General features: G+C 43.4%; 1 protein-coding gene across 8 annotated transcripts; it reads right to left on the minus strand.

The window, feature by feature from the left end:
• Window positions 1-25,585: 25,585 nt before the first annotated feature.
• LDB2 (LIM domain binding 2) lies at window positions 25,586-265,355 on the minus strand. Of its 8 annotated transcripts, none has more exons than XM_053402741.1 (9): window positions 265,120-265,355; window positions 168,408-168,510; window positions 88,033-88,205; window positions 72,752-72,874; window positions 70,203-70,286; window positions 37,543-37,666; window positions 36,881-37,026; window positions 33,493-33,635; window positions 27,588-27,656 (listed from the first exon to the last, which is right to left on the minus strand). In XM_053402741.1, the coding sequence occupies exons 1-8, from the start codon at window positions 265,252-265,254 to the stop codon at window positions 33,531-33,533; spliced, it is 993 nt and encodes a 330-aa protein (XP_053258716.1). In that variant the 5' UTR covers window positions 265,255-265,355; the 3' UTR covers window positions 27,588-27,656; window positions 33,493-33,530. The 8 variants fall into 8 exon arrangements, with proteins under 8 accessions (XP_053258712.1, XP_053258710.1, XP_053258711.1 ...); XM_053402739.1 differs by having other exon boundaries at window positions 27,591-27,656; window positions 36,881-37,029; window positions 265,120-265,354; XM_053402737.1 differs by lacking the exon at window positions 33,493-33,635 and having other exon boundaries at window positions 25,586-27,656; window positions 265,120-265,353.
• Window positions 265,356-576,716: the final 311,361 nt, after the last annotated feature.

A 576,716-nucleotide genomic window follows, 5' to 3' on the forward strand; every position in this document is an offset into this window, starting at 1 on the left:
TATGTATATGCAGTGGACCCTCAGGTTATGTTGGGTAACGTAACTTTTGGGTTGCGAACGCAGCAAACCTGGAAGTGTATACTTCCGGGTTTCGCCATGCACGCATGCGCAGAAGTGCTGTATCACGCAGCGCGTTTGCACAGAAATGGCGCCTCTAGATGCAGACTTTTTGGGGTATGTTCAGACCCCTGGAATGAATTAAGTTCATATCCGGAGGGTCCACTGCATTAGAAAGTTCTACCAGATTTCTACCAGATCTCTCTCTCTCTCTCTCTCTCTCTCTCTCTCTCTCTCTGTCTCTCTGTCTCTCTGTCTCTCTGTCTCTCTGTCTCACACACACATTCCCAGTGTGGTAGAACGAGTGCAGGCAGCTTTCCTCTTCAAGATTTTTGCCGTCCCACGCTGTGTACCCTATGTAGTCTTGTGTCTAGAGGGAGGTCAACACAAGGTAGAGACTGTCGTCTGGGCAAGATTTCTTCTATGCTGGTTAAACATCTGCCTTACATCTGATAAAGATCCTCTCCTCAGCGAAGTTTTGTTAGACCCCTTTCTTTCCCCAGGGCTACAACAGTTTAACAAGAAGGTACAGCAATTCGGGCTGTCAGCGGAACTTTTGCGATCGATGTCCCTACCATCCGCCAAGGCTATAACAAAACTAGGTTGTGGGATATTGAATGCCAAGAACTAACAGTAGCAGCAGAGAAAACATGTCCCCCTCTTTATTTTCAACTTGCTTGGGCACATGAAACTAACCATAATTACCTTGAATTTCTGCTTAACCCTCAGGAAAGAAGGGCATTTTCGCTGGCCAGGTTTAATTCAAATCCATCAAACCTCCTTTGGGGAAGGTTCTCAGGCAGTATGGAAGGAGAAAGGACTTGCCCATGCGAAGACCACCTGGTGGAAACCCTATCACATATGGTTCTCAATTGTAAACTATATGCTGATCTCCGCCAGCAATTTCTAGATCAACTCTGTATCCCCAAATGGAAACCAGAGTCAGAGGTCATATATTTTCTATTACTGGGAAATGATCAGGAGCTCACCAAGTTAGTGGCTTTGGTTTTTTGTCGTCGAAATACAGTCATACCTCATGTTATGTTTGCTTCAGGTTGCGCGTTTTCAGGTTGCGTCCCGCAGTGACCCAGAAGGGTTACTTCCGGGTTTCGCCGCTTGCGCATGCGCAGACATGCAAAATGTCATTATGCACATGCGCAGAAGCGGCGGATCACAACTTGCGCGTGCGCAAACATGGGTTGCATTCTTTTCAGGTTGCAAACGGGCCTCCGGAACCAAAGGTACCACAAATGTTTTATGCCACTGGGGAAGTTTAATTCTATGTTGATTTGTTTTGGATGTTTGTATGTGATGCCAATAAAAGGTTTGATGATGATGATGATGATGATGGTGATGGTGATTTCATTCCCAGTGGTGTCATGTGATTTTAGTATTATATTGATGCCTGTAAAATCTTGAGGCTCATAAAAAGGAATCGTATCCATTGCCTTTGGTTAAAATAAGGCATGCTGGACTATTAGTCCCAGGAGCATTCATGCTCAGTAGGTCATGGAAAACCCAGATGATTCCTCAAAGCATACATGCCAATAAGAGTCCCCGGGGCACCCCTGGGAATTCTGTCCATGTGAACGCTTTCAGGATTGCAGTGAAACCCATTAAACTCAATAATTCCCCAAGAACATGAAAGAAAAGAGTTCCTACAGGAAGCTAGTAGTAAATCTTTCAACTTAATGGATCAGGTTTCTTAAGCGCTGTAAGGAAACTTTATTAAGTACTATATAAACAGAAGAGGTCCTTAGAGATCATAAGCAGCGGTGCAAATGGATGAAGCACATCATGTTTGGGGTGTTATCAGACGCAACGGGATTGTCCGAGAAAAGCCTGGCTTTGCTTTCAGTTCTCTCCTCCATAATGTGCAATTCCATTTGCTGCCTATATGCACAGAGTGTTTCTCTGTCTCTGCCCTGCTACATTGGCTATCCCTGAAACGGTTGTGGTCATTTGAACTGTACAAAACGAAGTCAGATAAGAGGTAAGTTGGGGAGGGCAAATTGTATGAAAGGCTGCTATATGTAAAGTTATCAAAAAGGCCTGGAAAATCACATATAAAGAAGACCATGTTGAAAATGATTTTTGTTAACAAATGATATTGGAAGGTACAGGATATAATGGTCTTACAGGGTGAAAGACTTTGTTCCTGTATCTGAGAAGATTGGAAAAACAAATTCGTGAACTATGCAGGACATATTAGATAATTTGAAACCCAAGAAAGAAAGAGGACAATGATTTTTTTTTTAAAGAAGGGAAATGTTTAATGCATTATTTTAAACTGTTGCGTATAGACTTCTACATTAGCAGAACTTTTAAAAGTCACTTGTATTAAGATGAATAAGGTTTTAAAATGGGATTGTTAAGAATATAAGGCTTTAATGGACGTGCATGAATATGCATAAAACAATGGAATCAAGAGGGGGAGTGGAGGGAAGTCAATTGAGTTAAGATTTATGATTTGAATTTTTGTTTGTGATGGATTTTTCTGTCATTATAAAATTAATAAATTAATAAATTGATTTAAAAAGAAGAAAGAGGTAAGTTGGACTGCATGCCACAGAGAGGATGGAAGAACTCAACTTTTCTGATTGCAGCTCCATACTTACAATTAATTAACAGGAACCAATTTTCACGAGTAGCAGAAAATTTTATCAGTGGGGCTGAGAGTAACAGTGAATGTGCTTATACTTTCCAACTTATTTTGACTCTGCTTTGTATTCTTGACCGAGAAAGACAAATAAAAATATTTAAAATTGTATTTTCTGTCAATAATGTATGGTGCTACATTATACCTGGTTCAGCTCTGCCTTAAAAGGATATCTATATTGAGTTCAGGTAACATTTTCTCCCCAAATTCAGTGATTCATCTACAAAAGCCACAATCCTGTAACCACTTACCTGGGAATAAACCCCATTGAACTTAATGAGATTTACTTCTGAGAAGGCATGATTAGGATAGCACTGTGAGTTTGCAATCCCAATTACTCCAAATGATCATAAATGCTGAGCAAACATGCTTGGGAATTTTACTGCAAAAACAAATAATTATCTGATTGTTATTGAAATATACATAAGGGGCCCAGTAGCTTTTCATGACCAGAGGTGATCCTGTTGGATACTCCCTATGTGATTCCTCTTGGCCTGGTTGCTACAGCCCTATGAGAACTGAGCCTTGCCCCTGGCATTCCCTTTCTTCTTCATCCTTTTATTTTCTTGTTATTTTTCTTATTTTGTCACTGCAAGCTAGCAAAATGAATTTCCATAGGGACAACTGTAAGGTTCTGCACTTAGGCAGGAAGAACCAGATGCACAAATGTAGGTCGGGAGACACCTAGCTTACTAGTAGTACATGTGAAAAGGATTTAGTGGTGTTGGTGGACCACAAGCTTAACATGAGTCAACAGTGTGATGCAGCGGCAAACAAAGCTAACACTATTCAAGGCTGCATCAACAGAAGTGTAGTGTCCAGATCAAGGGAAGTAAAAGTACCACTCTCTTCTGCCTTAGTCAGACCACACTTGGAATACTATATCCAGTTCTGGGCACCACAATTTAAGAAGGATGTTGAGAAGCTGGAACATGTGCAGAGGAGGGCAACCAAGATGATCGAGGGTCTGGAAACTAAGCCTGATGAGCAGGGGTCAGCAAACTTACCACTCCTCGAGCTGGTGTCTCCAGCACCGATTGTGCGGTGGGCCGGAGGGTGGGGGAGCGCATGCCCATATGCGTGTGCACACACTATTTCCAGCACACTTCCGGGTTGGAGGAGCACCGGAAATAGCTTGTGCGCATGTCACGGGCCTCCTCCAATCCGGATGTGCACCGAAAATAATGCTTGCGCATGCACAAATAACGCGTGCGCATGCGCACAAGCTATTTCTGGTGCTCCTCCAACCTGGGCAGCTGCGCAGCGCAGCACCAGTAAGAGCGGGCAGTGGCAGCAGGCTGTGGGGGTCATCGCAGGCCGAATAAATGAGTCCCTCGGGCTTTATCTGGCCCGTGGGCCTTAGTTTGGGAACCCCTGCTAATGAGGGATGATTGAAGGAGCTGGGTATGTTTAGCCTGGAAAAGAGGAGACTGAGAGTAGATATGACCGCCATCTTTAAATACCTTAAGGGCTGTCACGTGGAAGAGGGAGCATGCTTGTTTTCTCCTGTTCTGGAGGGTAGGATTCGAACCAATGGCTTCAAGTTACAAGAAAGGAGACTCTGAAAAAACATTCGAAAAAAACTTTCTGACAGCAAGAGCTGTTCGGCAATAGAATGGACACCCACAAGAGGTGGTGGACTGTCCATCCTTGGAGGTTTTTAAGCAGAGGTTGGGTGGCCATCTGCCATGGATGCTTTAGCTGAGATTCTGGCATTACAGGGGGTTGGACTAGATGACCCGCGGGGTCCCTTCCAGCTCTATGATTCTATGATTCTTCATTTACTTGCACAGTGGTCCAGCAGGGCTGCCATCTTCATTGCTCCAGAATGTCTCAGAGGCCCAGAGCACTGGGCTGATGGTCGCCAGTTCAACATCCAGATAAAAAAAAATGTTCCTGTGGCGTTTGCCCTCCTATGTGTGTGACATCATACTGGATTCATAGGCAAAGGGTTAACTAATTGTAAAAGAACTAACCAATGGGAACCCAGGGGGCAGAGTTAACTGTGTATAAGGTTTAAGCACAGAGGTTTTTTAGTGAGTTAGAGTTGTTGAGAAGACAGTCTGGCTTTAGGAGAGACAGACAATAAATGTCTGTGGGTTGGGCTAGTCTGGTGGAAGAGAGTGAGAGAATTTGTTAAGAGGAGTCAGTCAAACAGTTGAGATAATCAGTCAGAAGGTATTAGGAAGGTAGAAAGGTAAAGGGACCCCTGACCATTAGGTCCAGTCGTGGCTGACTCTGGGGCTGTGGCGCTCATCTCGCTTTATTGGCCGAGGGAGCCAGTGTACAGCTTCTGGGTCATGTGGCCAGCATGACTAAACCGCTTCTGGCGAAACCAGAGCAGCGCACGGAAACGCCGTTTACCTTCCTGCCGGAGTGGCACCTATTTATCTACTTGCACTTTGACGTGCTTTCGAACTGGTAGGTTGGCAGGAGCAGGGACTGAGCAACAGGAGCTCACCCCGTCGCGGGGATTCGAACCACCGACCTTCTGATCGGCAAGTCCTAGGCTCTGTGGTTTAACCCATTGGCCGGTAAAGAAACTAAAGTTAAGATACTGACAGGAATATTATCTGAGAAACCATAAACTTGTTAATGTTTGTAAAATAAACTTGTTTTTTTGGTTCACTTTTAACAACTGACTGGACTCAGTGTTTTACGAGAGAGTAATTGGTTGGTGGCAGCGGGGATGTGAGCACAGTGGTGGCACAGGGATCAATAGACCGTTAAACATCCGGGGACCCTGTGTGATCGCCACAGTTCCGAAAAAGAAAGGAGAAAAATGAGTTCCCACTCTGCACCTGCTCACTACCAACATTTGAAGCCAGGAAAAGCCCAGAGGGTGCCCTCAAAGCTGGCATACCTACGTTGATTCCCTTATGTTTTATCCTTCCCAAACTCTTGCAAGTGAGTGCAGGTTTAAGATTATTACCAACCTAGAATCTTATGCAGTTCCTTTTCTAAGCAATCCATTTTCTCAGTTCTTTTGAGTTTGACTCTACAGGATAATCTCTACCTGGGTTTGTGGAAAGTGAGGAGTGGGCAGGGAGGGAGGGGGGGGTCAACAGTGAAACTCTGAGTGACATTTTTAGTGCTAAAACATCTTTTATTTACCTCTCCATGAATCAAGAAAACCTCTTATTCTTATCACTTTTGAAAAATTGCCAAGCTGTCGCTAAATTGTACACTGCCTGTTGCTGACAGTTCGTTCTCACCTTTGTGTCAGCCACGCTAGAATTCATTGCTGTAATCAATGTAAATGCCTTGTTTGCTTACATTTCCTTCCGAGGATTTTTCAACCCCTCACATCAAGGTTCCTGTCCTCTGAGATGAAAAGAAAAATAGATAAGGAAGATCAGCTCTTTTCTTCAGTGCTTCAAAAATGGATTGTGGAAGGTGTGTGTAATCATCTGAGTGTTATACATGAGGAAAACATCCTCTTGGTTATTTAATTTATTTACAGCTAGACATGGTGTACTTTACCAAAGAGCTATGTAAGAACAGCTCTACAGAGAAAAATATAATTTCAGGCCAGGCAGAGAACATCGGAGTAGCGATCCTTTCATACACTAGCCTACGGGATACTCTCCAGGCATTGAACATCTTCAAATCTTGCCTTATGACTGTTTCTTCAGAGGATTGGGGCACACAAGAAGTTGATTGAAAGGGCAGGCCTGGAAATCTCACCCCACTTGCATCTCCAAAGTAGACTGCTGGAATCCTCATTGGCACAGGCACCAGCGATGGATTTGGGATGGTGCAGGTGGTTCCAAAGGGATGCAAAATAGAGAAGATCCGTAACTGAGAGGATACATTTGGGCTTGCACAGGGCACCGTATTATGAAAGATTACAAAAATCTGCCCATGACTTGCTACACACTTGCCTCTGTGTTGATCTGATGGGATGGATGGTTCTCCCCAGACATGGACCACTTATAAACGCCATCTCCAACTCCTCGAAAGATTCCATCAACGGCGTCTCTGAAATTTTTTACACATCACTTGGGAAGACAGGCGAACCAATGCCAGTGTACTGGAAGAAGCAAAGATCACCAGTGTGGAAGCAATGATTCTTCAACATCAACTTCGTTGGACTGGTCATGTTGTGTGGATGCCTGTTGATCATCTTCCAAAGCAACTACTCTATTCTGAACTTAAAAAATGGAAATGCTGGTGGTCAACAAAAGAGGTTCAAAGACTCTCAAGGCAAATCTAAAAAATGTAGCATAAACACTGACAACTAGGAAACACTGGCTCTCCAATTGGACAACAGCCTTTACCAAAGGTGTCATAGGCTTTGAAGACGCTCAAATGCAGGACAAAAGGGAGAAACGTGCCAAGAGGAAGGCAAGCTTGGCAAACCCTGATCGTGATCAACTCCTGCCCGGAAACCTATGTCCCCACTGTGGAAGGACGTGTGGATCCAGAATTGGCCTCCACAGTCACTTGCAGACTCACTGTTAAGACTGTGTTCATGGGAGACCATCTTACTTTGCTACAAGTGATTGCCAAAGAAGAGAAGAAGAAGACTCCTCAGACAGCCCAATTGGGCTCTACGATATCAGCTTTTACCTGTGGCTCCTAGAAGGTATTCCATCACATCTAGTTTGACTCTCAGAGTCTCCTCAGAATGAAACCCAACAATCCTATTTATTACAGGCCCAGGTCCATAGAATCTCCACCTGTACCTTAAAAAGCAGTCATTTTGCCATTGCTTGTATGTATGCATGTATTATTTACTTCATTGTGCTTTAAAAAGGGAACTTATTTCAATTAGTCTTCATGTGGACCACAAAAGCACATAGCTAAATATTTTATGTTCTATTCTAGATTAATCACTAAAGCAGAGTGTACAATTTCAGTGAATAATTTATTTGAGGAATATTATTGTCCTCCATTTTCCTGGAAGCATTTCTGAAGTTTCTTCAGTTCCTTTATTTGAAATTATACTCTAATTGATGCTTGTTCTTTAGACGTTTAACACTCCCATGACCTAATACTGTGTGCCTACACATGAACAGATTTAGAGAGACAGAAATTTGTCTACAGGTTGAGTCTTATTTCAAAAAGGCAAGCTAATATAATATCCTTTTTATCTATCTCATCCTATTTGAGAGGCTCAGGGAAGCTTACAGTCTGAAAACAAAAGCCAGGAGACAGAGGAAAAGATACAGCACTTCCAGAGGTTTACATTTGTATCAAGGCCAAAATTCCTCACAGAACTGTGCAGCACTAACCACCATCTTTCCAAAATGAATGTTATTTATCTCAGTTTGATGCCAACAGACAAGACAGAGCTCACCCACACACCCAGCTGCCTGATACTCCAGCTTGTCCAATCTTTCTAGCTTCAGTTAAGCCTTTCCACACCAATCTTAATTTGAAGGGACCTTGCTTGTTTCGGAGAATCCTAAAATATGCTGCAGGGCACTCTGTTTGTCTTGCAGGGTGCTGCACCAACAAGCACAAAATAACCCCTCTGCAGTGCCACAAATCCAGCTCAATGGTGTAACATTGAAAAATGTCGATCACATCTCCTACCTAGGCAGTTATCTTTCCACAAGGGCCAACACTGATGCCAAAATCCAGCATTGCCTGAGCTCTGCGAGTACAGCTTTCTCCCGATTGAAGTGCAGGGTCTTTGAGGACCAGGACATTCACAGGGAAACCAAAATGCTTGTTTACAAAGCTATTTTACTACCAACCTTACTATATGCTTGTGAAACATGGACCACTTACAAAAGCCATCTCCAACTCCTCGAAAGATTCCACAATTGGTATCTCCGAGAAAAAAATTACACATCCCTTGGGAAGACAGGTGAACTAATATCAATGTACTGGATGAAGCAAAGATCACCAGTGTTGAAGTAATGATTCTTCAACATCAACTTTGTTGGACTGGTCATGTTGTGTGGATGACTGATTATCGTCTTCCAAAGCAACTACTCTATTCCAAACTTAAAAATGGAAAGCGTAATGCTGGTGGTCAACAAAAGAGGTTTAAAGACTGTCTCAAGGCAAATCTTTAAAAATGTAGTATAAACACTGACAACTGGGAAACACTGGCCTGCGAGCGCTCCAGTTGGAGAACAGCCTTTACCAAAGGTGTCATGGGCTTTGAAGACACTCGAACTCAGGACGCAAGGGAGAAACGTGCTAGGAGGAAGGCACGCTTGGCAAATCCACACAGTGATCAGCTCCTGCCCAGAAACCTATGTCCCCACTGTGGAAGGACCTGTGGATCCAGAATTGGCCTCCGCAGTCACTTACGGACTCATTGTTAAGACTGTGTTTATGGAAGACAATCTTACTCGGTTACGAGTGATCGCCAAAGAAGAAGAAGCTGTGCCTCACCAGTGTGCCATGGGAACCGAGAGTGCCAGCAGAACACACAAAACTATTATTATTATTATTATTATTATTATTATTATTATTATTATTATTATAGCTCTTAATCTCAGGGTTGTGTGTTTGAGGCCCATGTTGGGCAAAAAGGTTTCTGCATTGGGCTAGATGACATTCGTGATCCCTTCCAACTCAACAGGTCTGTGATTCTATGATTCTATTTATTAAATGTGAATACTGCCCTTCATCCGTAGATCTCATCGCGATTGTGCATTGTGGGGGTAGGTTGGTCGAGGTGAGCCAGAACAAGGGGCACCAGCATCAGACTGATGGACTTTTTGTTGGGGTTCGAAACCGGGAAAAGGGGGTGGTGGGGTCCTGGGAATCCGAAGGGTGTATAACTATATATTGTTTTAATTAATTTGGTTTTGTCATTAACATAAAAATGGGGATTTTAGGGAAGGGAATTGGGGCCGACCTTAGAAAAAGACTTTTAAGAATAAGTATTGACGTATAAAGATTGAGGTTCTTAAGTTAAAGTTGGTTAATTAAATTGATGGGGTGAACTTAGAAAAAGATTTTTAAGAATAAGTATTGATGTACAAAGACTGAGGTTTATAAGTTAAAATTGGATAACTAAAATGAATTAGAGAAAATATGATAAAGTTTGGGGACAAGAACTTGCTGAGCTAAAATTGGAACTGGAATACAAGAAGGGGAGGTGTGGGGAAGTCAAGGAAATTGGTCATTGACAGTAAGAGGTGAACTTTAAGTGTTTTTAATTGTTTTTCTTTTATGTTTTTTTATGGTTTTCTTTTTATTTTTTGAAAATTTCAATAAATATTAAAAAAAAGGGGGCACCAGCATCTGTTCAGGGCTGCCCCAAGGCGCCCAGTGACTTACTGCAACAACTTCATGGTGCGTTGCGACACCTATTTTTCTTGGAAAAAAGCATGGCTCACAGCCCCTCTCATTTGGGCATGACTTCAGATTTGTACTACAGTGGTACCTTGGGTTACAGACGCTTCAGGTTACAGACGCTTCAGGTTACAGACTCCGCCAACCCAGAAATAGTACCTCGGGTTAAGAACTTTGCTTCAGGATGAGAACAGAAATCGTGCTCCGGCGGCATGGCAGCAGCAGGCAGCCCCATTAACTTAAGTGGTGCTTCAGGTTAAGAACAGTTTCAGGTTTAGAACGGACCTCTAGAACGAATTAAGTTCTTAACCTGAGGTACCACTTTATCTGCATGCAGCTCCATCGGAGGCAGACTATGAATTGAAATGAAATGAGCTCCAATGAAACGGTTAGCAGAAACTGGACTTGTGAGATTCTTTGCAGAGGAACCAAGCAGAGGGCCTTCTCGGTAGTGGCACCCGCCCTGTGGAATGCCCTCCCATCAGATGTCAAGGAAATGAAGAACTACAGCGGTACCTCGGGTTACAGACACTTCAGGTTACAGACTCTGCTAACCCAGAAATAGTACCTTGGGTTAAGAACTTTGCTTCAGGATGAGAACAGAAATCGCACGGCGGAAGCAGGAGGCCCCATTAGCTAAAGTGGTACCTCAGGTTAAGAACAGTTTCAGGTTAAGAACGGACCTCCGGAATGAATTAAGTTCTTAACCCGAGGTACCACTGTATCTGACCAGAAGACATCTGAAAGCAACCCTGTAACGGGAATTTTTTAAATGTCTAATGTTATACAATCTTTTATATGCTGCAAGCTGCCCAGAGTAGCTGGGGAAACTCAGCCAGATGTGCAGGGTATAAATAATGAAATTAATAATAATAATAATAATAATAATAATAATAATAATAATAATAAATTGGCAAGTGATATCTGAGCAGCCACTACACTGCAGCCCCCCATTAGTTCAGCCATCCACCGTTTCAGAATACCAAACATCAAGTATCTACCTTTTTAATACTCTGAGGGTCCTTTCACACCTGCCTACAATTTTGCCGATTTGAGAACTGCTGACTTGTTTAATATGTTTTAGTTTGTTATGAGCTGTGTTGGATTTAGTCATAAAGAGAAGTAGGATATAACATGCTAAAATAAAAATATTATTGCACACCACCCCAGTTTCCAAGGGGTTCAAGATTTCGTGGGTTCCAGGTGCTTACCCAGAGTTAAAGTTTCCTCAGAATGAGTGACAGCGGAGACTGTGGTGTCTTTCGAATACATACTTTGTTTACACATATATACAACCGGAGCCCATGTTGGAGGCGCTCACAGGGTTAACACCTTTCTTCTCCCATAGCCACAGCCTTTGATCCCAGCACAAATGGGCCATCCCATTTGTTGTCTGGCACAGAGCCACTTCCTTTGTTACCTTAATGGCCCATATTTAGAGGGCCATTGCCAAGAAACTTGTCTGGCTTTTTCAACAATTTGAATCCTTGCTTATATTTTAGGACTTGCTGGATCTAGGAACTAGAGGGGTCTTAAGCAGACAGCCTACCCCCACCGCCACCACAGTCCCGAAATGCTTAACAATATCTATCTGTCAGACTTTCTGTCTCCTTCAGCTACAAATAAACTCAAGTATATAAAAAAATAAAGTTCTGTTTTGCATCAATGAGACTAAATTAATGAAAGCTTCACACCCCCACACCCCCTAGTTGATTTAATTTTTTTTTATTACTATATTTCACTTTCACATTGCTGGTGTGGTTCAATAAATTTTCCTATTGACAGAAAAGCTATGTTCTAATCAGGCATGCTTCTCACACAGAAAGGACAGGAGAGTTAACATGCATATAGTGTTTGCAGAAGATGAGGTCAAACATTTCTGAATCCTCAGTAATAAAACTTTCTGACTCGTCAGCCTACTATAAAACATAGAGTTTTCCTCCGGAGGTCCCAGTCAAATGGATCAAATCATTTGGAAAATATATCTTTGACATTTAGAGGAAGGCAATATGGAAAGGTTGTCTTCACTGCAGGAAAGGATTTGGGTTGGTATAATAAAGTACCACCCCTTACGCAAGAGTTTGGCTCCAGGGATCCATGCCAGGTCAAAACTAGACTTTCTGTCACCTGGGGCAAAGATCCAGTCTCTCTCTCTCTGATGAGGCCCTAAGCTACTGAAGATAAAGGTAAAGGTAAAGGTACCGCTGCCCGTACGGGCCAGTCTTGACAGACTCTGGGGTTGTGCGCCCATCTCACTTAAGAGGCCAGGGGCCAGCGCTGTCCGGAGACACTTCCGGGTCACGTGGCCAGCGTGACAAAGCTGCATCTGGCGAGCCAGCGCAGCACACGGAAACGCCGTTTACCTTCCCGCCAGTAAGCGGTCCCTAGTTATCTACTTGCACCCGGGGGTGCTTTCGAACTGCTAGGTTGGCAGGCGCTGGGACCGAGCAGTGGGAGCGCACCCCGCCGCGGGGATTCGAACCGCCGACCTTTCGATCGGCAAGCCCTAGGCGCTGAGGCTTTTACCCACAGCGCCACCCGCGTCCATTACTGAAGATAATTGGGCCCTTTATATGTCCAGCTGTCCTTTGTCAACAACAAATTGCCGCTGTTTTTTGGTGTTGAATATATGCTATATGGTAATTTATGGACCTAATAGGTATCTAAAGCCATTTGCACACAACAAAATATGTATTTTATCAAAGTAATTATTGAACTTATATTTTGGAAATGTACATCCAGTTTTTTTTCCTTTAAATTTTTTTTGGGGCCCCCAAGAGAGTAGGGTCCTAAGCTATAGCTTGTTTAGCTTATACGTAAATCCGGCCCTGGTCCTGATTGACTTAGTGGATATGGTAAACCTGTTGACGACTGTTAGCAACTGCAATTAGTCCTACAGGAAAAAGCAAGGGATAGTATGCAGATGATTAGCATATGTAATGAGAAAGAGAAGTTGCTGAATTACAACTTATCACTAAACTGAAAACTATGGAGAGACCTGGTCTTAATAGAGATATTGGATTCCTGTCTCATCACATATGCTAATCATCAGCATACCAAGAACAAACTTAGTTGGTCTCTAAGGAGCTACTGGACAATTTTTTTATTTTTTTATATATTTCATCGTCGTCATCATCATCATCAATACTTGTATAGATGGACCAATGGTCTGACTCAATATGTCAGTGTACTGCCAATGTGGTGTAGTGGTTAAGAGCGATAGACTCGTAATCTGGGGAACTGGGTTCGATTCCCCACTCCTCCACATGCAGCTGCTGGGTGACCTTGGGCCAGTCACACTTCTCTGAAGTCTCTCAGCCCCACTCATCTCACAGAGTGTTTGTTGTGGGGGAGGAAGGGAAAGGAGAATGTTAGCCGCTTTGAGATTCCTTCGGGTAGTGATAAAGCAGGATATCAAATCCAAACTCTTCTTCCTCTGTTCTTCCTCTTTCTTTTTTTTGCATTAGTTGCCACAACCAGACAACATAACCAGATTATGAGTCTACCGCTCTTAACCAGTACACCACACTGGCAGTACACTGGCATATTGAGTCAGACCATTGGTCCATCTAGACAAGTATTGATGATGATGATGATGATAAAATATACAAAAATAAAAAAATTGTCCAGTAGCACCTTAGAGACCAACTAAGTTTGTGCTCTCCAGCTGGGGCAACCCAACGTCAGTGGCAGGAGCTGAAACGTCAGCCAGAAATGCATTAAGAATATAGGTCCTGGCCTGGCCAATCCAGGCAATTCACACTGCCCGCCAATTGCAAGGTTCAGCGTTGCATACCCCAGCCTGCTTCCATTTCTGGGGGTGCTCCAAATATTGAGCATACCAGTAACTTGCTAGGCTAGGTTTCAGCCTGAGGCTGCCAGTTCCAGATCTGAACACTGCATAAGCATAAATATGAATTGCAGTGGACTGTGATTTTCCTGGGAAAGGTGCCTGGCATTTACACGACGACTTTAGTTTATTGTTTTGCATGTTCCACAGCTGAGACCAGATATTGAAAACAGGTTTGGGGGCTCCCAAGTTAAACCAAGGGCTCACTGAAGGTAACTTCTGATTTATGTTGGTATAAATAAGTAAAGTGCTGTGTGAGGGTCTTCACAATCAATGGCAGATGGTGAACAGCTTTCCTTAAGTAGATCGCCTTCCCATTATTTAAATTCAGGGTTATATATGTTGAAGGGGAACAGGATCACAATAATTTAAAATTATACTTTGTTAACCAGCACAAGGGAGAGAGGAACCGAACAGGAGGAGGTCAGTCCAATTCAACACACCCTGTGAGTGATGCCTATGGAAGTTCAGGGCTGACACAACTTCCAGCATTAAAGCCTAAATCTTTTCTTTTGGAGCCTAGGAAAGCTGGCGCCCTGCCTAGTAACAGGATCATTATATCTTGTACTGCAGATTCATGCATCTCAGTGAAAACATTCCCCGGGAGCTCCCTTGATCAGTTAAAGATGTGTTTCCTGAAACTCCTTCGAATGAAAGTGAGGCTCCAGCATTTCCTGTCTTTTACTGCCCCGTGCATTCCAAACAATTAATGACAAATATGTGATTATTATTTTTATTTGGTCTGTTAGTAAAGGTAAAGGGACCCCTGACCATTAGGTCCAGTCATGACCGACTCTGGGGTTGCGGCGCTCATCTCGCTTTATTGGCTGAGGGAGCCGGCGTACAGCTTCCGGGTTTCATGTGGCCAGCATGACTAAGCCGCTTCTGGAGAACCAGAGCAGCGCATGGAAACACCGTTTACCTTCCCACCAGAGCGGTACCTATTTATCTACTGGCACTTTGACGTGCTTTCGAACTGCTAGGTGGGCAGGAGCTGGAACCAAGTAACGGGAGCTCACCCTGTCGCGGGGATTCAAACCGCCAACCTTCTGATCGGCAAGTCCTAGGCTCTGTGGTTTAATCCACAGTGCCATATATAAAATTCCTCCTGATGAAAATAATTGAGAAATCGGTGCCATTTATTCACTTTTCATGAGTTTCAATACAACCCCGTCTGGAAAGTCGTGCACAGACAATATTGCCAGGGGAGCTAGAACTAGAGTCAGGATGCCCCACAATGCTTTGATAAATTTTAAGGTTCCTAAGTAAAAGCCGGAACACTCTGAAACATATACCTTCCAGAATAGCTCCAGCAGTACAGGCAGCAGCCCATTGTGACTCCCTGCTTTGCCTTCCACTAACCTGGCTAGAATAGCTTCTGCAGAAGGTCTGGATTTGTCGGTGTGCCTATCCATGCGATGTGTTTTGCAGGCTGTGTTGCAGATATTAGTATTGTGCAGTTTGAAGCGACTAGATGCATGCAAACTGACTCCTTTTTAGAAACGAAGCATTGTCCAGACCCATGAAAATATTGTTCAAATTTTACTAGCAGAACTCTTCAAAATAAAACAGAATACATCAAACAATACATTCAGAATATCCATGCAATGTCTTGTGTCTCTCTCATTCTAGACTGCTTTAGCCTGCCCCAGGCAACTGCAGCTCTTGGAGAGACATTTCCGTACGTTGTTCTCCCTGTGGTGTTCAGAGAGACTGAAACAGACAACTCCCTTCAAAGTGGAGATTTGCAACTCAGTACCTTCACCACATGATCTAAGGTTACAACACTCACCAGAGAAACATCAATCAGTTAATCATTAACTAAGCAAGAGCTCAAAGTGCTTAGAAAAGCAATGTTTGCCTGATGTCATGACTGCCAGCCACTCCACAGCCAGAGAACAGTATGGAAAAGGAACCATGTCATCCAGTTGTCCATGAGAATTTGGAGATGCAATGTAGCCATTCTTAGTCCAGGATATATAGACCTATCAACACAACACTCTGTTTGTCATAACAATGGACATTTGGCTAACACAATATTCGTGATGACACAGCAAAAACAATGTGGGAGGCAGCAGCTACAAGTTACCAGTCTCTGCAGCCGCTTTGGTTCTCCAGTAGTTTGACTTCATCCCTAGAGGTGCAGTCCATTTGTTTCTCTGGGCGACAACAACAACCTTGTTGCATTTCTCTAGCGAAGTTCAACTTGTATCAAGGAAAGGGGAAATAGATCATGCCTTTTCTAGGGGGTTCCCACAGACCAAAGCTTAGCTGCATATGGAATCATTTCACATATTGCCATGATACAGCCTGGAAATTGCTATGCTGAAATCTAGTTACTGGCAACAGAGGCAGCAACTCTGCAGTACTAGGCAATATTTTAAAGAGGAAAATTTAGAGTATGTGAGCCAAACAAAGTGCCAGGGGAGGTGTAAACAGTCAGAATTTAATTATCCATCTTGGAATTTAGCCTGGACAGCAGAGCAGGGCTCACACACTTTCCCACATGCCACCAGAGCTTTAGTATTAAAAGTGGACATGGATTCTGTATCTGCACCAAAACAACAAAACTCTCCCTGCTTGTATGGTATAGTCCATGGGTCGGCAGACTAAGGCCCATGGGCTGGATCAGGCCCAATTGCCTTCTCAATCCGGCCCGCGGACTACTAGCATGCTACTAGCAATTTATTAGGTAATGTTCCAAGCTGGTGAAATATAAGCTAAGCAAGGAATGTGGATGCCTGATTACTACTTGATGGTGATTACTACTCGATGCATAATCAAGATATTTAATATGGCGATGAGGAGAAATTCAGCACCACTGAGGTGAACAGAACATCGGAAGAAAATCCCCCACCTATTTGTAATCAAAATGTTTAATGCTGAACTATTATTTAATTATGCATGTGCTGGAGGGACTTGGTAGAGTCTTCCGCTCACTGCTGTCAGCCGGACAGTCTTTGATCGTCAGAGTTGGTTAAATGGCTGCCTTTGATCACCCAGAGAACAGCTCATAAAAGAAACAGTCCTTTTGTTCGGCTTTCCCCTAACTTCATGGGTAAATAAGAAGATGGTTCTGAACAGAGAAGGGAGTGGGCGGTTTTTAATAAACACTTTCTCTCTTTGAAGTAGACATAGCCAAATTAGCATAGAGATGAGGGGAGTTGCTGTGTCAAAGCTCGGAGACAGGGACGAAGGAGGAGAATTTGCCAAAGAACTTAGTTAAGAGTAAATACAATATTTTGGCCATTTCCGAGAAGGGATGAGACAAGTAAGCACTGGTTGGCACTGGCATTTGTATATTTTGCCCATTGCTCTCTCACTGTGCTGTGCTTCTTGTTGTGACCTCTTAGAATTAGTATTTGAAAGCTACAATACACTGAAGCATTTCAGGCTTTTGATTTAGTAAAAAAACCCAACTAAGTAGGAACATGGAAGAGGTTTGCACAATTAGGAATAGTAGGGAGAGAGTTGATAGCAGGGAGAAATGCTCTCTTAACTCTCCCCAAGTCAGAACACTAGAATTCAGGGGTACCCTATGAAAGAGATGGGCAGCAAAGACAGGTTGAAAGCATTCCTCCACACACCACTTGGGATTCACTGCCACATGGTGTGGGATCTCAGAATTGTAGAGCTGTAAACCATAGAGCCTAGGACTTGCCGATCAGAAGGTCGGTGGTTTGAATCCCCGCGACGGGGTGAGCTCCTGTTGTTCGGTCCCTGCTCCTGCCAACCTAGCAGTTTGAAAGCACCTCAAAGTGCAAGTAGATAAATAGGTACCGCTCCAGCGGGAAGGTAAACGGTGTTTCTGTGCGCTGCTCTGTGCGGCTTAGTCATGCTGGCCACATGACCCGGAAGCTGTACGCCGGCTCCCTCGGCCAATAAAACGAGATGAGCGCCGCAACCCCAGAATCGTCTGAGAATGGACCTAATGGTCAGGGGTCCCTTTACCTTTTAATGCAGGAAACTCAACTAGATCATACCTGACAGAGGCCATCCGACCTCTGCTGCATGGAGAGAGAGTCTGGTCCACCCCCTTCTTGTGGGTGTCTGTCCCAAAACATATTAGAAAAAATTACCAGAGTTCGTCCCAGTACTTGGAAATTAAAGAAATTGAACTTCACTTCAGGCCAAAGTCTCTCCTTGGCATCCAAAATGAGTTTGTGTACTGCAGTCTCTGATCCCCCACCTGAAACACATTCAGAGTTGTCACTACTTCAAATGATGGAATGGGCTGGGAATAATAATAATAATAATAAATTTTATTTATACCCTGCCCTCCTCAGCCAAGGCCGGGCTCAGGGTGGCTAACAACCAATAATAAAAACAAGTTGATTGAAATACAACTTAAAAAACAAGGTAAATACAACATCAAAACATTAAAAGGCAGCCTCATCACAGGAGGAGAAAGGAAAAAAAGAAAGCTCTCCTTGTCAAATTTTCAAAGCAGCCAAGGGATTGCATGACAGAGGGGCGTTTTACAACTTGGCCCAGAGAATTTATGTTTGTGCTCACTCACCCATTCTGGACTGCTATCTTTCTTTGGGTCAAATGTAGCAGGTGCAATCATAGACTTAAATTGCAAGCAAGAATTGACCATTTGTAACCAAAGCTCAAGCCACTACATTCCTGCAAATAACAACCAAATGGCTTGAAACTTGGGCAAGCGTTTATATGGGGTAATCTTGCCATAAAAATGAAGAATAAAGGACTTTGCCCGATGACTAATACTTGAGCAATTGCTCCCTCGTGGGACATTTATATATTTTCTTCTGCTTCAGTCAGAGTGCATGTTGGATAAGCCACAGCTGTGGCGACATGTACAATGGTGGAATGCAATATTGCAAACAAATGGTTCTGAGTTGGCACATCGCCACCAATGAGTTGATATAGCTGGAAAATATTGCCACCAGAGGTCCATAAATTGCAAGCATGACCAAAATGTTACATAATTGTGTATACTCAAATGCTAGCCTGGACAGAGATAATGAAGCTCTGCTTGCCGGAAAAAGCTCTTGTGGTCAAAATCTGAACTCTTTGCTTGAAATTCCCCAGTTATCCTTTGTGTGTCGGCATGTTGGGGGGAAAGGAAAAGAAACCTTGCGTTAAATAAGTGCCATCAGGCAGCACAAAAGTATCATTGCAGGAAATATACAAAATAAATTAAGTAGGCTGTGGTCTGCCTCTATGCTAGGAGGCAGCTTGCATTGGAATTACCAAAAGCACCTCATCTGTCTCTTGAGAAATCTCTATGTGCGACAAGAAGCTACAGTTAGAACTGGATATGGAACAACTGATTGGTTCAAAATTGGGAAAGGAGTACGACAAGGCTGTATATTGTCTCCCTGCTTATTTAACTTATATGCAGAATTCATCATGCGAAAGGCTGGGCTGGATGAATCCCAAGCCGGAATTAAGATTGCCGGAAGAAATATCAACAACCTCAGATATGCAGATGACACGACCTTGATAGCAGAAAGTGAGGAGGAATTAAAGAACCTTTCAATGAGGGTGAAAGAGGAGAGCGCAAAATATGGTTTGAAGCTCAACATCAAAAAAACGAAGATCTGGTCCATGGGGTCATGAAGAGTTCCAGTTTGTTCCCTGACAAACTGGAACGTGTCCAGAGGAGGGCAACCAAAATGGTCAAAGGCCTGGAAACGATGCCTTATGAGGAACGGCTAAGGGAGCTGGGCATGTTTAGCCTGGAGAAGAGGAGGTTAAGGGGTGATATGATAGCCATGTTCAAATATATAAAAGGATGTCACATAGAGGAGGGAGAAAGGTTGTTTTCTGCTGCTCCAGAGAAGCGGACACGGAGCAATGGATCCAAACTACAAGAAAGAAGATTCCACCTAAACATTAGGAAGAACTTCCTGACAGTAAGAGCTGTTCGACAGTGGAATTTGCTGCCAAGGAGTGTGGTGGAGTCTCCTTTTTTGGAGGTCTTTAAGCAGAGGCTTGACAACGATATGTCAGGAGTGCTCTGATGGTGTTTCCTGCTTGGCAGGGGGTTGGACTCGATGGCCCTTGTGGTCTATTCCAACTCTATTATTCTATGATTCTATGAGTCGGACACGACTAAATGACTGAACAACAACAAAAGCTAACTTCCTTGCTGTACAAGGTTACTCCCCACGTGTTTTACACCCATATTTTCCCATGGCGCTCAGGATCCTCCATGACTACAGGAGCAAAACCACCCCCCAACTTCACAACTTTGCCCTGCAGGTGGAGGGGTTTACATGAATGGGGTGTGGCAACAGCATGTTCACCCACACAACTCTATGCCTCCCTCCTTCCTAAATGCATAGCCCTCAACTGCTGGGACATCCCATTTTTTGGCATGAAAGCACGGCACCAAAACACGTGTTTAGGGGTGCCACAATCTCACCCTGAAAAAGTGCTTTTTGGGGGTGGGGCTGAAATCTTGCACGACACCCCAAAGCATGGATTTTAGGGCACCACTAGCACATGCCCCGCAAATGTGTGCGATGGGGCCACAATCTTGTGCACATCATGAGACTCACGTGGGAGCACAGCATTTTGGAAGGTATGCTAAAATGAGGGCATGTGCAAAAATGCGGTTCAGAATGCGGTTCGCGACATTCAGCTCTGCTTCTGATTGGCTCCACAGTAAGCCTCACATGACCTGGACAACACCATTGATTCAGTCAAGCATTATTTACAATATAAGCTCAATTCCCCCCCTTCACAATAGAGGGTTTGAAACTCAGGTGTGGGCTCCCTAGACCAGAATGAGGCATCTCCTTTACCCCATCCACACTAAGGACAGCTGTTTACCAGCTCCACCTGGTACGCAGGCTGAGACCCTACCTGCCTGCGGACTGTCTCGCCAGAGCGGTGCATGCTCTGGTTATCTCTCGCTTGGACTACTGCAATGCGCTCTATGTGGGGCTACCTTTGAAGGTGACCTGGAAACTACAATTAATCCAGAATGCGGCAGCTAGACTGGTCTTGAAAGACCTACACTGGCTCCCAGTACGTTTCCGAGCACAATTCAAAGTGTTGGTGCTGACCTTTAAAGCCCTAAACGGCCTCGGTCCTGTATACCTGAAGAAGCGTCTCCACCCCCATCGTTTTGCCCGGACACTGAAGTCCAGCTCTGAGGGCCTTCTGGCGGTTCCCTCATTGCGAGAGGCCAAGTTACAGGGAACCAGACAGAGGACCTTCTCAGTACTGGTGCCTGTCCTTTGGAACGCCCTCCCACCAGATGTCAAAGAGAAAAATAACTACCAAACTTTTAGAAGACATCTAAAGGCAGCCCTGTTTAGGGAAGCTTTTAATGTTTAATAGGTTATTGTATTTTAGTGTTTTGTTGGAAGCCGCCCAGAGTGGCTGGGGGGACCCAGCCAGATGGGCGGGGTATAAATAAATAAATAAATAAATAAATAAATAAATAAAATAAGGCGGCCCTGGGTGCACCTATAGCTGCCTCTGTGCTTCCTCCAACTGCATCAGAAAAGGTGTCCAGCACTTCTGCAGGAACTCAGGTGCAGGGTCTTTCTGAGCTGTGGTGCTGTTAGTGGGGATCTTGTTAGCTGGAGATATTAAGAACTGAAACTGGAATCTTTTGCTCCCAATGCAGGTATTCTACGACTGGGCTATTCCACTCTGCCCCTGCATATTCCTTAGTCTGGTTTTTGACCTGCTGTGTCTGTGCAGAATTTCAGAACAATGATTTGCAAGGGTGAAGTCGTTAATTCAGTTTCTACCCCCAAAGGGGGTTTGTCTTGGGCACCTAAATTTAAGTTGACATCTAAACATGTCGGCCTCTAATCCCTGATATATTATGGAAGGATGGCAGAGTCTTTTTACAGGTTGATTAAAAAAGCGCATTTCAAAAAGTTGCTATGTTTCCACATTTTCAGCCTCCCTGAAATGTAAGTGCAGCGGCAACATTGCATTTTAAATCTTTTTAAAAATTCAAAAGGTGTCGTCAGTCATCATGATGCGTAATAAAAGACGGCTTCCTAAATGTGTGCACATGCAGATTATTAGCCTTTGAAAAGATTATAATAATTGGAACATTTTCATGGCTGCCCTGTTAATGGTGAGCCATTAATGGGCTTGGGCTGGGACTTAATAATTTATTGGGGTGGGGGTGGAGGTTAGAATAGCTGATAAAGTCATTTTCACTCCCCTCCCCCACCTATTACTGACATTTAGCTCCATTCTTGTGAATGGGTTCAAATATGTTTGTTTTTGAAAAAATGTTACACCACACTTAATGTGGCCTACAGGGTTTAGGCTTGAGGAATACTTATTATTTATGGATTCAATTACAACAATTTCTACAACCAAAGTACTGAGTACAAAGACAAGGGAGCTCTGTTCTTCTAGATTTCTACATGCAGATTTGTTTGTGATGGTGCTGTTTTTATTATTGGGAAGTTTGTTTGTTTTTTAAAACTTTCCACCTGAATTTTGAAGTGATGCAAATCCAGAATTCTCACGTCTTTTCGACCCACTGCAATCTACATAATGTGCAGCTTGTCTCTTAGAAATTAGATAAAAGCACCTCTGGAACACACAGAACAGAAATACACTGCAAACGGTTTTGTTTAGAATCAAGACGTACCCACACCTTGCCTCTATCTCTAGAAAACATGTGGAATGTGGCAAACTCAACTTCCTGCAAATCTCAACTTGTCATGATTGCTTTAAATCAATATGCTATCCTTTGTGTTTGCAAATAAGTCTGGAAATGTATGGGGTATGGGCAATGAATGTCTGATGAAAACTTAGAAGCTAGGAAAGATTTCCAGTAGGGCACAGCTTCCGAACCTGCATAGTGCTTTAGACCTCTCAATGAGCAGAACAAGTTTTACAAATGTAAGATAGGGTAAATATATAGATTTGCTTAACTTGCATTATTCATACAGATCCCAGAAGTCAGCTTTTTGTGCCACAAGGCATGGAATTACTTTTGTGGAATTTTCAAGTTTTGTTTTTTAAGCTCAGAGGATGCAAGAAGTCATGGGGGCATGGCCAATGAAGTCACGGGGACGTGAACCATTCTGGTTTTCTCCCTTGCAAAGATCCCGTAGTCACTAAAGCACTGCAGTTGTACAAAAATGTAGCACGTAACTAACTGAAAAGTGGATTACTTAACATTGGTTCAGCAGAAGTGTCTGCCGTCACACTTGCTTCTCTGCTGGGAGGAAAGTTTTGTGGTCTCCACCTGTTCTCATTGTTTCGCTGTCCCTCTCCTTTTGCAAAGAAACATTGGACACTTAAAACATTCCAGTTAAGGGACGCGGGTGGCGCTGTGGGTTAAGCCACAGAGCCTAGGACTTGCCGATCAGAAGGTCAGTGGTTCGAATCCCCGCGACAGGGTGAGCTTCCGTTGCTCGGTCCCTGCTCCTGCCAACCTAGCAGTTCGAAAGCACATCAAAGTGCAAGTAGATAAATAGGTACCGCTCCAGCGGGAAGGTAAATGGCATTTCCGTGCGCTGCTCTGGTTCTCCAGAAGCGGCTTAGTCATGCTGGCCACATGACCCGGAAGCTGTATGCTGGCTCCCTCGGCCAGTAAAGCGAGATGAGCGCCGCAACCCCAGAGTCGGCCACGACTGGACCTAATGGTCAGGGGTCTCTTTACCTTTTTAAACATTCCAGTTAACACCTAACTAAGCATCTTACCTTGTCTCAGAATTGCTGCCACAATTTCTAGTGCAGGTTCATGTCCCCAAAGCTATACATTACTCAGATGAAAGGCTCACTGGAGTCCACAGGTATTGCTTCCAGGTAAGGATGTACAGAATTGCAGGCAGAAATAGTTAATCTTAAAGGTGCAACACAGGATTCTTAACAAGGGCCTCCACAAATGCCCAAACCTATGGGAAAAGATTATTTTCCTCCTTGCAGCTTATTTACTTGTGCATCTTCTTTCCAGAACAGAAAATAAGGTGGAAAGTTGCTAAGTTGACTAGGACCTGTGATATCAGGGTTAAAGTCACCAGTCAGCCATGAAACTTCAAGACAGTCACTGTCTCTCAGCCCAACCAACCTCACAAAGTTGTTGCGCAGATAACATATGGAAAATGAGAATGAATAATAATAATAATAATAATAATAATAATAATTTTTTATTTATATCCCACCCATGTTTCCCCAGCCACTCTGGGCGGCTTCCTACAGAACACTAAAATACAATAACCTATTAAATATTAAAAGCTTCCCTAAACAGGGCTGCCTTCAGATGTCTTCTAAAAGTTTGTTAGTTATTTTTCTCTTTGACATCTGGTGGGAGGGTGTTCCACAGGGCGGGTGCCACTACCGAGAAGGCCCTCTGCCTGGTTCCCTGTAACTCAATACAATGCATTGCAATACAGTACAATGCAATGCAATTGCAATATTGCAATTCAATGCAAACTCAATACTGCCACATTATGGATAACCATTAATGCCTCGTTTCAGTCCCTGCTTTTGACCAGGGTGTGTGTGAGATTACCCAAGCTTGGAATCAACCTAAAAAGCAAGCTAAAAATCAAAGGAAAAATAATCTGGGCTACAACCAGGATATACTGAGACCTATGAACATTGGACTTGCAAGTCCTTTGCAAATCCATTGTGTGGCTTCAATTCATGATCCTGTACTACATATAAGTTATGCTGTCAGTTTGCATTTCTTTTGATCTGATGTGTAGAGATCTTTCCTATTCTACTTAATTCCAGAGGGTTCTGGAAGCTTTTCTGTATGAAAGAAACAAGCAGAAAGTTCATGATGTTTGGGATATTCCTTCAGAGAAGCTGAGTACAGCTGGCTTAAACTGGTTCGCTCATCTCTTTTGCAAAGGTCTTGCTGACTATAAAAGTAAGGACAGAAGGAGCCTGAGTTTCATTTTCTCTTTCTATCTCTTTTCCTTCAGATGTGGTGTTCTGTACGTGGTACGCTTAGTGTTAAGGTTTAGACTTACAATAAGTTATTTTAAGTTTAAGTTAAGTCTGCTGCAACTGGACTTCTTATGGACAGTGCCAGTCCTGAACGTATTGGATTTGTGACCATTATACTCATTTGCCTTCAGCAGCAGTAAAGCTCTGCTGGATTAAATACAATTGCCTCTGGTCTATTTTTGGGGAATCCTGGAACGTGTTTAAGTTTTTACTCTGCTAACTATATATTGGAATCTACTCTGGATCAATATTGAGTAGAATTCAAATGACAAATGCACGACGAGTTCTCATCTGAACTCTCCTCTACAGCATCCTGCTTTTTGTAATCATAGCTGTCAAGCGTCCCTTATTTGGCGGGACAGTCCCTTATCCCAGGGCCATGTCCCGCTGCTGTCCCTTATTGATGATGTCCCTTAAATAAGCTACTGAAGGTAATGGGGCCCTTTCTATGTCCAGCTGTGCTTTGTCAAAAACAAATTGTTGCTCTTTTTGTGTGTTGAATATATGCTATATGGTAATTTATGGACCTAATAGGTATCTAAAGCCATTTGCACGCAACAAAATATGTATTTTATCAAAGTAATTGTTGATCCCTTATTTTGGCTGCTGATCCCTTATTTTCAAGGCTGCTGGGCCCTTATTTTCAAATCTGTAAGTTGACAGCTATGTTTGTAATACTGTTATAAATTCACATTTTAATGGTTGATTCTCTTCTGTAAGTTCATAAAAGTCATTAGAAGAAACATGTGCTATACAAAAATGAAAATGGGTGGCTCAGATATTTCACCCTGGTAAAATAATGCGTGTGTATTCTGTAGATAAGGAAGCACACAAAGCCCTTCTGTTAACACAGTTTATTGGCACACATATTGGCAAAGCATACATAAAATACAGTTGTATCGTATAACACACTGACTCGCTGTATTTTTTTTTTTACATGATGAATTGAACATATTAATATGTAAATGAAAAAAAATTAGTTTATTTTATAAAGTTTTACATAAATATACTGGAATCAAAAATTAGTTTGGAGGGCTTTACAAAAGTATTATACAAGAAATATCGCATGAAAGAACAACAAAATAAACTTAAGATATAATAAAAACACAAAAAATAGTCTTTGTTTAAACTGCTCACAAAATTAATGGATTACATGGCTTTCAAAATTCAGTTCCACAGCAATTTTACAAAGCATAAACTCTCATATAGAATGGGTGTCTTTCTCCACACAATTGCCCCCCCCCCCCCCGGCCCGGTCTTTGATGAAACAAAACTACATTTTTAGCTGTCTTGGTGCTTTTGTAATCACTTGCAAACGTAAAGCAGAGGGCTTTTAAAATTGCTAGGATAAAAAAGGGCAGCACCAACGAGGGGAAGAAACAAGGGCAGAGAGAGCCTCAATTTGTGCCAGGAAACAATTAAGAAGTTAATTCTTCAGGGACCACTAAAGCACCACAGGCCCTAATCTGGGTAAGAGCAATACTCCATTATATCCCTAGCTGCCTCCTCTTCACCATCCGTCAGCCAGATTTTCATGCATGTAGCCCACAACAGAAATCTAAAATCTCACCCATTATCTTTGTCTAAAGGATGCTGTTTGCCGAACAGCTCCTCCGTGGGATTTCAATTTTCTTTGGATCAGAACCAAGTCTGGATCAGATTAAATTTCCTTCCGATCAGTCAATATTGCTGGCCTTATAATTTTTAATTTCACGAATTGTACTTTGTAACAAGCAATGTGTGGGCGATTGGATTTGTAACACTGATACTGCAGGAAGCTCATATTTGTACATTTTATGGGACGTATTTTTAAGAGGCAGAATCACTGTTCTCATGGACACTGTTCTCATGGTCTTAAACACAAAACCTATTAGGGCACAGCTTTTCTGCTTAACGAAATTCCATCCTATCTTGTTTCCTCCCTTTAAAATGGCTAACCTGGGAAGGAAACTGCACGTGTGTGTACACACACACACACACACACACACACACACACTTTGGTTCTCAAACAGAATGCGTTCCGGGAGGTACATTCGACTCCCGGAACCATTCAATAACCAAGGTGCAACTTCTGATTGGCTGCAGGAGTGTCCTGCAGCCAATCGGAAGCCGTGGGAACCTGCACCGGACATTTGGCTTCCAAAAATCGTTTGAAAACCGGAACACTCATTTCCTGGTTTCGATTGTTTGGGAGCTGATTTGTTTGAGAGCCAAGGCATTTGAGATCCAAGGTACACACACACACACACACACACACACACACACACACACCTCCTCAGGAGCAAGTTGGAAAAGAGGATGTATTTTGTTCACCATGTTTTTAAAACGGCCAATAGATCCTGAGCACTAATGGTCTTCTGTTAGATATGGCCTTTAAAGGATAAAGGAGGGGAGTCATAGTAGGGAAGAATCTTCCACTGAAATGTGAGTATTAATCAATGTTCATGAGGTGCTACTTACATATTCAGTTCTTTTCACTGAGGTCAGTGTCAGTATCATGTCATGTGCAAGAGCTTCCAAGGTTCCTATCTGGAAGCTTATAAATTATTTTCCTAACTTAAAAAAAGAGAGAGAGAGCTGTACACATTTAGAAATAGGTTCTACGTCTGTTGAAAACTGGGAGTTATTGTCGTCATAAAGGATGCTGCGATATAGTAATGGTGACTTGCTTCAGGCAACTTATTGAGATGCCTGAGGTGTTGGGTTCTCAGGCTTGGTTTCTTGGTTTGCAGGAGGTTTACTGTTCCACGGGCTGTTGTTCCCCAGCGCAGGCGAATTGTTGAAATCTTCGTCATCGTCCATGCCATTTGCCGCATCATACTGCGTGTTCTCTAGCCTTGTGATGAGTCGCTCGTCTTCGTCGCCAAATTCTCCCCCCATTAACGTTGGCTCCCCGACTACCATCACATCCTGTGAAAAGCACCCAACACTTGTTATATAAAAATGCCTGGAAAAAAGCCCACGCTTAGCATAGTCATTGGTCTATCAGTGACCCATTTCATAGAAGTATCCCTGAATGCAAGCCCCATTGATATAGGGCACTGATATGGTGCCCTTCATAACAGCCAGGCTCAAAAATGGAACAAAGTGAAATAAAGGATCAAGATCAGAACCGTTGGAATTGGGTTAAGCAAGATTATGGAAGCAGAAATAAATAAGAACTTTGTACCCCAAAACCCAGCACACGGGAAGTCACCCAAAATTATTTAATTTGGTTGGGATAATGGGCTCTTTTGATTGTATTTTGATTCGGTATTGTGTTAATGCGAAAACTATTGGATTATTGTAATTAAAATGGACTAAAATTATTATACAAAAAAATTGGAACACAGTCTTCTTCCTATGCATGTAGAAACTTGTGGTATGATTCTACTCTGTTGTTAACGCTCAGATCTCTTGTCTGTTGTTAACTCTCAAGTTTAAAATACAGACAATAGCAGGTAACAGGAGGAAAAAATGTGCATTAAAAAAATCTTTCACCGAAAGGATTTAAACAGTTGCTTAAAATGATTTCAGTGACCCTGTTCAAATTCAGTAAATTATTTCTATTTCAGGTTTTGTGGTTTTCAAGCAACAAAGGAGTGAAGTGTCAACACTTAGACGTTCAAATTAAAGGCACACTTTATCTGGAAGTTTCCCCCACACAAAATACCCTTGAAATGAAGAGGAGCCGTTGCTGTCCTCATGTATACTCCCATTCATTTCAAGGGGGCTTGTGGAGGAGAACTTCCATATGGATTATGCTAGATGTCTCTGCTTTATTTCTCTAGCCATTGACTACGGCAGCTAAAATGAAGCTCACAAATGCTACTTTGAATGCACCAGCCATTGGAACGCAGAACTCAGCACCTCTTATCCCTAAGCAACTCACTTGACATCTCACCACTTAATTATGGTAATTAATTTAGGTAGAGCTTTTTTAAAAAAACACACACAAAAACAATGTTCACACTGATTTGACAATTTGCATTACTAATTAAGTAATTAGCAAAAAGGAAAAAGAAACCCTGATTGCCAACAAGCCCCGGATCTGCCATCTGCTATTTTGTGGTGTGTTTGTCACCTCTCTGTGTGTAGGCAATGCTACTGCCAATCTGTGCGATGAGAGGACCAATCTGTCCAGCTGGTACCATGAAAAGGAAGACAGGAACGCTAATTATAATTACACCGATGAAGCTACCAGTTGTCAAAAGCCGGAAGGGGCAAGAAGAAAAGGATCTGTCCCATTGCTGCTGTGAGTGCAAACAGTCCTTTCACATAACCACAAGTACAACTGCACATCGATGGTTTTCCGCTGATCCTTAGCTAGCATGGAGTACTAAGACAGAGTGCCAAACAGGAACCAGGGGGATTTCTGGAGCTCACGGCTTAAAGGAGATTCCCTAACCACAGCATTCAGTGGAAAGGACTTATCTATGGGGCACATCTTTTGACGCAACGTCACTGGCAAGGCTTCTTGTGATTCAGCCCTCCCTGAAGTTCAGATTTGTGCACAGACATTTTAACAAGCCCTGCAAGGGACTGAATGGTGAAAATAATTCATCTCCCACCGATTCTGTCAGCCCCAACTGCCTCAGAAAATCCTAGTATTATCTATAACAATTCTTCTTATTGTCCCCACTTGCCCTTTTATGTCCTGAACTCCCTCTCAGTCAGTACATCTTTGAGGTGCCACCTTTGTGCCTAAAACCCCACAGATATCTCCAGCTGAAAACCAGTCTTAGAGTTGTTGGACTCTAAAGTTAAAAACTTGTCTAAAATGTATAATCTATTGTTGGAGTGGCATACAAAGGATGAACAAGTTAAATCTGTAATGATAGATTGGGCAAGAGATGTGGGACATAACATAAGGTTTGAAGATTGGGAAAGGTTGTGGAGGAAGGGGGTCAAGTTCACTGCATGTACGGTGTTAAAGGAAAACATTATGAAAATGATGTACAGATGGTACTTAATTCCCATAAACTTAGCAAAGATATATCATAATAGCGATAATCTATGCTGGAAATACAAAGAAAAAGAAGGTACCTTTTATCATATGTGGTGGACTTGGCCCAAGGTGAAAGACTTCTGGGAGAAGATTTATAATGAATTGAAAAAAATGTTGAAATATACATTTATTAAGAAACCAGAGACCTTTCTTCTTGGAATAACAGGTTTGGAATTACCCAAGAAAGATGTTAGATTGTTTTTCTATGCCACAACTGCAGCTAGAATTTTGTTAGCTAAGAATTGAAAAACACAAGAAGTCCTAATAATGGAGGAATGGCAGATGAAGAAGATGGACTTTTCGGAGCTAGCAGACCTGACTGGAAGAGTCCGTGACCAGAAGGAGGAGGAATACCAGGAGGAATGGATGAAATTGAAAGAGTATTTAGTCAAATATGTTAAGATAACTTAATTGGAAAAACTTGCAAATGCCAGATAGGCTTAGGATTTAAATATGCAATGTTAGAGAATAACATGTTTAAATTTAAAATGAAAAGAAAGAAAGATGTTAAGTGATTAAGTTAATTTTATGAGAAAATTAGTTTTGGATATACATTGAAATTCAGCTAGGGGGATTTGAGGAAGTCACGTAACAATGTTACTAAGATTGGATTAAGTATAATTAAGATTTATCTTTGTTTGTTTTAAAATTTTGGAAAATCAGTAAAAAAAATTGAAAAAGAAGAAGAAGAAAGTTTCTCTCCACTTGGAGATATTATTTGTGCTTCCGCTTGAGCCTGGCCTTGGCTGGGGAGGGCGGGGTATAAATAAAAATTATTATTATTATGATTTAGACGGTGGGTGTCGTGGGACAGAGGCAGAAAGTCCCACCGGGGGCGAGTGGCTATTTTCTTTTTTATGTTATTAAATGTGTTCAAGGTAAATAAAGTATTTTTTTAAAAATCTTACCAAAAAGATTTTCACCAACCAAAACCTAAACAACTAATTAAACAGGGGGCATGGTTAATTAAAGTACAGTCTTGCCACCAGTTTGCAACAGTGTGTAGAGAGATTCAATGCAGAGAGAAGAGAAAATTCTGTGCAAGGACCAAACCAGCATCACAAAGGAGTGATTCTGAGTTGTTTTCGTGGTCTTCTTTTCTTTGCAAACTACTGCAAGGCGGTGGTGGTTCTAAAATTCAGGATATCTAGAATGAAGTACAATATTTGCATATGTGATTTCAAGATTGAAGGTTCGTAAATAGTTTAAAAACAAAACAAAAACCCAGACCGGAAACATTTTTTTTGTGGCATGAGGGTAGGAAATCAGAGGGAGGCACCAAAACTAATTAACAAACCTAGAAGATAGAAGATAGATGGAGCAATATTTAAAAGCACATGGTTTGTTGCATTAAAATTGATGATGGTGATGATGGTGAAGAATTAAGTTTGTTGTTATTGTTTATCTGTTTATTGTTCCCTTCTTCTTCTTCTTTCCTTTTCCTTTTCCTTTTCTGTTTTTGTGTATCATTTTGCTTTGTGGTTTGTGTTATTATTGTGGAAAATCTAATAAAAAATATTTTAAATTTTTTTTAAATTAAAAAACAAAAACGGAGAGAGGGTAGTACTGTGTGAATCAGGACTTCTTTGCACATAGGACTTCATAAGAAGAGCCTTGCTGGAGTCCAGTATCCTGTTTCAAACAGTAGCTGTCCTCTCAAATAAAGTTTGAAGGCAATTGCCTTCTCCTGCTATTGCCCTGGAAACTGGTATCCGGTGGCGCCCTGCCTGTGAGCAGAAGAGAGGCTTCATTTTGATTTTGTGGTTCATAGCTCTGTGGCTCCATCAATTTGCCTAATCCCCACAGTGCCATTCTAAGGTTGGAGCTGAATTATTTAGTGGAGCGCTGAATTGCCCTTGTATGCAAGTGTAATAATGCACTGAGTTTATCTTATGCTGAGAATTTTTGTCATTGTCTGAAGTTTGCATTGAATGAGGTTCTCATACACATGTTATATATACTGTAATCTAGAGTTCCTTTTCGGGCCAACCAGAAGATTCACAAAACAGAGATCGAAATCTGAGTATCTTGTTCTCAGAGTTCCATTGGGATCACACCAGCACAAGTATGCATATAGAGAGTTGTTCTCATGGACTTATTTCAGGAATATTTTGACTGTTTGTCTTTGAGATACTGAGCTCCACATGTCATTATTATTTGGGCATTGTGCATATTATTAAGATTTCTTGTATTAGAAGGTGTTGAAATGTCGTACATTTGTTAGTGAATTTTTGTAAACCACATACAGAGTCATTCAGTCTGTGATTTATCTCTCTGTATTCCTCAGGCATGGTATTAATATCCAGTTGAAGGCACTTAGGCCCTTGAGCATCACCACAAGTTTAGTCCATACAGAATACCCGGTGGAGGGAAGGGCACACAACTGCTCACTTATCTAGCAGAAATTGTTGCCACTGCTGTCTCATTTTGTGGGTTTCTGGAGGGGGACAGGTTGTGGGTACTGAGGCTGGAGAGTAGCTGGAGCTATGCCCACTGAGGCAGCCCCTTTCAAGAACTTATGAGGGAAAACATGGAATTATTTATCCACAGTGATACATGAATGCAGTGGTTCTTTCGAACTTCCGGGAATCCTTTCTGCCTTGACTAGACTGCCCAGGAAGTTCTGAAGCACACACAGTTCATGTGCAGCCCTGGCAGTCTAACTAGGCCCCTCACAAGCAACTGTGAGTGTGCCAGAGAGGTCACACCAACAGTCTCCTGTAGTTACACATTGCAGGGTAAGATGGATGGGCAAGTTCCTTCAGAGACACACATCTGTCATTACTGCTCTTCTGGAGAACACAGCTCAAAAACCACAGCATTTAGGTCCATAATCAAAACCAAGGGAGCGGGTGGCACTGTGGTCTAAACCACGGAGCCTCATGGGCTTGCTGATCAGAAGGTCAGCAGTTCAAGTCCACATGACAGGATGAGCTCCTGTTGCTCTGTCCCAGCTTCTGCCAACCTAGCTGTCCGAAAGCATGCCAGTGCAAGTAGATAAATAGGTACCGCTCTGGCAGGAAGGTAAACAGTGTTTCTGTGCACTCTGGAACTCATCACGGTACTCTGTGCACCAGCAGCGGTTTAGTTATGATGGCCCCATGACCCGGAAAAGCTGTCTGTGGACAAACGCCAGCTCCCTCGGCTTGAAAGCAGATATGAGAGCCACACTCCATAGTCAAATTTGATTGGACTTAACCACCCAGGGGCCCTTTACCTTTTTACCTTACAATCAAAAGTTTTGAGGGATGCTTGAATGGTAACGTACCACTAAATGAATAGATCATTTCATAACGTGTCAACTGCCAGTGGTTATCAGAAGGATATTCCTTTAACCTCTTATATTATTAACTTCCACAATCAATGGCAGCAGGTTACTTGAATTAGCTAGATTATATTGTCTACCTTGGAGCTATCTTTATTTTGCATCTTGGCATCTGATCTTATAAAGATCGCAAAGCTTTCGCTACAAGATGCAAATGCCCTGTATTCATTCCATGTACCAATCAAGAGAGAGAAAGAAAAACACACACATTGTAGTCTTGATCCAGAGAAACCAGTTGTGTCAAGTCCTCCTGAAATCAACTGGATTTCAATGTTCCAGTTGATTTCAGTGAAGCTTTGTCTACTTCTTTGGCTTAGCTGCATTGTTTCTGCCCCACAGTGGGACCCTTTGCTCCTTAGAAAGCAACGCCAAAGACACCCGCCAATTAATTCCACACCAAGTCATCTCAACTCCCTAGTGCAATAGCCACCAACCTCTGAAGAGGACTGGAAGTGACTCCTTTTACAGCCCCTCAATGCTTCTCCTTAAATTGGCCAGTAGGGGTTACTGTTGTCGAATGACACAAGGCTCCATCCCTCCCAGGGTTGAGGCTGCAGCGTTGTAGTGCTCCTAGCTCCTGCTCATGGATTGAGAAGCAGAATCCAAGAATTAAACCCTAGGGCTTTCTTTTGCAGGGGACACACACAGCTAAGGGCTAGTCACAGCAGCTTGCAAGATTCAGCTACATCCGCTGATTTCATGGTTACAAATAGCAATAGTCAGTGTACGAACAGGTGGGTCTATGCTTGCAAAATTCGGATCACAGCAAGACCATAGCTGTCAACTTTTCCCTTTTCATGCGAGGAATCCTATTCGGAATAAGGGAATTTCCCTTAAAAAATGGGAAAAGTTGACAGCTATGAGCAAGACCCCACTTGAAGGCTGTGTTTGGTTTAGTGTGGCCAAAGGCAGCTGTACTGCTGGAACTCTCTACACCTGTGGAAAAAAATCTTTGTTTTTACCCTTAAACAACCCCATGGCAGCTTGTTGAGTTATAAAAAAAACAGAATGTGCAGGTCCATTGTAAATATGGCACACAACCACCTTGTAAGGTGAATGGATTCTTCATGAATATACCGTATTTTTTGCTCTATAAGACTCACTTTTTCCCTCCTAAAAAGTAAGGGGAAATGTGTGTGTGTCTTATGGAGTGAATGCAGGCTGCGCAGCTATCCCAGAAGCCAGAACAGCAAGAGGGATTGCTGCTTTCACTGCACAGCGATCCCTCTTGCTGTTCTGGCTTCTGAGATTCAGAATATTTTTTTCTTGTTTTCTTTCTCCAAAAACTAGGTGCGTCTTGTGGTCTGGTGCGTCTTATAGAGCGAAAAATACGGTAATCGATATTATTATGTTTCCATTCTGTTCTACTTTTAAAATCGCTATCTGTGTACGGATGATGAACTTGACAATGTCCAGTTCCAAGTAATGTTTAGTATTATCCCTCCACCCAAAACAAACTGATTCAAAGAGCAGGTCCATAATCCCTGGAGTATGGAAAATATATATGTGGGGAAAATAGTTGCCAGCTTTTGATTACAAAACAGCTGAGGATGTGGAGTTGATTGAGACTGGGGTACCTGCTCAGACCAGTAATGGGGAATGCCAAAGGGCTTACGCCAGGGCATCAAGGAACAAATGAAGGACAAACCAACTAAATGGGACAACAGGCAACAGTTCAAAATACCATCAGTTTCTAAATGCACTATAATTTTAAAAAAGCTTTTTCATAAACAGCAACACATTTCATGGAGTTGGTCAACCACTGTGTGATGCAAACCTGACATAAGAGTTTCCACAATATATTCATTATAGGAAGTAAAACAAACAAAATCTTGGGAGAGGCTTAGATTGTTTAAAAAGAACTAAAGCTTCATTTCCTGAAGCTCCTAGATGGGGGCTGGGAAGTCATTTTCTTCCATGATCAGATTATTTCCTAGATGTCTGAAATGTCCTATTTGTCCAATATCCACATGGGGATACCTGAAGGAGCGTCTCCACCCCCATCGTTCAGCCCTGACACTGGGAACTAGCTCCAAGGAGCTTCTGGTGGTTCCCTCACTACGAGAAGTGAGGTTACAGGGAACCAGGCAGAGGGCCTTCTTGGTAGTGGCACCCGCCCTGTGGAACGCCCTCCCATCAGATGTCAAGGAAATAAACAACTATCTGACTTTTAGAAGACATCTGAAGGAAGCCCTGTTTAGGGAAGTTTTTAATGTTTGATGTTTTTTCGCTTTATTATTTTTATTAATAATAATAATATTCTGTTGGGAGCCACCCAGAGTGACTGGGGAAACCTAGTCAGATGGGCGGGGTATAAATAATTTGTTGTTGTTGTTATGGCATACCTTTGCAGCTATCACTGGCAAGAAGGAGACTCTCTTCTCATAATTTGTCGTGGGGGGGGGTAAAGGTAAAGGAACCCCTTACCATTAGGTCCAGTTGCGGACTACTCTGGGGTTGCGGTGTTCATCTCACTTTATTGGCCAAGGGAGATGGCGTACAGCTTCTGGGTCATGTGGCCAACATGACTAAGCCGCTTCTGGCGAACCAGAGCAGCACACGGAAACGCCGTTTACCTTCCCGCCAGAGCGGTACCTATTTATCTACTTGCACTTTGACGTGCTTTCGAACTGCTAGGTGGGCAGGAGCTGGGACCGAGCAACGGGAGCTCACCCCGTCACGGGGATTCGAATCGCCAACCTTCTGATTGGCAAGCCCTAGGCTCTGTGGTTTAGACCACAGCGCCACCCACGTCTCTTGGGGGGGGTAATCATTGCCTAATTGGAAGGAGAAGGAGGGTTGACCAGTAATGCCAGGAGTGCAGATGTGTCTCAGTTCCAGGCAAGAAAAACATAGCTCTAGGTGCAGCAAACGCTTCCCTGATAATCTCGACTTTCTTGTTTTTAAGTGAATTTTTAGTGATTATGGTTCCAAAGCTAAGTTTAAAAGTACTTTTAGGTAACGCCTGGGGAAATTTCAGACACCAGAGGCTGTTGCTGAATGTTCACAGGAACACCTGTATATGGCACATGCAAAGAACAGAATTTTCACAATACAGTGGTACCTCAGGTTACATACGCTTCAGGTTACAGACTCCGCGAACCCAGAAATAGTGCTTCAGGTTAAGAACTTTGCTTCAGGATGAGAACAGAAATCATGCTCCGGCGGCGCAGCAGCAGCAGGAGGTCCTATTAGCTAAAGTGGTGCTTCAGCTTAAGAACAGTTTCAGATTAAGAATGGACCTCCGGAACGAATTAAGTACTTAACCCGAGGTACCACTGTACTCAGCACTGTCTAGGATCAGGAGCTGACTTAGCCACTTTTCTAGCACAAACTGGTCATCTGCTGCCTTTACATTTATCAGCTTTACTTTCCTCATCTACAGAGAAGTGAATGGAAGCATTTCTGGGCTGAATACAGAAATGCCGTTTAGAGAGGGGGGACTAAAAAGTGCAGTACAGTGGTGCCTCGCAAGACGAAATTAATTCGTTCTGCGAGTTTTTCCGTCTTGCGATTTTTTCGTCTTGCGAAGCACGGTTTCCCATAGGAATGCGGTTTTAAGGAAAAGGAAACAAACTTGCAAGACGTTTTTGTCTTGCGAAGCAAGCCCATAGGGAAATTCGTCTTGTGAAGCAACTCAAAAAACGAAAAACTCTTTCGTCTTGCGAGTTTTTCGTCTTGCGAGGTACCACTGTACACCTGCAGAAACCACTTTATGGTTGCCTGGCTCTTGGCCTATGTGAATTGTGTGTGTGTGTGTGTGTGTGTGTGTGGTTGTCATCTTATATGGAGGCCTAACAGGAAGGTGAGACTTACAGGTACCTGACTTGAAAGACTCAGGTTTGCAGCTGCCGCCGCCTTTTTCTTGCTGTTGGTGCTGTTGGCGTTGTTCCCGGCGCTGCTATTGGACGTGCTGCTGGTGGAGTTTTTCCTTTTCCTCCGTTTGGTTGCTGGCTGCCTTGTAGGTTCTGCTACAGTAGACACACGGGAGAGAAAATGAGTGACAGCTCTCAGTGCGGGCAGGGAAATGAGAGTGACAAACAGCGGCATTCTCCTCCCCTGGTTTAAAATTCCCGCGTGCTGAACGAATCTGCTAAACACCGGACACGTCAGCCTAGAACTCAAAGCAAATTTAAATTACGGGGTATGATTCCGATATAGAATTCTAACCAGTCATATATCTCAAACCCAAATAGCTCCCTGAGGTGGTGTGAAGTGGAGTCGTTCATCTCACAGCTCCTCTTCAGAGCAATTCTCCTCACAGACACCCATCAGTCATCCTCCATCTTCCACTGGGACAATGGCTGCTGCTGATTCTGCTGCCAAGCGGACCTGATCCTGACACCTTAAGCCAATTAATTACTACATCTGGCAATGCATAGTGTTAGCTGACCGAGTGATGGGTCGACATGGATGTGGCCAGAGCTAACATTTCTGTGGCGAGAACTCTCTCAAAGGCCTATGGGAAATGTATAAATTCATACCTGGAGGTGCCACCATCCTCTGCCATTTCTGAAACAAGCATGTTTTCAGGCAATCTCGAGGGCTTAAATTATAGGTTTTATGCCTTGACATCAATTCTTGCATTGGCTCCAATATTACACACAACTGCAAAAAGAAAGGAGGCAGGGAAGCAAATTTAAAAGGAATTGCATTTGCTGAAAAACATACTTCTAGTCTGAATTGAAACTCAGCTTATCGCCCTAGTCTCTGGTTCCTATGCTTTCTGCTAAACAGAGAGTTATGTGATATGCATTACAAGCAGCGACGCTGTTGAATCTCACATTTCTGGGCTCAGGAATCTAGAATGCAGCTTTGCCGCAAATATGAGGTGAGCAGGACAACTCAATTTCTTCTCTGGCTTGAGTTGTATTCTGAGCAGATGCAGTTGGGGTAACAGCCAGCGCTTGTGCTTTCAAAAACAAGCAGTAGCCATTGCTTCTTTGTCCCAGAATTCTACCTGTGCAAGCTGACACATGGAGATTTCTATAGTCTGCAGTTTTCATCTTGGAACTGAGTCTAAAAACCGACACTATGGCCATAGCTTTTTTGCTTTTTATCCCGCCCCCCCCTTCCAGCTTTGTGCAACATCTTAACAGATTAAGAGTTGTTGGAATCTCAAATGTCCGCTCCCTATTTTGTGACATTTTGGTTGGTTCAAATAAATTTATTGCCCAACTGTGGATTTGGGAGGTGTGTTTTTTTCTTATGGAAATGCATCCTTTTTGTATCTCCTGGAGAATACTGTAACCTGTGTTAATCTGTTGTACAGGTGTATGAAGAATGGAAGGAAACATACAGAATACAGTGGTACCTCAGGTTACATACACTTCAGGTTACACACGCTTCAGGTTACAGACTCCGCTAACCCAGAAATAGTACCTTGGGTTAAGAATTTTGCTTCAGGATGAGAACAGAAATCGTGCTCCGGCAGCACAGCAGCAGCAGGAGGCCCCATTAGCTAAAGTGGTGCTTCAGGTTAAGAACAGTTTCGGGTTAAGAACGGACCTCCAGAACGAATTAAGTACTTAACCCGAGGTACCACTGTACTCAGCACTGTCTAGGATCAGGAGCTGACTTAGCCACTTTTCTAGCACAAACTGGTCATCTGCTGCCTTTACATTTATCAGCTTTACTTTCCTCATCTACAGAGAATGCTATGTGACTCCCTTCTCTGACCCTGAAGGACTCTTCCTTTTCCCATTCCTATCCATCCCTATTTGTATAACTAGCTTCCAGCATCTTTTTACTCCTTGCCTCCGTCTTCCCAGATCTCTTTCTTTCCATTTCTCTGATTGTCCCCTTTTTACCGTCCTTCCCACTCTAACTTCACGGATGTCAGAAGGGTGAGGACACCAGAAGTGGGGTGAAGTGAGGAGGTGCTGGTTTGCTCAGGGCTCACACATACAAGGAGCATGGGGGTTCTAGGGAGTGAAGAGGGCTTTGTTTTCATTTTTTCCCCATTTTTAAAGCCCTATGCAGCCTAAGACCCTCTTACCTACGGGACCACCTCTCCTGCCCTGTGGAGGACCTTAAGGTCCACAAAGCGTGTTCTCCTTCATGGAGAGCACGTGTTGCGGTGGGGCGGGCTAATTGACCATTGGCCACTGATGTGATTGGGCTTCCCTTGTCGTTGGGAAGAAGTTAATGTTACCATTTGTTGATTGACAGCCAGAAATGCTAAAACTCCTTGCACAAGGCTAGGGCTTCCTCTTTTCGACCGTGCATCGGATTGCCCGCCCCTCCCTAGAATTAGGGTTGTTCGCTTGACCTTGCTATACCTGTCATGGGGTCGTTTGCTCTTGGGTCAGGGGCCCGGTAGGAATTTTGTCCATCTGGCTGATTGGCTGGGGCCATTTGGTTTTTGCCTACTGCGTAGCAAATCGTCACAACTTGTAAGGTTGCGGTTAGGCATTGGTTTATGGTTTGGTTGGTTGGTTGAGGGGCAGGGATTGACTGTGCCTGCCCCTCTAATGCTGCTGCTGCAAGGGATGCAAAGGAACCGGAGGCTAACTATTGCTTGTCCACCCTGTCAAGGGGGCTCGGGCCACTGCAAGAGCTCCTGGCTGCATTTGGGGTGGGCTGAGGGCAGGTTCCCTGCTCCGTCGCTAGCCCCAAGTGTATTCCCCTTTTCTGACTTTTGCAGGCGTGCGGAATGTCAGACTGTCCCCCAAGGTGGGGACAGCTAGTCGCAACCAATGCCTAAGCAACCACTCACATGTTTGTATTTTAATAAAGTTGTGGCCAAAATCATGCCAAAAACCTTAAACAAAAATATTGGTGTGATGTGTGAGTTATTGGGGTGGCCCTGGGGACCTTGACACGCAAATAACAACACTTTGGAAGTCCTGAGCGCCAAGGAGGTTAGATTGGCCTCAACCAGGGCCAGGGCCTTTTCAGCTTTGGCCCCGGCCTGGTGGAATGCTCTGTCACAAGAGACCAGGGCCCTGTGGGATTTGACATCTTTCCCCGGGGCCTGCAAGACAGAGCTCTTCTGCCTGGCCTTTGGTTTGGACTCAGTCTAACTCACTCACTCACTCACTCACTCACTCATTTATTTATTTATTTAGGAACCCTTATATGGGATTTTGTATATAAATTTTCCCTCTGCTCTTTTTGCTGGCCCATGTAAGACCAGGATGGATAGCTGGCCCCAGTGAATATTTGACGCTTTCTCCCCTTGTGGCTTTGATCTATAGGCTACCACTAAAACGAGGCTGCATTTTAAGCTGCATTTTAAACTGTATTCTAACTTATATTTTAATCAACTGTTTGGTGTTTTTTGTTTTGTTTTGTTTTGAACATTTTTACTGTATTTATATTCGGTGTTAGCCGCCCTGAGTCCGGTCTTTGCCGGGGAGGGCGGGGTATAAATGAAAATTTATTATTATTATCTAGCCATTCCAGCTATTCCTCACCAGCCTCAGGTTTTAACTCACCCATTATGAGGAGGATTTCAGCCTAATAGAGCATCCCTGGACATTCATGGGGGGGGGGATGTTCTGCTTTGAACCTTTCTGAAACATCTAGAAATCTACTTTTCTTTTTACCTAATAACTAAAGGTGGTTTCCCACCTGCAACCTGAAGTGATGGTGATGTATGGAAGTGAGAGCTGGATCATAAAGAAGGCTGATCGCTGAAAAATTGATGCTTTTGAATTATGATGCTGGAGAAGACTCTTGAGAGTCCCATGGACTGCAAGAAGATCAAACGCATCCATTCTGAAGGAAATCAGCCCTGAGTGCTCACTGGAAGGACAGATTGTGAAGCTGAGGCTCCAGTACTTTGGCCACCTCATGAGAAGAGAAGACTCCCTGGAGAAGACACTGATGCTGGGAAAGATGGAGGGCACAAGGAGAAGGGGGTGACAGAGGACGAGATGGTTGGATAGTGTTTTCGAGGTTACCAGCATGAGTTTGACCAAACTGCGGGAGGTAGTGGAGGACAGAGGTGCCTGGCGTGCTCTGGTCCGTGGGATCATGAAGGGTCGGACACGACTAAACGACTAAACAACAACAACATGCTACCACTTCAGGTTTTGACCCTCGTTCTGCAACATTTGTTTTGCCCTTAAGTCCGAATGTCTTGGGATTCGAAAGATGGTCTTCTCTGGCAGAAAGCGGCCCATTCAACAGGTGTGAGTGCCTCCATATTCTGAGGTGAGGTAGGTGGTGACTACCTAGGCCCTCTGAGCTGAGGGAGTCTATTTCTGGAATGGGTTGCCCAGAAAAACCGAATTGGTACTTCACAGCGATCCTTCTTTGGAGCATTCACTTGAGAAATGCTGCCTAGTATTTGCTGCAGACTTTTCTCTTTAAATTTAGATTGTATGGTTGTAGTGTTGGATCGACAGTTTTGCATTTTTATAGCAATTTTGGTTTTTTTGCCCTGCCTGTTGACAAACTTTCTTTTTTATTGCTACATATTACATATCACATGAGCGAAACTCAGATAATAAGGTTGTCCTAAAATAACCCAGATCTCCAAGTTTATGCACTAACTTTTATTTACAGATATATAGAGAGAAACATTTTGCCGCCATAATAAAAATGTCCAGCTCTGGAGTTATAATTAATAAACAGTTCAACCTTGCAATGTATTATGTCTGCTAGTTTTTCTGTAGTCAGTTGGGATTTCATATAAGAATAGATCAGTTTTTGGAGTACACAACTAATATTTACATTCTCGGTTGGTTATATTCATTCATATTTTGGTTGTCTTCAATCATTCCTATATTTCCATCAGACACATTCTTTACATGACTTTACAAGCAAGATTGCCAAAGAGAGCGCTACTGTAATTCTACCAGTTCTGGGCACCAGGTGGCAGAACTAACTCAGCTAAGGCACCTGAACCCTCACTTGGTTTGTTATGGTGGAAGCGAAATGCAAATTACTTTCAAGTGAGCTAATTCATTTTGGCTGGCCTTTGCATTTTAAGCAAGGCATACAGTGGGTTTTTAAAAAAGTAATATGCATGCCATATGGCAAGTATATTCAGTGTATTTCTTGAAAGTATATTTCCCCCTTAAAATCCTGTAAGTTGTTAAATTGAAAACCTAGAATGGAAACAGCCCTTAAATCCTAAAAAAGCATCAAAGAAAGACATAATTCTGTATATTGCTTAAACCCGATGCAGTCTACTGGCAGTGCATGAGCAGGATCATACCAATAAGCGTGTATGGATTTTGTATCTATGAAGTTTTTCCTAATAAGGGATGCAAACTACATTACACCAAGATTGCCCCAAGAAGGACTATTTTCCAGGCAGAAATCTTCTTTATTGTCTTTGCAGAATCTGGAATAAAGATGGAGATCTTCATTCCAGTTGGTACCTGTGTTGGACTTGAGTTGGTTCTATGTGCGTGCTGTTTATAATTGTTTATATAAATAAATAAATATAGTTCTTAAATTGTTTTCATATACACAACCGTTTTAACTCTTTTTACTGTATATATGTAACTGTTTTATAAATTTATATATTGCAAATCACTCTGGGATGTCTCATGGGAAACAATTCATAAATAAAATAAATACATGTGACATCAGATGGTTGAAGCCTCTAAACCAGAGTTCAGAGAAATATGTAAGATTACCTTCTCAGACTAAACCACTGATCATCTACTCTGTACATCACAAACAGAATGTGGAAACAGATAGATGTTTAACAAGCCATCTAGGCTCTAAATTTTAGCATAGGAGTTACAGACCGAAGTGCCCCTATTTTCCAGGGACAGTCCCCAATTTACAGAAACCATTCCAGTTTCTCATTTGATCCTGGAATGTCCTGCTTTTCCTTAAAGGTAAAGGGTAAAGGGACGCCTGACCGTTAAGTCCAGTCACAGGGTTGCGGCGCTCATCTTGCTTTACTGGCCGAGGGAGCCAGCGTACAGCTCCCGGGTCATGTGGCCAGCATGACTAAGCCGCTTCTGGCGAACCAGAGCAGTGCATGGAAACGCCGTTTCCCTTCCGCTGGAGCGGTACCTATTTATCTACTTGCACTTTGACGTGCTTTCGAACTGCTAGCTTGGCAGGAGCTGGGACTGAACAATGGGAGCTCACCCCATCGCGGGGATTCGAACCGCCAACCTTCTGATTGGCAAGCCCTAGGCTCTGTGGCTTAATCCACAGTGCCCCCCGCGTTCCGCTTTTCCTTAGGCTGTCCCTATTTTCATCAGAGAAATGTTGGAGAGTATGGAATTATGTGACCACTGAGCCAAGGAGACAAGTAACGAAATTACCATTAGAAAACATCTGGAGGCAGCTCTGTATAGGGAAGTTTTTTAATGTTCTATGTTTTATTATGTTTTTAGATCTGTTGGAAGATGCCCAGAGTGGCTGGGTCAACTCAATCAGATGGGCGGAGTATTATTATTATTATTATTATTATTATTATTATTATTATTATTTGAATAGGAGAAATGTTGGAGGGTATGGATTTAACATGCATCTATCCTCAAACTGCACTTTAAGCTTAAAACTGCATTTTGAAAGCTTCAATTTAAACTTTAAAATAGCTTGTATATTGTAGCTGGTAAGACACTAGTTTAAAATCTTACCTCCATCATAATATTTGCTATGAATCTCACTAGCTCTCCAATACCCCATGTTAGATCAACATGCTCAAGTGTGTGGCGGCTACTCCATCTTTAGATGGTTCTGACAGAATTTAGATCCATTTCTCCAGTTTCAAGTGCAGTTTTCTGACTGAAATGGCACTGGCCACTCTGAGATCTTTGCCAGAAAGTAGGTAGAGGGTCTTGGATTTGCTGAACTTCTCAGACTATATTATCCTACTGTAAATTGGCTGCAAAGGGACTTGGTTCCAGTGCTTCTTAAAGGCTAGATTTCAAAAGTGGTGCTGGTGAATTTTCAGATTCTTTGGCCATGCTTGTCTTGCAGAATTCCGTCCTGCCCTCCACGATCTTTAATATTTGCACGAAACCACTGAGAAAGGCCACCTGGAAATCTGGAGTACAGTGCCAACATACCCTCCAACATTTCTCCAATGAAAACAGATACGTCAATAATAATAATAATAATAATAATAATAATAATAATAATACGCTACCCGACTGGATTGCCCCAGCCACTCTGGGAAAAACATAATTAAATATTTAAAAACTTCCCTATAAGGGCTGCCTTCAGTTGTCTTCTAAAGGTTGTATAGTTACTTGTCTCCTTGGTTCAGGGGTCATATAACACCATACCCTCCAACACTTCTCTGATGAAAATAGGAATAAAGAGAGATGAGCGCCGCAACCCCAGAGTTGGCCACGACTGGACCTAATGGTCAGGGGTCCCTTTACCTTTACCTTTTTAAGGAAAAGTGGGACATTCCAGGATCAAATCAGAAACTGGGATGGCTTCTGTAAAACTGGGACTATCCCTGGCAAATAGGGACACTTGGAGGGTCTTCAGTTAGGACAGAATGCAGCAGTGAGAATTCTGACTGAATCGGTTTTCTGTGTTTTTGTTGCAACAATGCTGGCTTCCAATTCCAGGCCCAATTCAAAGTGTTGGCTACCATCTTTTAATTTGCGTGAGGTTGAGATCTGAATACTTAAGTGCCATCTTCCATACTATGAACCAGTCAATCAATCCATATATTTCATCAGCAGAGACCCTTTCTCTGCATTTCACTGCCTTTCAAGGCTCACTTTTAATGATAGCACATGAGGAGGTATTCTCTTTAGCAGAGTCTATAGTGTGAAACTCCTCATCCAGGTTTCTTTGGTTCTTATGCTGACCATCTTTAAACACCACCTGAAAGCTTTTCAATTTGACAAGCCCCAAGGCCTGGTTGCTGCATGATTTGTTTTTATCTTTTCCTTTTCTCTCTCTCCTTCTCTGTGTGTGCTGAAATGCTTGTTTAGCTATTGGAAAAGCAAATGCGTATGGTTATATTTTAGTATTTTAGTTGAAAGCTGCATTGGACAGCTTGTGGGAGTTGGAAAAGTGAGATAAAAAAACTAAAATATATAAAATATAAAGAAACAAGACCATAGCCAGCTACCCACTCTTTCATCCCTGTTCTGCATTTGCAGTTTGGGTATATAAATACTGACCTACCTTACAGAGCAGTTAATATCACAACCAGATTAGATATGTATAATTGTATTACATGATATTATAGAGTTCTGGATTTTGCTGCATGGAACTGATGGTTGGAAATGATTTCTCTCTCTCTCTCTCTCTCTCTCTCACACACACACACACACACACTGCCTTGAGTGCTTTATGTATAAATTGAAATAGATTGGGAGACAGAGTAGACAGAGGGAAAGATTAGACAGACAGACAGACAGCGTTTGGAGGCATGGGAGTAACATATCATAAAGGCCTCTTCACATTATGTACTTTGATGTTGTACACATAAGATTTTTAAGTGTACATCAGGGGTCAGCAAACTTTTTCAGCAGGGGGCCGGTCCACTGTCCCTCAGACCTTGTAGGGGGCCGGACTAATTTTTTTTTTTGGGGGGGGGATGAATGAATTCCTATGCCCCACAAATAACCCAGAGATGCATTTTAAATAAAAGGACACATTCTCCTCATGTAAAAACACGCTGATTCCCGGACCGCCTGCGGGCCAGATTTAGAAGGTGACTGGGCTAGATCCAGCCCCCGGGCCTTAGTTTGCCTACCCATGGTATACATGATTTGGAGATTTAAAGTGTGAACATGACAGACAAGTGTCCTTCAGGCTGTGCACTGCCTATGGTCCAATAGGCCCATGTCTTAGCTCTGCTGCCTGACTTCCTTTTAACTAGAGATATCTGGAACTGAACCTCAGGTCACTTGCATAGACAATAGGGACACTTCTCTATTGTTGCGAGAGCCCACATTAGAATTATTAGTTTTTATTGTAAATTAATCAAAGCCCCAGGCTCCCTACTAGCCAGGCAAGCCTTTTTAACTTGTGCTTATAACAACAAATGGTCCAAGGCCATGGAGATTATCACGGCACGCTACTCCCTCCCAGATCTTGACACGCTGTCATCTTGGGACCATCATAATATCCGGGCCTGGATTCTTACAAGAGACGAGGCCATGGACCGGGCACAGTCCACCACAGCTCGCCTCTCCAAGTGGCTCCCTAAAGTGAAAGTGGTAAGATCACTTGCCTACTACTTGATAGACCTGACGGAGCCCAATTTGAGAAGAGCATTTACCATGGCCCGTTTCCATTCTATACCCACGGCCTTCTTGCAGGGGATTTACTTTAAGACCCCCATTACTCAGCGTCTATGTCCATGCGCAATGAATGAAGTAGAGGACTTCATACACTTCTTTTTCTACTGCCCTATTTATGAGCTAATAAGAACTAAGCTCCTCCTCTTGATCCCGCCCACCATCACATCTAAGGAAGACTGTTTGAAATCGCTTCTTGTGGACGCAAATCCCCAAATTTCACGTGGGGTGGCAATCTTTATAGTGCAGGCTTTGAAACTTAGGGCTACACTGACTGGGTAGTGTGTCCCAGACCTGGACCTGTTTTAATTCTTTGTATTACCTTTTTAACCTAATGTGCCGAGCCTATTTTGGGGCCATTATATGTTTTATATACATCGGCATTTTAGATTCCCGGCGCTGGCAACTAAATTTTTACATTATTGTTTTAGGGTAATTTAAAGGTCACAATGCCAGTAATATCGTTTGAATTTTGTTAGGTTGCTTCTCTCTAGCATTTTTGTCTTATCCTGCTATGGCTGTATGCTAATGCAATAAAGGTTTGATGATGATGAACTAGAGATATCTGGAGCTGAACTTCAGGTCACTTCCATAGACAATAGGGACTCTTCCGTGGAACTAAGACCTAAATCTGAAACCTACTGTTGACTTGGCTGATACAAGCAATGTAAGTCTGACCAGAATGCAAAATTCAGAAGCTTATTTATTGGTCCCCAGATAATATTTATTTAAACTTGCCTTTGGTCCTTTCAATTTGCTACAACCAGGGCTCTCCTTTCTTATACGAAACTGGTTCAAAGTATCGCCATTCAGCGATGGCATCCTAATTACCTTTACAGATTTAAAAGCTTTCTTCTACTCCCTTTTGGAAATGTTTTGTGACCTAGCAGAGATTCCCGGGCAAACGGTATCTAAAGGAAACAGCACGGGGAAAGGGTTGGTTTCCCTGCTTGCTGTTTCCCGTCACATGGTGTCCGTGTGTGACATTTCCTTCCTCTCAATTTCTCCAAAAGGCAAACAATCCGCTATTCAGCAGTTCTGACTCAAATCCGAACACCTGATGCTTCTGATATGCAAACTGCCAGCTTTTCCTATTTGTGCAACAATTAGACCTTTATCTGTTTGCAGCTTTCCACTCTGACTATAAAAACGCTCCCACTGTCACTTTTGACGTGTGTCCTTGGCAGCCTGACGAAGTGCGGAAGGACTCCAGAAAGCCGCTCGCCTGATTCAGGTCATCACTGATCCAAAGCAAATGACAGTCATAAAAAAATAAAATAATTCAAGCACACTTCAGAGTGTTCAGGCAAAGTGAAATTTGGCAAATTTAAAACGCTTCGATGAAATGCGCTCGCTCTACAGGCACATGAGAGACAGGGGATGCAACAGGTGTGCCCCAATTGTGACCTCTCCCTCAAGCCAAATGCAGCCCCAAAGCTGTGGATTTGATCTGAAGGATTATTGCAGGTCCAAATTACTCTCTTCAGACGAGCATCTGTAGCACGGAGGCAGGACCTGCACACACGGCCGTACTTTAAAGGTGGAATGCACTCATTCTGCACCCACATGGCATAAAAAGATGCATTACTATTATTTCAGGCACCGCATTTTTTGCTCTATAAGACGCACCAGGCCACAAGATGCACCTAGTTTTGGGAGGAGGAAAACAAGAAAAAAAATATTCTGAATCTCAGAAGCCAGAACAGCAAGAGGGATCACTGTGCAGTGAAAGCAGCAATCCCTCTTGCTGTTCTGGCTTCTGGGATAGCTGCGCAGCCTGCATTCGCTCCATAAGACGCACACACATTTCCCCTTACTTTTTAGGAGGGAAAAAGTGAGTCTTATAGAGCAAAAAATATGGTACTTGGTGATCTTTTTAATAAGAATTCCCCAAATACCACGACAAAAAGCAAAAGCAATTAAGGGTACAATTAAGCCTCGCGATTGATCACATAAAACTTTCAGGCAATCTGCCTTTTCATCAAATAATGAATTACAAGATTTTGCCACTGTTGACGTCTCACCTTGGCTACTGCAGTCCAATGTACTCTATGTCCATCGGGTGCAGACTGCAGCTCTGTCCATGACCATCTCACCAGAAGCTTATGGCACCAATCTGGCAAGAGCGCCATTTAATTCTAATTCATATCTGGGCTAAATTAAAGGTGCTGGTTTCGACTTTAAGGCCTGAGTACAGGGTACCTTCTCTCATATGACCTCTCCCTGCCTGAGAACTGAGATTTAGTTCTGGGACCTTCATACACATGCACTGTCAAGAGTAGGATATATAGCAAATTTCTTCATTGAGGAGTCTTAACAATATTGGGTGTGAGGAATTCAAATCTGCTATTATTATTGGGCAACATTTAGCTTGGTAAGTCTATGTTTTTAGGAAGAAGCACATAAACTGCTTTTGGGAAACCAAAGAATTTTAATTCTACCTTCTGAAAAAGTCAGGTAATATAATATATAATAATATATAATAATATATAAAATATAATATAATATAATATAATATAATATAATAATATAATATAATATAATATAGTAAAGTAATATAATATATAAAACTGTAAGTACATGGCAATTGTTTTTAATGATATCTATGCAATTTTACACACATTTTACTTACCAAGCACTTACTTACTAAATTATATTAATTTAACCAAAATATCTTTTGAATTCCCAAGCCATGCTACAACTTTTTAGAGCCTCTCATTTTGGAAATGTGAAAGCTGAAAAAATCAGCATGCTCAATTGCCAGAGACAATGTTGCCTCAAAATGGATGAAATTTCATCTGCAGGATCTGTGCAGGCTGTCTGTATGTCAGCAGGTCCAATTTAAGGTGCTTATGCTGACATATATAAAGTGGAATGAAGTAAAAATATAAAGCCCTGGAAGACTGGGATCCAAGTATTCAATAAAACCCCTCTGCCAATACTAACCTGCCTTGAGATCCGTAGAGGAAGCCCCAACCAAGGTGTGTTGCTCATTGTGTGTAGAATGAGATAGGGACTTCTTGGTGGTGGTGCCTGGTTATGGAACTTTTTTCCTCTAGTGGCAAGGACAGCTATATCCTTGATGCACTTCTCTTACCACTTAAGACATGGTTAGGCCAACTAAGGCCCAGGGGCCGGATCCAGCCCAATCGCCTTCTCAATCCGACCCGTGGACAGTCCGGGAATCAGCATGTTTATACATGAGTAGAATGTGTCCTTTTATTTAAAATTCATTATTTTATTTAAAATGCATCTGGGTTATTTGTGGGGCATAGGAATTTGTTCATTATTCTTTTTTCTAAAATATAGTCTGGCCCCCCCACAAGGTCTGAGGGACAGTGGACTGGCCCCCTGCTGAAAAAGTTTGCTGATCCCTGACTTAAGGCATTCATACTCAACGAAGCTTTTGATGGAGCTGGTTTGCTGCTCTGATCTATGTATAGATAATACTGCTCAATTCTTCTATGATGTTTATATAATAGGATTTTTATTGTATTTTATTGTTTTATTGCTGACATTTCATTTTTTTTATTCTTTAATTCTGCTGTAGGACTTATAGAAGCTGCTTTCTGATTATTATTTTTTTAAGAAAAGTGATATACAAATATTTAAATAAGAAAATAAATACATAAATAAAATCATGTAAATGTTATACATATGAAATGTAAGATAACTTTTTAAAAAACTAGCACCCAGTAGGAATAAGTCACATCTATCTTGAATATTTTCCTTTTCATCTCACATTAACAGTAATGCACCAAAACAAAACAGTCTCTAACATTCATCATGAATGTGTCCTTAAATGATGAAATTATGTGCTCAATGGATGAAACTGGGCCTTGTCAATTAATCAACTGAAGTTTAGTTGATTCATCTATCAGTTAAACTGATTAAAGCTTGCAACTTAAAGTATAATATACATGCCTGCAATCATGTAAAAAAAGAAGAAGTAACAATGTAAGGTGAAGCTCAACATACTGCTTTTGTAACAAATCTTCTTCTAGGTCCATACGAAATAATCTCATTTCTTTCCTTCAGCTCAGGCACAAATGTCATGTAATTCACATAACCGGTTCTATTTTTAGACTGAATTGTAGGAAACTTGCTGCATTAATAAATGGCAGAAAAGCACAGGACTACACTGGCTAGTAATGTGGTAGTGAAATGTAGCCCTGGCCTTTAACCAATAAAGTACTGTTTGCCGTCAAAGCCCTACAAGCAAAAACAGATTTTCTAAAGGAATGATTAATAAGTTGCCAAACCCTTGATAAATGTGGTTGTTGTTTTTTTAAGTGGTTTGGCATTTTTCAGCCAAATCTGTTTACCATGTAAACAAGGTCAGCAAACCTTTTCAGCAGGGGTCCACTGTTCCTCAGACCTTGTGGGGGGCCGGACTATATTTTGGAAAAAGAATAATGAACGAATTCCTATACCCCACAAATAGCCCAGAGATGCGTTTTCAATAAAAGCACACATTCTACTCATGTAAAAACACCAGGCAGGCCCCACGAATAACCCAGAGATGCATTTTAAATAAAAGGACACATTCTACTCATGTAAAAACATGCTGATTCCTAGACTGTCCGCGGGCCGGATTGAGAAGGCGATTGGGCCGGATCCCATGCCTACCCATGTTTTACATCAAAGAAGTCCTCACTCAAATAGAAATTGAGAATGACATACGTCTCATAAAACAAAATGAATTTTTTTAATGAAAAAAAGAAAGAAAGAAAGTAAGAAAGAAAGAAAGAAAGAAAGAAAGAAAGAAAGATGAATCTTTAAAACCATGAATGCACCAACACCTAGAGTAACAAAATGGCTAACACAAGGTGTTCCAAGGACAGGGCTGAGCTTGCCTGGGATCCACTGGATCCCGAGTCAGATTTACTGCCATCACCCAACGGCATCAGGCCTGGATGACACGGGTTCAAATCTTATCTCTGCCATGAGCTTTTTCTCTCTCACTTTCCTGGAATTTGGCTTGGCTCTAGAGCTATGAGCAAACACAAACGCTCTTTGGTTTTTGTTTTAAAAAGGACGTAAGTTCAGAGTTTCTTAATCTCCTCTACTTCATTACAAACCTCTAGATTCATGCCCTGTGGCCAGATGGATGTTTACATAAACACAGTTACACTGCAACAGAAGTCCATTTCGAGGTTACATAAAATAAAAGAGCAATTACTGGAAAATGGAACTTTTTAATTAAATGTATTTGAAAGAAGTAGGGATTAATGATTTTAAAGCAGGAGAGTATTTAATGCTTACAGCCATGAATCATCCCCACCAAAGCTGCAATCCTACTGTTTGTCAGTAGTGCTTTCCAGTACTGATATTCCTTGTACTGAATTATGCCTTAAACTCCAGGTCATAGTGAGAAATCGGGTCCTCCCTTAAAGAGGGCACGTATTGCGGTGAGACCCGGATAACCGACACCCTGTGATGTGTGTGGGTACATTTGGATAGCTACAACACCCGATTGGTAGGTCCCTTGATGCAGGGTTCAATCAGGCCAATGGGATGCAGGCTAAATGGATCAAGGGACCTATATATACCTATGCATGTGACCCAGAGCTTTCTCTTCCAGTGCGTGCATCGGAACACCCGCCCACCTCTCCCTACTTTTAGGGCTTTGCACTTGACCTTGCTATGCCGTCATGTGTCGTCTGTCATTGGGACAGGGGCACAGCAGGAATTTTCCCCACTTGGCTGACTGGCTGTTGCCATTTGGGTTTCGCCTTCCGCGTAGCAAATCGTCACAACTTGTAAGGTTGCGGATAGGCTCTGGTTCAGGTGATAGGGATGGGAGAACGCTCTCGCCATCCCTATGTGAAGGGTATTCCGTTAAAGGAATCCAGGGACTCAATGGTTTGGTCAAACCCTGTAAGGGGGTTGTGCCCGTGCCTGAGTCCAGGGGGACATTTGGGTGGCAGAGTTAGCCTGTGTCCGGCTTTCTGCTTATCCAGGTGTTCACCCTTGGCTGACCTATGGTGGTGCTCTGGGTCAGCGCTACCTGCATGGCAGGAAGATAGTGGAACCAGAGCCTATGCAACCAGTCACTTGCTGTAATCAATAAAGTTGTGGCCTAAATTCTGCCAAAAACCAAACCAAAATTTGAGTCATGTTATTCAGCGGGGAGGTTTCTGGGTCTGAACATGCAAGCTTAGTGCATGGTCACTTCATGGTGGGTAGCAGGTGTGGGAAACACCTCAACTTACCCCCCCCCGCATGACCTGTTGGCCTACCCCATGACCCAGATGCTTCTCTTATGCAAGGACCATCTTTGCAAGCTGGCAGCCAAGAGCACCCTTCTGGTGGAAAACCATTTGATAATAATAATAATAATAATTTTTATTTATAGCCCGCCCTCCCCAGCCAAGGCTGGGCTCAGAGCAACTTACAAGCAATAATAAAAACAAGTTGAAGGATTACAACTTAAAAACAACATTAAAATACAACATTAAAATATTGAAACATTAAAATATTAAAATGTAGCCTCATCGCAGGAGGAGAAGGAAAGGAAAAAAGAAAGAGAGGGAGGGAATCAAATTGGCTCCAAGCCAAAGGCCAGGTGGAACAACTATGTCTTACAGGCCCTGCGGAAAGAAATCAGATCCTGCAGGGCCCTGGTCTCATGAGACAGAGCGTTCCACCAGGCTGGGGCCAGTGTTGAAAAGGCCCTGGCTCTGGTTGAAGCCAATCTGACTTCCTTGGGGCCTGGGACCACTAGGGTGTTGCTATTTATGGACCTTGAGGCTCTCCGTGGGGCATACCGGGAGAGGCGGTCCCGTAGGTACGAGGGTCCTAGGCCGTGAAGGGCTTTAAAGGTCAAAAGCAGCACCTTAAATCTGACCCTGTATTCCACTGGGAGGCAGTGCAGCTGGAAAAGCACTGGGTGAATATGCTCCCATGGCACAGACCCCGTGAGGAGCCTCGCTGCAGCATTCTGCACCCGCTGGAGTTTCTGGGACAGCTTCCTGTCCTATATTATGCTTACAACAATAATATCATTAACACAGTTCTTCAATCCAAAACTAAAAACCTCGTGGGGAAAAATTATTATTTGAATGCACATGACGATGAATGCAGTATGTGGGTTTCCCCAAGCATCAGATTGTTTATTTTACATTTCAGACTACTTTTAAGAAATTAATGTGTGATTTGTAGGTGCGCACGTCTCTGCAAAAAAACCTGCCCTATAAAAGCCCTGAGAGCTGCACATCTTAACGGCCTGCTATGACCTCATAACAAAGCCAGGGGATATTTCATTTTTGCTTGTTTTGCACAATGTCAATCTAATAGGCCGGGTTCCGCACACTTCTAAAAGACACTCCAATCTAGAAGAAAAAAAAATATTGGTTTATAGTATGGATATTTTAACATGCAGGCCTTTCCTTAATCCGCAGTGAGGAAACTCAGCTACAGACATCCAAACAGAATGGACATTTATTTTTCTGCTTAGAATTTCAGGCAGAGACTGAAGCTGCTATTGAATACTTTATTGGACCACATATTGCTGTACAGCAGTTTAGATGCACTCTGCACCCTCCCGTCATTGCTAAATCCAGGGGGAACTGGCAGGCAAAAGAATTAGCTGGACAGAAAGGGGAGGATTCCAAGTGGCTGTGGCTGGCTCTCTCTCTCTCTCTCTCTCTCTCTCTCTCTCTCTCCTGCTACCTTTCTCTTCCACTGAATCATATCAGATATATGAATACAGACTACAGCTTGCCCCCGATACAATACCTGCATATCTCCATGCCTACCCAAAACCTGCCCAAGAAGAAGAAGAAGAAGAAGGATTTAGTGCAGGGGATTGGGTGAGAAGCTCAAGTAAAAATGTACTATGAGGGTTGTTTATTAAAGATTTCCCCTGACCCACTTCCGGTTATTGTAAAAGGTAAAGGTATCCCTGCCCGTACGGGCCAGTCTTGACAGACTCTAGGGTTGTGCGCCCATCTCACTCAAGAGGCCGGGGGCCAGCGCTGTCCGGAGACACTTCCGGGTCACGTGGCCAGCGTGACATCGCTGCTCTGGCGAGCCAGAGCCGCACACGGAAACGCCGTTTACCTTCCCGCTAGTAAGCGGTCCCTATTTATCTACTTGCACCCGGGGGTGCTTTCAAACTGCTAGGTTGCCAGGCGCTGGGACCGAACAACGGGAGCGCACCCCGCCACGGGGATTCGAACCGCCGACCTTTCGATCGGCAAGCCCTAGGCGCTGAGGCTTTTACCCACAGCGCCACCCGCGTCCCTCCGGTTATTGTAGGAGGATGAAATTGCACATGTATTGCACATCTCTCCATAGGTAACGTGGTAATTTGTAGCTCTGCACTCCTAACAGTTTCTCTGTTACTGGTGCTAACGTGGAGTAATGTCTGATAATGGAACCAGTTGAATGCAGAGCGGTCATCAGGTTCCTGTACTTGAAAGGGCACACACCAAGGGAGACGTTCATCTCATTGAACTTATGGGGAAGATGTCTTATTGTATGACGTAGTCAAGCACTGGCATCGTCAGTTCAAGTGTGGTCGGACTTTGGTGGAACGGCTCCCATTCCTGGGCAACCACAGCAAGTGGAAGGCGCCATTTTCGAGGATCATCGCATAACCATTTGCCAACTAGCTGCAGATGTCAAGATCAGTGTGGGCTCTGCAGAAAAAATCATCCATGACCATTTGCACATGGGAAAGGTGTCCACACCATGGGTTCTCTGGCTGTTGACGCCTTTCCAGAAGCAGGAACAAGTCACATGCTCACGGGCTCTTTTGGCCATGTGTCACGAAAACCATGATGACTTCTTCGCCAGACTAATTACTCAGGAGGAAACATGGATCCATCATGAGACTAAATCCCAGTCCAAACAATGGAAGCACTCCATTGGTACGTGTCCAACCATCAGTGGGCAAGATCATGATCACAATCTTTTGGGACCAGCGCGGAGTAGCGATGATGGATTTGCTGGCAAAGGGGACCACAATTACCGGGACATACTACGCTTCACTGCTGCAGAAATTGTAGAAGGCCATCACAATTGAGAGGTGTGGTATACTGACCAAAGGTGTCCGCCTCCTGCAGGAGAACGCCCCGGTTCACAACTCGCATGTTGCTCAGACGAAAGTGTGGTCCTGTAGCTATGAAATTCTTCCTCACCCCCCTTATTCTCCTGACCATCGGACTTCCACCTCTTTCCAACCATGACATTGGGCAAGCTTTTTCCAGATAATGAAATGCTGATTTCTGAGGTCAAGTCATGACTTCTGACACAACCTGCCGACTTTTGCAGACGAGGTCTCCACAGCTGCATAAAGCGATGGAAGAAGTGTGTGACTCTTGCTGGTAGCTATGTAGAGAAGGACTAATAACTGTGCCCAGTTTCGTTTGTCTCAGTCTCAGTACGTCAGGGGAAATCTTTAATGAGCGCCCCTCGTAGTGATGGGTTTGTGCTGTTAGGGAGAGCAAAGCCTGCTGGTTCAACCTCCCCTGGTCAATCTTGAATACAGCCTTGAGGTACTCCTGCATCAGAGGCCCAGGAGCAGGTGAGACTACGGCTCCTCCTCATCCGATTCAGAGATGCTGGTTTATAACCCTGGTTTATAACTCGGTACAGTGGCGTTTAATCACTCGCTCTGCTTCTGTTGTCTTTGCCTGGCAGCTGTGGCTGCTTAAATAGGGGTGCTGTACTTTCTAGAGTGCTTTGGTCTAGCATCAGATCTTGCAGTGTACCTACCATTACAGCCCCTTCCTTCAATTCCAGTGGATGAATCTGGGTTAGGCATTGGAGTATTCGGTCGCGGTTAGGCATTGGAGTATTCGGTTGGAGGGGATACTCCAACCGAAGGTATCCCATTCAAGGGTATCCCATTCAAGGAATCCAGGGGGCGTGTCCTCTGTCTGAAGCCCAGACAGGGGCCAGGGCCATAGCACGATCCCTATCGGTGACCCTGGGGGAATTCCTAGTTGATGTGCATCAACAGGGCTCCCCCTATCGGTGGTTAACCCTTACTAGACTCCCAGCAGGCAGGCAGGAGTCAGATATAGTCATTGGTTCCAATGCCTAAGCCAATACCATTCACATTCTGTAATCAATAAAGTTGTGGCCTTTTTCAGCCCATTAACCTAAATTTTGGTGTCAAGTGTCTTTATTCTACAATGGGGGAGGGTTCAGGACCTTGCCACACAAACCACACCTATGCGCATCGAATCACCATTATCACTCACCAGGAAGTTAACTATAACTTCCTTCTCTTTTATGAGTCAATAAAGACACGAATGCATTGTTACATGAAGTAGAGGATCAGGTTTGGTTCTTGCAGCATGGAAAAACAAGACCATTTCCCCTTAAGTTAGCAGACTGCTTTCCCCCCGTCCAGATATGTTAGTTTGATGAATGCTATGTTCTGACCCTGGGCAGAGAGCTAGCAGAGAAGATGGACAAATTCCCTGAAGTACTTCAAGATTGGTTGTTGAACCAGAAGAACATGCAAAGCCCAAGTCTGCAGGTGTAGCTCAATTTATCTTCTCTGATACTCCCTTACAGGCTGGGGGGAAAGGACTTATCAGTGAAATACAGTGTGTGACAGAAGGAGGGGGGAGAATTCAGCAATAACTGATAGTCAGAAAGTGACAGAAGAGATTCATTGTGAGTATGTACAAAGTGACGGCCACTGGAACAAAATGTGCATTTCACACATACACTATGATGAGAATCTGAACATGAGGTAAATAAACAGGAAACAGATCTTGGGTTCAGGGGTATTAAATTTTTATATATATGTATAAATTGTGTGTCTTTGCTTTTCAATTTGCATTTTGTTATATTATTCCCTTTCTATTTTTAATTCTATTCTTTGTATATTGTATTGTTGTTTTATTGCTATGGCCAATGGCTGATGCAAATAAAGATTCATTCATTCATTCCCTGTAACTTGCTGTTATTTTTATTGATTATAGTCTAGAAATTATTTATTGTAACTGTTAAGAGTGAATTTCTGTTTAACTATTATTTGCTGATATTTAATCTTATTGTGTACTATTAAATTCTAATGGGTTATTGAATATTACCTTATTTGAAATAAGCTGTTTATTTAAAAGTTACAGTTTTATTATGACATTTTTTGGAACGGAACAGGTTGTTATAAGGTGTGTGATCTTTGCTGTTTCTTCAGCTTGTGAACTGCCTTGTGTAAAGTAATATCGAAAGGTGGGATATAAATTAAGGACAATGGTGACTTAAGATGACTGGCGAGGGACCATCATGTCTTGCTTTTCTCAAAGCCAGATTCATACAGGAGTTCAGCCTACACTCGAGTAGGACCCTGGCAGAGACACATGTCCAACTGGCATGTTCTCTCTCTCCTGGTCGATCGCTCGGGAGCTTCAAAAGCTTTCTTCAGCCCGAACATCACAGTGACGCATGCCAACCGACACCGGCACACTTAGGGATCCACAGAGTTTGCAGAGCATTGTGTGACAGACCTCAGCAACCCAGCATTTTGGCTAATCTACTTTATTTACATATAAACACACACGGAGCACTGCAACACGGCTCCCTCTCTCTCTAGCATCAGACAGCAAAGAGAAAAAGAACAAAGGACAATAGTCCCACTTCACAGAACGCAGTAACACAAACATCCTGTCTCCATCACTTCCCACTCCGTGGAGTCAAAACATGCACCGTCATGTGAAAGACAACAATCCCATGACTGCCTTCATGGAGCAGGAATTCTAACAAGTTGGTGGGCCAAACTATGGTTTACCAAGACTGCAGCTCACAGCTGCTTTGTGGTCCTGTTGACTCTTGTGCCATACTGAACTAAGCTAAGGTAGGGCTTAGTGTGTTGTCCAAACTCAGAATTTGGGTTAAGCTCCCTCCTCACTAACCATGAGCTGCAGCTCCTTTCCGTAGGGGCTATGCTATATGTCTACGGGGGGCGGAGGAGGACCACACAGAGATGGAATGGGATGGAGAATCATGGAATAGTCGAAGGAGCACTCCGTGCTGCAACATTTTGATGCAGGTTACCCTTGCATATCCCAAATAAATAAATAAAGGACCAGGTGCGCAGCCTGGGAGTCACAGGTGTCCATTGAGGCGCAGGTCAATTCTGTGTCCAGGGCAGCTGTTTACCAGCTCTATCTGGTACGCAGGCTGAGACCCTACCTGCCTGCGGACTGTCTTGCAAGACTGGTGCATGCTCTGGTTATCTCCCGCTTGGACTACTGCAATGCTACTTTTGAAGAATGGTGACTGGGAGCGGCCGCTGAGACCACATAACACCGGTCTTGAAAGACCTACATTGGCTCCCAGTACGTTTCTGAGCACAATTCAAACTGTTGGTGTTGACGTTTAAAGCCCTAAACGGCCTCGGTCCTGTATACCTGAAGGAGCGTCTCCACCCCCATCGTTCTGCCCGGACACTGAGGTCTAGTGCCGAGGACCTTCTGGCATTTCCTTGCTGCAAGAAGCCAAGTTACAGGGAACCAGGCAGAGGGCCTTCTCGGTAGTGGCACCTGCCCTATGGAACACCCTCCCACCAGATGTCAAAAAGAACAACTACCAGATTTTAGAAAACATCTGAAGGCAGCCCTCTTTAGGGAAGCTTTTAATGTTTAACGGACTATTGCATTTTAATACTTTGTTGGAAGCCGCCCAGAGTAGCTGGGGAAACCCAGCCAGATGGGTGGGGTATGTATAAATACATACATGCATACATACATACATACATACATACATACATACATTAAAAACTAAAATGATGCCTAGGGTGATTGAAATGATAAGAAGCTGGCTTGACATTTGTGGCTTCTTGGCTCTGAAAAGAGCTGAATTATGTGGAATTCAGTAGGGTGGTATGGGTCATCATGTTAGACATCAGAAATGACCCAGAGCCTTACATCAGTTTAGGTTGCCAATCTTTGAGATTTATGGGAGAAAGAAAATGGAGAGAGGGGGTGTCTCCCCTAGCAGGCTGGGTGGAAACTAGAGCCACTCTGTGGACACAGTGAATGGTACCTGATGGATCAGCAGCAGCAGCATAGCCCGGCTATAACTGGAAGCTGAAGAATGGATGCAGCAGGCATGGGAGAAGAGCTAAGAGCAAAAACTCTCACCAGTCCTGGAGAACTTGCAAAGGCTAAAACCTGGACACATCAGGAGAAACCCCCAGACCAGGCAGACCTAGGTTTTACATGCCTGCTTGAGTGCTTTATTAAAGATTTTTCCATACAACTACTGATCAGGACTAACCATCCCTTGTTTTTAAGATACAATAAAATCAAAGTCTAAGATGGGATGGCTTTAGGAGTTACTTAATGTCCCTCATACATATTTTATGTGAAACAGTCTGATCTGCAACAGAAAAAGAGGCTGTGGACCGTTAATTAAAGCAGCCCTCTACGCTCTCTTTCGGTTCTTAAATCTGTTTTCTTGGTCTAGATGAGTTACATTTCCAACCCACCCCATTCGCAGTAACAATTCTGTTTTCTTCTTCTCGGATCCTGAAAGCTCCTATTCATTGCTTTGGGCTCACCATAGAGCCAGAATCTATGACTAAATTGAAATAATGTTTACCTTGCTACAAAAAATAAAATAAAACGCATAATAAAAACAACTTTTTTTTGCCTCCATGCGGTATGGCATTTCCACAGTGAGAAAATAGCTCAAGGGAGTGGTGAAATTAATTTCAAGAAATTGGATTTTTGTGGGTACAAAAGACTTCAGAGTGAATGACTAACTGTGGGGACATTGGGATAAGAGGAAATATTCTCATTGACTTCAACAGAAGCCGGGCTGAACTCTATTAATAAAATTTAACTTCAAATGTTGCAATACTGAAGCAGTCATAGCCTCAGAAAAAGAGGGAAATTGAAGAATTTCAGAGGGCCAGTTTCAAATATACAGTGGTACCATGGTTCTCAAACTCCTTGGTACTCAAACAACTTGGAACTCAAACACTGCAAACCAGGAAGTGAGTGTTCCAGTTTGCAAACTTTTTTCAGAAGCCGAAAGTGTTCTGTTTTGAGTGCCACACTTCCGTTTTGAGTGTTACGCTTCCAATTTGAGTGCCACACTTCCATTTTGAGTGTTATGCTGAGGTCTGTCTGTTTTTGCTATTTATTTTGTGTTTTCGTTTTTGCAGCTTTTTTGTTTTCTTTTTGTGTCTGTGTGGAACCAAGTTCAGCTACTGATTGATTGATTGTGTGATTGCAGTACATTATTTATTGCTTTCATTTTATGGATCAATGGTCTCATTAGATAGTAAAATTCATGTTAAATTGCTGTTTTAGGGGTTGTTTTTCAAAGTATGGAATGGATTAATCCATTTTGCATTACTTTCTATGGGAAAGTGCACCTTGGTTTTGGAACGGTCTTCCAGAACGGATTAAGTTTGAGAACCAAGGCACGACTGTACTTCCAGTGCTTTGTGCCTAATGCTATTTGGACAACATTCTAAGTCAAGGGTCAGCAACCTTTTTCAGGCGTGGGCCGGTCCACCGTCCCTCAGACCATGTGATGGGCCGGACTATATTTTGAAAAAAATAATGAATGAATGAATTCCTGTGCCCCACAAATAACCCAGAGGTGCATTTTAAATAAAAGGACACATTCTACTCATGTAAAAACACGCTGATTCCTGGACCGTCCGCGGGCCGGATTTAGAAGGCAATTAGGCCGCATCCAGCCCACGGGCCTTAGGTTGCCTAACCCTGTTCTAGGTTGATCTACTCCACATGTTGGACTGCTGGTGCTGCAGAACTGAGGATGCAATAAGTTGCTAAGAATCCTGAGCTGCTAGAATGGAGTGTCCCACTTTAGACTGTTGGTGAGTGATCATAGATCTATAAATGGAAAACCAGCACATCAGGGAGAAGCCTTGGGTGGAAGCACACTTATTCATATGACAGGGGGTTTTTTTAATTGGCAATGAGGTCCCCCCCAAATGCAGTAAAGAATTCAAAAGCAGCACCCCAACCAGCTGCTTGAAGAGGGGCAGTTGATGCCACTACTTTAGGATTCTTTAGGGACATGGGTGGCGCTGTGGGTTAAACCACAGAGCCTAGGACTTGCCGATCAGAAGGTCGGCGGTTCGAATCCCCGCAACGGGGTGAGTTCCCGTTGCTCAGTCCCTGCTCCTGCCAACCTAGCAGTTCGAAAGCACGTCAAAGTGCAAGTAGATAAATAGGTACCGCTCCGGCAGGAAGGTAAACGCCGTTTCCGTGCGCTGCTCTGGTTCGCCAGAAGCGGCTTAGTCATGCTGGCCACATGACCCGCAAGCTGTACGCCGGCTCCCTCGGCCAATAAAGCGAGATGAGTGCCGCAACCCCAGAGTCGGTCATGACTGGACCTAATGGTCAGGGGTCCCTTTACCTTTACTTTATAGGATTCAGTCCCATGTTTTTGTCTAGCTTTAGTTTTTTAATCAATATGCTACTCTAGTTAGCACACCAGAAAAAAAAACACCACCCAATTCTTTGGTAAAATATATTTAAATCTTGATTGTTTCCATATTAGGTTTTGGGTGCAAAATTGAGCTATTCAGCACTTTTTGCAAAGTTTACAATGCAAGTGGAAATTTAAGCAGGCAGTCTTAAGCGTTACAGTCCTCTTTCTCTCCTCGTCAGGATTCTGTGTGTCTCCTCATTTGGCGATACATACTGCAGACGGAGTCTAGGCCCCTGCCAGTTGGGCCGCTGGGGCAGGTAAATGTTTCACTGCTGCAGAAGGTGGAAGCACGGCCTTGAATACCAAACTCCAAAATCAATTTAATTTGCATAAACCGCCAGCAATGTTCGTGTGGGAATTTCTCCAGCTCAGAGTGAAAGCAATCCCTTACATACGGCACAAGGGGATAAAACTGTTCTGGTTACCTCTTGTGTGATGACCCTCTCCCTATCTGGACTGGGGAGGTTGAATTCCCCCTTCTACTCCACTATAGTCCTAGCTCAGATAGCCCTCCCACCCCGCTTATTTTTTAAAGAAAAGAGACATGACCAGTTCTAATTATAATCGAATTATAACCAGTGAAAACAAATTTAATGTAATGTATAGAGCAGGGACGCGGGTGGCATTGTGGCTTAAACCACAGAGCCTAGGACTTGCCAATCAGAAGGTTGGTGGTTTGAATCCCCATGACGGGGTGAGCTCCCGTTCCTCGGTCCCTGCTCCTGCCAACCTAGCAGTTCGAAAGCACGTCAAAGTGCAAGTAGATAAATAGGTACCGCTCCGGCGGGAAGGTAAACGGCGTTTCCGTGTGCTGCTCTGGTTCGCCAGAAGCGGCTTAGTCATGCTGACCACATGACCCGGAAGCTGTCTGTGGACAAACGCTGGCTCCCTCGGCCTATAGAGAGAGATGAGCGCGCAACCCCAGAGTTGGTCATGACTGGACCTAACGGTCAGGGGTCCCTTTACCTTTATAGAGCAGGGGTTGGCAACGTGCGGCCCATGGGCCAGATCTGGCCCGTGAAGACCGTTTTACCAGCCCACGAGCTGCCCCAGAACCGAGCCCCCCACTCAGCAAGTCCCCCATGCGCTGCGCTAAACCGGCGTCGCACGGTGCAGGGACACGCCGAGCAGCGCCAGAAATTGCGTCTGTGCACACACAGATACCAGAAATCGCTTCTGCGCATGTCCAGACACCCAAAATCGCTTCTGCACAGGTGCTATTTTCGGTGTCTGGGCATACGCAGAAGCGATTTCCGACACCGCGGACATGTGCAGACGCGATTTCCGGTGTTGTGCTGCGCCGGTCCGGCCCATAGACGATCTCTGTGGGAGTGATCCGGCCCATGGCTGGTAAGCCTTGCTGACCCCTGGTATAGAGGCAGAACTAACGGGACTCAGACACCCATGTTTTCAAAGTAATTTATCAAGACGCTTAAAAGGGGGTCTAATTCTCCAGTGGAAATGCAAACTTGAGCTTCAAATGTACCTCTATAGGCTAAAGGTGGATGGATCGTGGAGCGAGTGTGTTTGTGGAGGATGGTGTGCACAGCAAACATGCATCTGTGGGGAATGGCTGAGACAGAACCTTCTCCTGGGTATCTAGTGTTGTATACAGGGCTTTTAAAAAATAGTAATTATATGTAGATACATTCAGTCATGTTCATCTGTCCACCTGCAGAACTGATTTAACTCCTCAGTGAGAATAAGACACGGCGTAACACAGGGGTTGCCAACACCAAGATGGCAGCTGGGAAAAAAGTCTCATTAAACATCCCATCAAAAACCCACAATGCACTGCTGGTTCTTCCTGCTCAATTCCTGTTTGCACCGTCCCAGTCTCTGCTATATAGACCCTGCTTCCTTAAACAGTTGGAAATAAGTTTTGAAATATTAAATATGTTAATCGGCGGAGAGAGTAATGGGCTACCTAATGAATTTGAGGCTGAAGTAAGATTTGAAGTAGGAGACTTCCTGGCTCAAACTTCACCACTCTAACCTTCCTGCGCCAGGAAGTGCAAATTTCACCTGATTACCATAAACATGAAAATAAAATGAGGAATTCTTTCAATCACACTGCCCTGAACCTAGAGAAAAATATGGGTGTTATGTACTGAGCTGAATCCTAGAACAATAGCATCCAGAATGCAGCAGTCTGATTGGTCCACAGAAGTCACCCAATCCAGCTCCAGGTGGAAGTGAAGCAGCGACTTGATTGGCCTGCAGGAGCAGTCAATCAGGCTTCTGGAGGAGGTGAATCTGCAACCTGATTGGCCTACAGGAGCAGCCTAGAATTAGCCAATCACACAGGGCCCATTGTGTAAATAATGTATATATAGCTAGACGTTTTGGGGAAAGTTTCATTCATTGCTACTACGAGCTGAATAAAGAGCATGAAATTCACACTCAACATAGAGTATATTTCAATGGGATTTGTGCCAGTCCTAGATAAACTGAGCCTTACATAAAATATTCTAACAGTGCAATCCTATGAAGAAAGTTCCACTTTCTTGAAACCTAAGAGTTTGTTGTTCTGATTTATGCTCTTCTCTAAAATAAATTCGATGCTATCTTAAACATGGATCCATGGTAGCAGTAAAGCAGACCTTTCTCACAATTTTGTTGCCTTTGAATTTTTTTAAAAATGGTGTGTGGGGGGGGACAGAAATCACATCTTCTTATTCTCTTGGTTGCTTCTACTGAATGCTTCAGAGATTCTTCTCTTCTGTAGTTTCAGTGTCATCCTCTTTAATTTTGACCTCCAGAGTTCACCTATAATCAGCTTGGGTTCTCCTACACAATAAACCTTGTCTTGGGGGCCAACTTAAACCAAGACCTCTTCACCCTTCACAATATCCTGCCTATCAAAGCCTGCCTCAGAAATGGCAATAGATTTCATTCCTGCTTGTGTTGTGTATCCTTAATGCCCTTAACAAACAGCTTTATTTCTACTGTAGCAATTCTACCTCTCAGAATTATATTACTTGCCAGCATAGCTTCCCAACTACACTGGTGCCAAAAAAGCAGGAAAGATCATTCGTGGAGTCATCACTGTAAAAACCCCAAACCCAAATCCTATAAATTTCCAAACCCTTTCCATTGATTTGCTCCAAGCTATCTCATTCCCATGGACTGCAAGAAGATCAAACCTCTCCATTCTGAAGGAAATCAGCCCTGAGTGCTCACTGGAAGGACAGATCCTGAAGCTGAAGCTCCAATACTTTGGCCACCTCATGAGAAGTGAAGACTCCCTGGAAAAGACACTGATGTTGGGAAAAATTGAGGGCACAAGGAGAAGGGGACGACAAGAGGACGAGATGGTTGGATGGTGTTCTCAAAGCTCCCAGCATGAGTTTGACCAAACTACGGGAGGCAGTGGAAGACAGGAGTGCCTGGCGTGCTCTGGTCCATGGGGTCACGAAGAGTCGGACACGACTAAACAACAACAGCAACAACAATCTCATACTCCCTCTAGCTCAGGTTATCCATTAGAAATATATATGAATTAACTTTCTTAAGTTTTGGTCTCTGCATTTTTTGGGGGTACCATCTACGACCTAGGTAACCCATCTTAGATGGATCTGTTCAGTCACACCCTGCCTAAGCAACAGACTGTCACAAGGTCCGACTGCACCTAACTAGATCAGACCCAGCTGGATGTAAACACAACTGGGCTGCAAAAGCAGCCTGAAGAGGACAACACAGCCTTCACCTGCACAGAAGGCAAGGGGTGGGGTGCTGGAGGAGAAGCAAGAAGAAGCAGCTGCAAACTCTGGAACAACGAAGAAGGGAGCTTTAGGAATAACATCAACACAACTTCAGAGCAGCAAAGAACATGAAGAGGCAGATTTAAAGTGAGGACGGTTAAAATAGAGGACTGGAAATAGAACAACCACATAGTTCTGGACACTGAAGAAACCCTGAGGAGATGGAACCTTGTCCAGAAAACTTCGGATAGAGATAAAATCTGTACAATTAAGCTTCTCAGGAACCTTACAATGACAAGAGCCTCAGACCTCCTTAACAAAGAAGAATCTTGAGAAGACCTTGGGGCTCTGAAGGAATATTGCCAAAACCTTCAGGGGCTACAGACTAGGCCATTGCTTTCCCCTAGGGGTGGGCTCAAACGGCCACCCCCAATTCACCACCACTCATTGTGCAAATGGCAAAACGGGGTGGTTAGTTTTTTGTTTATGGGGTGGCAGGTGGTTCTGATGACTTTCAAAATGGTTTGAGGGGCTTAAAATTTTGTGTGTCCCCCCCTTTCTGTAAATAATGCTTTTTCACTTATTTCTGAATCCTATGTTTAGGTGAATGGGGCTCCCAGTTAAAAGAATATGATGTCCATGGTAAAAGGTAAAAGTACCCCTGCCCGTACGGGCCAGTCGTGTCCGACTCTAGGGTTGTGCACCCATCTCACTTAAGAGGCCGGGGGCCAGTGCTGTCCGGAGATACTTCCGGGTCACGTGGCCAGCGTGACAAAGCTGCTCTGGCAAGCCAGCACCAGCGCAGCACACGGAAACGCCGTTTACCTTCCCGCTATAAAGCGGTACCTATTTATCTACTTGCACTTAGGGGTGCTTTCGAACTGCTAGGTGGGCAGGAGCTGGGACCGAAAGACAGGAGCTCACCCCGCCACGAGGATTCGAACCGCCGACCATACAATCGGCAAGTCCTAGGCACTGCGGTTTTACCCACAGCGCCACCCGTGCCCCTATGATGTCCATGGAGCACCTCATATTTTAGAAATTATGCACAACCCCAAATAAAAAATTTAATGCTCCCAGATATAATTGTCTCAAATATAGTGTACACAACTGTATTGTAGATACAGAATGAAGGCTATAGTGTACACTTGCTTAACAGTTCCCTATGGCAACCAAAGTTTATCTCCTATTGCTTTTGCGGTTGGCTGCTTCTGCTTCTGCATAGTTAACTACTTTAGGCTTGGAGAATAAAAATGATTTGTTCTGGCCATCAGTGGAATTTTTCTTAAGGATTATGACCAACATTTGCAATATGCAGTGAAAGAAAATTTGATGCCTTTTATTTGCATAAATTTAAAAACCTATTTAAAAGCATATTAAACAATGTTAACAAGTCAAAAATATTTGACTAAAATAATGTGAAGTGCTGACTTTAAAAATCGTTTCTTTGTAGGATATAGCTTTGTGTATGTCAGTTGAGGAGAATGTTTGCTTCCAAGTACATAAAATGAAATCGCTGGCTCCCCTGCCCCAAAATATATACAATTACCTCAACCCCAGTCCTCCAAATTCACTATCTGAATTCCCCTCCATGTTTATGTAGCCCTGTGTCAGGGAACCAGAGGATCTCCAGCTGTTGCTGAACAAAGACTCCCATCATCCCTGATCAATGATCGTGCTGGGTAGGTCTGATGGAAGTTGCTAGAAGCCCAGAAGTTGTCCACCCCTGCCATTATATAAACGGTATTGCATTTATCTAAGTTTCTGATTACTCAGCATGTGAGGTCCTTGTGTGACACAGAGACTACTTCAACACTGAGGTCCATCATCTGCTTCTCCCCTATTTAGGTCATCCCCTACATTAGGCATAGGCAAGCTCGGCCCTCCAGATGTTTTGGGACTACAACTCCCATCATCCTTAGCTAGCAGAACCAGTGGTCAGGGATGATGGGAGTTGTAGTCCCAAAACATCTGGAGTTTGCCTATGCCTGCCCTAGATACACACCCACATTGCATAAGGTCTTGCCCCCTACTATGTTCCAAGTCTACACCTAGAATGAAAACCTAGTTCAGTCCTCAACTGGGGAAAGTTAGGATTAAAGATGCCTTAAGGTTGCTAATCCCACCCTTCTCTAATTCTTGCTTTCCAGTTTTAATAGGGACATGGATTGTTAATACTTGAGGAGCTGCATGTGCTGCTAAAATTATGACTTGTCTACTGTATCTTCTTTTTTTTACAATCTATTTGGCACATCTTAAGACTTTAGCTAATCTGCCACTTTGCATCTGCTTCAAAGTATTCTGCACCTGCAGACAATTTGCATTTTAAACCTTGCCACACGAACCCAAAATTGACACTTCGGTATGTACATGGCGAGACCAGAGAAGGGAACCCCTTAGCGTGTAAAAGAGCAAACTTCAGACGCTCTGCAAGGATCAAACTGCAATGGGAGAAAATTCATTTTTCCACCACCATAAACACATTATAGCCAATGCAGTACAAACTCAGGGAAGGGACCAGAAAGGAGAAATGGTTTTGGAATGGTGCTCCTGCCTTAAGAACTGAGCTTTGCCTTCGCACCATGGCCCTCTTTAGACGTAACCAAGCTTAGCATTTGAGTAACTGAGAAAGCGAGTCTAACTCAGCCATAAAGCCCAGCTGAACGTTGCTAGGTGGAAGCACTGGGGAGGGTTTTCTCAGGGCTCATCTACACTAATTTTCCTCAGAGTTTTCTAGGCACAAGTCTGCACTTTCCCAGTCCATGCCTGAAGATTTTTGGTGTGTGTGTGTGTGTGGAGGCAGGGACAGATTTAGGTTTGATGAGGCCCTAAGCTAGTGAAGGTAATGGGGCCCTTTACAAGTCCACTTGTCTTTTGTCAACAACCAACTGTCGCTGTTTTTTGTGTTGAATATATGCCATATGGTAATTAATGGACCTCATAGGTATCTAAACCCATTTGCACATAACAAATAGGAGCCTACACAACACTGTTTCTGTATGAAGGTTTTATTTTATTTGTTTTTTTATCTTATATTTTAGAAATGTACATCCAGGTTTTTTTCCTTTAAATTTTTTTGGGGGGCACCAAGAGAGTGGGGCCCTAAGCTATAGCCTGTTTAGCTTATACATAAATCCAGCACTGAGGGGGGTGGGGTGCCCTACAGCTTTCCTCACAAAAAACCTTCTCTTTTAAATATTTCTGCATTGCAGGGGGTTGGACGAGAGGATCCTCAGAGTCCCTTCCAATTCTATGAAATCTGTGGTGGCCATTTGTTGCTTATATGATAGGCCAGTCACAAGGAAGGCAAATCCTGGTGAAAAGCTCTCTATGATCCATGGAAAACCCAAATTGTTCTGCTTGTTCCAATTCGACACTAAAGAGTGGGTTTTCCGGGGAAAGCAGTGAGTCAAAGAACCATTGCTCAGATATGGATTGTGAAAGTGTGGACCTGCGTCTAGAAAGCATGGGGCACAGTATGGATGAAACCCCTCCCTTCTGAGATATAAGTGGCATGGTCTCTTATGAATTTTCAGCACCATCTGAAGATTCAGGTCTTAGTACCTGAGGCTGTTCACAATTGCTCTAACTATTGGTGGTGTGTTTTAATATCTCCTGCCTTGTTTTTAAGCTCGTTGCTAATTTTAAAGTACCGTATTTTCCGCTCTATAAGACACACCAGACCACAAGACACACCTAGTGTTTGGAGGAGGAAAACAAGAAAAAAATATTCTTAATCTCAGAAGCCAGAAGAGCAAGAGGGATCGCTGCGCAGCAAAAGCAGCAATCCCTCTTGCTGTTCTGGCTTCTGGGATAGCTGCGCAGCCTGCATTCGCTCCATAAGATGCACACACATTTCCCCTTACTTTTTAGGAGGGAAAAAGTGAGTCTTATAGAGCAAAAAATACGGTAACTGGCATGGTCTCTTATAAATTTTCAGCACCATCTGAAGATTCAGGTCTTAGTGCCTGAGGCTGTTCACAATTGCTCTAACTATTGGTGGTGTGTTTTAATATCTCCTGCCTTGTTTTTAAGCTCTGTTGTTGCTAATTTTAAAGTGCTCTGTGCGGAATTGCTTTGGGAATCAAGGGCTGGCTTAAGATACTTTTATTTTTTTAAAAAATCAGCTGCATACAATGACGTTGCTTACTGTTGTGGACAGGGGATGTGGTCGACAAATGGCTTGCTGCACCTTGTGGATAGCATTGATGGTAGCTAGCCAGCAGCAGCACACTGTCACGGTGCTAACTGAAGCATCCCCTACCTCCACTGCTGTTTCCTGATGGATTTCAAGACCCAAGAAATTCTTGATGAATTTTCCTCCATCCACAACTGCACTGCATTGCTGGCTGACAGCACTCATAGCAAACCGCTTCCCATACGTGGCTGATAAAATAATAGAGGGGCAGGAGGTCAAGAGCTGGTGTGTGGGTGGATGTGCTAAATATTGATCTGAAATCATCAGCCAGATGTTGAGCTGCAGGTCTCTTTAGACTTATAGTTTTGAAATACTGTTGTGTTCGCCAAGGAGATGCTTTCTCAGGCAAAGTTAACTAGTGTTTTCATTACTCCCCACCTTCAAGGGACTGCCTTCTTTCTGTTCACTTCTGTTCCATATTTACCTGGCTAGACAAGACCCTGGAAGAGTTGCTGAGCAGAACAGATCCCAGGTTCCCCAGGAAACTGGTTTGAAAATGAAGGGAAATTCTGGGGCAGGCCGTGACAAAACTCACATGGTCTTTAGGCTACAGAAGAGCTTCTGAGGGCTGTAACAGTAACCTTTTCAAAAATTGCTCATGGTAAGCTTACCCTGAGGTAGTTGAGGGTGAAGTTAGTGAGACCCATGCGGGTGATGTTTTTGGACAGCTGTTCCAGCACCTGAGGGTCTTGTGCCTGTAACGGAAAACAAAGAGACAGTCTCTCATGCTCATGGAAATGCAACAGTAAAATTATAAATCAAGGACATGCCTAAAAAAGGACATGCTCTCTGAAAGCAAGCTGCCAATTTATAAAAAGCATCCAAGATTTTATACTGAACATTAGACACTAATTCACTGAGGGAAGGAGAGTGCAGTGCCCATTTCATTCCAAACACTGGGTTATTAGCATTGGTACTGCTAAGCTTTTTGAAAATCATACTTTAGACTAGTCGTTATATCAGGAAACCTTGCTAGCATTGTCGTCTCCACACTGAAGTAAAGGGGCTAAAAATGAGAGTAGTGTCTTGTTTTGAGGTCATTTAGTTCTTTTATGACCTCAAAACAAGACACTACTCTAGTTCTTTTATAAGGGATGTGGGTGGCGCTGTGGGTTAAACCACAGAAAGCCTAGGACTTGCTGATCAGAAGGTCGGTGGTTCGAATCCCCACGACGGGGTGAGCTCCCGTTGTTCGGTCCCAGCTCCTGCCAACCTAGCAGTTCGAAAGCACATCAAAGTGCAAGTAGATAAATAGGTACTGCTCCGGTGGGAAGGTAAACGGCGTTTCCGTGTGCTGCTCTGGTTTGCCAGAAGCGGCTTAGTCATGCTGGCCACATGACCCGGAAGCTGTACGCCAGCTCAAGGTTTGAACTAGGACTTTCTTGGATCACAGCTTACTCTGCTGCACGAGAGCAAGGATTTTAATTCCACTGCGGGAATAATTCCCATTCTCCTCAAGGGTTTCTTACACACATTACCTCACAGTAGCATAGCAACTAAGGGTTAGTGAAACAAATCGGGGGGGACGGGACCCGACTATAAAAATAGTTACAGCCTTACAAATTACCAATGGAAAAAAGAAACTCCCCAATTAATATGCTCGAGAGCAAAAGCAAACATACAGACAATGTCGGGATGCTAAATTTCATCTACTGGTGTAGTATGGTATCACCAACGGAAAGTACGTGAAATGCGCAGGAAGAGAAAGAAGGAACCATTCCCCTCACTTAGAAAGCAGGAAGTATACAAGACTGATCGCTTTTTTGTACAGAGGAGTAACCTGGGCCTGGAGTAACAGTTGGGACAATGCTGGCGATACCCTATATGGGTGCTGCAGAGCTCAGAAGGATGCAATTAACCAATGGACTTCAAAACTGTTTCTGACATGTGCTGATGTACCCTTGGAGCCCAGCTGGGCAAAAGGTAACTCATGCAGAGATTGCCGACATATGTGTAACAAGCAAATAAGGTCCCATCTGCACAACACATTTATAGCGTACCACTTTAAATTAGGGTTACCAGATGTCCCCGGTTCCCCGGGACAGTCCCTGGATTTGCAAATCTGCCACCGGGAAACGTAGCAGCGGCAGCCTCAGCAGCCCGGAGCCAGCCTGGTAGCGCAGTTGGCTCTGGCTGGCTTCAGGAGCTGCTCGCTGCTGCCAACACTGCCAAAGGGGAACCGGGATGTACAGATCTCCTGACCCTTCCCCCTTCGTTGTGACAGATCGGGGGAGGCTCAGGAGTTGTGGGTGGGCGGCCATTGCCCAGGAGGGGCACAAGGCGCATGGTTTCTCTGCCAGGCAAGGCGCAAAGCCCTTCTTTCGCACCCAGTGAAACATAAATGCGCAGTTTTTAAAAAACTGGGCAAACGTGGCAGAGAAAGGGGACACGAGATTGGGGAAGGTTCGGGACTGTTGCCCAGTTTTTTTAAAAAACTCTGTGCATTTGTTTCACAGGGTGCAAAAGAAGGGCTTTGCACCTTTATACACCATGCATGTGTGCTTGGGCCCAGGTTCTTTTGCCTCACCATCCCCACTACTGACTCCCTGTTGCTACTCAGCTAAAAAAAAAAGTGCCCCCACATTCATTGAAAAAAAATCTGGTAACCATACTTTAAATAGCTGTGGCTTCCCCAAAGAATTATGGGAGCTGTAGTCTGTTAACTATGCTCACAATGCTCAGAGTGGTTTGACAATCAATCCCCCCTTCCCAGGGAAATATGGGGGTTGTAGCTCTCTGGGGCAAATAGGGGTTGTCCTAACAGTCTCAGCACCCTTAACAAACTACATTACCCATGATTCTTTGAGGGAACTGTTTAAAGTGGTATACTTTAAAGGTATGGTGCAGATGGAGGCCCCAAAAATGTAAAAATAAAATAAAATCCAAGGTGGCGTATTTTTACTCTTTAAAAATAACTTTTATGGATATAAGAAATGTGCCTCCGAATTTAATTCAGAAAGAAAGTGTGCATCAGCTTAAGTTGGGGAGACACTGTCTACTTATTTACATCCACAAATGCTTGTGACACACCAACATAACATCCTTGTTTACAATGCGCATAACTCTAAGATAACTGGCTGTGACAGCAAATGGTGGGTTTGGATTGTTAGTCAAAATTTAATGGATTAAAAAAAAAAAGCAATTCTGGCCAATTACTTACATGCATGGCTAAAATACTGCGAGGGACTAACTCTCTGTATTGTCTAATTGTAAAGTGCCAGGTTTTTATTCTCATAAGGTCATCAAATGTAAATTCCAAGATAAGACGTCCTTCTGTGCACACCTAGGAGAAATGAAGAAAAAGGAAGGAAAATAAACAAACACACACACACTTCTTTGAGGAGCCTCTATAAAACTAAAAGAAACCAAACAAAATACAGTCCTAAGCAGGCTAAGTAAATGCCAATATACTTTTGTTATTCAGCTTTATTGGGGAAATTGTATCCCCTCTGGAAAAAGAGAGGAATTAAGAATGAACAATTAAATAAGCAGGCTGTGGATTTTATAGCTCTGTGCAATCTAAATCCTATTTTTTGTTTCCCTCCAAAATGGCTGGTGCTGATTAATGGCATAAAGGGCACAATTCTAATCCCCTGGCGCTGATGGTGGAGACGCTGGAGGTGAAATAGTTAAACAGGTTACCCAATCAGAAGCCAGGGAGGTGGAGTCAGAGGGACTATAAAACCAGCTCTGAGAGGGGCAAAGGGAGGAGTTCGTTGGGAGTTGGGTGGTTGGTTGGAGTGAGAGTAAATTGGGATAGAGTCTGTGGGTAGGTTGAGTTAGTGTAGTAAAATAAGCTGAGTCAGGAACAGTTAGGAGCTAGGAAGACGAGTAAATATCTGAGAGGTGGTTTAGTGAGGGAGAGCAGGTAGCGGAAGTTCTAGGTCTGGATAGGCACCCCATGATTGTAATTGACCGATACCGTTTATGAAACCACACGCTTGTTAAACTGCAATAAATAAACAGAAGTTTATGTTCCAATTTAACCCTGACTGGACTCAGTATTGTACCAGGTAGGGCCTGGGTGGTGGCAGCAAGAAATCAAGTGGTGGCACAGGGATCAATAGATGGTGAAATGTCCGGGGACCCTGTGTGATCGCCACAGGAGAAGTGGGGACTTCACCATGGCAGGTGCTGCCTGTGGTTCTGTCACTGGTGGCGGCTAGCAGACAGCCCCCCAATAGGCTGTTTCAGAGAATGGATTCCCCCATGGAGCTGGATTCTTGGGCCAATCGGCCACTGCAAACCCATGTATGAAAGCCACCCCACCTCCTGCCTTGGCTGACCTGGGTGGCAAGGCTTCAGATATGGTGGTGGGCTTGCATTCCATCGCTCCCAACCAGAGATCTGTTTTGCTCTGTTCACCTTTCACTCTAGATAACAGCTGCAATTGTGCAAATATAATATCTAGTTGCTGAACCAGAGGGTCCTGTATTCTTTATGTAATAGACATTAAACAATCTTATGTAATAGGCTGAGCTATAAAAGTTCTACACTTTCCAAGTGGTTGTTAGGTTTACTCTGGTATGTGCCACATTCAGTAGTCATTCTTCGGATAGTTATTTTCATCCTTCCCATTATCTATTTTTTGCTTTCTGTTTTATCTTTCAATCCTTTTTTTGTCCTTTTGGGGGTTCCTCCTCATCTTCTTCTGGTGCCACAGGGCTTGTATAATGGATTGCACACCAATCGCTTCTCAATTTTGAAAAAGTTTTAGCCCCAATTTCCTTCACCGATTCTTTTTGTTTAAACATTTCTGTCCGCCTGATTTGTATTCGCAGTTGCATTCAAAGCTCTCTAGGCTTGGGCTTCCTTTGAGACCAGGAAACCACAATGCTTAATTCACATAAAAAGGAGTACTGTGGAGCCCCTGAATTCTTCTCCCACATTACAATTGGAGCCAGAGGAGAATTTATAGCATACCCGACAGATAATCCTTTTATAGGTCAGATGCCTCATAGCGAGGGATATTGTAAGATGGGTGAACCATGGAACTAATGAGGGGCGAAAGAAGAGTCTGGAGGGACCTGTGGATATAGGAAAGGAATGATGGCACATTTTCTCTCGTGTGTCCTGGGCTGGCTTTTCAAAGTGGCTCTAGGGCAGAACCAGTGGCTGATCAGGAACAGGAAGTGGGGAATTTCAGAGGAGGACATAATCAAAGGGAATATTTATTTACTTTGGAGCCCTGACAAATTCTGGAACCTGATTTGGTAATTTAAGAATAGCATATCTTACAGAAGGGACGCGGGTGGTGCTGTGGAGGGACGCAGGTGGCGCTGTGGGTTAAACCACAGAGCCTAGGACTTGCCAATCAGTAGGTCGGTGGTTCGAATCCCTGCGACGGGGTAAGCTCCCGTTGCTCAGTCCCAGCTCCTGCCCACCTAGCAGTTCGAAAGCACGTCAAAGTGCAAGTAGATAAATAGGTACCGCTCCGGTGGGAAGATAAACGGCATTTCCGTGCGCTGCTCTGGTTCTCCAGAAGCGGCTTAGTCATGCTGGCCACATGAAACCCGGAAGCTGTATGCCGGCTCCCTCAGCCAGTAAAGCGAGATGAGAGCCGCAACCCCAGAGTCGGCCACGACTGGACCTAGTGGTCAGGGGTCCCTTTACCTTTACCTATATCTTACAGAAGCACTCCTGTTGTTTATGGCAATATTTAAAAACATATTCTTAATTAGTGTAAACCAGGGGTGTCCAACTTCCAAGAGACTGTGATCTACTCCCACTATAAATAAACTGGGAATGATCTACCCATTGGATTGACCAGTTCTTGAGCTTTTATTGGGGAGAGAGACCAGGTTCAACCAGGGACAGGCCGCAATCGACCGGTAGATCATGATCGACCGCTTGGACAGGCCTGGTGTATACTAATCTGGCCATTACAGTGTGTGTGATTTATTTATTTATTTTTAAAAAATCTGCATTAAAAGCTGTAGTAGTAATGATATTGATGAAGTTTCTGGGAGCAACTTGCCCTAATAGCACAAAGCAGTAGGGCAGGCAGAAGGGTTTCTAGTCACTGTTGGCTGAGCTCCACAGAGTTATACTGGTCAGCATAAGGAGGGGGAGAAAAGCACCTTAGCCCTAGGTTAGGAGCCTGGGAAGACAACCAGGAAAGGGAAACTGTTTGACATAGGAAAAGAGAGAGCTAGGGATTGGAAGAGACTGTGGTCCTGAGGGTGAGACTAGTGAGAGCAGCATGAGAGGAGGAAACAGAGAGCCACACAGGCCCAAGAGCTGCAGAGATGAGGCGGGATGAAATTTCACATACTTATTTGAAAAAAAATTAAGCCAGTCCCTCCAAGTCTTTGACTGGAGGCCTCTAGAACATGGCGGGCAACCTAAGGCCCAGGGCCGGATCCTGCCCAATCGCCTTCTCAATCCGGCCCGCAGACGGTCTGGGAATCAGCGTGTTTTTACATGAGTAGAATGTGTGTTTTTATTTAAAATGCATCTCTGGGTTATTTGTGGGGCATAGGAATTCGTTCACCCCCTCCCTTCAAAATACAGTCTGGCCCCCCACAAGGTCTGAGGGACAGTGGACCAGCCCCCTGCTGAAAAAGTTTGCTGACCCCTGCTCTAGAACTAGGGCTGACGTCTGCTATGGCCTGTGCCTCAGGAGGGGATCCACTGACAGTCATTGGGTCTTCTTCCTTGAAGTTACATGCCCTCCTTGAGCAAGAGAACCACAAACAGAAGCAAGAACAGTGTGAATGAGCTGCAACTCCAAGAAATTTGAACTGCTTTGTTTCGTTTCGGTCCTTGTTTTTATGTTTTTACTGTGTATTTTTATTCTGCGAACCGCCCCAAGATGCTTGGATGAAGGGCTGTATACAAATATATAAAATAAAATAAAAATAGAAGTGACTTTTATGTGTGTTGTAACAGGAAGGAATCTGTAGCTGCTGCTCATACAGTAAGTAGCTCTCTGTGCTGTACCCAAAAGCACAGCTCTGCTATTATGGCTACCTTGGAAGAATAAAAGTGTTCTCTTTGGACAGGAGGCAGCGTTCTTCCACTGACAGATTCTGACAGCAAACCCAGGGCTCGCTTGGCTTCAGGTATTTCCCAGAGCTTTTATTTTGCTTGTTCCCAAAGCAATTCTCCTCTACTGTTGTATACTAGGGCTGTTTTTATTTTAATTATTTAACAAATAAAACCCATCCATCTGCAGAAGAGTCGGGATGCATATGACACCCCAAATTAAGATACGATTAAATACCAGCCTAAGCAGAATTATCTTAAATCCCATGTTCATTCTGTCTCCTGACCACCAGGATCCCCTTCCTGACCCAGGAAGCAGCACCCCTTAGTTTCCTGCCCCTTGAGTGTCCGGGGGAACTAGCAACTCTATACGATGGCTAGCGTGATCAGATGCTAAGGAGCACAGGGCTCTCGTATATTTAAGAGTTGTTAAAGCAAGGAGACTTTGCTAGCAAAGTTTTTCTAGGGTGGAAAAATGTGCCACAATTGTTTGCAATTTTTTCTTGTGTATGTGTGCCTGTTTTTTGTTCTGTTCCTGCTATGGACAAGAGGTGGGAGTTTCTTGCTGTGGATGCTTGTGGGCAACCATTCAGACCTCTCAGGATGAGGCCTGGATAAGCTGCAGAGTTTGGGTGAAAGTTTTATGTTTCTCAAAAGCCACAGAGGGAGAGTCCATTGGCTCAGAGTGGGGCCTTCTTTGTGCGAGGGACAGAGGGACGGGCTACCAAACATGAAACATGGAGAGGGAGCTGTTGCCAAGACCATAGGTTGTTTAATCTGTTTGTTCATCTTGTGCTTGTTTTTTTACCTAGTTATTTGCTTTAATTGAAAATTTGATTATTGTCATCACAGGTTTGCTTGCTTATCCTGTGACAGAATTGCCAATTTGTTATTTATTGGACCTGTTTATATGAGCTGGGACACGGGTGGCACTGTGGGTTAAACCACTGAGCCTAGGGCTTGCCGATCAGAAGGTCGGTGGTTCGAATCCCCGTGACGGGGTGAGCTCCCGTTGCTCTGTCCCAGCTTCTGCCAACCTAGCAGTTCAAAAGCACATCAAGTGCAAGTAGATAAATAGGTACCGTTCTGGCGGGAAGCTTAATGACGTTTCTGTGCACTGCTTTGGTTCGCCAGAAGCGGCTTAGTCATGCTGGCCACATGACCCGGAAGCTGTACGCCGGCTCCCTCGGCCAATCGAGATGAGCGCCACAACCCCAGAGTCAGTCACGACTGGACCTAATGGTCAGGGGTCCCTTTACCTTTACCTAATTGTTGTATATTGTTATGTTTCTCAGTTTCTTTTTTTATTACTTTGTCCCCTGCCCTGGGACTGGAAATATTCTATCAAGAGCAAGCTATGAATACTGTAAGTGAATAGTAATAAAATACATAAGAGCAGAGGGTATTTATAAATGAGTGGTGGACACTGGACAAAAGATCTGAGCTTTGATTAACCTTCTAGGACTCAGGAACACACTACGGAATTGACTGGCAGTAGATTCAATAGACAAAGTACTTTTTCATATTGTGCATAATTAACTTACAGAATTCACTGCCACAAGATCTGATGGCTTTGTATCGGAGGATAGGTCTATCAACAGCTATATGCCATGACAGCTGAACAGGATTTCCAGGTTTAGAGGCATGCCTTTGAGTATACATTTCCTGGTGGGCAACTGAGTGAGACAGGGATTTAGCCTTCATGAGCATCGTTCATGGGCTTACTGGCTGGCCATTGGGTGATACTGGACTAGATAACTCAGCAGACCAAATGTACTTTACATAGTTTCACATCAAATATTTAGATGGAAAATTTACTCCCATCGCTTTTGCTCGTAATTCTGATAGATGTTAGTTGCTTAACAGTGACAATCATTGGACATGATGTGAATTTTATTTATATCTACAAATATTATACAGGACATAGCAAGAAATTCATCCCCCCCCCCTCTGACCCTGGTCCTCTCTGACAGTTGAGGAGCCTCTGGAATAGTATAGGATTTTGCACAGGGAGCTGCGATAAAAAAAGGTAAAGGGACCCCTGACCATTAGGTCCAGTCGTGACCGATTCTGGGGTTGTGGCGCTCATCTCACTTTATTGGCCGAGGGAGCCAGCGTACAGCTTCCGGGTCATGTGGCCAGCATGACTAAGCCGCTTCTGGAGGACCAGAGCAGCGCACAGAAACGCCATTTACCTTCCCGCCAGAGCGGTACCTATTTATCTACTTGCACTTGATGTGCTTTGGTCCTTATGTATCTCTTCCACTAATACTTTTTTTAATCTATTAGCCAAAATATCAGCAAATATTTTGTAATCCACATTGAGCAGGGATATGGGGCGGTAGTTCTTAAGTTGTGTCTTTTCAGACTCAGTTTTCGGTATAAGCGTAATATAAGCTTCCTTCCACGACTCTGGCGCTTCCCCCCCCCTCCAAAATTCCATTACAGACCTCCTTTAGTGGTTGAATTAGCCAATCTTTCAAAGATCTATAGTATTTTGAGGTTAAGCCATCCGGCCCTGGAGATTTACCCAACTGCATATTCTGAATGGCACCTTCTACCTCCTGTTCTGTAATTTTGTGGTTCAACATTATCTTGTTTTCTTGAGAGATTTTTTGTAATCCATTTGTTTTTAATAATTGGTCTATATCCAACTCTTTCTGTGGCCCTTGAGTATATAACTGTTTAAAATACCTCTGGAAGCATTTTCTAATTTCCACTGGATTCTGAATGTTCTTTCCTTCCACTTCCAAATTAGTGATAGTATTGAGCTTTTGTCTTTTTTTCATTTGCCAAGCTAACAATTTTCCACATTTGTTAGCTGATTCAAATGTCCTTTGTCTCATTTGTTTGATTTTCCATTCAATTTCCTGATTCATCATCTTCATATATTGCACTTGATATAACTTTATGTCTCTCAGAATCTCTTGTGACTTTGGTTTCGCTCTTAGTTTCTTCTCACCCTCTTTTATTTTTTCCAAAATTTTATCTTTTTTCTCATTTTGGGCTCTCTTCTTTATTGTATTCTGTTGAATCAGAAACCCCCTCATAACTGCTTTAGTTGCGTCCCAAATTATTCTTTTTTCAGTAATAGTATTCAAATTTATCTCAAAATAGTCTCTCAAGGTTTTTTGGGCCTTCTTGATAACCTCTTGATCTCTAAACAAGGTGTCATTCATCCTCCATCTGAAGGAACCGATTGGTTTTAGTTTCATCTCCATTTTCACAGCATTATGGTCGGAGCAAGTTTTTGGGCAAATTTCCACTTTTTGAGTCTTGGGTGCCAGTCCTCTAGTTATCCATATTTGGTCAATTCTTGTCCATGTCATTTTGGCTTCAGAGAAGAATGTTCCCTCTCTTCCTAAGGGGTTCTTAATTCTCCAAATGTCAATCAAGTCCATATTGTCAGTCAGTTCAAAAAAGGTTTTTGGTAGTCTGCCATCTTTAGTTACAACCTGTCTCTGCGACTTGTCCATATTTGTAGATACCACTCCATTCCTATGTCCCATCATAATAATGTTGTAATCCATATAGTCTAACAATGTCTCATGCAATTTCTTTAAAAAATTCAGATTTTCCCTCATTTGGTGCATAAACTCCTACTATTAAAAATTTTTCTCCTTGTGGTTGAATTTCGATTGCCACAAATCTTCCTTGGTCATCTTTAAAAACGAATTTCGGTGATAGGCTCTTCTTTGCATAAATAACAACTCCTCTCTTTTTAACCTTATCCGATGAAATAAACTCTTGACCCAATCTTTTATTAATCAATACTTTCCTGTGTAGCCTTATCACATGTGTTTCCTGTAAGCAAATTAAGTCCAATTGTTCCTTTTTCAATAAATGAAAAACTTTCCTCCTCTTCTCCGGGGAGTTAAATCCATGAATGTTCCAACTTAATAATTGCAGAGACATGGTGTATTTATTCTACTTTCCTCCAACTGCTCCCAATAATTCCTCTTGTCCTGACGGTGGTATCACTTTTTCTAACTTGTCCAATCCCAAAGGTGGTGGTACTATGTCTAGTACTCCTGGTTTTAAAGCTCTTAGCTCTTCTACAACTTCTTTTTGCAGGTCTTCTTCGTGTTCTCTCAAGAATTTTTCTTTATCTTCCACTGATCTTATTTTAAACTTTTTCCCTTTAAAGGAAAAGGATAGGCCTTGGGGGAATTCCCACCTAAAAATGGTTCTATTTCCTCTCAACAGGGCCACCAAATCTCCGTAATTAGACCTAAGGTCCAAAAGATATTTCGGAATGTCCTTGAATATCTCCACTCTTGAATCGTTTATTTCCAAGGTCTTCTGGAAGTGCAGACTCAGTATTTTGTCTCTCTCCTCTTTTGATCGGAGGGTAATCAGACAGTCTCTCGACCTGTTCTTTCTCCCTCCTCTTCCAAGTCTAAAAGCACTTACTATCTTAAAATCTTGCTTGTCATCCAGGTTCCCAAAGCCTGCAAATTCCTGTGTAAGAAAATCACTTAGGCTGTCTTTTTCAAGTTCAGGGACCGCCCTGATCCTCAGATTAGTCTGTTTCTCCCTCAGTTCAATCATGGACAAAAGCGACTGATGGTCCCCAAGCTGTTTGCATATCGGTGTTATTTTTTCCTCTACAGCCGCTGCTTTTTCCCTTGCTTCCTCTGCTGTCTTTCAATTAGAAGTAGATTCTTGCAGCAGTTTTTCAATGGATTCTGTATTGGAGTTCACCTTCTGCCCCAAATTGTTAATGCTAGAAGTATTCTGGTCAATTTTAGTTGTCGCTTCAGTAACTTGTTTGCTTAATTTTTCCAATGTTTCATAGATTTTGTTTAATACTGAAGTAAATCCCTCTTCAGAGGCCATTCCTTTTGATCCAGCTTGTACAAGATCTTCCCCCTGTGGTACAGGAGGGCCGGAAGCAGATGCTCTACGCTGCTGGGATACTGCACTGGTCTGCTGTAATCTGACCTTACCCGATCTTGTTACTTTTTCTTCCATTACACTTTGTCTGAGAATCAAGGTCAATCCCACAGCCAAGGCTTGTTTTGCAGTGGAAATTCCCAAGCTAGTTGAGAGTGGAAAATTCCCCAAATAGTTGTATCAATTTCAGTGTTCCTCTGGGGGACACAATAACAGTCAATAGTATTGCAATAGAATATCTTTTCCAACTTTTCCAAAGTCCCTCTTCAACAAAATAGGCAACAGTTTCAAGTCCAAAGAAGCCCTTTAACAAGTATCTCCCTTGCAGAGCTAGCTGTCAAAAAGTTACATTGTCCATAAATAGTGCAACTCTCAGTACAACAGTTCTAATGATCCTGGCAATCCGTTCCCAGGGATTAAGTGGTGGTCTTTATTCCCTTTTCTCTCCTTCTTGTCTTTTTTTTGCAGGCGAATAAATTACTTTCCTCTCTTCCCTCCCCTCTCCTGCAATTCAGGGAGGGAATTCTTTTGCTTTGACGTTCGGATTTAAGGCTTAAAACGCAACTCTCCAGGTCTTAGCTTAAACAGTCTTTGCTTTGATCTGTATACAGAAAGCGGAAGGCGGACTTCCTGTTTACACCTTCCCGCTTCAGTGCCAAATTAGTCCCTTTTCCCCCTTTAATCCCAATCTTTAAAACTTCACCTACTCACGGGTAGTTGTTTAATAACCGAATTGTCACAGGAAAAAGGTCAGCGCTCTCCGGCAACAGCTGCGCGGCTTCACTCCACGGAAAGAGCAATTGACTCTCAGCACCGCGCCGATCTCCCCATTACGCTCCAGACCCCCTCGCAGGGTTCCCTCGCGATTTGGGGGGGCGCTAAAGGTGCCCGCCGAGTCCCACGGTCACAGGCTTCACCCGCCTGTGATTTTCAAGAGGGTCCCCGCTTCGCTGTAGCGGCAAGACCCGATTTCCGCGGAGCTTCTCCCTCCAGACTAGAGGGAATCCGCCATTGCCGATGGCGCCGCCTCCGGAAGTCTGCGGAAGCCAGCATGACTAAGCCGCTTCTGGCGGACCAGAGCAGCGCACAGAAACGCCATTTACCTTCCCGCCAGAGCGGTACCTATTTATCTACTTGCACTTTGACGTGCTTTCGAACTGCTAGGTTGGCAGGAGCAGGGACCGAGCAAGGGTCCCGGGGGAGCTCACCCCATTGCGGGGATTCGAACCGCCGACCTTCTGATCGGCAAGTCCTAGGCTCTGTGGTTTAACCCACAGCGCCACCCACGTCCCTCTGGGAGCTGCGATAGGTAAGGAGAAATTGGCTAGGCCCTGTGTAAGAAGCAGCACTTGCATTTTGCACAAAGCCACTGTTAGAAAATGATCCACAATTTCTCCACGGTTTTTTTTTTAATGGTACATTTTGTTTAGTGTCTAAAGTTTCAGCGCAATGGCTGATCTCTCTGTAGTTTGAATACCATTAACATACTGTTTAAAACCCAGAGCTCATGTGTTCTGGGACTTTCCTTTAACGAGACATTATCTAGGAAAGTATAAAATGCAATTTTCTGAAAACCTTATAAGCTTTTCCCTCTGTAGTTGTCATCATGTATACCCTAAAAGTCCGTTCAATGAGTTTCTCTTGCTGTATTTAGTAAGAAAGTAAATTTCAGGCTCATATGGTCACATGTTATTAACTTGCCAGAATTTGTTAAATGTGGCGGTGCCTGCTAGTTTAGGTTGGTTTTTGAAAGGACCAGAAATTCATTAAAGACAGGTTCTGGTAAAGGATGTGAGTCACAATAGTGAATGTGGATATTGGTTTTCCGGCTCTTCCTTTGTACCCACCCAGTGATGAGACCTAGTTCTGTCTCCTGTCCCAACAGTTACTGTAAACTCACAGATTTAAAAGAAATACAAGCTCTGGGTTGTGGCAAACCTACATTAAAAATCAATGGATCATGCCCATGTGTATGATTTCAAGTATGACCATTTTTAAAGAGACCACATACACTCACAGATCGTAACAGCTAACAAACACACTATGTGACGATATTTAACTTTCTAATTTTCTAATTCTAAACCAAACTATTTCTCTCTAATCAATTAAGCCAAAATCTCACTCGAAACTGCCTTCCTTCCCTGCCCCCAAAGCTGCCTTTCCTATAAAATCCAAAATGAAAAGGTCTCCAATTAAGAAAACATTCTCTGTTGTGCTGCATTCATGTTACCGTGCTGTGAGCTCTGACATTTTGTTTCTGTGGTAACCAAAATCAGCTGATTAGTTGGCATGGCAACAGAAAAGATGTAATCCCGGCAGACACACTCTAATCAATGCCCCCAGCACAGATGGTCTCTGGAGGATCAACAAGAAAGAGGCTGGCAGGCATTCAGGAGATCACGTGGCAACTCCAGACTAGGCCAGGGAAAAAAAGAAAGAAAACTAAAAAAGAACATTTCTCAAACTAACCAGTAGCTTTTTAACCCCTTCTTTGTCTTGCTTAATTGTCAAGGATTCTGCAACTTCCACCACCAGGAGGGAGAACAGCATCACTTTAGCTTTATTATTTTTATTATTATTATTGCACAAAATGTAAATTTTACAAAGTAATAAATTCTTTCCTGACCTTCAGTTTTTATTGCTTAGAGTTTCCTATATCTGCCCCAAATCCTTATTTGATAAATGGTTTGTGTAAATTCATAAAAGTAACGTGCTCCTTTACTTTTTATAAGGTAAAGGAACATAAATTGATCACTGGTGTTATGTCCAAGACTGAGACACAGACTGTTGATTCAAATGCGCAGGAGGGAAAAGTATATTTCAGCTATGCACACGGGCTGTTATTACAGTTTTAACAATGCTGATCTTTTATGTATTTATGTGTTGCTATAAGGAAACACAAGCATTACTAGCCTTAAATAAAAACCATTTCTACCATGCATCAAAGTCAGATAGGGCTGGAAAGAGACAGTTGTTTTAAACATGAAGGCAGGCGTTACACTTCACGCTGTGGAAACTCATCTTACCATTGATTCTAGTAAAAAGGCTATGCAGGGTTAAAAATGAAATAAAAGCCTGTGAACCCTTTTGACCAAAAGTGACAGTGAGACAAAAGAAGTGTTGTATACATGGTGGAAAGCAATTAGAGGTGAATGGGAATGAGGGAATTCATTTTGAAAAATGTATTTGCATAGGCTTGCCATATTTCAAGAAGTGAAAATCCGGACACAAATGTTGTTGAGCTTTCTTTTGGGTGGACGGACAGACGGACGAAGCGATTTCCCCAGAAATTCACTAAAAATTCAATACATCCAATATGGACTGCCATACACCCAGGGTTTCCCCAGACATTTTAACTGGTTTCCGAAAATTCTGCCTTGACGCCGTTTTCGAAGGACGAATCCTGGCTATGTGTGGAAAATTCTGGGCATACGGCAGCCCTATTTTTGCAACCCTGGACTTTCTCCCTTTTTGGTAGATTCCACCCCTGCCAGGGGCCTTGGCATGTGGTGCCATGATGCCATCACTAAACCGAAGACCTGGAGGCAAGTGAGATAGTGACCGCTCACAAGGTCTGCCACCAGTTTCTGGATATTTCTCCAGAAGGTGAGAATGACTCCTATACTTGTACAACTCTAGGTGTGCATGGACTCTTTTGACCTTTTAGCCTATCTGTAGTGGTTGGAGGCAGGGGCAGAGATCAGAATCCTGCAGCCCGCCATATATTGAGAGGAGCATGGCAATAAGGTTTACATTATCTATTAGCTGGAATTACATAGCTAAGAAAAAAGGCATTAAAAAAGCACCAAAGCAGGATTATTTGGGGGTTGCAAATCATACACACACACACAAAACTGAGAACTGAGGGGCAAGATGACTCAGTCAGTAGAGCATGAGACCCTTAATCTTAGGGTCGTGGGTTTGAGACCCATATTGGGCAAAAGATTCCTGCACTGCAAGGGGCTGGACTAGATGAACCTCCAACTCTACAATTCTATAACTAGTTTTGTTGCTGTTTGTGCTAACGGTAGGCAGTTTTCGCCTTGAAAATGCTGGAACGTGAAAATTCAGCACAGTTGCCGAAGCAATACTTCTTCTCCAACCCATTTTCGTTTGGTTTGGTTTTTTTATACCCTTTGCCTGTCTCCAGCATAACTGCTAAGAATGCTGGACTTGGTGGTCCCTATTCATTTCAATGCTTTGGAACAGGAGAACTTTCCCATAAATGTGACCTCCATCTTTCATTACTGGGGCTGCTATAGGCTAAATATGCAATTTTTCAGGTTGAAAAAACATTGCTTCCCTGAATGCTACGAAATCTAACATGATGCCCTTCTCTATGGGGAAAATTAGGCTACATTTTCAGGTGCTGAGATGAACCACTGCAATTTTCTAAACACTTTGTTTCGGAAAGATTCTTCCCCCACCCAACCAAAGTCCAGTTTAGTTTTGCTTCAATCAGTTGGGTAGTTATTTACTAAAGAGAAGACAACATGCTGACCAATGCAGCAGAAGTTAATTATTATTGTTTTAATTTATTTTATTTGGTGCTTTTTCACTCCCGAAGGGAACACGGAAATTAACATGCAAAACAAGAATGCTAAAAACTGCTGTCTATATAGAAGCTTCATAGGTGCAAATAAACAAGAAAATAATTTAAGAAATTTTGGGTGGCACCATATCAGAAACAAAGAAGAATGTTTAAGAATGGGAGTCTTTTCAGCCGGCAGAACATGGCTTGATAGGTCTGTCCCCTGGAAAAAATGCTCTAAAGCAGAGGCCCTGCCTAAACTGGTCTCACATTGGTAAAAGAAGGCCCATAAAACAGCGTGTTATCTTCTGATGTGCGGGGACAGGGAAATCTATATACTCCCTGAGAAACTTCAGAGCCTGGCCATTGAAGGATAATATCTATTCAACTATTCTATTAATCGAGGGTTAAACATTCCAGAGAACCAATTTCCTACAAAATATTGCATTAAGTCAACTGGGCCATAATCTTGAAGCTAGTGCTACTCAGTCTGGAGGCTAAACATGGAAGTAACAAGGTTGATTCAAGAACCATGCCATAGGTCAGAGCTAGATGGAGTGGTTCATAGGCATAATCCTAAAACTTGATGGTTGCAATGGGAAGACTGTAAGCCCAATGATCTACCAATGTCAGACCGCTAGCAGTGAATTACCAGCACTCAAACCAAATTCCAGAGTCCTGAGAAAAGACAGCTACAGGTAACTCGCAACTTATGTGCATTTAACTTGTGTACATTCAGTTTTATGCAAGTGACCAAAAATTTAAACATGTAAAAAGGGGGCGGAAAGAGCGAGGGCAATCTCACCTGCCACTGAACCCAATGTGTTTGGATTATACATCATTTTGGCTTTGGAACATAACCTCAGAGAAAATCGTATTGGCTGCAACACCTGGAGCCATAGCACATCCTTAATTTGGAAGAAGGTGCAAGGGACATGCGCTGGATAATGCTGGTGGTCTATGATGAGAGATGTAATAGCTTCACCTCTCACACTGCCTGGGGGTGAAAACCTACCTGTGTTACTTTGCTGCTGTAGCAGAGGCCCTCCAAACTTTAAGCCACCATCCCTGACCATTGGTCATGCTGGCTGGTGCTGATGGGAACTGGAATCCAGCATAGGAACAGCATGGCTGGATCAGGCCAAAGGCCCATTTAGTCCAGCATCCTGCTCTTACACTGGTAAACAACGTGTCTGTGAAAAGTCTACAAGGCAGTAATATGAACACATGCTATGTGTGGTGGCCCAATTAATGTGATTCTTCCCTCTTTAAAATAAATAAAAAAAGAAGTAGATCATGAAAATCTGGTGTCTGTATGAACACACCTTTTATGTGTGACTATTGGCCGCTTTTCATACATCATTGGAGCCCTGGCTTTCTTGCTATATATGAGTTGCACAGTGTTGTGTTTCTTTCGGAATATAAAAAGTACTTGTGATTTCTCCCAGTTTGTGATTCATGACCAAGGATCTAGTCATGCAGTAAAAAAAAAAAAATGTTCAAAGATTGAATTCTACCTGAAGTTAATGACTAAGTGCTATTTATTTATAACTGTCTGGATGGATATAAATATGAATTATATAACTGTATTATATAATTGGTTGAGTTGGACTTGTGATTTCATTCATTGGCTTGACTGCCAGGTTTTGGTTTTTACTGATTTCCACTTAATTAATTTTGTTTTGTTTCTTATCTTAATAGCTATATTATGTCCATCTTTTCTTTATATGCCAATGGACCTATGGTTATAAGCAATAAATCAGAAACGAGCTGAAGATTGAAGTTTGTGTACAATATTGTGAATTTTCACATAAGTTCTTCTTCTGGTATTATTTAACAGAACTTCCACTTCAATGGTGTTTCAGTTTTAGCAAATTAAAATTCAAGATATCTGGAATCACTTCCACCATCCACAGATAAAAAAAAACCCCCACCAAACCACCAGTTATTAATCTCTAATGTAATCTGGAAAGGGACACTGAAAACCCAACAACAATTTCATGTTTCATATTAATCTTTCCTATTACCTTTGTAAACATTGGTTTTCCATGTTGAGTGACCATGGTGCATTGATCACAGTCCACTGTGATGGAGGAGTTGTGGTATGATTCTTTTGAGTGCTTTAGGATGTAATACAGGTCTGTCACACCTCCTTCAAAGACAGTGCTAAAATAACGAGGGATGAGGGTCCTTCCAATGGCTGTTGGGAAAATACAAAGCACATGAGCAAAGGGCACTAGACAGAACACTTTTAAGTCGTTCATTTACTAGAACAATGGTAAAATGTGATCAAAACTTAATGCAGATTCCAATTAAACCAGTAAGAAATAGACTACGCTGTTCCCTGTGGAGAGTGAGACCTGCAACAACAAAAACTGGAGACCTTCACATATTGACATGTGGTCCAAAAGGATATTATGATGGAGGTCCAGAAGAGGTCCAGAAAAATTAGTAGGGTTGGCTCCGCCCGCCATTTTCCCAGCACAGGTTATTCACCATGGTGACCAAATCCAGAACAGAAGCCAGGCTCAACCCCAGAATCTGCTCAGAGCTGAACAGCTCCCCCCTAGATGCAGCCCTAATTGCTGGGTTTTGGCACTGGGTCTGCTAAAAATTGTTCCCACACCTACCTACCTACCTAAATAAATAAATTCGTTTCAGTAATAGTAATAGGAGTAGCAATAGGTGAAGAAATAAATATAAGCTGCAGAAGGAGGGTTTGTGGCCTTGGGTCAGAGTCAGGCATCTATGTAGGGATCTGTCCGGGTGTCCCTAAATATGTCTTATTCTTAAAATTAAGTGAGAAACATTAAGTAGTAATAGACAATCTGTAGAATTTTAGAACTGAATAGTTTTTAGAATAATTAAGATTTTACTTATTTATATTGAATATTTTGTTTAAAATACTCCTTCGGCCCTTATATATTTTTTGAGAGAGAATTTGCAATTGACAATGCATTTTAGCATGAAAACAAATAATGTGGCTAAATAATTTAGGTAAAATTAGAAAATTGTAGAGCTGGATTTTCTGGCCTCCATCGTCCAGTCTGTGTAGCAAAGCCGGTTTAACCATTCCACATGTTGTGACTGGTATGCATTGCCTGCCAGATAATTCCCCCCCGCCGGGCCACAAATGGTTTTATTCCATCTGTTAGAGGATCACTTTATTTAGGCAAAAAACCACCATAGTTTGATACTACCTCAATGAGGATAGTGTTGGTGGAGGTTTTGCTATTGACTTAAATCTCCATCCCCATTCTGCAATCCCTTGTAAAATTACTGTACTTATTGCCATCTGTGGACACTTTTGTGATGGGTTGGGGACCTTCTGGAGCAGGTAGTGGTGGAGTGGGAGACAAGGTGGATTTGATTTAAATCAAATTGATTTAAATCACAATTTAAATCACGAGTCAGTAAGACTTGATTTAAATCACTAGTCAGTAAGACTCGATTTAAATCATTTTCTTACAGAAAGACTCATTCTTGCTGGTATAATCTTAATATTTACAACCAGATGAAGGTTTCATCTTTGGAATAACAAATTTTCAGAGTAGTTTTTACAGTTATATCAAAAATTACTGATTTGGTTATACTATCAGAAATACAAAGACAGGTAATTATGAAAATATTGTTTATATTTGGACAACTTTTCTGCTGTACTTTATTGGAAGGAGAAAAATAATCATTTCCTTAATAACAATTTAAACAATTTATTTAACTAAAACAATAACATTAAAGCATATGTATCCATGTTTGTTAACTAATGTGGTTAAAATATTTTTTTTTTAAAAAAAACAACTGAGACTGAGTTTTAGTATACATGAGAAACTTAAAACAAATCCTTATTTCCTGATGAAAAGCCTTTGGACTATAATGTAACTTACATAGAAAACTACCTTTAGAAAGATTCTTCCTCTAAAAGCATTTTATTTTAAAAATCTGATTTAAAAAAAAAAATCCGGTTTAAATTTTTAAAAAACCACAATTTTTTTTAATTAAATAAAAAAAAACATTGATTTTTTTATCCACCCTGGTGGAGATGAGGAACCAGATGTCCTGCTGTGGAAGCAGATTTCCACTGACCAAGCAGGTGGACATAATCTAACATCATTGCATGCAGGGCTTGATGTAATATTTCATCGGACTTTATTATAGAGTAGAAGAAGAAGAGTTTGGATTTGATATCCCGCTTTATCACTACCCGAAGGAGTCTCAAAGCGGCTAATATTCTCCTTTCCCTTCCTCCCCCACAACAAACACTCTGTGAGGTGAGTGGGGCTGAGAGACTTCAGAGAAGTGTGACTGGCCCAAGGTCACCCAGCAGCTGCAGGTGGAGGAGCGGGGAAGCAAACCTGGTTCACCAGATTACAAGTCCACCACTCTTAACCACTACACCATGCTGGCTCTCAGACCCAGGTTACTTTTAAGTCCTACCACAGCTAGAGAGAGTTTATAGATAAAGTGCACTTCTGTGCATGCCCAATCAGGTGCATGTCTGATGAGACAGCAAGAGCAGCAGCCCAGGTGAGGAAGTTCCACCTTTGAGGTATTCTAACATCTGGTATTCTAACATCTGCCTCAGTGAGGATTAAGCCATGGAGGGCTGAGGAGATTCAGCAGCAGAATGGCAGGTGGAAGATGTGAGAATAGAGATGGGGGGAGGTTTGTATACACCAGTGATGGCCAAACTTGGCCCTCCAGCTGTTTTGGGACTACAGCTCCCATCATCCCTAGCTAACAGGACCAGTGGTCAGTGATGATGGGAACCATAGTCCCAAAACAGCTAGAGGGCTGAGTTTGGCCATCACTGGTATACACCTTTGCCCAAACCCCAGCAAACCTTCTATGGGCTGCTGGAAGGCAGGACCTGCAGCAGTCTGTGTAAGGAAGTTTCGCTCAGTGAGAAACCCTGATTGTCCTTTTTTTATAGCATTTTAAATATATTGTGATGCACCTTGAGCACTTCAGTTAGTAAGAGGGGTGTAAATATTTCAAAGAAGCAAAAGCAGAAATAAATGTTTGCATACTAGGCAGGCAAACTGAAGAACTTGGATATGGTTCGTTAAGCATTGTACATTTCAAACAAATACAGTTCCTTGCAATCCTCATTAAAACTTCTGTGTGTGCCCTCTATAGAGTATAATTTAATGAGGGGAAAGAAACTAGAAGTCCAGTGTACACGCATTTGTTTTTCAAAAGTGTTAAAAGATTCATACATTGCTTTTTTGCGATATACAACAAACATGAAATTAACCCATCAAGTTAATTCCTTGCTCCCCTAAGGCTAATCAGCACAAATTAAATTTCATGCTAATCATCTTGTACAGCTAACATGTGACAGAAAACCTTGAATTTGTTTTGATAGAATTAAATACATTTGTGTGGCTTCTAAAAAGAAAAAGTGTACAGTTTGTGATAGTTGATCTCAGGAGGTAAAAGAATACTGTCCCCCTTTCTCCTTACATCCATTAGAAACAATAAGCGTAAGAAATAATACTAGTTCTATATTGGTGTAATTATTAAAATAAAAGGCCCTGAAATATTGGCATCCCATTGCTACGGAGTACATTTTGCATGCAAAGGTATAGAAAACAGATCAGGTGCCATTTCGCTGAATTCACCTATAACCTGTAGAGACATCATCAAATTGTCTTGCAAATCTCCCTACATATAGGAAAATTATTTTCTGCCCTGTCATTTGATATCGACTTTCATTTGCTGAGATGCGCAGGATACCAAATCAAAGAAACACCTCATTCGTAACAACAGCATAACATAGGGTACCAGATCTCTCAAGGTGAGAGTCGCTGATGAGGTAGTGGAGGAAGACAGGAACACAAGTGGATTTTTCCCTTGATCGACCAGGTACTATCTTTTGCTGTGACTAGGCTCCCTAATCTACCAAACTCCATCCCCTGATCCACTGACCATCACTCTTTAGCTCATAGGCTCTGGCCCTGAGTGCCAGGAGACAATTAACTCAAAATCAACCTCACCTCTGTAAGTAAAGACCGGGCAAGTTTTGCCATCGCTACAACAGTGTCCGCAGGGAATGCATAATGAATCTTCACTTATTGAAGGCTCTAGAGAGCCAAAGCGGTAAAGTGGATAAGGATGGTGTGAATGCATAATATTAAATGGAACACACACACACACACACACGTGAAACTCGAAAAATTAAAATATCGTGGAAAAGTTCATTGATTTCAGGAATTCAACTTCCAAGGTGAAACTAATATATGAGATTGACTCCTGCCATGCAAAGCGAGATGTGCTTCCACTTTTCAGAGGTCCAATCTTGCTCCATTTGCAATCTTTGTTTTGCTGATTTCCTTGAATATTCTAATTTTCTAAGATTGTTAATTTGGGGTTTTCATCAGCTGTATGCCATGATCATCACAATGATAGCAAGTCAAGGCAAACATATCTCGCTTTGCATGTCATGAGTCAATCTCATATATTAGTTTCACCTTTTAAGTTGAATTATGGAAATCAAGGAACTTTTCCACAATATTCAAATTTTTCGAGTTTCACCTGTAGAACAAATCAAGGCTTGACATATCTTGCTTTGAATGTCATGAGTCTATCTCATATATTAGTTTTACTAACCTTGGGTTACAACCTGTTTTGGTTTACAACCGGACCTCCAAAACGGATTATGGTTGTAAACCAAGGTATCACTGTATTTTCTAAAAAAAAGCAAAATGCTATGGTAGCGGTGAAAGGAAAGCGGTGGGAAGGCTTTTTGGATGTTGGAAGAGGAATGGCATCGCCTTTCCCCTCCCTTCTCAGCCGGAGGAATAAATAGCGAATCTCTGGAAGTTGTTGACTTGGTGCCAGTAGAAGGGAGGGATCTGCTGTGGAATGGCTTGAGTATTATGGGAAGGAGCTGAGCCGGAGAAAGAAGAGGGTTTAACCTTGAAGTTGCAGCTCTGCCCCAACCAGGCTGGAATACAACAGTGGGAGTAAGGAGATAGCCCCAAATGCTGCAGGAAAAAGGAAAACCTCAGGGAGCCACATAAGGCCAAGAGACTAACAGTTGACTTTTGGATGTGGCGCAGGCAGGATGAAAAGGAAAAAGCTATTGTTCCTCACCTGGAGCCTTTTTTTGGAAGTTAAATAGTATAACACAAATAGAAATCATTAAGAGTGCAGCTATTAATTATGTGATAATTTTGAAAAATGGAATGTAACAGAAATGAATAAGAATAAAGACCCATCAAGAACGGTGTGCGGGAAGCCTTTTAACGAAATTGCATTAATTTGAAATTAATTTGTGTAATTGGGTTTATATTGGAAAATAATAAAAAAAATGGCAGATTTTGTTTAGAATAATGCATAAACTACTTCATAAAAAACTCTAGGTGGTATACATGAAACAATATAAAATAATTATATCAATAACAGACGTAAAAGCATATACTAAATTATATGTGGTAAAGGTAAAGGGACCCCTGACCGTTAGGTCCAGTCACAAACGACTCCGGGGTTGCGGCGCCCGTCTCGCTTTACTGGTTGAGGGAGCCAGCATACAGCTTCCGGGTCATATATCAATAACAGACATAAAACCATATACTAAATTATATGTGGTATTCAACTACAAATCAAATCAGATTTGATGCAACTAAGTTTTACTCAGAGTAGATCTACTGACATTAATTAACCTAACATTAATCTCAATGGACTTAATCTGGGTAAAACTTAGTTCAATACCACCACATATATCTGGATAGGCTTGATTTAAGTTTTTAAAAAGTTTTTAACAGGTGTCTAAAACTGCAGCAAGGGTGCCTAAATGTTAATTGACTCCTAACAGAAGTTGAGCAAACTTGATGTGGCACTTGTAAAAGTTTGAAGAGCTTGAGTAGGCACACATGGGACAAGGCAATCCTTCAAATAAACTAGTACGAAGCTGTTTCTAATATGCTAATTGTAAAACTTGGCCAGTAACAAACCAATTGGACAGCAGCATTCCTGACTAACTGCTCTTTCCAGACAAGCCATGCTGTTGTGCTCCCACCCCAAAGCGTAACAACAGTGACTGTTACTGGAGAGTAAGGAAGAGGTCATCATTCAGGCTCTGCAGCAAACGCAGGGTCCATAATTCATGTCTCCAAGCTGCATGAGCAAAGCGAGACATGCAGAACTGAAGGGAAGCAAGGAAGCTGTCCCAACAGGTGTCACGCTCCTCCCGGTGAGCTTTCAAAGTTGAAGCAGGGAGAGCTCATCCACAAGACTCTCCCACCTTAAGAGAGCGATGCACATGCAAACACATGCTTTATCTGGGCTGCTGCAGAATAACCACTTGGCTTGTGGCGGCAACACTGTGCCCTGTCCCTCTGACTCCAGCTCTGCCGCCACCTCCTCCTGCTCAAACCCTCTCACTAATTGGTTGAAGCATCTCCCCCCATGTGCTCTGTGACCCACAAGAGGGGCAGTGGGGAGAGCCAGCAGATCTGCTTTCTCCTCTCAAACATTTAGTAGTAGTAGTAATAATAATAATAATAATAATAATAATAATTTATTATTTATACCTCGCCCATCTGGCTGGGTTTCCCCAGCCACTCTGGGCGGCTTCCAACAAAGTATTAAAATACAGTAGTCTGTTAAACATTAAAAGTTTCCCTAAAGAGGGCTGCCTTCAGATGTTTTCTAAAAGTCTGGTAGTTGTTCTTCTCTTTGACATCTGGTGGGAGGGCGTTCCACAGGGCGGGTGCCACTACCAAGAAGGCCTCTGCATGGCTCCCTGTAACTTGGCTTCTGGCAGTGAGGGAACCTCCAGAAGGCCCTCGGTGCTAGACCTCAGTGTCCTGGCAGAACAATGCAGGTGGAGACGCTCCTTCGGGTATACAGGACTGAGGCTGTTTAGGGCTTTAAAGTTCAGCACCAACACTTTGAATTGTGCTCAGAAACGTACTGGGAGCCAATGTAGGTCTTTCAAGACCGGTGTTATGTGGTCTCGGCGGCCACTCCCAGTCACCAGTCTAGCTGCTGCATTCTGGATTAGTTGTAGTTTCCGGGTCACCTTCAAAGGCAGCCCCACATAGAGCGCATTGCAGTAGTCCAAGCAGGAGATAAACAGAGCATGCACCACTCTGGTGAGACAGTCAGTGGGCAGATAGGGTCTTAGCCTGCGTACCAGATGGAGCTGGTAAACAGCTGCCCTGGACACAAAATTGACCTGCGCTTCCATGGACAGCTGTGAGTCCAAAATGACTCCCAGGCTGTGCGCCTGGTCCTTCAGGGGGACAGTTACCCCATTCAGGACCAGGGAGTCCTCCCCATCTGCCTGCCTCCTGTCCCCCCAAAACAGTACTTCTATCTTGTCAGGATAGTGTTGCAACAGGAGAACCACCATTCTCCATTCCTGACTACACCCCGCTTCAAGCTGTCCCCACCTGCTTCTTCTGCCTCCTGGCCACCAAACCTTGCCTGATCCTGACTGAATCAAGCAGCCCATCACAGACCTAGCATGCATTAGCAGTAATCCAGCAGTAATCCAGTCAAATCCCCCAGACAAGCGGGTCAGGGATCAAGGGGGTCAGTCATAGATCTGCAAACACCTTGTCCACATCATCATTTTGAATAAACTGAATAAAGTGTTTAACAACACATCGCAGGCTGTGACGCCGGGCACTTCAACAGGAACGGCTGCAACTGTAGAATCAAGGTTTCCCAGAAGTTGAGCAAATTTATCCTCAAAATGTACAGCTAGCTGGTTACAGCAAGTCCTTCCCCTACAGCGGGAGTCGGCAAACCTTAGAAGTACCTGAAAGAACTCTGCTGGACAGCATTTTACCCATATAATTCTGGGCTACCTTACAGTATTTTTAAATAATATACAGTAATGAATGCAACCTGCTTTGATCATTCGAGAGTGCTACAATGAATGCTAAGCGGTAGTAGCATTATTGTGGTTAATTACTATAATAATATTTTTTTACCACTTCTGAGCATACAAAGCACTGCAGTTCTTATCTAATTTATTGTGGATGGGGTTTTAAATAATGAAAAGGAAAATAGGATGAACATATTTCAATATGAATGAAAGGTATATCATTGGATCATATCATTGTGTCAATGTTTCATTTCACTGATAAGCCAGATTCTAAAATGAAATAGCAAGGTTTTGATATTCCCTGAAGTGTTACTACATTTGTCATCATCTTCCTTTGAGAAATGTGAGAATGAATTTCAAAGTGCTGATGATGTTTCCTATAATGTCCTGTGGTGTGAAACAAAATGGGTGCAATAATTCATCAGTCGGCAGTTAATTGTTTTCACTGATGTTGCAGAGATGGTTTTGCCTATGATGTGGAAAATCGAAACAGAAGGATTACAAACAGACGCACACACACACTTTGTTCCCGCAGCCAAACACCGCAGTTTGCAAAGATTACTCAACTTTGATTTCAGCAAACAGTTTCTTACCCCCAGATAATATGCATTTGATTTTAATAGGTCGAAATATATCCTTTGTGAACTTTATCCTGAACTGAGAAATGGTTGTTTCAATAAAGCTTTTCGAATATAAATATACATGGTTAGAATGTGTTACCAAACTGTAAACAAAGCTGTAAACAAAAAGGGCAAGTAATTGATGGGTAAATTTTCCCAAATCAGTTCTCCTTCTCTGTTTCCTTTTCGTACATCCTACTCTGCCGGTCTTTAAATTTATTTGAAAGAATTTATCCAATTAATTTCAAAGCTGGCATGTGAGCAATTGGCCACAATTTTCTTGTCTTTCTGCTTACTAATGTGTGCCAGAGCATGAGCACAGTGATTAAATCACAAAATAAAACTTTATTAAACATATCTAAATTCACTTTTATATTGATATTTAATCAATGTTCATGTGCACTGGTATGCATCAGTAACAAGTAAGAGAGAAAGAACATTTACTCTGAAGTAAGTGGCTTAAAGATCATAGCCTCAAGTGCAATCAGTCTGATTTCACTTTGTAATTGGTTTGGAATATTTTCTGATATTCCGGAGGAATAGTTTAATTTCCTGAGTCTATTTATGAATTAAACTGTGGGGGTAAGGGTAGCCCATCACTGGCTGAAGGTATAATACCTGAGATAGGGCCAATTCACATTTTACTTGATAGCCATGTTTGTGTGTCGAAGTCCCCAGGGCCACCCCAAATAACTCACACATCACACCAAAATTTTAGTTTAAGGTTTTGGCATAATTTTGGCCACAACTTTGTTAAAATACAAACATGTGAGTGGTTGCTTAGCCATTGGTTGCGACTAGCTGCTCCCACCATGGGTGACAGTCTGACATTGCACACGCCCGCGAAAGTCAGAAAAGGGGAATATACTTGGGGCTAGCGACGGAGCAGGGTGTTGGGATACTGCCAGGGAGACAAAGTCCATCTGAGCCCCCAAGGCGGCTGCCGGACGATCCATCGATCTCCCGTAGACACGCAGTATCAGCAATTAGCGACACGAAGCCTCAGAAGTAGATTGCCACATTCTTAGGCTGGTGCACACTCTAGCAGCAGAATTCACACAGCAAAAGATGCACAGCAGGAGAGCATATTTACAGTTTATTCAGCGTTGGTCAGAACAAAGAAAAACATGACCGCCTGCATCGGCGTTCAGGCACGAAGAAAAGAAAAGAAAGCAACTGACACAACATAAACATCCTGTGAGACAGGAAATACGCAGGCTGTGACACAAACATCCTGCTCCCTTTTAAGGTGGAACGGAAATATCCTAACACAGGGAACCTGCCCTCAGCCCTCCCCAAATGCAGCCAGGAGCTCTTGCAGTGGCCCGAGCCCCCTTGACAGGGTGGACAAGCAATAGTTAGCCCCCAATTCCTTTAACGGAATCCCTTGCAGCAGCAGCATTAGAGGGGCAGGCACAGCCAATCCCTGCCCCTCAACCAACCAAACCATAAACCAATGCCTAACCGCAACCTAACAAGTTGTGACGATTTGCTACGCAGTAGGCAAAAACCAAATGGCCCCAGCCAATCAGCCAGATGGACAAAATTCCTACCAGGCCCGTGCTCGAAAGCAAACGACCCCATGACAGGCATAGCAAGGTCAAAGCGAACAACCCTAATTCTAGGGAGGGAGGGACGGGCAATCCGATGCACGGTCGAAAAGAGGAAGCCCTAGCCTCGTGCAAGGAGTTTTAGCATTTCTGGCTGTCAATCAACAAATGGCAACATTAACTTCTTCCCAACAACAAGGGAAGCCAAATCGGATCAGTGGCCAACGATCAATTAGCCCGCCCCATAACTTTGGAGTGTCCTGGCGGCCCCCACCGCAACACGTGCTCTCCATGAAGGAGAACATGCTTTGCTGAACATACCCAGAGTACATAGGGCATAAGATAAATTCAGCAGACACATGATTTGCATGTGGAAAATGAGTAAAGAAAACAAAAAAAAGTATGCCATGTTAATGCTAGGTGCAGTATAAATATCTGAGAAGTTTTTCCAACAGCCAAAAGTAGTTGAACTGTAATGGAAAGAAAAATCAATAAAGTGCACTTAGTGTGGTTTAAATGTCATATTCAAACACTTCCAAGCTTCAGATTATTTCTATTTGAATACTGTTAACATATTTAAAGGCTTGACATCTGAATAGCATATATCTTTCTTACAGTTTTGATTTTGGAGGCGGGGGAATGAAGGCACTGAAACCTGTCAACATACCTATTTCAGCATTTCTGAAAAGGTGCACACAATCAAAAATGCACCTCCTGGGGATAGTCACCTTAAAAAAAAAGTTAATTACAAGTTTGATTTTAGATCTCCATTCCAGAGGCTCAGTTTAACTTGCATTGTGTTTATTCATTGTGTTACTTATTAATTTTTACCAAAAAAACCCACAATGTATTTCTAAAAGCGGAAAATTTTCCCCAGCATAAAATAGTATGGTACTGGAAAGTTTCCTACTCCATGTCAGTATTTTGGACTGATTTTCAGCTACAGTGGTACCTCAGGTTACATACGCTTCAGGTTACAGACTCCGATAACCCAGAAATAGTGCTTCAGGTTAAGAACTTTGCTTCAGGATGAGAGCAGAAATTGTGCTCTGGTGGCGCAGCAGTAGCAGGAGGCCCCTTTAGCTAAAGTGGTGCTTCAGGTTAAGAACAGTTTCAGGTTAATAACGGACCTCCGGAACGAATTAAGTACTTAACCTGAGGTACCACTGTAATTCAGATTATACATGTGGCACAGTTTAACTGCTCCAACAGCTGGCACAAAGCGGTTGGGTGTGTAACTTGTAGCTACGTGAGGGATAGGAGCTAGATGGCACAACCTGGTATGCTCCAGCCACTGTGTTGGTGTAGGCTGGTCTTTAAGCCTGCGCCTACTCCATCTCCTATCCCTTTTCAGTTATAATAATAACAATAATAATTTTATTATTTACACTCCGCCCATCTGGTTGGGTTTCCTCAGCCACTCTGGGTGGCTTACAGCACATACAAAAATATAAAACTTTAGACATTAACATTTTCCCGAGACAGAGTTGCCTTCAGATGTCTTCTAAAAGTCAGATAGTTATTTATTTCCTTGACATCTGATAGGAGGGTGTTCCACATTGTGGGTGCCACCACCGAGAAGGCCCTGTAACCTCACTTCTCGGGACCGCCTCTCCTGGCATGCCACGCAGAGGACTTTAAGGTCCATGAATAATCATAGTTTAGAGGTCCCGGGCCCTAACAAAGTCAGACTATCCTCCACCAGGGCCAGGGCCTTCTCAGTGATGGCTCCGACCTGGTGAAATGCTCTGTCCCATGAGACCAGGGCCCTTCAGGATTTAACCTCCTTCCATTGGGCCTGTAAGACAGAGCTATTCTGCCTGGCCTTTAATTCAAATTCAGCCTGATCTTTTATTTCCCTTCTCTTCCCTCGCCCTCCCCTTTTATGAAGATTACTCCCTCTGAGACCCCACAGCTAATTCTCCCCTGGCCTCCTCGCTGGCCCAAGTAGGACCAATTCAGCCAGCTAGCCCTGGTGACTATCTAATGTTTACTGGATGGATTTCCCAATTGATTTTTGAACTTTGAATTTTATTGTTATTCATGCATTTATACTGTATTTTATGCTGCTTCTATGTTGTATTACAATTAAGTGTTTTAAATTTGTTGTTAGCTGCCCTGAGCCGGTTTTCTGAACCGGGAAGGGCGGGGTATAAATAAAAAAATATTATTATTATTATTCTCGCAGTGAGGGAGACATGTATGTCAGGGAATCTTTTAAAAACAAAACAAAGCACTCCCTCCCTTCATTGCAGCCTGAAGTGGCCCTGTACAGAAGCGACTTGTGTTGGCAAGCTGGAGACAAGTCAGTGAATATGTAGCAGCCTGGATAGTTCAGCATGGTGCTGATAATGCCAAGGTTGCAGGTTCGATCCCCGTATAGGACAGCTGCATTTTCGTGTATCACAGGGGGCTGGACTAGATGATCTGCAGGGTCCCTTCCAATTGTACAGTTCTATGATTCTAAGTGGCCTGACGTCAGCTGAAAAGGACCTCACCCCAGTTCCAATTACTCGCAAAAGAAGGCATGGGATTTTCACAGATACCAAAATAAGCTGCCAATAATTAAAATATATTAGAAACTAACGCCATGCAAACTGTACACACATTCTGTTAAACATCCCACTGTTAGGCCTGTAGACTTCCAACGGTGATGTTATTAAATATGGTAGATAGATTCTTTCCAGCTGCTCTGTTTACATCTAGGAGAGCCATTAAAAACAGCACCTCTGAGATTTCTTCCAAGCTCTCTGGAAACTTGTATTTTGAAATAGCTGCTTGTGAGACAGAACACAGTCCGGTAGTGAATCTTTAATGAATGGCAATAGATTATGAGACGTTTCAGCTTGTATTCAATATATTATTCCCCTCCCCCCCCCCCCACCGGCCCATCTCCCACAATGGAAAAGTAGCTATGTTGAAATCAGACCACAAAATAATTATGTATTATGGAAGGGGAAACTCATCCCAAAAATGTTCAAAGAGGCCTGAACAGTTTTGCTAAACCTAGTTGAGTTTTTCAAAGAGATTTTACATCACTCAGTTTCTGGTCAGATTTCACCTAAAGTGGAATTAATGAGAATTCTCAGAGTGGCTTAACGATTAATCCCTCTGCCTAGGGAAATATGGGAATTGTGAGGCAAATATGAGGTCCCCACACTCTTAACCAGGAGTAGGCAACCTAAGGCCCAGGGGCTGGATGCGGCCCAATTGCCTTCTCAATCCGGCCTGCGGACGGTCCGGGAATCAGCGTGTTTTTACATGAGTAGAATGTGCGCTTTTATTTAAAATGCATCTCTGGGTTATTTGTGGGGCATAGGAATTCATTCATATATTTTTTTCCAAAATATAGTCCAGCCCACCACATGGTCTGAGAGACGGTGAACCTGCCCATGGCTGAAAAAGGTTGCTGACCCCTGCAACTACCTGAGTCTTAAAGAGGGATGATACTGTTTTAAATGCATAATGCAGATGGGGACCTATGATGAAAACTCAATAAACAAATTTTCTGGAAGCACCTAAAGTCTGTAAGTCCTCAATATTTTCCTATAGCAGTTGTCCCTGGAAAACCTTTTCACTTGAGTAAGTAGGGAGCCACAAAACCATGTACAGGCCAGAGAAATCTACTCATCCTGGAAGTTGCGGCCATGCAATATCCAATACAGTGGTACCTCTGGATGCGAACGGGATCTGTTCCAGAGCCCCATTCACACCCAGAAGCGAACGCAACCCAGATCTGCGGGTCGCGATTCGCCGCTTCCGTGCATGCGTGTGACGTCATTATGACCGTATGCGCATGCGCAGGCGGTGAAACCCAGAAGTAACACGCTCCGTTACTTCCGGGTCACTGCAGCGCGCAACCCGAAAATACTTATCCCGAAGCTACTTCAACCTGAGGCATGACTGTACTGTAAAGATTACAAAACTAAAAAATTCCTTCCAGTAGCACCTTAGAGACCAACTAAGTTTGTTATTGATATGATTGGTATGATTGTGATTCACAAGACAGAGAAACCAGTAGGAGTACACTTCAATCTCCCAGGACATGCTAAACAAGATCTCAAAGTAGCTGTCTTATTACAAAAGAATTTCAGAAATAGACTGGAAAGAGAAGTTGCTGAATTGCAACTTATTACCAAACTTAAAACCATGGAGAGTCCTGGTCTGAATAGAGACATTGGATTCTTATCTCATTATACATGATAAAGCTATTTTTAGCCCTCTCACCCCTTGTAAAAACAACTGCAGTCGTTAACAGGTTTACCACACCCATAGCTGTCAACTTTCCCCTTTTCTTGCGAGGAATCCTATTCGGAATAAGGGAATTTCCCTTTAAAAAGGGGAAACGTTGACAGCTACGCACCCATCAGCCAATCACCCATTCCCACCACCCTTCTGAGCAATACCCCTCCCCACCCTCTCACTATATATAAGGGTCTGGTGACTTCTGTGTCAGTGTATCTGAAGAAGTGTGCATGCGCACAAAAACTCATACCAATAACAAACTTAGTTGGGTCTCTAAGGTGCTACTGGAAGGAGTTTTTTTTATTTTGTTTCAACTACAACAGACCAACACGGCTACCTACCTGCAACTGTACAGTGGTGCCCCGCAAGACGAATGCCTCGCAAGACGAAAAACTCGCTAGACGAAAGGGTTTTCCGTTTTTTGAGTCGTTCCGCAAGACAAATTTCCCTATGGGCTTGCTTCGCAAGACGAAACGTCTTGCAAGTTCTTGCGAGTTTGTTTCCTTTTTCTTAAAAGCCGCTAAGCCGCTAATAGCCGCTAATAGCCGCTAAGCCGCTAATAGCCGTGCTTCGCAAGACGAAAAAACCGCAAGACGAAGAGACTCGCGGAATGGATTAATTTCGTCTTGCGAGGCACCACTGTAAAGATTACAGTTACCTCTAAAAGATAACTTTCTAGTTGCTCCTTTCATTATGTACCACAGTTCATTATGTACCCCTACCACCCGCAGGGTCCCATTTTACTTTTCGGAAAAAAGGCCTCTGTTTGCTTAGCGTGTTGAAAAGAACGCTCAGGAGACGCGATTAGCAGTCGCTTGTTTCAGTAAACATTGAACGTAACATATGCCTCTCAAGTAATGTGTATCCAAACATACAATTTACAAATAATTAACATCATGTTAATTAGTCACATTAATTTATGCCACTTTGTGGAATTATTTCCTCAGAGTCTTTAGGAAGGCTGCCAGCAGTTCGAGCCAAAGAACTGTGAAAATTTGCTTGAAGTAAAGTGTTGCGATTGGCTGCGACACACTGTTTTAGCAGCAGCTCCCAGGGGCAGCAATGACTGATTGAAGATGGCTGAGTCTTGGAGGTGGACTATTAGGGATGCGGCACATGCCGCGTCCCAGTCACAAAACGTTGCGCACAAATAGCTCAACCTCCTTCCGCACCTGGACATACTGGGACAACTGTTTATTACGTTGCCTTATTCAGGGCTGGCTTGCTAACGGAATGGAAAGCAGAAAGAAGGCATTTACCAAGTGTATACCAAGAAAAGAAAACCATGAACTTTATCTCACAAGAAGCCACCACAGTGGTACCTCGGGTTAAGTACTTAATTCGTTCCGGAGGTCAATTTACAATTTATTTATTTACGGCTATTAGCCCATAAAATATGTACAAACATAAAAACACAGGGACATAAAAACCGATATATCCGACAACAGAAGGTGAACACCACGATGCAAGGGTGGGTCATTGAGCAGAGCCAAGTGACTGCTTGGGGCCAGGAGAGCTCCAAGGGACGGATCACAGAAAAGGAAAACTGAAGACGAACTCCGACATGCACTCTCATCATAACAGTCCGATTAGTTTTGATGTTGTTGTTGTTTTTTGGTGGTTTTTGAGTGTGAGATAACCGCATTCAGAAATCTCGCCACCTGCAGAGTTACAGAAGGATCTGTATCCTGCAAAAGCAGTGCGGCGTGTGACTCAACAGGCCTGCCAACCAAGCGCAGTAAAGCAGGACCCAGGAATTTAGCCCTGGCTATGCTATGTAGGGGACAGTTGAACATTATATGTGAAAGGGTTCCGGAGGTCTGTTCTTAACCTGAAACTGTTCTTAACCTGAAGCACCACTTTAGCTAATGGGGCCTGCTGCTGCTGCTGCTGCTGCTGCTGCTGCTGCTGCGCCACCGGCGGAGCCCGATTTCTGTTCTCATCCTGAAGCAAAGTTATTAACCTGAAGCACTATTTCTGGGTTAGCATAGTGTGTAACCTGAAGCGTATGTAACCCGCGGTACCACTGTACTTGGATACAACTTGTATTGCTGTTGACGGTAATATTTGATTTAAGTAGGATTTAAGAAAGCACCACAACCTGGGCTAAAGAAATCAATGGGTGATGAAAGATGACAAAGTGTGTTCTCCTTCATGGAGAGCACGTGTTGTGGTGGGGTCTAACAGGACACCCCCTCTTCGTTACAGGGTGGGACCATTTGGATGGCCATGACCGTGATTGGACCAATTTGGGTTGTTGGGGAGATTTTGAGGTTACCATTTAGAGGGTTGGCCCGAAGGTCATATATTCTTGGCACACAGCTTTTTTTCAGTCTCTTTCGCTGCGTGCATCAGATCGCCCGCCCATGTTCCCTAATTTAGGGCTGTTGCGTTTGACATGGCTATGCCTGTCATGGGGTCGTCTGCTTTTGGGGAAGGGGCCTGGTAGGAATTTTGTCCATTTGGCAGATTGGCTGGTGCCATTTGGTTTTTGCCTAGCAAATCGTCACAACTTGTAAGGTTGCGGTTAGGCATTGGTTAAAATTTGGTTGGTGGAGGGGCAAGGGTTGGCTGTGCCTGCCCCTCCAATGCTGCTGCTGCAAGGGAATTCTGTTAAATCCAGGGGTTTGCTATGCTTTTGTCCATATCCCCGGCAAGGGGCTAGGGCCGTGCAAGCCCCTGGGAGTATGCGGGGAGGGGTGATGGTATGGTGCCCTGCCTCATTCTCTCCCCAATATTGTTTTCCCTTACTGCCTTTTGCTGGAATTCGGAAGTCAGTTCTGTCCCTGGACGGGGACAGATAGTCGTAACCAATGCTTAAGCTACCACTCACATTATGTATTTTAATAAAGTTGTGGCCAAAATTATGCCAAAATCCTTAAACAAAAATTCTGTGTGAATTGTGATTTATTTAGGGGGTGGCTTGGGGACCTCGACACGCAATTTTAACCAGCCCCTGTATGAAAAGTGTCCTTACCATTTGGAAGACGACAGACAACAGACAAAACAAACTGATCTCAGTCCTGCATGTGTTTCATTTGTATGGGCAACTGGTGCTTTCAGTTAAGCAATATTTCAGAATCGGTGCTTTTCATGTGGTTATTAGATCTACCTACCTATATCTGTCGCATTTTTTATTCCACCCATGCTCCAAGCGGCTGAGTAAATTGAGTTTTTCTTATTTTAGCTTCAGAAAGGTTCTGCGGAGTAAGTTAGGGTTGAGACACAGCAGCTGCACCCCAACATTGTGCTAAGCCAAACCATGGTTTAGTGAGATGTTGGAAATGTGAGGGCAGCATGTCCCTTTGGCTGTTGCACTGCACTAAACTAAGTCAAGGTTTGCTTTAATGTTTAGATTTAGTACAGCAGCAAAAAGGACCAGCTCCTCTCTAGGAAACTGCATGTTTGCACTGTCTTGTTAAGCCAACTTTTGGCTTAACATGCGAGTGACTGACTGAAGATTACCAGTGAATTTGAGGAGTTACCGGAGATTGAAGAGATTTGACTGATTCAGGTATAACACTACCCTACACAGGTTCATGACTTTTCATCCTAGAGAACATTTTGTCTTGATTTTCTGCAGCCAGATAATTATGCTAACTATTAAGCATAATTAGAATTATGGGCTTCTTTTCCACTAAGACCCTGTTAGAAGCTGCCAGAAGCTTGTGCATCTGCTACAGCCCCCAGAAGGCTAATACTTCCATATACCCACAGTTGCAACCTCAATAATATTGCACCCAACACAGTATTATATCAACCAGTATACTTTAGCACGCCCACACATTTTATCTTCTTTTCCTTCCTCAGCTATCTTTGCCAATGTATAATTGTAGATCATCTTATACATACAAAAATTGATGCACGCCTATCAAAGTCTTGCAAACTGCCCTCTGTAGATGAAAAAAGTGAAAGGGATACTGAAAGAGTATGGCTTGGATTCAGATTAAGACAGTTGAACTTAAATCATGACTCGCCTTAAAACCAATTGATTTCAGTGGGAACTAAGAGCAATAAGCTTAGCCTAAATCCAAAAGTACAGTATGTCTGCATTCGCTTATATTCCAACAAAGCTCTGGTAAGAATATGAAGTGAAAACATGCTCATATTTGTACTGTGATACCATATTTAGATTGCTTTAAGAGCCAAATACGGTAAACCCTATTTTCTTCCTCTCATCTATAATGTGGAGGGGTAGACTACCCCACGTTGTGGTATCATTCTCCTATTCCACATTACAAATTCTTCCACACATGCCATCTGCAGCTAAGGATGTGGCAAAGGGGTAGTACAGAAATAATGCAATGTTGCTATAATATAAGGTATATATTATTCTTTATATTACACAGGAGAGGAGGCAATTCAAACAAGGGATGCCAGATTCAGCAGCAGCCCGGCATCCAGTGAAATATGGATTTCCATGGACAAAATGATGTGATCTTAAAAGTACTCTTTAGGCAACACCTGATAATCCCAATCAAATTATAAATAATAGATTTATTTACTCATTCTAAAATATACTGTTTGTAATCACTATTCAGAAAAATTATACAGATAAATTAAGTACCCATACTTCAAAAGTAGTAGATACAAAAATTGTATGTAATTTAGAAGGGAAATATTCCTCAGCTGAAAAAATGGGGTGACAATGATGATTTTTAAAATAAAATAAAATTATTTGGACCATTTATATACTGCTCGTAGTTAAGCAAAACTCTTAAGCCGTTTACAACATAGGTTAAAACATCTTAAACAGCAAATACCAAAACAAAAAGGAGAGAATTTCTACGTTCTATATAACGTAACTAAATAGAGCATCCTTATCAGCATCAAAATAAACATTGCCAAATAAAAATCAGCTGCAAAAAATGCAAGGAAAATCCACTAAATCCAAGCAGCAAAATAACTAAAAATGAAATTGAGCTAAAAAGTATAAATTTCACCTTTTAAAAAAACAACTGATTCGCAATGAAGCAAAATAAAATCAACTCATTCTTTCCCACCACCATACATGATTCCCAATCCTTCTTCTTGTGACTGCTCAAGGCAGCTAACAATAAAAATAATTAAAACAATATTTAAATGACAATACGAAATATCATATCTGCTAACAGTTTGCTGGGGAGAGTACAGAGGGTTTTACCACTTCCCTGATGTTTCAAAGGCCTACAATAGCCATAGGCAAACTTGGCCCTCCAGATGTTTTGGGACTACAACTCCCATCATCCCTGACCACTGGTCCTGTTAGCTAGGGATGATGGGAGTTGTAGTCCCAAAACATCTGGAGGGCCAAGTTCGCCTATGCCTGGCCTACCAGAACCAATAAGTTTTAAAGCACTGCCTGAACGAAAACATAGGTTCAGTAAAATCAATAGGTTTGCACTTCCCTGTCCAACTCGGAGAAAGGTATCCCATAACCTGGCCAGGAGCCAGACTGAATGGGATCAAGATATTCAGATTCCTCCAGGAAAACCTGGATCTATGCCATCATGACATGCTCAGACACCTTTGAGGCCAAACATTACTTAATTACATCAGAGCTGGTTTCTTCAGTAATGGGCACTTCGGTAATGCCTTCTTCACAACAGTGGGCATGACACTATCTCTCATTAAGGCATTAGTGGCGGTTGCTGTTTAATTAGCAAAACTCAACTATGCTGCCTTAAATAGCCAGGAAGAGCAAGGCTCAAATGTGTTCAGCACAGGAGCTAACTCCTAGGGGTCAAGTTCCCTTTGCCCCCCCATTAAAATATTTGAGGGGGCTGACCCCCCCTAAGGTTAATGGGTATTGCCATTCAAATGGTGTGCGTGCCCCACATCATGTGATTGATTCTACGGTGGGGGGCTTATCTGATCCCTCCCCCCAATATTTTAGTCAAGTTGGCAGGCCTCGCCTGTCCAAGAATCCTTCCCACATCCTTCGGTGTAACAAAAATATCCAAAGAAATCCAGTAAGCGGGAATGCATCCATCAGAGGTCACATAAAAAGCACAGTCCAAGTCAGAGTGGATGTTTGTGATTTTATCCCCAAAGCGTTTCACCAATGAATCACAGTTGGTTTAAGGCTCCTTGCCACACAGAAAAACGTACTGAATTACAGTGAGCCTACACAACGGTGGAAGAAAAACAGAATCGTTTCACCACCTTCACCACCAGAGGAAACATTCCAGAGCAGTCCCCCCCCCCTTGTTTAGTTGGATTCCATACCAATTTTCCTCCTCTTACTGTAGCGCTCCCCATTTCATTGCCCCTAGCTCTGTGACAGAGGGACGCGGGCGGTGCCGTGGGTTAAACCACAGAGCCTAGGACTTGCCAATCAGAAGGTCGGCGGTTCGAATCCCCGCGACGGGGTAAGCTCCCATTTCTCAGTCCCTGCTCCTGCCAACCTAGCAGTTCGAAAGGACGTCAAAGTGCAAGTAGATAAATAGGTACCACTCTGGTGGGAAGGTAAATGGTGTTTCCGTGCACTGCTCTGGTTCGCCAGAAGCCACTTAGTCACGCTGGCCACAAGACCCAGAAGCTGTACGCTGGCTCCCTTGGCCAATAAAGCGAGATGTGCATTGCAACCCCAGAGTCGGCCACAACTGAACCTAATGGTTAGGAGTCCCTTTGTTGTTGTTGTTTAGTCGTGTCCGACTCTTCGTGACCCCATGGACCAGAGCATGTCAGGCACTCCTATCTGCCACTGCCTCCCGCAGTTTGGTCAAACTCATGCTGGTAGCTTTGAGAACACTGTCCAACCATCTCGCCCTCTGTTGTCTCCTTCTCCTTGTGCCCTCAATCTTTCCCATCAGGGTCTTTTCCAGGGAGTCTTCTCTTCTCATGAGGTGGTCAAAGTATTAGAGCCTCAGCTTCACGACCTGTCCTTAGTGAGCACTCAGGGCTGATTTCCCTAAGAATGGAGAGGTTTGATCTTCTTGCAGTCCATGGGACTCTTAAGAGTCTCCTCCAGCACCATAATTCAAAAGCATCAATTCCTCGGCGATCAGCCTTCTTTATGGTCCGGCTCTCACTTCCATACATCACTACTGGGAAAACCATAGCTTTAATTATATGGACCTTTGTTGGCAAGATGCTGTCTAGGTTTGTCATTGCTCAGTGATCCCTTCATGGACCACTGCCTTGCCGTGGCGAAGGGGCTTGAATAACTCAGAGAAGCTATGAGCTATGCCTTGCAGGGCCGCCCAAGATGGGCAGGTCATAGTGGAGAGTTTTGACCAAATGTGATCCACGTGGAGCAGGAACCAGCAAGCCACTCCAGTATCCCTGCCAAGAAAACTCCATGGACAAAGACAACAGGGGTACCTTTACCTTTTAGCTCTGTGATAAACCATGAAGCCGCATGGCTGATGTCGGTCAGGACACTTGTGAGTCTTGTGTCAACCACCCTGGCCACCTCACCCTCACCATTTCTGATATTAACCAGGAGAAAAGGGAAGGAGGCTGTACTTCAGCAAAACCAGTGCTGATGGCCAGATCGGCATGGATCAAGTCACTGCTGAATCAGGCATGCTCTTTTGTCTTAGCTGCTCTTGGATTGCCTAGTGGCTCAGCTACAAGATCGGCAAGACCTAGTGCTGCTTCTTTGTAAACTAGTATAGTATAATTCTTATGAAAGTTGTATAACAATGTTGATGTCAGGGACTGGGCAGAGGAGGAAGGGTGGAGGGAGACCGCCTCCCCATCCTGACCCCTCCAGGGAGGAGGAAGAGTGTGATGGTCTGGCATTCAGATTCGGAGGCTGAACCTGAGGGATCCCAGCCTGCACAGGATTCCCCACCTCCAGAACCAGCTGAACCAGGGCTGGGGCATGAGCCTGAAGGGTCCTCACCTGTGCTGGATCCTCAGGTGCAGGCATCAGATGAGCCTGCTCTGGCTCCTGAGGTGATTGGAGGACCCACTGCCTGCAGGTGCTCCACTCTCAGCCCCGTCAGGGGAAACTGACGTTGCCTCTGGGTCTGGTAACCCTCCAGCCTCTCCTGAGCTGCAGAGGCTCAGGGCAGAGAGGCGGATGGAACTAAGTTCCTGCAGGAGGAGTGCTTGCCTCCAGGCCAGGAGAGGCGAGTCACCTGTGGACCGGGGCCGCCCTATGCCTCGGGGCAGATAAAAGCCGGCCAGCCCCAGTCCCAAGTTGCGGGAGCAACATTGTTGGTTGCTAGTTCCTGCCTGTACCCTGTCTTGCTTTCCTGCCAGAGCTCCTGACCCGCCCTGGCTCCTGCTTGCACGCCTGTTCCTGACTACACTCGACTCCCTGCCCTGCACCCAGCTTCAGCTACTACAGACTGCCTCCACGTTGCACCTTGACCACGGACCGGACTTGGACCTTGCCTCTCGGGTAACCCACAGAACCCGCACAAAGAGGAAGGCAGTATATATTTACAACTGTGGTTTGAGGGAGGTAGCAGCTCAGAGGCAGATGAGGGAGAAAGCTGGGAAATCATGGGAGAGGAGGAAGGGGCAGAGCAGGAACAGCTGGCTGACATGTTATCACTGGAAAGCATTCCAGACCCTCCATCTCCCAGAACCTGGCGAGCCTTAAAAGTAGGAGAGTAAAGGGCTCGGAGACAGGTGGCCCAAAGTGGCAGCCGTAGGGAGTGGTGGTGCTGTTGACAAATGAAGAAGTGGCCAGAATTTTGATGGCTCAAAAATGGAAACAGGAAGAAATGCCAACGAGGGAGGAATGGAGAATGAAATTGATGGAATATGCAGAAATGGACAAACTAACATGTAAAATTCGAAACCAACGCGATCAGAGATTCACCGAGGACTGGAACAAATTTACAGAGTATATCAAAACTGTGTGTGATCAGGAAATAACGCTTGTTGGATTTCAGGAAGCTCTGTGAAAAGAATAGATAGGAATGTCGCCTAAATGAAAAGATAAAATAAGGATTGTTAAAGTGCAACATAAATTTAAGGAATGTGAAAAGTTGTGAAAATTATGGAAATTGTCAGATAGGCTGACGGAAGTCTTCAAGATGTATAAGTTAAATTGGAAGTTAAATTGTAATTGGATTGGTTATTGGAAATTTGAATAAAAATTAATTATAAAAAAAAGACAAATGAAGAAGTGGAAGAGATTTACTCAGAACAACACCATTATTCCAAGAGGCTGCATTCCCAAACCTCTCTCTGTAAATATTGAATAAAAGCAGATGGTAAAGACTTTTCCTTGTCTTATCCATTCCTGGCAACCTGCCATGGGCGCTGGTTCCTCTGCTGCCTGACAGTTAATAATCAGAATGTTAGAGATGGTTCTCAACTCACCGCTCTCCTGTGGACAACTCTACCAATTCCATAAAGTCTCTGCAAGTTTCTCATTCTCTTGTAAACATTTTTTTTATGCCAACTTGTTATGCCTCCCTGTCACAATTTGCAAAACAGAACATTATCTATAAGCGGCACAGTTAGGTAATTATAAACTCTGGATTTGAAGAAGGTCCCACTATTTATAATGCATTTACTTCACTTCAAAATGTGGCAAGACAGCTCATTCTTAGAGTGGTCCTATGTCCTAATTTACAGAGGTCAGAATCTCTGTATGGGAAAAAATATCATCTGCTGAATGGCTGTCTGATCTGTTCAGTTTAAAGACGAAGAACCACAAGAAAGGAGAACAGGGGTGTTGTAGCTGCCCATCAACAGTTACATCTAGACAGCTGACTGAGAAACACACAGGTCACTGGGTCAGAATCTCTCTCACTATGGCCAGATGTATTATATTCCTATTTAAATTACTGTACAGTAATTCTTTCTAAATTTGTCTACACTATTTTATATGTATAGCTGGAAATTTGATGGAAACCAATATCCTTTTTTGGAAATGCATCAATACTCATCCTGTAGAGTGGGACCCTGGCCCAAAGTCCAGGGCCTTGTCCCAATGGCACATCTATTTAAATTTTATGAAATAAAATGAATGAATGAATATTAGCCTGTGTTGTGTGTTAAGTGAGTGAGGAGTAACTTCATGATAGAAGAGAATAGAGTTTTGTTTTGTTTTAAGAAAAAGCAGGTACAAGATTTGGACCAAAAAGTGACAAAGTGAGGGCTGTTCTTTAATTGACATTTCTCCCTTCCAAACAGCCATCTCCTGAAGCTGCTTTTCAGAAAGAAAGAAAGAAAGAAAGAAAAAGAGAGAGAGAGAGAGAGAGAGAAAGAGAAAGGAAGGAAGGAAGGGAGGGAGGGAGGGAGGGAGGGAGGGAGGGAGGGAGGGAGGGAGAAAGAAAGAAAGAAAGAAAGAAAGAAAGAAAGAAAGAAAGAAAGAAAGAAAGAAAGAAAGAAAGAGACATTCTGGCTTCGAAACTTTCTGCCCCATTAAGTTCACCTAGAACCCCTTTTTTATTTTCCTTCGCCTTTCTGGTCTACGTTTTTTAAACTTTGCTTTTATCTGGTGATGTTGCTTTTCTGCTTTGTAATGATTTGTCACTTAGTTCATTTAATCCGATTATTGTTGTTTTCAGTTTGTACTGGGAGCCATGCTGAGAATTTGTATTGAAAAGGGGAAGACTGAAACACAGAAAGTAATTACAGACATGCAGTTGGGCTTTAAGCGCATGCATGTGATCGTAGGAGATTTGGGTGGATCACTCCCAGTAGAAAAAAATCTTCATTATTGTTTTTCACACACCTCATCTCAAGGCAACTATAGTTTGCCTACAATCCCATGCATGCCTTTCCTTGATATCTTGTTCATTTTCTTGTTTTCAATGACCAAAAATTTAATGGCTGCAGAGTATAATGTTAACTACCCAAATGGCTCCTGAAAGAGGTACAAAATACAGTCACGATGCTACAGTATCAGATCTTATATAAGAAGGATTGCTGCTCTGTTATTATGTTGGTAGCTTATAAAATTGATGCTTTTGAATTATGGTGCTGGAGGAGACTCTTGAGAGTCCCATGGACTGCAAGAAGATCAAACCTATCCATTCTTAAGGAAATCAGCCCTGAGTGCTCACTGGAAGGACAGATCCTGAAGCTGAGGCTCGGATACTTTGGCCACCTCATGAGAAGAGAAGACTCCCTGGAAAAGATGCTGATGTTGGGAAAGATGGAGGGCACAAGGAGAAGGGGACGACAGAGGACGAGATGGTTGGACAGTGTTCTCGAAGCTATGAACATGAGTCTGACCAAACTACGGTAGGCAGTGGAAGACAGGAGTGCCTGGCGTGCTCTGGTCCAGGGGGTCATGAAGAGTCGGGCACGACTAAACGACTAAACAACAACAGCTAATAAATAATTCCAAAACTCTCCACTGATTTTGCACTTCCTCTCTTCCTGTCCTGAAATACCAATACATTCCTGTGCACACTGTACCGGACCATACAAAGCAAGCTAAGGCAGAACCCTGCGTTTCATCCCGTCACAGGGCCCAGGAAAACCTTTGAGCGTGCAGTTTGTCTTGATCCCTAGAAATAATGAGAGTGCTCCCTTGTTTAGTGTCAGTCAGGCTGGCTTCACAGCGGCTGATAGATCTTTGGTGACTTAAACGGGCTGAGGTTCTAATCCATTGTCTGCAACCCCATCTACAAAGCCGTAGGGAGACACACATCACCTACCACGGCCTTCCTTTGAAAAAAGTACATCGCTAGCTTGGTCTGCAAGTCTGAACTGGCCACAAGGGACTTATCGCGGGAATGTCTGCTCCACTAAATAAACTACCTTTTGACAAACATATCCACGCAGTACTGTCCTCAGAACTATCCAAATTTTCTCCTTAAATAGTTGCGAGAAAGGTAGAATTTATTTCCCCACCAGCATTTGTTTTAAGTGACGCAGTAGCTGAAATTTAATATGGAGTGGGTGCAGCTTTTTGGAAGAGAAAATAATGTTCCCCTGCTTATTGTTGCAAGATTGGGGGACCCTCTGGAGGGGCGGAAAGGGGAGAGGATAAGAAGGGAAAGTCCCATTGCTCTAGCAAGAGTTAATTATGCTGGCTGTCAGCCACTACTGGACATCATCCTCTGAATATTTCTGTTATCACCACTAACCATGGGCAAGCAAACAATATTTTTCTTTTAAAAAATGGTTACCTGAAAGCGCCTTGTATCTAAATACAAAAGAAACACACCCAAGGAAATATATATTTAAAATACTATTTCTCAGAATAGGGAAGTTATGGTAGAAGGGGACAATCTCTCTGGATCAAGGAGCAGGTATATAGGAAGGTTTTCCTTCGTCTTGAGTCTTTCTTTCTCTCTCTCTCTCTCTCTCTCTCTCTCTCTCTCTCTCACACACACACACATGACAGCTGGCATTCTATGATGTCTGGTGATAGGAATGGGGTCAGCCCAGTTGATTCATTCCAAAAACCAGTACAGTCATACCTCTTGTTACATTTGCTTCATGATACGTTTTTTCAGGTTGCATCCTGCGGTGACCCAGAAGTACCAGAAAGAGTTACTTCTGGGTTTCGCCACTTGCGCATGTGCAGATGCGAAAAATGATGTCACGCGCATGCATAGAAGCGGCGAATCGCGACCCACGCGTGCACAGAGGTACCTTGGGTTACAGACGCTTCAGGTTACAGACTCCGCTAACCCAGAAATAGTACCTCGGGTTAAGGACTTTGCTTCAGGATGAGAACACAAATCATGTGGCGACAGCGGGAGGTCCCATTAGCTAAAGTGGTACCTCAGGTTAAGAACAATTTCAGGTTAAAAACGGACCTCCAGAATGAATTAAGTTCTTAACCTGAGGTACCACTGTATGCCGAGTGCAATAACAGGTTCTGCGTAACGTGGCAAGCAAAGCGCCAGAGTTGGACCGGGTTCAAATTTCCACTCAGCTATGAATCTCACAGGTTGAACTTGGCCCAGACCTCCTACCCAGCTGAATCTATGTCACAGGTTTGGGTGATAAAAAAATGGCAAAAACCGTGTCTGAAGGTATAAATGAAGCTTATGCCCTGCAGTTCCTGGCAAAATCATTTCAGTCTTACTGTTAACTTCTTTATACTCATTTTATTTTAAGCAAGTAATCAACATACCCACTTTATGCTCAAGCTGCCATGTGACAAACAGATACATGCAAATGTGGGCAGGTCAATAATCTCAAAAAAACCCACAACCCTTGTATTTATTTTTTTGCAAAGTTGAACTGTTTTCTACCCATCAGAAGCCCAGGACACAAAATCTATTCAAAGCTCACAGCATGCTGGCTGAAGGAGGGGGAGGGGAAGAGGTAGGTGTGTGTGTGTGTGTGTGTGTGTGTGTGTGTGTGTGTGCAGAATAGCTTTGGGCTCTAATGTTAGCAATTAATCTGTTACTGAGGATTAAGGACAATGGATTATTCTGATGCCAGCACAGCAACAGCCATATTTCCACTTCTGGGAGAGAGGAAATACACACATTATGGCAGAAGTAAGGAGCATACAGACGTCAGTGTGCAACGTTCATGACTCTCAAACTATTCAAACTGCACAGCAGTTTTTAAAGGTTCCAGGTGAATAATAAGAGTAGCAGCAGCAAAACATCCATCTGGCTTATGGAGTCATATTTTCATGAGGAAAGCAGATGGCTGGGCTCCTTGAGCACTGCACAGAAGGCACTGCAAAGGTTTTGCAGAAGAAGGCCCTTGAAGGGGAACCGCACAACAATGTTTTCAGTCATCACCAAAGAGAGACTATGGGGGTACCATGAAATTTCGATGCCATCCTTTCAAGAACAGGTCTATGAAAGCCAGCGCAAACAGATAGGCCCCCCAAAGATCAATCTTTTTCTTTCTTTCTTTTTCTTTTCTTTCTTCCTTTTTAAAAAGGGGGAGTAGTACACCATTTTTTCTGGCTATTTATTTATATTTTCAAATTAGTTAAAAGGCTATTTATTTATTAATAACCTTTATGTCCTGCCTTTCCTTCAGGGAGCTTAGTGTGCCTGGGCTTCCCATCGCAGCACTGCAACACTTAAGGCTAATAATAATAATAATAATAATAATAATAATAATAATAAGCAGCCCATCTGACTGGGTTGCTTAGGTTCAACAGGTTTCTGGTATCATGACCCTTCAGAACAGGTCATGACTGAAATAATAAATTAGTAGGTTCATCAAGTGCCTGATTTGAGCCTATTCCTTTCAAACTCAGGAGGTGCTGCTGCTGGTGAGACAGAGAAGCAAAGGATGCCACCCCTGTTTGTTCATCTCAATTCTGCCTGGCAAGCAAGAAGGATGCTCTGATCCCACAAGGGAGTAAGGCAGCACCACGGAGAGCTCCACAGGAGCAGGCGATGCCAGCAAGGATTAGATGTGATCTGAGGACTTTTGAACCTGTCTCCCCTCCACCTCTCCAGTTTACACATCTCCATGAGGTGTAACCAAGATTTGCTCTTGGCTTACCACTTGTGGTTTGTCTAGGGGAAGCAAACCACGAGCCCAAATGGGACAGAACGCTAAGCAAAAGCACATCTTAGCTTCTGGTCGTGCAGAAGCACCAGGAGTGCAGAGAGAAGCAAATTGGCTGTAATTTTTTGCCAGCATGTTCCATATTCATCTTTAAGCCACAGGTGAGCTTAACTGTGACTTAAAGTGACTGTGAACCAGGTCAAAAGACTTCAAAGAATCTAAGAAAAATGGGAAAACAGGGGCCAATGCATACAGGGACAATATAACGTGTATGGCATGTCTGCTTTGTGACTCTTGTGTCACTGGAAGATTACAAAACCTGGTTATTTGGGGGGGGGAATCCTCACCATGCCTCCCCCAAAAAACTTCTAGCTTTCTCCAAAATTCCTTATTTTGCCTGAACAAGAACATCACTGAAAAGGTGGGTCAAATTTGATAGTCGGAAGCCCTTTGTTTGCTAGTTTTAATGAAGCTCTTTTTAACTACATAACACAGGCATGTGTGAAACAACAGCCTTCCTTGAGAAATGTTCCTAGCTAGCCCAGTCACAATTTTTTAGCTTTCTATCAAACCTCCTGGGTGTTCTGCCTCAGTAAAAGGTAAAGGGACCCCTGACCATTAGGTCCAGTTGTGGCCAACTCTGGGGTTGCGGTGCTCATCTCGCTTTATTGGCCAAGGGAGCCGGCGTACAGCTTCCGGGTCATGTGGCCAGCATGACTAAGCCGCTTCTGGCAAACCAGAGCAGCGCACGGAAACGCCGCTTATCTTCCTGCCGGAGCAGTACCTATTTATCTACTTGCACTTTGACATGCTTTCGAACTGCTAGGTTGGCAGGAGCTGGGACTGAGCAACGGGAGCTCACCCCGTTACGGGGATTCGAACCACCGACCTTCTGATCGGCAAGTCCTAGGCTCTGTGGTTTAACCCACAGCGCCACCCGCGTCCCTTTCTGCCTCAGTAGAAATCTTCAAAATCTTATTTTGACCAAAGGCTGACAAACTGCCCCAGGATGTCTATATAACAGAAATAACTTACAATAATATGTATGGGCTATTAACTTTTGTAGGGTTACTTGTGAGGTTGCACAGTATATCTAAAAATAGCCCTCTGACAACACACTATAGCAGGGGTCCTCAAACTTTTTCAGCAGGTCCATTGTCCCTCAGACCTTTTGGGGGACCAGACTATATTTTGAAAAATAATAAGGAACAAATTCCTATGCCCCACAAATAACCCAGATATGCATCTAAATAAAAGGACACATTCTACTCATGTAAAAACACGCTCATTCCCGAACCGTCCGCGGGCAGGATTGAGAAGGCGATTGGGCCGGATCTGGCTCAAGGGCCTCAGGTTGCCTACCCATGCACTACAGTGTGGCTAAGGAACTTAACTCATTTTCAGAAACACCTGAATGTCAGAGTCAATTGTCGCTCTCCATTTGACAAGCATCCAAGATCAATAAATATTTGCTGCTTTTTACCAGTGTGATAGGGACGCGGGTGGCACTTGGGTTAAACCACAGAGCCTAGGACTTGGCGATCAGAAGGTTGGTGGATCGAATCCCTGCGACGGGGTGAGCTCCCGTTGCTCGGTCCCTGCTCCTGCCAACCTAGCAGTTTGAAAGCATGTCAAAGTGCAAGTAGATAAATAGGTGCCGCTCCGGCGGGAAGGTAAACGGCATTTCCGTGCGCTGCTCTGGTTCGCCAGAAGCGGCTTAGTCATGCTGGCCACATGACCCGGAAGCTGTACGCCGGCTCCCTCGGCCAATGAAGCGAGATGAGCGCCGCAACCCCAGAGTCAGCCACGACTGGACCTAATGGTCAGGGGTACCTTTACCTTTACTTTACCAGTGTGATGGGCTACTGTGGAAAAAAGAGACATCCCTCATTCATGCATATATACTGAAGTCCTGTTTGAACATTATTCCGTGGAGAAGTGAGAGGGGCAGTCTCGATTCCTGAGCTACATGCATTCATTTCAAAGCCTCCGAAAACGTAAGGTTCCCAAGTGGTGTGCATGCGTCTGCACTCATCTCAGATATACCCAGATCAGGAGCCTTCCGCCATTCCCTTCCCCCTTCACCTAACTCCCAAACAGGGCTCGAAGAGATCCCATCCTTCTGCCATGGCCGCTGCATGCTTCCGGGGAAAAAATCCAGTTTAAAATGCAGTAGCTGAAATGTGGCAAGAAATGCAAAGCTCTTGTCGGCTGCTTCTTGCTTCCTGAAGGCCTGGGGTGCGGGGAGGGAGATGGGAGAAATGTAGCAGAAAGTCTCCCAGCTCAAATGACTGGAAACCAAATTATAAAATTAAAATGGGTAGTGGTGGAGGAAGGCAAGTCAGCAAAGGGTTAAAAGAATTTAATCTGTGCCCTTGTTTGCTGCTCCCCCCCCTTCTCTCTCTTTAATACTACACTACTGGGGAAATGAGCTGCAAGACTTGCTTTCTGCTTATTAAAAAAAGAAGGCAGAAACTGCTTAGGCAGCAGCTGCTGCAGGACTCTGTTGTTAGTAGATAGTAAAGACATATGGAGATGAGTTTCAAACAGTATCAGCGGAGACATTTGCAGGGAAGGGAATCATTCTGCAAATGCCACATTTTCAGCTTGTAATTAAGCATTCATCTCTTAGGTCGATTAGGAGCAGGGAGAGCAGAATTAGCAAACAGGGAGGTGTCGGTCTAAGGAGCCACAAAAGGATTTGCTTTTAGGTGGCAATTTAGGGGGGTTTTGAAATAAAGGATAGCTGGGACATGTAATAAAGATATCTTCACATCAGCTCTAACAACAGTCTAAAATGTGAAAATCATGGAGGATTTAATTCAGAATTGTTATTTTATTATTTACGATATTCACTTTTCAGGCAAAACTCACAAAGCAGTTAACATAAAATTTGTAGCAGTACTAGATGTTTAATTTATATGCCACTCTTCCTCTGACGGAGTACAGGGCCGTGTAGAAAATGATAAAATGCAACGCAGCAGTAATCAGTTACAACAACCGAACTAGCAACAATAATACAATAAATATAAATTTAAAATATATAGTAAAACAACAGAGACAAACTATATGGTCTTCTGGTTTTGTTTGTTAAGCTAGATCTCTTCCCTGCTAAAAACAAGATGTTTTTTGAATAGCCTTGGGGTGGGTAGTTAAGGGAAATGCCACCTCAGTAGGAACATGTGGAACTGAATGGTAGGCGACTCACAAGCCATTTTATTTTACTTTATTTTTAGAAATACTTATATACCACTGTTTCATAAAAAAAATCAAAGCTGTTAACAACCCGTTCCATCTCTTTCAACCACACACACCTTCAGTTATTCTTCTAATGTCAATGTTATCCACGCAACAACCCATCCTCGCTTGTATATCTTTTAGAACACACGTTTGGAGAGGGGTGCTGAATCATAAATATAAAAACCTCAGAATCAACAATAGCCATAGGCTTCTCTCTCCGCCAACCACCTCCCACACAGAATGAAATCCTTTCTCCGTTTCAAACCTCAAATCAATGCTGCTGGATAGTTTGCAGTTCTGACGATTGCATCTTCTCCAGAGCGTGCCTTACTTTAAGCCAATTAAGAAAGTTCAAATAAGAAGAGAACCTTTGCTTCTGAATGGTGGTCTGAAATTGCTTTTTGCACCCAGCGCCTCCCCGCTGTCCACCGAGCTTGTGGGGCTGGTGGTGGGGCTCTCCTGAAGCCTGGAGAGCGAGAGGGGTTGGTGCGCACCGACGCCTCTCGCTCTCCAGGCTTCAGCGAAAGCCTGCATTCACCCCATAGGACGCACACACATTTCCCCTTCATTTTTGGAGGGGGAAAAGTGCGTCCTATAGGGCGAAAAATACGGTAACACCTATCATTCTCTTTTCCTTCGTCCATGTCTCCCTGTGGTGTTGAGGGGAGCTGCCTCCCTTCAGGCAGGGAGGAACCGGAAATCTGTAGGGTAATTACAGTGGTACCTCGGGTTAAGTACTTAATTCGTTCCGGAGGTCTGTTCTTAACCTGAAACTGTTCTTAACCTGAAGCACCACTTTAGCTAATGGGGCCTCCTGCTGCCGCCGCGCCGCTGGAGCATGATTTCTGTTCTCATCCTGAAGCAAAGTCCTTAACCTGAAGCACTATTTCTGGGTTAGCGGAGTCTGTAACCTGAAGCGTATGTAACCTGAGGTACCACTGTACTTTGGGCAGAAGCTTTCATGGGCCAAATTGACTTCATTAAATTCATGCAGGGGTCATTTCCATAGACTGTTAGATATACCCTGAATACAGAGAGATGAAAACGTGCTCCGCATTTTACTATGAGGCCTAACCTCAAAAAACAAAGAGTATGCCTAGCCAGTCTGGGAGTTTCATGCTTGAGGTGATGATTTTTGGTTTCGCCTTGTATGGTTTGCCTCGCTAATGTAGTTGTGAGCTTTAAAATGCTTTCGCAGCCCATTACAGTGGTACCTTGGTTCTCAAACTTAATCCGTTCTGGAAGTCCGTTCCAAAACCAAAGCGTTCCAGAACCAAGTTGCGTTTCCCATAGAGAGTAATGTAAAATGGATTAATCCGTTTCAGACTTTTAAAAACAACCCCTAAAACAGCAATTTAACATGAATTTTACTATCTAACGAGACCATTGATCCATAAAATGAAAGCAATAAACAATGTACCGCAGTCACACAATCAATCAGTAGCTGAACTGGGTTCCACACAGTCACAAAAACGAAACAAAAAAAGTCACAAAAACGCAAAATAAATAGCAAAAACAGGCAGACCTCAACGTAACACTCAAAGCAGAAGTGTGGCACTCAAATTGGAATTGTGACACTCAAATCGGAAGTGTAATACTCAAAACGGAGCATGTCCGGCTTCTGAAAAAAGTTCGCAAACCGGAACACTCACTTCCGGGTTTGCAGTGTTTGGGTTCCAAGTTGTTTGAGTACCAAGGCGTTTGAGAACCAAGGTACCACTGTAGAAGTAAGCTAACCCATGATGATTAGCTCCAGTGACACTTGCTGTAACATTTTAAGTGCCCCCCCCCCAGGGAAGAGTTGTTTTCAGACTCCTGAATGGGGGTCAGCAAACTTTTTCAGCAGGGGGCTGGTCCACTATCCCTCAGACCTTGTGGGGGTCCGGACTATATTTTGAAAAAAATAATAATGAACGAATTCCTATGCCCCACAAATAACCCAGAGATGCATTTTAAATAAAAGCACACATTCAGCTCATGTAAAAACACCAGGCAGGCCCCACAAATAACCCAGAGATGCATTTTAAATAAAAGCACACATTCTACTCATGTAAAAACACGCTGATTTCCGGACCGTCCGCGGGCCGGATTTAGAAGGCGATTGGGCCGGATCCAGCCCCCGGGCCTTAGTCTGCATACCCATTCTCTTGAAAGTGCCCTGGTTTTTCTACTGCTTTCTATGTAATATGAAACCATCGTCCCCAGGTGGAAGGAATTTGCGGGACTTTAAAAACCTGTCAAACTTATTTGCTAGGGATGAAGATGGGATTTAATAAATGAGCATGCTCACTGCAGGAAACCAAGCTCCGGGAAAAATTAGGTCAAGCCCAGAACTTGTAACAAGCCAAACAAAAAAAGAAAGAAAAGAAAATCTAGTTCAGAATGGTTTACTAGCTGTAGCTGGCTTGTTTTCACTGCCATGGTGTCCACACAGGGAGTTGGGTACCAGGAAAGAAGAGCAAGAAGTTATTTCAAAATGTAACTCTGAAATGTAGTGAGAAATGTTATCTCATTATGATTCTGGAAATACTAACATGGGACTAGTGATATGGTAGTCTTTCAACAACATACGACGCTCAGCTAAGACAAGTAGTTTTTTAAAAAATAAAATAAAATAACATAGGGCTCTGTAACAGGGGAAGAACAGATAGAATGAAGCTTAATTAATATTTGTTGAAAGTTGCAAGATTCAGCAGCAAAAGAGGAATATTTAATATAGTGTACTTGTTTCCCCCTCATATGAATGAATGCATTTTTCAATATCCCTTAGTCCCAGCATGTGAATATTTATATATACTTTGTGCCAAAATCCTGAGATGTACAAAAGGGTTAATTTAAAAAATACCCTCAGAAACCAGAGAACTACAGGTACTCCTGGTACCCTGGCACATGTAATATTTATGACATTCATACAACTTTAATTTTTTCGTTTTTGCCTTAGAAAGAAATAGTACAGTTTTTCCCCCAAGCACATCACTGCAGAAAGTGAAGCTCTTGTTAGTTTGGAATTTTCCTTTCCATTCCTTTCCTTATTTTTTTATTATTTTTTTTACCTGAAAGGAGTCAGAGCTAGAAGGGTTTCGGCAGTAGAAAGAATTTGCAGCCTTCCGCCTTTGACTTGCAAATACTTAGAAACAACCATACGAACTGTCCGTATGATTTTCAAGAACTTAAGACAAACGTAATATCCTAAACTAATCATTAAGTTCCAGATACTAATTAGTAACGTTGTCAAACTTTAAAATGGTGAAATGAGTTGATCATTTACAGAATGCTCAACAGAATTTATACACATTGCAGTAGCGGCTGCAAAAATGGCAATAGGAAGTGATGCCTATGCTACTGGTTTAAACTGGCTCAGTATTCTGTCCTTGTCCCCATGGAATCCTGGAATTTGTAGTTCTGTAATTCGTAACATTCTTAATTTGTAAGGATTAATTGGGGGGAAGCCATGGCAGTTAATCTATTATAAATGCTATATTACTGCAATAGTATAGAACAAAATGGGACGCGGGTGGCGCTGTGGGTTAAAGCCTCAGTGCCTAGGACTTGCCAATCGAAAGGTCGGCGGTTCGAATCCCCGCGGCGGGGTGCGCTCCCATCGTTCGGTCCCAGCGCCTGCCAACCTAGCAGTTCGAAAGCACCTTCGGGTGCAAGTAGATAAAAAGGGACCGCTTACCAGCGGGAAGGTAAACGGCGTTCCGTGTGCTGCGCTGGCTCGCCAGATGCAGCTTGTCACGCTGGCCATGTGAACCGGAAGTGTCTGCAGACAGCGCTGGCTCCCGGCCAATAAAGTGAGATGGGCGCACAACCCTAGAGTCTGGCAAGACTGGCCCGTACGGGCAGGGGTACCTTTACCTTTACCTTTTATAGAACAAAATAAACTAGTAATTTTAGCACATTAAGGAGATGGATTTAGTGTAGCCATCTTCCTCCTGGTGTTAGTTTTCTATATAGTATGCAGAAAGTTTTTTTTTTAATGATACATTTCAAAAGCAGGGGTTTTTTAAAGCTGAACTCAGTTCTGGCACCTCTCAGGTGGGCACCATTGCCATTATAAGAGAACGAGGGTGGTGAGTTCCAGCACCTATTTTTCTAGAAAAATAGCACTGTATAACATACTGTATGGGACACGGGTGGCGCTGTGGGTTAAACCACAGAGCCTAGGACTTGCTGATCAGAAGGCCGGCGGTTCGAATCCCCGTGACGGGGTGAGCTCCCGTTGCTCGGTCCCAGCTCCTGCCAACCTAGCAGTTTGAAAGCACGTCAAAGTGCAAGTAGATAAATAGGTACCGCTCCGGCAGGAAGGTAAACGGCGTTTCCGTGCGCTGCTCTCTGGTTTGCCAGAAGCGGCTTAGTCATGCTGGCCACATGATCCGGAAGCTGTACGCCGGCTCCCTCGGCCAATAAAGCGAGATGAGCACCGCAACCCAGAGTCAGCCATGACTGGACCTAATGGTCAGGGGTCCCTTTACCTTTACTAACATACTGTATAGCATATACTGTATAACCTACTGTAAGTGCAACAGAAGAACACAGCATACAACATGAATAGAGATCTAATCCACTGCTTAAATAAAAAGATTTTATCCTTAAAATTTAAGACATTTGCTCAGTCCTTTCAGAATAATTCAAAATAATCTTTAAAACTCTCTTTGATTGTGAAAGTAACACATTTACTTTATAATAATCAACACATGGCTTCTAGCTTTTTAAAAAGCTATCTTTGTTCTTATGGTCAATCTTACTACTAATGCAATCCCAGCATTTATCAATTTATTCATTTGCTGTTAGTACCATTTGCATTCTCCACTTACTGGTATGTAGTGCTCTTTCTGCTAACAACATATATGAAATGTCTTTCTTATATTCAGTCATGGCTGAACTGTCCACATCAGAGAAAACAATGGTTCTAACACAATCTCACATCCTATAGTTCTTCCGAACTTCTTAAACATTTTCCTGCCCTGCCCCTTTTTAACCAACTGGCAGTTCAATCACATTATAATTTCCATTCTTTTCCTGACATTTCCAGCAATCACTAAAATAATTCTTATTTATTCTGTTTATTCCCTGTGGTGTGTTAATATCAGCATACTGATATCTTCTCTTACATTCATACTTAGAGAAACCTGTAAGATTCCCCTCCAACAAGTTTTCCCTTAACACCATGAGGATATACATTCTTTCTCATGACTTGCCTCTTTAATTATGAATTCCTTCACCTGTTCAGGTTCAGTATTATATTTAAGTAGCTGCTTATATATCGTTGACAGCAAGCAATCCACCTTCTACGTTAGTATTTTCTCAAATTCTGTTAGGTTTCTTACCTGCTGATTAATTCTTGGATAATTATTTACAGAAGCTCTCATTTGAAAGTATTCATGATGATAGAATTTCCTTCTTTTAAACTTCCTTTACTTTTTGAACACACTAGACTCATTTGTTAAAATCAATTATCTTCTCTTATCTCTTTATCGTTATTGGGGCTCAACAGCCTTTTGCATTCATCCCAAATTCTGAACCAGTTTGAAATCAATTAATTTTGTTTTGTATATTTCATTCTAACTTTGCTCTCACCCTGCAATATTTTATATAATGGGACCTTCACCAAATTTCTCTCAAATAATGTGTGCAGATCTGCCATACATTCTAAAAGCTAATTGATACAGTTAGCAGTGCAATATCACCTTTCATGGAGAACTGTTAAGCCCCTCTTTCTGTCTTTTTCATCATAATTCTCCCTTTTTTATTTATCCAAATAAATTCCAGCACTAATTGTTGCCATCCCAGTGTGCCGGATTTTTAAAATGTATTTCCCTTTACTCTTGGTTTCAACATACTCATGTGGGGTTTACTTTCTTTGTGTGTGTGTGTTTGCTTGTTTGTCACTTTGGTTTGCCCTGACTGATTGACTAAATAAATAAATAAATAAATAGTTGCATTGATATTCTAGTTGATAATCACAGAAAGTTTATCTTAGTTAATATTATCATTGTAACTGTGGAGATTCCTCCTAAAATGTACAAATATAACTTTTCCCCATTGTGATATGAGTGGTGTACATTATTTAAGTAAATAAAGACTTGCAGTTGTTTTCATCATATTGGTAATCACTAGATTTTTTAATCAACTGTTTCTCCAATTAAATTTCTCCTTCAATTGTTTTTCTAGATTCCTCATCATTCTTTACTCCCAAAATCCTTTCCCCCTTTGTTTAACTTCTTGTCCTGCAAGAGATCTAAATTGTGTTATAATTGACCCAGTGGGTCTTAGGGAGTTACTTTATGTACAGAGAAGCAATTTATATCCCTGGGCTAGGAGTTTAGATCAGCCCCCAGTTCTGAACATAAGATGTCATCCATTAGCCTTACCTGACCACTTCCTGAGCAAGTGTGGTGAATGACTGCCAATGAGATGAATTCAAGCTGAAAAGGCTAGCTAATCTTAAGGACTTATCCACACTTATCTTTTGCCTTGCTCTTTCCTGCCACAGCTCTGAGCTTTAATGCTCCATGTCCGCTTGTGTAGTTTGTTTGCCCCAAGCTTTCACTGCAAAAACCCACTCTTTTGCGCTCAATCGGAGCAAACATCAATTCGGGGATGCTACCGAATTGAATTGGTTTGCTCCAATTCAGCTTTAAAGAGCAGTTTTTTCCTGGGGGAAGCTCTGGAGCAAAAGAAAAAAAGAAAGAAAAAGCTATGCCTGGAAAGAGTGGAGGACAGTTAACTGTGGAAGCAGAGGGCCTTCTTGGTAGTGGCGCCCACCCTGTGGAATGCCCTCCCATCAGATGTTAAGGAGATGAGTAATTAGGAAACACCTGAAGGCAGCCCTGTACAGGGAAGGTTTTTAAGGTTTAAAATTGTACAGTGTTTTTATATATGCTGGAAGCCACCCAGAGTGGCTGGGGCAACCCAGTCAGATGGGTGGGGTACAAATAATAATTAATAATTATATTATTATTATGAGCCCTAACTCAACTCGCACAGTGTTGTCTTGAGAATAAAACTGGGTTGCAAGATCCCATGTATACCATCCTGAAGGAAGGATATAAATGGAGTGAGTAACATTTTTTTGGATCACTTTGACAACTAACTATCCCAAGGTTGTGTGTATGTGTGTGAGAGAGAGATGCAATAGCAATTAATTCACTTATGAATTATGATAGGGTTTCTATACAAATAGAAATATTGGTATATATATATATATATATATCCACACACTCAAGTAAATAATATCTTAGATTAAGTATATACATAGATGTAATTATATACATATAATTTCCACTCGAAGCATTTAATCAATACTTTAATCACCAGCAATTAACGGAATTTACGGGCCATATTATTTTCAGGAACAAGATGAACCCACTTTCCCAGCGATAATTTCTAGGGTTAATTGTTGCAGCTTATTCAATGCAATCTTCTCCACCAGCTTTATTTTATCTGCCAGAACCACCAATAGGCTGTGATTAGCATAAATTAAACCAAATGAATTCTGTGGGTTACTAAATTATTTCACTCTGATCTCCCTTATTTATTTATTTTAAACATTTTAAGATTAGTGATAGTTGAATAGCTCGATGGTGAGTTTCCTTAAGCCTGGGGTTTCAGAGCTGCCTCAGCGCCCCCTGGGGAGGGGAAAATAGGGTGGCTGAGCTCCTGGAAATGCCTGGAAGATGGGGAAAATATAAGACAAGTGCTGTGTACAAAGCTGTAATTTGATCTTAACCATCTCCAGTTCTTGTGGGATTGTGCTATGAGGCAAGTAAAACAAAAGCATATCCTCTCTCACCTGCTGTTGATTCCAGGATTTATTTATTTTTTAAATAATATTTTATTAAGTTTAACAATAGAAAAGTAGAACAATAAAAACACAAAGAAAATATAAAACACAACAATACAAACTTTCACGATACATAAAATACAAACATTTAACAAGAAAACAAAAAAAGACAATCAACACTCAAAAAGTAGAATAAGAAAAACACAAATCACTCTTTTCCAATTATTCATCTTCAATTAACTTATTTTCCTGACTTCCTCACGCCTCCCTTTTTTATATCCCTTTTTAACAATTAGTTCAGCAAATTCGTATCCTACTACTTTATCCTTATTTATTTTACCTCCCAAATTTCAAATTTTTATCTCTTATTACTAGAACCCCTTCATTTTAATTCAATGTCATCAGCATTCATACATTTTACAATACTTCTGTAAATAAGTTTTAAATTTCTTGATTCCAGGATTTTGCACGCCTCCTGGTAAGGCATCCTCAGTGAGATCCCTCAAATGGGACATGCAACTCCATTTTGTGCAACTCATGTTGCCTCAGTCGAGTATGCCTGAAGGAGCGTCTCCATCCCCATCATTCAGCCTGGACACTTAGGTTGAATCATGACAAGACAGAAGTACTGTTTTGGGGGGACAGGAGGCAGGCAGGTGTGGAGGATTCCCTGGTCCTGAATGGGGTAACTGTGCCCCTGAAGGACCAGGTGCGCAGCCTGGGAGTCATTTTGGGCTCACAGCTGTCCATGGAGGCGCAGGTCAATTCTGTGTCCAGGGCAGCTGTTTACCAGCTCCACCTGGTACGCAGGCTGAGACCCTACCTGCCCACAGACTGTCTCGCCAGAGTGGTGCATGCTCTAGTTATCTCTCGCTTGGACTACTGCAATGCACACTACCTTTGAAGGTGACCCGGAAACTACAGCTAATCCAACTACACTGGCTCCCAGTACGTTTCCGAGCACAATTCAAAGTGTTGATGCTGACCTTTAAAGCCCTAAACGGCATCAGTCCAGTATACCTGAAGGAGCGTCTCCACCTCCATCGTCCAGCCTGGAAACTGAGGTCCAGCACCAAGGGCCTTCTGGCGGTTCCCTCCCTGCGAGAAGTGAGGTTACAGGGAACCAGGCAGAGGGCCTTCTGGTGAGTGCTAGGAAGACCGCTCCCTCTCCTGCCAACTCCATCTGGCCTAGGGGGCGGGGCCTGCACTACCACTACAGTTTAGAGGCCTGAGCAGCTACCGGCAGCAATGGACAAAATGGTTTTAAATGTTTTAATCGCTTTTAAATTGCAGCACCTTAAATGGTGGTTGTTGTTTTTTTTATAATATTATATTATTTCATTATTTTATTTTTGCTTGGGGTGGGATAAGCATTTAGTCAGCACAATTTTTTCTTGCTTTGTTTTGTTCTGTTTTGTTTTATTATTATTATTATTCTGTTAAATTATTATATAGTTTGTATTTTGCTTTTTAAGGGGAAGGGTCATGGCTGCCTGGGAGTGGGCCTCAGCCAATAGATTGGGTGGGGCAGGGTCCACAGGGGGGGATGTATTGGGACACCCGATCTCAGTGATCACGGGCAGGAGGAGGAGTTAAGCTAAGACCAGACCATGTCATTACCGAGGAGGCTGGTTTAGTCGTTGTTTGAGGACTATCCCTGCCTCCAGGTCTGGTCCTGACAGGAAGGATACTGGAATCAGCAAGGGAAACCCACATGACCTGAAAGTGTTGCTGTGCAATGCCAGGTCAATGATGAATAAAACCACTGCCATCCATGACTTGATCATGGATGGAGGACTTGACCTGGCATGTGTAACAGAGACTTGGTTGGATGAAGCAGATGGGCCTGTCCTTGCCCCTGCTTGTCCACCAGGTTTCTCTTATGCACAGCAACCCAGGTCATGTGGGCGGGGAGGGGGGGTTGCAGTGATTTTTAGGAAGTCATTAGTCTGCACCAGGCGTCCTATTGGGAAGACCCAGTTTTCTGAGTGCATGTTCTGGAAGTTGGGCAATAGGGGCAGTACAGGATTCCTACTGGTGTACCAACCTCCCCGCTGCACCAAGGATTCCCTGCCCGAGCTGCTTCAGGTCATGGCAGATGTTCTCCTGGAGACACCTAGCTTGGTCGTCCTAGGGGATTTTAACATCCATGCCGACACGACCTTACAAGGGGCCGCTCGGGACTTCGTGGAAAGCATGGCCTCCATGGGGCTGTCCCTGAATAAGTTTGGCCCAACTCATAGCCGTGGACATGCCTTAGACTTGGTGTTCACCTCTATGGATGTTGGTGATCTGACACTAAGTAAAAGTGAAACAAAAGAAGTGCCATGGTCAGATCACTTCCTGGTGCAACTGGACTTCTCCGCAACCCTTCCCCTCTGCAGGGAGGTGGGACCGATTCGGATGGTCTGCCCCCGCCACTTAATGGATCCAATTGGCTTCCAGAGAGTGGTAGGGGATGCTTTATCCCAAGTTGATGGCCTTTCAGCTGATTCCCTGGTGGCACGCTGGAATGCGGAGTTAACCAGGGCTATCGACTGTCTGGCTCCGAAGCGCCCTCTCCGATTGCATGGAGCCCGGACAGCCCCGTGGTCTCCTTGATCCTTGCCCATCCTGGCTGATAAAAGCGAGCCGGGAAGGGCTGGGCGATGGGCTCTGCGGGGTGGTGAATGCTTCCCTCTGTGAGGGAGCCTTCCCAGACCCGCTGAAAGAGGCGGTCATTAAACCACTTCTTAAAAAAACATCTTTAGACCCGGCCAATTTGGCCAACTATCGCCCAGTCTCAAATCTGCCATTCTTGGGCAAGGTGATTGAGCGGGTTGTTGCTGAACAACTCCAAGCACGCCTGGAGGAAATGGACCGCTTGGATCCCTTCCAATCGGGATTCAGGCCTCACCATGGGACTGAAACTGCCTTGGTCACGCTGGTTGATGATCTCCGGCGGGCTAAGGACAAAGGTGAGAGCTGTTTCCTAGTTCTGCTGGATCTCTCAGCGGCCTTTGACACCATCGACCATAACATCCTTCTGGACCGTCTAGAGGGGCTGGAAGCTGGGGGCACTGTCATACAGTGGTTCCGCTCCTTCCTCCTGGGCCGTGTCCAGAAAGTGGGGGGGGGGATGAGTGTTCAGACCCCTGGGCTCTCACTTGTGGGGTGCCTCAGGGTTCTGTCCTCTCCCCCATGCTTTTTAATATCTATATGAAGCCGCTGGGAGAGATCATCAGGGGGTTTGGACTGGGTGTTCATCAGTATGCAGATCACACCCAGCTCTACCTCTCCTTTAAATCAGAACCAGTGAAGGCGGTGAAGGTCCTGTGTGAGTGCCTGGAGGCGGTTGGAGGATAGATGGCGGCTAACAGATTGAGGTTGAATCCTGACAAGACAGAAGTACTGTTTTTGGGGGACAGGGAGCGGGTTGGTGTGGGGGATTCCCTGGTCTTGAATGGGGTAACTGTGCCCCTGAAGGACCAGGTGCACAGCCTGGGAGTCATTTTGGACTCACAGCTGTCTATGGAGGCGCAGGTTAACTCTGTGTCCAGGGCAGCTGTCTACCAGCTCCACCTGGTACGCAGGCTAAGACCCTACCTGCCCGCGAACTGTCTCGCCAGAGTGGTGCATGCTCTAGTTATCTCACGCTTGGACTACTGCAACGCGCTCTACGTGGGGCTACCTTTGAAGGTGACCCGGAAACTGCAATTAATCCAGAATGCGGCAGCTAGACTGGTGACTGGGAGTGGCCGCCGGGACCACATAACACCGGTTCTGAGAGATCTGCATTGGCTCCCAGTACATTTCCGAGCACGATTCAAAGTGTTGCTGCTGACCTTTAAAGCCCTAAACGGCCTCGGTCCTGTATACCTGAAGGAGCGTCTCCACCCCCATCGTTCAGCCCGGACACTGAGATCCAGCGCCAAGGGCCTTCTGGCGGTTCCCTCATTGCGAGAAGTGAGGCTACAGGGAACCAGACAGAGGGCCTTCTCGGTAGTGGCGCCCGCCCTGTGGAACGCCCTCCCATCAGATGTCAAAGAGATAAATAATTACCTGACATTCAGAAGACATCTTAAGGCAGCCTTGTTCAGGGAAGTTTTTAATATGTAACACTGTACTGCTTTTAACACTGATTGGGAGCCGCCCAGAGTGGCTGGGGAAACTCAGCTAGATGGGTGGGGTATAAATAATAAATTATTATTATTATTATTATGGTAGTGGTGCCTGCCCTGTGGAACACCCTCCCATCAGTTGTCAAGGAAATAAACAACTACCTGACCCTTAGAAAACATCTGAAGGCAGCCCTGTTTAGGGAAGTTTTTAATGTTTGATGTTTTATGGTGTTTTTAATATTCTGTTGGGAGCCAGAGTGGCTGGGGAGGCCCGGCCAGATGGGTGGGGTATAAATAATAAATTATCACCATCATCATCATTCCTTCTTCCATGCTCCATGTGAAAGGCAAATGCTATCAGGCATTGGCAAATGCCTAATCTCACCATTCTCCAGAGCTGAATTTGTTCTAAGCTGCCACAGAGGAGGTTTGTAACAGCTCTACAACAACCACTGTCTACACACTGTTGAAGACATATGCGAAGGGTAGCAGAGAGGGTTCAAGGTGAGAACCATGCTATAGCTTCTGTTGAGCTATACATGTTGCTGCGAGCACGTTCAGCAGAATCCAGGACAGCCAGGAACATGAAAGTAGTAGTTTCTGTGGCTGCTGATGTCCCTAGATGCACCTATGTACACTTGCAAAAGTGTGCAGGGCTTAAAAGAAGCCCTACTACAGTACTGGCCACAAATTCTCCAACCGCTATGTCAAGGCAAAGTCTAAGAAAGATAAGAGATTGTGTGCAGGCTTGATTTGCATCAGACTCCGTCTGCAACATGTTGTACTTTGAAAGAAAATGGTATGAAAATAATGTATCGTTGGTATTTAACCTCTAGCAAACCAGCTAAAATATATAAGGTAAAGGGACCCCTGACCGTTAGGTCCAGTCGTGGCCGACTCTGGGGTTGCGGCGCTCATCTCACTCTATAGGCTGAGGGAGCCACCGTACAGTTTCCACATCATGTGGCCATCATGACTAAGCCGCTTCTGGTGAACCAGAGCAGCGCATGGAAACGCTGTTTACCTTCCCGCCGGAGCAGTACCTATTTATCTACTTGCACTTTGACGTGCTTTCAAACTGCTAGGTTGGCCAAACCGTGGCAGTTTATTTCCTGGGGTAAAATTCTTTAAAAGACCTCAACAACTTCAATCCTAAAAAAAGGTTAACAACTATGGTTGGCCCTTTGGTTGGCCCTCCCGGTCCTTCACGTCATCAAATCTGACCCTCTTTGAAAAAAGTTTGGACACCACTGTGTTAAGAGCACCTCTAACTAACTAAGCTATTCGGGAGATAAATGGAAGTTAGGCAAATGACTTGAATTATATGGTGGGTGGTGTTTTTGGCCCCTCAGGTCTGGTTAAATTCAGAAGATAGGTGCTGTTAAAGCTTACCACCTCCTGTTTAAAGTTAAACTGTTGCTGACCAAAATATTATATATATATATTTAAAGGCAAAAACAATCCTCCCCGCCCTCATTCCATACATCGTTCTGTTTCTGTTTCCCTCCATCTTCTGCATTCACAGTAAAAACATTTTAAAAAAACAAACTATTGAGTTGACAGTGTTAATAAAAAATAATGTCAAAAACACATCTTCTCACTGTTTGCTAGAGTCTTGTCATCTCAATGATTTCACAAGATAGCTGTCTGAAGTGTTCCAACCAGAAATCAAGTGCATATTGTCAGAGCATTGACAGTTTTTCCTCACAGATGCTCTGAACTGAACTGTGAAACAGTGGATAGAATTAAGAAGAGTATAATGTAAATAAACTGCTCTTTTTAACCCTCAAATAATATGTGCATAATTAGTTCATATTTGCAGGGGTGCTTTGTTTCTACAATACTTTAGACTGAATTATTTCATCCTGTGCTACTATGGTAGAGATCATTTGGAAGGATAAATATTGTGTTAAAAGATTTAATAATAGCAAACACTCAGCATGTTAACATTTACTAATAGGGTTGTGCATTAAAAAATAAGTGTCATTATAATTAAAACAAAAACAAAAAACACCCAGCATTGCAATTGTTGTAGTTTTTATTTTAAACAAAGAAAGGATGAACAGGATTTTAAAAGCAAGGTAGCAAAGAAAACAGACAAGGCACATCCATACCACAGACTGATATGCATTCAAATAGCCACCCCTCCTTTATTGGGAAGGCTGGGGGCTGTAGTTCTAATAAGACCCCTAGATCCTTTTCACTCGCACTACTGGCAATCCAGGCATCTTCTATCTTATATTTGCACACCTGGTTGTAGTTGTTGTTTAGTCGTTTAGTCGTGTCCGGCTCTTCGTGACCCCATGGACCAGAGCACGCCAGGCACTCCTGTCTTCCACTGCCTCCCGCAGTTTGCTCAAACTCATGATAGTAGCTTCGAGAACACTGTCCAACCGTCTCGTCCTCTGTCGTCCCCTTCTCCTTGTGCTCTCAATCTTTCCCAACATCAGGGTCTTTTCCAGGGAGTCTTCTCTTCTCATGAGGTGGCCAAAGTCTTGGAGCCTCAGCTTCAGGATCTGTCCTTCCAATGAGCACTCAGGGCTGATTTCCTTCAGAATGGAGAGGTTTGATCTTCTTACAGTCCGTGGGACTCTCAAGAGTCTCCTCCAGCACCATAACTCAAAAGCATCAATTCTTCAGCAATCAGCCTTCCTTATGGTCCAGCTCTCACTTCCGTACATCACTACTGGGAAAACCATAGCTTTCACTATACGGACCTTTGTTGGCAAGGTGATGTCTCTGCTTTTTAAGATGCTGTTTAGGTTTGTCATCGTGCACACCTGGTTATTCCTCCCTAAGTACAGAACCTTACATTAATCCCTACTGATTTCCATTTTTGTTAGTTTGGCCCAATTCTCCCAATTTGTTAAAGTCATCTTGAATCCCGATTCTGCCTTCTGCGGCATTGGCTACCTCTGCCATTTTGGCGTCATCAGCAAATTTGATGAGCAGCCACTCAATACCTTCACCCAAGTTGTTTATCAAAACGTTGAACAGCAACGGGCCCAGGACACAATCCTGCGGCACTCAGCTTGTGTAACTTTTTTCCAGCACGACGAGGAATTATGAGCGAGCCCTCTTTGGGTTCGGTCAGTTAACCAGCTACAATCCACCTAACAGTTGTTACGAAAAAGGAGCAATGCAGCAGCGTGCTCCAGGTGGCTGGAAAGCCAAACAGGATGTTGATGTTTGGGACTGTTCCGTGGGAACTGTACTGAGCACAGGATGTTAGCTCAGAGTGTCACCTGACCTGTACTGGAAGTACATGGGAGGAGTTATTCTCTCTCTGCTGTTGGTGTTAAGCAAGTGCAGACACGTTTCTCTGTACTGCTGGAAGGACAGAAATAAAGGCATGTAAATACATTTCTGTCTGTCTCTCTCCCCTCCCTGGGGATGGCAGGGGAGGAGTGGTGTGTTCTTCTCACGTTAGAGGAGGATCGCTGATTGAGATCTCGCCTGATCTTGCCAGGAGTCGCAGACGGGGAGGTCAACAAGGAACTCAAGCCGGGTGCCTGGAGAGTGGCAAATTCCTCTGACTAAGGCTTGATTCCGACAACAGTTACCTCATGCAGCCTGAATTTTACCAGCTTCTTTCAAAGTATATCAGGACCATTCAGGGTTAGGAGAAAGAGTGGGGAACATGAGTATACAGTCGCTAGCTGAAAAGGACGCTGGGCAAAGTGCTGCATCTGTGCACACACGTGGAGCGGTTTGCACTTTTGTGCATGCGTGAAGCACGATTTAGAGCTTCTGCACATGTGCGAGTGGCAAACCCGGAAGTAAACCGTTCCGGTACTTCCGGGTTTTCCACAGACGTTCGCCAGAATGATCGCTAGACGAGGTGGATGCTACTGTACTTTGGGAAATCAGTGTTTTATTTACATGAACCAGTGTTCATCTTCAAGTGGTACAGTGGTACCTATGTCTCCTATCCAGATGATTTATTGTATGACGCATCTACACTATGATAATTCAGATGACATATGAACGGATGCTGTCCACTGCAAAATTCAGAAAGGGCTGTTATTTGTTGCTGTTTCTTTGTATTTTGTGACTTCTTTTGTATTTTGTTACCTGTGATGAGAACTGTGCTTTGATATTTTTATCTCATTTATTTTTTTGAGTCACTTTGGACCCATCTTGATGCAGAAAAGTGAGTTATAGAAACACAGAATAGTAGAGTTGGAAGGGACCGCAAAGGTTGTCCAGTCCAAGCCCCTGAGATGCAGGAATCAACGCTAACGCATTCATGACAGGCAGCCTTCCAACCTCTGCTTAAAAAGCTTCGAGGAAGGCTTTAGAATAGAATAGAATAGAATAGAATAGAATAGAATAGAATAGAATATGTGATTACACTTCAGCTATTGGGCACGTGGGCAACTAAAAGGAATTCAGGCAGATGGTTACTTATGTAATTCCTGTACTCTTAATCATGTTACACTGGCTTATGTGTAGGAGTTTCATGTCCACATCACCAAAGCACAAAGTAAAAAAGGACACTGATTTTTCATATGCTAATTTACATATCTAGATTGTTCTTGGCATCCGTCTGTTTTAAAAGACAATGGAATGCGCCTCCGGGGGTGAAGTCTTGTCTTCCACCAGATTTGTCTAGATACAAATATAGTTTTAACATCTATAATTTAAATAGAAATATACAACATCGCACAATAGTGAAGTCGACTGTGGACAGGTGACCTGACTGCCGTCCTGGTTTTTGTGTCACAAGTAGCTGCACTTTTAGAAATATTACCCTCATCATTTTTTTTAATTCATGTAAAGCTATTCATGTACGACATCAGGACAACTGGATTAAATGGTCAAGCTTCAAGAAGCGTATTCCAAATAAAGGATTTTTTAAAAGCAAATCTGTTACACAATATTTGCAATGGTGTCTGGTACAAAACATGCATTCCACGTCATTTGAGAAAGCACCCAGAGGATCTGCCTTAATCTAGTCAAGGCTCAGATGCAAACATATTACCTCTCTTTGACCCTGTTTACAGATTATCTGACCCTTTTTAACATTGTTACACACAATGCGATCTGCCCTAAGTAAAAGTCCATACAGATCACCGGCTACCATAGCATCTACCGCGTATTTTAGCCCACATTTGCTATGTAACGAAGTCCACCAAGATGTGGGGAAATTGAAAGACTTTTCACACTAAATTCCAGTGAGGAAGTGCTAAAGAATTCTTAAAATGTAGGGGAGGGTGGAAAGAAAGGATTCTTACTTTTAGTTACCGTATTTTTAGCTCTATAAGACGCACTTTTCCCCCTCCAAAAATTAAGGGGAAATGTGTGTGCGTCTTATGGAGTGAATGCAGGCTCCATGGCTTCAGCGAAAGCAACATGAAGCCAGGAGAGCAAGACTCTATTGGCTCCAGGGATAGCCGCACGAAGCCTCCGAAGCGCAGTGGGAGCTCCTGCTGTGCTCCGGAGGCTTCGCGTTGCTTTCCTGCGCAGTGCCCCTTCAGCGAAGCGGGAGGAGAAATGGAAGGGGCTCTGCTTCTCCTGCCGTTTAGCTGAAGGGGCGCTGCGCAGAGAGGGAGAATTTTTTTCTTCTTCTTCTCCCCCTCTAAAACCAGGTGCATCTTATGGTCAGGTACGTCCTATAGAGCAAAAGATCACAAGCGTTGCCGATAGCATTTTTGGAACATTTACACTCCTGCAATCCAGATAGAGCACTCATAGGTACAAATGACACTATGGCTTAAGGTGGGGGGGAATTGACATTTTACAAATGAGTTACAACTGAGCAATTGTTGCATTAGAATTATCTTGAAAGGTGATCATTGAGACAAGCTAGCAATGAGGTGGTTCTTGCGATGCGGGAGGGCTTTACAATGGGACGAGGCTAATTTCAGTTTTAAATTCCCAGACAGAAGACAGATCTCTGTTCAAGCTTACATCAGATATTCGTACTTGTCCTCATTCGCAGCAGAGAACCCCAACCCCCACCTCACGTGCTTTTCAGAACGGCACAATTGTTATATTCTGCCGAAGCACAAAGAGTTAAGGAAGGTAGCAGAGGCCAGCTTGATAGTCCTGAAATACTTCTTATTTCAGAAGCTCAAAATTCTTATCTGGAATACCAATGGAGGGGAGGGGCCACAATGCGGCGCAGAGAGAAATTTAATGAATCTTTGCAAAACTAAAGCTGCATAATCTGCTGTAGTTCAGTCAGTCTTTATCCTCAAAATCCCAGATCTTTGTTTAAGCTATGAACAGACTATAGAAATCAGCTCACTGGTCTCTCCTTATTATCCCTGCACAAATCAGATGAAGCCTTTCCAATAGAGCTGATAAATATACACACTCCATTCGCGAGTGTGCACACACACGAGGACACGGCTGTAGCTAAAAAGAAGCTAAATGTGTCTAATGCCTTCCTGTGTCTCCAGAGAGCACCATCTTCAAAGCCTCACAGCTGAGCACACACCCAAACTTACGCTTGTTTGTTCTGGGGATTTCCTAAAATAACAAAGAGAAAAGACCTCTGGCATCAGTTCTGATTTATGGCACCACCTCAGGGAGTTTGTAAGACAGTGAATCACCATAGCAAATATTTGGGTTCATCTCCATCTTGTCAGGAAAACTTGAGAGAGTCCAGTACTGACAACATTAGAATGTTATCTTCAGGCTTTTATTAAAGGTACCAAAAACCTTTGAGTAAACTGGGATGGAGACACGAGGCAGGAACTCATAACGTCCTGCTCCAGAAGTACAGTGGTACCTCGGGTTAAGAACTTAATTCATCAATCTTTATTACGGGCGAGAGACCCAACAAATCATTACAAAACAATTGATACAGCCTACCTCCAGGTTAAACAAGCATTTTGTTTAGAATATAGGGTTCATTTTATCTTGCAACCACCGATAAAAACTTTGCCACTGCTAATGTTCTAACATTTGTCCGGTCTTCCAGTAGGAACCTGACATAGTGAGCCTCTGAAAGAAAAGAACTTAATTCATTCTGGAGGTCCGTTCTTAACCTGAAACTGTTCTTAACCTGAGGTACCACTTTAGCTAATGGGGCCTCCTGCTGCCGCCGCCGCCGCACAATTTCTGTTCTCATCCTGAAGCAAAGTTCTTAACCTGAGGTACTATTTCTGGGTTAGCGGAGTCTGTAACCTGAAGCGCCAGTAACCCGAGGTACCACTGTAATCCAGACATGAATGTTTCCCACTATCATATTTACAAAAGGGTGTTTATTCATCCTGTCCGATAGCCTTGGATGGAGGAAGCCTTAGCCTTGTGATCAATGAACTCAGCACCAGGCACCAGGAAACCTCCCTATCCTTTGTTACCCACTGGATGTGGGGCAGGGTGCTTATTCCCACATTCAGTGGGTGACTCCCTTTTTAAATGAAAAATATAAATCAGCAGTAAGCCTCAGAAACGTACACACTGCGCAACACATGCAGGTACTGATTTAGTGGTTAATTTTTATCTGGTTTTATATTTCGCAAACCTCAGTGTTCGCTGCTTAGAAACTACAGTTAAGGGGTGTATAAATATGAAAGGAATACATATTTTCATCCATGGGGCAGAAAACAGCTTCACGGGTACAATTCAAATCAATGCCATGTTCGTGATCTTACGCCAGGCATGCCCAAAGTCTGTTTTGGGGGCATAATCCGACCCACCGGTCGGTTTAATCCGGCCCCTGTGGGTTAACAACTTCAACCCTAAAAAAGCTTTGGTTGGCCCTCACAGCCCTTCACTTCATCAAATCTGGCCCTGACAAATCTGGCCCATCCCCTTTGTGCCCGTGGAAAGAGCTTTTATAGCTGTCGTTCACTACCTTGGCCAGAGGTTTTATTCCATTCCTGCTAATATCTGATCCTGAAGATGGGCCCCACCTTCCACTGCAGTTTGAACTGCTGCTTCTGATTTGACTACAATTGCTTAATTAGCGAGCTTTGCTACTTGCCCCTTATCATCTTGGCCAGAGGGTGTTTCACGTTTGTCTCTAGCTTATACCTGGGACTGAGGACCAGCCTCATCTCCCTCCATGGCTTCTCCAAAGGTCTCAATTCACTGTTGTCAACTCCTAGCCAAACGGTTTTTCGCTCTCTTCCAGTTAGTAATGAATACTTAATGAATTGTTTTGATCATTTGATATAATGGTAGTTTTATAGATCTTTAAATAGAGATGCAATTATTGATCTCCCACTGTCTCATCTAGTTTGGCCCTTTTAAATTTGCATTTTTATCGCTGTTGCAAAACCTTGAGTGCAGCTTTATATTTTAAAGACTCAGTGCAGCTCACTTAAATATCTGTCTGCCTATCCATTCAACTATATACAGTTTTACATCTTCAGTTATTCTAAAACGTTTTTTCTGCAGGCCATCCAGCATAGATGAAAAAAAGCAAAACAAACATTTCATTCCTCTGAAGAAGATTCCACCTGCTGAAAGAGTTCAAAGTTATAATATAGATGCAAACATTTAAATTACAGCAGGGGTGTGTGTGTGTGTGTGTGTGTGTGTGTGTGTGAAACTTAAACCATGGCAAGATTAAACACACAATTCCAAAATTATTGTCCACAGATGAATTGGGCCCTCTGTTATTTTTATGCAGTCACTTCAAATAAATGAATAACTAGGTAAAATAAAAGTGACATCAGCTTAATATGATGTGGTAACAGAGGTGAATTAGATTCAGTCTGTATCAGCCACTGCAAGGGGAAGACTAGAATCTTGGCAAGGTAATTCACACTTGTTAGGTTAATTTCCAATAGACTTCTGTCTTCTAGAACATCTTGCATGACATGAGGAAAAGGATAATGGTACACAAGTCCAATTAGCCTGAATGACAAACTCGTCTTCTGCTTTCCTGGTATGAAGCTATGCTTGACAGGTAAGAATGTTTCTGTCTGAAAAGCATTGGGGAAAAAAGCACAGGTCCCATTTGAAATTCACAACCACCTGTATGTTACAGTATCTTAATTACCGGTAGAAAAGTTGATGCGAAGCTATATAAGAACTTAAGTGTTCATTAGTTTGTGTCTTATCCTGCCTTTTAACTGTATAAGCCACCCCTGATTTGAAACCCAAAATGCTGGCTCTGGATACCAAAATGGTTACCTGGGAGTTGACCTGGGAGTCCCAAATTTAGCACGTCCTGCATGCTGAACCTAGCCCTTTAAAAGCTGTGTGTGTAAAAATAAAAATAAAACCAGCATGCGCAAAATTGCTTTATCATGGTATGTCTTGGTTGCTCCACTGGAAAGATCATGAAAGTGAAACCTAAGTCTGAAGCACTCAGTAATAATAATGTTTTATTATTATTTGTACCCCGCCCATCTGACTGGGTTACCCAGCCCCTCAGCTCATATAATGCCTTATATTTTCTTGCTGCTTCCACCACAGAAGTGATTCTCATCCCAGTGTGTGTGTTAAACTGGCTCCTGCTCTATGAAAGGCGACATTATATTGGGCCAAAAAGAGAGATGTTTCACAAATAAGCTATAATAAAACTGTTAGCCACCCATTTAAATGTGTCCTTTACCTATGTGGTTTGAAAGGAGGGGCAGAGCAAGAGCAAATCTTGAAAATTTATTTCAAGGTAGAAATATTCGAAGTAAAATTCTTTCTTTCATCTCTTTCAAGGAGCTCAAGGTGCTATACATTGTTCTCCTCCTCAGTTCATCCTCGCGATAACTCTGGGATGTAGGTTAGGCGAAGAGTTGGAGATAAAGGACTACATAACTTTTAGAAGACATCTGAAGGCAGCCCTGTATCAGGAAGTTTTTATTGTTTGATGTTTTACTATGTTTTATATATGCTGTGGGACGTGGGTGGCACTGTGGTCTAGACCATAGAGCCTAGGGCTTGCTGATCAGAAGGTCGGCGGTTCAAATCCCTGTGACGGGGTGAGCTCCCGTTGCTCGGTCCTTGCTCCTTGCCAACCTAGCAGTTCGAAAGCACGTCAAAGTGCAAGTAGATAAATAGGTACCGCTCCGGCGGGAAGGTAAACGGCATTTCCGTGCACTGCTCTGTATTCACCAGAAGCGGCTCAGTCATGCTGGCCACATCACCCGGAAAATCTCTCTGCGGACAAGCATCGGCTCCCTTAGCCAGTCAAACGAGATGAGCACCGCAACCCCAGAGTTGTCCGCGACTGGACTTAACTGTCAGGGGTCCTTTACTTTTACCTTATAATATGCTGTAAGTTGCCCGCAGTGGCTGGAGAAACCCAGCCAAATGGGCGGGGTATAAATAAAATCATCATCATCATCATCATCATCATCATTATCATTATTGGCCGAAGGTCACCCAATGAGCTTTATGACAAAGGGGGGATTTGAACCCTGGTCTCCTTGATCATAGTCCAACACCCTAACTATTACCCCAAACTGGCTTTCTATTCCTCCCTCTTTATATGTGAAATTGAGAACAGTGTCCCCGGCCACCCAGTGGAACAATCCAACAAGGGTAATCATTTTAAATCAGGGCCTGATTAGATGTGATGCTGAATGTGTCACTTCAAGCTTGGTGAATCTTCTAAACCTCTAAGCAGCCGGTGCAGCAGGAGAGATATCATAGAGAGCGGGAATAATTTCCTACTCTATCATGGCTAGGCAAAAATCTATTCTGCCTGGGAGAGAATCTTCCATTGGGACACCAGCCCTTAAATTTCTAGCTAGAATACAGAGAAGGGTAGTGGGGTATTTATTCCCAAAGAAATTGGTTCTGATTTTGTCCTATTAATAGGGAGAGATGACAAAAGGAGTCCAAGGCTGCTTTCCTAAGCACAGTTAGCTGAAGTTGATTTCGAAGGCACCTTCTGGCCAAAAAGACCACCCGCCCGCCCCCAGGTCACTCACAGAGGTTTAGTTATTTATTTTTTAATTGGTAAGCTGCTATCCCACATAAATGTGCCCAAAGCGTCTCACAACATGGCAGCAAAAATAAACATGAATGCATCGTTACAACAGCAGTCCAACACTAAAAGGTAAAGGTAAAGGACCCCTGACAGTTAAGTTCAGTCGCAGATGACTCTGGGGTTGTGGCACTCATTTCGCTTTATTGGCCGAGGGAGCCGGCATTTGTCCAGTGAAAGTTTTTCTGGGTCATGTGGCCAGCATGACTGAGCTGCTTCTGGCGCAGTGGAACACCAAAACCAGAGCAGCGCATGGAAACGCCGTTTACCTGCCCGCTGGCATGCTTTCGAACTGCAAGGTTGGCAGGAGCAGGGACAGAGCAATGGGAGCTCACCCCGTTGCAGGGATTCGAACTGCCGACCTTCTGATTGGCAAGTCCAAGAGGCTCAGTGGTTTAGACCACAGCGCCACCCGCATCCTCAGTCCCACACTAGTTCACATCAAAACAAAATGTGCCAAGTCAAATCAATAAATAATTTTGACAATGTGACCATTATAACATTTAAAGTAACCCAGATGCAACTTTTGCATACCTTAACAAAAATGTAAGGCAGCAAATATACACACACACACATATATGGTTTTTCAGATTAAAATTTTACAGTCATATATTGAACATAGAACATAAAAATAAGATTCCAAGGAATCTCTTGGACTTCCCTCCCCCTTTTTGTAGGTCCTATTATTAATCATTTCCTCCCGCATCTTTTATGATGATCCAAATCTTTTACATCTCCATTGTATCCAAAAGTTACCGTTAAAGTACAAGTGATATTCCAATCCTACTAACGATTTTAACTGATAACAATGGTCTTTAAGGTAAGTTATAAATTTTCCCCATTCCTTATTAAAATTCTGGTCTTCCTGATTTCTGATTCTTCCGGTCATTTTAGCTATTTCGGCATAGTCCATCAACTTCACCTGCCATTCTTCTCTGCGCGGATGCTATTGGCTAAATAATATCTTTAAAACAAGAAACCAAGAGCCAACACTCACCCTTCCCCACTGCCTCAAAGCTAAAACCAATTCCTCTGAAATTTCAGAAAGACACCAGTTTTAGGCAGTCACCAACAAGGCGCCTGCTTCTTCGACGGTTCCCAAGTGTCTTAGTGGATGTGGGGATGAAGCAGGTGGAAGAGGTGGATTCAAAATACAGTAGCTCTGCCCCTCAAATGTTGAGGGATAACTTCTGAAGGGATAACTCTGCCCATGTAGGCTCCCCTTGCAAGGAAGAACCCTGATTTTCCACATTAGAGGCCAAGAGGAACTACGTGAACTTCTGGGCTGGGTTAAATTCGCGGCGCTGGAGCAACTTTGCTCCAGTAACATGTGAAGAGGACTAGTCTCTCCCCTTAACAGAACCTACTTCAAAATAAATGTACAAAGTATTGCATGTTTAAAGGTAAAGGTAAAGGGACCCCTGACCATTAAGTCCAGTCGTGACCGACTCTGGGGTTGCAGCGCTCATCTCGCTTTACTGGCCAAGGGAGCCGGCATACAGCTTCCGGGTCATGTGGCCAGCATGACTAAGCCGCTTCTGGTGAACCAGAGCAGCGCATGGAAACGCCGTTTACCTTCCTGCCGGAGCGGTACCTATTTATCTACTTGCACTTTGACGTGCTTTCGAACTGCTAGGTTGGCAAGGAGCAAGGACCGAGCAACGGGAGCTCACCCCGTTGCAGGGATTCGAACCGCCGACCTTCTGATCGGCAAGTCCTATGCTCTGTGGTTTAACCCACAGAGCCACCTGCGTCTCACAGTATTGCATGGTAAAAGTACTAATTTCAAGTTTATCAACAAAGAGCAAGGCACTGCCTGCATAAAGGACAACTGCAGTCCTTCAAAAATCCAAACGAATCAGCTTACAGACAAAGCTTTCTGGAAACAGGATTTTACTAATGATGAATGAGTTCCCCCAGTCCTACCTTATTATTAGTCCACCGTTCCATTATGCCTCGGGTTTCACTCTGCTTCCCCCCCCCAGCGAGAAAAGAGAGTTTTGGACTGCAGATAATGGATTTGCACATGTACCCTCACAATTTGCTTGCAGCACATTTTCTCCTTTTGAAGTTTCCTTCATTTTTTTTTCCTACACTACACCTGCAGTCCAGAATGTGTGTTTTTTTTTAAAAGCTTTCCCTTCCCTGATATACTGTGGCAGAAACAATTTTTTTATATAAATAAATAAATTACAGAAGGTGTATTATCTTCTGGGGAAGCAGGGTTTCTAAAATTAAATAATTAAGTAATATTGCATTACTATTTTCCCCCTACAGCCTTTTTTATAGAACTTCCTGGTAAACTAATACATACCTACCTATCTAGAGATAAACACACACACACACACAAATATTTCTGCAAGTGTGCAGTGCAACATTGCTTCAACCCCAGAAAATATATCTGTTTTAAGACATTTGAAAGTCTGTACTTCCACAGCAGACAAACTCCAGTCTTTGTACTTTTTCAAATTTTGAATTCAAATTTTGAATTTTTTTACTCCAGAAGGCTTGCCCAGAGAACTTAGCTCAATGAACTAACATCTTCCCGTCCTGTGTGAATCCACATATGACTACTTGTAGCACAAATTCTGTAAATACACTTACTGGCAAACAGAATCCCAGGATGATCCTGGCCACTGCTAAATTTGGAGCCCTAAAATCCAGGAGAAATTTAGCAAGGTAGATTTATGTAAAGATTGCTGATTTTTTAAGGGACAATGAATCTATAGTGAGGGTTCTGGTGCCAGCATTCCACTATGGAGCAAGCCCAGCCTTGTATGCTCCCAGTCTCTCCCTCAACCTCTGTAGAAGGAGAAGGAGTTTGTATTTGATACCCCGCTTTATCACTACCCAAAGGAGTCTCCAAGCGGCTAACATTCTCCTTTCCCTTCCTCCCCCACAACAAACACTCTGTGAGGTGAGTGAGGCTGAGAGACCTCAGAGAAGTGTGACTGGCCCAAGGTCACCCAGCAGCTGCATGTGGAGGAGCAGGGAATCGAACCCAGTTCACCAGATTACGAGTCCACCGCTCTTAACCACTACACCACGCTGGCTCTCTGTAAAAGAAACAGAGCAACACAAACACCCCAACGGATCTGGGGCTCAGACAGTTGCTGTGATGGCGATGTTCAAAAGCAGTGGTTCTCAAAGGGTGTGGCATGAGAGGATGGCAAGTGTGGCGGGAATATGCAACGGCAATCAAAGAAACTTTTAAGCATTTCAGTATGGTATTGTATTGCATCGTTTCAAAATATTCCTCCCCTGATATCTATTCAAAAAGAAAGCAAGAGCATCAAGTGATGCTGAGGAGAATCCTATTGTACTGTTGTATATTTCTTAGCAATTAAAAAAATCAGCGTGGCATGAGCAAATTTTTATTCTGAAAGTGTGGCCCAGAGAAAACACTGTCTGAAATAGTGCCGCCGCCACAATGAGAACTGGGACTGCCAAACCCGACGCGTCAACTGCCTCGGGGTCTTCACACATTGGGCCAATGATGGGCAAAGGCTTTCTGCATGTGCACAACTTGGTGGGCGTTTCAGGAGCTGCCAAATTTATCAACAAATCTTCTGCAGTTTGTATGCGTTCTCACATGGTCAAAGCAAACATCTGCCACATCAGAATAAATTCAAGTCTTAAAACATTTTGCTAAGTCACCGCAGCTTCTTATTGACCACAAGACAACATTTTTATTGCCATCCTGATATTTTATGAGGGTAATTAATATTTATTTATTTATACATACATACATACATACATACATACCCCGCCCATCTGGCTGAGTTTCCCCAGCCACTCTGCGCAGCTCCCAATCGAGTGTTAAAACAATACAGCATTAAATATTAAAAACTTCCCTAAACAGGGCTGCCTTCAGATGTCTTTTAAAAATAGGATAGCTGCTTATTTCCTTCACATCTGGAGGGAGGGTGTTCCACAGGGTGGGCACCACTACCGAGAAGGCCCTCTGCCTGGTTCCCTGTAACCTCACTTCTCGCAATGAGGGAACCGCCAGAAGGCCCTCGGCGCTGGACCTCAGTGTCCGGGCTGGATGATGGGGGTGGTCCTTCAGGTATACAGGACCAAGGTCGTTTAGGGCTTTCAAGGCCAGCACCAACACTTTGAATTGTGCTCAGAAACTTACTGGGAGCCAATGCAGATCTCTCAGGACCGATGTTATATATATATATATATATATATATATATATATATATATATATATATATATATTAAAATGATATTTATTCAAAGTTTCAAAGATACATAAGTATGAAAAGGGAAAAAAAAGAACAGAAGAATACAACCAAAAAAATATATAAAAAAATAAAATAAAAAAAGGACAAAGAGAAAAAACAAGAAAAAAGAATACAAATCCCATATTGCATCTTTTCATTTGCTTATTTCTTGGACCTCCTCACACCTCCCTTTTTGTATTCTAGCTTGGTTCGTTGTTTCAGCAAATTCTTCCCATATTTCTCAATTTTTGTATACATAATTTATCTTAACGGTCTATCTTATTTATTAACTCAACATATCCTTTCCATCTTTTGCTATATTCTATTATTCAATTTACATTAATTTCTTTAACCTTATCTTGCCTTAAAAACCTTAAAATTCAAATTTTAAGCCATATTTCTACATAGCTCCTTAAATCCTTTTTACTAAAGCCAATTGGTTCCATTCCAGCATAATCCCTGGTATTTCATTAGTGCTACACTAATTCCAAAAATAGAAAGAAACTTTTCTTTTTATAGACTTTTTCTTTTTCTCTAGTTTTTATCCAACGTCCCTTCTTCCTGGTCTCGGGTTATGTCAGTCCTTTCTGACCATTGCATCCAGTCCATCAATCTGGTGATCTTATGTCCGAGGCCCTTAAGTCTCTTCTATGCCCCTTCTGCAGATTTACTTGTTCTTGTTTATGCTTATGCTCTTCTTTGTCTTTTGTTGGTTTCTTTCGTAGTTTCTTTCCTTTCTCCTTGGGGAGTGGGTCTCCGGGGAATTCCAACCGATAATAATCTCCATTTTCCTTCATCAAACTAGCCCCTTCCCCGCAGTCATTGTAATCCAAAAAGTAGTTATCCAAAAGATAATTGTCAACCTGTTTCATAGTCCCACCAGAATTAAGAGCTTCCTTGAGTCCAGACACTTCCATCCACACTCCAAGTTCAATCTTCCAAAGCAGCAGCTTTTGCTCCTGCAGGACTTTGGGTCTCACCATTGGTGTTGCTTGGGGTGCAGTCGCGACCTCTTCCATCTTCATCTGCCCTTGGACTTGCCCTGTTGAACCAGTTTCCTGAATTGGTCTCTGTATAGTTTCTTTATCCTTGTTTCCTGTTAAATCATATTCACTGGCTACAGCAGTCATCAAGTCCAACTTTTCATTCATCAAGTTCATCTTCTCATGCAACTGCTCCAGCAATGCATTTGTCCTGCCAAGGGCAGACACCAAAACTTCCTCCCAGCACATTTCTGTTCAAGGTCGAACGACTGGTCCCACCATCTCAATCTCGCAACTGTGAAGTCTCCGAGTAAACTGCAACAGCAAACTGATAGGCTCCCTCTAGGGGACACAATTTCTATTTGTATCCATCTTTAAAAGACGTATCCAACAAAGAAAAATTACTTTCGATTTTCAAATACTTTGTTTCTTTAAAATGCAGAAGTGCAGAAAGCAGCGTTGAAGTTAATTTGTTTCTCTTTTTTTGACTATCTGTCAAAGTGCTCCACTTTTAATCAATGGACGTCTCCAACGATTTCTGTCCTGACACCCCGTTCCCAGGTTTGGGACGATGGAAACTTAAATTCCTTTACTCTCTCTCCTGCAGGCTTAAACAGTCAAATTCCCTCCCCCCCTTTTCTCCTGCTTCCAAGGGGGTTTTATTGGTTGTAGATGCAGGAAATTTCAATCTTTAAGACAACTTTCCAGGCTATTAGATTGCAAGGTTTTTGCTTCAGTCTGTTTACAAAAAGCGGAAGGCGGACTTCCTGTTTAAACCTTCCCGCTTCGGTGCCTAATTCACAAATTTCTTAATCCAATTTTCCGTTTTTACTCACGGGTACTTTGTTTAGAGTCCAATTGTCATCAGGAAAAAGTCAGCGCTCTCCGGCGATGGCTGTGCGGCTTCCCTCCGTGAAAGTAGCAATCGGTTCGCTGCACCGCGCTGCTCACCCCACTTCGCTCCGGAGCCCCAAAAAGGGGGTTTCCCTGCGAGTAGGGGAGGCGCTCTTGGTGCTCTGCCGAACCCCACATTCCCAGGCTCCTCCGCCTGGGATTTCTAGCGGGTCCCCGCCTTCGCTGCGGCGGGAAGACCCAATTTCCACGGAGCCCGTTCCTCCAGTCAGAGGAACTCCGCCATTTGCAGAGGGCGCTAACCAGGACCGGTGTTATATGGTCCTGGCAGCCACTCCCAGTCACCAGTCTAGCTGCCACATTCTGGATTAATTGCAGTTTCCGGGTCACCTTCAAAGGTAGCCCCATGTAGAGCGCGTTGCAGTAGTCCAAGCGGGAGATAACCAGAGCATGCACCACTCTGGTGAGGCAGTCCGTGGGCAGGTAGGGTCTCAGCCTGCATACCAAATGGAGCTGGTAGACAGCCGCTCTGGACACAGAATTAACCTGTGCTTCCATGGGCAGCTGTGAGTCCAAAATGACTCCCAGGCTGCGCACCTGGTCCTTCAGGGGCACAGTTACCCCATTCATGACCAGGGAGTCCCCCACATCCGCCCGCCCCCTGTCCCCCAAGAAAAGTACTTCTGTCTTGTCATGATTCAACCTCAATCTGTTAGCCGTCATCCATCCTCCATCCTGCCAATATCTAGTTTTATAAACAAACAAACAAACTCAATGTGGAAAAAAATCACCTGGTCATGTCACATAGTAATTCAACTGCAGGATAGTACTTTAGGAGAATTCAGGTATACCACAGATATACTTTCAGTAGAGTTAAGTCAATCACTTTTACTTTATGCAACTGAAATCTCTTCCCTAAACATTTAATTAATCAATCCTGTATGCGAGTGCTTAAATGTAAGGTTAGATGTCTGCAATCCAGCAAGTAAGTTTATGGAAGTGTTTCAACATTAATCTAAATTGGTTATGCCAATACAATTAACAATATTAAATTGTTATTATTAATTTACACAGCAATCAAAACATTACTAGAAACAGCATTCGCGAAGAAATTAGTGAGTAGTTTTGTAATTCAGAATACCCTAGTTAATTACGAATTTGTTTCCTTACAACCAGCAGCAAAATCTCATACTAAAAGTACTAATGCATGAAGCATTTATAGAAAACTTATTGTGGGCAATAACTTTACAATCTCAGAGATTATTTTATCATCTTGTAACTGAAGTAGCTGCACATGTTTCTTTCCCTACTAAAATGGGAGGTTGTATAGTAAAAATTGGGAAAGGTCCATGTGCTGCAATAAAAACTGTTCCTCGTGCTGCTACCTGTAAAATGTTGTACCTTGGGTTGAATGTGCTTCAGGTTGAGCGCTTTCAGGTTGCGCTCTGCGGCAACCTGGAAGTAATGGAGCACGTTACTTCTGGGTTTCGCTGCTCGCGCATGCGCAGACGCTCAAAATGACATCATGCACATGCGTGGAAGTGGCAAAACGCAACCCGCGCACGCGCAGATGCGCTATCGCATCTTACGTTCTATTCAGGATGCGAACGGGGCTCCGGAACGGATCCTATTCGCATCCCGAGGTACCACTGTAATCTGACACGCTGACAAAGTTTAGAAGCAACTTGTAAGGTTTATTACCTTTTGAATGGCCAAAGGTTCTTGTACTCATGGAGGTGCATTATGCATGTACACCTGCAGGGCCAAGACATTTTGCACCTGAGGTGAACCCCAAAATGGCGCGCCCCTCCCTGCCAGGGAAGAAGGGGTAGGTGAAGATCTACGTCAGGAACATGGGGTATCAACATTAGGATCTGCTGCGCCTGGGCACTGTGTCACCTGATGCAGTCGCCTCACTATGTCTCAGGGTTGGGCCAGCCCTATGTATCTGTATGCACAAATCCACCTGTTCTGATTTATGCCTCCCCTTTGAGGTACAGCTGATGCCAGTAGGAACGCAGGTGGCACTGTGGTCTAAACCACTGAGCCTTTTGGGCTTGCCGATCAGAAGGTCGGCGGTTCGAATCCGCGCAATGGGGTGAGCTCCTGTTGCTCTGTCCCTGCTCCTGCCAACCTAGCAGTTCGAAAGCACGCCAGCGCAAGTAGATAAATAGGTATCGCTCTGGTGGGAAGGCAAACGGCGTTTCCGTGAGCTGCTCTGGTTCGTCAGAAGTGGCTTAGTCATGCTGGCCACTGACCCGGAAGCTGTACGCCGGCTCCCTCGGCCAGTAAAGCGAGATGAGCACTGCAACCCCAGAGTCGTCCGCGACTGGACCTAATGGTCAGGGGTCCCTTTACCTTTACCACATATAACTTAGTATATTCTTTTATGTCTGTTATTGATATAATTATTTTATATAGTTTCATGTATGCCACCTAGAGTTTTTTACAAAGTAGTTTATGCATTTTTCTAAATAAAATCTGCCAATTATTTTTTTATTATTTTCCAGTATAAACCCAATTACACAAATTAATTCCAAATTAATGCAATTTTGTTAAGAGGCTTCCCACACACCGTTCTTTATGGGTCTTTATTCTTATTTATTTCTGTTACATTCCATTTTTCAAAATTATCACATAATTAACAGCTGCACTCTTAATGATTTCTATTTGTGTTATTATATTATTAAACTTCCAAAAAAAGGCTCCAAGTGAGGAACAATAGCTTTTCCCTTTTCATCCTGTGTGCACCACATCCAAAAGTCGGCGGTTCAAATCCGCGCAACGGGGTGAGCTCCTGTTACTCTGTCCCAGCTCCTTCCAGCCTAGCAGTTCGAAAGCACGCCAGTGCAAGTAGATAAATAGGTACCACTCCGGCAGTAAACAGCATTTCCGTGCACTCTGGTTTCCATCATGGTGTTCTGTTGCGCCAGAAGCGGTTTATTCCTGCTGGGCACATGACCTGGAAAACTGTCTGTGGCCAAACGCCGGCTCCCTCGGCCTGAAAGCGAGATGAGCACCACACCCCATAGTCGCCTTTGACTGGACTTAACCGTCCAGGGGTCCTTTGCCCTTTACAGCTGGTGCCAACTCTGTTTTCTTTTCGGAGCCAACTTACAACATATTTATTTACTCAGCCTTTTGAAGGTTATAAATTCAGTCAGCTTCATGCAGCATGGAAAGAACCATCATGCATTTTAAAATATTTTTTATCAGTGTTGTTCTATTTTGATATTTCACTAGCTGTGTCCTTCTGTGGACTGGATGGTATGAGTGCTTTTACTGGTAATCTTATGTGGTTCTAACCCATCCTAGGGACGTGGGTGGCGCTGTGGGTTAAACCACAGAGCCTAGGGCTTGCCGATCAGAAGGTCAGCAGTTTGAATCCCCGCGACGGGGTGAGCTCCCGTTGCTCGGTCCCTGCTCCTGCCAACCTAGCAGTTCGAAAGCACGTCGAAGTGCAAGTAGATAAATAGGTACCACTCCAGTGGGAAGGTAAACAGTAAAATAAAATAAAATAAAATAATAAATGCACCGCCACTGACCAATGGACATGGCCAATGGACACACTGATTTCAGATGGGCACTCCACCTCACGCTTTCACTGAATGTGAGGCAACACACTGTGTAATCCCTTCTGAAAAAATTGGTGCCAGGACAATTGACTCACCTACAGGAGGCAAGAGTGAAATGTATGAGAGATATTATTCCGAATGCCTCACTCCATAAAAGCCTTCCTTAATAGTATCTGTCAAAGCAAAAGCAACTATTTGTAAATCTAAGAATATTTATTTATTGCCAGCCTTCTTCTGAGGACCTCAGGACATTTCCCCCACTTTATCCTCACAGGCTGAAAGGCAGCAATTGGACCAGGGGCACCCAATAAGCTTCACTGCTCCTCAACCCCCACTCCAGCCTCAAATCCAGCTCTATGCATCATACCAAACAGGCTCTCTTTTAATATTTTGTTTTCAGGTCAACAGAAAAGCCTTCAGCCTCCCACACTGGTGTGAAGAAGACCAGTAACCACAGACATTTAAGCTTCTTTCAAAAATTCCAGCACAAAAAACTAATAGAAGCACTTGATGGTACCACCAAGGTATCATGGATCGAGAGCAATTTGTGGAAGCAGATTGTTTCTTTTTGCTAGTATTGTATACAATTCTAATTCATTCATTTGGTACTTTGCAAAAAGAACATTTCAGAAGCACTTCTCACAAAACTATCCTGGGTTTTTCCTAGTCTGCAATAACCTCTCTCCTTTATACACAACCCTATAGTTGATACTGCTCTTTCACACTATAGAACATATAAGATATTTCCCCGCTAGCATTATTGACTCATCTTGTGCTATTATTAGTTCATGGAGAAGCTGGTTCTTTCTTTCTTTCTTTCTTTCTTTCTTTCTTTCTTTCTTTCTTTCCTTCCTTCCTTCCTTCCTTCCTTCCTTCCTTCCTTCCTTCTTTTCTTTTCTTTTCTTTTCTTTTCTTTTCTTTCCTATTCACAGTTCTGTTTTTCTAGCTTTACATATCAAACGGTGTCATTTCCAAAATGCAACAATGCAAAACAACCAATGCTCAGAAATGATTTCTCAAATAGGTGGAAATACAAAAGAAAGAAAGATATGTACTTTTGCTGAATATGTGATAAAAGGTAATGTTTCTTGCTATACATGTTATATTATGTCCTGTTATTAGTGCACGGAAAACAGCCTTTCAAGAGACACCTTTCCCCACCCCAGGCTTCTAACTCTTTTTCTTGTATAACCTTAGAATGTATTGTTCAAAACTGCATGAAAGGAAAAAAATGACATAATTTGAATTGCTATGCTCTCCAAAACTCAGTAATTCTCATTTACAATTTCATGCCTACACAATGCACTTCTTTATAAAATGCAATCTGGGGAGCGTGCCATGGTGTGAAGGGGAGGACATCACTTTAATACAAGATGATAAATGCTACATAATTACAATAACCTTTATTTTATAGGGAAGGTGGTGAGGGTGAAATATATGTGAGACAGCCAGCTGAGATCCAGAACACACGTAAAGGCAGGCAGTCCTTTGAAGAAGTCAATGGATATAGCCACAAGCGTTTCTGTTTAGAACTGTTACCACCAAGGTCAGTGAAATCTTCAACTCAGGATACTGTGATTATAACTAGAAATAAATAATGGCATGAACTTCCATCCCTAGTCATATGATTATTTTTGCATAGCTTTGTTTTACTACCAGTTACATCATGTACTAGGATGTATTTAATGCAATCAATCCATCTCTCCTTCTGCTGTAATAAAGGAAAGGAAATGCATTAAACTCTGTTGACATTCTGCCCTGCCACCATGTTTGGCAACAGATTTATAGTGCAAGAGTACAGTGGTACCTCTGGATGCGAACGGGATCCGTTCCGGAGCCCCATTCGCATCCTGAAGTGAACGCAACCTGCGTCTGCGCGGTTCGTGATTCGCTGCTTACGTGCATGCACGTGACGCCATTTTAAGCATCTGCGCATGCGCGAGTGGCGAAACCCGGAAGTAACGTGCTCCGTTACTTCCGGGTCACCATGAAGCACAACCCGAAAAAGCTCAACCGAAGCTACTTCAACCTGAGGTATGACTGTACTTGTTTTTTGTCACCATTGTCTACTTGCTTACACATCAATTCTCATCTTGCCCAGCTGATTGAAGGTCTAGTGTGATTCCATCAGCATAACACTTTTGAGAATTTGGCTAATCCTGGTTTTGTTTCACTAGCAAATTTTCCTTCCCTCCTGGTCTTGGTTTCCTTCACAGATGGTGCCATCTAGGACCAAAATGAGACAACTGAGTGATTCTTTTAAATGGTCTTCATTTAAGCACCTATTTCTTTCTATCCTACCCACTTCCAAGGAAATGGAGCCGGTAAGTATGGATTGGGGTGGGTAAAAACAAATGAAGAGCAAAATTTCCATATAGATAGATGGATGGATGAATAGACAGATCATTTGTAGTCTTTCATAGAGATATGGCCCCTCTCCCCAAACGTATGGTTTGTATACATGTCACACATTCCAGGAGTGAAACTGGAAAGGATTTGTGTGAGCTTTGCAGGGTGATCTGAGGAGCCATTAAGAGACTCAAGTCTGTGCATCAACACCTTTCTCAAAATTATGGCACATCCTCTCAATATTACTTTGCTTTTTTTGTAAATTGTTTTTCTGGAGTTCGAGGTGCTCTGTGTTTCAGTTGGGCGCCTCGTTCATCTTGTCACAGCCACAAAAGCCCTGAAAAGGTCATTGATAGGCAGGTTTGTCTTTAGAAATAGAAGATCAGCCTAACTAGTCATCTACCCTGAGGAGCTAGAAGCCTGCAAGGTCAGGAATCTGAAACTTCAGAATGTTTTCATCTGATCAGAATCACCATGACTGTGAAGATGTTTAAACATGGTGCAAATAAATGCAGAAGGGTGGGGAGTGGAATGGATTTGCACTTCTAACCAAGGTTCCATGCATCTGAGGACTCCTGAATATACAGCTCAGAACACATAGGCCATGTTAGCAAAGATCTGTACCCGGCAAAACTGACACATTCAAATTCTGTGTGCAGAGACATTGTACAAGAGGTTGTACACACAAAGTGTCCTACGCATGGGGTACACTAGCAGGCATAACCTCATTTCCCTTGCGTTCCCATTTCCAATGTCTGTCCAGGGCTTCTGTGTCTTTGCAGAATCCACATGGATGATAAGAGCAATTAAGAAAGCCAATGAACCGCGTCCCCAACTGCAACTTGTAATAGGAGGCTTCCCCTTTAAACATCCACAGCGCCACTTTGATATTCTTCAGAAAGCTCCCTCTTTACAACTTTGCTCTGCTGCAATGGCTATAAAAAGACTTCTAATAAGCAGCTTTCTAAAAAGTCCACAGCCTATTAAATAACTAGCACTGTTTCACTGTTTGCTTCCTGTCCAATGAATAACTTCCCTCTAATCCTCCTGTTATTCTTGTAATATCTGTTTGCATTTTATCTGGTCTTGGGGACCTATTTTTGTTGTTATTTGTATAGCAGCTACACACCTTGGGTGGGCAGTAAAAATCATAAACGAGCCCAACAAATAGCTGTCGTTCTTTAGGGAGTTTTACCTTTTGATGAGGTAAAAAAAAAAATTGTATGGACACTTTGAAGGAACGTAAGAAGCCACCACTTGTAAAACTGATGTATTTATTTTGTATTTGAAAGAGAAATACATCTAAAAAGAGGTATTTGAAATGTGAAAAAGTCACGCCTAGCCAAAATATTGATCTGTTCGTCAACTGCTTTAGATGTAAATAAATGAAACCAAAACGTGTGATGCATTGCAATAAAGCCCCGGGGCATCTGGTTGCAAGTGCAAATATAATTTGCTTTAAATGTGTGAGATTAAATAAACAGTTCTTTAGTGTTTCGTTTTTCTTAAAAACATTTATGAGCTACAACAGGCACCCACTATCTGCAGCTTCTGGAAACAGCTGAAGACATTTTTGTCTTTCCAGGCTTTCCCAACTGGATATATGAGTCTTTACCACAAGTGTCCACTTATTACAGTTTCAGGATTGTTTTAAATTTATTTGTTGTTTTGGTGTTTTTAAACTGTTTTTAATAACCTTATGTGTAAATCACCTTGAGATGGTGGTTTAGAATGCAATTAACAAATTAATTGTAACAACAGCAACATCAATAATAATTTATCATTGGTAGTGCAGATCTTTATTTTTGCCAGTCAGGAGAGAATTTCAAGGTGTCCTGAAGCTCAGATCCTGATAATAATAATAATAATAATAATAATAATAATAATAATAATAATAAATAATAATAATAATAATACCACCGCCCCACCCATCTGGCTGGGTTTCCCCAGCCACTCTGGGCGTCCTCCAACAAAAGATTAAAAATACATTAAACAGGGTTGCCTTCAGATGTCTTCTAAATGTCAGATAGTTGTTTATTTCTTTGACATCTGATGGAAGGGCGTTCCACAAGGCGGGTGCCACCACTGAGAAGGCCCTCTGCCTGGTTCCCTGTAACTTTGCTTCTCGCAGTGAGGAGCCTGGGTGTTAAGCAAGTGCATCTTCTTTCCCGCAGATATCAACCACATGACAGGACATGAAGTCAGTACAGTAGCTTTGTAACACTATTGTTCTCAAGTGACTGATGGAACTTGGAGGGATGCAGAAGATCTGAGTGATGGCTGCTGGGGCAGAGGAAGACGTTTGAAATGTCAGGGAAGAACCTGTCTGTTCCCGATGCCTGAAGGAGGAGCCTGGTAAACAGGAGGTGCTAAATGGATGCAAAAACACCTGCCCCCCTTACCCCGAGATTATACTTCTTCTAACCTTTAGAAGGAGGTTCAAACCCTGAAGCTATGGGTGAAATCCTAGTGGCCATCAGATGCCCAGATGTTGAACTTGCAAATTTTTAGTGAATCTCTGTCCTGAAGCACTCTTCAGGCTTACATATGAAGAAGGGTGAGCAACGTGTAGCCAGGACAGTGGTACCGCAGGTTAAGTTCTTAATTCATTCCGGAGGTCCGTTCTTAACCTGAAACTGTTCTTAACCTGAAGCACCACTTTAGCTAATGGGACCTCCTGCTGCCGCCGCGCCACCGGAGCATGATTTCTGTTCTCATCCTGAAGCAAAGTTCTTAACCCGAGGTACTGTTTCTGGGTTAGCGGAGTCTGTAACCTGAAGCGTATGTAACCTGAAGCGTATGTAACCCGAGGTACCACTGTATAAATGCTAGGAGCCTGGCCTTACTGCTTTTGTTCATTACTCTAATCTATTTTCATTAATTTTCAGTGTAAATATATAAAACAAAACAGGTTAAGTACATCAGCAATAAATGAACACACACACACACACACACACAACCTCACTCCCGGAAGATGTTTGTGTACATATTTTATGTCTGTACAATAGTACCTTGGTTTTTGAACAGCTTAGTTCTCGGATGTTTTGGCTCTCAAACGCCGCAAACCCAGAAGTGATTGTTCCAGTTTGCGAACTCTTTTTGGAAGCCGAACATCTGAAACAGGGCTTCCGTGGCATCCGATTGGCTGCAGGGGCTTCCTGCAGCCAATCAGAAGACGCACTTTGGCTTCCGAACGTTTTGGAAGTCGAACGGATTCCATTCAACTTCCAAGGTACGACTGTATTCAGAGGAAAATGAAGAGCTTGAAATCATCTACATTTTTCTCTCACAGGTAAGTTCCTGTTGCTCTGGCAGGCTCATTCTATGACCCAGCGGAGCAGCAAATGGCCCTACAGAACGCCAGGGTGTTGGGATAAACTCAGGCCAAATCTTTATTGACTGTAGCAGGAAGGGTAAGGTTTGGCATGGCACTAGGACCACCATCCACTTGTCCCTTACTGGTGGAATGGGATCTGCTGGGGTTGGACCATACCCAAATCTGTTCCACCCCCTTTCACTACATGCCCAGTGCCATTTCTGCCCATATACATACACTGCGTTGTTCCTCCTAACAGAAGGCAGCCAGAAGGTTTCACTGAGGCGAAAAAGCCCCAGCTGAAAACGCTGGCAGCGTTAAGATAAACTCAACAGGGTAAATAATTTTTGATGGATGTAAAAGTGGAAAACTGATTTGAATGGTTATAGTAAAATATGCAGGAATGTATGATACATAAAACGAACCTTGGAAAGAGAAGAAGGGAAGTCATTGGATATGTTTGTAAAACGTTTATTTTGAAATGTGAAATTGAAAACTTAATAAGAATTATTATAAAACAGCCCCAACCGAGGGCCAGTCAGGTTGAGAGGGGGGAAATTCTTTCCTGCCCTGTCAACCAGTGACCCAGGTCACTCACTGACAGCTCTAACCCAAGAGTGGGTGGGTGGGAAGCTTGCGGGGCAAAATGACCCCCAACTCTTGAAGGGGGGCATAATAAAGACTTCTTCCCTTCTCTCCCTCCTGTGAGGCACCACAGGAGCCAAGATGTGGGAGGAAATTTGCCCCAGTTGCTGCTTTGTGGCCACACCAAATTTGCCCAGCATGGATTGTGCCTGGAAATTTTGGCCTCTATTCTCTGCCAAAATCGGAGGAACACAGTTGACATGTTGATAGTGGGCTTAGGCCCCTCGTGCTGTACCCTCCGTGAATATATTTGCCAGGTTGGAAAGTGTTCTTGAATGCCTCTCATTTGCTTGGACAGAGGTGTGGGCAGCGTTGAATCATGCGGCTGCAATATAGCCTTTTGTAGAAAAGTCAACAGCTACACCCATTGCTCTGTCCAAATTTGTCTGTGCCCTGCCCATTCATTCAGACGGCAGAAGTTACTCACAAGGCAACATGTTCTTCGGGCTGAAAAATGTTCCCTGCCCCGTGCCAACTGAATTCCCCCTTTATTGGAAACTGAAACAGTTGTTTTCCCCCAAAGAACTATAAAGCTCAAAAAAGGATATCTGCTCAATGCAATGACAAGCATCTTTTCGATGTGGAGAAAACTGTGTCAGGTGTTTTTTGTTTTTGTTTTGTTTTCTCATTAGGCTTGATTCAACCCTAGCTTTCTCCTTGAAATTTAAACTCTGAAATCGATCCAAGAACTAGAATCTTGACACTTGGTCGCTGCAATGACATACTGTGGTATTTCAGAGATAAGGATGTGTGTAGTTGTGGTATTATAGTGAACCGAGTGAGGGAAAAGATGTGTTGGAGAGAGAAACACCCTCCTCTATTGAATAGTTTCAATATATATTGCTTCCAAAAAACTGGAACACACATTATTTCCTTTACTAAAATAAATATACAATCCATATGTCTGTATGAGGGTGGGAAGGTGGAGATATTGCTTTGTTTTGTTATTGTTGTTTATTTTGTGTTTTTATCTTGTATTTTTATGTTGTGAACTGCCCTGAGATCTATAGATGAAGGGCAACAAATAAATTCAATAAATAATAATAATAAGAAGTATGTATGTATGTATGTATATTTTAGGATATTTGTGTTTGTGTATGTGTATAACATTTGTGTATGTGCACACACACACACACAGTACACACACATACACACATGTATATGACCAATGTAGGCCATAAACTGCTCCTGTAAGAGGGAAGTAAGGTAAAGGTAAAGGTAAAGGGACCCCGACCGTAAGGTCCAGTCGCGGATGACTCTGGGGTTGCGGCGCTCATCTCGCTTTATTGGCCGAGGGAGCCGGCGTACAGCTTTCGGGTCATGTGACCAGCATGACTAAGCCACTTCTAGCGAACCAGAGAAGCGCATGGAAATGCCATTTACCTTCCCGCCGGTGTGGTACCTATTTATCTACTTGCACTTTCACGTGCTTTCGAACTGCTAGGTTGGCAGGAGCTGGGACCGAGCAACGGGAGCTCACCCCGTCGCGGGGATTCGAACTGCCAACCTTCCGATCTGCAAGCTCTAGGCTCTGTGGTTTAGACCACAGCGCCACCCGCTGAGGGAAGTGGAGACTTTTAATTTACCGTTTTGCTCTTACTCCCTGCACACAACTGGTGACTATGAGCCCAGCTTCTTCAAGCCAAGAATAGCCCAGTTTTAGCTCCTTCAGTAGCAAGATTCCTTCCGTAGCCAGAAGGAATCAAGGGGACTATTGCCTTGGGTATACAAAGCAGGCAGCTTGTTCCCAACTCCAGCCTTCCCCATTGCAAGGCATCAGTCCTTGCTGAATCCTATTAGCATAATTTGATTGGAAAAGTGGCAGCCTAGCTATTTCTTCCATTAAGTTCATGGTCTTGCCCATCATTCAACCAATCCCTTTGAACATGTGCACTCACAGCATACAGCAACTTAAGGCTAACTAATTCATGTATAACCTTGAGAATGCCTTAGGGGGAAGGTGTTGGGCAGGCACTGTGTACCCATTCAAGGGCAAATGATGGGGTACGCTGCCAGCTAGAAAACACGATACCAGGAGCCAATGTGGGAATCGGAACAGCTAGGCAATCACCCTTAATTCTTTCCTAATGCCCTGGCACACTTCGATTCTGTTGGTTGGAAGGATCTAGCAGTATGTTTCAAACAAATAAACATTATAGTTGGATTTGTGATATGATTACTACAAGAGGCAACTGCTAAAACAGCCAGGGGTCAAGAAAACTCAGCTTTTCTTTTTTACGGCTTTCAAAGACTCCAGCTTTATGCATGCAACGCATAACACAGACTGCACAGCAATTATCTCAAAACATGGCAAAAAAAATGGGGGGTGAGGATAAGTAGGAACACAAAGAAAATAGCCTCGAAAAGTAGAAAAGGAGGAATTATTCTGCCATGCAGTAATTATTGAGTGATGTTTAATTATTGGGACTTTGCTGAAATGAAATGGAATAGGCACCAGCCTATCCCTGGAAACAGTAGCAATTTATTACTTCTGGCAAATGCAATTTCTGTCTAGAAAATTATGCAAGGAATGTCAGATAACAGTTTTGTCATGTAACAGGGACAGAAAATGAGTGGCAGAGACTTGCAATGGTTTTGTCCAACAATGGAAGCAGGTACAAAAAGCAAGAATGAGGGCTGCTGGTATGCGATCTTTGGAAATCCCAGAATATGCCTTGCCAGGGGAGTCCCAGTCTTTGCGCTGAAGGCAACCATCTGCTTTCCCCAGGATTAAGATGCATGTATACATTAAGAAAAATTGGGTTTGGATGTAGAAGAAGTCCAAAGAGTGGGCAGTTTCTAACAGCAGCAAGGTGCCTGGTTGCAGTTGCGGAAAAGATTTGAGTTTAAGCACTGCTATGGGAACAAACATGGGTGATAATTTTATGCAGTACCCCAGTTACTAGTTGATTCTTTGGTGTAATAGCTAACCTGTAAGCATCAGTGCCTTAAATAAGAAACCACTCACAATTAAATTGTTTTCCCCCACAGCTTTTTTATTTTATGTTTGTTTGGAGGGGCATATGTACAGGGTTTTTTTGGGGGGGGGGAATAAAATAAGTGGACTGCAAGAAGATCAAACGCATCCATTCTTAAGGAAATCAGCCCTGAGTGGTCACTGGAAGGACAGATCGTGAAGCTGAGGCTCCAGTACTTTGGCCACCTCATGAGAAGAGAAGACTCCCTGGAGAAGACACTGATGCTGGGAAAGATGGAGGGCACAAGGAGAAGGGGGCGACAGAGGATGAGATGGTTGGATAGTGTTTTCGAGGTTACCAGCATGAGTTTGACCAAACTGCGGGAGGTAGTGGAGGACAGAGGTGCCTGGCGTGCTCTGGTCCATGGGGTCACGAAGAGTTGGACACGACTAAACGACTAAACAACAACAAAATTTCCATGAAATGGGAAAAATGGGCACTAATGATCATTTGAGGAACTGGGGGAAATCCGACCCTAATGGAAGTGTAACATCTGCTTCTTCCTCATGAACAATGCATGGTCACTTTATAATAATAATAATTTATTATTTATACCCCGCCCATCTGGCTGGGTTTCCCCAGCCACTCTGGGCGGCTTCCAACAAAATATTAAAATACAATGGGCTGTTAAACATTAAAAGCTTCCCTAAACAGGGCTGCCTTCAAATGTCTTCCAAAAAACTGGTAGTTGTTTTTCTTTTTGACATCTGGTGGGAGGGTGTTCCGCAGTGCGGGTGCCACTATCGAGAAGGCCCTCTGCCTGGTTCCCTGTAACTTGGATTCTCACAGTGAGGGAATTGCCAGAAGGCCCTCAGAGCTGGACCTCAGTGTCCAGGCAGAACAATGGGGGTGGAGACGCTCCTTCAGGTATACTGGGCCGAGGCCATTTAGGGCTTTAAAGGTCAGTACCAACACTTTGAATTGTGCTCAGAAACGTACTGGGAGCCAATATAGATCTTTGTGGTGACGCAGCCATTAGTCAAGGAAATAAAACGGGAGGTTTCACACATTCCTATGAAAACAAAAACTAATGAAAGACACAATTTTGAAATGAATGGGAGCCATGCAAGGGCACAGTTGCTTCTCCCAGGTGTTTATATGGGGCTTGTGTAGGGAAACTTCAAAATACCCTTCCCTTGGACACGACCACCATCTGCACATTCATGGCAGCAGAAAAGGGCAAGCATGCTGTACTATTGAGAATATGCTTTGAGACCCGAATACAGTGGTGCCCCGCAAGACGAAAAACCCGCTAGACGAAAGGGTTTTCCGTTTTTGAGTTGCTTTGCAAGATGATTTTCCCTATGGGCTTGCTTCACAAGACGAAAACGCTCCCCCCCCTTTTTCTAAGCCGCTAAGCCGCTAATAGCCTTTTAGCCGCTAAGCCGCTAAGCCTTTAATAGCCGCTAAGCCGCTAAACCGCTAATAGTGCTAATCCGCTAAGCCGCTAATAGGGTTGCAAGACGAAAAAACCGCTAGACGAAGAGACTCGTGGAACGGATTATTTTCGTCTTGCGAGGCACCACTGTACATTAAACTGCTCCTGTGTCTTGCCACACATAATAATAATAATAATAATAATAATAATAATAATAATAATAATAATACAAGGGATAAGACTGGGAAATATATTTCACTTGAATGCCCTGATCGACTTGTAGCTAAATGATTGGGTATACTATGCAAAGTATAACTATTCAAAATCTTGGTTGAATTCTTAGGGTGCGGGAATTCCCTGAATGGCTTGGGGAGGTGCACTTACCATAGCAGTTGTTTCCTCTGTCTCTTTTCCCCCACTTTAAACTGTGAAAAGAAAAGAAAAGTATTTTTACCGCTATTTATGGCGGCGGCTGCCCAGTGGCCCTTTGCCAGACTGCCCCTAGAATAACCCTACATCACATAGTGTCATCCCAGGGGCAATCTGAGGGCAGAAATAGCAGACGAGAAACACCCGGCTGCTGCCAAAGGCAGAACAGGCAGCGGCAAAAATACTTGATTTTCTTTCTTTTCTTCTAAAAGCAGCTTAAAGTGAAGAAAGAGGGAGGAAACTGCTGCCATGTGCTGCCATGGGAAGCACGTCTCTCTGAAATCATCCTAAGAATTTCAATTCCACCCTGAAAACTGATAAAATGTACCTTCCAATTAACTACCTGTGGATGGGGGGGTAGATTTTTTTGAGGGGGTGTCACTTTACAAGTTTTCTAAGTACCAATGAAAACGTGACATGAAAAACATCGAGACTAGCATCTCTGTGCTTTAAGAAACATTACATTCTTAGCGCTCATGTGTGACACGTATCTGTTTAACTGGATTCTCATCTTTACAAGGAAATCACATCCAAATTTTGATTCCAATTGCTGGCTAGTTTCAATTTCAAGCTTATGTGGCAGAAATCAGAAAACGGATTAATAGCGCAGTCAAAACATTCACAAAAAATGATGCAACGTTTGCAATGTGTTGAAGCAGCATCAGAAATGTCTGAGCAATTGTTATGGAGATCATTGTTAGCAATTTATTAATCTTGTTTGTGTTTTGCTGAGAGTGTTACATAACCTATAGTTCCTACAATAAAATATAAATCACAAAACACAACTGCAGGGGGAGGTGGGGGGAAATTCTTTGCAAACTCTCATTCTCAGCACTTGTGGGCATGTGTTCTGTTCTGCCAACTGGCTCTGAAATTGCTACCTTCCCAGTTCTCCTTCTCTGCAGTGCTGCACAAACACTGCAGATTATTCTTACTGAGCATGCTTCATCTTTTCCCGTCTCCACAGTCTTGGGCTGTCAATCACCTGTCAGCCCTCACCACATCAGCAAAATGAACACCAATACACTGTCAGCACAGCAGCTGATGAGGCTCTGCTAAGGACTGTCAATCAAGCTTGCTTCTTTTATCTGTTCTGGAAATATTTTGTCTCTGAGAAACAAAGGACCTGGTCAACAGTGGATCAGAGTCTAGCATTTACTCTTGTACAATGATTAGGAAACTCTTAACATGCTTTTCTTCCATGAAAAATGATGTTTTATTATTGGGATAACTGCAGATTTCTTCTCCGTACCTTATCGTCGGTCCTTTTTTGCATACATAATTATTTCTTTGAACCAGCAGAGTGCAACAAATGAAGTAAAATTGCATTTAGGCAATGATTTAACATTTAAGATCTATTGTTTAGGAAAACATTGCCTAAGCCATGGGATAATTTCTCATTTATCCCAGCAATCCACCAAAATGGATCGCTATTATTTCCATTTAACCATGGAGAATCTGGAGTTGTGAAGGGAGTGCTTTGCCGAAAGCTAATATGGGTATCCATTGCTGAGGGGCTTTTGTTTCTAATAATTTTTTTTGATAAATTGAGGCATTGAAATAGTCACTTTTCCAGTGGCTTGCAGTAAAAATTAACTCCAAGGGATTTGATGTAAAAGGTAAAGGGTAAAGGGACCCCTGACTACTAGGTCCAGCCGTGGCCGACTCTGGGGTTGCAGCGCTCATCCCGCTTTATTGGCCGAAGGAGCCGGCGTACAGCTTCCGGGTCATGTGGCCAGCATGACTAAGCCGCTTCTGGCGAACCAGAGCAGCTCCACACTGCCCCAAACGGTCTGCCCGCTGCCTCCCCCTCAGCTGTAGGGCGGCTGAGTGGGAGGAGGCAGGCGACTCCTCGGAGGCCCCACAGAGCGTCCTGGCCCGGCTGGCCCGGCAGGCAGCTGACCCCACCCCTGGGCGCAGGGCACATGCGCCGCCCCAGGCGCCCGATCAGCTTGCTCCACCGCTGGATGCAGTGAAGTTCTCCCTCCTTTTCCCATATCAGAGATTTGTGATAGCTACTACAAGTGGTCGCTTGTGCCTGCCTGCATCTAGGGCAGGTGCATTTAGGGGTCGAGGGGTGCCTGGCCCCCAAGTGCTAGCAAAGGCTGCCTGAGCTGGGTGGAAGAACAGCCCCTTCTGTGCAGTAAGTCTGGGCAGCAGTGCCAGAGTCACTCTGTTGCTATGACTTAAGTATTTAACTGATTCACATCATCATGAAACAAGGCAGATTAAAAACTTACAAAGCCATGCAGCAAATACTTTCCAACACATTCAGTCGGAACAATCCTCGTTTCTTTTCTCTCTCTCTCTCCCACCTGCAACACCTTCATGTTTTGAGTTCAACATCTTGGAAGATTCTTACATTTCTTGTAGTGACTGGCTGTCACTGCATCACCCACACACATTTAATTCATTTTATCAGTTATCTCTGGGTGTTTATTTGACAAGTGCTGCCTCTTTCCGGAGGAGCCAAAGGAAAAGCTACTATGAACACCATTTAAAGGATTATTGTTGACAGAATTACTATTTCTCGCGTTTCAAAGCAAGTGATAACTGTACAGACCTTCAAATTACAGCCTCCAGCAAAACTGGTAGTGGCTGATCTGTCCCAATTAGGTTGAGTCAACTTGTCAGATATCAAATTTGCTAGTTGTATTATCAGTCTAAGAGGCAAAGATATATCAGTAAAAAAGCAATTAATGTCCAGTTAGATTGGACAGGGCTGTGCTTCTGCAAAACAGGGCCGCTACATACGAAAGAATTTGTCAAAGAGTAAAAAAGATTCCTGTCGCCACAACTAATTTCTAATGACTGTGCTGTCTGCTAAATGTGGAGAGTTCAAAACAGAGCAAGCCTGTAAACCGAAGCCCTGACTGAAAGATGAAATAATTGCAAGACCCCCTTGAGAGCTGGTGATCTAAGAACAAATTGTTGTTGTGATTTGTACAGCTTTTGTTTTCTCCTTAACTGGGGAAGCTCAATTCAGACGAGGACCGACAATGGCAATGGATGGTTCCGTGTTCTTGTTTGTTTTTTTTAAAAAGAAATAATATTTTACTTATGTTTGTGTGTGTTATATACAAATGTATAGTTAAACAAATCGTAATTAATATGCCCATAATTATGTCTCTATAATAATATTTATTTACGGCTATTAGCCCATAAAATATGTACAAACATAAAAACACAGAGACATAAAAACCGATATATCCGACAACAGAAGGTGAACACCACGATGCAAGGGTGGGTCATTGAGCAGAGCCAAATGACAACTTGGGGCCAGGAGAGCTCCAAGGGACAGATCACAGAAAAAAGGAAAACTGGAGACGAAATCCGACATGCACTCTCATCATAACAGTCCGATTAGTTTTGATGTTGTTGTTGTTTTTTGGTGGTTTTTGAGTGTGAGATAACCGCATTCAGGAATCTCGCCACCTGCAGAGTTACAGAAGGATCTGTATCCTGCAAAAGCAGTGCGGCGTGTGACTCAACAGGTCTGCCAACCAAGCGCAGTAAAGCAGGACCCAGGAATTTAGTCCTGGCTATGCTATGTAGGGGACAGTTGAACATTATATGTGAAAGAGATTCAACAGTTTCCCCGTCACACACGCATAGCGGAGACACCAAACCCTTGGAAAATCTGTGGCTCAGCAGGTTCGATGGAAGGACATTGAACCTTGCACGAATAAATGCAAGTCGGTGTGGTACTGATGAAAGAGATGACATGTATGATGGAAGGCCAAGTGGTGGGTTTATTCCGTGATACCTGGGGGAGCAGACACCCCCACCCCAGGCGAGGTTGTGTTTGTTTGGTGATTCAAATGCAACAAAAATGTTAACCAATTATGCCTTACAAGAGCTACTAATTGTATCCTTCCCTTCCATAACTACTTATATCAGTTACATTTATTCATTATTATTATATCCCATAATTCCCTGCTTTGAGGTCAATTATTCCAGCAACATCTGTTGATGGTGGGGGCCTCTGTTGACCAGAATTTAGAGCAGGGGTAGCCAACAGGGTGCTCTTCAAATGCCCTTCAACCCACCATCATCTCCATCCAGCACAGTCAATGGTCAAGGATGATGGGAGTTGTAGTCAAACAAGGGGGTCACAGGTTCGCCACCCCTCACTCAGGGGTTCTACCTTCTTGTACCATCAATAACATATTTCTTATATGTTTTCTCAGGATGGTGGAGGGGGGGTGCCATATCCTGTTGGTGAACCCCCCCTTCTTCCAATAGGAAATGTTGTGCTGGGGGGCCAAAAATGGGGGGTTGAGGAGGGTCAATTGCAGGACAGTGAGAAATGTCCTTATTTCCACCTGAGGAATGTTGGAGGGTATGGTATTCTATGCTCAATCATTCCCAGGTAACCGTTTAATCAAACATCTCCCTAGCACAGTGCCCCAAAAAGAGAGAGAGAGAAGAAAGGCTTATTTTAAAATTCTCTATCATACCCATTTCTCTAAAGAGACTCAAAATTAAATCCAGTAGATATTCAAATTAACAAATTGACAATATCCATTAAGAAAATTCAGCAGCACAAAACTAACAAAGGACTGAGACAGCAAAATCTTAAAACTAACTAAAGATGTAAATAAAACAACAACAACAACCAGGTCTTTATCAGCATGGCAATAGGCCGTGGTCAGCAAGGCAATCCAGAGGATTTAGCACATGGCCCCAGATGGCGATCAGAGCATGAGTATGTATTTCAAAATGCCTATTTTTCTGAGCAAAAAGTTCCGTCTGTATCCCACCGATCCTCCAAGGGGTTGTTTCATTTTATTCTCAAACCTGTGACACCGTTTAAGAGCAAGGGACTTTCCCAAGTTAGCTTCGTAGCTGAGCAAAAAACGTTGAAGTCTAAAGTTGAAGTCTAATGCTCTAAAGCTGAAGTCTAATGCTCTTCTCCACGGCAAGCTATTATTTGCAACTCGATACACACTGAAAGAGTGTCATGACAGTGGCATGCTTCAGCTGCCCTCTGAGACTGCATAAATACAACGAAGCAAAAGTGAATATTATAATGCATTTGCCTCTTACTGTATCGCTTTGGTCCGTCTTCCAAACAAAATGAAAGAGTTAAGGTTGCATCATCTTCAAAAAACTCCGTTGCAAAGGCATCCCACCAGAGGTTGTCACTGTCCTATGAGGGAAGAAATCATTCTTTTAACAGAAAGAAATCAGTTGTAATCTGCCTTCTTTTTCCCCCTTCAAGTGCAGTTTCTTTTTAAAATATATTCTCAGCGAAGGAAAATTATGAAAAACTATTGTCAGTAATTCAGTATGGCTGGGTAATGAAAAGAAGAATCTCATTTGCAAACGTATAGAAATAATCACCTTCCGTAAAACAGCAATTCTGCATTAAATCAAAACACAATTTAAGACACAAACTCAACCAATTTTTGGCATCCCTCAACTTCAAAGTTTGGCTTAATTTTTGGCTAAGCCTGGTCACATAGTGTTTTGCCCAGGATTATAAACACTGTCTGACAAGTGGTCAGTCTTGGCTGCCATTTCCACAAAAATTACCTCACATCATCAATACTACCATATCACTTTCTCCCCACAATCTGTTCCTGTGGTGCATAAGGTAAGGTTGCTAAGTAATTTATTTTATTTTTTTGAAAAAAACTTTTAACTTTTATTTATTTTACGTTTATAAATAATCTGCCACCGAATAATGTAAAATCACACTGGAATAAGCACTGCACTAACACTGTAATAACACTTTAAATGGTGTTATCAGCATCGTACTATTATTTCTTTTTATTTATTAAATTTCTATAGTGCCCTTCATCCGAGGGTCACAGGGCGATTATACAATATAAAAACACAAAAAATATAACATAGCAACAAATAAACAAAATAAACCCCCACAGTTATTATTGATCACTACTAGTAAATAACTATTAATAATAATTACTATTATTTATTGCTACCACTACCAATCACATATTTCTGCAATTATTGCATCCAAGACCTAACCACCCCACCGCCCCTTAAAAACAATGAAAATTACAATGATAATCTCAAGATTAGAATCCCAAATTCAGTGATCTTCCCTACTAATTGGCCCCCTTGAGAAAAGAATATTAATGACACACACACACCCTTCAGAAAAAATTATTTCCAGACAATTATTTCCCTTTGTGAGTTTCACTTCCATCTTAGAAGACAGCCACAGTGAAATAATTCCTGATCAGCTTAGGGCTGTGATACATCCTGATCTTCCTGGACATTACCAGGATTTCAATTGACGTCCGAGGGGAAAGGCAGAGTTTTGTTTTAAAAAAAAAAACCAAACAAAAAACTCAACAATTTCGTGGTGTCCTGGTTTTTACTTTTCGCAATATGGCAACCCAAGATCAGCTCCGAAGCATAAATTTTCTAAACCTGGACAGTGCATTGTCAATCGAAACTCTCTCTCTCTCCACAAAGTATATGGGTGATATCCAGCGCTCCCCCCCCTTAAAAAAATGTTTAAGGGTACTTTCATTTTCCTACTCATATTGAAATACTGCCCCTCAATGAGGCCAAACTTCGATTCACAAAATGTTTAGGGGTATGAGTCCCCCACGTCCCACCCCCAGAAAAAAAGCACTGGTGATATCCAACATTGCCTGACAGGACTAAGCGCCCACCCCACCAAATCTGCTTCAGACAATGTTGTTGTTTTTGTTGTTGTTATATTTATTTACACCCCTTTTTCCGTGATGGAACTCAAGGTGTCTTACACATAAAAGTGAAAACATAACAACAATTTTATTTTTTAATATCATTTTTATTGGGTTTTTCATCTTTAACAAGATTACATCTTATAGTATAATCACAAAATAAATTCCCAGCCGCCGCCCCCACCCCCAGCGACTTCCCTTTCTGGTTTGTAACATATTAACTTGTCCTGCTTGTTATCTGTCCCTAAGTATAAAAATCTTTACATTAACCATTGTTATATTCTTATCCTTTTAACCCCATCTTTATATTTTCTACAATTGTTTTTCTGGTTGTAAGTGTTTTTAGTCAAACCCTGCTAGTGAGTCCATTTCCTTACATTGTTTCTGTAAATACAACGTAAAAGGTTCCCAGTCTTTCTTAAAGTTTCTATTTTCCCTATCTTTAAGTCTTTCAGTTAGCTTTGCCATTTCAGAATATTCCATCAGTTTTTCTTGCCATTGGTCCTTTGTTAGTATTTCATCAGTTTTCCATCTTTGGGCTAGTAGACTCCTAGCCGCTGTTGTGGCATACATAAATAGTTTTTTCTTATCTTTTGTGTGTCGAGGTCCCCAAGCCACCCCCTAAATAAATCACAATTCACACAGAATTTTTGTTTAAGGTTTTTGGCATAATTTTGGCCACAACTTTATTAAAAGACATAATGTGAGTGGTTGCTTAGGCGTTGGTTATGACTATCTGTCCCCCTGCCTGGGGACAGAACTGACTTCCGGATTCCAGCAAAAGCCAGTAAGGGAAAACAATATTGGGGAGAGAATGGGGCTGGGCACCATACCGTCATCCCTCCCCACATGCTCCCAGGGGCTTGCATGGCCCTAGCCCCTTGCCTGGGATACGGACAAATGTATGGCAAACCCCTGGATTCCTTTAATGGAATTCCCTTGCAGCAGTAGCATTGGAGGGGCAGGCACAGCCAACCCTTACCCCTACACCAACCAAGTTTTAACCAATGTCTAACCGCAACCTTACAAGTTGTGACGATTTGCTACGCAGTAGGCAAAAACCAAATGGCACCAACCAATCTGCCAAATGGACAAAATTCCTACCAGGCCCCTGCTCCAAAAGCAGACGACCCCATGACAGGCATAGCAAGGTCAAACGCAACAGCCCTAAATTAGGGAGGGTGGGCGGGCGATCCGATGCAGAAAAAGAGACCGACAAAGCTGCGTGCCAAGAATATATGACCTTCGGGCCAATCCTCTAAATGGTAACATCAAAATCTCCCCAACAACCCAAATTGGTCCAATCACAGTCATGGTCATCCAAATGGTCCCGCCCAGTAACCAAGACCCCACCGCAACACATGCTCTCCATGTAGGAGAACACGCTTTGGCAAATCTTGATCTGAAATGCCTAGCAAAAAAGCTTCTGGTCTCTTAACAAAGGTTATCTTAAACATCCTTTTCAATTCATTATAAATCATTTCGCATAAAAATAATTTTAAAACATTTAACCCAGGGGTTATCAACCTGGTCCCTACTGCCCACTAGTGGGTGTTTCAAGATTCTAGGTGGGCGGTAGCGGGTTCTACGGCACAAGCTGAATCCTCCTTCCATTGAGCACTGGTGGGCGGTAAGGAAATTTTACCATCAAGAAAGATGCATTAGTGGGCAGTAGGTATAAAAAGGTTGACTACCCCTGATTTAAACAATGATAGAAGTAAAACTGTACACGTATATTTAAACTATTAAAATTGTAACGACTGAGGAGGGCTTACATAAAAAGGACTTTACCATAAAGTTGAACATCCAACTAGAGTATTGACAGCCATTAAGACTATCACCTTGCCAACAAAGGTCCGTGTAGTTAAAGCTCTGGTTTTCCCAGTAGTGATGTATGGAAAAGACCCTGATGTTGGGAAAGATGGAGGGCACAAGGAGAAGGGGACGACAGAGGACGAGATGGTTGGATAGTGTTCTCGAAGCTACCAGCATGAGTTTGACCAAACTGCGGGAGACAGTGGAAGACAGGAGTGCCTGGCGTGCTCTGGTCCATGGGGTCACGAAGAGTCGGATACGACTAAACAACAACAACACAATTCCCGCTGGTGGCAGACCTCTTTGGGCATCTAAGAGACTAGATGGCATCAATGAATGTACCTCCGCACCTCATTCTGAATGTGTGATGCTGTGGGTACAGGTGTGAAGGCCTGGGGGTAGGGGGAGAAAAAATTGGACGAGAAAGCTTTCCTCCCTCATTTCTCCCCACCCAAAGTCTTAATTTCCTCCCAAAACAGTTGAGAAAAGTGCATAGTGAAATATTTTCTTTGAGAAAGATGAGTAAGATGAGAATAAGACAAGGTGTCCCAAAATGATTCACATAAATTGGGAAGACTTTTTGGGACACCGGTGTGCAGAATCAGATTGTTCCAATTCCTGTACGCCAAGGACAAGCAAGTCCCGAAAATGACAATCCTCAAATGCAAGAGGAAGATGCATTTTTAGGGGGCACTACCATCGTCACAAGAGAAGGGAGTAGGAATCTGTGCCTTTTTGCTTGTGGCCATTGTAGGTGGATATGTTTCTGTCTTCTTGAACAGGCCCCAAGAGACTGGGAGTGGAAGGAAGTACATAGTAACACGAAGGAGCTGAAAAATATGCCTAAAGTATATTTTAAACTTTTGAACATTGCAGAGCACAGAACCTAACCAGGAATGCAGTCTGCGATTCTGCCAAACACATTGTAACATGGTGACAAGTTCTTTGCACAACACAGCCTCTGATTCCTTCTGCTTCTCATCTGCTTTAGGTTCTTCCATCTTCTGAAGCATATAAAAGAAACTGGCCTATGTTTGGAAATGCTCAAATCAAAAAATGAACTGATATGCGAAAAGGTAGAGAAGCTTTTTTCAATCCAGGTAAACCTTCAATTTTTAGAAGTCCATGGTAACAAATATGAAGAAACAGAAACTGATAGTGATGCTCAGAGGCTGATCAAGTTCCATGTAGTCTTTCCCAGCACTTTTGAATGAAAATAGGTGCTTTGTGGTTGCTTAACGCTGAAGAAGAGATAATGATTTTAAAAATGCATATTAATTATTAATAATAATAATAATAATAATAATAATAATAATAGGTTATTTTTATTATTGTTTTTTGCCCAATCCTCATAAGTTGGCAAAACCAAAGACACACTAGTTCCTTGCAGTTCAGTTGCTCGTTGCTCCATTTTTAACAAAGCATTCAAAAGGTCATTTGAATTTGTAAATATTGACTGAATAAAATGTACCATTGATATACCAAACATTATAATTTTGTGGGCAAACCAACTTATACATTTTGTGTTCCTAAAGTAACAATGTGGCTATTGGTCATATTATTCTGTTTTTATATTGTTAAACCACCCTGTGATCCTAGGATAGAAATTTGACAAATAAAAAAAATAAATAAATGATAAAATAAAGTGAAGGGTGCTAAAAATAAGCAAGTATTGCATATCTTTCCATTAGCCACAAATTTCCGTTTGCAATATAAACTTGATCCTTGCCCCGCAACCCATGGCTTCAAAACTTCCAGAGAGTTTACACCTCTAGGTGTGGGTCTTTCAGTTAGTCAGAGTCCTGCAGACAACTGGAAGATTCTCAGAGTCAGTCAGTCAGTTTGATTGGGCTTTGTGAACTGTTGGGAATTACAGGTTCTGATATCCCAAAAGCCCAGAAAAGACTGTTTATGTATGCGACAACAGCTGCAAGGATGCTACTAGCCCAAAGATGGAAAGAACCAACAGTTCCGACCAAGGAAGATTGGCAAATCAAATTGCTGGACTATGCTGAAATGGCAAAACTGACTGGGAGACTCAGGAATCAAGAAGATAAGGACTTTAAAAAAGAATGGGGGGAAATTCTAATTTACTTAGCAGACCATTGTAAACAACAACAAGTTAGCTGGACTGTAAAAAATAACTGGTAAAGAAACGAAAAATATGGACAAATTAGAGAAATGGAAAATGTGGAGAATGTAATGAGATGTAGTTTCAGAAGAATTATTTTAAGGACCCAGGCAGGGGACGGGGGGAAGTCGCGAGATTCAGAGAATCTCGTATATGGATATGGTAAAAGCTTTTTCTTCTTATTATTTTGGATTTGTTTTTGTCAAAACCAATAAAAATATTTATTAAAAAATAAAATAAATAAAAAAGAGAACTGTTGGGCAGATGTTATCAAACTGTGATTGTGGAAGAGTCGAAAGTATATGTATTGATTTATTTCCACACCCACACACCCTCACAATTAAGATCAAGTTCACTAGGACAAAGATCAAATTTATCAAAAAGGCTAAAAAGGCCCTGACTTACAGCTCAGGATCTCTGTAATATGGCACAGGTTTGACTGATGCAAAGGGAAAATCAGTAAGTGGTCTGCTAAACCGCACAGCAGCCTTCAAGTTGTGGTGCGGCAGCAGAGTTTGAGAATTTCTGCCCCAGGGGAAACCAAACTCACACGGCCTCTGGTCAAGTCATGTATTTCTTGCTTTCCTTTATGTATAAATATAAAAATTCTAGTGGCTGGAAAGTGTAGTAATTCAATTATGGAGTTCTACATGGAAAAAAGTATAAACATCCATTTTCTATTGCAATTTGAAAGCCATCCCAGATTTTTAATCAGATGTTTTCGGCAAGCTTTAAATCAAGAAGAAAAAGAAAAAGAAGAAGAGAAACTGAAGTCAGTTGACTGCAAAAAGTTTGGTAGGGAAGGCCTATTCCCAATTAGAATCATGTGTTCTGATATTTGCCAGGATGCCAAATGGCATTCGGAGCCAAATGGTGTAGCAAACCAAAGCGGGGTGGGTGGGGAAGTATAATTATAAGGAGGAAAGATGGTTTTTAAAATTCCACTTTTCCAACAAAGAGTCAAGGCTTCCCCCCAAGGCACCCTCAACTCAGGCACTGACAGGTTACCTGGGATTTTGGCAAAGTAATTATTTTCCATTTCAGCAATAATGAGATATTACCATGGCAACACTCCTTTCACATAGCACACTCCTGCTCTCAAACGTTGAAATAATGGACCAAAAAATTAATACTTTGAAAAGTACTTTAAAAATGCATTTAAAGCAGAGGACAAAAGGAAGGAAAGAGCAGAAGAAACTAGACAGAAGGGTCAGGAAAGGAGAAGTGACCAGTGATCTTTGACATCTACTACACGTCAATTTTTCTTCCATAAAAAATGCACTCCATTTAGTCCATGTTAATTTTTTCCTTTTATTTTCTGTCATGAATTTTCTTCAAATAAAAATTATTTAGAGGATTTTTAGAGAAATGCTGGATTTCATTGTTACCGTATTTCACAAACGTCTGAATGCTGGATGATGCAGAATTACTCTGCACTGCTGATATAAAGTTTGACTGTTAAAACTGTTAAATTACCCCCATATTTTTTTCCTTTTGCAATTTCAGCTTAATGTATAATATGAAGAAGTTGCCTCTTTAAGAGCTCTTTATGGCAATCATGCTCTCATTGCGAGTCATGGGTAACAACTGTGGACTTTAAATGTACAGCCATACCTCATGTTACGTCTGCTTCATGTTATGTTCTTTCAGGTTACATCCCACGGCGACGCGGAAGTACCGGAAAGGGTTACTTCCAGGTTTTGCCGCTCGTGCATGCGCAGAAGTGCAAAATGACATCATGCGCATACGCAGAAGCGGTGAATAGAAACCTGTGCGTGCATAGACGCACTGCTGCGGGTTGCGCTCTTTTCATGTTGCAAACGGGCCTCCGGAATGGATCCCGTTCTCAACCAGAGGTACCACTCAAAAGACACAGTCAGTCAGTTCTTTGGGGTCTGGTTACAGGCAGGTATGTTTCCAGTGTGCATCTACATGCAGAAGGCTGTTTCCCTTGCTGGATGAGGCCAAGGCAAAAGGTCTTTAAGACCATGAAGGTGACGTTTGGTGATTTCCCGAGGAGGCTACTACTGATGCACTATGTGAGGGGCAACCCTTGTTGGTGGTACAGCCGTACCTTGGAAGCCGAATGCCTTGGCTTCCAAACAAATCGGCTCCCAAACGATTGAAACCCGGAAGTGAGTGTTCCAGTTTTCTAATGATTTTCGAAAGCCAAACGTCTGGCACGGCTTCCAATTGGTCCTGCAGCCAATTGGAAGCCACGCTTTGGTTTTCGAATGGTTCCGGGAGTCAAATGGACTCCCGGAACGCATTCTGTTCGAGAACCAAGGTACCACTGTATCTGTATAATTTGCCCTACAAATACATAATAATAATCCTGGGGAAAGAATGGCAATTTTCATCATGAAAATGAGACGGGGAAACAATGCCAAGTGCCTCCTGCCCTAGCACTGTGGATCGAAGTGCTCTCCTATTCTGTTTTAAAAGCGGGAAATATGATCGTGGGTGTCCTTCTTGGGTTGGGGGGCCATCTGTGACAGATGCTTTAGCTGAGATTCTTGCATTGCAAGTAGTTGGACTAGATGATCTTTGGAGGTCCCTTCTAACTCTACAATTCCACGATTCTATGCTTCTGTTCCACTTAACTTGGCTCTTGCATTCTTGAAAACGACCAGACTATTTCAAGAATTATCATTGTATTTTGTTAAGAATAAAAACAAATTATGGATTTTAATAAGCACTGGGTTTGGGGGAGGTATACGTATGTAAACTTTATTTCAGAGCCCGATGTGTAAGAGGGGCTAGTTTTGTGGTGAAATATGCATGCCAAAGGTCTCAGTAACATTACTTTTAAAAAGGGTAAATGACTGACTTGTGTCAAGAGCTATGGTTCATAGAGGTATAGTGTGTGTGTGTGTGTGTGTGTGTGTGTGTGTGTGTGTGTGTATATAAAAAGCAACTACAACAAATGCTCTTAATGTTTTTTGCTTTAGTTTGGTTTTGCAAAGCGGTTCTCCTTCATGGAGAGCACGTGTTGCGGTGGGAGCAACCATGACATCCCCTGTTGCTGGGTGGGTTAGTTTGGATGGCCACGAATTTGATTGGGCACCCCCAATGTTGCTGGGGAAAATTGATGGTTGCAATTTTATTTGATTGATGGGGGGGCTATATAGGTCCCTGTGCGCAGCGTTGAGCTTCCTCTTTTCGCTGCGCACATCGGATTACCCGCCTGTTGTTGTTGTTGTTTAGTCGTTTAGTCGTGTCCGACTCTTCGTGACCCCATGGACCAGAGCACGCCAGGCACTCCTGTCTTCCACTGCCTCCCGCAGTTTGGTCAAACTCATGCTGGTAGCTTTGAGAACACTGTCCAACCATCTCGTCCTCTGTCATTCCCTTCTCCTTGTGCCCTCAATCTTTCCCAACATCAGGGTCTTTTCCAGGGAGTCTTCTCTTCTCATGAGGTGGCCAAAGTATTGGAGCCTCACCTTCAGGATCTGTCCTTCCAGTGAGCACTCAGGACTGATTTCCTTCAGAATGGATAGGTTTGATCTTCTTGCAGTCCATGGGACTCTCAAGAGTCTCCTCCAGCACCATAATTCAAAAGCATCAATTCTTCGGTGATCAGCCTTCTTTATGGTCCAGCTCTCACTTCCATATATCACTGCTGGGAAAACCATAGCTTTAACTATATGGACCTTTGTTGGCAAGGTGATGTCTCTGCTTTTTAAGATGCTGTCTAGGTTTGTCATTGCTTTTCTCCCAAGAAGCAGGCGTCTTTTAATTTCGTGGCTGCTGTCACCATCTGCAGCTATCATGGAGCCCAAGAAAGTAAAATCTCTCACTGCCTCCATTTCTTCCCCTTCTATTTGCCAGGAGGTGATGGGACCAGTGGCCATGATCTTAGGGTTTGTTGGTGCTGACCTTGCTATGCCTGTCATGGGGTCGTCTGCTTTGGGGCAGGGTCCTGGTAGGTAGCCAATTTGGCTGATTGGCTGGGGCCATTTGGGTTTGCCTACTGCGTAGCAAATCGTCACAACCTGTAAGGTTGCGGTTAGGCATTGTTTAATTTTTTGGTTGGTGGAGGGGTAAGGGTTGGCTGTGCCTGCTCCTCCAATGCTGCTGCTGCAAGGGAATTCCGTTAAAGGAATCCAGGGGCTTGCCATGCTTTTGTCTGAACCCCTGTCAAGGCGCTAGGGCCACGCAAGAGCCCCAGGGAGCATTTGGGGAGAGGTGTGAGCCTGGCACCCAGCTTTATTCTCTCCCCAAAATTTTTTACCCTTACTGACTTCTGCACGGGTGTGGTTGTCAGTTCTGTCCCTACCTCCAAGTGGGAACAGATAGTCGCTAACCAGTGCCAAAGCAACCACTCACATACTGTAATTCAATAAAGTTCTGGCCAAAATTATGCCAAAAACCAAAACAAAAATGATGTGTGAACCGTGTTTTTATTCAGGGGTATCTTGGGGGTCCTTGACACGCAATTCAATCTTGAGCACATCCAATTGCAAGTCTTTGAAACTTATCCCTTATCACACGTGAACTGAAATCTTTGGGGCCTATCCCAAAATCTGAAGCAGCAGCCTGGATTATATTCCTGCTGATCATTGTTCCACATATCTCTTGATATGGCTTGGCTTGAGCGCCAGTGCTTGCTTCATATCGTTTTGGAGAATGGCTTAGATGCCATCTCTGGAACAATGTCTGTTTAAACAGGCAGCAAGATCTGAAGGCTTGGCGTGAGGAGCAATGTGTTTTCTATTTAACGATACTCATCCAGTTTCCTGCCAGAAAATCTACTTGATACTCAGAACACAACACCAGTTTTGTAAGTGCCTTATTAATTAACTTACATTTTTGTTTAGGTTCCAACTTGGAATCCATCTGACCTTTCTGCAAGAAAGATGGTTCCAGGTTTCATTTAAAAAAAGAAAAACAAAATCCTGAATCGGCACTATATGAAATCTCTCAAAGCGCTCTGAGATATCGCCTGTAATTCTCTGTGCATGTAATTCTCTGTGCATGCTCACTAGTAAACTAAAACGACAGCTTGGGATCACCTGGTGAAATGGATTGACAATAGGTACCAGCAGAAAAAACGAAGTACTTCTTCAACAATGAATACTTAAATTAATTCTCGCAAGATGCAGTAGTGCCTAATCTATATGATTTTTAAAGAAAGGAATTGATTCCTTTTGAGGGATTAGGTTTATGAATGGCTATTCACTGTGGTAACAAAACTGAACTTCCTTGTTGAGAATAACTGTACATATGAATACCTGGTATGAAAACAAAGAATGGCTATCTCTTTATGCCCTATTTGTGTGCTTGCCCCAAAAAGGCAATTCCAAGGGTGATTTATGTTTCCGGAAATGTCAGTATGATTACACTGACATTTAGACAAATCAACCCATTAAAGACTTAACCTCCAGTATTGTGTGAACTTTTTTATTTTTAAAAAGAATACCACTGAGAGAAATAATCAAGTGCTTGAAACAAGCTACCCTTTCAGGGAGTAAATAATCTTATTACATGCAATCTGGCTTGTTGCATCACCATATTCTGGCAATGGAAACTACTGCAGCAGTACTCTATAATGCAATCGAAAAAATGGAACATATTTCCGGAACAGACACTCTGCACATTCAGAGACAGTAATACTTTTCTGAGACTGATAAAATGGCATGGTGAACATGCCATCAGGAAGTATCAAACATGCACAAAATAGCCTTTTCTTGGTTTATTCCCACTTAGGTTTGCTAAGTCTCTTTCAAACAGGAAATCTTCCAAATGGCAAAATCTAAAATGCAACCTCAGGGAGGATGTAGCCCAGGGGTCAGCAAACTTTTTCAGCAGGGAGCCAGTCCACTGTCCCTCAGACCTGGGGGGGGGGGCTATATTTTGAAGAAAATAATGAATGAATTCCTATGCCCCACAAATAACCCAGAGATGCATTTTAAATAAAAGCACACATTCTACTCATGTAAGAAGACCAGGCAGGCCCCACAAATAATGCAGAGATGCATTTTAAATAAAGGACACATACTACTCATGCAAAAACATGCTGATTCCTGGACCATCCACAGCCAGATTTAAAAGTCAATTGGGCTGGATCCAGGCCCTGGGCCTTAGTTTGCCTACACATGATGTAGCCCTGTTGTTTTGCTAAATATGCTGAGAATTACCGTATTTTTAGCTCTATAAGACGCACCAGACCACAAGATGCACCTAGTTTTTGGAGGAGGAAAACAAGAAAAAATATATCCTGAATCTCAGAAGCCAGAACAGCAAGAGGGATCGCTGCGCAGTGAAAGCAGCAATGCCTCTTGCTGTTCTGGCTTCTGGGATAGCTGTGCAGCCTGCATTCACTCCATAAGACGCACAGACATTTCCCCTTACTTTTTAGGAGGGAAAAAGTGAGTCTTATAGAGCAAAAAATACGGTAGGTTTTATCTGTTTTGATTTGTGAGAAACTTGAATCAGAACATGATATGAGTAGGACTACGCAGGAGGAGGGACAACTCCACAGAAGCCCACTATTCTTGGCAGCAATGCAACCTCTCTTATACCACAGAGTTCTGCCTTTATTTATTACGAAGCCATAGATCTAGATAGACATATGATGGGCAACACTGAAGAAAGGTTGGTTTCCAATACGCTTTGACTCCTTACAATTCAGGGCAGCAGACAGGCAAGAGGAGAATGAATTATCTGCTACTCGGAACCAACAATAACCTGAGTTGCTAAATGAAAGCATATGTCACAGACCAAGCTATTTTTTGATTTGGTGTGCCTTTCCCCCAGTGGACTGAAGGTGATGTTATTGTTTTTAAATCACATATGTGTAGAATAGAATAGAACAGGACTAGAAGGGAACTGGGGGAAACTGTACTCAAAAATGACATCTCCAAGATTACAAGACAGCATATAGTGAAGTCACCAGGTTTATAAAGCTATTAGCTTATCTTCTACAACATTTACAATGAAATCCCATAGATGATTACCCAGAAGTAAGTCTCATTGGGCTTTACTCCCAGGTAAGTGGGCATAGCACTGCAGTCATACTTTGGTGCTTTGGAATAGAGTAAGATTTTGCCTGAAATGCTTTGGAGGCTGTCCAACTTGGCTCAGAGTCTAAATCCAGATTCAGAAAAATAAAGCTTCATGCTTATCCCAGTCACTTTGGGAAAATAAAAATGGCCATATTTTTCTCCCATCTGATGGAAATGCATGAAATTTGCAGGCATATTAACCCCTCCTAAGTGAATATTGCATGCCAAATTACAAACAGGTCCAGGGGCTTTTGTGCAAGGTTGGTGAGAGTGCATTATTTTATTTATTATTTACTTATTTATACCCTGCCAATTCCCCTGACGCAGGTGGCGCTGTGGGTTAAACCACAGAGCCTAGGGCTTGCTGAACAGAAGGTTGGCGGTTCAAATCCCCATTACGGGGTGAGCTCCTGTTGCTTGGTCCCTGCTCCTGCCAACCTAGCAGTTCAAGAGCACAAAGTGCAAGTAGATAAATAGGTACCGCTCTGGTGGGAAGGTAAACGGTGTTTCCGTGCGCTGCTCTGGTTTGCCAGAAGCGGCTTAGTCATGCTGGCCACATGACCTGGAAGCTGTACGCCGGCTCCCTCAGCCAGTCAAGCGAGATGAGTTCCGCAACCCCAGAGCCGTCCACGACTGGACCTAACGGTCAGGGGTCCCTTTAACTTTACCTTAATTTCCCTGGCAAGGACTCAATGCAGCTTACAGATAAAATAAGAACAGCTAAAAACATGGGGGGGGTCATTAAAAATGGATTTGCTCCCCCTCCATCAATTTTTGCAGGCAGCTGTTTTATTATGAAAATAGCACATATCACAGAGGTGCAACCAGAAAAATAACCTGCAAAATATCAGAAGGATGTAGGACTAGAGGCTTGGGGGTTATGATGAATGGAGGAAAAAAGCAGCTTTGGGCTTGTGTTCTTCTCAACTGGCACTAAAAGCCAAATTATATGCAATGTTCATTTGACAGAAGAGAATGTGTGGGCCCATGGCATCAAAGCAGAAGCACAATGTTTGGCATTTTCTTCCTTTCCAGCGGAACTAGAAAAGGGAACTGAACAGGCAAGGTGGAGACGACAAGGTGACTTCAACAAGAACTTTCCTTAATCATTCCCTCTGATTAAACCTAGAGCTGTCAGTTGCAAAAGTTGTCTACATGAGTGGAAGCAGTGGGGGTACCCATGGAATATGGCACAGAGATTTTCCCTAGACAGCCTGCAGTTCTGTAGGTGCCATAGTGTCTATTCACATGAGTTGCTATTTGAGGAAGTCATTGTTAAAGATCACAGAAAAGAAAAAAAAAAGGTTTTGAAGAAAATGCTATGAATTGCAGCCACTCCGCAAAAGAAGAAAAAGAGAGGGAGGAAAGAATCAAGTTCTGTTTACAATTCTCCCTCTCCCATGAGTGTGTGTGTGTAGCAAAAAATCGAACGCTGCAAACATTTAGTGCTGTCCTGGTGTCAGGGAATACTGTTGCATGGTTAGATTATTTGCTTGGAAATATCTCAAAGCCCTCAAATGTTAATTCGAATATTTGTCACACACAAAAATTTGAAAAATACCTGAAGCCCATTTCACCATTACACTTTCATAAGTAAATTATTTCAAAAGAACCTCCCGGCACAAGTCATATCTTTCAAGTCTAGCCCATTAAAAAAACTCCTAGCAACAACTTCTCCCTTTCCATAATGTGACCCCCCCCACACTGCACAGATCAAATGGGGGAAGCACAACCCAGTATTTGCGGTGAAGTAGTAATTTAGAGTTCAATTTGCACAGGTGTGACAATGCTTTGTGTATCTATAAGCCGGTGTTATCCACTGAGTTTAGCATGCTGTTCTGAACACTTGCATGCTGAGAAGCATTAACAAACAGTTGTGAACATAAAAAACCTGCCACTTTAACTGACAAATTAACACAATGATAAGAGTTGGCATTTCACAACTTCCCATGACACACAGTGGGACACCTAATCTGGGTCTAATCTGATTTTCCATCTTGCCTCAATTTCTGCAGGAAAACTCACAGCCCCATCTATAGCCTATATACTCCATGAAGTCAGCTCACACTAGATAACAAAATCTTAGGATTCAACATGTTTCAAGGAAGAGTTATTAAATTTCTGTGATGTGAGGCTTAATAACAGATGTGCACCACACATCCTTTCCCTAAAAAGCTGTAGCCTCCAAATTCGCTTTCCTATTATTGGTTGGCAACTAAAGGCAGCTTCATAAAGGGACCCCTGACCATTAGGTTCAGTCGTGACCGACTCTGGGGTTGCGGCGCTCATCTCGCTTTATTGGCCGAGGGAGCCGGTGTACAGCTTCCGGGACATGTGGCCAGCATGACTAAGCCGCTTCTGGCGAACCAGAGGAGTGCACGGAAACGCCATTTACCTTCCCGCTGGAGTGGTACCTATTTATCTACTTGCACTTTGATGTGCTTTCGAACTGCTAGGTTGGCAGGAGCAGAGACCGAACAACGGGAGATCACCCCGTCACGGGGATTCGAACCGCTGACCTTCTGATCGGCAAGCCCTAGGCTCTGTGCTTTATCCCACAGCACCACCCGCGTCCCTTAAAGGCAGCTTCATACACTATAACAAAAGAAGGGTATAGTTTTGGGTGTTGTCAAGATGTTGTCAGCGGCTCCTGGTTGGTTGCCCAGGAAAGTATAAAGACAAGGAAAAGTTTCTTACTGTCCTTTTTTATTTCAATATTTACAGAGAGAGGCTATAGAACCCAGCCTCTTGGATAACGGCGTTGTCCCGAGTGAATCTCCACCCCCACCCCACCCCATTTCTTCATTCCTCATTCTCATCATCTCCTCTAGGGGTGCTGCTACGTGCCCTCTGTCTTTGAGCTCTTTGCTCTCTTACTTTTAAGGCTCGCCAGGTTCTGGGAGATGAAGGGTCTGGGATGCTTTCTAATGACAACATGTCAGCCAGGTGTTGCTCTGGCTCTCCCATGATCTTCCAACTTTTCCCCTCATCTGCCTCTGAGCTGCGACCTCCCGCAAACCCCTGTTGTAAATCTATACTGCCTTCCTCTTCTTCTTCCCTGGAAGGGTCAGGATGGAGAGGCGGTCTCCACCATTCCTCCTCTGCCCAGTCCCTGACAGGTGTAGAATTCAGAGTATAGTTACTTCCTGCAGTGAGCCAAAGCTGAGTGGTATAGCTAGGTAGGACCAGGAGAGTCTCCTGTCTGAAACTCTAAGTGGACAAATACCCCGACTTGGTATAAGGCAGTTTCCTATGTCAATTCTCAGCTTACATTGTGTTCAAAAAATAATAATCCTTAGTTTCTGGTCCTTATAGCTGTGAAAATATGCTCAAGAAGGAGTTAACCAGCATGGCTATGCCGGTTGAAATCTCAAAAGCCAGAAAGGTGGCTAAGTAAGATTATGACTAGCTACCGCAGAGCTTTTGTTCCCTGAATAGCTTTACACTCTGCTTGATAAGGAAAACCAGAATGAATTATGCAAAGTAAGGCAAATGATTCAACGTGCTCGATTTACATAGAACGTGCAGGCTGCAGGATTTTGTCTACTGGTACAGTCATATGGGCAGAGTACAGCGTACTGTAGGATTCTGCGGTTTCCCTCAGGTGTTACTAGGTGACAACACCATGAACTGGCAAGGTTAGAAGAAAAAACGACACAAGGGTTGTTGAGAATCTTGAAAAGGGAAGTGCCAAAATGCTTTCCAAAATCCATGAAGTTCCAGCTTGGCCATGTGTGTAACAAAAGTCACTCACCATGAAAAGAAAAACAGGTTAATTAACCAAAAATATAGTCGATCCTAGGGAATAATCACACGTAATCTGAAGCCAGGAAAGATGGTGGGCAACAGTCTCCCTGGCCTTCACTAAGTGGGGCCTCAGCTCATTATATTCTCAGTTTCACAACATGGGGTCATAACAGTAAAGTCAAAGGCATCAGAGAGCCCTCCATTCACAGAAGCCAATTGTTAAATACTATAACCCACTGCAAACTCCTGAAATTTCTATGAGAGTCCCTGGAGGGCAGACCCATTTAAGAAAACAAACATCAAGATGGAGTGTGACACAAATCTGTTTGCTCTCACATTCCATCGGGTAGAGTTTGGCTGCCACTCAAGCAATTAGAGAAAACTATGATTTAATGAATAACTTAAAATTCTAGCCAAACACAGCTGTCTTGTAACAAGTGTCCACTTTAGCAGTTATCACCATAACTGAAATGCACAAAATCATCCAGCTCTTTCCACTCACACAGCGGCAGCCCAGGCAACTACTTCCCAAAAAAGCTCAGTTACTCGCTGTTCCAGTGTGAGAAACCATGAAAAACGTCTAGGGCATTTTAACAAATGATACTAGGCTAAATGTAAATCATTTGCTGGCAAATTCACTCAGAAATCGAGTCCTCCCTTAAAGAGGGCACGTATTGTGGTGAGACCTGGAAACTGACACCCTGGGTACAACTGGTCAGTCACAACACCCAATTGGTAGGTCCTTCGAAGCTGGGTGCAATCTGGCCAATGGGACAGGGGACAATCTGGTCCAAATGGTTTGAGGGACCTATTTATGCCCATGCACGTGACCCAGAGCTTCCTCTTTCGGCGCATGCATTTGGAACACCCGCCCACCTCTCCCTACTTTTAGGGCTTTGCACTTGACCTTGCTATGCCGTCATGTGTCGTCTGTCGTTGGGACAGGGGCACGGCAGGAATTTCCCCACTTGGCTGATTGGCCGTTGCCATTTGGGTTTCGCCTGCTGTGTAGCAAATCGTCACAACTTGTAAGGTTGCGGATAGGCTCTGGTTCAGGTGAAAGGGGTGGGAGAACGCTCTCGCCATCCCTATGTGAAGGGTATTCCGTTAAAGGAATCCAGGGACTCGATGGTTTGGTCAAACCCTGTGAGGGGGTTGTGCCCGTGCCTGAGTCCAGGGGGACATTTGGGTGGCAGAGTTAGCCTGTTCCCGGCTTTCCGCTTATCCAGGTGTTCACCCTAGGCTGACCTATGCTGGAACCCTGGGTCAGCGCTACCTGCATGGCAGGAAGATAGTGGAACCAGAGCCTATGCAACCAGTCACTTGCTGTAATCAATAAAGTTGTGGCCTAAATTCTGCCAAAAACCAAACCAAAATTTGAGTCAAGGGTGAATTTGTTTAGGGAGGAGGTTTCTGGGTCTGAACACGCAAAGGACGTTTTTGCTACCAAATATTTACATAATTAAGATGTAGGATCACAAGAGTTCATATTTTAGCAGGATATTTTTAAAATAGTAATTCTTTACATTATGTCTCAGGCTCTACTGGAACTTCACCCCGGGTCCATAAACATCACATGAAATTTTAAATGTCAGTTCACCACAGCAGCAGTCTCCTACTGCCTCAAGGTGTGCCTAGATATGTTAAAATCAGCAGGAAAGCTCAACTCACGTGAGATTTCTTTACATTTGATGAAATGTGTTTGGCCATTCCGCTTTGGTAAGGTTTTCCTTTTTACATTTTTTTTTAAAAAAACCACCACTGAAGGATGTTAAGTATTAGGAGACAGAAACCCAAACAACAGAACTGCAAAGCATTGCCATTGTTCTTTGAATCAAGATCCACTAATGTACATTAGTTTAATCAAAGGATCAAAGCAAGGTCTCCACAAATCCACTCCCTATACTTGCCTTGATGATGATGAGAGAATCATAGAATCACAGAATCGTAGACTTGGAAGGGACCCAAAGGTCATCTAGTCCATGGGTAGGCAAACTAAGGCCCAGGCTCACCCCATCATGGGGTGGTTTCGACCAGGCTCAGTGGTTTCGACCACAGCGCCACCTGCATCCCACAGCTCTGGCTGCCCCACTTAAAAAAAAAAAAGATATTGTAGAGCTGGAATAGATTCAGAGAAGAGCAACGGAAATGATTGAGGCGATGGAGCAACTCACTTTTTATAGACATTTTGGGGCTTTCAAATGCAGAGAAGAACACATATAATGGAGGATGCTAGATGTGAATTTAATTATGCACTGCATGGAGCAACTTCATGTACAGAATTGAATGCTAGGCTACAATGGATTTTATCTAGGAGTAAGAATTCTACCTCAAGTGCAGGAAAGAAAGTTAAACTTAGGTAACAACAAATCATGTTTTTGCAACCACAGAGTGGGGCATCATTTATACTTATCCTGTGGTTTTGGAAGTTTACATCTGTAAGGAAAAGAGGTCAGTTTTGTGGGGGATTTGACTTTCCTCATTTCTTGCTTTGATAGAGAGTCTACAGATGAATAATACAAAGTGGCGCATTTTTAAGATAATAGTCATAATACCTACTATTATAATACCTATGGACTAGAAGTCTGCCTGGGACGCGGGTGGCGCTGCTGTGGTCTAAACCACAGAGCCTAGGGCTTGCCGATCGGAAGGTCAGTGGTTCGAATACCTGTAACAGGGTGAGCTCCCGTTGCTCAGTCCCTGCTCCTGCCAACCTAGCAGTTCGAAAGCACGTCAAAGTGCAAGTAGATAAATAGGTACCGCTCTGGCGGGAAGGTAAACGGCATTTCTGTGTGCTCCTCTGGTTTCGCCAGAAGCGGCTTAGTCATGCTGGCCACATGACCCAGGAAAACTGTCTGCGGACAAACGTCGGATCCCTTGGCTAGTAAAGCAAGATGAGCGCCGCAAACCCAGAGTCGTTCTCGACTGGACTTAACTGTCAGGGGTCCTTCACCTTTACCTTTAGAAGTCTGCCGAATAGTAAATAAATAAGAGCAACCTTCCTTTGGTGTTGTTTGGTCCAGCACAGGAATCATGCTAGAAGATTTTCAAAAAAGGAATTTACCATGATTTTAAAACCCCACTTTTTTACTGAAATAAAATAAGATTACAATTTCCATTTCATGACACAGTACAAATAATATGACTGTGTGGGAGCCGCTCGATGCTACTTGATAATCTACAAATTGATTCTCCTCTAAAAGAAACACGTCCCACATTCGGTAAAAACAATTCAAAAGTATTTTTCCTTTGCTAAGCTTACAAAATAAGTTTTGTTAATTCATCCGTTAACCATAGTACTGGCAACCATTAAGCCCTTTCAGAAATTTGATATGTCTTCTTTTCTAGCACCTTGCTTCTTTTCTAGGTGAAATATTAATATCAAAGCCATATCACTTCCCTCCACTCCAGATATCCTGAAAGTACAGCCAGAGACCTTCAGGTATAAGGCGGTATATAAATAAAATAAAATAAATCAATTTAGGAAAATATAGCCTATTGTATCTGTGACCATTTTTGCATGTCCCCTTCCCTTCCCCAACGGTGAATTTTATAGCAAGATCTCCAACAATGGCAATAACCAATATCTCTTATAGCACTTTTATCACCATATTATGCTCATCATAGTATCTGTTTCATTGCAAGATACCATCTAACCAGCACTTGTAGACAAATGATTTCATATGAACTGCTACTGCAGCTTGAAGGTTGCGTTTCCACTGAGATACTGTTATTTGATTACCAGTATTATGAATCCATTGCTTTTTACACTTGACTAGCAAGTCATTAAAGGTAAAGGTAAAGGGACCCCTGACCATTAGGTCCAGTTATGGATGACTCTGGGGTTGCGGTGCTCATCTCGCTTTATTGGCCAAGGGAACCGGCGTACAGCTTCCGGGTCATGTGGCCAGCATGACTAAGCCGCTTCTGGCGAACCAGAGCAGTGCACGGAAAAGCTGTTTACCTTCCCGCCGAAGCGGTACCTATTTATCTACTTGCACTTTGACGTGCTTTCAAACTGCTAGGTTGGCAGGAGCAGGGACCAAGCAACAGGAGCTCAGCCCATCGCGGGGATTCGAACCGCCAACCTTCTGATCGGCAAGTCCTAGGCTCTGTGGTTTAACCCACAGCGCCACCCGCATCCCTAGCAAATCATTAGGAATCCTTTATTCTCCCTATCCGCCCAGTAGTTTGGTAATCTTTACAAAGTGTCAAATGGTGTCAAATATCAAATACATTCTGCTTGTTTACTAAATCCCTTTACAGAATGCACGATTAGCAGTAATTGATAAAACGGTGTTTTGAAACTTTCTTACTGCGTTATCTGAATGCCGGGTCGTCTTCTCAAGGTTGCAAAAGATGGATAAAGAGATAAAGAAGCGCAAGTGCAGGCATAGGCAAACTCCGGCCCTCCAGATGTTTGGGACTACAATTCCCATCATCCCTGACCACTGGTCCTGTTAGCTAGGGGTGATGGGAATTGTAGTCCCAAACATCTGGAAGGCCGGAGTTTGCCTATGCCTGCGCAAGTGAAAAAGCTCAATACCCTCAACCCTTTCTCTGCAACCAGCCGTCTCCAGAACATCTCCATAGCTGTCAACTTTTCCCTTTTCTTGCGAGGAATCCTATTTGGAATAAGGGAATTTCCCTTAAAAAAGGGGGAAAGTTGACAGCTATGCATCTGGCCCCCTTGCTGAAACTATCTGAGTAGCAGCAGCAAAGTTGAGGTCTGTCACCTTTAGTTTACCAGGGTTTCTTGCTCCTAGGAAAAAGCCCAGGAGCCACAGGAAATTGCAATCCTTGGGAATCTTGGTGCTCAAAATCCTTTTCAAAGCCACTGCTCTTGGCATCTGTCTGTCTCGAGAGACAATGGAGTGCGCCTCCAGGGATGAAGTCAAATTTCTGCGTTAGCAGAACCAAAGTGGCCTCCCAGGGTGCAAGCCTGGGCAGTGTGTGTGGAAGGGCTGCCCGGATGGCAATCTCATTGATGTGGTCCAAAGGAAAGCAGAGCAATATGTTTGGCAGAAGCCGCAGGAGGCAGAAGCTAAAGCCAGTCACCGAATGATGGGTGGTGTGAACCGGAGATGTACTGGGTCTTGCACAGGGTAGGCAACCTAAGGCCCGGGGGCCGGATCTGTATATCTTTCTGAGTGTCTTTCCTTCTGAATCCTGCCTTTATGCTGATTGTGGGAATGAGGGGCAGGAGAGAATATATTATTTAGTACTATCCTTCCTAACTTGCGTTAGCAAGTTCCTTTATGTAGCAGAGTTACAGTCCCCTTCTTACATGCACAGCAGATAGCTGGTTGCAGGCTCGTGTGAGCCTCTCACTATTATACAATTCAATCTGTCTCAGATTGAATTGTACATTCCTGGTAAATTCCCTTGAATCCCTCTTAAAAGAATAAAGACACCACAATCTTATTCAAAGTTACTAAAAGAAGTTTACTCACATCAGTTCACAGTTGGATTCCTGAAGGCAGACTTAGTTACAAATATGTACATGTGGATCTACCTCATATGGGGGAATAATGAGAGCTAGCAGAGCAGTCCTAGCTAAAAGCTGGTCAAACAAAGAAAGAAGCTAGAGCGCATAGAAACGCCATTTACCGTTATTTTTTGCCCTATAGGACACACCGGCCCATAGGACGCACCTAGTTTTTTGGGGGGGAAATAAAGAAAAAAAATTTATCCCCCCCCCCAGCCACAGGGCTGGGGCGGGGGAAGCCCGAGCTTTTAAAAATGCATCTACCATAGTTTTTAGAGGAGAAAAACAAGTAAAAAATATTCTGAATCAAATGTTGTATAAACTGCTGCATTTAATAAACAACCAGTATATCAGAATCATATTACAGCCATGTAAAGTGAACAGCAGTCAACAGTGGCATTAAGAACCATCATCACTGTCATTAACAAATGAAGAGAGACTTTAAGGTTTGAGTACTCTTCTAGTCTTCTGTGAACCCCAAGAACTCATCACTGCTAGAGTCAGAATTTATGAAGCTCAGTTGCTCACAATCACTGACATCACTTTCTTCGCTATCTTCATGTAAAATATCATCTTTGTTTCCATCCAAAGCATTGCTAATGCCACATTTTTTGAATGACCGGACAACGATTTCCTCCTTCACCGAGTGCCATGATGTTTTCACCCATTCACAAACTTGAGTGATAGTGGGCCTCTTCATTCGTCCAGTGGGTGTTAGATCATGATTACCAGCAGCCATCCATTTGTTCCACTCTTCTCGCATAAAGATCTTAAATGGTTTGTTGATGGAAACGTCAAGAGGTTGCAACTGGCTGGTAAGACCTCCAGGAATTACAGCTAGATGAGTCTTCACTTCTTTAAAGCGCTTTTTTGTAGTTTTGCTAATATGTGCTCTAAACTGGTCAAGTACTAATAAGGCAGGTTTTTCAAAAGCCCTCCAGAACGTTTGGACCACACTTTTTCAACCCATACTCTCATTCCATTTTCGTCCATCCATCCTTTCTCATGAACATGTACAACTCCTCGTGGAATCACTTCTTTTGGAAATGTTTCCTTTTGAAAATTAACATGGGTGGCAATTTGGTGCCATCTGCACAGCAAGACAACACAACTGTGTAATGGGTTTTCTCATGTCTGGAGGTTTTCACGGCGATAGTTTTGGCACCTTTCCAATCAACAGTCCTATTTGATGGCACATCAAAGGTTAGAGGGACTTCATCCATATTCCCAATCTGGCCAATTTCAAATCCATTTCTCTTCCTAGCATCAATTACAAAGTTATGAAAAGACATAATCTTAGATTCAAATTCTTCTGGCACTTTTTGTGCGGTTCTAGTTTTGGTGCGCATAGCAAGGCCACATCGCTTCATAAATCTGTAGCACCATGATGGTGAGCCAGTAAAATCATAAATGCCTTTCTCAAAAGCAAGAGCAGAAGCAGAGCGCCTCGCCGCCGGGCAGATATCCGCAGCCAAGCAGATATCTGCAGCCGAGGGAGCGGATAGCAGCCTGCTTCCCGGAGCGCGGGGCGCACTGAAAGCAGAGCGCCCGGCGCTTCGAGATGCTATCCCTGAAGGTATTGATTCATTTTGATTTCCAATGCATTTGTTATTCAAAAAAAATTAAAAATGGTGTGGCGCAAGCAAATTTTTATTCTGAAAGGGAGGCCCAGAGAAATAAGTTTGAGAACCACTGCCCTAGGTATTATAATCAAAATTAACACAGCTACAGACCAGTCTGTAGGGCAGGCCACACATTTTTTCTTTTTAGCTTCAGTACATTGTCTGCTTTGTATTTGCAGCTGACTAAAACTTGGGTGCATGCATTATCAAATCATCTTTTTAATTCCTCTTGTTTTGTTACAAGCTATTACATAAACAGGAACAGCTGGTATTGATTTATAAACACCAGAGTCTACTTGAGATTTTAGATATTATTTTCCCAACACCCTGGCCTAATTATTTGCAGGCAGTTACTCAGCATGCTGGACGGCAGTTTGCCTGGTGTTTGAGGGGAAAATGCATCTCCTCGTTAGAACAATATTTCTTTAACACCTTCTGCCACACTCTGCAGAAGTGTGGTATGAACTTTTTAAAACGCTTGCTGTCTTTAAGGCAAAGCACATATTTAGCTCAGGAAGGCAATTAATGACAGGCCCAAAATTTCAAGCACAAACTTGGATCAAATGCTGGCTCCACATTTTCACAATCTGTAAAACGTACCAAAAAGTTCTATTGACTACAATTTACTGTATTTTTCGCTCTATAGTGCGCACCGGCCCATAGGGCGCACCTAGTTTTTTTTGGGGGGGGGATAAAGAAAAAAAATTATTTTCCTCCCCCCAGGCGTGGGGCTGGGGCGGGGGAAGCCCGAGCTTCCCCCGACCCCAGCCGCAGAACAGGCTGCTATCCACAAGCCTTGGGAGCCCGGCGGGAACTCCCGCCGGGCTCCCCAGGCTTGCGGATATCTGCCCGAAGCCCTGGGTGCGCTGCGAAGCGCTACCCAGTCTTCAGGAAGCAGGCTGCTATCCGCAAGCCTTGGGAGCCCAGCGGGAGTTCCCACCGGGCTCCCAAGGCTTGCGGATAGCTTCCTGAAGCCTGGAGAGCGAGAGGAGTCGGTGAGCACTGACCCCTCTCGCTCTCCAGGCTTCAGCGAAAGCCTGCATTCACCCCATAGGACGCACACACATTTCCCCTTCATTTTTGGAGGGGAAAAAGTGCGTCCTATAGAGCGAAAAATACGGTACCTTAAAAACAAAAACAAACAAACAGAATTGTAGAATCATAGAATTGTAGGGTTTGAAGGAACCTTGAGGGTTTTCTAGCCCAACCCCCCACCATGCAGGAATCTCAACTAATGCACACATGATAGATGGCCATCCAACCTCTGCTTAAAAATCTCCAAGGACGTCCACAACTTCCCGAGGGAGTCAGTTTGACTTTCCAACACTGTCAGAAAGTTCTTTCCGATGTTCAGTCAGAATCTCCTTTCTTATACCTTGAAGCCATTGATTCGGGTACTTTATATATTTGAAGATGGCTATCTCAGTGTCCTCTTTCCCAGGCTAAACCTACCCAACTCCCTCAACCATTCCTCATAGGTTTGGTTTGCAGACCCTTGAACATCTTGGCTGCCCTCCTCTGGACACATTCCAGTTTGTCAATATCCTTCTCAAACTGTGATGCCAAGAACTACACACAGTATTCCCGTGTGGTCTGACCAAGGCAAAATAGTCCAAGGTACTATTACTTCCCTTGACCTGGACACTAGATTTCTGTTGATGCAGAATAGAATAGCATCCCCTTCCGGGTCATGTGGCCAGCATGACTAAACTGCTTCTGGTGCAATGGGACACCGTAACAGAAGCCAGAGCGCAAAGAAACACCGTTTACCTTCCTACCACAGCAGTACCTATTTATCTACTTGCACTGGTATGCTTTTGAACTGCTAGGTTGGCAGAAGCTGGGACAGAGCAATGGGAACTCATCCCGTAACATGGATTCGAACAGCCAACCTTTGAATCAGCAAGCCCAAGAGGCTCAGTGGTTTAGACCACAGTGCCACAGCGTTTAGACCACAGTGCCACCGTTATATATATATATAATCTCATAAAAGGTATTAAGGTAGGAGAAGAAATGGAGGCAGTGAAAGATTTTACTTTCTTGGGCTCCGTGATCACTGCAGATGGTGACAGCAGCCACAAAATTAAAAGACACCTGCTTCTTCGGTGAAAAGCAATGACAAACCTAGGCAGCATCTTAAAAAGCAAAGACATAACCTTGCCAACAAAGGTCCGTATAGTTAAAGCTATGGTTTTCCAAGTAGTGATGTATGGAAGTGAGAGCTGGACCATAAAGAAGGCTGATTGCCGAAGAATTGATGCTTTTGAATTATGGTGCTGGAGGAGACTCTTGAGAGTCCCATGGACTGCAAGAAGATCAAACCTATCCATTCTGAAGGAAATCAGCCCTGAGTGCTCACTGGAAGGACAGATCCTGAAGCTGAGGCTCTGATACTTTGGCCACCTCATGAGAAGAGAAGACTCCCTGGAAAAGACCCTGATGTTGGGAAAGATGGAGGGCACAAGGAGAAGGGGACGGCAGAGGATGAGATGGTTGGACAGTGTTCTCGAAGCTACGAACATGAGTTTGACCAAAATGCGGGAGGCAGTGGAAGACAGGAGTGCCTGGCGTGCTCTGGTCCATGGGGTCATGAAGAGTCGGACACGACTAAACGACTAAACAACAACAACAACAAACACTTGTGTTATCTGCAAGGCGGATACAGTATTCTCTCACCAGTATCAAGTCAGAGAATAAAGATTTAGAAATTTTATTATGGAATAAACATTCATGGAAGCTCTAATCTTTCACAGCATTTGTCATGATAAGAGTTGTTGGTCTTTGAAGGGTGCCACAAGACTCTGGTGTCTTCTCTAGTGTGTTCATGGCAGAGATAATGTTTGAACTATAGACCCCTTGGTTCAAAGGTTAGTTTCTTAGCACAAATGCTACAGTATCTCTGTAAATCTAGGAAGAAAATATTCTACATAAGTAAATAACCACTCAGAGGAAAGTAACAGTTCAGAACACAATTTTCTCGTAGCCGCCTTTTCTTCCATACCTTGGTTCCTTCAGAGATTTCATCTTCATCTCTTATTTTGATACCACTTTTTCAGCCAAGTGCCTCCAGATTCAAGGGCAGGACCTGAACACACGAGGCTTACTTTTAAGTAAGCATGCATATGATGGTGCAATTAGTTGTTTAATGGCTGAGCTGCATTTTGAACCCAAGACTCCCTAGAGTTTAATGTGAGGGTGCACTTCATAAGCTGTTGGAATCCAACTTCCATCAGACTCCCAGCCATCATAAGATGATAGGGTTTGTAGATCAACAACATCTGAAGGGCATTACTTTGGCACACCCTGCTCTAACACTTTGTAGGGGGTTGGAGAAAGGAAAAGCTATGTATTTTCAAGGAAAATAAAATGTACTAAAAGCCACATGTTCACTATTTCAATGCATGCACCATACAGATTTTGGTAACGGGAGCAATTAAGTAGCAGTTGAATTCCATGGTACAATATATTTTATTTTTTTTATTTGGTAACATGTTATTAAAATGAAAAAGTGCTTCCCATCAGAGCCGAAAAGCAAAGCTTAATGAGTCCATCCACCTTGCTAATAGCTTCAAGCAAATAATAACCAGTGCCTAGGCACGTTAGATTGTTTCCAAAAGCACAGGATCATAGTTGTTTGAAGTGCATTTTAATAGCAGAAGTTGGCTGCTTGAAGCCTACAACAGCAAGGAATTTCAAAATCACGTTTGTCCTTTTCCTACCCATTGTGCAAAGGTAAATGGAAATTACAGGTTAGGCAAGATCACCTACTGCTCTAAGGACTCCTGAGATGAAGTGTATAATTGCAAGAAGAGGAATTAAAGACAGAATTACAAACTTGATCTTTTGAATTTTCTGGCTTTGCAGTTTTAACTAAAGCTTTAATGGGGCTTCAGTGCTGATTTCCCTTTCTTTCCTCTTCTTTTTAAAAACATTAATTGTCTTTTAAAAGCTGGGGATAAAGTTCTGTTCTAGCTGTTCTATCATGTTGTCAGCTTGCAAAATAGCTACTTGTTGAAAGGTCTCATTTCTGTTGAGCAGTATTCTTGCTGCCAAGAAAAAGGGATTAGCGTGTGTGTTTACTTTTTCTATATAGATAAATAACCAATCTTTACCGCAAAAGAACTTCGATTGCATGGTGCCATGTGGACTTTTGTGAGAAACTGCAAAAACTTAGCACGTGCAATGCTACCAAAGGCAATTGCATGTCTACTGGTTTTTCATTTAAACTAATATCTGAATTGGTGCATGCCTACTTTGCCACAGTTTTCAATTCAGCTGTCATTTTTTTCTCTCTCTCTCTTACAGGTTACTGATGTGCACCACTGCCTGTGTGTGCTGATTATATACTATGCAAAAAGGAACCCTGATGTGATCGCATACTCTCAGCAGGGTACTTTTTTTCTGCCTTGATTCAATCAAAGCATAAATGTGCAGGCACATAAGTAACATAAATATGTGAGCTGTACACCGTAGCAAACTATGCCTCTACAATGGTCTGAACCGAGACAACAAATTGGAAAGAAAAGAACAACAGATTGCTGACATACCAGTGCCACCTTGCAAAAGAGATCAGGCAATTCAGAATCAAGAAGGGACTGAGAGTTTTCTAAATTCCTAATTGAAACGCTTAAATTGACTTTCTCTAAAACAAGAGAAATAATTAATAGCATATATGTATTATCACATGCCATTGACACGCGACCACAAGGAGAATTGATGTAGAGGCCACAACAGAGCCCCCAAAGCTTCCATTTTAAAAGACAGTGATTCTCTTGCCCTCCTAGGAAGAAAATTTGTACAGGCAAATTTCTAAGTGATTTCTGTGAATGAGCCAGTCTGGCCGCTCCAGCCTTTTTGTATCTTTTGCCAATGAGTAAAGTCAGAGCTCTGATTGATGTGTAAGTTGTTTGGACACCAGTTAAGAGGAATTCCCGGGCTCCTTGAGAGCTGATGTTTTCTCCTTCCCTTTAGTGCATGGTGCATGTGTGCATGGTGAAACCCAGAAAAATACTTCCGGGTTTGCCGCATACGTATCCCGAAGGATATGTAACTGGAGGTGAACGTAAGTAGAGGTACCACTGTATTGCTCGCTGTTTAGAATAAAATCTTTAATCTTCTCACTCACTTGTGTTTTGTATTGGTTCTGAATCTCTTTTTAAAAGAACCACCTTGCATTTGGCAAGACAGTTCTCCTAGCATGGCTAGGACAGCACAACCAGCCCCTCCCCAGCCCATCAGGGACGAAAACACTCTTTTTCAGTTTATACAATTAGAGAGAGGGCTCAAATTCAAGCATGCACAACTTCCCAGAGCTTCACTGCTCAACATGCAGAAGGCTGGGGACGGAATGGGCAGGGCAATGGACAGAGGGACACTGTGGCAGGACTGGCATGCATTCTCCTGCCCATGTCCACAGATTCAGCAGCCACAGTTTCAAGGAAATGCTTGAACTGGCCACATCTCTAGATCTCCAGCAGACGCAGCGACTGGGCAAATGCACCACACTAGGGACGCGGGTAGCGCTGTGGGTTAAACCACAGAACCTAGGGCTTGCCGATCAGAAGGTCGGCAGTTCGAATCCCCATGACGGGGTGAGCTCCTGTTGCTCAGTCCCTGCTCCTGCCAACCTAGCAGTTCGAAAGCATGTCAAAGTGCAAGCAGATAAATAGGTATTGCTCCGGCGGGAAGGTGAACGGCGTTTCCATGTACTGCTCTGGTTCGCCACATGCTGGCCACATGACCTGGAAGCTGTATGTCAGCTCCCTCAGCCAATAAAGCAAGATGAGTGCCGCAACCCGAGAGTCAGCCACGACTGGACCTAATGGTCAGGGGGTCCCTTTACCTTTAGTGTGCTTTAATGGCATTGCCTTGACGACCACATACAAAGTCCTATAGATAACCACTCAACCCACATGCCAATTCATGTTGCGAATTTATGTTGGGATCTACAGGTGAAGGGCAGTGTGCACATTTAATAAATAAGAAGAATAAATAATTATCTACTTGTATGGCCTGACTCCAAAGACAGCCATGTTGTCATTGCTGCAGCATACCAGTTTGACAAGCATTTGGACCAGTGTAGCTCTGGTTAAAGTAACGAGAAAGGCTGAGCCTTGATATGATGGAGGAACCACTAAAGGAGTTTGCCCTTCGGTTAGCAACCCTGTCAGAGACTGTCAAGATCAGAGCTAGGCTGGGTTATCTGTTGCTGAGAGCTACCTTGTTTTTCATTCAGAAATGGCTGTTCTTCACTTGTTTGGGAGGATTTCATTCCGACTGCTTTTCCTTATCTCACTTCTCAGTTTGCAACCCCAAACACAGACGGAAGAATCTCTTATTGTGTGCTGAGAGACCCATGATAAACTACTGAGATAGAAGAGGACCATTGCTTGGTGTCTGCATAGAAACGGGGAGGGTGGGGGAATTCCAGGAAGGGCTGCTATTTGGAAATGCAGTGTTAGCTGTTGTGAAGTAAATAGCCTTTTTAAATAAAAAACAAAACCCCAAACCCTTCTGTTAATTTAAATGAGGCAAAGCTTTAACCTTAGGAGCTAACATATTATGAAACAGCATCTGCCTTGTGTTCATTAGCACTTTTAACACCTTTCTGTTTATACATGGTTTTTAAAATGCAGATTTCCAAACAGTAAAGGTAAAGGTAAAGGTAAAGGTACCCCTGCGCGTACGGGCCAGTCTTGCCAGACTCTAGGGTTGTGCGCTCATCTCACTCTATAGGCCGGGAGCCAGCGCTGTCCGCAGACATTTCCGGGTCACGTGGCCAGTGTGACAAGCTGCATCTGGCGAGCCAGCGCAGCACACGGAACGCCGTTTACCTTCCCGCTGGTAAGCGGTCCCTATTTATCTACTTGCACCCGAAGGTGCTTTCGAACTGCTAGGTTGGCAGGCACTGGGACCGAATGATGGGAGCGCACCCCGCCGTGGGGATTCGAACCGCCGACCATGTGATCGGCAAGTCCTAGGCACTGAGGTTTTACTCACAGCGCCACCCGCGTCCCGTGAAGTAAATAGCCTTTTTTTAAAAAACAACAACCCCAAACCCTTCTGTTAATTTAAATGAGGCAAAGCTTTAACCTTAGGAGCTAACATATTATGAAACAGCATCTGCCTTGTGTTCATTAGCACTTTTAACACCTTTTTGTTTATACATGGTTTTTAAAATTTAGATTTCCAAACAATACTTTTTTAAAAAATACAACCTTGGAGAACAATGCACTCTATCCAGAGGAACAGATTGATTAATGTTGTAGTAAAAAAAACCGTATACTACCTCACAGAAATTAATTCATTAGCTAATTCACAAATTACACCAGCTCCCCTCCAACATTCCTCTGATGAAAACAGGGACGTCCTGTTCCGTAGGAGTAATAATAATAGTAACAACAACAACAATTTTACTATTTATACCCTGCCCATCTGACTGGGTTGCCAGAGCCACTCTGGGCGGTGTCCAACATATACAACATTTTTTAAAAAAAAATCCCTATACAGGGCTGCATTCATATGGCTTGGGGGTCTGATAACTCCATACCCTCTAATATTTCTCTGATGAAAATAGGGGTGTCCTAAGGAAAAATGGGAAGTGAGAGCTGGACCATAAAGAAGGCTGATCACCAAAGAATTGATGCTTTTGGATTCTGGTGCTGGAGGAGACTCTTGAGAGTCCCATGGACTGCAAGAAGATCAAACCTATCCATTCTGAAGGAAATCAGCCCTGAGTGCTCACTGGAAGGACAGATCCTGAAGGTGAGGCTCTGATACTTTGGCCACCTCATGAGAAGAGAAGACTCCCTGGAAAAGACCCTGATGTTGGGAAAGATGGAGGGCACAAGGAGAAGGGGACGAAGGAGGAAGAGATGGTTGGACAGTGTTCTTGAAGCTACCAGCATGAGTCTGACCAAACTGCGGGAGGCAGTGGAAGACAGGCGTGCCTGGCGTTCTCTGGTCCATGGGGTCACGAAGAGTCGGACACGACTAAATGACTAAACAGCAAACACAAGGAAAAATGGGACATTCTGGGATCAAATCAGAAACCAGGACAGCTTCTGTAAATCTGGGACTGTCTCTGGAAAATAGAAAAAGTTGTATAGTCTGAAAGTGTACTATACCACCTTGAACTGGAGTGGAGGGTCATGGTTTGGAATGCTCTCGTGTGTAAGAAAGCTACTTGAATGTAGACCTTCAGTTTGACAGGTCACAGAGCAGCAATGGGGCAAGCTGGGTGGCCAGTCAAGAGGAAGACTTTTCAGTGTTGGCACCCTGGCTGTAGAATTCCATCTCCAGACAGGCATGCCCAGCACCCAAGTTGTCACCTTTAAAGCATGAAGTCAATACCTCCTTATTCTTTCAGGCTTTTTAGAAAGCGTGTTATTGTTCCTTAGCACTTTTAAACTATCCTCTGCTGAATTTTTAGGAACTGTTATTAGAAAAATAACACAATATTTCGTACATTTTCCATTAATCTAACGAGGTAAGAACCTACAAAAATCCATGCCATCATAGTTTGTCTCTAAGGAGCAACAGCATATAAATTTCTGGTACTCTGAAAATTTTGTTTGCAAACTTTTGTTTCCTAACTTTACTATATTGATAAAGAAATTATAAAACTAACAGTCTATAGTGTATCAAAGTAACAGTCTATAGTGTATTATTTTTTCTAGGAAAACAGCCATGCACTTGCTTCTATACTCATAAGAATAACGTTGAGGTTTGCAACATCAAACAGCCAGAACTGATGTTGACGATTCTAATCCAAACATTTTCAACAACTACGGGAAATAAGGTTGGCATAAACGAATTCATTTTGTGAAACCAAGTAGACATTAGATGAAATTATAATAAATCCAGGACTTAATGGGAGTTTCAAGTGTGCATTGGGACTTTCAGCAAAAAAAGAATTCCAGTATCTCTTGATGCCACGTGAAAGAAAAACCCAAGAGAACAAAAATCTACCGTATTTACCGTATAGAATTATTGAAAGCCAGTAAGATGGACTCTTGGTCTAAAAGCTCAGGTTTTTTAATTCAAAATCTCACTCATCACGGTCTATATAACCGGGACATGTGTCAGGTTGTGTTCTTTTGTGTTCTCTTCCATTGATGAAAGGTTCCTTGATTCAGCAGGGGCTTCCGTGAAAACAAACAGGGCAAGGAGATGTTTTTGTGCGTCGAGGTCCCCCAGGCCACCCCAATAACTCACACTTCACACATCAATTTTTGTTTAAGGTTTTTGGCATGAATTTGGCCACAACTTTATTTAAATACACACACGTGAGTGATTGCTTAGGGATTGGTTACGACTATCTGTCCTTGCCCCAGGGACAGAACTGACTTCCGGATTCCAGCGGAAGCCAGTCAGGGAGAACCATATTGGGGAGAAATGAAGCTGGGCATCAGTCCCTCATTCCTCACCCTCATGCCCCCTGGGGCTTGCACGGCCCAAGTCCGATGCCAGGGACTAGGATGAAAGGATGGCAAGCCCCTGGATTCCTTTAACGGAATTCCCTATGCAGCACCACCATTGGAGGGGTAGGCACTTACCCCTCCACCAACCAATTTTAACCAATGCCTAACCGCCAACCTTACAAGTTGTGACGATTTGCTACGCAGTAGGCAAAAAACCAAATGGCACCAGCCAATCAGCCAAATCGACAAAATTCCTACCAGGCCCCTGCACCCAAAGCAGGCAACCCCATGACAGGCATAGCAAGGTCAGAGGACAACGAACACCCCCCCCCCATTTTTACGGGAGGGTGGGCGGGTGATCCGGTGCACGCAGCCCAAGAGAAGGCCCCAGGCTGCGTGCCCTGTATTTAAGACCTCTGACCCCTCCCACACTTTAGCAACATAACATTCTCCCCAGCAACACTCCTTGCCCAACCACAGCATGTGGCCAATTTGCCCAACAACAGTGGGGTGGCCTTTTTGGCCCCCACCGCAACACGTGCTCTCTATTATGGAGAACACGCTTTTACAAATTCCCCTTTGCAAATTCGTAAATTCCCTGACAGCTTCCCCGACTTCCATTTGTGGAAGTCTCCCCTAGATAAAAGAGCTGTTCATGAATGGGACACTGCTGAATGCAACCCATGGCAAATACTCCTTTTATTTATTTATTTATATTTTTATTTATTGAATTCATATACCCGGAGGTCTCAGGGCAGTTTACAAAACAAAATTAAAATATAAAACCACAACCCAATATAAATTAAAATTAAAATATAAAATTAAAAAATAAAAAAATTTAAAAAATAAAAATAAAAAAATAAAAAAATAAAAAATAAAAAATTAAAATTAAAATTAAAAAATTAAAATATAAAACCACAACCCACACCCACACCCACCCAATGTCCTTTGCCACCAGTTTGCCACTAACAGCAAGAGAATAATAATAATAATAATAATAATAATAATAATAATAATAATAATATATTTGTATCCCGCCCTCCCTGGCCAAAGCCAGGCTCATAGTGGCTAACAACAAGTAAAAATAGCAAGGTACATAAAATCACACAGTAAATTAATTAAAATACATTCTAGAATCAATTCAGAATCAAATTAATGACAACCATCAGGCTAGAGTTCTATGAGGATTACAGAAGGAAAGAGGGGGGTCAGACTGTGCCTTGGCCAAAGGCCTGGCAGAACAGCTCCATCTTGCAGGCCATGTGGAAAGATGTCAGGTCCCGCAGAGCCCTAGTCTCTTCTGACAGAGCGTTCCACCAGATTGGGGCCATGGCCGAAAAAGCCCAGGCTCTGGTCGAGGCCGCCCTAACCTCCCTGTGGCCCGGGATCTCCAAGATGTTTTTATTTGAAGACCGTAAGGTCCTCCGCGGGGCATACCAGGAGAGGCGGTTCCGTAGGTACAAGGGTCCTAAGCCGTATAGGGCTTTAAAGGTTAAAACCAGCACCTTAAACCTGATCCTGTACTCCACCGGGAGCCAGTACAGCTGGTATGGCACCGGATGAATGTGATCCCACAGCAAGGACCCCGTAAGGAGTCTCACTGTGGCATTCTGCACCCGCTGGAGTTTCTGGGTCAGCTTCAAGGGCAGCCCCACGTAGAGCGAGTTACAATAATCCAGTCTGGAGGTGACCGTCGCGTGGATCACGGTGGCTAGGTCAGGGCAAGAGAGGTAAGGAGCAAACTGCTTAGCTTGGCCTATTGAAAAAGTAAGGTAAAGAACCCCTGACCGTTAAGTCCAGTCGCGGACGACTCTGGGGTTGCGGCGCTCATCTTGCTTTATTGGCCGAGGGAGCCAGCATACAGCTTCTGGGTCATGTGGCCAGCGTGACTAAGCCGCTTCTGGTGAACCAGACCAGCGCACGGAAACGCTGATTACCTTCCCGCTGGAGTGGCACCTATTTATCTACTTGCACTTTGACGTGCTTTTGAACTGCTAGGTGGGCAGGAGCAGGGACCGAGCAACGGGAGCTCACCCCGTCGCAGGGATTCAAACCACCGACCTTCTGATTGGCAAGCCCTAGGCTCAGTGGTTTAGACCACAGCACACACACACACACGTCCCTTATTGAAAAAGTAACATTCCTCAAATAAGGTCAGGATCTGGGAGCTCCTAGTCTACTAAAACCACCCTATCAATCGTGCCCAACCATAAATGTGTATGCCATGGAGGCATTTAGGATCTCACTTGGCAGGGGAGATTTAAAGGATTTATGGGAAATCTACAAGCTTTAATACACTCTGCGGTAAATAACTTAACAAGTACAACGCCTATCGATTCTTGTTGTGCGGTCAATGGGATCTTTACTTCACTAATTGTCAGTATTGACAAACAGTTCATGGTCTAAATGAGCGGCTGCTGGGCTCACTTTCCAAATGAAACTCTTCCAAAATAGAGCTTTAACCAATCTCTCAGTAGAGAACCGTCGCCACTACTCACCTGCAATCAATTGAAAAGTCTCATCTGAAGATTAGGAGCACTCTGCTAATGCACATGGCTGCATGGCTTCCTAGTTAAATAATTTCCTTGCATGTTTAAGGCCCAAGAAGCCCAAGCCACAAGGCCAGCTGCACAACAGCTGACTATCTTATCAAACACAGGAGGACTAGTTAGCAGGCAAACTGTGTGAAAAGGACAATAGTGACCTTGGAAAAGAATGGGAACCTTTTACAATACACTTGCAGAAACAAAACAAAACAAAATGGACTCGTTAGCAGGATTTAAACAAACATTTACAACTTTATTTACAGAGAACAAGAAATATAATTAGTGATAATAGAATATGATGTATAAACAGCAGAATGTAACATTTGGTCTAATAAACCAGAAATGGAAGTTTGGGGAAGTCAACGGGGAGGAGGAAATTAGAAAATGGATGTTAAATGATGACACTGAACGTTTGTTATGAGAAAAGAAAATCTATAAAAATTATTTTAAAAAACCAAAAACACAGGAGAACTAGGAGAGCTGACACAGCACAGCCATCTCTTGCCTTTTTCTTCTTTTATATTTATTTATACCCTGCCTTTTTCCCTGACAGAGACTTAAGGTGGCTTGCAGATAAAAATAAGACCCACTAAAGACATAGAAAATACAATAATTTAAAAAACAAACTTTCATGGAACTAAAACTATTTTTTGGGGGGGGGGGTTGAAATCTATTAAACACATACGAATAATTGCAATCGAAAGAGCATGGCACCAGCTATTCCTTTTGTCTACAGACTTGTCCATATCTGAGCACCGTTTAGCTGTTAACCCACATTTTGCCCATCCAAATTGGATTGGAGTAGTCCATCCCCTCGCCCATCCGATTTTGAATATGAACAAATTTGGTATTTATTGTGTTCTCCTTGCCTTCTAATTTGTTGATTCTATTATAGCAGTTGGATACTGACAGGACACGTGCATCTTCTTTTTAAAAAAAGCACACAATAAGGCAATTGTAAATAGGCTTTGTGGTTTTCTGCTTTAGTGAAATTGTTGTTGTTAAATTTCTGTATCACCCTTCATCTGAAGATAACAGGGCACTTTACAATATAAAGATGCAAAAATACGTATCATAATAACAAACAAAAATATGTTTTATATATTCTATAAGCTGCCCAGCGTGTAAACCGCCTTGAGTACTGTAAGATAGAAAGACGGTATACAAATTAAAAATGATGATGATGACCTCAAACCAAAGCGAAATAGATACTCATAAATACGTAAATAACAGTGGGCCAATGTCTAGGGGAGCAAAGAAGACAAAAGCAGATTAATGCTTTTCAGCAAACTCTTCAGGACCTCCAGAATGCATTTGCCCAAGCTTGATTTCCATTTCCTTCCTGCAATGGCTTAATTGATAACATTTTTTATTTATTTAAACAAAAACCTTCCAGTATGATTAGGATTTGCAGAAACATCTCGGCACCCGCTTCGTCAACACCGCACGGTTTTATTTATACAGAACCCCCCGCTGAGAGGCAGTAGTTACAGTTCCAATTTCATAAAATGTGATCCAGTCATAAGCTAATTATTAATAACATACAGTAATACGTTCGCTCTCCTTTTTAAGCTTACGAGGTTGATTAATTACTCAGAATTTTTAATAGCAAAGCACAATTAATGAAAAAATAGAATATTTGCACCCTAATCGGCTCCGTTCCATTCAATATTTAGCTTTCAATTTAGCTGCACTTTAATACAGTTTTCTGGTGTTTTGTATTCAGACTAATAGTACAATTAGAGATTCCACACATCCCTTTTGTGTTCAGCGTTCTGTGTCCTCGAAGAGGGGAAGGATGAGATTAAATCAAACAAGCGGCAAAATAAAACAGAGCTTTAGATCCTGAACTCCGAAACCAGACAAAGTGACACTTCTGTCAGGATGAAAGGACCACAGAATTTTGCAGGGGGCGGGGGACATTGGAAATCAAGGAGAAAGACTGGTTTTGTTGTCCAGTGGCAGCTCCTCTGATTCCGTGCGAGTGTAAATGTTATTAAACATTGACAGCAATTCAAAATGTTCACCAGAGACATACCGTATTTTTCGCTCTATAAGATGCACTTTTCCCCTCCTAAAAAGTAAGGGGAAATGTGTGTGCGTCTTATGGAGCGAATGCAGGCTGCGCAGCTATCCCAGAAGCCAGAACAGCAAGAGAGATTGCAGTGTGGTGTAGTGGTTAAGAGCGGTAGTCTCCTAATCTGGGGAACCGGGTTCGCGTCTCCGCTCCTCCACATGCAGCTGCTGGGTGACCTTGGGCCAGTCACACTTCTGTGAAGTCTCTCAGCCCCACTAACCTCACAGAGTGTTTGTTGTGGGGGAGGAAGGGAGAGGAGAATGTTAGCCGCTTTGAGACTCCTGAAGGGGAGTGAAAGGCGGGATATCAAATCCAAACTCTTCTTCTTCTTTCACTGCGCAGCAATCCCTCTTGCTGTTTTGGCTTCCGGGATTCAGAATTTTTTTTCTTCTTGTTTTCCTCCTCCAAAAACTAGGTGCGTCTTATGGTCTGGGGCATCTTATAAAGTGAAAAATACGGTATACCGTGATAGTCAGAGCCAACTTCGGAAATAAATTCATCAGAGTTGCTAGGAATGCAAAAAGGTTGGCTAGAATACCAGCCAGGACATAGCTGTGGCACATTAATGGAGAAAAAAAGAAGAAAACAAGGACCACCTATTCTCCAGCCTATCCTCTGGTTTTCCTGGAACTGATTTTTCATCACCATAGGCAATCAGACAAGTGGCTGCTTGCAAACCTATGCAAAATTACCTACACTTGCGGTTTGCTTAGTGACAGAGTCGGATTCCCTTTTCATTATCTTAGGTTATTAAAAGGTACCCTGTACAGTGCAATTGCATATCATGTCATTTTATAATTATATAATTCCATTCACATGTCCCCTGTACCCTGTATAGTTTTTATTGTCATGTGTTGTCATGTGTCCAGTATGTTTATGGAATAATAATGAAAAAGAAAGGCTGCCTCCCAACATATTATACATACATCATGGAAGGAGCGGTTTACAGCAGAAATTTGAGTATGTACAGGGAACCAGGCGGAGGGCCTTCTCGGTGGTGGCACCCGCCCTGTGGAACACCCCCCCACCAGATGTCAAAGAGAAAAACAACTACCAGACTTTTAGAAGACATCTGAAGGCAGCCCTGTTTAGGGAAGCTTTTAATGTTTGAGATCTAGAAGCTTATATTTCCATGCTATACTTTGCTGTGTGTTTTGTGATTCTAATCTCTGCTGGGGCTCTTTCACCCAAGAGCACTTGCCCCCAAACCTGGATCTAGGCATCCAGGGAATCCTCATTTTATTCTTTAACCCAATTACCCAAAACCAACACATGACACATAAGTTTTGTAGAGTTTTGGTGTATGCTTCTCTGAAGAAAAACTAAAGTGCTTTTTTTTAAATGAAGAGGTTTTTTGGGGTGACACTTACTAAGGAGCAGATTCCATTATAGTTGTACCTGGGAAGTCGAACGGAATCCGTTCCAGAAGTCTTCCAAAACAGTCGAAAACCAAAGTGCGGCTTCTGATTGGCTACAGGAAGCTCTTGCAGCCAATCGGAAGATGCAGAAGCCCCGTCAGACGTTTGGCTTCCAAAAATAGTTCGCAAGCCGGAACACTCACTTCCGGGCTTGCGGCGTTCGGGAGCCAAAAAGTTTGAGAACTAAGCTGTTCGAAAACCAAGGTACGACGGTATTTTACTCCTATGTGTAGGGCTTATTTATTTTTTATGACATTTCGTCCAAGGAGCTCAAGTTCGCATAAATGGTTCCCCACCTCCCCATTTTATGCTCACAACAACCCTGTGAGGTAAGTTAGGCTTAGAGAATGTGCCTGGGTCATGCAGTGAGCTTCAAGGCTAAGTGGAGATTTGAACCTTGGTTTCCCAGATCTTAGTCCGGTGCTCCAAACACTACAACCACACTGGCTTTGCAGGGTTGCATTTGAACTTGTAGTTAGAGTTTTGAGAGTTCATCAGTCTCCCGTTCTACAGAGACTGTATGAGGGAAGCATTTCAATTAGCCAAGTGAAATTATCGTGATGAGAAAGCATTAAAGCAGGCAAGCTCATCGCCACTGGTAGTTTAGTTTCACATTTTGCTGACAAAAAGAGGAAAACCAGGCTTCCAAAACACAAAACGACAGGTTACGATTTGGCACTCAGGTGCTCAAAGTTATATTTGAATGTTTTAATAACCTTTGCAATCTGGCTTTATTTTATTTTTTAGGACAAAAACAAAACCTGAAACAGATTTAAGAGAGGGAATTAAAAAAAAATCAAGCAGCACATCTAACAGAGAATTGCAGGCAGACTTAACACAGTATCAAAACATTTTGAGCAATTAGAAATTAATTTAGAAATAGAAATTAATTACCAGTATAGGTAATTTTTGTAAAAGCTAGGACTAAAAGTATCCACAAGCGAAACAAAAAATATCAAGGTTGTGATCATAAAAGGCACAAAGGTCCCTGGAACTCCTTGAACAATTAAATTTCACAGAGATCTCCAGCCCCTCTATCTGAACAGGTTGATTGACATTAGGAACCAGAGAGGTTTTGCACTGTGATAAGTGCAGCGTGGAGAGCCTATTAATTGCATTGTTAGTAGAACTTGGGGTGGGATGATGAAAAAGCTGTGGTCTTGCTGCAGCCTCAAGTTCAATGCTCTAGGCTGAGTGTATACATGCAGAAGAATTAAATGCTAGTGTTCTACTGTGTTGATACGATACGATAATCTTTATTGTCATTGTCCCATACAGAACAACGAAATTGAAAAATCTACATAAAACATTCAAAAACCAACAAGCCTGCTATCCCAGCTATCCCAACCTGGTTAGCCCCCTAAAAACTCTGATACCCCATTTTAAAATACAATATACTCCCATAGAGACTCCTTACACTGCGTTTAAAACCAAAATCGCATTTGGGTAGAAACTGTTTCTCAGGCGGCTAGTCCTAGTCTTTATAACCCTGTACCTTCTTCCAGAAGGCAGAAGCTGAAAGAGTGTTAGGGTGTGAATGGGTCACTTCCAATTGAAGCCTTGTTCACATGCCACAGTAAAGGACAGGTAAGAAATAATAGTTTCCCCTGAATGTGTCATTCTCAGCCACTTTGCTCCTCCCCACTCGTGCTGGAAGGGTACACACCAAGATCCCTGGCTCAGAATCATGTCCAAACTAAGGACAGTGGGTTGTTTTGTTAAGTTGTGGGTGAACGTATCAGTCGACACAGCGATTCTTCAAACAGCTCTTGTTTATTAACAGGCCAGAACAGAACTGAACTGAAGGGTTCAGCCAGCCTGCTTATATAGAGCTCCACTAGAATGCAACAGTAACCATTTTCTGTAACTACCCAATCACTGAACGTCACCCCCGATCCCTTATTTGCATATGTGGACCTGAACTATCTACAGTATCCCCCTGCTGGCCCAGGGTGAGAACTTCAGTACATAACATGTTTAGCCCCCAACAAACCATGGTCTGTAACCAAAGTTTCTTCTTTGCTTCCTGGTATACTGGAGTGAAAAGCCACAGTTAGAGTATAACACTAAGCCAGGGATCATAACCAGGGAGGAGATAAACAATCAAGAAAGGCAGGTTTATAACAAAGCGTAGGGACGTGGGCGGCGATGTGGGTTAAACCACAGAGCCTAGGACTTGCTGATCAGAAGGTCAGTGGTTCGAATCCCCGCAACGGGGTGAGCTCCCATTGTTCGGTCCCTGCTCCTGCACTTGCTTCTTTTGTGTTTCATTTAATTTCTTGACATGGAGGCTGAATTTGTGCAGCAGCAGATGGTATATAATCAAGAGAAAGAGAAAAGAAATAGCTGTAGGCTAGCAGAAATGGACAAAGATGATGGTCCTCATCTTGGATTCAGTGACTTTCTGAACACATGCTCACTGCTTTTTTTGGTGGGGTAGGATGGTACATTAACTTGGAACAGAACAATGTGCTGCTTTTTAAGTACATCATTTGGCAACTGGGAATTTCAGCTGGTATAGGTTTCCTCTCTCCTCTCCACCTGCATGACAACTTCCACCTTCTGCACACCTGCGAAAGGGTCAAGATCCCCGCTCTCCTTTGATTTTGGTCACCCTAATTGTGACCATATACATATACATTCTTCTATGTATGCTTAGGACCCGGGTGGCTCTGTGGGTTAAACCACAGAGCCTAGGACTTGCCGATCAGAAGGTCGGCAGTTCGAATCCCCGCAACGGGGTGAGCTCCCGTTGCTCGGTCCCTGCTGCTGCCAACCTAGCAGTTCGAAAGCATGTCAAAGTCCAAGTAGATAAATAGGTACCACTCCGGCGGGAAGGTAAACAGCGTTTCCGTGTGCTGCTCTGGTTTGCCAGAAGCGGCTTAGTCATGCTGGCCACATGACCCGAAAGCTGTACACTGGCTCCCTCGGCCAATAAAGCGAGATGAGCACCGCAACCCCAGAGTCGGTCACGACTGGACCTAATGGTCAGGGGTCCCTTTACCTTTAACTATGGTTTACTGTGACGTGCAAACTGGGCCAGAGTAAGGCAGCTGCCTCAGGCAGAAGAGGCTTGGGGGCACAGACCCTCCAAGTGTCCCTATTTTCCAGGGATTATTATTTATTAAGCTAGCTCGCCCCCCCCCCATTTTTGCAAACAACACTTTTGAATGCTTCCCATGTTTTTCTAAAAAAGCATCCTCCCCTCTGCCTGCTTTGTTGACTTTCTACTTGCAGAGAGTTTAAAAGGTAGGAGAATAGTAAAATAATAATAATAATTCAGCAATCCACATGCTACTGCCTCATTCTCCCGCACGTGTAGACCTGCAAAGCACAATTCCACCACTGAGCTAGAACACAGAACACACTCTTTTGCTAGAAGACAGAAGCTGGCTTTTATATAAATAGGGGGGAAGGACTACAATGGCTGCATCCCTGTCCACATTTGGTTGGAAGGAAGCTCCAGTGGAACTTAATTCTGAGTAAGCACATGCAATGGATAGTTCAAAGGAGCAATGCCACAATTTCTTCACAGAAACCAGAAGGCTGCTCTAAAGTAGTTACATACACACAGCATGCATTTGGAAGTTTGTAGCAGTGTTTACTATTTATAGCTGCCACTCAGTGAGGGCAACCCACAAACATCCACACCCATTAATGGGCATGTATGAGAACAACTTCACATGCGTATATTTTTCTGTGTTTTTTCTCATCCGTTGGTTCACACGCACCAGCCTGGAAACTGCTTGTTATAAAATATTTTGTCTTATCATTTGCAAAACAAACAAAAAAACCGAAACAGGGTGCTTGTGATCGTAAATGTTATGGAAAAATCTAGGTGTGAGGCTGCTCAGTCACCCAGCTCGTCGGGCAGAGCCCGCGGGTCCCTGCGGAATAAAGGATGGAGTCCAGCCACCAACCAGAGCAAATAGCTGTAGACCAAAGTTTATTGTGCAACAGGTTCAAAGAGGAATTTTGAACCCTGAGGATGGGGTGACAAAGACTTTTAAAACTTTCCCACCATATCCCAGAATACAGTTCGTACAGCATCATTGCTACATCATTGCTACGTCACTGACATGTCACAAAAGGGGAGGGGTAGACAGGGGTTACACTAGTTTAACCTTGGCAAACATGTCGAGACAAGTCCTTTGTACAAGATTAGCATAAGCAAACATGTCAGGGCAAGACTCGGGTATAAGATTAGCATAGGCAAACACCTCTGAAGTCCCACCACCCAAAGTACAATAGAACTTCCTTTACATGTCTGGCCCCTTGGCAAGTTTGGTGATGGGATTAGGCTTTCCTTGGCCAACGATCAGCTCAGCAATTGTCACCTCTGGGAACTTCCTGGAGTCCTTTTTCAAGGAGAAAACAGCTTTGGAATGAAGGAAACTGGCAAAGGAGTTGATTTTATATTATTTTTAAAGCCAGGTAACTTCCCTGAGCTGTCAAGTTGAAAGGATACATTCAGGCATAATATTTGTAACATTTAACTTTAAAGATGTGCCCCCCCAATTTCCATAACAGTAACTATAAAAAACCTATTCACAGGTTTCCTGTGTCCAGTCAAGACATCATGTGCTACGGTCTTTGCGCCAGCGCCAGCCTGAATTCTGCTTCCGTCAGGTTATGTGCTTTCCTTTACTGCTGGAATTCCCGCCTCCCTCTGTCAAAGCCAGAGAACAATAATTTCTTCCTAAATGCACAGCCGCGTCCACCTCTTTCCTCCACTAAAGAACTTCCCCTGCCAGAGATCCCATCTGCATGTTAGCCTGTCTTGTTCACCTTTTCCGTGGTTATGTAATCAGGCTTATAAATGCAAGGCTTTTGCCAGATGAGGGGAAGAACTGCATTTGCATGTTTTCTACTTGTAGCTTTCTTCAGTGATGTAATTTAGCTGGCCTCTGCTAAGCCCTTAACTGGGAAACGCCAGGGGGTGGGGTGGGGGGTGGGTCTGTAGATCAGAGAAAGTGGCAGGCAGCTGTATACATGCTCAGCAGCCAGACTACTGCAACGTGATTCCTGATATTTTCTTTTTCTCATCTGAGATAAAAGGAAAGCGGCACGGTGCATCTGGTAATCATCGTATTGGTTGATCCCTTAATGGCTGAAGTGATGCTAGCAATGAAGAAGAAAACTAGCTGGGGGGAAAAGCCAAGTACCATTGCTTCAATCTTACACACACACACACACACACACACACACACACACACACACACACAATGTTTTCCAGGGAGGAGTGACAGAACCATGTGCCTGCATAATGGAATAATGGGTCTCAAAACATAGGCACTACTTAAAACTATGTACATTAGATTAACTAATGTTTTTCAGAATTGAATAATTAGGCCAAAATGGTAGGTGGAGAGCCAAATACTGTGGTAGCTTGCTCAGAGGTTGATGGGGAACAGCAAGCCAGGCAGCGAGGATTTATTGCCACTTTTCACTAGCCATCAGCCTGCAACTTAACACAACCCTCATAATTAGGCGGCGGCAGCAACCAGCAGGATTTTTGCTTTGGAGAAGCAATTTATTCAAACAGCAATAGCACTTGTGCATTTAGAGATGCAGGAGTTCACGGCGCTGCCCAAACAAATATGCACAAAGTAGGAACCCTATCAAAGAAAAAAGAAAGAAGTATTCAGCCTATGGGTTTTCCTCATCCTATGATTTTCTGTATGCTTGTTTGTCTGAAACTAATTCATCATCCCCTCCTTGACTTGTAAGGAGATTCTATTGACTGCCCTCGTATTCCAGCAGATGCCTTTATCGCTACAGCTCTGGGAAAAGTTATGGCATTGTGTTTCACCTGCACTATGCAAGAATGTGGGTGCAGATTTGCTGGCCTGCTCTTACACCAACATACACAAATATTCAACATATAGAATCATAGTTGTTACATGTCCGTATTACGCTGGGGGCTTTGATGCCACAGGGATCAGGTGTATAAAGGTGCCAAATGGCTCCTTAAGCCAAAGTTACAGACGCCAGAATGGAATGTCTAGTCATCTAGCTGCCATTTTTCGGCAAGGCAGCTCTGAAGTCTTATTTTTCAAACGATGGATGGACTATGATTGATTCTCAGTTAAACATCCGGCTGGTTCAGAGGACAATGGTGAATTAGGTTCAGAACTTTGAGAACTTAAAGAAGAGAAGTCACTTGATCCAGGGACAGGCCACATATATATTGTCCTATTTCTACCTATGTTTCTTAATGGTGATGCAGACCATTCGTAATGCAAGAATATTCTTCACAACTGTGAGCAGGGCGGTGGGGTGGGGTGGGGGAAAGTGAAGACAAGCGACAGCAATCAACTATAACATCGTTCACTGCTCCTGGCCAGGCTGCACAGAAAAAGCGTTTTGGTTCCTGAAATCTATTCTGATTTTGCAGATAAAATAAAACGCATAGAATTCTACAGGATGTGGTCTCAGTGTGTGAAAGCAGTCCAGAACCAATGATCCCCAGGCGTGTACCTCCAGATGGTAGAGATGTCAGGTCTCATCCTGGCGCCCTGGCATCTTCACCCAGTCGCAAGGGGTCATCAGCCAGGTGCAAAATGCACCTGGTGCCTGGCTAATTTTGAACACTGCCTTTACCTTTTGTAGCGGAGAAGAACAAACTTCCGGATTTGGGAGTCAATGCTTACCCCTTATTTCAGGCGAGCATGAGAAGTCAGTAATATTCCTTTTTCTGTACCCAGTTATATGCATAGCTGTCAATTTTTCCCTTTTCTTGCGAGGAATCCTATTCGGGATAAGGGAATTTCCCTTAAAAAAGGAAAACGTTGACAGCTATGGTTATATGTGTCTTGGTGATATCATTTATCACTAGGTGCCCTCAGACAAGCTATTCTCTCTCAATCTCCCATCTGCAATATGGGACTAATACATGGTTGTTGTAATACAAGATAATGTATGTGAAGTACTTGGAACATTGGGAAGTACTGTATAAAATGCAAGGTATTGCTGTCGTTATTTTCTATGGCATCTCTTGGGCTGGTCAGTGCCAAGGGATTTAGAGATGGTTCTATTCCTATCCAGCAGGCGTAACTGAAGAACAGGACTGTGATATTAGTGCATGATGCTAAGGGATAATCAGAAAAAGAGAGAGAGAGACTTATCTACCCTGACAAAACGCTAGAGGGCTTGATGGCATCTCACACTGGAAGAGCCTTACTGTGCATTATGAATATTCAGCAGCAGCAAACGCAGGTAAATTGTTATGCAAGGGGCAATATCAATTGCATGCACTAAAATCCCTCTCTCTCTTGGTGCACAACATTTTCCTGCAGACAGCTTCATACAAATAGATCGGGTTCTGCAAACACAGTTTAAAATTTAATCTCAGCTTTTCGGCAAGCGGTTTTAAGAGTAGGCTTTTGTTCTAAGCTATTCGAAATCTAGTTTGCCCGGCTATTTTGTTGCTGCTGTAAACAGTTAAACAAGCTGGTTTCATTTAAACTTGTGCATTTTCTTTTCTCTCCCCCCCCCCCTTGACTTCAGAAAAGCAAATTAAGTCACATGGACTGGAGGGAAATGGAATGTTGAGGGGGAAATGCTGACATTTTGTCGCAATTTTGGATTGATTAAATATTGTATTAAACTAGATTGGACTTGTAGCTCAATCCAAATAGCCAGCGAGACATGGGAAGATTAGTGTAAGGATTTTACAGGTTTGGAAAAAAACCCATAAAAGCAAACATAGTTGTACTTATCCAACATATATAGGGACAGCCCTGTGCATGACATGAAACAAGAGTCTCGCAGTCCAGCAGCCTGGACTGGTAGACAATGATGGAACCATGGATGCTTTAGCTGAGATTCCTGCATTGCATGGGGTTGGACTATGGAACCCTGAGGGTCCGTTCCAACTCTACAATGGCATGAATCTGTGACTGAAAACAACCACAACAGATTTTTCACCTCCTATACTGGGGATGGGCCCTTCATACATTTGTTGAGCAACTCCCATCATGTCAGGCTTCGGGGAATTTGATCCCTCTCCCTCATGGCTGGAATGGGAAAACAAGAAGTTCATACCATGATATTTTATTCAATATTCACAGAGAGAGACAGATGGTGGCGCCTCTCAGATAATGGCGTTGCTCTGAGTAAAGTCCCACCCCCTTGGTCTTGTCAGCATCGCCCTTGAGCCAGTGCCACCAACTGGACTCATCCACTTCAGCCCCGACTGGACTAGGCGAGCTGGGTAGCACTTCCAGAGACCACCTTCTGCACAGGAACAGGTCAAAGTGCTGTGGACTCACAGCTTAGGGTTGTGAGCATCGGATTCACTCCAACAAGAAGACAGTTGTCGCACAGCAGGGTATAGCAGAGTATAGCACAGCATAAACGACTCGGAGAGCAGCTCTGTAGAACATCTTTATTCTATCTACAACTATAATACACAACCTAGCAGTTCGAAAGCACCCCCGGGTGCAAGTAGATAAATAGGGACCGCTTACCAGCGGGAAGGTAAACGGCGTTCCGTGTGCTGCGCTGGCTCGCCAGATGCAGCTTTGTCATGCTGGCCACGTGACCGGAAGTGTCTGCGGACAGCGCTGGCCCCTGGCCTCTTAAGTGAGATGGGCGCACAACCCCAGAGTCTGTCAAGACTGGCCCGTACGGGCAGGGGTACCTTTACCTTTACTATAATACACAACTATGTACAGAGCTAGATGAGGTCTAAACGAAAATGCTGAACTGCACTGAGTGTCTGCAGCTGCTCTTAGCAGCAACCTTATCTATACACACGATCTCTCTCTAACACTCAGTCTCTCTCTCTCTGACACTCTGATGTGAGGCAGAAAGTAGAGAGCAGAAACCGCCCCTCCTCTCTGGAGAATCAGCAGAGCACATCAGCAGATTCTTGGATATGGGAGGGGTGAAATCTCCTCAGGTGTCTCCTATTCTACATCATCCCTGCGCCAGCTGATCTGTGCTTTCTGCCTCTGAGCTTTCTGTTCTACTACTCTCAATGCACGCCGGGTCCTGGGATAAGGGGGGTCAGCGGTCTCTCTTCTTCCTGCCCATCTCCCAATATTTCCCAGCTTCTCCCCTCTGTAGCCTCTGAACTACGACCTTCTGCAAACCATTGTTGTGAATCTATGCTGTCCTCCTCTTCTCGGGAAGTTCAGGAAGCGGGGGCAGTCCCCACCATTCCTCCTCAGTCCTATCCCTGACACATCATCCCTAACCATGCTGCTGAGCCGATGGGAGTTGGAGTCCAACAAAATTTGAAGAACCACAAGTTCTCCACCCACAATCCAGACTATCCTCAGAGAGACACTGTGGTGCAGACTAGCCTGGAAGCTACGTCGCCAGAAAAGACCACAATTAAAAACCCAGAATTTATAGGTACTAGGGGTGTGGGGCACCCGGGCGCTGGGCTCTCAGGGGCACCAGGCCGAGAATCCGTGGCCCAAGATTTGAGTCTGGGGAAGAGCCCGCCCGTCGGTCGGACTGCCGCAGGGGGTTCTTCTGCTGCGGGTGGCTCTGTGCAGCGAGTTTGGGGGCAATCGAGGCAGCAAGACATTGAGGCGGCCAGCTGGCTCCGCCCTCCTGCACGCCTGGGACAGGGCAATCTGGGGGCGGCGGATCTTTGCACTCCGGCACGGCATATGCTTAAGACAACCCTGTCTGTGTGACTCTGAGTGCTAGAAGTACAGTCCCAAATATTAATTGGGAAGAAAGAATTTGTAATTTAAGTCCGTAGCATTTGTCTTTAGAGTCATTCTACATGTTAAGAAATGGAATGTGGTCCCGCTGTCCTGGAATTGTATGGCACTTCAGAGTTCAAGTGGGAAATTCCACGTTTGAATGCTCCCTTATGTAGAAAAAGAAAGAACAAAAAACCCTCCTGTAAGGTTCACATACCAGGGATAAAAGCTGGCCTAGGACCCTTCTTGATATGATAAGTTTTTATACTTAGTATGTATGTGGGGTTTTTATACTACCCGGACACTGAGGTCCAGAGCCGAGGGCCTTCTGCTGTGAGAAGCCAAGTTACAGGGAACCAGGCAGAGGGCCTTCTTGGTAGTGGCACCCGCCCTGTGGAACGCCCTCCCACCAGATGTCAAAGAGAACAATAACTACCAGACTTTTAGAAGACATCTGAAGACAACCCTGTTTAGGGAAGCTTTTAATGTTTGGACTACTGTATTTTAATATTTTGTTGGAAGCCACCCAGAATGGCTGGGAAAACCTAGCCAGATGGGCAGGGTATAAATATTATTATTATTATTATTATTATTATTAATAATAATAATTATTATTATTTCAGCATCATTTGGGCAGGTTCTCTTTTTGCTTGTTTACTGTATTTCCTTGGTAGTGAGAGAGGTTGGGTGGCCATCTGTCATAGATCAGGCTTCCTCAACCTCGGCCCTCCAGATGTTTTGGGACAACAACTCCCATGATCCCTAGCTAGCAGGACCAGTGGTCAGGGATGATAGGAGTTGTAGTCCCAGAACATCTGGAAGGCCGAGTTTGCCTATGCCTGGGCCAGGGCATGATTGGTTGTATTTAGTTGGCTGCAATGAGATTTGTGTGTGTGTGTTTGGGGGGAGGGAGAATTGTTGGGTCAAGTTAGCCAGATTGATTTGTATGCTTTCAGTGGGTTTTTGTTGTTGTCTTGCTGGGCTGTGTGTTTGTGATAAAGGGGAGCCATGAAATACAGCTTTGTAATGGAATTTTTAGCTAAAGTTGTCCTCTCCACAAAGCTCATTCCTCATAGTTTTCTATCATGTGGCGAGGCTTTGGATTGGCTGCCTAGTTGAGAATTTGTAATTGTGGGCACACCTTTACAGTGCTATTCTTTCCTTTAATGCTTCTTATTTAAGCTACTAATATTTGGCAAACTAAATAGAACAGCTGAGATTTGGCAGCCCTGTTCTCTTGTAGATGATGTTCGCAGCATTACTTGTTCCTCCTCAGAGAGGGAAGAGGGTAAGATAGGTAAGACGACAACATTTAGAAGATCCTCTTCTCTTGGTAATAAAGTTTAAAGGCTTTAAGCTAAGGGGATCTTTGGGAACAAATGCCAAAAATGCATACAGCTGAAAGGGATCCAGCAGCTCACCTTAGGAATCTAAACACAATGCAAGTTTTAGGAGGCATCATCTCTTAAAAGTCAAAAGGCCGAAAACCTGGCTCAGGCACTGGCATCAACCATTTTGGCCTCTGGGCACCCAGAGTCATGGCATCTGCCAAAATTTTTTCCAAAGACCTGCTTATTTATTAAATGTGTATATCATGTGGACATAAAAATGCATAAAACTGGTACATGATCAAGGACTAAACCAGAGTGGTGGGTAGAGTCTAATATTTGCATTAAAATTGGGAGTGCAGGTGATAGAAACTTGAAGCTCTCCTTCTACACCTTCTCTTCAAACACTTTGCTACCCAGTCCAGCTCATTCCCAGTTTCTGAGCCAGGCTGGCAGAGAAAAAAATAATCCCTTTCTGGTCATCTTATCAAAGTGTGTATGTTTTCCCCTAGTTAAACACTTCTGATGCATTTTTTAAATAATTAAAAAATTAAATTCGAGAAGTACCGGGGAAACAAAAGAGTGTTATACCGTTAACACACAACCGTACTAATTATAAAAGAGGAGGAAATCGTTCTAATCACTGACACTGTAGCAACGCAGTACGTATTTTCCTAGTGAAATACTTTCAGTTTGCCTTTCTGATACGAAACAGGCATATTCATTATTCCCAAGCCACTATGTATTTGCCATCAATTGCGAAAAGCAAAAGGGAGGGAGAAGTCTGTTTCTGCACATCACTGTTTATCCTCAGCAAATATGTATGGAAGTGAGAGCTGGACCATAAAGAAGGCTGATCGCCGAAGAATTGATGCTTTTGAATTATGGTGCTGGAGAAGACTCTTGAGAGTCCCATGGACTGCAAGAAGATCAAATGCATCCATTCTTAATGAAATCAGCCCTGAGTGCTCACTGGAAGGACAGATCGTGAAACTGAGGCTCCAGTACTTTGGCCACCTCATGAGAAGAGAAGACTCCCTGGAGAAGACACTGATGCTGGGAAAGATGGAGGGCACAAGGAGAAGGGGGCGACAGAGGATGAGATGGTTGGATAGTGTTTTCGAGGTTACCAGCATGAGTTTGACCAAACTGCGGGAGGTAGTGGAGGACAGAGGTGCCTGGCGTGCTCTGGTCCATGGGGTCACGAAGAGTCGGACACGACTAAACGACTAAACAACAACAACAAAAGTTGGGAATTCTATGTCTAATATCAGAGATGTGATCCCATCCTGAAGAACCTGAAGACATCTGCTTTATCCCAATATGGAAGTTGTAAGCAAAGTAACAGTGACAGTGCGTGCAAAGTTTGGTGCTTTATTACAAGATAGCTCAAAATAAACAAAAAACCACAGAGGACATAAAATATATGTGAACATATGTACAAAGAGACAGGGCAAAGTTATGGTCCACCTCTTGGAGCAGCTTTGAAAATTAGCAATCCCAAACCACTCACTTGTACTGATGGTAAGAAATTCATTTGCATAGATGCAAATATTGTGACTAAACAATCCAAACCACAGCTTAGGAGAAGGAAAAGTCTGTCATAAAGATGGTATGATTTACACCGACGATTTTAAAGAATCTTTGAATTGAAAATCTCTTTATAAAAGACACTGACAGTCATCAGGTGGATCTTTGTCAAAGTACATTTTCCAGATGTCTAAATAAAACAGGTTTACTTTGATGACTTCTGTGCTGATAGCTGAAGGCAGGAGGTAGCTTCAGCTGGCATCTCTTCACTTCAGTGGCACAGAACATGCACCTGCTTTTTTGATGTTACCTGGCTACAACTCCCATCATCCTTGACCATTGGCCATCCTGGCTGAGGCTGATGGGACCATATTGGCAGCCATATCCCTGTGTTCTGCTTTCAGGCATCTGAATAAGCTTACAGTGGTACCTCGGGTTACAGATGCTTCAGGTTACAGACTCCACTAACCCAGAAATAGTACCTCGGGTTAAGAACTTTGCTTCAGGATGAGAACAGAAATCGTGCGGCGGCAGCACAGCGGCAGCGGGAGGCCCCATTAGCTGAAGTGGTACCTCAGGTTAAGAATAGTTTCAGGTTAAGAACAGACCTCCAGAACGAATTAAGTTCTTTACCCGGGGTACCACAGTAATTGGTTCAGGGAGTAAGACTGCACACTTTCAGCCAAAAGACACCCAAGAGTGGCAAGCACACTGCCTTTTTTTGCACAGCAAAGGATGCTTCGCAAAGGGGTGGTTGGGAGTTGAGAGCAGAATTAAGCAACAGAGAGGAAAAGGGGCGCTTAACCCTTTCCCTACCCTTTGTTGCCCTGCTCAGAGTTGCTCTCCCAACAGCCTCTCCTCCCCTCACTCTAGCTTCAACTCATGTCTTCAAAGCATCATTTTGGAGCAGGTGCATAGTAGGTCGGCAGAAATCAAGCGCTCTCCTCTCATGTCTCTGTTAGAATTCCTGATTTATGATTGCAGTCATGGGATTTTGTCTTTCACATGACGGTATGTGTTTTGACTCCATAGAGTGGGAAGTGACGGAAACAGGATGTTTGTATTACTGTGTTCCGTGAAGTTGGACTGTTGTCCTTTGTTCTTTTCTCTTTGCTGTCTGATGCTAGAGAGAGAGGGAGCCATGTTGCAGTGCTCCATGTGTGTTTATATGTAAATAAAGTAGATTAGCCAAAATGCTGAGTTGCTGAGGTCTGTCACGCGCATGATGCGCAAACTCTGCGGATCCCTAAGTGTGTCGGTGTCAGTTGGCATCGGTCACTGTGATGTTCGGGCAGAAGAAAGCTTATGAAGCTCCCGAACGATCGACCAGGAGGGAGTGAACATGCCAGTCGGGCATGTGTCTCTGCCAGGGTCCTACTCAAGTGTAGGCTGAACTCCTGGAAGTCTCCACACTCAACTGCCTCCTCTGGAAGTGTTTCTTCCTGTACAAAAGTTGCCGCCTAGCTACCATGACTCATGTCCTAGTGTAATGTATACAGTGGTACCTCGGGTTAAGTACTTAATTCGTTCCTGAGGTCTGTTCTTAACCTGAAACTGTTCTTAACCTGAAGCACTACTTTAGCTAATGGGGCCTCCCGCTGCTGCCACGACGCCGGAGCACGACTTCTGTTCTCATCCTGAAGCAAAGTTCTTAACCCAAGGTACTATTTCTGAAGAGGTTTTTTATTATTATTTGATATCCCGCTTTATCACTACCCGAAGTAGTCTCAAAGCGGCTAACGTTCTCCTTTCCCTTCCTCCCCCACAACAAACACTCTGTGAGGTGAGTGAGGCTGAGAGACTTCAGAGAAGTGTGACTAGCCCGAGGTCACCCAGCAGCTGCATGTGGAGGAGCAGGGAAGCGAACCCGGTTCCCCAGATTATGAGTCTACCGCTCCTAACCACTGTAACCTGAAGCGAATGTAACCTGAAGCATATGTAACCCGAGGTACCACTGTAGTTTGTATATAATGACCACTCACACTATACAGAGCTTATAGCCCACCTACTCTCAGCAGCCAGAAGGATCATAGCCGGACACTGGAGAGACCTGTGAGGGGTGAACATGGACCAGTGGTACCAAAATAACATGGGAAACAGCCTTACTAGAAAAGCTAACCAATACACCGAAACTGACACGGGGACAAATAGAAGAGGATGCCTTCACCCCGGTATGGCTCCCCTTTATCACATACACAGCCCAACAAGACAACAAGAAGAACCCACCAACAGCATATGAATCAATCTGGCTTACATGACCCAACAAGCCCCACCCCCATGCTAACAAACCCCATTGCAGCCAACCAGACAACAAACCATACCCTGGCCCCCAATAGAGAACCTATCTAATTGACACTGACACAAAACCCCACATGTACACTGTAAAAAATATTAATTTCACTACCACCCCTTCTTTCCCGCCCTCTTCTTCCTGACCTTATACTGTACTCAACACTCATATCATGTCTCATAACAAATGTAGCTCATCTGTAGAAAAGACTGTACAACTTGAAAAAAGAGACAAGGCATGTACTTTTGTAAACCAAGAAAATCTATAATTAAAAAAACAAACCAGTGGGACATGACTCATGTATTAGTGTAATGTATACTTTGGCTATTACTATCAAGAAAACCAGTGGGACTCTTCTCACATTATTGTCCCTTCTTTATAGAACACCGAGATTAAATTGAGTTTTGAACAAGATAGCAAGCTCCATTCTCTCTATTACAAGAAAAGGGTCCACAAGTAAAGTTATGTTTTTAAAAAATAATAATATAATAATCTTGTGACTACTGTATATTGAAAACCACAACTTGGGTCAATATACTGTAATTGATAGCCAAAGAAGAATCATATTTACATTCTGAAATTTTACACATACTAAAAATAATATTGTCTTCCTGCTAGATACTACCAGTGCAACAAGATGATGCTTGAGCAGGTTTTCTGTTTAGAAAGCTTTTGGACACATTAAAGAAAGGTGCCTCTAAACATGCTAACGATTAAATAATTGTTAAGCTGGCCGTTCAGTTCCACTTCCTTCATTTCTCCCAGTCTCTGGACAACTCGGGTTCCTAGTGGTTGTGAGTTAAGTCCCACCAATGCCACTCTGTGTTTGAAAACAGGTCAGAGCTGGGAGCCAGGCAGTGGCGTAGCGTGGGGGGTGCAGGAGGGGCCAGCTGCACCGGGCGCAACATCTGGGGGGGGCGCTCGCACTCGCAGCTCTCTGCCCCTACTAAAATCCACGGGTTAGGGGGTGCAAATTACTTGCCTTGCCCCAGGTGCTGACAACCCACGCTACGCCACTGGAGCCAGGACCCGATTCATCAAGCCAGAAGCCAGTCCAAAGCCAGTCTCTAGACTGCTGTAGCCCAGAGAAAGGCCCAACACAAAAGGAGGTCTTTTGTAGCTTTTCCTGCCCATATTGGAGCCTTGATGGATGTGGCTAGTCCAGAACGTGGGAATAAATGATGGCTCAAGGTAACTCATCACATGGGGCAACCATACACAAGGCTGACGTCTCTTAGTTCAAACTTGGTGAAACAGTAGGCCAGGACAGCAAGAGTCTAAATATTTCTTAATGCTTGTGATTGGGTGATTTATTGTAGTTAGGGTACAATGCTATGACCTCACAGCAGGTAGCGGCAGGCAACATGGGACTTACTTCTCAGTAAACATGGATAAGATCAGGCTGTTAGTTGTTGGGAGAGCTCCTTGCATGCTGAAAAATAGGGGAAATGGTTTGAAAGGAAGACACCATGGTGGCTGTCACCCCAAGAAGCCTTCTCAGTGAAAAGATTAAATATGAAAGGAGAATGGTTTACATATAGAGACATGCTGTTGGAAGAAAATAACGTAATTAAGATCAGGCCTTATGAGGAATTAAAAGATAAACTATCAAGTTGGATGGAATACCACCAAATGAACAACATTGTCTTAAAAGACAAAAAAACCTGAGGTTTTGAACAAACAAAATCATTATTAGAAATTGCAGTAATACAAAACAATAACAAAATACTGTCTAAGGTTTATGAATTTCTATTAGAATGGCACACAAAAGATGAAGGAATTAAGAGTGGCATGATCAAATGGGCAATGGATGTTGGCCACAACATTAAATATGAGAAGTGGATAAAATTATGGAACACTGGGCTAAAATTTACAGCGTGTACATCGTTAAAAGAAAATCTGTTTAAAATGATATATAGATGGTACCTCACGACAATTAAATTGACAAAGATGTATAAAACAGGAAACAAGAATTGCTGGAAGTGTGGGGTGAAAGAAGGTAGTTTCTTTCACATATGGTGGTCATGCGACAAGGTGAAAACTTATTGGGAAAGTATATACAATGAACTAAAGAAGATCTTTAGGTATACGTTTTTGAAAAAGCCAGAGGCATTCTTGTTGGGAATGGTGGGAGAGGATCATAGGATCATAGAATCATAGAGTTGGAAGAGACCACAAGGGCCATCGAGTCCAACCCCCTGCCAAGCAGGAAACACCATCAGAGCACTCCTGACATATGGTTGTCAAGCCTCTGCTTAAAGACCTCCAAAGAAGGAGACTCCACCACACTCCTTGGCAGCAAATTCCACTGTCGAGCAGCTCTTACTGTCAGGAAGTTCTTCCTAATGTTTAGGTGGAATCTTCTTTCTTGTAGTTTGGATCCATTGCTCCGTGTCCGCTTCTCTGGAGCAGCAGAAAACAACCTTTCTCCCTCCTCTATGTGACATCCTTTTATATATTTGAACATGGCTATCATATCACCCCTTAGCCTCCTCTTCTCCAGGCTAAACATGCCCAGCTCCCTTAGCCGTTCCTCATAAGGCATCGTTTCCAGGCCTTTGACCATTTCGGTTGCCCTCCTCTGGACACATTCCAGTTTGTCAGTGTCCTTCTTGAACTGTGGTGCCCAGAACTGGACACAGTACTCCAGGTGAGGTCTGACCAGAGCAGAATACAGTGGCACTATTACTTCCCTTGAGCTAGATGCTATACTCCTATTGATGCAGCCCAGAATTGCATTGGCTTTTTTAGCTGCCGCGTCACACTGTTGGCTCATGTCAAGTTTGTGGTCAACCAAGACTCCTAGATCCTTTTCACATGTACTGCTCTCAAGCCAGGTGTCACCCATCTTGTATTTGTGCCTCTCATTTTTTTTGCCCAAGTGCAATACTTTACATTTCTCCCTGTTAAAATTCATCTTGTTTGTTTTGGCCCAGTTCTCTAATCTGTCAAGGTCGTTTTGACGTGTGATCCTGTCCTCTGGGGTGTTAGCCACCCCTCCCAGTTTGGTGTCATCTGCAAATTTGATCAGGATGCCCTTGAGTCCATCATCCAAGTCGTTGATAAAGATGTTGAATAAGACCGGGCCCAAGACAGAACCCTGTGGCACCCCACTAGTCACTCTTCTCCAGGATGAAGAGGAACCATTGATGAGCACCCTTTGGGTTCGGTCAGTCAGCCAGTTACAAATCCACTGAGTGGTAGCATAGTCAAGACCGCATTTTACCAGCTTCTTTACAAGAATATCATGGGGCACCTTGTCAAATGCCTTGCTGAAATCAAGGTAGGCTACATCCACTGGGTTCCCTTCATCTACCAGGCTTGTAATTCTGTCAAAAAACGAGATCAGGTTAGTCTGACATGACTTATTTTTCAGAAATCCATGCTGACTATTGGTGATCACAGCATTCCTTTCTAGGTGCTCACAGACTGTTTGCTTAATGATCTGCTCCAGAATCTTCCCTGGTATTGATGTCAGACTGACTGGGCGGTAATTATTTGGGTCCTCTCTTTTCGCCTTTTTGAAAATAGGGACAACATTTGCCCTCCTCCAGTCTGCCGGGACTTCGCCTGTTCTCCAGGAATTCTCAAAGATGACTGCCAGTGGTTCTGAGATCACATCTGCCAGTTCTTTTAATACTCTTGGATGCAGTTCATCTGGCCCTGGAGACTTGAATACATCTAAACTAGCCAAGTATTCTTGTACTATCTCCTTAGTTATTCTGGGCTGTGTTTCCTCTGCTGAATCATTTGCTCCAAATTCTTCAGGTCGGGCATTGTTTTCTTTATCAGAGAAGACTGAGGCAAAGAAGGCATTGAGGAGTTCAGCCCATTCTGTGTCCCCTGTTTGCATTTCACCATCTTCTCCTCTGAGTGACCCCACTGTTTCTTTGTTCTTCCTTTTGCTACGAACATACCCATAAAAGCCTTTGTTGTTGCTTTTAACCTCTCTAGCAAGCCTGAGTTCATTCTGTGCTTTAGCTTTTCTGACTTTGTGTCTACACGTGCTGGCTATTTGTTTGAATTCCTCTTTGGTGGTTTCCCCCCTTTTCCATTTTTGTACACATCCTTTTTTAATCTTAACTCAGTTAAAAGTTCTTTAGATAGCCACCCTGGCTTCTTTAGGCACCTTCCATGTTTCCGTCTCATTGGTATTGCCTGAAGTTGTGCTTTTACTATCTCCCTCTTAACAAACTCCCAGCCATCATGAACTCCCTTTCCTTTTAGTATTACTGTCCATGGGGTCTCACCCAGCACTTCCCTAAGTTTTATGAAGTCGGCTTTCTTAAAGTCAAGAAATTGAGTCCTAGTATGCTTGGCTGCTCCTTTGCGCTGTATAGTAAACTTCAGAAGAGCATGATCACTCGCGCCTAATGATCCTTTCACTTCTACCCCACTAACCAGGTCATCAACATTGGTTAGGACCAGATCTAAAATGGCTGTTCCTCTTGTTGCTTCTCCCACTTTCTAGACAATGAAGTTGTCTGCAAGGCCAGTGAGGAATCTGTTTGACCTTATGCTCTTGGCTGAGTTTGACATCCAACAAATATCCGGGTAATTGAAGTCCCCCATTACTACTATCTCCCTTCCTTTTGCATGCTTGGCCATCTGTTCCAGGAAGGCATCATCTATGTCCTCCGTTTGGCTTGGGGATCTATAGTAAACTCCCACAATGAGGTCACTGTTATTCTTCTCTCCCTTAATTTTGACCCAAATGCTCTCACTTTGGCTTTGAGGTTCTAAATCTTGGATCTCTTCACAGGTATACACATCCCTGACATATAATGCCACTCCTCCTCCTTTCTTGTCTGGTCTGTTTCTCTGAAATAGATTGTATCCCTCCATTATTACATTCCAATCGTGGGACTTATCCCACCAGGTTTCAGTGATGCCTATTATGTCATATTTAGTTTGCTGTACCAAGAGCTCAAGCTCATCTTGTTTATTTCCCATGCTTTGCGCATCAGTGTACAGACATTGAAGTCTATTAATCATTCCCCCGTGACTCTTATTTAAGGATTTTTCCCTCCCACCACTAGGTCTGCGTGCTGTTTGCTCCATTCGGTCTATGACATTTGGATGATCATCTTCATCAATTGATAGACTCCTACCTTCAGGAGCACTGTCTCCCTCCCCCACATTAGTCAGTTTAAAGCCCTCCTGATGAGGTTTCTGAGATTTTTGGCAAAAACATTCCTCCCAACCGTTGTGAGGTGCAGCCCATCACTTGCCAGAAGTCCATCTTCAAGAAACTGCAGTCCGTGATCTAAGAATCCAAACCGTTCCTGTTTACACCATTTGCGAAGCCAGCTGTTCACTTCCACTATTTTTCCCTCTCTCCCTGGGCCACGTTGTTCAACTGGGAGGACAGATGAGATGACAATTTGTGCATTTAATTGCTTCAATTTCCTGCCCAGAGCCTCGTAGTCTCTATTGATCTTCTGGAGGCTATTGCTTGCAGTGTCATTGGTTCCCACATGAACCAAGAGGAAGGGGTATTTGTCAGTGGGTTTTATGATTCCTTGCAGTCGTTCAGTTACATCTTGGATCTTAGCCCCGGGGAGACAGCACACTTCCCGAGACATCTTGTCAGGCCCACAGATCACTGCTTCTGTTCCCCTCAGTAGGGAATCCCCTATCACCACTACACGCCTCCTCTTAGGTTTGGTCGGGGTTCTTCCGTGAGCTGTCCGTTCCAAGGTCGCCTGCACATTCCCTGAGGACTGACTTTGCTGCTCGTCTTCATATACCTGATCGACTGTAATGAGGGAGAGATCCTCAAATGGAGTCTGCTCTTCGTCTTCCATGCTAGGGGAGAGGACCTCAAAGCGATTGTGTATTTCTAAACAATCAGAGCGAACCCTGGGCCTCCTACTTCTTTGAGTCACGTTTCTCCATATATCTGGCTCCTGTGTTGGTGAACTAGCCTCCTTCTCAGGGGAGTCTCCTGTCTCCTCCTTGGTGGAGACGGTGTGCTCTTGCTTCCAAGAAGAGCTCCAGCTCTCTAATTCTTTGGAGCGTAGCTACACGTTCCTCCAGTTGCTGGACTTTGTCTTCTAAGAGGGCAATCAACATGCAATTGATAAGAAAGGATATTGATAAGAAAGGCCAGAAATTGTTCCTATACGCAACAACAGCGGCGAGGGAGGCTACTGCTGGCTCAGGTGTGGAAACAGCAACAATTGCCAACAGTAGAAGAGTGGGACCCCCGCTTCAGTCAACAGTGGGTCGCACAAGGCTCAGGGAAAGCTCGTGGTGTAGCCATAATACTCAGTAGAGACCTGGACTTCACTGCCACAACAGTCCTCAAGGACAAAAAAGGCAGATTCATTTTCGCTAAAGGGACAGTAGATAGCAAAATCAAACTGACAATCGGCTCCATATATGCCCCAAACACGAAACAATTAGAATTCTTCCAGAAGACACTAAACAAATTCCTCTCCTTCTCTGAAGGGGAAGCAATCCTAGGAGGGGACCTCAATCTAAATATGAAAGGTTTATCCCTGAAAGATATCCACCCCACAACCCCATGGGCAACCTTCCTCCGAAGGAAACCCCCAACAACTAGGAACTCTTACAAGTTACTAAAAATGCTAAAAAACAGGGGTCTCTACGACATTTGGGGTGAGCAAAACCCGGGAGACATCAGCCATACATTCCAATCGGGACGCCATGATACAGTGTCCAGACTGGACAGCATTCTACTCACACAGGGTCTGATCCCCTCAGTAGAATCAACAAACATAGGTAACATTAAAATCACAGATCACGCCATAGTAGAAGTCATCGTTAAAATAGGAGAAGGAACACAAACCACCCCATCATGGTCCTTCAGTCCCATCCTAACTACAAACAAACAAATTAGAGAGAGTCTCACAAAAACCCTCCAAAACTACTTCAAGGAAAACGATGTAAACAATATAACAACCCCCCTCCTATGGGACGCAATGAAAGCGGTCACCAGAGGAGCTTGCATAAAAGAGAAAACATTCCTTAAAAAACAAACCTCCTCAAAAATTAGCAAAATAGAACAAGACATCACAGCCCTCTCATCACACTACAAACAAACAGGATCTAAAAAACTCCTCAAACTTATAGAACAAAAAAGGAGAGAACTAGACTCCCTAGAAATTAACAAAACAATGATCAACATTCTATACTCTAAACAACGTTTCTACGAATATGGAGGGAAAAACTCCAGATTACTAGCAAATAGATGTAGGAAAAAAGCACTCAAAACAAGAATACACTGCATCACCAAAAAAGATGGCAACATAACATTCTCCCCCGAAGAAATAACCTCAGAATTTGCAGAATTCTACTCCAACCTATACACCTCCCATAACCCACCAGAGAAGGAAATCAGAACATTTCTAGCAGGACTGACCATGCCTACCCTAACTGATGAGGAACAGGAATTCATGGACAGCCCTATCACCCCAGAGGAAATAGATGCAGTCCTCAAAAACCTGAAACCACACAAAGCCCCAGGCCCAGATGGCTTCACAGCAGAAATCTATAGGAAATTCAAAGAACCCTTGATGCCTTACATGACCCGCCTATTCAACGACATCATAAAAGGGGGCCCCATCCCCCAAACCTGGACCCACTCCAAAATAGTCTCCATCCCAAAACCACTAAAAGATAGCCTTAAAGTAGAATCATACCACCCAATCTCATTAATAAACCAAGACTACAAGATATTCACATCAATCTTGGCCAACCGCCTAAAAATCTTCCTACACAAGTTAATAGCCCCAGACCAGACTGGCTTTGTCCTTGGTCGCAATATAACAGACCCCATCAGGAAACTACTGAACCTGATCGAACACAGCAAGGCAACCAAACTCCCATTGACAATTATATCCCTAGACATCCTCAAAGCCTTTGATTGCTTGGAGTGGAAATACATATTAGCAGTACTAACTAACATGAAATTTGGCCCCAACTTCCTACAAATCCTCAAACAAATATACTCCCAAGCCTCAGCAAAGTGCAGAACTAACAATATGTATTCTAATACTATAGCTATCCAAAGAGGCACGAAACAAGGATGCCCACTGTCTCCCTTCTTATTTATCCTGGCTCTGGAACCCCTAGCAATCCGCATCCGAGCAGCCACAGACATCAAGGGAGTGGAAATAAAAGGCAGAACCTATAAATTAGGGCTCTTTGCAGATGACCTAATGGTCACAACACCAGACCCCATAAGCACAGCAACCTCCCTAATCAGAGAACTCAACACATTTGCAATGGTGTCGGGCCTACAGGTAAATTTTACAAAGTCAGAAGCTATGTTCTTCAACACCCCTCCTCACACCCAAAAAGAACTCATGAAGGTCACCAAAATAAAACTTTGCCACACCAAGTTCAGATACCTAGGGGTACAAATAACCAGAAACCTCAATAAATTGTACCTCCACAACTACAAGCCCCTGTGGCGACAAATTAACAAAGACCTAAAGAGATGGAATAACATGAATTTCACTCTCTCAGACAAAATAGCCATGATCAAAATGATCACACTCCCAAAACTAACCTACCTATTCCAAACCCTCCCAACCTGGATCCCCTCAACCCAACTTCGCAGTTGGCAGAGAAAACTACACTCTTTCATCTTCTCACATAAAAAACCAAGAATAAGCCCCAAATACCTGCACCTCCCCACCTCAGAAGGAGGATGGGGAATCCCCAACATAGAAGCATATTACAATGCCAACCAAATACGCCATATAATCCCATATATACTAGAAGATGAGACAAAACAATGGGTACACCTAGAGAGGGACACAATTGAAAACACCTGCACCACAACATACCCACTCCTCCCAAACAAACTAAAGAAAATTCCCACAACACTTAACAGTTACACACAGACCATGCTCAAAGCATGGAAAACACAAATAGGCAAACTATCCCCAACCCCATCCCCACTAATCCCCCTGGCGTACCACCCATTATTCCACCGTGCAGCACAAAACCTCCAGATAAAAACCTGGCGAACCAAAGGCTTATATCGCCTAATAGACTTTTATAAAAATAACAAACCCTTGTCAACACAAGAAATACAAGACAAACTAGAAGACACCCAAATGACCTGGTTAACACAACACCAACTAGATGCCCTCTTAAACAACCCAACAGTAAAATCAGCAGCAACTAGGCCCCTGACAACCTTCGAAAACCTCCTCCTAACAACAAAGGGAAACGGTAAAGGGACGGTATCCGCAATATACAAAATACTACTCCAAAACCCCGCAAATCCCCTAGACGCAATCAAAAAACAATGGGGGAATGACATAGGCTATGAGATTAACCCCACTCAATGGACCAGAATGTGGTCTAAACCCCCCTTTAAATCCATATCAACGAAAAGAAAAGAACTCACACTGAAACTCACCTACAGGTGGTACCTAACACCAAGGAAACTAGCGCTAATACACCCAGGAACCTCACCAAAATGCTGGAGAGGGTGCACCTCCACAGGCACATACCTCCACATGTGGTGGGAGTGTCCCAAAATTCAACTATTCTGAACAACAGCCATACAAGAAATATGTAAAATAACTAAGCAAGTTATAGACATCACCCCAGAATTGGCCCTACTAAACATCTTCCAAGACAACAATGCCCATTTACACCACAAAGAACTCATAACCCACCTGCTCTCAGCAGCCAGAAACACCATAACCAGACACTGGAGAGACCTGTCAGGAGTAAGCATGGACCAATGGTACCAAATAGTATGGGAAACAGCCCTACTAGAAAAATTAACTAATAAACTGAAACTGACACGGGGACAAACAGAAGAAGACGCCTTCACCCCGGTATGGCTCCCCTTTATCACATACACAACCCAACAGGACAATGACAATAATCCACCAACAGCATACCAATCAATATGGCTAACCTGATCCAAAACACACACACACCTCCCTCACACACTCGAAAACAAAGATCACCACGGCCAATCACAAGCAAACAATCACACCCTAGGCCAACCCCAACCTCTCTCACCACCAAAGGAACACAAGTGAACAACACAAGCAACGCTGACACCAAACTCTACATACATTAAACATAATAGAAACACCGCCACCCGACCCCACCCCATCCATCTTCCCTCTCTCCACCCCCCCTTTCTTTTTTCTTTCTTTTTCCTTCTCCCCCTAATGCCTCAACAAATGAAACGGATTTGTAAAAATGTTACATGGAAGAAGAGAAAAAAATACGAGGCACTACACTTCTGTAAAACAAGAAAATCCTTAATAAAAAATATTTTTAAAAAAACAGTAGAAGAGTGGCAGCACAAGGTTATGGAATATGCAGAAATAGCCAAATTAACGGGGGAAATTCGACAACAAGGCGATGAAACATTTCAAAAAGAATGGGAAAAATTTATGTCATATATATAGGATAAGGTGAAATAGTGAAATCAGTAGAATGGAAACAAGCCTCATAATGGCAAAATAAAAAGAAACTTTACTGGACATTAATGACAATATGAACTAAAATGTAAAATGCAATCAAGGTAACTAACAGTATTTGTAAATGAATATAGACAAACAACAAGATTCGTTTATACAGAAAGATTTATTTGTATACAGACACCATATGGACAAAGATGGAAGAAGAACAACAATATTCAAAATGGATAAAGACAATGCAAAAAATTTAGAGATGATATAAAAAAGCCAGAAGAAGGAAGGAGGGAAGTCATGAGCCAACAGTGTGACGCGGCAGCTAAAAAAGCCAATGCAATTCTGGGCTGCATCAATAGGAGTATAGCATCTAGATCAAGGGAAGTAATAGTGCCACTGTATTCTGCTCTGGTCAGACCTCACCTGGAGTACTGTGTCCAGTTCTGGGCACCACAGTTCAAGAAGGACATTGACAAACTGGAACGTGTCCAGAGGAGGGCAACCAAAATGGTCAAAGGCCTGGAAACGATGCCTTATGAGGAACGGCTAAGGGAGCTGGGCATGTTTAGCCTGGAGAAGAGGAGGTTAAGGGGTGATATGATAGCCATGTTCAAATATATAAAAGGATGTCACATAGAGGAGGGAGAAAGGTTGTTTTCTGCTGCTCCAGAGAAGCGGACACGGAGCAATGGATCCAAACTACAAGAAAGAAGATTCCACCTAAACATTAGGAAGAACTTCCTGACAGTAAGAGCTGCTCGACAGTGGAATTTGCTGCCAAGGAGTGTGGTGGAGTCTCCTTCTTTGGAGGTCTTTAAGCAGAGGCTTGACAACCATATGTCAGGAGTGCTCTGATGGTGTTTCCTGCTTGGCAGGGGGTTGGACTCGATGGCCCTTGTGGTCTCTTCCAACTCTATGATTCTATGATTCTATGATTCTAAGTCAGCTCTTAGGAGCAAGTATAAATGTAAAATGTAATGTAATATGTGTATGTATAGTATATAATTACAAAACTAATAAAGATTACCATGAGAAAAACAAAAGGGGAAATTCTTTCCTAAAAGTACACACCTATGGCATTCAGGATTTTAGCTGGAAGACAAAAATATAAAACAAAGGGAGCCGGTAAGTTGGCCAACTGTGCTTTTCTTTGCAGGGCAAAGCAGAAAGTGAAGGGTGTTGCCAAAACCCGGTGTTGATCAGATAGAAATGTGATTTTTAAAAAACAATTTCCACTTGGCATTCAGTTCAGTTCAGGTCAAAGTATTATCAGTTATTCATATTGCCAGGAAGGAACTCTGGGTAAGTCACAGGAAAAAGGTGGGACTATTGTTGGTGTTTCCTGATGGTCAGAAGACTAGCTCATTGTTTTCCTTTTGCTTTTTTGTTATCTTTTCATGAATTTAAGTGCACTATCACACCGTCTCATAATTATGCTCTTTCCATCAGAGACAGTTACAATAGCAGAGGCTAATTGTACACTTTTTAACTTAATGTTTACTTTATTACACTTCCATCCTCCTCACCTTCTCTCCATCCTTCTGCACCATACATTTAAAAATATAATCCCTTGGATATTGTTTGAAGTGTTGTCGATTTGATTTACCTTTTGATGCCACCAACAATGGCATCCTTTTGGAACAGCTGTCCATGCCAAAGGCCCTGCTAATAGGTAAAGATAAAAGTAAAAGACCCCTGGACAGTTAAGTCCAGTCAAAGGCAACTATGGGGTTGCGGCGCTCATCTTGCTTTCAGGCCAAGGGAGCCGGTGTTTGTCTGCAGACAGCTTTTCAGGTCATGTGGCCAGCAGGACTAAACAGCTTCTGGTGCAACAGAACACAAAGACAGAAATCAGAGCGCACGGAAACACTGTTTACCTTCCTGCCACAGCAGTACCTATTTATCTACTTGCACTGGTGTGCTTTCGAACTGCTAGGTTGGCAGGAGCTGGGACAGAGCAACGGGAGTTCACCCCGTCGTGGGGATTCGAACCACTGTCCTTCTGATCAGCAAGCCCAAGAGGCTCGTGGTTTAGACCACAATGTCACCCGCCTCCCTCACCCTGCTAATGCAGCCTGTGAGGCAGTGTAACATAATGTATACAGTGCATGCATAAGACCAGGGAGATTTGAGTTTAAATAACCATTCTGCCATTAAGTTTGGTAGCACCCACTTTTAGACCACTTCATCTCAGTTTGCTCCGCATTACAGAATTTTTGTTACTAATTCTTGATTTGAAATCAAGCCACCCAAACGATCTGGGACTGACAACTGAATATATTCAAGGGTGATAAAATAAAAACCAGAACCTGCTATTGTGTATTAGCTACGTTAGTAAAAAATTATACAAGCAAAGACTGATTCAAACTTTATCTCCTTTTATCTTGCAAGTTTATCTCTTGGCTTGCCTAATACAATACCAGATGTTAGAAAATGTAAACTCATTATATTAATTCCTATATGATACTGAACACATCTGTATTGTTTTCTCACTTGGGACAGTGATTGAGGTTGGGGAAGAAATTTGATTCAGGTCTCATCTAAAGTGAAACAATATGCAAACAGAAATGCTGCTATCCTTTGAAATTCACACTTCTCCAAATTTTGCTGTGTAATTAGTCAGCCAACCAAAATGCACATGATACAGGAGAGTGTGCATAAATATGAATATATTAGTCAGAGCAACACCCAAAAAATCAAGTATATAAGGGGAAGTTGCTTACAAATATGTGCACATTAGTCAAAATGGCATGTTAGATGTGTTTCTTAGGCAAAACGCACACTACTGATGAATTTTGATAAGGATTTGTTTTTTTAAAAAACACACAATGTGTTGCAAATGTGGAAAATGGAATTTAAGACTTGAAAAATGAGAAGGTGAGAAAACAGAAATTGACAGATCCTTCTGCCCCTAGGGGTAATGCAGATCCAAATTAGACTTCCAGGTTATTGGTAGCATCCTAACCCCTGGCAGGCAGCAGTAGGAGAGTACCAGAGCCCATGCCAGCTAGGGCAGCAGTGCCAGATTTACGTACAGTGGTACCTCGGGTTAAGTACTTAATTCATTCCGGAGGTCCGTTCTTAACCTGAAGCACCACTTTAGCTAATGGGGCCTCCTGCTGCTGCCGCACCTCTGCCGTGCGATTTCTGTTCTCATCCTGAAGCAAAGTTCTTAACCTGAAGCACTATTTCTGGGTTAGCAGAGTCTGTAACCTGAAGCGTATGTAACCTGAAGCATATGTAACCCGAGGTACCACTGTATAAGCAAAACAAGCTGTAGCTTGGGCCCCCAAAAAAAATTTAAAGGGAAAAAAATGTGTTTCTAAAGGAACTTTTGTTATTGCCAAATGCCAATGTGTCTGCATTATTAAGTTTGTTATGAATAAAAAAATCATTTTAAGTCAGAGCTTAATAATTATTTCACAATTTATATACTTCTTAATTTTATTTCAGTTGAACAATTAAAATATTTTGTTATGTGCAAATAGCTTTCGATAACTATTAGGTCCATAAATTACCATATAGCATACATTCAACACAGAAAACAGTGACAATTTGTTGCTGACAAAGGACAGTGGGACATAAAGGACCCCATTACCTTCAGTAGCTTAGGGCCTCATCAAACCTAAATCCGGCCCTGTAGGGCAGAACGGCAGTGGGGGGAGAGGAAAACTCTACATCCTTGCAAGTGTGGTGTAGTGGTTAAGAGCGGTGAACCGGGTTCGCGTCTCCGCTCCTCCACATGCAGCTGCTGGGTGACTTTGGGCCAGTCACACTTCTCTGAAGTCTCTCAGCCCCACTCACCCCACAGAGTGTTTGTTGTGGGGGAGGAAGGGAAAGGAGAATGTTAGCCGCTTTGATACTCCTTAGGGTAGTGATAAAGCGGGATATCAAATCCAAACTCTTCTTCTTCTTCTTCTTCCTCTTCTTCTTGCTGCAGGTTTTCAATGGGTGAAGCAGGGGTCTCCCCAAGTCAGGGACTCTTCCATGCCAGCAGAACCTCGCCAGAGGGGTGTCCCCATCTCATCTAAACCCCTCCACCATAGATGATCGGGAGTTTGGCTCACTCTAATTTAACTAATCGGGGGCGCGGGGGGCACTGTGGGTAAAACCTCAGTGCCTAGGGCTTGCCGATCGCATGGTCGGCGGTTCGAATCCCGGCAGCGGGGTGAGCTCCCGTCTTTCGGTCCCAGCTCCTGCCCACCTAGCAGTTCGAAAGCACCCTTAAGTGCAAGTAGATAAATAGGTACCGCTTTATAGCGGGAAGGTAAACGGTGTTTCCGTGTGCGGCGCTGGTGCTGGCTCGCCAGAGCAGCTTCGTCACGCTGGCCACGTGAACCGGAAGTGTCACCGGACAGCGCTGGCCCCCGGTCTCTTAAGTGAGATGGGCGCACAACCCTAGAGTCGGACACGACTGGCCCGTACGGGCAGGGGTACCTTTACCTTTACCTTTAATTTAACTAATCACAAACTCCTACTCTTCAAAACATATAATGCTAGTGCCATTCTAGAGATATATTTTTTTAGCACTGCTTTTTGAGCTGAACCAAATATCCCTTGACTTCATACTTCGAGGTGCTCTGAGATTACAAACAAAAATGCACAAGAACTATATACACCTCTTCCAAGTCAGTCAAAAAACCTCAAGCGACAGTGATGGCATCAAGGGAAGGATACTCAATGCACAGAATGGCAACTTTCATGCTTAACAGCCAAGGCTGCCGTTCTGCAAAGCAACTTACATGAACATGGCAGATGAATTGCAAGAGTCTTTTTTTAAAAAAAAAAGTTTTCCATGCTTTATTAAGATTCATACATAACAAAAACAAACTTATATAAACCAAAAACAATCTTGTGTAAGTAATCTTATGTAAATATTCAATCTTATACAGTCTCTTTTGTTCGACGTTCTTACTAATGTGTGATAGACTTCCCATCAACTCCCAGTGCATTTAAAATTTCTAATATCGAATGTACATATGATTATTACCTTCATCTTTTCATATTTTCTAATACATTTTTACAACGTATCATACCAATTTTCCTTATTTCTTTGTTATTATTTTATACAGAGGTCATTCAAATGCAGCCATAGGTGTCACACCACTGTTATATTTTTGTAAATATTTCTTTAACATGTCCCATTTTTGAATAAATGATTGTTTTGTGTTACCTCTCAACAGATTAGTCAACTGTGCCATTTCTGCATATCCTAGTAATTTATTCTGCCATTCCAATTTTGTTGAAACCCTTTCCCCTTTCCAGTTCATCACGATTAACATTCGGGCGGCCACTGTTGCGTATAGAAAAATTTCTTTTACATTTTTTGGTACGTCTCTGCCAATGATTCCAAGCAGGAAATCTTCTAAGTTTTTTTTATGAATGTTAATTTAAAAATCTTTTTCTTTTCATTTCATCATAGACAAGATTCCAAAACCCTTTGATTTTCCTGCATGTCCACCACATGTGGTACAAATTTCCTTCACTTTCCCCCACTGCCAGCATCATTTGTTCGAGACATTTTTATACATCTTTGAAAGCTTTGATGGAGTGAGATACAAGAGGTTTTAATGCAGTAGCTTGCACAGCGAAACAGGTTCTGTTTCAAAATGAGTTGTCCATTCAGCTACATGAATGGACACCCACAGCAGAATCTTTGACGATGCTTCGGAATGTAACTAACACTTATTTCTCGTGCATGAACATATATGGTTAGCATTGATAGAGTGCTTCATCGAGTGTTCACAGTCCTTCACATATATTTTTTCAATAATCTTAACAACTCTGCAATTGTTATTCCTGTATTAGAGTTTGCTGGGGGAGGGAGGGAGTGAAAGGAGGGCAGTGAAGTAGACAGGCAACAGACTCAAGCAAATTGCATATTATACGCATGTTTACCAAATCATGTTCCCGATCCAGCAAGCCTGTCCCTCAAATTTCCTCTTTCCCTTAGGAAGTTCAAGAAAATGAAGAGGGAAACAACATACATTTAAACAAGAGACCAAGTGGAACAGAACACACATTTATTTATCTACCCACCCTTCCCTTCATTGCCAAACTTAAATAGCTGAAGAGAGCAAATGACGAAAATTCTGAATTTAGTCCCACATGATGTCGTCAAACGGAAAAGGAAAAGATACACAGAGCGGGAAGAGAAGAAGGAAAAGCTCTGCAAGTTCAATGGAGTTCAATGGAGGACTTATCAATCATCGGGCTGTGACTGTAGGCATATCCTGCCTCTGCGGGTATCTGCTTCTGTGAACCAAGGCCATAGACATCTAAACAGGAATTATATACAATGAAGATGCAATATGGGAATTCTTTTCACACACACAGAACTGCTTAAAGGTGAATAACAGGCATTTAAACCATAAACGAAGAAGGGATAGTTGAGGATTTCTTTCGAGGACCAAATTCAGACATGATGTTAAATGCATTAGAGAGCACACCAGGCAGGTAGGAAGAAGAAGAAGAAGAAGAAGAAGAAGAAGAAGAAGAAGAAGAAGAAGAAGAAGAAGAAGAAAGACGACGAAGAAGAAGATGAAGAAGACGAAGAAGAGTAGAAAATGATAGTAGTAGTAGTAGCAGTAGTAGAGGAAGATGATGAAGAAGAAGCAGAAAGTGATTTACCCTCCATCCTTGGAGGTTTTTAAGCAGAGGCTGGATGGCCATCTGTCATGGATGTCAGTTCAACTAGATGTCTTTTGCGCTCCCTTCCAACTCTACAATTCAACGGTTCTGTTCTATGACTGGCCTCCATTACAGGGCAGCTGTGGCAAAGTCAGACTTTACACCCACATACTAACAAAAGCTGTCAAGGTGGTTTACAATCCATTTAAAGGTAAAGGGACCCCTGACCATTAGGTCCAGTTGTGGACGACTCTGGGGTTGCGGCGCTCATCTCGCTTTATTGGTCGAGGGAGCCAGCGTACAGAGTCCGGGTCATGTGGCCAACATGACTAAGCCGCTTCTGGCGAACCAGAGCAGCGCACGGAAATGCCGTTTACCTTCCCGCCGGAGCGGTACCTATTTATCTACTTGCACTTTGATGTGCTTTCGAACTGCTAGGTTGGCAGGAGCTGGGACCGAGCAATGGGAGCTCACTCCATCGCGGGGATTCAAACCGCCGACCTTCTGATCGGCAAGCCCTAGGCTCAGTGGTTTAGACCACAGCACCACAATCAAATTCAAGTAACCAAACACATAGTGAAAGTACATATACTGAAGGTCAGACTGAAGGCAAAATGCACATAATTTCCCACCCTGCTATAAAGATAGTAACTTCTGGTCCAAGTTACATTAGCAGTCAGTTATGTGTGCCAGGCGTGGAGAAGGTAGATGGTGTGAGGGAATGATAGTTGCAATATCTGGTTTGGTCCTTGGCCCAAGGAAGCAAACTTCTCTGACAACAGGCTTGTAATATCCTTCAAAGTATTTTCTTTGCTAGTGGATTTTGATGAGCAAAATGCATTGGGCATTGCCTTGGTGTGTGATGAGGACTACTGTTAAGTGTACTGTTGATTCATTCTTTACTCTTAAGGAACTGGGAATCCTTAAAAAACAGACAACCTTAATAGGTTTGCTTTGTTTAAATAAGAACTGGGGTGTTTTTTGTTTTCTTTTTAAAGTACAAATTCTCGTCTTCCTTGGCATTTTATTTGGTAAAATGAATATTAACTTGGGGTTCACTGAGGAGAAATGGGTTGAAGTTATAATCGTTAATACAAATTTTAATGTTTTTATATTGTTAAGCCAGCAGTTTTGCTGGGATACAGACCTAATTTAGATACTTCCCAAATGCTTCAATAAAGGTTCTTCAACTTGTTTAAAAAAAAAAGAATGCACTAAAAAAAGAAAGAAAAGGCCAAGACTTGCTTGGAGCAAAGGTATCTCCCTTACTTATCAGGTATTCTAGCTGCCATTCTGATGGCTTCATCCCTTGCCTGCTTCTCCATCTCTCTTAGCTGCTGGCTGTAGTGGCAGATGAAGGAGACACTACGTAACAAAGGTGTCCTCACACACAAATACACTCACTTGGCACCCAATGGTTCAGCAGCCATTGAATAATAGCTTTACGTGAGGATTTTCACTAGGAGTGTGGGTTTAAAGGCTTTATGGGAGAGGGGCCTATGGCAACGGAGTCCTTAGCACACTTAGCACCACTCCCTCGTGCATGTGTTTCTTCTGAGAGAAAGGAAAACACTTGGAAATTAACATACTGGGGGGTTGTGCAACATCTGGCACAGTTTACCACATGCAGCGAGAAGGCAAGTTCATATTTCGGCTTTGGAATGAAATACGTTATAAAATTAGCACACGCACAGGTTTAATTGATCCCAACCCCAAGATGGTCCTCCCGGGTATGTTTCCAGGTCGTACTGGTTCCATACGGATCTCACTGTATCACGTTTTGCTATAGCTTGCATCAAAGTTGTGAATAACTTGGCAACGCCCAGAGATTCCTGTGCCACAGATCAGCTTTTGTGTAAAGAAGAGAAAGTTGCAAAAACACTGATTCACTGTACAGTGGTACCTCTGGTTACGTACTTAACTCGTTTCGGAGGTCTGTTCTTAACCTGAAACTGGTCTTAACCTGAAGCACCACTTTAGCTAATGGGACCTCCCGCTGCTGCCGCGCCGCCGGAGCCCAATTTCTGTTCTCATCCTGAAGCAAAGTTCTTAACCCGAGGTACTATTTCTGGGTTAGTGGAGTCGGTAACCTGAAGCGTATGTAACCTGAAGGGTATGCAACCCGAGGTACCACTGTATTAGCACTAAGAGTGCTTCTGAAAGTATATAGCAGCACATAGCAAAATTCTTTTTTTCTGGATGTAATTATATATAACAAGATTCCTTTTTATGTGGTGTTTTACCACGGCAAGGAACTGTATGTGTGCCCCAGTAGAGGACTCCAGAAAAAGAATGTGGTAATCCCCTTCTTCCTAATCAGCACTGTTTTGAATCCACCATGGTATATCCAGAGCCAGACAACTCTATTCTCCAGAATGTGAGGCCACACATACGCATGACTTGCAGGAATCGGCAAGAACCTTTCCATATGAACACAAGTCCTTTTGCACTCTATTATGCAAATTTATGAGAATCTAGACTTGATGAATTGCAGCACTATTTTCGATAGTGGTTCTTCTTTGCAACAGTAGCATTTCCTAGCATAACCAGTGAATCTCATGCAAAAGCTCAAACATGAGATGGGTAGAGCCATAGAATCCAGAATCGCTTCAGTGATTCAATCCATAACCATCCTCCTCCTACTGCATCTCAAAGTGGCAGAGGTAGGGTGTTTGTGCGCACACTTCCTAGCAATTAGCTCAGTGTATTTTCCGCATTTGTGCTGAATGTTTCAGAGATTGGGGTGGGGGGGTGGGGGAACAGCTATGAGTCACTAGTGAGTAATACAACTTCTGCCATCAGGAATGTGTTTAGCTTTTATCACATTTCCCCCCTTAAGAATTAAGCAATTCAACAGATCGCTTAATAGCAGTATGCTAACAACCCAAATTTAAAGGTGCTTTAGATAAGAAAGATCTGATATGTGATTTACTAAACAATGCTTAGCCATAGGCATTAGTTCATGCACATTGCATGGTTAACATTATATGTACTCTGTAATGATAGAAAGGGGAGGGAAATTTCAAGGAAGCACCTTGAAAGAAACATAGAAAGGGCGTTTTCCACATTGATATTGATATTGTAATGAAGCATGCACAGACAGACATAAAAATATACATAATGATGATAATGATGATGATGATAATAATAATAATAATAATAATAATAATAATAATAATATACTATTTATACCCCACCCATCAGGCTGAGTTTCCCCAGCCACTCTGGGCAGCTCCCAATCGACTGTTAAAAACAATACAGCATTAAATATTAAAAACTTCCCTAAATAAGGCTGCCTTCAGGTGTCTTTTAAAAATAGGATAGTTGCTTATTTCCTTGACATCTGTTGGGAGGGCGTTCCACAGGGCAGGCGCCACTACCGAGAAGGCGTATGTATGTATGTATGTATGTATGCGTAAGGGTTTTTTTTTTATTAACAAAATCAATATAAGAGACTATCTATTGTATTTACCACATCTATATTCCACTAATCTGGGCAGCAAACGCCAGCTTCAAGATTTTGAAGCCTCCAACAAAAGATCATCAGTAAAAGTTTTTAACTAGGAATGTACTCAGTCCAGATAACCTGTGCAAGATGGTCAAGTTATGTGCCAAGTTCAACAATGCAGTCCAAGCTTCACATCAAATACAATACAGTTTTGGATGTTTGAGTACCATTTTGGCATCCATTTTTTTTCAAGTGTGGTCAGTAACAATCCTAGTTAAGACTAGAAAGCAAAGCTTTCTTGGTTTATGGTCCAGCTTCTCAGTGCACTTCTCCCTTGCGTATCTCAGGATCCTAACAAGTCTCCCATCCTGTATTCCAGAGCCACCACAGCTGTGGGATTATCCTTTTATCTTAACAATATTGTGAAGTAAACTATCCTGGGAGATTATGAAAGGGCTGGAGTTCCCATCGCATGGTGTTTCCTAGTCCCAGCCCAGTCCTGTTAAGACTAGGAAAGTTAAGCAGTGTTTATTTCATTGATCTATTGCAACATTTGTACTCTTCCTCTCCACTTAATGGCAACTAAATTATATGAAATTAAAAACTAACAGTATGATAATTTTTAAAACAAGACATGAAAAAATTGTAGCAAAAGTTACAATGTTTCAGAAATAAGTTGTACTCTTCCTTCTCCACTTAATAGCAACTAAATTACCGTATTTTTCGCTCTATAAGACGCACCAGACCACAAGATGCACCTAGTTTTTGGAGGAGGAAAACAAGAAAAAAAATATTCTGAATCTCAGAAGCCAGAACAGCAAGAGGGATCGCTGCACAGTGAAAGCAGCAATCCCTCTTGCTGTTCTGGCTTCTGGGATAGCTGTACAGCCTGCATTCGCTCCCTAAGACGAACACACATTTCCCCTTACATTTTAGGAGGGAAACAGTGAGTCTTATAGAGCAAAAAATACGGTTTATGAAATTAAAAACTAACAGTATGACAATTTTTAAAACAAGACATGAGCAAAAATTGTAGCAAAAGTTACAATGTTTCAGACATAAGTTATGAAGAGAGCAAATAAAGGCACAAACATGTCACAAATGTTTGTGCCCTTACATTCATAAAACATACAGGTCAAGTTGTCACTTATATTACAATTTAAAGTTACAGAAAGGTAGCCGTGTTGGTCTGCCATAGTCAAAACAAAAAATTTTTTTCCTTCCAGTAGCACCTTAAAGACCAACTAAGTTAGTTCTTGGTATGAGCTTTCATGTGCATGCACACTTCTTCAGATACACTTCAGATACACTTTTCTTCAGATACACTGTATCTGAAGAAGTGTGCATGCACACGAAAGCTCATACCAAGAACTAACTTAGTTGGTCTTTAAGGTGCTACTGGAAGGAAAAAATTTTTTTGTTATTACAATTTAAAAACACCAATCCACATGCATGTTGCCAATATCCTCATTCTGTACATGCCTGCGCACTGTATTTTGTTGTGTTACAAGTGTCTTCCATAACGTACACACTAGCATTTGCAGGAAGAATTCTATCCTTGTGCTCTTTCTCCATGGTGTACAATTGTTTAGAAGTGTTTCAATATCCATAAAAACACAGCTTCTGTTCCTCAATGCTCAGAGGCCAACAAATAACCGCTGCTCACTCATACACAAATTCTCCTTTCCCCTATCTCAATGTCATGTTTCCTTCGATTACACTGTATTTCTCACCAAGGATTGCTAATCGCCTACAAAACTATGTCAGCTTCTTGTTCACATCCTCTCGTAAAATAAGCCCTCCTTCCCCAGTGTTTGTACAACATCAGCGCCTATGTGAAATTGCCTTGGCACTGACAACAGAACTACTATCAACCAGTCCATTTCTGACTTGGTCAGTACTGTAATTTTCAAACAGTGTTCTTAAGAATCCTGGGCTCCTCAGTGAAGGAGGAACTACATTTTGCACATAGTAATAATAATAATGGGATGCGGGTGGCGCTCTGGGTTAAACCACAGAGCCTAGGACTTGCCGATCAGAAGGTCGGCGGTTTGAATCCCCTCGACGGGGTGAGCTCCCGTTGCTCGGTCCCTGCTCCTGCCAACCTAGCAGTTCGAAAGCAAGTCAAAGTGCAAGTAGATAAATAGGTACCGCTCCGGCGGGAAGGTAAACGGCGTTTCCGTGCGCTGCTCTAGTTCGCCATGCTGGCCACATGACCCGGAAGCTGTACGCCTGCTCCCTCAGCCAATAAAGCGAGATGAGCGCCGCAACCACAGAGTCGGCCACGGCTGGACCTAATGGTCAGGGGTCCCTTTACCTTTACCTAATACAGTGGTACCTTGGGTTAAATACTTAATTCATTCCAGAGGTCTGTTCTTAACCTGAAACTGTTCTTAACCTGAAGCACCACTTTAGCTAATGGGTCGCACCGCCATAGCACAATTTCTGTTCTCATCCTGAAGCAAAGTTCTTAACCCAAGGTACTATTTATGGGTTAGCGGAGTCTGTAACCTGAAGCCTATATAACCCGAGGTACCACTGTAATAATAATAATATTTTATTATTTATACCCCGCCCATCTGGCTGGGTTTCCGCAGCCACTCTGGCGGCTTCCAACAAAACACTAAAATACAATAACCTATTAAACATTTAAAAATTCCCTAAACAGGGCTGCCTTCAGATATCTTCTAAAAGTCTGGTAGTTGTTTTTCTCTTTGACATCTGGTGGGAGGGCGTTCCACAGGGCGGGTGCCACTACCGAGAAAGCCCTCTTACATTTTAGAGGCGCAATCATTAAAGGTCCCAATTCAAACTACTTACAGCTGGTTGAATGTCTACTTACTAGGAAGCCACAAAGGTTATGTCAGAACCCCATCAAGTAGTGTGGTCTCCAGGTAGCTGAAGCACAGCTGTATGGCAACATTCAGGCTTGGTTATGATGTTGGCAATTCCATCTCAATGAGTATACAGTGGTACCTCAGGTTAAGAACTTAATTCGTTCTGGAGGTCCGTTCTTAACCTGAAACTGTTCTTAACCTGAGGTACCACTTTAGCTAATGGGGCCTCCCGCTGCCGCTGCACGATTTCTGTTCTCATCCTGAAGCAAAGTTCTTAACCCAAGGTACTATTTCTGGGTTAGCGGAGTCTGTAACCTGAAGCGTCTGTAACCTGAAGCATCTGTAACCCAAGGTACCACTGTATTATCTTGGCAGAATGATAGCTCAGTGCAAAGAAATCCAAATCATACTATTAGCAGAACTGCCACGTGACCATTTCTTTCAAGCTTATAACAGGTAGTGAATAGTTATAGTTTTAATACGTTTAAGAGAATTAAAGAGAATGAATTAACACTGGCTGTCCTGCATACACCCCTCTGGAGAAGTAGCAACTCTTACATTTAGCTATGGTGTCCGAATTATGCTACTAATTCACATACGCACATCAATTTCTTTAGTTCAGCCCCTTTCTCTCCTATAAAGAGCAATGTGAAATGCACCGATCAATGAATTAGCAATAGATTTGTAAGGTTAAAAAAATGGATTTGAAGTCAGAGCAATCTTCCAAAGTTTTGTTGTAAAATCATCTGTATAAACGTAGAAGAATTTCCAAAACAATGTTCATTAAAACAGCCCCAAATGTCATATATGTAAAAGTGTAGCATTATTTGATCATTTGATTAGTTCTGTGATTAAAAGCAATACAACTTTACACCGGGGTCATTTGATAGCTCGACAAAATTTATTTTAACCAAGACGGCAAGCTGCTTTCCACAAAACTGCTGTGTATATACTTCTCTTATAAATGGTGTTGCTTCAGTGTTTATATTTTAATTTGATTTAATTATTTGCAAGCCACACTGAGAACTTGTGGAAGGGAGGGGGGCAATAGACCTATCAAAGGTAATCCTTGAAGCTCCCCCCCCCTTCATCATTTTGGGAGGAGGTTGCCTCCCCCATAATTGTGAAAATGTAAAATTCAACCATAAACTCCCTTTCAATAATACATTCAAAACTGATACTGCAACCATCAGCTTGTTTTTTTTTAAGTTTCCCTTATCTTACGTAAATTCATACATACTCCTAGGACTCTATTTTCTAAAATCTATTTTTAACTTCACAGAAAATTCCACAGTGTCTATTGCCTGATATATTGCAGAGACTGTGGGTCTGCCAAGTCACCAGCAACAAGCCGTAGATACTACCAGTCAAAGTCTGAACCCCAGTCTAAGCAGCTAGGCATTTAATTGAATTTTGCCTTTCCCCCTAGCAGCTAAGCACCAGGCTACTCTGGCTGATGCCTTAGAAATAAGCTGAAAAATATCTGAGTGTCTGGATGCTGTGCTGAGAAAACTGAGGAAGAGAGGCAGCAGAGGGAGGGCAGGCTATAAGACTGGCAAAAATGATCATTTGCCAATGCAAAATCAGCAGCGTAGCCTTCCAAATCCCATTTGAACAAGTGCACAGGCAGAGCTGGATGGAAAAATCCAGAGAAGCGTTTTGCCAATTCATTGATAGCACTGTTCATATTTTCTAAAGGAAAGGGAAGAACTCCTTGAATTTTTCCTACAATGCTGCATTTAATGCCTGTTAGTTAAAATTACGTTCTCAGGAAGATGTTGATGAACAGAATTCATTTCCTTTTATGACAGGGATCAACATGATCCAAAAGTTGTTAAAGGGTCTAGGATAACATATACTAAATTTCAAGAGAGCGTTTAATTTTACTCTCCTCTCCACTGTCCTTTATCAGGTCTATTACCCTCCCTCCCTCACCTCCCAAATCTCTATCCAGGCACCCCCCAGTTAACACAGCCAATTCTATTTATTGCGTTTCCGCTTTACTAATTGCCCATGGCAAGGTACAAAGCACAGGGACACAAGCAAATCAAAACAGCCAAACCTTAAAAACAGAACCAAAGTTCAATTTAAGATCAGCAGCTGCCACAAATTCGAAGTATTTCTAAAGGCTTAGCCAAACAGGCAGATCTTTTTCACCATTTCCCTAAAACTAGAGAAAGGTGGAGCGATGCAAGCATTGATAGGCATTCAAAAGCAGCAGTGCCACAATGAAGAATGCACTAATTCAGGCTGGCACCCTAGTGCAGGAGAGAGCCAAACAGGATGACTTTGTCAGTTCCATATGTTTTGCCTGGTTCCGTGTTTAAATGGTTCCATGTCTGCAGCTGTCTGCAGCATCCCCCCAGGAGAATTTTCACCAGGAACCTGGTTAGCAGCAGCGACATAGTACAATTCTTACCATGTTGGAAGGTGCTACAAATGATGATGTTTCAATGCTGGAAACTTTCATCTGCTGCCACGGAATATACAAACATTGTGCGTAAAGGTAAAACTATGTGACATGATGGTGACCTCCAGGTAAGTGCCTAAAATCAGGTAAAGGTAAAGGGACCCCTGACCATTAGGTCCAGTCGCAGACGACTCTGGGGTTGCAGCGCTCATCTCACTTTACTGGCCGAGGGAGCCGGCATACAGCTTCCGGATCATGTGGCCAGCATGACTAAGCCGCTTCTGGCGAACCAGAGCAGCGCACGGAAACACCGTTTACCTTCCAGGCCAGAGCAGTACCTATTTATCTGCTTGCACTTTGACGTGCTTTTGAACTGCTAGGTTGGCAGGAGCAGGGACCGAGGAACGGGAGCTCACCCCGTTGCGGGGATTCGAACCACCAACCTTCTGATTGGCAAGCCTAAGAGGCTCAGTGGATTAGACCACAGCGCCACCCCCGTCCCTTATTGAAAAAGTAACATTGCTCACACAGAGGTCAGGATCTGGGAGCTCCTGGTCTACTAAAACCACCCTATCAATCATGTCCAACCATAAATGTGTATGCAGTGGAGACATGTAAGGTTTAACCCACAGCTCCACCCTCGTCCCAATTAAAAATCAGGTGGCAATGACATTTTGCTTTCTTTTACCCTACAGTTCCCACCCCCTGCTCTGCCTCCAGCATAGCACAGCCAGATGCAAAGAAAGCCAGGCTCCCTGTACCTTTGCCTGTTGTGGACAAGGAAATGCAATTTCAGGATCAGCTTGGTAAGCAGGAGTGAAAAAAGCCACACCTACTGAAATTCGCTACACAACTGTTGTGTCTGCTTCAACGGCTCCAGATCACAATGGGGGGCGGGCAGCAGTCACACCATTTTCAAGTGACAATCTCCTACAGATTGGAGGGTTGTTGCAGCAAGCTCAGGGCACACCAAACAATGCACTTAGCTCAGTCTGCAGAACACGAGACTCTTAATCTCAAGATTGTGGGTTTGAGCTCTACTGTGGGCAAAAGATCCCTGCTTTGCAAGGGGTTGAGCTGGATGACCCTCGTAGTCCCTTCCAACTCTACAATTCTATGGTTCTATTCATTTTATAACACAAATAAAGAGCACAAACAGAAAAAATAAGCAAAACAAACATATCCTTGTCATATCCTTATTTTTCTAAACATTGTTAAGTGGGCTTCCCCAAGTCCCACCTATCTGATTTTCATTTTACTTCATCTTTAGCAGTTTACATATATCATAATTTCTAACCATCTTTTTTTTGTCACATTTACTTTAACCATAAAAAACTTCACATTTTATCACTTACAAATAATACTATTTTAAAGTATACTATCTTCTACTTCTAACCCTACAGCCTATATCCAAAGCTATTCTAAGATTTAAATATTAACATATTTTTTCAAGTATTCCTTAAACTTCTTCCAATTCTATGGTTCTAAGTTCTTCTTATATAAGACATGTACAGCCCTATATAGAGAATTTAGTGATACCACATACGGTAGGTTGGGTGTGGCTGATACCGCAATCCCACTTTATCTCTAGGTTCCTTCCTCCCAACATACAACTGTCATCTGCAACCTAGAGTTGCCACAATTCACTTTGAAAGCTCTGTACAAAACTGAACATTCAAGGGCAACGGTTCTCAAACTCCCCATCTTCACAGAACACTTACTACAACAAACCCCTGAGCAACTGCTACAGAATCCCTGCACATTGCAGAGAATTGCAAGGCAATTTCGAAAGTGCAAACCCCATTGAAATGGGGCACCTCTATGGAAATGTAGAGAAAAAGAAGGAACCTTTTACCACATGTGGTGGATGTGCCCCAAGGTAAAAGACTTATGGGAAAGGATTTATAATGAATTGAAAAAAGTGTTGAAAAACACATTTACTAAAAAACCAGAAGCCTTTTTACTTAGTATAGTGGGGGGTGAAATCCCCAAAAAGGATGTTACTTTTTTTCCTGTATGCCACAACAGCTGCGAGAATATTGTTAGCAAAGAATTGGAAGAAACAAGATATACCAACTGTTATGTACTGAAGTTCTCATCCTGGGCCAGCAGGGGAATACTGTAGATAGTTCAGGTTCATATATGCAAATAAAGGATTGAAAGTGACGTTCAATGATTGGATAGTTACAGAAAATGGTTACTGTTGCGTTCTAGTGGAGCTCTATATAAGCAGGCTGGCTGAACCCTTCAGTTCAGTTCTGTTCTGGCCTGTGAATAAACAAGAGCTGTTTGAAGAATCGCTGTGTCGTCTGATATGTTCACCCACAACTTAACACCATCTATCGAAGAATGGCAGATGAAGATGATGGACTATATGGAACTTGCCAAACTGACCGGGAGACTCCGAGACCAGAGAGAAGAGACGGTGGAAGAAGACTGGAAGAAGTTTAAGGAATATTTGAAAAAAATATGTTAATATTTAAACCTTAGAATAGCTTTGGAAGTGGATATAGGCTGTAGGGTTAGAAGCAGAATATAGGATATTTTAAAATAGTATTATTTGTAAGTGATAAAATGTGAAGTTATTTTAAGTATGATTAAAAAAACAAAGATGGTTAGAAATTATGATATATGTAAACTGCTAAAGATGAAGTAAAATGAAAATCAGATAGGTTGGACTTGAGGAAGCCAACTTAACAATATTTAGAAAAATAAGGATATGAGAAGAATTTGTTCGTCTTGTTTGTCTTTTCTGTCTGTGTTTTTTATTTGTGTTTTAAAATGAATTTTAAAAAATGGGGGGGGGAATGGGGCACCTCTACAACCTCACTGTCACCTTCCACAAACTGTGTGTACACCTTAGGACACGGATATTGCAAGAGGAAAGTAACAGGGGGAATTGTGCAAAATTTATCTATTTATTTTAGCTATCGAATATTTCAGTAGTGGGACGCGGGTGGCGCTGTGGGTAAAAGCCTCAGCGCCTAGGGCTTGCCGATCGAAAGGTCAGCAGTTCGAATCCCCGCAGCGGGGTGCGCTCCCGTTGCTCAGTCCCAGCGCCTGCCAACCTAGCAGTTCGAAAGCACCCCCGGGTGCAAGTAGATAAATAGGGGCCGCTTACTGGCGGGAAGGTAAACGGCGTTTCCGTGTGCTGCGCTGGCTCGCCAGATGCAGCTTTGTCACGCTGGCCACGTGACCCGGAAGTGTCTCCGGACAGCGCTGGCCCCCGGCCTCTTGAGTGAGATGGGCGCACAACCCCAGAGTCTGTCAAGACTGGCCCGTACGGGCAGGGGTACCTTTACCTTTTTTACCTATTTCAGTAGTGCAACCTGTCGGCTAGCAAGTCGATGGTGCATGAGGCTTTTGCGTGCAATTAAATGTTTGTTTTGGTCTGGAAGTAGGTCTAAGGAGATATTTAGCAACTCAGGTTTGTTCTATAAATTATTTTACCAGTTTCAACCCAACCTAATACTTCTGGGCAGCACAAGTGAGCCTGACCTGCAGCTTTCCCTGCGAGCTCTCCCAGCAGGGGTGCTATAAGTCTCTCTTTTCCAGCAGCTGCCCCTTCGAACCTGCAATGTGGGGACAATGAGCTCTGTTTGCCTTAGCAAGGGCTTTCCTTTTAAAACGTTTCACACTATGTCCGAGTTAGTTTGCCGCTGCCTTTTGGGGAATGGAGGGAGGGGCCACATTCTTCATCAATATCTTTGGGCCGCTCTCTCTTTCAGCCCTGCATTTAAAAATAGCTTCTCAATGTGGAAGAGATGAGCTGGTGCTTTATAGGGAGAGAATCTCAACCTTTCTCTCCCTCTCTCACAAGTCTCTCTCTCTCTCTCTCTCTCTCTCTCTCTCTCTCTCTCTCTCTGTGTATTGCAGAATGGACTATTGCAATGCGCTCTACCTTTGAAAGTAGACTCGGAAATTGCAACTAATCCAGAATGCGGCAGCTAGACTGGTGACTGGGAGCAGCTGACTGGGACCATATAACACCAGTCCTAAAGGATCGACACTGGCTCCAAGCACAATTCAAAGTGCTGGCACTGACCTTTAAAGCCCTAAACGGCCTCGGCCCTGTATACCTGAAGGAGCGTCTCCACCCCCATCGTTCAGCCCGGACACTGAGGTCCAGCTCCGAGGGCCTTCTGGCGGTTCCCTCACTGCAAGAAGTGAAGATGCAGAGAACCAGGCAGAAGGCCTTCTTGGTAGTGGCGCCTGCCCTGTGGAAACACCCTCCCATCAGATGTCAAGGAAATAAACAGCTATATAACTTTTAGTAGACATCTGAAGGCTGCCCTGTATCATGAGGTTTTTAATGCTTGATGTTTTGTTATGTTTTTATATGTGTTGGAAGCCACCCAGAGTGGCTGGGGAAACCCTGCCAGATGGGCGGGGTATTATTTTTATTACAGTGGTACCTCTGGTTGCGAACAGGATCCGTTCCGGAGCCCCGTTCGCAACCAGAGCCCCGTTCGCAACCAGAGCAGAACGCAACCCGCGTCTGCGCGTGCGCGGGTCATGATTTGCCGCTTCTGCGCGTGATGTCATTTTGAGCATCTGCGCATGCGCAAGCAGCAGAACCCGGAAGTAACCCTTTCCGGTACTTCTGGGTCGCCACGGGACGCAACCTGAAAAGATTTAATCCGAAGCGTCTTTAACCTGAGGTATGATTGTATTATTATTATTATTATTATTATTATTATCCAGCAACTCTGTTCTAGTCACCCTTCCTACCTACCTGGTAGTTTTTTGCCCACTTGCCCAATGAACAGTCCATGCCACTGAATTATTATGGGGCAGCTTTTGGGTGTTTTGCCCCCTCAGAATCTTTCCATTCACTAAAATTTTTGTGTTGATATTTGCACGGGTGCAGTTTTGGCTCCCAAAGCTCTGCACGCTCAGAAAGAATCTCTCTGGGATTAGCATATATGATCAATAAATTAACCAATTTACTGGACCTAAAAGGGGGAGGGAGAGAAAATATTCTATTCCCTAATCTACTCATTTAATGTCCTCTTGCTATGCTACTTAGCAATTATAAAAATACACTGGGGGGAGGACAAACAAAAGCCCCCTTGCTGGCTTCTGAGGTGCCAAGTATATTCAAGCAAAAACCTAATTCAGAATAATTAGCATACTTGATAGATTTCAATTCTTTCTTCTCACAGAACAGCCACTGATGGATTCCTCCTGTGACTTTATGAATAATTCCCCTCCCTCGCCGCTAGTCCTTGCTTAATCTCTGTATTTTTGCCAGTTGCCTGCTGTAAGAATTTTGATATCTTTTATTCGAAATGCAAGTTGGTTAGCAGAATGTAAAACTTGGGGCTGAAACTGAAGTTCCTGTATTGTGGCAGTCACCAAATTGGTGACCCTTTGGCTGTTTGGGGTCCAAAACTTCTGGAAAGAAACCGATAGTGAAGGTTGCCATACTGGGTAAACACACTATAGTGTGTTGGGATAAATTCAGAAGATCAGCAACAACCTTGCAATAGCAGCCATACAAAACTGAGGGCCCACTTGCAGCAAAGAGAGAATTTCATGAAACTGTTGAGATTCTTGATTACTGCAAATGGATCTATTATCATTTCCTATGATCTCCTACGACAGAGATCAGGGATTTCACAGCAGCATGTTGATAGTCCGAGATTACAGGAAATCTCTCCAATCCTTGGAATCCAATACCTATCGAATTTAGCACGGCTAACTGGAAGTGACAAAGTTTTGTGCCAGTCTTCCATGAGGTGTGAGTTGCCTTGGGGCATTGGTGGTCTTGTAGTAAGGTAAAAGCTTACTAGGAAATGATATATAATAAATTGAAAAAAGTGTTTAAAATAACATTTGTTAAAAAACAAAACAAAACCCAGAAGCTTTCCTTTTGGGAATTATAGGAATAGAAGTACTCAAACCGTATAGAAATTTATTCATTTATGTGACTACAGTGGCAAGAATGCTACTTGCCCAAATATTGGAAAGAAGAAGAATTCACAGTGAAAGAAGAACGGATACAAAAAGTTATGGAATATGCAGAAATGGCGAAACTTACCAGAAAAAGAAGAAATCAAGATAACAGACTTTTTTATAAAAGAATGGAGATGGTTTATTGAATATTTACAAATAAACTGTAAACAGATAAGAGCATTGGCAGGCTTATTGTAACAACCTGCAGTTTTATAAGAGTATATATTTAAAGTAGATGAAAAAATGAGTAAATTAAGTTAATTTGGAACATGCAGAAAATATAAAAATAAATAAATTAAGGAACCGCAGAAAGAGGGGAGAGGAAGTCAAGTTTTGAAATGTTAAAATGACTGTAAAGTTATTCAAATGTATAAAACTGAAAATTATAAATAAATTTAAAAATTGGATCCTTGGGGCATCTTTGGGAGACTAAGGAAGGATCAGTGGCTGTGCAGTCTGCTTAAGGGAGTATACTTGTGCTCTGTTTGTACATCTCTACCGAAAAAGAAAATATTAGAAATAAATGATAAGATCCCAACATGCTCTCTTCCAAAGAAAACGAAAAAATGTAATACTCCACAATGTGAAATGGAAGGATTTAAAGAAACCTATAGCATTGTTATCAATGCAAGACAAACTCTGTTAAGCAAAAAAAAAATTCTGCCTTTTGCCTGCAAACCTTTCTTTCTTTCTTTCTTTCTTTCTTTCTTTCTTTCTTTCTTTCTCTCTCTCTCTCTCTCTCTCTCTCTCTCTCTCTCTTTCTTTCTTTTGTATACTGGCCTTCATCCGCAGATCTCAGGGTAGTTCACAACATACAGTGGTGCCCCGCAAGACGAATGCCTTGCAAGACGGAAAACTCGCTAGACGAAAGGGTTTTCCGTTTTTTGAGCTGCTTCGCAAGACGAATTTCCCTATGGGCTTGCTTCGCAAGACGAAAACATCTTGCAAGTTTGTTTCCTTTTTCTTAACACCGTTAATTCAGTTGCGACTTGACTTCGAGGAGCAACTCATAGAACGCAGTGTACATAGTAGCCTTTTTTGAGGTTTTTTTAAGACTTTGGTGATTTTTGAAGCTTTTCCAAAACTTATTTTGCAGCCATTTGGTAAGTTAAGCTTTTAAAACTTTTTGGGGGGGTTTTGGATTTTGGGTTGGGGTGTTTGGAATTCAAGGACTTGGTGTTGGGGAGGGGTTTGCAAGAATCTGGAAGCTTGTTTTTTTCCCTGCATTTTTATGATTTTCTGTGACCATTGGGCCACTCTGCTGGTTTTTTTAAAAAAAATCTGGGTTTGAATTTTGAAATGCTCTTTACAGTATGTGTGACTTTAAAGAGCACTTCATAAACTCTTGTTGTACCAAATTTGGCTTTGTTTGGACTTTTTTTGACCATAGGAACGCATTAATTGATTTTCAATGCATTCCTATGGGATTTCGTGCTTCGCAAGACGAAAAATTCGCTAGACGAAAATATTCGCAGAACGAATTAATTTCGTCTTGCGAGGCACCACTGTAACTCTTACTGAATCGTTCATAACAGTGTCCATCCACTGTGTAGAATCACTACAACTGGGCCAAACATAGGGGGATTAACCACATAATCCACATGTGACTATCTTACCACTAGCAAATACATTTTTTGCTCTGGTGAGAGCACTAAATAAATAAACTTGGCTTTGATTTTAACACTTGCTGGATCCAGGGTTTAGAGAGGCTTGGGACCCACAAAATCATAACAATATTGTGTATCTGGAGCTGCAGTCAGAACTAGAATCCTCCACTTGTAGAGTGTCCATTCTCTCCATTCCATGTTATATTATGAAGCGGGAAGGGCAGGGTATAAATAAATTATTATTATTATTATTATTAATTTGCCATATGTATAATACAAGAACAAACAAATAGGTGATTGTGTTACCACATTCCATCCAACAAACACAGCAGCAACAAATGACCACTCTAGAGAAAATATTGCATTTTTCTATGTAACAATATGCTATTCCAGCCTTAACACTGCCATACATGAGGATGCCTTAGTTTCACAATGATGGCATCAGAACACAGAATAAATCTGTAGAATAAAAGGCAAACATAAACTTGGGGTACTTTGCATCTTAAAAACTAAGCTGTAACAGCTGTTTAAAAAAATATTAATACTGCTATCACAGTTGAATTGTAATTTTAATTCATAAATTCCTTGCAATTCTGTAGCTGCTAAATTAGCAAATGACGCCATTAAGTAAAAGTATTGGATGTTCCCACAGTCTGCTGTGACACATCCTGGGATCTTTGGATGAAAGGTGTATACAAATTTAATTAATTGATTAATTATACTAATAATAACCCCCCTGTTCTGCTCTGTGGTGAGGCTACCTTCTGCGACATTCAGTCTGAATACTAACAGAGAGCAAAGCTCTGCTGTTGCTTCAGCAACGGTCAGACTTAGACCAAGGACTCAAACTACATTGACAAAGAAAAAGCACTTTACCGTATTTTTTGCTCTATAAGACGCACTTTTTCCCTCCTAAAAAGTAAGGGGAAATATGTGTGCATCTTATGGAGCGAATGCAGGCTGCGCAGCTATCCCAGAAGCCAGAACAGCGAGAGGGAGCGCTGCACAGCCCTGCGGAGGCTTCGCGTGGCTAAGCCAGATTCTGCTTGCTGTCCTGGCTTCTGGCTTAGCCCCACGCAGCCTCTTCTGGGCAGGGGAGCCTTCATCCCGCTGCCCGGGAGAGGCTTCGCACGACAGTCCCAGAAGCCAGTTCCCTCTTTCTGTTCTGGCTTCTGGGATTCAGAATATTTTTTTTCTTGTTTTACTCCTCCAAGAATTAGGTGCGCCTTATGGTCTGGTGCGTCTTCTAGAGCGAAAAATACGGTATATGTGTTATAAAACTGTGACACCAGGTGGCGCTGGCGAATCCCGTCTTTCGCCAACGTGATTTCCCTTAATGAAGTTTAGAACATGTTTTCCTGCAACGCTTTATTGATGGGTCTAGATCCAGCCCAATCGTGATATAAGAGCAGCAGTTGTATTCCAACTGCAAGCTTTGCCTTCACTGAAAGGTGCCAGACACCACTCCAGCCATTGCATGATCCTACATTATGTAGGAAGACTGGCCACATCGAAGTTTTTGAAATGGGTTCTTCTGAGTCCTAGGGTAGCAGTGCTCACACTATGGAGTGTATTCTGACAACAATAAAATTTATTTTTACACAGGCAAGCAGGTTGTGTGCACAAACTGATCACACACATTTGCTGCACACAAAAAACCCAACTGTGTGGACTAACTTCTAAAGCCTTGGAAGAAAAGATCTGAGAAATCCCATTCCTAGAATCCGCCTAGTGTTCGTACAATGAGGGATCAGCCTAGGCAATTCAAAGATTGTGTGCTTTATCTTATACAAGGTACTACTGTCAGGAAAAGCAAATTCAAAGGGGAGGCAAGTTCAAAAAGTTGCAGAAATGCAAACATACTGCAATGAAACGTACTGGAATTGGAACGGCAAGTGTGGCGTTATTACTGTTCGCTTCTGAATTACTCCAGAAACAAGCATGATTAGAATGCAGAGGTAAAAAAGAAAAACCAGATTCCACTACCCTTTAGTCTATATAACATACTTATACAGCTACGATTCATTTTTTAAAAGAATCTCTGAATGTGGTAGGAAAGAATTTACGAACATTTCAAATTGCTCATTTTCAGTTTGGAGAGAAATCTGATTCTTGTTAGAGTGGCCCAACTAAGATCAATAAACTCCCATTGATTAAACGTATAAAATACGGTAATGTTGAAAATACAAGTACAGAATTGCTAGGGAGGAAAGTCCTACAAAATAAACAAAACAATGTCACCGCCTTAACCAAATTAAGAATGTTTAGTTCACCACAAGCTTATTACTGCAGATTAGAGGGTGAAAGAGGAGAGCGCAAACTATGGTCTGAAGCTCAACATCAAAAAAACTAAGATCATGGCCACTGGTCCCATCACCTCCTGGCAAATAGAAGGGAAAGAAATGGAGGCAGTGTGAGATTTTACCTTCTTGGTCTCCATGATCACTGCAGATGGTGATAGCAGTCACGAAATCAAAAGACGCCTGCTTCTTGGGAGAAAAGCAATGACAAACCTAGACAGCTTCTTAAAAAGCAGAGACATCACCTTGCCGACAAAGGTCCATATAGTTAAAGCTATTGTTTTCCCAGTAGTGATGTATGGAAGTGAGAGCTGGACCATAAAGAAGGCTGATCGCCAAAGAATTGATGCTTTTGAATTATGGTGCTAGAGGAGACTCTTGAGAATCCCATGGACTGCAAGAAGATCAAACCTATCCATTCTTAAGGGAATCAGCCCTGAGTGCTCACTGGAAGGACAGATCCTGAAGCTGAGGCTCCAAGACTTTGGCCACCTCATGAGAAGAGAAGACTCCCTGGAAAAGACTCTGATGTTGGGAAAGATGGAGGGCACAAGGAGAAGGGGACAACAGAGGATGAGATGGTGGGACAGTGTTCTCGAAGCTACCAGCATGAGTTTGACCAAACTGCGGGAGGCAGTGGAAGACAGGAGTGCCTGGTGTGCTCTGGTCCATGGGGTCATGTAGAGTCGGACACAACTAAACAACAACAAATCCTATAGGAAAGACAGCTGTAAAATATGCTGACCAAACAATGAGAAAGAAAATATGGACTGCCAAGATCACACACCCAACCCAGTCAGATTTTTCATGAGCAACAGCAAACTGGTCAGCCCTTCAAATGTGGACAAAGGGCAGGACCAATGGCATGGCTCAGTATAAGGGATATTCCTAAATTAAAGCACTTGGGGGGGGTTAGTTCAGGGGAAATGTTACTAATGGGTTTATAAAATTTGGAACAGTGGCTAGTGAAAGATGTCCCCTCTATCCCAAACTTAACTATAGCAGGAGGAAACGTGTGAGCCTGTGTAGTATTTAGTAGCTCATCTGGTAACTGCTGACATGCAAGTAAAGAGGAGGAATCCTGCACCAGGTCGGAAGAAGCTTTTTGTTTTTATCAGTGGCTACAGCCTGTGTTTCCATGTGACTTGCTGGAGAGAGAGGGTTCTCTTCCTTCCAGTGTGGAAATGCAAGCTAGTAGGCTTTTAAGCAGCCTAGTAAAACAACTGCAGGCTGGCAGTTCTTGTGAGCTTATTCACAATACAAGAAGAATGAATCTTAGACATGCAAGGCCATCCTTTTGCTTTACATCCAACTGCCCATTGGTCTGATCCACCAGAGTCTTCTTGTGCTTGCATAGTCTTAAGATGTGAGTGTAACCATTCCAAAAATCAACCCTTCTCTCTCTCTCTCTCTCTCTCTCTCTCTCTCTCTCTCTCTCACACACACACACACACACACACACACACACACATTCTCATTTGTTGATCTATGTTAGCCATTTATTTGCTATTCTTCCGTATGGAATAATTCTTGATATACCGTATTTTTCTGCGTATAAGACTTGGTTTCCCCCCTAAAAAATAATGTCAAAATTTAGGGGGCATCTTATACATGGGGCCACCTCCCCCCATTTTCTTAAATCTAAGTCCCCCCAAATAGGGGGTTTCTTATACATGGGGGTGTCTTATAGACGGAAAAATAGGGTAACTTGAACATAAAATCTAATTACAACAAAACGACGTGAAAGCAAAACGGTGGACTGAAGCCAGAGGATGCTGTTTTTATGCCAGATCAGACCATCTAGGCCAGTGTTGTGGCAGCAGATCTCCAATATTTCAGATGGGATTACTCCCAGCCTTACTTTGAGATGCAAGAGACTGAACCCTCGATTTTTCAAATGCAAAGCATGCGGTCTACCACTGAACCCTGAGGAGAGGATTCCACAGATGTGGTGCTATCACATAGAAGATGCTCTCCTGGTCGCCACCCACCTCCCTCCAGATGGCAAGGACGCCCAGAGGAGAGCTGCAAAGATCGCATTAGTGCACAAGTGGTCCCATAACTGGTAGCAAGTTCAGCATTTCCTCTATCAAAGTCCAACTTCCTGTTAGTACAACTTGCAAGTCTCCTGTGAAGCCTGGATAGCAGACCTTTGTAAAATTCCTATACAGTGGTACCTCAGAAGTCAAATGGAATCCGTTCCAGAAGTCCAGACATTTGGGAACCAAGGCGCGGCTTCTGATTGGCTGCAGGAAACTCCTGCAGCCAATCGGAAGCCACAGAAGCCACGCTGATTGTTCAGGTTCCAAAGAACGTTCGCAAACGGGAACACTCACTTCCGGATTTGCGGCATTCAGGAGCAAAAATGTTCGAGTCGCAAGGCGTTCATCAACCAAGGTATGACTGTATACGTAAAATACTTACTCTTCTTCCATTTATATCAAGTACCGGCAAGTTCCAACTCGCATGCATTTGAGTCACAAACAACTGAGCACTCATGAGCCATTTTCAGTGCCAAAAGGGGCAGGGGTGCAACAGGCTGGCACGCAGAGCAGTTGGGAACAGAGTGCCTACATAAAACAGGGATTCCTCTGTACTGGGGTAGGCAACCTAAGGCCCGTGGGCCAGATGTGGCCCAATCGCCTTCTCATTCCGGCCCGCGACAGTGCAGGAATCAGCGTGTTTTTCCATGAGTAGAATGTGTGCTTTTATTTAAAATGCATCTCTGGGTTATCTGTGAGGCATAGGAATTCATTCATTCCCCCCCCCCCAAAAAAAATGTAGTCTGGCCCACCAAATGGTCTGAGGGACGTTGGACTGGCCCACGGCTGAAAAAGGTTGCTGACCCCTGCTACAGTATACCTGAAACTTAAGTGCATTTAACTTGCGCACATTCAGTTTTACGTGCTTGTTATAAAAAATAAAAATTAAGGAGGCAGAAATGGGGCTGGTGTCTGGGAGGGAAATAATTTGCCAATCCCACTCACCACTGCACCCAATGTGTTTTGACTATACATGATTTGGGCTTTAGGCATGATTCCCAGAACATAACCCTCGCACACATTGTGGGCTTACTGCAATGTCAATGTCCAAATTGTTTAGCTAAATGAATCACAAAGATTAAAAACACAAATATTTCATTTGCTGTATTCCGCCCCCCCAGGGGGAAAATACCCACCAAAAAACCCCCTAAATCTAAAACATTGGGGGGGGGTGTAAACTTTATCTCCTTTCTAAGTCCTTTGGCTGAAGCCAGTCCTGTTGATTCCATCTGACCTTATTTTCAGGTGTTCTGTCCAACTTTGTAGGACAGGTTCCCAGAATTCTACGCTCAACATTACAAATAGTAGTCTTAATACTACAAAGCACACTTTAGTGTGGAGGAATCCTTGATGACAATGAAGAGTAGAGGCACTACTTGTCAGGGGATAAGGCATGAATAAATGGGCCCCCCGTGAACTTTCCCTGCTTCTGCCACAAGAGTGCCATACTTAGCTAAAACAGATCACTAAAACGTCTTTCTTAATCACAATTCTTTACTTCTATACAGTGTTCAAAGCACTTCACAAATGCCATCTGTTTTCCTTGTAACAAACCTATAAAGCTCAGTTGGTTAGCTCACTTGAGTGTGGTGCTGGTAACGCCAAGGTTGCAGGTTTGATCCCCATAAGGGACAGCTGCATATTCCTGCAATGCAGGGGCGTGGACTAGTTGATTCTCAGGGTCCCTCCCAACTCTATGGATTGGTCTAATTCTAATAACATCAGGTGGTCTAATTCTAATGACATCAGTTATTATCCACATGTAGCAGTGGAGAGCGGGTGGGATGGGAGCATCGAGGCTGAGAGAATAACGGCCTGCTAAATATCATCTTGTAAGTACTTAGCAGAGACAGGCTTCAACCTGGCTATTCTCCAGTTCCACACCTCAGGCATAAAGCTACACCAGCTCTTGACCCTGCAGTTAATATTTTGGAATTGCTCATCACCATGAAAAACTGTTGCAGAAGCTCTTCACATTTTTCAGAGTATACATTTTAAGAGCATATACCTTATTTTCCTGTGTATAAGACTAGGTTTTCCCCCTAAAAAATAATGTCAAAAATTAGGGGGCGTCTTATACACGGGTCTATCTCCCCCCATTTTCTTAAATCAGAGTCCCCAAAAATAGGGGGTGTCTTATACATGGGGGCGTCTTATAGATGAAAAAATACAGTTGTGTGTGTGTAGATAAATGTAAATATAAATATTCTTAGATATACACCTAAGTAATATTTCAAACAGAATGTGTTATTTTCCAGAACTGAAATTGGCTACAGCTCACTCCTGAGTGACTATTCTGTGGTAAACCTGGGTTTGTTGCCCCTATCAAGAGAAGATATCATGATCTGAATGTACGTCCTATAGAGCGAAAAATACGGTATATTGCAGTCCAGAAGTCAGGAACAGGGTACATACCATGGGGGAATAAGTTTATGACCATTGTTTAGCACATCAGTTAGGTGGCAAGCCATGTTGGCACACACTTTAAGGAAAAGAATGAAGTATCATTGGCCAGATTTCGTTCCACGTTATTTGCCAGTAAAGTAAAAAGACACAAGGGTTCAGAAAGCTTTGTTTCCAGAAGTATGCATGCTGGCCTTTGCTATTTGCTATTTGCTAAAGACACTTTATCATTATTTAACATAAAAACCAGCATAAAAACCAGGGTGGAGGCTGAATTTCAGCCAGGGCTCTGTCAGTTGCTGAAATGACTTGTCTTTCAAAATGGGCTCATAGATTTCTGAGAAATTCACCAAAGTTAAATCCCAGGGGAGAATTCCCATTATAAAATGAATGTGCAGGTACTCATTTTTAGAAGACAAACGTTTATCTTGCCATACAAAATACAATGAGTTCTCTAACCGAATTTACTGCTGACATCAGATCAGATACTGATAAAAACTCCTGTATTTTATTTACAAGGCACTGTACCCTGAATTCTTTAGCATGGAAGAAACCACGGCTGCATGTATCTTAAAGAGTCACTGCTAGATGCAAAATTTAAATGACTCGCCAGAATGTTTTCATTGCATCCACACATTTAATATAGGATTGCAATATGAAGTTGCTCCAACAGAACAGACATGAGTCCACTTCTGTTGGGCGGTATCTCCTAGGTTCTTCAGTTTAACCGATATGATCTTGAATATACATTTATTGGGGGGCGGGGAATGTCATGTCGGGTTTTTTCTTTGTTTCTTTATAGTTGCATGCTCATGGGAACGGATGTAGTGGTAAACCTCAAATCCCACAAAGAGCAAGGGCAAAGTTTAAGAAGTCTGTGAAAGTCAAAATAAACTATCATAAATACAAAGTAGCACACCTGTGCACACAGCTAACAAATTAAGCCAGCCACTGTCTTAGTTTGAATCAATTCTCATGAATCAAAGTACAGGGAAATGTCTTCCTACAAGTCCTATTAAACAACAACAACAACAACATTCATCCAGCATAGGAAAGGGTAGATCTACTCAAGCAAACTTGCTACAATCATGGAAAACTGCAGCAGCCAAAATTGACTTTAATTTCCACAAATCACAAACTATAGTTTAAAAACTCAAGAGGTGGAGCAGAGAGTCTGCTATCCTGTAGAACATCCCAGAGAAATTTCAAAACTACTTTTGCTCCCCTTGAAATTTGTCAGAGGGACTGCCCCGAAATCACATCGGAATTTAACTTCAGGAAAAATTGAGAGGCGATTCATAAAAATTCAAGGAACACTGACAAACAACATCCTAAAGCAAGTCACCTTCTTAAAGCATTCATTCTTGCAAGCTTCCAGCAACCTAATAACTATTAACTAGACTGCAAGAGCAACAACCAGAGTCAAAACGGAAAACACAACCTCATAAAGGGCAGGAGCGGGGTGATCCAAACAGTAATGTTATTAGTGCTTGGAACTCAATTGCTGCCTACCAATTCACCAATCATAAAGCAGGTTATATCTTGTTACCTGGATCCCATACATTCAGACTATAGCTGCAGTGAACAATTAAGCATGCTTCTTTTACAACAGCCTTGGGATCCCTTGAAAAGTTATGCTATTATAACCACCAGCCGAACTCACAAAATACGCCAAAATTATTCAGTAACATTGTCGACGTTTTCACTTCCAAAAGTCTGAGTTCTCTGAAGTGTTCTGTTCCCCAGCTGAGCCCATTCAAAGAAACCACTTGAGGAAAACAAAAAAGTAACTGTGCATAGTTGAAGGCACACGGGGAAGAAATGGAGCCCTCCTGCTAGATTTATCACCCCACACATTATTCATGTAAGAACACCCCGGAATTATGACTTCTTTGAATCATATGATTAAGAGAAGCAGCTTTAGCTTTAGATGAAAGACAAACCTAATGTTTCTATTCTTCTTTTTCAGTGAAGAGATTCTCTACTCAGCTATGCATTACTCAAGTCAAACACACATACACACTCATGTTGTGGTACAAAACCAGCAGATTCTACATTACAAAGCAAGACCAACACTGGATGCAGCTTCTGTTATCCTTTGTGGGGTTAAATGCCGGACTGTTTATTCCTCCCATTAACAGAATAATAGAAACCTCATTCATTGATACATACCCTCCAACATTTCTCCAGTGAAAATAGGGATGTCCCATTCCCTAGTGATAATGTTGCTATTTGTACCCCACACATCTTACTGGGTTGCCCCAGCCACTCTGGGCGGCTTGCAACACATATAAACACATTTCTTTAAAAAATCTTCCCTGTACAGGATTTCCTTCAGATGGCTCCATCCCCTCCAACATTTCTCCAATGAAAACAGGGACATCCTAAGGAAAAGCAGGACATTCCTGGATCAAATCAGAAACCAGGACGGCTTCTCTAAATTAGGAAAATAGAGGCACATGGAAGGCTCTGTGTGTATCTGCCATCAGCATAAGGCAATAAGTTTGTCCAACTCCAGCCCTCTTTTCTGCCTTCGTAGGCTCGGTGCTGATAACCAGGGTGGGAAGAAGTACAGGTAACATCCACCGCCGCCGAAACGTGGCTTGTTTGTTTTTAAACACGCGCGCACAGCGCACACACACGTTCCTTCGATGCACGCAACACCTCGAGAAGGCTGCGATTGCAAATGCCAAAAAAAAAGAGAGGTCAGGTTACCTGGCCCCAACCTGCGCGCTTGCACAAAAGGGGCATTTGAAAGCGAGCCGTCTCGTGGGCTGCATTGCATTTCCCCCCACCGTGCAGCCTGCGCTTTTTTTGCGGAGAGTTGCGCCGCATAGGAGCAGGGCGACGGAGCCCCAGTGCCCGGGAGGCGCCGCTGCCCCTCGGGCGGAGAGCGGCGCGCCGAGTTCCCCAGCCGGAGGAGGAAGAGGACTCACCTCGGTGCGAGTCTGCAGCCTCTTGTTCATCTCATAGATCCGGTACTCGGGCTGCACCATGTACGGCGTGTGCCTCCGGTAGAAGGGGCCGAAGGGCGAAGAATAGAAGGGGTCGTGCGGCGCCGCGCTCGACATCTTGGCCGCCGCTCGCCGGCGAGGCTCAGGGCGCGCGGGAGGCGGCGGCGGCAGCAGCCCACAGCCGCGCCGAGCACATGGGCTGCGCGGGGCGGGCGGCTGCTGCTGCTGCGCGGGGAGGGAGCGCGAGCGAGGCCGGCGGGCGGGCGGGGAGGGGAAGGCGGGCGCGGGCGAGGCGGGCAGCCCGGCGAGGCTGGGCGGCGGGGAGCGAGGCTGGCGCGAGACTGGCGGGGAGCTGGTTTTTCAAGGCGCCGTCGGCGGAGAAGGGGTCATTTCCTGTCCGCCTCCTGCGAAAACAACGCGGGGTTTTGCCCCCCCCTCCCTCTCGCTTTTTCTCCTCAGGGTGACACAAAAGGAGGTTTCCTGTGAGGAACTGGGCTGGGGGGGGGGCAACAGGGTCGGCGCTTCCCCAGCCAGCCAAGTCGCCAACCACACCACACACACACACGGTACAATCGCAACCCCAAGCAGAAACGTCCCCCTCGAGGGACGCATCCTGCCCCTTCAAAGTTTGTTGGCTTGTTTCCCGATCTGCCTGCCCAGGCGCAGTCCCTCGGGGAGGCAGAAGGAAAACACAGGACAGCATCTTCTGCCAGATTAAAATGGCCACAACTTTGTTCAGTTTCACATGTAGGAAACCTGGGCGTGTAGACGGGTCAGTCAGGAACTGGACACTGCACAACGTGCATTTACACAGCTGGCCCCCTTTATCCCCACAGCCAGTGGCGTAGCGTGGGGTGTCAGCACCCGGGGCAAGTAATTTGCGCCCCCTAACCCGTGGATTTGCGCCCCCTAACCCCCAGGTGTTGCGCCCGGTGCGGCCGGCCCCCCCTGCACCCCCCACGCTACACCACTGCCCACAGCTGAGGGGAGGACTGTGACCCACAGCTGTGGACTTGTGGCCAGAGACTCCCCTCCAGTGGCGTAGCAGGGTCAGGTGGTACCCGGTGCAGAAAATTTCTTGTCACGCACCCCCCCCAATTGAAATCCAGTTGGACTCCCAAGGGACTGCGATCTACTCACAGTACAGTCATACCTTGGATTGAATGCGCTTAGGGTTGAGCGCGTTTGAGTTGCGCTCCGCAGCAACTTGGAAGTAACTCAGCACGTTACTTCTGGGTTTCGGTGCTTGCGCATGCGCAGACCCTCAAAATGACGTCACACGCATGTGCAGAAAAGTCATGCGCACGTGCACAGGCGTGCCATCGCTAGTTACATTTGCTTCTAGATACGAACCGAGCTCCGGAACAGATCCCGTTAGTATCCAGAGGTAAGGTAAAGGTAAAGGTACCCCTGCCCGTACGGGCCAGTCTTGACAGACTCTGGGATTGTGCGCCCATCTCACTCAAGAGGCCAGGGGCCAGCGCTGTCCGGAGACACTTCCGGGTCACGTGGCCAGCGTGACAAAGCTGCTCTGGCGAGCCAGAGCCGCACACAGAAACGCCGTTTACCTTCCCGCTGGTAAGCGGTCCCTATTTATCTACTTGCACCCGGGGGTGCTTTCGAACTGCTAGGTTGGCAGGCGCTGGGACCGAGCAGCGGGAGCGCACCCCGCCGCGGGGATTCGAACCGCCGACCTTTCAATCGGCAAGCCCTAGGCGCTGAGGCTTTTACCCACAGCGCCACCCGCGTCCCTTGTATCCAGAGGTACCACTGTATAAAAATACTGGCTGTGATTGTCATTGCTGTTGAGCTTTTGGGGTAGGCAGGAGGTGGGCAGGCGGCACACCGAATATCACCCCCCTAGGTGATGACACCCGGGGTGTGCCGCACCCACTTTGCTCTGTCCCTGCTCCCCTCAAGACCCCTTTGATGGGGAACCTGATATCGCAGAAGGGATGACTCGCCACATCAACCCCTCACTGAATATGGGGCGAAAGGATTCCGCCCAAGACCTAAAACCGCCAAAGTTGTGACAGTTGCTGTGGGGAAGGGAAAACATGCGGAGCAGGGGAAATCCCTTCCCTGCTCCGAAAGACAGCAACCTCGCCCAGGAACCTAGAAAGGGAAAGGTGAGCCTAAAAGAAAAGATACAAGTACAGGGAGGGCTCGGGGGGGTGATACTCTGGGGCAAACTGCGATGCTTGATTTCAGTGCAAATCCCCTTTTATTCTTTAGGAGTGGAGTGGAGTGAAGACTGCTCACTTCCGGTCCGCTCCCTTTGCCCTGCCCCCCAGGCCACCACAGATAAAGGTACACCTGACCATTAGGTCCAGTCGTGACCGACTCTGGGGAGCCACTGTGGAAAAGGCCAGTTCTCTTGTTGCCACCCTCTGGACATGTTGTTTTGTGACTGACCCTGGAGCTCCTAATAATCTGCACACACCCTGTCAAATCCTGTCAAACTCTGCCCCGACCATGATTCTCTTCCACTTGCCTATCCTGACTCCAACCCCTCCTCGCCAAAACCTGATTTTAACTTCATTTCCTCAGACAAGGGATCTCAACCTTTCTCCTGAGGATCCTTATACATTGTTATAAGTGGGGAGGAGAGAACTCTCTGGCATGTGCCCCCCAAAAAACTTTCAGTAAATTACGGTATTTCGGGTTGGGTATAGATTGATTATATGTCCATCCCCTCGTTCTGTTGTTCTCCAGCCACCATTGCTTACTCACCTGTCCAGGCAACAGGCAAGAAGTGAATGAGCAGGTGACAACCAATGTTCTTTCTCCCTTGTCCACAGTTGCTTGCTTCCTCTATCACTGAAGGAAAAAGCTGGATGAGCAAACAGGTGGTGATGCCAAGCAGCAAGAACTCACAGTATGATGACCATGCAGTGGGAGGGTCCTTGTTCAAGTGCCCAGCAATGCCCCACAGTGCCCTTAATCCAGTTCTCAACCTGTGGGTCCCCAGATGTTGTTGGACTACAACTCCCATGATCCCTGACCACTGGTCATGCTGGCTAGGAATGATGGGAGTTGTAGTCCAACAACATCTGGGGACCCACAGGTTGAGAAACACTGCCATAAGTTGAAATCTCAGCTCTTCCTGCTTGCACCAAGTTCTACTTCTCAATTACAAAATTGCATGAAATAAGAATGTTGGGGAATGCTGGAGAATATGGCATTCTGAGTCCTATTCTGAGAAATTCCTTGCATATAAACCCTGGCGTCTCTAAACAAAGCAAGAACTCAGCTAGCAAACGCAGCGGCATGGCAACTAGAAGTAAAAGGATCCCGTATCTGCAAAGAGCCAAGGTAGTGCTGTTCGCTATCCATTTCTGAATATACTTAGTTCTAGATTCTGGTAAGTAGCCGTGTTGGTCTGATGTAGTGGAAATGTATGTGTATGTGTGTGTGTGTGTGTATATATATATATATATATATATATATATATATATATATATATAATGTCCAGTAGCACCTTAGAGACCAACTAGGTTTGTCTTGGTATGAGCACACGAAAGCTCATACCAAGAACAAACTTAGTTGGTCTCTAAGGTGCTACTGGACTTTTCACAATTTTAAAAAAATATATTTAACATAATGTCCAGATTGGCCGCAAATACCAGAACACAGGCTATGCAGGCCTATTCCTGATCAGTTAATTAGTACTGGTCATGTACTGGTCTGTTTTAGCACTGTGCAATTTTTCAATATATTGACCAAAATCCTTATAGTTAAGAAGAAAATTAATATTAGATTCTAGATTTTGTATTTTGTGCTAGTTAATTGAACAAAATAAACCATCATAGCAGATATTAATCTAATATCAATTAATGAGCCTACCTAAACATCTTTCTCAGCCTGGTATCTGAGGCTGACAGTGTGGGTGCCATGAATGTTTCCCTGGGGAGAGCATTCATTCATTCATTCATTCATTCATTCATTATTAAATTTCTATACCGTCCTTCATCCAAAGATCACGGGGGGTTCACAACGTAACAATATAAAATGAGAATACAAAAAAAACAACAACCAACAACCCAACAAACATATTGTTCTTCCTTTATTTATGCTTACGCACCAACAAGATACACAAAAAGAAATAAACATCATCCCCAAAGGGCCTAATTTTTTTCCATTGTTTCTGCTTTCTTCCTCGCACGGTAAGGGTGAGTCAGCAGTCAGCCTTTGGTCCCCACCATTTTCACTTCTCTTCAATCCTTTCTCCCTCCTTCCCCGTTGTCCTGGTCCCGTGGTTTACCCGAGAGGCGAGGTCCAAGTCCGGTCCGTGGCCAAAGGTGCAACGTGGAGGCAGTCCGTAGTAGCTGAAGCTGGGTGCAGGGCAGGGAGTCGGGTGAAGTCAGGAACAGGCATGCGAGCAGGGAGCCAGGCAGGTCAGGAGCTCAGGCAGAAAAGCAGGACAGGGTTCAGGCAGGAACTAGCAACCAACAACGTTGCTCCCGGAATCTGGGACTGGGGCTGGCCGGCTTTTATCTGCCCCGAGGCATAGGGCGGCCCCGGTCCACAGGTGACTCGCCTCTCCTGGCCTGGAGGTGAGCACTCCTCCTGCGGGAACTTAGTTCCCTCCGCCTCTCTGCCCCGAGCCTCTGCAGCTCAGGAGAGGCTGGAGGGTTACCTCGATCTCATTGCCCTTGTTCTTCCCTTACTCCCTTTTAACTCTTCCAAAGCGAAGCGCCTTCCCTTGACCCGTCACACCGGCAGCTCATTCCAGATCTTCTACAATTATGTCCTCTTCTTCAGGTGCTGGCCTAATACGGGCCCAGTTTTGAGCTATTGCCTTTTCGAGCTCTGGAAAGGTTTTGAAGAGCTTTGTCACAACTGGTGCCAGAGGAGGCTGCTCCTTGGGCTGTAGCGGGGCCACTTTATTGCTCTTTTTGAGCTGCATTGCGCTTCTCAGTCTCCTGAGCCACTCTGTACCACGAAGGACAAGTCCGCTGAACCTTCCTTCTTCTTCCTGAAGGTCTGGAACTGACCGCATGGTTGCTGCTGGCTCCGCCTCCTCTTTAAGCAGAATAAAATCCAAATCCTCTGATTTCTCTCTTACCGCACCTACACACCTCTCTCTGTCTCTCCTCACGAACCCACAATGGACACCTGTAGTTGGTGACTTTTAAGGGAGAAGCAGGAGATGTAGCAAAGGAGGGCAGGCCATTGTTACCATGGCAACCCACCCACCTTGACCCTGGGCCCAACTCCCCCCCCCCATGTTTCTTCAGAACTTTGAAGCACCTGCTGTTCCGTCTGCAGGTGAATCTTCTCTTTTGGAGCTCATGTTTCTATACCGGATCTTTCTTCATTCAGCCCCATTTCCAAAGGGAGACAATCCCAACATCCCTTGAAATGCAGTAGAAGACTCCCAAGTCTAGGAGTGTCCATAGCACAGGATCAGACAATCTGCTTTGCATTATCATCATCCTCATAGATAATCCTGGATTACATCTCCAGGTGGGGCAGAGAATGTCCCCTGTCTGAAACCCGGTCAGTTTAGATGATGCTGAGGTGGATGGGTCAATGTCTGACTCTGTCCAAGGCTGTTTCCTATGAATATTCCTCTTAAGTCATTTACCCTGAAGACAAGCAAGCTAGCTTCTCCACAAGACCAGCAATCAATTTCTCCATTTAGAAGACAATATGGAAAAGTCCTTGTTTTATATACAACAATGCAAGTACAAAAAAACTGGAATATGAGAGGAAGCAAAATTCTGGCCTCTGTAATGAAGCAATAGGCAAAAGGTCCTGAAGCAGAGCAAGTTGGGGGGGGGCGTCTGTCAGGGACTCTTCAACTGTGATTCCTGCATTGCAGGGGGTTGGGCTAGATGGCCTTTGGTGTGGCCCCCAGTTCCACGATTCTGTAATTTGAGGTTTGTACTCTGTCACAAAGGAGGGCAGGCCATTGTTACCATGGCAACCCACCCACCTTGACCCTGGGCCCAACTCCCCCCCCAATGTTTCTTCATAACTTTGAAGCACCTGCTGTTCCGTCTGCAGGTGACTCTTCTCTTTTGGAGTTCATGTTTCTATATTGGATCATTCTTAATTCAGCCCCATTTCCGAAATGTCCTGTCTAATCCTGTGCTATGGACACCCCTAGACCTGGGTGTCTTCTAGGGCTCTGTGGTTTAACCCACAGTGCCACCTGCGTCCCTACCCCATCAGATATCTGCATGCAAAATAATGGAATGAATCAAAACATTCTCTTGTACATAAACGTTCTATAGGAATTTTGTATCATTTTCCCATCTTTCATGGGGCAAACTGGCTGGTTTAAAAACAGTTTTGGGCAGGAACCCAGGCCGCAAACCCTGTCCACCATCTGACCTGGTGAGCGGATGTGATCTTCTCTAGCCCCGCAGGATTTGTGCGTGTGTGTTTAGGTGGCCAGAGCAGCAGATTAAGAGTAGTGACAGTTGCAAAGGGGGTTCACCCGTGGCTCAGATCCTGCTGGAAATATGAATTTGGTAAATATCCTTCAGAGCTGAAGAAGAAGAATGTAAACCGCTTGTTGAGTGTAATCAGCAAAGTAGGGGCTGGATTACGTAGGAGAGCCTAGATATTCTCCTGTGGAATGAAGGCTGGATATCCTGCAAGGAATCTTATTGGTATATGTGGCGTTTGCCTCCTAGGATGGGTCAAGGAAAGGGTTAAAATGGGTGTGATTGGCCAGTGAGAATGCAAGGCGGGAGTAAAAGATAGAATGGGAGGTTTTGAAAAAGTCAGTTGAGGTTTGGGAGTTGGGATTTGAGGTTTGTCAGTTGGGAGTTGAGGCTTGGGAGTGATGTATGGAAGTGAGAGCTGGACCATAAAGAAGGCTGATCGCTGAAGAATTGATGCTTTTGAATTATGGTGCTGGAGGAGACTCTTGAGAGTCCCATGGACTGCAAGAAGATCAAACACATCCATTCTTAATGAAATCAGCCCTGAGTGCTCACTGGAAGGACAGATTGTGAAGCTGAGGCTCCAGTACTTTGGCCACCTCATGAGAAGAGAAGACTCCCTGGAGAAGACACTGATGCTGGGAAATATGGAGGGCATGAGGAGAAGGGGGCGACAGAGGACGAGATGGTTGGATAGTGTTTTCGAGGTTACCAACATGAGTTTGACCAAATTGCGGGAGGTAGTGGAGGACAGAGGTGCCTGGCGTGCTCTGGTCCATGGGGTCACGAAGAGTCGGACACGACTAAACAACAACAACAAATGGTAGAGTTTTATTGTGAGAGAGTGAGAGGAATTGTTAGGTTGAGTCAGATAGATAGTTGGAATAATCAGTTTGGAGTTGTTAGGAACTAAGATTAGGAAACTGACACGAGAAAAATAAACTGCAACCATACGCTTGTTCCTGCATTTAAAACTAAACTTGATTATTTGTTTATGTTTATGTTTATGTTAACAACTGTCTGGACTCTGTGTGTCCCCGTGAGAAACGGGGTGGTGGCAGCGAAGAAAGCGACCGCAGTGGTGGCACAGGGTCAACAACAACAACAACAACAATAATAATAATTTTTATTTATACCCCGCCCTCCACAGCCAAGGCCGGGCTCAGAGCGGCTTACAAGCAATAATAATAACAAGTTGAATGATTACAACTTAAAAACAAAATTAAAATACATTAAAATATTAAAATGTAGCCTCATCGCAGGAGGAGAAGGAAAAGAAAAAAGAAAGAGAGGGAGGGAGGGAATCAAATTGGCTCCAATAGACTGTGAAACGTCTGGGGGCCCTGTGTGATCGCCACAGTATAATAACCAGCAGGGTTAAAACAGAAACAAAACAAAACAAAACAAAACACCCAACTAGCCATAACTTTTGAGCACAAGTCCCCACCCCAAGTCTGGCTTATGTTATGAAAGGGAAACGGTCCATTTGAAATAATGAACGAATTTAATCATAATTTAGCATTTATGGAGAGCTTTCATTTGAACACCCTGGGTACTTCACATGTTTGATCCCATTATGTCTCTAAGGTGTATCCATATTATCATCACTCCCATTTGCAGATGGAGGGATGAGGGCATGGGAAAGTTGCTGGTTCAAGGCTAATGCACAAATTCCTGGCACACATGGACGTGCACACACAAGGGCAAGAGAAAAACAACAGCAAACAATTCCCCACACTGAAAATTATTCTCTTAAGAAGTACAGTACAAGAATAATCAGTTTCTATGCAAATAACACAAGGGACGCAGGTGGTGCTGTGGGTTAAACCACAGAGCCTAGGACTTGCCGATCAGAAGGTCGGCGGTTCGAATCCCCGCGATGGGGTGAGCTCCTGTTGCTCAGTCCCTGCTCCTGCCAACCTACCAGTTCAAAAGCACGTCAAAGTGCAAGTAGATAAATAGGTACTGCTCCAGCGGGAAGGTAAACGGCGTTTCCGTGCACTGCTCTGGTTCTCCAGAAGCGGCTTAGTCATGCTGGCCACATGACCCGGAAGCTGTGCGCCGGCTCCCTCGGCCAATAAAGCGAGATGAGCGCTGCGACTGGACCTAATGGTCAGGGGTCGCTTTACCTTTACCTTTATGCAAATGACACGTGACGCAAGGTACAAGCTCTCTCTATGCGTATATGAGTGTTTGTGTGAGAGGGTGTACATTAGAAGTCGCATGTGAATCACAGTACAGGTGTGCAGCGCAGCTCTTTGTGTATAGATGTACACAGATTGCACACTCATTGAATGCAACGTGCAAAATTTATCGTGTCATAAAACCAGGACAGTGCAGTAACACAAGTTATTGCTGTGCAATATGGGTATTTATAATATAGAACAGGGGTCAGCAAACTTTTGCAGCAGGGGGCCGCTCAACTGTCCCTCAGACCTTGTTGGGGGTCCAGACTATATATATATTTTTTGGGGGGAATAATGAACAAATTCCTATGCCCCACAAAATAAAAGGACACATTCTACTCATGTAAAAACACGCTGATTCCTGGACCGTCCGTGGGCCGGATTCATTTGGGGCCGCCCACCCCCACTGATTCCTGCTGGGGCAATGGGGCTTCTCCTTCACATCATCGCCTCAACAGCCCCCCTTCCACATGTCCGCTTAGAAGGGGGGGCGCTGGGGGAACCTCTGAAGATTACAGTGGTACCTCGGGTTAAGTACTTAATTCATTCCGGAGGTCCGTTCTTAACCTGTAACTGTTCTTAACCTGAAGCACCACTTTAGCTAATGGGGCCTCCTGCTGCTGCTGCTGCGCCACGGGAGCACGATTTCTGTTCTCATCCTGAAGCAAAGTTCTTAAGCCGAGGTACTATTTCTGGGTTAGCGGAGTCTGTAACCTGAAGCGTATGTAAACCGAGGTACCACTGTATTTGCAGAGGGGACAAGTAGAAATCCATTTCTGCAATGTTGGATATCACCCATACAGTTTAAAACATGTCTAAACTGAACAATTAAATTGAATGGGAATGAATGTGATTAAGAGTGACAGAAGATTTGGGAGTTAAGGCTGTGAAAGATTGCCCTGATTTTTATTTTATTTTTTAAAAATGTAAGTGAATTAGCAAAAAAGAGAAGCTGACCAAAACAGGACTGAAAGAGAATTAAAACTGCACTGCTGGATTATAACAATTTGTAGTGATTATTATTTAGTAGAAACTGTGCACTTAAAGTTGAAAGGAAAGTGAAGTGGAAATAGAGATTGCAAATGTGGTTTGAAAAATAATGGAGTCTGCTGAAGTGAATTCTAAAAAAAAAAAAAGGGAGGTACACATGAGGCAAGTCTATTAGAAACAGAATTGGACCCTGACAAAAATAAAGAGGCTGTATGAGATTGTGAGAAGAGTAAAAATATTTTTTAAATGCTAAGGAGAGCAAGATAGAATTTGAGACTTAGCAAATTGGTGCATAATGAATCTGTAAACATTATATAACTATAATACATACCTTAAATTTTGACTTAAATTTGTACAAATGACATTTTCTGAAAAACACTGATTAGTATACTGAACAAGACTGATAAATGTTATTTTAGTTTATCAGTGTTTAGACTTGCTGAATTGTTGTGAATATATAATAATGTGGAAGCTATCAGCTTAATTTTTGGGTTAAAGTAAAGGTGTGTATTATAAGGGCAAAACCAATGCAAAGTTCATTGTATAAATAAGGGGAAAACAGGAAAACGAAAAAGCTTTTCAACAGAAATATAGATATCAAAAAATGAATTAACATGAAATCATAACTGAACAATATATATGAAGTATAGTTGAACAATTTAAAATGAAGATTGGAAACCTCAACTTAATCTATTGGTAGCCTAATTCTCAGGGATATTCCTGGAAAGTGAAGGGTCCGGAAATTTGTTAGCTTTTATGGAAAAAGAAATAGCAAAGCTTTTGAACTTGGAGTCTGTTTATTTAGAATCTGAAAATTAATCAAGCATCACAATCTCAAAACATGAATGAGATTATCAAGAGAATATAAAGCTAAAACTAAAATATTAGGGAAAGAACCATAGTTCCATGGTAGAGCAAATGTTTTCTATGTGAAAAGTCAGAGACTCAAACTCTGGCATCCACCATTTGAAATATTAGGTATTTTAGACTGAAGTAGTGTGAAAAATCTGACTGAGACCTTAAAGTGGTGCTTTTTGTCAGAAGAGGCCACACTTATTCAGATTAACAAATAGCCCAATTTAAGAAACCTTTCTATGTTGCTGTCATTTAACTGGCATAATAAAAACATTTTGTTCAGAAGTTGAGTTTCAGATGGCAAAATAGACCTATTTGCATGCTACTCATAGAACTGTAGATTTGGAAGCAACCCAAGGGCCATATAGTCAAGCTGAAGCAGGGCCATGAATTTTGCCTTAACTCTGCATTGCTGTGCTAGGTCCTCTGTCTCACAGCTATGTATTGACTTTGGTTGACTGTGTGGTTGCTCCTTAAGGTAAAGGTAAAGGGACCCCTGACCATTAGGTCCAGTCATGGCCGACTCTGGGGTTGCGGCGCTCATCTCGCTTTATTGGCCGAGGGAGCCGGCGCACAGCTTCTGGGTTATGTAGCCAGCATAACTAAGCCGCTTCTGGCGAACCAGAGCAGCGCACAGAAATGCCGTTTACCTTCCTGCCGGAGCAGTACCTATTTATCTACTTGCACTTGGACGTGCTTTCGAACTGCTAGGTTGGCAGGAGCAGGGACTGAGCAACGGGAGCTCACCCCGTCGTGGGGATTCGAACCGCCGACCTTCTGATCAGCAAGTCCTAGGCTCTGTGGTTTAACCCACAGCGCCACCCATGTCCCAAGTGGTTGCTCCTTATGTGTGAGCAATTGCTTGCACTTAGGAGCTCCACCCGATTGGGACACCTGATGTCACAGAGCCATGCCAGTCAGTAACTACGCAGTCCAACGTTGGAGTTATTAGCAAAAACATGATCTCCACAGACTTGGCTGCGTATGTCAGGCCTAATGATCATAGCAGTTCATTCCTGGTGCGTCTTACTCCATGGAATCAGTTGCCAAGACTAAAGGTCCCTGCCCCCTCCCTGCAGCTAACTATGCCTCCTCCTCTCCAGGGCTTTCCCCAAGCAATCAGAGACTGTGCCTGCATGCAGCCAATTTTCCCTCTGCCCTTTTCATCCCTCTCGTAGTGCCCTGAACCCCAGGATACCCAGAGGTAAGTCTTGGTAGTGCACACAGTCCCAAGCGCAATACTAGAGTGTCTTCAGACAGTCCAAATGGTCAAATCCCACTCTGGTCCAATTCAACCAGCAAGATCTGAAGTCAATCTGCAAGGTCTCTGCAGAGGATCCAGGGTTGGAACACCTGGGTCAGTCCCAAAGTCACAGTCCAGTAGATTTCCCAAAGAGGCCAAGCCGTGGTCCATCAATGGAGAAAGCTGAGCAGGCGCAGAGTCACTCCCTTGCTTCCCTTTTATCCTTTCCAATTTTGATTGCTGCACCTGAGCTTGCCCCACCCTTTCTCAGCATCTAACAAGTCCATGGCATCTGATTGTGTTGAGTTCCTGAATGCATGAATGGTTAGGGTGTTGGACTAGGACCTGTTGACAAAGCAAGTGAACAATATTTTAAACCACAAAAACTGCTAGTTCTTATGAAATGGCAAGACAAACTATGTGGAAAATGTAACTAAATTCTGTTTCAATCCTTTTCCTGGTCTTGCAGAGGACAAGAGGTGAGGCTTATGGAGGCTCCTTTCTGTTTGTGCATGTAGTGCTAAATAATGTTTTAGCGTTATGTTTAAATGTCAGGAGATCTATTGATATAATTCACCACATTAATATGGAAGAAAGAAAGCAGATTCATTTATCAACACAGAGAAGGCATTTGACTAATTAGAATAGAAATCTATGTTTCAATGTTGATTGAGAGCTCATTATATAATATTCCTCATTTTGTACTCTTCATAAATGAGTATCTTTCAAAAATCATTTCATGATTTTTGAGAATGGGGTACCCATGAGAAAGGGGTACAAAAGCTTCCCCTTGTGCCATTATTATTATTATTATTATTATTATTATTATTATTATTATTAATAATAATAAAGCGAGATGAGCGCCACAACCCCAGAGTCGGTCACGACTGGACCTAATGGTCAGGGGTCCCCTTTACCTTTACCTTTATGCACCTTAAGTGCATGGCCCTCATCCTGGAATTCCTCTTCATGAAGCTGCCATCTGCACTTGTGCGATGTCTGTCTCAAATGTACACACCATTCTCAAGTATGAAGTGAATCCAGATCAGAGCTGGTTTGAGAAAACCTCCCACCAAGCAGCAGAATTTCTCAAGAAAGTACACAGGATTGACACAGGCATGACCATAGTCGGGGGGTGGGGGGTGGCAGGGGGCAACTCCTCCCACAAGTCAAGTAAATCAATAAAAATACTTAACTAAAAGCAGAAATTGTAGAAGATTTTTGACAGATGTTTTTGAGCACTTGGGGTCAAAAGAAAGAGCAGTGGTACCTTGGGTTAAGTACTTAATTCTTTCCGGAGGTCTGTTCTTAACTTGAAACTGTTCCTAACCTGAAGCACTACTTTAGCTAATGGGGCCTCCTGCTGCCTCCGCGCCGCAGGAGCACGATTTCTGTTCTCATCCTGAAACAAAGTTCTTAACCCGAGGTACTATTTCTGGGTTAGCAGAGTCTGTAATCTGAAGCGTATGTAACCTGAAGTGTATGTAACCTGAAGCGTATGTAACCCGAGGTACCCCGAACCCTATTTTTTAGTGTATAAGACTAGGTTTTTTTCCCTACAAAATAATGTCCGAAATTAGGGGCGTCTTATACATGGATAGTGCCAAGGATGGGCTTTCTTGAATCTGAGTCCCCCAAAATAGGGGGTGTCTTATACATGGGGGTGTCTTATAGATGGAAAGATACAGTAATTAAAAAAACTGTTGTTGAGACATTTCATTCCAAATCTGCTAAACAGAGCCAGACAGAGGACAATGGCTGGTGGGTGTCCTGCCCCCCCCCAGCATTGATCCTGGCTACACCCAAGGGCATGAATTGCGCCTAACATCATGTGTATGTGGCTTCAAAACTGGCAGTGGGAGCACAGTGCATATGAAGTAAGTGCTAATGTGTGCACTTCAGCCATAAAATATTGGGGGGGGGGAAGTTGATGGGCATTGCCATTCCAATGGTGTGCATATGGTGTGGTTGCTACCACATTCCTCCAGTGGTCCCCACCTCTCACCTTCCTCCTTGACTGAAGAAGATGTTGACTCCTTGACAACATCTCTTGATGCTGTTGACATTTCCTGCAAAAGGAAAAAGTGAGGCCCTTTAGTTTTGGACTACCAGTACAGTGGTACCTCGGGTTACATATGCTTCAGGTTACATACGCTTCAGGTTACAGACTCCGCTAACCTTAGGTTAAGAACTTGGCTTCAGGATCAGAACAGAAATTGTGCTCCGGCGGCGCAGCGGCAGCAGGATACCCCATTAGCTAAAGTGGTGCTTCAGGTTAAGAACAGTTTCAGGTTAAGAACAGACCTCCAGAACAAATTAAGTACTTAACCTGAGGTACCACTGTATTCTGGAATATAGCATGGACTGCATTCTCAAATCAGATCACGTGTAAAACTGGACTGCAGATTTAGTCTAATTGTTCAAAACAACATCCATTAAAGTATAGACTTATCTGGTAGGTATTTTCCTCCAAATACTTGTCATGAAGGACACAGCTGGCAGTCAACGTATAGAGCTGATGGCCATTTCTCTCTCACTGTCTCTCTTCAATAGCAACTACTCACTCACAGTTGCATTACATTAATGCTCAAATAGAAGTTCAGGAGTTGCTAAGGGGGAAAAGCAACAACCCAGTGAAATTGCAGGAAATCTGATTCAGCTGTGTTGTGTGGGAAGTAGCAATGTGGTATTCTATAGCTGAATGACATAGGGCTTACTCACACAAGCTAGATAAAGCAGGCCACTATGTTTCAGGTCCTCATTTGAACTTAAGCGCAACTCACAAACATATTCAATAGTCCTAGGGTTCCGCCTGAGAAGATTTAATGCCATTTGCATTGATATTGCATCCTAAAGAAAACCAGTTTCCCGTAATTCCAGCAGTACATTCCTGTTCTTAAGAAATGTGCCAAAAAATGAAAAGGACTCTTACCCACATGACCCAGGGGAATTTCTGTACTGCAGTGCACTAGCAGAACTTGTCATGGCCGTAGTTTAAGAACAGTTAAGGTTACAAATGGACCTCCAGAATGAATTAAGTTCTTAACCCAAGGTACCACTGTACCTATTTATCTACAGTGGTACCTTGGGTTACATACGCTTCAGGTTACATACGCTTCAGGTTACACACTCCACTAAGCCAGAAATAGTATCTCAGGTTAAGAACTTTGCTTCAGGATAAGAACAGAAATCGTTCAGCGGCGGTGCAGCGGCAGCAGTAGGCCCCATTAGCTAAAGTGGTACTTCAGGTTAAGAACAGTTTCAGGTTAAGTACTTAACCCGAGGTACCACTGTACTTGCACTTTGACGTGCTTTCAAACTGCTAGGTTGGCAGGAGCAGGGACCGAGCAATGGGAGCTCACCCCGTTGCGGGGATTTGAACCGCCAACCTTCTGATCAGCAAGTCCTAGGCTCTGTGGTTTAACCCACAGCACCACCCGCATCCCTACCCCATCAGATATCTGCATGCGAAATAATGGAATGAATCAAAAATTTCTATTGTAGATAAAAGTTCTATAGGAATTTTGTATCATTTGCCCTTCTTTCCTGGGGCAAACTGACAGTATACGCAAGGAACAACATTAAATATCAGATTGAGGACCATGGGTCTGCTCTTCTTAACCTTGGATGTTGTTTCGGAGAGCCCTTTAGAGTCAAGGGGATTCCTAATGGATTGAGGCTTCGCAGGCCTTCTTCACATGTTGCGCAACTGATTGACAAAGACGGAGCATTCGGGTAGTTTCTCCTCTTGGATTGTTGAGAGGTTTCTGTGATAACCTTATCAACTCCCGCCCTGCCCCCTATTGTTAAGTAATTGCCTGACATAAGAGACAATTATCCACAGGAAGAGGTCTGTGGTGGCGGCTAATCCTCCAAGCCACCCCTGCCTGAAGCGATGTCAAGAAGAAAAACCTGCAAGATTCCCATAATAAGACGTCTGTCAAAGGAAACACTTTGCCTGCAAAACTGTATAATAAGAAGAACTCGCCAATGAGAAGCTTTGGGAAACTATGCAAGGCTCTACATATATGAATCATGATATAAATATTATGCCCTAAAGGTTTAAGAGTGCACCTTTAAGTTTTAACAGAAGAGCAAAAGTGCTTTCACATTCACCACTGCATGGAAAATCTAAGTAATGGTTGCTGCCTCAACTTACAGGTTGCTTAATTCTATAAAAATCCAAGTTTATCCAATAGGCGCCACAACCTAGCCTCCATTCACTTTCCCTTCATCTTGCAACCTCAATCTAGGCACCAAATTTCTTATTGATTTTATAATGGGACAACATTGGAGAAAAATGTGGGGGGTTTTGCCCATATTTTGAAGTTAAACAAATAACTGATGTACATTAAGTAAATTAAAGCTATATGTTATTGTGAATGGCAGAAAATGGAGATTGTCTACTGTCCAGATTTCCCCAATCTCACACCCTCCCAATGTTTTCACAATGCAACTCCTGTCATTTTGAGCTAGCACAGCCAATGGTCGTGCTGGGTTGAGCTGACAGGAGTTGTCGTTCAAAATGTCTGGAAGGTACCAGGTTGGATGATGATGATGATGATGATGATGATGACAACTGTACCCCATCCATCTATCTGGGTTGTTCTCATAGAATCATAGAGTTGGAAGAGACCACAAGGGCCATCGAGTCCAACCCCCTGCCAAGCAGGAAACACCATCAGAGCACTCCTGACATATGGTTGTCAAGCCTCTGCTTAAAGACCTCCAAAGAAGGAGACTCCACCACACTCCTTGGCAGCAAATTCCACTGTCAAACAGCTCTTACTGTCAGGAAGTTCTTCCTAATGTTTAGGTGGAATCTTCTTTCTTGTAGTTTGGATCCATTGCTCCATGTCCGCTTTTCTGGAGCAGCAGAAAACAACCTTTCTCCCTCCTCTATGTGACATCCTTTTATATATTTGAACATGGCTATCATAGCACCCCTTAGCCTCCTCTTCTCCAGGCTAAACATGCCCAGCTCCCTTAGCCGTTCCTCATAAAGCATCGTTTCCAGGCCTTTGACCATTTTGGTTGCCCTCCTCTGGACACGTTCCAGTTTGTCAGTGTCCTTCTTGAACTGTGGTGCCCAGAACTGGACACAGTACTCCAGGTGAGGTCTGACCAGAGCAGAATACAATGGCACTATTACTTCCCTTGATCTAGATGCTATACTCCTATTGATGCAGCCCAGAATTGCTTTGGCTTTTTTAGCTGCCGCGTCACACTGTTGGCTCATGTCAAGTTTGTGGTCAACCAAGACTCCTAGATCCTTTTCACATGTAGTGCTCTCAAGCCAGGTGTCACCCATCTTGTATTTGTGCCTCTCATTTTTTTTGCCCAAGTGCAATACTTTACATTTCTCCCTGTTAAAATTCATCTTGTTTGTTTTGGCCCAGTTCTCTAATCTGTCAAGGTCGTTTTGAAGTGTGATCCTGTCCTCTGGGGTGTTAGCCACCCCTCCCAGTTTGGTGTCATCTGCAAATTTGATCAGGATGCCCTTGAGTCCATCATCCAAGTCGTTGATAAAGATGTTGAATAAGACCGGGCCCAAGACAGAACCCTGTGGCACCCCACTAGTCACTCTTCTCATGGACAATGTCACCTACTAGCAACATTCATAGTAAAAATATAAAAATAATTCCCAGTACAGTGGTACCTCCGGTTACATACGCTTCAGGTTACAGACTCTGCCAACCCAGGAATAATGCTTCAGGTTAAGAACTTTGCTTCAGGAGGAGAACAGAAATCATGCTCCGGTGGTGCAGCAGCAGCGGGAGTCCCCATTAGCTAAAGTGGTGCTTCGGGTTAAGAACAGTTTCAGGTTAAGTACGGACCTCCGGAACGAATTAAGTACTTAACCCGAGGTACCACTGTATTTCCAATTCCTAGCATATACACTTGGATTTAGCAAACACTTTCAACAGCCTTAAAAACCACACTCCCTGGACGATGTTTCTGGGATTTCTTTGAAAGGGGTTGAAAATGTTTGAGCATATGCAGTGAGAGCAGTCAATGATCCATTGAAGAAGAGTTGCCTCACTCTCAATAGGCTTCGTCTTCAGTGACATTGTCGTGTAACCAAATTTGATTGCTACATCATAGCACTGCAACATCATCTCATCTCCAATGGTATCCCTGATAGGCTGGGAATGTTTGTTTGATTAACAAGGAAGATCAGATACAAATATCTGAAAGCAAGAATGTGCCAAAGTTGCAGCAGCACGGAAAACAATGGCTTTAAAAGGTTTACATTAAAGAACTCTTGAAAATATATCCCTTCAGCTTTCAGCCCCAAAGCATAACTGGTTGAACATTTAGTGAAGCCTTAATTCATGCTAACTGTCCCCTGAAGAAGGTCAGAATGTCTGTCTTGACCCAGTTTATTTGTACAATATAAGTGTTTTAAATTAAAAGGAAACAGAAATATTATAATGTTTTTATATTGTGTAGTCATGACATAGTTTTGGTGTTCTTACCATATAAATGTGCCTTGCCTCTTGAAGTGTAGTATAAATAACAAAAGATTGTTACAGGTTCTTGTGTAGCAAGTTTTTACAGTTTAAATGAATGCAATGCAGAGCCTTCTTGGTGGTGGCACCTCAATTGTGGAACATGCTTCCCCCAGAAAGTAGACTGGTGCTGACCCTGATGAGCTTTCCATGCCAGGTGAAAACATTTCTTTTTTGCCTCTTGTCGCAGGAAACCCCCCCCCCCAAAAAATCATTCAGTTTGTACAAACTTCACACACACTCATACTCACACACTACGCTACGCTTCTGTTATAAATTCATAGAAAATCAACCATACATCGGATTTGCACTGTTCCACTTTTATTTTACTCCATGAAGGAAGGACTACAGAATGGGGAAGGTTTGATACAGGGCAGCCATAATCCCTTGAGCATACCAGCACATACACAGGAGCCCTACCCAGTTGCTATGCCAACCCTGATGGTCCTAGACAGAAGACCATCAAGATCACAAAGAACTTGCATATGGGAGTGGATTCAGCATGGACTGGAACAAAGGACAATAATCAGCTCTTCCCTCTGGGGGCAGGAAACTGCAAACTCCCCTCTGTCACCTGGAAAGTACTCATGGGGAGGGGGAAAGGGGGAACCAGCCAGGTGACAGGACACTCAGGTTACCACCGCAACTCCTCCCTCAACCCCTCCTTTCTGTGATGTAGGTGTGATGTATCCGAGGGGTGGTCTTAGGTTACACCCCTTCTGTGATGTATGTATGATGTTTCTGGGGGTGATCTTGATCTACAGGGTGGCAATTTCAAAAGTCTTTATAAGGCCTTGCACACCATTTTTCTGGGTCCCTCCTCTCTCCTGCAAGTGAGGGGAGCACCCTGTTGCAACAGATCAATAAAGGCCAAGCCTACAGGCTGCTGTTTTGCTCCAAGTTATCCTGGTTGGTGTCTTTGTTTTTGTCCAAGGGAGCCCTCAGATTTTTCCGTTAACACTCTGAAGTTCAGTTTGTTTTAACTTTCTTATTGGTGCAGATGGACAGACACATTGATTTTACTTCAACTCTGACATATCCGGATCATCACGGATCCAGCATTACTGGATTGATCTTATGTAACGTGCTTGTTGTGACACGACCATTTTACAGTACAAATCTCACAATAAATATAAATTTCAAAAATAAATAAAGTGCTTGAGAACATTTCCCCACCATTTTGTGATGTTCATGTAGGGTGCAATGTGCATTATAATCTGTGTTTTTGGTTACAGTACCAATACTAAGCCAGGCTAAGATAAAGAGTGCGATTTGCCAAGGGTCACCCATTGAAATTTATGGATAAATGGGCATTTGAGCCTTGCACACCCCTTTTGATATCCATCACTTGATTTCATTTGTCCTCCAGTGATCAAGGGCTGGCCAAATTTATGAACCACTGTGTGTTGGTCACACACCCAAACCATGGACTTGTTCATGCAAGGTGAATACTACCAGGTCTCTAGAAATTCTGTTAAGGACATGGTGTGGCGATCACACAGGGTCCCTGGACGTTTGACGGTCTATTGATCCCTGTGCCACCACGATGTTCACTTCCCCACTGCCACCAACCCGTTTCTCTCGGGTACACACAGAGTCCAGACAGTTGTTAACATTAAAACAAATAATCAAGTTTATTTTATAAGCATGAACAAGTTTATGGTTTCAGTTAATTTTTCTTGTCAGTTTCTTAGCCTTAGTTTCTATACCAGCTTATAGCTTCCTAATAACTTCTAACTGATTATCCCAACTGTCTATCTGACTCATCCTAACAGTTTCTCTCACTCTCTCACAGCAAAACTAGACCAACCCACAGACTTATCCTCCCTTTTCCTTCTCCAACTCCCAACTGACTTCCCAACAGCTCCAACTCTGACTCCTCCCCTTGGGTTCCCACTGGCCAATCACTTCACACTCATTTAACCCTTTCCTTATGACCCACCTAGGAGGGAAAATGTCACACATGGGTATACAGTACTAAGAAGACACCGCAAGTCAGTGGGAAACAGCAAACATCTTTAATGCAAATGACCTAATATATTTCAGCTAAAGTTGGCATGGGCCATAACTTCCAGCTCTCTAGCCAAGGATGATGTCATCTAGGTATGTCTATGCATAAAGGAACAAGAGAAGAAGCTATTTGAGACTGAGCAAAAGATAAGAGAGCTGGTTTTAAGCTTTGGAGAGCCCAGGGGTGGTTAGGGGTCTGCCTCTCTGGAGCCAGATGTAGAACACTGGATTTGCTTCTCGATAGAAATGCAAGCTGCTGCTCATCTTGTATATTTGTAAGGCATTTGGAGATTTTTAATTTAGAAGACAAGCAAGGACAGGCATTGAGAGATGTGTAGCTCAGTGTGGAGAAAGTGTACAGAGAGACTTTTTCTCACAGTACTAGCATTTGGGGGGTTCTAGCTTGCCGTTGGGAAAGATGGAGGGCACAAGGAGAAGGGGACGACAGAGGACGAGATGGTTGGACAGTGTTCTCGAAGCTACCAGCATGAGTTTGACCAAACTGCAGGAGGCAGTGGAAGACAGGAGTGCCTGGGGTGCTCTGGTCCAGGGGGGTCATGAAGAGTCAGACACGACTAAATGACTAAACAACAACAACAACAACAACAACAACAACAATGAAACTGAGCACAGGAGATCCAAGACAGACAAAAGGAAGTCCTTATTCACATCACACATCAAGCTGGTTTGCATGACACAGTAAGACAAACCATGGCTTGCTGGGGTGACCATGCAGATGTGTGGTTTCCTCAAGAGCAGCTCACAGCCACTTTGATTTCCCCCCAGTCCTTTTAACAGCCTGTGCACAAAGTCAAGGGCAGGCTTAGTGCATTATCCAAACTGGTACTTGCATCGTCCAAACTGGTATTTGTATAAGCAAAACCAATACTTTCCCCATCAATCATAATCAGTAGCCAAGGGTTGTTTCCAAACTCTGTGGCAAGCACTCTGGGATTTTGGCTCCTTCTCCATCACCCTCCACTATTCTTCTCTTCCCTTTTTCCTTGTACCACCTTCCCTTACACTACTTGCCTTCTTTGTTCAAACAATACATCAGACATTTTCCTCGGTTTTGAGTGCGTCACCAGTTCAGGAATAGATTTTTTTACTTTTGCTTCCTAACAGGTTGTTCTGCTCATTTTCCTGGCTTTTTTTGGTAAACAGAACCACATCTGTTAGAGAGAAAAAGGTAAAGGTACCCCTGACCGTTAGGTCCAGTTGTGGATGACTCTGGGGTTGCACGTTCATCTCGCTTTACTGGCTGAGGGAGCCGGCGTTTGTCCGCAGACAGCTTTATACAATATGCATGTGTGCGTGGGCCCAGGGTCTTTTGCCTCACCATCCCCACTACTGACTCCCTGTTGCTAAAGGTAAAGAGACCCCTGACCATTAGGTCCAGTCGTGGCCGACTCTGGGGTTGTGGCGCTCATCTCGCTTTATTGGCCGAGGGAGCCGGCGTACAGCTTCCGGGACATGTGGCCAGCATGACTAAGCCGCTTCTGGCGAAACCAGAGCAGCGCACGGAAACGCCGTTTACCTTCCCGCCGGAGAGGTACCTATTTATCTACTTGCACTTGACTTTTGAACTGCTAGGTGGACAGCAGCTGGGACCGAACAACGGGAGCTCAGAAAGTCAACGCTTAATGCCTCCCCCTCTTTAAAAACAAAACGGGGGGGGGGGGAGGTTTGGAACTGAATGAAGTTTAAATACAGGCCAAAGTAAAATATATTAAATAATGTAAAACCTTAGAGTGTATCTGTGTATCTGAAGAAGTGTGCATGCACATGAAAACTTATACCAAGAACAAACTTAGTTGGTCTCTAAGGTGCTACTGGACAATTTTTATTTTTTATATATATATTTCGACTGTGTCAGACCAACACAGCTACCTACCTGAATCTAGGCCAAAGTAAGGAGAAGGTGGAAGTGGAACATTTTGTCTCCTGTATGTTCAGCATCTGACAAGACAAGAAGGTTGCATTTTTTTTTTTTTTTGCAAGAAGGTTGCATTTTTGCCAGGAAAATGGAGAGAGGGATTGAAGAGAGAAATAAGTGAAGAGGTTTGGAAGCCTGATCAACAAAAGTAGCCAAGTAAACAGACAACCCTGAAGCTGGGAAAGCCTGTCTAGAGATGGAAATGCATTTTCAAATTTCCTTCCTGCTGCTGAATTTAAATCAAGAGAAAGGCTGCTTTGGACTCAGGTGGCAAACCTTGGCTTTCAAGCTATTTTAGCCAACTGCTAATTAACAGCTAGCTAAATGTCTTTATCATAGGTGAGGAGGGAATTGCACATTCCCATCAGAATTAGATGGCCATAAATTCCATGTAAGTGGGCGGGCGGTGTGTGTGCGTGGGGGGGACGACTTACAATAATAATCCATCTAAACAATCTTCACACAGTAGATTCTTCCTAAACATTCACTAATGTAAATGGTTGTATTAATAGGTGAGATGGAAAGCATTAACATTTCCTTTTATGGGAGAAGCAGAGGCATCCGTAAATTCCTCGCCAATAGCCATTGTTGGCATCTGCAATACGCAGGCCTCCCTGGTTTCCAGTTTGCAACCCTCCTGCTTCAGAGAGTAACTCCTCGCAACAGAGTTAAACTAGCCCTTGTTACCCCTTCTCTCTTTTCCCAGAGAACGCTGGGAAATACAGCTCTGTGACAGGGAAGATCACAGCACATAACCAATTATAATTCCCCGGGAGTCTTTGTGGGAATTAAAGTGCTACAGAACCGATGCTTTCATGAGGTGGCTAAGCCAAGGGAGTTGAAAGGAGGGCAAAAATGCTGCTATGCTTGTCATCTTTCACGCTTGCCGACTCTTGAAGGTCCAAAAACTGAGGATGTCTTCACATTATCACCTCAGAGTGCAGGAAAGGTGCCCTCGCCCAGGGTGCACTTCATAGCTCTTCCTCACACTCCTGCAAAACATATGCACAGCTGTTCACATCAGCACAGCTTCATTGGTGTCAGTTTCATTTCTGTTTGGCTACACAGCAAGGGGGCAAATGTCGATGGGCCAGGATGTCTTTACTATGCAGGGCTGTTCACACCTTGGCTAGAGAGAAATTAAGAACAGTTTAAGGCATGGGTAGACAACCTAAGGCCCAGGGGCCGGATCTGGCCTAATCGCATTCTCAATCCGGTCCGCAGATGGTCCGGGAATCAGCATGTCTTTACATGAGTAGAACGTATCCTTTTACAGTGGTACTTCAGGTTAAGTACTTAATTCGTTCTGGAGGTCCGTTCTTAACCTGAAACTGTTCTTAACCTGAAGCACCACTTTAGCTAATGGGGCCTCCTGCTGCCGCTGCGCCGCCGGAGCCCAATTTCTGTTCTTACCCTGAAGCAAAGTTCTTAACCTGAAGCACTATTTCTGGGTTAGCGGAGTGTGTAACCTGAAGCATATGTAACCTGAAGTGTATGTAACCCAAGGTACCACTGTATTTAAAATGCATCTCTGGGTTATTTGTGGGGCCTGCCTGGTGCTTTTACATGAGTAGAATGTGTCCTTTTATTTAAAATGCATCTCTGGGTTATTTGTGGGGCCTGCCTGGTGTTTTTACATGAGTAGAATGTGTCCTTTTACAGTGGTACCTCAGGTTAAGAACATAATTCGTTCTGGAGGTCCATTCTTAACCTGAAACTGTTCTTAACCTGAGGTACCACTTTAGCTAACGGGGCCTCCTGCTGCCGCCGCGCTGCCGCCACGTGATTTCCAGTTCTCATCCTGAAGCAAAGTTCTTAACCCGAGGTACTATTTCTGGGTTAGCGGAGTCTGTAAACTGAAGCATCTATAACCTGAAGCGTCTGTAACCTGAAGTACCACTGTATTTAAAATGCATCTCTGGGTTATTTGTGGGGCCTGCCTGGTCTTTTTACATGAGTAGAATGTGTCCTTTTATTTAAAATGCCTCTCTGGGTTATTTGTGGGGCATAGGAATTCATTCATTTTTTATTTCCCCCCAAAATATAGTCTGGCCCCCCACAAGGTCTGAGGGACAGTGGACCAGCTCCTTCTGCTGCAAAAGTTTGCTGACCCCTATATGAGCATTCCTTCCTGCTGGCTGGTGAGTGTGATGAACGACAGCCCTCCTGTGCAAACTTCTGCCAAGGGCGATTGTCCCCTCATTTGTGCAGCACAACAAAGATAAGTGCCAACCCTCCTAGAGGAGGGCAAATAGGGCCCATTGCCCATGCAATGCCAGAGGGAGAGCCGGCCCAGGACCTCTAGGCCAGGTCCTGGTGATCACAAATTCCAGCTAGCCAAAAAGCCAGACAAAAATTCTTCAAAGGTTGAAAAAGGTTGGTCACCCCTGGTTTAAGGACTCCAGTCAGCATGAAACTAGCTTGAGAAACAGCACATCAAGCAGTAGTATATCATAGTAAAGCACAGGATACATATGCATTTTGGATGACATGGTATATTAAAAATATTAAAAGCACAGCACTAGAAATGCAGTAAGTATACAGTAAATGAGAGTAGGTAAAGGTAAAGGGACCCTTGACTGTTAGGTCCAGTCGTGGCCGACTCTGGGGTTGTGGCGCTCACCTCGCTTTATTGACCGAGGCAGCGGGTGTACAGCTTCCGGGTCATGTGGCCAGCATAACTAAGCCGCTTCTGGCGAACCAGAGCAGTGCACGGAAACGCTGTTTACCTTCCCACCGGAGGGGTACCTATTTATCTACTTGCACTTTGACATGCTTTCGAACTGCTAGGTTGGCAGGAGCAGGGACCGAGCAACGGGAGCTCAGCCCGTCACGGGGATTCGAACCGCCGACCTTCTGATTGGCAAGCCGTAGGCTCTGTGGTTTAGACCACAGCGCCACCCACGTCTCCAAATGAGAGGACTATGACCTAAATCTGAGGCTTGGCCAGATCTCTTAAATTAAGAAGGTCTGTATGTCCACGTTATAGATATTTAACAATCAGCCTTTCCTTTTATGCGCTGTGTTGTACCTGATCTTGTACACTAGCTGTGATGGGCACCTCACTGATCTCATCGCCTCAAATCCCAGAGCAGTTTTATTTTATTTTATTTACTTCATAAAATTTATACGCTGCTTGAATATGTATTAAAAACACACACACAAAGCAGTTTCCAAAAAGATAAAACAAGGGGATCAAGAAAAAATGCGCTCAGAAGGTTTACAGTGAAGGCGCCTGCTTGATCTCAACAGGCAAGGAGTTCCAAAGTGTGTATCTTACCAATGTAGAATGGGTATTATGTGGCATCTGTAGCAGTGCCAATTCTGCCAATCGAAGAGCTCGAGGTAGCAGATGTTATGCAAGGCAATCTCAGGTGTAAACTGGTCCCAAGTTCTTAATGGCTTTATATACTAATAGTAACACCTTGAACTTGGACTGGTAGCAAATCGGAAACCAGTACAGTGAGTGGTACCTCGGGTTACATACGCTTCAGGTTACATACGCTTCAGGTTACAGACTCTGCTAACCCAGAAACAGTACCTCGGGTTAAGAACTTTGCTTCATGATGAGAACAGAAATCATGTTCCGGCGGCGCAGCAGCAGCGGGAGGCCCCATTAGCTAAAGTGGTACCTCAGGTTAAGAACAGTTTCAGGTTAAGAACGGACCTCCGGAACGAATTAAGTACTTAACCCGAGGTACCACTGTATAGTCTCTGAGCACAGGTGTTCTATGCTGACAGGGCCTCGCTCCTGTCAGCAATCGCGCTGCAGCATTCTGCACGAACTGTAGATCCAGATCAAGCACAAGGGCAGCCTCACAATGTGTGTGTCTGTGTTCGTGTGTTAGCTGGAGCAAGTTCAGCTTGCTGGTCTGCCTGCCTGCCTGCCTGCCTGCCTATCATGCAAACTGAGCAGTCAGGCTCACATTGCAGAGGAAAATCATGCCCACCGCTGTTAGAATCTCAATATAGAAGCTAAGGAGCACATCTATAGGCTTCCTTTCTTTTTTTACTGTTTCACACTTTCCAGATTCCAACAGGGCGTCTGAAGCTGTTGCCCAGTACCAGAGCGAAACTTGGTTTAGAGACCCTCTTGATGACTCAGAACACTTACAACTCCTTGCCAAGCTGTCTGCTACACAGAACTATTGATTTCTTTCAAGGATACACTTCACCACAATCATCAGTACTGCACAATCATCCATCATTAATGGACTTATCCTCTCAGCTCCCCTTCTGAAATATTTTATTTTTATTTCCCTCTGTTGTTGAGACAGGAGAAAGACCTGGCGTAAAGCAGAGAAATCCAACACACCTTCGAGAGAACATCACGCGTCAACACACTGTTGGAACACACCTTGTCTCAAGGTATACCTGGCCTGGTCTTTCAGCCTAACACCAGAAAACTGGTGGGTTTTATTAGGTGGGTGAGGGAATCTATTAACTATATTTTATCCCTCTACAGACCCACGTGTGTGTTGAGACAAATAGAAAACGCAGCTGCAAGGCTTTTTCAAAATACAGGGCTTTTGCAGTCTCCCATGGGAGAAAGCCCACTCAGCAGTTTCTTAAGCATTTTAATTGAAAGCATAGGAATTAGGTATGAAACAGGCTACAGACTGAAAAGTAAGTTTAAAACCTATAGACTACTCACGGTAATGCATTTATCCTTAGCAACAAAATGAGGGCAGGCAAACAGAGAGAATAGGGTGGATTCTGAAAATATACAATTCAAGAGTAAAGAGGTAGCCAGAGCATAATCTGATATCCTTCTCCCCCAAAAAAAGCGCCCATCAAGGGGACCATGACCAATTTGGGTCTGAAATTAGTCGTCTGTTTACCCACTCGGGAAGAATGGCAGATGAAGTTGATGGACTACATGGAACTGGCGGAAATGACTGGCAGAATCCGAGACCAGGGAGAAGAGTCGGTGGAAGAAGACTGGAAGAAATTTAAAGACTATCTTCAGAAACACTGTAAAATTAATGAATGTTAGAAGGATACTGGAATGAAGTTATATGGCTTTAGCAGAAATGTTATAAAGAATTAAGTAAAAATAGATTGTTAATGGGCCAAAGGGGAAAAAATAAGGTTAGATTGTGTTAAGATAAATTATAGGACAAAAACTGAGAAAGATGGAAAGGATTTGCTGAAATAGCTAACTGAACTAGAATACAAAAAAGGGAGGTGTGAGGAGGTCGTTGAAACAAGTAAATGAAAGATAAGATATGGAAATATTGGATGTGTTTTTAATTGTTTCTGTTTTTGTTTTTGTTTTGTTAAAATAAGTAGTGTTTTTTTGTTTTTCATGTATTGTATTGTTTTGCTTTGTTTAACTCTTTTTCTTCTTTTTGTAATCTTTAAACTCTTAATAAATATTATTTTTTTAAAAAGTGAAATTAGTCCTCTGAGGTAATCAGTATCCCCCAAGAATCTCTGCAGTTGTGCCACTACATCCCTCAACATTGTTGCCAGAAAAGAGGCATTTGTGACCAATGGGACCAGAGTGGCCTTCTTTAGAACTGAAGGCAGTAGAGGGCAAATTAAATGTGACATGGGCAATTGTCAAACAGGATCACCTATTTTTAAAAATATATTAAAGAAGTGGGGGGACATTTTTGATCAGGATCATGGAACCAGGGCTGCTTCCAGATAGGAGGCTCCTAAAATGTAAAGGTAAAGGACCCCTGACAGTTAAGTCCAGTCGTGGACGACTCTGGGGTTATGGCACACATCTCGCATTACTGGCTGAGGGAGCCGATGCTTGTCCGCAGAAAGTATTTCCGGGTCATGTGGCCAGCATGACTCTGGTTCTGGAGAACCAGAGCAGCGCACGGAAATGCCGTTTACCTTCCTGCCGGAGCGGTACCTTTTTTATCTACTTGCACTTTGACATGCTTTCGAACCGCTAGGTTGGCAGGAGATGGAACCGAGCAACGGGATTCGAACCGCCAGCCTTCCAATCAGCAAGCCCAAGAGGCTCAGTGGTTGAGACCACAGCACCATCCGCATCTCCAGGAGTCTCCTAGACCTGCCCAATTATTCATCTACCATTTTAAGCTCCAAATCAAATTGCAGTTAACTTTCCACACCATTGAGAGTACATGTGTACTGTGTATCCTACTGGTTTCATCTGCACAAGGGTGCTTGACATAGCTGCAGTGAGTAAGGCCATTTGCAGCTTGGGACACATGCAGTGTGTGGGTGACATTTTCTGAGCCCCTTTTTATTTTATTGCTAAAATACTTTCCCAGCGATAAAAAAAATAATTTAAATCACAAATGCACTTGCCAATATAGTACTGTAAGAGGAAAGTGTGTGTGTGTGTGTGTTTAAAAACATATTTGGGTGATTCAAAATACACAAAAAGTTCAACTTTTAATAGTATCTGGGCTTAATTGTAGACATTCTTTTTATTTAGAAATGCACAAATTCTCCTGAGATAGTTGAAAGGGTAGAAATCTGTTCTAAACAGAATTTCATCTGTTTTGAATTACAGATGTGGTTTCTTTCTTTCTTCTTTGTAAATAAGGATTAGCCGGCTATTTATTTCAGAGTGCTAATATGAGGTTTAATTGAAACATAATTGATTGTCTTCTTCATTTATATTATTCCATGCAGGTCATTTTAATTAGATGCATCACACATGCATTGCAGTGCAAAACTGAAATATCGCTGCCTTTGAAAACCAGGCTTATTTTCTGAAAGATTGAGAAAAACTGTATACTTGCACTTCCATTTACTGTTCAGCAAATGTATCTAAACCCTAAGATGTCTTCTCTTCTCTCTTTTCAAACATTTGTTCTGTCGAACAGTAGCTAATGGAATCTACTAGTGTGCACATATAGCATTGAAGCATTGGGTATGGAGAAAGAAACTGCACTGTGGCTCTCTCAAGAACTGGCATTTTGGCAAACGTACTAGTATTTTTATTTTCGAAACAAGTCTAAAAGCTGGAGACACAAAGGATCTAAGTCACATAAACACTGTAAAGGAAAATAAAAGATGCTGTTCAGCAGCACTGGTGGTGGGGATATAAATTCCTGGGAGTTTACCTTAGTGAGGACCTCACTTGGAAAATCAACATAACTCAGGTGGTCAGAAAGGCCCAACAGAGACCCCATTTCCTCAGGGTCTTGCGAAAGAACAATGTTAAACAACAACTGATGAACTCCTTTTACCAGTCCACAATAGAAAGTGTCCTTTCATATTGTATCACAGTGTGGTATGCTGGCCTGACAGCCACGGACAGAAAGTCTCTGCAGAGGGTGGTGAATACAGCACATGATATCATGGGCTGTCCCTTGAGTCCGCTAGATGACATCACAAGGGATTGTTGCCTTAAAAGGTAAAGGTAAAGGTACCCCTGCCCGTACGGGCCAGTCTTGACAGACTCTGGGGTTGTGTGCCCATCTCACTTAAGAGGCTGGGGGCCAGCGCTGTCCGGAGACACTTCCGGGTCACGTGGCCAGCGTGACAAGCGGCATCTGGCGAGCCAGCGCAGCACACGGAAACGCCGTTTACCTTCCCGCCAGTAAGCGGTCCCTATTTATCTACTTGCACCCGGGGGTGCTTTCGAACTGCTAGGTTGGCAGGCGCTGGGACCGAGCAGCGGGAGCGCACCCCGCCGCGGGGATTCAAACCGCCGACCTTTCGATCGGCAAGCCCTAGGCACTGAGGCTTTTACCCACAGCGCCACCCGCGTCCCTGTTGCCTTAGGAGAGCGAAAAAAATTCTCAGGGATGACTCACACCCCGGCCAGCACCTCTTTAATCTTCTACCCTTGGGCAGGATATATAGAAGTATAACCAGCCATACCAACAGGCTAAAAAATAGCTTCTATCTGTGGGCTGTTAGGCTGTTGAATGGAAAATAACATAGCGAAATTGACTGCGAGGTGGTGTGTTGTTTGATAAGAGATTGAGTGTTTTTTGGGGGGGGAGGCTCATTGTACAATGACAATAAAGGTATTACAGTGGTGCCTTGGGTTACATACGCTTCAGTTTACAGACTCTGCTAACCCAGAAATAGTATCTTGGGTTAAGAACTTTGCTTCAGGATGAGAACAGAAATTGTGCTCCGGTGGTGCGGCGGCATCAGGAGGCCACATTAGCTAAAGTGGTGCTTCAGGTTAAGAATAGTTTCAGGTTAAGAACGGACCTCCAGAACGAATTAAGTACTTAACCCGAGGTACCACTGTATTATTATTATTAAATACATCTAAGGAGTGTTTAAATCCTACATTAGTTACAGCCTGGTTCTATATATGTCTATTCAAAATTAAATCTGAATTGGAGCCTCAGCAGCATTTGCAAGAAATGCCTCTATAATTGTTTTTGCAAGATATTAGAGTCAAATATTCCAGTTGTAAAAGAATGGCTAAATGAAATATGGGAATATGCCACAAATATCAAAATTAATTAACAACATACATATCCAGAAACTCCCAGACAATAATTAGATACTTTATTTAAGGCACGAATACCATTTATTAATATTTTGTTATATAAACCAGTGAAATCCAATGTTCCAGAATGTTTCAAGATGCCCTAAAGATTAATGCTCAGTGCTATAAATTACTATAAACGTCTAAAAAAATAATAATTGAAAAACTAAATAGGTGTGGAGGCAACTACGCAAAAACGTTCAAATGTAGGCCTTTACCACTTTCCCCTGATGATTATTTTTTTTAATATGATAAATACGGTAAAAACTATAGAAGAATCCCTCACCGCTATGATGCAACATGTGGGATGAGGGAGCCTGTGTGTTCTAGTGGTAGCACCTTGAAAGGCCACTACTGTGGTACCTCGGGTTACAGACGCTTCAGGTTACAGACTCCGCTGACCCAGAAATAGTACCTCGGGTTAAGAACTTTGCTTCAGGATGAGAACAGAAATCGCGTGGTGGTGGTGTGGGAGGCCCCATTAGCTAAAGTGGTACCTCAGGCTAAGAACAATTTCAGGTTAAGAACGGACCTCCAGAACGAATTAAGTTCTTAACCCGAAGTACCACTGTATTTAGTTAAGCAGAGCCAGCCCACTGATGAGGTGAGGCAGAGCACCCGCCTCAGGGAGCGGAACCACCTTCCCCACCCCGCCGGTTTTGCCACCAGAGAAATGCCCCCCTCTCACCACCAAGAAGGAGGCATTCTGGCACACAGGATAGAAAAGATTCACAGAAGGACCTTTCTGAGTTCAGTGAGTGGGGGGTCATTCTGCCAGCATGGGAAGTGGTAGGGCCAGTGCCGGATTTACGTATAAGCTAAACAGTCCATAGCTTAGGGCTCCATTCTCTTGGGGGCCCCCAAAAATTTTAAAAGAAAAACAACAACACTGGATGTACATTACCAAAATATAAGATAAAAAACAAATAAAATAAAACCTACATACAGCAACAGTGTTTTGTGTTGTGTAGGCTCCTACAAAGGTCCGTATAGTTAAAGCTATGGTTTTCCCAGTAGTGATGTATGGAAGTGAGAGCTGGACCATAAAGAAGGCTGATTGCCAAAGAATTGATGCTTTTGAATTATGGTGCTGGAGGAGACTCTTGAGAGTCCCATGGACTGCAAGAAGATTAGAACTATCAATTCTTAAGGAAATCAGCCCTGAGTTCTCACTGGAAGGACAGATCCTGAAGCTGAGGCTCCATTACTTTGGCCACCTCATGAGAAGAGAAGACTCCCTGGAAAAGACCCTGATGATGGGAAAGATGGAGGGCACAAGGAGAAGGGGATGACAGAGGACGAGATGGTTGGACAGCGTTCTCGAAGCTACCAGCGTGAGTCTGACCAAACTGTGGGAGGCAGTGGAAGACAGGAGTGCCTGGCGTGCTCTGGTCCATGGGGTCACGAAGAGTCGGAAACGACTAAACAACAACAACAACAAAGCTCCTATGATGTAGGTCTGCTAGCCTGCTCCCTAAAATATCACTGGTTTGCTCATTTCTATATATAGAAATGTCTCCATGGACTGGTAGCATGGCAACAAGTGCAAATGGCTTTAGATACCTATTGGGTCCATAAATGACCATATAGCATATATTCAACATATAAAAACAGCGACAATTTGTTGTTGACAAAGGACAGCTGGACATATAAAGGGCCCCATTACCTTCAGTAGCTTAAGGCTTCATCAAACCTAAATCCAGCCCTGGGTAGGGCGCGGGCCATGGCAGGAGATTCCTGCTTTGCTCAAGGGGTGATAGGGGTGTGCCACACCTAGAGTTAAGACCAGAGCTTTTTTTGCAGCTGGAGCTTGCTGGAACTCAATTCCGGCACTGCTCAGGTAGGCGCCATAGCCATTAGAAGAGGACAAGGGAGGTGTTCTAGAAAAATAGCAGTGGTTCAGAATAAGTGGGAAACACCAACCAGTGTGAGACTCAGTGTGTGTGTGTGTGTGTGTAGAGGTTCTGTAGTGGTGTGGAAGCTTGCTCAGCTGATGTCAGGCTTCAGGAAATTATCCCTCCCCTGGTGGGGGGAAGAAGCAGAGAAAAACAAAGAAGAGTTCTTACTACAGTGGAACCTCGGGAGCCGAACGCCTTTGAACTTGAATGTTTCAGCTCCCAAAGGATCGAAACCCTGAAGTGATTGTTTCAGTTTTCGAATGGTTTTCAGAAGCCGAGCGTCTGCTATTGCAGCCAATTGGAAGCTGTGCCTTGGTTTTCAAACTGTTCTGGGAGTCGAATGGACTCATGGAATGGATTAAATTCGAAAACCAAGGTACGACTGTAACGAGGTTATTCAATCATCACAGCAAGAGACAAAGGAATGCAGTCTGTATCCCGTTAATGGCGTTGCTTCCACTGAGCTCCTCCCCCCTCCCCTCCTAGCAACAGCACTTCCCCTTATGGTGGCCGCCAGGGGCTAATTGTCTCTGAGTCCTTTGCTCTTGAACTCTCAAGGAATGCCGAGTTCTGGGGGAAGGGAGGTCAAAAATACTCTCCAGTGATAACATGTCAGCTGGCTGCTCTGTCTCTGCCTTCTCTTCTCCCAACACCACCCAAGTCTTCTGTTCGCCTTCCTTTGAACAGCTTAGTTCTCAAACATTTTGGCTCCCAAACACTACAAAGTGAGTGTTCCAGTTTGCAAACTATTTTTGGAAGCTGAACGTCCGACAGGGCTTCCAGGGCTTCGAATTGCCTGCAGGAGCTTCCTGCAGCCAATCAGAAGAAGAAGAAGAGGAGGAGGAGGAGGAGGAGGTGGAGGAGGAGGAGGAGGAGGAGGAGTGAAATATACTCAGAGTCGAGAGTGGATTTATTCAGCTCATAAAGGTGAGGAGGAATGGAAGTTCCCCCAGAATGTCTGCTTTATATACATTATTTACACAATGGGCCCCACGTGATTGGCTAATTCTGGGATTCTCCTGTAGGCCAATCAGGTTGCGGATTCACTTCCACCTGGAGCTGGATTGGGTGGCTCCTGTGGACCAATCAGACTGCTGCATTCTGAATCCTATTGTTCTAGGACCAATCAGACTGCTGCATTCTGAATCCTATTGTTCTAGGACCAATCAGACTGCTGCATTTTGGATCCTATTCAACTCAGTACATAACAAGGAGGGAGAGTTTCGATTTGATATTCCTCTTTATCACTACCGTAAGGAGTCTCAAAGCGGCTAACATTCTCCTTTCCCTTCCTCCCCCACAACAAACACTCTGTGAGGTGAGTGGGGCTGAGAGACTTCAGTGAAGTGTGACTAGCCCAAGGTCACCCAGCAGCTGCATGTGGAGGAGCAGGGATGCGAACCCGGTTCACCAGATTACGAGTCTACTGCTCTTAACCACTACACCACTGGCTCTCGGAAGTCAAAATGGATTTCGTTCAACTTCCAAGGTATGACTGTACTGCGTTCCTCGTCTCTGGAAGCTTCAGGAGAAGAGTGAGCTATCTCCACCATTCTTCCTCCTCAATCTCATCCCCTTCAGTCCAGTCTCTGACAGCTGAGCGCTGGGCGCTTTCTGCACCTCAGAAAGCTAGACCACCACCACTGCTACAGCTCACATGAGCCAGAGCAACAGGGAGGCATATTCAGGTGAGGCACAGGGAGGCATATTCAGGTGCTGGTCCACAGAGCAGCCCTGCCTCTCTCGCTCTTGCATGCAAACAGGAGGGACAGGGAGGTTTGCAGAGCTGATGTGCAGGGAAGTTTTGCTGAGGCTGGTCAGGTACTGCTCATATGAGAGGTGCCAGAGTGCAGTTCCAGTACGCTGAGGCTGAAGAAGAAGAAGAAGGGGGGGAAAGCTCTGGCAAGTGCTTTTTGAAACAATAGCTATCTCAGTTTTCTTCCCACCTTCATTCCAGGCAGTGCTCCTCATCATTTCATTGCAAGTGTAATGTTCCCAAGTTGAACAAAACTGTGGACTGTTTTTTCTACGATTTTCTCCTTTGTTCTCTCCCAAACTTCAAATAGAGCCTTTCTCACTAAATGGTCCCTAAATCTTTTGTGTACCTGTATTTCCCCATACATTAGACAATATTTTCTTGTACGCGACAACAGCAGCGATAATGTTGATAGCCAATAATTGGAAAGGAAATTACGTTCCAACCAAAGAAGAATGGCTGAATAAATTATGCAAATACTTGGAATTAGCAAAACTGACGGATTTGATAAAGCAAAAACCAAAAAATATAATCCACAAACAATAGAAATGTTTAAATGATTATTTATGTAGACAAAGATTAAATGTAAGGTCTTGGTTGTGTTTAGAATAGATTTATGAAAGATTTAGAAATATCCTATTGATTAGGATATTTGTGTGAGATTGTATGGGAAAAATACAGAATAACAGTTACAATCTTGCTTAAAATGTATATAGGAAGTGCAGTGTAAGTCAATCAATGAAATTTTATTATTGAGATATTTGTAGAATAAATTTGGAAGAAATTCTTCCAACTTTTCTTCTTCTTTTTCTCCTTATTTTTTCTTTTTCTTTTCTTCCTCTTTTGTTCTTTTTTATATATGTGTGCTCATCTGAAATATATATGTATGTATGTATTTGCAATGTTTTGCTTATATTTTGTAATAATTATGTTAAGTAAAATTTTACATCTTTCAAAAACAGCCAAACAAATTGTGGACTGTTTAATCCACTTTAGGAGGCCTGTCTCTCTTTCGCCAACTGCAAATTAAATGAATTAAAACTAAAATGAGGAGCTAGGTAAGCAATGCATGCGGCACTTTCCTTCTGCCTAGAACCTGATATTATTAAAATTAGAACATGTTACAAGCATCAGCTACAACACAGTTAAGATATTACCTGCAAAACTTGCTAGGTGAGCTTGCACCAATCTCTCTGAGCCCAAGGTACTTCAGAGGGTTCTTTGATGGATAAAAGTACAGCACCACATATACTTTGCTGGGAGGATCAATTTATTAAATGTCTAAAACACATTTAATACTTTAATACTTAAAGGAATTAAGACGTCTGTTCTATACATTACCCATTGTGAGGCTTTTATGGAGAAAGTTTACCTCATATAATTACTTCCTTTTTCCAGGAAAGTGACTGATAGCATAACTGACAGAAAAGAATCCTTGCTGCCTCAGATTATTAAGCACTTGCTTGCCCATGAGGTAAAAATATGGAGGGGGTGGGATTTAACTTTTCCTACCAAAAAGGTCTTGCAGAGGGAGGATTGAAGCCCCACTCTCCCTCAGCTTCCCTGACCATTAGCAATACACAAACATGCCAATTTCAGTTTATCTCAGTTTCTCATTTTTCCAGTCTGAAGTCTGGTTCTGAGGCATCTGATCATAGCCTGCATTTTTAATCAAGGCTTATATTTTGATCAGATTCCTGTATTCCAAAAATGAGCTTAAATTCACAAATGTTTCTTTCGAGACAGGACACCAGCAGGCAAGGTCTTTGTCAGAGGCCCCTTTGGTTTATTGCGGTCATAAAACAGGCTGGGAACAAAAGGTCACACTGACCATACAAATGATAGAAGACAATCAAGGTTGCAAAAACACAATTAAATAGTAATAATTATTGTGCCTCCCATTAAACTTGAGCCACATCTTCCTAAGGTTAAAAGGGCAAGAGCTAATACAAACAGCAGCTGGCCAAGGGAAGAGGCCTCTCTCTCTCTCTCTGAAACTGCTTTGAAGCTTCAGAGAATTTAGAAAACTTATAGAACTTAGCTTTTACTAAGTTCCTTTTTACTTAAACAAGATCTTTGCTTCTAAAAATCTATATATGTTATATGTATGAAATATTGGCTTAAATGTAATTATGCAAAGGATTTAGAAAGTAAGATTCTTATTTCATAGAATCATAGAAGAAGTTGGAATAGACCATGAGGGCCATTGAGTCCGGACCCCTGCCAGACAGAGAGACGCCATCGGAGCACTCCTGACATATGGTTGTCAAGCCTCTGCTTAATGACCTCCAAAGATAAAATTAGCCACCATCTGTTTTGGAGTGAATAGGGCAATAGGGCAAAAGATGAAATGTTAGTTAAGGCGCCTAGTCTAGGGCAAAAGGTTATTTGGTAATTAAGGTGCCTTGTAGAGGTTAATGGCTATTTATTTGCCAATTATAAATAGAAGGAAATATAGCTCTTTGTCTCCCATAAAAGGTAATAGGAAATGGGTGTATCTTTTATGATTGGTTCTAGCAAACAGCCAATAGGAATTTTAACCAGGCTGATTGGACAGAGGCAGCCAAAGGAGGAGCAAGGGGGCTGAGCTGAGGGAATATAAGTGCTGGCCATAAGGGCAGGAAGGCAGGCCAGAGCTTGGTAACCATATACCACTGTGCCTCTCATTTATTTGTCTGACAAATAAATTATTATTTTAATTTCTCTATTGCTGCGTTGAATATTTCATTCCAGCTAAGCGTTAACCACAAGCAGGGTGCTACATTTTATGGTGCCTCTGTGACTCGGATAAGTGGTCTGCTGGAACGCAGCCCCTTCGCCTTACTGGGCAGGGTACAAGAGGGAGGACCACTAACTGCTTACCCAGCGCGCACTGGAACATTTTTTCCAGGGGAACGCAGAAGTCTCGTCTGTCTGATACCCTGCTCACCGACGGCGACGGACCGGGGGGAACCAGAGAAATAAACTGGGAACCAGCTAAGGGTAAGTGCACAAAGGGTTTTGGCCCTCCAATTAATTGGGAGGAAGAGAAGTCTTGATCAAACTTCTGCGTCTCAGTAAGGGGAAACTGAGTACGCTACATGGCTGGGTACATCAGATGGTGATCTGGTGTAGGGAAAAGGGAAAGGTTGGGAGGTAGAGTGTGGTGAAGTATCCAGCGCATTGTATGTGTGAGAAAGTACAACCTGAGTGTGGAGTGGGTAGTACTTCGGTTCCCAGTAAGGCGACTTCACTGGGCAAGGAACCCCACGAAGCGAGTGTGTAAGTGACTGAGTGGATACTTCACAGGGCCATACAATGGGAGTTGGGGGTTCAAAGGGGGAAAATACACCTCTTGAATGTATGTTAAATAATTTTAAGAAAGCCTTCTCAGGGGCATATGGAGTCAAAATGACGCCAGAGCGCTTGAGAACGTTATGTGAATTAGAGTGGCCGAAACAAAATACTGAATGGCCATCTCAGGGAACCTTTGATATAAATTTAGTAAGCAAACTTTGGACTAATATCGCCAAAGAAACGGGAGGGTGCCCAGAACAATTTTCATATATAGATTCTTGGCTGAGCACATTAAATAAAAATCCTCCATGGATAAGGGAATGCAAAGTCCAACGATGCAAATTATTGGCTGTAAAAGCCGAAGCTAGGAAAGGAATCTTGCCAAATAAACTCAAACCCATTTTTGAGGGACCAGAGGAAGAGGTGCTTCCACCTCCACCCTATGCTCCACATCGAAGGGAGCCTAATCCAAATACTCCACCAGTTGTAACCCCAAGGCAAGAAAGTGGAACGAATAATGGGGGTGGAGTCACAGAACTTGATTCCTTGATAGATTATGATAAATATCTTCAGGAGGCCTTGGAGTCCTATAATAAAGCCCAAGCAGAAGTGGTTATTCCACCTGTGAGTCCCAGTAGAACTCCATCTACAGTCTCCTTTAGTGGACCAACTAATTGCCCACCCCAAACCCCTGTACATCCAAATCCTAGAGAACTATTACAGAAGTTACAGGAAGACCTTGATCGGTCAGCAAGCAATACAGCCAGGCGTATAAAGCTGCTAAAAGAACGCCTTGGGACAGATACCATCCCCTATGATTTGAGGCCCCTAGAGCAAAGCGAAGAGAAAGGTCACGTAGTAGCCCCTCTTAGAAGAGTATTTGATGCACTTGAGGAGCCTGTGCTGGTTAACGGGCAACCCGGACCACGGCCACCTCGAACTTCGACCCTCCAGTACATTCCATTCACAACTACGGATCTGATGAATTGGAAAACACACACCCCATCTTTCGCAGAAAAACCTCAGGCTATGATGGACTTGGTGACTTCAATAGTAAATACTCATAGTCCTACTTGGACAGATTGCCGCCAACTCCTGAATACTCTGTTCACCACTGAGGAAAGAAGAGACATAATTGAAAAGGCACAGATATATTTGCGTGAGCAGGCTAGAGTGGGAAATATTTTTAATATTGACCGTCATCTCCAGGATAACTTTCCTTTGGAAGATCCTAATTGGGATCCAAACAATGCAATTCACCTGGCCAGGCTTACCACCTACCGCCAGACGCTTGTGCAAGGTATCCGCAGGGCATGCCAGAAGCCCACTAATATGTCTAAAGTCTCAGAAGTAGAACAGAAACCAAATGAGAGTCCGGGAGACTTTTTAGAGAGGCTGCAGGAAGCCTATCGTATATGGACTCCTTTTGACCCTGAAGCCCCTGAAAACAGCAGAATGATTACTGCTACATTTGTGGCCCAGTGTGCTTCTGACATTCGTAAGAAAATTCAGAAATCAGAAGGATGGGAAGGGATGCTGATGAGCCAAATCATGGCCATTGCACGTCGAGTTTATCGGAATAGGGATGAGGCTGAGAAACAAGAGAAGAAGAAGTGGCAGAAGGAAAAGATGGTGATGCTAGCCACAGCAGTGAAGCAAGACTACCGCCCCTTAAATGGAGGGAGAGGGCGGGGAAGGAATCCACCACTGGGAAGGAATCAATGTGCGAATTGCAAGAAGGAGGGTCATTGGAAGCGGGAGTGTCCTGAACCCCTGAGGTTGGAAGAAGTACGCCCAGGCCCAGGCCCAGGCTCCGGCCCAAGAAACCAGGGACGGGGACGGGGAATGATCCGAAATGGAAGATATCAGAGACCTGGACAAGGACAGAGTAGAGACAATTTTATTGGACTGGCAGAGGAGGATTTTACCCAAGACTAGGAACGACCGGACTCCATAAAGTTAGGCTTCCAGGAGCCCACGGTCACGATTCAATTAGGGAGCCATTTAATAGACTTTATGATTGATACTGGGGCTGAATACTCAGTACTCCCAGAACTATTGCAGAAAAAGGCATCCAAAAGTGTAGTCATTAAAAGTGCCACTGGTCAGTCAGCTAAGAGGTCTTTCCTTCAACCTTTGGAATGCCAGATTGGGGGACATCGTTTAACCCATCAGTTTTTGTATATACCTGAGTGTCCAATACCTCTCTTAGGTAGAGATATGCTGTCCAAATTGCAGGCCCAAATCACCTTCACTCCTCAAGGTCCAGAAATGAAACTGCCATCAAAGGCAGCAGGAATAATTACCCTCTCAGTACCTAAGGAACAATCATGGCGCCTAATGTCAGCCCTGCAAGTCCAACCCACATTGGATACAGAATTAAACAAGCTCCTCCAAACCCTACAGGTGCCACCAGGAGTATGGGCCGAAAATAGCCCACCAGGAATGGCTAAGAATATAGCTCCAATTGTAGTAACCCTAAAACCTATGGCTACCCCTGTATCTGTAAAGCAATATCCTTTACCCCGGCGAGCAGCAGAGGGCATCCAGAAACATTTGGACCGCCTATTAAAATATGGTCTGCTTAAGCCCTGCCAATCAGAATGGAACACACCCCTTTTGCCTGTTCGGAAACCTGGGACAGATGAATACAGGCCAGTACAGGACTTGAGGCTCGTAAACCAGGCTATCGAGACCTTGCACCCAAATGTACCAAACCCATATACCCTGCTGAGTTTGATCCCACCAGAAGCAACATTTTTTACTGTATTGGATTTGAAAGATGCATTCTTCTGTTGCCGGCTGGCACCACAGAGCCAACCTATATTTGCCTTCCAGTGGGAAGACCCTTTGACAGGAACAAAAGGCCAGCTAACCTGGACAAGATTGCCCCAGGGATTCAAAAATTCCCCAACTTTATTTGGTACTGCCTTGGCGAAAGATTTAACAAGTTACCCCTCAATACCTGGAGAAAAGGTGGTTCTGCAATATGTAGATGACCTTATACTAGCGGCAAAGGATTTTGATACCTGTAAAGAAGGGACAGAGGAACTGCTCCACTTGCTCTGGGAAGCTGGCTACCGAGTTTCCCAGAAAAAGGCACAGTTATGTTTAGAAAAGGTCAAATATTTGGGCTTTGACATCTCACACCAACAACGAGCATTGAGACCAGAGAGGAAAGAAGCTATTTGCCTTATTAAGGAACCTACCACAAGGAAACAACTCAGAGGATTCCTGGGAACAGCAGGGTTTTGTAGACTATGGATACCTGATTTCAGCAGTCTGGCCAAGCCCTTACATGAAAGCACTCGAGGTGCAGAAAAGGACCCATTCGTATGGGGACCTGAGCAGCAACAAGCCTTTTTAGCTATCAAACAACGACTTATGGAGGCCCCAGCCCTTGGACTGCCTAATTCGGAAAAACCCTTTCAGCTGTATGTACATGAACAGAATGGGATTGCAGCGGCAGTCCTGACCCAGAGATTAGGAAGTTGGAACCGTCCAGTAGCTTATTTGTCAAAACAATTGGACTCAGTAGCAAAAGGATGGCCTCCATGCCTAAGGGCAGTAGCGGCCACTGCAAGCCTTGTCAAAGAAGCTGATAAATTTACCTTTGGCCAGACGATGTATGTGAATGTACCTCATGCTGTTCTGACACTTATGGAATATAAGGGTAGTTATTGGCTAACAAACCCAAGGATGGCTAGATACCAAGGCCTATTGTGTGAAAATCCCAGGATTCATCTACGAGTAGTGAATATGCTCAATCCAGCAACTTTGCTGCCCCTACCAGAGGTAGATGATGAAGAATCACATGATTGTCTCCAAATAATGGATGAAGTTTATTCCAGTAGACCCGATCTGAAAGATGAACCATTGAAAAATCCAGATGTTGTATATTATACTGATGGTAGCAGTTACCTGCATGAGGGTGCCAGACGAGCAGGATATGCTGTGGTCACCAATGAGGAAGTTGTGGAAGCTGAAGCTTTGCCTGCTGGCACCTCAGCACAAAAGGCTGAACTTATAGGTTTAACTAGAGCTCTGCAATTGGCAGCCGGATGTAAGGCAAACATCTATACTGATTCTAAATATGCCTTCTTAACCCTGCATGCACATGGAGCTCTATGGAAAGAAAGAGGTCTAATAGGAGCCCACGGGAAGGCCTTGAAATATGGACCTGAAGTAGAAATCCTGTTGGAAGCAGTATGGGCTCCAGAACAGATTGCTGTAATGCACTGCAAAGGTCATGGACGTGGAAGGGATCCAATAACCAGAGGAAATCATGCTGCTGACAAAGCAGCCCGAGAGGCAGCCCAAAAGCCTGTGGGAGGATTTATAGCAGCCCTCATACCAGAGGTAGTTCCAGAAGAAGTTAAACCTCACTATACCCCAGAAGAGAGGAAGTGGGCTGAACAGGAAGGGGCGATTGTGAAGGACGGTTGGATGATCCTGCCAGACAATAGGATTTATGTACCTCATCACCTAGCAGGTACAATTGTAAGAAATTATCATGAATCTACTCACCTTGGCGGTACTGCAACCAGAGAGAGTCTCAGTCGGAAGTTGTATATTATTAACCTTTCACAATTAGCAACTTGCATTTCCCAGAAATGTGTTCTTTGTGCTAAAAACAATCCCAGGCAGGGACCGGTACAACCTCCTGGAATCCAACATGTGGGATACGTCCCCATGGAAAGCCTAATTGTGGACTTCACAGAGCTGGTCCCTTCTAAGGGATTCAAGTATCTCCTTGTGTTTGTAGATACTCTTACCGGATGGGTTGAAGCTTTTCCCACCAGAACTGAAAAGGCACGAGAGGTAACTAAGAGACTCCTCACTGAATTGATCCCAAGGTTTGGATTACCTAGATGCATTGGAAGTGATAATGGGCCAGCATTCATTGATCAAGTAGTACAAGAAGTATGTCGAGTCCTACAAGTGAAGTGGAGACTGCATGCAGCATATAGGCCTCAGAGTTCAGGGAAAACTGAAAGAATGAATCGGACTCTGAAAACCCAATTGGCAAAATTAACCCAGGAAACAGGATTGGGATGGGTAGATGTGTTACCCATAACACTGTTTCGTGTTCGGTGCGCACCCACAAAAAGACTTAAGTTGTCACCTTTTGAGCTCCTGTATGGGAGGCCGCCCTCCTTTGTTCAGGATATTCCAGCTGACCTCAAACAAATAGGAGACTATGTGACACAGGGACAAGTGCAATCTCTCTCCCGTGTTTTTGTTTCTCTTAACAGGTGGGCCCTCGAGCGCACGCCGTGCAGCATTGCCGAGCCGATTCATCAGTTCCAGGCTGGCGATAGCGTATGGGTGAAAGAGTGGAAACGCGATCCACTTGCACCTAAGTGGCGTGGACCTTACACCATCTTGCTCTCTACTCCAACAGCGGTGAAGGTAGCTGAGGTGACCCCCTGGATTCATCACTCCCGTTTGAAGAAGTCCGAAGGCAGTTGGACGTGCAAAGGTGACCCCTCTAATCCTTTAAAACTGACTCTCTCCAAAAACCCCTGTATCTAGCCCTACGGGGAACGGGCTAGGTCACGGGCAACATTAGACGACCGGCCTGCTGCAGCCACAACCTGGAAGCTGGCTGACCTGCGCACGCCTGAAGCTTGAGGAGCGTCTGAACCAGCGATTGTGAACGGGAAGATTCTCTTATACAATTGATTGACTGCCCCCCCCCCTGTGGAACAATTATCAGAGATATTACTCATTGGGGATCCTTGGGACATATGTTTTGGTCTTGGTGGTTCCCCATTTCTGTCACTGGAGGAATTATATTGGGACTAATATTTTTTTGTTATCACAATAAGGTAATCTTTTGTGGAAGGAATGCATATACTAGACATCAACATGATTTTATTATTAATCCTGATCCCTTGGGAAGGGGAAGGGTCCTTGAATTTGAGCAAATTTGCTAAATATGGATTCCGCCATGACCACAATATGTGGGTAGGCTTAGCTGAGATGGTAGCCAATGTTACAAATAGGACCAATTGCCTTGTTTGCTCTCTTGGGCCAGATGATTCAGAGGGAGGTATGCCCTTATTACCAATACCATTAAATGCCATTGGTATGGTAAGCGAAATGCCACACCAAACAGAAGTACAGAATTTCCCCGGATGGAACTCAACTAAACCAATACGAGTTATACCTGTACAAGGGGAATTCTGTGTACATAAATCATCAGAGGCAGCTGATTCTACCATGATAGGCTCTTCTCATTGCCACTATACTTGGGATTATATTAAGAATAGTCAAACCTGGGCAAACGGTACTACCTATCGAACTCGGAATACCTTGCCCTGTGCACCTCCTTTTATTCATGCATGGAAAATGGTGTGGAACATAACTATGACAGAAAAAGGCAATCTAACATACTGCACTGTGAGCTCTATGCCCCTTTTGATATTTCGCCTTATGCACTCCACGTACCAAAAACCTCAGACCCGATGGTTGTGGTGGATATGTGGAGAATGGGCATACAAGAAACTCCCTTCCAAATGGAGTGGGACTTGTTTCCTGGGATGGGTATTACCACCAATGTGGATTATGCCCACTAGTTCAGCCAAGCGTACACGAAGAAACGCTGATATTTCTCATATAGCAGGAGGAAGTACCCAAAGTTGGAGCGATACTGATGATTGGCCACCAGAGCGCATTATAGCCTATTATGAACCTGCCTCCTGGAATCCTGATGAGCTCATACAAGGGGCTCGGGATCCTATTTATAATCTAAACAGAATAATTCGATTGCAAGCAGTAGTGGAACTTGTAACCAATGCAACGGCCCAGAGTTTGAGACTTATTGCACAACAGTTGGATGAAAGTAGAGCCGCCATTTTGCAGCTGAAAATGGGAATGGATTATGTACTTGCCAGGCAGGGAGGCCTATGTGGAGTCTTGAACTTGACAGGGAATGCCTGTTGCTTTAACATTTCTGATAATGGTGAGGCAATCCGTGTGTTGGCCACAAAGATGGAGAATATAGCACATGTCCCAGTACAAACATGGGAAGGATGGGATATGGGATGGCTCACCAACTGGTTACCAAATGTCGCAGGACTCAAAGGGATACTATTGTCTTGCTTGTTTTTCTTGACGGTAGTAGTAATGGTTTTGTGTATGGTGCCATGTATCATTTCATGTTTTAGAAGTACAATTAGCAAGATGATTTCAAATGAAACTCTACCTCATATCATGGCCCTATACAGAGCTTTACCTCAGGAATATGATGAAGGTCAAGCTATCAAGGACACTTGGGAAGGTCCTTGAGCTTGAAAGGGGGGAATGAGGCATCTGATCATAGCCTGCATTTTTAATCAAGGCTTATATTTTGATCAGATTCCTGTATTCCAAAAATGAGCTTAAATTCACAAATGTTTCTTTCGAGACAGGACACCAGCAGGCAAGGTCTTTGTCAGAGGCCCCTTTGGTTTATTGCGGTCATAAAACAGGCTGGGAACAAAAGGTCACACTGACCATACAAATGATAGAAGACAATCAAGGTTGCAAAAACACAATTAAATAGTAATAATTATTGTGCCTCCCATTAAACTTGAGCCACATCTTCCTAAGGTTAAAAGGGCAAGAGCTAATACAAACAGCAGCTGGCCAAGGGAAGAGGCCTCTCTCTCTCTCTCTGAAACTGCTTTGAAGCTTCAGAGAATTTAGAAAACTTATAGAACTTAGCTTTTACTAAGTTCCTTTTTACTTAAACAAGATCTTTGCTTCTAAAAATCTATATATGTTATATGTATGAAATATTGGCTTAAATGTAATTATGCAAAGGATTTAGAAAGTAAGATTCTTATTTCATAGAATCATAGAAGAAGTTGGAATAGACCATGAGGGCCATTGAGTCCGGACCCCTGCCAGACAGAGAGACGCCATCGGAGCACTCCTGACATATGGTTGTCAAGCCTCTGCTTAATGACCTCCAAAGATAAAATTAGCCACCATCTGTTTTGGAGTGAATAGGGCAATAGGGCAAAAGATGAAATGTTAGTTAAGGCGCCTAGTCTAGGGCAAAAGGTTATTTGGTAATTAAGGTGCCTTGTAGAGGTTAATGGCTATTTATTTGCCAATTATAAATAGAAGGAAATATAGCTCTTTGTCTCCCATAAAAGGTAATAGGAAATGGGTGTATCTTTTATGATTGGTTCTAGCAAACAGCCAATAGGAATTTTAACCAGGCTGATTGGACAGAGGCAGCCAAAGGAGGAGCAAGGGGGCTGAGCTGAGGGAATATAAGTGCTGGCCATAAGGGCAGGAAGGCAGGCCAGAGCTTGGTAACCATATACCACTGTGCCTCTCATTTATTTGTCTGACAAATAAATTATTATTTTAATTTCTCTATTGCTGCGTTGAATATTTCATTCCAGCTAAGCGTTAACCACAAGCAGGGTGCTACAGTTCTCCATGTTTCAGTATGCATAAAAAAAAAGTCTTTACAAAAATTCACCAGCATTTTATTGCTAATTTCTCAAAATCTACACATATTCTTATATGTAATTTTGCCTAATAAACACATTTTTACAAAGCAATTTCCCCAGATAGAATACTATTTTCATTATACGCATTCATATCCACCTAAGCATATGCATTTTCGTTGCACATTACTTGGCTGGAGAACTGCGCCACAAAATTCAGGGAAGTTTGAATTTTGAAGACGGACTGAGTTTCAATTCATGTGTTGTTTCGCAAAGTGCCATTTCAGTAGGCTCACCTTTAAATGTGAACTGGATTTCTCTTCCTCCTCACTGCTTCCTCTACAGCCCAGGCTCATGCACGAAGTGAGCTGTTGTTGTTGTTGTTTAGTCATTTAGTCGTGTCCGACTCTTCGTGACCCCATGGACCAGAGCACGCCAGGCACTCCTGTCTTCTACTGCCTCCCACAGTTTGGTCAAACTCATGCTGGTAGCTTCGAGAACACTGTCCAACCATCTTGTCCTCTGTTGTCCCCTTCTCCTTGTGCCCTCCATCTTTCCCAGCATCAGGGTCTTTTCCAGGGAGTCTTCTCTTCTCATGAGGTGGCCAAAGTATTGGAGCCTCAGCTTCAGAATCTGTCCTTCCAGTGAGCACTCAGGGTTGATTTCCATAAGAATGGATAGGTTTGATCTTCTTGCAGTCCATGGGACTCTCAAGAGTCTCCTCCAGCACCATAATTCAAAAGCATCAATTCTTTGGCAATCAGCCTTCTTTATGGTCCAGCTCTCACTTCCATACACAGGGAGAAAATGTCTTTAAACGGCAAAGCACAGCGAGGTAAGGCACAGGTGGCATGCCTTTTGGTATAAAAAGAGAAGCCCACTTGTAGTGGGTACATGAGGGGAATATGTTTGGGAGAACTGCAGCAGATAATTGAAATCTAGAGAAGCAGCCACTTTGAAATCGTGGCTTCATTTGATAAACCTTTCAGTGATTAATATGACAAGGAGGGTTTGGGTTGTTGAAAAATAATTATTTTCTCTGGAGCTCCCAGTGGTGTGCCATCTAGGTTTCTAAGCTGTTTCATAAATGCTGCAGTATCCGGTACTCCTGGACCATGTTCCAGGTCTCCTTACTAAGTATGCTGAGATGTTGGGTTGGCTGATTCTGAGGTCTAACCATCAATGTTAAATATCTTTCTTTTTCTTGCTGGCTTGAGAATTTCTATACTGGTGGACAGGACAGCTTGGCAAGAAAACTGCCTGGCTTTCATCCAAAGCAATAAAAATGAGATAAGTGAAGCAAGAGGTGTCTTCTGCATTTTTCTCCCAGAAAATAAGAGGAGGAAAGGGCCTCTCTCTCTCTCTCTCTCTCTCTCTCTCTCTCTCTCTCTCCCTCTCTCCTTTTCCCCCCTCTCTCTCTCACGCGCGCGCGCGCGCACACACACACACACACACACACACAGAGTATACACACTACCAGCTAAAACAGCAGCTATGTTGTTCTTTTTTTTCAATTTGGATTGAAGCTGGTTTAGGGGGGAAAACACATCAAATGCAATATTTCACAAGGCACAGCCAGATAGATCTGGATTGCGACTAACATTGTATGTGCACTGCTTCCTAAACAAGTTGTGGGAATGAACTAGATGCAGAATAAGCAGGAGTCCGTACACAGCCAGTGAGAGAGATCTCAGTTCTAAATTATTAGTGCAAGGGAGGTTTCTTGCACTAGCCTCCGTACAATAAATATGAGTTTGCACAGCTGCTTTCAAAAGGGTCTCGTGCAGCACAACATCCCAGAAGATGGTTTCCTAAGTTCTTCTGAACAGCACTCATTAAATGTCTTCCTAATCCTCCTGACTCTAATTGATATATTTTAAGCATGTGGATATCCCTTACTCTGCTGGTGACATTATTTTTCCCTCCCCAATTTTCCTTGCTGTCAAACTCTATTTGCTGAAAATGTGAGGCTGTGACAGGGTTTGTGTGGGTGGGTGAGCCATGTGGCATTAAGGTTGTGCAGGAACAAAGATTGCTTGAGACATCTGCAGGAGATTCTGAGCATCTCTCTCTCTCTTCCCCCTCTACCAACCTCAACATAAACACACATTACCTACAAGCCAGCAGATTCAGAGACAGCAGTCACTCCTGCTACTCAAATAAGCAATGCGATGTCAAAAAAGACCAGCATTAATAATGCATCTTTCCAGTATATCTGTATGTGTGACAAGGAAACTTAAGCTGCTGGTTTTCAATTACCGTATTTTTTGCTCTATAAGACTCACTTTTTCCCTCCTAAAAAGTAAGGGGAAATGTGTGTGCGTCTTATGGAGCGAATGCAGGCTGCGCAGCTATCCCAGAAGCCAGAACAGCAAGAGGGATTGCTGCTTTCACTGCGCAGCGATCGCTCTTGCTGTTCTGGCTTCTGAGATTCAGAATATTTTTTTTCTTGTTTTCCTCCTCCAAAAACTAGGTGCGTCTTGTGGTCTGGTGCGTCTTATAGAGCGAAAAATACGGTACACATTTAAGAGCGATGCTGATGCATAAAATTGTTACGTAATAAATATATAGAATATATAAAGTTAAGAATGTAAAAGGACTGTTGTGCTGGATCAATCCAAATACCGACGTGGCACACAATTCTTTTTTCAAGCGTAGTTAGTCTGGTGCCTCTGAAATCTTAAAAACAAGGCATGGAGTGGGTACAATCCCCTGGTACTTAGTGGAGCATTGCTCCAGACCATGGAAGTTCCACTTAGCTATCATAGTTAAGAGTCATTCATAGGTCTATCTCCCATGGATTTGTCTAATTTCCTTATAAAGCCATCTACTCCACAGGGCGTGACTACATCCTGAATTCTGCATGTTAATTGTGTGCAACAGTCCTGTTGATTCTGCTAGTCCTGGACCTGCTTCCAGTCTGTTTTCATTTCTGTGACCTTTATTCTGAAAGGATAAAATGCCTCCAGGTCTTCTCTTCACAACATTAATAACCGTAAGCCTCTATCATGCCTTTTCAGGGGCGGTGTGTCCCGTTCCACCACCTGCAGGAAATATTTTTAATGGATCTTACCTAGTGGGTGGTATTTCTCCACTGTAACCAATTATAGCCAGAAAAGGTTCCCTTCCCCAGTTTGAACAAGGAAAATAATTTCTGTGTAGCACCAGACTAGCAGTGCAGGACTCTGAAAGAAGACTCCTACTAGCTATACAATTTATATTAGCAATCGTAATTACATAAATTAAGTGTGTGTGTGTGTGTGTGTGTGTGTGTGTGTATACCCTTAAAATTTTACAACACAGAAGTGTTCATGTGTGTTGGCCATAAACAAATTGCACATTATTTCATAATCTTTCAACAGGTTTTTTTTTTAAAGAAATAGATACAATTGGGTGAAAGTACCCCAAATTGTTGCTGCAAAGCAGGACCCAAGGTGAGAAGCATCAGAGCCAGAATCTGACTACAGGATTGATCCGCTACAGGATCAGATCTCAAAACTATTCTGGAGAACTCTTTGGTTCTTCAATGAGAATCAGTAATTTACCGTATTTTCCCCTCTATAACACGCAGATTTTTTCTCCTAAAAAGGAAGGGGAAATGTCTGTGCGTTTTATTGAGCGAATGTGTGGTCCCTGGAGCCAAATGGCGCGAGGGGAGGCCAAAAAAATCAGGCAAAAATCAAATCGCGCGTCTCGGAGAAGGGAAACCTGAAAAGAGGAAGCGGCTGCTTTCCTGCATTCTGCCTCAGGGTCTTACTGCCCTCCCGCCTCTGTTTCCTTGCTGTGTTTGCTCAAACGGAACAAAGAGCAGGGAAAGCCCCTCCCCTCCAGGCAAGCAGAGGGGAAAGCAGAGTGTCGTCTCTGTGCTCCGGTGCTGCTGAAAACATGCAGGAGGGAGAGAGAGAGAGAGAGAGAGAGAGAGAGAGAGAGAGAGAGAGAGCGAGCGAGCTGGATGGCTTGGGTGGGTAGGTGAGGGAAAACTTTTGCCTTCCTTTCCTCCCTCCCGTTATACCCCTCTCCTGCATTCTTAGCCAGCTGCTTCTCTGCACACCCCTCTCCTGCTCCTTGTCCCTTCTGTGTTTTTCCTTCCCTCCCCACTTAAAATGTGGTTAAAAAGCATGGATCCACATGGATCCTCAGGATCTTTGCATTGGGTCACCCCAAATTCACCATCAGATCACATAGCATGTCCATGGCTACAGCCTGCCCCTCAAAAATCACGTAGCCACTATTGCCTGGGGCTGCAATGGTGCAAAAACGTGGTTACAAAGCATGGACCCACATGGATCCTCAGGATCTTTGCATTGGGTCACCCCAAATTCACCCATCAGATCACATAGCATGTCCATGGCTACAGCCTGCCCCCCAAAAATCACACACCCACTGTTGCCTGGGGCTGCAATGGTGCAAAAACGTGGTTACAAAGCATGGATCCACAGGGATTCTCAGGATCTTTGCATTGGGTCACCCCAAATTCACCATCAGATCACATGTCTGTGGCCACAGCATGAAGCACAAAAATGATACATCCACTGTTTCATTCAGAATGTTGTTTCCCTTGTTTTCCTCCTCTAAAAACGATGTGCGTGTTATGGTCAGGTGCGTGTTATAGAGCGAAAAATACGGCACTTCTTTATTTCATAGATTTCTTGGATGGCAATGGGAACAAGCTCCCCTGAATTAGAGCTTGCAAATCCTACTGATTTCCACACGTCTCCTGCAGTGCAGTTGTTGGCATCCATCTGTGGCTGTAGAGACCGACACAGGCGGTACCATATTTTTCGCTCTATAAGACGCCCCCGACCATAAGATGCACCTAGTTTTAGAGGAGGAGAGCAGGGGGGGAAATTCTCTCCCTCTCTGCTCAGCGCCTCTCCAGCAAAGCGGAAGAAGAAACGGAAGGGGCTCCGTTTCTCCTCCTGCTTCGCTGAAGGGGCGCTGTGCAGCTTTCCCTCTCTACCCAAGATGTTGGTCTTCATCAAGCTGATGGTAACACTGAACTCCCTGCAGGCTTGGGCAAAACAGCTGATGAGTCTCTGCAGAGCTGCACTGTCAAGCCTGCATCAACAAGTGATATGTCCGTAGACCCATTACTTTTTATACTTCGTATCAAAACTGTTGTTCTAATATCCTTGAATTGAATGTACATGTTATATATATATTTATACATCTCTGAATCATTGTCAGGCATTGCTGTGCACCCCCTCGCTCCTATCAACTGGTAGCTTCCCTTCACTTTGGATTCTACTTCATCCTTGACACATTGCTCTATACTTGAGCAGATGGGAAATAATGAGAAATGATTTCTCATGATAATGCCTGCCCATTTAAACAGGCAGATATGCAAGGGAGGAGAGTCACTGTAGGGCTCACTGATCTACACAGCTCGCTTTCGAGCTACAATTCCTGTTGCTACAGGAATGGCTGCTGACTTCAATCCTACATAAACACCAGAAAGAAAAGAAGAACAGAACTGCTACGGTGTTAATAACATCTGTCATGCTAATGTTGAAATTAAACTGGAAAGCTGCAGCCATGGCATTACCAGTTGGTTCAAATCAATATGTGAAATCCAGACTCCGTCAACTGCTTGCTCCATGCCCCAGGTTGTCTTCTTAGGGTCACCAGTGACAATGTTGTTTTGTTTGCTTGTTTCTCAGATGTATAAGCCTCCTCTTGGCACAAGTTCCCTAGGCGTTTAGCAACGCATACGCTTCAGCTGATTCTACTCCCAGGCTCAGTGTCCCATGGCCACAGCTTGGTAAGTTGGGCACATGCTTCTCGAAGCAGAAAGGCCCACATTCAAGTCTTGACCTCTCTGCTTAAAAAGGCTCTCACCTGGGGAAACGTTCATCCTAGAAGAATGCTGCTTTTGGTCGGAGCAGACAACTGAGTGAGATGGACCAGTGGTTTGATTTAGTTGAAAGCAGGTCCACATGTTCAGATCAGACGCCTGTCACTCTTCTGTTTCTCTGAGTTGTTCTGAGAGCCTCTTCTCTAAAATGCTTTTAGCGACAGTTGCTAGTATGGACACTTTCCATGTTTTCATAGAATCACTGGAAGTTCTCTTAGCAGCGATGCAGTAGAGTCCAGGCTCAATTCCCAGAAGTAGAAAGGACCCTCAGAGTGGACATCTGTGATTCATTATATGGGACACTCAGTGATAAAGGGGCCCACAGGGATCCATGTTCAGGATTGCAAGTTTTGTTCTCTCAGTGATCCCTGGCTTTTAATTTCAGGGAGAAGGGGAATCGTCAACTAACACAGAAATCTTGGGGGGGGGGGGAATACTTCAGTATTCAACAACAACAGGCTCCACAGGTTTAGATCAGGCCCCAGGAATTCTATCTGTCCTGTCTGCAGTCTGGGATTCTGGACAGAAGAAAGTGATTGAGGAGGTGGTCATGACTCAGGAGGCCAAAGGCTGCAGAGCCTTCGGACATGCAAATGCAGAAGAGTGAGGTCCAGAGAAGATGCTTTGCAGGTTCATTGACAGATCCCTCAGTGTGATCAGTTAGCACCAACAGAATTTTATTTCTAAGGTAAAGGTAAAAGTACGGGCCAGTCGTGTCCGACTCTAGGGTTGCGTGCTCATCTCGCTCTAGAGACCGTGAGCCGGCGCCGTCTGAAGATACTTCCGGGTCACGTGGCCAGCGTGACGAAGCTGCAGCTGGCGAGCCAGCACCAGTGCCGCACACAGAAACGCCGTTTACCTTCCCACTATAAAGCGGTACCTATTTATCTACTTACACTTAAGAGTGCTTTCGAACTGCTAGGTGGGCAGGAGCTGGGACCGAACGACGGGAGCTCACCCCGCCGCGGGGATTCAAACCGCCAACCATACGATCGGCAAGTCCTAGGCACTGAGGTTTTACCCACAGCGCCACCCGCGTCCCCTATTTCTAGCTCACACTTTAAACCCTTCTAGGCCCTGACCACACCTCCCAGGCCCCATTCTGCCCTGGAGGAGGAGAAGAAGAGAATCATACAAAGGGACAACCCTCCGGTACGCCTAGACTCAAGCACTCCATCACTTCATCTCCAAACTGGTATGCTTCCTTTCCTGGTTAAGAGGGAGAAAGAGGGACCTGGCATGTTCGGATATGGTGTCTTAGGGAAACTGAGCTCTGGAGGAACTGCCTGTCTGAATATTGCTTCAGGTATTGGGTTCCATTCCCATAGAATCAAACACTGGCTCTCACTCTTCTTCTTCCTTCTTCTTCTTTCATTTATTGGGTTTTATAAACAAGAATAATGTTATGCAAACAAGTATACCAAGTTTTCTCATGTCATTTGAATATCACAAAAATAGCATGATAAATGTGGAAAAATATCTACAACATATGTTTCATTATTAGTGGTCAGTGTATATGTTCTTGGTTCATGAATTGGTTTAAACAATTAGGAAGAAGAAGAAAAAAGGGGGGAGAGGTGAGGTGAGTGGGGTGGGGTTGGGTGGCTATGCTTCTATTATTCTACTTCTATTGTTCTACTTTGTTGGGGGGGTTGTATGGGTTCTCTTACTATTCACTTGTTGTATTTCCTTGTGGATGAGAGAGGTTGGGGGTGGCTTAGGGTGTGGTTGGTTGTCTTTGGTTGGCTGTAGTGAGAATTGTTTTTGTGTGAGAGGAGAGTATGAGTGTGTATTTTTGAATCAGGTTAGCCAGATTCGTATGCTGTAGGGGGATTCTCGTTGTTGTCTTGTTGGGCTTTGTATGTGATAAAGGGGAACCAAATCGGGGTGAAGGCATCTTCTTCTATTTGTCCTCGTGTCAGTTTCAGTTTATTGGTTAGCTTTTCTAATAAAGCTCTTTCCCATAGTATTTGATACCCATAATCCCTGACCACTGGTTCTGCTACCTAGGGATCGTGAGAGTTGTAGGCCAAAAACATCTGGAGGGCTGAGGTGAGGAAGCCTGGCCTACACCCGTGTTTCTCAAACTTGGGTCCCCAGCTGTTGGTGGACCACAACTTCCATCACCTTGCTAACTAGGGATGATGGGAGTTGTAGCCCAAGAACAGCAGGAGACCCAAGGTTGTAATAATAATAATAATAATAATTTATATTACATATTGCAATATTATTTTGCAGGACTCCAGCTCTATTAACTAGATTTTCTAGTTAGATGTATTTCTAATGCCTTTTTTTGGGGGGGGGGAGCAAATTTAAGAATTGAAATAAGTGTGTGTTAAACACATATATAATAGCTTATACATTGACATGCAGGTCTTGGTTAACAGGAGGAAATGCTGATATATTGTGCTAAATAATCAAGACAAGATGTTTGAATGATTCTTTCTTAGGGAAAATAACCAAGTCAGAAAATCAAAGGCATGATTAATACACAGGGTTATGAATTGCTGATTTAAGTAATGATTAAGATTTATTGTTTAAATTCCAGTGATTTAAATCAACCTATCAGGCTTAATTGGCATCATGATTAGCTTATGGACGACCTGCTTCCTCAGGCTGTTTTTACAAAGATGATAAAATATTAAATACCTGCTGCGGCAGAATTCAACAACAGAAAAAGAGGCATGTAACTTACATTTTGCTTGTTTGGGGGACTTTGTTTTGTACATTGCTCTTCTTTATCTTAATTGTCTACAAAGGGGCACAGGGTGGTTTAGAGCTCCAAAAATATTTTTACAAGAAGACTATAAGAGAAGTAAGTTAACATTTTTTTATCTGCAAAGCTGAAGCTAAACAAGAGGTTACTATCATGGCTGTTGCCAAAAATAGCAGTTGCACGATCAGCTTCCAGTCTCTCCAAGTTGTTTGTGTCCTGATATCTTAGCATTCAGTGTTTCTATGCTCCGCTCCCCACTCAGTTCCACTCGACTCCACTCTTCTTTATCGTCAACATTTCACGGGGATTTTGTTGATTTTGAATTCTGTTTTTGTATGCTAAGGGATGCATAGCTTTTATTGTGAGGTCTGTGGACTGGATCAATACATTGGTTGAGTTAGATATTGCTGTATTGCACTGCAATCTCAGAGGAGGGCAAGGTTCCAGGGGTTCTAGGTGCTTTCCCAGGGTCCATGTTTTCTTTTGGAAATGAGGCACAGCAGAGACAGTGGTGTCTTTGTGATAGATGGTTTATTTACACATACAACCTGGTGGTAACAGAATAAATGATGTAAGGAGGGAACTGCAGCCCAGGATAGGAAAAGAGGTAATTAGGGAACACCTTGCCAACAAAGGTCCGTATAGTTAAAGCCATGGTTTTCCCAGTAGTGATGTATGGAAGTGAGAGCTGGACCATAAAGAAGGCTGATCGCCGAAGAATTGATGCTTTTGAATTATGGTGCTGGAGGAGACTCTTGAGAGTCCCATGGACTGCAAGAAGATCAAACGCATCCATTCTTAAGGAAATCAGCCCTGAGTGCTCACTGGAAGGACAGATCGTGAAGCTGAGGCTCCAGTACTTTGGCCACCTCATGAGAAGAGAAGACTCCCTGGAGAAGACACTGATGCTGGGAAAGATGGAGGGCACAAGGAGAAGGGGGCGACAGAGGACGAGATTGTTGGATAGTGTTTTCGAGGTTACCAGCATGAGTTTGACCAAACTGCGGGAGGTAGTGGAGGACAGAGGTGCCTGGCGTGCTCTGGTCCATGGGGTCACGAAGAGTCGGACACGACTAAACGACTAAACAACAACAACAACAAAAGTTACTTTAAGTGAATTCAGATCTCCAAGGTCTGATGAGCTGCATCCAAGGATATACTAAAGAATCTTGCAGATGTAATTTCAGAGCCTTTGTCTATTATTTTTGAAAATTCTTGGAGAACAGGAGAGGTCCCTACAGACTGGAGGCGGGCAAATGTTGTCCCCATCTTCAAAAAGGAGGAAAAGGAAGAACCAGGTAACTACCGACCAGTGAGCTTGACATTGATACCAGGGAAGGTCCTAGAACAGATACCGTATTTTTTGCTCTATAAGACTTACTTTTTCCTTCCTAAAAAGTAAGGGGAAATGTGTGCGTCTTATGGTGCGCATGCAGGCTGCGCAGCTATCCCAGAAGCCAGAACAGCAAGATTCGCTGCACAGCGATCCCTCTTATTGTTCTGGCTTCTGAGATTCAGAATTTCCCCCCCTTGTTTTCCTCCTCCAAAAACTAGGTGCGTCTTATGGTCTGGTGCGTCTTATAGAGCAAAAAATATGGGTAATTCAACAGTCGGTCTGTGAACATTTAGAAAAGGATGCTGTGATTACCAAGACCCAGCATGGGTTTCTCAGAAATACGTCATGCCACACCAATCTGATTTCTTTTTTTTTTGATGGAATTACAAACTTGGTGGATCAAGGAAATGCTGTAGACATAGTGTATCTTGATTTCAGTAAGGCTTTTGACAAAGCCCCCCATGATATTCTTGCAAGGAAGCTGGTAAAGTGTGGGTTGAATGAGATCCGGGGCCACAGGGAGGTTAGGCTGGCCTCAACGAGAGCCAGGGCTTTTTTGGCTGTGGCCCCAATCTGGTGGAACGCTCTGTCACAAGAGACTAGGGCCCTGCAGGACTTGACATCTTTCCACAGGGCATACAAGACAGAGCTGTTCCACCAGGCCTTTGGCCAAGGCACAGTCTGACCCCCTCCTTCAGTAATCCTCCAGCCCAATGGTTGCCATTAATTTGACTCTGAATTGATTTTAGAATGAATTGATTTTAGAATGTATTTCAATTAATTGATTGTGATTTTATGTAAACTGTAATTTTTACTGTTGTTATACGCTCTGAGCCTGGCTTCGGCTGGGGAGGGCGGGATATAAATAAATTATTATTATTATTATTATTATTATTATTATTATTATTATCACTGTTAGGTGGATTTGTAGCTGGTTGACTGACTGAACCCGAAGAGTACTCATTAATGGATTCTCATAATCCTGGAAAAAAAGTGTCAAGTGGGGTGCTGCAGGGTTCTGTCCTGGGCACATTGTTGTTTAACGTCTTTGCAAATGACTTGGAAGAAGGAATTGAGGGGGACGCTCATCAAATTTGCAGGTGACAGCAAACTGGGAAGGGTAGCTAATGCTGCAGAAGACAGAATCGGAATTCAAAATGACCTTAACAGATTGGAGAACTGGGCCCAAACTAACAAAATGGATTTCAACAAGGACAGATGTAAGGTTTTGCGCTTAGGCAGGAAGAACCAGTTGTTTGGCAGCGGAACAGACGTCCATGAGACGTGGTGGGCTCTCCTTCGTTGGAGGTTATTAAACAGAGATTGGACAGCCATCTGTCATGGTTGCTTTAGCTGAGATTCCTGCATTGCAGGGGGTTGGAATAGATGGTCCTTGGGGTCCCTTCCAACTTTGTGATTCTTTTATTCTTTGATATCCAACCTGAGCCTGCAATGGAGGGGTGCACAGCATCAACAACCCAAAAGGGTCTTGTTTCTCCCATAGCCACAGCCTTGGATTCAAAGATAAATGAAACATCATGCTCTGACTCTGTAGCTTGCTGCTTTACTTCTTACACTCACACACAAACAAACACCACACCCCTCTCTACTCTAAACGCTGGCTTTATCTGTTGAGAGAGGCCCTTCCCATTGGCCATCTTGCCCTGAGCTCCTTAATCCTCATTAATGGCTCATCACCCAAGCTATCGTCTCATGAGAAGCTAGTTGGGCTTGATCAAATTCTAACACTTGCTGGACCCAGGGATTAATTAGAGAGGTCTGGCACCCACAGACTGTAAGGTTATCAACTATTTGGGGGGCATCAATGAAGCACAACAGTGTCACCACATGCAACTCCTGTATATAACATTTGGTTTGTAAAGAGAGAGAAACCAGTCAAAAATGTTTATGTGTGTACGAGAGAGAAACCCGGGAGGACAGACCTCACTAGCGTAAGGATTTTTGCTAATAGTGTCTCTGTATATCTGCATCCATAATGGCCATGCGGGAGCACAATGTTGTTTGCTTTCTATCAATAACTTACTGCAGAAGAACTGCAGCTTCAGGAGTGATTCAAGCATGGCTGCTAGCTAGCATCTAATCAGTTACCAAGGACCGCAAGCAACGCCAGGTTAGCTCAGAGGAGCAACTTCTATTTCAGTAATCATCTTTAAAATATATTGGTGCTTGAGGTAAAATCGGATGGAGGCTTCCGTGCTTCTTTACTGCTGTTTTTCTAATTAGCTCCCGTCTCTTCATTTATTTAGAACCATTTCCAAATAATTTTTTATTTTTTTAACCTCAACCATCCCTCAAGCCATGCGGGCAAGGAGAAGCAACACTGAAAAATCAATGAGGCTGTTAAAAAGACTAATTATTTTTTAAAAAAATGAAATTAGCCACTTAAAAGAGCTCTTTGTAGGCACCAGCGGCTTGCTAAAATAACAGTAATAAAGGCTGGATCTAGATACATAAAAAAAAATGTTTCAGGAAAACACGTTGTAAAGCTCATAAGGGTTGTACTGTACAGCGCCATCTGGTGCCCCAGTGTTATAACGCATTTAAAATGATTTTTTTAAAAAAACTAACGTAGCTGAGTCAAAAATCTATCATTTCTTCACCAGACTTTCCATTTCGGGCTTTGTCTGACATCCAGTAGAAAAGAGGTCTAAAGATTAGGAATAGCTGCCAGTAAAGTCTCAAGAAGGAACACTGGTTGCCTAAAGGTAAAGGTAAAGGGACCCCTGACCATTAGGTCCAGTCGTGGCCGATTCTGGGGTTGTGGCGCTCATCTCGCTTTATTGGCCAAGGGAGCCAGCGTACAGCTCCCGGGTCATGTGGCCAGCATGAATGAGCCGCTTCTGGCGAACCAGAGCAGTGCACGGAAACACAGTTTACCTTCCCGCCAGAGCGGTACCTATTTATCTACTTGCACTTTGACGTGCTTTCAAACTGCTAGGTTGGCAGGAGCTGGGGCCGAGCAATGGGAGCTCACCCCGTTGTGGGGATTCGAACCGCTGACCTTCTGATCGGCAGGCCCTAGGCTCTGTGGTTTACACCACAGCGCCACCCGCGCCCCACAACTGGTTGCCTACTGATAAGCAAACCTGAGAGCAAAGCAATATACAGTGGTACCTCCGGTTAAGAACTTAATTCATTCTGGAGGTCCGTTCTTAACCTGAAACCGTTCTTAACCTGAGATACCACTTTAGCTAATGGGGCCTCCTGCTGCCACCGCACCGTCACCATGCGATTTCTGTTCTCATCCTGAAGTAAAGTTCTTAACCCGAGGTACTATTTCTGGGTTAGCGGAGTCTGTAACCTGAAGCGTATGTAACCTGAAGCTTCTGTAACCCGAGGTACCACTGTACAATGAGTGTGAAGGAACTTGTGTACAGCTTGCTACTCAGCCATGAAAGAGAGAATGCAAAAAAAGAAGAAAAGATTCAGAGGCACACGTAATCCTGAGCCCACACAACTAAAACCTCAACAATCAGCTGTATGGGAAGACAGAATCCACCCCAACCCCTCTCCTTCTTTTGAGCGCTTGGTGAGTGTGTTTGTAACCTTTTCAAAAGGGACTTCTTGCATGCAACTCCGGCTACTGGGTCAAAGGAAAAACTAGTACACACAGAAATCCTATTTGCAAATACACAGATCCACAGCCAGCTGGAAGTCTACCTCTGCATGAATAGTGCCCTTAGCTGGAGTGAGATGAATCTTAAACCATTACTTGATAGAATTTCCAGTACAATACCCACAGTTAATGCCCTGTGCCTTCGAATGCTGTTCAAATGTCACCAGTCTTTGGCACTAAATTCTAACCTTTCCACGTTTTACCTCCTGCTTCCAGGGCATTCATTTGAGACATCTCTAACCCACCTTTCAATTAAAGCAAAAAGCCCAAGGTTAGCTTAATTTTTTAGTGTTGTCCCTTTCTGATAGTCTCCTGAGAAGTACTTATTGCATATGTGTGTATATACCTCCAGTAAAGTCTTGTGGGGAACTGAGATCATATTGGGATAAACTTGACCAACTACTCGAAAGCATAGACTCTCTGTCACCTAACCCTCGGTTTATCTTGGGAGGTGACTTTAATGCCCGGATCGGCCTTGTTTCCCCACAAAATACAATATTTTCTGGTCTAAACTTGGAGGACGAACCTGAAATCAGTCAGAGGGCAGCAATGGACACCACCTCTAATCGCGCTGGGAAACATCTTTGTGAACTTATAATAAAGCATAACCTTTTGTTATGCAACGGGCACGGTCAAGGGGATCAAGAGGGTTATTTTACTTTTATCTCCCCCGGAGGATTTACTAGCACCATAGATTATATCCTAACATCTAATAATGTGCCAGTTAACCGAGATACCTTCAGGATAATTCCCAGAGCTGAAAGTGACCACTTTCCACTTGAGTTATCTCTGACATTATTCTTTTCTCCTGCCTTTCCTAAATTATTGGATGAAACAGAATATCTGATACTTGGAAATAGAAGGCTAAAATGGAATGCACAGGTCCAAGAAAAAATGATTCAGATCCTGGATTCCTATGAATTTGCTTTATTAAAGGGGGAAATGTTGTTAGAAACAGGAAACGTAATTGGACTTTATGAGAACATAATCAACCGAATGCGCCCACTGATGACCACAGCTAGTGTGATAAAAAACAAAAAGTTTAAGAGACAGACTTGGTTTGATAAGGAATGTCAGAATAGCAAAAAATCCCTAGCTAGGGTACTTAGAAAATTGAAGTTAAAACAGGATAAGCACAATCTTGCCCTACAAGCTGAGGTAGCCCAGTTACGAAACAACTATAAATTATTACTTAAAAGCAAGAAACAAATATATTATGAACAACAGTGGAAAGAATTGGGAGATGCAGCACTTCAAAAGGACTCACGGAAATTTTGGCATCTGGTTGCCCAAGGCACAAATGGGCTGGGCTACTCGTTAGAAGCATCTGTCCAAGGAAAGGATTGGGTGACATATTTTACAGAAATATATGGCCCCTGTCCTGACCTACCCCCACTAGTCTACTATACTCAGTTATCAGAACTGCCAGAATGGCCAGACGTCACGCCCAATCAGATTAAGAGGCTAATCGCAAGCCAACTAGCTAATAAAGCTCCAGGAGAAGACATGATCCCAATGGAGATCTATAAGATAAGACCTGACTTCTGGTCACCCATATTTGCAAAATTGTTTTCATACATTAACAGCTCAGGTCGTATACCTGAAGGGTGGAAGTTGAGTATAATTGCCCCAATATATAAAAAGGGCGATAAGAAAAACCCTGCCAATTATAGACCCATTAGTTTGTTAGATGTAGCCTCCAAACTATATGCCAGGCTCCTTCTTGGGAGACTAGAAGAATGGGCAGAAACAAATAAGGTGATATCTGAAGTCCAGGCAGGTTTCCAAAGAGGGAAATCCACATTGGACCAGTGCTTTGTGCTGAACTTTCTGCTATGTAAATACATCCATAATTTGAAGCAAAAGTTATATGTTGCTTTTATCGATCTAAAGTCAGCTTTTGATACGGTCCCAAGACACGCATTGTGGCAAAAATTGGAAAAGACAAATATAGACCTCCGTCTATTATTTCTCATCAAAACATTATATACTGACACATCAATACAAGTAAAGGTGGATCTGGCTGGCCATCTCACCGCTAGAATTAAGACCACTACTGGAGTCAAACAGGGATGCATTTTGGCACCTTTCCTGTTCAATTTTTATATTAATGACATGGTTAAAGAACTGGAGGGCCCACAGTTTGCCCCTGTCACAATTCTTGACCAAAAACTCTCAGTTTTAATGTATGCTGATGACCTAGTACTGGTATCTAGAACCCAGGTGGGCCTGAGACGGCTGCTTGCAAAATTAAGTTCATATTGCAAGAGGAATGCTTTAACTATAAACTATGATAAGACGCAGGTCATTGTATTTGGGAAGCGTTTTAAAAAGCATGTTTGGCACCTGGATGAACACATCATAAACCAAGTAAATACGTTTAAATATCTGGGATTGATTTATTCAGAAACGGCATCTTGGAATACACAGCTATCCAATATTAAATTGCAAGCCTTTAAATCAGCAAAAGCCATTCTGAAATTCACTGCATGTAAAGGTGGAAATCTGGTCAACCCGGCTCTATCTGTGTATAAAGCAAAAACAATGGCCCAGATTTTATATGGTGCAGAGGTTTGGGGTACCTCAAAGGTCTCCGGTCTGGAACCCCCACAGAATTATTTTTTAAGAGTTCTTTTAGGTTTACCCAAAGACGTGCAATCTGCCATGGTCAGGTTGGAAACTCGCATGTTGAGCATAGAGAGCCAAATAGATAAAAGAATTCTCTGCTACTGGTTTAGAGTTCAACAGATGGATAACACTAGGCTACCAAAAAAATGCCTGATTGAGCTCTCAAATGGATTACCCCTTAAAAACTGGGTACATCATGCTGCCCAACTGATGGGCAAATATGATCTCTCAGTGACTGAGATTAAAGAACTCCCCTTATATTCACAGAAAAATATTTTTAAACGAACCATAAGGGCAGTGGCAACTAAAAACGATCTAAACTCTATGTGCACATCCACATGCGCCCCATTGTATTTTAAACTTAGAGAGGTCAATGAACACATCTCTTATTTTAATGAATTGACTTTTGCACAGCTTCGAAAAGCTTTTACAGAGCTACGACTAAATACAATAAGCTCTGCTTATAGAGATGGGAGACATAGAGGCATACCAAAAAACGAACGTGTTTGCATAAGGGGATGTTCTGAAGTAGAGGACCTTATGCATTATATCTTGCACTGTCCGTTATACAATGATGCAAGAAAAAGATTTTTGGTACCTATAATGACAGGGTCCCCTGGCCAGAACCCCCTTGATATGATGTTATATCTCCTTGCAGACACAGATAAGTATGTGACCTGGCGGGTAGCACTTTTTGCAACTGCTGCTAGGAAAATTAGAGCAAATTATATAGCCAAGGTAGCCATTAACTGTAAAGGAGATGAATTTATTTGATCCTATCTATCTACCTCAGGCTATGCTCTATCTTTGTCACCAAACTCTGAGTATAAATTGCACACTGTATTAATTGATATTGTTTTTAACATTCGTGACCATGTGATGATTTTAGCTTATGAATTTTACTGTTTAATGTTTTTATTTGTACATTGGGGTACTTTTATAGCTTTGTTTAGAGTACGTAATGTTTTAATAATATAAATGTTTTAAGTCTTTTTTTACCAATTCAGTATATTTTCTTTTAATTGTCAAATAATTCTGTGTACATTGCGGCAGCCTTTGGCTATGTGCAATAAAACTGACTGAGACTGAGCTTCATCATCGTTTTCTTCAGTTGAGTTTTGATGGTCAAGAGTTCGAATCTCATCGCATACATACCTAGATAGACGCTGCTATCTGAATCCCTCTGAAACATTCTCTTTACGGTGACGCTATTCACCACGCCCACTGTAAAGTTGTTAGGGAAATGATACAAACGAAACAGTAGCCTACCTGTTTTGCACATGGACAGCACTGGCTGGCATTGAGCAGTTTATGATGTTTGCTGCTGTATTTGGGACCGCTTCATATATTAATTAAATAATAATAATAATGCACATAATAAAGCTTTGCTGAAGGAAGTGCACTGGATCTTACTTTTTTCCTGAACCCACCGCAGTAGTCAGTTTGCTGTTAGGGTGTCCAATTAGAGCCTTCCCATGCATCAGAAATAGTTGCAGAAGTCATCTTCTCAGCTTGGAACTCACATTTGGTGGGAATGAGGGAGCAGAGTGGTCATATGTCCGATTCTACAGAGATCCTCTGCTTGGAGGGGTCCTGTGATGGCCTGGGATTGGGACTCAGATGCTGAACCTGAGGGATCCCAGCCTGCACAGGATTCCCCACCTCCAGAACCAGCTGAGCCGGGGCTGGGGCTTGAGCCTGAAGGGTCGTCACCTGTGCTGGATCCTCAGGTGCAGGCATCAGATGTGCCTGCTCTGGCTCCTGAGGTGATGGAGGACCCACTGCCTGCAGGTGCTCCACTCTCAGCCCCGTCAGGGGAAGCTGAGGTTGCCTCTGGGTTTGGTAACCCTCCAGCCTCTCCTGAGCTGCAGAGGCTCAGGGCAGAGAGGCGGAGGGAACTAAGTTCCCGCAGGAGGAAGGAGTGTTCACCTCCAGGCCAGGAGAGGCGAGTCACCAGAGGATCGTGGCCGCCCTATGCCTCGGGGCAGATAAAAGCCGGCCAGCCCCAGTCCCAAGTTGCGGGAGCAGCATTGTTGGTTGCTAGTTCCTGCCTGTACCCTGTCTTGCTTTCCTGACCCTCCATGGCTCCTTGCTTGCATGCCTGTTCCTGACTTCACCCGACTCCCTGCCCTGCACCCAGCTTCAGCTACTACGGACTGCCTCCACGTTGCACTTTAACCATGGGCCGGTCTTGGACCTCGCTTCTCGGGTAACCCACAGAACCAGCACAGGTCCTCCAGCTGAAGCCCAGTTTGAAGATAAAGAACCATAAGATCAGGGGATTCGAAGTTGCCCAAACATCAAGTTTAAAAACAAAACAACAAAATATAATACAGGGATAGTAATAGGCACACCTGGAAGAAGAGATATGTCTCAACCAGGCACTCAAAAGGACGCCGGTGTTAGAGCCAGGCAGGCCTCCCTGGGGAGCACAGACTGTGGAGAGGGCAGTGGTGGAGCTTCATGCTCTGTCACCGGGGGCGGGGGCATGGCTGGTGCGCATCCTGGGGGCATGGAGCCCTGTGCAGGGGGCAGCTGTGATGGCACTCCACTGGGATTGTGTGCCGGGGGTGGTGCGCTCCCCCACCCCCCTCTTCCTCCACCAGTGGGAGAGGGGAGAAATAACCAAAAAAGCTTACAGTCATACCTCATGTTACAGATGCTTAAGATTACGTGTTTTCAGGTTGTGGATTGTGTGAAACCCGGAAGTACTGGAACAGGTTACAGTGATACCTCGGGTTAAGAACTTAATTCATTCCAGAGGTCCGTTCTTAACCTGAAACTGTTCTTAACCTGAGGTACCAGTTTAGTTAATGGGGCCTCCTGCTGCTGCACAGCCGCCGCACAATTTCTGTTCTCATCCTGAAGCAAAGTTCTTAACCCGAGGTACTACTTCTGGTTTAGCGGAGTCTGTAACCTGAAGCATCTGTAACCTGAAGCATCTGTAACCTGAAGCATCTGTAACCCGAGGTACCACAGTACTTCCAGGTTTTGCCAATCATGCAAGCGCAGAAGCACCAAATCGCGCCGGCGCCTGCGCGGACACAGCGCTTCAGGATATGAACGCTGCGGGTTGCGGACGTGCCTCCATCACGGATTACGTCCACAACCTGAGGTTCCACTGTATATCACATTTTTGTTTTATTGCCATGGCCGATGGCTGACGCAAATAAAGATTCATTCATTCAACCGAAGAAGCTTGTTCGTATGTTGCCACCCTCTGAAAGTCAGGAAAGGCCCTCAGGTGCCTGGTGTGTTAAGTCAAGAGATGCGTTAAAACCAGCACTTTGAATAGGCTCAGAAATGTATGAGCAGCCAAAGAAGCAATGCCAGAACTGGGGTTATATGCTCAGAAACACATTCAGTGGCAGGACATACAACATACCAGTAAGAGGAGACAGTGGGTAATTGGATTGCATTCCTATTTTTCCTCCTTAATATTTTCCCCTCAATACCTTAAGATATTAAATCTGTGTTGCTTCAGCTGTTCAATAACATATCTAAGTTGAACATCAAACCATTGTACAGTGGTACCTCGGGTTAAGTACTTAATTCGTTCCGGAGGTCTGTACTTAACCTGAAACTGTTCTTAACCTGAAGCACCACTTAAGCTAATGGGGCCTCCTGCTGTTGCCGCGCCGCTGGAGCCCGATTTCTGTTCTTATCCTGAAGCAAAGTTCTTAACCTGAAGCACTATTTCTGGGTTAGCAGAGTCTGTAACCTGAAGCGTATGTAACCTGAAGCGTATGTAACCTGAGGTACCACTGTATTACAAACTTTGGTCGGACTATGTTGATTTATTGGGACTGTGGATGAAGCTTTTATAATGGAGATAATTATACCTGATATAATCAATCTGTAGTATTCCCTTACCGATTGGTACTGGACTAAAACCCAACAAGCTAAACAATTTAACTCTCTCTGACCGTGATCCTGAAATGTCATTGTTCGTAAGATCTGTCTTGATGAAGGGAAAGCTGCAGCGCTTTAATTTAGTAAGTTCAAGTACTATTCTGCACATGCAAGCACACCCATTAATACCAAGGACTGCAATTCAAATGGCAGCCCCACGGTAACAGCATATGCTTACAATTAAAACTACCATCAGGGAATTCAACCTTATCGAGGACAGAGAGGAGGCCTTAGCTGGGAAACCTCAAGAATCCTTTAAAAAAAATAAAAATAAAAAGGAGTTGGGGCGGGATTGGAGATGGATGAGAAAGCTGAAATAGGGAAACCATTCCAGGGTAATGGAAAAAACATGGCTTTATAAAAAATACACTCTGGCGCCAGTCCAAGCTGCCGCACAAACCTGCAGAACATTTGCTAAACAAAAATACACCGAGAAACAAGTCTCTCTTTCTCTGCTAAGAAGAATTATGTGTACTGCTTTTGATTTTAATGTGAGCTTCCTTCCCAGCCCAATTATAATAGGACCTGCCGCCTCAGCAAATTACAACGAAGGAGACTGGCCAATCATGTCAGCTTCGTGACCCACAGACACTTGTTTCATGCTCTTGGTGAAGAATATTCTGACAGCTGCCCTAAACTGGCATGAAGGTGCAAATGTTTAGGTTCAGGAGGCTGTACATAGAATCACAGAACTGTAGAGTTGGAAGGGACCCCAAGGGTCATCTAGTCCAACCCCCCACAATGCAGGAATCTCAGATAAGCATCCATGACAGATTGCACTATTGCAGCTGACCCATTTCAGATTTGCATTGTCTAGACCCGGCCCTACCATTAGCAGCAGCCTCAGGCAGCTGCCTCTGGGGTTATAACGAAAGCACAGACAGCAAATAGTTAATTACCGTATTTTTCGCTCTATAAGATGCACCAGACCACAAGATGCACCTAGTTTTTGGAGGAGGAAAACAAGGGGGGGGGGATTCTGAATCTCAGGAGCCAGAACAGCAAGAGGGATCGCTGCGCAGTGAAAGCAGCAATCCCTCTTGTTATTCTGGCTTCTGGGATAGCTGCACAGCCTGCATTCGCTCCATAAGAGGCACACACATTTCCCCTTACGTTTTAGGAGGGGAAAAGTGAGTCTTATAGAGCAAAAAATACAGTATTTCATTTATCTTTGTTTTATTTTTAAACCCAGGTATTTGTATTCTTCTACCATAAAACAAGGGACGCAGGTGGCGCTGTGGGTAAAACCTCAGCGCCTAGGACTTGCCGATCGCATGGTCGGCGGTTCGAATCCCCGCAGCGGGGTGCGCTCCCGTCGTTCGGTCCCAGCGCCTGCCAACCTAGCAGTTCGAAAGCACCTCCGGGTGCAAGTAGATAAATAGGGACCGCTTACCAGCGGGAAGGTAAACGGCGTTTCCGTGTGCTGCGCTGGCTCGCCAGATGCAGCTTTGTCACACTGGCCACGTGACCCGGAAGTGTCTCCAGACAGCGCTGGCTCCCGGCCTATAGAGTGAGATGAGTGCACAACCCTAGAGTCTGGCAAGACTGGCCCGTACGGGCAGGGGTACCTTTACCTTTACCTTTACCATAAAACAACTTGGCTAGCTTTTGGTGCTGTGCACCTTGAGTAGAGAAAAGGAGACAAGTGCTACTTGTGTCTTCCAGCCTTCCCTTTTTTAAAAAAATAAATAAAATTACTCCCTATGGCCCACCTACATATTTTAAATTCTCAGAACAAGAGATAACTTAAGAATGATTGTAAGGAGTATCGCAGACCCTCCAACTGTCCCTATTTCCCAGGGACAGTCCCAGAGTTACAGAAGCCGTCCTGGTTTCTGATTTGATCCTGAAATGTCCCTCTTTTCCTTAAAGGTAAAGGTAAAGGGACCCTGACCGTTATGTCCAGTTGCGGACGACTCTGGGGTTACGCGCTCATCTCACTCTATAGGCCGAAGGAGCCAGCGTTTGTCTGCAGACAGTTTTTCCAGATCATGTGGCCAGCATGACTAAGCCGCTTCTGGCAAACCAGAGCAGCGCATGGAAATGCCATTTACCTTCCCGCCGGAGTGGTACCTATTTATCTACTTACACTTTTTGGCATGCTTTCAAACTGCTAGGTTAGCAGGAACAGGCACCAAGCAATGGGAGCTCACCCCGTCGTGGGGATTCGAACCGCCAACCTTTTGATCAGCAAGCCCAAGAGGCTCAGTGGTTTAGACCACAGCGCCACTCACGTCTTTTCCTTAGGACGTCCCTATTTGCATCGCAGAAATGTCGGAGGGTATGAAGTCATGCGAACCCTGAGTCAAGGAGATAAGTAGCTATACATCCTTCAGAAGACACTGGAAGCATCCCTCTATAGTTTTAAAAATGTTCAATTGTGTTTTTATACATGTTAGAAGCTGGCAGAGTGGCTGGAGCAACCCAGTCAGATGGGTTATTATTATTATTATTATTGGATAAGACATCCCTATTTTCATTGGAGAAATGCTGGAGGGTACGGTACCTTGCTGTATCAGACTTTCCTTGCAATAATCTCAACAAACAGCAAGCATTTGGTAGCTTACTGCAAAACTACCTCTTGACCCGGTAATGGGCTAGCCTGTGCCACCTGCTCACTCCTCTTGGCAGTTGCCACAACTAGATGCTTTAGCTGTTGAAAGAGGAGAGCTACACTACTAAAAACTGCCTTGACATTTCCATTCTCTCAACTTCACAGCAGAAAACTGAAATCAGTAACACAGTCAACAAGATTATAAACCACATACACAAATATCTCATCTTTGCACAATAGTTTGAAAATCCAAAAGGCCTCCGGCAACACAAATCTACAGAAAAGTGACTTTATTATTCTTCTGTTTTGCAAGTATTTGGATACAATTAAACAGAAATGAGTGGGACTTTTTTCCAAGTAAACATATTTGTGATCAGGCCACACATGTGAACGACAGACTTACAGTAAGCTTAGTCTTAAATGTGGCATCCTTTGTTAAACTGGGTTTCTATTGCAGAAGAGCACATTTAGATTAACTTTATTAATAAGATCAGTTCAGCAAAGGGACAAGCAGCCTAAAGTCAGTTGTAGACTCACTTTCCTTAGACATTTCAGAGAAACTATTTCCATTTGTCATACTACATTTTCCATCTCTTTCATCTGAATGTTATTGTTGCTAGTATGCTAGAATTCTAAGCATACTTTATGTGAAAGTAGACTGTACTGAACACAGATTTCAGATTAGGTCAAAAGTAGGGTTGCATCACTGATACACCCGTTATATCAGGTGTCAATCTGCATTCCACATCCCTAAAAGGTGGGGGGGAGGCTAATGTTCAGAGATGGATCCTGAAGAAATTTAATGGGCTAGGTGTGGTGATAGGATAAACTCTGGTTGATCAGAGGCAGATTAGGGTGGGTTTGTTTGTAGGATTTGATCATTCATTAGAGACTGGCAGAAACTGGAGCTTTCGAACACCTGAGTACTGGGGGAACGAAAGGTTGATTTGCTTCTAAGTGAAATCACTAGGAGGCTTAGAATTAGGCAAACTTCCAAACCAACACCACCAGATGTTTCTGGAATAAACAATAGTTTTTCAGGTGAGAGAGGACAAAACAACCCAGCATATTGACTATGAGCTGCATATATAGTAGTCTTCCAGGACCCAAGAGATCCAGACGCCCTTGGAAAAAACTGATTTTCTAGATCCATTTCAATCAGGATTCAGACACAAAAACTGCTTTGGTCACTCTTTATGATGACCTCTATCAGAAGAGAGACAAAGGAAATGTGTCATTGCTAATTCACCTCAACTTCTCAGTGGCTTTCGATACCATTGACCAGAGTATCCAGTGGCTGTCTGAGTTAGAGGTCCCAGACTTGCTACTTTGATGGCTGCTTCCAGAGGGTGATGGCTGGGGAGTGCTCTTCGGCGTTGTGGAGCCTTCAATATGAGGATCCTCAGGGTTTGCTTTTATCCCCTATGCTGTTTAATATCTACATGAAACTACTGAGTGGGGTCATCCACAGTTTTGAAGTATGTTGTCAGCCAGGGGCATCTTGCCCATAGATGCAAGTGGCACAGGGTGCCAGGGTGCCAAGTTCTGCAGGGCGCCAGGGAAGAGGCAGAGGCTGGGCACAGCATCTCCCGGCATCAGCTCGCTGTCCTCGCCCACCTCCGCCACGCTGTGCCAAAGCAGCGCCATGCCTGGAGTATCTGCCTGATGTGGCCACCAAGGCATGGGTGCCAGGGAAAAGGAGGAGGCTGGGCGCGGCGCCTCCTGACATCAGCTTGCCCGCCTTGCTGAAGCAGCGCCGCGCCCGGAGCCTTCGCCTCTTCCCCACCAGAGGAGCTGCCCTCCAGTCGCTGCCCGCCTCCTCCAGCCCTGCAAAGCTGCCGGCAGTGTTGTAAAAAGGTCCGCAACTCTGGGAAAGGGGGGCACGCCGGAAGGATCTTTGCACCACGGCACCGGATAGACTTAAGGTGACCCTGTTGTCAGCAACATGCCGACAACACACAGCTCTATTCCTTTACATTTGCAGTTGTGGCAGTGGATGTGCATGTCTTGCTTTAGTAATGGACTGGATGAGATCCAATAAACAGAAGCTCACTTCAAGTTGTGGTGCCCGTGTCAGCTCACTTGGGTCCCTGATTTATGTCACACCAGAGGTTAAGGGATCTTCGCAGTGTGACGGCTGGAAGGAGACGATCCAGCTGGGGGCTAGCCAGCTGGCCGTTCGGCCCCCGGATGCCGACAACAATAAGTTGGAGGCACTGTTAATGGGCAGTTCCCTGGACCAGATGAATGGGAGGTTGCTTGTGGTGTAGTTAAGAGCGGTAGTCTCGTAATCTGGGGAACTGGGTTCGCGTCTCCGTTCCTCCACATGCAGCTGCTGGGTGACCTTGGGCCAGTCACACTTCTTTGAAGTCTCTCAGCCCCACTCACCTCACAGAGTGTTTGTTGTGGGGGAGGAAGGGAAAGGAGATTGTTAGCCGCTTTGAGACTCCTGAAGGGGAGTGAAAGGCGGGATATCAAATCCAAACTCCTCTTCTTCTTCTTCTTCCTCCTCCTCCTCCTCCTCCTCTTCTTCTTCTTCTTCTTCTTCTTCTTCTTCTTCTTCTTCTTCTTCTTCTTCTTCTTCTTCTCTTGATGGGGTTAAACTCCCTCTGAAGGACCAGGTATGCAGCTTGGATCCTTTGCTGTTGCTTGAGGCTCAGGTGGCCTCAGTGTTGTGGAGTGTCCTCCATCAGCTTCGGCTAGTGGCCCAGGATAGGGACAATCTGGACAGGAATAGTCTAACTTTCGTTGTCTATGGACTGGTAACCTCTAGGTTAGAGTACTATACATGGGGCTGTCTCTGAAGAGGGTTTAGAAACTTCAGCTGGTGCTGAAGTCAACAGCCAGGTTGCTCAAAAGGAACTCAAGCTTCAGGCCTAAGTTGGTTGGTTGACTAATTTGGTAACTATTCAGAGCTTGCTTAGAGGCTCATGGGAAATGGTGGTGGGTGGGATTTTGCTAGTGGGGTGGGGGGGGGTAAGAGAGAGAATGGACCAACGGTGTAAATGTAAAACTACAATGGTATGAACCTACTCAATTCTAGCAAAAGAAAGTATACCATCCAAAAGTCCTCTGGTCCAAAATGTAAGCTTTTTATATTCTGCCATATCCTGTACTAGGAAAGGGTTCTAAGTGACATAACTAGCAGGATGCAGGAATGCTGAAATGGAATGCAAAGAGCTTGAACAAAAATAAGAATAAAACCACAGCAGGGGCCAAGACTGGTAAATGAGCCTTGTTGTTGTTGTTTAGTCATTTAGTCGTGTCCGACTCTTCATGCCCCCATGGACCAGAGCACGCCAGGCACTCCTGTCTTCCACTGCCTCCCGCAGTTTGGTCAAACTCATGCTGGTAGCTTCGAGAACACTGTCCAGCCATCTTGTCCTCTGTCGTCCCCTTCTCCTTCTGCCCTCAATCTTTCCCAACATCAGGGTCTTTTCCAGGGAGTCTTCTCTCCTCATGAGGTGGCCAAAGTATTGGAGCCTCAGCTTCAGGATCTGTCCTTCCAGTGAGCACTCAGGGCTGATTTCCTTCAGAATGGATAGGTTTGATCATCTTGCAGTCCATGGGACTCTCAAGAGTCTCCTCCAGCACCATAATTCAAAAGCATCAATTCTTTGGCGATCAGCCTTCTTTATGGTCCAGCTCTCACTTCCATACATCACTACTGGGGAAACCATAGCTTTGACTATACGGACCTTTAACTATACAGACCAATCCTTCTGTGGGCACAGCAGGGGCCAAGATTTGTAGACGAGCCTATCCTAACCTTATTCAGCAGCAAGGAATTAGGATTGTTCTCTAAACTATAAATTAACAAGTCCAATCAACAAGGCCCAAAAACTGCAATATGGAGACAGTAAAATACTGTCCTTCTGAGTTTGTTGCAAGAATTATACAGCAAGATAATGTATGTGAGGTCAGTTTTAGTTCCATACTCAAATGTACGTTGCTGTGTTTTCTCTCCACAACCCGATGCATTTTCTACTTTCTCTGCTGATAATTCTGCCTTTGCTACCGAGCACATTTCTTAGTCCTTCTGGAGAATTCAGCTTCCAACCTGAAGCCTTTCCCTCTTGCCGAATAATCTCCCCACTTAAAGTTCAAGGACTCTTTGTTAACAAATATTGCCAAACCATGCATTAGAGTTTTCAAAATAGAAAAATTACAAAGAGGGCGTCCTTCGCATTCAGCAAGCAAGAAAGCAATTCAACAAGCAATACCAAACAATGTAGATAACCTAAGAATGAGAACATCCCATAAACAAGCAGAACCATGAAAGTGAAAGGTGGAGGGAAGACTATATGTAAACACCATGACTTAAAACCTGATCCATTGCCTGTTTACTCAGAAGTAAGTCCCTGTAAGTTCAATGCAACATACACCCAGGGAGTACTTTATATCGAGGACTGCAACATTGTGAACCGGGGCTCTTAGACTTAACTCATTTCTTTCAGGGGAGAAATGGGGAGATATATGTCAGGATTTGTGTGTGTGTGTTTATACTCTTATTGACAGCGTCAGCCTCATTGTTCCCACAACTAGAGCATGGGTAGAAACCATTTTGCCAGCAAACTGGCTCAAACGCTGCTTTCTAGCTAACGCAGCATTTTTCACCATCTGTTCTTGGAAAAACCATTTCCTAACATAGTTCGCACACCTTTCTGCTCTAAATTTTGGCTGCTGGTGCAGATTCCTGTTCCAGTTTCTGTCACAAAATGCTCAGTGTTCATTTGTGTCTTAACTTCGCCATGTGGTTTGTGTTAGTGAAAATGGGATTTTCAGGTTTTACCTAGCCTACATTCCTGGTGGGGATGGAGTCGTCAAGTCTACATATGGGAGATGCCTTTCCAGAACACACACTATAGCTATTATTTACACATTGCACTCCACAACAGCAATCTTTCAAGTGCTTGTTTGTTTTTAAAAGGTTATCTTTCCCACTCAAAGATATTGGGCCCAGTCCATATTAATTTTAATTATGTGCTAAGATAATTGTGAATAATCTATAAAAAATGTTAACATTGCCAAGGATTCACTTGTAGGCAGCTTTGTTTATATTTATATTTTGAAAGGTAAGTTACAGTACACCTTCTGCAACATTAGAAAGGCAAGTTTCAATTCCATAGTGCTATACATATGATTACATATCACACACAAATAATTTTGCTTTCTTGAGAAAAAATGAATGTAATTATTTTTCACAGAATAATCCTAGACATGTCTACTCAGAAACAAGTTCCACTGAGTTTAGTTGTGCTTACTCCCAGGAAAGTGTGTATAGGATTGCAGCCCAGAAGGGCAAAGCCAAGCATGTTTCATATATCTGACAGTTTCATTCTTTTCAATAGAGATGGGAAGAAATCTGGATGGACTCCCAACAATTATTGGTAAAAATTCCTAGTAAACGGAAGCTCCAGAGCTGGGTAGGATTCTATCAGAGGAAAATTACATAAGAATCTCTGTAATTGTATATGATATATAATGGGGGGAATTTGAATTTGAATTATTTTCATTATATTTTGAGCTCATGATTTAATTAGAAGATGAGTATTGTATTCAATACGGCTATTTCATGTAGCCATTTTACTACAAACATGGAAAAGAATGATAAATTCTTGTATGATTATTTAAGTCCAGGTTAAACTATAGTGGGTGCTGTTTTTTCAAAACTCCTCACTATAATTTAACCTGGATTTGAACACTCTCCCTACTTGTGTTTCTGAGCAATTGATATTTAAAGGCATCCTGGTTCTGCTGCTGGCAGTAGTAAATAGCCATCATAGTCACCGATAGCATTATCCTCCCCCCCAAAAATTTCTAATCCCCTTTTAAAGCGATCCACTATATCGTATGTTAGCAAATTCTGTTGTTTAATTATGGCACTGTGTGACGAACTATCTCCTTTTTTCTGTTCTGAATGTTCCAACATTCAGCATTGGATATTCTAGTCTTATGAGAGAAGCTCCCCTCTGTCTGCTTCTTACAGACCATGCATAATCTTATACCTAATCTTAACTGGGCAGTTGCTAAGCAAGTAGCCCATTTTGAGGCCCAATCCTGCTATTTTGCATGGAAAGCTTGAATGCAAAGCCTCTGTTCATAAAAGCCAGGTGACAATTTATTTATGCTCAGCAGAATTAAGCTGCAAGTCTTGTTTAAGAATGTACCACACCAGGCTGTCGAATCCTCACCTAATATTTGCATTTGTTTTGGGGGGAAATAAAAAAAATGAACCAAGTGGGGGCTTATTTAGTTCAATTTTCATTTGTTACAGAATAAACGCAAAGAGCTATGAATGGATACGCAATCTCTATCAAATTACTGAATGGAAGAGAAGATATTCCTGGTTATACTATTCCAGAAACACAAAGAACACACCATTTTGGTTATTTAAAAGAAATAGATGTCAGTCTTTTGATGTCTGTGATAGCAACAGCTAGGCAAAAAGGCCTTGCTAGCAACTGGAAATATTCAATGCCTATTGAGACGATGCAAGGATATAATGTGTCTAGGATACAGCACTTCACAGCTTACATTTAAAAGGAATAGGGAAGGAAAGTCGCCAAATAGAATTTTTTAAACATTGGGAGTTTATCAGTCATTCAGTACTAAGTTATGAGACAATGTTCATCTTTATACTTTGTAGTATATATCTTTATACTTTGCAGAGAGCCTTCTCGGTAGTGACACCCTACCTGTGGAACACCCTCCCATCAGATGTCAACTACAGTCATTGTTGTTGCTGTTTAGTCGTTTAGTCGTGTCCGACTCTTCGTGACCCCATGGACCAGAGAACGCCAGGCACCTCTGTCCTCCACTACCTCCCGCAGTTTGGTCAAACTCATGCTGGTAACCTCGAAAACACTATCCAACCATCTCGTCCTCTGTCGCCCCCTTCTCCTTGTGCCCTCCATCTTTCCCAGCATCAGTGTCTTCTCCAGGGAGTCTTCTCTTCTCATGAGGTGGCCAAAGTACTGGAGCCTCAGCTTCACGATCTGTCCTTCCAGTGAGCACTCAGGGCTGATTTCCTTCAGAATGGATGCGTTTGATCTTCTTGCAGTCCATGGGACTCTCAAGAGTCTTCTCCAGCACCATAATTCAAAAGCATCAATTCTTTGGCGATCAGCCTTCTTTATGGTCCAGCTCTCACTTCCATACATCACTACTGGGAAAACCATGGCTTTAACTATATGGACCTTTGTTGGCAAGGTGACGTCTCTACTTCTCAAGATGCTGTCTAGGCCTGTCATTGCCCTTCTCCCAAGAAGCAGGCGTCTTTATGACTATGTAGGTGTCTACAGTCATACCTTGGGTTAAATATGCTTCAGGTTGAGCATTTTCAGGTTACGCTCCGCGGTGACCTGGAAGTAACAGAATGCGTTGCAGACGCTCAAAGTGACATCACGCGCTTCGCGGAAGCGGCGAAATGCAGGCATGCAGTCGCGTGTTACGTTTTACCCAGGATGCAAACGAGGCTCCGGAACGGATCCCGTTCGCATCCAGAGGTACTACTGTATCTGATTTTTAGAAGACATCTGAAGGCAGCCCTGTTTAGGGAAGTTTTTAATGTTTGATTGTATTTTTAATATTCTGTTGAGAGCTGCCTAGAGTGGCTGGGGAAACCCAGCCAGATGGGTGGGGTATAATTTTTTTATTATTATAATAATAATAATAATAATAATAATAATAATAATAATAATAATAATAATTTCTAGCCCCAGGAGAAGGCATGGTGCCCCCAGAGTTCCAAGACTCACTCAGAATGGTGGTTACCTATTTTGGCCTGGCTATTTACACATATAAATAACACGCCTCAAATTCTTGCCAGCTGGAAGATGAACATCATCTGAGCGTCTGCACGAGTGGCAAAACCCAGAAGTAACAAGGTCCATTACTTCCGGGTTGCCGCAGAGCGCAACCCGAAAGCGCTCAACCTGAAGCACATTCAACCCGAGGTATGACTGTACTCGATTCTGACCAAACTAAGCATCCCCGAGCATCAGCACGACACTGCGCACACACGCCATTTGAATGGCAATGTCCATCAACTTTGGGGGGCCCTGGCCACCTCAAATATTTTATTGGGGGGCTGAGGGAACATCACCCACAGGAGTTGCTTCCTATCATATCGCTTTGTACTCTCTCTTTCCTTTCACCCTTGTGACATAGACTCAGGAACAACAGTCTATGAGGATCGCCTTCATGCTGCTCTTTCTGAGAAGTGACCATGAGGAAAGATGTCTTGCACCCTCTGCCCAACTGGTGGAAAAGGGCTTCATTACTGGTGTCTCTCCCCCCCGCCCCCTTTTTTGGAGGAAAAAATATTTTATTTATGATTTCCAGTTTTATACATTTCAATAATTTCACAGTCATTTCAACATTTTAAACCTTGACTTCCTTCCCCCTCTTTCTGTGGTTCCTTAAATTTATTTTTAATATTTTCTGCATATCCAAATTAACTTAATTTACTCATTTATTCATCTACTTTAAATATATATATTCTTATAAAACTGCTGGTTATTGCAATAATCTTGCCAATGTTCATATCTGTTTACAGTTTATTTGTAAATGTTCCATAAACCATTTCCATTCGTTTATATAAAAAAAGTTTGTTATCCTGATTTCTTATCTTTCTGGTAAGTTTCACCATTTCTGCATATTCCATAAGTTTTTGTGGTGTGTCTGATATTTCTGCAGTTCCCTTCTTTGACCACAGCAGGGCGGCTTTGCAGGTACAGGGTTGATTTTGTGGAGACATTATGGAATCCTTTGATATGCGTGGGGATTTTAAATAAGGATTGCAAGCTCAAAAGATGGTTCAGATTCCTGAAATGTGTGGTTCTTTTGTCAACAGAACAGTTTCCTAACATGTGTTTGTTTTTGTTTTTTTAATTATGTTTATTAAAATTTTCAAAAAAGAATACAAAGGAAAACAGAAAAGAGAAAAAGAAAAAAAGAAAAAAGAAAAGAAAAAGAAAAACAGCAATTTAAAAAGTTTACCATAATTATATTCCATACCCAATTTCCTTGACTTCCCCACACCTACCCTTCTTGTATTCCAATTCCAATTTTTAGCTCCGCAATTTTTATCCCCCCCACTTTACCTTATTTCCTCTAATTCAATTATCTTAAACAAATTTTAACTTCTAAACCTCTATCTTTATATTTCAAAACTTATTCTTAACATACTTTCCCTAAATTCCTCCATCAATTTAATTAACCTATTTAAACTTAAAAATCCCAATCTTTATACACGAAACACTTATTTTTGATAATCTTTTGCTAAGGTCGGCCCCAAATCTCTCCCCAAATTCCCCATTTTTATGTTAGTGGCAAAAGCCAACTTAATTAAAACAGAATCATATTTTTACACCCTTTAAATTCCCGAAGCCCTCCCACCCCCTTTCCCGGTTTCGATCCCCAACCAAAGTCCATCAGTCCATCCAAAATCAGCCTGGCAATCTCACATCCAAGGCACTTAACCCTCTCTCAATTTCTCTCTGCCGGTTTTCTTGATAGTCCTTTATTTTAAATTCCGAATCTCGAAGAGGCTCTGTTCCAGTAAAATCCATATTTCTTCCAGCCAGACCTCCATATTTAACAATGGAGCCAAAATCTTGTTTCTTGCTTCTCATAAGTTCAAATGTCCCAAAGACTCCAAACTCTGTACTGTCCATATTTATATTCCATATGTCTTCAGATCCCCATAAGAGGAGATCTCTCCAGATTCCATTCTTCACTTCCAGCCAAACTTTCATTGTCATGTTCTTATTTTCAATTGTTTCCAACTTAACAGGCCTCTGGCTCTCTTTAGCCATCTGCAACATCCCAGCGCCTCCTTCTTTCTCATATTCTTTAAATGGCATCTCAAATGACTCAGACTCTTTCTCCTGTTTGGCTATAAGGATTTTTGTATCAGCAACAACACCTGTTCATCTGCAGGAGCTTGAATCATATCCTTTCCAGGTTCAGCAATTTTGTTTACTGTTCCCTTCATTGTTATTACACTCATAGTCAAAACATCTGTCTGCTTCTGTAGATATCCCAAAAGACGGAAGGTCTTTTCCAGTTCAGCCAGTATTTTTCCACTTACAGCCATTTTTGTAATGTCCTGAACCCCCTCTAGAGGGATTCTAGTTACTTAATGACAAATTAACCTTTTCTTCTTTGTTTTTAACAATTTGTTACCAAATTGTATCAAATGTAACCAGCAAAGACAGCAAAGAGACAGTTCTCCTTTTTTTTTTTCCAGCTTTGGCAGCTAATTTGACAGCTGTCAAAGTCTATAAACCTCTTCCACAGGCTCTCTGCCCGATCGCTCCCGGGTTTTGGGGGAGGGGTGAATTCCGTTCTCTTATCCTCCAGCACAGTCACTTAAATTGGCCCAATATAAAGTTAATTGCGCTTTTCCACAAAAAACAAAAGACATTCACACAACCTTAGTAATAAAATCCTTGCTTTACGATGCTTACAAGGCGGGCAGGTTGACTTCCTTTTTAGCACCTTACCCGATCTTGCCGAATTCCCAGAAGTAATTTTCCCTTTTAAGTCCAATTACCGTGTTACTCACGGGTCGTTACTTTGATCCAAAAGTTCAAAAGAAGAAGTTAACGCTCTCCGTCCATGGCATGCGGCTTCACTCAGCAGGGGAAGCAGTCGAACTCTCAGCACCACACCTCCCTCTGTCCCCCGTTCCGAAGCCTTTAAAAAGGCTTCTTTGCGGGTTGGGGGGGCGCGCAAATGGTGCCCACCGAGTCACCAGGTCCACAGGCTTCAGCCCTGTTGAGCAGATTCCCTCCGGAGCTCGGAGGGAATCCACCATTAGACGATGGCGCCAACCCGGAAGTCCAGTTTCCTAACATGTGTTGAGGTTCCCTCCTCTTGGCTGTTTTTCTTCATACACTGGATCTGACATCAGCCCATGCACTTCTACTGACAGACTCATAAAGTGATGTCTCAAATTTCAGTTTATGTAGTTAACTCCGCAAGAAAACAATTTTTTCCCTACTCATTGGATTCATGTGCGTGAAGAACACAGTCATCTCTGCAACAACTTTGCTGTCCACTCCACGTGTCTGATTTGCCTACCAAAACTTATCCATGGGTAGGCAACCTAAGGCCCTGGGGCCAGATCCGGCCCAATTGCCTTCTCAATCCAGCCCACGGACGGTCCGGTAATCAGCATGTTTTTACATGAGAAGAATGTGTCCTTTTATTTAAAATGCACCTCTGGGTTATTTGTGGGGCCTGCCTGGTGTTTTTACATGAGTAGAATGTGTCCTTTTATTTAAAATGCATCTCTGGGTTATTTGTGGGGCATAGAAATTCATTCATTTCCCCGCAAAAAAATATAGTCTGACCCCCCCCCACAAGGTCTGAGGGACAGTGGACCGGCCCCCTGCTGAAAAAGTTTGCTGACCCTTGGGCTTATGCCAAAACAAACTGACTAGTCTTTGTTGTGCTTGTTGCAACAGATTAATATGGCTACCCTTCTAGGAACTGGATATCAACTCTGAAACCTGGGTTTGCAGCTGAGTCATGTCTGAAAAGGTCCTTGGTATAAGAGAAGACCGAGGGATGAAAGCAACTGAGGGGAGGCCATTTTGAATGGAGGAATGTTTGTTTAAATACCCTCTTCTCTCCCTGCAAAGCCTAGTTTCTTGCACTTGTGAGGGGAAATTTTTATGGGGGGGGGAATAACCCAATAGTATATTTAATGTCAAGGGACGCGGGTGGCGCTGTGGGTTAAACCACAGAGCCTAGGACTTGCTGATCAGAAGGTCGGTGGTTCGAATCCCCGCGACGGGGTGAGCTCCCGTTGCTCAGTCCCAGCTCCTGCCAACCTAGCAGTTCGAAAGCATGTCAAAGTGCAAGTAGATAAATAGGTACCACTCCAGCAGGAAGGTAAATGGTGTTTCTGTGCGCTGCTCAAGAAGTGGCTTAGTCATGCTGGCCACATGACTCGGAAGCTGTACGCCGGCTCCCTCGGCCAATAAAGCGAGATGAGCGCTGCAACCCCAGAGTTGGTCACGACTGGACCTAATTGTCAGGGAACTGCCATCGGAGCTAGAGGCAAAGGTAAGGCTCCAGAGAGATGCCGGAGAGGGTCCTAGTAGGGAGAGAGACAGCCCATCTACGGGGGAAGAAAATCAGCGTAACACCAGTGGAGAAGGGGGCAGGTGGGGGAATCGGAGGGGAGGCTCCAGGACTCCTCACCAGAGAGAGTATGGGTACTCCGCTGCCCACACCCTCCCTGCGCAGGAGACTTCTGCGCAGGGAGAGTAGGAGGAGACTTGGCGTCAAACAGCTTTTATGCTGGAAAAGGTTCAAGAAACGCCCACTGACGGATTCTGCCAGCGACTGAGACAGCCACGAAACTTGAGGCTGTCCAGACAGAGAGGGTTCAACCAGGTAACCTAGCCAGGAGTGGCAGCAACTTACGCACGAGCAACCCCTAGAACCATTACGCTAATGGTCAGGGGTCCCTTTACCTTTACCTTTACCTATATTTAATGTCATTTGGTCTGAAAGTAACAAGCATACAGGAAAGTACTTTAAAGTTTACATAAGAGAGGATTATTCTATTTAAATCATGAGTGCATCATTTGCCAAAGTTAAAATTAGAAAACTGTTTGTATATCAATTTTTCATTAGATATGACTGTAAAGATCTATTACCTGCAGTATTATAAATTTACACTGTAAATCAATATCCTGGCCATACGGATGTCAGGAAGAAACGTATGCATATTATCTCCGCCGAGAAGAACTTCATCAAATGTGAACTAAGGATCAAAATATTCAAATCGCCTTCTTTGTGGATAGTTCATAAATAATCTAGTAATATGTAATCTGCTCAGCATTGCTCAACTCTACGCAGTGCTCTCTTGCTGAGTCTTCAGCTGATTTTCCAACTTTGCTTTCATCTCTCTGTTCTATATGTTACACACACAAAAATGAGACAAACAATCCCTACTGCCTCTCATATCGACAAATGTTACCAAATGTAGTTGATTATCTTCTCCCCTTTATCACACGTTACTAATAAATTGAGCTGAAAGCCAACTTGCCATGAATTACCCATGGTGGTTGTGAAATAAACCCATTTTGCCACACATATTAAAAATGTGCCATTTACTTTAATTCGTAGCTACATTTTTGAGTGTGCAAAACCTGGACCACGGTGTCCTTTGCAGATTTCAAAAGACGACGAGGTAGTGAGCCTGTTTACTAACTGGAAATCCTCAACCTTTGAAGAATCTCATCCTTCTTTTTTATGTCATTTCTTAGTATTCCTAACAGAAAAGTTTCTGGCTTTTTAACAAAGGTATATTTCAACATTTTTTTCAATTCATTATAAATCATTTCCCAGAAACCTTTCATTTTTTTACATTCCCACCACATATGATAAAATGTTCCTTCTTTCTCCTGACATTTCCAACATTTATTACTCACTTTGTACATCTTTCCAAGTTTTACTGGTGTAACATACCATCTATATAACATTTTCATAACATTTTCTTTTATTGTAGTACATGCAGTAAATTTCATTCCTTCTTTCCATAATCTTATCCAATCATCAAGTTGAATATTATAACCAAAATCTTTGGCCCACTGAATCATTGCAACTTTAACCCCTTCATCCTTAGTATGCCACTCAAGTAATAATTTATACATTTTTGATAAAATTTTAACATCATTATTCACAATTTCTTTTTGAAATCTAGATTTTTCATCTTGAAAACCTCTTTCCAGCATCTCTTTTTTAAACATCGCATTCACTTGGAAGTAGTGTAACCAATCAAACACATATTCTTTAACTTCATCGTATGGCTTCAATTTCCATTTATTTCCTTCTTTTATAATTAAATTCTCATATGTAATCCAACTCCCCGTCATATTGATCTTCTTAACACTCATTACCTCCATTGGCGACAGCCAGAATGGAGTTTTAAACTCTAATAAATTTTTGTACCTATTCTATACTTCAATCAGCGGACCTCGGAAAATGTGATTTTCAAAACCTTTATGCACTCTTTTTTCCTCATACCATAAATATGCGTGCCAACCAAATCTATTATCATATGCTTCTAAATCCAAAAGTTCTGAATTTTCCAACTTTATCCATTCTTTCACCCAGCAAAGACATGCGGGCTCAAAATATAACTTTAGGTCTGGCAGGGCAAAGCCTCCTCTATCTTTTGCATCCGTTAAAATCATAAATTTTATTCTAGGCTTCTTGCCCTGCCAGACATATCTTGATAATGCTCTTTGCCATTCTTTAAAAACCGTAACACCTTTAATTACTGGTATTGATTGAAATAAGAACAACATTTTTGGTAGCACATTCATTTTTACCGTTGCAATTCTTCCCCAAAATGACAGCTTCATTCTTCCCCACACTTCCAGGTCCTTCCTAATCTTATTCCAGACTGGTACATAATTGTTTTGAAAAAGATCAATACATTTGGGAGTTAATATAATCCCAAGATATTTAACTTTCTTAACCACTTCCAACCTTTGAAGAATCAACCTTGTGTTGCCCTTATATGATACAACAGCAGTTTATAATCCTGAACATTAAACCTACACGTAACACCTTACTGGAACGCAGTCTGTCTAAATGGTAAATTGAACCTTGTCCTCCTTCGAAATTGCTTGCTATATGGGGCAAGGTTTCTCCATCCACTCTGTTCAGGCAGCACCCACCATAGTAGCAAACCCTTAACACAGCTTTTAACAGGTTCACAGAATGGGACAGTGTCACATCAAGGTTCAGTAAGGAAGAGCAAAGAGTTTTTTGGGGGTGGGGAGTGAAAGTGTCACGTGCATTTTACATCAAATTGGGGGAATAGCTGTGCATTTTAACAGCTTTTGCTGTGGTTACTTTTCTTCTCTCTGCCAAGGTAATAATAATAATACTTAATGTTTTTGTATAGTGCTTTCAACAGTTCAAAGTGTGTCACAGGTATTATTTAGCTGTCATTCATACAAAGAAAAACCCCCTGTAAGTCAGTGTCATTAATTCCCACATTAGAGATTTGAGAGGCAGGAGAAAAGTGAGGTTGAGAGAGAGTTGACTTGCCAGAAGTCATTTAGTGAGTTCATGCCATGGCCTTCCTGGTGCATAGCTTGGTCTCTTTGCCACAACAGTATACAATTATCCTGAAGGATAAACCACATGTTGCCTGAAACACAGTGAGGGGGGCATCCCTGCTACTTTCATACCTGTGGAATAGGATGACACAACTTCAGGCTTGTGTGGCGTGCTTTCTTGATTTTTATTATTATTATAAAAGACACACACACACCTAAAATATCTCTCTCTCTCTCTCTCTCTCTCTCTCTCTCTCTCTCTCTCACACACACACACACACACACACACACACACAACATTCAGAAAGCAAAGAGGACTTATCGGTGCAAGGCATAACCAGTGCTTTTTTTCTAAAAAAAATATGTTTAGGGGTACTCCCATTTTGACTTAAGAAAACCACCATTTTATAGTTCAAATTGGGAAAAACCAATACAGTACAGTGGTACCTTGGGTTAAGAACTTAATTCGTTCCGGAGGTCCGTTCTTAACCTGAAACTGTTCTTAACCTGAGGTACCACTTTAGCTAATGGAGCCTCCCGTTGCTGCCGCGCCGCCGGAGCACGATTTCTGTTCTCATCCTGAAGCAAAGTTCTTAACCCGAGGTTCTATTTCTGGGTTAGCGGAGTCTGTAACCTGAAGCGTCTGTAACCCGAGGTACCACTGTAAATGAACATTGGGGGTAGCAATGGAACTGACGATTCACTGTGCTAGAGAAGAAACTATTTTTTTTAAAAAAAAAATTAGTTTCTTCTCCCATTAGATTCACAAAATGTTTAGGGGTATGCGTTCCCCTGAATCCCCCTAGAAAAAAAAGCATGGGGAACAAAGATTAATTAATCTTTGTTCAGTGATCCTAAGTAAGCACTATTGTCTAAGAAGATGGTATTTCCTGGGTCAGGCCACCTTGCAGTAGGTCTGTCTGCTACAGTTCCAGAAACCATGAGGCACCAGGTCATCCTCTGGACAAGTACTCCTTGAATAAATAGCAGTCTGCTACAGATGACACATCAAAAGGCCCATCTACGCAAGCACCTGGTTTTCCACAGTATCTAACACAACACTTCTGGGAAGCCCGCAAGCCCAGCCCCTGTAGATCTTGGAAAGCGTTGAGCGGAAAAGCTAAGAGCCCTGCCCATTTGAGTAACTTGTTACTGCTTTGGAATGATGAGATGGATCACACCAAACTACATTCTTGCTAACTGTCATGTTTTTATTGATCTACAGATTTTATTATAGTGATGTCTAACAAACAATAAAGAGAGACCCATTGTGAATGGCTACCATCTCAATAGGGATGCGGGTGGCACTGTGGGTTAAAGCCTCAGCGCCTAGGACTTGCCGATCGAAAGGTCGGCGGTTCGAATCCCCGCGGCGGGGTGCGCTCCCGTTGCTCGGTCCCAGCGCCTGCCAACCTAGCAGTTCAAAAGCACCCCCGGGTGCAAGTAGATAAATAGGGACCGCTTACTAGCGGGAAGGTAAACGGCGTTCCGTGTGCTGTGCTGGCTCGCCAGATTCAGCTTGTCACGCTGGCCACGTGACCCGGAAGTGTCTGCGGACAGCGCTGGCTCCCGGCCTCTTGAGTGAGATGGGCGCACAACCCTAGAGTCTGGCAAGACTGGCCCGTACGGGCAGGGGTACCTTTACCTTTACCTCTACCATCTCAATAATAATAATAATAAATTTTTATTTATATCCCACCCTCCCCAGCCGAAGCCGGGCTAAGGGCAGCTAACAACAATAAAATAGTACAACATTCTAAAATCATTTCATTATAGAATTAATTCAAATCAAATTGATGGCAACCATTAGGCTAAAGTTCTGTGAAGATTGCCAAAGGAGGGAGTCAGGCTGTGCCCTGAACAAAGGCCTGGTGGAACAGCTCTGTCTTGCAGGCCCTGCGGAAAGATGTCAAGTCCCGCAGGGCCCTAGTCTCTTGTGACAGAGCGTTCCACCAGATTGGAGCTACAGCCGAAGAAGCCCTGGCTCTGGCCTGCCTAACTCTCTGTGGCCTGGGACCTTCAGGATGTTTTTGTTTGAATACTGTAAGTTCCTCTGTGGGACATACCAGGAGAGGCGGGCCCATAGGTACGAGGGTCCTAGACCAAATGCAGTATAATAATAAAAAATTGTGAGGAAACTGGTGGAAACGTGAAAAACAGCAGTGCATTCTCAAAGCTGAATTGAATTCAATGCATTTTTCCCACAGAAGAGTTCAGCCGACCTTTATCTACATACAAACCTTCAGCTATGTGTTTTCAGAATTCAGAGCAATTTTATTCAGAACATTATTACAAGAATGTTCACCACACCTTTCTGAAATGAGTGAACTCAACATTCAGTTGATTTAAAAATCAAAGCCAGCATCTTGGATTGAACCAAGTAGCTAACTGGTAACCAGTGTAGTGGATACAAGCTTGGGATAGTGGGTGGTTTTACTCAGAGTAGACACATATAACTCAATGAACATGATTAAGTTAAGCCCATTAATTTTAACAGATCTACTCTGAGTAAAACCTAGTTAGTCCTTTGGCAATCCTCACAGAACTTCTAGCCCAATGGTTGCCATTAATTTGATTGGAATAAATTTGATAATGAAATGATTTTAGAATGTTTTATCATTTTACTGTTGTTAGCCGCTCTGAGCCCGGCTTCGGCTGGGGAGGGCGGGATATACCGTAAATAAAATTTATTATTATTGTTGCTGCTGCTGCTGTTGTTGCTGTTGTTATTATTATTTTATTACCACCCAACTCATCTGCCCTCATCTGGCTCTTTCCTAAATTCCAACGGTAGCATTTTGGACCAGCTGGAATTTTTGAACAATCTTCAAGACCAGCCCAATGTAGCACACTGAACAAATGTTAGTAGATGACAACTCCCGTTAGCCCCACCAGCATGGCTAGCGGTCAGGATTGATGGGTACTGTTATTCATGTATTAAAATATGTCTTTAAAAATCCTTCCTCAAAACAGATACCAGGATAGAGTATAAAAACAAAAAACAAAACATTCAACTACCGTATTTTTCGCTCCATAACACGCACCTGACCATAACACGCACATAGTTTTTAGAGGAGGAAAACAAGGGGGAAAAAATTATAAATGAAACAGTGGATGTATGATTTTTGTGGTTCATGCTGTGGCCACAGACATGTGATCTGACAGTGAGTTTGGAGTAGCCCAATGCAAAAATCCTGAGGATCCATGTGGATCCATGCTTTGTAACCATGTTTTTGCACCACTGTGGCCCCAGGCAACAGTGGGTGCGTGATTTTTTTGGTGCAAGATGTAGCCATGGGCATGCTATGTGATCTGATGGTGAATTTGGGGTGACCCAGGGCAAAAATCCTGAGGATCCATGTGGATCCGTGCTTTGTAACCACGTTTTAAGTGGGGAGGGAAGGAAACACACTCAAGGGACAAGGAGGACGCGTGGGGTGGGTAGAGAAGGATGCTGCTAATAATGAAGAAGAAGAAGAGGGGTATAAGGGGAGAAGGGTCCTCTCCTCTCCCACTTTGCTCCTTTAAAGCAAGCAGGCTCTGCTTTTCTTCCTCCTCCCCGCTCATCCCCGGCTTAGCGAGCTGAAAAACTTTGCTGCTATGTAGCGAGCTGAGTGGGGAGGAGAGAGGGACAGCGAGCCTGCTTGCTTTAAAGGAACCAACCGGACAGGAGCAGCTTACACTCGTGTTAGCGGCTCCTCTCCTCTCCCACTTTGTTCCTTTAAAGCAAGCAGGCTCTCTGTCCCTCTCTCCTCCCCACTCAGCGGCTCTTCTCCCGCTTTGCTGTTTCAAAGCGAGCCACGGAGGAGGGAGGGAAGGGGAACCATGGATCCTCTGCTCACGACTGCAGCAGATCCTCCCCGCCACCCGTAGGCATTCCCTCCATAACACGCAAAGACATTTCCCCTTACTTTCTAGGAGGAAAAAAGTGAGTGTTATGGTGCAAAAAATACGGTAAATCCTAAAATAAAGAATATGTATTATCAATTGGTGAGGTGCATCTGCAGCCTTTATTATACAGCTTCTGGTGAATGCTGAAATTCACCTCTTTACCCTGCTTTTGGCACTTGAGATGTATGTTTTTAGGGTGCACCTTGAGAACTATGCCGTGAATGACTGAGGCTAGGTCTGATTTCTCCAGGTAAGTTGGCTTAGCAGGCAAAATTGGTAGAAAGCACTCCCAGCCACCAGCCCTAACTAAGCATCATTAGAATACCCAACAGTCAGAAGCTTCCACGAACTGTGACCCCAGGATCGTCAGCTCCTCCAACCTCTCAAGACCCCTGCCCAAAGGACAATAGAGCCCCACCGCCATGGCCAACCCTGGCCCCATTAGGTCAGGGACTCCTGAGTCCAGGACTTCTGGGTCAGGAGACTTGGAATCCATGCCCACAACTTCATTCCATGGATCAGCGTCTCCCGGTCAACCCATCAGTGCAGGTAGTGCACCCAGAGGGACTAATAGGAACAAGAGTACTAGGTGCCGAGCCAAACTGTTGTTAAGCAAGGAGGTGGAGCTTAGCGGGATGGAGGCAGGGACTCCTAACGGCTTAGTTCACCTATAGCCTTTGTTATCATTGCTGCCTTATGGACTCTGTGCCAAGGCCAGAGCAGACCCAACAGTATACAATGGTACCTCAGGTTACATACGCTTCAGGTTACAAACTCCGCTAACCCAGAAATATTACCTCGGGTTAAGAACTTTGCTTCAGGATGATAACAGAGCGGGAGGTCCCATTGGCTAAAGTGGTGCTTCAGGTTAAGAACAGTTTCAGGTTAAGTATGGACCTCCGGAACAAATTAAGTACTTAACCTGAGATACCACTGTATATAGCGTGTCTGGAGCAAGCTTCAATTTGCTCCCCTGCCTCTAATCCAGAGCTACCCACAACTTGATAGTTTTGTGTTAGATCTGTTTCTTGATGTGTCGTTATGTGTTGTTTTTAGAGGGGGGAAATGGGGAGGGTTCAGTAGTGAAAGCATACATGAAGGGCTTGTAGGATATAATTTTTACCCTCCCCAGCTGCCACTACACATTCCGTGAGCAGGCTGTGTGTTTCACAACTGTGTGAAGGGGCTTTACATACATATATATATGTCCGTATAGTTAAAGATATGGTTTTCCCAGTGGTGATGTATGGAAGTGAGAGCAGGACCATAAAGAAGGCTGATTGCTGAAGAATTGATGCTTTCGAATTATGGTGCTGGAGGAGACTCTTGAGAGTCCCATGGACTGCAAGAAGATCAAACCGATCCATTCTTAAGGAAATCAGCCCTGAGTGCTCACTGGAAGGACAGACCCTGAAGCTGAGGCTCCAATACTTGGGCCACCTCATGAGAAGAGAAGACTCCCTGGAAAAGCCGCTGGTGTTGGGAAAGATTGAGGGCAGAAGGAGAAGGGACGACAGAGGACGAGATGGTTGGACAGTGTTCTCGAAGTTACCAGCATGAGTTTGACCAAACTGCAGGAGGCAGTGGAAGACAGGAGTGCCTGGTGTGCTCTGGTCCATGGGGTCATGAAGAGTCGGACATGACTAAACGACTAAACAACAACAACAAAATATGTGCATAGATAGGGGTATCTTGAACCAATCAGGATATCTCCTTTCGGGTGAAGACTCTCACATGCGTGTCAACACATATGTAGGACCCTTTCATATGGCTGCCAGACATATGGCCTGTGAGTGGCAGTTGGCCAATATATACATTTGCAAGATGTAGGGCTCTTTCAATTATTAAGGGAGGATTTCAGTGAATATTGAAATATTGAAAAAAATCAGGTTTTAATGTGATGTCGTTAGAACATCCATTTCCCAGTCAAATGTGAATGAAGAGCTGCTTAATTGTCTCAGTTGCACTCTCTCCTGAGTGTCAAGCACGAACATTAGCAACTCTACATTCCTTCTGTTTCATCTCCCTAAGAGCTAAAGGCATTTGGTTTGTTCTCTGGATTACACAATACCAAAGAGTGGCCTTGCACAAAGTAGGATTATATTCTATTATATCACTTCCATATTTGAGGAAGTGGTTGATAATTGCATTTCAGAGTCTTCACCACAACCTCTCCAAGCTTCTTCTAAAGAGAGGAGAGATGCTTTTAAATAATTTAGACATCCAGCCACCCGAAAGCAATTCAAGGTCTTCATAGTGTGGTTATTCTGCTGCTTCCCCAAGCAGGATCAAACTTACCTTGCTTACAACTTGCGGTGGCAACAATACTGTTCTTGCTGTATATTAAATCTAGGGCAACTTTTAAAAAAGTAATAGTAACAATTTGCATTTGCATTTGTTTCAAAGCTTTCAATAAGCACAGGATACATGAGCTATTTAAGGTCAAAACTTCCCCCTACAACATTGCCTGATTCCTATGTCTTTGACCCTATTAGATTACCAAAACTTCAAATTTTGCCCATCCGTGGCTTTCATGACAAAATATAATTTTCTTGCTCTCCATTTTTCCATGTGCTTCATCATGTTCACATTCTCTCAATGACCTAGTGATCTGCTTAGCACTGGGGATCCAGCTGTCTCTCATCTGTCACCACCTGTCAACTCAGGACAGAGGTACGGGATCCCCACTGCTTGCAGTGCCCCTCTTGAGATTAGGGGAACATCCGTCTGATTCCAAGTCCCCTTGACAAAAATTTCCCACTCTTTAAATACCTGCTCTTCTTGCTCACTTATTCTAATTGTTAGACCTGCTAACTCTGCATATTCTATCATCTTAAGTTGCCAGTCTTCCTTACTAGGGACCTCACTCATCCTCCATTTTTGGGCAAACAAAATCAAAGCTGCTGTTGTAGCATACATAAATAAGTTTTTCTAACACCTGCTTCTGAACCATTCCTAACACCGGCTTCTGAACCATTCCTAACAGGAATGCCTCTGGTTTTTCTGGGAATGTTATCTTAAACAATTTTTTCATCTCATTATATATCATTTCCCAATATCCTTTAACTTTTTTTGCATGCCCAGCTGTTTCCTAATATTTCCAGCTGGAAAAGTTTCTGATGATTTTCCTTCTGGTATTGCCTCATGTTCTGCTTCTTTGCAATTGGGATTTGCTTTCTAGTGCTTTTATTTGTTTGGTGGAAAAGAAGCAAAATGACACAAGGGAAAAGGAAAAGGGAAAAAAAGGAGATATACCAGAAACCCGAAAAGCTTCATATTGGCAATGTGTTCTTGGACTTAGCATTTTTGGTGATACGGCTTCATTTTTTATTCGTTTGGCTGGCTTTTCTGTTTCTTGTGTATTTTCTTCATTTCAGGTTGGTTCACTTCTCAGTGATTTTCCTCATCATTTTGCTTCATTTTATGCTTCTTTGCAACTGGTTTTTTTTTTTTTTTGCATTCTGGTGCTTTTCTTTGTTTTTTGATGGAAAATAAGCTAAACTACACAATGCAAAAAACAAACACATAGAAATAAAAACCACCAGAAACCTATTAAGCAAGCAATTCATGGAAAAGAATAATCAGGAGAACGCCCCCCAAAACATGCAACATGCAGCATGTTAGTTTTCACTGTGTATTTGTTGTCAGTGGAACAAAACAGATGTGATGGATTAACTACTAGAGCACAAACAACTGTCTGCCATCAGTGTCTAGTTAGGTGCATTCAAGTTCAGATTTTCAGCAGAGTTCCTTCTGTTTTCTTATCTCATCCATACATCAGAATACTTTACTGAAAATGTACAACCCACCTAGAAAGCTTTAGTTATTCAATAAATATTGTACAGTGGTACCTCGGATTACATACACTTCAGGTTACATACGCTTCAGGTTACAGGCTCCGCTAACCCAGAAATAGTACCTCGGGTTAAGAACTTTGCTTCAGGATGAGAACAAAAAATTGCGCAGCAGCGGCACAGCACTAGCAGGAGGCCCCATTAGCTAAAGTGATGCTTCAGGTGAAGAACAGTTTCAGGTTAAGAACGGACCTCCGAAACGAATTAAGTACTTAACCCGAGGTACCACTGTACTTCCATTTATTTCATTTTACATTTGAAAGGAAATGTCCAGTTTTGTGGGGTATTTATTTATTGGGGGGTTGGCTTGGGCTTGGCGGCTCAGAGCTGGGGAAAGAGGGGTGTGGGAACATCAGGTGCCCTTCTCTCCCCGCCTTGGGCTGGCTGCAGCTCAGGCCTCTTAATGAGGGTGAAAGAGGAGATGCAAAATATGGCCTGAAGCTCAACATCAAAAAAACGAAGATCATGGCCACTGGTCCCATCACCTCCTGGCAAATAGAAGGGGAAGAAATGGAGGCAGTGAGAGATTTTACTTTCTTGGGCTCCATGATCACTGCAGATGGTGACAGCAGTCACGAAATTGAAAGACGCCTGCTTCTTGGGAGAAAAGCAGCGACAAACCTAGACAGCATCTAAAAAAGCAGAGACATCACCTTGCCGACAAAGGTCCGTATAGTTAAAGCTATGGTTTTCCCAGTAGTGATGTATGGAAGTGAGAGCTGGACCATAAAGAAGGCTGATCGCCAAAGAATTGATGCTTTTGAATTATGGTGCTGGAGGAGACTCTTGAGAGTCCCATGGACTGCAAGAAGATCAAACCTCTCCATTCTGAAGGAGATCAGCCCTGAGTGCTCACTGGAAGGACAGATCCTGAAGCTGAGGTTCCAATACTTGGGCCACCTCATGAGAAGAGAAGACTCCCTGGAAAAGATCCTCATGTTGGGAAAGATGGAGGGCACAAGGAGAAGGGGACGACAGAGGACGAGATGGTTGGATAGTGTTCTCGAAGCTAAAAGCATGAGTTTGACCAAACTGCAAGAGGCAGTGGAAGACAGAAGTGCCTGGTGTGCTCTGGTCCATGGGGTCATGAAGACACAACTAAACGACTAAACAACAACAACAACAACTGAGCCTTTTAGTTTTGTTTACGTCAACAGGGCTAACTGCTGGCAAAGCCACTCACATAGTAAAGATGGAGTCTAGAGAGAAAAGAAATCATGGCATTACTTTACTGAGTAAACTGAGCAATAACAGTGTATAATCTGAGGGGAAGTAAGCAGAGAACTTTTGGCTTTAAGTTAGGTCAGGCCTTGTCCATAACAGGGATAGGTATTCAAGAATTAAGAAAATGTTCTCAGCACCAACCAGCCAATCAGAATTCAACTTAGCAAGGATAATGCTGACCTGACTGGTTGCTAGGCAACGCCTCCAACATCCCCTCTTTCTTGGTTGACTGTTCAAAGAATTAATTTTTATGTTACTAGCTGAATGATTCATCCGCTATAGTATTCCAACACCTCTTCTCAACGGCAGATGGAGCATTCTATGAGGTTCATTCCTCTGATGAGCAGTACCAAAGCTCTGTACTGCCTTGGTCCCTGTGTGTGCAGAGTTTCCAGCAGAGTTTAATTTCCTTTGGTCCATACAGCATCCTTCTAAGCAAAGGATACTTTATTTACACACATGCGCACAGGGCATAGTGTAAGCACATAGAGAGCTCACCTACTAATCTTGCATTCAGGCCTCAAAGAAAAAGCCACAGCACCCCCAAGAGTCTTCAGGATAAGCCAACTGGCAGTTCTCTTTGCATATCTTTGCTTCTCCAAAATTCAAATTGTTTCCAAACTCTCATAGGTATTACCTTTCTAAACATCCCCAGCTATCTTCTGTCATCAGCTTCTATTGATGAAACATTAACTGACCATCCTGGACAATTAGCAACCATTGGCCTAAACAATAATGACTTCCCATAATATATTTTAAATAGTCCAGGATGTGTCCTTCAGTATTATCTTGAGCTCAAGGGTCATGCAGCTGTATGTTGAAGTGAGAGATGACGAGCTTTATATTATGGATTCTGAATGTCACTCTCAAGATGTGATTTTTTCCCTCAGACACAAATCTCACAAATTTATTGCAGAAATGGGGGGAAAGTACTTTCAGTTGCTATGTTAATTTCAGTATATGATGCACTGAAAGCATAAATGGGAAATGGTTTCTAGGCTGGCTTCCTTGCAGTGCAAGATTGATTCCCATATTACAGGCCAGTAATACAAGTAACATTCCTTACGTCTGAGTCTTGTACACAACAGCAGGGGCTCAATCTATTTGTTTCATGGGAAGAGCTATGTTGTCTCTAAGATTACACCACTTTTTCTCTAAAAATTGAATTATGCGTTAATCTGTTCAAAAGCAGCACACAATTGGACTCAGATCTTTAGAAATTGCCAAATCTAACAACTTGAGGGTCCCTCATGACCCTGAACCTCCATAGGGATGTTATCTCCTTGTGGGTGGATTTCAGGACTTCCACTCCAACCATGGCAACTGCTGACCAAACAAACATGAGCCCTTTGCCTTGCAGGATCACAGCCGGGCGACTCTGAGAAGTACAAATACACCCACACGAAAATCTCTGCTCAAAGAGTAATGCGACTCCTTAGAGGGGAAGGTGTGAGCATAGGAGAAACACACAAGAATCCAGTTCATTAAAAAGGTTGCTTTAATTCCAAGTAAAGCACAGATAAGGGACGCGGGTGGCGCTGTGGGTTAAACCACAGAGCCTAGGACTTGCCGATCAGAAGGTTGGCAGTTCGAATCCCCACGACGGGGTGAGCTCCTGTTTCTTGGTCCCTGCTCCTGCCAACCTAGCAGTTCGAAAGCATGTCAAAGTGCAAGTAGATAAATAGATACCACTCCAGCGGGAAGGTAAACGGTGTTTCTGTGCGCCGCTCTGGTTCACCAGAGTCATGCTGGCCACATGACCCGGAAGCTGTACGCCGGTTCCCTCGGCCAGTAAAGCGAGATGAGCGCCGCAACCCCAGAGTCGGTCATGACTGGACCTAATGGTCAGGGGGTCCCTTAACATTAAGCACAGATAACAGGGCAGCTCTCCCCCCATCAGTCTCCATCTCAAGATGACGTGACTGAACGTCCAGCATTGTGCTTCCATCTACAGAAGCAGTGGATGAGGTGCCTTCTCTGTCGACGCTATAACGTTTCTCTCCCCCTTTCCTGTACCCCTCCTTTCCTATGCTCTTGTCAACTAGGTGTGTTTTCTGGTGTGTTTTCTCCTGCTGTCTCTTGCCCTGCTCTGGAAAGTGACTCCTCACCCCCTCTTCCCAAAAGCAGATAGTTAATTTATTATGGTCAAAGACCAGCTCACGTAACATAACACAATAAAAACAGCGTTCATAAAGATAAAATGTACATTCGGAGCTTGTCTGAAAGATCGGCGAGCCTCTTCAGTAAAGGATCAATGGTGTCTCTACGGATCTCAACATAAAAAGGACATCTAAAAAAATATGTTCGGGGCTTCCTATTTCCCCTAACGGGCAAGCGCAAAGTCTCTGTGCATACGGGACTTTTCTATAGGAGCCTTCCAGAACCAGTGAGGGCAAGGCTGAGCTTATAGCAAGAGTAAAAGCCCTTCTTTCATTTCTGGATGTGAGGAAATAGAGATATGTTGCTGGAGCGGCTACGTATCTTGTGTTTTCTATGATTTTATCATCGGGGACCCTTGTACAGTCCTGTTGTCCCTCTGTGTCCATGATTCTTTGTCTAACCACAGATCTAGCTTGGCTTCCCGAGAGCATTTCCATGGCAGTTTCACTTCTTATCTCACTCTCCCCGCCTCCTCTTCCTGGACTGCCTTCCAACTCTTGTGGCTCACTTGGGGGAGAGATTCCCTGGCTCCTGACAGAAGGGTAGGTATTGGTCAGATGTAACACTAAACTATGGCTCAGACCATACAATCAAAGAAACTTGTCTCTTCAAAGGTTCCCAGTTGCGCACAGACTCCTATGCACTTTGTGGGATGGATGGATGGGGAGCAGGCCCAACATAAATGAAGAGGTGCAAGCCTGCTTCCTCACGTAGAAAGGATTGTGTTGCCACTGTTGACTATTGCTATCCTTGCCTATCACTTGGCTCTTCACAGGCAGATTTCCTGCAGGAAGCAAAAGCCTGCTCTTCACTCCCAGTGATATGTAGCAAGCCAAGCAGCAGTGACCAGGTGTGCCTCTGTGAGGCTGCCACGAAGAGGGGTAGGAAACTGCTGGTCCACTGCATCAGATTTGAGAAGCACTGGTTTATACTATTCGTGCTTCCCAAACGCAGCGGACCAGCAGTTTCCCCTGTCTCTATGTGCTGACTGATACCATTGTATTATAAATTGGTAGTGTTATAATGGGGCTATTATTGGATTGTAATTGAAAACTAATAAAAAATATTATTATTTTTAAAAGAGTGAGGTGTTCTCTGAAATATGTGGTTCCAATTTATGTCTGCCAGAGACTAGAAGAGATTCCCACCCACATACTGTGGGGATGTTTACGATAAAAGGCAAAGAAATATTTGTTAAGTATTATCCTTCCTTCACTCACTCATAGTGAGTGATGTAGCAGAGCAAATCCCCTCTATATTCACGGAAGCTAGTTGATTTAGATTCGTTTGAATCTTTACAAGATGACCAATCCAATCAGGCTTGCCCAGATGGATTACTCCTGGTCTCCCCTTTTCTCCCTCTTAAAATATAATAAAGACTCACGAGTCTGTCTTTAAAAGTATAACAATAAGTTTATTCACAAGTTGTTCACAATACACATCCTAGAAGGCAGGCTTTAAGTTGTTTAGTTGTTTAGTTGTGTCCGACTCTTCGTGACCCCATGGACCAGAGCACGCCAGGCACTCCTGTCTTCCACTGCCTCCCGCACTTTGGTCAAACTCATGCTGGTAGCTTCGAGAACACTGTCCAACCATCTCGTCCTCTGTCGTCCCCTTCTCCTTGTGCCCTCCATCTTTCCCAACATCAGGTTCTTTTCCAGGGAGTCTCCTCTTCTCATGAGGTGGCCAAAGTATTGGAGCCTCAGCTTCAGGATCTGTCCTTCCAGTGAGCACTCAGGGCTGATTTCCCCAAGAATGGAGAGGTTTGACCTTCTTGCAGTCCATGGGACTCTCAAGAGTCTCCTCCAGCACCATAATTCAAAAGCATCAATTCTTCGGTGATCAGCCTTCTTTATGGTCCAGCTCTCACTTCCATACATCACTACTGGGAAAACCATAGCTTTAACTATATGGACCTTTGTTGGCAAGGTGATGTCTCTGTTTTTTAAGATGCTGTCTAGGTTTGTCATTGCTTCAGGTTACAAACATATAATGTGGCTCACATCCTTTGTGAGGATGGGCCTAAGTGCTGCTGGCTGAGAGCCATAGACTAAACTGAACTGAATCGAACAAAGCTGAAATAAAAAAGAAGAAAATGGCTGTGTTACTCTGCTTTTTATAAAGTCACACTCATCTGCTGAGTCGTTTACAAGAGGAATAGGAAGTTACATATCTGACTGTCTCTGTCTACTCTAGGAAGTAAAGCATGATGTCATTGACTGTACTGATGTAACACATCCCAGACATCCCACAGTTCTTATATTGTATGTTTGTGATGGATATAATGATCAGTCACTTTGAGAGTCAAACAACTGAAATATGGGGTATAAATATAACCAAGAAACAAACTAGTAATATAATATGATGTTCCACAGTGTGACAGTGTGCAGAGGCTATCCTTAACAAGAAGCCAAAAGTTTCACCTGATAGAGAACTGACTACCGGAGGAATCTGGGTTGCTAGAACCACAAAGTATGTACATGCACATCATTTGATGTCTGATCTCTTAAGCGCTCCACTGAACAACATTGTGCTTGCACTGACTTTGGATAGTAGCACCACTAAGTGGTGAGCATGAATGTATAAGGAATGCTTGCAACAAAATGTTGCTGTGCAGAGTGCTCCTTTTCAAGATTTCAGCCAGTCACATTCCAGGAGACTCACATCAAATGCTACAATTCTATGATTCTATGCATCTGGAACGTGTGGCACTTCTATCTGAGTACATAGTTGTGTTGTCTTGAGTTCTACTTAACTTGTAAGGCTGCCCAAAAGCTGAACTAGGAAGGAGACCAGAGTAGGTGTCTCCTGGACCAAGGGTTCTGCATTTCCTACTACTACTACTACTACTACTACTACTAATAATAATAATTTGTTTATTATTTATACCCGGCCCATCTGGCTGGGTTTCCCCAGCCATTCTGGGTGGCTCCCAACATAATATTAAACAGAATAAAACATCAAACAGGGCTGCCTTCAAATGTCTTCTAAAAGTCAGATAGTTGCTTATTTCCTTGACATTTGATGGGAGGGTGTTCCACAAGGCAGGTGCCACTACCGAGAAGGCCTTCTGCCTGGTTCCCTGTAACCTTACATCTTGCAGCGAGGGAACCGCTAGAAGTCCCTCAGCACTGGACCTCAGTTGGGGTTGGAGATGCTCCTTCAGGTATACTGGGCCGAGGCCATTTGTGGCTTTCAAAGTTGGCACCAACACTTTGAATTGTGCTCAGAAACGTACTGGGAAGCAATGTAGGTCTTTCAGGACCAGTGTTATGTGGTCTCGGCAGCTGCTCCCAGTCACCAGTCCAGCTGCCACACCTGTCTTTCTGAGTCTACTGAGTCTTGCTGTAACCCTCTCACCTGCCTACTCTCATTGATGGATATCTTAATTTGGTGTTCTCTCATTTTCACAATTTCAATTTCTGCATCAATTTGCATTGGGTGGGGAACACCTCATAAAATCCATCAGCATATTAGTGCACATTTTCTCCTATTATATACTTTTTGTATGCATTTTTGCCTAACATACATATTTTTGCAAGCAATTTCCTCTAATATAATGAATTTATGTATACTAGTTTACATTTTTACTCATCTCTCTCCCCCCCCCATTTTTAAGAAAGTCTCTAGAAGAATAGCTCCTGAACTTAGAAGAATGTAGCAGTGGAAGAAGAAATGTTGTGATTAGTTAACAAAAATCTATGTATAAACTGCTTTTAAGTATCAACAAGAAAGGAAACTGTTCCAAAACAGGTAAGCATCCAAAAAGCAACAGCTTTCTCATTTTTCAGTTTCTATTATTCTAATATTGTCATATATTTTGTCTGGAAAATCCAAATCTAATACTTCACTCCTCTCTTGCTACACCCTCAGAAAAAAAAAATAGTGGAAAAATATCAAGAAATCTCAGTAAGTATTCTGATCAGGTTTTCTCTGGAGCCTTGCTGCTAGCAAAATGTCTTGGATAAATTTCCACTCAGCGGGGCAGTGTTTTGCATGAAGTAACTCCTAAGCAAAAAAATGTTAAGTTCTCAGTTCCATACAACAACATTTAAACAGCATGTTCATGTATTAAGATAATCAGAATATCAGCTGATGGGGGACATTAAGGCGTTTCTGTGCGTTCTGGCTTCCGTCACAGTGTCCCATTGCACCAGAAGCGGTTTAGTCATGACCCAGAAAGCAGTCTGAGGACAAATGCCAGATCCCTTGGCCTGAAAATGGAGATTAGCATTGTACATAGTCAAATTCGACTGGACTTAACCATCCAGGGGTCCTTTACGTTTCCCTTACCTATTAAGGCACAGGGTATAGCTAACAACTCTCTTTAAACATACTTTTAATATATTTATATAGATATTGGGCCACATTTTCATATTTAAGACTTCTAAAATAGTATCTTACTATATGCATATTTGTTTTCTTAGCAAACAAATGCTCTTCTTCGGAAATCATTCAGCAAGTAATTTCCCCCTCATCACCCTGGGAATATTTGCATCCGAAGTTATGCAGAGGAACTGAGCCTAATTGTTTTGGAAGCTCAAAAACGTGGGATTAATGTTTTGAATTTTTTTTTCCAAATTAAAATTGTACAAGTCAGGTGCACTTGTGTTGGTAATCAATTTATTTTGGCAAGTTTCTCCATTCTCAAAGAAAATGTCTTGATGATAATTTGATTCCCCATAAAATGTATTGATATGTTGGCTTCCTACATAAACCACTGAACCTTAGGAGGAATATGGCTCTTTTTAATAGTCCCTGAAAATTGGCTTATTTCGTATTGTTTTTCAAATCAGAGTGGCGCTATAGCTACTCATACCGAAGGAGCTTCTTGACACAGCTCTGTGATTCAAGACTTTTAATTACCTTTTCATTACAATATATACTGTCTCTTAACATACAGAGGATTTGTGCCGATAAGCCCCCATCTCCCTTGTATAGCATCCTTTTACAGTCATTTTTATCATTATAAAAATAATGATATCTTACTCATAAAATGTTCTCTTATCCCTTCACTTTGTGTGCAATAAATCAACATTCTGCTTGCTCTCTTTTTCCTGTGCAGATATGGGTTGTAAGTATGTATGACTGCCTGTGTATGCTAAACCAGAAGATGTTACTTGCATACAAATGGAAATTAGTTTTTCGGAGCTTTTCATTAAGGAAACTATAACAGGTTTGCTTCCAACCCAAGGAAAATTAATATCCCACATAAAAATTGCTGGAGCGTGCTTGAACCTCCTGCGAGGAGTCTTAGGTGTTTTGGAAAGATAAAAACAGACCCTTAGCTGCTCCTCCCCGCCCGCAACTTATTTGAGCGATGAAGGACAGAAACGCACATGGTATCTGTAGTTCCATTTCTAATTGTTTTGCCTGCCGCATTATGCTGCACAGAATGGTAGATCATGCAGGACTGGTAAGTCAAGTCAGAATAACTCCCCTTGCCATTCCCCCCCAATAATAATTTTTTATTGGTTTTCAATTACAGTCCAATAAGAACCTCATTATAACAATACCAATTTATAGTACAATTATTAATACCAATCGTTCAAATACCGAATTCTATAATTTAGATAAAGTGGCCCCCCCCACGTGCTAGATTTGAAGGATTGATGAATTTATTGATTTCTGTGTTCCAAAATCTTATTAATTTCAATTACCATATTTTTCCGTGTATAACACCCCCCGTGTATAAGACGCCCCCTATTTTGGGGGACCCAAGATTAAGAAAATGGGGGGAGATTGCCCCCGTGTATAAGACAACCCCCCCCCTTAACATTATTTTTAGTAATAAAAAAAACCCCTAGTCTTATACATGGAAAAGTACAGTACATTCGGTCATAATAATCCTCATACAACTGCAATATTAATAACTTCTATTTGTGTTGACACATTAAATGATTTATAAAACTCAGACCATATCCTTGTTCTTCCTGTGTGTAGCAATTATTCTGTCCGTGGTGTTTCCTCCTGTCCTGTCCTTGTAAGATGTTATGTCTTTCTTTTCCCCTGTTGTTTCTGTTATCCATCATGCTTTGGGTGGAGCTGACATCCCAGAAATTGTTCCAGAAATTTCTCCATCACTCCGTCCCGTGCTTCGTTGTTTTGCAACTTTTGTAACAGCTGCAAAAGTCACTCTGTCCCAATAAATAACTAGAGTGGAACCGGAAGCCAGAATACCCCACTCTTTCAGTACAGTGGTACCTCAGGTTACATACGCTTCAGGTTGCATATGCTTCAGGTTACACACTCCACTAACCCAGAAATATTACCTTGGGTTAAGTACTTTGCTTCAGGATGAGAACAGAAATTGTGCTCCGGTGGCACGGCAGCAGCAGGAGGCCCCATTAGCTAAAGTGGTGCTTCAGGTTAAGAACAGTTTCAGTTTAAGAACAGTTTAAGAGTGAAACTTGAATGTGGTGCACATCTGGAAGCCTAAAGAAACTTTCATTCAGAAACATCCAACTTCTAGTCCTTCAAGCTTACAAAAGAAATTTGGAAACATTGTACATTTTGGTGATGGGCTTCATATCGAAACAAAGAACCTCATCAGACAATGGTTTGCCTCCAGAGCATTTGACTCCCATCAGATGCATGCCCAATGGTCAAGGATTATGGGAGCTGTAGTCCAAAATATCTGGAAGGTACCAGGTTAAGCTGTGTACAATCCAGTGTGCGTAAGGCCTTTTCATATTGCTGATTTGTGAGATAAAATCTGATTATTAACAATGCAGTCTGAGTCTACACATGATCTGGCCCAAATGTATCAAGTACCACATGTGTGAAGATGGCAGAAGTGCAGCCAAATTGGAAAGGAGTAAATAAATAGTAATATTTATTGTTATAAAAGTAAAGGTCAAGGGACCCCGACCATTAGGTCCAGTCGTGACCGACACTGGGGTTGCGGCGCTCATCTCACTTTATTTGCCAAGGGAGCCGGCGTACAGTTTCTGGATCATGTGGCCAGCATGACTAAGCCGCTTCTGGCGAACCAGAGCAGCGCACGGAAATGCCGTTTACCTTCCCGCTGGAGCGGTACCTATTTATCTACTTGCACTTTTTAGTGTGCTTTTGAACTGCTAGGTTGGCAGGAGCAGGGACCAAGCAACGGGAGCTCACCCCGCTGCAGGGATTCTAACCGCCGACCTTCTGATCGGCAAGTCCTAGGCTCTGTGGTTTAACCCACAGCGCCACCTGCGTCCCTATTTATTGTTATAGATGTGCATAAAATTAATAAAGGATAGGATTTTGGCTATTTGTGGTGTGAAGGGAGAATGCAAGCTACAAAGGAATTCCTGGGCTGGCTTATGCAAACCAGCCTGGTTTTGATGTTAGCGTTAAAAAACGGTGTTGATCCTTTGACCTGGGGATTCAGATGTCACAATGACCACTCCCCACATCAAATGGGGGGCGCCTTTTGTTTGGTCGCACGCAGCCCCCCGGATCCCAGTGCAGCTCCTGGTAATACGGGCTGGCTTCGCCCTCCCCAGGCTGGATACCGGGAGGTCTCCGCCTACCTCAGCCAATCGCCCAATCCCACCTGGGAAGGCGTTGCCAGGGGATTGGCCAGGTACGGGGAGGGACCGACCTGCCCACACAACAGAAGGTGTATTTTACCTGCGAAGCGTCAGTTGGCTCCAGAGTTTCTCCCACCCTGCCCTCCCTCAGCAAAGCTTTCTTTTGCAGGTTAACCTCTTCTCCACAGGTACGCGGGCGCTGCTACATCACGGTCGCTGTTGAAGGGCTGGAAAGGGATTTTCCTGCATTGGCAGGTTTTAGCTATCCCATAGCAAAACATCACAACTTTGGCGGTTTCAGGCCTTGGGCGGACTCCTTTAGTCTATCTTCCTAAATGGGGGGGGGGAGTGGTGACCCATGCCCCCCTTGCGGCGGTGATCCCAGGGTTCCCCATTAAAGGGGTTTTGAGGGGAGGCATTGGCCATACGCCGAGAGGTTGTCATTGGTCTCCCCTGTGACGGTGGGGAAACGGGGGGCGGGCTCTCTGCTTGAACATATGTTCTCCAGAGCCAGCCCAATCCCCACATATTTTGGATAACCCTGATGTTTCCCAGATCCCTGGCTGGGGACTGGGAAGGATAAACACCCAATGCCTGAGCCAAGGTCTCCCTCCATCTGAAACTTAATAAAGTTGTGGCCAATTTTAATTCCATAGCACATTGTCTTGAGTCATTATTCCGCTCAGGATCACCTGGGGTTGGGGGGACTCTGCCTATCCATGCAAAGGTTGCTGGGGTAACTGTGTGTTAGAGGAGGCAGGAAAAGGGACATTTGAAGCAAGGGTTTCTGGGCAGAAGAAAGAGGAAGAGAGGTTGGGATCCATCTTGGCAAGAAGAGGGGAGTTTGCCTGCAACGCTTTGGGCCATGCTGCAAGATCTGGATGCCCTCCATGCAGGCTGAAGGTGTAAATAGGTGAAGAAACCATATTTCTTAAAGCACGACAGTCTCCACTGTGTCTTCTGTTACCCAAAGGGACACAGACCCTGTGTGTGTGCCTGGGACCCCATGGGCTCTTGCCACTGCTTGGCAGAAAGAGGGGCAGGTGCCAGATTTTTAGAACGTTCTCTATTAAGGAAAAGATAATCTAGCATTATGGTAGGACATTTCAAGAGCAAGCATCCGTATTTTTGAGATAAAGAATAATAATGGATTCTCTCCACTTAAAAGCACGTAGATGTGTCAATCATTTGAAGTCGAAAGAAATTCTCTTAGAAAAAGTATCTTAGCAATTCAAACCATCTTAAAAAGTACAAAAAATAGAGTGGAAAAGCTTCTCTTCCCACTATTGCCTGCCTCATTTTGCTCTTAAATGGCTCTAGTATGTTGCAGGTGAAGCTGTAGTCATTACTTTTAAGTAGCACCAATAACACCCATAGATTTCTTTCTTTAAAAAACCCCAACTACTTCAAGAGAATTTGAGATCAGGAGAGCTGCCTCTACAGTGGGGATCATCTCTGCAGAAAACAGCCGTGTCTCCTGTTTATTAACAGCCACGTGTAAGAAAGTTTTCACTCAGCTTTTCAGACGTTTTCTTTGGAGAGTTTAATAGTCCATTCATAGAAAGTCAATTGATGGAGTGGTGTACTATTGACATGATGATATATTATTATAATAGCAATGTCGGCCATAAAGCCTGGGCTGGCGCAGTGGGTTCCATTCACCCTCTGCGCCCGGCCCCTGCCTGGCACCCACAGTGCACCCTGGGCACAAACAAACACAGCTATGCCCCTGTGCTTATGTTACTATCAGCAGCCAGATTGGGAATAGCCAGACACTGGAAACCATCAAAATTCCTGTGTGGGAGGCATGGTTTATTAATGCAGAGAACATTGCTTTATCTGAACATCTGGTCAGACATGGATGTGTAGTCTGGGGCAAAGCCTAACTGAACCATTTTGATGCAGACTGGTCTCTTTTTTATTATGTAAGTAGCAAGAGTCCCTATTTTTTATTATCAAAGTAGCAAGAGTCCAGTGACACACTCCTCACTTTGGTTGGGCCATATAAAGGTAAAGGGACCCCTGACCATTAGGTCCACTCATGGCCAACTCTGGGGTTGTGGCGCTCATCTCGCTTTATTGGCCAAGGGAGCCGGCGTACAGCTTCCGGGTCATGTGGCCAGCAGGACTAAGCCGCTTCTGGCGAACCAGAGCAGCGCACAGAAACGGCGTTTACCTTCCCGCCAGAGCGGTACCTATTTATCTACTTGCACTTTGACGTGCTTTCGAACTGCTAGGTTGGCAGGAGCAAAGACCGAGCAACAGGAGCTCACCCCGTCGCGGGGATTCAAACCGCCCACCTTCTGATCAGCAAGTCCTAGGCTCTGTGGTTTAACCCACAGCGCCACCCACGTCCCTTTTGTTGGGCCATATAGACTCATCTTAAAAACATGGGTATACATAGCTGCCTCTCTGTAACTTGTTTTTTGTATTGAACACGCTGCTGTTATTGTGTGTATGGTAATGTGTTACTTTGAAAGTATGTTTATGATAAATCAATTAAAAAAATGAATGCCATAAATAAATAAAAGAAACAGTAAACTATAAATACAATTGAGCTTTCATGCCTCCTTATCACGGATTTTTCTCAGCTTCTTAAAAACCCATCTAAGCCAGTCACTATGATCTCATCTTGTGATGGCATAAGAAACACAAAAGCTGCGTAATCAAGCTCCTAACTAACAATACACCAAATGTAAGCATAGCTGTCAACTTTTCCCTTTTATTGTGAGGAATCCTATTCGGAATAAGGGAATTTCCCTTAAAAAGGGGGGGGGGGTTGACAGCTATGAATGTAAGCCGCAAACAGGCATGGGTCAACTCACACAAGGATTCCTCTGACAAAACAGTAAGACTCGGGTACTTCATAAAGCAATACAGGGCTAGGACCAGTGCTTTTTTCTGAGGGGACACAGGGGTACGCATACCCCTAAACATTTTGTGGATCTAATGGGAGAATAAACTAAAATTTAAATTTTTTTTAGTTCTTTTTCTAGAACGATGAACTACCCGTTGCTACCCTTGATGGTAGCTAAATATCCTTTCCTGGTGTTTCCTGAGTCTCCAACAGAAGTGAGCGTTTAATGTGTGAATCAGTGTGGAATGTGGATGTTTTACTGATGAAAGTTTGGCCTCATTGAGGGGCAGTATTTCAGTAAAGTTTATAAAACTGGTAGGACCTCCTTTGAGTTTGTTGAAGCCTTCAGTGTATGCAAATTCATGGTTTTTGAAAGGATGACATCTGGCGACGGACACCAACAGCAAACAGAGGAATCAGGAAAATGTTAGTGCACACAACCTCATGTCAACGTGGAAGTTACTGTGAGCTGTCAGCTGTGTAATATGAGGTAATGTATGTTCTTTGTACTTTTGTCCATTTACTGTATTTAGTTTTCCCACTCAAACTATAAAATGGTGACTTTCCTGAGTCAAAATGAGAGCACCCCTAAACATTTTTTTTTGGGGGGGGAGCACTGGCTAGGACAATGTGGGCACAGCTGCTTAGCATACAGTGTAGCCAGTGCTATTTTTTTTAGAAAAAGATGTGCTGAAACTCACCACGAATTCTTTCCTTGTTGTCTTAGAATGGCAATGGCGCCCACCTGAGAGGTGCTGGATATCACGGTCCGGTTTATGGGCAATCAAAGTCCCGGCTGAGGACGTCGGGACCGGGGGCAAGATGGCGGGATGGGAGCAGGAACGAGAGTCCAGAAGCCAGGGGTCCGAGGGTCAGGAAGCAGGGAGTCATGAAGTCAAGGGTCCGAGGGTTGAGAAGCAAGGAGTCACAAAGTCAAGGGTCCAAGGGTCAAGAAGCAAGGAGTCAAGATTGAAAAAAATGTTGAAATATACATTTGTTAAGAAACCAGATTCCTACCTTCTTGGAATAACAGGTCTGGAATTGCCCAAAAAAGATGTTAAATTGTTTTTGTATGCCACAACTGCTGCTCGAATTTTACTAGCTAAGAACTGGAAAACGCAAGAAGTACCAACAGTGGAAGAATGGCAGATGAAGATGGAGTTTTTGGAGCTAGCCGACCTGACTGGAAGAGTCCGTGACCAGAAGGAGGAGGAGTATCAGGAAGAATGGAAGACATTTAATGATTATCTAGCTAAATATGTTAAGTTAAATTAGTTGGAAAAAGCTTGCAAATACCGGATGGGCTTAGGATTACAATATGTATCATGTGATGAATCAATATGTTTAATACTGAATTGGGAGGAAAGAAAGATGTTAAGAGATAAAGCTAATTTTATAAGAACACTGATTTGGAAAACTGTTAAAATGATATATATTGAAATCCAACCAGGGGGATACAAGGAAGTCACTAAACAATGTTAATTAGATTAAGGTTTAAAAAGGCTATGATCTATGTTTGTGTTATGCACTGAAGTTCTCACCCTGGGCCAGCAGGGGGATACTGTGGATAGTTATGCAAATAAGGGATCGAAAGTGACGTTCAGTGATTGGATAGTTTTAGAAAATTGTTACAGTTACATTGTACTGGAGCTGTATATAAGCAGGCTGACTGAAGCCTTCAGTTCAGTTCTGTTCTGGCCTGTGAATAAACAAGAGCTGTTTGAAGAATCGCTGTGTCGTCTGATATGCTCACCCACAACATAACAGTTTGTTTGTTTATTTGTTTGTGTGTTTAAATTTTTGTGAAAAACTAATTTAAAAAAAAGAAGAAGCAGCAGCAAAGAGTCAAGAAGCCGAGGTCCAAAGATCAGGAAACAAGGGCAGGAAATGAGCTGCTGTGGCAAAGAGCCGAAGGGAAATGCTCATCTTATATCCCTTCTCGGCTCTTGCCAGCAGGTGCAGTGAGTTACCAAGCGGCCTCACCTGTGCGGCCGCGCCTTGCCCCTCCAGAACAAACTTAGGAAGGCCCCAGTCCTGCAAAGCCCTACTGGTCACAGGGCCTGGCTCCTGCATGCACTCCTGGCACTGGAACTGAGCTGCAGAGAGTTCTAGCTGAACAAAGCCCAGAATCTAAGCTTCCAAGTTCCTAGCTTTGTGGTGCTTGAGTCAGTATGAGATAGTTTTAACTTTGGTCTTAAAACAGTGGGTGGGTTTTGTTTTTTTAATTGACTACAGTACTCATTTACTACAAATTGCTGTGGGTTTTTTTTAAAATCAGTTTTATGTATTATTATTTCCAATCCAAATAGCTTGTAAAAAGAAGTTAACTACAGGCAAATCAGTTCATGGAAGAGACAATTTGTCTGATTATCTTGCAAGTTATCTAGGCCCAAGCAGAACATGCTCCCTCGTGCGCCCCCACCGCCCCTTTAACAGTTTGCAAAATGTTCATCACTCTGTATGGTATTGAAAGTCAGTGCATAAATAAGGCCGTTATTCAAAACAAGAGCTTTCTTCCTCACAGCTTCACTGTTTGTTAGAGCATGAAACAAAACAAATGACTCCCAAGTGTGACTAAATGCAAAAATAAAAAGTAACCACTCAACTTTAATAGTTTTTAAAAATGCTATTAAACATAATGGCTCCTTGAAATTCAAACAGCACTACATTTTAAGTGATCTTCATTTTTAGAGGAGTATTTTATTTACATTTTAAATATTGATGGTGTGTAACGTTGATGCGTGTAGCAAATGATATCCAGAAGTAGTTAAAATAATTGCCGCAAATGCAAGTCAGAAGTTTGTTCTGCTTCTGGAACCTGCTGCAAGATAAATGATCAAAGTTTGCAAACCTTCCTACACATGATGTAAAAAAAAGGTAAAGGACCCCTGACAATTAAGTCCAGTTGCGAACGACTCTGGGGTTGCAGCACTCATCTCGCTTTACTGGCCGAGGGAGCCGGCGTACAGCTTCCGGGTCATGTGGCCAGCATGACTAAGCCGCTTCTGGCGAAACCAGAGCAGCGCACTGAAACGCCGTTTACCTTCCCGCCGGAGTGGTACCTATTTATTTACTTGCACTTTGACGTGCTTTTGAACTGCTAGGTTGGCAGGAGCAGGGACCGAGCAACGGGAGCTCACCCCGTCGCGGGGATTCGAACCACCGACCTTCTGATTGGCAAGCCCTAGGCTCTGTGGTTTAGACCACAGCGCCACCCGCGTCCATATACATACATATGATATACATATACATATGATATACATATGATATATCATACATATGATGTAGGAATATCCTAAAATTATGGTATTTTGGGTGTGTGGGAATGTTAGGTTCTAAGGCGCATGGTTTCTCTGCCAGGCAAGGTGCAAAGCCCTTCTTTCGCACCCTGTGAAACAAAAATGTGCAGAGTTTTTTAAAAACTGGGCAACAGCACGCCACCTGCCTGTGACTCCCGAGCCTCCCCCAATCTCCTGACCCCTTCCCCCTTTGTTTCGACAGATTGGGGGAGGCTCGGGAGCCACAGGCAGGCAGCCATTGCCCAGTTTTTTAAAAACTCTGCGCATTTATGTTTCACAGGGTGCGAAAGAAGGGCTTTGCACCTTTATACAATATGCATGTGTGCGTGGGCCCAGGGTCTTTTGCCTCACCATCCTCACTGCTGACTCCCTGTTGCTCAAGGTAAAGAGACCCCTGACCATTAGGTCCAGTCGTGGCCGACTCTGGGGTTGTGGTGCTCATCTCTCTTTATTGGCCAAGGGAGCCGGCGTACAGCTTCCGGGTCATGTGGCCAGCATGACTAAGCCGCTTCTGGCGAATCAGAGCAGTGCACAGAAACGCCGTTTACCTTCCCGCCGGAGTGGTACCTATTTATCTACTTGCACTTTGATGTGCTTTCGAACAGCTAGGTTGGCAGGAGCAGGGACCGAGCAATGGGAGCTCACCCCGTCACGGGGATTCGAACCGCCAACCTTCTGATTGGCAAGCCCTAGGCTCTGTGGTTTAACCCACAGCGCCACCCGCGTCCCTGCTACTCAGCTTAAAAAAAAAAGTCTCCGGATTCATTGAAAAAAATCTGGTATCCATAGACTAGATGCTCTTGAGGGTCCCTTCCAAATCTACAATTCTATGAAATATGAACCAATGCAATTGTTTTCTATTGCATAATAGGTAACTGTGCCTTATTTCTATGCTCCATGTTGTTGTTGTTTTAAAAAAGAACTCCATTTTCAGTGGTTTTTATTCACGCAAAAAATAATAATGCAAGTTTTAAAAATTAAAGCAAATTGCCTGTCATCAGCAGGCAAATGGTGTCCGCCATATTGTATTTCCTGAAAAACGTCCGACGCCCTTTCACAATCCTCTAAAGAAGAGGAAGAAAAGTAACCGATAATTAGACGGCAATTAGACTGCACCTCGGTATATTGGACTTTTTTGTAATGGTCAGAGAGGCATTGAACCCGTACGCACTTGGAAGTCAGCCCTTTAGGAGCTGCCTCTGGGATCCAGATGCACTAAAGTGAGGAAGCTATTTCTACAAAGCACAAACGGTATAGAAAAATAATAATGAGAGTTTTAATTACATTTCCAAAAACCCTTCAGAAACATAATGCTTTTTAGTCCGGTTGTCCATATATTGGTAGAAGACCACTTTTGGGACTGCTGGATGCTTGCTGAACATCACTTTTGGGATTTCCAGGCATTCTTCTCAACCTCAGCTGCATGCGAACATAATGTTCCTGGGCGGGTCCTGATTCCCTCGATGTTCCATGCAGTTCCTGAGAACCAAATTGACACTGATGGATCCCATTGGGCCAGCGAGCTTCGTATTAGGTCATGTGACCAGCACCTTAGCCCTGGCGTACATGAAGCAGCAACCGTGTGCTGCTTCCGACATCTTGTAAAGACTTCTCTTTTGGCCCAGGCCTTCCCTGACCTTATAAGTTTGGTTTGCAGGTATGAATGCTCTGGATCTCTGTTTTGCGTGTCGAGGTCCCCAAGCCACCCCTAATAAATTCACACTTCACACCGTAATTTTGTTTAAGGTTTTTGGCATAATTTTGGCCACAACTTTATTAAAATACAAAATGTGAGTGGTTGCGACTATCTGTCCCCGCCCAGGGACAGAACTGACATCCGCAAGCCTGCAAAGTCAGTAAGGGAAAACATTTTATGGGGAGTAAATGGAGCTGGGTACCAGACCCTCACTGTTATGTACTGAAGTTCTCACCCTGGGCCAGCAGGGGGATACTGTAGATAGTTTTCACTCAGGTCCACATATGCAAATAAGGGATCGAAAGTGACATTCAGGGATTGGATAGTTACAGAAAATGGTTACTGTTGCGTTCTAGTGGAGCTCTATATAAGCAGGCTGGCTGAACCCTTCAGTTCAGTTCTGTTCTGGCCTGTGAATAAACAAGAGCTGTTTGAAGAATCACTGTGTTGTCTGATATGTTCACCCACAACCTAACACTGGCGATGAGGATGGGATCGATGGACAACAGAGCACAGCCAGGTGCGGCCAACCTCTGAGCAGAGCTGAATCACTGAGCTGAAATCACTGAATGTCACTTTCGATCCCTTATTTGCATATGTGGACCTGAGTGAAAACTATCTACAGTATCCCCCTGCTGGCCCAGGGTGAGAACATAACACCTCTCCCCACCAACACTCACCTCTTCCCAAATGCTCCCAGGGGCTCTTGTGTAGTCCTGGCCCCCTTGACAGGAGTGTGGACAAAAGCATGGGGAGCCCCTGGATTCCTTTAACGAAATTCCCTTGCAGCAGCAGCATTAGAGGGGCAGGCACAGCCAATCCATACCCCTCCACCAACCAATTTTCTAAAACCAGTGCCCAACCGCAACCTTACAAGTTGTGACGATTTGCTACACAGTAGGCAAAAACCAAATGGCACCAGCCAATCAGCCAGATGGACAAAATTCCTACTAGGCCCCTGCCCCAAAAGCAGACGACCCCATGACAGGCATAGCAAGGTCAAATGCAAAAAATGCCCTAGATTAGGGAGTGTGGGCGGGTGATCCGATGCACGCAGTGAAAAGAGGAAGCTCAACGCTGCGTGCAGGGAATGTATAAACTAAGGCTGTCAATCAAAATGGGCAACATCAAACTCTCCCCAGCAACCAGAGGAGCCCAATCGCAATGGCGGCCATCCAAACTAACTCGCCCAGCAACAGAGGGGTGTCTGGTTAACCCCACCACAACCCATGTTCTCCATGAAGGCGAACACGCTTTATTGGCTTTTATATGTTTTTGTGGGTTTTAGGTGGAATTTTTGCTTTTTCTCCATTGCTAAAAGGGGTTGACATCAATGAATTAAGAGCATTGCACACCTAGTCAAATAATCTTTTCACTGAGTAGATCATTAACTAAGCATAGGCGGGGTTGATCTGCCTTTCCGCCCTAAAATAATAAAGCAGCTTGTGGTGAAAGGGGGCAAGTCTGATTGTGAAAATGATCCTCAGAGAAAAAGTTAAGCACCTTCTCCTCCAGAACTGCTGTGGGTGCTATATCCAAATTGACCACCTCTTGGCCTGTATTCCCCCCCCCCAAAGGGGAAGTAAAAAATCAACTGTGGTGTAGGGGTAAATGGGTCTTCGCACAAACTCCGCTACCTTTCAGCTTTCACACTTTTCACGTGACTTGCATGGGAGTGTGGCTGGGAAGACGCATGTCCCAGTTTTCGGCCTCAACATGTTGCCAGGGATGTCCTCCTGCAATATGCGAAGAATAATACCCGAGGGCTTTGTTTGTGTGATGGAACTCCCACAAGTAAACGCTAAGAGTTGCGGCTAATGAAACCATCCCCTGAGCACAAAGACTTCCCCATGCACAATGGTCTTGGGAGAAAAGCAATGACAAACGTAGACAGCTTCTTAAAAAGCAGAGACATCACCTTGCCGACAAAGATCCGTATAGTTAAAGCTATGGTTTTCCCAGTAGTGATGTATGGAAGTGAGAGCTGGACCATAAAGAAGGCTGATCGCCGAAGAATGGATGCTTTTGAATTATGGTGCTGGAGGAGATTCTTGAGAGTTCCATGGACTGCAAGAAGATCAAACCTCTCCATTCTGAAGGAAATCAGCCCTGAGTGCTCACTGGAAGGACAGATCCTGAAGCTGAGGCTCCAATACTTTGGCCACCTCATGAGAAGAGAAGACTCCCTGGAAAAGACCTTGATGTTGGGAAAGATGGAGGGCACAAGGAGAAGGGGACGACAGAGGACAAGATGGTTGGACAGTGTTCTTGGAGCTACCAGCATGAGTTTGACCAAACTGCAGGAGGCAGTGGAAGACAGGAGTGCCTGGCATGCTCTGGTCCATGGGGTCACAAAGAGTCAGACATGACTAAACGACTAAACAACAAAATGCACAATGGTACTTCCCCTTCCTCTCCCTGCAACCCGTCCCCAAATCTGCTTCAGAGGGTTGGTGGAAAGCCCAGAACGGATTGGAGGGACCAAATGGCGGGGATTGTGCTAATGGGACGACTTCATCGGATGTATCCCTAAGCCATCCGCTTCAGATGGTTGTGAACTACACTGCTGGCTACTGCAACATGCACAGCCTTTAAAAGACACATCAGAAGCTGCAAATGATCCAAACTGTGACTGCTGGATGCTGGTAGGTGGAAGGCAATGGTTGTAGCAAGATGGTTCACATATGTTGCACCAACCCCACACGGATTACACATTGGATTCTGAGCTCAGTTTGAAAGGTTGAGATTGGCCTTTAAAGCCTTAAGTAGTCTAGGAGTGAACTATCCAATGGACAGGTAGATCTGTGTGAATCGAGGCTGCTTCAAAGCCATCAATTTTGGCCCATTATTCAGTTTAAATCCAATTGGCTTGGTATCAGAATGAGCAGTTGGCACTGCAGTTGTTGAATTCTCCCTGTGGGAATTGGCTATTCCCCTCTCGTCTTTTTTTTCTAGATGGCCTTTGAAAACCTTTTCATTCCACCAGGCTTTTAATGATTTATTTATTTTCCTTGCTTGCTTTTAAGATTAGATTTTTGCTTATGCTTTTAAAATCTCTTGGATACAATGCATATCATTTTATATCACATCATTTTTAATTGTTGCTTTCTTTTTTTCCTTTTTTTGTGAGATGCATTGGATCTTTTTTATTTTTTAAAGGTGGCATAGAAACATATACCTATGTGGATACATAGATAGATAATGTAACCCAATGGAGAAGAGAGTGGAACATGGCAAAACCTTCCATTTCCACAAGAAGGAAGACGTCTGCCAATCTGACTGTGGAGACAATTGTCCCTAAATGACAGTTGGTCACAGAATGGTCTGGATCCAGAAATCAGAGCTGCAAAGCCACAATGAGGGAGCAGGAAGCAGCTGATAGAGAGAGCCTAGTTCTTGAAGGCAAAAGTTGCCAGCACCTTCAGTGGAAAGAAACCTTATGGTTTTGTGGAATAACAAACCTTGAGGAGGATCCTAGCTCCTTTGGGGTGCAGATATGGGGGGAAAGGAAAAGACAAGAAGAGGAAGAGGAAACTTCTGGTCTTTGACCAGTGTGTGGATGGTAAAACAGTCGAAAGGAGAGCAGGCTAGTTTCCTACAAAAAAATGAGAAGAATGTTGGGTGTGGGTGTGTACACATGTATATGTATGTATGAACACACACACACTGCTTTTTTCTGGAGAGACGCAAAGTTTGGCCTCATTGAGGGGTAGTATTTCAATATGAGTAGGAAAATGAGAGTACCTCTAAATATTTTTTTAAGAAAAAAGCACTCTGTGTGTACACACACACACACACACACATATATACACACATATATATAATGTGTGTGTGTGTGTGTGTATTCTTGCTAGAAACATTTTCTAAAAATGAAAACTGGGCATCTGGAGATTATGGTTCAAAGAAATACTTGCTTTGCAAAGGCTGACTTGTGTCTCACTACCTCTTGTTGTGGGAGATTTTTCCCCGGCTCATAAGAATCCCAGCATTCTGTGTTGCCAACTTCCCAGACACTCTCTCCCATGCAAAAAATGCATGAAATAAATACAGTGGTGCCTCGCAAGACGAAATTAATTCGTTCTGCGAGTTTTTTCGTCTTGCGAATTTTTCGTCTTGCGAAGCACGGTTTCGGAAAAGTTTTGGAAAAGCTTCAAAAATCACCAAAGTCTTCAAAAACCTCAAAAAAGGCTACCACACCGCGTGCTATGAGTTGCTCCTCGAAGTCAAGTCGCAACTGTATTAACGGTTTTAAGAAAAAGGAAACAAACTTGCAAGACGTTTTCGTCTTGCGAAGCAACTCAAGAAACCAAAACCCTTTCGTCTTGCGAGTTTTTCGTCTTGCGAGGCATTCGTCTTGTGAGGTACCACTGTACTGAAACTAAAAGAACATGCTAGAAGTAGAGAGGGATTGTTTGGGGAGAGGGCCTGTGGGGGAAAGTTTCTCTCCCCTGAGCCCTTTCAATGGGGTGATTACTGCAGGGTTCTACTTCGTCCTCTGAAGATCCTGAGAAAGTGGCTAAAATCCTGAAATTAAAACTTTGAAATTTCCAGTTAAACCCTGAGAATTGACAATCCTGCTCTACCCTTAAGGCACAATCCCGATAAACATTAGCACTTTTAACGTTCTAGCAATCAATGGGAGCATGAAGCACATGGTTAAATCTTCCCCACTGAGACTTTAAGCAGCCTAACTTTGGCGGGATCGTGCCCTAATTTTTTCAGACTCTCAGCGAGAAAGGTCATGAAAATGGCAAGAAGGAAAAGATGGTAATATTAATCCTGTTGTGCAAATAGATAGAAGAAGGAAGGTTTCCAGAAACTGTCTTTTTATGGAAATGTTTCATTTTCTCTAAATTAAACACCCAGGCTTATATTGTTATGAATTTCTTCAGAAAGACCACCTAAGAAATATTTGGTTTATATGCAGTGTCTTATGCAAAGCTCCTATTTTCATGACCAAACATAGATGCACCTTAGCTGTCAAAACAATGAGACTGTTAACAGATTCTTTTCCACCACCATCCCTCCAAAAAATCAAGGGTCCTCACCTTCTGAGGAAATGCCTTATTTCTGCTGAAATGTTAGAGAGAAGGCACTGGAAGGAAAAGCTGTGAAGAAAATCCTGTTTAATCTGGTGTTATTTATATGAATGATTTAATGGCTACTAAAGAAAGAAGCTCAAATTCTCCCTACAGGGGAAAAACCCTTGCATAATGCTGAATATTGTTGACGTTAAAGACCAATAGACTTTTTGTTTGATTTCTTTTTTTAGGAAAAAGGAATTTACAAACATTTATTTTACAAGGTCAGAAGCTCTCTCCGTGTCCTTTGGCTAAACATTTGTTAAGTTTGTTATGCACTACTCTCTGTGTCAGTAGAAAAATAATAATTTTAGACTGCACACCCTTGTATGGATTAAGATATTTAACGTGTGCTAAATTTCACACAGCCATTTTCATACTCTTCTCCAGGGAGAATGGGGATGGAGATGTGGGAGTCAGGCTTGCACATTCCTCTGAACCTGTGTGCAGACCTAAAGTGCATTCAAACTGTTTTTGTGCATGTTATGATCTGTACCCTGAATTTTGTGAGCATACACAGGGATCCAGGTTGCGTGTGGTCTGTGCATATAGTTTGAATGAAAGTGCAGGCGTGTCAGGCTTCAGGCTTATCTACTTGCACTTTGACGTGCTTTCGAACTGCTAGGTTGGCAGGAGCTGGGACCGAACAATGGGAGCTCACCCCGTCGCGGGGATTCGAATTGCCCACCTTCTGATCGGCAAGTCCTAGGCTCTGTGGTTTAACCCACAGCGCCACCCGCATCCCAAGGTTGCAGTTAGGCATTGGTTAAAAAATTGGTTGGTGGCGGGGTAAGGATTGGCTGTGCCTGCCCCTCCAATGCTGCTGCTGCAAGGGAATTCCGTTAAAGGAATCCAGGGGCTCGGCTTGCTTTTGTCTGAATCCCTGGCAAGGGGCTAGGGCCACGCAAGCCCCTGGGAGCATTCGGGGAGAGGTGAGGGTCTGGCGCCCAGCTCCATTCTCTCCCCAAACTCTTTTCCCTTGCTGACTTTCGCAGGGTTGCGGAAGTCAGTTCTGTCCCTGGGCGAGGACAGATAGTCGTAACCAATGCCTAAGCAACCACTCACATTATGTATTTTAATAAAGTTGTGGCCAAAATTATGCCAAAAACCTTACACAAAAATTTCTGTGTGAATTGTGATTTATTTAGGGGGTGGCTTGGGGACCTTGACACGCAAAAGCAGGAGCCCACAACACCTCACCTCCTAAGGCTGCTCTTTGCGAACCAACTCACAACTTGATTCATTTCTCCCCGTTACATCTCCAACCAAGGAACTCTTTCTAGAAACTTGTCTGTGGAAGCAAGTCTTCAATTACTGGTTATCATTGTGGCATAGATTACCAAACCATTACCTTGTCCAATGCTTATGGCGAGATGAATTCTCTAGCCTTTGGACTAGTAGAATTCATGCCAAACTCCTGAGTTATGGAATCTCTCCCTCAGATTCCCTAAAACTAGACCAAATCACTGCTCAAAGATTGATCCGCCGAAGACTGGATGACATCGACTTACAGCGAAATTATACGCTGGGGGGAGGTGTTTGCTCACCCCAGAACATTGGTATCACTTTAACTTACTGCGTTCCATCATACCTCTCCTCCCTTTCGACTGTTGCCCATAGACTGGCCTTCACCAAAGCGAGATTTAACGTTTTCCCCTCCAATGTCCTGAGACATAGATTCTCAAAGGGCCAAGCCCCCGCCGTGTGCGAATGTGATAAGGTGACGCCGGAGTCGCTCCAGCACATTATGTTCTTTTGCCCCTTGTTTAATGTGTCACGGGCAAATTTGTTGGGATCAATCATTCAGAAACTAGAGGGTACCCCACCAAAATTCCACCTTGCCCAAATCTTGCAGGACAAGGATACCCACACGACCCTGAAGGTGGCTAGGTTCCTGGTCGCTGTCCTTTCCCAAAAGCGACGACAAGGAGCACTACAAGCTAATTAAGGCGTAGTATGCCTTTCCATCTTATAGTATTTTATTGTTATAGTGGTGTTTTAGCGACTGTTTTTTTTGTTGTTTTTTTTCCCCTACGGCACAAGCTGTCACTTATGTGTTGTTTTTACCTGTATGGGCCTATGGCCGTAATAAATGAAATGAAATGAAGGAACTCTTTCCTGTGGTCCCCCATACTGTTAGGTATGGAACACCCGAATTATTTGATTTATGTCTATCAACAGGCCATCAGGGCTCATTAAGCAAGTACCTATAAGCTATACAAAAGCCTAGGGAAATGATCATCTTTTCACTTGGCATTACATGATAGCATTCCCATAACAATATTTTGGCCCTGTGCCATAGCTAAGCACATTAATGTCTATGTGAGCTTTCAGCACACCCAATAATGATGATAGCATTCATGCATTTTAAAGGCCAGGAGGGAATAACATAGTAATCTTGTGGAAACTCACGCATATGAGCAAGCAGTAGTAATTATCTGCATTTATATATTCAGCTTTTTTTTTTTTAAAAAAATCCCTGTCCCTGAAGTCACAACAGATTAAAAACTGCATTTAAAATTAACAATGCTCAAATCACATACAAAATAATGAAACAAGCCCCTTACATTTCCAAAGTGTATCCCACAGTGAACCTTCCTGCTACTAGTATCCGTTTAATCTCAGCCATAGAAAACAATCCAAACTGGAAATTGACCAGGTGTGAGCTTTTCCTTTTGGCCGGTTGGGTGGGTGTGTGATCCAACAATATCTGTATATTGATTTATAATATATATGGTATCCCTCTCAGTATGAATTCTCTCTTTTATTTTCAATTATATTTTGTTAAATTTCAACATTTTTAACATAGACAGTTAAAACACGGTTTGTTTTTTCTCTTATTTTTGTTGACTTCCCACCCTGATTTCCATGGAATTGTTTTTTCTCCACTTCTGCCTTCTATCTATCATTTAATCTAATAACTTCTGTTGCTCCTAGCTCAAATCCTGCTCGTGAGTTGATCATACTACAGTGGTGCCTCGCAAGACGAACGCCTCGCAAAACGAAAAACTCGCAAGACGAAAGAGTTTTCCGTTTTTGAGTCGTTCCGCAAGACGAATTTCCCTATGGGCTTGCTTCGCAAGAAGAAAGCCCACAGGGAAATCTCCGGGGACCTCTTTTAAATGCTGGCGGTGGGGAGCAAAGCCTTTCGCCCCCCTCCGGCCTTCAGAAGAGGTCCAGGAAGGCCGGCGGGGGCCGAAAGGCTTTGCTCCCCACCGCCAGCATTTTAAAAGCGGTCCGGGATAGCAGGGAAGCGCGCTGTGCTTTCCCGCTATCCCAGACCGCTTTTAAAATGCTGGCCGTCGGGAGCAAAGACTTTCGCCCACCGCCGGCCTTCAGAAGAGGTCCTGGACCTCTTCTGAAGGCCGGCGGGGGGCAAAAGTCTTTGCTCCCCCCCGCCTGCCTTCCCGGGATAGCGGAGAAGCGCAGCGTGTTTCTCCGCTATCCCGGACGGCTTTTGAAGGCAGGCGGGGGGGGGGAGCAAAGACTTTCGCCCACCGCCTGCCTTCAGAAGACCTCCGCTGTCCCGGGGGCTTTTAAAATGCTGGCGGTCGGCAGCAAAGCCCTCCTGTCCCCGGAGCTTGCGGGGCGGGAGGTGGGGAGAAGGGCTTTTCTTCCCACTGCCAGCCTTCAGAACAGCCTTCTGAAGGCTGGCGGTGGGAAGAAAAGCCCTTGTCCCCCCCCCCAGCCTTCAGAAGAGGTCGGGGGACAGACTGTCCCCGGACCTGGTCTGAAGGCGGTTTCCATAGGAACGCATTGATTGATTTTCAATGCATTCCTATGGGAAACCGTGCTTCGCAAGACGAAAAACTCGCAAGAAGAAAAAACTTGCGGAACAAATTAATTTCGTCTTGCGAGGCACCACTGTATAATATTTCTTTAAATAGTCCGAAAAGGCATCCATTCTGCCACAAAACACTCACCATTAGATTCTATTACCGTATTTTTCGTTCTATAGGGCGCACCGGCCCATAGGACGCACCTCGTTTTTTTTGGGGGGGAAATGAATAAAAAAAATTTTATTCCCCCCCCAGCCGCGGCTGCCGCCCCAAGCCTTGCCCACACCTGCCCGAAGCACGGGGCGCCCTCCGGAGGGCTCCGCATGCTTCGGGGTGCAGGCTGCCGCCCCAAGTCTTGCGCGCCCGGCGGGAGCTCCCGCCGGGCGCGCAAGGCTTGCAGACACTCGCCCGAAGCTTCGGGTGACAGGCTGCCGCCCCAAGCCTCGCGCGCCTGTCGGGACCTCCCGCCGGGCGCGCAAGGCTTGTAGACACTCGCCCGAAGCACGGAGAGCCCTCGGGGGGCTCCCCGTGCTTCGGGTGACAGGCTGCCGCCCCAAGCCTCGCGCGCCTGTCGGGACCTCCCGCCAGGCGCGCAAGGCTTGCAGACACTCGCCCGAAGCACGGAGAGCCCTCGGGGGGCTCCCCGTGCTTCGGGTGACAGGCTGCCGCCCCAAGCCTCGCGCGCCCGTCGGGACCTCCCGCCGGGCGCGCAAGGCTTGCAGCCTGTCGCCCCAAGCACGGAGAGCCCTCCGGAGGCCTCCCCGTGCTTCGGGCGACAGGCTGCCGCCCCAAGCCTCGCGCGCCTGTCGGGACCTCCCGCCGGGCGCGCAAGGCTTGTAGACACTCGCCCGAAGCACGGAGAGCCCTCGGGGGGCTCCCCGTGCTTCGGGTGACAGGCTGCCGCCCCAAGCCTCGCGCGCCCGTCGGGACCTCCCGCCCGGCGCGCAAGGCTTGCAGCCTGTCGCCCCAAGCACGGAGAGCCCTCCGGAGGCCTCCCCGTGCTTCGGGCGACAGGCTGCCGCCCCAAGCCTCGCGCGCCTGTCGGGACCTCCCGCCGGGCGCGCAAGGCTTGCAGACACTCGCCCGAAGCACGGAGAGCCCTCGGGGGGCTCCCCGTGCTTCGGGTGACAGGCTGCCGCCCCAAGCCTCGCGCGCCCGTCGGGACCTCCCGCCGGGCGCGCAAGGCTTGCAGACACTCGCCCGAAGCACGGAGAGCCCTCGGGGGGCTCCCCGTGCTTCGGGTGACAGGCTGCCGCCCCAAGCCTCGCGCGCCCGTCGGGACCTCCCGCCGGGCGCGCAAGGCTTGCAGACACTCGCCCGAAGCACGGAGAGCCCTCGGGGGGCTCCCCGTGCTTCGGGTGACAGGCTGCTGCCCCAAGCCTCGCGCGCCCGTCGGGACCTCCTGCCGGGTGCGCAAGGCTTGCAGACACTCGCCCGAAGCTTCGGGTGACAGGCTGCCACCCCAAGCCTCGCGCGCCCGTCGGGACCTCCTGCCGGGCGCGCAAGGCTTGCAGACACTCACCCGAAGCACGGAGAGCCCTCCGGGGGGCTCCCCGTGCTTCGGGCGACAGGCTGCCGCCCCAAGCCTCGCGCGCCCGTCGGGACCTCCCGCCGGGCACGCAAGGCTTGCAGCCTGTCGCCCCAAGCACGGAGAGCCCTCGGGGGGCTCCCCGTGCTTCGGGTGACAGGCTGCCGCCCCAAGCCTCGCGCGCCCGTCGGGACCTCCCGCCGGGCGCGCAAGGCTTGCAGCCTGTCGCCCCAAGCACGGAGAGCCCTCCGGAGGCCTCCCCGTGCTTCGGGCGACAGGCTGCCGCCCCAAGCCTCACGCGCTCGGCGGGACCTCCCGCCGGCACGCAAGGCTTGCGGACACTTGCCGGGGCTGCAGGCTGCTGCCCGCAAGCCTTGTGAGCCCGCGGGAACTCCCGCCGGGCTTGCAAGGCTTGCAGATAGCTTCCTGAAGCCTGGAGAGCGAGAGGGGTCGGTGTGCACCGATGCCTCTCGCTCTCCAGGCTTCAGCGAAAGCCTGCATTCGCACCATAGGACGCACACACATTTCCCCTTCATTTTTGGAGGGGAAAAAGTGCGTCCTATGGTGCGAAAAATACGGTAATTTTGCTGTAAGTTTTGCCGGTTCTGCACAGTCCATTATCTTACTTATCCATTCTTCTTTGGTTGGAACTTCTTCTTCCAACAAAAGAAAAATGAATAAGTAAGATAATGGACTGCAGAACTGGCAAAACTAACAGCAAAATTAAGAGGATCTAATCTTTTTCGTGGGTAAAAGCCTCAGCGCCTAGGGCTTGCCGATCGAAAGGTCGGCGGTTCGAATCCCCGTGGCAAGGTGCGCTCCCGTTGTTCGGTCCCAGCGCCTGCCAACCTAGCAGTTCGGAAGCACCCCCGGGTGCAAGTAGATAAATAGGGACCGCTTACTAGCGGGAAGGTAAACAGCGTTCCGTGTGCGGCTCTGGCTCGCCAGAGCAGCGATGTCACGCTGGCCACGTGACCTGGAAGTGTCTTCGGACAGCGCTGGCCCCCGGCCTCTTGAGTGAGATGGGCGCACAACCCTAGAGTCTGTCAAGACTGGCCCGTACGGGCAGGGGTACCTTTACCTTTACCTAATCTTTTTCCTCCCATTTCTGCGCATATGGAATCCTAGCTGCTGTTGTTACATACATAAACAACTTTAACTTTTTGGATTTCTACCCCAATTATCCCTAACAGAAACACTTTGGACTTTTTTGGTATACTCATTTTGAACATTTGTTTGTTTGCTTGTTATACAGTAATCTTTTTTATTCAGTTTTACACTACACATTTAAATTCAAACATTAGACATAATCATCAATGTTTAGAATTCCCTGAAACCTTAGACTTCCATGGTTTCCATTTTCAATCTTTTTCAACTGCATCATATATTTTCTCTATTTTTCTTAAAATAATCCATTTTTACCTTAGTTTTTAGTACAGTACAAGCGTTACTCAAATCCTGCCAAAGTTTTTAATTGTTTACAGTGCTCTCGTAAGTAAACTGTAAATTTTTCCCATTCCTTATTAAAGTTTCTCTCTTCCTGGTTTCTGATTTCCCCAGTTACTTTCATGATTTTGGCGCAGTCCATCATCTTTATCAGCCATTCGTCTCTGGTTGGGACTTCATATCTTCTTTCCATCTCTGGGCCAGTAGTATCCGCGCTGCCGCCGCCGCATATATAAATAATCGTTTCTGCTCCTTTGGTATCTCTGCACCTAAAATTCCTAGTAAAGAAGCTTCTGGTTTTTTCACAAACGTTATTTCAAACTTTTTTTTCCAACTCATTATATATCATTTCCCAGAATGCTTTTGTTATCTTGCATGTCCACCACATGGGGAAGAAGGTGCCTTCAGTCTCCTTACATTTCCAACATACATTTGAAGCAGTTCTGTACATCTTTGCTAATTTTGCAGGTGTTAAATACCAACGATACGTCATTTTCTCATTTTGAACATTTTTTAAAGTCCTGTATAATTTCCTCAAATGCCCTCACTTTCTTGCAAGTCCACCACATATGAAAATAAAAAGATCCACCCACCTTCTTACACTTCCAGCAATTGTTAGGAAGCTTCTTGTGAATTTTAGCTCGACAGTATGAATGATCAAGGATGCGGGTGGCGCTGTGGGTTAAACCACTGAGCCTAGGACTTGCCGATCAGAAAGTCGGCGGTTCGAATCCCCGCGACAGGGAGAGCTCCCGTTGCTCGGTCCCTGCTCCTGCCAACATAGCAGTTCAAAAGCACATCAAAGTGCAAGTAGATAAGTAGGTACCACTCTGGTGGGAAGGTAAACGGTGTTTCCGTGCGCTGCTCTGGTTCGCCAGAAGCGGCTTAGTCATGCTGGCCACATGACCCGGAAGCTGTCTGCGGACAAACGCCGGCTCCCTCGGCCAATAAAGCGAGATGAGCGCTGCAACCCCAGAGTTGGTCACGACTGGACCTAATGGTCAGGGGTCCCTTTACCTTTACCTATGAATGATCAAAACAGTTTACATTTTTTTAAACTAAAAACATAATTTTTAATATTAACATAACACCTGAAATAAAACTAAAAACTACCACTTTAGCCACTTTAAAGGGGTTAGGCAGAGAAGTTCTATGGTGACTGGGGAAGCGGGACTTCACAGCAGAGGAACTGCCTTATCCAGATGCCAGCCAGGTCAGGAACTGAAGAACATGGCCTTTTTCTTTCTGATGCACTTGCCATTTCACTCATTATTCCATTAGTCCATGGCCCAGTGCGTACATTTACTTTCACCCTGCCTGCTGGTTTAGACATGCATTCATGAGCAGTGGTGGAGCAAGTCGATCGGGCGTCTTGGGTGGCATGTGTGCCCTGCACCCAGGGGTGGGGCCAGCTGCCCGCAGGACGGGGCGAGCCGGGGCAGGACACTCCATGGGGCCTCCAAGGTGTTTGCCTGCCTCCTCCCACTCAGCCGCCCTATGACTGAGGGGGAGGCAGCAGGCGGACTATTTGGGGCAGGGTGGGCGCCCAAGCCACTGTGTCACTCCCAGGAGAGATGCGTGGCTTGGGCATGCTGCAAGCCCTGCAGTGAGTGCTGCCTGGCATTTTGTCACCCCCCTCAGTGGTGACACTCGGGGCGACTCGCCCCCACCACACCTCCCTTCCTCCGCCCCTGTTCATGAGGAAGAACAGCTCCACATGTGGCCAGGTGGACCCTTCTTCACCCCTTGCGTCACTTGACCCCTGCTGAGCTGGCGGTTGTGATGCCACCTTTGGGCCATCTGCAGAAGAGAGCAGTCCAGTATCTCTCTCCTGGTCTAGCAAAAATGTCACTGTGGTGAGGACTAGAGTGAAGTACCCAAATCCCGCTGCAAAGGGCCCGAATTTGAAGTCTCTGGTGCCTTGCACTCATCTACTTTCTCAACAAGAAGAAGAGTTTGGATTTGGATTTGATATCCCGCTTTGAGACTTCGAGGAGTCTCAAAGTGGCTAACAATCTCCTTTCCCTTCCTCCCCCACAACAAACACTCTGTGAGGTGAGTGAGGCTGAGAGACTTCAGAGAAGTGTGACTGGCCCAAGGTCACCCAGCAGCTGCATGTGGAGGAGCGGAGACGCAAACCCGGTTCACCAGATTACGAGTCTTCCAACGAATTTTTGGTTCCCATGAAGTGACATTCTGTCTTTCCCTCCGGCTGCTCCAAGAAGAGCAATCTCATGGCTCTGGTAATAGTCCGATGAGGACTCACCATATCATCTAATTGAACTATTAATTCCAGAGCTGAATCTTCAATTTAACAATACAGAAAGGAGGGAGAGGAAACAAAACACTTTTGTGTCATGAAAACACTGCTTGCTATCTCCATAGTATATTTATGCCACAAAAATTGTTACCTGCAGTTGAGTGTGTGCAATTTTTTTTAAAAAATGTGTTTGTCTGGCCTTGATTATACTTGAAAATCAGTTTCCAAGCTTATCATTAACTTATAGAGCAAATCAAACCCGGTACTGCAAGTTTTGATTAACTGAAGAGGTAAATTAATCCATTAACTGGTCAAATGATTAACTGGGAGAAGCCAGGTAAGGAGTAAGAACATACGTTGTCAGTCTGGAAACTATTAATTAGAGAGACCATATTGGGGGGGCAAGGGGACGGTTGGTGCCACACCCACTCTATGTAGCTGTTGGACAGCATGAATGCTGGCAAAATTCAGTTCAGATACGGGAGGGGAAATGGAGCTGTCATCACATACAATAAATTCAGTGGATGCTGACATTTTATGGTATGTGAAACGTTGGGGGAGGGGGAATATTCATGAGATAATTACCTGCCTTGGCATTCCAAGCAATCAGGCGGTGGTTCACTTTCTACAGAGAAGCAATTTTACTCTTGAGGAGTGTGCTCCAGACTGCCACTTGTCTCTTGTTGTGTCTCATGATTCTTCCTGTCTTGTGCTTTGCATGTGGCCTTCTTTTGGAATCAAATACATTAATTAGTCCATTTGTAATTACTTTAGAAAAGTCATAATGTCTGGAAGGCAATTAATTTTTTTCACAACGCTGGGCATCTCCCAACCTGTCCTGGCAAACAGTGAAACGGGTCATTTTTTCGAAGGCACTTACTGCATCTTTAGAGACGTACTGGTAAATGTCAACAATGATTGAGTCATGAGGCTTTTATCAACATTTACATGAAGGTCATAGCACATGTTGTCCTTTATTAGAAAATTATTAAAATGAAATTTGCTAATTTACTGGACTGTCACTGTTGGCCTTGAGATTTATCCCTTCATGTTTCAAAGCCAGCCTACAGATTTGCAGCAGCCTTCTCCAATGCTAAAAAGAGTTACCTTATGTCTTTATTGTTTCATATCTGTTTCCTTACCTGCATCTTAGGAAAAAGCAAAACAAACAAATGAAAATAACTTTGGAACTAAAATTTACATAGGGCAAGTTTTTATGTATAACGTGATTTTTTTCCTATTATTTCTTTATTAGCATACGACTGATGACTGGCAGCTGAACATGTAATTTTCCTCCTCGGAAAAACATGGTAGTGGATATCATGGTGCATGAATTAATTATGTGACAATCCATTCAAACACGCAAGTTTTCACTTTATGTCACAGTCACAAAGTAGGGCAGCCCATTATTGCAGTGGAACAGGGACCCTTGTTTTATGGCTAGCGCTGGTCTCCATGGCATGTTAATTTAACCCAGCCTTGATCGGAATTTTACAAAATTGCAAAACTAACGTTGAAGCTGCTAGTAGGGGAAAATACTGGATTTGCCCTGAGAGCATTGCTGTATGGAGAGAGGGAAGATTTGTCAATCATATGCTGTGCTAAGGGAAGCAGTGGGTTTGTTCCCGGGTGTGTAAAAATGTACATTTCCTGGCTGCCATCCCAGCAGGAGCAGCTGAAAAGCTGCGCTTGTGACAGATTTCAGGTGAGGTTCTGGCAGGCAGTGGTTCCTGCCTAATTACGTGTATATATGACACCTCTCAGGGGCCAGGCTGGAAGTAACAACAAACAACATGTTGAGATGTGGGCAAGACATTGGAGCTCATCCTCATTCAATCCATGGTCCGCTGTGTGCTTTAATACAGAACAAATTTGGTAAAGGGCACAAGGTGCAGTTTTGGTGGCCCAATCTCAGGACAATAATAGAGACAATCCTCATTTTGGAATCAATCCACACGTATCAGCACACCACCACTCTCTGTGGTGCCTTTATGACATTTTGGGGCTACTTCTTCAACATCTACTTATTCAACATCTTTATCAACGACTTGGATGATGGACTCAAGGGCATCCTGATCAAATTTGCAGATGACACCAAACTGGGAGGGGTGGCTAACACCCCAGAGGACAGGATCACACTTCAAAACGACCTTGACAGATTAGAGAACTGGGCCAAAACAAACAAGATGGGGACTTCCGGTCGGCGCCAGCGTCTAATGGCTGCCTCCCGCTGAGCTCTGCTCAGGGAGGCTGCTTCGCGAGTTCGGGTCTGACCGCTACGGCGAAGCGGGGACCCCTAAAATCTCAGGCGCAGAAGCCTGAGAGCAAGGAGGCTCGGTGGGCACCTTAAGCGCCCCCCCTCACTGCAAAGGAGCCTTTTTAAAGGCTCCGGAGCGGCATCGGGGAGCGCGGTGCTGAGAGCCGCTACCCAGCCCGCGGAGTGAAGCCGCGCTGCCATTTGACGGAGAGCGTCGATTCCTTCCTGACATTCGGAACGTAATTGGATTATCCGTGAGTAAGATTGAACAACAACTTTAAAAGAAAACATTTAGAAATTGGCTGAAAACGGAGAAGGCAAAAAATAAGGAAGTCTGCCTTCCTCGGACTGCATGTAACCAAAGCAACGGAATAGGAAGCTGCAATTTGATAGGAAGCAGCTTTAAAATTGACGGACTCAGACATTGGACTTAAATCCCCCCTCTAGCAGGCAGGGGCAGGGGGGGAAGATCTTTGATTTGTTTTTCCTGCATGGAGGAAGCACAGAAGGGGAAATTTCTGCCGTTTTGAACCCTTGGGGAGGACTGCCTGGAAAGTGAGCCACCGGGACTGAGAGCTGTCATTAGAGATTCGCTACAAAGTTGGTGCTTTGCCCTTTTACAACAAGTAAAGATCCTACTTGCTTTAAGTCTGGTACCTTGGAAAGTTACAATTTGCCACTATTTGGAAAACATTGGACAATTGATTGTTACTTTTGTTACCTTTGAAGGGAACCCTTGTTGCTTTGTACTAGGAACTTTGGACTGCTCCCTCTAGAGGCTGCAGGAAAACAGTTATTATTTTTACCGTAAGGAACAGGCTTGTGGAATTTTCCAACTGAAAGTAATTCCCGTGGGAACGACCTTGGGATGAGTGGCCCAACAGAAGAGAGAATAACAAGAGCTAAGAGTAAAGTTGAACACAAAAGAAGGGGCTCAATTACAAATCCAGCTGCAGCTGCTACGACTTTTTCCATGGATACAGCGACAGTGACACGGGCATTAGTCAAAATAAATGAATCTTTGGAAGTGCTCACAAAGCAGAGCACTGAAAATTCCAAACAGCTGACTGAGCTGTCAACAAAATTGGATTTAAATACAGAGACAATAAATAAATTGGTTCAAGAAAATGAGATAACCAGAAAGATTGCGGAGGAGGCAAAAACTTCTGCAGAGGAGGCAAAAACTTCTGCAGAAACTGCACAGGAAAAGTTAGTACCAGTCTGTAAAAAGCTGGAAGAACATGATGCGGCCCTGTCTTTATTGGAATTACAGAGGAAAAGTAGAAATTTGAGATTAAGATTGATCCCAGAAAATGAAAAGGACAATTTGATAGACTTTCTTACAAAAGAATTTCTGGAATTTTGGCAGGACGAGTTGAAAGAAGAGGAATTTAAGATAATAACTGCTTTCAGACTGGGCAGGAGACAAAACAGAAAGAGCCCAAGAGATTGCTTGATAACTCTGAGATCTCAGGAGGAGAGAGATAAGATATTAAATTTACATTTTCAAAGAGCCCTTGAGATTGAAGACTTTCGTGTGCAGATTTTTAAAGATATTCCTAAATATATCTTGGAAGTGAGGACCTACTACAAGGATTTGGTCACCCTATTGAGAAAGAACAACATACCATTCAGATGGGAGTTCCCACAAGGCCTGTCTTTCAACTATAAAGGAAAGAAAATTAAGATAAAAACAGTGCAAGATAAAGAACAATTTCTGGCAAGGAACGAGGAGGACCTTTTGAAGGAAACGGTGGAACCTACGGACCTAGCAGAAGTACCAGACATTTCAAACCTATCCTTTGGGATTAAAACACCAACAGAAGAAGATCTGCTTGGAGCAGCTGGAGGAATAACTAAGTAAATAACAAGATGTCTCTGCAAATTCTAAGTTGGAATTGTAATGGACTGAATCTTCCGGGGAAAAGACGTGAGGTTTTTCATATTTAAAAAAAAGAACAATTGGACTTGATTTGTCTACAAGAAACCCACGTGACCAGAGTACACCGAAAATTACTTATTAACAAAAGATTAGGACAAGAATTCATTTCATCGGATAAAGTGAAGAAAAGAGGAGTGGTGATTTATGCAAAGGAAAAGTTGGCCCCTAAATTAATATTTAAAGATGAACAAGGAAGATATTTGGCAATTGAAATTCAAGTTCAAGGAGAAAAATTATTGATTATAGGAGTTTATGCACCGAATGAAGGGAAGTCAGAATTCTTCAAGAAATTGCATGAGACATTAATGGACTATTTGGATTATAATGTAGTTTTAATGGGAGACATGAATGGAGTGGTCTCTACAAATATGGACAAAGCACAAAGACAGGTGGTCTCCAAAGATGGGAGACTACCTAAGACCTTTTTTGAAATGACTGACAATATGAACCTGATTGACATTTGGAGAACAAGGAACCCTCTTGAGAGAGAGGGAACTTTCTTTTCTGAGGCAAAAATGACTTGGACTCGAATTGACCAAATATGGGTAACTAGTGGGATGGCATCAAAGATTAAGAAAGTGGAAATCTGCCCAAAGACTTGCTCCGACCATAATGCTGTAAAGATGGAAATGAACCCAACAACAGCTGGATCCTTTAGATGGAGGATGAATGATTCCCTGTTTAGAGATGCAGAGGTGTATAAAAAGGCCCAGAAGGTATTGAAGGATTACTTTGAGATAAATCTGAGAACAGAAGTGGAAAAAAGAGTAATTTGGGACGCAAGTAAAGCCGTTATGCGAGGATTCTTAATACAACAGAATTCCATAAAAAGGAAGAGACACAATGAGAAGAAGGATAAAATTTTGGAAAAGATAAAAGAAGGGGAAAAAAATTGAGATCTAAACCAAAGTCACATGAAATCTTGAGAGAAATTAAGTTTTACCAGAGACAATATATGGAATTGATGAACCAAGAGATAGAATGGAAAATAAAACAAATGAGACAAAGGACATTTGAATCGGCTGATAAATGTGGGAAACTTCTGGCATGGCAATTGAAGAAGAGACAAAAACAGAATACGGTTACAAATCTAGAAGTGGAAGGAAAGAACATTTATAAACCAAATGAGATTAGAAACTGTTTTCAGAGTTATTTCAGGAGACTTTATGCACAAGGGCCGGTGAATGAAAAAGAAATAGAAGAATTTCTTAAAAAATATGGATTACAAAAAATTTCTGAACAAAGTAAAGTGATTTTGAACCAGAAGATAACTGATCAAGAAATTGAGGGAGCCATTCAAAGTATGCAATTGGGAAAATCTCCAGGACCTGATGGACTAACCTCCAGATATTACAAAGCTTTGAAAGAATGGCTTATACAACCGTTGAAGGAGGTTTGTAAAGACTCTCCTCCCTGGAAGAGAGGGGAGTGGTTGTGGGCGGGAGCCCGAGCTCCGCCCCTCCTCACCTGGCTGGTGCCCACGCCCACCGGAGGCAGCCAACCAGGTGTCTCCGGGGGGCGTGTTTAGCAGCTTAATGCTGCGGCTCCAGCTCCGCCTCCTCCTCAGTCGTCGTCGTCCTGCAGCGAGTCACCCACCCTCCACTCCCATTTAGCTCAGGGTCTAGGTTTTTTGGCCTTGCTATGGACCTTAGGTTGGTCGCCCCGGTTGTCTGGGGGGCCTGGTAGGAATTTTTTCCATTTGGCATTAGGCTTTTTGGTTTTTTCGCCTACCTCGTAGCAATCGTCACAACTTTTGTGGTATTGGTGGGTAGGTTAGGCATTGGATTCATGTGTGTCAAGGGCTAGGTGTGGCCATCGCCTATGCTATCTACCGTGGGTTATTCCGTTAAAGGAATCTGGCGGTCGTGTATTCCGTCCGATGCCTGCTTGGCGGGAGGCCATGGCACGACCCTCGGTGACATCAGGGGGTGAGCCTATAGTTGGATTAGCATCAACAGGCTCCACCTACTGTTGAATAAACCCACCTCCTATAGTCATCCAATGCCTAAGCCAATACCTTTTCACTGCTGTAATCAATAAAGTTGTGGCCTTTTCTTGCCCATTAACCTTATATCACGTGCCCTTGTGTGTTTATTTCACATAGCGGGGGTCGGGCCCTCGATCCACAATGAAATTTTAGAGGGGAAGAAGGCACCTGAATCGTGGAAAGAGGCTTATATCACACTTATACCAAAGTCAGAGACTGAGAAGAACCAGGTTAAGAACTACCGCCCTATATCATTACTCAATGTGGATTACAAAATTTTTGCAGACATTTTAGCAAAAAGATTGAAAAGAGTTTTGGTGGGGGAGATTCATAAAGACCAAGCGGGCTTTCTTCCAGGAAGACATTTGTCAGACAATGTGAGAAATATAATAGACATTATGGAGTTACTGGAAGTTAATATTAATACCAAGGCAGTATTAATATTTGTGGATGCGGAGAAAGCCTTTGACAATATTTCTTGGAGTTTTATGAAAAAGAATCTCCAAGGGATGGGGGTAGGCCAAGGTTTTGAGAATGGTATAAGTGCGATTTATTCTGAACAAAAAGCAAAACTGATTGTAAATAATGTGGTTACAGAAGAATTTACTATTGAAAAAGGGACACGACAGGGATGCCCAATATCCCCACTGCTTTTTATATCTGTCCTGGAGGTTTTATTAAACATGATTAGAGGGGACCAGCTGGTTAAAGGGATTCAGGTCGGAGCTAAACAGTACAAACTGAGAGCATTTGCAGATGATTTAGTTTTAACTTTACAAGAGCCAGACACTAGTACGAGAAGAGTTTTAGAGTTAATACAAGTATTTGGTCAAGTAGCAGGTTTTAAGCTGAACAAACAGAAAACGAAAGTATTGGATAAAAATTTAACAGTTGCAGAAAGAGAGAAATTCCAGAGTGATACTGGTTTAACGGTAGCAAAGAAGGTGAAATACCTGGGGATAAATTTGACATCTAAGAATGTGAATCTATTTAAAGATAACTATGAGAAATGTTGGGCAGAAGTGAAGAAAGATTTAGAAATATGGTCAAATTTGAGACTTTCCTTGTTAGGCCGAATTGCTGTTATTAAGATGAATGTTTTGCCGAGAATGTTATTTCTGTTTCAAACATTGCAGATTGTGGATAAAATGGAGTGTTTCAAGAGGTGGCAAAAAGATATATCTAGTTTTGTCTGGCAGGGCAAAAAGCCCAGAATAAAATTTAAGATACTAACTGATGCAAAAGAAAGAGGGGGGTTTGCCCTGCCGGACTTAAAATTGTATTATGAATCAGTGGCTTTTTGCTGGCTGAAAAACTGGCTGCTTCTTGAAAATACAGATATTTTGGATTTGGAAGGGTTCAACAACAGATTTGGCTGGCATGCATATATATGGTATGACAAGGTTAAAATCCATCAAGGTTTCAAAAACCATATTGTTAGAAAAGCTCTATATAATGTTTGGATTAGGTACAAAGATTTGTTGGAAAATAAAACCCCCAGGTGGTTGTCACCAATGGAAGCTAAGGAAGTGAAAAAATTAAATATGGAATCCAAATGGCCGAAATATTGGGAAATTACAGAGCATGAGGAGGGAAAAGTGAAATTGCAGAGTTATGAGAAATTGAAGTCTAAAGTAAGAGACTGGCTTCATTATTACCAGATAAATGAAGTTTTTAAACAGGACAGGAAAATTGGCTTTCAGGTGGAGAGGTCGAAATTAGAAACAGAGCTTTTGGAACCCAGTACTAAGAATCTGTCAAGAATGTATAACTTGCTGTTGAAATGGAATACACAGGATGAGACGGTTAAATCAGCTATGATTAAATGGGCACAAGACATTGGACATGAAATTATGTTTGCTGACTGGGAGCAGTTATGGACTACCGGTATAAGGTTCACGGCATGTAATGCCTTAAGAGAGAACATTATGAAAATGATTTATAGGTGGTACATGACCCCAGTCAAGCTAGCAAAAATTTATCATACGCCCAATAATAAATGTTGGAAGTGTAAGGAAACTGAAGGTACTTTCTATCACCTTTGGTGGACGTGCCCAAGGATCAAGGCCTTCTGGGAAATGATTTATAATGAAATGAAAAAGGTGCTTAAATGCACTTTTGTGAAGAAACCAGAGGCCTTCCTCCTGGGCATGGTAGGCCAATTGGTGTCAAGGAAAGACAGGATGTTCTTTATGTATGCGACAACAGCAGCAAGAGTACTTTTAGCAAAGTATTGGAAGACACAAGAGCTACCCACATTGGAAGAATGGCAGACAAAGGTGATAGACTATATGGGACTGGCTGAGATGACTGGCAGAATCCGCGACCAAGGGAAAGAGACGGTGGAAGAAGATTGGAAGAAATTTAAAGTTTATCTTAAGAACTGTTGTAAAATTAATGAGTGTTAAAATGTATTGGGTAATGCAAAATAGAATTGCAGTGACAAACAATTGGATATGAGAAAAAGGATTTAAAGAAAGTGCTACAAGTAACTGAAAGTAGGGGTTGCTGGAAAGATTTCAAAATAGGGATGCAGAAAAAGGAGGTATGGGGAAGTCGCTGAAAGAAGGTCTAAAGAGAAAAAGGTTAAGAAATTATACGTGTTTATATGTTTGTTTGTTTGTGTATTGTTTTGTATTGTCTTTTAATATGTGTTGAAAAATTAATAAAAATTTATATAAAAAAACAACAAAACAAACAAGATGAATTTTAACAGGGAGAAATGTAAAGTATTGCACTTGGGCAAAAAAAATGAGAGGCACAAATACAAGATGGGTGACACCTGGCTTGAGAGCACTACATGTGAAAAGGATCTAGGAGTCTTGGTTGACCACAAACTAGACATGAGCCAACAGTGTGACGCGGCAGCTAAAAAAGCCAATGCAATTCTGGGCTGCATCAATAGGAGTATAGCATCTAGATCAAGGGAAGTAATAGTGCCACTGTATTCTGCTCTGGTCAGACCTCACCTGGAGTACTGTGTCCAGTTCTGGGCACCACAGTTCAAGAAGGACACTGACAAACTGGAACGTGTCCAGAGGAGGGCAACCAAAATGGTCAAAGGCCTGGAAACGATGCCTTATGAGGAACGGCTAAGGGAGCTGGGCATGTTTAGCCTGGAGAAGAGGAGGTTAAGGGGGGATATGATAGCCATGTTCAAATATATAAAAGGAGGTCACATAGAGGAGGGAGAAAGGTTGTTTTCTGCTGCTCCAGAGAAGCGGACACAGAGCAATGGATCCAAACTACAAGAAAGAAGATTCCACCTAAACATTAGGAAGAACTTCCTGACAGTAAGAGCTGTTCGACAGTGGAATTTGCTGCCAAGGAGTGTGGTGGAGTCTCCTTCTTTGGAGGTCTTTAAGCAGAGGCTTGACAACCATATGTCAGGAGTGCTCTGATGGTGTTTCCTGCTTGGCAGGGTGTTGGACTCGATGGCCCTTGTGGTCTCTTCCAACTCTATGATTCTATGATTCTATGATTCTGGGTTTGGCACTGTGTGCGCAGGCGCAATCTTGCATCATTTGGACACACCTAAATCAGTTATTAAGGGACACGGGTGGCGCTGTGGGTTAAACCACAGAGCCTAGGACTTGCCAATCAGAAGGTCGGTGGTTCAACTCCCCGCGACGGGGTGAGCTCCCATTGCTCGGTCCCTGATCCTGCCAACCTAGCAGCTCGAAAGCATGTCAAAGTGCAAGTAGATAAATAGGTACCACTCTGGCGGGAAGGTAAACGGCGTTTCCATGTGCTGCTCTGGTTCGCCAGAAGCGGCTTAGTCATGCTGGCCACATGACCCAGAAGCTGTACGCCAGCTCCCTGGGCGAGTAAAGCGAGATGAGTGCCGCAACCCCAGAGTCGTTCGTGACTGGACCTAACGGTCAGGGGTGCCTTTACCTTTTTTAATCAGTTATTGCCTGTAGCTAGAAAACATGTAAGGAAGAGCAACTAACATTTCAAAGGTTTGTAGTTTTGAGGGCCAGCATTGAGTGCAGGACACCTCCCAAGGCTCACATCTCAGCAGTGGGTCCACTGCTAACTCCAGGAATCATCTGGTCCTGCTGTTTTTTGACCTTTGCTGTTGTCACCTGTTCACCTGCCACAGGATGTCGGCCAACCACTAACTTAGATGTCCTGAAAAGGAATTAGAGAAGTTAATGAATTCTAGATGGAACTGTCATGCTCAGATGCAGTAAAACTATGAGTGCCATCTAATAGGAAAGAAGAATGCTTATGACTGCGAGTCCTATCAGCCCCAGTCTATGGTAAAGGTAAAGGACCCCTGGACAGTTAAGTCTAGTCAAAGGCGACTCTGGGGTTCTGGTGCTCATCTCGCTTTCAGGCCGAGGGAGCCGGCCTTTGTCCACAGACAGCTTTCTGGGTCATGTGGCCAGCATGACTAAACTACTTCTGGCGCAACGGGACACTGTGATGAGTGTCAGATCCCACGGAAACACCGTTTACCTTCCCGCCACAGTGGTACCTATTTATCTGCTTGCGCTGGTGTGCTTTCGAACTGCTAGGTTGGCAGGAGCTGGGACAGAGCAACGGGAACTCACCCCGTCACGGGGATTCGAACCGCCAACCTTCTGATCGGCAAGCCCAAGAGGCTCAGTGGTTTAGACCACAGCGCCACCCACGTCCCTATGATTTATGATCTATGGAACATGCAGAAGGGAAAGTACCAAAGGGTAACTTGTTAAGGATGCATGAGCCAGACATACCAACTGAAGCAAAAATGCACGCATATATGTATTCAAATGGATTATGGCTCACTTATTATGATTTCCCACTATGCTTTTCTGATGTCTTCTGTCTGAAGCACTTTAAACACGTACCGGAGGCATTTGCTAGAGCTATTTAAACCACCTGCCTAGTGTTTAAGTGATGCACACTTCCAATGCTGACGATATTATTGCATTAATAGTTTGTCCCCAATTCCACTGAAGTACTGAAAGAAGCCGGAAAGCACAATCAACTATCTAAAAGCCAAAAGGAACAAGTAATGGGATGTATTTATTTGTCAACTGATTTATCAAGCCTGCATACCAGATTATTATTTTCCCCTTCTGGGCTACTCTAATGGTTATGGGGTTGCTCGTGCGTAAGTTGCCGCCATCCTGGGTAGGTGGCCTGGTTAAACCTTTCCTGGCTGGACAGCCCCTCACTTCGTGGTTGCTCAGTCGCTGGCAGAATCCGACAGTGGGCGTTTCTTCAACCTTTTCCAACATAAAAGTTGTTTGACGCCCAGTCTCCTCCTAGCCTCCCTGCGCGGAAGCCTTCTGCGCAGGGTGGGCGTGGGTAGCGGAGGACTGTGCTCTCTCCGCTGGTGTCCAGTGAAGAGTCTCTGAGCCTGTTCTCCGCTTCCCCCATTGGCCCCCCTCCATCCCTGGTGTCGCGCTGAATTTCTTCCCCAACAGGAGACCTGCCTCTCTCCCTACTTGGCCCCTCTCCAGCATCGTCGTGGAGCCCCTCCTCCACCTCTCGTTCCGATGGCAGTTCCCTGACAGCTACATACGAATTTTCTGGTTTGGATTCATTACCGATATGCTCAGCAATAAAATTTAGAGACAAAAAAAGGAAAATCAGCCTGGCACTGCACATTATTATTAGTATTAACTATATATATATATGATTTATTAGTTTACAAAAATATGTGCATTGTCTCTTTTTTCAAGTTGTGCTTTCTGCGGATCAGTTTCATTTGTTGTGAGAGACATTAGTGTTGCATGCAGTATTTGTCCCCGTGTCTGTTTCAGTTTATTGGTTAGTTTTTCTGGTAAGGCTGTTTCCCACACTATTTGATACCATTGGTCCATGCTTATTCCTGACAGGTCTCTCCAGGGTCTGGCTATGATGTTTCTGGCTGCTGAGAGTAGATGGGTTATGAGCTCTTTATGGTGTGAGTGGGCATTATTATCTTGGAAGACGTTTAGTAGGGCAGTTCTGGGCTGACTTACAATACAGTGGAACCTCCGGTTATGAACCGTCCTCCTTATGCACTCTTTGGGTAACAAGCTCCACTAACCCAGAAGTAGCTGCCCGCGGTAGCAAACTTTCCCCCGGGATGTGAGCGAAAGTTGTGTGCCGGCGGAGGTTAAGAACGGACCTCCAGAACAAATTAAGTTCCTAATCGGAGGTACCACTGTACTTGCTTAGTGATTTTGTATATTTCTTGTATGATTGCTGTCCAGAAGAGTTGGATTTGGGGACATTCCCACCACATGTGGAGGTATGTGCCTGTGGAGGTGCAGCGTCTCCAGCATTTTGGTGAGGTTCCTGAGTGCCAGTTTCCATGGTGTTAGGTACCATCTGTAAGTGAGTTTCAGGGCACTGCAAAAGATAGCTTCTCAGCATTATCCTCAGTGTTTTCTTCTGGCATAGTGAATATGAAACTACCTTAATTATTATTATTATTATTATTATTATTATTATTATTATTATTAATTTATTTATACCCCGCCCATCTGGCTTGGTTTCCCCGTTTCCCCAGCCACTCTGGGCGGCTTCCAACAAAACACTAAAATACAATAACCTATTAAACATTAAAAGCTTCCCTAAACAGGGATCAGATCAGACCATTGGTCCACCTTGCCCAATACTGTCTACCCAAACTGGCAACAGCCCTGAGGTTGTGTTTGCGTTTGTGTATGGCTGCTCCTACTACTTAAGAGATAGCAAATGTGGTCTCCTCTCATTAGCTCCAGCCAACATGGTCAATGGTCAGGAATGATGGGAGTTGTCATCCAGCATATCTGCACTGAGCCTAGGGCTTGCCGATCAGAAGGTCAGTGGTTTGAATCCCCATGATGGGGTGAGCTCCCGTTGCTCGGGCCCTGCTCCTGCCAACATTTGAAAGCACATCAAAGTGCAAGTAGATAAATAGGTACTGCTCCGGCGGGAAGGTAAACGGCATTTCCGTGCACTGCTCTGGTTTTGCCAGAAGCAGCTTAGTCATGCTGGCCACATGACCCGGAAAAACTGTCTGCGGACAAACGCCAGCTCCCTTGGCCAGTAAAGCGAGATGAGCGCTGCAACCCCAGAGTCGTCAGCGACTGGACTTAACTGTCAGGGATCCCTTTACCTTTTACCTCTGCACTACCTAGTATCCTGGCAACTGAGCCTGGGGTGTTCTCTGTGCACTGAAGCATGTGCTTTTCCACTGAGTTGTGCTATAATAATTGTGCCTGTCTGAACTAGATGGTATGGTTGTATTGTTTTCTGCTTGTTATTATACTGTCGATTGTTTCGAGCCAGTTTTATCAGACCTTGTATGCTGCCTTGGGAAAATATTGTTTTGAAAGGTGTCTGACAAATTTATTACTATAAATAAATCTGAGCAAGTTAAGCTTGTTAATCCGATACATAAATATTGCAGCAGCAACAACAAAGATTTGCAGGAATTTTCAGCTCAGCTGGGTTGCAACGTGACCAGGGCTGGATCTACACTGACCTTTTAAAAGTTATTAGAACGATATTAGAAATATTGTTCTAAAACATCAAAAGAAGAAACGTTCTCCTTTGCTTTCTCTCCACTGTCTCCCTGGTTTCTGGTTGGTCTGGTGTCACATTTTAATAATGTTAAAAGCAGAACATCATGTGGCTGTATGGTTATCAGAACCATTCCTTAACTGTTTCTTAGTGTTAAAAACCATGTGTGTAGATCCGCCCATGGTATATTCAGAATGGGAGCATTAAAAAGATGGGAGGTCTGCATTTGTAAGTTCTTTGGCTGACCCTGAAACTCCAGTGATGTTGCCTCTGGCTGACCTTAAATAACTGAGTTGAAACAGATCCTGTTTAGATTATAAGCTCCTAGGAGCCGGGTTCATTTACCACCTGTCCTTGAGTTACTTAGAATCATAGAATCATAGAGTTGGAAGAGACCACAAGGGCCATCAAGTCCAACCCCCTGCCAAGCAGGAAACACCACCAGAGCACTCCTGACATATGGTTGTCAAGCCTTTGCTTAAAGACCTCCAAAGAAGGAGACTCCACCACACTCCTTGGCAGCAAATTCCACTGTCAAACAGCTCTTACTGTCAGGAAGTTCTTCCTAATGTTTAGGTGGAATCTTCTTTCTTGTAGTTTGGATCCATTGCTCCATGTCCGCTTCTCTGGAGCAGCAGAAAACAACCTTTCTCCCTCCTTTATGTGACATCCTTTTATATATTTGAACATGGCTATCATATCACCCCTTAACCTCCTCTTCTCCAGGCTAAACATGCCCAGCTCCCTTAGCCGTTCCTCATAAGGCATCGTTTCCAGGCCTTTGACCATTTTGGTTGCCCTCCTCTGGACACGTTCCAGTTTGTCAGTGTCCTTCTTGAACTGTGGTGCCCAGAACTGGACACAGTACTCCAGGTGTAATATTTCTGATAAAGTGCCCTACTGCAGAAGTTCTGCATTAGTTATTAATTTATTCCACCCCAACCCCCACTTTATGTTGGCATGTTCAAGCCAGCTAACAAAATCAGCAATGCAAAAAGCAATTGCCCCAAATCAATATAAAACTGATGAGGGTAAAGATAAGGGGTGACATCCAATTTCGCACAAGCAGACTTCTGCTGACGCAACAGAGCTTCTTTCTTCCCTTCTGCCTGTAGATGCCCCTCCCACATCTGCTCCAGAGGCCTGGAATAAGTCCCATTGCATGAGCGGAAGGAAGTCCATGTGCCAAAGGCTGGAATGGTTCAGTAGCACTCTGAACCCTCATTTCGTTCCTTAAAAAAAATATAATAATGTTGCGTTGGTCAAAATCTATGAGAAGCAAGTGAATGCAATGGCTCAGAATCACAAAGTCAGTTGTGTTTGTCAGCCTGCATGCCTTTAACAAACTTAGCTGACCCTTCGCTCTGCTGCAGTCTTCAGACAGAAGCAGTCGTGCTAAACACAGATCACAGAGAGCATCCTCCTCCTGTGTTGCCTAGGCAACAAGACTAAGCAAGCTGCTAGCATTCGCATCTTCCCTCTCCTTATTAGCCACTACCCTCAGGCAATAACTTTTTTTTATTTTGGTCTAATGGAACCAGCTGTACTTCAAGGAAATACCTAAATCAAATAGAATGAGGTTTGAGAAATTCACCGAAACGCCATTGGCACGATACATTTAAACAGTTGTGGTTCCCCCCACAGAATCCTGGGAAGTGTAATTTGTTATGGAGGTTGAGAGTTGTTAGGTGACCCTTTGTTCCCCAGGTAGGTATATAATCCTCAAAATAGTTTAACAGTCAATCCCTCTTCTGTAAGGGCAATAAAGGTAAAGGTACCCCTGCCCATACGGGCCAGTCTTGCCAGACTCTAGGGTTGTGCGCTCATCTCACTCTATATGCTGGGAGCCAGCGCTGTCTGGAGACACTTCCGGGTCACGGGGCCAGTGTGACAAAGCTGCATCTGGCAAGCCAGCGCAGCACACGGAACGCCGTTTACCTTCCCGCTGGTAAGCGGTCCCTATTTATCTACTTGCACCCGGGGGTGCTTTCGAACTGCTAGGTTGGCAGGCGCTGGGACCGAACGATGGGAGCGCAGCCCTCTGCGGGGATTCGAACTGCCGACCATGCGATCGGCAAGTCCTAGGCGCTGAGGTTTCACCCACAGCGCCACCCGCGTCCCTGCACCACCCACGTCCAATAGGGATCTCCAAACATCTCTCAGCACTCTTAATAAAGGCCACTTTCCAAGATGCTTTGGGGAAAGCTGTGACCATTTAAAGTGGCACAAAACTGCAGTAAGTGCGTGGTGCAGATGGGTCTGTTTCCGCAATTTCAAAAGATTTTGGTAGAACACATTGCTTCTCCTCAGTTGTAAAGTGAAGCAAGGAATTGCAGTGAGGAGGCGGGGAAGAGAAGGCCAATGTCCATAGTGTGCTCCACAACTGAAGTAAGACCCATGTCTATCTGAAGGAAGCCCTTTCCCCACACAGGTCCAGGGTCTAAAATTAGGCTCCGAGGAGTGGAAACTCAAATCTGAATGCCTGCAGAAAGCATGGCTGTCACCCTCTTTTGAGTCCCCTCCCAAATAATTATCTGAAGAGGTGCTACTCCGGTGTTTGTTGTCACCATAACTGACAGAAAACTGAGGATTAGCCCTGCTGTCAGCTTTGGGCAACCGAAATTGTGAAGTGGCCGCTGCAGGGATGGCTATTTATTCACTGCACCACAACCCTACAAAAGTGTTTTATCCTGAGGTTGGCTTCATCTGGGTCACAACAGGTGTAGGTGTGTAAAATAACTGCTTTCGTTTTAAAAATGTGTGGCACGGAAAGCATGTCACCTGTGTGTTGATCTCTATATGTGAGGATTGCATATATGTGGACTACTGTAATGCGCTCTGCGTGGGGCTACCTTCGAAGGTGACCCAGAAACTACAACTAATCCAGAATGCGGCAGCTAGACTGGTGACTGGGAGCGGCCACTGAGACCATATAACACTGGTCTTGAAAGACCTACATTGGCTCCTAGTACGTTTCCGAGCACAATTCAAAGTGTTGGTGCTGACCTTTAAAGCCCTAAATGGCCTTGGTCCAGTATATCTGAAGGAGCGTCTCCACCCCCATCGTTCTGCCCGGACACTGAGGTCCAGCACCGAGGGCCTTCTGGCGGTTCCCTCATTGCGAGAAGCAAAGCTACAGGGAACCAGGCAGAGGGCCTTCTCAGTAGTGGCGCCCGCCCTGTGGAACACCCTCCCACCAGATGTCAAAGAGAAAAACAACTACCAGACTTTTAGAAGACATCTGAAGGCAGCCCTGTTTAGGGAAGCTTTTAATGTTTGATGTATTACAGTATTTTAATATATATATTTTTTGGAAGCCGCCCAGAGTGGCTGGGGAAGCCCAGCCAGATGGGCAGGGTATAAATAATAAATTATTATTATTATTATTATTATTATTATTATTATTATTATTATTATTAAAGATATTCCACACGGTGCACCTCTCAGCAAATCTACTGTTGCTATATCAAAACCCCAATCAAGCAGGCATTCCCCTTGATATTCCTTCGTCTGCTCAACATTCCTGTCAGTCCTGGATTGATGCATAGAATTATCTAGATGTGTTTAGTTTAAACGACAGAGTGGTGCCGATGCATTTAATGCCAGCATGTTATTGATAACATTCAGTGAGGAGACTAGCAGCAAAGGGGCAACTTAGCAGAGCTCTTAAAGTTCATGCTTACTGCATGGTCTACTAATGCCGTCTTAAAAACACAACTGCTCAGCACATCTGGCTCTGTGCTGAGCAAGAGATGTGGATTCTTCGTTATAATTACAAAATGCTTGCTTACTGTCGGGAATAATGGAAAGAGCTGGAGATTATGTACTTGAAAGCCACCCTGAGGAGAGGATGTACCACTGAGAAACTGTTGTTGTGATGGGAAAAAATATTTAAAGAACAATAGACACCCAGAGGAGATACAGTAGCAGATACAAGATTGCCATTGACTCCGGCAAAGAGAGGAAGATAAGCGACACAAAAGAAGGGAAACCTCAAGCTATCTACTGGAGTCATTCTAAATTGAAAAAAACCTGCTTGTAGATTATACGCTGTACACAAAGGGGAGGGCAAATTGCAGCCTTGCAGATTATTTGATACAAAAATGAAATGAAATGAAAGAAATTGCCGGCTCCTGGTGTTGACAGGGGCCGTTTGTCCACAGTGCAACAAATGGAAGGTCTTGTGATGGCAATCTGGTTAAGCACATTGCTAAAGATGCTCCTTCAATTCTGTACAATTGCTAAAGCAGGAAAGGAGCAGTCGACCCTCCGCATCAGAGGCTTGGAAGGTCAGGTGGTACCCAGTGGGAAAAATTTCTTGTCAACCCCCCCATTGATTATTATTTTTTGCTTGCAAAAATGGTTTTACATTATTCCATATTTTCTTAAAAGGCACCATGTCTTCTCCTGGGGCTAGAAATTATAATAATAGTAACAAGAACAAGAACAAGAACAACAACAACTTTTATTTATATCCCGCCCTCCCTGACTGAAGACGGGCTCAGGGCGGCGAACATCAAATACATAATATTGGTATAAAATCAAAAAATAATAATTATTATTTTTAAAATGCTTTTTATTGGTGTTTCATTTAATAAAACCAACAAAATACAGTAAAATTCAACCATCATTTACCCACATTCTTTCCCCACACTCTGCTGAGCATTGACTTCCTTCCCTCCCTTCAACAGGTTTTCTTATGTCAGTTACTTTTCCACAGTTTCTTACTGTATCCAATCCTATCTACATCGTAAGATTTATTTCAGTCCTACCAGAGTCTTCAGATTTCTACAGTTATTATTTATGTACTCTATGCATTTACTCCAATCTTTTTGGATTTTTGGGGGAATAAAAAAATAACTAAATTACCTCCTAAAACATGTCAAAATCAAATTAAAGTCTAATTAGATGGCTTTCCACAGGGTTACGTTTGGGAACAGTAAGTGCTCCACTGACTTGAAATTTCAGCCTCCACGACATAGGAAAACAGCCAAGTAAACAGCTATTTTCATGGAGGAGGGTCAAGATATTAACTGATATGCATGAAATTTCATGTATAGCTATATAATCCCTAGTGTAGTAAGCTAAGACCTTTGGAGCAGGCATTTTCAAAAAAAAGTTTTTTTATGAACCGCCCTAGTAGGGCAGTAATTGTTCCTTGATAATTTGTCACACACACCCCATGATGGCACCCGGGGCTGACTGCCCCCCCATCACCCTTCCTACGCCCCTGCTCCTCATTAGCCCCAGATGGCTTGGCAAAGAGTCAGGGATGATGGGCGTTAGAGTCTTGTACGCAAGGATGCTTCCTTCATTGTTTAAGTTGGCTGATGGCTGCAACCTAATCAGTACAGTCGTACCTTGGTTAACGAACGCTTTGCGACTTGAATGGTTTGGCTCCTGAACGCCACAAACCCGGAAGTGATTGCGAACGTTCTTTGGAACCCAAACGTCCAACATGGCTTCCGATTGGCTGCAGGAGCTTCCTGCAGCCAATCGGAAGCCGTGCCTCGGTTTCCGAACGTTTCGGAAGTCGAACGGACTTCCGGAACGGATTCCGTTCAACTTCTGAAGTACAACTGTAGTGTGTGTGTGTTTGTGATTGCTTAAACATCCTTGATTCAAAGATAATATTGCTATTTAACCAAGCCTTGAAGAACCAGTGAATTAAAGTTTATTTGGAAAATGAAAAGATCTGGGCAGTGGCGTAGTGTGGGGGTGCAGGGGGGCCGGCCGCACCGGGCGCAACATCTGGGGGGGCACTCGCACTCGCAGCTCTCTGCCCCTACCCGGCTCACTCACTCTCTCTCACTTGCCTTGCCCCGGGTGCTGACAACCCATGCTACGCCACTGGATCTGGGGCACATGGTGGAGTTTTTGACGGAGGTGTGGACAGTTGTTCTTTAAGTATACCCCACTTTCCTCCTGCTCAGAAATATCACACTCACAACAGTCTGTCTTCTTCACAGTTCTTTGCCAACTCTGCCAAAGTGGAAGGATGGATCCCAAAGCAATAAGAACAATAAGAGCAATGCGATTTGGATTCCCAGGTGTTCCGAACCACAGTCTGTGATGCACAGGAGGCAGAGCCCGGGACCTAATTGTCAGGGAACTGCCATCGGAGCCTAGAGTGGAGGTAAGGCTCTCTAACGATGCAGGAGAAGGGACCAGCAGGGAGAGAGAGAACACTTCCTTTGAGGAAGGAAATAGGAGGGACACCAGGAAGCAAGGGGGGACTGCGGAGAGAGGGCTCCAAGACTCTTCCACAGAGACCAGCGGGGAGAGCCCAGGACCTCCGTTGGGCACGCCCACTCTGCGCAGGAGACTTCCGCGCAGAGAGGCTAGGCGAAGACTTGGGGTCAAAGAGTTTTTATGTTGGAAGAAGTTCAGAAAGCGCCCACTGACGGATTCTGCCAGCGACTGACACAGCCATGGAGAAAGGGCTGTCCAGCCAGGGAAAGGTTTAGCCAGGCAACGTTGCCTAGAGCTGCAGCACCCTTTACGCACAAGCAACCCCCAATTCCCTTTACACTAATGAAGGGTATCTGTCAGAAGGGGGGAGGGAGCCTGTAGATACTTGGTAATTTTTCTAAAGAGATTTGAAGACTCTCCTCTTAGCTGACCTACAGTGCAGGATCACTGCCTTTTCCTCTATTTTCAACCAAAGATTTATTATGCCTGGATTCCTACCCATGAATAGTTACTCTCTCCCACAGAAACGTTGCAATACGAAGGAACATGTTGGAAAAGGATTATCTTCCTGACATCCTGCTTCCTTAACTGCATTTCAATTTCTCTCGGTTTCTCTTTTCTTTCTATCTTAAATTTCCACATGTTTGCAGTTAAAAAAACCACACTCGTTTGCAAAAAAATAAAAAAATCACCTAACAGAATGTGAAAAAAATAATACAAAAAGAATATAAAGGATGCATTTTTAAGAAATGTACTTTCACAAATATATGCATTTTTGCATGCACTCTCTGGGGGACTGCGCTGCAAAATTGAGAGACGTGCAAATGTTAAAGGAGTGCTGTGTTTCGGTTCCTGCACTCGTTCAGGAAGTGTGAACCCGTTTGCATTAAATGTTTGCATTCAAATGTGAACCACATCTCCTCCATCCCTTTTAATGGCAACCATCTCTCTGGTGGCTAAGTGTACGGAGAATTATTAACATTTCACAGAATCTGATATACAGTGAATTGTATCTTCATGCAACATAGGAGACTCTGCACACATCGGGACAAAGAGCTGTATAAGATTGTATTAGCAGTGCTGTTTCTGGCTTTCCCTCACTCAGTCACCACTGCCGCTTGGCCTGGTAATGAGGCTCCCCTGAATATTCTAGCAATTGACCAGATGGGACACCAAAATTATTCATGTCCTGGGCTCCACTCTGCAATGCCTAAGAGCTGAAAGAGGACATCTGGGCCAGGGAACTGCAGGCATCTATAGACCTCTGCATTGTTAGGCTTCTGTGGGAGCTGTGCAGGATTCTCTCAAGATAGGCTTCCCCAACACAGACATAGGGACTTGAACTTGGGACGGACACTGTCCTTTTCAGCTTCCTTTATGTGATTCGGGTGTGAAAGGGGCCAGAAGAAGGCTGCCCAAGCTCTCACGCCAAGTGGGCCGTAAGAGGGCTTCAGCATGTACTGGGCTACACACTGAATTAAATTTCCATATCGTAAAGTGTTCACAATACTGTACAGTGAAGAAGGAGGAGGAGAAGGAGTTTGGATTTGATATCCCTTTTTATCACTACCCGAAGGAGTCTCAAAGCGGCTAACAATCTCCTTTCATTCCTCCCCCACAACAAACACTCTGTGAGGTCAGTGGGGCCGAGAGACTTCAGAGAAGTGTGACTAGTCCAAGGTCACCCAGCAGCTGCATGTGGAGGAGCGGAGAAACGAACCCGGTTCACCAGATTACGAGTCTACTGCTCTTAACCACTACACCACACTGGCATTAATATTATCTAATACACACAATTGCATGTATATTAAATACTAAATTTTTTTACCAGTGATTACCTGCCTCCGCCTCAGTTCTGACTGCCACTTGCAGGTAAATTCTGAGCATAAAGGGACCCCTGACTGTTAGGTCCAGTCGCGGACGTCTCTGGGGTTGTGGCGCTCATCTCGCTTTATTGGCCAAGGGAGCCGGGTCATGTGGCCAGCATGACTAAGCCGCTTCTGGCGAAACCAGAGCAGCGCACGGAAACACCGTTTACCTTCCCGCCGGAGCAGTACCTATTTATCTACTTGCACTTTGACGTGCTTTCGAACTGCTAGGTTGGCAGGAGAAGGGACCGAGTAACAGGAGCTCACCCCGTCATGGGGATTCGAACCGCCGACCTTCCGACTGGTAAGCCTAAGAGGCTCCGTGGTTTAGACCACAGCACCACCCACATCTGAGCATAATGAGCATAATGGCATTGCAAATGCAGGAGAAGTCAGGGAGCAGTGGACAAGCAGCCACAGAAACGTACCATTTCAGCAAAGCTTGTTGTTTCTGAAATGTGCGCATGATATACATGCTTCAGCAATATAGAACCCCACAGATATCAAGTTGGAGGTGCACAGTATATGAACCATTTCCTTTGGCTCAGCTCCGATTTTCGAAACTTGGGTACATTCCTGACTTTTGAGAATCAGAGCCATTCATCATTGTTCATGCACTAACTTGGAATGCACAAAATGAAACAAAGCATTCAGCATTCACAATGGCATCCAGCTTCAAGCGAAGGTTCTGCAGCTCAGCAGATTGCTGAACCTTTTCAGTGGCGAGTTTCAGAACCCTGAAAATATACACTAGAAACAGTGAGCTGGATGTTGGGCGGGGAGGGGAGAAGCTAGTCCTACATATATTTGCATCATATTAGCCATGAACTAATCGTTTCATAAATCCCATTACCCAGGTGCTAATATTTAGATTAGTTTTCGTATAATTTCCACATCCAAAACCCCACCATAGGTTATCAGAAATATGTACCATACTGTAGCTAATAGATAAATAAATAAATGGGAGGACAAGCCATCAATATTCTGGTGTAGTAAGAGAGATTGCCTTCTCCAATGACAATCAGCTCTGCATAATTAAAATAGCTTAGAGTGCTGAACTAATTTTCAGATTGGAGGTTTCTTCCGGTAGTGGTTCTTTACATACAAAGTTTCTACTGCGACTGAATTTAATTGTGAGTCTAATTACAATTTTAATGAATATCTTCAGCACTGCATGTAAAAATCGCACTCCACAGCGAAGCTATATTAGCACCAGTAAAAGCTCTTTCTGATCGCAAATACAGATGATGCGAAAAAAACAAAAAAAGTGGCTCTGAAATCTAAATATATTTAGATGCAGTATTTTTTCTATGTTTCTGAAACTGGCTGAAGCTCTGGGACATATTCCTTATGACATATTTATATTCTGCAAGGAAGATACCTGTGCAATTTGTTTGCTTATACTGCCCACCAGAGCAGATTTTAGGGCGGTTTACAAAAACAACCTAATTTTCAGGACAATGTAAAAACAAATTATTTGCATGGGTGCATATATTTTGAGTGCAATCTACATTTATTTATTATGATGTTGATATTCTGCCCTGCTTTTCTGACAAAACTGGCTCCCAGTGCGTCTTTCAACAAATTAAAATCCACCACAATGATAGCAACATGCAATGTCAAGCATTCGTGGGGGCGATAAGGTGGGGGAGAAGACATGGGAGGGAGAGGTGACTGCAGCTCAAAATATCTTACTTCAAATTATTTGCTTCTTCCATTTTACCTGGCTGGCTGGTTCATTCCGCTTTCAGAAAGAAGGAGGGGGGAAATGGCTTTGCTTTTTGAACAAAGTCAGCCCTGGGCAAAAGATTGGAGGGTTTTTTCTTCCCAAATAAAAATAAAAATTTACCCCCTCTTTTTCCTTCGTCATCTCACTTTCAATTAGTGTTTCGCTGTTATTGGTTATTGCATGTTGCCGATCTTTTGGGTTCTGGCAGATCAGAGCTGGGAATAAACCTTTATAAACACCACACTTTCAAGACACACACACACACACATGCTGAAGGAGAGGAGGGAGTAAGTGAGACAGAGAGATAAAATATTTATTTGCGTCAGCCACAAGCCATAGCAAAGGAATCAAATACAATAAAATACAGATATAGCTGGATGGTTGGCTATACAAAATACATTCTGAGAATTTACAACTATACAAATGAAAAGCTAATAACTGTCCTTGACCACAAATAAAACCTATGAATGAGTGGGTTATTTTACTAGACATTAAAGAGGTTAAGATAAAGGTAAAGGTACCCCTGCCCGTACGGGCCAGTCTTGACAGACTCTAGGGTTGTGCGCCCATCTCACTCAAGAGGCCGGGGGCCAGCGCTGTCCGCAGACACTTCTGGGTCACGTGGCCAGCGTGACAAAGCTGCATCTGGCGAGCCAGCGCAGCGCACAGAAACACCGTTTACCTTCCCGCCAGTAAGCGGTCCCTATTTATCTACTTGCACCCGGGGGTGCTTTCAAACTGCTAGGTTGGCAGGCGCTGGGACCGAGCAACGGGAGCGCACCCCGCCGCGGGGATTCGAACCGCCGACCTTTCGATCGGCAAGCCCTAGGCGTTGAGGCTTTTACCCACAGCGCCACCTGCGTCCCATTAAAGAGGTTAGTCTGATGTAATTCGAATTGTTCCAGCTAAAAAATTTGCCACCTTTGGTGTCACCTGGTAATCTTGGTCTGCAAGAAGGAAGGACACTGTAGCAGTGGATGAACAACCTGGTTTGGATGACAGAAGAGAGGTAATAACCTTGTGATGCAGATCTTTACAAAGAGCAAGCTAGGAGTACATGAGCTACAGATTCGATACTGCCATCTCCACGTGGGAACAATCGTTTTTCAAGCAGAATTTGATGGAAGCAACCCTTGAGAACAGCTGATGGTAGTATGTTCAATTTTGCCTAGGTGAAGGCAAGTCTGTAGTTTAAAACTTATTTATTTATTTATACCCCGCCCACCTTGCTGGGTTTCCCCAGCCACTCTGGGCGGCTTCCAAAAAAGTATTAAAATACAGTAGTCTGTTAAACATTAAAAGCTTCCCTAAAGAGGGCTGCCTTCAGATGTCTTCTAAAAGTCTGGTAGTTGTTCTTCTCTTTGACATCTGATGGGAGGGTGTTCCACAGGGAGGGCGCCACTACCAAGAAGGCCCTCTGCCTGGTTCCCTGTAACTTGGCTTCTTGCAGTGAGGGAACTGCCTGAAGGCCCTCGGCGCTGGACCTCAGTGTCCGGGCAGAACGATGGGGATGGAGACGCTCCTTCAGATATACTGGACCAAGGCTGTTTAGGGCTTTAAAGGTCAGCACCAACACTTTGAATTGTGCTCGGAAATGTACTGGAAGCCAATGGACAAAAAATTCTTGCAGTGGCTAAATTATTCTGTTGTCATATAGGCACTGCCTATTTAAATTCTTTGCTTTATCAAAGCCCAACGTTGGGGTGATAAACCAGTGGAGTAGAGCTTTTGAGTAACAGTTTTGGTCCAAGCACTCTCGTGACAGTCTTGCAATATTAAGGGGAATCAACCAGTGGGAATTAAGTTCAAATGAAGTCAATAAGTAGATTAACTGTACTAAATTTGTGATTCAACTGAGGAAAGGTTAGCCTCCAAGTGCAATGAAGCGTTTGGAACACAAGATGGCACTGAGAAAAGTTGCCTTAAGAACTTGGACTGAACGGTTTCTATAGAGTCAAGCATTAGGCCAAATCTGTGCCCCGTATAGCAGCGGGGCAAGGGGTTTAACTTTGAACACCAATAGTGCTACCGCCTTTTGTGTGCAAAAGACGCGATAAAATTCTGGCACTTTGGGACTCTTTTTCCTTCATGTAATTCAGATGTGCTACCCAGGACCCTGTTGACTGAAAGACAAGTCCAAGATATTTAATGACTTTGACTTGTGCAATCGTCTGATTATCCATTTGCCATCTATAGGCCCTGTGGTTTATTGGGAACACTATGACTTTGGTTTGATTGTAATTGATAGCTGGTTGTTCTTTTTGGCAGTATCCTGTGAATGTCCTCATCAATATTTTTAGGCTTTTGTTTGGGATAGGAGTACCATGTCATCTGCATATAGTAGAACTGAGATGGCCTTTGTGGCCAATTTAGGAGCATGAAACTCTGGTGATGTTAGACGAATGTCATCTATGTATAAATTAAACAGTGTCGGGGCTAAAATGCAGCCTTCCTTAACTCCTTTAGTAGCTTGTTCTGATCCTGAGAGGTGCCCATTAGTCGAGCATTGCACCTTCAGCATGGTGTTTTTATATACAGTGGTACCTTGGGTTACGGGACGCGGGTGGCGCTGTGGGTAAAACCTCAGCGCCTAGGGCTTGCCGATCGTATGGTCGGCGGTTCGAATCCCTGTGGCGAGGTGAGCTACCGTCTTTCGGTCCCAGCTCCTGCCCACCTAGCAGTTCGAAAGCACCCTTAAGTGCAAGTAGATAAATAGGTACTGCTTTATAGTGGGAAGGTAAACGGCGTTTCCGTGTGCTGCGGTGGTGGTGGCTTGCCAGAGCAGCTTCGTCATGCTGGCCACGTGACCCGGAAGTGTCTGCGGACAGTGCTGGCCCCCGGCCTCTTAAGTGAGATGGGCACACAACCCTAGAGTCGGACACGACTGGCCTGTACGGGCAGGGGTACCTTTACCTTTTTACCTCGGGTTACATATGCTTCAGGTTACATACGCTTCAGGTTACAGACTCCGCTAACCCAGAAATAGTACCTTGGGTTAAGAACTTTGCTTCAGGATGAGAACAGAAATTGCGCAGCAGCGGTGCAGCAGCAACGGGAGGCCCCATTAGATAAGTGGTGCTTCAGGTTAAGAACAGACCTCCAGAATGAATTAAGTTCTTAACCCAAGGTACCACTGTAGACATTTGATCAGAAAGAGCATCTATGGCTGAAGAATTCAACTTGTCCCACAGTCGGAAGTGAGGTGTTAAGTTTGGCAGGGAGAAGTGCATGGATCTTGTGTACCCCCTCGGGGAGGGAGGGTGCTTTCAAATTAGCACAGACAAGGAGGGAAATGAAACGTAAGGATCAAAGACGTCTCGCGCAATTCCCACGCCTACATTGTTGGCATGGGAATCGTCGGAAGCCACTCCCCGAATCTGGCTCAACGGGTTCAGACGCGTAATTCTGAACTGTAGCTGTTTCTTGTATATATGTAATAAAGACTGTAAATGCCAATGCTGACTGTACCAGAGTGTTAATGCAAAAGGGAAACACCACCGTTACAAGCACGCCTGAGCCACGCATCTCTCCTGGGAGAGATATGGTGGCTTGGGCGTGCGCAGGTTATGTGCTGCCCAATCGGTCTGCCCGCTGCCTCCCCCCAGCTGTAGGGCAGCTGAGTGGGAGGAGGCAGGCAGACTCCGGAGGTCGTGTGGTGCACCCCACCCTGGTGCTCGCCCCGCCCTCACCCCGCCCCTATGGGTGGTTCGCCCTGCACCTGGGCACGCCGCCCCAGGCGCCCGAGCGGCTTCCTCTGCTGCTGCTTCCTGCCCATGTGCACCCAGGTGCATTGCTGTGCAGGGTCATGCAGTTTTTGTAGTCTTTCCATACATAATCAGACACATAAGCACCAAGAGAGTGCAAGGCGTGCATACACACACACATGCACATACATGGAGGCTGGAGACACCAGTTAAGCAGGTGCATGGAAGCATCCTAACCTCCTGAGCACTGCCTGACCAGGGCCGTCTTACCCATAGGCGCTAGGGGTGTGGGGCACCCGGGTGCCAGGCTCTCAGGATTTTTGTACTCCAGTGCCGCATATGCTTAAGACAGCCCTGTGCCTGACCGAGCTTAAAATATGCCCCCCTGAACTCGGCTTGCTGCAATGCCACCTTATTATATTTTAAAAAGCTTTGTGTGCTTTTACCTTGTCGTACCACAAATATGCATGCCACCCAAAAACATTGTTAAAACCTTCAAGATCCAAAATGTCTGTGTTCTCAAGAAGCAGCCAGTCTTTCAACCAGCAAAATGCTGCTGATTCATAATAGAGTTTGAAGTCTGGCAGGGCAAATCCACCTCTTTCCTTTACATCAGTTAATATCTTAAATTTTATTCTAGGCTTCTTGCCCTGCCGGACAAATTTAGAAATGTCTTTCTGCCACTTCTTGAAACAATCCATTTTGTCCAAAATTTGCAAAGTTTGAAACAAAAACAACATTTTAGGCAATACATTCATCTTTATAGCTGCAATTCGACCCAACAAGGAATGCCACCTTATTATAGACTGGCACAGTCATTTTCCTCCTCCACACTTCTCAGTGAGTTCCTGCATTTTTTTCCTAGGAAAAGAAAGCACCAGGTAAAAGGGGGGAAAACATTTTGTTGCTGGAGAAAGTTTTTAAGGAAGGTATATGCTCAAGACATCCTAAGGGCAGGCGCAGCTTGGGAAGAACAACTTTTATGTTCACGCTAAATTTGTGAGAACAAGTGGTGGGGATCTAGCAGGATATTATGAAAACCTTGTTGTGCTTGAGAGAATATTTTTATTTCGTTTTGTTGTTTAAAGTTAAGAACATTGCTACTAGCAATATATCACAGCCGGCTGGCTCTTTTTAAGCAGCAGTTGTTGGCTAGTGTTTGCAAAAAGGACTGGAAGAAAACGGGCAGGTTAGCCAGTCCCCACCCACATGATAACCCAGTTGGCAGGAAGAAACATTTTTAAGGGGAATGCATCAAGTAGGATAGTGATGAATACAGTGGTGTCCCGCAAGACGAATGCCTCGCAAGACGAAAAACTCGCTAGACGAAAGGGTTTTCCGTTTTTTGAGTCGTTCCGCAAGACAAATTTCCCTATGGGCTTGCTTCGCAAGACGAAACGTCTTGCGAGTTCTTGCGAGTTTGTTTCCTTTTTCTTAAAGCCGCTAAGCCGTTAATAGCCGCTAAGCTGCTAATAGCCGTGCTTCGCAAGACGAAAAAACCGCAAGACAAAGAGACTCGCGGAACGGATTAATTTTGTCTTGCGAGGCACCACTGTAGTTTGGCTACGTATTTAGGCTACATGTTTAGGGAAGCTTTTAATGTTTGATGCATTACTGTATTTTAATATTTGGTTGGAAGCCGCCCAGAGTGGCTGGGGAAGCCCAGCCAGATGGGCGGGGTATAAATAAATTATTATTATTATTATTATTATTATTATTATTATTATTATTATTATTACCTCCACCCACGTGACTAATATTCATGTACCATGAAATAACAGACTGTTATTTCACAGTGGGGTGGTGGTGGTGTCTGCGAATGTCCTCGTTTTTGCTCTTTGAAATATGGCAGCCCAACTCTGTGTCACTCGGGGGATTGTACCGCTCCTTCAGGAAGGTAAACGACGTTTCCGTGCGCTGCTCTGGTTCACCAGAAGCGGCTTAGTCATGCTGGCCACATGACCCGGAAGCTGTACGCCGGCTCCCTCGGCCAATAAAGCGAGATGAGCGCCGCAACCCAGAGTCGGCCACGACTGGACCTAATGACTTTACCTTATTTTCCAGGGACATCCCTGATTTAAAGAAGCCGTCCCAGTTTCTGATTTGATTCCGGAATGTCCCACTTTTCCTTTAGATGTCCCTATTTTCATTGGAGAAATGTTGGGGGGGGTATGGAGTTATCTGACCCCTGAGCCATCTGAAGGCAATCCTATATAGGGGAGTATTGTTTTTTAAAGTTTAATATTTTCTTATGTTTTCATATATGTTGGAAACGGCCCAGAGTGGTTGGGGCAACCCAGTAAGATATGTGGGGATATACATAGTAACATTATTATTATGGAAATGTTGGGGGGTGTATCTGCAACTAACACTTTTGTTTTTTTCAGCCTATCTGCAACAAACGCAGATTCTCCTGTACTTCCATGGGAAAAAATGTGCATCTTCCAAAATTCTCCCTTCTTCAGCCTCAGTTCCCATCTCCTGAGAGTGTCAAAAAAACAAGCATAGCAAAATTATCTTAATAAATAATAAATTCGTTCAGCTTATATTCCCTCATGTATGTGATAAAGAAAAAAGAAAAAAAATCAAGGCAGTTCAGAATTTTCCGTATTTGAAAGTTTAAAAAGTAGATAGGACTGACATTATTTTTATTGTGATCTCTACATTGCAATAGTTTGTAATGCGTATCTTGGTTGTGCTAATTAATGCATGTTAATTAACCTGCTGAGGAACGGGGCTTTGATCTACCAGTTGAGCCCTTGCAAATCATATCTTACTTAACCTAAATGTCAACAACATTGTTTAGAAAAGCCTCCGTTTAAAAATAATTACCTTTAAAGCACTAATCAGTATAAATTCAGTATAAAGTAGTAAATGCGAGATTCAAATAAAGAAGGGGATAGAAAGCAGTTTTTGTCAAGATGGTTTGCAACATTTGGAGGTGCCAAATTCAACAGGTGCAGCTTTGGCCGGTGCATAAACGAGATGTAATGCTCAGCAGTGCTGGAGACTAAAAAGAAAAGATTTTAGTTTTGAAAGAATTTGACATTTGATATTTCAACAAAGCACCAAAGTAGTCGTAATGGATAAAATCAGTACTTTGGTAGATTTCCTTACATTGCACTACACACATACACACCCCTTTTTTCTGTTCTTGTTTTATTACTTTCCCCCATCTAAACCTGGGAGCATTCTACAAAGATAGATTGAAATAACGTGGGGAAATCAGACCCTGCTGTGTGTCCTGATAAAGACTCTCCTCCCTGCAAGTGAGGGGAGTGGTTGTGGGCGGGAGCCGAGCACCGCCCCTAGCAGGGGGCTTTAGCCCCCTGCCTCCATCTCACCTGGCTGGCGCCCACGCCCCTCGGCAGGCATCCAACCAGGTGCCTGAGAGGGGGCGTGCTCAGCAGCCTTTTGCTGCGGCGCCAGCCTCTGCCCGGCCTCATTCTTCGCCGTCGTCTCGCCGCGAGTCACCCACCCTCCACTCCCTTTGAGTTAGGGCTTAGGTCATTGGCCTTGCTATGGACCTTAGGTTGGTCGCCCTGGTTGTCCGGGGGGCCTGTTAGGAGTTTTTCCATTTGGCATTAGGCCTTTTGGTTTTTTCGCCTACCTCGTAGCAATCGTCACAACTTTTGTGGTATTGGTGGGTAGGTTAGGCATTGGAATAATGTGTTGTGGTGTGTCGAAGGGCTAGGTGTGGCCATCGCCTATGCCTTCAATTTAGGGGTATTCCGTTAAAGGAATCTGGTGGTCGTGTATTCTGTCCGATGCCTGCTTGGCGGGAGGCCATGGCACGACCCTCGGTGACATCAGGGGTGAGCCTATAGTTGGATTAGCATCAACAGGCTCCACCTACTGGTGAATAAACCCACTTGCTTGAGAGATCCAATGCCTAAGCCAATACCTTTTCACTGCTGTAATCAATAAAGTTGTGGCCTTTCATTGCCCATTAACCTTATATAACGTCTCCTTGTGTATTCTTTCCACATCGCGGGGGTCGGGTCCTCGAACCACAAATCTGAGTTCTTGAGTCATTTTTTATTTCATATACACAAAAGAATAATGTAGTCATGTTGTTCTCTAAACCACACATTGGGGCACTATAATCTTTTCAGTGCTTAGACCTCGAAAGTTCTTAAGCCAACTCTGATGATCAGGGAAAACTGTGGCCTTTCAGTTTCTGGTTGTCATGAGCTGTTAAATGCTTACAGGTTCTGCTGGGGAAAAGGTGTCAATGGTAGCAGGTCGGTTTATTCACCTCAAATCTTCTAGACCGGATATCCATCGTTTTTTAATCTAGGGCTGTCTTTAGCATATGCGCCGTCTGTGTGCAAAAATCCACCCAGCGCCCCCCAATTTGAGGGGGGGTTCAGGTCAAAGTTGTTGAGCTTTTAAGGACGGAAACAGTGAGGACCACTAACATAGAAGAAGAAGAAGAAGAAGAAGAAGAAGAAGAAGAAGAAGAAGAAGAAGAAGAAGAAGGAGGAGGAGGAGAAGAAGAAGAGTAGTAGTAGTAGTAGTAGTAGTAGTAGTTTGGATTTGATTTCCCGCTTTATCACTACCCAAAGGAGTCTCAAAGCGGCTAATATTCTCCTTTCCCTTCCTCCCCCACAACAAACAAACACTCTGTGAGTGAGGCTGAGAGACTTCAAAAAAGTGTGACTAGCCCAAGGTCACCCAGCAGCTGCATGTGGAGGAGCGGGGAAGTGAACCCGGTTCACCAGATTACGAGTCTACTGCTCTTAACCACTACACCACACTGGAAAAATAAAAGGCTGCAGTGATAACTCCATCTTCCATTTTTGCAATCATGTGAAAATGAAAGACAACACGAGGGAGCACCGCCGGATACATTGATTCTGCAGCTCTTCCGCAAAAGAGAACTGAAATGACCCGTTCGCGGTCGACCGGTTGGACATCCCTGAGGTAGATAGTTAAGAGCTTAGGCAGTTTCAGCACGGGGGCTGGGCGCCCCCCAGAATTCAGCACCCAGGTGCCATGCACCCCTTGCACCCCTGGTAAAGATGGCCCTGGCAAGACTGGAAGCCCTTTTAATACACCTAAGAACAGATTTGTAAGATTTAACTCGGGTTTCTGTTGACGAGGCTCAACTAAGTCTCATGAAATCAATGGACTTAGGTTACTAGGACTGCTGTGGGAGATCTGCCCGTGTCTTTATAACTTGAAATGATATGAAGAAGTGAAGTCTGCCAGATATTGCCCACTGCCTGCATTTATCCATGGAACCATTGAAAGGAACCATTGAAAGAAGTTGGAACCTTATTTAGAATGACTTCAGTGTATGCAATGAAACTGAAGTGAAATGTGGCTATTAAAAATATGTCTTTCTTTAAAAATTCCTGCTTTTATAAATGATTTGGTGGAGTTTTTATCAACAGAGCACATTGCTTGTCACTTGATCACCGTTCAGTTGTAACTAGACAAACTTCAGCTATTTTTTTAATGTACTATTCTGTATTTTTTAAAATGTACTATTTTTAAACTTACTATTCTGATCAATAGACTGAGGTTTGTTATTCAATAGCAATAATAAGTGCTATGATGGAAGCCAATTCCATGCCAAATGTTTCCACTCCTTTAAAAGCAGTGGTTCTCTCTTTTTTTAAAAAAAAAAAATATTTATTAAAATTTTCCATTGTAACACATTAAAAAAATCAAAAAAGAAAAAACAAAAAAGTTTAAACACACATAGAATTCACAATCCTTATTTTCAATAACATATTTCCCTGACTTCCTCACACCTCCCCCTCTTGTATTCCAATTCAAATTGTTGGTTCAACAAGTTCTTATCCCTAATTTTTAACCTTTTTATATTTAGTTCATTTTAAAAAACCAATTTTGCCTTATACACATCAATAGTAATACATCAATGCTTATTCTTAAAGCCTTTTTCTAAAGTCGGCCTAAATTCCCTTCCACGATTTCCTCAATTCTCAAACAGATAACAAAAGTAAAAACAAAACCGATTATAATTATACACCCTTTGGATTCCCAAACTCCACCCCCCCTTTCCCGGTTTCAATCCCCAACAAACGTCCATCAATCAATCTACTATCAGCCTGGAGATCTCACGTCCAAGGCTCTTAATTCTCTCTCAGTTCCTCTCTGCCGGTTTTTTTGATAGTCCTTGGTATTAAACACCAAATCTCAGAGAAGCACTAGTCCAATAGGGTCCATGTTTCTTCCAGCCAGACCTGCATACTTAAAAGTGGAGCCTGAATCTTGTTTCTTACTCCTTTCGAGTCCAAATGTCCCCAAAGCTCCAACTTCCACCTTAATCAAATTTGTAATCCTTGGGTCTTCCGATCTCCACATAAGGAGATCTCTCCATTCTTCAGTCTCCAATTCAGACCAAATTTTCACCATCAAGTTCTTATTTTCCTTTGTAACCATCATGTCAGGCCTCTGGCTCTCCTTTGTCATCTGCAACATTACATCTCCTCCTTCCTTTTCCTCAGAAACAACATATATCTCTTTCTTCACACTCTCAAAACTCTCAAGTTTCTCTTCTTGTCCAGCTGCATGGGCTTCCTGAGTCTAAAAGCAGTGGTTCTCAAACATTTTCCTCTGGGCCACAGTTTGTGAATAAAAATTTGCTTGTGCCACGCTGATTTTTTTAAAAAAAATTAGAAATACATTGGGAAACATTGGGAAAAGAATCAACTCCTACCAGTGCTTGATTTATAACACAAAACACAACTACTTTATAATATGATCATGGGACACCCAGAAAGATGATGATGATGACAATGATGATTTTTAAACTTACTATTCTTTTTTAATTTTTAAACTTACACCCATCAGGCTTACAACATATCTAAAAATATAATAAAAGCAACAGTCCTTAAAAAACTTTCCGATACAGGGCTGCCTTCAGATGTCTTCTAAAAGTTGTGTAGTTCTTTATCTTTTTGACATCTGATGGGAGGGTGTTCCACAGGGAGGGCGCCACTACCGAAAAGGCCCTCTGCCTGGTTCCCTGTAACTTCATTTTCACAATGAGGGGACCAGTCTGGGAGGAGGACCTCAGTGTCCGGGCTGAACAACGGGGGTGGAGACACTCCTTCAGGTAATAATAATAATAATAATAATAATAATAATAATAATAATAATAATAATTTATTATTTGTACCCCACCCATCTGGCTGGGTTTCCCCAGCCACTCTGAGCGGCTTCCAACAAAGATGAAAGATACACTAAAATGTCACATATTAAAAACTTCACTGAACAGGGCTGCCTTCAGATGTCTTCTGAATGTCAGGTAGATGTTTATCGCTTGACATCTGATGGGAGGGCGTTCCACAGGGCGGGCGCCACTACCGAGAAGGCCCTCTGCCTGGTTCCCTGTAACTTGGCCTCTCGCAGTGAGGGTACCGCCAGAAGGCCCTCGGAGCTGGACCTCAGTGTCCGGGCAGAACGATGGGGAAGAAGACGCTCCTTCAGATATACTGGACCGAGGCTGTTTAGGGCTTTAAAGGTCAGCACCAACACTTTGAATTGTGCTCGGAAACGTACTGGGAGCCAGTGTAGGTCTTTCAAGACCGGTGTTATATGGTCTCGGTGGCCACTCCCAGTCACCAATCTAGCTGCCGCATTCTGGATTAGTTGTAGTTTCCGGGTCACCTTCAAAGGTAGCCCCACGTAGAGCGCATTGGAGTAGTCCAAGCGGGAGATAACCAGAGCATGTACCACTCTGGCGAGACAGTCTGCAGGCAGATAGGGTCTCAGCCTACGTACCAGATGGAGCTGGTAGACAGCTGTCCTGGACACAGAATTGACCTGTGCCTCCATGGACAGCTGTGAGTCCAAAATGACTCCCAGGCTGCGCACCTGGTCCTTCAGGGGCACAGTTACCCCATTCAGGACCAGGGAATCCTCCACACCTGCCCGCCTCCTGTCCTCCAAAAACAGTACTTCTGTCTTGTCAGGATTCAACCTCAATCTGTTAGCCGCCATCCATCCTCCAACTGCTTCCAGACACTCACACAGGACCTTCACCACCTTCACTGGTTCTGATTTAAAAGAGAGGTAGAGCTGGGTATCATCAGCATACTGATGAACACCCAGCCCAAACCTCCTGATGATCTCTCCCAGTGGCTGCATGTAAATGTTGAAAAGCATGGGGGAGAGGACAGAACCCTGAGGCACCCCACAAGTGAGAGCCCAGGGGTCTGAACACTCATCCCCCCCACCACTTTCTGGACACGGCCCAGGAGGAAGGAGCGGAACCACTGTATGACAGTGTCCCCAGCTCCCAGCCCCTCAAGACGGTCCAGAAGGTACACTGGGCCAAGGCCATTTAGGGCTTTCAAGGTCAGCACCAACACTTTGAATTGTGCTCAGAAACTTCGCAACTTTGCCGTTAAAAATGCAAACATGCAAAAAGAAGGGAGAGCAAAAGGATTTGCCTTAAAATTGTCCAAATATATTCTGGCAGAAAACATTTATAAACCCACACTATAAAACTCTTGGATGCGTGTGTGTGTGTGTGTGTGTGTGTACATACACACACACACTTCCTAAGTTTCCACTTCAATATATATCCAGACGCAGGAGGACAAAGTCTTTGATAGATTCCTATTTCACCAAGAGAGTGAGGACTTACTTTCTAAAGCTTAAAAGCATGTTCTGAAGTAAAGCCAGCCAACATCTACCCGTATTTTTTTGCTGCTACGTAGCTAGGCCTCCGTCAGATCAGAATCCCAGGAAAAAACAGCTTGACCTTTGATTTCCTGCCGTAAAGGAGAGAATGAAATGAAAGGCCCCTTCAGTGCTGTTTCACCTGGTTGTGTCTTTAATTATCAACTTTCTGCACCTGCGGTGAGCAAGAGAAGAGAACTTCTAACAGAACCTTCTGCCGCGTTTCAGCAAACCCATATCAAACGACTTGAGTACTTTTCTCTGTTGGTTTGAAACACAAAGGATGATCTGTAGGTGCACAGATTTGGGTTGGCACCATTTCCCCCATGTTTATAGCTTTATGTCTGTCTTGTTCCAGGGTATGACCCATCATAAAACCATAGAATCAAAGAAATGTAGAGTTGGAAGGCACCCCAAGGGTCATCTAGTCCAACCCTCTGCAATGCAGGAATCATTTGTCCCATGTGGGACTCAAACCCACAACAGAAGCCTTAAAACCAGCACTCTATACTGGTGCAGCATACACTCCAACATTTCTCCGATGAAAATAGGGATGTCCCAAGAATAATAATAAAAATTTTGTATGCCACAACGGCTGCCCGAATATTACTTGCTAAAAATTGGAAAACACAAGAACTACCAACAGTGGAAGATTGGCAGATGAAGATGGTGGACTTTTTGGAGCTAGCTGACCTGACTGGGAGAATCCACGACCAGAAAGAAGAGGAGTTTCAAGAGGACTGGAGGAAATTTAAGGACTATTTGAATAAGTATTGTAATATAAAAAATTAGAAATTGCTTGAAAGAAACAAATAGGCCTAGGATTAAACTAAGTTATAATTAAATAAATGGGATTTGGAATATTAAGAAATGTGAATAAGATGGACTATAATTGGAAATTGTTTTAGTTTAATAATGATATTGGAAAGCTGTTATTTTAAACTACAAGGAAACTCAGAAGGGAGGGACAAGAGGAAGTCAACCAAGATGTTTAAAAGGTTGGATTGGTAAAGAATTAAGTTTGTTGTTATTGTTTATCTGTTTATTGTTCCTTTTTTCTTCTTTCGTTCATTGATGTGTTTTTCTTTTTTTCTGCTTTTGTGTGTCATTTTGCTTTGTGGTTTTTGTTATTATTGTGGAAAACCTAATAAATTTTTATATATAAAAAAAGAATAATAATAAAAAGGGATGCGGGTGGAGCTGTGGTCTAAACCACAGAGCCTAGTGCTTGCCGATCAGAAGGTCGGCAGTTCAAATCCCCGCGACGGGGTGAGCTCCCGTTGCTCAGTCCCTGCTCCTGCCAACCTAGCAGTTCGAAAGCACATCAAAGTGCAAGTAGATAAATAGGTACCGCTCCAGCGGGAACGTAAACGGCATTTCCGTGCACTGCTCTGGTTCGCCAGAAGCGGCTTAGTCATGCTGGCCACATGACCTGGAAAAACTGTCTGCAGACAAACGCAGGCTCCCTCGGCCAGTAACGCGAGATGAGCGCCAGAAGAAGAAGAAGAAGAAGAAGAAGAAGAAGAAGAAGAAGAAGAAGAAGAATACTTTTAATAATAATAATAATTTTATTATTTATACCCCGCTCATCTGACTGGGTTGCCCAGCCACCCTGGGCAGCTTTCAACATATATAAAAATATAATAAACATTAAACATTAAAAAACTTCCCCATACAGGGCTGCCTTCAGCTGTCTTCTAAAAGTTATATAGTTCACACAGAAGCATAATATTGCTTACTTTAACTCGCCTGTGGAAACAACTCAGAGATTATTAAGAAGAAAAAGGATAACAACAAGAAGATTGAAAAATGGGACTGGTGAACACTAAAAGCAGCAGAAATATGAGATGATTGGACCCTACTGAACTCGAAGCATGGGAACCCCCAACAAAAATTTATAATTTTGCAAAATATTTGGCCTTTATGATATGTATTGGTATAATTTGGAATAATTAATGTGATATGATTGGATTGTTAAATGGAAAACTTAATAAAAATTATTATATAAAAAAAAGTTGTATAGTTAGTTGTTTCCTTGGTTTGGGGGTCGCCTAACTCCACACCCCGCAACAGTTCTCCAATGAAAATAGGGACAACCTAAAGAAATACGCGGGTGCACTGTGGGTAAAACCTCAGCACCTAGGACTTGCCAATCGTATGGTCGGCGGTTGAATCCCCGCAATGGGGTGAGCTCCCGTCTTTCGGTCCCAGCTCCTGCCCACCTAGCAGTTCGAAAGCACTCTTAAGTGCAAGTAGATAAATAGGTACTGCTTTCTAGCAGGAAGGTAAACGGCGTTTCCATGTGCTGCGCTGGTGCTGGCTCGCCAGAGCAGCTTCATCACACTGGCCACGTGACCCGGAAGTGTCTCCGGACATCCCCCGGCCTCTTGAGTGAGATGGGCGCACAACCCTAGAGTCAGACACGACTGGCCCGTATGGGCAGGGGTACCTTTACCTTTACCTTTAAAGAAATAGAGACATCCTATTTTAGGATAAAATAGGGACGTCCTAAGGAAAAGTGGGACATTCCGGGATTAAATCAGAAACCGGGATGGCTTCTGTAAATCCAGGACTTCCCTGGAAAATAGGGACACTTGGAGGGTCTGGTGTAGCCCCAGTCTGGTCGCTGTTGATAATTCCAATTGCCTAATCAACAGAAGGCAGGGGCATTAGAGAACTAAACCCAGCCTCTGCAAATTATCTTGAACAGATTATTGAAGCTATTGCCACTTGTTTGATCAGGGCAATTGCATTTCCAGTTTGTTTTTTTCATTGAGCCAAGAAAACATGCCTACTTCTATGGTGTACGTCCTAGCTGAGGTTGTTGTTGTTTAGTTGTTTAGTCGTGTCCGACTCTTCATGTCCCCAGAGCACACCAGGCACTTCTGTCTTCCACTGCCTCCCGCAGTTTGGTTAAACTCATGCTGGTAGCTTTGAGAACACTATCCACCCATCTCGTTCTCTGTCATCCCCTTCTCCTGGTGCCCTCCATCTTTCCCAACATCAGGGTCTTTTCCAGGGAGTCTTCTCTTCTCATGAGGTGGCCAAAGTATTGAAGCCTCAGCTTCAGGATCTGTCCTTCCAGTGAGTTAGGGTCTGGTATCTGTAGTGTTCCGTTGCTGGACTCCAATTCCCATCAGCCCCAGCTAGGATGGCCAATAAATAGTAACGCATGACGGGAGGTTCCAGTTCCATAACACGTGGAGGATAAAAGTTTGCTCGCTCAGGGGTAACCAACATGGTGTCCCCAAGATGGGAACCTTTGGCCCTCCAAATGTTGCAGGACTGCTGGGATAGCTAAGCTAGGAGAGCTCAGTTGGTCATGGGTTCAAACCTCACATTGGGCAAAAGATTCCTGCATTGCAGGAATGACCTCTGAGGTCCCGTCTAATTCTACAGTTCTATGATTCTCTTCTATGCTACTCCCATCATGTTGCCAAGCCAAATCCATTTACAACTCAGGACCTCAATACCTTGAGGACTGCCTCTCCCCATACGATGACCCCGCGCTTGTCGTCTGAAGCCCTTCTCTGTGTCCTCCTTTCCTGAGAGGTTTGGGGAATGACAACATGAGAATGGGCCTTTTCTGTGGTGGCTCCCCATTTGTGGAATGCTCTCCCCAGAGAGGCTCGTCTGACACCATCATTGCATGTCTTTAGGCACCAGGCGTTAAACAATCTATGGCCTTTTAAAAGTGGGGGGGGGGACTTATTATGATTTTTCTTTCAATTGTTTTATTTCTATTATGCTATGTACAGTGGACGCTCGGGTTGCGAACATGATCCGTGCGGGAAGCACATTTGCAACCCGCAGCGTTTGCAACCTACAGCACCGTGTGTGCGCATGCACAGGTCGCAATTTGGTGCTTCTGCACATGCGCAAAGTGCAATTTAGCACTTCTGCGCATGTGCATGTGCCAAAACCCGGAAGTAACCAGTTCTGGTACTTCCAGGTTTGGCACGGTGCGCAACCCGAAATCGCACAACCTGAAGCGTCTGTAACCCGAGGTATGACTTATTATATTTTTATTTTTAATGTTGCACACCACCTGAGATCTTCGGTTAAAGAGTGATATATAAAATAATAATAACAATAATACTGTAATAATAAATGCTTTACTACTGGTCTCCATGTTTGGGTTCGATGGGAGCTTGGAGTCCAACAATGTCTATGGCACATCCGATGGGAGCTTGGAGTCCAACAATGTCTATGGCACACCTTTGACCTCTCTGCTGTACTGCTGTTTGGACATGACGTTTGTTTGGAAACATGGAATATTCCTGCATTGCAGGGGGTTGGACTAGATGACCCTCGCGGTACCTTCCAACTCTCCAATTCTATGATTCTCTGCATCAACTGCCATTGCAGATAGTGTTGCAACATAGCAATTGGAGGGCAAAACCTGCCCAGGAGGCGGTTTCTGTACCAAACAATAGCTTTCCTTTGTGGTTCCAGGTGCACAGGAATATTGGGGTGTGAATGGGTGTTTCATTCCTCTCCTGCCTCCAGCAACAATTTCTGGAAGTTCTATACTAGCAAAAGTGAACTGCTGGATTGTGCATTCATGTGGGTGTGTTAACACAGCAGCTCAGCTCTCTGAAGCAGGCAACAGGGAAATAATTTAGGACCGAAGCATAAGCTTGCCATGACTATTCCATCCCAAATAGCTGACCTCTGGTGACTGATCCGTCTTCCCACGGTAACTTTCGAAATTATTTACCCAGTAGATCCGGGTGACTATCCTGCGACTTGGCTACCTCATCCGTGCGATCAGTTCTTCCAAACTGAACAGCAGGGAAGGGGTGATTAGTCACTGCAGAGAAGCTAGAAATTTAAACCAGTTTCAACCTGTTTTGACTCATGAACCCTGGGAATTTTAGTTCCATGAAAGGGCTGGGGATCTCGAAGAAGGAAGTGTCTGGATTTCCTCAAATAAGGTTCTTTGGAAAAAGCTATGACTGTCAGACAAGTTTGAAATTGGTATCAGGGCTGGATACAAACATATTGGTCCCTGAAACCCAACTCAAACGACACCACCACCATTGCTATGCTAGGTCAACACTTTAGCATCTCTTAACGTTGCTGTTCAGATAACGCTTTCTGCCTTCATTGGCAAACCCCCCCCCCCCTTTTAGGAAATTCAGGAATAATTTATTATAATTTCAACAGAAACGCAATGCATCCTGCCATAGTGGAGAAGACCAAAACCTGGTGACCTGCATGCCTGCTCAGTCTGTTGCCCAGCTGATGAAAGAACCATAAGTGGCCCATCTGTGTTTTATCTTTAAACCTTGGGCTAGACCTCTCAGGATCTTTCAAGCACAAGACTGCCCTCACTCTGCCCTGTGGCAGGGCCTGTCCGTTATGGTTTAGATTTGTTGTGGGGATCTCATAAAAAGGAACATGTACTAATTGATTATAAATGAGATTATACATTTTATTGCTGTAAGCCACCTTGCAAAAAGGCTTTGGTCTTTCAGTCTTGAATGATGGCGCAGAAATGTCCGAAACAAAAATATTAATTATATGGCATTGCGAATCCCGACGATCTCTTTAGTGGGTTGTTTTCCTTTGTTCCTCTATCCTGGGCTTTGATCAATTTCTGCCAAGATTACTTCATTCATTTTCAGGCTTGAGATAGCCCAATTTATTGTCTCATTCATCATGCTGCCAGCACTTTAGGCTTTCCCTTTGAAACTTTGCTAAAGCAGATTCATTCAATCTACCCTGAGTAATGGGGCTATTGGCAGCTCCTACAGTGATTGGCTTGTGCCATATATTGGTTTGGACTTCAGTAGTTTTGTTCCCTCCGTTTCATTTGTTGAATTGCGGGCACCTTTCTTTGCTTAAAGGACTTTGCCGCATAGGGGATGGACCAGAAGAGCAATTCAGATTTGTTTTGTAACAGTTTTGGTTTCCCTTTGATCTTTAGCTTCAACAATCTAACTGCCCAGTTTATATACTATACAGGGGGATGTGGGTGGTGCTGTGGTCTAAATCACTGAGCCCCTTGGGCTTGCCGATCACAAGGTCAGCGGTTCAAATCCGCGTGATGGGGTGAGCTCCCGTTGCTCTGTCCCAGCTCCTGCCAACCTAGCAATTGGAAAGCACGCTAGTGCAAGTAGATAAATAGGTACCTCCTCAAATTGTGGGATGCTCCTCAGACGACAACAAAAACCAACCTCTTTGCGTGTAATAAAGAATTCTGCATGTAAGAAAGAATTGGACTACACAGAAACAATCTTCCTGATGTGCTAGTTTACTACACACAAAGAGTTTAAAAAAGAAAAAAACATAAGCAGGGACACTGTCCACAATTCTGCCCCCGCCCCCAGTCTTCCAGTTAATTCTCCTTGACTAGGGATAAGGAAAGGAGTACGACAAGGCTGTATTTTGTCTCCCTGCTTATTTAATTTATATGCAGAATACATCATGCAAAAGGCTGGGCTGGATGAATCCCAAGCTGGAATTAAGATTGCCGGAAGAAATATCAACAACCTCAGATATGCAGATGACACAACCTTGATGGCAGAAAGTGAGGAGGAATTAAAGAACCTTTTAATGAGGGTGAAAGAGGAGAGCGCAAAATATGGTCTGAAGCTCAACATCAAAAAAACGAAGATCATGGCCACTGGTCCCATCACCTCCTGGCAAATAGAAGGGGAAGAAATGGAGGCAGTGAGAGATTTTACTTTCTTGGGCTCCATGATCACTGCAGATGGTGACAGCAGCCACGAAATTAAAAGACGCCTGCTTCTTGGGAGAAGGGCAATGACAGGCCTAGATAGCATCTTGAGATGTAGAGACGTCACCTTGCCAACAAAGGTCCGTATAGTTAAAGCCATGGTTTTCCCAGTAGTGATGTATGGAAGTGAGAGCTGGACCATAAAGAAGGCTGATCGCCGAAGAATTGATGCTTTTGAATTATGGTGCTGGAGGAGACTCTTGAGAGTCCCATGGACTGCAAGAAGATCAAACGCATCCATTCTTAAGGAAATCAGCCCTGAGTGCTCACTGGAAGGACAGATCGTGAAGCTGAGGCTCCAGTACTTTGGCCACCTCATGAGAAGAGAAGACTCCCTGGAGAAGACACTGATGCTGGGAAATATGGAGGGCACAAGGAGAAGGGGCGACAGAGGACGAGATGGTTGGATAGTGTTTTCGAGGTTACCAGCATGAGTTTGACCAAACTGCGGGAGGTAGTGGAGGACAGAGGTGCCTGGTGTGCTCTGGTCCATGGGGTCACGAAGAGTCGGACACAACTAAACGACTAAACAACAACAAGGGATAATTATGAAGGCAGACAGAGACACCTGAAGGGGATTGTTGTCACTGCAAATATTATTTCTTCTTAGTAGCTAATCACTCCTTTCCTCCTCCTAATTCCTTCAAAATAAAATATCCACTAAAGGAAAGAGTAGCAGCAACAAACAAGAGATGGTCTAGGAATTCTCTCCAGGTAGAATTCTCTGCTTGTCTTCTGGGGACTTCAGAATTCAATGCATGGCTTGGACAGAGCAACAGAATGAGTGTAACACAGAGCCTAGCATCTAGGTGCTTTGACTCTTTGTCAAGCAACTTGCACTTTCCAGTTACTCAATCTCATCCTCCCATTACTTAATTACTCAATCCTCTCTTTCATTGTTTACAGCACAATATATTCTCAAACTGATGTTGGGTAAATAAATTGCAAAGCAATGAATGAGCTTTACATGACACAATGTCACTTCATGCCTAACTGAAAAGTTAGAGTCATTTGTTTTTAAATGAAATTATTTTACTGCATTTCAACGCAAATTGGCCGCAATCTGAAAACTAAATACGTAAAATTGGCCATTAATCTTGCCATTAATTTTAGACAGGTCTTCTTGTTCTCCTGTAATCAGTTGCCGGGCACAGTAAATGTATGCACTACACATTAAGCAGCAGAAATATCCTTCCCTCTTTTTATAATGAAAAACAAAAGTGGCTCCCTGAGTCGAATTTCCAAAAAGAATTAATGGCTCCACAATATAGAACATTTCTTCTACTGCCTTGAAAACACATCCATTTGTTTAACAACATGTCCTTCATTTCTTAAAAAAACAGAAAACTTCAAGGCATCTTACAATAAGTTAAAACAAAAATAAATTACTAAAAGTATCAGAACGCCCACATCCACCTTTAAAGCAGCTTTTTTAAATATGGGCATTTTCTAGTGGTCAGAAACAAGTACAGGGGCTTAAAAACCATTTGTAGCACAAAAGCCCACCACACCCAAAAAGAAGAGTCCAGCCATTTAGCAAAAATTTGGAAGGGGTAAGATGTGTCTCCTCTGTGAGTTCCAGAGCCTGGCCACAACCATTGAACAGGCTTTCTCCCTGGTCCAAACTCAGTGTACTTCTGGGGAATCTGGGACACCCAATAGGGTCTTTGATGAGGATCTTAGCAAACAGAAACAAAAATATTCGATATTTTTTAACCCTACAATCCTGTGCCCATTTACCTGGGTGGAAGCCTAATGAGACCTGTGTGGGCTTGCAACCTTACTTTTTTATTATTACTTTTTTATTACTATTACTTGGCTGTGGTTATGGTAGACCAGGGTAACGTAAATGGGTTTCTTCCTGTTTTATCCTCACACAACTGTGCAGTCACTTGGTCTCAAAGATGCCTGTGGCGTTTGCCCTCCTAGGTGTGTGACATCATACTGGGTCATAAGGAAAGGGTTAACTAAGTGTAAAATGACTAACCAATAGGGACCCAAGTGGAGGAGTTAGAGTTGTTAAGAAGTCTGTCTGGAGTTAGAGAAGGGAAGGAGAGAGGATAAGTCTGTGGGTTGGGCTAGTCTGATGTGAGAGAGTGAGAGAATCTGTTAAGAGGAGTCAGTCAAACAGCTGAGATAATCAGTCAGAAGGTATTAGGAAGGTATAGGCCGGTAAAGAAACTAAAGTTAAGATACTGACAGGAATATTATCTGAGAAACCATAAACTTGTTAATACTTATAAAATAAACTTGTTTATTTGGTTCAATTTAAACAACTGTCTGGACTCAGTGTGTACCTGAGAGTAATGGGTTGGTGGCAGCGGGGAAGCGAGCACAGTGGTGGCACAGGGATCAACAGACCGTTAAGCATCCAGAGACCTTGTGTGTTCGCCACAACGCCCAATAAGTTTCAAGGCTGTGAGGGGATTGAAGCTCAAGTTAGCTCAGCCCAGATCCAATGTGTTGGACTCCATTGTCATTCAATGTATTACATGATGCCTGTTTTGCACCTGAGAAGATGCAACAATCATCCCACTCTAATTGCACCTCTTTATTTAGTACAGTGATATCTTGGTTTACAACCATAATCCGTTCCAGAGGTCCATTTGTAAACCAAAACAGGTTGTAACCTAAGGCACACTTTCTCCAATGGGGCCTCCCCAAAAAATTTGTTCGTAATCCCAAACAATGGGTTATAAGCCAAAAAAAGGTTTCAAACCGGGACACGCACTTCCGGGTTTGATATGTTTGTAATCCAAAACATATGCAAACCAAGACATATGCAAACCAAGGTATCACTGTATGAGTCTTCCTTCCTTTTGTCACCAGCCTTCTTCCAAAGCTCACAACATAAAGCAGGTGTGGGAACCTCTGGCCTTCCAGATGTTCCTCGACTACAATTCCCATAATCCATGCCTATTGGCTATGTTTGCTGAGGCTGATGGGAGTTGTAGTTCTGCAACATCTGGAGAGTCAATGGTTCCCCAAGCCTGCCACACCTTTGTGATAAAGATATCTTGACCTCTTGATAAAAGCAGATATTTTTAAGCTTAAGTCTGGATTCTTAGAACTATGCCCAAAGGCATATTCCATGTCCCCATCCATGCCAAACCTGGGACATAACTGTATGGTGCAGTCTGTGGTGGTCCAGCTGCCTCAGACATACTTCTGATTCCTTTCCCGAATTTTCAGTTCTCAATAAAACACACGAAAGTGCTGATCTCTGCATGGAACAGAATGTTGTTGTTGTTTAGTCGTTTAGTCGTGTCCGACTCTTCGTGACCCCATGGACCAGAGCACGCCAGGCACTTCTGTCTTCCACTGCCTCCCGCAGTTTGGTCAAACTCATGCTGGTAGCTTCGAGGACACGATCCAACCATCTCGTCCTCCGTCGTCCCCTTCTCCTTGTGCCTTCCATCTTTCCCAGCATCAGGATCTTTTCCAGGGAGTCTTCTCTTCTCATGAGGTGGCCAATGTACTGGAGCCTCAGCTTCAGGATCTGTCCTTCCAGTGAGCACTCAGGGCTGATTTGCTTCAGAAAGGATAGGTTTGATCTTCTTGCAGTCCATGGGACTCTCAAGAGTCTCCTCCAGCACCATAATTCAAAAGCATCAATTCTTCAGCGATCAGCCTTCTTTATGGTCCAGCTCTCATTTCCATACATCACCACTGGGAAAACCATAGCTTTGACTATACGGACCTTTGTTGGCAATAGCCGCATTGGAAATTACTACATTTTATGTGACCCAAGTGCTTGAAGCATCTGAAAATGATGTATCACACCAGTGAAAATGGCAAAGATGTTTAGGAAAGAAAATAACAGATGCTGGAGATGTAAGGAAAAGGAAGGAACATTTTATCATATGAGGTGGGAATGCAAATGCATTAAAAAAATTTGGGAAATGATATACAATGAATTGAAAAAAATGTTTAAAATGAATTTTGTTAAGCACCCTGAAGCCTTTTTGTTAGGTATCTCAAATCAAGAGCTACCAAAAGAAAAATGGACATTATTTATGTATGCGGCAAGAATCTTGATTGCACAATATTGGAAGATGAAAGAAATACCATCAAAGGAACAATGGCTAGAAAAGCTGATGAACAATGCAGAATTGGCTAAGCTAACAGATAAACTGCGAGAGAAGGACAAAAAGAGTCAGGGAACCATTTAAAGTTTATTTGCAGAAACAACAGAATGGACTGGATTCACTGGCAGGGTTTGAATAAACTTTCACAATTTCATTTGAGTAACAGATATTTCGGAGAAAAGATAAGGGATTTTACATTTGTGTAGGAAAAACAGGATACGATAAATAAAACTAAATAACTCAGCTGAGGGGGAGTTGAGGGAAGTCCAGAGAAGGTGAGGGAGAATAATTGTAAATAACATGATGAATGAGATTTGTATCATTATTTGTTATAAAATTCAAAAAATATTCAAAAAACAACAACAACCAAACAAGTACTTGAAGCATCTGGAGTGAGGGTGAGGTGAGGAGGAAGGGGAGAAAAAATGCACACTTTTGTGCCACCGTGCAAGAAGGACAGGAAGACTGATCTCGCAGCAACAGTGGTTGCGTATCACAGAAGTGCATTGCAAAATTCAGAGAAGGGCAAATTCCGAAAGATGACCATTTTCCCGATTCGCATAATTTTGGGAAGTGTGACTGATGTAGGTTCATCTCTAAATGTGAAGCAAATCAGATTTATCCCACACGCGGAAGGAATTCTCTGCCTATTCTCCACCACATCCTAAGTTGTGGCATATTCACTTTGTCCCACAAGATTCAGTGGGAGTCACTGTGAACCATGCCAGTTCTGCATATTCTGCAGTTCTGTTTAAAAATAAACAGGATGCCTGTGTTTCAACCATTCCTATATGAATGAATGAATGAACAAATGGAAATATATGCTTAAAAGCTCTGTGAGCCCTTCAGTATATCATCAGAATAAAATCTGCAAAGCATTTAAACTATTTCTGCTTTACAACTAACGATGGAGCTATAACCCAGATTTTCTCTGGTTATTGCATTAGGCAGAAAGAGTTATGAAACTTCACGCCTTTCTACATTCTGTCGAGCTTGCAATCTTGGTTGAAGGGGAGAGCAAATTCTCAGGTGCTAAACGTCAAATTGCTGATTGGAACAGATGCTGGAGCAAGCTGAGTAAGCAAGACTTTTGAGCGTGGCATTCCCACCCACCCATCCAGCCCCATCAGAGCTGGTCAAGAGCTAGATATTTTTAAAAGTATTATTGTTGAATGGACTTCGCAGGAGTCATGGTATGGTTGCTTCAACATATGTAGACGGACAGAAACCAGCAGCATTGTCTAACTTGCTCTGACTAGCATAGATGGGTCATTTCTTATCACATTCCAGGGTACCACAGGGTTCTTAGATAAGGTGACCATAAACTCAGAAAGAACAATCAAAACTTCTATACAGAATGGGAATGAATGTATAGGTGAATACATGAAGAAATATGGTGTTAAAGCAGAGCTCTTAATAGGCAATTGTTAAGCGTGTAAGGGCAAAAGGAGTAATTATAATTTATCAGTTTTCATGTTATTTTATTTTGTTAAAGCAGCTAGAAAAAATATTATGTTGGGGAGATCTCACACAGGTGAAGGGAAGCAGTGCGGAGGAGGGGAGGGTTAGGTTGAATTTGGGAAATAAAATAATATATGGGACAGCAAAGGATATAATAGATTCTTATAGAATAGTAATATATTGTAACCAGAATATTTGTTCAAAAGGGGAAGTAAATGTATTTTTAGTATTTTAATTATTGTAATAGTTATTATTTTTTTCCTATCGGTAGAAGGCAATGTTAACTTAGACTTCTTTGTTTTGCTGTCTGTATAATTTTCTTAAGTCAATAAAAAAAATAAACTCAGAAAGAACAGCATCTCTCTCTGTGCATGGATATTTGTGAAAAAGTCTTATTAGTTTGAGAGAGGCAAAATGGATGGTGATGGCTCCACTGCAATAGCACTCCACGGCCAACTATGTGCTACATGTTGTTTAATGTTTATTTATTGATTGATTTTTTAAAGGAAAGAAATGGTTGAACAACCTTCAGGGAAAAACAGTTTCCCCAGCATTTTGGACCTTCAGGTTCCAATGCAATGAAAAGCTATAGTTAATGTACGGGTTCTAGATCTCACTCTTCGTTCTAATGGCACAACACTATGGTCCAACTAGCTGGGCCGTTGCTCCACATGAATTGAATGTGTGCTATAAACTGTCCTAGAATCCTCTGCAATGATCTGGGATTCTGGGGCAGAGGTACAGGTGTTTCTCTTCAGATGAGTCCCTGTGGAAAAGGCTCCATGAAAAGGTAGGCATTCTGAAAACCACTGGCATAGTTAGTTCTTCCAAGATGGAATTCAATCAATGTCACCTTCTGTCAGGGACTGGGAAGAGGAGGAATGGTGGAGACTGCCTCCCCACCCTGACCCTTCCAGGGAAGAGGAAGAGGAAGAGGAAGACAGTATAGATTTATAATAATAATAATAATAATAATAATAATAATAATAATAATAATAATAATAATATATTATTTATACCCCACCCATCTGACTGGGCCTCCCCAGCCACTCTGGGCGGCTTCCATAAAAACCAAAAATACAGTAAAATATCACACGTTAAAAACTTCCCTGAACAGGGCTGCCTTAAGATGTCTTCTGAATGTCAGGTAGTTGTTTATCGCTTTGACATCTGCTGGAAGGGCGTTCCACAGGGCGGGCGCCACTACCGAGAAGGCCCTCTGCCTGGTTCCCTGCAGCTTTGCTTCTCGCAATGAGGGAACCGCCAGAAGGCCCTCGGCGCTGGACCTCAGCGTCCGGGCAGAATGATGGGGGTGGAGACGCTCCTTCAGGTATACTGGACCGAGGCCGTTTAGGGCTTTAAAGGTCAGCACCAACACTTTGAATTGTGCTCGGAAACGTACTGGGAGCCAATGTAGGTCTTTCAAGACCGGTGTTATATGGTCTCGGCGGCCGCCCCCAGTCACCAGTCTAGCTGCCGCATTCTGGATTAGTTGTAGTTTCCAGGTCACCTTCAAAGGTAGCCCCACGTAGAGCGCATTGCAGTAGTCCAAGCGAGAGATAACTAGAGCATGCACCACTCTGGCGACACAGTCTGCCGGCAGGTAGAGTCTCAGCCTGTGTACCAGATGGAGCTGGTAAACAGCTGCCCTGGACACAGAATTGACCACAGAATTATAACAGGGGTTTGAGGGAGGTAGCAGCTCAGAGGCAGATGAGGGGAAAAGTTGGAAGATCATGGGAGAGCCAGAGCAACACCTGGCTGACGTGTTGTCATTAGAAAGCATCCCACACCCTTCATCTCCCAGAACCCGGCGAGCCTTAAAAGTAGGAGAGCAAAGAGCTCAAAGACAGAGGGCACGTAGCAGCACCCCTAGAGGAGATGATGAGAATGACAAATGAGGAAGTGGGAGAGACAGGTGTGTGTGTGGAGATTCACTCAGGACAATGCCATTATCCAAGAGGCTGGGTTCTATAGCCTCTCTCTGTAAAGATTGAAACAAAAAAGCATGGTAAGAAACATTTCCTTGTCTTTATACTTTTCTGGGCAACCAGCTGGGAGCTGCTGACAGCAGCATGACCCCTTAGCTCCAGACAGTAGTATACAATTGTCATTGTATAATATTCAGAATGATGGCTTGACAACATTCAACACTGGTATGCCATTACAACAAAGCAAGCCTCGATTACCTGCATAGGTGTCTCTGTGGGAGCTGCATGTAAGCCAATTCAGCCTTCCCTAAGGAAGAGTTTATATATAATGCTTAGAATAAGCAAATCAAAAACAGGCCATCTTAGTATACTTATTTGTTTGAGTATGCATTCTATGCAATCTAATGAATTCACAGTTTCGGAAACCATTTGCTAACCATAGCTAACCTTTGAAAGTCACACTCATTTGATTTTGCAATGCAGTTCTCCAAACAATGTTTCAAAAAATGCATGTATGGGTGAGAATAATACACAAAAATGCATTACATTAGGGGAAATCCCTTACCAAATGTGCATATTAGCCCAAACTGTGTTTATTGGGGAAAATTGCGCTGAAATCCAGAAGAATTTTCATGGTTATTTTTCTTAATCGCAAATTACTACAAAACGTGGAGAGCTAAATTTAAGACTGGAAAAATGAGAAACCAAAATTGGCAGGTCCTTCCATCCCTAGTTTTGACAAAGGAAAGTGAGTGTGTATCTCCCTTTTCAGCACAGGTTCTCGTTGCATTCATGTCCATAAATCCCAAACAGAAGGTAAAATATTTATTTGCCTTCTCAGGATAATGGACCACGTGATCCTATTTTCTTCCTTTGTATGTGAACCTCAATATAAAAGAAACTGAAGCAGCATGAAATCAAAACTTTATTACAGAAAATCTGTATAAAAGGTTGATTTATATAAAACTACTGTGATGGGATGGTGAGCTGCTTGTGCGTAAAATCCTAGTCCCTCAGAGTTTGGCTAAGTCCACAAACCTCTGTCTCTGACGGAGCTCCTTAAGCATGGCTCCATCAGTCGCTCGTTGAATCGGACAGTGGGCGTTTACGGAACTTCTTCCAGCATAAAAGCTCCTTAACGGAAACGCGTCTTCTGGACTCTCGGCGTGACAGTTTCCGGCGAGGCGTGGGGGTCCCTACAGGAGGTCTTGAAACCTCCCCACTGTTTTCGCTTGAAGTGTCTCTGAGCCCTCCCTCCGACTCACTTTCCCTTGGAACTCCACTTCTCCCCCTGCTGGTCCCCTCCTCAGCTGAATGGTCTCTCTCACCCTCTGTGAGCCCTTTCACCTCCTGCGTCTCAGATGGCAGTTCCCTGACATCCACCTCCCCTCCAGGGCCCCCTTCACCCCCTTCCCTCCCCTCCTCTGCGGGAGGCGAGGGAGCAAAACCCCTGAATGAACCTCCCTCATCTTCCGAAGTTTCGAACACTTCCCTCCACCTCTTGCTGTTACCGGTTTCCAAGTACTCCTCCTCATCGGAGTCTGTTCCTCCTTCCAACTCCGATTCCCTGAATCCTTCCAGTTCCTCCTCATCGTCGGTGGTGCCAAAGTACTCCCTCCGGAACCTCGCTATTGGCTGAGGTTTCCTGGGGAACCTTTGGTGAAACGTTTCGATCAAGATCTCGTCACGGACCTCCTCTGCCGTCACCCAGGTGTTTTCCGACTCCGGTTCCCCTTCCCACGCGACCAAATACTCCACCTGATTACCCTTCCACCTGGAGTCGATGATTTCCGCCACATGGTTGCTGCTTTCCCTTTCTTCTATGGCTGGCCCCCGTGTGGATACCCCTTCACCTTCCCCCCTATATGGTGACAGTAATGACCTGTGGAATACTGGGTGCAGTTTCATGTGGTTCGGTAACCGGAGTCTGAAAGCCACTGGGTTGACCTGTTGGATGACCTCAAATGGTCCCAATCTTTTGGGTCTCAATTTCTTGCAACCCCCCTTGAACGGCAACCCTTGGGTTGATAGCCAGACCTGACTCCCCACCCTAATGGTTTCACCTTCCCTTCTGCTCTTGTCTGCCTGCCTCTTATATTCTTCTTTGGCCCTTTCTAAGTTGAGTTGGAGTTGACGATGGATCGCTTCCATTTCTTCTACAAAATGTTCAGCGGCCGGGACACTCCATCTCTCCCCTCCTCAATTCCCCTTCGGGTATATATAGAGCCCCTTTGTAATACAATGCCCCGTTTCTTTCTTCAAAACCTCCGGGGTCTTCTCCCTCTCTCCTTAAACCTCTGAGCTTATCCTGGGCGTATTCATCATTTACCGTTCCCTCTACCAGTTCCCTTTGCCCCACCCAGGCCGCCCCACACACCCAGTGGTCCTCTGGGATAATACGTCTCTCTTCAGGCGCTCCCTCCCCCTCCAAATATTCAGGTTTGCGAGAGAGAGCGTCCGCTCTGATGTTTTCTGGACCTGGCACATAGCAGATTTCAAAATGGAATTTGGAAAACTCCTGGGCCCATCTCACTTGTCGTTGGTTGAGCACTCGTGCCGTTCTCCAATACTCCAAATTCTTGTGGTCCGTACACACTTGCACCTTATGCTGTGCGCCAATTAGTAAGTGTCTCCATTCCGACTTATTGCTCCCTGGCTGAAGCAGCACCGCCCCCACCGCCCAGTCTGAGGCATCAGTTTCCACTCTCATGGGTTTTTGTAAATCCACATGCAGGAGCTGTTCTTCCGAAGCGAATGCCCTTTTCAATTCCTCAAATGCTTGCTCCGCCTCCGCCGTCCAAACGAATTTCTTCTTGCTGCTTAGACAGTCCGTGATGGGAGCCGTTAAGTGGGCAAAGTTCTTGATGAATTTACGGTAAAAGTTCCCAAACCCTAAGAACCTTTGCACATCTTTTTTCGTTTTCGGTGTCTTCCATTCCAGCACCGCCTGGACCTTGCCTGGATCCATGGCTAATCCCTTGTCTGATAAGCGGTACCCCAGGAATTCCACCTCCTTGGTGTGAAACTGACACTTCTCCAATTTCACCCACAGCTGGTTTGCTTGCAGCTGGCTCAGCACTTCCCTGACATCCTTTACATGCTGCTCCTCATTCTCTGAATATATCAGCACGTCATCGAGGAAGGCCACGCAATTCTTGTAGAGCAAAGGTCCCAGGACATGGTTCATGAGCGATTGAAAACATGCGGAGCCTGATTGTAATCCGAATGGCATAACGAGATATTCAAAAGCCCCCAAAGGGGTGAACATGGTGGTTTTCCATTCATCCCCTTTCTTTATTCGTATCAGGTTGTATGCCCCTCTCAGGTCCAATTTCGTGAATATCTTTCCCTTCCTCACCCTGGTCAAAATGTCATCAATCCTGGGCATGGGGAAAGTCACTGGTTCTGACACGGCATTTAGCCGCCTGTAATCCACTACAAGCCGGGGTTTATCCGTGTTTTTTTTTGTCCACAAAAAACACTGGGCTCCCCCCCACCGCTCTGGACTCTCTGATGAAGCCCCTCTTCAGGTTTTTATCAATAAACTCCCTTAACTCCTGCATTTCCCTGTCTGACATGGCGTACAGCTTGCCCACGGGGAGCTGGGCCCCAGGGACCAGGTTAATTTGGCAGTCAAAGTCTCTATGCGGTGGTAGTTTATCAGCTTCCCTTTCGCTGAAGACCTTGCTCAGATCAGCGTATTGTTTGGGCACCTTCCCTTTGTCTGCCACTTCCGTCCCTGCTAGAAAGGCTTTTTCCCCTTCTGGCACCTTTCCCTCTCTGCAATGTTCCAGGCAATGTGCTGACCCAAAGGAGACCACTCTCTGATGCCAGCCCACTAGCGGGTCATGCAACGCTAGCCAGCTCATTCCCAAAATGACGGGAGCCCCTCCCAGGGTGGCCACATTGAACGCTATCCTTTCGGTGTGCCTGGCCACCCTCATAACCATTGGGACGGTCTGTAGACTAACTTCTCCTCCCAACAGCTCCCTCCCATCGATCGTGGTCACCTGCAGGGGGTTGCTTAAAGGGAGTGTCTGTATCTGGTGTTCAGCTGCAAACTCCTTACTCATGAAATTACAGGAGCTGCCTGAGTCCAACAGCGCCTTTGTCTTTAGTGCATCCTGTGCCCTCCTTTCCTCTAGCCTCGCCGTTTGCAGCGCTAGCTGGAGCTCCAACACCCTGTACCTTTCTTCCAGGCTTGGACCCTCTCCAGCTCCTCCTGCTCCCCCGGCTCCGGCTGGGTTGCTCATGATGCCTCTTTGCACAAGCTGCTTTCAGGGACTGTCCGATTGCTGTGATGGGATGGTGAGCTGCTTGTGCGTAAAATCCTAGTCCCTCAGAGTTTGGCTAAGTCCACAAACCTCTGTCTCTGACGGAGCTCCTTAAGCATGGCTCCATCAGTCGCTCGTTGAATCGGACAGTGGGCGTTTACGGAACTTCTTCCAGCATAAAAGCTCCTTAACGGAAACGCGTCTTCTGGACTCTCGGCGTGACAGTTTCCGGCGAGGCGTGGGGGTCCCTACAGGAGGTCTTGAAACCTCCCCACTGTTTTCGCTTGAAGTGTCTCTGAGCCCTCCCTCCGACTCACTTTCCCTTGGAACTCCACTTCTCCCCCTGCTGGTCCCCTCCTCAGCTGAATGGTCTCTCTCACCCTCTGTGAGCCCTTTCACCTCCTGCGTCTCAGATGGCAGTTCCCTGACAACTACCCTATGCGTTTGAGGTATACATGTTGACTCCAACTAAGGGGGAATGTAGGATTTGAACCCATGGCCCTTATGACACAATCTGAGGACATAATTGTGATTACACTACCAGAATTGGCACTTTTAAATTCATGTACGGCCCGTGTGCCATTTTGTTTGTTGTCATCAATGCCAAAGGCAAACATTTCCAGAAGGTCTGCCACAGTCCCTGTTGAATTTGTTTGCGTCAGTGATGTGTTGGCCCATTAGCACTTTTCTTCACCTTTAACGTAATCTGTCAAAGAACGTGGCAAAATGCACCGTTGATCAGTCTCTCTGGTTTAATTTAGCAAGACAGGTCGTAATGACTGTGTTCCTCGGCCAGCAAAGTCAAAATGCTGTTTCCCCATATTTAATGTGACACAACTTGGATGGCTGTAATTTCTGTGACAAGATAAAGAGAATTAGTTAAGACTTAATTAAAACCACATGACTTGCAACTCTGACACTGTACATATTTAGTAACTTCAATACTTTGTTTCTGGTTTACCGAGAGGGGAAAGGGTCCGTGTGAATTTTTCTTGGCATTAGTAGTGCATCAATTAAGGGAGGAAATTAAAACACTGATTCTGAATAGCCAGATAAGAAGCAAAATTAAAATTAGGTATATGCTTTGGCTCATGGAGCAGTAATGAGCTTCCACAGGGATACTTGTTTGCTAAAGTAATGGTAAAGGTGGTCAAATATTTCATGTTATTTATTGCTTATCACCCATTTTTTCTTCCTGAGGGAAGCCGACCGCGACAAAACCATGGTCGTGCTACAACCCCTTTTTGTGGGATTTTTGTTGTCAAGTGAAGCCTTTTGTGAGTCAGCTCAGACCTTTTATACTTATCTTTTGAAACAAGCTCCAGAGCCCTCACATTTTTAATGTGGCTTCAGATAAATCTTATGCTTTCAGTCTTTTAGGGCCTGTCCCTATTGAATATTCTTTTGCTGTTAAACCACTCTCTCACCAAGGGCCCTCTTAAGCATATCTGGCGCCATGGTGCAAAGATCCCTCTGGTGCCCCCTCCCCCTTTTCCAGAGTTGTCGACCTTTTCTTAGGGCTGGAGAAGGTGGGCAGCGGCTGGAGGGTGGCTCCTCCAGTGGGGAAGAGGCAGAGGCTGGCATGGCGCCTCCCAGCTCAGCTGGCCGCTTCATGCCACGTGGCCACGGCAGGCAGCACACCAAGCTAGCGGGCCTACGCCGAGCTCGGCTTGGTTTCCCCCCTTTTAGCATTCTGGCATCCCACAGAATTTGGTGCCTGCAGGCTAAAAGGGAAAAAAACCAAGCCGGTTCTCAGCAGGAGCGGCGCATGCACCCTCGCTCACTCAGCGCGCTCGTTCGGTGTTCCCCGGACTCTCGCCTGGTGCCCTTCAGAACTTGGCGCCCTGGCGTCCCACGCCACTAGCCTCTATGGGTAAGACAGGCCTGCTCCCACCATACAAATCACAATGGTACCTCGGGTTACAGATGCTTCAGGTTACAGATGCTTCAGGTTACAGACTCGGCTAACCCAGAAATAGTACCTCGGGTTAAGAACTTTGCTTCAGGATGAGAACAGAAATCGTGCGGCGGCGGCAGCACAGCAGCAGTGGGAGGCCCCATTAGCTAAAATGGTACCTCGGGTTAAGAACAGTTTCAGGTTAAGAACAGACCTCCGGAACAAATTAAGTTCTTAACCCGAGGTACCACTGTACACCAGAGTAGTCTATGAGGAGCAACTTGGTGCCCTAAAACTTGCTCCGACCACAATGCAGTGAAGATGGAAATGACATTAACACCAATTGGTTCCTTTAGATGGAGGATGAATGACTCCTTGTTTAGGAATGAGGAAATCACTAAAAAGGCTCAGAAAAACTTGAGAGACTATTTTGAGACAAATATGAATACCACGACCGAAAAAAGAGTGATTTGGGATGCAAGCAAAGCAGTTATGAGAGGGTTTTTGATACAACAAAATGCAATCAAGAAAAGAGCTCAAAATGAAAAAAGGGGAAAAATTTTGGAGAAAATAAAGGATGGAGAAAAGAGACTGAGGGTGAAACCGAAATCACAGGAGATCCTGAAAGAGATAAAGTTATATCAAGTACAATATATGAAATTGATGAATCAGGAAATAGAATGGAAGATCAAACGGATGAGACAAAAGACATTTGAATCAGCGAATAAGTGTGGGAAACTGCTGGCATGGCAAATGAAAAAAAGACAAAAACTCAACACTATTACGAATCTGGTGGTGGAGGGAAAGAACATACAGAATCCTGCGGAGATCAGGAAGTGTTTTCAGAAATACTTTAAACAGCTATATACACAGGAGACTCAGAAAGAAATAGACATTGAGCGGTTTTTGAGAACAAATGGGTTACAAAAAATCTCTCAAGAGAATAAATTAATGCTAAACTACAAAATAACTCACCAAGAGGTGGAAGGAGCCATTCAGAATATGAAATTGGGCAAATCTCCAGGGCCGGATGGCTTGACTGCAAAATATTATAAATCTTTGAAAGAATGGTTAATACAGCCTTTGAAGGAAGTTTGCAATGAAATATTGGGGGGGGGGGGGAAGGCACCCGAGTCGTGGAAAGAAGCTTACATTACACTTATACCGAAAACAGAATCGGAAAAGACACAGCTTAAGAACTACCGTCCCATATCTTTACTCAATGTGGATTACAAAATTTTTGCTGAAATTATGGCTAAAAGATTAAAAAAGGTACTGGCAGAAGAAATTCATAAAGATCAAGCGGGCTTTCTCTCGGGGAGACATTTGTCAGATAACACAAGGAACATAATTAACATTTTAGAAAAATTACAAGTGAATATTAATACTAAAGCAGTTTTGATATTTGTGGACGCGGAGAAAGCCTTTGATAATATTTCTTGGAGTTTTATGAAGAAAAATTTACAGGGAATGGGGGTAGGCCAAGGCTTTGAAAACGGTGTAGGTGCAATTTATTCAGAACAAAAAGCTAAGCTAATTGTGAATAACGTAGTTACAGAAGAGTTTAAGATTGAGAAAGGAACACAACAGGGCTGCCCAATCTCCCCATTGCTTTTTATATCGGTCCTGGAGGTTTTGCTCAATATGATCAGAAAAGACCAATTGGTTAAAGGTATACAACTCGGAGCTAAACAGTATAAATTGAAAGCTTTTGCTGATGATCTGGTTTTGACATTACAGGAGCCAGAATCCAGTACTAAAAGAGGATTGCAATTAATTCAAGAATTTGGTCAAGTTGCGGGATTTAAGCTGAATAAGTTGAAAACTAAGGTGTTAGAGAAAAATTTAACAGAGATTGAGAAAGAGAGGTTTCAGAAGGAGACAGGATTAATATTGGTCAAGAAAGTGAAATATCTAGGGGTTCATATGACTGCTAAAAATGTGAATTTATTTAAAGTCAATTATGAAAAATGTTGGATGGAAGTGAAAAAGGATTTAGAAATATGGTCAAAATTGAAGTTATCAATGCTGGGCCGAATTGCTGCGATAAAGATGAATGTATTGCCTAGGATGTTGTTTTTGTTTCAAACATTGCAAATTTTGGACAAGATGGACTGTTTCAAGAAATGGCAGAGAGATATCTCAAGATTTGTCTGGCGGGGCAAGAAACCTCGAATAAAATTTAAGATTCTAACCGATGCTAAAGAAAGAGGTGGATTTGCCCTGCCAGACCTTAAACTTTATTATGAATCAGCCGCATTTTGTTGGCTGAAAGATTGGCTGCTTCTTGAAAACACGGACATTTTGGATTTAGAAGGTTTTAATAACGTTTTTGGATGGCATGCATACTTGTGGTACGACAAGGTCAAAGCACACAAAGCCTTTAAAAACCATATTGTCAGGAAAGCATTGTTTAATGTCTGGATGAGATATAAGGATTTGCTGGAAAGTAAAACACCAAGGTGGCTGTCACCAATGGAGGCCATGGCTCTGAAAAAAAATAATATGGAGACAAACTGGCCAAAATATTGGGAAATTTTGGAACAAGATGGAGATAGATTAAAGCTGCAGAACTTTGAAAATTTAAAAACTAAAGTACGAGACTGGCTTCACTACTATCAAATAAGGGAGGTTTATAATTTAGATAAGAAAATTGGTTTTCAGGTGGAAAAATCAAAATTGGAAACAGAATTGTTAGATCTTAAAATCAAGAATTTATCAAGAATGTATAACTTGCTGTTGAAATGGAATACACAAGATGAAATGGTTAAATCTGTTATGATTAAATGGGCACAAGATTTTGGACATAACATTATGATGGCTGACTGGGAAAAGTTATGGACCACAGGTATTAAGTTTACGGCTTGTAATGCCTTAAGAGAAAATATAATGAAAATGATTTACAGGTAGTACTTAACCCCCGTCAAGCTGGCAAAAATTTATCATCTGCCCGATAACAAATGTTGGAAATGTAAAGAGACTGAGGGCATATTCTTTCACCTTTGGTGGACATGCCCAAGGATTAAGGCCTTCTGGGAGATGATTTATAATGAAATGAAAAAGGTATTTAAATATACCTTCCAGAAGAAACCAGAGGCCTTCCTCCTGGGCATGGTTGGCCAATTGGTGCGAAGGGAGGATAGAACTTTTTTTATGTACGCCACAACAGCAGCAAGAATACTCATCGGAAAGTATTGGAAGACACAAGAATTACCCACCCGAGAAGAATGGCAGACGAAAGTGATGGACTATATGGAATTGGCTGAGATGACTGGCAGAATCCGGGACCAAGGAGAAGAGTCGGTAGAAGAAGATTGGAAAAAATTTAAAGTATATCTTCAAAAATATTGTAAAATTAAGGACTGTTAGAAAGATGTTGGAAAAAGAAAATTAGGTAGTTTTGGCAGATATGATATAAAGGATTAAGTAAAAATGAGTTGATGAAATTGATGAAAGAGAGGATGTTAAACTATAATATTCTAAATTAAATTACTTAAATGAAAATAAGGTTGGAAGGATTTGCTGAAAAAAACGATTTGAACTAGAATACAAAATTGGGAGGTGTGAGGAGGTCAAGGAAACAAGTAAAGGAAGAAAGTTATGTAAAGGTTTAATTTGTTCTTTTTCTATTTTATGAGGAGCAACTTGGGTCTTTCCCTTTCATACCCGTAGGCGGGAAACCAAAACAGATTGGAAAACTGGGCCCAAACTAACAAAATGAATTTCAATCAGGACAAATGTAAGGTTCTGCACTTAGGCAGGAAATGCTAGCTGGAGGACACCCGGCTTGCAAGCAGTACATGTGAAAAGGAGCTAGGGTTCTTAGTAGACCAGAAGCTTAACATGAGTCAATAGCAGCAAGTGGGGGGGGGAGCTAATGCTGTTCTAAGCTGCATCAACAAAAGTCTAGTGTTCAGGGCAATGGAAATAAAAATACCTTGGTCTATTCTGCCTTGGTCAGACCACACCTGTGTTCAGCTCTGGGTGCCAGAATTTAAGAAGGATATTGATAAACTGGAACGTGTACAGAGGAGGGCATCCAAGATGACCAAGGGTCTGGAAACCAAGCCTTATGAGGAATACTTAAAGCAGCTGGGTAGGTTTAGCCTGGTAAAGGGGAGACTGAGAAGAGATACAATCTCCATCTTCAAGTATCACAAGGGCTGTCACATGGAAGATGGAGCAAGCTTGTTTTCTCCTGCTCTGGAGGGTGGAATTCAAACCAGTGGCTTCAAGTTACAAGAAATGAGATTCTGACTAAACATCAGGAAGAACTTCTAACAGTAAGAGCTGTTTGACAGTGGAACCAACTCCTTCGGGAGGCTGTGGACTCTCCATCCTTGGAGGTTTTTAAGCAGAGGTTGGGTGGCCATCTGTCATAGATCAGGCATAGGCAAACTCGGCCCTCCAGATGTTTTGGGACTACAACTCCCATCATCCCTGACCACTGGTCCTGTTAGCTATGGATGATGGGAGTTGTAGTCCCAAAACATCTGAAGGGCTAAGTTTGTCTATGCCTGGTCATAGATGCTTTAGCTGAGCTTCCTGCATGGCAGGGAGTTGGGTCAGATGACCCTCAGGGTCTTTTCCAACTCTACAATTCTGTGATTCTGTGTTTTTGTTGTTGTTTTCCCCGTCCTTCTAATCGGTTGATTCTACTGTGCAGGTTAAGTACTGATGGAGCCTTCTCAGCAGAAGTTAAAATGCTTTAAATAAAAAAATTGAATGACTGAGTTCCCTATGGTTCACATATGTTTTAAGAACGTGTATTGTGTGTGTGTTTGTGTATGTGTGTATTCAGTGCCGTACTGTAATTCAAGAGATCTTGAAGCTCTTCTTGGTTCCTTCAAGTGCAAACAGCTCAGAGTTGCTATTGATTTTGATTTTTTTCAGAATGAATATGTGAATCACATTCCACTCCATTAGTGCCCTGAAATAAAGCTTGCTTTGCTTGTGGGTCACCCCTCCTTTAAGGCTGTCTGAAGGGGAACCAGGGAGTCAGACTGCAGCATCTGCTGTGCAAAGGCTCTTCTGAAAGCACTGGCTGAGCTGGCATACATAGATCCCTTCCCTTTCCCCTGCCCGGCTTGCTGAGCCTTCTGATGCCCCTTGAGATTTCCCTTCAACAGAGAGATCCTTCAGCAAATCCGCAACCTCTTCCTCTGGCAAACATCCCACCCCTGGGACATGTGCTGGGATTTATGCCAGAGAAAGCTGGCAGCGATCCACGGAGAAGGCAGCTCAGTGTTTTCATGTGTCTCTGTTCCAGCTGAGAGAATGTGTTTTCCAGAAGCCTCTGTTTAACACATTGAGGCTGCCATCCTATGCACCCTCCCCTGGGTGAAAAAGTCCCGCCCGTTGAATTCAGTGGGTAGATATGCATGGGATTGCATTGCGTGGACAGGCGGAGTCCCCCCTGTCATGTGGAATAACGACTCGACAACGTGCTATGGGATTAAATTGGCCACAACTTTATTATATTTCAGATGTGGGTAGACCTTGGCTCAGGCATTGGGCATCATCCCTCCCCAGTCCCCCGCCAGGGATCTGGGGAACATCAGGGTTATCCAGTGTGGGGGGGGGGGTAGGCCGGCTCTGCAGAACATATGTTCAAGCAGAGATAGCCACCCCCGTTACGCCGCCGTCACAGGGGAGAGCAATGACGACCTCTCGGCATACGGACAAAGCCTCCCCTCAGAAACCCCTTTAATGGGGAACCCTGGTATCGCCGCTGCAAAGAGGAAGGGGGCGTGGGTCACCGCTGCACGCCCCCCCCCATTCAGGAAGATAGACTAAAGGATTCCGCCCAAGGCCTGATACTGCCAAAGTTGTGACGTTTTGCTATGGTGAAATATACTCAGAGTCGCAAAGTGATTTCATGCTCTTTATTCAGCTCATAGTGGTGAGGAGGAATGAATGAAAGTCCCCTCAAAGTATCTGCTTTATATACATTATTTACACAATGGGCTGCACATGATTGGCTAATTCCGGAATTCTACTGTAAGCCAATCAGGTTGTGGATTCACTTCTATCTGGAGCATGATTGGGTAGTTCCTGCCAACCAATCATACTGCTGCATTGTTCTAGGACCAATCAGACTGCTGCATTCTGAATCCGATTGTTCTAGGACCAATCAGACTGCTGCCTTTTGGATCCTATTGTTCTAGGACCAATCAGACTGCTGCAGTTTGGATCCTATTCAACTCAGTACATAACATATGGGAAAGGCAAAACCTGCAAATGCAGGGGAATTCCTTTCCGGCCATTCAACAGCGACCTTGACGTAGCAGTGCCCGCATACCTGTGAAGAAAAGGTTAACCTGCAAAATAAGACTTAACTGAGGGTGGGTAGGGTGGGAGAAGCTCTGGAGCCAACTGAGGATTCCCAGGTAAGATCCTCCCTCTATTGTGTGGGCAGGTAGTCCCTCCCCTACCTACCTGGCCTGGTCTCCTTGGCAACGCTTCCCCCAGGCGGGATTGGACAACTGACTGAGGTAGGCGGAGACCTCTAGGTATCCCACCTGGGGGAAGGCGAAGCCAAGCCTGTGCTGATGGAGCCGCTCCATCCAGGGGCTGCGCGCGTCCACGCAGGGGAGTGGTGATTCTCAAATGTAACATTTTGGAGCTAGAAAGCAACTTCTGAGGCCACCACCCTTCAAAACGGGGATCATGTCAGAGAGAGAAGTTACCTCCATTATTATTTTTTCAGCCGCTCTTTTACTCACGGATGACCAACGTGAACTGCAAGAGCTGACTGTACTGTTGGGATACTGCCAGGGAGACAAAGTCCATCTGAGCCCCCAAGCCGGCTGCCGGACGATCCATCGACCTCTGGTAGACAGGCAGTATCAGCAAATAGCGACACGAAGCCTCAGAAATAGATTGCCACATTCTTAGGCTGGTGCACACTCTATCAGCAGAATTCACACAGCGAAAGATGCACAGCAGGAGAGCATTTTTCCAAGTTTATTCAGCGTTGATCAGAACAAAGAACAAAGAACAAAGAAAAACATGACCGCCTGCATCGGTATGCTTAGGCAACAAGAAGGAAACGAAAGCAACTGAAAACATAAACATCCTGTGAACAGGAAATACGCAGACTCTGTGACTCACAAAGCCTGCTCCCTTTTAAGGTGGAACGGAAATATCCTAACATGTACCACATTTAATTACCTGAAAAGACCGTGCTCCAGGCAATGCGAGTGCTTGCCAGCCCTGTGCTATGCAGAATTGGAAAACAGTCAATGGTGGAAATCTAACATCCGTCGTTACTTGAACTCTGATTATTTCCACAAGCTAGAGGAGATTATGTCCACAAACACCAATTAAGGGATTGGTGTCAGACCTGCCAAAGAAATTTAAAAATATTTTTATGTATGCGACAACGGCGGCAAGAGTCTTAATAGCACAAGGATGGAGGAATGAGGAAATCCCGACGAAAGAACTGTGGCAAGAAAACCTGATGGACTATGCGGAATTGGCAAAATTGGCACACAAACTACGTGAGAAGGATAACTGTGATTTCAAAGATGAATGGGAACCTTTTACGAAATATTTGAAGAAGCAACAAAATGAACTGGACTCTTTGGCTTGAATAAACATTCAAGCGATCTGCAAGTGATCAAATCCTCTAAATGCTCTCTTTGTTTCTCCCTTCTAAAAACGGTCCATTTTAGAGCCAGTTACCTGTCGAATCGCCAGCCAGCCTCACTTAGATTCGCTGTTACTGAGCTGCTTTTTCAAGCTATGCCCTCTACCTTCCTAGATGGACCATATAACAGGATACCATACAAAAACAGACTCTGTATATGTGGGCAACCGCAAATGGAAGACATCTTGTATTATTTGCTATATCGCCCACTATACATTGAACCCAGCAGGCAGTTTCTCACATTACCGTCCGTATAGGAAAGATTTCTTTCCCTGGCAAATAAGGTCCTATAGCTTCTTAGCAATGTAAACACTTCAGTGACTCATAAAGTTGCTGGTTTTTGCTTTGGTAGCCAAAAAGATCAGAAAGACGGCCGTGGACAATATAGCGGTGAACTTTAAGGAAGATGCAGAGATCTCAATAGAGACTATTATTTGTGGCTTGGCATCCCTTTTGCTTGTATTTATTTATTTTATTCAGATTTGTCCTGGCCAATAGCTAACACAATAAAGTTATCTGGATTGGATATTTTTTTCAATGCTTATCACACTTTTCTCCAGCTTGAGGTGGACCCAAGGCAGGTTATAACCAGAACAAAGAGAATTGCTATAGAATGAGAAGATGCATGTGGAGCAATATAAAGACCAGCAGCTTAAAATATTTTCTCATACGATTTAAAAAAAACGTATTCTGGCCTCGAATCATTTATTTACTATTATCTCACCTTTCATCTTAGAATCTCAGAGCACGATACAAATTGATTAAATTAAAAGCAAGCTAAGAAACAGAACAGATAAAACATACCTAAAATTAACTGAAGAGACTAACCAAACCTTACAATGAAGGGAAAAAACCAAAGACAGCGATCAGAGAGTGAGGGGACCCCTGGACAAACAGGTTTAACCTGGCGCCAGAATGTCAGGAAAGAGCACATATTGAACACAAATAGACAGTCAAGTGAATACAAATAGGCCAAAGGGAAGATTTTCTGCTGCTGCTGCAATGCAAACAAGAGAAGACAACCGCAGAAAAAGAGCCAGATGCAAGAAAGGACATCAGCCCAAGGTCCCCAACACATTTCTTTATCAAGGGAATCTATAAAATATATATTAAAAAACTGTATACTTGAAAAAGCATCTTAAAAAGCAGAGACATCACCTTGCCAACAAAGGTCCGTATAGTTAAAGCTATGGTTTTCCCAGTAGTGATGGATGGAAGTGAGAGCTGGACCATAAAGAAGGCTGATCGCCGAATAATTGATGCTTTTGAATTATGGTGCTGGAGGAGACTCTTGAGAGTCCCATGGACTGCAAGAAGATCAAACCTATCCATTCTTAAGGAAATCAGCCCTGAGTGCTCACTGAAAGGACAGATTGTGAAACGGAGGCTCCAATACTTTGGCCACCTCATGAGAAGAGAAGACTCCCTGGAAAAGACCCTGATGTTGGGAAAGATGGAGGGCACAAGGAGAAGGGGACGACAGAGGACGAGATGGTTGGACAGTGTTCTCGAAGTTACAAACATGAGCCTGACCAAACTGCGGGAGGCAGCAGAAGACAGGAGTGCCTGGCGTGCTCTGGTCCATGGGGTCACGAAGAGTCGGACATGACTAAACAATAACAACACACTTGAAAAATGTTCAACATCTAATAATTTTCTGCAGCAGAGCTTTCTGAACAGCTCTTGCAGCAACCAGAGGTGCCATTCTGAGGACCAAACCTTAAGCCAAGAATGCAGCTTAAGACGATTGGACTAACTGAAATGCTACTCTTGGGGCATAGTGTTGATTTACAGTGGTCTGGCTTCACATTAATGTAGAGGCAGCTGCATGAAATTCTCCCCATCCCAGTGTTGTTCCACCATTTAAATGCAGGTTTTTTCAATCCTAGAAAAGTCTGGAGCAACCAGGATCTATTTTATTTTAATTTTAAAAACAACAACTTTTAAAGAGGGAAAGATCTGGGAAAATACTGGGATGGAAAATTTTTGTTCTGGTGGGGACAAGCCCTGGCTGAGAAGCAAATGGGGTAGGGAGAGATATAAAACATATGTTCAAAAATACAGTAAAGGTTTGCTCTCTGTGCTACCATTTGATTGACGTTGGAGTGAGAATGAGTTGAGAAATAAGACTAAGAGCACATATTGATATAGGAATGTATTAGATAAAATGTAAAGAAATATACAATAATAAGAGTACATTCATTTGTAAAAAAGGAATATACAACGGGATAGACAGGAAGTCTAGAGTGTTGGTATGTATATGATTTGGGGGGGGTTGTTTTTGTTTTTTCTCTTTGTTCTTTCTTTTTTTGTTGTTTCATTTTCTTTCTAGGTATATAAAATTCGTATATAATTTTTGTATACATGCTGGAAATTATATTATAGTCCTGTAATGTAATTTGACAACGTTTACTGATGTAATATAAGAATGTTAACAAATAAATAAAATGCAAAATCAAAAAAGAGAGAGAGAGATAAGCAAATGGGGTCAAGATGGAGAAAGCTGTAATGGTAAATTCCTGGAAAGAAACAGTTTTTCCTTATTACAGCCATGTTCTCCTAATCAATTCCATCTCAGACACCTATATGGTTCTGTGGGTGTGTACATCAAGACAGCTTCTCTACATAGCTGTCAAGCGTCCCTTATTTGGCGGGACAGTCCCTTATCACAGCGCCATGTCCCACTGCTTTCCCTTATTGATGAGGCTTCGTTTGGCTGCTGGCTGGGCTTTCTGCCTTTGGCTCGGAGGGGCTCAGAAGTCGAATATACCTGTGCCCGGAAAATCCCTTATTTTGGCTGCTGATCCCTTATTTTCGAGGCTGCTGGTCCCTTATTTTCAAATCTGTAAGTTGACAGCTATGCTTCTCTATGTCACAATGTTATCTACCCATTTGTGTTTCATGATGTTTAAAATGCTAGGCTGAATTCCACACCTGAGGAGCAAGCCAGCCAGTTGCCTTCCAAACATGCCCATCTGCTTCGATGGCAATCTGCCCACTTGAAATGTACATTTCATTTTCATTGAAACCTTTTATTATACCCAAGGTACTAATGCAGCACACATTTAGACAGATGATCTGTATGTTGTCATGGGTGGAATTTCCTTCCAAATAAGTTTTAGACAATGGAGAAGGAACAATCTTCAAGATCTCCCTCATCATTTTATCGCATTGACTGACGATTCGTCACTTAAAAGGAAAGGGAATACAGAGGTTGACCCCAGATTTCCAGAGCCAGTTCATTTTTTTAAAAAAGATATTTATTAAAGTTTTCAAAGTTAATACAGTAAAAAAAAAAGAATCGAAAAGAAAAAAGAAACAATAACAAAAAATACAAAAATACAAAAAAATTTAAAAACACATGAAGTTCACAATAGTTATTTTTCATTAACATATTTCCCCGACCTCCTCATACCTCCCTTTTTTGTATTCCAGTTCAGATTATTAGTTCAGCAAATCCTTATCAGTAATTTTTAGCCTATTTCTGCACCTTTTTTCCCCCATATCACTCAAAACATTACAGCTGGAAACCACTTAAATTCTATCCGACACCATTCTAGCATTCATTAATTTTACAATATTTCTGTAAATAGTCCTTAAATTTCTTCCAATCTTCTTCCGCCGACTCTTCTCCCTGGTCATGGATTCTGCCAGTCATTTCTGCCAATCCCATGTAGTCAATCATCTTCATCTGCCATTCTTCCAGAGTGGGTAAATCCTGTGTCTTCCAGTACTTTGCGATAAGTATTCTTGCTGCTGTTGTAGCATACATAAAGAAAGTTCTATCCTTCTTTGACACCAATTGGCCGACTATGCCCAGAAGAAAGGCCTCTGGTTTCTTCAGGAAGGTATATTTAAATACCTTTTTCAATTCATTATAAATCATTTCCCAGAAAGCCTTAATCCTTGGGCACGTCCACCAAAGGTGAAAGAATGTACCTTCATTTTCTTTGTATTTCCAACATTTATTGTCGGGCAAGTGATAAATTTTTGCCAGCTTGACTGGGGTCATGTACCACCTGTATATCATTTTCATAATATTCTCTCTTAAGGCATTACATGCCGTAAATTTCATACCTGTGGTCCACAACTGTTCCCAGTCAGCAAACATAATGTTATGTCCAACATCTTGTGCCCATTTAATCATAGCAGATTTAACCGTCTCATCCTGAGTGTTCCATTTCATCAGCAAGTTATACATCTTTGACAAAATCTTAGTTTTAGGTTCTAACAGTTCTGTTTCCAATTTTGATTTTTCCACCTGGAGGCCGATTTTCTTATCCAAATTATATGCCTCCATTATCTGATAATAATGAAGCCAATCTCGCACTTTGTTTTTTAGTTTCTCAAAACTCTGCAATTTCAGTCTGTGTCCTTCTTGTTCCAAAATTTCCCAATATTTCGGCCATTTGGCCTCCATATTGAGCTTTTTCTGTGCTTTCGCTTCCATTGGTGACAACCACCTTGGGGTTTTATTTTCCAATAAATCCTTATATCTAATCCAAACATTAAACAATGCTTTCCTGACAATATGGTTTTTAAATGCTTTATGTGCTTTAACCTTGTCATACCACAAATATGCATGCCACCCAAAAACGTTGTTAAAACCTTCTAAATCCAAAATGTCTGTATTCTCAAGAAGCAGCCAGTCTTTCAACCAGCAGAATGCTGCTGATTCATAATAAAGTTTAAAGTCTGGCAGAGCAAATCCACCCCTTTCCTTTACATCAGTTAATATCTTAAATTTTATTCTAGGCTTCTTGCCCTGCCAGACAAATCTAGAAATATCTTTCTGCCACTTCTTGAAACAGTCCATCTTGTCCACAATTTGCAATGTTTGAAACAAAAACAACATTCTAGGCAATACATTCATCTTTATAGCTGCGATTCGGCCCAACAAGGAAAGCTTCAAATTTGACCAAATTTCTAAATCTTTTTTCACTTCTGTCCAACATTTTTCATAGTTATCTTTAAACAAATTCCCATTTTTAGCTGTCATATTAATCCCCAGGTATTTCACTTTCTTAACCACAGTCAAACTTGTTTCATTCTGAAACCTCTCTCTTTCAATCAATGTTAAGTTTTTCTCTAAAACCTTAGTTTTTGACTTGTTCAATTTGAATCCTGCCACCTGACCAAACTCTTGAATTAGTTCCAAAACCCTTTTAGTATTAGATTCTGGCTCCTGTAACGTCAAGACTAAGTCATCTGCAAATGCTCTCAATTTGTACTGTTTGGCTCCGACCTGTATACCTTTAACCAACCGGTCCCTTCTAATCATGTTCAGCAGGACCTCCAGGACCGATATAAAAAGCAATGGGGAAATTGGGCACCCCGTCGTGTCCCCTTTTCTATCTTAAATTCTTCCGTAACCACGTTATTTACAATTAATTTGGCCTTTTGTTCAGAGTATATTGCACCTATACCAAGTTGTCAGAGAGGTGTCTTCCCGGGAGAAAGCCCGCTTGATCCTTATGAATCTCTTCCATCAATACTTTTTTCAGTCTCTTAGCCAAAATGTCAGGAAAAATTTTGTAATCCACATTTAATAAGGATATGGGACGGTAGTTCTTAAGTTGAGTCTTTTCAGTCTCTGTTTTCGGTATTAGTATAATATAAGCCTCTTTCCACGACTCTGGTGCCCTTTTCCCTTCCAAAATTTCATTGCAGACTTCCTTCAAAGGTTGTAATAGCCACTCCTTCAAAGATCTGTAATATCTGGAAGTCAGCCCATCCGGTCCTGGAGACTTACCTAGTTGCATATTTTGGATGGCACCTTCTATCTCCTGGTCAGATATTTTGCAATTCAACATTAATTTACTTTCTTGTGAGATTTTTTGTAATCCATTTATCTTCAAAAATCGGTCAATGTCCATTTCATTCTGTGGCCCTTGTGCATATAGTTGTTTAAAATACTTCTGGAAGCAATTTCTAATCTCAATTGGATTATGTATATCTTTTCCTTCTACTTCTAAATTTGTGATGGTATTTAATTTTTGTCTTTTTTTCAATTGCCAAGCCAATAGTTTCCCACATTTGTTCGCTGATTCAAATGTCTTTTGTCTCATTTGTTTAATTTTCCATTCTATTTCCTGATTCATCAATTCCATATATTGTACTTGATATAATTTTATTTCTCTCAGGATCTCCTGTGACTTTGGCTTTACTCTCAGTTTTTTCTCCCCTTCTTTTATTTTCTCCAAAATTTTATCTTTTTTCTCATTTTGACTTCTCTTCTTTATTGCGTTCTGTTGTATCAAAAACCCTCTCATCACAGCTTTACTTGCGTCCCAGATTACTCTTTTTTCAACGTTGGTAGTCATATTTATTTCAAAATAGTCTCAAAGTTTTTTGGGCCTTTTTATATACTTCTTCACCTCTAAGTAAGGTGTCATTCATCCTCCATCTAAAGGAGCCGGTTGTTATTTGCTTCATCTCCATCTTTACCGCATTATGGTCGGAGCAAGTTTTGGGGCAGATTTCCACTTTCTTTATCTTTGGTGCCATTCCTCTAGTAATCCATATTTGGTCAATTCTAGTCCATGTCATCTTGGCTTCAGAGAAAAAGGTTCCCTCTCTCCCCAGGGGGTTCTTAGTTCTCCAAATGTCAATCAAGTCCATATTGTCAGTCAATTCAAAAAAAGTTTTTGGTAGTCTACCATCTTTGGTGACTACCTGTTTTTGTGCCTTGTCCATATTTGTAGATACTACTCCATTCATACCCCCCATCAAAATTATGTTGTAGTCCATATAATCCAGCAAAGTCTCATGCAACTTCTTAAAAAATTCAGATTTCCCCTCATTTGGTGCATAAATTCCTACAATCAAGAATTTCTCTCCTTGAACTTGTATTTCAATTGCTAAAAATCTTCCTTGTTCATCTTTAAAAATTAATTTCGGTGATAATCTCTCCTTTGCATATATCACAACTCCTCTCTTTTTAACTTTGTCAGATGAAATAAATTCTTGTCCCAATCTCTTATTAATAAGTATTTTCCTGTGTGGGCTCGTTACATGTGTTTCTTGTAAACAAATCAAGTCCAATTGTTCTTTTTTCAATATATGAAAGACATTTTTTCTCTTTCGAGGCGAATTCAAACCATTACAATTCCAACTTAGAAGTTGCAAAGCCATGGTGATGGGGTTACTTCGCTTTACCTCCTACTGCTCCAAGTAACTGTTCTTGTTCTGTCGGTGGTGTCTCTTTCCCTGGACTGTGCAGTCCAAAAGATAAGTTTGCTATGTCAATTGTTTCTCTTACCAGTGCTCCTGGTTCTTCTCCGGATTCTGCTTCTTTTTGCAAGTCTTCTCCGTAGTCTTTCAAAAATCGGTCTTTATCACTAACTGTTCTAATTCTTGTTTTTCTTCCTTTATACTTAAACGATAGGCCTTGAGGAAATTCCCACCTAAAAGGTATTCCGTTTCTTCTCAGCAGGGCGACTAGATCTCCGTATTTTATTCTTAAGTCCAGAAGTTGTTTTGGTATGTTCTTAAAAATTTCCACTCTCGAATCTTCAATTTCCAAAGCTCTTTGATAGTGCAAATTCAAAATTTTATCTCTCTCCTCCTTTGTTCGAAAGATGATCAAACAGTCTCTTACTTTGTTCTTCCTCTGTCTTTTGCCAAGTCTAAATGCAGTCACTATCTTGAATTCTTCTTTCTCTAATTCCTGTTGCCAAAAATCTGTAAATTCCTGTGTTAAAAAATCAGCCAAATTGTCTTTCTCCCTTTCTGGTACCGCCCTGATTCTTAAATTCCTTTCTTTGTCTCTTAATTCAATCATAGAAAGTGTCAGGTCATGTTCCTCTAATTTCCTGTATACTGGTGGTATCTTCTCTTGAGTAACCGTCGCAATTTCCCTTGCTTCCTCCGCTACCTTTCGGGTCGAGGCAGATTCTTCTAGTAATTTTTCGATAGACTGTGTGTTAGAGTTCACCTTCTGTCCCAAATTATTAATACTTGTAGTATTCACATCAATTTTAGCAGATGCTTCAGTCACTTGTTTATTTGTCTCAGCTACTTGCTTGGCCAAATTTTCCAAAGATGCATTAATTTTCCCAAGTGCCTGTGCCAAGACGTCTTCAGACATAACTTTTATTTTAGCCTGTGAAGGTGCAACCCCTGAAGTACCAGATGCTCCAGATGTTGAAGCCCTACGCTGGTGTGTAGAGTCAGCTCGATACAGTCTGCCAGACCTCGTTGTCTTTTCTGTGTCAGCTCTAATTTTCCTTTATCATTTGCCATAACTCTCTCATGAAAATCCAAGGTCAGTCCCACGGCTGGTGGAGATTGTTTTGAATGGAAAATTTCCTAAAGCCCAGTTGTTGTTGCAACAAGAGCAATGTTCCTCTAGGGGGACACAGTTACCGTCCAAAGTTTGCTACTTTCTTGAAACAAATTTAGCTCTTTAAAGTCCCCCAACTCCCTTATAAAACACAGCAGTTTCAATGTAATTCAATGTTACTTTAAAAATCAGGAGAAGTCCAGAAACACTGTATCCGTTTCGCAGAGTCAATTCTCAAGTTCATAAATTGCCGACAGGCTTTTCCACTAGCCGGCTTATCCTATCTGGGGGCAACCCGTTCCCAGGGCTTAAGCAGCGGATTTAACTTTCTTTCCCCCCTTTTTCTTGCAGATAAGTATTCTCAACTCTTGTTCCCCTCCACTCCTGCAATCTGGAGGGGAATCAACCTTCTTAGATGTCAAGATCAATGTCTTTTAAACAGTCTTTTACAGTTTCCGCTTTACAGTCTCTTTGCTTTGATCTGTTTACAAGTCCAGAAGGCAGACTTCCTGTTTATACCTTCTGTTTCAGCATCTGATTTGCTCAAAGAATTTCTCTAGATTTCTCCAATTGAATCAATAAGCCTACTCACGGGTAGTTACTTTTTAAGTCCAAGTGTTCCAAGAAGAAGGCAGCACACTCCACGGAAAAAGCAGACGACTCACAGCACAGCGCCACTTCCCCGCTCCGCTCCGGAGCCCAAAACTGAGCTCCTTCGCCGATTTGGGGGGGCGCAAAAGGTGCCTGCTGAGTCCCACGGTCACAGGCTTCACCCGCCTGTGATTTTTAAAGGGTCCCTGCTGCGCCGTAGCGGTGTAGACCCAGTTTCCGCGGAGCTAGTCCCCTCCAAATTAGAGGGAATCAGCCATTTTCCGATGGTGCCACCCCGGAAGCTCCAGAGCCAGTTCAAATGTTCCAGCTGCACAATATGAAACATGCCTTGCTAAGAGATGCTGAGGCGAATCCATGACACATAATGTTACATGGGCATAAACTAAATCAAGGCTAAATCGTTTGCAAGGAGAAAGATTTCATAGGAAATCTGCAGTGTTATAAAACAGTCCTTTTCCTAATAAAGCCTTACAGGACTCCAGAGATTCATAATAGCTTTCCCATAAAGTTCTTCTTTAAAAAGTGTGTGTGTGGGGAGAGAAGTAAGTATTCTTCTCAGCCTTAGAAATCAATATTATTGGCCTGTGTTTCTGTAAAAAAAAGTTAAAGAATAAGCGCACTGCTTATTTTGAAATGAACTTGACAAAATTTCAGAGGTTCTTTTCAAGAGTGGCGTGGTAGACTTGCTGAGTTAGTTATGACAATGGCCAATTCCTTTCCCAAATAGGTATTTTAGGGAAACAACAAATGTGTTTGTTGGATGATGCACCAATGAGCAGATCAGATCAAAGAGATCACCTGTTAAGAAAAAGTTTGTTGAACAAGCTGCTGAAGTCCAGCAACTGCCAGATGTGATGCCGTATCTCAGAGACAGTCAACATGTTATGCAAAACACAGTGGAAGAACTTTGGACTGGACAAATCCAACTCAATGGTGTAACATTGGAAAATGTCAATCACTTCTCCTACCTGGACAGTTATATTTCCACAAGACAGACATTGATGCCAAAATTCAGCATCGCCTAAGCTCTATGAGTGCAGCTTTCTCCCAATTGAAATGCAGAGTGTTTGAGGGCCGGGGCATTCGCAGGGAAACCAAAATGCTTGTTTACAAAACTATTGTACTACCAACCTTACTGTATGCTTGTGAAACATGGACCACTTATGAACGCCATCTCCAACTCCTCGGAAGATTCCATCAACGGTGTCTCTGAAAAATTTTACACATCACTTGGGAAGACAGGTGAACTAATACCAGTGTACTAGAAGAAGCAAAGATCACCAGTGTCGAAGTGATGATTCTTCAATATCAACTTTGTTGGGCTGGTCATGTTGTGTGGATGCCTGATGATCATCTTCCAAAGCAACTACTCTACTTTGAACTTAAAAATGGAAAGCGTAATGCTGGTGGTCAACAAAAGAGGTTTAAAGACTGCCTCAAGGCAAATCTTTAAAAATGTAGTATAAACATTAACAATTGGGAAACACTTGCCTGTAAACACTCCAATTGGAGAACAGCCTTCACCAAAGGTGTCATGGGCTTTGAAGACACTCAAACTCAGGATACAAGGAAGAAACGTGCTAAGAGGAAGGCACGCTTGGCAAATCCACACCGTGATCAACTCCCGCCCTGAAACCTATGTTCCCACTGTGGAAGGACATGTGGATCCAGAATTGGCCTCCACAGTCACTTACAGACTCATTGTTAAAACTGTGTTTATGGAAGACAATCTTACTCAGCTACGAGGGATCACCAAAGAAGAAGAAGAAGAAGAGTTTGGATTTGATATTCCGCCTTTCACTCCCTTTTAAGGAGTCTCAAAGCGGCTAACATTCTCCTTTCCCTTCCTCCCCCACAACAAACACTCTGTGAGGTGAGTGGGGCTGAGAGACTTCAGAGCAGTGTGACTGGCCCAAGGTCACCCAGCAGCTGCATGTGGAGGAGCGGAGACGCAAACCCGGTTCCCCAGATTACGAGACTACTAAGAAGAAGAACAGATATGAGGATAGGGGTTTTTTTTGTTTTTTTTAATGTTAGTTCATATTTTATTGTTTTGGATGTTGGTATGTGATGCCAATAAAAGGTTTGATGATGATGATTTTTTAAATGCTTTCCTTATAAGCAATATACCAGTAGAGAGTAAGGTTAAGCCTGGATTGCTAATTTCCTCCCTTGGTTGCTAGTTTTCTACACACAAGTGAATTTTCTACGCAATGAAAGCATTCAAAAGTATGACACGTCAACTGCAAAATCTTATTGTAGTGTAGAAAATGAGAGGGTCTTACAAAAGCTGTTCTGCTAACTGACTTGATTTTGAGGTTAAGCTTCTGAAAGAACGCATCAGCTATGAGCATAGCTGTCAACTATTCCCTTTTCTTGCGAGGAATCCTATTTGGAGTAAGGGAATTTCCCTTTGAAAAAGGGAAACGTTGACAGCTATGGCTATGAGAAACAGGTACATCTCATTCATAAATGGTGTGTGTCATGGGGCAGGGCAGGAAGCGGGGTGGAGAAGGCTGTCAACTGAGAAATATTGAAAGTTCTCCGCAGGCAAACACTGAGACAGGTCTGCTTGACTTAAGACTACACTAAGCCCAGCTCACCAGCCATGTAGGAATGGCTGCTAGAGATCTAACACAGAGTTCCTCAGCAAAGGCTTCTGGGTAGATGTAGCAGTCAAAGGATCAGCGGTCAAGGGTTTTGCCGTGGATCAGTAACTGCTTAAAGAACAGGAAACAGAGAATAGAATTAAATAAATGGACAGTTCTCATGATGGAAGGATATATTAAGTGGTGTTTTCCCCCCTTCCCCAGAACCTGATTTCAGACTATTGCATAGGGGTGTTCGTCAGCCACAAGATTTGACTTATATCGGTATCTGTAGCTTGACATCCCATAACATTAGGTCTGGGGGGGGGGCAGCTGCCTGCACTTGCTCCACAAAAGCACTTTGGTGCTTTTGAGAAATTAAAGCAAAAGGAAGAAGCCTAAATAAAAGTAGTAGGTGGTTAAGAGCGAACGAGAAATTTGCATTTCAGTAGTTTTTTGAAAAGTTAAGGCACAACAAGGATTGATTGTAAGTCAAGGCTAAAATGAATGATTCTGTGCACTAGGCAGGATAAAGACTCTCCTCCCTGCAAGAGAGGGGAGTGGTTGTGGCCGGGAGCCGGACTCCGCCTCAAGCAGGGGGCGTTTGCCCCCTGCCTCCCACTCACCTGGCTGGCGCCCATGCCCTCGGTCAAGCACCCAACCAGGTGCCTTCAAGGGGGCGTGTACAGCAGCCTGAATTGCTGCGGCGCCAGCCTCCAGCCCTCACTTTTGTCGTCCCGTCGCGAGTCACCCACCCTCCACTCCCTTAGAGCAGGGTTTCCAGTTTTCTTTTGGCCTTGCTATGGACCTTAGGTTGGTCACCCTGGTTGTCCGGGGGGCCTGGTAGGAATTTTTCCATTTGGCATTAGGCTTTTTGGTTTTTCCGCCTACCTCGTAGCAATCGTCACAACTTTTGTGGTATTGGTGGGTAGGTTAGGCATTGGAATAATGTGTTGTGGTGTTAAAGGGCTAGGTGTGGCCATCGCCTGCGCCTTCAATTTAGGGGTATTCCGTTAAAGGAATCCAGCGGTCGTGTATTCTGTCTGATGCCTGCTTGGCGGGAGGCCATGGCACGACCCTCGGTGACATCAGGGGAGAGCCTATAGTTGGATTAGCATCAACAGGCTCCACCTACTGGTGAATAAACCCCCTTTGTTTGTTTGTTTGTTTTTTAGACTCACCCCTCTCCGAGTGGGTGGAGTCAGCTGACGTAATCCAATGCCTAAGCCAATACCTTTTCACTTGCTGTAATCAATAAAGTTGTGGCCTTTTCTTGCCCATTAACCTTATATCACGTGTCCTTGTGTTTCATTCCACTGTGCGGGGTTCGGGTCCTCGAACCACAACTCTCAACAATCCTTGTAAGTATATACATTTTTTAAAAATTATTTAGTTTTTTCAGATTTTGAAATTTACAAACAATTATCAAACAACCAACATAGAATGAGAATTCCAAAGAATCTCCTAGACTTCCCTCTTCGCCTTTGTGGGTCCTTAGATTAACCTTTTCCTTCTGCATCTTGTCTATGAGTCCAAATCTATTAAATCTCCATTATAACCAAAATTCAACCTTAGACTACAAGTGTTATTCGAATCCCACTAACACTTTTAATTGTTTGCAATACGTATATACATCTATTCAGATGGTAAAGGTAAAAGTAAAGGACCCCTGGACAAATTCAACTATGGGGTGTGGCCGAAGGAACCAGCATTTTGTCCACATGCAGCTTTTCCGCGTCATGTGGCCAGCAGGACTAAACCACTTCTGGTGCAATGGGACACCGTGACGAGTGCCAGAGCTCACAGAAACACCGTTAACCTTCCCACCGCAGCAGTGCCTATTTATCTACTTGCGCTGGTGTGCTTTCAAACTGCCAGGTTGGCAGGAGCTGGGACAGAGCAACAGGAGCTCACCCTGTCGCGGGGATTTGAACCTTGCGATCAGCAAGCCCAAGAGGCTCGGTGTTTTAGATGGAGGACAGCCTAACAGGGCCTTCATAACACATTATCAGTGTAGGATATGCCGCTTAATTTGTACTATTTTATATTATTACTATTACTATTATTACTATTATTATTTTTATTATTTTTATTATTTGTTGAGCCAGATAGGACTGTAAAAAACAGAGTGTATTTAAAAGCAACGAAGCATTTTTAATCGAAGAAAGATGGGGTTTTCTTTTGTGAGACTCCAGTCTTGCATCCCCTCCTAGAAGCATCCCATATTCTTAGATGTGACGTTGCCTTGGCAACCACACTTGGTGACCTCGTTATTTCAACCTAATCCTGCTTTGAAATTATAGTTGCTCCACCCTTTTGCCTGGCTAGGCTGATAAAATAATCATTGTAAATGAGGATGGGGGGGTCGCCAGCAAGATACCATTTCCCTTGTGACATAGGACTAGTCTCACGTTATCAAGAAAATATACCAACAATTAAAGTGCATAAATCTCAATGCCCCAGAAAAGGTAGCATTTGGAGATTATTATATATTTTGTGTGTGAAGTTTTGCCATTCTGCTTTGCAAAATGCTACTGCAGTGTTGTGTTGCTTTAATTGGAAACTCAGATTCTTTTTCGTTTTGTTTCGTGTTTCCATTCCTAGAACCACAAATCTAACAGAATTAAAGTGTAGGCGTCCATTATGCATCTGATTTGACTACAGATAAATACACGACGCATGATTAAAAATATACTTTTGTAGGGAGGGTTGCTCTCCTTTATTTAAAAAAATATTTTTTAAGAAACTCAATGGCTACTTAGCTCTTTGGCCACGGTGGGAAAGAAATATATGTGCTCATCTTATGTCCATGTTACATGATGTTGCAGTAGACTGATTTGACTGAAGAACATATTTCATTGTTGTCTCTTTTTCATTTCTGTAATTTTTAGCTTGATCCCAACAAGTTAAAGACTTCTTTTTTTGGTAATTGTAAGTTTTTACTAACTGTTTTTAATGTTGTATTTTAAACTCTGTTAACACACCCTGGGAGCTCAGGATGAAGAGCAGGTAACAAATTGAAGTGAAATCATCATCACCATTCCAGGCAAAAAGAAAATATTTACAATCTGATCCTATGATGAATTCAGTGAAACTAAGGGCCCTCGTGTTAATATGAATTGTGAAACCCTTGTGGCACATGAAACACAGTGAACCAACACCAGCTGATGACATGGCTCCCCAAATCAACACCGACTGTGGAAACTTCACACTGGACTTCAAGCATCTGGCATTGTGTGCCTCCCCATTCTTCCTCCAGACTCTGGGACCTTGGTTTCCAAATGAGATGCAAAAGCTGCTCTCATCAGAAAAGAGATTTTGGGAGCCATGTCATCAGCTGGTGTTGGTCCACTGTGCTTCATTAAGTCCAGGGTCAACGCAGCCATCTACCAGGAGATTTTGGAACACTTCATGCTTCCTTCCGCAGATGAGCTTTATGGGGATGCTGACTTCATTTTCCAGCAGGACTTTGGCACCTGCTCACACTGCCAAAAGTACCAAAACCTGGTTCAGTGTCCATGGGATTACTGTGCTTGATTGGCCAGCAAACTCGCCTGACCTGAACCCCATAGAGAATCTATGGGGCATTGCCAAGAGAAAGATGAGATACATGAGACCGAGCAATGCAGAAGAGCTGAAGGCTGCTATTGAAGCTTCCTGGTCTTCCATAACACCTCAGCAGTGCCACAGGCTGATAGCATCCATGCCATGCCGCATTGAGGCAGTAATTGATGCAAAAGGGGCCTAAACCAAGTACTGAGCACATATGCATGCTTCTACTTCTCAGAGGTCCAATATTGCTCTATTTGCAGTCCTTGTTTTGCTGATTTCATTTAATATTCTAATTTTCTGAGATTGTTAATTTGGGGTTTTCATCAGCTGTACACCATGATCATCACAATTATAACAAATAAAGGCTTGACATATCTCACTTTGCATGTCATGAGTCTATCTCATATATTAGTTTCACCTTTTAAGTTGAATTACTGAAATAAACGAACTTTTACACGATATTCTAATTTTCCGAGTTTCAGCTGTAGGATTGCATTGCCAACCAGTTGTATTCATCTGCTCTGAAGTCTGCCATTTTGTTTCTTTACTTGTTTTGCTTTATTAATAGTGCCGTTACCATCATCATCATTGGCTGGCCATTGGCATGGACTGCAAGGGTTATAAAGCAATTCAACCAAATCAAGTTCAGTTTCACTTGCGTGTTAGAACGTGGGTCCTAATCCTGCAAAGTTTTATGTCCTGTTTTGTCTTACAGTAGACCAGCAGAAATTATTATTATCTCCATTCAGTAAGGCTGTGGTGGAAGACCTTCTTAGGCGGGTTCTTACTCGAGCAAAAATCATGTTAGTAATTCATGGTCAAACTGGATAATTTTGCTGGAGTATCTGCAGTTTTGATGGAAAGTGGTGGCTGCCTAGTAAGTAAGATAGAGTTATTAAACTTGGAAGAACATCATCAAGCATGTTGCTGTTGTTGTTTAGTCGTTTAGTTGTGTCCAACTCTTCGTGACCCCATGGACCAGAGCACGCCAGGCACTTCTGTCCTCCACTGCCTCCCGCAGTTTGATCAAACTCATGCTGGTAGCTTTGAGAACACTATCCAACCATCTCGTCCTCTGTCGTCCTCTTCTCCTTGTGGCCTCCATCTTTCCCAACATCAGGGTCTTTTCCAGGGGGTCTTCTCTTCTCATGAGGTGGCCAAAGTATTGGAGCCTCAGCTTCACGATCTGTCCTTCCAGTGAGCACTCAGGGCTGATTTCCTTAAGAATGGATATCATCAAGCATACACCCAAGTAATTCATATTGTACTGGGACTACCACAGTTTTTTAAAATTCCCAGTTTTGCAAGTCTCCTGCTGCATGGATTGCCTAGCTGTGGAAGACTATGATTGAAATATACTCAGAGTCGCAAGGTGATTTCATGCTCTTTATTCAGCTCATAGTGGTGAGGAGAAATGAATGAAAGTCCCCTCAAAGTATCTGCTTTATATACATTATTTACACAATGGGCTGCACATGATTGGCTAATTCCGGAATTCTACTGTAAGCCAATCAGGTTGTGGATTCACTTCTATCTGGAGCATGATTGGGTAGTTCCTGCCAACCAATCATACTGCTGCATTGTTCTAGGACCAATCAGACTGCTGCATTCTGAATCCGATTGTTCTAGGACCAATCAGACTGCTGCCTTTTGGATCCTATTGCTCTAGGACCACTCAGACTGCTGCAGTTTGGATCCTATTCAACTCAGTACATAACAATGATTCTGGTATCACAGAGAGGCTGACAAGATGTTGCAGAAGATACTGCCATCTTAATAAAACATCTCTGTCCTTTGTAGGATTCTGATGTCACTGGACCTATCCCAAGAAAAGTGAAGTCTAGAAAGAAAAGGTCATGGGGTAAAAAGCTTTGATTGCAAATACATTGACTTTAAAAAAAAAGTTAAAATGTTTTAAAATATGGCTGCAAAAAGCACGCCACCCAACTTAGGGAGTGCCTCTTCTAAGATGGCTATCTCATACCCTGATTTGTCCCAGTCTCTATTGTTGAGTGTTTGCTTGAGAGCTGGCACAATTGTTCAACTGCTGTTGCTAACACGCTGCTAAGTAATGGATCCGCAGAGCAGATTTAAGGAACTGCTTAGAATTTTTGAGTCACAAATTGTGAAGAGAAGTCAAAGATGGGGGGGGGAATGGAGGAGGTAAGAATATCTTCTTTAAAAGAAAGTCCCAGTGTCTGTGGCAAGAGTGTACAGCACAAATGGGAAGTGTGTGTGTGTGTGTGTGTGTGTGTGTGTGTGTGAGAGAGAGAGAGAGAGAGAGAGAGAGAGAGAGAGAGAGAGAGAGAGAGAGAGATGCCTTCTTACAATATAAAAAGAAGCAAAGGTAAGGAAATTGTTGATGGGTGAAGAGCCAGCAGCACAAAGTACTTTGTATACCGGTAAATTGGTACGCCAAGTGCAGCTGCTCCTAGCAAGAGGCTAACCACAGTAATGGATATTCTCAGGACCAGAGTTGGATGCTGGGACCCCTTTATCTTACCGGAACCCCTTTGCACTGAGACAATCCAGGAATCCAGAATTCTCTGGTGCTGCTGCCCACCCAGTGAGCTTGGCATCAGCCTTTCATGTTTCCTGCATCATGTGAAGTGCTGCTCTTAGAAAGTCCAGAAACTGCAGCTGTTCAGAATGTGGCTGCTTAACATTTTAACTCAGAAAGTATACTTGATCAGTTCTGAAAGGGCTTCAGCAGTTGCCAGTTCCTGAGTTCAGTTGCTTATCCGTAAATAGTTCAGCCCTGAATAGTTTGGGATCCAGGAATGCCTGCTCACATATTGATCTACTTGCCATCTGCCAGTGCTTTCCTTGGGTGCTTCTGCCATTGGAAGACGACAAGAGAACCTATTTGAATGTGTTGCCTTAATTATGGAATTCCTCACCCAAAGAAACTTGCCTGATCCCTACTTTGCTTTCCATTTTTGCCACTAATCTACTCTCGGGTCGTGTGTGTGTGTGTGTGTAGTTTAATAATCCAGCCTGCTGTTTTTAATTACTATGCTGTTTTGTAGCTGCTGCTGTTATCCAGTGTTTCAGGGAGTACGCAATACCGGCACCTCTTTTTGTGGCACTTACTGTAACAACTTAATGGTGTGTACTGGCAACTGTTTTTTTAGGGAAAGAAAGTTCTACTGTTATCTTTGGTCTGTATTGTATCTTTAAATTTGTTGCAAACTGCCATGGGATCACTCAGATCAAGAGTGGTATACAGTACAAGCCTTTTTAAATAAAGCAAAATAAGTTGTAAGAGAATTTTTGAGTAAGATGGGAAATGTTTGTACAGTGTCAGAAATGTCAGCGCACCACGGCACAAACAGATGCCGTTCTGTATTTCAGCAAAGAGAAAGAGAGGCTATGGATTAATTCGTAGATTTTGGCTAATTGTCTCACCTTCAGTGTTTCCCGTTTTGCAAAATGGCACAAACACCTTAGGTGATGTCTTTCACGTTCTTAATTCCACACCACAACAAAGCTCCAGTATCAGGCAGTGTGCTTCTGAATTCCAGCTGTTGGGCAGCACAAATTTGGAGAGTGCTGTCGCATGCCTGTTCTGCTTCTGGGCTTTTCATAAGGCTCTGGTTGGCCACTGTGAAAATAGAATGCTGAGCCTTTGGTCTGATCCAGACAGACTCTTTAATGTTCTTCTAAGACCAGCTTATAAACAGTTATGTACCAGGACACTTTTAATGAGTAAGAATGCTGGCATCTGTCCATCTTGAGAGTCAATGGAGGAGTGCACCTTTGGGAATGAGGTCAAGCTATTGGAAGGTTGCAGTGCCTACTGTGGCTTTAGAGACCAGTGCAGGAGAGACATGTTTTGTTGCAGCTGGGAGAGCTGAAGGCGTCCAGTTGTGTTGCTGCAGCGCACTTGAGGTTGCAGACAATTTTGTCTACCTGGGTTCCACCATAACCAGATACTGCTCCACAAAGCTAAGCTGGACAAGCGTATTGGCAAGGCTTGCCTCTCCAAAAGGGTATGGGAGAATGTAATTCAACTAAGCAGACAATTTGGTTGATTTTTATTTATTTGTTCATCTGCTTTCTCTTGGAACAAATTGGACCGCTACATCACCCCCAATGACATTTGGTTTCTTCTCTCATTTTGTCTGGGCTCCCACTCCTCCAATTTTTTTAATTTTTTTTTTATTTTATTTTTTATTTTTTTATTTATTTTTTTTATCATACCCTGCCTTTTTCCCTAACAGAGACTCAAAGCGGCTTAGGGATAAGATAACAACAGCTATGGTTAATGCCATGGTTTTCCCAGTAGTGATGTATGGAAGTGAGAGCTGGACCATAAAGAAGGCTGATCGCCGAAGAATTGATGCTTTTGAATTATGGTGCTGGAGGAGACTGTTGAGAGTCCCATGGACTGCAAGAAGATCAAACGCATCCATTCTTAAGGAAATCAGCCCTGAGTGCTCACTGGAAGGACAGATCGTGAAGCTGAGGCTCCAGTACTTTGGCCACCTCATGAGAAGAGAAGACTCCCTGGAGAAGACACTGATGCTGGGAAAGATGGAGGGCACAAGTAGAAGGGGGCGACAGAGGACGAGATGGTTGGATAGTGTTTTCGAGGTTACCAGCATGAGTTTGACCAAACTGCGGGAGGTAGTGGGGGACAGAGGTGCCTGGCGTGCTCTGGTCCATGGGGTCACGAAGAGTCGGACACGACTAAACGACTAAACAACAACAACAACAAACAACAGCTAAAACACATAGGGAGAAAATTGTTTAAAAACATATTTAAAACGTAATTGACATAAAAACAGCACAGCACCAGCCGTTTCCAAAAGCCTGTTGGAACAAGAAAGTCACCTGCTGGCAGAAGGACAATTAGGAGGCAGTCTAGCTTCTCTAGGGAGGGAATTCTAAAATCTGGGAGCAGCCACCACCAAGAAGGCCCTCTTCTTCATCCCTACCAAGCATGCCAGTGGCTGTGGTGGGACCAAGAGTAGCCCCCCTCCCCCAATCTCAGAACCCAGGCAAGCTTGTATTGCATGTTTGATCAGAATTAGGTGGCTGTGGATCCGCAATGCTTGTCTGTTATAATTATGTATTTCTTCACATACATTTTCTGTTGACTTAATGATGACTAAGGGCCATACTAGACATGTACAGTGGTACCTCTGGTTGCGAACGAGATCCATTCTGGAGGCCCATTCGCAACATAAAAAGAGTGCAACCCGCAGCGGCGCGTCTGTGCATGCACTAGTTGCGATTTGCCGCTTCTGCGCATGCGCGTGATGTCATGTTGCACTTCTGCGCATGCGCGAGCAGCAAAACCCGGAAGTAACCCTTTGCGGTACTTCTGGGTCACTGTTGGACGTAACCTGAAAGAGCGTAACATGAGATATGACTGTACTTAAATAAGTAGCAGGTAAAAACATATCTTAATTTATCCTTAACAAATTTCATGCCATGGGGTAAAGGAACTAACTCCTATGGACCAAGGTCCCTTCAACTCTCCTAATAAAATATTTGAGGGGCCCAGGCTCCCCCAAAATTGATGGGCATTCCCATTCAATTTTGTGTTTGCCTTGTCATCTATTATGTGAAGTGGGGCTTACCTGCCCCACCCCATATTTAATTCAAGTTGGCACCCTTGCCTGCCCCCCCCCCCCGATTCGCCCTGTGAAGCCATTCCCTCAACAAGAATGGAGGACCTCCGCTCTGATCTCAGATGAGCTTCCCCTTTGCAGTGAAAAATGAAACTCCCTTGTGCTTGAAACCAGTTAAGACACACCACAATTGCCTCATTACGTAAATCACGTTCAGAATACCACAACACACATGTAACTGGCTGTAAAGTAACATAACATTACATATAATAAAACTGTAATCATCATATCAAAAAATTGCAAAGCACAGTTCCTGATGGCAATAACATATCATATTACTTTCAACCATCTATATGTTTTTATTGTCGTGAAGTCCAAGGATAGTCAAGTCCAAAGATTGTCAAGTCCAACAATTACAATGTACAGTTCCTGTTGGCAATGCCATTTCATACTGATATCTTCCTTCTGCATCGTCCTATGTCTTAAAAGTCTAACAAACGAACTTGCCTTCTGCATAGTCTCATGTCTTGAGACTTTAACAAACAGAACTAGGTAAGGTAAAGGGACCCCTGACCATTAGGTCCAGTCGTGACCGACTCTGGGGTTGCGGCGCTCATCTCGCTTTACTAGCCGAGCTTCCGGGTCATGGGGCCAGCATGACTAAGCCGCTTCTGGCAAACCAGAGCAGCGCACGGAAACACCATTTACCTTCCCGCCAGAGCGGTACCTATTTATCTACTTGCACTTTGACGTACTTTCGAACTGCTGGTTAGCAGGAGCTGGGACTGAACAACGGGAGCTCACCCCATCACGGGGATTCGAACCGCTGACCTTCTGATCAGCAAGTCCTAGGCTCTGTGGTTTAACCCACAGCGCCACCCGCATCCAACAAACAGAACTACTTAGTAACAATAAGTCAGCTGATGATAGATCAGTTCTCAGGATACACCCTTGTTTCGCCCATTGGGCTTCTTCAGCAACAAGGTTCCCAGGAGATTTTTCAGCAGGTTTTTTCAGCCAAAATAGTCCACAGGAACGCAGAAGTTGCCAGTCAGAGACGCTCCGTATCAATGATCATTGAAACTAAGCTATCGAAAGCACCCCCGGGTGCAAGTAGATAAATAGGGACCGCTTACCAGCGGGAAGGTAAACGGCGTTCCGTGTGCTGCGCTGGCTCGCCAGATGCAGCTTTGTCACGCTGGCCACGTGACCTGGAAGTGTCTCCGGACAGCGCTGGCCCCCGGCCTCTTGAGTGCGATGGGCGCACAACCCCAGAGTCTGTCAAGACTGGCCCGTACGGGCAGGGGTACCTTTACCTTTTTATACAGTGGTACCTTGGGATGCAAACGGGATCCGTTCCGGAGCCCCGTTCGCATCCTGAACAGAACGTAAGATGTGACAGCGCGTCTGTGCATGCAGCGAAACCCAGAAGTAACGTGCTCCGTTACTTCCGAGTCACCGTGGAGCACAATCCGAAAATACTTATCCCGAGGTATGACTGTATAGGAGCAATCCCTGCAATGGGGCAGGTGCAGGTAATTAGGATTAAATATTCTTAAAGAGACCTAACCGCAATGATACCCAACCAATGGAAATCTAATATGTTAAGTATTCCACATCTTCATTTCTAGACGCTATTACAGCTTTATCAAACTTATGCAGTGAGGCTTAATCATCAATGGATCCCATCTGGCAAATGGTCATTGCGGTCTCCACATTGGCAAACAAGATACATAGCCCACCACATCTGGCCCACCAATTCATGCTGTGGTTGCCAACACACACACACACACACACACACACACACACTATATATATATATATATATATATATATGAGATAGTCCTGACCAATGCCTTTGAGAGGGTGTTTGCCTTTGTTGACTGATGTTATTTCAGAGGGCACTAGCATATGGTATAGAAGGGTATCTGCCCAGTTTGCACGTCTAAGGATTATTATTTTTAAGGTGTGTAGGCGGGGTTTGGATTCATAAGCATTAAATACCAGATCGGGTTAGCTTTTGTGAACACATTGCTAACATTTTAAAGTACATTTCTGCTTTAATAAATAATCAGATTTGCAAAAATCATCCAGCGAGTCATTTTCCTTATTGACATTCTGGGGCTGTAGGACTAGAATAGCAAATAATTAAAAGAAATAATGATATTAAATTAAAAAACCCCACCTTGCTTAGTACAGGACATTTTTACAACGGTGAGGATCGTAAGGCGGTTGGAGAAATTGTTATCTATTTGCTAATCATACAATGGGTACTTGAAGGGGGGAAAGGGGAAGAGGAGAGATTTAGAACAACAGAAGGTCTCTGCTGTATTTTGGTAAGATGGAAACTATATATATATATATATATTACTTCTTTTAGATCACTAGTGACTCCCAGTGGTGAAATTTAACAGCTGCACAAAAACCTATGAAAAAGAAATAGCTGTTATCACAACTGAACATTTGATCAGTGGGGAACCCAGCCTCTCTATAAACTTTTAGTGAAATAAGTGCCAAAGATATGTTTCAGATAAATTAAATCATCTATTGAAATACACTCAGAGTCAAGAGTGGATTTCATGCTCTTTATTCAACTCATAGTGGTGAGAAGGAATGGAAGTTCCCCCAGAATGTCTGCTTTATATACATTATTTACACAATGGGCCCCACGTGATTGGCTAATTCCGGGATTCACCTGTAAGCCAATCAGGTTGCGGATTCACTTCCACCTGGAGCTGGATTGGGTGGCCCTGTGGACCAATCAGACTGCTGCATTCTGGACCCTATTGTTCTAGGACCAATCAGACTGCTGCATTCTGAATCCTATTGTTCTAGGACCAATCAGACTGCTGCATTCTGAATCCGATTGTTCTAGGACCAATCAGACTGCTGCATTCTGAATCCGATTGTTCTAGGACCAATCAGACTGCTGCCTTTTGGATCCTATTCAACTCAGTACATAACATCTATGTTTCTCTTCTTGTGGTGGTGGTGGTTAGCAACAGCATTTTATTTAGTAGTATGCAAACTGCAATTTTCCTAGCATTGCCTGAAGACCGCAAGACACTGGGTCAATAACTACCAACTTGCAGGTTACAGTATGTCCCCTGTCCTACTAATGCTGAACTGTCAGAGGGGGGCAGAGTCCCGGCGACAGGGCTGTGCTGACATCAGCAGGAAGGCCAGCAGGTACAGTCATTCTCATCCTTTCAATTTGGATTTGGCATACGTGTCGTGGCAAAGATCTGTAATGGCCTTTTAAATGAGGCAATATCTCTTTTTTAAAAATAATTTTTATTACTTTTCCATTTAAACATATAGAATCACATGATTATTATCCAATAATAATAATGATAATAATAATAATTTATTATTTATACCCCGCCCATCTGGCTGGGCTTCCCCAGTCACTCTGAGCGGCTTCCAAAAAATATTAAAATACTGTAATACATCAAACATTAAAAGCTTCCCTAAACAGGGCTGCCTTCAGATGTCTTCTAAAAGTCTGGTAGTTGTTGTTCTCTTTGACATCTGGTGGGAGGGCGTTCCACAGGGCGGGTGCCACTACCAAGAAGGCCCTCTGCCTGGTTCCCTGTAACTTGGCTTCCCGCAATGAGGGAACCGCCAGAAGGCCCTCGGAGCTGGACCTCAGTGTCCGGGCAGAACGATGGGGGTGGAGACGCTCCTTCAGGTATACAGGACCGAGGCCGTTTAGGGCTTTAAAGGTCAACACCAACACTTTAAATTGTGCTCGGAAACGTACTGGGAGCCAATGTAGGTCTTTCAAGACCAGTGTTATGTGGTCTCTGCGGCTGCTCCCAGTCACCAGTCTAGCTGCCACATTCTGGATTAGTTGTAGTTTCCGAGTCACCTTCAAAGGTAGCCCCACGTAGAGCGCATTGCAGTAGTCCAAGCGGGAGATAACCAGAGCATGCACCACTCTGGCGAGGCAGTCCGCAGGCAGATAGGGTCTCAGCCTGCATACCAGATGGAGCTAGTAAACTTCTTTGCCTCTTTAGAGCCTGTCGACTTCCTTTCCTCCCACCTCTTGGCTTTCAAAACTAACCATTATATCACAGCCTTTTATATATTTTCCAATTCTAATATAACTGCAAAAACACAAAACAAATAGCAAAAAACCGATAGACCTCGGCGTAACACTCAAAGCGGAGCACGTTCTGCTTCCCCAAAAAGTTTGCAAACTGGACACTTACTTCCAGGTTTGCAGTGTTTGGTTTCCAAGTTGTTTGAGTACCAAGGCGTTTGAGAACCAAGGTACCACTGTACCCCCCGTATGAATGGGGTAGCAGATTTTGTTAAAGACTTGAGCTTCTTTCAAACATTTCACTAATTAACATATTAATCGTGTAATAGTCTGCAATCCGTTTTAAAAATCTGAAGTGGCTTTTGTTGTGCATCTATAATTGCTGCAAACTGAACTGCAAAAAATGCTAAAGATTTCTTTCAATAAAAAACCAGAGGCCTACCTCCTGGGAATAACAGATTCAGATATTCCACAAAAGAGGAAGGGTATCTGTAATGGGAAAAGGTGTTGCTCATGCGTAAAACTCCAAACTGCCTCCAAGCAGGTTATATAGCTCAAACTTTCCCTGGTTTGACAGCGCCTTGCAAATGCGACTGTCTTAATCACTGCTAGAATCCGTCAGTGGGCGTTTCCTGAACTTCTTCCAACATAAGAATTCCTTAACCGCCAGTCTCCGCCTAGCTTCTCTGCGCGGAAGCCTTCTGCGCAGAGTTGGCGTGCCAAGCGGAGGTCCTGCGCTCTCCCCACTGGTCTCACTGGCAGAGTCTCGGAGCCTTCCCTCCGAAGTACTCTCAGCCTCCCCTTTCTTCCTGGTGTCACCTTGGTTTCCTTCCCCAGCGGAAGCTCTCCCTCTCTCCTTGCTGGTTCCCTCCCCTGCATCCTCGGAGCGTCTTCCCTCTCCGTTGATCTCTGATGTCAGTTCCCTGACATCCACCTCCCTCCCAGGCCCCTCCCCCTCCCCCTCCCATCCCGGGGACGGTGAAGCGGGAAAGCCCCGGAAAGAGCTATCCTCCTCCTCAGATGATTCCAACACCGCTCTCCACCTGCTGTTCTCTCTTTCCTCAGCCCAATCTCCGCAGTCTGATTCCTCTTCCTTGGATCTCTCCCCTCCCTCCTCTTCTGAGGCGGGAAATCCCACAAACTCTTCTTCATCCTCTGTGTCCCCAAATTGCTCCTCCCAGAACCTCCCTAAGGGCTTGGGCTTCCTTGGAAACCTGCGGTGAAATTCCTCCTGCAGATACTCATCCCTGATCTCTTCTGCCGGAACCCACGTGTTCTCTGATTCTGGTTCCCCCTCCCAAGCCACCAAATATTCCACCCTCCTCCCTCTCCACCTGGAATCGAGAATTTCAGCTGCATGGCCACTGAGTTCCCTTTCCTCTACCCGGGGATGCCTGGGAGCTTCTCTTTCTTGTCCCATAGATCCTTCCCTGTACGGTGAGAGTAATGACCGGTGGAACACAGGGTGCAGTTTCATGTTGGTGGGCAATTGGAGTCTAAAGGTCACAGGATTAACCTGTTGTGTGACCTCGAAAGGTCCCAAACGCCTTGGTCGTAGTTTCTTACACCCCCCTTTGAACGGTAACCCTTGGGTAGACAACCACACCTGGTCCCCCATTCTTATAGTTTCCCCTTCTCTGCGGTGCTTGTCTGCCTGCCTCTTGTACGCTTCCTTCGCCTGCTCCAGGTTGACCTTAAGTAGTTGGTGTAAAGCCTGCATTTCTTCCACAAATTGTTCGGCTGCCGGTACACTCCACCTACCCCCCTCCTCCCCTGGGAAGGCCCTGGGATGACACCCGTAATTGGCCATGAATGGACTCATCCCCGTGGACACATGTTCCGCGTTATTGTAGGCAAATTCGGCCAGCGCTAGTTTGTCCACCCAATCGTTCTCCCTTTCGTTGACGTAGCAGCGTAGATACTGTTGAAGTATGCTATTAGCTCTTTCTGCTTGTCCGTTGGTCTCTGGGTGTCTGGCCGTCGAGAAACTAACTTCAACTTCCAGCAGACTCATAAGCTTCCTCCAGAATCTGGAAGTAAATTGGCGGCCTCTGTCGGATAAAATCCTCAAGGGGGCGCCATGCAACCTGAAGACGTGATCCACGAACAACCTAGCTGTTTCCTCTGCGGTCAATGCATGCGAGCAAGCAATAAAATGGCACATTTTGGTCATCAAGTCAACTACCACCTTGATTGCTGTTTTCCCCCTGGACTTGGGTAAATCAGTCATAAAATCAATTGAAACCCCTTCCCATGGTCTTTCTGGTGTGGGCAAGGGTTCCAGTAACCCCGCGGGTGCTGCCCTCTCCGCTTTAGCTCGCTGGCAGCACTTGCACCCCCGTACGTATTCCCGCACATCCTCCCTTACCCTTGGCCACCAGAACTGCCTGGTGACAAGCAACATGGTTTTGTGTTGACCGAAATGTCCCGCCGTGGGGTTGTCATGCAGTTGTTTGAGTATTCTTCTCCTCAAGTCTCCTTCCGGTATGTACAACGCACCCTTATAGTACAAAGCCCCCTCCTTAACCTCAAAACCCCCCTGATTTTCGGCATCTCGAATCTCCCTGATTTTGTTTTGGGCGTACTGGTCATCCCTCGTTAAACCGGCTAGTTCTTGTTTCCCTACCAACACTCCCCCACACACCCACCGGTCCTCGGGGATGACATGACGTACTTCTGGTACTTCCTCTCCTTCCCAGTACTCCGGTTTGCGAGAGAGAGTGTCTGCTCTGACGTTTTCCCTCCCCGGCACGTACCTAATTTCAAAACAAAACTTGGAAAACTCCTGTGCCCACCTCACCTGTCTTTGGTTCAGGGCTCGCGCAGTCCTCCAATATTCCAGGTTCTTATGATCCGTGCACACCTGTATTTTGTGCTGTGCACCTATTAGAAAATGTCTCCAGCGGCGAAAGGCCTCATGAATGGCCAGCAGTTCCTTGTCGTACACCGTGTAGTTTTGTTCTGACTTGTTCAGCTTCCTTGAAAAAAAAGCGCACGGCTGCCACTCTCCCCGCCTTCCCTGCTGGAGCAATACCACTCCCACCGCTCGGTCTGAAGCGTCTGTCTCCAGCCTCATCGGTTTCTGCAGATCCACATGTACGAGTTGCTCTTCCGAAGCGAACGCCCTCTTTAGCTTTTCGAAGGATTGCTGAGCCTCTTCCGTCCACTCAAACTTCTTCTTGCTGCTGAGGCAATCAGTTATGGGTGCTGTTAAGTGGGCGAAGTTCCTGATGAACTTCCTATAGAAGTTGCCAAACCCCAGGAACCTCTGCACGTCCTTCCGGCTCTTGGGGGTCCTCCATTCTAGCACCGCTTGCACCTTGCCTGGGTCCATGGCTAAGCCTTTGTCAGACAACCTGTAACCCAGGAACTCCACCTCTCGGGCATGGAATTGGCATTTCTCTAATTTGACCCACAACTGGTGCTCCTGCAGCCTTTTCAGGACTTCCCTGACGTCCTTTATATGCTGCTCTTCGTTCTCCGAGTAGATTAGCACATCATCCAAGAAAGCTACGCAATTCTTGTACAGTAGGGACCCCAGCACGTGGTGCATGAAGGCTTGAAATGTGCTTGAGCCTGATTGTAATCCGAAGGGCATAACTAAGTACTCAAAGGCCCCCAGAGGGGTGAACATGGTGGTTTTCCATTCATCCCCCTCCCTCATCCTTATCAAATTGTATGCCCCCCGAAGGTCCAACTTGGTAAAGACCTTCCCTTTCCTTACCCTGGCCAAAATGTCGTCAATTCTGGGCATTGGAAATGTCACTGGTTCCGACACCAGGTTCAACCGCCGATAGTCTACGACCAGCCTGGGCTCTTTAGAGTTCTTCTTGTCCACAAAGAACACTGGACTGCCCCCCACCGCCCTTGATTCCCGTATGAAACCCCTCTTCAGGTTCTTGTCAATAAAGTTCCGCAACTCCTGCATCTCCCTGGCCGACATGGCGTACAGCTTACCCACAGGCAGCTGAGATCCAGGGAGTAGGTTGATTTGACAGTCAAAGGGCCTGTGAGGGGGTAGTTTATCAGCCTCCTTCTCACTGAAGACTTCTTCCAGATCTGCGTACTGAACTGGTATTCTACCCTTTTCTCCTACCGCCATCCCTGCCACCCTTGCTACTGCCATCCTTTGGGTCTCTCCCCCCTGGCAGTGCTCCACGCAGTAAGCAGATCCAAAGGTGACGGTCCGCTGGTGCCATCCCACCACTGGGTCGTGCAGTGCCAGCCAACTCATTCCCAGGATGATTGGTGGTCCTGCTAGTGTGGCTACATGAAAGGCAATTGTCTCACTGTGTCTGGCAACCCTCATTTTCATGGGGGGGGGGGTCTGGTGGGTCACTTCCCCCCCCCAGAAGTTCTCTACCATCAATAGTCGTTACTTGCAGGGGGTGTTCTAGAGGCACTACTTGGAGCTGGTGCTCTAGTGCAAAATCCCTGCTAAAAAAGTTACAAGAGCTGCCAGAGTCCAGCAACGCCTTCACCTTCATAGGGTGTCCGTTAGGGAGTTCTAGTATCACCTCTATGGCTATGGCAGCTCGGGGAGGGTCAGGTTTGGGCACCTTTACTGGTTGCTCGCCTGGCTGCTGTGCCCACTCACTGGCAGACAGGCATTCCCGTTTCCCTGCTCTTTATTTCTTTCCTCCTCCCCCTCCACTGCCCCCACCATTCCTTGCCACGCCTTCTTCTGAGGGCAGACTCTGGCAAAATGTCCCGGCTGCTGGCAGAGAAAGCATTTCTTTGTCGTTTTCCCCTCCTTCTTGCGAGCCTCGCTGGAGTTTGAAACCCCGCGCGCGCGCGCTCCTCCAATCTCCATTGGTTCCGCGGGCAGCGCTGGTTGCTCAGGCATGTCCGGAATGCGGTTGTCATACCAACGCTCTGCTCTCCCTTCCCGCCTTTCTAGAGCGCGCGCCTCTTGGCGTACTCCCACCGCCAACGCCATCTTGGTCAGCTGGTCCATCGATTCCGGACGGGGCGCGCGGGAGAGTTCATCTTTAACCCAAGGGGATAATCCTTCCTCAAATAGCATTTGCACTGGCGCAGAACTAAGTTCCCACCCAAGTCTATGAATCACCCAATCTCTGGCGCGCCCTTCCAGATGCCCCACCACGAAGGCTACCCTCTCTGCATCGTCTACAAAGTCCCCGTGCTGCAGGTCCAGCGCATACTGCACATCTGTCTTAAATGCATTATAGTCTCTGGGATTGCCCCCAAACTTCTGCACTAGTCCCGGTACCTTCCTTGCGATGGGTGTGGGCTTCCCCTGGGCATCCTGAGTGCGCCTTTCATCCAGCCGCGCCGCTAGTAGGGCGAGTTGCTGCTCCAACTCTCTGTTTCTCTCCTCGAGAGTAGGTCCTCCTCTGCCCCCCTGTTCTCCGGCCCCGGCTCCTCCATTTTGACTCATGATGCTGCCCCTGTTTCTCTGTGCACGAGCAACTCAGAGGACTGAGGGATTGCTGTAATGGGGAAAGGTGTTGCTCATGCGTAAAACTCCAAACTGCCTCCAAGCAGGTTATATAGCTCAAACTTTCCCTGGTTTGACAGCGCCTTGCAAATGCGACTGTCTTAATCACTGCTAGAATCCGTCAGTGGGCGTTTCCTGAACTTCTTCCAACATAAGAATTCCTTAACCACCAGTCTCCGCCTAGCTTCTCTGCGCGGAAGCCTTCTGCGCAGAGTAGGCGTGCCAAGCGGAGGTCCTGCGCTCTCCCCACTGGTCTCACTGGCAGAGTCTCGGAGCCTTCCCTCCGAAGTACTCTCAGCCTCCCCTTTCTTCCTGGTGTCACCTTGGTTTCCTTCCCCAGCGGAAGCTCTCCCTCTCTCCTTGCTGGTTCCCTCCCCTGCATCCTCGGAGCGTCTTCCCTCTCCGTTGATCTTTGATGTCAGTTCCCTGACAGGAGCATTTGCAAGCGATTGGCACCATTTTTGAGTGAATTGCCAAAAGTCAGATTTTTGCTGACATTGTGACGCCAGGGCTTAGGGATTTTTTCAAAAAAAACATTTTCCGCCGGTCAAGTTGTTGAGGGCTGATTTCTTCACCTGTGACAAAAAGCCTTCTCTTTCGACTGAGAAAGTTTCAGCGGAGCATTTGCAAGCGTTTGACACCATTTCTGAGTGAATTGCCAAAAGTCATATTTTTGCTGAAATTGTGACCCCGGGGCTTAGGGATTTTTTCAAAAAAAACATTTTCCGCCGGTCAAGTTGTTGAGGGCTGATTTCTTCTCCTGTGACAAAAAGCCTTCTGTTTCGACTGCCAAAGCTTTCAGCGGAGCATTTGCAAGCGATTGGCACCATTTTTGAGTGAATTGCCAAAAGTCGGATATTTGCTGAAATTGTGACCCCGGGGCTTAGGGATTTTTTCAAAAAATTGTTTTCTGCCGGTTAAGTTGCTGAGGGCTGATTTCTTTTCCTGTGATAAAAAGCCTTCTGTATCGACTGCCTAAGCTTTCAGGGGAGCATTTGCAAGCGTTTGGCACCATTTTTAATTGAATTGGCAAAAGTCAGATTTTTACTGAAATTGTGACCCCGGGGCTTAGGGATTTTTTCAAAAAATTATTTTCTGCCAGTTAAGTTGTTGAGGGCTGATTTCTTCTAATGTGACAAAAAGTCTTCTGTTTCGACTGCCAAAGCTTTCAGCGGTGCATTTGCAAGCGATTGGCACCATTTTTGAGTGAATTGCCAAAAGTCAGATTTTTGCTGAAATTGTGACCCCGGGGCTTAGGGATTTTTTCAAAAAATTATTTTCTGCCAGTTAAGTTGTTGAGGGCTGATTTCTTTTCCTGTGACAAAAAGTCTTCTGTTTCGACTGCCAAAGCTTTCAGCGGTGCATTTGCAAGCGTTTGGCACCATTTTTGATTGAATTGCCAAAAGTCAGATTTTTCCTGAAATTGTGACCCCGGGGCTTAGGGATTTTTGCAAAAAATTGTTTTCTGCCGGTTAAGTTGCTGAGGGCTGATTTCTTCTCCTGTGACAAAAAGCCTTCTGCTTCGACTGCCAAAGCTTTCAGCGGAGCTTTTGCAAGCGTTTGGCACCATTTTTGAGTGAATTGCCAAAAGTCAGATTTTTGCTGAAATTGTGACACCGGGGCTTAGGGATTTTTTCAAAAAATTATTTTCTGCCGGTTATGTTGCTGAGGGCTGATTTCTTCTAATGTGACAAAAAGCCTTCTGCTTCGACTGCCAAAGCTTTCAGCGGAGCTTTTGCAAGGGTTGGCACCATTTTTGAGTGAATTGCCAAAAGTCAGATTTTTGCTGAAATTGTGACACCGGGGCTTAGGGATTTTTTTTAAAAAAAACATTTTTCGCCGGTCAAGTTGTTGAGGGCTGATTTCTTTTCCTGTGATAAAAAGCCTTCTGTTTCGACTGCCAAAGCTTTCAGCGGAGCTTTTGCAAGCGTTTGTCACCATGTTTGAGTGAATTGGCAAAAGTCAGATTTTTGCTGAAATTGTGACCCCGGGGCTTGGGGATTTTTTCAAGAAATTATTTTCTGCCGGTTAAGTTGCTGAGGGCTGATTTCTTCTCCTGTGATAAAAAGCCTTCTGTTTCGACTGCCAAAGCTTTCAGGGGAGCATTTGCAAGCGTTTGGCACCATTTTTGAGTGAATTGTCAAAAGTCAGATTTTTCCTGAAATTGTGACCCCGGGGCTTAGGGATTTTTTCAAAAAAAACATTTTCCGCCGGTCAAGTTGTTGAGGGCTAATTTCTTCTCCTGTGACAAAACGCCTTCTGTTTCGACTGCCAAAGCTTTCAGGGGAGCATTTGCAAGCGATTGGCACCATTTTTGAGTGAATTGCCAAAAGTCAGATTTTTGCTGACATTGTGACACCGGGGCTTAGGGATTTTTTTTAAAAAAACATTTTTCGCCGGTCAAGTTGTTGAGGGCTGATTTCTCTTCCTGTAACAAAAAGCCTTCTGTTTCGACTGCCAAAGCTTTCAGGGGATAATTTGCAAGCGATTGGCACCATTTTTGAGTGAATTGCCAAAAGTCAGTTTTTTGCTGAAATTGTGACCCCGGGGCTTAGGGATTTTTTCAAAAAAAGTTTTTCTGCCGGTTAAGTTGTTGAGGGCTGATTTCTTTTCCTGTGACAAAAAGCCTTCTGTTTCGACTGCCAAAGCTTTCAGGGGAGCCTTTGCAAGCGTTTGGCACCATTTTTGAATGAATTGCCAAAAGTCAGATTTTTGCTGAAATTGTGACCCCGGGGCTTAGGGAATTTTTCAAAAAATTGTTTTCTGCCGGTTAAGTTGCTGAGGGCTGATTTCTTTTCCTGTGACAAAAAGCCTTCTGCTTCGACTGCCAAAGCTTTCAGCGGAGCTTTTGCAAGCGTTTGGCACCATTTTTGAGTGAATTGCCAAAAGTCAGATTTTTGCTGAAATTGTGACCCCGGGGCTTAGGGATTTTTTCAAAAAATTATTTTCTGCCGGTTAAGTTGTTGAGGTCTGATTTCTTTTCCTGTGACAAAAAGCCTTCTGCTTCGACTGCCAAAGCTTTCAGCGGAGCTTTTGCAAGCGTTTGGGACCGTTTTTGAGTGAATTGCCAAAAGTCAGATTTTTGCTGAAATTGTGACCCCGGGGCTTTGGGATTTTTTAAAAAAATTATTTTCTGCCGGTTAAGTTGCTGAGGGCTGATTTCTTCTAATGTGACAAAAAGCCTTCTGCTTCGACTGCCAAAGCTTTCAGCGGAGCTTTTGCAAGCGTTTGGCACCATTTTTGAGTGAATTGCCAAAAGTCAGATTTTTGCTGAAATTGTGACCCCGGGGCTTTGGGATTTTTTAAAAAAATTATTTTCTGCCGGTTAAGTTGCTGAGGGCTGATTTCTTCTAATGTGACAAAAAGCCTTCTGCTTCGACTTCCAAAGCTTTCAGCGGAGCTTTTGCAAGCGTTTGGAACCATTTTTGAGTGAATTGCCAAAAGTCGGATATTTGCTGAAATTGTGACCCCGGGGCTTAGGGAATTTTTCAAAAAATTATTTTCTGCCGGTTAAGTTGCTGAGGGCTGATTTCTTCACCTGTGACAAAAAGCCTTCTGCTCCGACTGCAAGCGTTTGGCACAATTTTTGAGTGAATTGTCAAAAGTCAGATTTTTGCTGAAATTGTGACCCCGGGGCTTAGGGATTTTTTTAAAAAAAACATTTTCCCCCGTCAAGTTGTTGAGGGCTAATTTCTTCTCCTGTGACAAAAAGTCTTCTGTTTCGACTGCCAAAGCTTTCAGGGGAGCATTTGCAAGCGATTGGCACCATTTTTGAGTGAATTGCCAAAAGTCAGATTTTTGCTGAAATTGTGACCCCGGGGCTTAGGAATTTTTCCAAAAAAAGTTTTTCCGCCGGTTAAGTTGTTGAGGGCTGATTTCTTTTCCTGTGACAAAAAGCCTTCTGTTTCGACTGCCAAAGCTTTCAGCGGAGCTTTTGCAAGCGTTTGGCACCATTTTTGATTGAATTGCCAAAAGTCAGATTTTTGCTGAAATTGTGACACCGGGGCTTAGGGATTTTTTTTAAAAAAAACATTTTTCGCCGGTCAAGTTGTTGAGGGCTGATTTCTTTTCCTGTGACAAAAAGCCTTCTGTTTCGACTGCCAAAGCTTTCAGCGGAGCATTTGCAAGCGTTTGTCACCATTTTTGAGTGAATTGCCAAAAGTCAGATTTTTGCTGAAATTGTGACCCCGGGGCTTTGGGATTTTTTCAAAAAATTATTTTCTGCCGGTTAAGTTGCTGAGGGCTGATTTCTTCTCCTGTGACAAAAAGCATTCTGCTTCGACTGCCAAAGCTTTCAGCGGAGCTTTTGCAAGTGTTTATCACCATTTTTGAGTGAATTGCCAAAAGTCAGATTTTTCCTGAAATTGTGACCCCGGGGCTTAGGGATTTTTTCAAAAAAAAACATTTTCCGCTGGTCAAGTTGTTGAGGGCTGATTTCTTCTCCTGTGACAAAACGCCTTCTGTTTCGACTGCCAAAGCTTTCAGGGGATAATTTGCAAGCGATTGGCACCATTTTTGAGTGAATTGCCAAAAGTCAGATTTTTGCTGAAATTGTGACCCCGGGGCTTAGGGATTTTTTCAAAAAAAACATTTTCCGTCGGTCAAGTTGTTGAGGGCTAATTTCTTTTCCTGTGACAAAAAGTCTTCTGTTTCGACTGCCAAAGCTTTCAGGGGAGCATTTGCAAGCGTTTGTCACCATTTTTGATTGAATTGCCAAAAGTCAGATTTTTGCTGAAATTGTGACCCCGGGGCTTAGGGATTTTTTAAAAAAATTATTTTCTGCCGGTTAAGTTGCTGAGGGCTGATTTCTTCTCCTGTGACAAAAAGCCTTCTGCTTCGACTGCCAAAGCTTTCAGCGGAGCTTTTGCAAGCGTTTGGCACCATTTTTGAGTGAATTGCCAAAAGTCAGATTTTTGCTGAAATTGTGACCCCGGGGCTTAGGGATTTTTTCAAAAAATTATTTTCTGCCGGTTATGTTGCTGAGGGCTGATTTCTTCTAATGTGACAAAAAGCCTTCTGCTTCGACTGCCAAAGCTTTCAGGGGAGCTTTTGCAAGGGTTGGCACCATTTTTGAGTGAATTGCCAAAAGTCAGATTTTTGCTGAAATTGTGACACCGGGGCTTAGGGATTTTTTTTAAAAAAAACATTTTTCGCCGGTCAAGTTGTTGAGGGCTGATTTCTTTTCCTGTGACAAAAAGCCTTCTGTTTCGACTGCCAAAGCTTTCAGCGGAGCTTTTGCAAGCGTTTGTCACCATTTTTGAGTGAATTGCCAAAAGTCAGATTTTTGCTGAAATTGTGACCCCGGGGCTTGGGGATTTTTTCAAAAAATTATTTTCTGCCGGTTAAGTTGCTGAGGGCTGATATCTTCTCCTGTGATAAAAAGGCTTCTGTTTCGACTGCCAAAGCTTTCAGGGGAGCATTTGCAAGCGTTTGGCACCATTTTTGAGAGAATTGTCAAAAGTCAGATTTTTGCTGAAATTGTGACCCCGGGGCTTGGGGATTTTTTCAAAAAATTATTTTCTGCCGGTTAAGTTGTTGAGGGCTAATTTCTTCTCCTGTGACAAAAAGACTTCTGTTTCGACTGCCAAAGCTTTCAGGGGAGCATTTGCAAGCGATTGGCACCATTTTTGAGTGAATTGCCAAAAGTCAGATTTTTGCTGAAATTGTGACCCCGGGGCTTAGGGATTTTTTCAAAAAAAGTTTTTCCGCCGGTTAAGTTGTTGAGGGCTGATTTCTTTTCCTGTGACAAAAAGCCTTCTGTTTCGACTGCCAATGCTTTCAGCGGCGCATTTGCAAGCGTTTGGCACCATTTTTGATTGAATTGCCAAAAGTCAGATTTTTGCTGAAATTGTGACCCCGGGGCTTAGGGATTTTTTCAAAAAATTGTTTTCTGCCGGTTAAGTTGCTGAGGGCTGATTTCTTCTCCTGTTACAAAAAGCCTTCTGCTTCGACTGCCAAAGCTTTCAGCGGAGCTTTTGCAAGCGTTTGTCACCATTTTTGAGTGAATTCCCAAAAGTCAGATTTTTCCTGAAATTGTGACCCCGGGGCTTAGGGATTTTTTCAAAAAAAACATTTTCCGCCGGTCAAGTTGTTGAGGGCTGATTTCTTCTACTGTGACAAAACGCCTTCTGTTTCGACTGCCAAAGCTTTCAGGGGATAATTTGCAAGCGATTGGCACCATTTTTGAGTGAATTGCCAAAAGTCAGATTTTTGCTGACATTGTGACACCGGGGCTTAGGGATTTTTTTTAAAAAAACATTTTTCGCCGGTCAAGTTGTTGAGGGCTGATTTCTCTTCCTGTGACAAAAAGCCTTCTGTTTCGACTGCCAAAGCTTTCAGGGGATAATTTGCAAACGATTGGCACCATTTTTGAGTGAATTGCCAAAAGTCAGTTTTTTGCTGAAATTGTGACCCCGGGGCTTAGGGATTTTTTCAAAAAAAGTTTTTCTGCCGGTTAAGTTGTTGAGGGCTGATTTCTTTTCCTGTGACAAAAAGCCTTCTGTTTCGACTGCCAAAGCTTTCAGGGGAGCCTTTGCAAGCGTTTGGCACCATTTTTGAATGATTTGCCAAAAGTCAGATTTTTGCTGAAATTGTGACCCCGGGGCTTAGGGATTTTTTCAAAAAATTGTTTTCTGCCGGTTAAGTTGCTGAGGGCTGATTTCTTCTCCTGTGACAAAAAGCCTTCTGCTTCGACTGCCAAAGCTTTCAGCGGAGCTTTTGCAAGCGTTTGGCACCATTTTTGAGTGAATTGCCAAAAGTCAGATTTTTGCTGAAATTGTGACCCCGGGGCTTAGGGATTTTTTTAAAAAAATTATTTTCTGCCGGTTAAGTTGTTGAGGTCTGATTTCTTTTCCTGTGACAAAAAGCCTTCTGCTTCGACTGCCAAAGCTTTCAGCGGAGCTTTTGCAAGCGTTTGGCACCATTTTTGAGTGAATTGCCAAAAGTCAGATTTTTGCTGAAATTGTGACCCCGGGGCTTAGGGATTTTTTCAAAAAATTATTTTCTGCCGGTTAAGTTGCTGAGGGCTGATTTCTTCTAATGTGACAAAAAGCCTTCTGCTTCGACTGCCAAAGCTTTCAGCGGAGCTTTTGCAAGCGTTTGGAACCATTTTTGAGTGAATTGCCAAAAGTCGGATATTTGCTGAAATTGTGACCCCGGGGCTTAGGGAATTTTTCAAAAAATTATTTTCTGCCGGTTAAGTTGCTGAGGGCTGATTTCTTCTCCTGTGACAAAAAGCCTTCTGTTTCGACTGCCAAAGCTTTCAGAGGAGCTTTTGCAAGCGTTTGTCACCATTTTTGAGTGAATTGCCAAAAGTCAGATTTTTCCTGAAATTGTGACCCCGGGGCTTAGGGATTTTTTCAAAAAAAACATTTTCCGCCGGTCAAGTTGTTGAGGGCTGATTTCTTCTCCTGTGACAAAACGCCTTCTGTTTCGACTGCCAAAGCTTTCAGGGGATAATTTGCAAACGATTGGCACCATTTTTGAGTGAATTGCCAAAAGTCAGATTTTTCCTGAAATTGTGACCCCGGGGCTTAGGGATTTTTTCAAAAAAAGTTTTTCCGCCGGTTAAGTTGCTGAGGGCTGATTTCTTTTCCTGTGACAAAAAGCCTTCTGTTTCGACTGACAAAGCTTTCAGGGGAGCATTTGCAAGCGTTTAGCACCATTTTTGAATGAATTGCCAAAAGTCAGATTTTTGCTGAAATTGTGACCCCGGGGCTTAGGGATTTTTTCAAAAAATTGTTTTCTGCCGGTTAAGTTGCTGAGGGCTGATTTCTTCTAATGTGACAAAAAGCCTTCTGCTTCGACTGCAAAAGCTTTCAGCGGAGCTTTTGCAAGCGTTTGGCACCATTTTTGAGTGAATTGCCAAAAGTCAGATTTTTGCTGAAATTGTGACCCCGGGGCTTAGGGATTTTTTTAAAAAAAACATTTTTCGCCGGTCAAGTTGTTGAGGGCTGATTGCTTTTCCTGTGACAAAAAGCCTTCTGTTTCGACTGCCAAACTTTCAGCGGAGCTTTTGCAAGCGTTTGGCACCATTTTTGAGTGACTTGCCAAAAGTCAGATTTTTACTGAAATTGTGACCCCGGGGCTTGGGGATTTTTTAAAAAAATTATTTTCTGCCGGTTAAGTTGCTGAGGGCTGATTTCTTCTCCTGTGATAAAAAGCCTTCTGTTTCGACTGCCAAAGCTTTCAGGGGAGCATTTGCAAGCGTTTGGCACCATTTTTGAGTGAATTGTCAAAAGTCAGATTTTTCCTGAAATTGTGACCCCGGGGCTTAGGGATTTTTTCAAAAAAAACATTTTCCGCCGGTCAAGTTGTTGAGGGCTAATTTCTTCTCCTGTGACAAAACGCCTTCTGTTTCGACTGCCAAAGCTTTCAGGGGAGCATTTGCAAGCGATTGGCACCATTTTTGAGTGAATTGCCAAAAGTCAGATTTTTGCTGACATTGTGACGCCAGGGCTTAGGGATTTTTTCAAAAAAAACATTTTCCGCCGGTCAAGTTGTTGAGGGCTGATTTCTTCACCTGTGACAAAAAGCCTTCTCTTTCGACTGAGAAAGTTTCAGCGGAGCATTTGCAAGCGTTTGACACCATTTCTGAGTGAATTGCCAAAAGTCATATTTTTGCTGAAATTGTGACCCCGGGGCTTAGGGATTTTTTCAAAAAAAACATTTTCCGCCGGTCAAGTTGTTGAGGGCTGATTTCTTCTCCTGTGACAAAAAGCCTTCTGTTTCGACTGCCAAAGCTTTCAGCGGAGCATTTGCAAGCGATTGGCACCATTTTTGAGTGAATTGCCAAAAGTCGGATATTTGCTGAAATTGTGACCCCGGGGCTTAGGGATTTTTTCAAAAAATTATTTTCTGGCGGTTAAGTTGCTGAGGGCTGATTTCTTTTCCTGTGATAAAAAGCCTTCTGTATCGACTGCCTAAGCTTTCAGGGGAGCATTTGCAAGCGTTTGGCACCATTTTTAATTGAATTGGCAAAAGTCAGATTTTTACTGAAATTGTGACCCCGGGGCTTAGGGATTTTTTCAAAAAATTATTTTCTGCCAGTTAAGTTGTTGAGGGCTGATTTCTTCTAATGTGACAAAAAGTCTTCTGTTTCGACTGCCAAAGCTTTCAGCGGTGCATTTGCAAGCGATTGGCACCATTTTTGAGTGAATTGCCAAAAGTCAGATTTTTGCTGAAATTGTGACCCCGGGGCTTAGGGATTTTTTCAAAAAATTATTTTCTGCCAGTTAAGTTGTTGAGGGCTGATTTCTTTTCCTGTGACAAAAAGTCTTCTGTTTCGACTGCCAAAGCTTTCAGCGGTGCATTTGCAAGCGTTTGGCACCATTTTTGATTGAATTGCCAAAAGTCAGATTTTTGCTGAAATTGTGACACCGGGGCTTAGGGATTTTTTTAAAAAAAAACATTTTTCGCCGGTCAAGTTGTTGAGGGCTGATTTCTTTTCCTGTGACAAAAAGCCTTCTGTTTCGACTGCCAAAGCTTTCAGCGGAGCTTTTGCAAGCGTTTGTCACCATTTTTGAGTGAATTGGCAAAAGTCAGATTTTTGCTGAAATTGTGACCCCGGGGCTTGGGGATTTTTTCAAAAAATTATTTTCTGCCGGTTAAGTTGCTGAGGGCTGATTTCTTCTCCTGTGATAAAAAGCCTTCTGTTTCGACTGCCAAAGCTTTCAGGGGAGCATTTGCAAGCGTTTGGCACCATTTTTGAGTGAATTGTCAAAAGTCAGATTTTTCCTGAAATTGTGACCCCGGGGCTTAGGGATTTTTGCAAAAAATTGTTTTCTGCCGGTTAAGTTGCTGAGGGCTGATTTCTTCTAATGTGACAAAAAGCCTTCTGCTTCGACTGCCAAAGCTTTCAGCGGAGCTTTTGCAAGGGTTGGCACCATTTTTGAGTGAATTGCCAAAAGTCAGATTTTTGCTGAAATTGTGACACCGGGGCTTAGGGATTTTTTTAAAAAAAAACATTTTTCGCCGGTCAAGTTGTTGAGGGCTGATTTCTTTTCCTGTGACAAAAAGCCTTCTGTTTCGACTGCCAAAGCTTTCAGCGGAGCTTTTGCAAGCGTTTGTCACCATTTTTGAGTGAATTGGCAAAAGTCAGATTTTTGCTGAAATTGTGACCCCGGGGCTTGGGGATTTTTTCAAAAAATTATTTTCTGCCGGTTAAGTTGCTGAGGGCTGATTTCTTCTCCTGTGATAAAAAGCCTTCTGTTTCGACTGCCAAAGCTTTCAGGGGATAATTTGCAAGCGTTTGGCACCATTTTTGAGTGAATTGTCAAAAGTCAGATTTTTCCTGAAATTGTGACCCCGGGGCTTAGGGATTTTTTCAAAAAAAACATTTTCCGCCGGTCAAGTTGTTGAGGGCTAATTTCTTCTCCTGTGACAAAACGCCTTCTGTTTCGACTGCCAAAGCTTTCAGGGGAGCATTTGCAAGCGATTGGCACCATTTTTGAGTGAATTGCCAAAAGTCAGATTTTTGCTGACATTGTGACACCGGGGCTTAGGGATTTTTTTTAAAAAAACATTTTTCGCCGGTCAAGTTGTTGAGGGCTGATTTCTCTTCCTGTAACAAAAAGCCTTCTGTTTCGACTGCCAAAGCTTTCAGGGGATAATTTGCAAGCGATTGGCACCATTTTTGAGTGAATTGCCAAAAGTCAGTTTTTTGCTGAAATTGTGACCCCGGGGCTTAGGGATTTTTTCAAAAAAAGTTTTTCTGCCGGTTAAGTTGTTGAGGGCTGATTTCTTTTCCTGTGACAAAAAGCCTTCTGTTTCGACTGCCAAAGCTTTCAGGGGAGCCTTTGCAAGCGTTTGGCACCATTTTTGAATGAATTGCCAAAAGTCAGATTTTTGCTGAAATTGTGACCCCGGGGCTTAGGGAATTTTTCAAAAAATTGTTTTCTGTCGGTTAAGTTGCTGAGGGCTGATTTCTTTTCCTGTGACAAAAAGCCTTCTGCTTCGACTGCCAAAGCTTTCAGCGGAGCTTTTGCAAGCGTTTGGCACCATTTTTGAGTGAATTGCCAAAAGTCAGATTTTTGCTGAAATTGTGACCCCGGGGCTTAGGGATTTTTTAAAAAAATTATTTTCTGCCGGTTAAGTTGCTGAGGGCTGATTTCTTCTAATGTGACAAAAAGCCTTCTGCTTCGACTGCCAAAGCTTTCAGCGGAGCTTTTGCAAGCGTTTGGCACCATTTTTGAGTGAATTGCCAAAAGTCAGATTTTTGCTGAAATTGTGACGCCAGGGCTTAGGGATTTTTTCAAAAAATTATTTTCTGCCGGTTAAGTTGCTGAGGGCTGATTTCTTCTCCTGTGACAAAAAGCCTTCTGCTTCGACTGCCAAAGCTTTCAGCGGAGCTTTTGCAAGCGTTTGGCACCATTTTTGAGTGAATTGCCAAAAGTCAGATTTTTGCTGAAATTGTGACCCCGGGGCTTAGGGATTTTTTTAAAAAAATTATTTTCTGCCGGTTAAGTTGTTGAGGTCTGATTTCTTTTCCTGTGACAAAAAGCCTTCTGCTTCGACTGCCAAAGCTTTCAGCGGAGCTTTTGCAAGCGTTTGGCACCATTTTTGAGTGAATTGCCAAAAGTCAGATTTTTGCTGAAATTGTGACCCCGGGGCTTTGGGATTTTTTAAAAAAATTATTTTCTGCCGGTTAAGTTGCTGAGGGCTGATTTCTTCTAATGTGACAAAAAGCCTTCTGCTTCGACTTCCAAAGCTTTCAGCGGAGCTTTTGCAAGCGTTTGGAACCATTTTTGAGTGAATTGCCAAAAGTCGGATATTTGCTGAAATTGTGACCCCGGGGCTTAGGGAATTTTTCAAAAAATTATTTTCTGCCGGTTAAGTTGCTGAGGGCTGATTTCTTCACCTGTGACAAAAAGCCTTCTGCTCCGACTGCAAGCGTTTGGCACAATTTTTGAGTGAATTGTCAAAAGTCAGATTTTTGCTGAAATTGTGACCCCGGGGCTTAGGGATTTTTTTAAAAAAAGCATTTTCCCCCGTCAAGTTGTTGAGGGCTAATTTCTTCTCCTGTGACAAAAAGTCTTCTGTTTCGACTGCCAAAGCTTTCAAGGGAGCATTTGCAAGCGATTGGCACCATTTTTGAGTGAATTGCCAAAAGTCAGATTTTTGCTGAAATTGTGACCCCGGGGCTTAGGAATTTTTTCAAAAAAAGTTTTTCCGCCGGTTAAGTTGTTGAGGGCTGATTTCTTTTCCTGTGACAAAAAGCCTTCTGTTTCGACTGCCAAAGCTTTCAGCGGAGCTTTTGCAAGCGTTTGGCACCATTTTTGATTGAATTGCCAAAAGTCAGATTTTTGCTGAAATTGTGACACCGGGGCTTAGGGATTTTTTTTAAAAAAAACATTTTTCGCCGGTCAAGTTGTTGAGGGCTGATTTCTTTTCCTGTGACAAAAAGCCTTCTGTTTCGACTGCCAAAGCTTTCAGCGGAGCATTTGTAAGCGTTTGTCACCATTTTTGAGTGAATTGCCAAAAGTCAGATTTTTGCTGAAATTGTGACCCCGGGGCTTGGGGATTTTTTCAAAAAATTATTTTCTGCTGGTTAAGTTGCTGAGGGCTGATTTCTTCTCCTGTGACAAAAAGCATTCTGCTTCGACTGCCAAAGCTTTCAGCGGAGCTTTTGCAAGTGTTTATCACCATTTTTGAGTGAATTGCCAAAAGTCAGATTTTTCCTGAAATTGTGACCCCGGGGCTTAGGGATTTTTTCAAAAAAAAACATTTTCCGCCGGTCAAGTTGTTGAGGGCTGATTTCTTCTCCTGTGACAAAACGCCTTCTGTTTCGACTGCCAAAGCTTTCAGGGGATAATTTGCAAGCGATTGGCACCATTTTTGAGTGAATTGCCAAAAGTCAGATTTTTGCTGAAATTGTGACCCCGGGGCTTAGGGATTTTTTCAAAAAAAACATTTTCTGTCGGTCAAGTTGTTGAGGGCTAATTTCTTTTCCTGTGACAAAAAGTCTTCTGTTTCGACTGCCAAAGCTTTCAGGGGAGCATTTGCAAGCGTTTGGCACCATTTTTGATTGAATTGCCAAAAGTCAGATTTTTGCTGAAATTGTGACCCCGGGGCTTAGGGATTTTTTAAAAAAATTGTTTTCTGCCGGTTAAGTTGCTGAGGGCTGATTTCTTCTCCTGTGACAAAAAGCCTTCTGCTTCGACTGCCAAAGCTTTCAGCGGAGCTTTTGCAAGCGTTTGGCACCATTTTTGAGTGAATTGCCAAAAGTCAGATTTTTGCTGAAATTGTGACCCCGGGGCTTAGGGATTTTTTCAAAAAATTATTTTCTGCCGGTTATGTTGCTGAGGGCTGATTTCTTCTAATGTGACAAAAAGCCTTCTGCTTCGACTGCCAAAGCTTTCAGCGGAGCTTTTGCAAGGGTTGGCACCATTTTTGAGTGAATTGCCAAAAGTCAGATTTTTGCTGAAATTGTGACACCGGGGCTTAGGGATTTTTTTTAAAAAAAACATTTTTCGCCGGTCAAGTTGTTGAGGGCTGATTTCTTTTCCTGTGACAAAAAGCCTTCTGTTTCGACTGCCAAAGCTTTCAGGGGAGCCTTTGCAAGCGTTTGGCACCATTGTTGAATGATTTACCAAAAGTCAGATTTTTGCTGAAATTGTGACCCCGGGGCTTAGGGATTTTTTCAAAAAATTATTTTCTGCCGGTTAAGTTGCTGAGGGCTGATTTCTTCTCCTGTGACAAAAAGCCTTCTGCTTCGACTGCCAAAGCTTTCAGCGGAGCTTTTGCAAGCGTTTGGCACCATTTTTGAGTGAATTGCCAAAAGTCAGATTTTTGCTGAAATTGTGACCCCGGGGCTTAGGGATTTTTTCAAAAAATTATTTTCTGCCGGTTAAGTTGCTGAGGGCTGATTTCTTCTCCTGTGATAAAAAGGCTTCTGTTTCGACTGCCAAAGCTTTCAGGGGAGCATTTGCAAGCGTTTGGCACCATTTTTGAGAGAATTGTCAAAAGTCAGATTTTTCCTGAAATTGTGACCCCGGGGCTTAGGGATTTTTTCAAAAAAAAAATTTTCCGCCGGTCAAGTTGTTGAGGGCTAATTTCTTCTCCTGTGACAAAAAGACTTCTGTTTCGACTGCCAAAGCTTTCAGGGGAGCATTTGCAAGCGATTGGCACCATTTTTGAGTGAATTGCCAAAAGTCAGATTTTTGCTGAAATTGTGACCCCGGGGCTTAGGGATTTTTTCAAAAAAAGTTTTTCCGCCGGTTAAGTTGTTGAGGGCTGATTTCTTTTCCTGTGACAAAAAGCCTTCTGCTTCGACTGCCAATGCTTTCAGCGGCGCATTTGCAAACGTTTGGCACCATTTTTTATTGAATTGCCAAAAGTCAGATTTTTGCTGAAATTGTGACCCCGGGGCTTAGGGATTTTTTCAAAAAATTGTTTTCTGCCGGTTAAGTTGCTGAGGGCTGATTTCTTCTCCTGTTACAAAAAGCCTTCTGCTTCGACTGCCAAAGCTTTCAGCGGAGCTTTTGCAAGCGTTTGTCACCATTTTTGAGTGAATTCCCAAAAGTCAGATTTTTCCTGAAATTGTGACCCCGGGGCTTAGGGATTTTTTCAAAAAAAACATTTTCCGCCGGTCAAGTTGTTGAGGGCTGATTTCTTCTACTGTGACAAAACGCCTTCTGTTTCGACTGCCAAAGCTTTCAGGGGATAATTTGCAAGCGATTGGCACCATTTTTGAGTGAATTGCCAAAAGTCAGATTTTTGCTGACATTGTGACACCGGGGCTTAGGGATTTTTTTTAAAAAAACATTTTTCGCCGGTCAAGTTGTTGAGGGCTGATTTCTCTTCCTGTGACAAAAAGCCTTCTGTTTCGACTGCCAAAGCTTTCAGGGGATAATTTCCAAGCGATTGGCACCATTTTTGAGTGAATTGCCAAAAGTCAGTTTTTTGCTGAAATTGTGACCCCGGGGCTTAGGGATTTTTTCAAAAAAAGTTTTTCTGCCGGTTAAGTTGTTGAGGGCTGATTTCTTTTCCTGTGACAAAAAGCCTTCTGTTTCGACTGCCAAAGCTTTCAGGGGAGCCTTTGCAAGCGTTTGGCACCATTTTTGAATGATTTACCAAAAGTCAGATTTTTGCTGAAATTGTGACCCCGGGGCTTAGGGATTTTTTCAAAAAATTATTTTCTGCCGGTTAAGTTGCTGAGGGCTGATTTCTTCTCCTGTGACAAAAAGCCTTCTGCTTCGACTGCCAAAGCTTTCAGCGGAGCTTTTGCAAGCGTTTGGCACCATTTTTGAGTGAATTGCCAAAAGTCAGATTTTTGCTGAAATTGTGACCCCGGGGCTTAGGGATTTTTTCAAAAAATTATTTTCTGCCGGTTAAGTTGCTGAGGGCTGATTTCTTCTAATGTGACAAAAAGCCTTCTGCTTCGACTGCCAAAGCTTTCAGCGGAGCTTTTGCAAGCGTTTGGAACCATTTTTGAGTGAATTGCCAAAAGTCGGATATTTGCTGAAATTGTGACCCCGGGGCTTAGGGAATTTTTCAAAAAATTATTTTCTGCCGGTTAAGTTGCTGAGGGCTGATTTCTTCTCCTGTGACAAAAAGCCTTCTGTTTCGACTGCCAAAGCTTTCAGGGGAGCATTTGCAAGCGTTTGGCACCATTTCTGAGTGAATTGCCAAAAGTCAGATTTTTGCTGAAATTGTGACCCCGGTGCTTAGGGATTTTTTCAAAAAAAGTTTTTCCGCCGGTTAAGTTGTTGAGGGCTGATTTCTTTTCCTGTGACAAAAAGCCTTCTGTTTCGACTGCCAAAGCTTTCAGCGGCGCATTTGAAAGCGTTTGGAACCATTTTTTATTGAATTGCCAAAAGTCAGATTTTTGCTGAAATTGTGACCCCGGGGCTTAGGGATTTTTTCAAAAAATTGTTTTCTGCCGGTTAAGTTGCTGAGGGCTGATTTCTTCTCCTGTGACAAAAAGCCTTCTGCTTCGAGTGCCAAAGCTTTCAGAGGAGCTTTTGCAAGCGTTTGTCACCATTTTTGAGTGAATTGCCAAAAGTCAGATTTTTCCTGAAATTGTGACCCCGGGGCTTAGGGATTTTTTCAAAAAAAACATTTTCCGCCGGTCAAGTTGTTGAGGGCTGATTTCTTCTCCTGTGACAAAACGCCTTCTGTTTCGACTGCCAAAGCTTTCAGGGGATAATTTGCAAACGATTGGCACCATTTTTGAGTGAATTGCCAAAAGTCAGATTTTTCCTGAAATTGTGACCCCGGGGCTTAGGGATTTTTTCAAAAAAAGTTTTTCCGCCGGTTAAGTTGTTGAGGGCTGATTTCTTTTCCTGTGACGAAAAGCCTTCTGTTTCGACTGACAAAGCTTTCAGGGGAGCATTTGCAAGCGTTTAGCACCATTTTTGAATGAATTGCCAAAAGTCAGATTTTTCCTGAAATTGTGACCCCGGGGCTTAGGGATTTTTTCAAAAAAAACATTTTCCGCCGGTCAAGTTGTTGAGGGCTAATTTCTTCTCCTGTGACAAAAAGACTTCTGTTTCGACTGCCAAAGCTTTCAGGGGAGCATTTGCAAGCGATTGGCACCATTTTTGAGTGAATTGCCAAAAGTCAGATTTTTGCTGAAATTGTGACCCCGGGGCTTAGGGATTTTTTCAAAAAAAGTTTTTCTGCCGGTTAAGTTGTTGAGGGCTGATTTCTTTTCCTGTGACAAAAAGCCTTCTGTTTCGACTGCCAATGCTTTCAGCGGCGCATTTGCAAACGTTTGGCACCATTTTTGATTGAATTGCCAAAAGTCAGATTTTTGCTGAAATTGTGACCCCGGGGCTTAGGGATTTTTTCAAAAAATTGTTTTCTGCCGGTTAAGTTGCTGAGGGCTGATTTCTTCTCCTGTTACAAAAAGCCTTCTGCTTCGACTGCCAAAGCTTTCAGCGGAGCTTTTGCAAGCGTTTGTCACCATTTTTGAGTGAATTCCCAAAAGTCAGATTTTTCCTGAAATTGTGACCCCGGGGCTTAGGGATTTTTTCAAAAAAAACATTTTCCGCCGGTCAAGTTGTTGAGGGCTGATTTCTTCTACTGTGACAAAACGCCTTCTGTTTCGACTGCCAAAGCTTTCAGGGGATAATTTGCAAGCGATTGGCACCATTTTTGAGTGAATTGCCAAAAGTCAGATTTTTGCTGACATTGTGACACCGGGGCTTAGGGATTTTTTTTAAAAAAACATTTTTCGCCGGTCAAGTTGTTGAGGGCTGATTTCTCTTCCTGTGACAAAAAGCCTTCTGTTTCGACTGCCAAAGCTTTCAGGGGATAATTTCCAAGCGATTGGCACCATTTTTGAGTGAATTGCCAAAAGTCAGTTTTTTGCTGAAATTGTGACCCCGGGGCTTAGGGATTTTTTCAAAAAAAGTTTTTCTGCCGGTTAAGTTGTTGAGGGCTGATTTCTTTTCCTGTGACAAAAAGCCTTCTGTTTCGACTGCCAAAGCTTTCAGGGGAGCCTTTGCAAGCGTTTGGCACCATTTTTGAATGATTTGCCAAAAGTCAGATTTTTGCTGAAATTGTGACCCCGGGGCTTAGGGATTTTTTCAAAAAATTGTTTTCTGCCGGTTAAGTTGCTGAGGGCTGATTTCTTCTCCTGTGACAAAAAGCCTTCTGCTTCGACTGCCAAAGCTTTCAGCGGAGCTTTTGCAAGCGTTTGGCACCATTTTTGAGTGAATTGCCAAAAGTCAGATTTTTGCTGAAATTGTGACCCCGGGGCTTAGGGATTTTTTCAAAAAATTATTTTCTGCCGGTTAAGTTGCTGAGGGCTGATTTCTTCTAATGTGACAAAAAGCCTTCTGCTTCGACTGCCAAAGCTTTCAGCGGAGCTTTTGCAAGCGTTTGGAACCATTTTTGAGTGAATTGCCAAAAGTCGGATATTTGCTGAAATTGTGACCCCGGGGCTTAGGGAATTTTTCAAAAAATTATTTTCTGCCGGTTAAGTTGCTGAGGGCTGATTTCTTCTCCTGTGACAAAAAGCCTTCTGTTTCGACTGCCAAAGCTTTCAGGGGAGCATTTGCAAGCGTTTGGCACCATTTCTGAGTGAATTGCCAAAAGTCAGATTTTTGCTGAAATTGTGACCCCGGGGCTTAGGGATTTTTTCAAAAAATTGTTTTCTGCCGGTTAAGTTGCTGAGGGCTGATTTCTTCTCCTGTGACAAAAAGCCTTCTGCTTCGAGTGCCAAAGCTTTCAGAGGAGCTTTTGCAAGCGTTTGTCACCATTTTTGAGTGAATTGCCAAAAGTCAGATTTTTCCTGAAATTGTGACCCCGGGGCTTAGGGATTTTTTCAAAAAAAACATTTTCCGCCGGTCAAGTTGTTGAGGGCTGATTTCTTCTCCTGTGACAAAACGCCTTCTGTTTCGACTGCCAAAGCTTTCAGGGGATAATTTGCAAACGATTGGCACCATTTTTGAGTGAATTGCCAAAAGTCAGATTTTTCCTGAAATTGTGACCCCGGGGCTTAGGGATTTTTTCAAAAAAAGTTTTTCCGCCGGTTAAGTTGTTGAGGGCTGATTTCTTTTCCTGTGACGAAAAGCCTTCTGTTTCGACTGACAAAGCTTTCAGGGGAGCATTTGCAAGCGTTTAGCACCATTTTTGAATGAATTGCCAAAAGTCAGATTTTTGCTGAAATTGTGACCCCGGGGCTTAGGGATTTTTTCAAAAAATTGTTTTCTGCCGGTTAAGTTGCTGAGGGCTGATTTCTTCTAATGTGACAAAAAGCCTTCTGCTTCGACTGCCAAAGCTTTCAGCGGAGCTTTTGCAAGCGTTTGGCACCATTTTTGAGTGAATTGCCAAAAGTCAGATTTTTGCTGAAATTGTGACCCCGGGGCTTAGGGATTTTTTCAAAAAATTATTTTCTGCTGGTTAAGTTGCTGAGGGCTGATTTCTTCTAATGTGACAAAAAGCCTTCTGCTTCGACTGCCAAAGCTTTCAGCGGAGGTTTTGCAAGCGTTTGGCACCATTTTTGAATGAATTGCCAAAAGTCAGATTTTTGCTGAAATTGTGACCCCGGGGCTTAGGGATTTTTTCAAAAAATTATTTTCTGCCAGTTAAGTTGTTGAGGACTGATTTCTTTTCCTGTGACAAAAAGCCTTCTGTTTCGACTGCCAAAGCTTTCAGCGGTGCATTTGCAAGCGTTTGGCACCATTTTTGATTGATTTGCCAAAAGTCAGATTTTTGCTGAAATTGTGACCCCGGGGCTTAGGGATTTTTTCAAAAAATTATTTTCTGCCGGTTAAGTTGCTGAGGGCTGATTTCTTCACCTGTGACAAAAAGCCTTCTGCTTCGACTGCCAAAGCTTTCAGCGGAGCATTGGCAAGCGTTTGGCACCATTTTTGAGTGAATTATCAAAAGTCAGATTTTTGCTGAAATTGTGACCCCGGGGCTTAGGGATTTTTTCAAAAAAAACATTTTCCGCCGGTCAAGTTGTTGAGGGCTAATTTCTTCTCCTGTGACAAAAAGTCTTCTGTTTCGACTGCCAAAGCTTTCGGGGGAGCATTTGCAAGCGATTGTCACCTTTTTGAGTGAATTGCCAAAAGTCAGATTTTTGCTGAAATTGTGACCCCGGGGCTTAGGGATTTTTTCAAAAAATTATTTTCTGCCAGTTAAGTTGTTGAGGGCTGATTTCTTTTCCTGTGACAAAAAGCCTTCTGTTTCGACTGCCAAAGCTTTCAGCGGTGCATTTGCAAGCGTTTGGCACCATTTTTGAGTGAATTGCCAAAAGTCAGATTTTTGCTGAAATTGTGACCCCGGGGCTTAGGGATTTTTTCAAAAAATTATTTTCTGCCAGTTAAGTTGTAGAGGGCTGATTTCTTTTCCTGTGACAAAAAGCCTTCTGTTTCGACTGCCAAAGCTTTCAGGGGAGCATTCGCAAGCGTTTGGCACCATTTTTGATTGAATTGCCAAAAGTCAGATTTTTGCTGAAATTGTGACCCCGGGGCTTAGGGATTTTTTCAAAAAAAGTTTTTCCGCCGGTTAAGTTGTTGAGGGCTGATTTCTTTTCCTGTGACAAAAAGCCTTCTGTTTCGACTGCCAAAGCTTTCAGCGGTGCATTCGCAAGCGTTTGGCACCATTTTTTATTGAATTGCCAAAAGTCAGATTTTTGCTGAAATTGTGACCCCGGGGCTTAGGGATTTTTTCAAAAAATTGTTTTCTGCCGGTTAAGTTGCTGAGGGCTGATTTCTTCTCCTGTGACAAAAAGCCTTCTGCTTCGAGTGCCAAAGCTTTCAGAGGAGCTTTTGCAAGCGTTTGTCACCATTTTTGAGTGAATTGCCAAAAGTCAGATTTTTCCTGAAATTGTGACCCCGGGGCTTAGGGATTTTTTCAAAAAAAACATTTTCCGCCGGTCAAGTTGTTGAGGGCTGATTTCTTCTCCTGTGACAAAACGCCTTCTGTTTCGACTGCCAAAGCTTTCAGGGGATAATTTGCAAACGATTGGCACCATTTTTGAGTGAATTGCCAAAAGTCAGATTTTTCCTGAAATTGTGACCCCGGGGCTTAGGGATTTTTTCAAAAAAAGTTTTTCCGCCGGTTAAGTTGTTGAGGGCTGATTTCTTTTCCTGTGACGAAAAGCCTTCTGTTTCGACTGACAAAGCTTTCAGGGGAGCATTTGCAAGCGTTTAGCACCATTTTTGAATGAATTGCCAAAAGTCAGATTTTTGCTGAAATTGTGACCCCGGGGCTTAGGGATTTTTTCAAAAAATTGTTTTCTGCCGGTTAAGTTGCTGAGGGCTGATTTCTTCTAATGTGACAAAAAGCCTTCTGCTTCGACTGCAAAAGCTTTCAGCGGAGCTTTTGCAAGCGTTTGGCACCATTTTTGAGTGAATTGCCAAAAGTCAGATTTTTGCTGAAATTGTGACCCCGGGGCTTAGGGATTTTTTTAAAAAAAACATTTTTCGCCGGTCAAGTTGTTGAGGGCTGATTGCTTTTCCTGTGACAAAAAGCCTTCTGTTTCGACTGCCAAACTTTCAGGGGAGCTTTTGCAAGCGTTTGGCACCATTTTTGAGTGACTTGCCAAAAGTCAGATTTTTACTGAAATTGTGACCCCGGGGCTTGGGGATTTTTTAAAAAAATTATTTTCTGCCGGTTAAGATGCTGAGGGCTGATTTCTTCTAATGTGACAAAAAGCCTTCTGCTTCGACTGCCAAAGCTTTCAGCGGAGCTTTTGCAAGCGTTTGGCACCATTTTTGAGTGAATTGCCAAAAGTCAGATTTTTGCTGAAATTGTGACCCCGGGGCTTAGGGATTTTTTCAAAAAATTATTTTCTGCTGGTTAAGTTGCTGAGGGCTGATTTCTTCTAATGTGACAAAAAGCCTTCTGCTTCGACTGCCAAAGCTTTCAGCGGAGGTTTTGCAAGCGTTTGGCACCATTTTTGAGTGAATTGCCAAAAGTCAGATTTTTGCTGAAATTGTGACCCCGGGGCTTAGGGATTTTTTCAAAAAATTATTTTCTGCCAGTTAAGTTGTTGAGGACTGATTTCTTTTCCTGTGACAAAAAGCCTTCTGTTTCGACTGCCAAAGCTTTCAGCGGTGCATTTGCAAGCGTTTGGCACCATTTTTGATTGATTTGCCAAAAGTCAGATTTTTGCTGAAATTGTGACCACGGGGCTTAGGGATTTTTTCAAAAAATTATTTTCTGCCGGTTAAGTTGCTGAGGGCTGATTTCTTCACCTGTGACAAAAAGCCTTCTGCTTCGACTGCCAAAGCTTTCAGCGGAGCATTGGCAAGCGTTTGGCACCATTTTTGAGTGAATTATCAAAAGTCAGATTTTTGCTGAAATTGTGACCCCGGGGCTTAGGGATTTTTTCAAAAAAAACATTTTCCGCCGGTCAAGTTGTTGAGGGCTAATTTCTTCTCCTGTGACAAAAAGTCTTCTGTTTCGACTGCCAAAGCTTTCGGGGGAGCATTTGCAAGCGATTGGCACCTTTTTGAGTGAATTGCCAAAAGTCAGATTTTTGCTGAAATTGTGACCCCGGGGCTTAGGGATTTTTTCAAAAAATTATTTTCTGCCAGTTAAGTTGTTGTGGGCTGATTTCTTTTCCTGTGACAAAAAGCCTTCTGTTTCGACTGCCAAAGCTTTCAGCGGTGCATTTGCAAGCGTTTGGCACCATTTTTGAGTGAATTGCCAAAAGTCAGATTTTTGCTGAAATTGTGACCCCGGGGCTTAGGGATTTTTTCAAAAAATTATTTTCTGCCAGTTAAGTTGTTGAGGGCTGATTTCTTTTCCTGTGACAAAAAGCCTTCTGTTTCGACTGCCAAAGCTTTCAGCGGTGCATTCGCAAGCGTTTGGCACCATTTTTGATTGAATTGCCAAAAGTCAGATTTTTGCTGAAATTGTGACCCCGGGGCTTAGGGATTTTTTCAAAAAAATATTTTCTGCCGGTTAAGTTGCTGAGGGCTGATTTCTTCACCTGTGACAAAAAGCCTTCTGCTTCGACTGCCAAAGCTTTCAGCGGAGCATTTGCAAGCGTTTGGCACCATTTTTGAGTGAATTGCCAAAAGTCAGATTTTTGCTGAAATTGTGACCTCGGGGCTTAGGGATTTTTTCAAAAAAAACATTTTCCGCCGGTCAAGTTGTTGAGGGCTAATTTCTTCTCCTGTGACAAAAAGTCTTCTGTTTCGACTGCCAAAGCTTCCAGCGGAGCATTTGCAAGCGTTTGTCACCATTTTTGAGTGAATTGCAAAAGTCAAATTTTTGCTGCAATTGTGACCCCGGGGCTTAGGGATTTTTTCAAAAAAACTTTTGCCGCCGGTTAAGTTGCTGAGGGCTGATTTCTTGTCCTGTGATAAAAAGCCTTCTGTTTCGACTGCCAAAGCTTTCAGGGGAGCGTTTGCAAGCGTTTGGCACCATTTTTAATTGAATTGCCAAAAGTCAGATTTTTTCTGAAATTGTGACCCTGGGGCTTAGGGATTTTTTCAAAAAATTATTTTCTGCCGGTTAAGTTGCTGAGGGCTGATTTCTTCACCTGTCACAAAAAGCCTTCAGCTTTGACTGCCAAAGCTTTCAGCGGTGCATTTGCAAGCGTTTGGCACCATTTTTAATTGAATTGGTAAAAGTCAGATTTTTGCTGAAATTGGGACCCCGGGGCTTAGGGAATTTTTCAAAAAATTATTTTCTGCCGGTTAAGTTGCTGAGGGCTGATTTCTTCTCCTGTGACAAAAAGGCTTCTGTTTCGACTGCCAAAGCTTTCAGGGGAGCATTTGCAAGCGTTTGGCACCATTTCTGAGTGAATTGCCAAAAGTCAGATTTTTCCTGAAATTGTGACCCCGGGGCTTAGGGATTTTTTCAAAAAAAGTTTTTCCGCCGGTTAAGTTGTTGAGGGCTGATTTCTTTTCCTGTGACAAAAAGCCTTCTGTTTCGACTGACAAAGCTTTCAGGGGAGCATTTGCAAGCGTTTAGCACCATTTTTGAATGAATTGCCAAAAGTCAGATTTTTGCTGAAATTGTGACCCCGGGGCTTAGGGATTTTTTCAAAAAATTGTTTTCTGCCGGTTAAGTTGCTGAGGGCTGATTTCTTCTAATGTGACAAAAAGCCTTCTGCTTCGACTGCCAAAGCTTTCAGCGGAGCATTTGCAAGCGTTTGGCACCATTTTTGAGTGAATTGGCAAAAGTCAGATTTTTGCTGAAATTGTGACCCCGGGGCTTAGGGATTTTTTCAAAAAAAGTTTTTCCGCCGGTTAAGTTGTTGAGGGCTGATTTCTTTTCCTGTGACAAAAAGCCTTCTGTTTCGACTGCCAAAGCTTTCAGCGGCGCATTTGCAAGCGTTTGGCACCATTTTTGAGTGAATTGCCAAAAGTCAGATTTTTCCTGAAATTGTGACCCCGGGGATTAGGGATTTTTTTAAAAAGAACATTTTTCGCCGGTCAAGTTGTTGAGGGCTGATTTCTTCTAATGTGACAAAAAGCCTTCTGTTTTGACTGCCAAAGCTTTCAGCGGAGCTTTTGCAAGCGTTTGGCACCATTTTTGAGTGAATTGCCAAAAGTCAGATTTTTGCTGAAATTGTGACCCCGGGGCTTAGGGATTTTTTCAAAAAATTATTTTCTGCTGGTTAAGTTGCTGAGGGCTGATTTCTTCTAATGTGACAAAAAGCCTTCTGCTTCGACTGCCAAAGCTTTCAGCGGAGCATTTGCAAGCGTTTGGCACCATTTTTGAGTGAATTGGCAAAAGTCAGATTTTTGCTGAAATTGTGACCCCGGGGCTTAGGGATTTTTTCAAAAAAAGTTTTTCCGCCGGTTAAGTTGTTGAGGGCTGATTTCTTTTCCTGTGACAAAAAGCCTTCTGTTTCGACTGCCAAAGCTTTCAGCGGCGCATTTGCAAGCGTTTGGCACCATTTTTGATTGAATTGCCAAAAGTCAGATTTTTGCTGAAATTGTGACCCCGGGGCTTAGGGATTTTTTCAAAAAATTGTTTTCTGCCGGTTAAGTTGCTGAGGGCTGATTTCTTCTCCTGTGACAAAAAGCCTTCTGTTTCGACTGCCAAATCTTTCAGCGGAGTATATTCAAGTGTTTGGCAACATTTCTGAGTGAATTGCCAAAAGTCAGATTTTTGCTGAAATTGTGACCCCGGGGCTTAGGAATTTTTTCAAAAAAAAAACATTTTACGCCGTTCAAGTTGTTGAGGGCTGATTTCTTCTAATGTGATAAAAAGCCTTCTGTTTCGACTGCCAAAACTTTCAGCGGAGCATTTGCAAGCGTTTGGCACCATTTTTAATTGAATTGGCTAAAGTCAGATTTTTTCTGAAATTGTGACCCTGGGCCTTAGGGATTTTTTCAAAAAATTATTTTCTGCCGGTTAAGTTGCTGAGGGCTGATTTCTTCTCCTGTGACAAAACGCCTTCTGTTTCGACTGCCAAAGCTTTCAGGGGATAATTTGCAAGCGATTGGCACCATTTTTGAGTGAATTGCCAAAAGTCAGACTTTGGCTGAAATTGTGACCCCGGGGCTTAGGGATTTTTTCAAAAAAAGTTTTTCCGCCGGTTAAGATGTTGAGGGCTGATTTCTTTTCCTGTGACAAAAAGCCTTCTGTTTCGACTAACAAAGCTTTCAGGGGAGCATTTGCAAGCGTTTAGCACCATTTTTGAATGAATTGCCAAAAGTCAGATTTTTGCTGAAATTGTGACCCCGGGGCTTAGTGATTTTTTCAAAAAATTGTTTTCTGCCGGTTAAGTTGCTGAGGGCTGATTTCTTCTAATGTGACAAAAAGCCTTCTGCTTCGACTGCCAAAGCTTTCAGCGGAGCTTTTGCAAGCGTTTGGCACCATTTTTGAGTGAATTGCCAAAAGTCAGATTTTTGCTGAAATTGTGACCCCGGGGCTTAGGGATTTTTTAAAAAAAAACATTTTTCGCCGGTCAAGTTGTTGAGGGCTGATTTCTCTTCCTGTGACAAAAAGCCTTCTGTTTCGACTGCCAAAGCTTTCAGCAGAGCTTTTGCAAGCGTTTGGCACCATTTTTGAGTGAATTGCCAAAAGTCAGATTTTTACTGAAATTGTGACCCCGGGGCTTGGGGATTTTTTAAAAAAATTATTTTCTGCCGGTTAAGTTGCTGAGGGCTGATTTCTTCTAATGTGACAAAAAGCCTTCTGCTTCGACTGCCAAAGCTTTCAGCGGAGCTTTTGCAAGCGTTTGGCACCATTTTTGAGTGAATTGCCAAAAGTCAGATTTTTGCTGAAATTGTGACCCCGGGGCTTAGGGATTTTTTCAAAAAATTATTTTCTGCTGGTTAAGTTGCTGAGGGCTGATTTCTTCTAATGTGACAAAAAGCCTTCTGCTTCCATTGCCAAAGCTTTCAGCGGAGGTTTTGCAAGCGTTTGGCACCATTTTTGAGTGAATTGCCAAAAGTCAGATTTTTGCTGAAATTGTGACCCCGGGGCTTAGGGATTTTTTCAAAAAAATATTTTCTGCCAGTTAAGTTGTTGAGGGCTGATTTCTTTTCCTGTGACAAAAAGCCATCTGTTTGGACTGCCAAAGCTTTCAGCGGTGCATTTGCAAGCGTTTGGCACAATTTTTGATTGAATTGCCAAAAGTCAGATTTTTGCTGAAATTGTGACCCCGGGGCTTAGGGATTTTTTCAAAAAATTATTTTCTGCCGGTTAAGTTGCTGAGGGCTGATTTCTTCACCTGTGACAAAAAGCCTTCTGCTTCGACTGCCAAAGCTTTCAGCGGAGCATTTGCAAGCGTTTGGCACCATTTTTGAGTGAATTATCAAAAGTCAGATTTTTGCTGAAATTGTGACCCCGGGGCTTAGGGATTTTTTCAAAAAAAGTTTTTCCGCCGGTTAAGTTGTTGAGGGCTAATTTCTTCTCTTGTGACAAAAAGTCTTCTGTTTCGACTGCCAAAGCTTTCAGGGGAGCATTTGCAAGCGATTGGCACCTTTTTGAGTGAATTGCCAAAAGTCAGATTTTTGCTGAAATTGTGACGCCGGGGCTTAGGGATTTTTTCAAAAAATTATTTTCTGCCAGTTAAGTTGTTGAGGGCTGATTTCTTTTCCTGTGACAAAAAGCCTTCTGTTTCGACTGCCAAAGATTTCAGCGGTGCATTTGCAAGCGTTTGGCACCATTTTTGAGTGAATTGCCAAAAGTCAGATTTTTGCTGAAATTGTGACCCCGGGGCTTAGGGATTTTTTCAAAAAAAGTTTTTCCGCCGGTTAAGTTGTTGAGGGCTGATTTCTTTTCCTGTGACAAAAAGCCTTCTGTTTCGACTGCCAAAGCTTTCAGCGGCGCATTTGCAAGCGTTTGGCACCATTTTTGATTGAATTGCCAAAAGTCAGATTTTTGCTGAAATTGTGACCCCGGGGCTTAGGGATTTTTTCAAAAAATTGTTTTCTGCCGGTTAAGTTGCTGAGGGCTGATTTCTTCTCCTGTGACAAAAAGCCTTCTGTTTCGACTGCCAAAGCTTTCAGCGGAGTATATTCAAGTGTTTGGCAACATTTCTGAGTGAATTGCCAAAAGTCAGATTTTTGCTGAAATTGTGACCCCGGGGCTTAGGAATTTTTTCAAAAAAAAAACATTTTACGCCGTTCAAGTTGTTGAGGGCTGATTTCTTCTAATGTGATAAAAAGCCTTCTGTTTCGACTGCCAAAACTTTCAGCGGAGCATTTGCAAGCGTTTGGCACCATTTTTAATTGAATTGGCTAAAGTCAGATTTTTTCTGAAATTGTGACCCTGGGCCTTAGGGATTTTTTCAAAAAATTATTTTCTGCCGGTTAAGTTGCTGAGGGCTGATTTCTTCTCCTGTGACAAAACGCCTTCTGTTTCGACTGCCAAAGCTTTCAGGGGATAATTTGCAAGCGATTGGCACCATTTTTGAGTGAATTGCCAAAAGTCAGACTTTGGCTGAAATTGTGACCCCGGGGCTTAGGGATTTTTTCAAAAAAAGTTTTTCCGCCGGTTAAGATGTTGAGGGCTGATTTCTTTTCCTGTGACAAAAAGCCTTCTGTTTCGACTAACAAAGCTTTCAGGGGAGCATTTGCAAGCGTTTAGCACCATTTTTGAATGAATTGCCAAAAGTCAGATTTTTGCTGAAATTGTGACCCCGGGGCTTAGTGATTTTTTCAAAAAATTGTTTTCTGCCGGTTAAGTTGCTGAGGGCTGATTTCTTCTAATGTGACAAAAAGCCTTCTGCTTCGACTGCCAAAGCTTTCAGCGGAGCTTTTGCAAGCGTTTGGCACCATTTTTGAGTGAATTGCCAAAAGTCAGATTTTTGCTGAAATTGTGACCCCGGGGCTTAGGGATTTTTTTAAAAAAAACATTTTTCGCCGGTCAAGTTGTTGAGGGCTGATTTCTCTTCCTGTGACAAAAAGCCTTCTGTTTCGACTGCCAAAGCTTTCAGCAGAGCTTTTGCAAGCGTTTGGCACCATTTTTGAGTGAATTGCCAAAAGTCAGATTTTTACTGAAATTGTGACCCCGGGGCTTGGGGATTTTTTTAAAAAATTATTTTCTGCCGGTTAAGTTGCTGAGGGCTGATTTCTTCTAATGTGACAAAAAGCCTTCTGCTTCGACTGCCAAAGCTTTCAGCGGAGCTTTTGCAAGCGTTTGGCACCATTTTTGAGTGAATTGCCAAAAGTCAGATTTTTGCTGAAATTGTGACCCCGGGGCTTAGGGATTTTTTCAAAAAATTATTTTCTGCTGGTTAAGTTGCTGAGGGCTGATTTCTTCTAATGTGACAAAAAGCCTTCTGCTTCCATTGCCAAAGCTTTCAGCGGAGGTTTTGCAAGCGTTTGGCACCATTTTTGAGTGAATTGCCAAAAGTCAGATTTTTGCTGAAATTGTGACCCCGGGGCTTAGGGATTTTTTCAAAAAATTATTTTCTGCCAGTTAAGTTGTTGAGGGCTGATTTCTTTTCCTGTGACAAAAAGCCATCTGTTTCGACTGCCAAAGCTTTCAGCGGTGCATTTGCAAGCGTTTGGCACCATTTTTGATTGAATTGCCAAAAGTCAGATTTTTGCTGAAATTGTGACCCCGGGGCTTAGGGATTTTTTCAAAAAATTATTTTCTGCCGGTTAAGTTGCTGAGGGCTGATTTCTTTTCCTGTGACAAAAAGCCTTCTGCTTCGACTGCCAAAGCTTTCAGCGGAGCATTTGCAAGCGTTTGGCACCATTTTTGAGTGAATTATCAAAAGTCAGATTTTTGCTGAAATTGTGACCCCGGGGCTTAGGGATTTTTTCAAAAAAAACATTTTCCGCCGGTCAAGTTGTTGAGGGCTAATTTCTTCTCTTGTGACAAAAAGTCTTCTGTTTCGACTGCCAAAGCTTTCAGGGGAGCATTTGCAAGCGATTGGCACCTTTTTGAGTGAATTGCCAAAAGTCAGATTTTTGCTGAAATTGTGACGCCGGGGCTTAGGGATTTTTTCAAAAAATTATTTTCTGCCAGTTAAGTTGTTGAGGGCTGATTTCTTTTCCTGTGACAAAAAGCCTTCTGTTTCGACTGCCAAAGATTTCAGCGGTGCATTTGCAAGCGTTTGGCACCATTTTTGAGTGAATTGCCAAAAGTCAGATTTTTGCTGAAATTGTGACCCCGGGGCTTAGGGATTTTTTTTAAAAAAACATTTTCTGCCAGTTAAGTTGTTGAGTTCTGATTTCTTTTCCTGTGACAAAAAGCCTTCTGTTTCGACTGCCAAAGCTTTCAGCGGTGCATTCGCAAGCGTTTGGCACCATTTTTGATTGAATTGCCAAAAGTCAGATTTTTGCTGAAATTGTGACCCCGGGGCTTAGGGATTTTTTCAAAAAATTATTTTCTGCCAGTTAAGTTGTTGAGGGCTGATTTCTTTTCCTGTGACAAAAAGCCTTCTGTTTCGACTGCCAAAGCTTTCAGGGGAGCATTTGCAAGCGTTTGGCACCATTTTTGAATGAATTGCCAAAAGTCAGATTTTTGCTGAAATTGTGACCCCGGGGCTTGGGGATTTTTTCAAAAAATTGTTTTCTGCCGGTTAAGTTGCTGAGGGCTGATTTCTTCTCCTGTGACAAAAAGCCTTCTGTTTCGACTGCCAAAGCTTTCAGGGGAGCATTTGCAAGCGTTTGGCACCATTTTTGAATGAATTGCCAAAAGTCAGATTTTTGCTAAAATTGTGACCCCGGGGCTTGGGGATTTTTTCAAAAAATTGTTTTCTGCCGGTTAAGTTGCTGAGGGCTGATTTCTTCTCCTGTGACAAAAAGCCTTCTGCTTCAACTGCCAAAGCTTTCAGCGGAGCTTTTGCAAGCGTTTGGCACCATTTTTGAGTGAATTGCCAAAAGTCAGATTTTTGCTGAAATTGTGACCCCGGGGCTTAGGGATTTTTTCAAAAAATTATTTTCTGCTGGTTAAGTTGCTGAGGGCTGATTTCTTCTAATGTGACAAAAAGCCTTCTGCTTCCATTGCCAAAGCTTTCAGCGGAGGTTTTGCAAGCGTTTGGCACCATTTTTGAGTGAATTGCCAAAAGTCAGATTTTTGCTGAAATTGTGACCTCGGGGCTTAGGGATTTTTTCAAAAAAAACATTTTCCGCCGGTCAAGTTGTTGAGGGCTAATTTCTTCTCCTGTGACAAAAAGTCTTCTGTTTCGACTGCCAAAGCTTTCAGCGGAGCTTTTGCAAGCGTTTGGCACCATTTTTGAGTGAATTGCCAAAAGTCAGATTTTTGCTGAAATTGTGTACCCGGGGCTTGGGGATTTTTTCAAAAAATTATTTTCTGCCGGTTAAGTTGCTGAGGGCTGATTTCTTCTCCTGTGACAAAAAGCCTTCTGTTTCGACTGCCAAAGCTTTCAGCGGAGCTTTTGCAAGCGTTTGGCACCATTTTTGAGTGAATTGCCAAAAGTCAGATTTTTGCTGAAATTGTGACCTCGGGGCTTAGGGATTTTTTCAAAAAAAACATTTTCCGCCGGTCAAGTTGTTGAGGGCTAATTTCTTCTCCTGTAATAAAAAGTCTTCTGTTTCGACTGCCAAAGCTTCCAGCGGTGCATTTGCAAGCGTTTGTCACCATTTTTGAGTGAATTGCAAAAGTCAAATTTTTGCTGCAATTGTGACCCCGGGGCTTAGGGATTTTTTCAAAAAAACTTTTGCCGCCGGTTAAGTTGCTGAGGGCTGATTTCTTGTCCTGTGATAAAAAGCCTTCTGTTTCGACTGCCAAAGCTTTCAGGGGAGCGTTTGCAAGCGTTTGGCACCATTTTTAATTGAATTGCCAAAAGTCAGATTTTTTCTGAAATTGTGACCCTGGGGCTTAGGGATTTTTTCAAAAAATTATTTTCTGCCGGTTAAGTTGCTGAGGGCTGATTTCTTCACCTGTCACAAAAAGCCTTCAGCTTTGACTGCCAAAGCTTTCAGCGGTGCATTTGCAAGCGTTTGGCACCATTTTTAATTGAATTGCCAAAAGTCAGATTTTTGCTGAAATTGGGACCCCGGGGCTTAGGGAATTTTTAAAAAAATTATTTTCTGCCGGTTAAGTTGCTGAGGGCTGATTTCTTTTCCTGTGACAAAAAGCCTTCTGTTTCGACTGCCAAAGCTTTCAGGGGAGCATTTGCAAGCGTTTGGCACCATTTCTGAGTGAATTGCCAAAAGTCAGATTTTTCCTGAAATTGTGACCCCGGGGCTTAGGGATTTTTTCAAAAAAAGTTTTTCCGCTGGTTAAGTTGTTGAGGGCTGATTTCTTTTCCTGTGACAAAAAGCCTTCTGTTTCGACTGACAAAGCTTTCAGGGGAGCATTTGCAAGCGTTTAGCACCATTTTTGAATGAATTGCCAAAAGTCAGATTTTTGCTGAAATTGTGACCCCGGGGCTTAGGGATTTTTTCAAAAAATTGTTTTCTGCCGGTTAAGTTGCTGAGGGCTGATTTCTTTTAATGTGACAAAAAGCCTTCTGCTTCGACTGCAAAAGCTTTCAGCGGAGCTTTTGCAAGCGTTTGGCACCATTTTTGAGTGAATTGGCAAAAGTCAGATTTTTGCTGAAATTGTGACCCCGGGGCTTAGGGAATTTTTCAAAAAAAACATTTTTCGCTGGTCAAGTTGTTGAGGGCTGATTTCTTTTCCTGTGACAAAAAGCCTTCTGCTTCGACTGCAAAAGCTTTCAGCGGAGCTTTTGCAAGCGTTTGGCACCATTTTTGAGTGAATTGCCAAAAGTCAGATTTTTCCTGAAATTGTGACCCCGGGGCTTAGGGATTTTTTCAAAAAATTATTTTCTGCTGGTTAAGTTGCTGAGGGCTGATTTCTTCTAATGTGACAAAAATCCTTCTGCTTCGACTGCCAAAGCTTTCAGCGGAGCATTTGCAAGCGTTTGGCACCATTTTTGAGTGAATTGGCAAAAGTCAGATTTTTGCTGAAATTGTGACCCCGGGGCTTAGGGATTTTTTCAAAAAAAGTTTTTCCGCCGGTTAAGTTGTTGAGGGCTGATTTCTTTTCCTGTGACAAAAAGCCTTCTGTTTCGACTGCCAAAGCTTTCAGCGGCGCATTTGCAAGCGTTTGGCACCATTTTTGATTGAATTGCCAAAAGTCAGATTTTTGCTGAAATTGTGACCCCGGGGCTTAGGGATTTTTTCAAAAAATTGTTTTCTGCCGGTTAAGTTGCTGAGGGCTGATTTCTTCTCCTGTGACAAAAAGCCTTCTGTTTCGACTGCCAAAGCTTTCAGCGGCGCATTTGCAAGTGTTTGGCAACATTTCTGAGTGAATTGCCAAAAGTCAGATTTTTGCTGAAATTGTGACCCCGGGGCTTAGGAATTTTTTCAAAAAAAAAACATTTTACGCCGTTCAAGTTGTTGAGGGCTGATTTCTTCTAATGTGATAAAAAGCCTTCTGTTTCGACTGCCAAAACTTTCAGCGGAGCATTTGCAAGCGTTTGGCACCATGTTTAATTGAATTGGCTAAAGTCAGATTTTTTCTGAAATTGTGACCCTGGGCCTTAGGGATTTTTTCAAAAAATTATTTTCTGCCGGTTAAGTTGCTGAGGGCTGATTTCTTCTCCTGTGACAAAACGCCTTCTGTTTCGACTGCCAAAGCTTTCAGGGGATAATTTGCAAGCGATTGGCACCATTTTTGAGTGAATTGCCAAAAGTCAGACTTTGGCTGAAATTGTGACCCCGGGGCTTAGGGATTTTTTCAAAAAAAGTTTTTCCGCCGGTTAAGATGTTGAGGGCTGATTTCTTTTCCTGTGACAAAAAGCCTTCTGTTTCGACTAACAAAGCTTTCAGGGGAGCATTTGCAAGCGTTTAGCACCATTTTTGAATGAATTCCAAAAGTCAGATTTTTGCTGAAATTGTGACCCCGGGGCTTAGTGATTTTTTCAAAAAATTGTTTTCTGCCGGTTAAGTTGCTGAGGGCTGATTTCTTCTAATGTGACAAAAAGCCTTCTGCTTCGACTGCCAAAGCTTTCAGCGGAGCTTTTGCAAGCGTTTGGCACCATTTTTGAGTGAATTGCCAAAAGTCAGATTTTTGCTGAAATTGTGACCCCGGGGCTTAGGGATTTTTTTAAAAAAAACATTTTTCGCCGGTCAAGTTGTTGAGGGCTGATTTCTTTTCCTGTGACAAAAAGCCTTCTGTTTCGACTGCCAAAGCTTTCAGCAGAGCTTTTGCAAGCGTTTGGCACCATTTTTGAGTGAATTGCCAAAAGTCAGATTTTTACTGAAATTGTGACCCCGGAGCTTGGGGATGTTTTTAAAAAATTATTTTCTGCCGGTTAAGTTGCTGAGGGCTGATTTCTTCTAATGTGACAAAAAGCCTTCTGCTTCGACTGCCAAAGCTTTCAGCGGAGCTTTTGCAAGCGTTTGGCACCATTTTTGAGTGAATTGCCAAAAGTCAGATTTTTGCTGAAATTGTGACCCCGGGGCTTAGGGATTTTTTCAAAAAATTATTTTCTGCTGGTTAAGTTGCTGAGGGCTGATTTCTTCTAATGTGACAAAAAGCCTTCTGCTTCCATTGCCAAAGCTTTCAGCGGAGGTTTTGCAAGCGTTTGGCACCATTTTTGAGTGAATTGCCAAAAGTCAGATTTTTGCTGAAATTGTGACCCCGGGGCTTAGGGATTTTTTCAAAAAATTATTTTCTGCCAGTTAAGTTGTTGAGGGCTGATTTCTTTTCCTGTGACAAAAAGCCATCTGTTTCGACTGCCAAAGCTTTCAGCGGTGCATTTGCAAGCGTTTGGCACCATTTTTGATTGAATTGCCAAAAGTCAGATTTTTGCTGAAATTGTGACCCCGGGGCTTAGGGATTTTTTCAAAAAATTATTTTCTGCCGGTTAAGTTGCTGAGGGCTGATTTCTTCACCTGTGACAAAAAGCCTTCTGCTTCGACTGCCAAAGCTTTCAGCGGAGCATTTGCAAGCGTTTGGCACCATTTTTGAGTGAATTATCAAAAGTCAGATTTTTGCTGAAATTGTGACCCCGGGGCTTAGGGATTTTTTCAAAAAAAACATTTTCCGCCGGTCAAGTTGTTGAGGGCTAATTTCTTCTCTTGTGACAAAAAGTCTTCTGTTTCGACTGCCAAAGCTTTCAGGGGAGCATTTGCAAGCGATTGGCACCTTTTTGAGTGAATTGCCAAAAGTCAGATTTTTGCTGAAATTGTGACGCCGGGGCTTAGGGATTTTTTCAAAAATTTATTTTCTGCCAGTTAAGTTGTTGAGGGCTGATTTCTTTTCCTGTGACAAAAAGCCTTCTGTTTCGACTGCCAAAGATTTCAGCGGTGCATTTGCAAGCGTTTGGCACCATTTTTGAGTGAATTGCCAAAAGTCAGATTTTTGCTGAAATTGTGACCCCGGGGCTTAGGGATTTTTTTTAAAAAAACATTTTCTGCCAGTTAAGTTGTTGAGTTCTGATTTCTTTTCCTGTGACAAAAAGCCTTCTGTTTCGACTGCCAAAGCTTTCAGCGGTGCATTCGCAAGCGTTTGGCACCATTTTTGATTGAATTGCCAAAAGTCAGATTTTTGCTGAAATTGTGACCCCGGGGCTTAGGGATTTTTTCAAAAAATTATTTTCTGCCAGTTAAGTTGTTGAGGGCTGATTTCTTTTCCTGTGACAAAAAGCCTTCTGTTTCGACTGCCAAAGCTTTCAGGGGAGCATTTGCAAGCGTTTGGCACCATTTTTGAATGAATTGCCAAAAGTCAGATTTTTGCTGAAATTGTGACCCCGGGGCTTGGGGATTTTTTCAAAAAATTGTTTTCTGCCGGTTAAGTTGCTGAGGGCTGATTTCTTCTCCTGTGACAAAAAGCCTTCTGTTTCGACTGCCAAAGCTTTCAGGGGAGCATTTGCAAGCGTTTGGCACCATTTTTGAATGAATTGCCAAAAGTCAGATTTTTGCTAAAATTGTGACCCCGGGGCTTGGGGATTTTTTCAAAAAATTGTTTTCTGCCGGTTAAGTTGCTGAGGGCTGATTTCTTCTCCTGTGACAAAAAGCCTTCTGCTTCAACTGCCAAAGCTTTCAGCGGAGGTTTTGCAAGCGTTTGGCACCATTTTTGAGTGAATTGCCAAAAGTCAGATTTTTGCTGAAATTGTGACCCCGGGGCTTAGGGATTTTTTCAAAAAATTATTTTCTGCTGGTTAAGTTGCTGAGGGCTGATTTCTTCTAATGTGACAAAAAGCCTTCTGCTTCCATTGCCAAAGCTTTCAGCGGAGGTTTTGCAAGCGTTTGGCACCATTTTTGAGTGAATTGCCAAAAGTCAGATTTTTGCTGAAATTGTGACCTCGGGGCTTAGGGATTTTTTCAAAAAAAACATTTTCCGCCGGTCAAGTTGTTGAGGGCTAATTTCTTCTCCTGTGACAAAAAGTCTTCTGTTTCGACTGCCAAAGCTTTCAGCGGAGCTTTTGCAAGCGTTTGGCACCATTTTTGAGTGAATTGCCAAAAGTCAGATTTTTGCTGAAATTGTGTACCCGGGGCTTGGGGATTTTTTCAAAAAATTATTTTCTGCCGGTTAAGTTGCTGAGGGCTGATTTCTTCTCCTGTGACAAAAAGCCTTCTGTTTCGACTGCCAAAGCTTTCAGCGGAGCTTTTGCAAGCGTTTGGCACCATTTTTGAGTGAATTGCCAAAAGTCAGATTTTTGCTGAAATTGTGACCTCGGGGCTTAGGGATTTTTTCAAAAAAAACATTTTCCGCCGGTCAAGTTGTTGAGGGCTAATTTCTTCTCCTGTGACAAAAAGTCTTCTGTTTCGACTGCCAAAGCTTCCAGCGGTGCATTTGCAAGCGTTTGTCACCATTTTTGAGTGAATTGCAAAAGTCAAATTTTTGCTGCAATTGTGACCCCGGGGCTTAGGGATTTTTTCAAAAAAACTTTTGCCGCCGGTTAAGTTGCTGAGGGCTGATTTCTTGTCCTGTGATAAAAAGCCTTCTGTTTCGACTGCCAAAGCTTTCAGGGGAGCGTTTGCAAGCGTTTGGCACCATTTTTAATTGAATTGCCAAAAGTCAGATTTTTTCTGAAATTGTGACCCTGGGGCTTAGGGATTTTTTCAAAAAATTATTTTCTGCCGGTTAAGTTGCTGAGGGCTGATTTCTTCACCTGTCACAAAAAGCCTTCAGCTTTGACTGCCAAAGCTTTCAGCGGTGCATTTGCAAGCGTTTGGCACCATTTTTAATTGAATTGCCAAAAGTCAGATTTTTGCTGAAATTGGGACCCCGGGGCTTAGGGAATTTTTAAAAAAATTATTTTCTGCCGGTTAAGTTGCTGAGGGCTGATTTCTTTTCCTGTGACAAAAAGCCTTCTGTTTCGACTGCCAAAGCTTTCAGGGGAGCATTTGCAAGCGTTTGGCACCATTTCTGAGTGAATTGCCAAAAGTCAGATTTTTCCTGAAATTGTGACCCCGGGGCTTAGGGATTTTTTCAAAAAAAGTTTTTCCGCTGGTTAAGTTGTTGAGGGCTGATTTCTTTTCCTGTGACAAAAAGCCTTCTGTTTCGACTGACAAAGCTTTCAGGGGAGCATTTGCAAGCGTTTAGCACCATTTTTGAATGAATTGCCAAAAGTCAGATTTTTGCTGAAATTGTGACCCCGGGGCTTAGGGATTTTTTCAAAAAATTGTTTTCTGCCGGTTAAGTTGCTGAGGGCTGATTTCTTTTAATGTGACAAAAAGCCTTCTGCTTCGACTGCAAAAGCTTTCAGCGGAGCTTTTGCAAGCGTTTGGCACCATTTTTGAGTGAATTGGCAAAAGTCAGATTTTTGCTGAAATTGTGACCCCGGGGCTTAGGGAATTTTTCAAAAAAAACATTTTTCGCTGGTCAAGTTGTTGAGGGCTGATTTCTTTTCCTGTGACAAAAAGCCTTCTGCTTCGACTGCAAAAGCTTTCAGCGGAGCTTTTGCAAGCGTTTGGCACCATTTTTGAGTGAATTGCCAAAAGTCAGATTTTTCCTGAAATTGTGACCCCGGGGCTTAGGGATTTTTTCAAAAAATTATTTTCTGCTGGTTAAGTTGCTGAGGGCTGATTTCTTCTAATGTGACAAAAATCCTTCTGCTTCGACTGCCAAAGCTTTCAGCGGAGCATTTGCAAGCGTTTGGCACCATTTTTGAGTGAATTGGCAAAAGTCAGATTTTTGCTGAAATTGTGACCCCGGGGCTTAGGGATTTTTTCAAAAAAAGTTTTTCCGCCGGTTAAGTTGTTGAGGGCTGATTTCTTTTCCTGTGACAAAAAGCCTTCTGTTTCGACTGCCAAAGCTTTCAGCGGCGCATTTGCAAGCGTTTGGCACCATTTTTGATTGAATTGCCAAAAGTCAGATTTTTGCTGAAATTGTGACCCCGGGGCTTAGGGATTTTTTCAAAAAATTGTTTTCTGCCGGTTAAGTTGCTGAGGGCTGATTTCTTCTCCTGTGACAAAAAGCCTTCTGTTTCGACTGCCAAAGCTTTCAGCGGCGCATTTGCAAGTGTTTGGCAACATTTCTGAGTGAATTGCCAAAAGTCAGATTTTTGCTGAAATTGTGACCCCGGGGCTTAGGAATTTTTTCAAAAAAAAAACATTTTACGCCGTTCAAGTTGTTGAGGGCTGATTTCTTCTAATGTGATAAAAAGCCTTCTGTTTCGACTGCCAAAACTTTCAGCGGAGCATTTGCAAGCGTTTGGCACCATTTTTGAGTGAATTGCCAAAAGTCAGTTTTTTGCTGAAATTGTGACCCCGGGGCTTAGGGATTTTTTCAAAAAAAGTTTTTCCGCCGGTTAAGTTGTTGAGGGCTGATTTCTTTTCCTGTGACAAAAAGCCTTCTGTTTCGACTGCCAAAGCTTTCAGGGGAGCCTTTGCAAGCGTTTGGCACCATTTTTGAATGAATTGCCAAAAGTCAGATTTTTGCTGAAATTGTGACCCCGGGGCTTAGGGATTTTTTCAAAAGATAATTTTCTGGCGGTTAAGTTGCTGAGGGCTGATTTCTTCTCCTGTGACAAAAAGCCTTCTGCTTCAACTGCCAAAGCTTTCAGCGGAGCTTTTGCAAACGTTTGGCACCATTTTTGAGTAAAATGCCAAAAGTCAGATTTTTGCTGAAATTGTGACCCCGGGGCTTAGGGATTTTTTTAAAAAAATTATTTTCTGCCGGTTAAGTTGCTGAGGGCTGATTTCTTTTCCAGTGACAAAAAAGCCTTCTGTTTCGACTGCCAAAGCTTTCAGCGGAGCTTTTGCAAGCGTTTGGCACCATTTTTGAGTGAATTGCCAAAAGTCAGATTTTTGCTGAAATTGTTACCCCGGGGCTTAGGGATTTTTTCAAAAAATTATTTTCTGCCGGTTAAGTTGCTGAGGGCTGATTTCTTCACCTGTGACAAAAAGCCTTCTGTTTCGACTGCCAAAGCTTTCAGGGGAGCATTTGCAAGCGTTTGGCACCATTTTTGAATGAATTGCCAAAAGTCAGATTTTTGCTGAAATTGTGACCCCGGGGCTTAGGGATTTTTTTAAAAAAATTATTTTCTGCCGGTTAAGTTGCTGAGGGCTGATTTCTTTTCCTGTGACAAAAAAGCCTTCTGTTTCGAATGCCAAAGCTTTCAGCGGAGCTTTTGCAAGCGTTTGGCACCATTTTTGAGTGAATTGCCAAAAGTCAGATTTTTGCTGAAATTGTTACCCCGGGGCTTAGGGATTTTTTCAAAAAATTATTTTCTGCCGGTTAAGTTGCTGAGGGCTGATTTCTTCACCTGTGACAAAAAGCCTTCTGTTTCGACTGCCAAAGCTTTCAGGGGAGCATTTGCAAGCATTTGGCACCATTTTTGAATGAATTGCCAAAAGTCAGATTTTTGCTGAAATTGTGACCCCGGGGCTTGGGGATTTTTTCAAAAAATTGTTTTCTGCCGGTTAAGTTGCTGAGGGCTGATTTCTTCTCCTGTGACAAAAAGCCTTCTGCTTCGACTGCCAGAGCTTTCAGCGGAGCTTTTGCAAGCGTTTGGCACCATTTTTGAGTGAATTGCCAAAAGTCAGATTTTTGCTGAAATTGTGACCCCGGGGCTTAGGGATTTTTTCAAAAAATTATTTTCTGCTGGTTAAGTTGCTGAGGGCTGATTTCTTCTAATGTGACAAAAAGCCTTCTGCTTCGATTGCCAAAGCTTTCAGCGGAGGATTTGCAAGCGTTTGGCACCATTTTTGAGTGAATTGCCAAAAGTCAGATTTTTGCTGAAATTGTGACCCCGGGGCTTAGGGATTTTTTCAAAAAATTATTTTCTGCCAGTTAAGTTGTTGAGGGCTGATTTCCTTTCCTGTGACAAAAAGCCTTCTGTTTCGACTGCCAAAGCTTTCAGCGGTGCATTTGCAAGCGTTTGGCACCATTTTTGAGTGAATTGCCAAAAGTCAGATTTTTGCTGAAATTGTGACGCCGGGGCTTAGGGATTTTTTCAAAAAATTATTTTCTGCCAGTTAAGTTGTTGAGGGCTGATTTCTTTTCCTGTGACAAAAAGCCTTCTGTTTCGACTGCCAAAGCTTTCAGCGGTGCATTCGCAAGCGTTTGGCACCATTTTTGATTGAATTGCCAAAAGTCAGATTTTTGCTGAAATTGTGACCCCGGGGCTTAGGGATTTTTTCAAAAAATTATTTTCTGCTGGTTAAGTTGTTGAGGGCTGATTTCTTTTCCTGTGACAAAAAGCCTTCTGTTTCGACTGCCAAAGCTTTCAGGGGAGCATTTGCAAGCGTTTGGCACCATTTTTGAATGAATTGCCAAAAGTCAGATTTTTGCTGAAATTGTGACCCCGGGGCTTGGGGATTTTTTCAAAAAATTATTTTCTGCTGGTTAAGTTGTTGAGGGCTGATTTCTTTTCCTGTGACAAAAAGCCTTCTGTTTCGACTGCCAAAGCTTTCAGGGGAGCATTTTCAAGCGTTTGGCACCATTTTTGAATGAATTGCCAAAAGTCAGATTTTTGCTGAAATTGTGACCCCGGGGCTTGGGGATTTTTTCAAAAAATTGTTTTCTGCCGGTTAAGTTGCTGAGGGCTGATTTCTTCTCCTGTGACAAAAAGCCTTCTGCTTCGACTGCCAAAGCTTTCAGCGGAGCTTTTGAAAGCGTTTGGCACCATTTTTGAGTGAATTGCCAAAAGTCAGATTTTTGCTGAAATTGTGACCCCGGGGCTTAGGGATTTTTTCAAAAAATTATTTTCTGGCGGTTAAGTTGCTGAGGGCTGATTTCTTCTCCTGTGACAAAAAGCCTTCTGCTTCAACTGCCAAAGCTTTCAGCGGAGCTTTTGCAAACGTTTGGCACCATTTTTGAGTAAAATGCCAAAAGTCAGATTTTTGCTGAAATTGTGACCCCGGGGCTTAGGGATTTTTTTAAAAAAATTATTTTCTGCCGGTTAAGTTGCTGAGGGCTGATTTCTTTTCCAGTGACAAAAAAGCCTTCTGTTTCGACTGCCAAAGCTTTCAGCGGAGCTTTTGCAAGCGTTTGGCACCATTTTTGAGTGAATTGCCAAAAGTCAGATTTTTGCTGAAATTGTTACCCCGGGGCTTAGGGATTTTTTCAAAAAATTATTTTCTGCCGGTTAAGTTGCTGAGGGCTGATTTCTTCACCTGTGACAAAAAGCCTTCTGTTTCGACTGCCAAAGCTTTCAGGGGAGCATTTGCAAGCGTTTGGCACCATTTTTGAATGAATTGCCAAAAGTCAGATTTTTGCTGAAATTGTGACCCCGGGGCTTAGGGATTTTTTTAAAAAAATTATTTTCTGCCGGTTAAGTTGCTGAGGGCTGATTTCTTTTCCTGTGACAAAAAAGCCTTCTGTTTCGAATGCCAAAGCTTTCAGCGGAGCTTTTGCAAGCGTTTGGCACCATTTTTGAGTGAATTGCCAAAAGTCAGATTTTTGCTGAAATTGTTACCCCGGGGCTTAGGGATTTTTTCAAAAAATTATTTTCTGCCGGTTAAGTTGCTGAGGGCTGATTTCTTCACCTGTGACAAAAAGCCTTCTGTTTCGACTGCCAAAGCTTTCAGGGGAGCATTTGCAAGCATTTGGCACCATTTTTGAATGAATTGCCAAAAGTCAGATTTTTGCTGAAATTGTGACCCCGGGGCTTGGGGATTTTTTCAAAAAATTGTTTTCTGCCGGTTAAGTTGCTGAGGGCTGATTTCTTCTCCTGTGACAAAAAGCCTTCTGCTTCGACTGCCAAAGCTTTCAGCGGAGCTTTTGCAAGCGTTTGGCACCATTTTTGAGTGAATTGCCAAAAGTCAGATTTTTGCTGAAATTGTGACCCCGGGGCTTAGGGATTTTTTCAAAAAATTGTTTTCTGCCGGTTAAGTTGCTGAGTGCTGATTTCTTTTAATGTGACAAAAAGCCTTCTGCTTCGACTGCAAAAGCTTTCAGCGGAGCTTTTGCAAGCGTTTGGCACCATTTTTGAGTGAATTGGCAAAAGTCAGATTTTTGCTGAAATTGTGACCCCGGGGCTTAGGGAATTTTTCAAAAAAAACATTTTTCGCTGGTCAAGTTGTTGAGGGCTGATTTCCTGTGACAAAAAGCCTTCTGCTTCGACTGCAAAAGCTTTCAGCGGAGCTTTTGTAAGCATTTGGCACCATTTTTGAGTGAATTGCCAAAAGTCAGATTTTTCCTGAAATTGTGACCCCGGGGATTAGGGATTTTTTTAAAAAGAACATTTTTCGCCGGTCAAGTTGTTGAGGGCTGATTTCTTCTAATGTGACAAAAAGCCTTCTGTTTTGACTGCCAAAGCTTTCAGCGGAGCTTTTGCAAGCGTTTGGCACCATTTTTGAGTGAATTGCCAAAAGTCAGATTTTTGCTGAAATTGTGACCCCGGGGCTTAGGGATTTTTTCAAAAAATTATTTTCTGCTGGTTAAGTTGTTGAGGGCTGATTTCTTCTAAAGTGACAAAAAGCCTTCTGCTTCGACTGCCAAAGCTTTCAGCGGAGCATTTGCAAGCGTTTGGCACCATTTTTGAGTGAATTGGCAAAAGTCAGATTTTTGCTGAAATTGTGACCCCGGGGCTTAGGGATTTTTTCAAAAAAAGTTTTTCCGCCGGTTAAGTTGTTGAGGGCTGATTTCTTTTCCTGTGACAAAAAGCCTTCTGTTTCGACTGCCAAAGCTTTCAGCGGCGCATTTGCAAGCGTTTGGCACCATTTTTGATTGAATTGGCAAAAGTCAGATTTTTGCTGAAATTGTGACCCCGGGGCTTAGGGATTTTTTCAAAAAAAGTTTTTCCGCCGGTTAAGTTGTTGAGGGCTGATTTCTTTTCCTGTGACAAAAAGCCTTCTGTTTCGACTGCCAAAGCTTTCAGCGGCGCATTTGCAAGCGTTTGGCACCATTTTTGATTGAATTGCCAAAAGTCAGATTTTTGCTGAAATTGTGACCCCGGGGCTTAGGGATTTTTTCAAAAAATTGTTTTCTGCCGGTTAAGTTGCTGAGGGCTGATTTCTTCTCCTGTGACAAAAAGCCTTCTGTTTCGACTGCCAAAGCTTTCAGCGGCGCATTTGCAAGTGTTTGGCAACATTTCTGAGTGAATTGCCAAAAGTCAGATTTTTGCTGAAATTGTGACCCCGGGGCTTAGGAATTTTTTCAAAAAAAAAACATTTTACGCCGTTCAAGTTGTTGAGGGCTGATTTCTTCTAATGTGATAAAAAGCCTTCTGTTTCGACTGCCAAAACTTTCAGCGGCGCATTTGCAAGCGTTTGGCACCATTTTTGATTGAATTGCCAAAAGTCAGATTTTTGCTGAAATTGTGACCCCGGGGCTTAGGGATTTTTTCAAAAAATTGTTTTCTGCCGGTTAAGTTGCTGAGGGCTGATTTCTTGTCCTGTGATAAAAAGCCTTCTGTTTCGACTGCCAAAGCTTTCAGGGGAGCGTTTGCAAGCGTTTGGCACCATTTTTAATTGAATTGCCAAAAGTCAGATTTTTTCTGAAATTGTGACCCTGGGGCTTAGGGATTTTTTCAAAAAATTATTTTCTGCCGGTTAAGTTGCTGAGGGCTGATTTCTTCACCTGTGACAAAAAGCCTTCTGCTTCGACTGCCAAAGCTTTCAGCGGAGCTTTTGCAAGCGTTTGGCACCATTTTTGAGTGAATTGCCAAAAGTCAGATTTTTGCTGAAATTGTGACCCCGGGGCTTAGGGATTTTTTCAAAAAATTATTTTCTGCCAGTTAAGTTGCTGAGGGCTGATTTCTTCTAATGTGACAAAAAGTCTTCTGTTTCGACTGCCAAAGCTTTCAGCGGAGCTTTTTCAAGCGATTGGCACCATTTTTGAGTGAATTGGCAAAAGTCAGATTTTTGCTGAAATTGTGACCCCGGGGCTTAGGGATTTTTTCAAAAAAAGTTTTTCCGCCGGTTAAGTTGTTGAGGGCTGATTTCTTTTCCTGTGACAAAAAGCCTTCTGTTTCGAATGCCAAAGCTTTCAGCGGCGCATTTGCAAGCGTTTGGCACCATTTTTGAGTGAATTGGCAAAAGTCAGATTTTTGCTGAAATTGTGACCCCGGGGCTTAGGGATTTTTTCAAAAGATAATTTTCTGGCGGTTAAGTTGCTGAGGGCTGATTTCTTCTCCTGTGACAAAAAGCCTTCTGCTTCGACTGCCAAAGCTTTCAGCGGAGCATTTGCAAGCGTTTGGCACCATTTTTGAGTAAACTGCCAAAAGTCAGATTTTTGCTGAAATTGTGACCCCGGGGCTTAGGGATTTTTTTAAAAAAAACATTTTCCGCTGGTCAAGTTGTTGAGGGCTGATTTCTTCTCCTGTGACAAAAACCCTTCAGCTTCGACTGCCAAAGCTTTCAGCGGAGCTTTTGCAAGCGTTTGGCACCATTTTTGAGTGAATTGCCAAAAGTCAGTTTTTTGCTGAAATTGTGACCCCGGGGCTTAGGGATTTTTTCAAAAAAAGTTTTTCCGCCGGTTAAGTTGTTGAGGGCTGATTTCTTTTCCTGTGACAAAAAGCCTTCTGTTTCGACTGCCAAAGCTTTCAGGGGAGCCTTTGCAAGCGTTTGGCACCATTTTTGAATGAATTGCCAAAAGTCAGATTTTTGCTGAAATTGTGACCCCGGGGCTTAGGGATTTTTTCAAAAGATAATTTTCTGGCGGTTAAGTTGCTGAGGGCTGATTTCTTCTCCTGTGACAAAAAGCCTTCTGCTTCAACTGCCAAAGCTTTCAGCGGAGCTTTTGCAAACGTTTGGCACCATTTTTGAGTAAAATGCCAAAAGTCAGATTTTTGCTGAAATTGTGACCCCGGGGCTTAGGGATTTTTTTAAAAAATTATTTTCTGCCGGTTAAGTTGCTGAGGGCTGATTTCTTTTCCAGTGACAAAAAAGCCTTCTGTTTCGACTGCCAAAGCTTTCAGCGGAGCTTTTGCAAGCGTTTGGCACCATTTTTGAGTGAATTGCCAAAAGTCAGATTTTTGCTGAAATTGTTACCCCGGGGCTTAGGGATTTTTTCAAAAAATTATTTTCTGCCGGTTAAGTTGCTGAGGGCTGATTTCTTCACCTGTGACAAAAAGCCTTCTGTTTCGACTGCCAAAGCTTTCAGGGGAGCATTTGCAAGCGTTTGGCACCATTTTTGAATGAATTGCCAAAAGTCAGATTTTTGCTGAAATTGTGACCCCGGGGCTTAGGGAATTTTTTAAAAAAATTATTTTCTGCCGGTTAAGTTGCTGAGGGCTGATTTCTTTTCCTGTGACAAAAAAGCCTTCTGTTTCGAATGCCAAAGCTTTCAGCGGAGCTTTTGCAAGCGTTTGGCACCATTTTTGAGTGAATTGCCAAAAGTCAGATTTTTGCTGAAATTGTTACCCCGGGGCTTAGGGATTTTTTCAAAAAATTATTTTCTGCCGGTTAAGTTGCTGAGGGCTGATTTCTTCACCTGTGACAAAAAGCCTTCTGTTTCGACTGCCAAAGCTTTCAGGGGAGCATTTGCAAGCATTTGGCACCATTTTTGAATGAATTGCCAAAAGTCAGATTTTTGCTGAAATTGTGACCCCGGGGCTTGGGGATTTTTTCAAAAAATTGTTTTCTGCCGGTTAAGTTGCTGAGGGCTGATTTCTTCTCCTGTGACAAAAAGCCTTCTGCTTCGACTGCCAAAGCTTTCAGCGGAGCTTTTGCAAGCGTTTGGCACCATTTTTGAGTGAATTGCCAAAAGTCAGATTTTTGCTGAAATTGTGACCCCGGGGCTTAGGGATTTTTTCAAAAAATTATTTTCTGCCGGTTAAGTTGCTGAGGGCTGATTTCTTCTAATGTGACAAAAAGCCTTCTGCTTCGATTGCCAAAGCTTTCAGCGGAGGATTTGCAAGCGTTTGGCACCATTTTTGAGTGAATTGCCAAAAGTCAGATTTTTGCTGAAATTGTGACCCCGGGGCTTAGGGATTTTTTCAAAAAATTATTTTCTGCCAGTTAAGTTGCTGAGGGCTGATTTCTTTTCCTGTGACAAAAAGCCTTCTGTTTCGACTGCCAAAGCTTTCAGCGGTGCATTTGCAAGCGTTTGGCACCATTTTTGATTGAATTGCCAAAAGTCAGATTTTTGCTGAAATTGTGACCCCGGGGCTTAGGGATTTTTTCAAAAAATTATTTTCTGCCGGTTAAGTTGCTGAGGGCTGATTTCTTCACCTGTGACAAAAAGCCTTCTGCTTCGACTGCCAAAGCTTTCAGCGGAGCATTTGCAAGCGTTTGGCACCATTTTTGAGTGAATTGCCAAAAGTCAGATTTTTGCTGAAATTGTGTACCCGGGGCTTGGGGATTTTTTCAAAAAATTATTTTCTGCCGGTTAAGTTGCTGAGGGCTGATTTCTTCTCCTGTGACAAAAAGCCTTCTGTTTCGACTGCCAAAGCTTTCAGCGGAGATTTTGCAAGCGTTTGGCACCATTTTTGAGTGAATTGCCAAAAGTCAGATTTTTGCTGAAATTGTGACCTCGGGGCTTAGGGATTTTTTCAAAAAAAACATTTTCCGCCGGTCAAGTTGTTGAGGGCTAATTTCTTCTCCTGTGACAAAAAGTCTTCTGTTTCGACTGCCAAAGCTTCCAGCGGTGCATTTGCAAGCGTTTGTCACCATTTTTGAGTGAATTGCAAAAGTCAAATTTTTGCTGCAATTGTGACCCCGGGGCTTAGGGATTTTTTCAAAAAAACTTTTGCCGCCGGTTAAGTTGCTGAGGGCTGATTTCTTGTCCTGTGATAAAAAGCCTTCTGTTTCGACTGCCAAAGCTTTCAGGGGAGCGTTTGCAAGCGTTTGGCACCATTTTTAATTGAATTGCCAAAAGTCAGATTTTTTCTGAAATTGTGACCCTGGGGCTTAGGGATTTTTTCAAAAAATTATTTTCTGCCGGTTAAGTTGCTGAGGGCTGATTTCTTCACCTGTCACAAAAAGCCTTCAGCTTTGACTGCCAAAGCTTTCAGCGGTGCATTTGCAAGCGTTTGGCACCATTTTTAATTGAATTGGTAAAAGTCAGATTTTTGCTGAAATTGGGACCCCGGGGCTTAGGGAATTTTTCAAAAAATTATTTTCTGCCGGTTAAGTTGCTGAGGGCTGATTTCTTCTCCTGTGACAAAAAGGCTTCTGTTTCGACTGCCAAAGCTTTCAGGGGAGCATTTGCAAGCGTTTGGCACCATTTCTGAGTGAATTGCCAAAAGTCAGATTTTTCCTGAAATTGTGACCCCGGGGCTTAGGGATTTTTTCAAAAAAAGTTTTTCCGCTGGTTAAGTTGTTGAGGGCTGATTTCTTTTCCTGTGACAAAAAGCCTTCTTTTTCGACTGACAAAGCTTTCAGGGGAGCATTTGCAAGCGTTTAGCACCATTTTTGAATGAATTGCCAAAAGTCAGATTTTTGCTGAAATTGTGACCCCGGGGCTTAGGGATTTTTTCAAAAAATTGTTTTCTGCCGGTTAAGTTGCTGAGTGCTGATTTCTTTTAATGTGACAAAAAGCCTTCTGCTTCGACTGCAAAAGCTTTCAGCGGAGCTTTTGCAAGCGTTTGGCACCATTTTTGAGTGAATTGGCAAAAGTCAGATTTTTGCTGAAATTGTGACCCCGGGGCTTAGGGAATTTTTCAAAAAAAACATTTTTCGCTGGTCAAGTTGTTGAGGGCTGATTTCCTGTGACAAAAAGCCTTCTGCTTCGACTGCAAAAGCTTTCAGCGGAGCTTTTGTAAGCATTTGGCACCATTTTTGAGTGAATTGCCAAAAGTCAGATTTTTCCTGAAATTGTGACCCCGGGGATTAGGGATTTTTTTAAAAAGAACATTTTTCGCCGGTCAAGTTGTTGAGGGCTGATTTCTTCTAATGTGACAAAAAGCCTTCTGTTTTGACTGCCAAAGCTTTCAGCGGAGCTTTTGCAAGCGTTTGGCACCATTTTTGAGTGAATTGCCAAAAGTCAGATTTTTGCTGAAATTGTGACCCCGGGGCTTAGGGATTTTTTCAAAAAATTATTTTCTGCTGGTTAAGTTGCTGAGGGCTGATTTCTTCTAAAGTGACAAAAAGCCTTCTGCTTCGACTGCCAAAGCTTTCAGCGGAGCATTTGCAAGCGTTTGGCACCATTTTTGAGTGAATTGGCAAAAGTCAGATTTTTGCTGAAATTGTGACCCCGGGGCTTAGGGATTTTTTCAAAAAAAGTTTTTCCGCCGGTTAAGTTGTTGAGGGCTGATTTCTTTTCCTGTGACAAAAAGCCTTCTGTTTCGACTGCCAAAGCTTTCAGCGGCGCATTTGCAAGCGTTTGGCACCATTTTTGATTGAATTGGCAAAAGTCAGATTTTTGCTGAAATTGTGACCCCGGGGCTTAGGGATTTTTTCAAAAAAAGTTTTTCCGCCGGTTAAGTTGTTGAGGGCTGATTTCTTTTCCTGTGACAAAAAGCCTTCTGTTTCGACTGCCAAAGCTTTCAGCGGCGCATTTGCAAGCGTTTGGCACCATTTTTGATTGAATTGCCAAAAGTCAGATTTTTGCTGAAATTGTGACCCCGGGGCTTAGGGATTTTTTCAAAAAATTGTTTTCTGCCGGTTAAGTTGCTGAGGGCTGATTTCTTCTCCTGTGACAAAAAGCCTTCTGTTTCGACTGCCAAAGCTTTCAGCGGCGCATTTGCAAGTGTTTGGCAACATTTCTGAGTGAATTGCCAAAAGTCAGATTTTTGCTGAAATTGTGACCCCGGGGCTTAGGAATTTTTTCAAAAAAAAAACATTTTACGCCGTTCAAGTTGTTGAGGGCTGATTTCTTCTAATGTGATAAAAAGCCTTCTGTTTCGACTGCCAAAACTTTCAGCGGAGCATTTGCAAGCGTTTGGCACCATTTTTGATTGAATTGCCAAAAGTCAGATTTTTGCTGAAATTGTGACCCCGGGGCTTAGGGATTTTTTCAAAAAATTGTTTTCTGCCGGTTAAGTTGCTGAGGGCTGATTTCTTGTCCTGTGATAAAAAGCCTTCTGTTTCGACTGCCAAAGCTTTCAGGGGAGCGTTTGCAAGCGTTTGGCACCATTTTTAATTGAATTGCCAAAAGTCAGATTTTTTCTGAAATTGTGACCCTGGGGCTTAGGGATTTTTTCAAAAAATTATTTTCTGCCGGTTAAGTTGCTGAGGGCTGATTTCTTCACCTGTCACAAAAAGCCTTCAGCTTTGACTGCCAAAGCTTTCAGCGGTGCATTTGCAAGCGTTTGGCACCATTTTTAATTGAATTGGTAAAAGTCAGATTTTTGCTGAAATTGGGACCCCGGGGCTTAGGGAATTTTTCAAAAAATTATTTTCTGCCGGTTAAGTTGCTGAGGGCTGATTTCTTCTCCTGTGACAAAAAGGCTTCTGTTTCGACTGCCAAAGCTTTCAGGGGAGCATTTGCAAGCGTTTGGCACCATTTCTGAGTGAATTGCCAAAAGTCAGATTTTTCCTGAAATTGTGACCCCGGGGCTTAGGGATTTTTTCAAAAAAAGTTTTTCCGCTGGTTAAGTTGTTGAGGGCTGATTTCTTTTCCTGTGACAAAAAGCCTTCTTTTTCGACTGACAAAGCTTTCAGGGGAGCATTTGCAAGCGTTTAGCACCATTTTTGAATGAATTGCCAAAAGTCAGATTTTTGCTGAAATTGTGACCCCGGGGCTTAGGGATTTTTTCAAAAAATTGTTTTCTGCCGGTTAAGTTGCTGAGTGCTGATTTCTTTTAATGTGACAAAAAGCCTTCTGCTTCGACTGCAAAAGCTTTCAGCGGAGCTTTTGCAAGCGTTTGGCACCATTTTTGAGTGAATTGGCAAAAGTCAGATTTTTGCTGAAATTGTGACCCCGGGGCTTAGGGAATTTTTCAAAAAAAACATTTTTCGCTGGTCAAGTTGTTGAGGGCTGATTTCCTGTGACAAAAAGCCTTCTGCTTCGACTGCAAAAGCTTTCAGCGGAGCTTTTGTAAGCATTTGGCACCATTTTTGAGTGAATTGCCAAAAGTCAGATTTTTCCTGAAATTGTGACCCCGGGGATTAGGGATTTTTTTAAAAAGAACATTTTTCGCCGGTCAAGTTGTTGAGGGCTGATTTCTTCTAATGTGACAAAAAGCCTTCTGTTTTGACTGCCAAAGCTTTCAGCGGAGCTTTTGCAAGCGTTTGGCACCATTTTTGAGTGAATTGCCAAAAGTCAGATTTTTGCTGAAATTGTGACCCCGGGGCTTAGGGATTTTTTCAAAAAATTATTTTCTGCTGGTTAAGTTGCTGAGGGCTGATTTCTTCTAAAGTGACAAAAAGCCTTCTGCTTCGACTGCCAAAGCTTTCAGCGGAGCATTTGCAAGCGTTTGGCACCATTTTTGAGTGAATTGGCAAAAGTCAGATTTTTGCTGAAATTGTGACCCCGGGGCTTAGGGATTTTTTCAAAAAAAGTTTTTCCGCCGGTTAAGTTGTTGAGGGCTGATTTCTTTTCCTGTGACAAAAAGCCTTCTGTTTCGACTGCCAAAGCTTTCAGCGGCGCATTTGCAAGCGTTTGGCACCATTTTTGATTGAATTGGCAAAAGTCAGATTTTTGCTGAAATTGTGACCCCGGGGCTTAGGGATTTTTTCAAAAAAAGTTTTTCCGCCGGTTAAGTTGTTGAGGGCTGATTTCTTTTCCTGTGACAAAAAGCCTTCTGTTTCGACTGCCAAAGCTTTCAGCGGCGCATTTGCAAGCGTTTGGCACCATTTTTGATTGAATTGCCAAAAGTCAGATTTTTGCTGAAATTGTGACCCCGGGGCTTAGGGATTTTTTCAAAAAATTGTTTTCTGCCGGTTAAGTTGCTGAGGGCTGATTTCTTCTCCTGTGACAAAAAGCCTTCTGTTTCGACTGCCAAAGCTTTCAGCGGCGCATTTGCAAGTGTTTGGCAACATTTCTGAGTGAATTGCCAAAAGTCAGATTTTTGCTGAAATTGTGACCCCGGGGCTTAGGAATTTTTTCAAAAAAAAAACATTTTACGCCGTTCAAGTTGTTGAGGGCTGATTTCTTCTAATGTGATAAAAAGCCTTCTGTTTCGACTGCCAAAACTTTCAGCGGCGCATTTGCAAGCGTTTGGCACCATTTTTGATTGAATTGCCAAAAGTCAGATTTTTGCTGAAATTGTGACCCCGGGGCTTAGGGAATTTTTCAAAAAATTATTTTCTGCCGGTTAAGTTGCTGAGGGCTGATTTCTTCTCCTGTGACAAAAAGGCTTCTGTTTCGACTGCCAAAGCTTTCAGGGGAGCATTTGCAAGCGTTTGGCACCATTTCTGAGTGAATTGCCAAAAGTCAGATTTTTCCTGAAATTGTGACCCCGGGGCTTAGGGATTTTTTCAAAAAAAGTTTTTCCGCTGGTTAAGTTGTTGAGGGCTGATTTCTTTTCCTGTGACAAAAAGCCTTCTTTTTCGACTGACAAAGCTTTCAGGGGAGCATTTGCAAGCGTTTAGCACCATTTTTGAATGAATTGCCAAAAGTCAGATTTTTGCTGAAATTGTGACCCCGGGGCTTAGGGATTTTTTCAAAAAATTGTTTTCTGCCGGTTAAGTTGCTGAGTGCTGATTTCTTTTAATGTGACAAAAAGCCTTCTGCTTCGACTGCAAAAGCTTTCAGCGGAGCTTTTGCAAGCGTTTGGCACCATTTTTGAGTGAATTGGCAAAAGTCAGATTTTTGCTGAAATTGTGACCCCGGGGCTTAGGGAATTTTTCAAAAAAAACATTTTTCGCTGGTCAAGTTGTTGAGGGCTGATTTCCTGTGACAAAAAGCCTTCTGCTTCGACTGCAAAAGCTTTCAGCGGAGCTTTTGCAAGCGTTTAGCACCATTTTTGAATGAATTGCCAAAAGTCAGATTTTTGCTGAAATTGTGACCCTGGGCCTTAGGGATTTTTTCAAAAAATTATTTTCTGCCGGTTAAGTTGCTGAGGGCTGATTTCTTCTCCTGTGACAAAACGCCTTCTGTTTCGACTGCCAAAGCTTTCAGGGGATAATTTGCAAGCGATTGGCACCATTTTTGAGTGAATTGCCAAAAGTCAGACTTTGGCTGAAATTGTGACCCCGGGGCTTAGGGATTTTTTCAAAAAAAGTTTTTCCGCCGGTTAAGATGTTGAGGGCTGATTTCTTTTCCTGTGACAAAAAGCCTTCTGTTTCGACTAACAAAGCTTTCAGGGGAGCATTTGCAAGCGTTTAGCACCATTTTTGAATGAATTGCCAAAAGTCAGATTTTTGCTGAAATTGTGACCCCGGGGCTTAGTGATTTTTTCAAAAAATTGTTTTCTGCCGGTTAAGTTGCTGAGGGCTGATTTCTTCTAATGTGACAAAAAGCCTTCAGCTTCGACTGCCAAAGCTTTCAGCGGAGCTTTTGCAAGCGTTTGGCACCATTTTTGAGTGAATTGCCAAAAGTCAGATTTTTGCTGAAATTGTGACCCCGGGGCTTGGGGATTTTTTTAAAAAATTATTTTCTGCCGGTTAAGTTGCTGAGGGCTGATTTCTTCTAATGTGACAAAAAGCCTTCTGCTTCGACTGCCAAAGCTTTCAGCGGAGCTTTTGCAAGCGTTTGGCACCATTTTTGAGTGAATTGCCAAAAGTCAGATTTTTGCTGAAATTGTGACCCCGGGGCTTAGGGATTTTTTCAAAAAATTATTTTCTGCTGGTTAAGTTGCTAAGGGCTGATTTCTTCTAATGTGACAAAAAGCCTTCTGCTTCCATTGCCAAAGCTTTCAGCGGAGCTTTTGCAAGCGTTTGGCACCATTTTTGAGTGAATTGGCAAAAGTCAGATTTTTGCAGAAATTGTGACCCCGGGGCTTAGGGATTTTTTTAAAAAAAACATTTTCCGCTGGTCAAGTTGTTGAGGGCTGATTTCTTCTCCTGTGACAAAAACCCTTCAGCTTCGACTGCCAAAGCTTTCAGCGGAGCTTTTGCAAGCGTTTGGCACCATTTTTGAGTGAATTGCCAAAAGTCAGTTTTTTGCTGAAATTGTGACCCCGGGGCTTAGGGATTTTTTCAAAAAAAGTTTTTCCGCCGGTTAAGTTGTTGAGGGCTGATTTCTTTTCCTGTGACAAAAAGCCTTCTGTTTCGACTGCCAAAGCTTTCAGGGGAGCCTTTGCAAGCGTTTGGCACCATTTTTGAATGAATTGCCAAAAGTCAGATTTTTGATGAAATTGTGACCCCGGGGCTTAGGGATTTTGTCAAAAAATTGTTTTCTGCCGGTTAAGTTGCTGAGGGCTGATTTCTTCTCCTGTGACAAAAAGCCTTCTGCTTTGACTGCCAAAGCTTTCAGCGGCGCATTTGCAAGCGTTTGGCACCATTTTTGAGTGAATTGGCAAAAGTCAGATTTTTGCTGAAATTGTGACCCCGGGGCTTAGGGATTTTTTCAAAAGATAATTTTCTGGCGGTTAAGTTGCTGAGGGCTGATTTCTTCTCCTGTGACAAAAAGCCTTCTGCTTCGACTGCCAAAGCTTTCAGCGGAGCTTTTGCAAGCGTTTGGCACCATTTTTGAGTAAACTGCCAAAAGTCAGATTTTTGCTGAAATTGTGACCCCGGGGCTTAGGGATTTTTTAAAAAAAATTATTTTCTGCCGGTTAAGTTGCTGAGGGCTGATTTCTTTTCCTGTGACAAAAAAGCCTTCTGTTTCGACTGCCAAAGCTTTCAGCGGAGCTTTTGCAAGCGTTTGGCACCATTTTTGAGTGAATTGCCAAAAGTCAGATTTTTGCTGAAATTGTTACCCCGGGGCTTAGGGATTTTTTCAAAAAATTATTTTCTGCCGGTTAAGTTGCTGAGGGCTGATTTCTTCACCTGTGACAAAAAGCCTTCTGTTTCGACTGCCAAAGCTTTCAGGGGAGCATTTGCAAGCGTTTGGCACCATTTTTGAGTGAATTGGCAAAAGTCAGATTTTTGATGAAATTGTGACCCCGGGGCTTAGGGATTTTTTCAAAAAATTGTTTTCTGCCGGTTAAGTTGCTGAGGGCTGATTTCTTCTAATGTGACAAAAAGCCTTCTGCTTCGACTGCCAAAGCTTTCAGCGGAGCTTTTGCAAGCGTTTGGCACCATTTTTGAGTGAATTGCCAAAAGTCAGATTTTTGCTGAAATTGTGACCCCGGGGCTTAGGGATTTTTTCAAAAAAAGTTTTTCCGCCGGTTAAGTTGTTGAGGGCTGATTTCTTTTCCTGTGACAAAAAGCCTTCTGTTTCGAATGCCAAAGCTTTCAGCGGCGCATTTGCAAGCGTTTGGCACCATTTTTGAGTGAATTGGCAAAAGTCAAATTTTTGCTGAAATTGTGACCCCGGGGCTTAGGGATTTTTTCAAAAAATTGTTTTCTGCCGGTGAAGTTGTTGAGGGCTGATTTCTTCTCCTGTGACAAAAAGCCTTCTGTTTCGACTGCCAAAGCTTTCAGCGGAGCTTTTGCAAGCGTTTGGCACCATTTTTGAGTGAATTGCCAAAAGTCAGATTTTTGCTGAAATTGTGACCCCGGGGCTTGGGGATTTTTTAAAAAAATTATTTTCTGCCGGTTAAGTTGCTGAGGGCTGATTTCTTCTAATGTGACAAAAAGCCTTCTGCTTCGACTGCCAAAGCTTTCAGCGGAGCTTTTGCAAGCGTTTGGCACCATTTTTGAGTGAATTGCCAAAAGTCAGATTTTTGCTGAAATTGTGACCCCGGGGCTTAGGGATTTTTTCAAAAAATTATTTTCTGCTGGTTAAGTTGCTAAGGGCTGATTTCTTCTAATGTGACAAAAAGCCTTCTGCTTCCATTGCCAAAGCTTTCAGCGGAGCTTTTGCAAGCGTTTGGCACCATTTTTGAGTGAATTGGCAAAAGTCAGATTTTTGCAGAAATTGTGACCCCGGGGCTTAGGGATTTTTTTAAAAAAAACATTTTCCGCTGGTCAAGTTGTTGAGGGCTGATTTCTTCTCCTGTGACAAAAACCCTTCAGCTTCGACTGCCAAAGCTTTCAGCGGAGCTTTTGCAAGCGTTTGGCACCATTTTTGAGTGAATTGCCAAAAGTCAGTTTTTTGCTGAAATTGTGACCCCGGGGCTTAGGGATTTTTTCAAAAAAAGTTTTTCCGCCGGTTAAGTTGTTGAGGGCTGATTTCTTTTCCTGTGACAAAAAGCCTTCTGTTTCGACTGCCAAAGCTTTCAGGGGAGCCTTTGCAAGCGTTTGGCACCATTTTTGAATGAATTGCCAAAAGTCAGATTTTTGATGAAATTGTGACCCCGGGGCTTAGGGATTTTGTCAAAAAATTGTTTTCTGCCGGTTAAGTTGCTGAGGGCTGATTTCTTCTCCTGTGACAAAAAGCCTTCTGCTTTGACTGCCAAAGCTTTCAGCGGCGCATTTGCAAGCGTTTGGCACCATTTTTGAGTGAATTGGCAAAAGTCAGATTTTTGCTGAAATTGTGACCCCGGGGCTTAGGGATTTTTTCAAAAGATAATTTTCTGGCGGTTAAGTTGCTGAGGGCTGATTTCTTCTCCTGTGACAAAAAGCCTTCTGCTTCGACTGCCAAAGCTTTCAGCGGAGCTTTTGCAAGCGTTTGGCACCATTTTTGAGTAAACTGCCAAAAGTCAGATTTTTGCTGAAATTGTGACCCCGGGGCTTAGGGATTTTTTAAAAAAAATTATTTTCTGCCGGTTAAGTTGCTGAGGGCTGATTTCTTTTCCTGTGACAAAAAAGCCTTCTGTTTCGACTGCCAAAGCTTTCAGCGGAGCTTTTGCAAGCGTTTGGCACCATTTTTGAGTGAATTGCCAAAAGTCAGATTTTTGCTGAAATTGTTACCCCGGGGCTTAGGGATTTTTTCAAAAAATTATTTTCTGCCGGTTAAGTTGCTGAGGGCTGATTTCTTCACCTGTGACAAAAAGCCTTCTGTTTCGACTGCCAAAGCTTTCAGGGGAGCATTTGCAAGCGTTTGGCACCATTTTTGAGTGAATTGGCAAAAGTCAGATTTTTGATGAAATTGTGACCCCGGGGCTTAGGGATTTTTTCAAAAAATTGTTTTCTGCCGGTTAAGTTGCTGAGGGCTGATTTCTTCTAATGTGACAAAAAGCCTTCTGCTTCGACTGCCAAAGCTTTCAGCGGAGCTTTTGCAAGCGTTTGGCACCATTTTTGAGTGAATTGCCAAAAGTCAGATTTTTGCTGAAATTGTGACCCCGGGGCTTAGGGATTTTTTCAAAAAAAGTTTTTCCGCCGGTTAAGTTGTTGAGGGCTGATTTCTTTTCCTGTGACAAAAAGCCTTCTGTTTCGAATGCCAAAGCTTTCAGCGGCGCATTTGCAAGCGTTTGGCACCATTTTTGAGTGAATTGGCAAAAGTCAAATTTTTGCTGAAATTGTGACCCCGGGGCTTAGGGATTTTTTCAAAAAATTGTTTTCTGCCGGTGAAGTTGTTGAGGGCTGATTTCTTCTCCTGTGACAAAAAGCCTTCTGTTTCGACTGCCAAAGCTTTCAGCGGAGCTTTTGCAAGCGTTTGGCACCATTTTTGAGTGAATTGCCAAAAGTCAGATTTTTGCTGAAATTGTGACCCCGGGGCTTGGGGATTTTTTAAAAAAATTATTTTCTGCCGGTTAAGTTGCTGAGGGCTGATTTCTTCTAATGTGACAAAAAGCCTTCTGCTTCGACTGCCAAAGCTTTCAGCGGAGCTTTTGCAAGCGTTTGGCACCATTTTTGAGTGAATTGCCAAAAGTCAGATTTTTGCTGAAATTGTGACCCCGGGGCTTAGGGATTTTTTCAAAAAATTATTTTCTGCTGGTTAAGTTGCTAAGGGCTGATTTCTTCTAATGTGACAAAAAGCCTTCTGCTTCCATTGCCAAAGCTTTCAGCGGAGCTTTTGCAAGCGTTTGGCACCATTTTTGAGTGAATTGGCAAAAGTCAGATTTTTGCAGAAATTGTGACCCCGGGGCTTAGGGATTTTTTTAAAAAAAACATTTTCCGCTGGTCAAGTTGTTGAGGGCTGATTTCTTCTCCTGTGACAAAAACCCTTCAGCTTCGACTGCCAAAGCTTTCAGCGGAGCTTTTGCAAGCGTTTGGCACCATTTTTGAGTGAATTGCCAAAAGTCAGTTTTTTGCTGAAATTGTGACCCCGGGGCTTAGGGATTTTTTCAAAAAAAGTTTTTCCGCCGGTTAAGTTGTTGAGGGCTGATTTCTTTTCCTGTGACAAAAAGCCTTCTGTTTCGACTGCCAAAGCTTTCAGGGGAGCCTTTGCAAGCGTTTGGCACCATTTTTGAATGAATTGCCAAAAGTCAGATTTTTGATGAAATTGTGACCCCGGGGCTTAGGGATTTTGTCAAAAAATTGTTTTCTGCCGGTTAAGTTGCTGAGGGCTGATTTCTTCTCCTGTGACAAAAAGCCTTCTGCTTTGACTGCCAAAGCTTTCAGCGGCGCATTTGCAAGCGTTTGGCACCATTTTTGAGTGAATTGGCAAAAGTCAGATTTTTGCTGAAATTGTGACCCCGGGGCTTAGGGATTTTTTCAAAAGATAATTTTCTGGCGGTTAAGTTGCTGAGGGCTGATTTCTTCTCCTGTGACAAAAAGCCTTCTGCTTCGACTGCCAAAGCTTTCAGCGGAGCTTTTGCAAGCGTTTGGCACCATTTTTGAGTAAACTGCCAAAAGTCAGATTTTTGCTGAAATTGTGACCCCGGGGCTTAGGGATTTTTTAAAAAAAATTATTTTCTGCCGGTTAAGTTGCTGAGGGCTGATTTCTTTTCCTGTGACAAAAAGGCCTTCTGTTTCGACTGCCAAAGCTTTCAGCGGAGCTTTTGCAAGCGTTTGGCACCATTTTTGAGTGAATTGCCAAAAGTCAGATTTTTGCTGAAATTGTTACCCCGGGGCTTAGGGATTTTTTCAAAAAATTATTTTCTGCCGGTTAAGTTGCTGAGGGCTGATTTCTTCACCTGTGACAAAAAGCCTTCTGTTTCGACTGCCAAAGCTTTCAGGGGAGCATTTGCAAGCGTTTGGCACCATTTTTGAGTGAATTGGCAAAAGTCAGATTTTTGATGAAATTGTGACCCCGGGGCTTAGGGATTTTTTCAAAAAATTGTTTTCTGCCGGTTAAGTTGCTGAGGGCTGATTTCTTCTAATGTGACAAAAAGCCTTCTGCTTCGACTGCCAAAGCTTTCAGCGGAGCTTTTGCAAGCGTTTGGCACCATTTTTGAGTGAATTGCCAAAAGTCAGATTTTTGCTGAAATTGTGACCCCGGGGCTTAGGGATTTTTTCAAAAAAAGTTTTTCCGCCGGTTAAGTTGTTGAGGGCTGATTTCTTTTCCTGTGACAAAAAGCCTTCTGTTTCGAATGCCAAAGCTTTCAGCGGCGCATTTGCAAGCGTTTGGCACCATTTTTGAGTGAATTGGCAAAAGTCAAATTTTTGCTGAAATTGTGACCCCGGGGCTTAGGGATTTTTTCAAAAAATTGTTTTCTGCCGGTGAAGTTGTTGAGGGCTGATTTCTTCTCCTGTGACAAAAAGCCTTCTGTTTCGACTGCCAAAGCTTTCAGCGGAGCTTTTGCAAGCGTTTGGCACCATTTTTGAGTGAATTGCCAAAAGTCAGATTTTTGCTGAAATTGTGACCCCGGGGCTTGGGGATTTTTTAAAAAAATTATTTTCTGCCGGTTAAGTTGCTGAGGGCTGATTTCTTCTAATGTGACAAAAAGCCTTCTGCTTCGACTGCCAAAGCTTTCAGCGGAGCTTTTGTAAGCGATTGGCACCATTTTTGAGTTAATTGGCAAAAGTCAGATTTTTGCTGAAATTGTGACCCCGGGGCTTAGGGATTTTTTCAAAAAAAGTTTTTCCGCCGGTTAAGTTGTTGAGGGCTGATTTCTTTTCCTGTGACAAAAAGCCTTCTGTTTCGACTGCCAAAGCTTTCAGGGGAGCCTTTGCAAGCGTTTGGCACCATTTTTGAATGAATTGCGAAAAGTCAGATTTTTGCTGAAATTGTGACCCCGGGGCTTAGGGATTTTTTCAAAAAATTGTTTTCTGCCGGTTAAGTTGCTGAGGGCTGATTTCTTCTCCTGTGACAAAAAGCCTTCTGCTTCGACTGCCAAAGCTTTCAGCGGAGCTTTTGCAAGCGTTTGGCACCATTTTTGAGTGAATTGCCAAAAGTCAGATTTTTGCTGAAATTGTGACCCCGGGGCTTAGGGATTTTTTCAAAAAATTATTTTCTGCCGGTTAAGTTGCTGAGGGCTGATTTCTTCTAATGTGACAAAAAGCCTTCTGTTTCGACTGCCAAAGCTTTGAGCAGAGCTTTTGCAAGCGTTTGGCACCATTTTTGAGTGAATTGCCAAAAGTCAGATTTTTGCTGAAATTGTGACCCCGGGGCTTAGGGATTTTTTCAAAAAATTATTTTCTGCCGGTTAAGTTGCTGAGGGCTGATTTCTTCACTTGTGACAAAAAGCCTTCTGTTTCGACTGCCAAAGCTTTCAGGGGAGCATTTGCAAGCGTTTGGCACCATTTTTGAATGAATTGCAAAAAGTCAGATTTTTGCTGAAATTGTGACCCCGGGGCTTAGGGATTTTTTCAAAAAATTGTTTTCTGCCGGTTAAGTTGCTGAGGGCTGATTTCTTCTCCTGTGACAAAAAGCCTTCTGCTTCGATTGCCAAAGCTTTCAGCGGAGCTTTTGCAAGCGTTTGGCACCATTTTTGAGTGAATTGCCAAAAGTCAGATTTTTGCTGAAATTGTGACCCCGGGGGTTAGGGATTTTTTCAAAAAATTATTTTCTGCCGGTTAAGCTGCTGAGGGCTGATTTCTTGTAATGTGACAAAAAGCCTTCTGTTTCGACTGCCAAAGCTTTCAGCGGAGCTTTTGCAAGCGATTGGCACCATTTTTGAGTGAATTGCCAAAAGTCAGATTTTTGCTGAAATTGTGACCCCGGGGCTTAGTGATTTTTTCAAAAAAAGTTTTTCCGCCGGTTAAGTTGTTGAGGGCTGATTTCTTTTCCTGTGACAAAAAGCCTTCTGTTTCGAATGCCAAAGCTTTCAGCGGCGCATTTGCAAGCGTTTGGCACCATTTTTGAGTGAATTGGCAAAAGTCAGATTTTTGCTGAAATTGTGACCCCGGGGCTTAGGGATTTTTTCAAAAAATTGTTTTCTGCCGGTTAAGTTGTTGAGGGCTGATTTCTTCTCCTGTGACAAAAAGCCTTCTGCTTCGACTGCCAAAGCTTTCAGCGGAGCTTTTGCAAGCGTTTGGCACCATTTTTGAGTGAATTGCCAAAAGTCAGATTTTTGCTGAAATTGTGACCCCGGGGCTTAGGGATTTTTTTAAAAAAACATTTTCCGCCGGTCAAGGTGTTGAGGGCTGATTTCTTCTCCTGTGACAAAAACCCTTCTGTTTCGACTGCCAAAGCTTTCAGGGGAGCCTTTGCAAGCGTTTGGCACCATTTTTGAATGAATTGCCAAAAGTCAGATTTTTGCTGAAATTGTGACCCCGGGGCTTAGGGATTTTTTCAAAAAATTATTTTCTGCCGGTTAAGTTGCTGAGGGCTGATTTCTTCTCCTGTGACAAAAAGCCTTCTGTTTCGACTGCCAAAGCTTTCAGCGGAGCTTTTGCAAGCGTTTGGCACCATTTTTGAGTGAATTGCCAAAAGTCAGATTTTTGCTGAAATTGTGACCCCGGGGCTTGGGGATTTTTTAAAAAAATTATTTTCCGCCCGTCAAGTTGCTGACGGCTGATTTCTTCTAATGTGACAAAAAGCCTTCTGCTTCGACTGCCAAAGCTTTCAGCGGAGCTTTTGCAAGCGTTTGGCACCATTTTTGAGTGAATTGCCAAAAGTCAGATTTTTGCTGAAATTGTGACCCCGGGGCTTAGGGATTTTTTCAAAAAATTATTTTCCGCCCGTCAAGTTGCTGAGGGCTGATTTCTTCTCCTGTGACAAAAAGCCTTCTGCTTCGACTGCCAAAGCTTTCAGCGGAGCTTTTGCAAGCGTTTGGCACCATTTTTGAGTGAATTGGCAAAAGTCAGATTTTTGCTGAAATTGTGACCCCGGGGCTTAGGGATTTTTTTAAAAAAAACATTTTCCGCTGGTCAAGTAGTTGAGGGCTGATTTCTTCTCCTGTGACAAAAACCCTTCAGCTTCGACTGCCAAAGCTTTCAGCGGAGCTTTTGCAAGCGTTTGGCACCATTTTTGAGTGAAATGCCAAAAGTCAGTTTTTTGCTGAAATTGTGACCCCGGGGCTTAGGGATTTTTTCAAAAAAAGTTTTTCCGCCGGTTAAGTTGTTGAGGGCTGATTTCTTTTCCTGTGACAAAAAGCCTTCTGTTTCGACTGCCAAAGCTTTCAGGGGAGCATTTGCAAGCGTTTGGCACCATTTTTCAGTGAATTGGCAAAAGTCAGATTTTTGATGAAATTGTGACCCCGGGGCTTAGGGATTTTTTCAAAAACTTGTTTTCTGCCGGTTAAGTTGTTGAGGGCTGATTTCTTCTCCTGTGACAAAAAGCCCTCTGCTTCGACTGCCAAAGCTTTTAACGGAGCTTTTGCAAGCGTTTGGCACCATTTTTGAGTGAATTGGCAAAAGTCAGATTTTTGCTGAAATTGTGACCCCGGGGCTTAGGGATTTTTTCAAAAAATTGTTTTCTGCCGGTTAAGTTGTTGAGGGCTGATTTCTTCTCCTGTGACAAAAAGCCTTCTGCTTCGACTGCCAAAGCTTTCAGCGGAGCTTTTGCAAGCGTTTGGCACCATTTTTGAGTGAATTGCCAAAAGTCAGATTTTTGCTGAAATTGTGACCCCGGGGCTTAGGGATTTTTTTAAAAAAACATTTTCCGCCGGTCAAGGTGTTGAGGGCTGATTTCTTCTCCTGTGACAAAAACCCTTCTGTTTCGACTGCCAAAGCTTTCAGGGGAGCCTTTGCAAGCGTTTGGCACCATTTTTGAATGAATTGCCAAAAGTCAGATTTTTGCTGAAATTGTGACCCCGGGGCTTAGGGATTTTTTCAAAAAATTATTTTCTGCCGGTTAAGTTGCTGAGGGCTGATTTCTTCTCCTGTGACAAAAAGCCTTCTGTTTCGACTGCCAAAGCTTTCAGCGGAGCTTTTGCAAGCGTTTGGCACCATTTTTGAGTGAATTGCCAAAAGTCAGATTTTTGCTGAAATTGTGACCCCGGGGCTTGGGGATTTTTTAAAAAAATTATTTTCCGCCCGTCAAGTTGCTGACGGCTGATTTCTTCTAATGTGACAAAAAGCCTTCTGCTTCGACTGCCAAAGCTTTCAGCGGAGCTTTTGCAAGCGTTTGGCACCATTTTTGAGTGAATTGCCAAAAGTCAGATTTTTGCTGAAATTGTGACCCCGGGGCTTAGGGATTTTTTCAAAAAATTATTTTCCGCCCGTCAAGTTGCTGAGGGCTGATTTCTTCTCCTGTGACAAAAAGCCTTCTGCTTCGACTGCCAAAGCTTTCAGCGGAGCTTTCGCAAGCGTTTGGCACCATTTTTGAGTGAATTGGCAAAAGTCAGTTTTTTGCTGAAATTGTGACCCCGGGGCTTAGGGATTTTTTTAAAAAAAACATTTTTCGCCGGTCAAGTTGTTGAGGGCTGATTTCTTTTCCTGTGACAAAAAGCCTTCTGTTTCGACTGCCAAAGCTTTCAGCGGAGCTTTTGCAAGTGTTTGGCACCATTTTTGAGTGAATTGCCAAAAGTCAGATTTTTGCTGAAATTGTGACCCCGGGGTTGGGGATTTTTTAAAAAAATTATTTTCTGCCGGTTAAGTTGCTGAGGGCTGATTTCTTCTAATGTGACAAAAAGCCTTCTGCTTCGACTGCCAAAGCTTTCAGCGGAGCATTTGCAAGCATTTGGCACCATTTTTGAGTGAATTGGCAAAAGTCAGATTTTTGCTGAAATTGTGACCCTGGGGCTTAGGGATTTTTTCAAAAAATTGTTTTCTGCCGGTTAAGTTGCTGAGGGCTGATTTCTTCTCCTGTGACAAAAAGCCTTCTGCTTCGATGGCCAAAGCTTTTAACGGAGCTTTTGCAAGCGTTTGGCACCATTTTTGAGTGAATTGCCAAAAGTCAGATTTTTGCTGAAATTGTGACCCCGGGGCTTAGGGATTTTTTCAAAAAATTATTTTATGCCGGTTAAGTTGCTGAGGGCTGATTTCTTCTAAAATGACAAAAAGCCTTCTGCTTCGACTGCCAAAGCTTTCAGCGGAGCTTTTGAAAGCGTTTGGCACCATTTTTGAGTGAATTGCCAAAAGTCAGATTTTTGCTGAAATTGTTACCCCGGGGCTTGGGGATTTTTTTAAAAAAATTTTTTCCGCCCGTCAAGTTGCTGAGGGCTGATTTCTTCTAATGTGACAAAAAGCCTTCTGCTTCGACTGCCAAAGCTTTCAGCGGAGCTTTTGCAAGCGTTTGGCACCATTTTTGAGTGAATTGCCAAAAGTCAGATTTTTGCTGAAATTGTGACCCCGGGGCTTAGGGATTTTTTTAAAAAAAACATTTTTCGCCGGTCAAGTTGTTGAGGGCTGATTTCTTTTCCTGTGACAAAAAGCCTTCTGTTTCGAATGCCAAAGCTTTCAGCGGAGCTTTTGCAAGCGTTTGGCACCATTTTTGAGTGAATTGGCAAAAGTCAGATTTTTGCTGAAATTGTGACCCCGGGGCTTGGGGATTTTTTAAAAAAATTATTTTCTGCCGGTTAAGTTGCTGAGGGCTGATTTCTTCTAATGTGACAAAAAGCCTTCTGCTTCGACTGCCAAAGCTTTCAGCGGAGCTTTTGCAAGCGTTTGGCACCATTTTTGAGTGAATTGCCAAAAGTCAGATTTTTACTGAAATTGTGACCCCGGGGCTTAGGGATTTTTTCAAAAAAAGTTTTTCCGCCGGTTAAGTTGTTGAGGGCTGATTTCTTTTCCTGTGACAAAAAGCCTTCTGTTTCGACTGCCAAAGCTTTCAGGGGAGCCTTTGCAAGCGTTTGGCACCATTTTTGAATGAATTGCCAAAAGTCAGATTTTTGATGAAATTGTGACCCCGGGGCTTAGGGATTTTTTCAAAAAATTGTTTTCTGCCGGTTAAGTTGCTGAGGGCTGATTTCTTCTCCTGTGACAAAAAGCCTTCTGCTTCGACTGCCAAAGCTTTCAGCGGAGCTTTTGCAAGCGTTTGGCACCATTTTTGAGTGAATTGCCAAAAGTCAGATTTTTGCTGAAATTGTGACCCCGGGGCTTGGGGATTTTTTCAAAAAATTATTTTCCGCCCGTCAAGTTGCTGAGGGCTGATTTCTTCTAATGTGACAAAAAGCCTTCTGCTTCGACTGCCAAAGCTTTCAGCGGAGCTTTTGCAAGCGTTTGGCACCATTTTTGAGTGAATTGCCAAAAGTCAGATTTTTGCTGAAATTGTGACCCCGGGGCTTAGGGATTTTTTCAAAAAATTATTTTCCGCCCGTCAAGTTGCTGAGGGCTGATTTCTTCTCCTGTGACAAAAAGCCTTCTGCTTCGACTGCCAAAGCTTTCAGCGGAGCTTTTGCAAGCGTTTGGCACCATTTTTGAGTGAATTGCCAAAAATCAGATTTTTGCTGAAATTGTGACACCGGGGCTTAGGGATTTTTTTAAAAAAAACATTTTTCGCCGGTCAAGTTGTTGAGGGCTGATTTCTTTTCCTGTGACAAAAAGCCTTCTGTTTCGACTGCCAAAGCTTTCAGGGGAGCATTTGCAAGCGATTGGCACCATTTTTGATTGAATTGCCAAAAGTCAGATTTTTGCTGAAATTGTGACCCCGGGGCTTAGGGATTTTTTAAAAAAAAACATTTTTCGCCGGTCAAGTTGTTGAGGGCTGATTTCTTTTCCTGTGACAAAAAGCCTTCTGTTTCGACTGCTAAAGCTTTCAGCGGAGCTTTTGCAAGCGTTTGGCACCATTTTTGAGTGAATTGCCAAAAGTCAGATTTTTGCTGAAATTGTGACCCCGGGGCTTAGGGATTTTTTTAAAAAAAACATTTTTCGCCGGTCAAGTTGTTGAGGGCTGATTTCTTTTCCTGTGACAAAAAGCCTTCTGTTTCGACTGCCAAAGCTTTCAGCGGAGCTTTTGAAAGCGTTTGGCACCATTTTTGAGTGAATTGCCAAAAGTCAGATTTTTGCTGAAATTGTTACCCCGGGGCTTGGGGATTTTTTAAAAAATTTTTTTTCCGCCCGTCAAGTTGCTGAGGGCTGATTTCTTCTAATGTGACAAAAAGCCTTCTGCTTCGACTGCCAAAGCTTTCAGCGGAGCTTTTGCAAGCGTTTGGCACCATTTTTGAGTGAATTGCCAAAAGTCAGATTTTTGCTGAAATTGTGACCCCGGGGCTTAGGGATTTTTTTAAAAAAAACATTTTTCGCCGGTCAAGTTGTTGAGGGCTGATTTCTTTTCCTGTGACAAAAAGCCTTCTGTTTCGAATGCCAAAGCTTTCAGCGGCGCATTTGCAAGCGTTTGGCACCATTTTTGAGTGAATTGGCAAAAGTCAGATTTTTGCTGAAATTGTGACCCCGGGGCTTGGGGATTTTTTAAAAAAATTATTTTCTGCCGGTTAAGTTGCTGAGGGCTGATTTCTTCTCCTGTGACAAAAAGCCTTCTGCTTCGACTGCCAAAGCTTTCAGCGGAGCTTTTGCAAGCGTTTGGCACCATTTTTGAGTGAATTGCCAAAAGTCAGATTTTTGCTGAAATTGTGACCCCGGGGCTTGGGGATTTTTTCAAAAAATTATTTTCCGCCCGTCAAGTTGCTGAGGGCTGATTTCTTCTCCTGTGACAAAAAGCCTTCTGCTTCGACTGCCAAAGCTTTCAGCGGAGCTTTTGCAAGCGTTTGGCACCATTTTTGAGTGAATTGCCAAAAATCAGATTTTTGCTGAAATTGTGACACCGGGGCTTAGGGATTTTTTTTAAAAAAACATTTTTCGCCGGTCAAGTTGTTGAGGGCTGATTTCCTTTCCTGTGACAAAAAGCCTTCTGTTTCGACTGCCAAAGCTTTCAGGGGAGCATTTGCAAGCGATTGGCACCATTTTTGATTGAATTGCCAAAAGTCAGATTTTTGCTGAAATTGTGACCCCGGGGCTTGGGGATTTTTAAAAAAAAAACATTTTTCGCCGGTCAAGTTGTTGAGGGCTGATTTCTTCTAATGTGACAAAAAGCCTTCTGCTTCGACTGCCAAAGCTTTCAGCGGAGCATTTGCAAGCGTTTGGCACCATTTTTGAGTGAATTGGCAAAAGTCAGATTTTTGCTGAAATTGTGACCCCGGGGCTTAGGGATTTTTTCAAAAAATTATTTTCTGCCGGTTAAGTTGCTGAGGGCTGATTTCTTCTCCTGTGACAAAAAGCCTTCTGCTTCGATGGCCAAAGCTTTGAGCGGAGCTTTTGCAAGCGTTTGGCACCATTTTTGAGTGAATTGCCAAAAGTCAGATTTTTGCTGAAATTGTGACCCCGGGGCTTAGGGATTTTTTCAAAAAATTATTTTCTGCCGGTTAAGTTGCTGAGGGCTGATTTCTTCTAAAATGACAAAAAGCCTTCTGCTTCGACTGCCAAAGCTTTCAGCGGAGCTTTTGCAAGCGTTTGGCACCATTTTTGAGTGAATTGCCAAAAGTCAGATTTTTGCTGAAATTGTGACCCCGGGGCTTAGGGATTTTTTTAAAAAAAACATTTTTCGCCGGTCAAGTTCTTGAGGGCTGATTTCTTTTCCTGTGACAAAAAGCCTTCTGTTTCAACTGCCAAAGCTTTCAGCGGAGCTTTTGAAAGCGTTTGGCACCATTTTTGAGTGAATTGCCAAAAGTCAGATTTTTGCTGAAATTGTTACCCTGGGGCTTGGGGATTTTTTAAAAAAAAATTTTTCCGCCCGTCAAGTTGCTGAGGGCTGATTTCTTCTAATGTGACAAAAAGCCTTCTGCTTCGACTGCCAAAGCTTTCAGCGGAGCTTTTGCAAGCGTTTGGCACCATTTTTGAGTGAATTGCCAAAAGTCAGATTTTTGCTGAAATTGTGACCCCGGGGCTTAGGGATTTTTTTTAAAAAAACATTTTTCGCCGGTCAAGTTGTTGAGGGCTGATTTCTTTTCCTGTGACAAAAAGCCTTCTGTTTCGACTGCCAAAGCTTTCAGGGGAGCATTTGCAAGCGATTGGCACCATTTTTGATTGAATTGCCAAAAGTCAGATTTTTGCTGAAATTGTGACCCCGGGGCTTAGGGATTTAAAAAAAAAAAAACATTTTTCGCCGGTCAAGTTGTTGAGGGCTGATTTCTTCTCCTGTGACAAAAAGCCTTCTGCTTCGACTGCCAAAGCTTTCAGCGGAGCTTTTGCAAGCGTTTGGCACCATTTTTGAGTGAATTGGCAAAAGTCAGATTTTTGCAGAAATTGTGACCCCGGGGCTTAGGGATTTTTTCAAAAAATTATTTTCCGCCCGTCAAGTTGCTGAGGGCTGATTTCTTCTCCTGTGACAAAAAGCCTTCTGCTTCGACTGCCAAAGCTTTTAACGGAGCTTTTGCAAGCGTTTGGCACCATTTTTGAGTGAATTGGCAAAAGTCAGATTTTTGCTGAAATTGTGACCCCGGGGCTTAGGGATTTTTTCAAAAAATTATTTTCTGCCGGTTAAGTTGCTGAGGGCTGATTTCTTCTAATGTGACAAAAAGCCTTCTGCTTCGACTGCCAAAGCTTTCAGCGGAGCTTTTGCAAGCGTTTGGCACCATTTTTGAGTGAATTGCCAAAAGTCAGATTTTTGCTGAAATTGTGACCCCGGGACTTAGGGATTTTTTCAAAAAATTATTTTCTGCCGGGTAAGTTGCTGAGGGCTGATTTCTTCTAAAATGACAAAAAGCCTTCTGCTTCGACTGCCAAAGCTTTCAGCGGAGCTTTTGCAAGCGTTTGGCACCATTTTTGAGTGAACTGCCAAAAGTTAGATTTTTGCTGGAATTGTGACCCCGGGGCTTAGGGATTTTTTCAAAAAAAACATTTCCCGCCGGTCAAGATGATGAGGGCTGATTTCTTCACCTGTGACAAAAAGGCTTCTGCTTCGACTTCCAAAGCTTACAGCGGTGCATTTGCAAGCATTTCGCACCATTTTTGAATGAATTGCGAAAAGTCAGATTTTTGCTGAAATTGTGACCCCGGGGCTTGGGGATTCTTAAAAAAAATTATTTTCTGACGGTTAAGTTGCTGAGGGCTGATTTCTTCACCTGTGACAAAAAGGCTTCTGCTTCGACTGCCAAAGCTTTCAGCGGAGCATTTGCAAGCATTTGGCACCATTTTTGAGTGAATTGCCAAAAGTCAGATTTTTGCTGAAATTGTGACCCCGGGGCTTAGGGATTTTTTCAAAAAATTGTTTTCTGCCGGTTAAGTTGCTGAGGGCTGATTTCTTCTCCTGTGACAAAAAAACCTTCTGCTTCGACTGCCAAAGCTTTTAACGGAGCTTTTGCAAGCGTTTGGCACCATTTTTGAGTGAATTGGCAAAAGTCAGATTTTTGCTGAAATTGTGACCCCGGGGCTTGGGGATTTTTTAAAAAAATTATTTTCTGCCGGTTAAGTTGCTGAGGGCTGATTTCTTCTAATGTGACAAAAAGCCTTCTGCTTCGACTGCCAAAGCTTTCAGCGGAGCTTTTGCAAGCGTTTGGCACCATTTTTGAGTGAATTGCCAAAAGTCAGTTTTTTGCTGAAATTGTGACCCCGGGGCTTAGGGATTTTTTCAAAAAAAGTTTTTCCGCCGGTTAAGTTGTTGAGGGCTGATTTCTTTTCCTGTGACAAAAAGCCTTCTGTTTCGACTGCCAAAGCTTTCAGGGGAGCCTTTGCAAGCGTTTGGCACCATTTTTGAATGAATTGCCAAAAGTCAGATTTTTGCTGAAATTGTGACCCCGGGGCTTAGGGATTTTTTCAAAAGATAATTTTCTGGCGGTTAAGTTGCTGAGGGCTGATTTCTTCTCCTGTGACAAAAAGCCTTCTGCTTCAACTGCCAAAGCTTTCAGCGGAGCTTTTGCAAACGTTTGGCACCATTTTTGAGTAAAATGCCAAAAGTCAGATTTTTGCTGAAATTGTGACCCCGGGGCTTAGGGATTTTTTTAAAAAAATTATTTTCTGCCGGTTAAGTTGCTGAGGGCTGATTTCTTTTCCAGTGACAAAAAAGCCTTCTGTTTCGACTGCCAAAGCTTTCAGCGGAGCTTTTGCAAGCGTTTGGCACCATTTTTGAGTGAATTGCCAAAAGTCAGATTTTTGCTGAAATTGTTACCCCGGGGCTTAGGGATTTTTTCAAAAAATTATTTTCTGCCGGTTAAGTTGCTGAGGGCTGATTTCTTCACCTGTGACAAAAAGCCTTCTGTTTCGACTGCCAAAGCTTTCAGGGGAGCATTTGCAAGCGTTTGGCACCATTTTTGAATGAATTGCCAAAAGTCAGATTTTTGCTGAAATTGTGACCCCGGGGCTTAGGGAATTTTTTAAAAAAATTATTTTCTGCCGGTTAAGTTGCTGAGGGCTGATTTCTTTTCCTGTGACAAAAAAGCCTTCTGTTTCGAATGCCAAAGCTTTCAGCGGAGCTTTTGCAAGCGTTTGGCACCATTTTTGAGTGAATTGCCAAAAGTCAGATTTTTGCTGAAATTGTTACCCCGGGGCTTAGGGATTTTTTCAAAAAATTATTTTCTGCCGGTTAAGTTGCTGAGGGCTGATTTCTTCACCTGTGACAAAAAGCCTTCTGTTTCGACTGCCAAAGCTTTCAGGGGAGCATTTGCAAGCATTTGGCACCATTTTTGAATGAATTGCCAAAAGTCAGATTTTTGCTGAAATTGTGACCCCGGGGCTTGGGGATTTTTTCAAAAAATTGTTTTCTGCCGGTTAAGTTGCTGAGGGCTGATTTCTTCTCCTGTGACAAAAAGCCTTCTGCTTCGACTGCCAAAGCTTTCAGCGGAGCTTTTGCAAGCGTTTGGCACCATTTTTGAGTGAATTGCCAAAAGTCAGATTTTTGCTGAAATTGTGACCCCGGGGCTTAGGGATTTTTTCAAAAAATTATTTTCTGCTGGTTAAGTTGCTGAGGGCTGATTTCTTCTAATGTGACAAAAAGCCTTCTGCTTCGATTGCCAAAGCTTTCAGCGGAGGATTTGCAAGCGTTTGGCACCATTTTTGAGTGAATTGCCAAAAGTCAGATTTTTGCTGAAATTGTGACCCCGGGGCTTAGGGATTTTTTCAAAAAATTATTTTCTGCCAGTTAAGTTGCTGAGGGCTGATTTCTTTTCCTGTGACAAAAAGCCTTCTGTTTCGACTGCCAAAGCTTTCAGCGGTGCATTTGCAAGCGTTTGGCACCATTTTTGATTGAATTGCCAAAAGTCAGATTTTTGCTGAAATTGTGACCCCGGGGCTTAGGGATTTTTTCAAAAAATTATTTTCTGCCGGTTAAGTTGCTGAGGGCTGATTTCTTCACCTGTGACAAAAAGCCTTCTGCTTCGACTGCCAAAGCTTTCAGCGGAGCATTTGCAAGCGTTTGGCACCATTTTTGAGTGAATTGCCAAAAGTCAGATTTTTGCTGAAATTGTGTACCCGGGGCTTGGGGATTTTTTCAAAAAATTATTTTCTGCCGGTTAAGTTGCTGAGGGCTGATTTCTTCTCCTGTGACAAAAAGCCTTCTGTTTCGACTGCCAAAGCTTTCAGCGGAGATTTTGCAAGCGTTTGGCACCATTTTTGAGTGAATTGCCAAAAGTCAGATTTTTGCTGAAATTGTGACCTCGGGGCTTAGGGATTTTTTCAAAAAAAACATTTTCCGCCGGTCAAGTTGTTGAGGGCTAATTTCTTCTCCTGTGACAAAAAGTCTTCTGTTTCGACTGCCAAAGCTTCCAGCGGTGCATTTGCAAGCGTTTGTCACCATTTTTGAGTGAATTGCAAAAGTCAAATTTTTGCTGCAATTGTGACCCCGGGGCTTAGGGATTTTTTCAAAAAAACTTTTGCCGCCGGTTAAGTTGCTGAGGGCTGATTTCTTGTCCTGTGATAAAAAGCCTTCTGTTTCGACTGCCAAAGCTTTCAGGGGAGCGTTTGCAAGCGTTTGGCACCATTTTTAATTGAATTGCCAAAAGTCAGATTTTTTCTGAAATTGTGACCCTGGGGCTTAGGGATTTTTTCAAAAAATTATTTTCTGCCGGTTAAGTTGCTGAGGGCTGATTTCTTCACCTGTCACAAAAAGCCTTCAGCTTTGACTGCCAAAGCTTTCAGCGGTGCATTTGCAAGCGTTTGGCACCATTTTTAATTGAATTGGTAAAAGTCAGATTTTTGCTGAAATTGGGACCCCGGGGCTTAGGGAATTTTTCAAAAAATTATTTTCTGCCGGTTAAGTTGCTGAGGGCTGATTTCTTCTCCTGTGACAAAAAGGCTTCTGTTTCGACTGCCAAAGCTTTCAGGGGAGCATTTGCAAGCGTTTGGCACCATTTCTGAGTGAATTGCCAAAAGTCAGATTTTTCCTGAAATTGTGACCCCGGGGCTTAGGGATTTTTTCAAAAAAAGTTTTTCCGCTGGTTAAGTTGTTGAGGGCTGATTTCTTTTCCTGTGACAAAAAGCCTTCTTTTTCGACTGACAAAGCTTTCAGGGGAGCATTTGCAAGCGTTTAGCACCATTTTTGAATGAATTGCCAAAAGTCAGATTTTTGCTGAAATTGTGACCCCGGGGCTTAGGGATTTTTTCAAAAAATTGTTTTCTGCCGGTTAAGTTGCTGAGTGCTGATTTCTTTTAATGTGACAAAAAGCCTTCTGCTTCGACTGCAAAAGCTTTCAGCGGAGCTTTTGCAAGCGTTTGGCACCATTTTTGAGTGAATTGGCAAAAGTCAGATTTTTGCTGAAATTGTGACCCCGGGGCTTAGGGAATTTTTCAAAAAAAACATTTTTCGCTGGTCAAGTTGTTGAGGGCTGATTTCCTGTGACAAAAAGCCTTCTGCTTCGACTGCAAAAGCTTTCAGCGGAGCTTTTGTAAGCATTTGGCACCATTTTTGAGTGAATTGCCAAAAGTCAGATTTTTCCTGAAATTGTGACCCCGGGGATTAGGGATTTTTTTAAAAAGAACATTTTTCGCCGGTCAAGTTGTTGAGGGCTGATTTCTTCTAATGTGACAAAAAGCCTTCTGTTTTGACTGCCAAAGCTTTCAGCGGAGCTTTTGCAAGCGTTTGGCACCATTTTTGAGTGAATTGCCAAAAGTCAGATTTTTGCTGAAATTGTGACCCCGGGGCTTAGGGATTTTTTCAAAAAATTATTTTCTGCTGGTTAAGTTGCTGAGGGCTGATTTCTTCTAAAGTGACAAAAAGCCTTCTGCTTCGACTGCCAAAGCTTTCAGCGGAGCATTTGCAAGCGTTTGGCACCATTTTTGAGTGAATTGGCAAAAGTCAGATTTTTGCTGAAATTGTGACCCCGGGGCTTAGGGATTTTTTCAAAAAAAGTTTTTCCGCCGGTTAAGTTGTTGAGGGCTGATTTCTTTTCCTGTGACAAAAAGCCTTCTGTTTCGACTGCCAAAGCTTTCAGCGGCGCATTTGCAAGCGTTTGGCACCATTTTTGATTGAATTGGCAAAAGTCAGATTTTTGCTGAAATTGTGACCCCGGGGCTTAGGGATTTTTTCAAAAAAAGTTTTTCCGCCGGTTAAGTTGTTGAGGGCTGATTTCTTTTCCTGTGACAAAAAGCCTTCTGTTTCGACTGCCAAAGCTTTCAGCGGCGCATTTGCAAGCGTTTGGCACCATTTTTGATTGAATTGCCAAAAGTCAGATTTTTGCTGAAATTGTGACCCCGGGGCTTAGGGATTTTTTCAAAAAATTGTTTTCTGCCGGTTAAGTTGCTGAGGGCTGATTTCTTCTCCTGTGACAAAAAGCCTTCTGTTTCGACTGCCAAAGCTTTCAGCGGCGCATTTGCAAGTGTTTGGCAACATTTCTGAGTGAATTGCCAAAAGTCAGATTTTTGCTGAAATTGTGACCCCGGGGCTTAGGAATTTTTTCAAAAAAAAAACATTTTACGCCGTTCAAGTTGTTGAGGGCTGATTTCTTCTAATGTGATAAAAAGCCTTCTGTTTCGACTGCCAAAACTTTCAGCGGAGCATTTGCAAGCGTTTGGCACCATTTTTGATTGAATTGCCAAAAGTCAGATTTTTGCTGAAATTGTGACCCCGGGGCTTAGGGATTTTTTCAAAAAATTGTTTTCTGCCGGTTAAGTTGCTGAGGGCTGATTTCTTGTCCTGTGATAAAAAGCCTTCTGTTTCGACTGCCAAAGCTTTCAGGGGAGCGTTTGCAAGCGTTTGGCACCATTTTTAATTGAATTGCCAAAAGTCAGATTTTTTCTGAAATTGTGACCCTGGGGCTTAGGGATTTTTTCAAAAAATTATTTTCTGCCGGTTAAGTTGCTGAGGGCTGATTTCTTCACCTGTCACAAAAAGCCTTCAGCTTTGACTGCCAAAGCTTTCAGCGGTGCATTTGCAAGCGTTTGGCACCATTTTTAATTGAATTGGTAAAAGTCAGATTTTTGCTGAAATTGGGACCCCGGGGCTTAGGGAATTTTTCAAAAAATTATTTTCTGCCGGTTAAGTTGCTGAGGGCTGATTTCTTCTCCTGTGACAAAAAGGCTTCTGTTTCGACTGCCAAAGCTTTCAGGGGAGCATTTGCAAGCGTTTGGCACCATTTCTGAGTGAATTGCCAAAAGTCAGATTTTTCCTGAAATTGTGACCCCGGGGCTTAGGGATTTTTTCAAAAAAAGTTTTTCCGCTGGTTAAGTTGTTGAGGGCTGATTTCTTTTCCTGTGACAAAAAGCCTTCTTTTTCGACTGACAAAGCTTTCAGGGGAGCATTTGCAAGCGTTTAGCACCATTTTTGAATGAATTGCCAAAAGTCAGATTTTTGCTGAAATTGTGACCCCGGGGCTTAGGGATTTTTTCAAAAAATTGTTTTCTGCCGGTTAAGTTGCTGAGTGCTGATTTCTTTTAATGTGACAAAAAGCCTTCTGCTTCGACTGCAAAAGCTTTCAGCGGAGCTTTTGCAAGCGTTTGGCACCATTTTTGAGTGAATTGGCAAAAGTCAGATTTTTGCTGAAATTGTGACCCCGGGGCTTAGGGAATTTTTCAAAAAAAACATTTTTCGCTGGTCAAGTTGTTGAGGGCTGATTTCCTGTGACAAAAAGCCTTCTGCTTCGACTGCAAAAGCTTTCAGCGGAGCTTTTGTAAGCATTTGGCACCATTTTTGAGTGAATTGCCAAAAGTCAGATTTTTCCTGAAATTGTGACCCCGGGGATTAGGGATTTTTTTAAAAAGAACATTTTTCGCCGGTCAAGTTGTTGAGGGCTGATTTCTTCTAATGTGACAAAAAGCCTTCTGTTTTGACTGCCAAAGCTTTCAGCGGAGCTTTTGCAAGCGTTTGGCACCATTTTTGAGTGAATTGCCAAAAGTCAGATTTTTGCTGAAATTGTGACCCCGGGGCTTAGGGATTTTTTCAAAAAATTATTTTCTGCTGGTTAAGTTGCTGAGGGCTGATTTCTTCTAAAGTGACAAAAAGCCTTCTGCTTCGACTGCCAAAGCTTTCAGCGGAGCATTTGCAAGCGTTTGGCACCATTTTTGAGTGAATTGGCAAAAGTCAGATTTTTGCTGAAATTGTGACCCCGGGGCTTAGGGATTTTTTCAAAAAAAGTTTTTCCGCCGGTTAAGTTGTTGAGGGCTGATTTCTTTTCCTGTGACAAAAAGCCTTCTGTTTCGACTGCCAAAGCTTTCAGCGGCGCATTTGCAAGCGTTTGGCACCATTTTTGATTGAATTGGCAAAAGTCAGATTTTTGCTGAAATTGTGACCCCGGGGCTTAGGGATTTTTTCAAAAAAAGTTTTTCCGCCGGTTAAGTTGTTGAGGGCTGATTTCTTTTCCTGTGACAAAAAGCCTTCTGTTTCGACTGCCAAAGCTTTCAGCGGCGCATTTGCAAGCGTTTGGCACCATTTTTGATTGAATTGCCAAAAGTCAGATTTTTGCTGAAATTGTGACCCCGGGGCTTAGGGATTTTTTCAAAAAATTGTTTTCTGCCGGTTAAGTTGCTGAGGGCTGATTTCTTCTCCTGTGACAAAAAGCCTTCTGTTTCGACTGCCAAAGCTTTCAGCGGCGCATTTGCAAGTGTTTGGCAACATTTCTGAGTGAATTGCCAAAAGTCAGATTTTTGCTGAAATTGTGACCCCGGGGCTTAGGAATTTTTTCAAAAAAAAAACATTTTACGCCGTTCAAGTTGTTGAGGGCTGATTTCTTCTAATGTGATAAAAAGCCTTCTGTTTCGACTGCCAAAACTTTCAGCGGCGCATTTGCAAGCGTTTGGCACCATTTTTGATTGAATTGCCAAAAGTCAGATTTTTGCTGAAATTGTGACCCCGGGGCTTAGGGAATTTTTCAAAAAATTATTTTCTGCCGGTTAAGTTGCTGAGGGCTGATTTCTTCTCCTGTGACAAAAAGGCTTCTGTTTCGACTGCCAAAGCTTTCAGGGGAGCATTTGCAAGCGTTTGGCACCATTTCTGAGTGAATTGCCAAAAGTCAGATTTTTCCTGAAATTGTGACCCCGGGGCTTAGGGATTTTTTCAAAAAAAGTTTTTCCGCTGGTTAAGTTGTTGAGGGCTGATTTCTTTTCCTGTGACAAAAAGCCTTCTTTTTCGACTGACAAAGCTTTCAGGGGAGCATTTGCAAGCGTTTAGCACCATTTTTGAATGAATTGCCAAAAGTCAGATTTTTGCTGAAATTGTGACCCCGGGGCTTAGGGATTTTTTCAAAAAATTGTTTTCTGCCGGTTAAGTTGCTGAGTGCTGATTTCTTTTAATGTGACAAAAAGCCTTCTGCTTCGACTGCAAAAGCTTTCAGCGGAGCTTTTGCAAGCGTTTGGCACCATTTTTGAGTGAATTGGCAAAAGTCAGATTTTTGCTGAAATTGTGACCCCGGGGCTTAGGGAATTTTTCAAAAAAAACATTTTTCGCTGGTCAAGTTGTTGAGGGCTGATTTCCTGTGACAAAAAGCCTTCTGCTTCGACTGCAAAAGCTTTCAGCGGAGCTTTTGCAAGCGTTTAGCACCATTTTTGAATGAATTGCCAAAAGTCAGATTTTTGCTGAAATTGTGACCCTGGGCCTTAGGGATTTTTTCAAAAAATTATTTTCTGCCGGTTAAGTTGCTGAGGGCTGATTTCTTCTCCTGTGACAAAACGCCTTCTGTTTCGACTGCCAAAGCTTTCAGGGGATAATTTGCAAGCGATTGGCACCATTTTTGAGTGAATTGCCAAAAGTCAGACTTTGGCTGAAATTGTGACCCCGGGGCTTAGGGATTTTTTCAAAAAAAGTTTTTCCGCCGGTTAAGATGTTGAGGGCTGATTTCTTTTCCTGTGACAAAAAGCCTTCTGTTTCGACTAACAAAGCTTTCAGGGGAGCATTTGCAAGCGTTTAGCACCATTTTTGAATGAATTGCCAAAAGTCAGATTTTTGCTGAAATTGTGACCCCGGGGCTTAGTGATTTTTTCAAAAAATTGTTTTCTGCCGGTTAAGTTGCTGAGGGCTGATTTCTTCTAATGTGACAAAAAGCCTTCAGCTTCGACTGCCAAAGCTTTCAGCGGAGCTTTTGCAAGCGTTTGGCACCATTTTTGAGTGAATTGCCAAAAGTCAGATTTTTGCTGAAATTGTGACCCCGGGGCTTGGGGATTTTTTTAAAAAATTATTTTCTGCCGGTTAAGTTGCTGAGGGCTGATTTCTTCTAATGTGACAAAAAGCCTTCTGCTTCGACTGCCAAAGCTTTCAGCGGAGCTTTTGCAAGCGTTTGGCACCATTTTTGAGTGAATTGCCAAAAGTCAGATTTTTGCTGAAATTGTGACCCCGGGGCTTAGGGATTTTTTCAAAAAATTATTTTCTGCTGGTTAAGTTGCTAAGGGCTGATTTCTTCTAATGTGACAAAAAGCCTTCTGCTTCCATTGCCAAAGCTTTCAGCGGAGCTTTTGCAAGCGTTTGGCACCATTTTTGAGTGAATTGGCAAAAGTCAGATTTTTGCAGAAATTGTGACCCCGGGGCTTAGGGATTTTTTTAAAAAAAACATTTTCCGCTGGTCAAGTTGTTGAGGGCTGATTTCTTCTCCTGTGACAAAAACCCTTCAGCTTCGACTGCCAAAGCTTTCAGCGGAGCTTTTGCAAGCGTTTGGCACCATTTTTGAGTGAATTGCCAAAAGTCAGTTTTTTGCTGAAATTGTGACCCCGGGGCTTAGGGATTTTTTCAAAAAAAGTTTTTCCGCCGGTTAAGTTGTTGAGGGCTGATTTCTTTTCCTGTGACAAAAAGCCTTCTGTTTCGACTGCCAAAGCTTTCAGGGGAGCCTTTGCAAGCGTTTGGCACCATTTTTGAATGAATTGCCAAAAGTCAGATTTTTGATGAAATTGTGACCCCGGGGCTTAGGGATTTTGTCAAAAAATTGTTTTCTGCCGGTTAAGTTGCTGAGGGCTGATTTCTTCTCCTGTGACAAAAAGCCTTCTGCTTTGACTGCCAAAGCTTTCAGCGGCGCATTTGCAAGCGTTTGGCACCATTTTTGAGTGAATTGGCAAAAGTCAGATTTTTGCTGAAATTGTGACCCCGGGGCTTAGGGATTTTTTCAAAAGATAATTTTCTGGCGGTTAAGTTGCTGAGGGCTGATTTCTTCTCCTGTGACAAAAAGCCTTCTGCTTCGACTGCCAAAGCTTTCAGCGGAGCTTTTGCAAGCGTTTGGCACCATTTTTGAGTAAACTGCCAAAAGTCAGATTTTTGCTGAAATTGTGACCCCGGGGCTTAGGGATTTTTTAAAAAAAATTATTTTCTGCCGGTTAAGTTGCTGAGGGCTGATTTCTTTTCCTGTGACAAAAAAGCCTTCTGTTTCGACTGCCAAAGCTTTCAGCGGAGCTTTTGCAAGCGTTTGGCACCATTTTTGAGTGAATTGCCAAAAGTCAGATTTTTGCTGAAATTGTTACCCCGGGGCTTAGGGATTTTTTCAAAAAATTATTTTCTGCCGGTTAAGTTGCTGAGGGCTGATTTCTTCACCTGTGACAAAAAGCCTTCTGTTTCGACTGCCAAAGCTTTCAGGGGAGCATTTGCAAGCGTTTGGCACCATTTTTGAGTGAATTGGCAAAAGTCAGATTTTTGATGAAATTGTGACCCCGGGGCTTAGGGATTTTTTCAAAAAATTGTTTTCTGCCGGTTAAGTTGCTGAGGGCTGATTTCTTCTAATGTGACAAAAAGCCTTCTGCTTCGACTGCCAAAGCTTTCAGCGGAGCTTTTGCAAGCGTTTGGCACCATTTTTGAGTGAATTGCCAAAAGTCAGATTTTTGCTGAAATTGTGACCCCGGGGCTTAGGGATTTTTTCAAAAAAAGTTTTTCCGCCGGTTAAGTTGTTGAGGGCTGATTTCTTTTCCTGTGACAAAAAGCCTTCTGTTTCGAATGCCAAAGCTTTCAGCGGCGCATTTGCAAGCGTTTGGCACCATTTTTGAGTGAATTGGCAAAAGTCAAATTTTTGCTGAAATTGTGACCCCGGGGCTTAGGGATTTTTTCAAAAAATTGTTTTCTGCCGGTGAAGTTGTTGAGGGCTGATTTCTTCTCCTGTGACAAAAAGCCTTCTGTTTCGACTGCCAAAGCTTTCAGCGGAGCTTTTGCAAGCGTTTGGCACCATTTTTGAGTGAATTGCCAAAAGTCAGATTTTTGCTGAAATTGTGACCCCGGGGCTTGGGGATTTTTTAAAAAAATTATTTTCTGCCGGTTAAGTTGCTGAGGGCTGATTTCTTCTAATGTGACAAAAAGCCTTCTGCTTCGACTGCCAAAGCTTTCAGCGGAGCTTTTGCAAGCGTTTGGCACCATTTTTGAGTGAATTGCCAAAAGTCAGATTTTTGCTGAAATTGTGACCCCGGGGCTTAGGGATTTTTTCAAAAAATTATTTTCTGCTGGTTAAGTTGCTAAGGGCTGATTTCTTCTAATGTGACAAAAAGCCTTCTGCTTCCATTGCCAAAGCTTTCAGCGGAGCTTTTGCAAGCGTTTGGCACCATTTTTGAGTGAATTGGCAAAAGTCAGATTTTTGCAGAAATTGTGACCCCGGGGCTTAGGGATTTTTTTAAAAAAAACATTTTCCGCTGGTCAAGTTGTTGAGGGCTGATTTCTTCTCCTGTGACAAAAACCCTTCAGCTTCGACTGCCAAAGCTTTCAGCGGAGCTTTTGCAAGCGTTTGGCACCATTTTTGAGTGAATTGCCAAAAGTCAGTTTTTTGCTGAAATTGTGACCCCGGGGCTTAGGGATTTTTTCAAAAAAAGTTTTTCCGCCGGTTAAGTTGTTGAGGGCTGATTTCTTTTCCTGTGACAAAAAGCCTTCTGTTTCGACTGCCAAAGCTTTCAGGGGAGCCTTTGCAAGCGTTTGGCACCATTTTTGAATGAATTGCCAAAAGTCAGATTTTTGATGAAATTGTGACCCCGGGGCTTAGGGATTTTGTCAAAAAATTGTTTTCTGCCGGTTAAGTTGCTGAGGGCTGATTTCTTCTCCTGTGACAAAAAGCCTTCTGCTTTGACTGCCAAAGCTTTCAGCGGCGCATTTGCAAGCGTTTGGCACCATTTTTGAGTGAATTGGCAAAAGTCAGATTTTTGCTGAAATTGTTACCCCGGGGCTTAGGGATTTTTTCAAAAGATAATTTTCTGGCGGTTAAGTTGCTGAGGGCTGATTTCTTCTCCTGTGACAAAAAGCCTTCTGCTTCGACTGCCAAAGCTTTCAGGGGAGCATTTGCAAGCGTTTGGCACCATTTTTGAGTGAATTGGCAAAAGTCAGATTTTTGATGAAATTGTGACCCCGGGGCTTAGGGATTTTTTCAAAAAATTGTTTTCTGCCGGTTAAGTTGCTGAGGGCTGATTTCTTCTAATGTGACAAAAAGCCTTCTGCTTCGACTGCCAAAGCTTTCAGCGGAGCTTTTGCAAGCGTTTGGCACCATTTTTGAGTGAATTGCCAAAAGTCAGATTTTTGCTGAAATTGTGACCCCGGGGCTTAGGGATTTTTTCAAAAAAAGTTTTTCCGCCGGTTAAGTTGTTGAGGGCTGATTTCTTTTCCTGTGACAAAAAGCCTTCTGTTTCGAATGCCAAAGCTTTCAGCGGCGCATTTGCAAGCGTTTGGCACCATTTTTGAGTGAATTGGCAAAAGTCAAATTTTTGCTGAAATTGTGACCCCGGGGCTTAGGGATTTTTTCAAAAAATTGTTTTCTGCCGGTGAAGTTGTTGAGGGCTGATTTCTTCTCCTGTGACAAAAAGCCTTCTGTTTCGACTGCCAAAGCTTTCAGCGGAGCTTTTGCAAGCGTTTGGCACCATTTTTGAGTGAATTGCCAAAAGTCAGATTTTTGCTGAAATTGTGACCCCGGGGCTTGGGGATTTTTTAAAAAAATTATTTTCTGCCGGTTAAGTTGCTGAGGGCTGATTTCTTCTAATGTGACAAAAAGCCTTCTGCTTCGACTGCCAAAGCTTTCAGCGGAGCTTTTGCAAGCGTTTGGCACCATTTTTGAGTGAATTGCCAAAAGTCAGATTTTTGCTGAAATTGTGACCCCGGGGCTTAGGGATTTTTTCAAAAAATTATTTTCTGCCGGTTAAGTTGCTAAGGGCTGATTTCTTCTAATGTGACAAAAAGCCTTCTGCTTCCATTGCCAAAGCTTTCAGCGGAGCTTTTGCAAGCGTTTGGCACCATTTTTGAGTGAATTGGCAAAAGTCAGATTTTTGCAGAAATTGTGACCCCGGGGCTTAGGGATTTTTTTAAAAAAAACATTTTCCGCTGGTCAAGTTGTTGAGGGCTGATTTCTTCTCCTGTGACAAAAACCCTTCAGCTTCGACTGCCAAAGCTTTCAGCGGAGCTTTTGCAAGCGTTTGGCACCATTTTTGAGTGAATTGCCAAAAGTCAGTTTTTTGCTGAAATTGTGACCCCGGGGCTTAGGGATTTTTTCAAAAAAAGTTTTTCCGCCGGTTAAGTTGCTGAGGGCTGATTTCTTCTAATGTGACAAAAAGCCTTCTGTTTCGACTGCCAAAGCTTTGAGCGGAGCTTTTGCAAGCGTTTGGCACCATTTTTGAGTGAATTGCCAAAAGTCAGATTTTTGCTGAAATTGTGACCCCGGGGCTTAGGGATTTTTTCAAAAAATTATTTTCTGCCGGTTAAGTTGCTGAGGGCTGATTTCTTCACTTGTGACAAAAAGCCTTCTGTTTCGACTGCCAAAGCTTTCAGGGGAGCATTTGCAAGCGTTTGGCACCATTTTTGAATGAATTGCAAAAAGTCAGATTTTTGCTGAAATTGTGACCCCGGGGCTTAGGGATTTTTTCAAAAAATTGTTTTCTGCCGGTTAAGTTGCTGAGGGCTGATTTCTTCTCCTGTGACAAAAAGCCTTCTGCTTCGATTGCCAAAGCTTTCAGCGGAGCTTTTGCAAGCGTTTGGCACCATTTTTGAGTGAATTGCCAAAAGTCAGATTTTTGCTGAAATTGTGACCCCGGGGGTTAGGGATTTTTTCAAAAAATTATTTTCTGCCGGTTAAGCTGCTGAGGGCTGATTTCTTGTAATGTGACAAAAAGCCTTCTGTTTCGACTGCCAAAGCTTTCAGCGGAGCTTTTGCAAGCGATTGGCACCATTTTTGAGTGAATTGCCAAAAGTCAGATTTTTGCTGAAATTGTGACCCCGGGGCTTAGTGATTTTTTCAAAAAAAGTTTTTCCGCCGGTTAAGTTGTTGAGGGCTGATTTCTTTTCCTGTGACAAAAAGCCTTCTGTTTCGAATGCCAAAGCTTTCAGCGGCGCATTTGCAAGCGTTTGGCACCATTTTTGAGTGAATTGGCAAAAGTCAGATTTTTGCTGAAATTGTGACCCCGGGGCTTAGGGATTTTTTCAAAAAATTGTTTTCTGCCGGTTAAGTTGTTGAGGGCTGATTTCTTCTCCTGTGACAAAAAGCCTTCTGCTTCGACTGCCAAAGCTTTCAGCGGAGCTTTTGCAAGCGTTTGGCACCATTTTTGAGTGAATTGCCAAAAGTCAGATTTTTGCTGAAATTGTGACCCCGGGGCTTAGGGATTTTTTTAAAAAAACATTTTCCGCCGGTCAAGGTGTTGAGGGCTGATTTCTTCTCCTGTGACAAAAACCCTTCTGTTTCGACTGCCAAAGCTTTCAGGGGAGCCTTTGCAAGCGTTTGGCACCATTTTTGAATGAATTGCCAAAAGTCAGATTTTTGCTGAAATTGTGACCCCGGGGCTTAGGGATTTTTTCAAAAAATTATTTTCTGCCGGTTAAGTTGCTGAGGGCTGATTTCTTCTCCTGTGACAAAAAGCCTTCTGTTTCGACTGCCAAAGCTTTCAGCGGAGCTTTTGCAAGCGTTTGGCACCATTTTTGAGTGAATTGCCAAAAGTCAGATTTTTGCTGAAATTGTGACCCCGGGGCTTGGGGATTTTTTAAAAAAATTATTTTCCGCCCGTCAAGTTGCTGACGGCTGATTTCTTCTAATGTGACAAAAAGCCTTCTGCTTCGACTGCCAAAGCTTTCAGCGGAGCTTTTGCAAGCGTTTGGCACCATTTTTGAGTGAATTGCCAAAAGTCAGATTTTTGCTGAAATTGTGACCCCGGGGCTTAGGGATTTTTTTAAAAAAAACATTTTCCGCTGGTCAAGTAGTTGAGGGCTGATTTCTTCTCCTGTGACAAAAACCCTTCAGCTTCGACTGCCAAAGCTTTCAGCGGAGCTTTTGCAAGCGTTTGGCACCATTTTTGAGTGAAATGCCAAAAGTCAGTTTTTTGCTGAAATTGTGACCCCGGGGCTTAGGGATTTTTTCAAAAAAAGTTTTTCCGCCGGTTAAGTTGTTGAGGGCTGATTTCTTTTCCTGTGACAAAAAGCCTTCTGTTTCGACTGCCAAAGCTTTCAGGGGAGCATTTGCAAGCGTTTGGCACCATTTTTCAGTGAATTGGCAAAAGTCAGATTTTTGATGAAATTGTGACCCCGGGGCTTAGGGATTTTTTCAAAAACTTGTTTTCTGCCGGTTAAGTTGTTGAGGGCTGATTTCTTCTCCTGTGACAAAAAGCCCTCTGCTTCGACTGCCAAAGCTTTTAACGGAGCTTTTGCAAGCGTTTGGCACCATTTTTGAGTGAATTGGCAAAAGTCAGATTTTTGCTGAAATTGTGACCCCGGGGCTTAGGGATTTTTTCAAAAAATTGTTTTCTGCCGGTTAAGTTGTTGAGGGCTGATTTCTTCTCCTGTGACAAAAAGCCTTCTGCTTCGACTGCCAAAGCTTTCAGCGGAGCTTTTGCAAGCGTTTGGCACCATTTTTGAGTGAATTGCCAAAAGTCAGATTTTTGCTGAAATTGTGACCCCGGGGCTTAGGGATTTTTTTAAAAAAACATTTTCCGCCGGTCAAGGTGTTGAGGGCTGATTTCTTCTCCTGTGACAAAAACCCTTCTGTTTCGACTGCCAAAGCTTTCAGGGGAGCCTTTGCAAGCGTTTGGCACCATTTTTGAATGAATTGCCAAAAGTCAGATTTTTGCTGAAATTGTGACCCCGGGGCTTAGGGATTTTTTCAAAAAATTATTTTCTGCCGGTTAAGTTGCTGAGGGCTGATTTCTTCTCCTGTGACAAAAAGCCTTCTGTTTCGACTGCCAAAGCTTTCAGCGGAGCTTTTGCAAGCGTTTGGCACCATTTTTGAGTGAATTGCCAAAAGTCAGATTTTTGCTGAAATTGTGACCCCGGGGCTTGGGGATTTTTTAAAAAAATTATTTTCCGCCCGTCAAGTTGCTGACGGCTGATTTCTTCTAATGTGACAAAAAGCCTTCTGCTTCGACTGCCAAAGCTTTCAGCGGAGCTTTTGCAAGCGTTTGGCACCATTTTTGAGTGAATTGCCAAAAGTCAGATTTTTGCTGAAATTGTGACCCCGGGGCTTAGGGATTTTTTCAAAAAATTATTTTCCGCCCGTCAAGTTGCTGAGGGCTGATTTCTTCTCCTGTGACAAAAAGCCTTCTGCTTCGACTGCCAAAGCTTTCAGCGGAGCTTTCGCAAGCGTTTGGCACCATTTTTGAGTGAATTGGCAAAAGTCAGTTTTTTGCTGAAATTGTGACCCCGGGGCTTAGGGATTTTTTTTAAAAAAACATTTTTCGCCGGTCAAGTTGTTGAGGGCTGATTTCTTTTCCTGTGACAAAAAGCCTTCTGTTTCGACTGCCAAAGCTTTCAGCGGAGCTTTTGCACGTGTTTGGCACCATTTTTGAGTGAATTGCCAAAAGTCAGATTTTTGCTGAAATTGTGACCCCGGGGTTGGGGATTTTTTAAAAAAATTATTTTCTGCCGGTTAAGTTGCTGAGGGCTGATTTCTTCTAATGTGACAAAAAGCCTTCTGCTTCGACTGCCAAAGCTTTCAGCGGAGCATTTGCAAGCATTTGGCACCATTTTTGAGTGAATTGGCAAAAGTCAGATTTTTGCTGAAATTGTGACCCTGGGGCTTAGGGATTTTTTCAAAAAATTGTTTTCTGCCGGTTAAGTTGCTGAGGGCTGATTTCTTCTCCTGTGACAAAAAGCCTTCTGCTTCGATGGCCAAAGCTTTTAACGGAGCTTTTGCAAGCGTTTGGCACCATTTTTGAGTGAATTGCCAAAAGTCAGATTTTTGCTGAAATTGTGACCCCGGGGCTTAGGGATTTTTTCAAAAAATTATTTTATGCCGGTTAAGTTGCTGAGGGCTGATTTCTTCTAAAATGACAAAAAGCCTTCTGCTTCGACTGCCAAAGCTTTCAGCGGAGCTTTTGAAAGCGTTTGGCACCATTTTTGAGTGAATTGCCAAAAGTCAGATTTTTGCTGAAATTGTTACCCCGGGGCTTGGGGATTTTTTTAAAAAAATTTTTTCCGCCCGTCAAGTTGCTGAGGGCTGATTTCTTCTAATGTGACAAAAAGCCTTCTGCTTCGACTGCCAAAGCTTTCAGCGGAGCTTTTGCAAGCGTTTGGCACCATTTTTGAGTGAATTGCCAAAAGTCAGATTTTTGCTGAAATTGTGACCCCGGGGCTTAGGGATTTTTTTAAAAAAAACATTTTTCGCCGGTCAAGTTGTTGAGGGCTGATTTCTTTTCCTGTGACAAAAAGCCTTCTGTTTCGAATGCCAAAGCTTTCAGCGGAGCTTTTGCAAGCGTTTGGCACCATTTTTGAGTGAATTGGCAAAAGTCAGATTTTTGCTGAAATTGTGACCCCGGGGCTTGGGGATTTTTTAAAAAAATTATTTTCTGCCGGTTAAGTTGCTGAGGGCTGATTTCTTCTAATGTGACAAAAAGCCTTCTGCTTCGACTGCCAAAGCTTTCAGCGGAGCTTTTGCAAGCGTTTGGCACCATTTTTGAGTGAATTGCCAAAAGTCAGATTTTTACTGAAATTGTGACCCCGGGGCTTAGGGATTTTTTCAAAAAAAGTTTTTCCGCCGGTTAAGTTGTTGAGGGCTGATTTCTTTTCCTGTGACAAAAAGCCTTCTGTTTCGACTGCCAAAGCTTTCAGGGGAGCCTTTGCAAGCGTTTGGCACCATTTTTGAATGAATTGCCAAAAGTCAGATTTTTGATGAAATTGTGACCCCGGGGCTTAGGGATTTTTTCAAAAAATTGTTTTCTGCCGGTTAAGTTGCTGAGGGCTGATTTCTTCTCCTGTGACAAAAAGCCTTCTGCTTCGACTGCCAAAGCTTTCAGCGGAGCTTTTGCAAGCGTTTGGCACCATTTTTGAGTGAATTGCCAAAAGTCAGATTTTTGCTGAAATTGTGACCCCGGGGCTTGGGGATTTTTTCAAAAAATTATTTTCCGCCCGTCAAGTTGCTGAGGGCTGATTTCTTCTAATGTGACAAAAAGCCTTCTGCTTCGACTGCCAAAGCTTTCAGCGGAGCTTTTGCAAGCGTTTGGCACCATTTTTGAGTGAATTGCCAAAAGTCAGATTTTTGCTGAAATTGTGACCCCGGGGCTTAGGGATTTTTTCAAAAAATTATTTTCCGCCCGTCAAGTTGCTGAGGGCTGATTTCTTCTCCTGTGACAAAAAGCCTTCTGCTTCGACTGCCAAAGCTTTCAGCGGAGCTTTTGCAAGCGTTTGGCACCATTTTTGAGTGAATTGCCAAAAATCAGATTTTTGCTGAAATTGTGACACCGGGGCTTAGGGATTTTTTTAAAAAAAACATTTTTCGCCGGTCAAGTTGTTGAGGGCTGATTTCTTTTCCTGTGACAAAAAGCCTTCTGTTTCGACTGCCAAAGCTTTCAGGGGAGCATTTGCAAGCGATTGGCACCATTTTTGATTGAATTGCCAAAAGTCAGATTTTTGCTGAAATTGTGACCCCGGGGCTTAGGGATTTTTTAAAAAAAAACATTTTTCGCCGGTCAAGTTGTTGAGGGCTGATTTCTTTTCCTGTGACAAAAAGCCTTCTGTTTCGACTGCTAAAGCTTTCAGCGGAGCTTTTGCAAGCGTTTGGCACCATTTTTGAGTGAATTGCCAAAAGTCAGATTTTTGCTGAAATTGTGACCCCGGGGCTTAGGGATTTTTTTTAAAAAAACATTTTTCGCCGGTCAAGTTGTTGAGGGCTGATTTCTTTTCCTGTGACAAAAAGCCTTCTGTTTCGACTGCCAAAGCTTTCAGCGGAGCTTTTGAAAGCGTTTGGCACCATTTTTGAGTGAATTGCCAAAAGTCAGATTTTTGCTGAAATTGTTACCCCGGGGCTTGGGGATTTTTTAAAAAAAAATTTTTCCGCCCGTCAAGTTGCTGAGGGCTGATTTCTTCTAATGTGACAAAAAGCCTTCTGCTTCGACTGCCAAAGCTTTCAGCGGAGCTTTTGCAAGCGTTTGGCACCATTTTTGAGTGAATTGCCAAAAGTCAGATTTTTGCTGAAATTGTGACCCCGGGGCTTAGGGATTTTTTTAAAAAAAACATTTTTCGCCGGTCAAGTTGTTGAGGGCTGATTTCTTTTCCTGTGACAAAAAGCCTTCTGTTTCGAATGCCAAAGCTTTCAGCGGCGCATTTGCAAGCGTTTGGCACCATTTTTGAGTGAATTGGCAAAAGTCAGATTTTTGCTGAAATTGTGACCCCGGGGCTTGGGGATTTTTTAAAAAAATTATTTTCTGCCGGTTAAGTTGCTGAGGGCTGATTTCTTCTCCTGTGACAAAAAGCCTTCTGCTTCGACTGCCAAAGCTTTCAGCGGAGCTTTTGCAAGCGTTTGGCACCATTTTTGAGTGAATTGCCAAAAGTCAGATTTTTGCTGAAATTGTGACCCCGGGGCTTGGGGATTTTTTCAAAAAATTATTTTCCGCCCGTCAAGTTGCTGAGGGCTGATTTCTTCTCCTGTGACAAAAAGCCTTCTGCTTCGACTGCCAAAGCTTTCAGCGGAGCTTTTGCAAGCGTTTGGCACCATTTTTGAGTGAATTGCCAAAAATCAGATTTTTGCTGAAATTGTGACACCGGGGCTTAGGGATTTTTTTTAAAAAAACATTTTTCGCCGGTCAAGTTGTTGAGGGCTGATTTCCTTTCCTGTGACAAAAAGCCTTCTGTTTCGACTGCCAAAGCTTTCAGGGGAGCATTTGCAAGCGATTGGCACCATTTTTGATTGAATTGCCAAAAGTCAGATTTTTGCTGAAATTGTGACCCCGGGGCTTGGGGATTTTTAAAAAAAAAACATTTTTCGCCGGTCAAGTTGTTGAGGGCTGATTTCTTCTAATGTGACAAAAAGCCTTCTGCTTCGACTGCCAAAGCTTTCAGCGGAGCATTTGCAAGCGTTTGGCACCATTTTTGAGTGAATTGGCAAAAGTCAGATTTTTGCTGAAATTGTGACCCCGGGGCTTAGGGATTTTTTCAAAAAATTATTTTCTGCCGGTTAAGTTGCTGAGGGCTGATTTCTTCTCCTGTGACAAAAAGCCTTCTGCTTCGATGGCCAAAGCTTTGAGCGGAGCTTTTGCAAGCGTTTGGCACCATTTTTGAGTGAATTGCCAAAAGTCAGATTTTTGCTGAAATTGTGACCCCGGGGCTTAGGGATTTTTTCAAAAAATTATTTTCTGCCGGTTAAGTTGCTGAGGGCTGATTTCTTCTAAAATGACAAAAAGCCTTCTGCTTCGACTGCCAAAGCTTTCAGCGGAGCTTTTGCAAGCGTTTGGCACCATTTTTGAGTGAATTGCCAAAAGTCAGATTTTTGCTGAAATTGTGACCCCGGGGCTTAGGGATTTTTTTAAAAAAAACATTTTTCGCCGGTCAAGTTCTTGAGGGCTGATTTCTTTTCCTGTGACAAAAAGCCTTCTGTTTCAACTGCCAAAGCTTTCAGCGGAGCTTTTGAAAGCGTTTGGCACCATTTTTGAGTGAATTGCCAAAAGTCAGATTTTTGCTGAAATTGTTACCCTGGGGCTTGGGGATTTTTTAAAAAAAAATTTTTCCGCCCGTCAAGTTGCTGAGGGCTGATTTCTTCTAATGTGACAAAAAGCCTTCTGCTTCGACTGCCAAAGCTTTCAGCGGAGCTTTTGCAAGCGTTTGGCACCATTTTTGAGTGAATTGCCAAAAGTCAGATTTTTGCTGAAATTGTGACCCCGGGGCTTAGGGATTTTTTTTAAAAAAACATTTTTCGCCGGTCAAGTTGTTGAGGGCTGATTTCTTTTCCTGTGACAAAAAGCCTTCTGTTTCGACTGCCAAAGCTTTCAGGGGAGCATTTGCAAGCGATTGGCACCATTTTTGATTGAATTGCCAAAAGTCAGATTTTTGCTGAAATTGTGACCCCGGGGCTTAGGGATTTAAAAAAAAAAAAACATTTTTCGCCGGTCAAGTTGTTGAGGGCTGATTTCTTCTCCTGTGACAAAAAGCCTTCTGCTTCGACTGCCAAAGCTTTCAGCGGAGCTTTTGCAAGCGTTTGGCACCATTTTTGAGTGAATTGGCAAAAGTCAGATTTTTGCAGAAATTGTGACCCCGGGGCTTAGGGATTTTTTCAAAAAATTATTTTCCGCCCGTCAAGTTGCTGAGGGCTGATTTCTTCTCCTGTGACAAAAAGCCTTCTGCTTCGACTGCCAAAGCTTTTAACGGAGCTTTTGCAAGCGTTTGGCACCATTTTTGAGTGAATTGGCAAAAGTCAGATTTTTGCTGAAATTGTGACCCCGGGGCTTAGGGATTTTTTCAAAAAATTATTTTCTGCCGGTTAAGTTGCTGAGGGCTGATTTCTTCTAATGTGACAAAAAGCCTTCTGCTTCGACTGCCAAAGCTTTCAGCGGAGCTTTTGCAAGCGTTTGGCACCATTTTTGAGTGAATTGCCAAAAGTCAGATTTTTGCTGAAATTGTGACCCCGGGACTTAGGGATTTTTTCAAAAAATTATTTTCTGCCGGGTAAGTTGCTGAGGGCTGATTTCTTCTAAAATGACAAAAAGCCTTCTGCTTCGACTGCCAAAGCTTTCAGCGGAGCTTTTGCAAGCGTTTGGCACCATTTTTGAGTGAACTGCCAAAAGTTAGATTTTTGCTGGAATTGTGACCCCGGGGCTTAGGGATTTTTTCAAAAAAAACATTTCCCGCCGGTCAAGATGATGAGGGCTGATTTCTTCACCTGTGACAAAAAGGCTTCTGCTTCGACTTCCAAAGCTTACAGCGGTGCATTTGCAAGCATTTCGCACCATTTTTGAATGAATTGCGAAAAGTCAGATTTTTGCTGAAATTGTGACCCCGGGGCTTGGGGATTCTTAAAAAAAATTATTTTCTGACGGTTAAGTTGCTGAGGGCTGATTTCTTCACCTGTGACAAAAAGGCTTCTGCTTCGACTGCCAAAGCTTTCAGCGGAGCATTTGCAAGCATTTGGCACCATTTTTGAGTGAATTGCCAAAAGTCAGATTTTTGCTGAAATTGTGACCCCGGGGCTTAGGGATTTTTTCAAAAAATTGTTTTCTGCCGGTTAAGTTGCTGAGGGCTGATTTCTTCTCCTGTGACAAAAAAACCTTCTGCTTCGACTGCCAAAGCTTTTAACGGAGCTTTTGCAAGCGTTTGGCACCATTTTTGAGTGAATTGGCAAAAGTCAGATTTTTGCTGAAATTGTGACCCCGGGGCTTGGGGATTTTTTAAAAAAATTATTTTCTGCCGGTTAAGTTGCTGAGGGCTGATTTCTTCTAATGTGACAAAAAGCCTTCTGCTTCGACTGCCAAAGCTTTCAGCGGAGCTTTTGCAAGCGTTTGGCACCATTTTTGAGTGAATTGCCAAAAGTCAGATTTTTGCAGAAATTGTGACCCCGGGGCTTAGGGATTTTTTCAAAAAATTATTTTCTGCCGGGTAAGTTGCTGAGGGCTGATTTCTTCACCTGTGACAAAAAGCCTTCTGCTTCGACTGCCAAAGCTTTCAGCGGTGCATTTGCAAGCGTTTGGCACCATTTTTGAGTGAATTGGCAAAAGTCAGATTTTTGCTGAAATTGTGACCCCGGGGCTTAGGGATTTTTTCAAAAAATTGTTTTCTGCCGGTTAAGTTGCTGAGGGCTGATTTCTTCTCCTGTGATAAAAAGCCTTCTGCTTCGACTGCCAAAGCTTTCAGCGGAGCTTTTGCAAGCGTTTCGCACCATTTTTATTTGAATTGCCAAAAGTCAGATTTTTGCTGAAATTGTGACCCCGGGGCATAGGGATTTTTTCAAAAAATTGTTTTCTGCCGGTTAAGTTGCTGAGGGCTGATTTCTTTTCCTGTGACAAAAAGGCTTCTGCTTCGACTTCCAAAGCTTTCAGCGGAGCATTTTCAAACATTTGGCACCATTTTTGAGTGAATTGCCAAAAGTCAGATTTTTGCTGAAATTGTGACCCTGGGGCTTAGGGATTTTTTCAAAAAATTATTTTCTGCCGGTTAAGTTGCTGAGGGCTGATTTCTTCACCTGTGACAAAAAGGCTTCTGTTTCGACTTCCAAAGCTTTCAGCGGTGCATTTGCAAGCGTTTGGCACCATTTTTGAGTGAATTGCCAAAAGTCAGATTTTTGCTGAAATTGTGACCCCGGGGCTTAGGGATTTTTTCAAAAAATTATTTTCTGCCGGTTAAGTTGCTGAGGGCTGATTTCTTCTAAAATGACAAAAAGCCTTCTGCTTCGACTGCCAAAGCTTTCAGCGGAGCTTTTGCAAGCGTTTGGCACCATTTTTGAGTGAATTGCCAAAGGTTAGATTTTTGCTGGAATTGTGACCCCGGGGCTTAGGGATTTTTTCAAAAAAAATATTTCCCGCCGGTCAAGATGCTGAGGGCTGATTTCTTCTCCTGTGACAAAAAGACTTCTGCTTCAACTTCCAAAGCTTACAGCGGTGCATTTGCAAGCATTTGGCACCATTTTTGAATGAATTGCGAAAAGTCAGATTTTTGCTGAAATTGTGACCCCGGGGCTTGGGGATTTTTTAAAAAAATTATTTTCTGCCGGTTAAGTTGCTGAGGGCTGATTTCTTTTCCTGTGACAAAAAGCCTTCTGCTTCGACTGCCAAAGCTTTCAGCGGAGCATTTGCAAGCTTTTGGCACCATTTTTGAGTGAATTGCCAAAAGTCAGATTTTTGCTGAAATTGTGACCCCGGGGCTTAGGGATTTTTTCAAAAAATTGTTTTCTGCCGGTTAAGTTGCTGAGGGCTGATTTCTTCTCCTGTGACAAAAAGCCTTCTGCTTCGACTGCCAAAGCTTTCAGCGGAGCATATTCAAGTGTTTGGCAACATTTCTGAGTGAATTGCCAAAAGTCAGATTTTTGCTGAAATTGTGACCCCGGGGCTTAGGAATTTTTTCAAAAAAAAAAACATTTTACGCCGTTGAAGTTGTTGAGGGCTGATTTCTTTTCCTGTGACAAAAAGGCTTCTGCTTCGACTGCCAAAGCTTTCAGCGGAGCATTTGCAAGCGTTTGGCACCATTTTTGAGTGAATTGGCAAAAGTCAGATTTTTGCTGAAATTGTGACCCCGGGGCTTAGGGATTTTTTCAAAAAATTATTTTCTGCCGGTTAAGTTGCTGAGGGCTGATTTCTTCTAATGTGACAAAAAGCCTTCTGCTTCGACTGCCAAAGCTTTCAGCGGAGCTTTTGCAAGCGTTTGGCACCATTTTTGAGTGAATTGGCAAAAGTCAGATTTTTGCTGAAATTGTGACCCCGGGGCTTAGGGATTTTTTCAAAAAAAACATTTTCCGCCGGTCAAGATGTTGAGCGCTAATTTCTTCTCCTGTGACAAAAATCCTTCTGTTTCGACTGCCAAAGCATTCAGCGGCACATTTGCAAGCGTTTGGCACCATTTTTGATTGAATTGCCAAAAGTCAGATTTTTGCTGAAATTGTGACCCCGGGTCTTAGGGATTTTTTCAAAAAATTGTTTTCTGCCGGTTAAGTTGCTGAGGGCTGATTTCTTCTCCTGTGATAAAAAGCCTTCTGCTTCGACTGCCAAAGCTTTCAGCGGAGCTTTTGCAAGCGTTTCGCACCATTTTTGATTGAATTGCCAAAAGTCAGATTTTTGCTGAAATTGTGACCCCGGGGCTTAGGGATTTTTTCAAAAAATTGTTTTCTGCCGGTTAAGTTGCTGAGGGCTGATTTCTTTTCCTGTGACAAAAAGGCTTCTGCTTCGACTTCCAAAGCTTTCAGCGGAGCATTTTCAAACATTTGGCACCATTTTTGAGTGAATTGCCAAAAGTCAGATTTTTGCTGAAATTGTGACCCTGGGGCTTAGGGATTTTTTCAAAAAATTATTTTCTGCCGGTTAAGTTGCTGAGGGCTGATTTCTTCACCTGTGACAAAAAGGCTTCTGTTTCGACTTCCAAAGCTTTCAGCGGTGCATTTGCAAGCATTTGGCACCATTTTTGAGTGAATTGCCAAAAGTCAGATTTTTGCTGAAATTGTGACGCCGGGGCTTAGGGATTTTTTCAAAAAATTATTTTCTGCCAGTTAAGTTGTTGAGGGCTGATTTCTTTTCCTGTGACAAAAAGCCTTCTGCTTCGACTGCCAAAGCTTTCAGCGGAGCTTTTGCAAGCGTTTGGCACCATTTTTGAGTGAATTGCCAAAAGTCAGATTTTTGCTGAAATTGTGACCCCGGGGCTTAGGGATTTTTTCAAAAAATTATTTTCTGCCGGTTAAGTTGCTGAGGGCTGATTTCTTCACCTGTGACAAAAAGCCTTCTGCTTCGACTGCCAAAGCTTTCAGCGGAGCATTTGCAAGCTTTTGGCACCATTTTTGAGTGAATTGCCAAAAGTCAGATTTTTGCTGAAATTGTGACCCCGGGGCTTAGGGATTTTTTCAAAAAATTGTTTTCTGCCGGTTAAGTTGCTGAGGGCTGATTTCTTCTCCTGTGACAAAAACACCTTCCGCTTCGACTGCCAAAGCTTTTAACGGAGCTTTTGCAAGCGTTTGGCACCATTTTTGAGTGAATTGGCAAAAGTCAGATTTTTGCTGAAATTGTGGCCCCGGGGCTTGGGGATTTTTTAAAAAAATTATTTTCTACCGGTTAAGTTGCTGAGGGCTGATTTCTTCTAATGTGACAAAAAGCCTTCTGCTTCGACTGCCAAAGCTTTCAGCGGAGCTTTTGCAAGCGTTTGGCACCATTTTTGAGTGAATTGCCAAAGGTTTGATTTTTGCTGGAATTGTGACCCCGGGGCTTAGGGATTTTTTCAAAAAAAACATTTCCCGCCTGTCAAGATGCTGAGGGCTGATTTCTTCTCCTGTGACAAAAAGGCTTCTGCTTCGACTTCCAAAGCTTACAGCGGTGCATTTGCAAGCATTTGGCACCATTTTTGAATGAATTGCGAAAAGTAAGATTTTTGCTGAAATTGTGACCCCGGGGCTTGGGGATTTTTTAAAAAAATTATTTTCTGCCGGTTAAGTTGCTGAGGGCTGATTTCTTCACCTGTGACAAAAAGCCTTCTGCTTCGACTGCCAAAGCTTTCAGCGGAGCATTTGCAAGCTTTTGGCACCATTTTTGAGTGAATTGCCAAAAGTCAGATTTTTGCTGAAATTGTGACACCGGGGCTTAGGGATTTTTTCAAAAAAAGTTTTTCCGCCGGTCAAGTTGCTGAGGGCTGATTTCTTCTAATGTGACAAAAAGCCTTCTGCATCGACTGCCAAAGCTTTCAGCGGAGCTTTTGCAAGCGTTTGGCACCATTTTTGATTGAATTGCCAAAAGTCAGATTTTTGCTGAAATTGTGACCCCGGGTCTTAGGGATTTTTTCAAAAAATTGTTTTCTGCCGGTTAAGTTGCTGAGGGCTGATTTCTTCTCCTGTGATAAAAAGCCTTCTGCTTCGACTGCCAAAGCTTTTAGCGGAGCTTTTGCAAGCGTTTCGCACCATTTTTGATTGAATTGCCAAAAGTCAGATTTTTGCTGAAATTGTGACCCCGGGGCATAGGGATTTTTTCAAAAAATTGTTTTCTGCCG

The sequence above is a fragment of the Podarcis raffonei genome, chromosome 9 (genome assembly GCF_027172205.1).
Source record: "Podarcis raffonei isolate rPodRaf1 chromosome 9, rPodRaf1.pri, whole genome shotgun sequence".
Lineage (NCBI taxonomy): Eukaryota > Metazoa > Chordata > Lepidosauria > Squamata > Lacertidae > Podarcis > Podarcis raffonei.

Bases quoted from the DNA above. Each gene is read 5' to 3' on its own strand.
- LDB2 (XM_053402734.1), bottom strand. From the start codon at position 265,254: ATGTCGAGCGCGGCGCCGCACGACCCCTTCTATTCTTCGCCCTTCGGC. The intron at 168,511-265,119 runs GTGAGTCCTCTT...CTTCCCTCATAG, and splicing joins GGCTGCAGACTCGCACCGAG to GACAGTGACAACCTCTGGTG. The intron at 88,206-168,407 runs GTAAGAGGCAAA...TTTTCCCAACAG, and splicing joins AGACGGACCAAAGCGATACA to CCATTGGAAGGACCCTCATC.